Below are 576,716 nucleotides of genomic sequence, written 5' to 3'. Positions count from 1 at the left end.
ATAATGACATACCACCAGACAGGATCTTCACGCGGCAAGGGGGAATTTCCTGGTGTACTCTTCTTACCCCTACGGGGAGGAAGCGGTGACCTGTGACATCAGGCAGGATGTGGTGATCTTTCAGGTCTACAATGACTGCCTCTCCTACCTGAAACGATCTGTCCAGGTCAATACTCTAACCAGCGACCTCTCCACCCAGCTGGAGGAGGCCGCTGAGATAGCAAAACCTGAAGTCTTTCCAGGCTTCAAGCAAATGGTAGAAGAGCGGGTCAACCTTGCTGATGCCTCTGAGACTGAGGAGCAAAAGAAAAAGTTGAAACCAGTGTTCTTAGATTTTCAAGATCTCTTTGCTGTGGACTTGTAGGACTGGGGTCGCACCGAGATCCATACCACAACAATTCTCACGGACACTAGAATAACTCCTGTGTTTGTTTAGCAATATCGCATGCCTCTCACATCCATGGAGTCCCTGACGGAAATAATATAAAATCTAGAGTCCTGTGGGATAATTTGTCCAGTCCACAGCACCTTTAAAAATCCGGTGCTGGGGATTTTAAAACCAAATGGCCAATGGAGACTTTGCACAGACCTTAGGGAGCTGAATGAATGGGTCCACATGTCCGGATGACCTCTTCCCTACATTTACCAAGGGTGGCCCAGATCCAGGGATCCAAGGTATACACTGCTATTGACCTGACAAATGGATACTGGACCGTGCCCGTCAGTAGGGAGGACCAATACAATCTGGCCTTTACCTTTGGGGGGGCAGCAGTACACGTGGACCCGGACTCTCTTCGGATATATAAACTCTGGCCACAAATTCAGCATCTGCTTACATGAGCCATGCCAGACTTGGGTGTAAGGGGTAACCTGGCCAATGTGGAGGATGTCTTGATAAAAAGCTCAACAGTGGAGGAACATATAGCAGAATTCTGTTATTTTCTGACCCAGTTGAGAGTTTCCGGAGCAAAACTGTCCTACCAGAAGGCACAGCGGTGCAGGACCCGTGTCAACTTCTTGGGACATGAAATAGCTCCTGAGGGTCTCTGTCCCCAGGAGAAAAAAGTGGAAGCACTCCTAAAACTAAAAGACCCCTCAACTCTGCGTGAGCTAAGAAGCCTCCTTGAACTGACTAATTACAGTAGGAGGTACATTGAGGATTACGCAGAGGTCACAAGACCCCTGATTCATCTGTTGAAGCGGGGGGGTCAAGTGGGAGTGGGGTCCAGAACAAGCCGAGGCAGTAAAACAACTCAAAATAAGTCTCTCACAAGCACCTTGTCTAGCTTACCCTGTCAAAAACAAGGAGTTCTTCTTGGAGACATGGTTGTCCAATACATGCTTGACATCAGTATTATATCAAAAACATGACATGGTCAATAAAGTCATCTCCCACGCAAGCAACTTTATCCTCTGTGGAGGAAAAATTCAACAATTGTGAGAAGGCACTCCTGGCAAAGGTGTGGGCATTAAAAAATTACCGCCCGTTCATCCAGGGGGAACACATCATTGTGGTGACTCCAGAGAAGCCTCTGCAATAGCTCCAAAGCAACAGAATCTGGTCTGGAAATGTGAGTAATTCCAGAATTACTTCCCGGGTTCTGTCAATGTAAGGCTTTCCTGTGGAGGTCAGATATGGCCAAAACAAGAAGAGTCCCCTCACGCAAGGTCTGACTGACTTGCATGATTGTGCCAGAGAAAACTGTCTGACGGACAAAAGTCTTAAAATCCAGGACAACATGGTGGCATACCTGAATTCCCCACACAAAGTCCATGAAGAAGAAGTTGCCATCCAACATCAACTCCACAAACTGGTCATAATCACTGATTCAGATTATGTCCGGAACAGGTTTGTGGAGCACCTGGTTAATTGGAAAACCAGAGGCATGCTGTGTGCTAATAACAAACCACTCAAACATGGCAAGCTAATACAAAATATTAATGATCTGGTCACCTCTAATGGGATGACCATCTATTGGAAGAAGATTAAGGGTCTGTCCAGAATAGTAGGGCCAGACAAAACTGGAAATGACCTAGTTGATCAGCTGGCCAAAACCGGAGCCATCCAGGGGAATCTCCTTGAGATCAAGTCCCTGTTGGGGGAAATCCTGCTGTCACTAGGTCCCAAACAAATGCTCACAATTAACTCTCAACTGCCCAATGGAGTAAGGAGACCCCAAATGCTGATTTAATCATGGCACAAAAAGGGGATCAAATTATTGGGAAACTTTGTCAACACATTGAGGACTCTGAGAACTTTCCTCTGACTGATACATTGGGAAAGAGTACCTCAGGGTATTGATGAAGTGTCCCAAAATGTTCTGAATCCAAGAGGGTTTGTTGGTAAGGAGACCCATCTCTGGTTGTGACAGTGGGTGGTCCCTACCTCATTCCGAAGCCTGATGCTAAGTCACGCCCATTATGCAGCCACAGCCGGTCATCGGGGGTTTCACACTACTCTAGAAATCTTGCAGGAGCTTGCAAGCTGGCCACACATGGGGCAGGACCTCGACCAATATTTGAAGGGGTGTCTTGTGTGTGCACAATTCCAGCCAACTTCACTCACACACCGTGCTCCCCTCCAGAAGAGGGGGCTGACACTGCCTTCGTCAGATTTACAAGTAGATAGCATTGGGCCTGTGATTTGCTGCTCTAGGGGGACGAAGTACATGTTAACAGTAACATGCTTGTTTACCAATTGGGTGCAATGTCTCCCGGCCCATCAAGAAACCGCAGCTGCCCTGATGATCAACCACATCTTCTCGCATATTGGCCTACCCCAAAGGATTGAGTCAGACTGAGGAAGTCACTTCACCAGCGAAGTGATGACAAAGATGTGAGAGATACTTGGGGTAAAAAGGGACCTTCATATTGTTTAGCGGCGGTCCTCTAGTGGGGGAGTTGAGAGGTACAATTAAACAATTGTGAGCATTCTAAAAAAGTTTGTGGCAGATTCTAGGCCAAGTTGGGACATCCAATTACTGCTTGTCCTGATGGCCATCAAATCTACACCATCTTCTGTGACCAAGATGTCTCCATTTGAGCTAATGACTGGACGAAGGATGGTGCTACCTCAGCATCTGCTCTACAGTACACAAGAACAGACATTGATAAACACCTCCACAGCACATGAGTATGTTGAGAATCTAAGAAAACACCTTCAACATGTTTTTGCGTACGCTCAGCGGAACCTGGAAAAATCAGCAGAGGGGATGAAGACTCAATATGACTTAAAAACAACCTATATTTCTCCCGCGCTGGCGCAGTCCTTTTGAAATTGTAGATATAATTTCACCTGTCGCCTACAGAATCCGCATCCCCAAACGAGAGTTAGCAGAAGAGAAATGTGTCCATTTTAATCAGTTAAAGAGTTGTCACCACAGACACACTTTGCAGCGGATTGAGGAACCAAGAGGAAGTCAAATAGAGGAGACATCGGGAGAATGAGAACCAGAAAAAGAATAAACAGAAGGGAACAGATAGGTTCATATGTATATCTATCTAAGAGGGAGTACTTTTCTTCATTGTCAGTGCAAAAGGGTATCACCAAAAACCCGTGTTATGATATCAATAGTTATCTGTGTCTTGTAAGGAATTATTTGTTGTTATTGTCCAAGTGCTTGAATGATTGTAAGGTATGTGTGTCTCACTGCTGTCAACCTTCCGGGAAGACAGTCAGTGTGTAAATGTTGTAACCTATCTTTATTCATCCAATAGATTAGTACTGATTCCACTCCTGCATAGACTGTGGAGGACTTCCCTGGGGACCGGGAAAGGAAAGACTGAAGGAAAAACTGTGGGTGTCACTTCAAACTCCAAGGAAAGACCGAAGGAAACTCTCTAGGTGTCGCTCCACACTCCAACGAAAGACAAGGGGAGGATTGTGGTGTACCGCTCCCTGATGGAAGAAGGACTCCACCTGATGAACCCCACTTTGCCCTATTCTCCCTCAACAAGAAGTGTCGAGAGAGTCAGGGGGAATTTGTGGGGTACATTTACCCACCCAGCACAATTCCCCGCCATCACCAAGCTGCAATTCAGCAGTACCAGCAGAATGGCTGCTCTGGCTCATATAAGCACCATTGCCTCACATCAAAGCTTTGTTTTGCAGCTACAAAATGATGTCTGCACTGTCTTGCGAAACACCTATTGGGCAAGATGGAACAGGGAACACACCGAGAAAGGCTGCTGGTGTGTTTCCTTATGTGAAACAAACAAGAGAATTGAAAAACAGCACTGCTTTGCTGCTAGCTCAAAATTTCCCATTCAAAAAAAGAAATATTTGGCGTTTAAAATGATGGTGCCCTGATGCTCTTTTTCATCTGTTCAACCATGCACAGTTCTGTTCCAGTGGGACCCAGCTATGCTCAGCCCTATTCAGGTTGTGCTTCAACAAAAAGGGGCATTTTTCATTGAATAAAAGGCTGTGTCTGGCAAGATCTCTGAAATCAACAAGAACGTTACTCCCAGCCGTAAGAAAAAATGCCTTACTTTGCAACAAAATCTCACAGCTGAACTCTTCAACAAGATGCCCTATTTCTCTGTGCTTATGTAAGTGTCAGTGTGCATTTGCCTTGAACAGATTGCTGTTTATGAGAAATTGACTAGGACTGCAATTGATGTTTGCAATCCAGATGGAAGAGAAAACCGCATTGGAAGTGACAGCAAAAGGAGAATTCACCACCTGTAAAAAGGGTTGCTTTTTGCAAATAAGGAAATGTCTGTTTGAACGTAAATTGTTGAGTTAAGGCCCTGTCCTTGCCTAGAAATGTAATTGGGGTTTTGTATGGAAACATATTGAGGATGTTTTATTTCAACAAACTTGCTTCTGATTCAGAAAAAATAAATAAGTAAATAAATAAATGTATTTACTGTGCTGAAGCCACAGAACAGGTTTCCTGCCCATGCTTCAAAGGACAATTGCTTTCTGGGAACAGGATCTGCCTTCCACCAAAGGACCAGCCCTCTGGAAACTATGAATGGACCAGGAGTAAGTATCTCACAGGCTCGTCAGACTTTGTGGGTGGGCTCTGGCCTGGTACAATAGATTTCTGGGACACTTAGTTGTGAAATTTCAAGAAATGACCCCCCTTCAAATTAAACTGGAGAGCCAAGGCAGCACTGGGCTAAACTGACATTTGGTTGTGGCCTAGAAAGAAATGACCATATTTGGAAGACAAAGGCCAGCCCATCTGGCTCAAAAGACTATTTTAATTAATAAACTTTAAGACTGTTATTTGAACAACTGGACAACACAGTAATGTGAAGGTTTTACAGTTTAAATGCAAATTTTGTTGCATTACATTAAGACATGATCGCTTTCACTATCATGTTGGGGTTGTAAATGGCAGAAAATTGTTTATTCCGAGGAAAGTGTATAGGGTGCCACTTTGAAATTCATTACCAACATGCTTTGTGTTAATAGGCATACATGTATAAAGTTATAGAATTTAGGTAAAATATTTCCCACTGAAAATGGTGAACGATTAGTAGAAGGACAAATCAAAGTCGTACAAACTTGGGAGTGGGAATATTATGCTCTGTGTGAAATATGCAATTCACCTATAAGATTTACGAAAGCACCACAACTGTAAAAATGTGCAATTTATGTCAAAACGGATTTTTGAGAAAATTAACTGTGGGTGGGCCTGGGCATATTAACCCACACCATAAAACTGATGCCATGTCTCTAAAGTGCAACCGGCTAACAGGAAGAAGGTAACAATAAACCCTGACCAATCCAGTTGTTTAGAGGCATATCCAGCCAAAGCCTTACCCCATGGTAATTCCTGTGATGTCACCCGCCTTATAAAAAGGGGAAGCTCACAGAGACACAGACACGCTTCTGAATTTTCCAGCTCCTGTGTATCCAGACATTTCATATTTATCCTGCAATGATTCCAGATTCCACTGCCAGGCCAGAGCATAGCTGACCCTATCCAGGCAGGACCATTGATCCAGAAAAACCCTGTAACAAATTCCCACTAACTCAGGGAGAAAGGGGGAACAGTTGTGGTACCCTTTCTGAGAGTATCCTGTGACCAGACCGGCTTTTTGCCCCACTATCTGCATGCAGCTGTGCTGTGACCAGACAGGCCTGCTGTTTTCCGCTAAGAGAGCCCTGTTGTGGTGCCGTGACCAGATCCTTTGAGTCCAGAAACCTGGTTGGCTGTCCCAAATACTAAAACTCCAGCGCTGATAGTGAGTATCTCCGCATTCCATAGCAACACATGGTATACGCCAATTTGATCCCTTGCCTTGGTTCCGCCTTCTAGGTAATCCCATCCATACCCTGATAACTTGTTTAAGATAGTCTGAATCCTCTGTGTATTCTGTTCCTTGATTTCCTAGTGTTAGTGAAAATTCTTCCACTCGTTTCTGTCTTGTTTAAGTCCTTAGTCCTATTTTTTGATTAAACTAATTAATTCCCACATAAAGAGCCAAAGGGGTTACACTTGCAAAGTAACCTGCGTTGCGGGCAGCATCTCTCTTTTCTATTCATTAAAATATATTTTCGGTAAGACTTGTCCTTTCCTTTTTAAACCAATTTTCTCTGTCAACTGCTTTTATATCTTAAAACCAAATTTCCTTTCATATTGAAAATCTCATCCAGTTATTCAGCTAGAGTCACTCTTTCACTTTCATATGATCCCTGTGATGTGCATCTATCACCCTGCCTAAAAACTGCATTCCAATTGTGTATATTTCACCCATTTTTCAAACTGTTTTGACATTTAAACCTGTAAAAAGAAGAAAATGCAATTTTCCAACGTGTGATTTGGCTGCACTGTGTTCTTACTTCCAAGTTGATTTTTTTACTGTATGCCCTTTGTTTATACTTTGCCTTGTGATTGCTGGTGTTCTTACATCCTTGATACTGTTAAAACTCATATTTACCTAATTTATTCAACCACACAGTTAATACAATATTTAGTCATTCTGAGTGCTATTTATGCAATTGCAAAGGTTTTTTTAAATCCAATTTTGCCTCTCATTTCATGGGGGAAGGTCAGATTTTTATTCTGTCTGCTGCCTACTATTCCTGACTCCTTTCTATCAACTCACAATTTGATTAATTGGCGTTTGAGGGAGCATTGCAGGGGGAAATCTTAACTCAGGTGCTATGTACCTGAACCGTAAAATTGCTCCCATTCATCTGTGATTTGGATATGTTATAGTAGAAGGTCAAACAAGTGTATTTCTTCATTTTATATTGTAATTATCACCCCATTAGTGATTGCTGTCCAATATTAAAATGGTGTGATTTTCTTTGAATTTAAAATAAATAAATATTGTATTTCCACCCACCTGCCTGGTTCAGGTCCATTGTGACCCGGGGTATTTGTAAAAGGAGGTGTGAGACAGGTTGGGTGCCAGCTCAATCCAAATTCTAGGAAATAAAGACAAATTATTTAACTCTGCTCTACATCCTAGGCTAAGGGTAAAAGTCCAGGTTTGGTGTGTGAAACCCGATTGGAATCCTTAACAATATCAACCAATGTTTGTGAGACGAGACCGACTGTGCCACCTCTAAAAACCTCTACGATTCATCAGGATTTGAAAAATACTACAAGGCAAGAACTGAACATGGGCCCCTTGAAAGTTACCTTTGCAAACAACTCCATATACTTCATATACGTCTTTGAAGGAAAATCTCCTGCTGCAATCACCACTAGTTGTTTCCAACAATCACTAGGCAATAGTGGTAAAGGCCAGAGACCCAGAAACTTTAATATCATGGACTACAAGAGGTTTTCAACACATGTTTAACAATTCAGATTCAAATCTGGCAATTCACAATATTATATGCTTACTAGAGACTTGACTTCGTACATTGCCCTCACAGGATGGCTACTGAACATCTTTAAACCCAGCTCTAAAGGGCCAGAGGTGAAGTCCTTATTCTGGTTTCTTGACCATGATAGAAAATGGCCAAGGGCTGTTGGTATTGAAGTCAGAAAAACCAAATCCATTTGTCCAGTGGACACTTCTCCGATGTGATCCCGCCTGGACTTGTGCTTCAGTACACATCGTGGTGCTAGACTTATATTGGAACTCAACCATGATTGACACACAAAGTTTTCTCAGAAGTATGACTGATGTACTGGATGAATGTTGCACACTTTTAACTAATACCTGCTTAGTCATCTGCAGTGATATAAATATGAAATGTGCGGACACAGATGGTAAACCATTAAGACTATTAAAGTCCATGAGCAGTTCTTTGGAAGAGAGAGCAGATACACGGTAGCGAGAAATGAGTCAAATATACTGTTACATGTTAAATGGCCAGGTAAGTGGCGACATTCCTGGAAGACACACTTGGGGATGAGGCTTAACCTCTTCCACCCTGGAGTACATCTTTGTCTCTAGAAATGTCCTCCACTATATAGATACTTTCGTGATTACCCCCATGAAAAATAGTGATCATGCCATATTAACATTAACCTGAAATTCCTGGGCCAACAAATCTGAAAATGTCTCAGGGGGAACCCTAACGATAAATCAAGGTAGGAATACATTAAATATCACACAGGCAGACATAGAAACAATCACATCCCGATATTTGGAAATGATAAAAGTGGGCAACCTAGGTTTGACCTATTCCCCTCTTTTAGCGATTTTTGAAGAGGTGAAAACAGGATTTAGATATTTAAATTTTAATTCAATGCACCAATATAGTAAAGTCTTGGTCGAGCAGAGAAATCTTCTTAGATCAGACATTAGAAATTTAAGAAAAACTAGGAGTCCAACATTTTGTGCAGAAATAAAATAAAATAAAACAATGATATAAGAACTGGCTGATATAATTTAAAGTGATCAGATCCCAGGAGGAGGCATAGACGATGCTGTGAGCGATTTGTAAGACAAACTCAAAGGGCACATGGTCACTCATCAACCACACCACTGCTCAGCAACAGGCGCTTTTGAGTAATGTGGTTACAGAAAACCACTGGGTTGATCATTACAGTTTAGTGTTTGCCGCGATTAACAGAGGTGTTAATAGTGTAAGAAAAAATATTTTGAAGCATTGTCCTTTGAGATTGAAAAAGATAACATAATAGATTTAATATCAAAATTAAATTCTTCACATGCACCAGGGCCAGATGGTCTGACAAATTGCAGGTTAAAAGCAATCCCTGAGGCATGGTCTGTGTTCATCTTATCTTTGCTTAGACAGATCATGAGTTTAGGAGATCTGCCTCCCTCCTGGACCACAGCCATCATAGTTCCAATTGTTAAGAAGGGAGACAGATCAGATACCAGGAATTACAGACCAATTGCACTCTTAGGTGTGCTGGGCAAGCTTTTAGCATCAATCCTGCTTAAAATCGTTACATCTTGGGCAAAGAAGGAAGACCACACTGATCCGAGACAGAAGGGTTTCATAAAAGAAGTTGGTACTGAACTCAATCTTTACTTGTTAAATGTGCTAAAACTTTGGGCTATTAAGACCAAATCCAATGTATTTTTGGCATTCATTGATCTACAACAGCAATTCAACAGTGTAAACAGAAAGAAACTGTGGAACAAGCTACAACCCTTAAATTGCCCAAGAGACTTGCTCCAAGTCATTGAAGCCTTCCACACTAACATCTCAATATGAATCAGACTTAATAATCAGGGGCCACTATCTAGAGACATTAAGACTGAAAGAGGAATAAAGGAAGGGTGCCCTTAGCGTGTGCATTCTTAAACATGTACCTGTCAGATATGCATGTTAGTTTAAAACAGCTTTTCCACTAAAGATCAATGGGCGTCCCATTTCTTGGCTAATCTACGCTGATGATCTGGTCCTGGTTGACCAGACCCAAATTGAGTTGTAGCGAAAATTGTATCAACTACAAAAATATATGACCGCCAATGATGTAGCAATAAACACAAACAAATCAAAAATGTTGACTCTGGGTTCAATGAGCGGTAAACGTAGAACCACCTTTAGTTGAAGAGTGGGACGAGAACACCTAAAGCAAATGGACTGAATATTTTATTTGGGAATACACTATAACAAGAGCATTAGCGAACAGCCTTGGGTGCTAGAACTCAAATGAAAAGCTACAATGTTAGCCTTACAAGGATCCATATTACATACGAGATATGGCAAATTTACATTCATCCCCATGATAACATTTTACAACCAGAAAGGTGTTCACACCTTAACATATGGAGGCGAGGCTGGTTTGGTTGGAAAATCTGGAACACTTTAGAGGGGCAGTTCTGGAGGAAGATCTTAGGCTTATCAAAATATCTCTCAGTAGTGGCTATTGAATACAAACTGGGAATACAATCCTTGCACTCAATCTTTCTTTGATAGGCCTTTGCTGCTATGGAAAATTTCCATGGCATACTTGGCTTGTCCATACTCAATATTAAGTTCACCATGGAAAGAGGAACAATCACACCCCCGGACAAACTGGCATGACTGATGCATGTCACATGTGCATGCTTTGGACATGTCCACAGAGACCCTAATAACAGTGCAGTTAAGCAGAGGCTGAGGAGGCAGGATTGGATAGAAACCCAGTGCCACAGAATGCAATATAAATTGGTGCTAGATCTAACATTTGAATCTCGATCAATGTGAACACGATGCTTAGGTACTTGATGAAGTTTCCTAGCATGTATCATCGTAACAAATCGCTGCAATTTAGATTAAATGTATACCCCACGAAGGAATTACTGTTTGCTAGGAAACAGGGGGGTTGGGAAGAAAACAAATGTCATTTCTGAAACAAACAGAAAAAACAATCAAATCCCAAAACACTTGATAACTTCTTGTCTCGCCATCTCTGCAAAGAGAATTTCATACCTAAAAACACACGTTGGAAACGTGAGCACAATGACTGTGGATGAGTGGTGGAAACTATTTTTATTGGGAGAGAAACCGTCTTGTGTGTGCGCGGGTACAAACTTTCTAGACAACGTGTTAAATTTAAACTCCAAAAATTGAACGTGGTGAGAATAGTAGACCCTGGTAACCTTTTTCCTTTTTTTTAATGATGAAATGTCTTAGGATGTTTTTCTACTGCAGGACAAGGATGAATTCAAGTTGGAATATGTTTTAATATATGAAAAGTTTGAAAAGATCTAATCTCAAATAAAAATATAAAATACATTTTTAAAAAACAGGGCATCGTCCATCTTAATCTATCGTGACTACGGGTAGAGCCTGACCCTCTAGAAATCAATAAGCAGGCTGACCCAGGACCTTTGCCGTGGAAGTAATGCAGCTCAGGTTGAAAATCCCATGAAAGTGAATGGGTAACCAATAAAGAGAGAGCAGAATCTGGGAAATGTGCTTACATTTGCATGTGCCTGATTTAAGGCAGGCAACAGAATGCAAAACCTGGATTCTAAGGAGATAAATACTTTGCATATATTCTCAAAAAGATGGCATTTGTGCCATCCAGGTGAGATAGAGCAAGGTCTTGGACAGTTGTATAAAATCTTGACAGAGGTCAAACACCTCACTCTCCCTCTCTCTCTTTCTTTCTCTCTCTTTTTCTCTTCCAGATGCCTCCTCTCCTTCTCTCATCCTGGTATACCTTGCACCTCTCTGACCGCTCCTTCCCCTTTCTGTATCTCTCTTGGTTTTCCATCTGCTCCACTCTCTCTTCCTCTTGAAGTTCCTTCTTCTTCTCATGTGTTAAGAGGGAAGTTGTAATGACTCTGACATGTCACATAGCTCTTCTGGCCAAAGGTTTAAAAGGCTGGGCTGCCATCTTCTTCTCAACCAGCCCATTTCCTGTGGCTGCCCAACCACATGATAGCAGCACGGATCAGTATTGTTGCTGATCCTCTTATTGCAAGTGCGTTATCCACCTTCTGTATCCTCTGCAAGCTTCTTCCGTCTGTATCCAGAAAGCGGTGCTGTTTCATCCTCACACCTGTCTCGCATCTTTGCTTCTTAGGTCAGGTTCTTCTCTACCCTACATGCATGCTTTGATTCATGGTGAATTATAATAAAAGTGGAGCTAGCTAAATATGGCGTTGACCTCCTCCAGTGCCTGCATCGTGGTGCCGGAAGTAGCCAATGACCCACATGGACCCCAGAGTCCCAGGCCCTAACCTATCCTGGGTGACTTAACAGAGCACACTGTGTTACAGCACATCACAAGAAGCTCTCTATTTTGTCTCGCATACTGCTCCATCATGCTCTTGGGGATTATCTTTATTTCTACAGGGAAAATACTGTGATGAACCCTAGGCACAGAGGGACTCCCCCAGAGACAATAATCCAGGATTGGGGTCCTCCTGTTTTACCCCTTTACCTAATAAATCTGAAATTAAAGGGGTAGGTTTGATGTACTCTGTACATGCATACTATTTCTACCTTTTATTCTAGTTAACCTGGTATGGAACCATCTATTTGGCTTGTGCCACCATCTATCGACTCTCAGAACAAGAATGGCTCTTGGTTTGTTCGGGACATTGGGCCTTCATAATACTAGTTCCCTTGCACATACATCTCCACTTTCACCATCTGCTTCTCTTCATGTGCTATCCCCAGCAATTGGACCTTCTCTTCCAGAACTTCAGGGTTGATATTTAACTTTCCAGTGAGGAGCCAGGTAACTTATAACTACACAGGTTTCTCACACATGCTTTCATGGCACTGCCAGGCAATACTACCAGATCTTCTCCATATGTAGCATCAGGGTAGCCTCTCAGGATTGGGAATACTATTCAGGACTGTAGAGGGAAGATTGTTGGCCCTTGTCTTTCAAAGGCAGCCTGAGATTTTGCTCACACAATAGACGGGAAGGAGATTCACCCTTTTTCTTTGGGAATGATTGTCCTGAACCCAGTTGTAGGCACAAGGGCCAGATAACAACTGTTGCACAGTGGCGGTTTGAATGCCTTATCCATATTTGGGTATTAGACTCATCTGTTACCTCTATGCATGGATGGCGGTGTTAAACTCCTTGAACACAAAGTCATGGAACGGAAGTTGTTGGCTTCTAGTATATCCTCTGACAAACTTGCTTGTTGACCTGCTCCAAAGGCAATACAGACTCTCCAAATCCTACTTCAGTTTTCACTTCTCTTCTACCTTCCCAGTCCCTCCCATTTCAAAACCAAAATTAAAGTCATCCTGTCCTCTCTCTCCTCTTTCCCCTTCCCTCCTCCTGCACCCAGGTCTCCCTTGCCCCCCCCTTTCCCCCTTTCTCTCATCCTTCTTTTCCATTTCGCCTGACGAGGTCACCAAGCCAGTTTGCTCTATGAAAGTCTCCTCCAAACAAGTGCTTCCCTGCTCCTCTAGAATTATCAAGGACAACATTGCATCTCTTGCTCCCTCCTTAGCTGAGTTCTGTAACCACTCTTTTGCCACTATTGCCTTTCCATTGCCCCTCAAGCACACCCTTGTGCACCCCCTACTAAAAAGCCATCGATAGACCCCCTGTCCGGCTAACTACCGTCCTATCTCCACTACCCCCTTCTTGGGCAAACTCTTGGAGAAGCTAGTAATCTCCCATCTAATCCATCAAACCAAACCACCAGTCTGGACTTGCTCTCAAACCTCAACTCCAACTCTCCTGCGTTCTCATCCTCCTCATTCTGTCCTCTGCCTTTGACACGGTCAACCATTCCACCATCATAAATCGGCTCAGTGATACCCTCGGCATCTCAGACCGGGCACTTGCTTGGTTGAAATATTTCCTTTCAAATTAGCCCTCCCAAATTCAATTCAGCGCTTTTCGTTCTTCTATCTCACTTTCTACTTGCGGCATTCTCTTGGGGTTCAAACCTCTCACTGTGTCTTTTCAATATTTACTTTTCCCCTCTAGCCCAATTGATTTCCACATTCCCTCCTCATTTCCAGTATTATGCTGATGACTCTCAGGTCTTCTTTAAACTGCCCTCCTCTTTCAACTCTCCTTCCTCTCTAATTTCCAACTGTCTGAATGCTATTCAGGCATGGTGTTCTGCTAATAATCTCTACCTTAATGCCAGTAAGACTGGGATCCTTCTCATTGGGACTCCTGCCTCCTCCTTCCCTCCTTCTCTCTGACTGCCTTCCCTGTGTCCCCTCACCCTCATGTCAGGCGACAAATGTGGGTGTCATCTTCGACTCCTTTCCCTCTCCTTCTCTCCTCATATCGCTAACTTTGCCAAAAAGCACCAATTTCAGCTTCAACTGCTCAGAGACATTCTCCCTTTACTGACCTTCCCCCAGAAACCCAATGTCTCCAGAACTCTGGTTTTCCCATGGCTGGATAACTGTAACACCCTCCTCCTTAATCTTTTTCTTTTCTCCCTCCGTCCTCTCCAACTAATCCAGAATCGGACTTCAAGACTTAACCTTGGCCTCAAGTACATGGGACCACACCTCTTCAGCCCTAGAATCTCTCCATTGGCTCCCAGTGTTTGCAAGGATCAAATTAAAGACCCACTGCATCATCCACAAGGATGTCTGCAGCCTGGGACCTCGCAACATCCAACTCTCTCTTCCTAAATACCTCCCTGCTAGAGTCCTTAGGTCCTCTAGTTCCAACTCCAGATCAGACGTTTCTCCAAGCAGAGAGTTGGGGGTTGATTTCTCTCTTCAGCAGGTACCTCCTTCTGGAACAGACTCCCTGCCCCTCTCCAATTTGACCAGAACTCCTTAAGTTCTGGAAACTTCTCAAGACCTTCTGTCTCTCCTCCTCCTCCTTCCCTCTCCCGCTCCCTTGCTACTCTATACCTGCCAATGTGACTGGTTGACTGTGTCCCCTATAAGCCTTACTGGGGCCAGGACCTCCTTCAACCAGTCTTCCCTTTTCACCAGCAGTTGCCCTCGGGCACCGACCCTTGACTAGCCTACCGAGTCTGGTCCTCCCCCGTCCTCGCACCAATTAACATCCACTCCTAGTTCCCCTCGAACCTACCCTCCTGGACTCCCCTTAGCACTTGACCAGGCCTTCCTCCCCACTTGCACTTCTCCCTCTTACCCCTCCTTCCCTGCACTTCTCTCTCTTCGCCCTTTGCAAGCCCTGATCTTCCCCCTCACCCGCACTTCTTGTTACTGCACTTGCACAATCTGAATGTCACAAGTCCTAGTAGGACCGTTATTGCATTATTGTTATTTTTCGCCTCTCCCCCCCTATTGTCTTGTGGCACCTGGAAACACTTTTTGCTGTTTAGGCACCATACAAATGTTCAATAAATAAATAAATGCCCTCTAATGACAAACCTGAGAGACACTTTGCAGGTTTTTTTGGCTGTTACATAATATGATGGGGTGTCTCAGAAGGTCTCAAGTTGATACTCAATAAGGGTTGCCAAAGGTTGTTTGTGTTATTCCACAGCTATTTCAGTATATTCCGTTCAATTTCCACACCTGTCTGATGGCTAGTGTTGGGATTCTGTGTTCTTAGGCCGTCTGTCAGTTCACACAATGCCATTTTATGTCTCTCCTCTGGATTCATTCAAATGCCCCTTGAGTAAGAATGCCAACATGCTCTGCAATAAAATCTCTTTGGTGGGTTGGGATTGTGAACACAGAACCCCTTTATGTATGTATTTATATGTTTATTGTGCATTTGTAAGGCGCTTATACATCAAGAATATTGTGTGTCAAAGCACCCACAGGGCAACAGGGAGGGAACATGGGAATGAAAGGAACCTATAACAATGAAAGAGAGTGGCGGTCCTACTAGGCCTTGTGAGCATTCAGAGCGTGCAATTGCATAACTATTAGTTAATAAGTATGACAATGTTGTGACAGATACTATTGGTGTGTGGGGATGGAGAATGAGAAAAAGTGGAACATGCTTATGAATCAATACTTCCCCTTGTCAGATGCTTACGCCACACCTTTTTGCAATGAGTCGTAGCAGTTATTATTTTTCTTTCTTTTAAGTGGACATTCTGGATAGGTTGCCTGTGGACTATTGGTCCTGGGTAGTCCTTGTATGATATACAGTCAACTGAGCATGCAGCAGACAAAAGTGATGAGACAATGATTTTGAGACTGGTTGGGTGCACTAGGTGAAGACCACAGGTCCAACATGTTTGGGACTGGTCAATTCAGTCTGGTACATAGAATAGGAATCTGCTGGGTACAAGAAGAATGTCGTGGGCGGTGGACCAATGCCCCTCACCTCAGGAGGATGAGAGCGGAAGCCGAGGCATTAACGAGGAGAACCAGAAGGTCTATGTCACATGATGATGTAAAAATAAGAAGAGATGACATACTTGATCCAGAAAACATGGGGTTTCCTTTGTTACAGAGTGGCAGGAACAGTATGCTGCCTCCCTGCACCTTTAGTGCCTCAGAGATAAGAGGCCATGCATCACTGAGGCTATTAGGGAAGGGGGTATAGAAGGCTGGGTGGATTCTTTTAGGTTTAAGGGTTGGGATGCTAATCGTCTTTTTCAAGACACAACATTAAATAAAACATTTGCCTGGCGATTCCCGAAATCTAATAGGATTTGTTTTTTCATTTCATTGACAGGATTTAAGAGGGTCTTCATATTTTGACAACACTCACGTACATTATGTAGTCTTCTAGGTTTGCATGGTATTGAAGTGGGAGAATGGAAGACCAGGCTCCCGTCCTTCACCTCTCGCGCTTGGCCTAAAGGGTCACGACCCAGACACCCGCCACGAGAAGAGTTTGTCCATTTACTAGACGACCAGATACCCTGGTACAGGAACATACGGATGTGTCCATCTGCCTGCCCAGCAGCCCGCACTAGCCATGCCGACACCTGCGGCACGGACCAACTAGACTAAAACCTACACGTCGTTAGAGATGCCATGACGACCTAGCCAACGGTTAGCACACCTGTACAAATATACACACTGGACACTCCCGCACCAATCTACACGAAGAATATACCCAGTGCTATGACGTAGGCGACAGACATACTCACGGACGTGCATCTTTATTATTTTCTACATAGGCTTTCAAAATGCAGCAACGCAAGACGCGTCATGAACTCATCTAAAAAGCTTGCTCACGCTTCTCCTAACACCAGTTGCCACAATGAGAAATATAATGAAGACACAATACTGGTCATGAAACTATATGGTACTGTAACCTAAAGCACCTGTGCACCAGACGGACCCACTTATACACCAGGCCTAAGTAGGCCGCAAGCAAGAGCTTCCATGGACGTTAAAAGAACAAGAGTCAGATTGCTGATCCTGCAGAATGAGCTCGGCGAAGCAACCAGCCAAGGTCGCAATGTTGCAAACCCACATTCCAAGAGCAAATCATCAAGGGCACGATGTTGCAACCTCGCACGCGGCGCACCAACGTTAAAGTCACACCTGCAAATTAAACCAGACACACAGTGGAAAAACAATATTAATTGTGCAGAATTATGCCTCAAACACGGTCCCACCTCACGTGACCAAGCCGAACCTGACAGGATGCCAAGCCCAGGAGAAAGAAAGCGTCTGGATCTCTCGTTACAAGACATAAGCAGATACAATTAAAAAGGCTCAATGGACATCTGCGACAGTGGGAGCAGTCGGCCTTCCAGCTATGAATAAATCCTCACATTGTCTGCACGTACCCATAGTGAAACATTGTTGCAAATGACAGGTACACCGAGAGCTGGGAACAGCGATGGTCCCAGGCTGGGAAGCTCGTGGGCGCACCAATCAGAACATGGGGCTCCTATCACTGACGCCATTAGCTTTAACCAATCATCAGGGGTCTCCATGTAACAATTCTCATGTATCTAATCGTAGGGACAACCCAGATATATCACCTGACTAACCCTCGACCACTAACATTGTTCTCTATACGTGTGCTATACTAACCCTACCACTCGAGTAACCAATTAAGAGTGGCGATAGGTTTTTTGCTAACTTTCCAATGTGACGCAAGTAGCGCGTCATATCAAGGTAAAAAGGGCCTGCGAGCCCTACGATTGTGTGTGTGTCAGGACGGACGCGTACGCTCCTTGACCCATCCCTGCCGTTTTTGTCTAATAAACAGCAGAGTCACCTTGCTTCTTGCGTGTGTCTCATACTCTATCTCATCTGGGATATACGGGAGGAGTTGGGGCCTCCCTGCCCGGAGGTCTGCGGACGGCCCGGCCGACCCCGGCAGAATTTCCCCCCGACAAGTTGGAGGCACTGCTGAGATCTGTTTAAGATCGACTTTTTTATTTTTACTTTTTCCAGGCACTCCCGTTGCGAGGAGGCCCGGCGGCGCGGCCCCCTCTGCCGTTGCCCCCTTCTGAGGACTACAGGACCATCACGGAGCTGCGAGAAGACCGGACAGCGCAATCCGGATATTGGCCCTCGGGAGCCGGTTGAGAAGTATCCCGCCCGCGGTTGGCGAGTGTCCAGACGTGGTCCAGACGAGGGGAGGTGGCGAGCCGCTTGGAGGGGTGCACGCAGTCGAGCGGCCCTGCATCGAGAGAACTTGGTGAGCATGACACGCACAACAAGCAATGGGAAATTGTGAGGGAGGGGGGAGGAAGTAAATAAGGGAGGAGGGAGGTGTTGCACAGGTGCGCGGCGAAGGTTTAACAACTTAGTGTTGGCAATGGAATGAATGGTAGTGAAACGAGTGCGAGAGCAGTCGGCTACGTCACGCGAAAGAGGGGGGCGGAGCACGAAAACATCACGTGCGGCCGCTCGTAGACACTGATTGGCCTAGGTTGCGACTACGTGTAAGGGTGGGTGTGTGTGGTTTCCTACGATTTGGCATTTATTGATCAATGAGTAGATGAGGATCCCTATTGTTCGAGCAAGAAACTCGATAGGTAGATGACGTTTCCTTGTAGGCGGTAGCTAGCTAGTTGCCCAATACGGAAGATAATTGGCTGGTTAAGCCCTCCTGTTGAGGGGCGTATCACACGCGAGGCGACACAGCGTGCGCAGTCCGATTATATTACTGATTTGATTACCTTGTTCCAGGAGTGACAGGAAGACAGCTGTAGGGTTAACGGGGGTAGATTGCAAGTGTATTTTGAACTTAAAGAACATATGAAGAACTTACCAGTAGCTCGAAGAGATCGGTGACGTCACCAGTAGGGCTTTAATAGGATATCACGAGCACAAGGCACATTGGTTTTGAGAGTGGTGGGGAAGAGAAATATGGTAAGGGAGTGGACACGGAGATAAACGGTAAACGAGTTGATCGAGGAAAGGAGAAGGGGGGAGGGGCGTGGCTGCGCACGGAGAACGCCGGCCACGGCAAGTGTAAAAGGGGGAGGAGAACGTGGAAACAGGACGACTGTATAAGAGCGTCATAAGGGGTACGCAGCCGCAGGGGGCTGCGTGCGCTTCGGCCGCAGGGGGCCGTAAGGATGTTGTATAAAGAAAGAAAGACAGAAGGGAATATACAAATGTAAAACCCCATATATTTTTTTTATTTTATAATTTTATCAAAGGATTGTCGTAAGTCCCCAAACTTACGGGGCCAGGTAAACAATATAAGGTTGTATATTGTAAACTGCTAGTGAGATAAACTGCTACCAGATAGGGGAAGGGTAACAAGTGGAGCGCTACTATGTCATACGGGACAGGGTCGGGAGGGTGGGGGAACACCCTCACTACCTCACTACAACACATATGCACCACACTGCCACCCCATAGGGAGAAACTAATTAAGTACAGCATAGAATGGACCCAGGGGACGGATAACAAAATGCTAACACCATGGCCGCCTAATGGTAGCTTCGATCCATATGCCCAACATTCACTGCTAAACCATCTGCACAATACATACAAGGGAAAGAAGTTGGCAAACCATGTGGAGGTGTTTAACTTATGGAGGATGTTCCAGGGGTCCCGACCAGGACCAAATGGAATGTTCACTATGGGGGAAACACCGGAAGAAAAAGAGATTAAGGAGGAAGGAGAGGATGGGAAAAAGGGGAGTGAAAGCACAAAGAACACGGGGAACGGAGGAGAGGGAGGAGAAAAGAATAATAAATCAGATGACATAAAAAAGGAACCAAGCAACGAGATACCCATAACACAGGGAGTGAAAACAGAGGGAGGGGGGTTGTACCCTTTAAGAGAATTAGGTGAAATAGAAAGAGGACAGTTAAGGGCGGCTGAAGGATACTCGAACCCGGCATACAGCCCTCCACCATATGTGGCTCATAGGAAGATGCCAGTGGGGGAGGGGAGGATTGGAGAAGAACAGACTGTAGAGATAGGAAATGATGAGTGGGTAGCTGCACAGATATTATCAAAATTACGAGGTTCACTAACTGGAGAAGAGAGGGAGGTAGTAAAGAAAACAGACGAGGATAGTGCCAGAGAGAGTGAAATGAGGGGGGAAGAGCTATTACGGCAAAAGGAAGAGATTTTGGAGGAACGATTAGCAAAGCTAAGGGATGAGCAGAATGAATTGATCAAACAGCTCGAGAGGGAGGAAAGAGAGAGAGCGAGGAAAAGGAAAGAAGGTAAGAACGAATTGGAAAAATTAAGGGAACGGAATGAGGAGCAAAGGAGAGAAGATGAAAGGGTAAAAGCAGCAGCAGATAGGGTATCAAGAGTAGTGCTGCGAGAGAAGAAGAGGGAAGAAGAAGAAAAAGAAAAAGAAATGGCAATATGGAAGAGGAGGTTACTATCAGAGACAACTAAGAAATATGAAGAAGGGAAGGTAATAGAGAGTATAGTAGAAAGAGAAAGGGTGAAATGGGAAAGGAAGAAAGAGGATGAAAGAATATTGGAACAGATGAGCAATGAAGTGATAGAGGAATTGAAAAGGAAAAGGGAGGAAAATAGTAGGGAGATGGAGGAGAGAAGTGAAGGAGGAAGAGAAGATAGGAGTAGGGAGAGTGAAAGATGGGGGGATGTATATAGAAGCAGAGAAGTAGCGACAACATCAGCACTAGGGGGAGCAGTTGGTAACGGAGAAAAAGGAGAATTAGACCTAGTAGACTTACAAACAGTAACAATAAAAGGGAAAAAGACCGAGTGGGGCATGCCGTTTATGAATGATTTTTGTAGTGAGGAGGAAGAAGGAGTGGAGAGGGAAGGAAGAAAAAGTGAAAGGGAAAGCTTAGATAAGCTATACCTCACTCGAACCAACATAGACTCGCCATGGATCAGTAGGAGAAAGGAGGAGCTGGAGAGAAGTGAGGAGGGAGAGCAAGGACTAGCGGAAAGACAAACACATGAAACCACACCATCCCCATCCCCATCACGCCCTCCCCCATCGCACCCTACATGCTCAACCACCTCACGCTCGCTGCGCAAAATAAAACTCGCGCCCTTCATAGACGAACTGACACCCTATGCATGTCGGCTTAGAGACCTCCCTAGTCGCAGGCAGGACAGACGAATACACATGCCCACATTAAATACAGGAAATGATGAAAGGAGGGGAAAGGATGGAGAAGAAGGAGTTAAGAGCAGGGGTAATAAGGACGAAATTGAAGATGTAAAAGAAACGGAAGAGGAGGACGGGTGTGAGGACTCGATATTATGGAACATAAAGGGTGAAACGAGACACAACTTAATGCCACTTTTGGAGAGAGGAGGGGTTAGACCACAGTATGTCCCTTGGAAGCATACAGATAAAGAAAATATAAAATGTAGGCTTCCATCATTAAGTGGAGGTGCGGGTAAGTGGATATATGAAATGGAAAAACACACCGCAGGACAGAAACTAGCAGTAGGAGATGTAAAGGGCCTGTTAATATCAATATTAGGGGATAGAGCAGATGACATTTGGAAGAGAGCGGGATTTCATGGGGTAACAATAACAAACACATTGCATGATGGGGCACCATTCGCAAACTGCAGACATGCACTGTGGCAGGCACTGAGGGTACAGTACCCAGACACATCAGACATAGGAGCAATTATTTCCCGTAAGATGCGTGAGAATGAGGATCCTGTTGATTATATCCAGGAGATCCAAGAGAAGTGGCGCATGGAAACTAGAGAGCAATGGGATAAAACACCAGCAATATTCTATCATATACTAGTACAAGGGCTCCCAGAAGGAGTTCAGAAACAACTAAAGAAAGTAGTGGGAATGGAAGCAAAACCATGGCCAGAAATACAACTGACTATATTACATCACTGCAGGACATGGCAAGGAAAAATGAAACAAAAGGAAGAGGACAGGAAAACAGAAGAGGCTAAACTAGTACAGAAAAAACTTACTAAATACACAATGGAAGGGGCACTAATAACTACGCCCACAACAATGGCCCAAAGCCCCACACAAGTAGTGGCTGCACAAGATCCCGCCCAAATACCACCTTCACAGACTATAACACAACAAGCGCCGCCACTGCAATTACACACACCCAACATGGGAGGAGGGTACCCAATGCAAGGAGCTGGGTATTATAATTATAACAGGGGGAGAGGAGGATTTATGAGAGGGAGAGGATACGGATATAGCACCCAACAGCAGGTGGGAGGACTTAGAAATTCCTACCCCACAGGGCAACCAGTATACCAGGACAACACAGGGAGCTTCCCATGGCAGAGTAGGGAACCACCCGTGTGTTGGAGTTGTGGATTATTAGGACACATGTCACGCACGTGTAGGGTTAGGCCAGGAACACCAGCATGGAATGAACAGGGACAACCTAGGACCTCACAAGAACAGCAGGGCATACAACAACAGCAGACGTTGCAACAGGGAAGTGAACAACAACAACAAATAACACAACAACAGCCACAGACATATTCACTGCCACAACAACAGGTAGCGATAACACAACAACCCCAAACACAACAAACACAATTGGGTAGGATGACGGTCTTGGGACACAACCCTTACACAGGAAATGGCCAATCATTGTACCCTCAATAGGACAGCCCACAGACGGCCTTGGTGTGTCCCATCCTGTCAGTAACACCTAATAGTGCGGAGGAGCCACGCATAGAAGTAACGATAGGTGACAAAAAATTATCATTCCTTGTTGACACCGGGGCGACCCGGTCTTGCATAAGGGAAGGTAAATTTAAGATGTCAGGCGAAGCCATGAACACCCAAGGATTCTCTGGGGCTAGAGGGTTGGTTCCCTTTACTGATAACATTCCCTTATCTATTGGAGATTATGATCTGTCAGTTCCACTTTTATATTATAGTGCCTCACCAGTAAATATACTGGGGAGAGACATAATGAACAGGTTGAATATGACGATCTCCTTTACAGAGGACGGCATAATTTGCTCTACTCCAGGGATTAACATGCTCGCAGCACGACAGATTATGCAAGCATACTGCGGACAGACAGCGATTAGGGCGGAGCCAGTAGATGGCGAGCTATTTCAGTATGGAACAGATATGGCATTTGCATGGATGCCAGGGATAGAAGGGAAAATATGGAGGAGGCCAGCAGCCTATCTGTTCCGACCAGAAACACCTGTTAATGAACCAGAAGGAAAGGTGGTTCTAATGGACATTGAGAGCATTATTGCAACAGCTGATTATATTGCTGTGCACGCCCAAGATAAAGAAGGAAGAGCATGGAGGGCAGTGATAGCACTAGCAGAAGGATGTAGGCTAACCCAGGTGTCAGATGAGGAGCTGTTCTCAGAAGAAAAGGAGGAAGGTGAAATGGTGTTCATGATGAGTGTAGAAATATGGCTAAGAGTGGCTCACAAACAAGTAGCACAGAAAATTGCGATGGCACTTGAGGCACCCGCATGCACCCCAGTCCCTTTCTTTAAGGAGGATATGTCAAAGGTACCCAAATCATTGTGGACTATTAGCCCTTATGACGTGGGGTGCATAAAAAGCATAGGGGGAGTAAGGATAAAATTGAAAAAAGGTGCCATACTACCCAGAGTGAAACAGTACCCACTGTCAAAAGAGGCAGATGAGGGCATATATGAAACCATAACGGCCCTTATAAACAATGGCATATTGGTCCCCTCAGAATCACCATGCAACACGGCTGTGTACCCAGTGCGCAAGGCTAAAGGGGGGTCTTGGCGCTTCATACAGGATCTCAGGCCCTTGAACAACATAGTAGAAGCAGAATATCCCGTAACAGCAAACCCGGCCACAATATTGTGTGGCATTCCAGCGGAAGCATCACGATTTACAGTGATCGACCTTAAAAATGCTTTTTTCTCAATACCATTACACCCAGACTCACAAGATCTGACAAGTTTCCCTTACCGAAATACAAAGTGGAAACATCCCAGATTGCCACAGGGGTATTGCGAATCACCCTCAATTTTCAATAGAGTAATACAGATGGATTTGGGTAACATTGAAGTGGAAAGCACAGTGTTGCAGTATGTGGATGACATAATAATTTGCAGTACAAACGAAAGTAAATGCAGAGAGGACTCCTTAAAGATGTTGACAATATTGGCTGAAAAAGGGTACAAGGTAGACATGGAAAAGATACAATACTGTCAAGAACAGGTACTTTACATTGGCCAACTCATATCCCAACATGGAAGAAAGATTGCACCACAAAGAGCACAGGCCATTTCAAGCACTCCAATGCCAACAACTGTGAGGGAAGTGCAGCAATTCTTGGGGCTGTGCAACTACTGTAGAGCATGGGTATTTGATTACAGTTCATACATAGGACCCCTGCTTGAGGCTTTAAGGGAAGCTAATAAAGGGGAGAAAAAGTCGGGGTGGACTATGGAAATGAAAGAGGCCTTTGATGAATTGAAAGATGCGATATCAACTGCTCCAGTACTGGCATCCCCAGACTATGAGCGACGATTTTTTATATTTTCACATTGCGACTCAGCAGTAATGAAAGCAGTATTGGCCCAAAAAACAAGCATGGGCTATAAACCAGTAGCATTTTACAGCGGTCACTTGGACCCTGTGATGTTAGGTCACTTCCCTTGCGAACAAGGTCTCGCTGCAGCTGCTTTTGCAGTGGAAAAAGCATCAGCAATAACCATGGGGTGTCCAACTACACTGTTTGTGGAACATGCACTATTTGCAATATTGAATAAACCTAAGTCCACCCTAACCACGCAGAGGGCATCAGGTTATGAGATCATTTTGTCTAGAGCTGAACTAGCAATTGTTAGATGTAGCACGGTTAACCCTGCAAGGTCCCTAGCAGAAGTAATTGAGGAGGGAGATTATGCCCATGACTGTACACAAATAACTGAAATGTACTCATGTACTAGAAAAGTTGAAGAAAACGCACTAGAGGGAGGTGAGCTTTTGTTTATTGATGGGTCATCAACTATTGATCAAGGAGATGGGATACGGAGAACTGGGGCAGCAGTGGTAAAAATGATGGAGGCACCGGTGTGTGTGGCTATGAAATGTGTACAATTACCACAGCATTACTCCGCTCAAGCCGCGTAACTGGTTGCACTAATATTGGCATTGAAGGAAAGCTTTGACAAACGAGTAACCATATACTCCGACAGTGCATATGTTACATCCACTGTCCACTCAGGGCTGTCGAAATGGAGAAGAAGAGGGTTTAGGAGAGCTGATGGCACTCCAGTGCAACATGCCCTCTTATTGGCTGAACTAATTGAAGTAATAAATGACCCCCAAGAATTAGCCCTAGTAAAATGCACCGCACACACCAATGGTGAAGACCACGTCTCAAAAGGGAATGCAGCAGCAGACGCACATGCGAAATATGCTGCATACTTTGGTGAGATATGGAACCCCCCAGAATCACAGAGAGGGAGAGGGAGGAGAATGGCTAAGGAGATGTTGATAAGAGAAGGGTACACCCATCTCCCAGCCACGCAGATTATGGAGCTACAAGCGGCTGCACCAATGGCCGAAAAAGAAATATGGGTAAAAAGAGGATGTACAATGTCACCAACCGACGCACTATGGCGCCAGGGTGGCACTGGAAAGGTTGTAATACCATTGGCACTTATGAACACCGCCCTGAGCCAATTACATCACCCAGCCCACACAGGCAAGGAAGTAATTGCAGCACGAATTAGAGAAGATTGGTTCTGCCCCGAGTTAAATTCTCATGTGTCGAATTTTATCAGCAATTGTCTCACATGTCAACAGTTTACGGCCGGTCATACCCTAAAAGTAATAAGAGGTACTATACCCCGGCCAGAGGGACCTTTTCGGCATCTTCATATTGACTATGTTGATATGATCAACATATGTCAAGGTAATAGGTATATGATTGTAGTAGTATGCCCATTCTCTAGGTGGATTGAAGCAGGGCCCTGTTCACACCCAGATGCATTTAGAGCAGCCAAATTCCTAGTGAGGGAGGTCTTCCCCAGGTGGGGAGTGTGCGAGGTGTTAAGGTCAGACAATGGGCCACATTTCGCAAACGAAATGTTCCAGCATATCACATCCTTGCTGAACATAAAACACAAATTCGCATGTGCATACCACCCACAGGCCAACGGTATATGTGAACGCCTGAATGGCCTATTAAAGGAGGCAATTGCAAAGATACAACAAACAACAAAGAAAAGCTGGTTATATTGCCTTCCATTAGCCCTATTTGAACTGAGGAATAGGCCAGGGTCCGACCACCACCTCACCCCACACAAGGTGGTTACCGGACGTCAAATGCACCTTCCCCTAACGCCAACGTCAAGAGCATTCACTGACCACGAAAGCACAGCGAGTGTTCTAGGTGATGAAATGTACCAATATGTGTCTTCTTTGATTACTAGTGTTGTGTTTGTGTCTCAACAGCTCGAGCGCACACGGGGCGGGTCTAACAGCAATCAACAAGAAGGCTCGAATACAGAATTGGAAAAGGAAAACCTGTGTAAACTTGCTAAAGGTGACCACGTGCTACTTCGCAATTTCAACAGGAAATGGAATAATGAACGATTTACTGGCCCCCATCTGGTAGAGGAAGTATCAACAAGAGCAGTAAAGCTAAAGGACAAGCGTGCCTGGAACCACCTACATGATGTAAAGATCTACAAACTGCAGACCCGCCCCAGCGCCACCGACAGGTCTATTGGGAGAACAACAACAACATCACCAACGGCGGAAGAGAGTTCTACCACAGCCAACGACCCATTTGTTCCCATACCCTGTCACTCCCCAGCTTCCCCGGAGACAATAACTGACGAAGAAAGGGGTGATCCCCATACTGCCCACCCCATGGTCACACGCTCAAAGAGTAAAAATACTTCCGCCAGCTGAGCCCAAACCCCCTGCCCATTGACCCCCAAAAATAGTAATACCCGAACTGAAGGACATTGCCTGCACAAGTACACATGTAAACACGTGAATGTTCTCTTTTCTCTTCTCTCGCACATACAGGAACTTCGTATTATTGTATTGTTAAGAAAATAGATAACTAACAAATTCACTGCACAGGAGTAGATGGTACTCCCAGACGATAACTACCCGGAAGAATTGTCACACCAATTTGTATACGAAATAAAAAGGCCAACGTACCTGAAAAGGAGAAGGGTACGTGTCTACTACACAGCATTTCTCTTGGCCATAGAATATTCAATGCCCCACCTCCACCCATACTTGCCGGTCCTAAGAGATAGATCACTTAGAGTAGCGTGGGAACAGCTCTTCGCCTGGGCACTGAATGACTATTTGATAGGGAGAGCTTAAAGAAAAACAACAACTAACATTTAATAACCAGCATTTTGAGAATTTTCAGGCGGGCAACTTTAACGTCGCAAGAATACGCTGCCAGGACTGCAGCAAGGTAAGAGCAAAATGCCGGTGAAATTAGCATATGTAATAAAACTAATAGGGATTTTGATGATCACCGTGTTCTTGGCTGCCTCTGTATGGCAGTACAGCTATGCTATTGGTTTTATTGCTGCACCCAAACCTAATACAACCCCGTCCCCTGCTGCAACAGGTGTTACGTAAGGTGATAGTAGTAAAATTGCACCCAAGCAAAATAGAGTTAAACGCAGCACATACTCAGACAATAAAGGTATTGATAATTATATACAAGATTCAGCACACGTCTCAAACAACATATGGTACCAACACATGACCCGCATTGGTAAGCAGACAACAGAGGACAGCTGCTACGTTTTCTCATTAATACCATACGCCATGAGTGCTTTTCGAACATTTGTTGCCACAGAAATAGATGAAAAGACAGCACGGTGCATAATATACTTGGCACTGTTCCAAACGAAAGGAAGATTTCAAGGGACAGTGGTGCATATGACATGGAAAACACGAGACTCATACCCATATGAAAACAACTTCCTCAAGACCTAATTAAGTTACCACAAGAGCAGTTTACATGCTGAAGCATTCAGATACATAACAAGTGGTCCTACAAAAGGAGAAACAAAGAAAGTAACACTGCAGTATCTACCATGTGATTGGTACGCCACTGACGTTCCGGGTAAACAAGGATGTTGGGAGAGGCCACTGGTGACGATAACCGGGAAGGTGTACCTGGACAACAGATGGGAGATAGGAGTGATTGGCAGTAACATGGTAACAAAAGAAACTATCTCAACTATCGAGGCACACAACCACCGATGTTGGACGATGTGGATCAAGTACGTACCAATGCTCACGTGGGTGGAGACGGATGAAGACCCAATAACAATACTGCCGCTGACTGCGCCCAAGGTATGCTACCAGCATAAAGGAGAGGTGGACGTAGGATATAACACCAACTGTGCAAGCGTGATGGAGTTACCTGAGGGGGGAGCAGGAACAGCAGTAATAATGGACCATTATTGGGCCTGTGGAGAAAAGGCATACCATACACTGCCTCCCCTGTGGAATGGTGTGTGCACAATGGTGCACGTCAATGTACCATCACTAGTGGTACCCAAGAAGCATGTCAATGTGGCGAACTTTCCCAAAATGGATGAAGGGGACAAGAGAAAAAAGAGATCTGCACCACTTCAGGAGGAGCAAAGGAACAGGACCAACAGCAATGATACTGTCCTAAATAGAAGGAAAAGACAAGGAGAACCTCTGACAGGAAATTACCTGTGGGGAAGGTCGGAAACGGCACTCACTTCAATACCGCCAGAACACAGACTATTCAGCAGAGCAGCAATGTTCTTCTCCTCAATAATACATCCGGGACTGCAGGCTTACGCAAACGCAAAATGGCTCCAGATAACTAGATGGGAACTAATGATGACCATCAATTCTACAGTAAATGGATTCAACGCAATAAAAGAGGAGCTGCGAGCTATAAGGATGGTAGCACTCCAGAACAGATATGTATTGGACCTTCTCACAGCCATGGAAGGAGGAGTTTGTGCAAAGATAGGACAATCATGCTGCACGTTCATTCCTGCCAACGATGCTGACAATGGTACACTGACAGAAGCAGTTTCACAATTGGCCCAGATGCACTCCAAAATGATGGATGAAAGTAACGGTGTAAACAAGGATAAGAGCTGGTTTTCACTATTATGGTCATGGATGCCATCCTGGCTGTCAGATGGACTGAAAATTATAGTTGGTTGTACTATTTTGGCTGGAGCTACACTGATCATAATAAGGTTTTGGAAGGCCCGGAAGGCACGTACCACTGACGAGTTGCTTGAAATGGTGGGTATGCACCCCTTGATGCCAGCAGATGACGGCCAACACACAGGCGTAATAATACAGGAGAGGGAGAAGTTGCGCAACCAAATCATCACCAACCATCTAGACCCACCATCGGTGAAGATCGAGAACCCAAGAAACCCCAGGAGCTACATAGGGAAATGGGTATACTGTACTCCTGGAGGAACCTGTGAATATATGTATTGGTCATTTGAAGATTATGTGAACCACTATGGACATTTAGGTGGAATAAGTAAGATATGGCGAGTAAGAGGAGATAACGAAAAGGATATGTTTGTGGTCGACAAGTCGACCAGAGGGGGGACTGAAGTGGGAGAATGGAAGACCAGGCTCCCGTCCTTCACCTCTCGCGCTTGGCCTAAAGGGTCACGACCCAGACACCCGCCACGAGAAGAGTTTGTCCATTTACCAGACGACCAGATACCCTGGTACAGGAACATACGGATGTGTCCATCTGCCTGCCCAGCAGCCCGCACTAGCCATGCCGACACCTGCGGCACGGACCAACTAGACTAATACCTACACGTCGTTAGAGATGCCATGACGACCTAGCCAACGGTTAGTACACCTGTACAAATATACACACTGGACACTCCCGCACCAATCTACACGAAGAATATACCCAGTGCTATGACGTAGGCGACAGACATACTCACGGACGTGCATCTTTATTATTTTCTACATAGGCTTTCAAAATGCAGCAACGCAAGACGCGTCATAAACTCATCTAAAAAGCTTGCTCACGCTTCTCCTAACACCAGTTGCCACAATGAGAAATATAATGAAGACACGATACTGGTCATGAAACTATATGGTACTGTAACCTAAAGCACCTGTGCACCAGACGGACCCACTTATACACCAGGCCTAAGTAGGCCGCAAGCAAGAGCTTCCATGGACGTTAAAAGAACAAGAGTCAGATTGCTGATCCTGCAGAATGAGCTCGGCGAAGCAACCAGCCAAGGTCGCAATGTTGCAAACCCACATTCCAAGAGCAAATCATCAAGGGCACGATGTTGCAACCTCGCACGCCGCGCACCAACGTTAAAGTCACACCTGCAAATTAAACCAGACACACAGTGGAAAAACAATATTAATTGTGCAGAATTATGCCTCAAACACGGTCCCACCTCACGTGACCAAGCCGAACCTGACAGGATGCCAAGCCCAGGAGAAAGAAAGCGTCTGGATCTCTCGTTACAAGACATAAGCAGATACAATTAAAAAGGCTCAATGGACATCTGCGACAGTGGGAGCAGTCGGCCTTCCAGCTATGAATAAATCCTCACATTGTCTGCACGTACCCATAGTGAAACATTGTTGCAAATGACAGGTACACCGAGAGCTGGGAACAGCGATGGTCCCAGGCTGGGAAGCTCGCGGGCGCACCAATCAGAACATTGGGCTCCTATCACTGACGCCATTAGCTTTAACCAATCATCAGGGGTCTCCATGTAACAATTCTCATGTATCTAATCGTAGGGACAACCCAGATATATCACCTGACTAACCCTCGACCACTAACATTGTTCTCTATACGTGTGCTATACTAACCCTACCACTCGAGTAACCAATTAAGAGTGGCGATAGGTTTTTTGCTAACTTTCCAATGTGACGCAAGTAGCGCGTCATATCAAGGTAAAAAGGGCTTGCAAGCCCTACGATTGTGTGTGTGTCAGGACGGACGCGTACGCTCCTTGACCCATCCCTGCCGTTTTTGTCTAATAAACAGCAGAGCCACCTTGCTTCTTGCGTGTGTCTCATACTCTATCTCATCTGGGATATACGGGAGGAGTTGGGGCCTCCCTGCCCGGAGGTCTGCGGATGGCCCGGCCGACCCCAGCAGAATTTCCCCCCGACAGTATGGCAGACTTGCATCCTGAGAGTCTCCTCTCTGGGAAGGGGATGATATAAAATAATTCCATTCCAATCCAATTCTAGCTTGCACAGAATTAGCAGTACCAAGCGCAGTGCCAGCTAGAATTCTTGGTTGCCCACTCAAAAGGCTGTAGCAGACAACAAATTATAAAACATAGAAAAACAAAAACCGTATTGCCCCAGCCATTATGGGATACATAAGAACCAATAAAGAATGGAAAGCGAACCACTGTGCTTGTGGGTTGTGTGGTACTTTACTTTTCCTCTATATATGCTCTTTCGCCCTTCCCCCCTATCTATAATTTCCTCCAACCTTCTGGGTTCTTCCCCCAAAGTTCCTTAGTTTCTTTTCTTTCCGAGCTCTAGTATCTTTGTCCCTGCAACCAACTGCCAAGGCCTGCCTTCGGGCCAGGAGGACAGATCAGGGGCAAGGCACTAGCCTTCAAAGCAAGACAACGCAGAGTAACACAGGTTACTTCCCTGCGCCCATGCTTAGAAACCTCTGGGTCTTGAGTGCATTATAAGTAACCAATTATATTATTATTATTATCTCTCTCTGAATTGGTCTCTGAATTGGTCTCAACCAGGGATGCAAACTGGCAGCCATTCTTTTTAATCTTTATTTCGCCGATTTGGAGTCAGCATGGTCAGATGCTGTTATATACCCGATCAAGCTGGGCAGGTTAGATATAAACTGGCTGGCCTTCGCCGATGACCTTTTGTTCATGGACCAGACCCCATTTGGCCTTCAGGCCAAACTTTCATCATTTCAGTCCTTTGCCTATGAAAATAACCTTCAAGTGAACCCAGTGAAGTCATTCATCATCGTATTTGCAGATGACAAGAAAAAAACCTCTAAATTCACCTGGTCTCTTAATGAGACGATAATACCCAAAGCTGATTCAATAAGGTATCTGGGCTATCAGCTTTCTGCTACCTATTCTATGGCCATGTGGAAAGAGGTCCTCAATATAAAATTGAAACAACTGACCTCCCAAATGAAAATTGTATACCATCGTCATAGCAAATTTTCATTGTTGCCAACCAATCACTTCTACCTATTAAAGGTGGAACCCATACTCTTGTATACATTAGACATCTGCACATGCGAGATGGAAGAATTCCTTGATTGCGTACAGGACAGACTGTGGAAAAAGGTTCTAGGATTAGCATTGTCTATCCCAAAAATGCTGATTTGTCATGCAATAGGTATTTTCCATTGTTGGTTAAATGGCATTGGCGACTGCTGAGTAGTTATATCAAAATGCTTGTGCCACCTAAACAGTCTCTATATGAAGACCTTGCTGAATTGATAAAATATGGTCGGTCGCCCACCATTTTAAGATTTAAAAATGAAATGGACAAAATGTTAGACGATACTATGGGCCTCATTACGACCCTGGCGGTAAGGGGTTAGCGCCAGCGTTAGCTGCGCCGACCCCTTACCGCCAATTACGAGTTCCCTTTCCGCCATGGCGGTTTTTACACCTGCTTTTAGCGGGTGTAAAAAACCATGGCGGTAAGGGAACTTGGTGTTAATTACGCCACCGTAATTTACGGTGGCGTAATTAACGCCTTCCCCACTCCCATTATGCCCTATGGGGCAAAAATGGGAATGGGGAAGGGTAAATGGGGATTGGGGATTTACCGCCCCGCCAAGGTCGGAATGGGGCGGTAAATCCCCTTACCGCCATGGCGTTAACGTAGTTAGCACCATGGCGGTAAAGTCACGGCCCTGGCGGTAACTTACCGCCAGGGTCGTAATGAGGCCCTATGATTGCAAAAGATGATCTAATGTTAGGCATTCCTGCATGCAAAAAGAAATTCCAATCTTATTTTTGGTGTATTCTGGTCGACCGAATAGGTAAAAGTAAAATGTATTATGAATATGCTAAATTCACTAGAATATTTGGAGATTGTGCACGTTATGTAGAAAAGTTTCTGTGTAATATTGCAAGAAAGGTTTATCTACTTTTTAAATTGAACCAATTTATGACAAACGAAAAGCTACATCATTGGGGGCATAACGTTGTTGAGAAGTCAAGTGGTGATGTCGCTTCTGTAGTCAAGGTAATGAGTTGGAAACCCTGAAGCATCTAACCATATTTTTACCATGTTTTCATCAACAAAGAACAGTGTTATTTGGCTCATTTTTGTACACTGCTTCCACAACATGGAAAGAGTCATTGTGGGAACGATGTATGTGGGGTACTAGCCAACGGCTGGTGCTAAACCTAACAAATTTTCTTGTTTTGCTTGATATTGCACTGTCCGAAAAACTAAAAGGTGTCAAGAGAATATGTTATTTGACCCCCACCTTGATGGGTAATTGCGTTAGATACAACTCGATGAGGAGGCACTGTTCCACACTGTTGTTCTATATATCGCAGCTATTTGGAAGATTAACTTTTTTAGATATCAGTAATTTCATTTTTCTCATTATTTAAACTGTTCAAACCTAAATCTATATTCTAATTTTTATTTTGTTTCTTTCCCTTATTGCTTGTTTGAAATTTTCTGTAATGTTCTATGTCTAATACAAAGTTGGTGTTTAATTTTTACTACATACTCTATCATGTTGATCGAAATGTTATTTTATGCTTCACGTTCATAGGAACTGAGTTAGGAATGTGTTATGCTTTGCATTCTTTTATTGTGTTACGATGTTTTGTAAAGGTTTTAATAAACCATAAACAATTTTTAAAAAAATGTATAATTATTATCTCTCTTCATGTCTACTGGCTGAGGTGATGCTATGTTCATTATGATACCCTTATGATAAGTCCATGCCAAGCTCACAGGTGGCGTTAGGGATGACTTGGTGATCATACTCATGCTGCTCCCAGTTCTGCAGCACCTAGCAGGCAGTGGCACCCAGCCCACTGGGTCACCACTCTCCCAACCCTAGACAAAGGAAGGCAATTTGTTGCATAGCTGATACTCCATCCACCAACTAACTCTCCCACTTCACTTGTCTTCTTTCTGTTCCCACTTTCAATCTCTTCCCCTGTACCTATCCACTCTATCTCTCCATACATCAGCTGTTTCACCCACTTCTATCCCCTTCCTGTCACCCTAACCTCTTTCATTTACTCTGTTCCTCTTCTAATACCAATGTGTTACAGGAACATTCGTGGTGGCTCTCCAAGGCTATGTGCTCAGGGTAGAGCCTTTTCAGCAATTTTGGCTGCATTTAATGGTAGTCACAGATGCCACTTAGAAGGGCTTGGGGTCTGACCTGATGGATCTTACAGTGAGTGACCATTTCATCCTCCATGGATGCAAGGGAGAACATCAACCTCCTCCAACTCTGGTTCATCAGGCTGATCCTCCTTGTTTTCATGTCTACTGTATGTTCAACTCCAATGGTCACACAAGGTACCAGTGATGAATGTGCTCTCCCAGTGAGAAAGCAGGGTTACCCATGAGAGAATACACAGCGTTATGCTTTGCTGCTGAGGGTTGTGAGTGGCCCTATTATCTATTAGATGTGCTCATTAGTCTATCTATGCCAGCAGGTGGCAAAGGTCATCTGCCTGATACTATTAGAAGAGCCTGGGTCCTTTATTCTTTCCAACCACTCCAGTTCTGGGTTGTGTGTTTTCATTGGCACAGCAGGGCCTATGGACTTTCAGTGTAAAGGGCCTCTTGACTATTATTTCAGTCTTCAAAGGAACCATTGATCAGAGAGCTGCCTTTCATGTTCCCACCATTTAGCGGTTTAAGAGACATTAACTAACCATTAACCACCAGGTAATTTTATTGTTCCTGTAAGGGACTTAAATCTTGTGTTGATGTTTCTCATGCTGGCAATCCTTGAGTCTTTGCATTTTGGTCCTTTGAGGTTGCTCACCCTCACAGGCATTTCCTGGTTGCCATCACTTTGGCACAATGGGTGATTGAGCTGCAGGCCCTTTCTGCCAAGCCTACTTCCCTCGTCTTCTACAAGGAGCAAGTGATTTTTAGGGCGATGGCGCCATTCATTATCAAGGTGGTGTTGGATTTTCATATGTTTCAGAGGATCCAACTTCCAGTATTCTAACCTCCACTTCATCCACCTACAATGATGCCTATCAGCTGCTATGTTTCCTCTGCCTGGCAGATGGATGTCCCTGCTTTGGACATCTGTCAGGGGAACACATTGGCGTATCTGCACACATTTACCAAACATTAATGTCAGGATTGCTTGGCAGGTAAGGGTGCTGGTGTTTCCTGGGTTCTCATTCGCCTTCCAATCAGCTAGAAGAACAAACTGCTTAGCTTTGATAATGTTATTTCTGATGGATTATTCCTTCCTCTCACAGACCCATCATCGCTCTTGGTACAGTCGCTTCATGTTAATCCATTGTAACCTTTTGCAGGTCTGCGGTTTCTCAGCAGCTGAGTGCTTGGAAAGCTGTATGGAACTTAGGTCACGGTGGCCAGCATATTCCAAATGTGTGGTAATGGATCAAACAGCCCTCACAATTACATTCATTTATTTCAGTTTTGACAAAAATCATATTTCATACAAAAATGTAAATTAAGAGGATTTATAAAAATAATGAAAATCGTCATTGAAGTGTAATAAGCCTGAACACAACACAGTTAAAGCATGTCAGTAAGAGTGCCTAACCAACAAGAACTAAAAAGATTCAGGAAATCCAGAACATGTCCAAAACGACTATCCGCACAAGGCTTTGGGCTATGGAATAACTTTCCACAGGTGGTGATAGCCGGGCTAAAGAAGGCAGGATTGCAGGGCGTGGCTAAAGCCACCACCCCTGCAGCAGATCAGCACAGGAGTTAGGGATGTGAACCCATTTCTCCCTGTGCTTAGCGAGGTATTGCAGCACCTCAAGGATGCTCAACAAGTTGGAAGGGCATGTGTGGGGTTACTGTTGCCACTGATTTTCAGAGGAGAATTTCCAATCTTTTCTGTGCTGGAATGTCCTTGTGGCTGGGCCAGGAGTGTTGTCCACATGGATACTTCTCCCTTGTGCCAGAGGGCTAAAACAAGACTTTACACTCTCCTGGGTGAGCCCCTTCCCCTAGTGAAAGCTTTTTAAGCATTGGTTGTCCTCATTAGAGGGGCTTCTGTAGAGGGGCTTCCGTAGAGAGGCCGTCACAGTTTTGGCCAGTGTTGTTCAGTAGTCTACAGGTAGCATTTACAGAGAATTGTGCTATCATTCACGTGTGGAAGGGTATGCAGGATGTTTTACCCATGCAACCGAGCCCTACCACAAAAACTGTGCATTACTGGCATTGAAAACATCATGAAGGCCAGAACTCCCCAGAAAATGCACAGGGAAAACATGAAGAATAGGCTGCCACCCATTTTTGCCTATGTTGTGAGCACAGGAGGACACGGCATAAAACCACCATTGGGCTACACACACAGTAGCCTGTAACCATTGGGAATGGCAAGGCTGTTTGCCAAAAGCAACCCAGAGCGGTTGGGAATTCATTTTCTTGGTATCAAAAAGTTGCTAAAATCATGGGCACAAGACCACTCTATTGAAATGCATTAATTCAAGACAGATCTCAAAAATGGGTGCAGTACCAGCTTTGTTCACAAATCGGCGCTAGCAGCCTAAACTCTGACAGGAGAACTGCTACTTCAGAAGCTAATCAGCCTCCTGAGACAGCTGGAAACTTCAAAGGCCCGCTGCTTAATTAAAACTCTTAACCACCTGCTGTTCCCAGAGACAATCTGATAGCATTAACAGGCCAAGAGGCTGGGAAACCTTCTCACCTCAGAGACCCACATAACAGCCCAGGAAATCACAGGTTTCTGTTAATCAAATGCAGAGCGGCCCCCTGGTCTGTTGACCTCAGCCTGCCGCACACAAAACAATAGACTCTTTCCCTTGAATGGGGTATGTTGATTTTCAGTGTGGACTGTAAACAGAGCCCTGCCTGGGAGAGGAGAGACATGTAGTACTCCCGAGTTTCTGGGGGTGGACTCAGACACTTTTGTGGAATTATATTGCAGCAAATATATGTTTAAGTTAAATGCTTCTAAAATATTGTATTAAGCTCACAAAAATGTGCAATTTTGAGAACCTTAATCTGAGAAATGTACCCACAATTCAAGACTTGATTCAACTTTGTACCATGTTCTGAGGCAAAACCCCGTTATTTATTGATATTACAGACACTGGGTTTATGCTAGAGACCTAGTAAATTATTGGAATATGGGTAGAAAGGCGGTGTACATGTGTGCCATTTTTGGTAAACGTCCGATATTGGTAAATCAATTAAAAACGAAAGTAAATTGTCATTTTTGAATGCAAGCCCCCAGGAAGATCAGAGTTGGGCCAGAATGTACCTTAAGTAATCTGTAATATGTACATGTAATGTCAAACAACTGTGTATCTGGAAAATATGTGTAGTTATGAAAAATGATTTCTAAGGTAAAAGCAAAGGGGCGTTTCTTCAATAGATCGTAAATGGCTGACATCACTCTGAAACACTATCCTTTCTCAAATCAGGGACCAAAGAATCCTTTGGCCTATCAAATCTTGAGAGTGTTGGGTATGCAGAATTAGCCGACCCACCCACTTTCTAAACACATAAAAAGAGCCACTGGAAGCCAGATAGGACCTTTCTTTTTCACTTTCTGCGGAGCATTTTGACAGACAACTCCACATCCAGACAGAGACCAGAACTTTGAATTCAGACTTCACAATTTGTCAGCAGGTCTCAAAATCTTTTTCAAACTGATTCACCCCAGACTTCCAAGGGCACATCAGATTTGATTTTGGCCTAAAACCCTGCACCAGAAATCTCCAGAAACAGAGAGCTGTATCCAGAATCCACTTGATCCAGACCAGCAGAACCAGAGATCCGTGCAGTGCCAAGAACTTTTGCCAGAATTAGAGACCAGACGCTGTGAGCAGAACCGCCAGGAGTCCATTAAAACCGGTTGACCCGATCCGTGATGAAGTTGCATTCATGTCCAAAATCTAGTGTGAGTACCCAGCTAGCACTGTGCCAAAACCTATCTTTTAGTTTAAAATAATGTAATCCAAACAATTTTAACCTATTAGAACTGCCTCCTAGAATTGTGTCATTCTGTCATCTTTAAAGCTGAAAACTGTCATCTGTCATTCTGAGCTTTAAAATTTCAAATCCGAAAAACTACCTTTACTAAATCGGCCGTATCTCCGGAGCGAGTTTTAACTGTCATCTTAAAGCTAAGATTCTAAGCTTTCCAACAAGCCAAAAATCGACTTGCTACTCCTTATAGTGCCTCCGTAATCGCACCCGACGCACTCAGAAAATTTGCCGTGATTTGACATTTTGCTTCATTTTAGCCACGTGTAAAAATATTTGTCTTTTCTTGCATCCCTGAAATCTGTTTCCAGCCTAATAATCCCTCATTAATCATTGTAGCACAGACCTGAACTCATTCCAAGTATCTATCACCTACCCTGAACCTCCTATAGGGAATTAAAAGCAATTTTAGCACATTTCTAACTTCATTGTCATCACATTTAAAGCATTTTGGTCCTGTGTTTAAAACTTCTACCTGTTTTCCTCTAAGCTTGCTGGGGGGGGACTGAATTGTATTTGATTGCATTCCTGAGAACTGTGTGCTTTCCTTCCATCTCTTTACATTGCATAAAGGGGGGGTGAATTGCTACCAGGAGGAAAAGTGATTACATTGTTTTGGTTGAAATCATATCAAGTTTATTTTCTGTATTGCATTTCATTCATCATTGCATTGTCTTTGTACCATATAAAGCATTCTCAGCTACCTTTTCCTCTATACTACTCCTAAGTAATTACCCAGTGTGCTAGTATCACATCATCTATTGTTGATCACTCACTGTCATATGTCTAAGTGTGATATCAATTATTAATTTATTATAAAAGTGTGATATATATATATATTGTTTAATTCTCAAATAAACCTTTTAAATTTGCAAAACAAACTTACTTCTTGGCTCAGTGGGTTCAGGGGGATTCTAAGAGAGGGGTGTTATATAAGGGTTGTCATCCAGAGTAAACGAACAGCACATAAAAATACATCAATAAGGGCTTCTGTCAGCATCCCAGACTAGGCATTGACTTAGCTGTAGTGTTGAATTGAAGTCGGTTACAAAGTGGGGGCTCGTCCAGGATTCTGGATTAGATCTATCACTTGTGCAGATTAATACAGTGTGCCAGCTGACAGGATACATATCCGGTTAGATCACCACGCTGTGTTACGCTGTAAAGCACTCCTCAAAGGAACGCTCTAAGGAAACGGTCTGTTTTGCAAAATACAATACAAACGTCTGTAAGTCAGGAAGGAACTCAAATTCCAGAATGACGACACTGGTAGACATCAAAATAGCCAGAGAGCACTTCTTACATAAGCTATTTGTGAGAGGTGAATGGACTGAGCAGGGCCAGGATGCGTGGTTGCAGGCAATCACACAACAGGTCACTGCAACTGGGTTAGATATCTGGAGAGATCAGGGTCTCTTACATGTGGCCCTGAGTGAACTATACATGGCTCCTAAAGCTAAAGATGAACACGACAAGATGGTTAGGATAGCAGCATATTTGTATCTATATATGGGAACCATGCAGGACAAATGTGCTGAAGGCCAAGATCTGGCAAATAGGCAACAGATCGCGTTAGAGAAGGCCCAATCTGACCTGGTACCTGGTCTCTTCTGATCAGAGGATGCACAGAAGCCAGGAGTCAGAAAATGAGAACAGACAGTATTTCATTAAAATCAAAGAGGACATGTGTATCCTGCAACAGGAAAAGTCTGACCAAGATACCAGATTTCTGGCCTTGCAGAAGGAGTACCAAGAAGGTTTGCACTCCCTACTGCAGAGCCAGAAAAAGCTAGAGCAACAATTAGATTTCAATAGGGCATGTGCTGAGCAGGTAGTTACCCTGCAATGCCACCTAGATAGGGAAAAGGCAGAGAGCAATAAACTGATCCTGAAAGACCTGGATACCTAGGCAGAGTTTGATCAGGAGCGCCAGAAAGCTGGTGCCTTACAAAGGCGAAAGGACAACCTGGCGGCACAGATGCAGACTCTTAGTCAGGAAAGGGACACCTTAGGCCAGGAAGTCTGTCATTTAAAAAGAAAAACTGAAGATAATCACTTCGCCCTCCAGGGGCTGGGTGACCTCCAAAAAGAGCATCAGAACTTGTTAGAGCACACCAGGATGGTGGAAGCGGCTCTGGCAAGAAAGGAGCAGGCCAGTAGGGATGGGACTCAGGAGGTAACCCTCCTGCAGCAAAGACTGGCCCAGTACTCCAGGACCAATCAGGAGGCACAGAGAGAGAATGAGGCTCTCTGGCAGCACAATGATAGGCTCCAGCAACAGGTACCTATGCAGGAGAGACTGATAGAGTCTAGTAAAGCCTTAACTGAGGAACTGAAAGCGCAGGCTCTTGCATTGCAACAGGGAGCAGGGGCTGATAGAGATGAGGTTCGCTGGGAATGGGAAATGCCTGAGCATAACCTCAGGAGCTCTAGTACCAGAGGCCTTCATCTCTCCCAGTCCCTGGACTCTGCCACCCCATGTCCCCTGGCGCACATGAGCACAGGGCCACAGGGATGGCAGATTACTATCCAGCCAAAGGTATGGGGCTCATAGGCCAGTACCACCCAAGAATGGATGGGCGGGCATCCGGGTATGGGCACCTAAGTACAGTGCAATTTAGTGGGGAACCCCAGGAGAGTGGGCCCACTAAGGGCATCCTGAAAACCTCTGCCCAGTTAGGTCAGTGGGGGGGTACCCATCAAATCCTGGTAGCAAGGAGGGATCTGAAGACTCCTCTGAGCGTCACAGGACACAGGAGACCAGGTCACCACATTCTGCCAGCTATTCCCAGGCTTGCAGAATCCGGGAAAACCTGGAAGATCAGACGGGCACCTCTGGGAGCAGTGCTTCTGAATCAGAGGATGAATGGACCAGGGTTACCCGAACCAAAAAGGCCAATAAAATGAAAAGGGCCTTGCTTAAGGACCCCTTAAAATAGATTAAGGCAATCAGGAGTGTCATCACACCTTATCATAAGAATGCCAAGTATTCTGTTTGGGAACACTTGGAGCTCTATGAGCAAATGATGGAGACTTTCTATTTGAAGGACAGAAGTAGCTGCATCCAGTACGTCAAATGGACATTCTCCCCTGAATACTCCATTTTCTTTGCAGGGCTGGAGGACCAAAACCATTCAAGATGGTCCGCATATAGGGCGGCCATCTTGAAACATTTTTCTGTACATAGAAATCACCAAGAGGCTCGCAAGGCAGCCTACAATTTGCAATGTGGGGAGGATTAGGCCCCACAAGAATTTGTGCAAGAATTGAAGCGTGCCTTTGTGCAGACCACCAGAAGGGTGCGCACGGACAGCAGAGAATTCATCAACACATTTTTCCATGCTCTTCCCAAGTACATAATGACCCAGCTCGTGAGAGATTTTCACGAGAAAAGATCTTTAGACTGGGTCATTGAGCAAGCCACCCGGATCTATGAGGTTCAGAAGCCCATAGAAAATAAAAGTAATGCGCAGAAAAACCCCAAAACCAACAGCACCCCTGCTGCTGCCAAGCTGGTGGAGGTAAAGGTTGTCCCCATTTTAGATTTGGAGATGGGGGGGCCTAAAAACCTGCATGCACAGAATAACTCTAACACCAGAAGGCCCTCGGGCCAGTCACAGACAGGGAGTCAAGGAGGTAGTCCCACAAATGGGGTCCCTTGCTCCCCTGATTATGTAAGTCCCCGCTACAAGGGAAACCAACCCATCCTGGGTTATGTGTGGACTCCTCCAGCCCAAGGGGGGGGGATCCAGTCAAGCACCTAACCCAGAGAACTTCCCTCCAAACTTCCCCCAGGAGGGCAGAAATTCACCAAACACTGGGCCGACCTTTTCCCTAGGTATCCACAAGGTTTCCAGCCCCAAACTCATCCATCCTTCTTTCCCCAATTCCCTGAGCCCAGACAACGTAATCCGGGAGAGGGGAGGCTAAGGGTGGAGGGGTACCCAAATCTTCCCAAGCCGGGGTATTACCAGAGAAGGGATAGCTACCCTTCCCGGGATCAGCCCAGGGGAGAAAACCAGACCCCGCATCAGCCTGAGCGGGTTTGCCAGTTAGAGCGCCAGGTTCAGAACATGGCACAGGATTTGGGCCGCATGCTGAGGGCCCAACAGAACCCTCAGATGGGCATGCCGGCAGAGAATGCCACAAACTCTGGACCTAGTGCTCCAGGACAATGACGGTGGCAGCACCCCGATAACCCACCAGTTCCCAGGGAGGAGGCACAAGGGGAAGGAGAGTGTAAAGCCTTGGAGGAAGCTTCCTTCCCAACTTGTAAACAGCCCCTGGAAAACCAGGAACCGGAAACAAAATCTCCTACCCTTGAAAGTCTGCCACCCAAGGAACAGAGGGGAGGTAGGAGAAACAAAGTACCCAAACAGACCCATTTTGTGGAGGAGGTACAGGTCTTCCAATTTGAGGGAGAGGGATCCTCAGAGGATCCTGGGAAAAGTATTTTCTCCTTCAGAGATGGGGGAACTCCTCCCAAGGAAAAATGGGTCCCAAGGGATTCCAACCCAGACTGGGTAGATGTGGGGATTGAGCTGTCGCCGCCCATCATTCTATCCCAGAACCAACAATACCAAAATCCCATGGGTCAAACCCATCCTGATGACTGCCTCCAAAAAGGGAGGGGTGGCCCAGAACCCGAAACCATTTCCAGTTGCCAACTTTTTCTTTCAGATTCCCCAGGCTCTCCACAGAATTCTGCCCAAATTTCTTCTCTCTCAATGTCCAAAACCAGAAAGTTAGCCCACCAGTTGTCCAAAAATGTGCATTATCTGTGCCCCCTTGAGGAGAAGGAGGGAAGATACTATTCCCCGGTACAAGTACAGGGCCAGGGTACAATTTTGGCACTGGTGGACATTGGATCCCAAGCTACCCTTCTGTCCAAAAGGGCCTTTGATGAACTGAATTCAGGTAGGGGGGAGAAGTACCAAATTCCCCTCACCTCTCTTCCTGGACAACTTCAGAACTTTGACGGGAAGGAAATTCCCGTCGAGGGGACTGCAGAGTTGGACATTAAAATTGGGCGACACAAGGTGAAACACCCGGTCATAGTAGTGACTCCAGAGGGCACCCCTTGTTTACTAGGGAATGACCTACTGAGAAGGTTGTCACCCCTAATAGATTGCGTAAAAAAGGTCCTCTGGACCCAGACTAGCCGACCAATAAAATTAAAGCAGAGTGTCAACTATGTTAGCTTAAACGGCACCTGCCACATGGTTGAACAAAAATCGGTCCAAGTAGAATTTCACTTCTAGAACAACCAAATACCAGACGTGACAGTAATAGCAGTAGGACAACAGACTGGTGATGGGGGGTCCTCTCTATTTCTGAAAATCAACCTTCCTTCCAGTTTAAGGTGGTATTCCACCCTGGAAGGAAATATTCTGAAATTCTTTACCAATCCACAATCAGACACTCAAACTCCTATAGTCCAGAAAGATGTAAAATTAGCTCAGAGCCTGGCAGGTGTTCAGCAAATTGGAGAGCTGTTGTTCATCCCTGTTCAGTTAAATGATGGGAAGGACTCTGTTCTCGCCCGAGTGTGTGTGAACAACGGTAAGAGCTTCATCAGTGAAGCTATGTTCCGCCAACTCCCAAAAGATCCAGCCATTCCCACATTCAAACTGATAGACAAATGGGAAATGGATCTGGAAACACCCAATTCGAAACATCTCCTGCCAAGCAGGTGTATGCTCAAAATCTCCATTGGCAACAAGAGCATAGTCCATAATTGTTGGGTCGTGCGAGACGTCACTGTCGCCTTTTACTTAGGCAGTGACATTCTCAATCGCTTTGCCATTAGTTTGGACCTAATAAACTTCAAAGCTTGGTCCTGATTAGCGGATAATCCCATGGGCTTTGATGATCCAGAAAAAGCATTTATGTCAGCCCAATTGCTACCTTATGCAGTTGAAATTCAGATTAAGAGGAAGTCACCATCCCAGAAAGGACCCGACAATTCTCCCTGGAAGTGAAAGTTAAAAGAGGACAAAAATTGAAAAACCCTGATGCTTATATTCATCTAAATGCTTCTCTCCAACAGCAAGGGTTGTGGGTAAACCCAACATCATTAGTCAACATAGAACACGACACCATTCCAATAGAGGTGGATAACAGTGACTTAAAGAGTATTACTCTAGCCGCAGGCACCATTATTGGAATGGCGGTTGATGACCGACATTTCTCCATTGATTTGGGAAATGAACTGTTAGGACCAATCCCCAAGGACTGTTTTGACAGTGATAGTGAGGACAATACAACACCAGACAGGATTTTCACCTGGCATGGGGGGAACTTCCTGGTGTACACTTCTTGCCCTTATGGTAAGGAAGATGTGACTTGTGACTTCAGGAGGGATGAGGTGATTTTCCAGGTCCATGAGGGCTGCCTTTCCCACCTGAAGCCTCCAGTCCAAATCAGCACTCTGACCAGGGACTTCTCCACCCAGCTGGAGGAGGCCACTGAGATAGCCTAACCAGAAGTCTTTCCAGGCTTCAGGCAGATGGTGGAAGAGAGAGTCAACGTAGCTGATGCCTGTGTGACTCTGGAACAGAAGCAAAAGTTGAAACAAGTTTTCTTGGATTTCCAAGATCTCTTTGGGGTAGACTCATATGACTGTGGTCTTACCGACATCCACACAACAACAATTCCCACTGACCCTGGCATGACTCCAGTGTTTGTGAAGCAATATCGCTTGCCTCCCGCATCTATGGAGTCCCTTACTGAAATAATTAAGAACCTTGAGTCCCGGGGAAAAATCCGTCCAGTCCACAGCACCTTCAATAATCCGGTGCTGGGAATATTGAAGCCAAACGGCCAGTGGAGACTCTGCACCGACCTTAGGGAGCTCAACAAACGGGTCCATACTTCCGATTGGCCTCTGCCCTACATTGACCAAGGGCTGGTCCAGATCCAGGGGTCACAGGTATTCACTGCAATAGACCTGACCAATGGATACTGGACCATGCCTATCAGTAGGGAGGACCAATACAAACTGGCTTTTACCTTTGGGGGCCAGCAGTACACATGGACCCGGACTCCCTTCGGATACCTCAACTCCGGCAATGAATTCAACATTTTCCTACATAAGGCTATACCCAACCTGGGTGCGAGGGGTAACCTGGCTTATGTAGATGATGTCCTCATCAAAAGCTCATCTGTGGATGAACACATAGCGGAGATCCGTTATGTTCTGACACAGTTGAGGGCCGCCGGAGCAAAACTTTCTTTTCAGAAAGTACAGTGGTGTAGAACCCGTGTTAATTTCTTGGGGCATGAGATTACTCCTCAGGGTCTCTGTCCCCAAGAAAAGAAAGTGGAAGCACTCCAGAAACTGAAGGATCCCACAACTCTGCGGGAATGACTAATTACAGCAGAAAGGTCATTGAGGGCTACGCAGAGATCATCACACCCCTGATTCATCTTTTGATGGGGGAGTCAAGTGGAAATGGGGTCCAGAACAATCCGACACAGTAAGACAACTCAAAAGAAGCCTCTCACAAGCGCCTTGCCTAGCTTACCCTGTCAGAAACAAGGAGTTATTCCTGGAGACAGGGTTCTCGAATACGTGCTTGACGGCAGTATTATACCAAAAGCATGACAAGGTCAATAAAGTAATCTCCTATGCGAGCAAAACTTTATCCTCTGTGGAGGAAAAATTCAACGATTGTGAGAAGGCACTCCTGGCAATGGTGTGGGCATTGAAGAATTACCGCCTGTTTATCCAGGGGGAACACATCATAGTGGAGACTCCACACCAGCCTCTGCAATATCTCCAAAGTGACAGAATCTGGGCCGGAAATGTGAGTAATTCCCGAATTACTTCCTGGATTCTGTCAATGCAAGGCTTTCCTGTGGAGGTCCGATATGGCCAAAACAAGAAGAGTCCCCTCGCGCAAGGTCTGGCTGACTTGCATGATTGTGCCAGAGAAAACTGTCTCGAGGACGAAAGTCTAAAAATCAAGGACAACATGGAGGCATACCTTAATTCCCCCCACAAAGTCTTTGAAGAGGACAAGTGTGAGGGAATGCCCACTGTCTATGTGGATGGATCCTCTTACCATGTTGACAACAACGGGGAAAAATAACTGGTGGCCGGCATAGGGAATGCATGTGTGAATGAGTCCTCAGAACCCTCGACTGGGTACAAAATTGGTCCCCGAAGTAGTCAGGTAGCAGAGTTGATGGCTGTGCCTCAAGCCATCCTCACTGCTGTCCAACATCAACTCCATGAACTGGTCATAATCACAGATTCGGATTATGTAAGGAACGGGTTCGTGGAGCACCTGGTTATTTGGAAAACCAGAGGCATGTTATGTGCTAATAACAAACCCCTGAAACATGGGAAGTTAATCCAAAACATCGATGATCTGGTCACCTTGAATGGGATGACCATCTATTGGAAAAAGATCAAGGGTCATTCCAAAGTAGAGGGAGCAGAAAAAACTGGAAATGACTTAGCTGATCAGCTGGCCAAAACCGGGGCCATCCAAGGGGATCTAATAGAAATAGAGTCCGTGTTGGGGGAAATCCAGGTCACTGCTATCACTATGTCCCAGACAAATGCTCACAATGATCTTTCAACTGCACAATGGAGTAAGGAGACCCCTGATGCTGATTTAATTACGGCTCAAAAGGGGATCCAATAATTGGTAAGTTTTACCAACACATTGAGGACCCTGAGAACTGTCCCCTGACGGATACCGATTACATTGGAAAGGAGGACCTTAGAGTGTTGATGAAATGTCCAAAGATGTTCTGAATCCAAGACGGTTTGTTGGTAAGGAAATCCCAAGCTGGCCATGATTCGTGGGTGGTTCCTACCTCATTCCGAATCCTGATGTTAAGTCACGCCCATGATGCGGCCACCGCCGGTCATAGGGTGTTTCATACAACACTTGAGATCTTAAAAGAGGTTGCATACTGGCCAGACATGGGGCAGGACCTAAACCAATACTTGAAGGGATGACTGGTGTGTGCACAATTTCAGCCATCATCCCTCACACACTGTGCACCTCTCCAAAAGAGGGGGATGACACTGCCTTGGTCAGATTTGCAAATCAACTTTGTAGGCCCTGTAATTCGCTCGTCTAGAGGAAACAAGTACATGTTGACCGTCACATGCTTGTTTACCAAGTTGGTGGAATGTCTCCCGGCCCCAAACTGCAAGGTAGAAACAGCAGCTGCCCTGATGATTAACCACATCTTTTCCCGTTTTGGTCTACCTCAAGGATTGAGTCAGACAGAGGTAGCCACTTCACCAGTGAAGTAATGACAAAGATGTGGGAGATACTGGGGGTTAAAAGGAAGCTACACATTGCTTACAGGCCAGCTTCTTCTGGATCAGTAGAGAGATACAACCGAACCATTGTGAGCATCTTAAAAAGGTTTGTGGCAGATTCTGGGCCAAGTAGGGATATCCGATTACCTCTGGTCCAAATGGCCATTAGATCTACCCCTTCATCTGCAACTAAAATGTCACCATTTGAGTTGATGACCGGACGCAAGATGGTGCTTACAAGGAATTTGCTCTACAGGACCCAAGAGCAGACACTGATAAATGCCTCCACATCTCATGAGTATGTGGAGAATTTAAGGAAACACGTTCAGCATGCTTTTGCCTATGCTCAGCGGAATCTAGAAAGATTAGCTGATAGCATGAAAACCCACTACGACCTGAAGACCACCAGGAAGGAATATACTGTGGGAGACCGGGTCTATCTATACAATTTCCAAAGGAACCAGGCCAAACATCGAAAATGTTTGCCAACATGGAAGGGACCGTTTGAAATTATAGACAAAATCTCTCCTGTAGCCTACAAGATCCGCATCCCCAAAGGTAGTTCGGCGGAAGGGGAAGACAAGTGGGTCCATATTAATCAGCTAAAGTGTTGCCATACCAGGCACACTCTGCAGCAACTGGAGGAGTCCTTTTCAATACCAGAGGGGACCGCTCCAGATTAATTCAGTTGCAACCTTAAAATATCCCACATATAGTCTCTAAAATATTATGATTCTTGTATGCAACTGTCTTTGAATTATATCTTGTTTTTCAAAATAAGAATGCTATGTCTCTTGATTTATAAAATGTACATGCCGCCCCACTATATCAATAGTGGGGGAGAAATGTCTACGAATAGGTATTGCCGCTTTTGCTTTATCATCCTAGGAGAGATGAAACCATGGAGACTGACTAAGGAGAACGACCCAGGGACCGGGAGCAAAGATGCAAGGGGCCCGGGGTACTGCCCAATATTCCCATCAGGACCGGCGAGGAAAAGCAATCGATCCACCTGATGGAGGAAAAGATACAGAACTGTGCCATCTACCGGAAGAAGATGAGGCGAACATCCCAGATCTTGCGAGTTCCATCAGTGAAAGATCAGAATGGCCATCGCAAGAGGGGGGACTTGTGGGATGTTTTACCCATGCAACTGAGCCCTATCACAAAAACTGTGCATTATTGGCATTGAAAACATCATGATGGCCAGAACTCCTCCGAAAATGCACAGGGAAAACATGAAGAATAGGCTGCCACCCATTTTTGCCTATGTTGTGAGCACAGGAGGGCACTGCCTAAAACCACCATTGGGCTACACACACAGTAGCCTGAAACCATTGGGAATGGCACGGCTGATTGCCAAAAGCAACCCAGAGCTGTTGGGAATTCATTTTCTTGATGTCAAAAAGTTGCTAAAATCATGAGCACAAGACCACTCTATTGAAATGCATTAATTCAAGACCGATTCCAAAAATGAGTGCAGTACCAGCTTTGTCCACAAACCGGCACTAGCGGCCTAAACTCTGACAGGAGAACTGCTACTTCAGAAGCTAATCAGCCTCCTGAGACAGCTGGAAACTTCAAAGGCCCGCTGGTTAATTAAAACTCTTAACCACCTGCTGTTCCCAGAGACAATCTGATTGCATTAACAGGCCAAGAGGCTGGGAAACCTTCTCACCTCAGAGACCCACACAACAGCCCAGGAAATCACAGGTTTCTGTTAATCAAATGCAGAGTGGCCCCCTGGTCTGTTGACCTCAGCCTGCCGGACACAACACAATAGACTCTTTCCCTTAAATGGGGTATGTTGATTTTCAGTGTGGACTGTAAACAGAGCCCTGCCTGGGAGAGGAGAAACATGTGGTACTCCCATGTTTCTGGGGGGGGGACTCAGACACTTTTGTGGAATCATATTGCAGCAAATATATGTTTAAGTTAAATGCTTCTAAAATATTGTATTAAGCTCACAAAAATTTGCAATTTGGCGACCCTTAATCTAAGAAATGTACCCACAATTCAAGACTTGATTCAACTTTGCACCATGTTCTGAGGCAAAACCCTGCTATTTATTGATATTACAGACACTGGGTTTATGCTAGAGACCTAGTAAATTAATGGAATATGGGTAGAAAGGCGGTGTACATGTGTGCCATTTTTGGTAAACGTCCGATATTGGTAAATCAACTAAAAACGAAAAAAATAAATTGTCATTTTTTAATGCAAGCCCCCAGGAAGATCAGAGTTGGGCCAGAATGTACCTTAAGTAATCTGTAATATGTACATGTAATGTCAAACAACTGTGTATCTGGGAAATATGTGTAGTTATGAAAAATTATTTCTAAGGTAAATGCAAAGGGGCGTTTCTTCAATAGATCGTAAATGGCTGACATCACTCTGACACACTACCCTTTCTCAAATCAGGGACCAAAGAATCCTTTGGCCTATCAAAACTTGAGAGGGTTGGGCATGCAGAATTAGCCGACCCACCCACTTTCTAAACACATAAAAAGAGCCACTGGAAGCCAGATAGGACCTTTCTTTTTCACTTTCTGCGGAGCATTTTGACAGACAACTCCACATCCAGACAGAGACCAGAACTTTGAATTCAGACTTCACAATTTGTCAGCAGGCCTCAAAATCTTTTTCAAACTGATTCACCCCAGACTTCCAAGGGGCACATCAGAGTAAAACAGCCGGGCTGAGCTGTTTGATTCTGGCCTAAAACCCTGTGCCAGAAATCTCCAGAACCAGAGAGCTGTATCCAGAATCCACTTGATCCAGACCAGCAGAACCAGAGATCCATCCAGTGCCAAGAACTTTTGCCAGAATCAGAGACCAGACGCTGTGAGCAGAACCGCCAGGAGTCCAGTCCATCCGGATGACCCGATCCGTGACGAAGTCGCATTCCTGTCCAAAATCTAGTGTGAGTACCCAGCTAGCACTGTGCCAAAACCTATCTCTTAGTTTAAAATAATCTAATCCAAACTATTTTAACCTATTAGAAGTGCTTCCTAGAATCGTGTCATTCTGTCATCTTTAAAGCTGAAAACTGTCATCTGTCATTCTGAGCTTTAAAATTTCAAATCCGAAAAACTACCTTTACTAAATCGGCCGTATCTCCGCAGCGAGTTTTAACTGTCATCTTAAAGCTAAGATTCTAAGCTTTCCAACAAGCCAAAAACCGAAAATTTGCTGCGATTTGACATTTTGCTTCATTTTAGCCACGTGTAAAAATATTTGTCTTTTCTTGCATCCCTGAAATCCGTTTCCAGCCTAATAATCCCTCATTAATCATTGTAGCGTGGACCTGAACTCATTCCAAGTATCTATCACCTACCCTGAACCTCCTATAGGGAATTAAAAGCAATTTTAGCACATTTTCCACTTCATTGTCATCACATTCAAAGTATTTTGGTCCTGTGTTTAAAACTTCTACCTGTTTTCCTCTAAGTTTGCTAGGGGGGGGGGGCTGAATTATATTTGATTGCATTCCTGAGAACTGTGTTCTTTCCTTCCATATCTTTACATTGCATAAAGGGGGGGAGGGGGTGAATTGCTACCAGGGGGAAAAGTGATTACATTGTTTTGGTTGAAATCATATCAAGATTATTTTCTGTACTGCATTTCATTCATCATTGCATTGTCTTTGTACCATATAAAGCATTCTCAGCTACCTTATCCTCTATACTACTCCTAAGTAATTACCCAGTGTGCTAGTATCACATCATCCATTGTTGATCACTCACTGTCATATGTCTAAGTGTGATATCAATTCTTAATTTATTATAAAAGTGCGATATATATATATTGTTTAATTCTCAAATAAACCTTTTAAATTTGCAAAACAAACTTACTTCTTGGCTCAGTGGGGTCAGGGGTTTTCTAAGAGAGGGGTGTTATATAAGGGTTGTCATCCAGAGTAAACAAACTGGACATAAAAATACATCAATAAGGGCTTCCATCAGCATCCCAAACTAGGCATTGACTTAGCTGTGGTGTTGAATTGAAGTCGCTTACAGGTATCACCATTGGACTGAAATTGAGATGTAAATGGAAGACCCATAGCATTTGTGCATATTGCAGGTGACGCCCCCCACTAGTCACCGTAAGGACATGCACCATTCCTGTGTCTGGATCCAGCGGTGTGTGCATGTACGTCATTGCAGCAGGAGTGGAAACAGAACAGTTGGCAATGCAGTATGAGCTATAATTTGCACATTTTAACTCACAGGGATGACAATGTGCTGCAGCCTTTGGATGCATGAAGGGTCTCAGTGGCATTCATTGTAAGCATCCTTGCATCAGTGTTACACAACACATTAGTGAAAGGGACATAGGTGTGCAAAGCATTAGAGAAAAGAGGCACCCCACCCTAGTATTTGTTCTGTATAACATCAGAGTTGGCAGTGGTGGAGGGGGGTCTTAGGACTCTTTAGGAGAAAACAACATGGCAAATGGCATTCGTCAAAATGAATCTATATGCCACTTCTTCTTGTTTGGTTATTAGGTGGCACTGACAGTGCTGCCAATAAGCCAAAACGTATATCATGGTAAGCAAAGAAAAGATAGGAGAGATATGAGATGTGACGACGAACTCACAGCTTGTCTGTGTTGTTGAGGTATGTACCCACCCATTGACTGCCAGTGGCCATCCTAATGCCTATGGCCATTCCCACTTATGACTTACCTGGAATCTAGCTCTGTTTTTCTGAGCACCCTTCTGAAAGGTAATAGCTTAAAGGCAGCTGTAGTCCAGCTAAACCGGCTCCTGATTTAATATGACTCTAAACCATATGTGGCTTCAGCCAATTCATTTATCAGCATTATGTATGTCCTTGCATCTGTTCCTTAGATTGATAAAAGCAAACATTATCAAAGCCCACAGTTTTGGCACTTATCTATGCCTTAGATGGAAATTTGCCTGGGAGTGCGGTAGTGTGTTCAGGTATTATGACCAATTGCCATATGTTGGCATCTTATGGCAAAGTAGCACCATTATGTCAGTGCCTGGAAAATGCAGATTCCATGCGGACACATAGGCTAACATGGTTGCTTATTTTTCAATGTAAATCAACTACCCCGTGTACGACCCACAATACACCCACATCTAGCTAACTCCAATGCTTGGGCTAGACTGAACAGGTAGTTCCTGGCCACCTGGTCACAGTGACAACCTTACAGCGGAGCAACCCTCTGACCTCACTGTACAACTCTGAGCCATTAGTCCAAACAGGTGCAACATCCAGGAGTTTTGGGGGATAAAGATGATGTTGTGTGTACTTAGCAGTCGGGAAAGAGATACATGGGCTCTTTGTGATCCCCTAATTGAGTTCTTGACAAAACAGGGTAAGGCCAGCCTGACGTAGATATACTGGGGATGGAGATGTAAGGATCTCGGGTCAGAATGCTCATTTCAGACAGATGAAAGCGAATGCAAAAATGAATACTGGACTCCAGACAAACCAAATATAATAGCACAACGTTTAGTGTCACTCAAAGCAAGAATGTATAATACCCGAACATAGTAGGGAGATCTGCACCTATATGTACAGTGGGGATGCCAAACAGTGAGTGGGTTCTCTCCTGTACTCTACAGTGCAATGCCTATTTTACAACACAACATCAACACGCAAGGTTTTTCATGAATCAAGCTTAGCAAATGAGGTGTTCAACCTGTTTCTCCTGTCTTTTCTTCTGGACAGCTTGCATATGCATGCCTTGAAATGAACAGCTACATGGTCACATACTGTTTAAATACAGCCTGCACAGTTCCAAATCCTAAGCAAACTGTCAGAAATACCCACAAAGTGTTCAGAACCTCAAACATTCGGCTGTACAGAAATTCCAAGGCAAAAGGGGGGGTCCTCTAGATGTTGTTAGAGGTACTGCACTGAAACTAGATCACAGACATAAATCACACAGAGGGAGTTGCAGAAAATGTGAGTGCAGCTCCACCTATTAATTGTGGAGGTTACTGCACCAGGTTTTGGAAAAGCACATAAATCAAAGCAGAATTAAAGGGGGAAATGCAGTTTTAACCAACACACTGCCATTGCAATGAGAAATCACGTTTGCAATGATCCATTTCAACTCCAACACACTGGAGGAGTGGGTAAAGGCAGGGCCTGGAGGATATTCACAAGCACAGATTGCGGGCATCTGGAGGTAGCTCCCACAAGGAGCAGGGTGCTCACATTAAGTCAGGTCCCACAGCACCTGCCGTGGTCCCAGCAATGGCAGGATAAAGCAGCAAAGCAACAGACAGGCATGTTAAGGGTATGTCAGGGGTCAGAATTGCAACAGCAGGGGGACATGCCTCAGACAGGCCTGACAGCAAAATGCAAGCTGATGCAGAGTCTCTCCAGAAGGACCCCGTGGGTAAAGGCTGCACCCAAGCACAGGGGCCTGGGCTAAAATATACAAAGGGACAGATCAAGTGGATGTGGTGGTAGGGGAACACCAGGACATACCACTACCTACGAAGGGGTAAAAAGAGCATATCTATCAGCAATACATGAAGTGCTAACTGAAAAATACACATCAAAGCAACACTTCTAATATTAAAATGACTCGATAAAATGAATTATGACATTACACATTGTTTTCTGTATCCAAAAAATTAAATAAACAAATGCAGGTTCAATGGAGTGTCTAACTGATATTCTGCACTTCAGAACAGGTGGGCTGCTTCTTCCTGAGCTGGCAGGGGGCTACATCCTTTCCCCATTATAGGGATATGTAGAGCGGGAAAAAAATTGTTGTAATTGAAAAGTCTGGTAAACAGGACCTGGCTGACAGCAAAGCTGGAGTACTGCAACATTCCAACCCATTGAAATCAATGAAATCCATTGGACAGGAGGAAAGTCCATAGAAGGTATTGGATGTCCATGAGAATCAATTTAATTTGAAAGCACAAGTGTTCCTTTCCGCCCAGATCAGTTTTACAGAACATATACTCTCAGTCATTTCAGTTCCAGGGCCCACCTGCACCTAGAGGCAGGCCGTATCCATAAGGCACATGGTTAAAATAGGCGACTGACCAAAAATCCAACTCTGCAGGTCTGGGTGTCCGCAGACCATGCCTGGAGACCAGCTACCGTTCTCAGTACCTCCTCTACTGGAGGGTGTTGAACTGGCAATTGGCATCGAAGACATCCTTCATCTTAACTCCAGCCTTTCGGATACCCGGGAATTCAGCAGCGAATCCAATGTTGCAGCGAATTATAGTGCTGTGAAGCCATACCAATGGCAGCAGTGTGCTGCACAAAAACAACTGGGACATGTTAAAAACCTTAATAAAAAGATATGTTAGAAAACAAAAACTGGGATAAAATAGCTTTTAATTCACCCCTTTTAATGCACCCCTTACTTGTGATATGGAGGGAGGACTATATTTTTGAAGCCAAATTAACATTGATCTGCAAAGGGACAACTTTTAGTAAAAAGGGGGCTGCTTCAATAAAGCAGAGGCTCTCTGGCACTTAAGTTGGGCATAATACAAAGACTTGAATCTGGTTAGATGGACTTCTGAGTTGCCGCTGCTTTACGAAGGCCCCAACGCTCTGTTCTTTCATTACTTTCATTGCCTGCCATTCACGAGAGGACGCAGTGCAGAAAGGCAGCCTAAGTGGCCCAGCCATCAGCACCACACACCGGTCACGGTAAAGGGCAGACCTTATGAGAAGGAAACAAAAAAAACTGATTTTATTGCTGCTGGTCTGCAAAGGAGCGCTTCACTGGATATTTACCTATCCGGCTTATGCTTGTTGGAGGCGGCACAGAATGAATGTTTCTGAGGCCCTCGTGTACAGAGTGAACAGTTCATGAAGCATGAAACACATCATTCTGGCAATGCCAATAACTCTCCTGTGTGATAACAGAGTTCAGGAAGATATGGTCCACCAAAACCCTATGTATAGTGGCATTAGCTCTCCTATATGATAGCAGATTTCAGGGTTGTATGCTGCACCAGTACCCTATGTATTCTGGCATTTCTATATGATAGCAGATGTCAGGAGTGTATGCTGCACCAGAACCCTATACATTCAGGCAATAGCTCTCCTAAATGAACACAGAGTTCCGGGAGGTATGTTGCTCTAGGGGCCTATGAACTCTGGCAGTTGCTGTCCTATGTGATAACAGAGTTCAGGAATGTATTCGGCACCAGAGACCTAGGAATTCTGGCAATAGCTCTCCTATATGCTAACAGTGTCCTTGGAATGCATGCTGCACCAGAGCACTATGAACTCTGGCAATAGCTCTCCTATGTGCTAACAGTGTCCTCGGAATGCATGCTGCACCAGAGCACTATGAACTCTGGCAATAGCTCTCCTATGTGCTAACAGTGTCCTTGGAATGCGTGCTGCTACAGAGCACTATGAACTCTGGCAATAGCTCTCCAATGTGCTAACAGTGTCCTTAGAATGCCTGCTGCACCAGAGCACTATGAACTCTGACAATAGCTCTCCTATGTGCTAACAGTGTCCTTGGAAAGCGTGCTGCAACAGAGCACTATGAACTCTGGCAATAGCTCTCCAATGTGCTAACAGTGTCCTTAGAATGCGTGCTGCACCAGAGCACTATGAACTCTGGCAATAGCTCTCCTATGTGCTAACAGTGTCCTTGGAATGCATGCTGCACCAGAGCACTATGAACTCTGGCAATAGCTCTTCTATGTGATAACAGTGTCCTTGGAATGCATGCTGCACCAGAGCGCTATTTGTTCTAGCAACAGCTCTTCCAAAAGATAGCAGCGTTAAGGAATGTATTGTGCACCAGACCCCTGTGAATTCTGGCAATAGCTCTCCTCTGTGATAACAGAGTAGTTGGAATGTATGCTGCACCAGAGCCCTATGTGTTCAGGAAATAGCTCTCCTATATGATAGCTAAGTTTTGGAACGAATGCTTCACTAGAGCCCTGTGAACTCCCGCAATAGCTCTCCTATCTGATAACAGAGTTCTGGAACGGGTGCTTCCCCAGAGCCCTATGAACTCTGATAATAGCTCTCCTATGTGATTACATTGTAGTTGGAATGTATGCTGCACCAGAGCGCTATATTTTCTGGGAATAGCTCTTGTATGTGATTACATTGCACTTGGAATATATGTTGCATCAGAGCGCTATATTTTCTGTGAATAGCTCTGCTATGTGATAAAAGAGTTCAAGAATGTTCTGCACCAGAGCACTATATTTTCTGGGAATAGCTCTCCTGTGTTATAACAGAGTTTAGGAGTGTATGCAGCACCAGAGACTTGTGTGTTCCGTAAAGAACCCATCTAATGTGGACAGAGTTCAGGAGGGTATGCTGCACCACAGAATTGCTGTGTTTTGTGCCGGCAGATGTAGCAGGGCTTTATATCAACTTAACATGCTCTTTGTTAGCAGGACGTAGAGGACTCATGCCTCAACCTGGCAGCGACTTCCCTTCCAGCAACAATTCCTTTAATTTAGTGGGGTCTACAATCAGCAAAGATGGGCCTTTTCTAAACTTTCTCTCAACTCAGCAGAGCTTTCTTTCAACTTAGCAGAGGTTTCGTTCAACTCAGCAGAGCTTTCTTTCAATTTATCAGAGCTTTATTTCAATTTAGCAGAGATTTATTTCAATTTAGCAGAGCTTTCTTTCAATTTATCAAAGTTTTCTTTCAACTCAGCAGAGCTTTATTTCAACTTAGCAGAGATTTCTTTCAATTTAGCAGGGCTTTCTTTTAACTCAGAAAAGCTTTCTTTCAATTTATCAGAGCTTTCTTTAAACTTATCAGAGCTTTATTTCAACTTATCAGAGCTTTCTTTCAATTTTTCAAAGTTTTCTTTCAACTCAGCAGAGCTTTATTTCAACTTAGCAGAGATTTCTTTCAATTTAGCAGAGCTTTCTTTTAACTCAGCAAAGCTTTCTTTCAATTTATCAGAGCTTTGTTTCAACTTATCAGAGCTTTCTTTCAACTTATCAGAGCTTTCTTTCAACTCAGCAGAGCTTTATTTCAATTTAGCAGAGCTTTCTTTCAACTTTTCAGAGCTTTCTTTCAACTAAGCAAAGCTTTCTTTCAACTCAGAAGAGCTTTCTTTCACCTTAGCAGATCTTTCTTTCAATTTATCAGAGCTTTCTTTCAACTCAGCAGAGCTTTATTTCAATTTAGCAGAGCTTTCTTTCAATTTATCAGAGCTTTCTTTCAACTAAGCAAAGCTTTGTTTCAACTCAGAAGAGCTTTCTTTCAACTTATCAGAGCTTTCTTTCAACTCAGCAGAGCTTTATTTCAATTTAGCAGAGCTTTCTTTCAACTTATCAGAGCTTTCTTTCAACTCAGAAGAGCTTTCTTTCAACATATCAGAGCTTTCTTTCAATTTATCAGAGCCTTCTTTCAACTAAGCAAAGCTTTCTTCCAACTCAGAAGAGCTTTCTTTCAACTTATCAGAGATTTCTTTCAACTTATCAGAGCTTTCTTTCAACTCAGCAAAGCTTTATTTCAACTTAGCAGAGCTTTCTTTCAACTTATCAGAGCTTTCTTTCATTTTAGCATGGCTTTCTTTCAACTCAGCAGAGCTTTCTTTCAACTTATCAGAGCTTTCTTTCAATTTAGCAGAGCTTTCTTTCAACTCAGCAGAGCTTTCCTTTAACTTAGAAGAGCTTTTTTCATACCAGAGATTCGTCTGAACAGAGGAGGGCTATCTCAGCATAGGAGAGCTTTCATACAAATAAACAAGGCTTTCTCGCACTTACAGCAGAGCGTAATTAAGCCAAGCTTTCTTTCCACTTAGCAGGGATTTCTTTCAGCTTAGCTACCTGTAGAGTACCCAGCACCTACTAAGCGAGCCACTCCTAGGGACGGATTCACAAGAAGCAGCGTTAAGAAAAGGAGCGCAGAGAAAGTGCTCATTTCACTTGCGCTACTTTGAGAAATGCGCGTGTCACCTTATTCTCAAAGGTGACCTGCACATGTCAGGATGTGCTGGAAGTAGCACAAAGATGCAATGTTCAGCCCCCTTGGATATATTAGTGTCGGGAGCGGGAGACCTTTAGGGCCCATTTCTGTGAAATGCTGGAATAAAACCAAAGCATTTCCCTCCCTGTTTGGGGAATAGAAAGGCAAGTGCGACCGCCACGGTTTCAACCGCAGCTGGTTGAAACAGCAGCTTTCACACTTCATAAATATATAACGACAAGGTCAGAAATGACCCTGCCATGATTTGGCCTCCCTATGGGCCTGTGCATTTAAAAGCTCAACCCATTTCTGAATTCAGATGTGCTTTTAAATGTGCAGTAATGCCCCCCAATTTGCATAAATGCACAATGGGTGAAAAAGGGAAGTTAATGAGGACATCTAAGAAATGCTCATACAGATGACCTTTGTGAATCAGGCTCATTGCTTGGAGAAGCGACTGACCCTGAGGGAGTTGGTGGTGGATGAGTGAAGAGATCGAGAAGGAAGATGTTTAGGAAGAGAGAGTTGAAGGTATTGAGGCACCAGAAAGCCTTGTGGACAATGCAGAGGGTTTTGAATGTAATCCTCGCCGCCACCGGGAGCCAGTGCAGAGATTTCAGTCCTGGAGAGATACTATCCCTGGGCTTGAGGCCAAGGACAATCTTGTAGTCCTGTTCTGAATGAGTTGCAGAGGGCGGAGAGTAGAGGCAGGCAGATTTAGAAAGAGGCAGTTGCAGGACTCCAGCCTAGAGAGAACCAGAGCTCTGGAGAAAGTGAGCTTCTGGGGGAAGGAGACGAAAGGAAGAATACCTCTGAGGAGGTTCAGCTGGTAGTGTTACTTCTTAGAGATGTCAGAGATGTGAGGAGAGAAGGAAAGTGTGGAGTCGAAGATGATCCTGCAATTTTTAGCCTCACAGGTGGGTGCAGGAAGAGGGCCAAGAGAGACCGGCCAGAGAGTGACAGGAAATGAGGGAGCAGGTCTGCTGATTAGGAGAATCTCAGACTTACTGGCAGTAAGGCAGAGATCATTGGCAGCACACCACTCCTGGATAGCACACAGACAGTCAGAGATCAGAGAAGAAGAAGAGGTGGAGAACGGGAGCCTGAAAATTAGTTGGGTGTCATCCGCATAGCACTGAAAGTTGGGGCAGAGAGCAGCAATGCGGTGGGCAAGTGTGCCAGGTATTGGTTGAACAGCCAGGGATAGAGGTTAGACCCCTGGGGAACACCACAGGTATAGCTAGACATGGGAGGGAATAATATCCAGCCTCAAACCATCAAGATGCCAAGGGCACATCTGCCCTGCCACTACCATCATGGAGGCAGCGGGGGATCTCGCGCCCTTCATCACCACCATGCATCATTCGAAGCCAGCATGGTCCCTACTAATCTGAAAGATGCGTGGGTCTTACCTATATTAAAAAATAAAACTAGCCTTGATCCTAACATTTCAACCAACTGCAGACCCATAACTAAAGTACCTTTCCTTTTGAAAATCTTAGATAGGGCCACTTACCTATGAATTGAGAAACATCTTGAATCTAATAATCTCCTTGGTTTGAGACAATCAAGCTTCAGACCTGGACTTTAAGCCTTGTTAGATTTAAAAACCCAAATGGACGATCTGAAAGATAAAAGTAACATAGCCATCCTCCTACTACTAGACTATTGGCCACCTTTGATTTAGTCAGTCATAAAGTCCCCTGTAAACACATTTCGTCAGCAGCCCACTTTTCTGCCAAAGTTACCGCATGGATACAATCATTGCTGGACAACAGAACCATGAGCGTATTTGCACCGACTGCAACAGCCGAGCTGGCACCTGTCACATGCGGAGTACCACAGGGCTCTTGCGTCTATCCGACACTTTACAACATCTTTACCAAGCCTATCTTTGACAACCTTGACAATTTGGGTGTCACCTACATTAACTATGCAGATGACACCCAGATCCTCATCCCCATTACAGGTAACTATGTCACTGACTCCAAACTGCTTAACAAAATGTACCTAACTATTCAAGTATGGATGGCTATACACAGCCTCTGTCTGAATGACGACAAGACCAAGTTTCTCCTGATCAGATCCCAAACTAGACTGAACAAAATAGACTAGCCAGTTCAAATCCTTCAACATAGAAGGCATCAACATAAAAGTCTCCAAGGAAGTGAAAACACTTGGAATCTATTTAGACTCATCACTTACATTGACTAGACAAGTCAATGCTACAGCCTCTGCCACGGCCTACACATGCAAACTTATCAATGCTTGTAGACCGTTCCTATCTACTACAAGCTGCACCTCCTTAGCACCCGCGCTAAACTAGATTACTGCAATGCCTTGTACCTAGAAATCAACAAACGTAATATTAAAAAAACTGCAAATTCTACAAAATAATGCACTAAGAACTGCCCTCAATATCCTGAGAACCCACCATATCTCTGCAGCAGGATGTAACGCCCATTGGCGCCCAGTCAAAGACAGAAGTGCCTTCAAAATCCTACCACTCAATCATAAATTTCTCTCAAACTCATCTCCCGCATACCTTGCATTCAGATTCACAAGAAACCAATCCAACCAACCCACAAAGTCCTCAAATGCCCATTGCCTCAAAGTCCCTAGATTCAAGCTACAAAAAGCTGGGGGCAACAGCTGTCTTGTACTAACTGCTAAATTATGGAATTCCTTGCCTGTAGCACTAAGAGCAGAACCAGCATTCTGGTGCTTCAGAAAAAATGTGAAAACTTGGCTCTTCACTCAGGATATGCCATAAAACCTTGCTCCTTGGTAATCTGGTAACCTTCACTTGTCTGCGAAATACAATGCCTTCCCACCTATAACACCTGCTTTGCACTGTTCATGTACCTGCATGTCATTCAACTCTAATGTGCAACCTTGTGTAATGCGCCCAGAAACCCCAGGGTTAGGTGTGCTTTAGAAATTAACAAATAAATAAATAAAAAACAAACCAACACCCCTTTTACCAACCACTGAGGCAATTCAAACCATCCACAATCTCAAGAGCAAACAATAAGTCAGGGAACAAAGTGAAAACCTGGGAGAAATTGCTTGCAGTTAATTGTCTCATTCTATTTGTAAAGGAAGGCCCAATCTATTGCACTAGTAAAAATAATACTCAATAAAAGAGTACTCAAAGTGCACGGGGAAACTCAGCATAAAACTCGGCCGGGACAGAATACAATCAGCTCTCAATATTATAACAGATATGAGTGTTTTTTTAAAAAAAATAAAAGACACATCATCCATGTCGTCACAATACAGGATTGAATACAAAAACTATGAACATATTCAATTGGTTAACTTTACAAACTACATATAGAGTATATAGGTGTTAGTCCTATGATTGGGTTGGACATATCTGATAGATCCTCCTGGGCCCAACCTACTTCAGATATTATTTTCAATAACATCATCACATTGATTTCTAATTGGTTGGGATGATTCACCATACGTGGTATAACACAAGGGATTTATATTGGTTGATAATAGCAGATAACAGATAATGGCCGCTTGCTCACCAACCTTGGACCCCTTGACACATATCAAAATACAAAGCAGAGACATAAGATGGGGGAGAGAAGTCGATGTGCTGCTATAATTTCAATTAAAGCACCTCCTTGTCATTCCCAGGTGATGAGGCCTTCCCTTCTCTTTGTACATGACCTTGTGTATCATCTTGTGTCTGTCTGTGTACTAGGGAGTTCTGCACGTGTCCTATATGTACTTGTCTCATTATGAATAGCCAAATGAAATACAGGGATAAAGAAAAATACTGTCCAAGCAGAAATCGCAATGTAGATCTTGTGGAGAGGGAAAGGTTTGTGCAAAATTGGAACATATATGCACATATTGTCCCAACCTTCTAAAGGAAAGGGTTATCTTTTTTGGGGACAATTCGACCATAATGAAATGACATTGACCTTGACAGTGATACGATTTCTTAGCTTTATTTTGTTTAGATAGAGGCTGCGAACTGCCCTGAAGCAGAACTATCTTTTATGATTTGCTGATCAGTTTTGTGTTTTTGTTTATATTTTCCTTTTCATTATTCTCACTTCATTCCTATTTCTATTTTAATAGAGTATGTGTTGTTTGTGCAAGTTTTATAATAAAAAAAATAAACTCCATGGATTTTCTGTTACAGTACCTTCTCTTTACATTACAGAGCTTTTAAATTATCAGGGTTTATATTCTACATACCAGAGATTTCTCCCAACTTATCTGGACATTCTTGTTGCATATCAGATCGTTCTCTCAAATTACAAGACTGGTCTCTCTACATAGCAGGGTTTCCTTCAACTTCCGATGGCTTTTTTCTAAATTAAGATGAGTTTTCTTTTTAAATATAGCCAGATGTTATTTTAATTTAGCCGTTAACAGAGCTTTCTTTCTTAATGCCAAGCTGGATTTCAACTCAACTGGGCTTTATTTCCCCTTGACAGTGCTTGTTATAAATTGTGTAGAGCTTTATTTCAAAGAAACAGGTCTTTCTAACAATATAACAGAAATTTCTACCAGCTTATATGGGCTTTCTATCCACTTAGAAGTTGTGATGACTGAGAGATCAAGAGACAATTCTGAACCCAGGTTATAGGCTTCAAGGGCCTTCATTACCAGTTTGCTGGTATCCCACTGGTATTACTGGAGGGATACTGGCAAAACTGCCTACCGTCTCCGCCGCCTGATATCCCGATATTACTGGGATATTACGGGAGGTGGAGACGATGGTCGATTCCCATTACATCGAGTCCCGTAGGACTCCATCGATTGGGATTGCCTGAATCACCGGCACTGGTTTACAGGTGCCAGTGATTCAGGGAGTATTTTGCCGGGAAGGGTCCTGATCTATCAGCAGGTCTGGGCCGCGGGTAGATCCGTGGCCCCCACCGGCAAACTTGTATAGAAGTTAGCAGTCTGAGTGCAACCAGAAAAGGCAGAAGTAGCCACCCTGGCATGTGGCTCACAAGTTGCAACTAGCGAAACACCAGCTTCCATAGTCTTCGAGGAAAAGCTTGACTCTAACGAACTGAACGAAACACCATTGTCGCAGTCCGTCCTGGAAGAGTTTGCTAGGTTGGCTCATCTTCCATATGAGGTGGGGGAAAAGACCAGCTTTTGGATCTTACAACTGAACTCTCTACATTGAAAAGGAAAAAAACAAATAGGTAGGGGCAGGGTGACACCACTCCTCATTTAAGGGAACCTCAGATGCAAAAAACTAAAAACTTGAAGGGACATAAAAATAAGAAAGGTTTGAAAATGAAATTGTTACTGACCCTATACCTCACTATGATGAAGGAGTGGGAAGAAGGTGGTGCAATTTGTTTGTGGATCACTGGCCTTGCACCCAAATAAGTGAGAGAGGCATCTATTTCATGAAGAACATTAAGACAGCACCTCTTCTGTAGGTGCCATGGAAGTGGCCTCTTAAAACTAAGTCATTTATCCTTGAAACTGCCACTCATCATAGGGCCTGTTTGGGACATTATAATACACAGGTGGCCGCCATTACAACTGGTTCTGGTGAAAACACTAAAGACATGCACCTCACTGTCGTCTCGACGACAGATCTACAAGATCAGACCCTGGGCCCTTCATATTCCAGGAAGAGTGTGTTGATCCAGTGTGGAGATCCTGTACAAGACCTTTTAAGTGGGAGTATAAGGGCAAGTGATGGTAGTAGGGGATTACAACCTAGTCAAATGGTGTCAATGGGACTCACCACGAAGGAAGGCACTGGGGCTGCTCATGAAAGGTCTAATTGTTTTTTAATTGAACGTATCTTCTCTGGCGAAGATGATCTAATCATGAACAGGCAGGGAGGGGAAACTCATACGCCCGCAGGTGATCCGAATATTGACAGGGTCCCAAGGAATCGACGTCTGTCTGCAGATGCTACAGAGCACTCGAACTGTGGAAGAATCTTGCGGCCCCGTGAGAGCACACATTTCCGATTTGCAACGCGAGCCCTAGGTACACTTCAAGACCAGAATTATCTCCTCAAGTAAAATCCAGAGAAGGTGTAGTCTATTTAGAAGACGAGAGATCTAACCGATTCCTGTGCCCAAAGGGAAATAATCCATACCTTTGTTGACACGTCCACCATTGCAAACATTAATTGTTTACTGCGGTAACCCCTCGAAGGTCTGGCGTTGGGACTTCAAATTGCCATACTTCACATTGCATGAAGGATAAGAATATTAAACTAGTGTGGAACCGGTTAAAGTAAACGTTTTGAGGCTGTTTTCTGTTTTTATATATAGTTGTCTGTTGTTGGTTCCCCTGAAGAAGTCTACAGATATTTAAAAGTACTTGTCTTTTGAAGATAGACGAAACATGTTGGGTAATATACACTGAACAATAAACAGTGTGGAGAAATGTTATTAGTTTAAAAATTAACGTCCCCTTTAGGCAGATAAAAGGCGACCATTAAGTACGAATTCTTCCAGTAAGGCATCCCCATACGAGAATAGGTGTCTGATGCTGCCCAACCAACATTGTATTGCACTTTAGTAGCGAATTTGCAATTTACTATTGCACTGAGAAATGAATTGGTGTTTACACTGCACTATTGGTTTTAGTTTGATATAGGAAGGGTATGGTTTTATGAATATTTTTATGTATGTTTTTTAGTTGCCATTATTTTTAGGATGTGTTTTAGAATAGGCAAGATGCTAATATTGTAAATTATTGCCTCTGAAAATGGTATATGTGTTACATTTGTAGATATCTATTTTGTTGAATTTGTTTGTAGGTCCCCAGTGACTAAATAAATGACATGATTTAAAGAAATGTATTGACTCAAGACCTATTTGGTACATGGACCGGGTCGGGTAGTAGATGGATTGAAGAAGAAGAGGGAGGAAGACTGTTGGGTTCTTAGTTGTTGATTGTCCATTTGCTAGCTAAGGGCTGAATCTAGCGGTCTATAAATTAGCCCGGTCCGATCTCTTCTTTGTTTTCGGGGCTAATCATGAACAGAAACATTATTCTGTCTATACTGCATCAGTATTGAGAATTATTTCTTCAAGGGCTATAACAAGAGTGGAGCTCAATATTCCCTCAACTTTGGTTCAAAAGGATCTGCTGACTTATATTGATAGTTTGAGGCGGAAAGGTATAGACGTAAGCTTCTATAGTGATACCCAAATTGCCCCTATATTTATCCTGAGCTGACCTGCGAATCTGGGAGTCACAGTATGTTAAGACAGAAAAAGTATTTTGGCTTCATTATAAACCAACAAATGGCAACCGTTTGTTGTTATTGACAAACTGGAGCTGGCATTTCTTTCCTATATGGCTTTATGCGTGCTTTAATAAATGCATTTTTCTATTAGAATAAATGCAAAAAAATATTGATTGTGAATTATCTTTTTATACGACAAAAAACAAATACAGAAAATACTGAAAAAAAGGACCAAAAATATATATGAGAAGTGAGCCAGGATGTGATACTTGAGCATTTTGAACCTATCCTTGCTCACTATCAGGTTTGAAATCATGTATTGTTAGCAGGAGATTTCAACATCAACTGTCTTAGAAACTCAACCCAACTAAGAAATACATTTTGTGAGAGGGTAATGAAACGGGAGATCTTCATGAGGCAATGCAACCTGGTTTCTTTAAACGGCAATGTGGTGGGACACTTAGAGGGAAATACTATATGTCATTGTGGAGTCAAGGATTGACTTTATTCGGTATCCAGTGATTCCCTCGAACACAAAGTATCGAATGCAAAAGCCTCGAAAAAAATGCATCCAAAAAATGAATTTATTTGTAGGTAAAGTTTTTTTTATTAAAATGGGTTTTAAGGGGTAAAACAACAGGGGTTGGGGGAACCCCCCATTAAAAAATGAAGAAAAAAATCATTATTTCGATGCATTCTATTTCGAGGCTTTTGCATTCGATGCTTTGGATGTCGAGGCTATCACTATAAACCCTTTATTCTCGTTTCCCCGGGGCTATTCCAAAGATGCAAGCATGTTTGTGTCACGAAAGCTGAACCAAGCGACCACTCTGTGTTGTAGCAACATTTTACGTGCTTACAATCTGAGGAAGTAGTACGTACGGCCCACAGTGTGACAGTCAATAATCGTAAAAATAGGTTAACATGGAGTGACAGGAACATGACCAGGTTCATGAATTTATTCATTGTGGTATGGAACAGAATTGTGTCTGACGACCTAGATGCAATGGCTCTTTGTGATGTATTTGTTAATATATTGTATGATACTATTCAAAGTGTCCACAATTTGGGGTTCTGTGCTAATACAAAGAGGAGCAATTATATTCCAGATATACAAAAACATAAGAGAGAGATGTGAGGGAACATCAGACATCTAAATAATTCAAACCTGAATTGCCCTTGATATATAAGAACACATTAAAAGGGTTGTGATTGATGAGGCATCAGAAACGGGAAAAGAATATTTTGTTTAGCATTTTAAAGAAATCGGATAAGAATTTTTGAAAGATCATAAATGAGAAAGAGAGCCCCCATGGATAACTCCAGGAAAGTCCCATTTTAGAGGAAGTATGGGTTTCTTATTTCACCAATTTATATCAATCAGGAGCCCCCTCCTGTCCAACTATGTGTGGGTTGGGCTGATGGGATTTCAACTTTGATCATGGGGACATTGAATTGTTCATCTAGAACCTCAGTAACTCTAGCATTCCAGGAAGTGGACTTTGCAATTGTGTATATGGAGTGTTTAAATCTATTCTGTTTCATCAAAGGTTTATGGATTCTTGGCATACTGCCATCATTGTCACCATATTTAAAAAAGGTGACAACTATAGCCCCCTAAATTACAGGCCCATAGCCCTCTTAGATGTTGACTCTAAAATCTTTGGATCTCTGATCTTGGTTGAGTCATCTTCATGGGAGGCCCATTCGGGTGTCCTTAAACCCAACCAAATCCATTTTAGAAAGGGGTTTGGGACTACCACTGGGAGTTTAGTAACGGTGCCGGGGCATCCGACGAGCTGTGCTCGTGGGTGCTGCTCTTCCTGCCAGGTCAGACCTGGCGGGCTGTCAGGCACCCGCAAGCACAACTTTTACTATGGCGGCATGGTAGCAACGGTGCCGGTAGCTTACCTATGGGGCTCAATGGGAATGGGGATCTACCAGTACCGGCACCCGCGAAAGGGCAATTATCAGGTCCGCCTAACTCGGCATGACACAGTAATTGCCCATTCGCTGGTGCTAGACCTGGATGCAACTCCGGCGGCAGCCGTGCCGGTTTTACCGGCACAGCTACCGCCAGGGTTAGGGTTGTAATGAGGCCCACTGTTTCAATAGTATCCAAGGGGTTAAAATGTAAGTAAATTGTGATATATTCAGCAACAATGGTCAAAATTACTAACTGCATAGTAAAGTAACTCATCAAACTGTTCCACATTGGCCAAAATGGTGGCCCATTTTGACTGGCCCACACTAGCATTTTAAATTTTTGGTACAGGCATTGCCCTATAGGCCAGTCGGAGCCTGGCGGCTTATCCATAATGGTGAGGGGGCGCCCACCCAGTGGCCCCTCACCCATTATGGAGGAGCTAAGGAGTCAGCCCAGTGAAACAGTGGGCACTCCCTCAGCTGCTTTTTCCAGCTGATGGAGTGCTCCTGGGCTGTCTGAACTGTGAAAGGGAAACAACATTTCCCTTTGACAGTTCAATTTAGTTCCCCAGCCGCACATGCTCACCGAGCCATGCAAGTGCTGGGGTGTTTTGCTGCGCCAGCATTGCATAGCTCATTGGAAATGCTGGCTGGGATACTGCATGTCTGTATGTCCGAGGGGGAGCTCCTGCGCCTCCTCGCACATGCGGACAGAGCAGCCTGGAGCAGGGCTTTTCAGCACCCACATGCAAGCCAATGCAGAAGGTACATTTATGTTCATTTTCTTTTATTTAAACATGTGTATGGATGCGTGTATTCTTATGTTGTGAGTGTATGGTGATGGATGCTCGTGTGAATGATAGAGTGATTGCTGTATGAATGTGCAGCGCCTTGCATACACACATAATCATGTGGAATGTGTTAGGCTCAGTGGGGCCCAGGGGACAGGGATGGTATTTCTTACTGGACATCTATCATAGATGTCCAGTAAAAAATGTCATTCCTGCCCCATGGGCCCCCCAGCACCAATTGCAAACTGGTTGGCTATCTATTTACCCATTTTTTTGTTAAAACTATGGTCTACAATGCAACATTTTAACCCATTATTTAAAAAAAAAACTTCACAGGGGGAACCCCCCCCCCGAACTCCCTTTTATTGGTTTGGGCTCCCTCACTATGCTCGGTTGCTATGGCATTTTTTGGCATTTTGGGGGGAAATAGTTATGCCCCTCCACTTAAAAAAATCACCCTTTGCCACTGGCCCTCAGACTGTGTTGGGAACCGGATGGGGGGAACCCAGGGACTAAGGTGGGACACAATTGGCGGAAACCATGAGATAGTGGTGGGAGCAGGGTGGGGAGAGCCCAGGGTGTGTGATGGGGTGGGGAGAGACCAGCGAGTGGGTAGGAGTGGGATGAGGGAGCCCAGCGACTGTGATGGGAGCAGGTGACGGCGCGCAATACATACTGTCCATTTGGTATTTCTGGGGGGTCCCGGCCAGACCAAATTTTGCTCAGCGGGGCCCCGGGAAAAAAGTTTGAAGACCACTGTCTTAGATGGTGGTGTGTGGCAGCAGATGAGAGCCAGGCTGATTCAGAACATCTGGCAAACTAAGCACCCTGCAGGTGGCAGCGACTTAACGTGAGAAGGCTTATTGCAGAAGGAAAGACATTAGGGGCTTTCTGAAATGATGGTGGTTGTTTTACTGCCTTAGGCTCTCTGGAGGGAATTCCAGATCGTATGGCCCATGGGAGAGATCATTCCGTCGCCACACTGGCTTGCCTGGGGCTTGGAAGTCTGAAGCAGCCCAAGCCATGGCTTACCCATGGTTCCTATTGGGGGTGAAGAATTTGACAATGTCTTATGTGTTTGGAACATGTCCCACAGATAGAGTGGTCATATAAAGTGAGCCTTGGGATTCACCCTCGACTTCACTGTTGGCCATTGTAGGGATTTTAGAGCTGGTGTGACATGGTCATCTTCCCCATTCTTTTCCCACAATAGTGACCGTCCAGCCACTGAGTTCTTGTTAAGCCGTAGTTATTTTATGGATATTATTAGCACATAAAAGTCATAATTCACCTTGTCTCAGCCAATCAGAATGTTTAGAAGTCAGTGAATAACTGCTGTAACAAGACCTCTCAAACCTAACCTAACATACCAAAGTGAAAGCTAAAACCTGGAACCTTTCAATTTTGCAACGAAAACATGTTCACTTTAACATTGTGCGCCTAGAAACACCTGTGTACAGGCACGTTATAAATGCCACATCATATCATATTATAACATTGCACCTAGTTCCAGTTCAACCAAGTTTACAATTGAAATGCTTACCTTTTAAAGACAACCAAGTTAATAACGTTTTAAAAAATAAAACCACATTGAATTTACTAGCACTTTTTATGTACTTGAATTACTATTAAAAATAGAGGAAGAGTACAAACAGCCAGAGACGGGTCCTCCATTGAACACAAAGAAAGTGGGCCTGGCCCGGAAGTGTTCATATGGTATTTGAGGGATGAAGAATAAGGAGCTGCTGGGCTGGTGGACCCGGGGCAATTGTGCATGGCTCAGCGAGAGAGTCCAATTACAGAGCAACGAAAGACATGTACAGAGAAAATATCTACCATGAAAACGTGCCTTGGGGTTAAATGTATTTGCTGAAATTATAATGTCGGCATCTTTTTGCCTGTTGAGGATCCCATGTTTTTAATCGGCATCCAGTTTGTCTGCAGTCCTCACAACTGTGCAAATATTTAGTCTTTTATTAAATTCCTTTTAGTATTAGGTGACGCCTGTGCTGTCTATAAGCCAAAGCGATTTCATTAGAGTACAGATCGGGAGAAATGCCATATGAGGAAGGACACAATGCTGTTGTTTTGGCTATTTGAACTCTGATTGACTCCCATGGCCATGCTAATCCCTGTGGTTAATTCCACCCAATTCCTGTCCCTCCTTGCCCAAAACACTTAATCATGGGAAGTCTTTAAGCTTGATTTAATCTAAACTTACCATCAAACATTGTGCTCAACGTGCCTGCCAGTGTGCCAGTGTTTTTTTTTTTTTAAGCAGTCTTCTCAGACTTAATGACTTCACTTTAGCTTTAAACCTGCTACTGGTGTAATAGAAATGTCTTCACCAGGTCTGTCTTTAGCCACTCAATTTATAAGCACTGTCTGTGCCTTTCACTGATGTCCTGTTAAAAAGAAGCATTGGAAAAGCCAACAGTTTTGGCTTGCATATGAGTATTAGGCAATTGCCAGACACTGCTATTAAATGCCCAGGAACTGCCACTGTTTTTCCACTTGCTACCACCATCAATGGCCAGTTTATACCACTATGGCAGTGCCTGGCAAGTGCCTTTCCCAGGCCTACGCAATAGCCCAGACTGTTGGCATTGCCAATGCTTGCTGTTATAACAGGGGAGACCCGCTGAGCTCTTTTTTACCTATTCACTATTCCCGCTTGACCATTTTTGGTGGTGTATATATGTATGTGCCTTGGCATTTGATGGAAAGAAATATTGACCGTCTTGCAGCGATGTAAAGATTTGCCTCCCTTCTTTAATTACTGAATCCACACGTTTCAATAAAGAATGACTTAAAAACAAACTAAATTGCCTGTCACAGGGGCCGTGCCATGTCACTTTCTGGGATGTTGTTGGGGGATCGACAGTCATGTGATGTCAACTCTGCTACCCCAATGATTTTCATGAAATGATTCAACTGAGCATTGGTCCATCCTTGCGCAGCCTGCCTCGCAGGTTGGTTTAAACCAGGGGTCTGCAACCTGTGGCTCTCCAGATGCTCTGGACTACAACTCCCATATTCCCTCACCATTTCTTATCCTGCCTAAGGGTGATGGGGCATGTAGTCCAAAGCATCTGGAGAGCCAAACGATGCAGACCTCTGGTTTAGCTTCTTGCCAAACTGTTGCATTTGGCAATCTCCTACCGCGATTCCCTTTATAGCTTCTGCCTGTCGTATTTTAAATTGATTTTTAATTGTATTATTTTTGCTTTTTGTGCTGCTACCCTATTTTCTTCCTGCTCCTGACTTCACCCTTCTGTGAACATGTATTTCCCCAAGGCCTCGTTGCCATCAGCAGATCATCTTCCAGCCAGCAGTACTAACAGTTCCTTCCAGGCAGGCATTCTCTAATAAAGGTGTTCACCTCTCTCCAGTCTGTTGCTATTTCCTTTTATTACATTAAGAGATGTGTATTTTTCAAAACCCTGTGATCAATTACGAATTCTGTACTCTCTATCCTGTTTCAGAGACTACAAAGGCAATTATTCTCTGCAATTGACTTTTGAGAAAAAATCTCCCAAAAAAGCTCAACATGCTGATTGGTTTTGTAAGGATTATTGTGCAACTTTCCATTGCACATAACCCACAAAGCTACCCATACACCTTTGAACAAATATATTGCAAACATTGATTGCAGTCTTGCACGATGTTATTTGAAGGAAGAAATGTGCAGAATTCCAATAAGCAGAACATTTTTAAGAGCCTTTTGTTGGCAAGTGACATCTGTGGGCCTGAATAAGAGGTCCGTGTAAAACTAGAAATGTGTTGTTCCAAGCCGGAACAACACATCTCTTAACTGCACCATATCCTGACAAAAGAATGTGGTGCGAGAACATGAAATCTTCCGCTTCTGCGTCAGCCTGTTTTACGGCTTGACAACAGGCCTAGCAACCGTGAGGAATGCAGGGCAGCCACATGGAGGAGAATCTCCTCCCAGCAGCCCTGGTTTAGCACTTCAATAAAAGGAGTTACATTATGACACTGTTAAACTCCACTGCGCACTTTTCCCCTTTATAGAATTATCATTTCTTAAACTGCGGCAGCACTTTTCTAATTTAATGAAAGTTTCAGAAACCTTTCATGAATTTGAAAAGTGACAGTCTTTCAAGAAATGCTCGCAATGCCACTGGGGCACATGTTTCCCCCACAACTTGTGATTTTAGCAGCTTCACCCCTCCAATATGTCCACCCACCTCAGAATGATGGTGCTGGAAGCTTGAGGGGAGAACGGTGTATTTCCACACACTTTTTTATCACAAGCTCAGAATCAGGCCCTGGATGATAATGGTCGAAAGATACACTGCTGTGCTCTGGCAAAACGTAAACAAAAAACAAGGCCATTTTCAACTGAACGGTGACCACAGAGTCTGTACTCGTGCTGTTAAGGGGATATTTCAATATCCCTCTTGTGAGGGGGCGTGACACTATCTATCCTAAGGGAAAGTCAGGATTTTAACCAAAGCTCTCTTTCTGAGTAGTTGTACCAGAGCAGTCAGGCATCAATCAAGGGGGTAATGATCGTAAGTGCACAGCTACAATTAGACCCAATAGAACACACAAAAGAGGACACCACACAGATATACCAAACAATATACACTCAGTATTATAGGGTTACACATACACGACACAAAGTTCAAATAATTTCTTTAATTGCATACACTAGAGTAGACTATGCTAAAAAAAAACAGTAAATGTCCTAGATAGACATCATCCGCTCCTGAAGCTAAATGGAACGACCTGTTCCTCACTACATTACAATGCTGGGGGTAAGGAGAAATGGGTCCTTTGGCACAGACAACACACATTATATAGTCATGCTCAGAATCCACAATGCCAGTATATGAACAGTCCATTTATTCTTCAGAGTCTCTAGTGCACAGTGAAACAGGTAACACACAGGCCATATACTTAAGTGTGGCGCGAATAGGGAGTGATGAGGTGAAAAACATTGGGCAATTCCAAAGGGCACAGACTTATTATACCAGACCTAAATAGTCCCAGAATCACTAGAAACACAGTAACAATAGGTGAGGTGGGAGGATAACTCAGGGACAGCGTGATTGTCTTGAAAGCAAGACAATGCCGAGCAGCACAGGTTCAAAACATGGTCTCGCGCTTAGAGGATAAACGCTGGCATGAAGCCCGAGAACCCAAATTATTATTACATGCAGCACTCCAGTGCATCTTTATGGAAAGTAGTGCAGTGCAGGTATTTATTAAAGTACATTCTCTAATAATTCACAGGTAAGTACTAAAAACCCGGTCTTTGGTGAGAAACTTCAAGGAGCAAGGGTCAAGAGTCAAGTAAGCACCATTTTAGTTGCTTTGCAAGAGAACAAATGTTTCTAGAAAGATTCCCCATAGAAATAAATGGCCAAATGTTCATGGGCAAACTGCGGTAACGGTATAAAGCTAATGTTGGGGAGGTGGGGGGGGAGTCCCAAACCACTCGGCGGTTCAGGACGAGACGATTGTAGAATGAGATGCAGTAGGGGAGCTAGGAGAATGGAGGGGGGAGGGGACTATCCATAGAAGTTGACTGCAGTAGAAATATAATGGATTTTAGTGTTAGGATCACGTGTGTAATGGAACTCCATTTTAGAAGTTAGACGCCATCTTGAAATGTAGGCCTAGTGCCATGGCTATGCTAGTACATTAACAGTTATTCCGAGGGTTAGAAGGGTGTGTGTGCCTCATTTGCTCGCAGCCCTGACAGCTCTGCAGAAGGTTAATTTTCCTGAATGCACACAGTTCATTATTGTGCCTTATTAGTAGTGTATGCAACTCAGAATTAATGTGCCGAGCAAGGCCAAGAGAGAACCTGCATAGGTCTTTGAAGAGTTATCCCCCGAGAAAGGGGATGAGGGACTTAGACCATCACTGTCCAGATGTATAAGTCATAAAAGCCCGAGACCCCAAGCCAAAGACACAAACATTTAAGTACACTGACCAACCCAACACCCCTGTCTATACAACTGTAAAGTGGCTGATGGTTCATGAAGGTCAGAGCACAGGGGCCAGCTGCCCCCACCCTTGGTTCATGTGATTTGTGCTGGGAGGTGCCAGTGGAAAAGGTAACAAGTGTATGCAGCGGGCGGGAAAGTTGTAGAGGCGCCAATCTGTCTGGGAATGGAGCGGAGGTTCACATAGTTCTAACAAGTTATCGCAACCTCTAAAGTATCCATCTTGCTCATATACTTGGCAGCAGGTGCACTGTAGAGCTGTAGAATAAAACATTGTTTAATTGAATGGGCAATTACTGTCTCTATACTTGATGATGACAGACGGTGATCCCCACGTGGAAGAAGATGGACAGAAGATGCTGGAACCAACCGCCTGGTACCCTGTATGGAGCAGGCTATATATGTACAGGGTGACACCAACCAGCTACTGGGACTTGTAACCTATGAGATGTATGCCACTTGTGATGCTCTTTACCTTTATAACCTCCTGCTCATGCTGTTTTTGAAAGAGCACTCCGTGGCAGCAGAGTTATTTGTTGGCGCAAGTTTGTATTTTTTTACGATTACGTGTTCTCCGTGCAAGAGGTATGCTGGGCCTTGTGTTCCTTAGCGGGTTGAATTTTTCTGGTGTGAACGTCTAGGTTTTACTCTATATTAGGTAAGTACCAGTTCTACCAAACAGTTTCAGCCAAACAAGCAACCATCCCCAAGGGGTCCTAAGGAAAGCCCCTGGACATTCTATACTTCCAGGTCTGCTATACAGCCAGCCAGCAAAGCATTAATGAAAACCAGGATTCTGACAAATAGAAGTCAGTGACGATTTGCAGTAGATGGAGCCTGCAACACACCACTATGTCCAGACCCAGGGCACCCCTGAATAAGATCCTGAAACCTATATCAGGAATGCAGGACCTGGGGTCAAGTACTTATGGTGGAAGTCAGAAGTCAGGGGAGATTTCTTTCAGTGATGGCCTGAGAGCCTTTGTACAGGGCTGCGACAAGGATGCTGTACCAATGGACTTGAATACCAGACCATTAATGACTCAGAAGGACAAATCCATTCCTCTTGGAGGGTTACATTTCACTGAGGAGCAGAAACAGTAACACAGAAGGCACCCGGCAGAGAGAGGAACCTGACAAAGGTTAGATGGGAAGCTCAATGGGCAATACGGGCAGTAAGTCAGCAAAGAATGGTCAAATGAATTCCACAATGGATAGAGGTTAGTTAGGATAAACCAACACTTATCTGAGGGGAGTTGTGGTGGATCACCATATTTCCTGGTGAAGAAGGCTCTGTGCACCCTACATTGGTGAGAACCCTTCAGCAATTCAGGTAAGAATCGGATGAACCTGCTGAATGCAGATGTCCCCGCCTAGACAAGTACACCCACTTAGGGACTGACAATATGGCAGGGAGTAGACTTTTAAAAAATGTGCTACTACCTAATGGATACAATCCTGATACATTGGGCTACTCCTGCGGTATAAATATCTGGACCACTAGTGAAGGCAAAACTAAATTACAGATACCAATAGGCTGCTCGACAAAACACTTATACAGTAATAGAATCACCCAGGGACCAGAATATGGTGCTTAGAAAGCACCCTGGTCCTAGGATCCATGTGTGCTCCCATAGGAAAGCAACTGAAAAAATGATTGCAGTAAAAATTGGGACGCTAGCAGAAGCCAATCTCCTCACACAAGTAAACTTAAAAGATACAGGAAAAATGGCAGGAAAAAAATGATATTTTAGGGGTCCCATAAATGGGACAAAATATCCCCAAAAATTGAATATTGTCCTAACACGTGCAAAGACCAAAAAAGCACAAACTAAACATAAGAACATATTGTACAGCCCATCGTGCAACCAGAGTTCATTCTATGCAAGGGGATTTCGTTTGGCCAACCCTGAATGTCTCCTTCTTTATCTGGAAAAGATATCTTTGTTTAATCTTGCATGCCCACATTTGCCAAAGATGTTTTTACTGCATGCTTGTTGAAGCGGCTCACTACCACATCACTCAGGTGGATTAAATTCCAACCTTCTAGTAGATTTTTTTTTAAGTGAGCGGTACTGGGACTGGTTATCTCACAAATCGATGGTGGTAATGCCATTTAATGGGTTGGGAGGGTCTTAAAATATGTGCCAATGTTTTGATTCTCATCAATATATGTTATATTATGTTAGAAGCACACGGTCACCGAGAGTATCATGGCGCTGAGAGGGAGGAAAACCAGACTTGCAAATCCCATCTAGAAGAGGTGAGCTTCAAGGATCTTCTGAACGCAAGATGATTTGGCATCTTTTTAATGAGGGCGGAAAGTCGTTACACAGTTGAGCTGCGGCCACAGAAAAGGCCGGACCTCCAATGGGGGAACAATGAAAGGACGGAACGCAGAGCTGTTCTCTCGACATATAGTAGGAAAAAGAATATTTGATCATATTTCGTCCTCGCATTGGTTGCCTTTGAATCAAGGTCTCAATTGAAGTTGTTCCACATTGCCTATAAGAACGTCCTTTTACGGCAATATTTATATCTGGCAGGAAAGCTACAGGTGGCGCTAGGGAGATAAGGAGTACAGCTCTGGTTCATCTAGAACTTCTCTATTTAAAGAAATCTTCGGCTCACAGCCAAGCGTTCTCCTGCGCCAATCCTAGATGATCTCATTCTGTACCTGAATCTTTCCTGTTAGTCCTCATTCTCAGTTTTTCATACATAATTGCAAAGACATCTTTCCCATAAAAAGAAACGATTGATATATAAAAGTTGATATGTTGGTCATGCCCCATGAATAGTGAGCACTGAGCATGGCATTTGCCCTCGGCTATGCTGAGTGGGCACTCTGAGTGTGTTTGTTGTGCACAGGGCATGCATGACCTGTGCTCATTGTCTTGGGCCCAGAAAACACACACAGAGGGCCTTTGGCTATGACATCTGATTGCTGTAGGTTTGTGTAAGTGCCTGGAGCATGGGTACAGGTCATGCCAATTGCCACTCTAAGTGACCGTGTGCTGGGCCCATGCCATTGCTTTTTGCCATGCCCAAGCACTATATATAAGCAGTACAGGGTGATGGCCAAGTATGGTCGCTTCAGTCACCATAACTTGAAAATGTCGCAGTAGCAGAATTGTATTTCAGATTTCTCCATACCACATTCCAAAACATAGATTAAGACGCCCACACATATTTTGCATCTGTTTCCAAATCGCATTTCCAATGCAAATTTTCTTTTGTGGAGATGCCTGAAAGTGTTCAGCAATTATTGAGTTGGCCTCTAACACGATATGAAACTGTGTAACTCATAGGTGCTTCATCACAGTTTATCCTTAACATGACAATGGCTGATGCAGCAATTTCCTGAGCACAGAGTAGTTGGGGCAACCAACAAAAAAGTGGGGTCAATGATTGATTCTCCCCAATCTGCATTTACACAAATCTACCCAGTACCCTAATCTTCCGGTTTGCATATCGAGTCCCTGAAACCCAGCACAGACATTCCCATTGTTGTTATGATCACACGGAAGATAATCTTAAAGTCTGCTCCCATTCCTCCAGGCCTTATTACGAGGTTGGAGGTAACCATGCCGCATTTAGCAGCATGGTTACCTCCTTACCGCATACTGGGCCCGGGTTCCTCAAATGAGGACTTACCAGGCCATCCCAACCTTGGCGGACCGGTAATTCCTCGTCCGAGGAACCCAGACCCAGTCCATCCCCATTCCCATTCGAGCCCCCATAGGGCCCGTTGTTAGCTCCCTGGTCTCCTTGCGGGACCCGGTATGGACACCTGGTTTTACCAGGCGCCCATTGCGGGTCCCGCAAGGAGACCTCGTGATAGGGCGGAATGGGTTTATCGGCACCGGCACCATTACTGGTGCCGGTAAACCCATTCCGCCAACCTTGTAATGAGGGCCAATGTCCACATTTAGAAGGACCAGAATTCCCTTTCTGCACATTAAAGATTTGTAGTACCTAGATTTTCCATTGCAACCGTTGCATACCTCCATGAAATATCGTTTAGTGAATTCCTAAAGTTCTTGCTACAGACGGTTACAATGACCATACTTTTAATTCTGTTGGTATATATATATGAACAAGTGGCAAGCAGCCGCGAAACTCGTTAATGCCTGGGCAAATTGAATTGCCACACATTGGGAGGATTACAACTTTTTTCCCTGTGGAGAGTGCTGCTCAATGCTTAGTTGACCGCAGGAGTCTTCAAAAAACAATCATATATATATATATATATATATATATATATATATATATATATATATATATATATATATATATATATATATATATATATAAATTATGCCTTCACGTTACCGCAAGGCATAGTTAAGGTTAAGACGAAGTGGGTCATTACGAGTTTGGAGGTAGCCATGGTGCTATTAGAGCCATGGCTGCCTCCAAACTCGTGTCTGGGTCCGGGGTCCTTGAATGGGGTCAATCCAACCTTGGAGGACCTGGTAAGTCCCCATTCAAAATACCCATTCCCATTCCCATTCCCATTCGAGCCCCCATAGGGCTCAGTGGGAATGGGGAGGGAGCAAATAACGGGCCCGTTAATAATGGGCCCGTTATTATCTACCTGGCCCCTTAGCGGCTCCCGCTAAGGGCGGCTGGTAAGGGACCTCGTAATGCGGCAGTAAGGGGTTAACAGCACCGGCATCCTTACCATCGCCGTTAGCCCCTTACCGCCGCACTCGTAATGACCCCCGAAGTCTCTAAGGCATTTCAGAAAAAGATTTTTCAAACGCTTGCATGAAAAAATTTAAAAGAATTAAACAATAAAACTTTGAGGGAGTGGCTTGTGAATGTAACATTTCAGGACTGTAAATTTACAGCTTAGTATTTGACATTTTCTTTATACTTTGGTCTCATTTCAAACAGCTTTTAACGTAGAGGTTTCCCATACGTAAAAAAACAGTTTTTATGCCCAAATATCTCAAAATTGGATGCTTTGATTCTTACAATTGTTTGCAGACACCTAGATTTCATCTGAAAAATAATTTTGAAAATCGACTTGGTCAATTTTGAGGTATTAACATTTGAAATGTAGCTATATATAATACATTCTCAGAATGAATGTGCATATTTCATATGAATTGCAGAGATTTAGAGTTTGAACACTAGGCAATTAACATACTCTAAAGATTCACATCAAAGGCAAGTCTCAGTTGACCTTGTTGTCAGTTTTAAGGTGACCGATGTACAATCTTCATACAAACTGTTCAGAGAGCATATGAGTTACACAATTACCACTTTCTAAAAACTCACATCAAAAGCAACTCACAGCTGATTTTGATGTCATGCAGGGCCTCCTTCTGCATTCCCATTGCGCCCTATGGGGGCTCGAATGGGAATGGGGAATGGTTTTCAGAATGGGGACTTACAAGGTCCTCCAAGGTTGGAATGACCCGGTAAGTCCCCATTCTGACTACCCGGACCCGGACACGGGTTTGGAGGCAGCCATAGAGCTACTAGCACCATGGCTACCTCCAAATTCGTAATGAGGCCCATATACTTAATGCACACTTGGCCTCATTAGGAGTATGGAGGCAGCCATGACCTGCATACCGGGTTCTAGTACCGGGTTCTGCCTCCATACCGGGTTCCAGTACCGGGTTCTGTGAATGAGGTATTACCGGGTCATTCCGACCTTGGAGGACCCAGTAATAACTCATGCACAAACGCATTCCCCATTACCATTTGAGCCTCCATAGGGATCAATGGGAATGGGGATGGAGTTAATAATGGGCCTGTTAATAACGGGCCCGTTATTAGCTCCTTAGTCTCCACGCTGGACCCAGAAAGGATGTCTGGTTTTACCAGACGTCTGTTCCGGGTCCCGCTAGGGGACCTCGTAATCAGGCATCCCGTAATGAACGGTGCCGGTCCCGTACCGGCAACCTTCATTACGGGAGCGCCTGCCTCGTAATGAGGACCACTGTTTTGATCCACTCTCTAATGACTCACACTCCTATGACATGCACTCTTATGATACGTGCTGCTGTAACATACGTTCCTACAACACACACTTATATAATAGATGCAACTATGATGTGTACCTACTACACACGTACCTACCATCCATACCATGTGGCCATATGACACATGCTCTTACCACACATGTTCCAATCACATACACACTCTTAAGACACACACTCTTATCACACCCTCTTACGGCACACACTCCTACAACACACGGTCCTGCAACACATACTCCTATGACATGTGCAGCTACTACACACACGCGTGCCTACGACACTTGCTCCTACAACACATGGCATCTCGACAAACACTCGTACAACACATTCTTCTACCACACAGGCATTTATAATATGTGTTGCAATCATGTGCTCTGAGAGTACGGGTTTTACAGATGTTACATTATAAAATTAACATCTCCTGAAAACTCACCCCAAAGGCAATTTATATAAACTATACACAGAGTGCAAGAGTTTTACTGTTTGTACATTACGCAAAAAATCTCCAAAAAACCCACATAAAAAGGCATGTCACGGCTGACTTTGACAGTTTGAAAGTGATGGAATAAATGTACACTTTCCTTACGAACTGTACACAGAGTGTTTGTGTTTTACAGTTTGTACATTACACAATTGACATTTAAACACTCACATCTAAGACACGTACCATCATGATACCATCGTGTGAAGCCCCAGTATTTGGTGGACTGGAAAGGCTAGGTACCTTGCATCAGATCCTGGGAACCTGAGGTTAATGTCCATGCTCCCGTCTTGGTGTTTTATTTTCATCATCCCCATTCCTTGAACCCCGGTGTGCAGTCATAAACTTCTCGTGCTAGAGTCAACATGTCCCTCTCACGATCAGGACACTTTGCTGCCGTCCCCAACAAAGATGGTGGTGGCGTGTTGACCAAACCCAAGATGTCATCATGGCGCACTCTGCATTACCCAAAACAGCAATCTGCCGAGACTCGAGTGCTTTAAGGAATCTCACAGAAGCTATCTCAAGTCAAAATGCGTCAGTATTCCTGTGCTGATGCTCTAGCATCTATCCTGAATCCTTCACCTGCTCCTGATTCTCCCTTCTCCATGTTCCTCCTTCCTTCTTTCTCCTGGATCTGACACTTAACAAGGCGGGTTGATTCCTCTTTTCATCCGGATTCATCTACAAGAGTTTTATTCCCCGGATGGTTTCCGTCGGTGGTCGCTCATGGTTCATGACCCTCATGTTGTCAATCTTCAGGTTTGGTCATGTTTCAGGAGAGGGTTTCGTATTCCTCATTTGCCGTCACTTACAAGGTATGTGACACTATGATCTACACCACTCTCGCTCCTCATCATTCCATCTACTGATAAAGCCTTTACTAACGTTGACACTGCTCTTAACGCTCTCTTCTCCTCTCACCTCTCTCTTATTAAATTCACCCCTCAACCCCTCCACTCCATGGCCTTGGATTACATCTACCATCCTCACCCTGAAATCAATAATGAGATAACAAAAATCCTTGACACTATTCAATGATTTAGACACTCCTCGAATCTCCCACCTGACTGCTATTCAAAACTACTCCTCTGCTCTCAAAATGTGACCTCTATCTCCCTCTCATTTCGTCTCAATCCTCTCAACCTAGATGCCTAAAAATATCTCTTAACTCAATTCTCTCATCTCCTAACCCCTCCTCCCTGTCCTCTACTCACTGCTAACATTCGAGGTCTCTCTACCTTGCTTCAGAAATTTCCAACAATCAAAATACCCTCGCAAATTACCTTCTATCCCCCATCTGCTCACTTTTTCCACCACCTCTTCTCTCCTCTCCTGTGACAATGTCTTCCTTTTCTCCACTAACCCTTATAAGATTATTTCTCTTCTAATCAGGGCTAACCCTTCATGTGCCTCATCGATGCTCTATCCCCACACATGGTGAAACACATAGCTCCCGGTGTTGTTTCATCTCCTTCTTCCTTCTTCAATTCCTCTCTTGATAGTGCCACTTTTCCTTCATCTTACAAGTTGGCTATTGTCATCCCTATCCTTAAGAAACCAGGCCTAGATCCTGTAAGTGTTTTCAACCCAGCCTCCACCTAAGTCAATGCCTAGCATGTGATGCACAGTTGGAACCCTTAATTATATATATTTTTATATCTGAAAGTTCTTTTATATTTGAATGATGTACCCTTATATCACGCCCCTCTCTTTGAATCCCCCACCCGGTCTCACTGAACCAAGAAGTAGGTTGTTTTGCAAAGTTAAAAGATTTAGGGGCCGATTCATGGAACAAACGTGCGCCGAAAATCTTCGCGCAAGCAGGCGCAAGCAGGCGCAAGCAGGCGCAAGCGGAAAAAAACAGGCGCACGCGTGCGATTCATGGAAGTCCCTGCGCGTGTTTACCATGGGATGTGCGCCAAACCCGTGCATGGCGCACACGTCACTGCAACATCCCAAAAGACGTGCGCGATGCGCACAGTGAAAGCGCACAACCTCGGCGCATACACCAGAAAGTGGGCGGAACACGGGGCACAACGCGCGGAATGGGGAACAACTCGCGAAAACAAGGGCGTAACTGGGGATGTACTGCAGGGAAGCAGACGGAACGCCACACGCACCCGAACCACACGTATTCATGGAATCGAATAGGGCAAAGCCACGCACAGCGAAAGACACGCACAAGCCGATACACGTCCGCCACACGAAGGCAGGCGGTAGCGTCCCTGCGCATTACAAAAGTGGCAACATACAGCAATTGTGCGAGCGGGGCACGTGTATTTCGGGGTTGCGCAGGAAGTTACACACGCGATTGAGCGGGATACGTGTATTCTGGGGGTTCGCAGGAAGTCACACACGCGATCTGGTCTGGGGGAGCGTGCTACGTGTATTTCAGGGGTTCGCGTGAAGTTTCTCACGCGATCTGGCCTGGGGGAGCGGGCTACGTGTATTTCAGGGGTTCGCGTGAAGTTTCTCACGCGATCGGGCCTGGGGGAGCGGGCTACGTGTATTTCAGGGGTTCGCGTGAACTTTCTCACGCGATCGGGCCTGGAGGAGCGGGCTACGTGTATTTCAGGGTTTCGCGTGAAGTTTCTCACGCGATCGGGCCTGGGGGAGCGGGCTACGTGTATTTCAGGGGTTCGCGTGAAGTTTCTCACGCGATCGGGCCTGGGGGAGCGGGCTACGTGTATTTCAGGGTTTCGCGTGAAGTTTCTCACGCGATCTGGCCTGGGGGAGCGGGCTACGTGTATTTCAGGGGTTCGCGTGAACTTTCTCACGCGATCGGGCCTGGGGGAGCGGGCTACGTGTATTTCAGGGTTTCGCGTGAAGTTTCTCACGCGATCGGGCCTGGGGGAGCGGGCTACGTGTATTTCAGGGTTTCGCGTGAAGTTTCTCACGCGATCGGGCCTGGGGGAGCGGGCTACGTGTATTTCAGGGGTTCGCGTGAAGTTTCTCACGCGATCGGGCCTGGGGGAGCGGGCTACGTGTATTTCAGGGGTTCGCGTGAAGTTTTTCACGCGATCGGGCCTGGGGGAGCGGGCTACGTGTATTTCAGGGGTTCGCGTGAAGTTTCTCACGCGATCTGGCCTGGGGGAGCGGGCTACGTGTATTTCAGGGGTTCGCGTGAAGTTTCTCACGCGATCTGGCCTGGGGGAGCGGGGTACGTGTATTTCAGGGGTTCGCGTGAAGTTTCTCACGCGATCGGGCCTGGGGTAGCGGGGTACCACTCACCGTCTGCCTTGCGTGTAGAAGAACGCATAGCCAACACCCGCTGTGAAGTAATAGCGTGTGAACCCCAACGGATGGAAAACACACGCACCGCACGAAAAGCACGTACAGAACATAAATGCACGCGGGATCACCAAGCCCTGCCAGGGCAACGCCCGTGCGCAAAACGTCACAGACGCGCTTACGCTGTAAGGGCCTTTGGTCCAATGAAATCGCGTACGCGTGCTGACGCGCTTACGCGCTAAGGGCCTTTCCTCGATTTTCACGCTGACGTGCAGGATTTTCACGTGCCAAATCACTCCGTATCAAGCTGGCCACGCGAAAACACACGGAAGACCACGCTCCTGCCCAGAAGGCCGAATCACTGCCCCCCAGTGCCCCGAGCAGCCTCCCACGTGCCATCTGCTGCTGCCTGCCTGCCTGCTGCCACCGTGCCCTGCCATTTGGTGCCTGCACATCAGCCATCTGCAGGGGTCCAGTTGCTGTGTCCACCCCTGCTGGTACAGAAGACTCCCGACTCGAATAACATCGCTCCACAGCCCAGCCCCAGGACCCAGTTGCCCACCCACTCCTGCCCCTGGGGTTTCCATGTCGGGCACATCCACATCTGACTCCAGTGGCAACCCCCGGCCAGAGGGGCAGAGGGGCACCAGCTTCACTGCCACCGAAGTTGGTGTCCTGGTGGAGCAAGTCCTGGGGCAGTATGATGCCCTCTTCGGATCGTCCGCGCCAACAGGGAAGGATGGGAGAGGATCTGGGCCGACTGTGTGGTTGCCATCAACACGGAGGGGGTGGCAACCCGCACCATCCAGAAGGTCAAGAAGCGCTGGGAGGACTTAAGGTCCAGGACCCTCATGAAGGCCCGGCGCCTCGTGGAGGGGGGCCGGGGCCGCATGAGTACCATCCAGTTGAGGGTCCTAGAACGCGCACACCCAGCGCTCCACGCCCAGGTCCTTGAGAGGGAGACCCGTCTGGAGTTGAGCGGTAAGTGGCCAAGCATTGCTGTGTGAGACAGGGCATGTTGCAGTGTGCTGGTTGTCTGATACATGCCTGCATGTGTGACATAGGCCATGTACGCATGTATGTGTGCAGGGACATCATGGGAATACATGTGCGACCTGTAATGTTTGATCCGCACGGTTGTTGCATGTGTTTGAATGCGACATGGGGAGCCCTGTGCAGATTGCACACATGAGAGCATGGCAGTCTCTGTTCCTGGACATGGGTGGGGGCGAGGGATGGGTGCTGATGCCAGATACATATGTGGTATCCATGTGTGTGTGCCTGACCTGCGTGTCTGTGACTTGTGAGTGCCATGGATGCATGACACATGTCTGTGACAATGTACAGATTCACTAATGCAGCCTAGTCATCTTTGTATGCACTGTGATTGGGGTGTACGGGGCCAGATGGATGTGACTGAGGTGAAGTGTGTGCATGTGATAGGCATGACGCATGATGCATGTGAGTCCCATTACATTGTATGATTCGAGAGTCCATTGGACATGCATTGAAATGTCCATGGCACGCACCATGACTGTCACTGTGTGTGTTTTGCCTGGACTGACACATGTGTTGTGGTATGACATGATGGAAGTGTACTTTGACAGTGGCACTCATCTGCTATTGCTTCCTGTCTAGGGGACCATTGTACAGTACCCTGATGCTTGTGTTCTATGTCTCCCTCTACGCAGCGGCTAGTGAAGGAGAGGGCGGAGACGGCGCTGTGGCGCAAGGCGGCGGGGATGCCCCCACGGCTGCAGCGGAAGGGGTGGGTGAGCCCCCACAGGTTGGTGGTTTCCACAGAGGAGGAGGAGGCCGCCACTGAGGCGCACATGGGGCCTGGTGGGGGCATCCCTGCTGGTGCAAGTGGTGCAGTCCAGGGGCAGGGGCAGGAGGCAGCACAGGTCACCGTGGAGGGGCCTGTGCATGTCGCTGTCCCTGAACCTGTGGGTGCACCACCTTGTACCAGCAGGGATGCCCCGTCCCAGGCCCGTCCGCAGGTAGAGGGGATGTCCATGTCATCTGACTCCCCTCCACCTTCGGACGAGGGGACCCCTGGCCGTGTGGAGAAGGTCCTGATTGGGGTCGCGATGCGCACGGCTGTGATTCGTGATGCCGTGCGTGCTTCCCAGGAGGAGCACGCACGTCATCACAAAGAGCACTGTGCCGACGTGGCCCAATTGGGATCGGCCATGTTCGGGGGTTTCCTGCATGTGTCGGCCAATCTGGCGGCCCTCTCCTCCTCTGTGGAGACTATACGCCAGTCGTTCTCCTTTCCGTCTTCCGGCCCAGATGCCACCAGGGCCCCCTGTGGACCTGCCCTGACCAATGCAGCCAGCTCAGTGGGGATCCCATCCCTGCCACAGTCAGGAGTCAGAGGTCCAGCAGGGGTGGACAACACAGCAACTGGACCCCAGCAGATGGAGGATGTGACGGCATCATCGGGCAGGGCACGTGCACGACGGCGTCAGTGGTTTCCATCATCCTGGATGCCGTCGTGCTGGCAGAGGCAGTGGCGTCGGAGGCAGCAGCAGGCTCGACGTGGGAGGCATCATGGCTCGGGGCCATCAAGATCAGAGGGGCAGGCATCGGCCGGAGGGCAGGAGAACCCTGGGATGGTAGTGTCTTCCGTTTGGGAGCAGTTGGTCCAGCGGATAGGTGCGGAGCGGCAGCGGGCGGAAGAGGAGCGGCTCACCATGGTCAGGGCGGAGTTCTCCATGCGTCTCCATGCGTCAGGCGTTGAGGCGGGCTGAGTGCCTCGAGGAAGCTCGAGGAAGCTCGCAGGGAGTTTGAGGTGAACATGGGGTTATCCCTGCGAGACCTCGGGGCCAGGACAGAGTCCCGCCTCCAGGACATCGACATGGAGTTCGATGATGCCCTAGCCGCCAACATCACAGAGTGAGCCGCAGGACTTGCCCGCTGCCATTGTATATAGTTCTTTAGTTAGTTAGTGTTAGGTTTCCTTTATTTTTTGAGATTTGTTTGGACCGCTCGGACAATGGCCACTTTTCTGTATATAGTTTTTTTATTAGGTAGTAGTAGGTTTCATTTATAGTGTTGGGCTCATGGACCCTGGAATATTCTTGTGTATAGTTGGATTTTTTAAAATACATTTTTTTGATTCATATTTGTGTTCACCATGAGGCAATGGTTTTTCCTTATTTTGTTTCACCATGATTTTGCTTTGGACAACATCAGTTTTTGTATTTATTTTGTTATCCCCATTGTTGTATGTTTGATTAGTTTACTTCATTTTCTTCGAGAATACATGTTTTTATAACTTTCTTTTGTGGTATTTTCTCATTGGTTTCATGCATGTCATGATATGGGTTTTGACATTCACTTGCACCCATTGTGTATGTGTGTGTGACGGACATGTGTTCATTTACATACTTGCCATTGGGGTTGTATCATGTAATTGCATTTGCTATGTGGGTGGATGCAATCCTTGGCTGGGTGTTTGTGCTGGGTATGCTGCCCATTACTGCCATGATTGTGTATCGTCAGGACCTGGGGCCAGGGGGACATGGTTGGGGGCCTGCTGGCAGGTGCCCCACAGTGCTGGGGGTGGGGGTGCAAGGGGGCATGAGTGGGACATGAGTGGGGGCCTGCTGGCAGGTGCCCCACAGTGCTGGGGGGTGGGGGTGGTGGGGAACATGAGTTGGACATGAGTGGGGGCCCGCTGGCAGGTGCCCCACAGTGCTGGGGGGTGGGGGTGGTGGGGAACATGAGTTGGACATGGGTGGGGGCCCGCTGGCAGGTGCCCCACAGTGCTGGGGGGTGGGGGTGGTGGGAGACATGAGTTGGAAATGGGTGGGGGCCTGCTGGCAGGTGCCCCACAGTGCTGGGGGGTGGGGGTGGTGGGAGACATGAGTTGGACATGGGTGGGGGCCTGCTGGCAGGTGCCCCACAGTGCTGGGGGGTGGGGGTGGTGGGAGACATGAGTTGGAAATGGGTGGGGGCCTGCTGGCAGGTGCCCCACAGTGCTGGGGGGTGGGGGTGGTGGGAGACATGAGTTGGACATGGGTGGGGCCTGCTGGCAGGTGCCCCACAGTGCTGGGGGGTGGGGGTGGTGGGAGACATGAGTTGGACATGGGTGGGGGCCTGCTGGCAGGTGCCCCACAGTGCTGGGGGGTGGGGGTGGTGGGAGACATGAGTTGGAAATGGGTGGGGGCCTGCTGGCAGGTGCCCCACAGTGCTGGGGGGTGGGGGTGGTGGGAGACATGAGTTGGACATGGGTGGGGGCCTGCTGGCAGGTGCCCCACAGTGCTGGGGGGTGGGGGTCGTGGGTGACATGAGTTGGACATGGGTGGGGGCCTGCTGGCAGGTGCCCCACAGTGCTGGGGGGTGGGGGTGGTGGGAGACATGGGTGGGGGCCTGGTGGAGGCTGCCCTGGTGACTGGGGGGGTGGGGGTGGTGGGAGACATGGGTGGGGGCCTGGTGGAGGCTGTCCCTGGTGACTGGGGAGGTGGGGGTGGTGGGAGACATGGGTGGGGGCCTGGTGGAGGCTGCCCCTGCTGACTGGGGGGGTGGGGGTGGTGGGAGACATGGGTGGGGGCCTGGTGGTGGGTGCCCCTGCACTGCTGGGGGGTGGGGGTGGTGGGAGACATGGGTGGGGGCCTGGTGGAGGCTGCCCCTGGTGACTGGGGGGGTGGGGGTGCTCGGAGACATGGGTGGGGGCCTGGTGGAGGCTGCCCCTGGTGACTGGGGGGGTGGGGTGCTGGGAGACATGGGTGGGGGCCTGCTGGCAGGTGCCCCGCAATGCTGGGGGTGGGGGTGCAAGGGGACATGAGTTGGTGATCATTGGTGCAAGGAGACATGTGTTTTTGCTGGGGGGCATGCCCATGTTGGGTGGGCTGCCTGCGGGACATGACCAGGGATGCAGGGTAGTCCCCTGTGGTGTGGGCTGCCTGCAGGGGCCGTGGAGGGTGTACAGGGAACACCTGGGAGGACCCACACTGGCAAATCACATGTAGGACTCCCCGGCACCCCTGAAATACATGTACCCTGCTGAAATCGCGTGTAAAACTTCGTGCGCACCCCTGTAATACCCGCACGCAGCCCATTCGCGTGTAAAACTTCGCGCGCACCCCTTTAATACCCGCATGCAGCCCAATCGCGTGTGAAAATGTGTGTGCACCCCTGTAATACCCGCACGCAGCCCAATCGCGTGTAAAACTTCGCGCGCACCCCTAATACCCGCACGCAGCCCAATCGCGTGTACAACTTTGCGCGCACCCCTAATACCCGCACGCAGCCCAATCGCTTGTGAAACTTTGCGCGCCCCCCTAATACCCGCACGCAGCCCAATCGCGTGTGGAACTTCCCGCGCACCCCTGGAATACACGCGCCCAGGCCAATCGCGTGTGGAACTTCCCGCGCACCCCTGAAATACACGCGCCCAGGCCAATCGCGTGTGGAACTTCCCACGCACCCCTGAAATACACGCGCCCAGGCCAATCGCGTGTGGAACTTCCCGCGCACCCCTGAAATACACGTAGCCCGCTCCACCAGGCCCGATCGCGTGAGAAACTTCACGCGAACCCCTGAAATACACGTAGCCCGCTCCCCCAGGCCCGATCGCGTGAAAAAGTTCACGCGAACCCCTGAAATACACGTAGCACGCTCCCCCAGGCCCGATCGCGTGAGAAACTTCACGCGAACCCCTGAAATACACGTAGCCCGCTCCCCCAGGCCCGATCGCGTGAGAAACTTCACGCGAACCCCTGAAATACACGTAGCCCGCTCCCCCAGGCCCGATCGCGTGAGAAACTTCACGCGAACCCCTGAAATACACGTAGCCCGCTCCCCCAGGCCCGATCGCGTGAGAAACTTCACGCGAACCCCTGAAATACACGTAGCCCGCTCCCCCAGGCCCGATCGCGTGAGAAACTTCACATGAACCCCTGAAATACACGTAGCCCGCTTGCCGTGCTGGTACAGGGTTAGCGCAGCCCTTTGCGCTGGATTGGGGATTTTGATGGCTTTTCCCTGCGCGGAAGGCGTTCTTGGGGGCATAACTGGTGCTGCTGCAAGGTCGCTGCGCCACTGTGCGGCACGGCTGGTTTTGGTGGCTGGAATCCATGAATACGCTGTGCGCGGAAATGGGTTTTGGCGCACGCGGCTGGCGCAGGGATTCGCATGCGCACACTGTGCGCCAGCCGCGTGCGCCACTTGTGCGCTGAATCCTATGAATTACCCCCTTATTGTATGAATTTGAACAAGATATATATCACACTTTTATGAATTTGAACAATATCTAGATATCACACTATTAATATTTATACAATGATCACCAATGGGTGATATTACAATCAACAATCTCTTTAATCAATAGTAGTATGGATGAGAAGAATAATGTAGCATAGAATAAAACTTTGTGTGGGTTCAATGAAATGCAATGATAGGAAATTAATGCAGCACAGAAATAATACGTTTGTGTGTTCAATCAAATGCAATGCAATCACTCTTTCCCCCTGATACTACTCAATCTCCGCTAATATGCAATATAGAGATGGAAGGAGAGAAAACAGGTTTCAGGAATAAACACTCTACAAATGAAGTTTCAATCCCAATTCCCCCAGCAAGCTTAGAGAAACAGGAATGATTTTAAAACAGGTCAAATGCTTTTGAATGTGCTTTTGAATGAATGGGAAAAACACTGAAAAATGAATTTAATTCTCTAAATGGGATTCAAAACTAGTGGGAGCCGCTATGGATAGCTTCAGGTAAACACTAGTAATGAGGATTGAATGACTGGCAGATAGGAAACTGAATTCAGAGGTTGAATGCAAGAAATAGCTATTTTACATGTGATGAAATTGAGCCAAATGCAGATTTGCGGCAAACTTTTCAGTGCACGAGAAACACGATTACAGAAAAACTACAAGGAGTTGGAATGCGGTTTTCGGTTGGAATGCGGTTTTAGATTCATTTGAAAGCTGAGGATGTTAGACACTTAAATTTCATTTCTAGCATGTACGTTTCAGAAGTTATGAAGGTTTTAGTAGAGGTCGATTTTTCTCAAAAAGAGTCAAGATTTTCAAATGAAAGATGCGCTTTTGAATATTACAAACAATAATTTTCTTGGCACTAAGGAGGCTATGAAGATGCAAGATACCCAATGGTACAGCCACCAGAACAGGGCACCTCCGCTCTGACTTTTGCCCGCTGAGACACTTGTCTTTCTTCAGCAAATATATTAGTGCAAAGATATTATTATCACTACAATTCAAAAAAATAAATATATGGATGAGGGAAAGATTCAGAACAGACAAAAGAGATTTTACAATGTAGTCTGGATATGCTGGAATGGGTTGGATAGGATTACTTAAGGATAAGATACTGGCTATGGACAATTCTATGCTAAATACTCACAACTATGGTTTGGAATAGGCCCGTCAGGATCTGGTCAAAGGTTTTGGACTGGAATTTTGCTAGCCCACCAGAGAGGATTCAGGCACCCCGTTCTGCATTCAGCACGTACTCTGGTCTCTGCACGGCACTCTGGACTGGATCTGATGGGTTGGTTCTGGAGTTTACAGCTATCTGGTTTCCACTCTGCTCTACTGGTTTGGAACTCTGGGTTCTGGCAAGAATTCTTGGCAAGAAGCAGAAAACAGCACAGCCAGGCTGTTCAATTTTTGATGTGCTCCTTGGAAGTCTGGGGTTAAAATCAGGTTGCAAGATTTTAAAGGCCATGCTGAGAAAGGTTCAGCTTTGCAATTGGGCCTTCTGCTTTCAGAGTTCTGGAGTCTTTGATCTGGGTTCTCCTGCAGAGCGCTTCGCCAGTAAATCAGTAGATGGGTGAATGTGTATGTATCTAGGTCCTAAACAGTCCCTATTTATCTATTTCCCAAAGGGGTGGATAGGCTGATTATACTAAGCCCACTCTCTAGGTATCCGATTGGTCAGAGTATTTTCCCTCTCCTGATTTGAGAAGGAAATCAAGTGTCATAGTGATGCTGCAATTTACAATCCAGGGAAAAACTTCCCCTTTTTTTCTACACGGAAAACCCATTTTTCATAGAAAGCATATCTACAATATCACCAACTTGCTAATAATACATATTCACATCACATATTTAATAAAGCACGTATCCCTCCAAGTCCCATCTTCTTGAGAGTTTCGGTTCAAAACAGACAGTTTTTCACACTTTTGTTTGGTTACCCAGTGTCAGATCTGTACACATTTTTCCACATACATGCGCATGACATCTGGGCATAATCCTGTAAACTTTCATATTCCTAGCATGATCACAATTGCTACAATATCAACATTTTAGTAGTCCGGTCTCTGAATATTGCACAGGGTTCAGATTAGTTTCAAATTGTGAGCAGCATTTTTATATTAACAACCTATAAAACACAGATTTTTCCAAATTGTTCACAGTTTTCTATGAGTCTTTTTCCAAAAAGATATTTCCTTGAAGTTTCAGATACAGATATCAGTCTAGCTCCGCCTCCAAGGTTTGGGTGGGCCTGAGCAACCTGAGCCTCTCTTCCTTAGCAGTTAGTTTCTGTTGACACCCAAATTTGCATTTCCTTTCAGTCAAGGGAGCCTTTTGTCCCTACTCAGAGCAACAGGCCAAAATCTCCTCCCACTTCCATTAACAACTCAATGCCAGTTCCTGAGCAGAGAGCAGGAGGAAGATTCCTTTGTTTGGCGAGAAGCTGTGGAATGTCTTTGAAGTCCAGTGTAGCTGACATTAGTTCACTTTAAAACACTGTTTAAAACTGGGCTTTTCTAAAATTCAATTTACATTTTCTACAAATATGCACACATATCTCTTCATTCCAGTATTTTTTAAAACATAGAAATTGAATTGAAGCAACACATATTACTATTGATGGCAAGTTTCTTCTTTTCTACACTATTGTGCTTATGGGGATTCCTTAAATAACGTGATGGTGAACACCCTACAAGGATGTTGGATCTTCTCTGCTGTTTGAGAATCATTATTTTGCAAATTTAACAGCCAAGGAAAAACGTATTTTAGGCACTTTTGGGGTTTCCTTGGGATGTAGCACTGCCTTTTCAAGCAGTTCTATTTTACTCTGTGGGCAGCCCAATGATAGGCTTTGGCAGCGTGGTCTCCTGTTTTACCACTGACATAGGCAAAAATAGATTTGGCAGCCTATTTTTCTGGTTTCCCGGCGCACTTCTCGCAGATTTTTAGCGCACATAAGGCTTTTTGGCGGCCATACTGTTGTTTTTGATGAAAGCAACACACAGTGATGCTGCAGGGCATAGACTAGTGGGTCAGAACATCCCACAAGCCTAACTGTTCTGCCAACTGTCTTTCTGACTCTCTTCTATCTCACTATTACAAAATCCTAGATCATGTATTTTTCAACCGACTCACTGAATTCCTTGAGACACACAACCTCTGTGATCCTGTTCAATCTGGCTTCCGACTTCTGCATTCTAGTGAGTCAGCTCTGCTCAATGTTAGCAACTACATCGCTTTCATTTGTCATGCTAAGCATTAATCTATTCCTGTTCTTCTGGACATTTCTGCTGCATTCGATGCCGCCAACCATTCTGATCTTCTCGCAAACCATTTTCTGTTGGGGCATCTTGGATAAGACCCGCAATTGATTTGCTTAATATCTCACTTCAGACACTTCCAGATGGCCTGCAACAGCTGAAGACACATAGATCAGCTTCTCCTTTCACTCATTATCTGTGGAGCTAAAAACTTTTAACGGTATCTCTGCCATCAAATACTGGATGGCATCTCACTAGTTCATGCTCAACTCCACAAAGACTGGGTTTTTGTACTTCTCATCCAAACAGGCTTTCCCTTGCTCTCCTGCTCTTCTATTCTTCTAGCATTACTAGTATCCCTACTCTGCTTCTGCTTGCAACCTTGATGCCATCTTCAACTCATCTCACAACTTCTCGTTCTTTATTAACAATTTTGCCACTGCAGCCAGACATAACCTCCTCATTATAAGAAAAATAAGACACTTTCTTCCCTTCAACACTACTATGCACCTAATCTCCTCTTTAGTACTCTCAGTCTGACTGCTTTGCCAGTCTATTTTATGTCCTTCCAAACTATGCTTTTTTACCCCTCGACAAAGTCCTCACTTTACTGTCTGTACACTCTTCAACATTCCCCGCTAAATCTCCACCTCCCCAGTCCATTGTCAGTCCTTCCTCTCCTTCTCTGCACTACTCCCACTCTATCTCTGTTTAAATCCAACCGCCTACCTCTCCCCCTTTCTTGAGAAACACTTGCATAGCGTTCTATGCCACTACATCTCCCTGTTCTCTTCCCTCGTACCTCAGAACCCCACAGCACGTATCCTTCACCCCTTCATCCTGAAACTTAGCACTTCCTCACTATCCTGTTCCTGAATCATGCTCTACAGTCTTCATCCGTGGTTACAGTTGTTAAGTCACCAGCATCATCTAGTCTTATATCAACACCCTCTCACCCATTGTTCACTACACTGGTCCTCCTCTCTACAATAAATGTTAAAAGGTTTTGTAAGAATGTTTGCACCAACACTACATTGCTTTCCTTGTAATTTTCATTAAATAAATAAACACAAATATATAAATATATATATAATATCTGCTAATCGAACAATCTATTATTTGGGTTTTATTATGAGTAAAAACAATGCAAATAGCACATCTGTGTTGGGTGGGACCAAATAGATCTTGTGTAGCCTTAACATCCTGTAAACCTAAGCTTTGAAGTTTGGTTCGCCCAATCTGTATGTCTGTACAAGTGTCAGCTCTTTTATGAACCAGGAATGCAGATATCCGCTGCCCATCACTTTGATTTTAGATAATGGCACATGTATGTTTATAAAGAATAAAACCTCATTGTTGCCTTACAGAGGAATATATCTAAATGGAAGGTGTTTGCCTCCAAATCCCCAAATTCAAAGTCTTATTTTTAAGCTTATCTGAAATACCATCGTGGTAAGAGGTTGATGAATGCACCATCAGTCAGTAACTGTGATTTCAAAGGAGCAGATGTCTACATAGACCCTAACAACTGTTTGGAAGGACTTTCTTTTTGCTGCTTTCCTCCCATAGTCTTCCGTTGGACATCCTTTCTTTTTTCTCTGTCTTCTATCCTAACCTGACTTTGTGAAAGCCGTCAGCTTTACTTCTCTTGTTCTGTGCTACTTTTTATAGAGTGACTGGTCAGTTTAAAAGACTATCAGTGCTGAGAGACTATGTCTCCCTTTATGGATATTTTGTGTTTTGAGGCCATTACTGAGGACTCCTTCTGGGACTTCTGTCTTAACACTGACACCATCTCATCTCATCTCAGCTTGCATTGTTTAGAATAGGGGTCCAAGTTAGGAATCTTCTGCCGTCTAGACACTTCCTGGTGATTATGACTCCATATTTCCTTTTTGTAGCGGGAGTGCTACGTCAGAGTTTTGGTCAACTATCTGTATTCTTGAAATGGTCAACCTCTGTAATCCTCAACATCCCCTGTATCTCATGTCTTTGTACTCATTTATATTTTATATTACATTGCATTTACTCTATTAATGGGACATTTTTATCTTGACACTTCTATTATGTGATTTTGTATTGTGTTTTGTTTGTGTAAAGTTGAAATTTTGGACAAAGTCACAATAAGTGACTACGTCACAATATAATTATAAGAATATCATACAACTGCACACATCCACCTAAAGCGAAGTGCAGTTAGGATACTTGCCTATCTTTTTCTTTTGTACATTTTGTGTTACAAATACATGTGACCAAGATGGACTCATGGCGGTGAATGTTAACATTTTATATTTGCACACGGGGTAAGGGCGCTTAGAACAGCGGGCGAGAATACAGTGTACCACCTGCTGTTTCCAGCCACCCGAGTCCATTCACCTGGTAGTGCCATCTTTTTTATTTTTTATTTTTTTTAATGTGGGGAGGCAATATGGAGTATCTCACTGTCGTCTCCCCAACCACCAAAATAACCACCCTTCCCTCCCCACCTACTTAACTGTGGAATCAGAGCCTTGTGCTCCGGTCCTGGCGCTCCTCCAATCCAAAGCCACCACCTTGGAAATGGAAAAGAGACTAGGGGCCTAATTTGCAAAAATGTTTTTACATGGGAAACTCCCATTGAAAATATTTGTGTAAATTAGGCCCATGGCGGCAGCCATTTTTTTGCTCTTCTCTCAGGAGAGTGGGTTCACGCAAGTGCATGCCCATCTACCGAGGGGAAAAAAAGATTTTCACCCGGGCAACCCCGGGGGGGGGGAGCAATAGCAATCACGCCCCAGCTGGGTGGCATACAGGTCGGTAACCATCTGAGGCCCTTGCTCCATGTACGCCCCCTTGCACATTTTATTCTGAGTACTGCTTACCCTTTTGATTTCAACTGGAGATTAATTTCAAATAGCCCACTATAATTCCATACCGTAGATTGTGTAAATGTACTTTTTATTAAAATCAAAGTCAATTTGCATCTACCCTACACTTATTGTCTACAATAGTTATTCACATTTGTTCTACATATGGACGATTCGGCTAATTGAAATGAAAACATTAGTGAAACAACAGCACGCAGGTTCTGTTTAACCTTTCTGTAAACTAACTTTACATATTTAAATGCTTGATTCATTATTTTAAATAAAACAGACTGTTCAAATTACAAACATCCTGTTTCTTGACCCAGATTGTGGGGCGGAATTGTTGTGTTCAGGTAATGAGATCAGCAATATTCTTCTGTAAACTAATCAGCCAATAGTATTTCCCCTAGATGGATGCCATTGTAAGGGTACAGGAACTTTCTGGAATCATTAATGAGTTTGTAAAGTATTGCATTAAATACATATGTAATTGGAGGATTATCCAAAATGAAAGTTTAGAATATTTGTAAATATATTACTGTATCATTGTAATTTAATTTAATCACAGGCATGTTCTTTTTGAATGTACTTGACATGTGTATAAACGAACAGCATGTTGTGTTTTTTTCCATTTTTTTGACAATGACCTTGGTTATGTATTAAAACTTGAAAACGAATGGAACTTAAAGATGTTTGCACTTCATGAAAGGGGGTTTGCTCCTCTTTAACCAGTGAGGTTTTCAAATGTGAGAACATTTTATAAACCCTGAAAAGAATAAACAATGATTCAATTTAATTAAATAACAATTAGTCAAAAATATTCATACCAGGACCAATACAACAAATAATATTGTGTGCTGTTTTTATTGAATTAAGTCCATCCATGTACATTGAGAGGAAGGATGTATTAAAAAAATATTTATTGGAATATGACACAAGAGATTAGTTGAATAGTTTACTGAAAATCAAGCATACTTAATCACAGAAACATGACACTTCATTGGAGTTATTTTTTTAATATATATTATGTACATTATATTTTTCTTCAAAATATGCCATTTTACAAATTAAAACGTACTTAAAACTCTATTCATAAAATAGTATAGCGCCTTCACATTCCTATTTAATACACGATGCAGAGCTGGTATTTTTCGAGAAAGGGATAAACACATCCTTTTTTGCATAGCTGTAAAACATGTCAGTCATTTTTATGATGCACTGGAAATGTTTCATCATTCCGGCCAACAAGTAAACAGGGGGCAATACAAGTGTTTGCCAAAGACCAACACAACATTACAGACCCCCTGTTGCATGTCAATGCTTGACTGTCCCTTGGGCCCATAATAAGTATTGCAGGACCTGCTTACATGCCCCAATTCACACACAGAAATGGTGTTGTCACACAGTAAGACCACAAAAGGCAGTTGCTATTTTGACCACCTACTGCTGTACATATTATGGGCCCGATTCATGGAAATTTTGCACGGTGCAAAGTGACTTTTCACTGCTGAAAAGCTAGTTATGTTATTCACATTCATAAAGCCCACATACGCCAAAGCATCTTGGCGCTAAAATGGTCCAGTGAGGTGTTTGCACACTTGAACTAACATACATCCACATGTGTCCAAAGCATTCCCCACTGCTGAACTCCCTCCCAGCATCTGGAAAGTCCATACTCTCGTTGCCATCTCCTTATTCAGCCTGGCTCATGCTCAGTGGTAGAAGCGTACCAACAAAAAAAAGCAGTGGAACTGTGCCCTGGCGGGGGATAAAGTAGGCAGGAAGGGAACAATGCGCAAAGCATTTTTCAAGGATTGCAGCCATGCTGGTTGACAGCCAATTAAGTTGAAACAGATTTCAGTTGAACTGTAACTGCAATGTGATAATACAGTAGAGAAGTGTGCTTCAACTTCACAAAGAACAGCTGTTGAATGGTGAAAATGGTTGCAAAAAGTAATGGTCCATTTAACAGTAAAAAATGAAAGTAGTGGAACGCCGCTCCCGACCCGCTCACATTCTCCCACTGCTCATTCTCCCCTTTCCCAGCAGAATACAGTCTGGCTTCTTCTGGCAGGGTCACATTATGAGGTCAGCGCTTGGAAACTACTCCGGTGGTGATGCGGCACATTACAGAAGTATAATATGGTAGACATCCCAAGGCAGGCCTTATTTTGAGTGGCGAGTTTAATGTAGATTGTACAGACCCTATGATCGAAACTAAAGTGAGTACGTGCATCACAGATGAGGGTCCTGAGTTAGTGTACAGCTCTTCTAGAATATGATTTGGAGGTGCTAACCCACAATTCAGGAGAGCCTATGGTGACTTGGTCAAATGGTGTACACACAAGTTGTATAGATTTTGCATTTGTAAACACTGTCATTAGAAAGTGTTTTCCACAGCTGCAAGCTAGCCTGATAGACTTGCGTGATCATGCTGCATTAAGTGTAACATTTCAAACAGCAAAAGTATAATAACATAGCATAACAACCTCTAAGCTGTAAGTTGTCTTATGCAGTGGTTCCTGATACCCTTGGGTCTGGTGCGCAATGCAAGTAATAAAACAAACCAAAAAAAACAAACCTCAGAACTGGGGCCACGTCTGGTGGGCACCATTTGGTGGTTAGATGGCAGAACAGGTCATCTCCTGTCCATTATTGCTAGTAGCATGGCACATCACTTTGTTGCTTTTGTGGTTTGCTCACAAATAGCACAAACGTATCACATTTAGAGCGCCTTCAGGTGTGTTCGTGTTTCAGTAGCCTGGAGTTTATTTACCTGATGCTGCCTCTCGTTTTATGAGAGCAGGTTTAAAATAACATAATGGCCCCTGATTGGGAGATAGGTTCCTTGCGTTCACTTCCTGTGATGTCAATGGGGCGGGACTCCAGTCTTAACTTGTCAGTTACGGATTTAGGTGAAATGACGCAGCTGACATGAGTGCGTCTGGATCTAGGCTCGGGTAAATAAAAGCCATTGTGTTGATTCCGAATTCTGTATTGATTAGAAATCTTAAATTGCTGATTTCATGACATTTGCCTGAATCCTCAATATTTGTATCAGCTCTTTGTTACCAGAGGTTTGCCAGAAATGACTGCTCATGGCAACGTTGGCTATGTCTGGCACACTGAGTCAAACCGCAGTACATTTAAAAACATGCACTCATTTAATAACATACACCTTTTTGCAAACAAAACTGGTTGTCTGGATGAAGAACAAACATTTGAAATGTGTGTATTACAAATGTGTGCCTTCTCTCAAAGGTGTACTGATGTTTCCAAACACAAATGCTCTTGCTTTGTTTGTGCTCTAACAGCAGTTATGCATCTGTAATCTATTGAACACACTACAACATGATTAAATATCCACAACACAGGTGGGGCAATGGAGGGGCGCACGTGCACGCCCCTGCATTCATGCTGTGAATAGTTTTAATATTTGAAAAGGTCATCCATTTACGCCCCAATTCATGGAATTTCTTTGCACGGTTCAAAGTGACTTTGCACTCCTGAAAAGTGACTTTGCACTGCCAACACAAACCCTGATTCATGTGACTGTGCAAAGTGTATTTTTGCAGTGCAAAGTCAGTGCCTAGTCATTTTTACAGTATATAAAATGACTTTGTACTGACTTTGCACAGACTGCACTGCAAATATACACTATGCACGGTTCCATGAATCAGGGTGTGTGTCGGCAGTGCAAAGACACCTTTCAGCAGTGCAAAGTTACTATGAACCGTGCAAAACAACCCATGAATCGGGCCCTTAAATTTACAAAAAATGTGATTTGAGTTTGAGAAAGCTGTCTCATCATCCAATGTGGCAGTCTTAAGAACATGACCCCTGACTTCTGCTGGTCCATTTATTCATAAAGGTAAACGGATCGTATGTCGAAAAAGAGCGACACCGGCCCCCCAGAGAAACCAGTTTGGCAGGTGTGTCTCTGAAAGCCACGAATAACCGGGACAAAATCGCGTACGTGTCATGCACACTGGGAAACATGCGGTGTCATTCAGAGAATTGTCAGGAAAGATGTCCGCACCAGAATAAAAGGTGCACGCCTTTTATGTGGACGCACGGTTAAACAAATTAGAAAGAGAATATTAATGTCCAAAACAACAAAAACGCCCAAGGCATGACCAGAACTGGTGTAGAATTATATCCGTTCACCATGTTTGGAAACAGCTGCTTCAAAGCGCTGCAAAATAGTAAATATGTCAACAACTGCTTCGTGCGAGGCTTCTGCATAAAGGTGCGACTGTTGCTTGTATCCTCCGCATGAACGCAGAGACATCCTTCCTTCCGGAATGAAACCTCCGGATGCTGGGCGTCACCCAGGGCGGTGCCTCGCCTTTTTGTATCCACGGGGGCAGGCTGCAAGCGGCCGCTGCAGGATGCAGCAGCTGCCAGCCCCTTCCGAGCACGACAGTCGTGTGGGAAGGATAGCATTGGCCGGCAGCCAAGCCCCGAGAACAGAGGCCTGGCAGTGAGCAAGCTGGCACCAGGAGCTGTGATTTATCCTATACGCATCTGCGCCCACTCGCCTCCCCGCCTGCAGCGCAGAATGTGGTCACGGTTCCGTGCCAACAGCTCCAAACCGTAGCCTCGTCAAACTGAACATTTACAAAATGTATAGTTACTATTATTTATTTATTTTTTAAAGATAGCAGAGCAAATAAAACAATTAGGCTTTCTTTTCATGACTCAACGATCCTAAACCGTGTATGCACTTTGCGGCTGCCGTGCATTCCGGCACCTTTCTTTGAAAATATATTTTGTTCTATATAAAGAGTAAAGCCCACATTGTGGGCATAGCGCAATGGATGACCTCTGGCATTTTACAGTAGCATTAGAGCACATTCTTGGGGGCTTTACAGGGTGGTAATGCCCTCCCCACAAGCTCAGCGGGTTGGGCGCTCGCTGCTGCGATCTGAGCGTGATCTGCAGGTCGCAGGTTCGAATCCCGGCAAGGCCAATTCAGCATTTCATCCTTCCGAAGTCGATAAATGAGTACCAATTTCGGTTGGGTGATATTGTATGTAAATATGTGCTCTGTAAAGCAATTTGGTTTAAGGCGCTATATAAATAACACATCATTATCATGACAGGACTGTGCTGCTGTAAGCAAGGTCACATAATGATGGGCACGCCTTAACCACAATGACAACCTGTGGCTGAAGACCTATTATGCTGTTAGAACATTCCTCCGATTGGGGAAGATGTTCTGTTTAAAACTCGGAAATACAAATGAGAAACATTACAATGTTTGGAGGGAAGACTTATGCCAACAATTACTACCCCCTGCCACTGTATTGTCTTCAATGCAACGTCCACCATTCATTAAGCAGTAATGCAGCACTATAAGGGCCCTAAACAGTAGGAACGGCCCTCAGCCAAAGTTTTGTTAGGGCCTTTAAGGAGGGCCAAGGGACATTAACACCAATCACTGGCCCGACGAGGTGGGCATTATTTCTATTGCCAATTTGGGCAATGCTACGTGCATTCGAAATATTTGAATAAGGGCACCACTCATCAAGAGGGAAAAGTTAGAAACAAATGGCCACCATGTTAATGGAACGCAGGGCTCTGACTGTAGCCCTTCTTCCATTTCCATGGCCTTGTGTGGGGAGCTGAAGTGACGCAGGAGGCCGGAGAGATATGTGGGGTGTGGTAAAGGCTAATGTAATGCAACGGATTCGTCCCAGTCAAATGATCTTTTCACTAAAAGGTAGCTTCAGAAAGACCGCTCCATGACTGCACAGAGCAGTCTTTCCAAAGTGAACTGTCACGCCCCTGCCGCAAACGAGAGAGCGCAGGGGCTGACAGCCTCTGAGGGATCAGGAAGCAGAGGGTGAGGAGAACGCGTAATTGTGTATGTGAGCGTGCGCGTGTGTGTTGGTGTGTGTGTGTTGTATGTATGTCATTTGATTTAGGAGGTGGAGTGTGTGGGTGTGGAAGGTGGGCTGGGACTGAAAACCAGCTAGAGAGGGTGGGGCGGGGGCTGAAATACCACGGGTGAGGGTGGGTTGTGGGGGGAGAACAGCGGGGGTCGGGTGGTGTAACCCCTAAATATAAAAAAAGGGAAAACGTAATTTTAAAGGTCTCAAGAGAAAAAGACCTTTACAATGACACATTTCGGATCAAAAGAAAATCAGTCAAAGTAAATCAGTCTTTTATCTCTTGAGGCCTTTTAAAAAAAGTAATTTCACAAAGAACCAGCTGATTGGCTGCTTAATGTTCCCTGGTTGCCAATAATAGTACCCAACTATATATTATGACTGGAAAAGAAAGAGTGCATTGGTCCTCCTATGGTATTCATCAGTTGCTCAGTCAAATGAGCTACAATGTCCTGTCTTTAGTAATGTGGCCGGGTGCTCATTCAGCTATGCATTCTTCTGGGACTCCTAAAGGTAGAGGGGGGGTCAGCTGTGGGCAAAGAGCTGTTCCACCGCACTGGCAATTTACCCAGGTTAAGCCTATAGGTAAAGAGACACTGCTTGTCTGCCTGAGTTTTTCTGGGTTGCGTTAAGAGCAGCGCTCCAAAATTGCAGTTTTGGGTGGTGGGGTGAGGAGGGACCAAGAACTCATTGCTATTGCTGGCTTAAAAGGTGGATCTCTATGTCAGACTCTCCTTTTTGGGGAACCCACAAAGCCACAGATAAATTGCTGTTAAAAAAAAAAAAGAAAAACTGTCAAAACAGTGCAGACATTTAATTTTGTGCCACCATGTACAGAACATCAGGTGTGGATTATTTACCCAGGTATCATTCTGGGGTAAAATCTGCATATCCAAACATTAATTCGCAACTGCATCCAAAATACTGCCACTCTATGAGCGAGGTGACAACAAACGTATTAAATAGTTTGGTTTGTCGATGCTTTGTTTTAGATGCAATGACCAGATACCATGTAGGTATAACATATATATGTGTTCAAGATAGAATCCCACAATTTTCACTTTGAGAAAAAGCAGATGCAATGTCTGAACGTAACCACTAGGTGGCAAAAGTATGCAGAGCATGTGAATCTATAATAAGATATGTAGCAGCAAATTTACTGTTACGGGTAAGTAACATTTTGCCGAAAACAGAAGGGCTATTTGCAGATCTTAATTTTTGGACAGTTGAGAAGTTTTTGATCAATTATTATCATATGTTCATGAGAGTTCCCCTCAACTTAACTTGGAAAACTCACACAGAATTCAATTAAATACACTACTTTTGATGACCATGGTTTCACTCGGCTAACATGCACACAATTTTCCAAATATCGCCATTCTGTGTGATGCATTGCAACTGCCAATCTTTGCAAGGAGCGGTTCATTTGTGTTAAAGTTGTAAGCAAACCAAAATGTCGTTTTACAGATTTCTGTGCTGGCTGTGTCTATACCACTGTCCGAGGTGTTTCAATAGCAAACCCCCTTAACATTCAATTCAGGAATTCCTGAAGTAATATCCCGCCATGTGGCATCTCCGGGGGATACCATAGGAACAGTGTTATCACCTTAACTGAGTGATGCCTAATTTATGTACGTGATTCATGGAGACTACCCTGGCGTATTTCCTCTCATTTGTGTTTCCTTACAGACACTGTGAATAGTTGATTGATGACGCATTATAACGATTATCAATAATAGTGTATTATAACATGAGCCGTGCAAACGAAGATGAAGGGCAGAGCGTGTGCCGGGTGAAATGTATCAATGGCTCTTTCTCGCCTTTTCACGCGTCATCACAAATCACTTGCGTTTGGAACAGAAAGAAAATGTATACTGATTATTGAGAATTTTAAGAGTTTAGCCTTTTAGTTTATTCGGAACTGCTTACTACTCTAACATGTAGAATGCATCTCCCAGCAGATGGCGGTCTTCTATCCTGAATTGCACGGAAAGAGGGGGCAGTTCATCATTGGTGTGGCCCGAAGTGAGCAAAACAGTCATTCGACTCACCTATCCATGAAATAATTTAAATATTGGATGGTCTAATGGCATATTGCACACATATTGGCTATATCAGTTTAATTGAAATGTAAAAAGACTATGGTTCGATTCACAAAGCGCTTGAATTAAGCCCTGTTGCCATATATATTGCTGCCTTCTGACAATAATATGATTTGCAAGGATTCATTTACCTTGAACCACATATGATGGGTAGAAAAAAAAATGACATATACTGAAAAAAAGGTTGGACTAAATCTAATTGCTGCCCTTTTATAGTTCAATAACCAATCGTGAATATACCTGACATATGCCTCTGCATATATCTGAAATATGCCTTTGAATATACCTCACCTATGCCTCTGCTTATACCTCATATATGCCTCTGAATATACCTCACATATGCCTCTGAATATATCTCTCATATGCCTCTGCTCACATATGCCTCTGAATATACCCGATATATGCCTCTGCATATACCTCACATATGCCTCTAAATATACCTCACATATGCCTCTGAATATACGCGATATATGCCTCTGCATATACCTCACATATGCCTCTGAATATGCCTCAAATATGCCTTTGAATATACCTCACCTATGCCTCTGCTTATACCTCATATATGCCTCTGAATATACCTCACATATGCCTCTGAATATATCTCTCATATGCCTCTGCTCACATATGCCTCTGAATATACCCGATATATGCCTCTGCATATACCTCACATATGCCTCTAAATATACCTCACATATGCCTCTGAATATAGGTGATATATGCCTCTGCACATACCTCACATATGCCTCTGAATATACCTCAAATATGCCTCTGAATACACCTGACATATGGTTCAGAATTGCAAATGCACTGCAGTGTTCATTTCTACCACATGACTTTAATTATGACACTGCCTGCTTGGTATGACGTTCATTCATTGCCGGGTATTTCTTCGCAGAGTATTTTGCTGCTGATTTTTGGCCTAAAAATCACATTGAAAAATATGGGCGTGGGGCAAAGGGACATAAGGGGATGGGGGGCGGGGAATAGGTCGTAAATAACTGGGAAGGGGGGAACCCCGGCAAAATAAAAAATAAAAATGTTGGTGAGTTTTTTGTGGCAAAAACCTGCTGTATAAAACTCAGCGGCAAACAGAACCTGGCATTGGAATAACATAGAACCGCATGCTTAAAACAAAAAAAAAATCTGAAAAAGGTCCACTGTTCTGTGCAGCTAATGGGCACATACACCCAGAAACTCTGCTCAGTGCCCGGGACCCGGCAGTGTAATGGTTTCAATGGGAGAAACAGAAGGTATACCTATTCTCATTGGGGCCCGTCCACGTTTAAGCCCCGTAGATTCCACGCAAAAACTCAGACCAATGTCTTCATATGATGACGCGTCGGCTATGATGTCATATATGTTAATTCTGTACAATCACAGACATGTTTTGCCTTTCAGGGAATCGTGCTTTTGATGCTTTGAGAAGAATGAAGATCTGAAGGCAGGGTGCGGTGGGAGGCGGGGTGGGGGGTTCGAGGGGTGGATCTGCGCAGGGTTCAATGAAGGAGGGCAATGTTACTCTTGAGATGTGGCCAGCCCCACCCCTCCCCCCCCCCCTCGAATTGAGTAATACATTCACAATGCAACACCTCCCCTGAGAACCTTGATACTGTGTGGCAAGCACAGCTATATTGATCCGACAAATTTGGAGATGGGGGTTTTGCAATAACTATTTTACTATTGGAGTGGAGTGTGGTGTCTATTTTCATTACTTAAAAATGTATACAATTAAAATCAGTGATTTAAAAACACTGCCTTTAGGACTTCGGTCACAGGTGAACAATATGTGAGATGCTTGAAATGGGGAAGCACCGTCAGGCTCTGAATACCTGTACTGAGTAATGTCAGGTACTGGTAGGCCTATGCTTGTAATGTAAACAAGACAACTACACATCTCAGAATTCATAACGAAAAGTAAGGAAATGCTCAAGGTGTCATGCATGGAGCACTTCCATCTTTTCATTTCAAGCACTTTCTATGGGACTCTATCACCAGCAGGGGGCACTACATATCCATTACAAGCAGCAAACGTAACGCGGCCCCAGTATGCCGGGATGAGGAAGCACAACGTACAACAGGAAACATCCTTCAGTCCTCCCCCAAAATAACATCGCCAGCGCTCTTGCCACTGCAAACAAACAATGTTCTTAATTTTATCCTAGCCTCCACGTTTGCAGCAGGGTGTGTTAACTTCTGAAGCCAAAGGCCGTGTTTATGCCAGTTTAGCGGGAGGACACATTCAGAAATGAATGAAAGCATTTAGGAGGATCTTTCGTGGGTTTTGGTGCAGTATATTTTGAGAGAGGGGCAGTGGTTTTCATGCCTGTGTGAATTTGCTTTCTGTACTACACACCGTGAAGAAAATTGCTTCCAGAAGCTACCAAGTGTTGTACAGCAAAAGGGGGAAACAGTACAAGTCAAGAATTCAAAATGGCGGCTACAATGCAAAATTAACATTGACTCACACGTGTGCATAGTACAGCACTTGGTGTGCTCTTTCCACTCTCGTAGTAAGGCCAAATAAACAGTGGTTGGTATGGACAGAAGACCAGCCAAAAAATAAGTACACAATACATTTTTTGTCTTTATATGTGTTTGTAATAGAATAACAATTGAGTGTTCTTCCAGCACTGCAAATATATGGCATCTGTTGACACCTCATTTTTCTCTCTCTATGTTCTTGGGGTGCAGGGATGGGAGTATGTATGCTCCTGTGTTTGTTGGTGGCTTTAAAACTAAACACAATGAAATCATAACATTAAAAAAATAGAGCATGTGAGAAGAGAGGGCAGTTCGGATTGGGAGATGCGGAATCAATACAAAAACACAAACGTTTGCTTATCTTGTAGGCACAGATGTGCATTTTGGACGAGGACGGAACCAGTGACAGAATGGGCAGCCTACCGTATCCGCCATTACATGTTCAGATTTTACAGCAGCCTGAAGAACGCTAACAACGAACACGGCTAACGTTTCATCGTCTGAGAAAATAGCAAGCAGGATAATGGCAGGCAGGATGATGGATAATGGCAGGCAGGATGATGGATAATGGCAGGCAGGATGATGGCAAGCAGGATAATGGCAGGCAGGATGATGGCAAGCAGGATAATGGCAGGCAGGATGATGGATAATGGCAGGCAGGATGATGGATAATGGCAGGCAGGATGATGGCAAGCAGGATAATGGCAGGCAGGATAATGGCAGGCAGGATGATGGATAATGGCAGGCAGGATGATGGCAAGCAAGATAATGGCAGGCAGGATGATGGCAAGCAGGATAATGGCAGAATGACGGAAGGCATGGTAATGACAGACAGGATGATGGCAAGCAGGATAATGGCAGGCAGGATGATGGCAAGCAGGATAATGGCAGGCAGGATGATGGATAATGGCAGGCAGGATAATGGCAGGCAGGATGATGGCAAGCAGGATAATGGCAGAATGACGGAAGGCATGGTAATGACAGACAGGATCATTGCAAGCAGGATAATGGCAGGCAGGATGATGGCAGACAGGATAATGGATAATGGCAGGCAGGATGATGGCAAGCAGGATAATGGCAGGCAGGATGATGGCAAGCAGGATAATGGCAGGCAGGATGATGGATAATGGCAGGCAGGATGATGGCAAGCAGGATAATGGCAGGCAGGATGATGGCAAGCAGGATAATGGCAGAATGACGGAAGGCATGGTAATGACAGACAGGATGATAGCAAGCAGGATAATGGCAGGCAGGATGATGGCAAGCAGGATAATGGCAGGCAGGATGATGGATAATGGCAGGCAGGATGATGGCAAGCAGGATAATGGCAGAATGACGGAAGGCATGGTAATGACAGACAGGATGATGGCAAGCAGGATAATGGCAGGCAGGATGATGGATACTGGCAGGCAGGATGATGGCAAGCAGGATAATGGCAGGCAGGATGATGGCAAGCAGGATAATGGCAGAATGAAGGAAGGCATGGTAATGACAGACAGGATGATGGCAAGCAGGATAATGACATACATGATGATGGCAAGCAGGATAATGGCAGGCAGGATGAGGCGGACTGTTTTTATTATCCATAAAATTCTGGATTTCTTTAATAGCACTATGCGCTTGAGAGGAAAGTTGGAGACCTTGTGGAGTATGTAGGTTAAGTGCAGATACATTTCCCAAGATCACTTACAAACACAAAGAGGATGAAGGCCACATTTTGTGTGCAGAAAATAGAAGGCACGATGGTGAGAGGCCATTATGGCCCTGCAAAGCCGGGATCCTTCCCATTTCCTCTGTCCTCCACTGCCCAGGATTTTAAGAGACCTGTTCTTGTTGGTGATGGCTGTTCTTCTTGTCTGAGGAGGTTGATTGGTCTGTCCTCATTCGCTCCTGTTCTCTTTGATTTTCAAGAGCTCTTAGGCGCACACGCCTTTCGGTAAGTCATGGCCAGTCCAAAGCCATTCCTGCTTGTCAAATTCATCCTCTTCAAATTTGCTGACGAATCGCTGCTCTATAGTCTATAGATTTTCATTTCTATACGTTGATGATGACGCTCCTGGTGTAGGATAGTAAGTAGTCACATTGACTTCTAGTCGCTGGATGAAAATAATGGCACCTTCAAAGAAATTGCCCAAAATTGCCTTTGGTTGCTTAGCAGAATGTCTTCAAAATCCAATTGAATTTTGATCTTAAAAACCATAGAGTGTCACCACAAAATACCAGTTGCGGAAACGATGCTGCAAAGCTGGTTACGCATTGATGCTATTTTCATCAAAAACTACTCAAATAGGGGAAAGTAAAATGCCACACTATGGTGAAGAGATGGTATGTCCTGTATGTTTGGGGAGGGGCAGTGAGTACAATGGTCCAATGAGAATAGTGGTTTTCGTTCTGAAATAATCACACTTGGAAAGCGCTGAACATAAAAATTAAATACTGGCATTCACAGTTAAAATTAAGTTAGTTTATCTTCTGCTTTATTCCTTTTAGTAAGCATGATGTATGTTATAAACTTACAAAGCACAGCTTCTGATGAGGTACAGCTCTGAAGAGGGTTTCTTTAAATACGGTTGTTTTTTTAAATGAACACTTTCTTAAATATTACGCAGCCTAACTGGCTTGATGTGCTTGTCAGGAACAGCATGGGCTTGATTTACTAAAGTGTTTTTACAATGATGCAATCCCATTGAAAAAGGCTTTGTAAATCAGGTCAGTAATACTGTAAGAATATTTTCATATGACACATTTTGTATTTTACATAACATACATATTTGCTCATTGAACCAGGGGGAAGAACCAAAGGGTTCCTCCTGTGGCAGCTTTTCAGCCCCTGCAGTAGCTTATCCGAACAACAGAAAATCCCAAATTCATGCAGTCTGGTTGCTGAGCATCTTTGAAAGCCGTCCTGCCCTTTGCCAGGAGTCTTCTTGCACTCCGATCTGCACAGTCTGACATAATCTGGGACATTTACTTTCCTGTGCAGTGATTGGGTGTTTTAGTAAGTGGGCATCAAACAACATCGCAAGAGGGTGTTGATGACCCCACCCACCAACATGCTCCTGAAATAGAAGCCCAGTTTACTCAAATCTGTCTTCAAATGCTTGTGCTTTTAAAAATTGGTTCTACATACAACCAGCTACTCCTTCTGTCCTAAAGAGGTCAGGCATAGTGAAGGGTGCGCGTAGCATTATACCATCCTTAACTTCCATGTTACATCCTGATGGTGGGCTGTGGGGGGCGGGTAAATGAAACCGGAAATAGGCAAACTGAATTTTTATACTATGCTAAATTAGGGGCAGGTACAATCTAAGGCTTAATACAAAATATTGACAATTTGACAGCAATAAATAGGGATAGTTCTACGAGTGAAGCGGACCTGCCCACAAATAGTTATGTATTAACGGTAATACTTTCCAAAAAAGTGCAAAACAAAAACTCCCTAAGAAAGATCACAATTAACGAAGTTCAAATTCCCCTCTAAAAATTGTATAATGTTGATGAAAAAAACCTGCATATCATACTTTAGTAAGTATGCATGCACATACAAATATTTGGCTTTTATGAACGGTTGGTTTTGATCTTTATTTTATACAATCTAAAGCACAATAAATACATGTTTATTGTTTAAAAATCCCCCCTCTGATATGTGGTCGGGATGTTAACCATTATGGGGAGTCAAAGGGGTGCATAGAGGATCCCCCTTAAAGGGTAATGGGGGATGGGAAAACGTAAAAAGGCCCAATTTGTTAAAAGAGCACCAATATACTCTCATAGACCCCTGCCCATGATTTGTTTATTTTCGGTTTGAGACAAAGAAATACAGTAACATTTTGTGACTCTTTGAATACCCTACTTCTTTCTGTTTAAAGCCACAGCTGATGAGGTGTGTTTTCTGTAATATGCGTTCCTATAATTAATTTTTTTCCTATGGCTTATTTGAGGCATTCATTGGTGGAAAGAAATATCCTAAAGCGATAGTTAGTGGAACCAGTTAATTGACGACCTGAGATCCGATATAATAACAGCTGGTCGACCTCCGTACGCTGACAAACAATGATGGTGGATGGACAAGCATCTCCACATATTCCCAGACCAGTCAGGTGTTTGAAACAAGGTGTAGATGGATTTTAAGCAGCACTATGTCATATGACTAGCATTTTGGTTTAGTAGCTCATATTTCCTATTTGTGTGTTTTCCTGGATTTGTTTTGTTTGATTCTGTAAAAGATTATTGCATATATAAAAATAATTATTCCATAGATATATACAGGTATTTATAAAGTGCAAATGTCAATGACTATTGTAGATGTGATTCCTGAGGAAGCGTCAACATGGCGGATCCAATGACAAGGTTCAAACTGGGGGCGCAACAGTGTCCCCTTTTAAGCTCTCGTAATTGCTCGTTCCTCTTTGGAGAGAAGCCTAAAAGGAGCAGAGGCAAGTTCCTCAATGTGTTGCAGGAAACAACCCCCTTTCGGCGCCATATTTGAAGGCAACTTCCGGCACCTAAAAGTTCACCATACAGCCCTGGTTTTGGGTTTAGTCACTACATGGTGTCATCCACGGAGCAGTCTTCTGGAATTTTCTCTTCTGAACAACTCCGGTCAGAGAGACTGTCCAGGTGCTCCATCTCACTGAAGCGTTCCGCCACGCACTGAGCGGTCAGTCGGGCCTCAGGGTCGTGATCCCAGCACTCGGTAATAGTCTCACACACCAACTGGATACCCTGCAGAAAGAGAATGAAACATTGCATTCAGATTTAGATATTATAGGCTTGACTCTCCTTAATCTCCTACACCTCTCTTTAGAACTGTTCAGTGAACTTCACTTTCGTCAGTAGGCACCAAAAATGTAGTTAAGGAAAGTGGTCAGAAAAATATGTTTTTGATGTAGACTGTGCTGCAGGAAAGGAGAGCCTGTATTTTTAGTGGACTGCTACCTCTGTTGCATGCAGCAAGTTGCTTTGTGCTTCGCATTCAATTATCTTTGATCCCCCCCACCCCCTACTTCTCAAAGCATAGTGGCTGATTCATACATTTAAATAAAGAATTGCAGGCATAATGTATGCCATGCAAAAGTTACAACATTGTTACAACTATGTGTCAATGTACAAGTGAACTAGGCAGTCACAGAGAGCCATGCCCACCACATGCAAGCCTTATTCATTTGCACAAGTAATGCATAGGCAGTTGCATAGACAGTTATGCTTGAGACTCGGACCTTATAGGTCATGTGCAATGTGTATTATGAGAACATTGCGCATGTGCAGGATTACCAAAATGGAAAGTATAAGTGTTCACATTTTTTTTCTTGTCCTCCAGGTGAGTTTGGGAAATGCATTTTAAAAGGTTTCCTGATCAAGTTATGGTGCTGTGGGCACTTGTTTTTCACAAGTCCCGGCCCTGATATGAATGCTGCATAATGTAACTATGCCAAAAACACATTTCCTGTGACTTCGGTCGTACTGACACTGGCCGAGTGTGAGGGTAGGATTTTTTTTTTTTTTATAACAGCAACAACTGCCTCCACTCATCTGTCTCCAACCATCAGACGTTTTAAACTTATATTCCAAACAATACTCTCCACTGACAATAGTGTTGCCTCTGAGTCAAAAGTATTGGTTGGTTATGCACCTGTGGAAACGTTTATGCTTATGGAAATTATCCGGAAAGACAAGATTTTGCAAATATCAAATGCTGCCACCAGGGGGATATCAGGAGTGGGCGAGGGATACTTTGAGGGCCAGCTTGTACTCTAGCAGAGTGGGCTAAGACCTTTTGAGGAAGGTTCTACGGGATGTATTTTCTTTTAAGCCAATTGGCCTCAAATATATGTGGGGCCAGACCCCTCCCAACTCCCTTGTGACTCCCTCACCTTATTTATTACCCTTACCCACCGCGCACATATATTTGCGGGCAAATTCGGATGAAAACATTTGATGGGTTTGGCTTCAACCAAATCTCCTGCGATGAAACCGTCTATCCCGTTGAAGAAGAGGGGGAAATCCCCAAGGTTGCCCTCTGCCACTCATTTCCTGAGTTTAGGATTATTATGTCAGCAGAAAGATGCCCTACACGCATGATTGCTGTTTAAAGCAGGAGAGAGCTTCATTCTCCAGCCCTCCCACCCACCTCGTCCATGTCGTTTTACTTGGAAAGTACGTCACTTATTGCCGGGTCACTTTGACCTGCCCCAAGTGGACATCACAAATCTCCAGGGATTAAAATGAGGTGGACCAAAGGCATAGGCATTATTTAGGGGGCACGGGGGTGTTTGTCCCCCCAACTTTCATGGCACACCATTTTGTCCCCATTCATTTGGCTGGGGCACTGTGTCTTCAGATGTCATGTCCCCCCGACATTTTCAGCAACTTACTCCACTGACCAAAGGCACCTGTCAGTGACTGCAAGTAAAGAGCCTCACCAACGATTCCTGAATTGAGGGGATCCCCCACTTCAATGGTCCGTAATGAGCCGGCTGAAGAAGTGTCACGGCTCTTGGGGGCCCCCTTTGCTTAGAGTGTAGAACAGTATGAGACACGGACCCGGTGCATGTATTACAATGTAGACAAAGAAATGCAGCCAGGGGCTTAATAGCCACCAATTATGACGAGACGACCAGCTAGCAGGGAGCTGAAAAAGTAAACTTCCATGTTGATAAACCAGAGTAAAATGGTACCAAAGAGACCCCAGGCAGGCGACCCCCTGAAGGGCTCGAGCAAATGCAGCTTGTATGCGCGTGCTGCAAAACATCACGTTTGAGGTCCCGAATGATAGGCAAATATCGCTGTGTCATAGGAAAGCTGACTGCAGATATTGATGAAGTTGCTGGTCTCCCCCCCCCCCAGGAATGGGTCCCTTTCACCCGAAAAGGTTGAAAGGAACTGATGCGGTCACTGTCCCTACCTTGGCCCTGGCATTGCTGTGGTCATACCTGGCCTGCTGAGCACAACCCAAGATGCTATCCCGTGTCGCCAGCATTTACAGGGAGGTGCGTTGGAGGCAACATGTGAAGAATTACCCTGCACTAGGTTGCATAGAAATCACTATCGCCAAACGAGCGGCTGCGCACCCCAGCTCGAGCAGACACGTGGGACAAGCTCGTCAGTAGAGTTCTCAATCCCCCTTTAAGGGAAGGCATCTACTGTTGGTATTCAATAATCCCTCCACAGTATGCTTTTCAAACTGCAGCAGTGCCCAAAAAAACAAAAAACAAAGGTCTGACGAGGCAAGTTACTTGGGCGGAGGATGTGTCAGATCAGGACAGCAAATCTCGCGATCGCTGCGTCAACCACTGTGTGTGTCGACCACTGTTTGGATACTATCTTTTTTTTATCAAAGGGTGTCCTCAATCCTTGGTATCAAACCACTTCCTACATATTCCTAAGTGCGTGGTCTGTATGTGGATGAGTAGACCCAACAGGGGCATATTAAGGGAAATCCCGTGGTATTTGGCTTGAACCCCAAACGATTTATTTCACCAGATGACCTATTTGCAATATTTCAGTTGGAAATCCGGGTCCGTCGTGGGACCGGGAACTCAGTCTTGGCTGGGCTTGCGTCCAAGTCCCTTGCTGTTCTACATGCCATAATTCCTACTGCATGCATATTGCTTTCATGATCTTGTTAAGAAGGCTACAAGAGGATGTAGGCGGAAAGTGGTGGATAAATAACGCTCATTCCTGTTGAGCAGCCAGCCAATAATCTCACTTCCTATTCTAGCAACATACTGCCTGCACACAGTGTCCCACAGGGATTGGCATTTTTGGAGCTACTTTCTGATAAAGTCCACCAGCCCTATAATCCATTTAGAAGCTGTGGGTTCCCACTATCTAATTGTGCAATGACACCCAATCATCTTCAGATGAGAGATCCCAAAGAGCAGGCCCATTTCCCCGCTGCTTGATAGCCATCCATACTTGGATGCACACCAAACACATGAAAACATCCTAAAACAGACATTATGCTGGTTGGCAACCCATCCAACAGCTGGCCGAGTAATGTTTGGCCACCGATAGGGTGTTCCTCTATTATCTTCCACTGCAAAACATTTAGGAATTCAAATGGATCATAAACTATAAATAAAAGTCAAGATGGGGTGATGGTAAGGGAACGCTCTTTTCACGATAAATACCCTAAGAAGGATTTTCCCGGATACCTGCATTTCCCAAGTCCCCAGTTCTCTCCTCATCTGGATTCTATGAATAGCACCTATCTTGGTTCACCTACATATATTGCCATTCGTTTGCAAAGGGTGCAGACCGCCTCAGCTCTGTAGTTAGTGAGAATGAGGTACCGAAAGCGTATAACATCAATGCTCTGTGGGATCTCCATTGGTTCCATGTGAATGCCTGCCATGGTCTGGGCCCCTGGTTTCCATTACAGAAATTTGAGAAGTACACCCCTGCTCACTCGCAATGATCTGGAGAATTGGAGCTCCAGCTTTCTCTGTAATTGTCTCCAGGTTGTGGAATTCGTCCCCTAAGAGCTATGGGGGACAATAGACAATTTAGGGCTGCCTCAAAACACATACACCCATAATAAGCTCTGCTTCTCAAACTATGATGTAGTTGTTACTGCTTGTTCTTCAGCACCGGGAAGCCATGTCACCAGCACAAATGGGTCCACGTACACAGCAACTTACCTGGTGGCTGAGCCAACTGTTTTGAATCTCTGGCCGTCCGCGGTCTCTGAGCACGTTGTCTTTCATGCTCTCCACGCAAGGGTGCTCTCTCACTTTGGAACCAAATGGAGGCTCATAGTCTTTCACTTCTGTGCAGGGAATACAGAAACAAAAGGGAAATGATGTCAAGGGAACACTATGAAATAAAACCAATTCATGTAGTAAACAAATAAGTAAAATAATGTATTTACATAAAAAAAACAATTGGCCACTCATTCAAATTCATTTATCAATCCACCAGTCAATAGTCCATCATCAACATATTAACTAATATACCCAACAACCCAATTAACCCATCCATCCAATAATCTGTCACGCAAGGAATAAATCTACACATCCATCAATCAACATGATCAATCCAAACAATAATCCACCAATCCATGAAACACTTTAATACGTTCAACCTATAATGCATCCCTCAATCAACCAATCCACCCCTTGAACAATCCATTGATGAACACCTCAGCCTATCATATCAACCCATCTATCACCCAATCCATCCATTGAACAATCCATTGATGAACATATCAGTCTATCATATCAACCCATCTATCACCCAATCCATCCATTGAACAATCCATTGATGAACACATCAGTCTATCATATCAACCCATCTATCACCCAATCCATCCATTAAACAATCCATTGATGAACATATCAGTCTACCATATCAACTCATCTATCACCCAATCCATCCATTGAACAATCCATTGATGAACACATCAGTCTATCATATCAACCCATCCATCACCCAATCCATCCATTGAACAATCCATTGAAGAACATATCAGTCTATCATATCAACCCATCTATCACCCAATCCATCCATTGAACAATTCATTGATGAACACCTCAGCCTATCATATCAACCCATCTATCACCCAATCCATCCATTGAACAATCCATTGATGAACATATCAGTCTATCATATCAACCCATCTATCACCCAATCCATCCATTGAACAATTCATTGATGAACACCTCAGCCTATCATATCAACCCATCTATCACCCAATCCATCCATTGAACAATCCATTGAAGAACATATCAGTCTATCATATCAACCCATCTATCACCCAATCCATCCATTGAACAATCCATTGATGAACACATCAGTCTATCATATCAACCCATCTATCACCCAATCCATCCATTAAACAATCCATTGATGAACATATCATTCTATCATATCAACCCATCTATCACCCAATCCATCCATTGAACAATCCATTGATGAACACATCAGTCTATCATATCAACCCATCTATCACCCAATCCATCCATTAAACAATCCATTGATGAACATATCAGTCTATCATATCAACTCATCTATCACCCAATCCATCCATTGAACAATCCATTGATGAACACATCATTCTATCATATCAACCCAGTTATCAACCAATCCATTGATTCACAATCAGGTTGTGCAGCTATCCATTAAGCCTCCATTGAGGTTATTTTCATTCTGGCGCAACGTAAAAAGCAAATATAAACATGTGCACATGTTTTTTTAGGATTTGCTTGATGCGCATTGATTTGCATGGTGGGGTGGAGGCACAAATTGGAATTACTACTTCTGCTGCCTCCCCATCCACTCTGTCATACAAATCTTCATGCAACACTTCCAGCATCTGGTTTTAATGAGAGTGGTAATGTATTGAATGCATATGGTAAACGTCTGCCTTTAACTCCTGCCAAAAGCAGGAGGATGCCAGGAATGTACAGAATTTGCAATATAAAGTGCACATAGAAGAGGGAAGGGCGATTCTGCATGTTCTTATACCTTTGTTTTGTCTAAATGTCCACAGGAAATCCATAAAACATCATAGTCATTTAAGCCTATATGTAACTTCAAATGTATGACCATGTCTATGTATCGCCTGAAAGTCGCATCCCTCTCTACATGTGCCTTCTGACATACAGCGAACCATTGCTCCTTGCAGCCAGGTTATATCTTTTCCGTACTGCTTTATTCATGTGCCATCCTCTGAAAGAAGGAGCTATAGATCAGCCCCACTGAGAAGGGATGTGGTGTCTATTTGCAGACGGCACTAAGATAATACAGAAAAACAAGAGGGGGTCCTGGGAAGTCCATCTGACGGACATTAGTCCCGGTTACGAAAGGCTTAACCAGATTCTTTAGCTCACTATCTTTCACAGAGGAGAAATATCCATAATAGATCAGCCTTTGTCCTGCCCTGTGGCAGTACAGCACCAAAATGCTAGGCCATTCTCCTCTGAACAAGAGTATCAACAGCAACCCCAGACACGTGATAATATAGTTCATAAAATGGTTCCTTTCAAAGCAAGATGGCAGTGGTCCTAGTTATACTAATGGGACGGCGAGACTAGTTCAGTGTGAATTACCTATATTCCATGATCTATCAAGGACATTATATTTGGTCTGACTCGTGTTTCATATTTTTTGCTTTGCCATTTTACACCATCCTGAAAACCTCACATTGCTTTCCAATCCCGTGAAAGCAAGACAAACAAAATAACATCAACTTCACCCAGATTCCAACCCAGCATGCTACATTTTCTTGCTGCCACTCTTACAAAATTTAAATTGAATAAACGTGTAAGATTTTCCAAGAGATATGCTTGGAGGAAAGGAAAAGGTGTAATGCTATGTAAAAACAGATGGATTCAGTGTAGAAAGAATCTGGGGAGGGAGCTTTCAGGGAAATAGGACAGCTCTGGACAGTGGGCAAGGAAAGGGGGTGGTAGGTGTTTGGAGAAGGTGAGTCTCTATAATGGTTTTCTTGAAAAGATATATTTTCCTTAATTTTGGAAAGGGGCCCTTGCTGTTTAGCAGCCTCTCTGATAATTGAACACAGATACATCTGCAACACAAACATCCAGAGGACCAGCACAATGACAAACTTTACTTAACCAGTAATAGTCTGTCTTGTGCTTGTATCTGTTTAAAAACAGCCTATGGCCATAGTCATGGAGGAGGAATGTGTTTACCAATACAAGTAGAGTAGTGACAGTATGAAAGGAACCCTCCTTTTGAAGCCTACTTTAACTTTGTAAAACAACTAGTAATACTCTGGATCTACCTCTAGATGGTGAGATATGCACATGATATGAATCTTAACGGCTCCACAAGCCCCACAAACTTCCATGAGAAAGGCTTTGGACCTCCAAACTTTTTTTTATTTAGTCTTCTAATCCGCACAGTGATTGATCTCATGCCTCCCCCATTCTACACTATTATCGTTTTTCTTTCATCCACTTCCCCAGTTTTCCACGTTCATATAATAATAATAATTATCTATATAAATAAAAATGTAAATGTTTGTTAAAAATCTTAAATCTCCAAAAGTTCTTCACCAATTACTTTGAAATTTTGACACAACGTTGCATTCGAATAGGCACGTGTTTTTATATACCTACTATACATAGATGTCACACCTACGACAGGTAAAAACATGTTTTTGGGGAAAAACAGCACCATCTGTTGGACGTAAAAGCAACACACGCTATACTAAATATTTTACAATTCCATTTCATTGTTTCTGATTTAGAATATGGCTCAAATACATGCTGAGGAAGCAGCAGAAGGATGTTCAGCCAGAGGATGCACGGTTGCGACCACGCCGGTCGCGCACATCTCATCTAAGAATGTATTAATTGGCTGATGGGGGCAGCAACTGCCAAGAGCTATAATGCTCATGGCAGAGGGCTGAGGAACACTAACTGAGCTAAGTATCATTCCATGCTGTGTGTATCCTCCAGCAGGCAAGGTAGCACAATGCAAACTCTGACCCATGAAGAGGGATAAGCGGGGCACAAACCCAGACTACAAGCAAGGAGGGAATGGAACTGCACTCTCTGCCTCCACCACTGGAACCACTGAGAGGGGGAAAGACTATATACCTGACTCCTGGATTATGGGGGGGAGAGAAGGGGGCTTGTTTTGTGCTTTCTCTTTTCTTTCTGTTTAACCAGACAGAGCCACAGCAACGCGTGGCCGGGACAGCTAATAATAATAATAATAATAATAATAATAATAATAATAATAATAATAATAATAATAAGTGCTCTAGCTCTTGTTGCTGGATTCCTCCCACATTTCAGCTCTGTGATAACCGGTGTTATTACTATGCTATTATTTATTTTTTTTGTTGGTATTTGGTTATACAAAACCTTTTACAAAATTTAAAGAAAAAAATAAAATGTCCAGATACTAAACAGTAATATAATAATCAAAAAAATAAATATATCAGAATGTAACCAAGTATAACTAAATGAATCACAAAATCACTTCTCAAAAAGAAAAATACTCTTTAAGTATCCCATTAATTAGTACGGAATATATTGACCTCGGAAAGACGAAAGACAAAGTCAGCCTGGCTGCAGGAGTCAAAATTGCAAAGTTCTGGCTGCCCCCCTGTCAAAGACCCGTGCATTACTCGTGGTCTCTCCACCCCTGTAGGCCAAGATTCCTGAAGCTAATGATGATGTCGTGTGCTGCTATGCAAAATACTGTTCATATCCTATAAAGTCTGCGTTCTGACCTCAGGTCGAATACATGTCAGAGAGGTAAGTGAACTACCCAGAAGTCAGGTCTTGCCCGAAGGCATGGGACGGGGTGTACCACAGGCAACAGTACAAAATGGAACACAATAAAACACTGTCTCAGAGCTACAAAACAAAATAAATATTCATGCTTAAAGCACAATGCCAAGGCTTTAATAAGGACCTTAATATTATTTTGTTGGCAAGGCAAAAATACACTTTTGGAGTTAAGTAATGCACAACCCACTTTGTTGGTCTACAGCTATTACACAAGAGAAATCAAGCTGGCTAGATAGCTCAGCAAGTAATGCGCTTTCCCCAGAAATCTGTGTTCAGACTGCAGGGAACACATTTGAGTCCTCTGAGGGCTGACTTAGCCGTCGTCCTTCTGATATCAATAAACTGAGTGGCATTCAAGATGTCCTTATTATAACAGTGCTAAAAAAGTGTTTAGAAGTGGGGGGAATCCAGCGTGGATAAGTAGCTTAATGCAAGAAAAGAGAAACCTAAAATGTTGATGCATACCGTGATGCATATTGGCAAGTATCTGAAATGCCTACATACCCCAATCAAAGAAAATCAGGTGGCCAGTTTTAACAACATAGTAGCCACGCCCTATATAAAGAAACCTCCTGTGTTTGTGAATAAGGAAACCGACACAGAGGAGAGAAGAAGCCTAAGAGACAGGACCAGTGAGGCAGAGTCTGACGGAATCTGAGAAACACGGGCTTCACTCCAAAGTGGATGGACCGTTCCTCCTGTGGTCAGCGACTGAATGACATTGGTACTGTCCAAGGGTTTGCCAGTGTTGCTCTGTGCTGGTGTCCTTAGTACTTCCAAACATGTCTGCTATGTGGTGGCAAGTGCTCAGGGCAGTATACCAGGCACAAAACAACTGTCCGGCCCCCAAGTCTCTCAGAAGATCCAGTTAAAGCAAAACAGGGCTGTGATGCCCACCTAGCAGGTCCATAGCTCAGGCTTTAATAATGTTATGCATGATAATAGAATGACTTATCATTTATGGAGGATTTCATTAGATCAATAATATAATGCAGAATGTGAAATTCTATATGATTTAGTAAAATTGTGGATATATTGATCTTACATTTGTTGTGAATTGATAGATTATTTGTAGTACGTGTGAAAAGTTCAATTTGAACTGAAACACATTAAAGAACATATGCACAATCTAATTCAGGCTTCTGCTATGCACACAAGTGCTGGAACACATTAAAGAACATATGCACAATCTAATTCAGGCTTCTGCTATGCACACAAGTGCTGGAACACATTAAAGAACATATGCACAATCTAATGTAGGCTTCTGCTATGCACACAAGTGCTGGAACACATTAAAGAACATATGCACAATCTAATTCAGGCTTCTGCTATGCACACAAGTGCTGGAACACATTAAAGAACATATGCACAATCTAATTCAGGCTTCTGCTATGCACACAAGTGCTGGAACACATTAAAGAACATATGCACAATCTAATTCAGGCTTCTGCTATGCACACAAGTGCTGGAACACATTAAAGAACATATGCACAATCTAATTCAGGCTTCTGCTATGCACACAAGTGCTGGAACACATTAAAGAACATATGCACAATCTAATTCAGGCTCCTGCTATGCACACAAGTGCTGGAACACATTAAAGAACATATGCACAATCTAATTCAGGCTTCTGCTATGCACACAAGTGCTGGAACACATTAAAGAACATATGCACAATCTAATTCAGGCTCCTGCTATGCACACAAGTGCTGGAACACATTAAAGAACATATGCACAATCTAATTCAGGCTCCTGCTATGCACACAAGTGCTGGAACACATTAAAGAACATATGCACAATCTAATTCAGGCTTCTGCTATGCACACAAGTGCTGGAACACATTAAAGAACATATGCACAATCTAATGTAGGCTTCTGCTATGCACACAAGTGCTGGAACACATTAAAGAACATATGCACAATCTAATGTAGGCTTCTGCTATGCACACAAGTGCTGGAACACATTAAAGAACATATGCACAATCTAATTCAGGCTTCTGCTATGCACACAAGTGCTGGTTCCATGTGTTAAAAGCAAATCAATAAAAAACAAAATCATTTTGAAACATTCTCTTTTGCGGGGCGGCCGCAAACCTGTGTTTCCCCTTGCTAAAAACCCACCCCAACACCCTCCCCACAAGATGTAACCCTTTACCCCACATCCCCATTAATATTTCCTAAATAAATCGATATGTTGTGGTTCTTTTTAATTCGTTAAACGTGTCATTCGTTACTAAATGGTCGTTATATTCACTGCATACCACAAATGCTCACTGGGACACACCTGGTCTGTGAATGTGACTTGGGTGGCTAACGCTAACTAATCCTGCCATGGCAGCGTAAGGCACAGACCTCAGATTTAACAAACCTGTCCTGTTCTTCATTTACCGAAACAGCTATAGACCCATGCCATCTGGTGGCATGCCTCAACAGCTTCCAAGATGGCCCCCCTCTTTCACACAATCATAAAATCTGACCTGGGTAATATGACAACCTTTAAGTCTTTTGAAGATGGTATATTTCACACAATAGTTAGACTATCCGAGCGGCCTCGAAGTCTTGCACGTCACAGAAGGAAAATATTACATGCCTGTAACTTGCACCAACAACAGAAAACCCCCTTTTTATAAATAGCAGTGCGCATGGGGCATTGTGGGATTCAACTCACTGGGGAGTCTTTTTGCAGATCTTGTCATGGCTGAGGCATACAGTAATTTTAACGTTTGGAGGACAGTGCATGCAATTCCGCATTCCAACAGCCTGATGGCAGGATAAGACACAGCGTGTGCATCGATCACTGACTACACCTATGTTTCTTCGTGTGTTGTGTACGTGCACTGCAGGCTGCAGATCACTGCAGGTAGTGTACAGCTAGAGAGAAGGGCAAAGAGAAAATGAAACCAGAGTATGGTAACATAAGTATGCTATTTGCATCGATTGGTGTTAACGTCTGTCTGTCTGCCTTGCACCTAGATGGCTTGACACTGCTGCTGACATCATGCACTAAGTCACTGGGACTCCACATTGACAGCCATCTCGCCTTCAAAATGGACACAACAAAGAAAGTCAACCAGGGGAGTTGCTAGATCTGGAAAAGACCCGGGGCTAAGCTGATGTCGGAACTGTTGGGACTGGGGGCTAGCTAGTCTTTTGGCTGTAGCTCCTGAGATTCTATCCGGGGCTACAACCAAAAGATCAGGGGCTATAGCCCCCTTAGCCCCCCCCTAGCAACGCCCCTGAAGTCAACCATTCCTTCCAGACAATAACTTAATTTCCAAAGTAGAGGACGGTGGAAACTTCCTATTCAACGGCCTACCCACCTCAACCCTGGCACCATGGCGAAGTGCCCTCCAAGACACGGTCCACCTCATCAAAGGCTTGCACAACTTTGTGCATAATTAAGCACACATTAATTGAGCTACATGAGTTGCCTGGCATACTTCCACCTACCTCGCGAACGCACCACAAGATGGAAGGACCTAGAAGATAAGAGCTGAAAAAGCGCACTAAGAAAATACAGGCATTCTAAATCTACGCCCCAGGACTATGCAATGTCAAACTCGTCAACATTACAATCTCGTAAGACTCACAGCCACCCTCGTGTAATCCAAAATTATAATGGTCTTTAAGACCCTCCACTTTAAGAAGCAGCTTTTTCACACACGATAGAACCCCTGACCCCACCTGCTGGCCGATCCCACATAACCCCCTACATACTGTGCCTGTTGTTTAACGTCATGTAACACAGACCTGCTGTAATTTGTGCCCCTTAACCCATTGTTGTACAGTGTTTAGCTGCTTCTCAAAGCTTGGTCTGTAATCCATAAATGCACAATATATAGCGATAGTACTCCATGAATTAATAGAGGTTTGTAGAGCTTCTGTAATAGCTCTGGATACTGTGCAGGTTCTATGTAAATTTTTTCGATGTGTTTTTTCTTAATTTATTTGTTGAAAAACACTTGTAGAAATATGTATTTTTCTTTTTGGTGGGGGTTCCCCCATTCCTATCCCCTATTAATGTTACACTATTCCCTATCACCCCACCCCTTATATACCCTTGCCCAAACCCCATATCATATTCAATGAGATTTTTGACAAAAATAATTTCGGGATAAAACCCATCGAAAAAACGACTGTCGATGAATAAACGTTATACCATTGTGCGTATATTACATGCTTTTATTGGATTAAGGTCTATTTGAGAAGCTTGACTAGAGTATTGCTGATCTGTTGTGATCCAGAGGCAGCCTGTTCCGGAATTCTCTTTGTACATCTAGAATTCTTGACCCTGTCAAGGCTTTATTTCGTCTGGCAGTGGGAAGCCTCTTTGATCTTCATGATCTGAGCGTCCTTGTGGGATGTTCTTTTTCAGATGGCTATATGGGTCAGGAAAACGGTGTTCAATTGTACCCTTAGTTTGTGCCGTAGCCACTGGCAGGACCTCAGGACTGGGGACTTGTGATCATGATTCTCTACTGTGTCTGGCCACCCCGTTTCGATCTTGTTGTGACTGTTTGACGAGGTACTATGGAAAGACGTGGTACAGGGTGTCGCAGTGGCCTGCTTTGCTCCATAGTACGGCTTATATCCGATAGTATTTCTGGTCCTTTCCTTGATTTTTCTCAAGAGCTTTAGATGTAGCATGGCACTCTTGCGATTAGGGGGGGGGGAAAGACATGTTCTTTTAAACAGAATTCCTAAATTTGCCGCCTTCCGAGAAGAACGCTCAGGCGGGAAGAGCTGTTGAACAGGAAGCGAGGGATGAGAACACAGTTTGCTGGACCACATCCGGCTGTGGACTGTGACAAGAGATTCAATTATATGATTGCTGGCTGAAGCGTGGGCAATGACTTTGAAGACCAGCTGTTTGTCGTCAGCATAGAGTTGAAAGCAACTAGCATAGATATCGAGTTTGGAGGCACATCTACGAAGAGAATAATCAGAGCGAGAGGCGGGGGACCCTTGCGTATTCCGCACATGGATGGTGAAATGTTGATTTTATTCCTCAGACTTGAGAGAATCTACTTCAAGATCCCCACATCGCTCCATGCTTGTCGACATCCGCAGAATGCTGGACAAGACTTTCCCTATGTTTGTCGGTGATGACTACTCATTCAGGAATGCATCGATCCAGTGGGAGCCATGGCTGCTGATTTCCTTTCAGTAGTGAAGTCTGTAGATTAGAATGCTGTGGTCAAGTGTATAATAGGGTGCTTGAAGATCTTTGGCCTTCAGATTGCACTGGACTGCAGCAGGACCAGCAGTCCATTGCACTGGACTGCAGCAGAACAAAATATAGTTTTCTTTTTGCTGGGGGTTCCGCCATTCCTGCATCTGGACTGCAGCAGAAAACCAACTACTCCAACATGCATGCTGCATGAATGCCAAGATGGTTGCAGTCCCACTATCTATCTCCCGCCTTGCTTCCCTGATATTCTTTCCCGTCTCTGCAACTATCCACCAGACTATCCTTTCCCGCATGGGTTTGCTTCAGTTGCCAATGAAAGTACATATTTACTCGACAGTCGACTCCATGCTTAATTGTTTGCATCTGAAGCACCACTGCCTGCAGTAATTCATGCGTTGCATGGCCTTAATTAAAGGTGCCTGAAAACCGCGAGATGATCAAATACAATAAAAAAAGAAGTCAAGTGGAATCTTTATAATTGATCATCCCAAACTCTTTTCAGTGTGTGAAAGTAAATACAGTGTAAATGACATCAAACGGCTTTCGGGAGCTGGATTATTTAATGAAAGCTCAAAGGGCAAAGTAGAAGCTTAAGTGAGCCAACAAACAACAACAAATATGTTTTATTTCTCGATGGCTTCACAGGATGTAGAAACCTTCTCTCGCCCACACCACTGTTGGGCAAAGAAAAAATCGCAATCTATTTAACAGACCACATACGTACATGCGTAGTGCACGTCATATAGTAAGTACATTGTTTCTTAGCCCTACAGCAATCGGTTTATTAATACCAAAGTCAATGTTTTTCATTCTATGGATTTCAGAAGGATAAAATACTGAGTCACCCTTGCATGGAACCGAACCTTTTGGAGGAGTTTGTCTCAATGCCGCAGGTGCTATAGTTAACACCATAGTGGCTGACTGTCATTGGACAAAACTAACTGGGACCAAGAATGAAGGTCCACAACAAGGAATGGACTCACCTGTTTGGATAGCTTCCCCTGCTGGCTTTCAGCATGTGGTCACCTTTTACCATGATGTGTGGCTGGATTCCTTAACTAGGCATTTGATGTGAGACTCTGCATATTCTGCTTTTCATAACTGGTCAACTAAGGTTCTGGCAGATATGGCGCCATGGGTTGTCTCATCTGGGATCCAACTCTTTGAGGTGTCCACTGCGAGACCCCTGACCTTTCCGATTTACTGAGGTTTAGAGTGTGTGTTCCAATGATGCATGTGCACTGTGTGAAGTAGCGCTGCACCGTTAACTCGTGCCTCCATTGCTTTGAGCTAAAAAGAAAACTGTACAGCATTCAGCTTTCTGTCTCCAGCCAGGATGTCCTAGTACAAATCAAGTGCGAGTTCCTCGAGTAAACCTGGCTTCCTTTCTGGGCAGAGCAACAACGCTAAAGCCAGCACTGCTTGGATACCTGAAGGGTGTCTGGAACTCTCGAGGAGAGTCCACATATTCAGCATAAGTACCGGAAGTAGTCTGACAAAGTAGGAATGCAGTGGCCACCAGTGATTGGATGGTGGTCAAACCTTTGAAAGCATGCACGCTAATCAGAGGAGGTCGCACTCAGCCAATTTTCCCATCAAACATGGGAATCTGCACCCTTACTTTATTTAACAATGATGTGAGTCCCAAAAACATGAAAAGTGGAGTCCCCCCAAAAATAATCTGTGAGGAAGACCTGCTGATTATTCTTCCTGAGACCAGTCTGGTAGTGAAACCCTGCCAGCGACTGCAGACATTGGACTTCTCAAGAGGCAAGAGGGATCTGATGGAGCGGTCCTCCCTTCCCCTTTCCCGAATAGTGCAACTGGGTTGCAAGCCTCAAGGATCATGTGTTCCCGGAAGAAGCCTGGCTGCTCATTGTTGTATGGGTCAGGAACAAACAAGCAGGAGCACCACAAATGATGAGCACTGGAAACAGACAGAGCTCAAGTTCCTATGGTAACAGAACAAAAGAATAACCAAAAACTCTAAAATACTATTGGGTATCCAACAATATTTTATTTGGGAGTCCAATCCTCACCAAACACTTCCAATACTTTAATTGGACGTGCAATCCTTACCAAAGGATTTAAAGAGTCCACTTTTAATTGCAAATCCAGTCCTTATCTAAAGTCTCACCAATGGGAACCAACTGCATCTTCTCATGCTGATTATGAACAGCACAGTTTCACTGCACCCTATCATTTTGCCTCCAGACCAGCACCCTGTCTTGTGGATCTTCTGGCATCCGGCTTGCCTCTGGCATTTCATAGCCACCACCAGAAAATTCACCAAAGAGCAGGAGGCCTGTGATGTTACTGATGCTGAACTTTGCTAAATCAGGATGTGGCAACCTCGGGAGATTGCCTACTATGCGTACCGGCCTACACAACTGAGCCCTATTCTTAACATTGAGCTGATGCTTACAATTCATCAGGAACATGTCTAGCTCAGCCAATCAGATCCCAGTCCATCATCCCATTAATTCTTATGAGAGACTGATGCGAGGTTGAGTGGATTGGGACCTGAATTAGTATCCAAATTATCCGCAGGGTATGATACATTGAGGATGGTGGTAACTATCCTTCCTTCCTGTAAACCTTTCAGTGCAATAATATGTGAGCAAGAAATGCAGCAAGCATCCTTCGAAACCAAAACATGAATGGTCTTGTGTGTTCCTATGGCCCACTTCAGCGACTGGGCTGCCAAGGATACCGCCTCGATCGTACGTTTTCACGAAGCGGTAAAACGTTAAAGACCCGAGTGCATCACATCAGCAATGCCACAATTCGCACTTGCATCTGGGAGATATATTTAGTTGTGTGTCGTTGTTCATATATCTCCATATGCAGTGTATTTGTGCTGTTTTGCTTGGTGCAGCCCGAGTGAAGTCATGAATTGAAGCACCGCACAAGGCTTATCCTTAACAGAAGGCAGCCTATGAGTCCAAACAGTTACTCGCTGTGATGTGGTCATACAGTGAGCTTTGCAACGCCACATTCCCCTCCCCAATGCACTCAAGCCTAAGAAGTGTCCCTCTGGCTGGACCACTAATGTAAATGTTGCTGAGTCAGCACATCTCACGTCAACGCGAGACCTGTTACGCCCACCACTGGCCACAGGAGGCTGTTAGCACCAAGAATGTGGTAGTGTTTGCAACTGTATGTCCACGTTACAGAGATATGTGGATATTAGGTAGGACATTCAGTCACTCAGCTAAAATATATTTAAACGATGGCTGCAATGGGCCATGCAGTGATATTGTGTTGTATTGTACAGGCCTCCATCACTTATGGTGGATTTTCATGATCAATTTCTAGCAATGTCAATACCTCTGAATAAGCGATCATATAAATTCATACTCTGTGGCGATTGTCACTACTGCCTGTCTAATGTAGCAGACCCAATAGCAAAATCAATGTATGCAGATCTAGAGTACATCCAACACGACAGGGAGCACTTAGAGGATGCAGAAGTAGACGCGGGACACAGAAGTGCCATTTATACTGGTCATAAACCTTTCTTCAAAGGAAATAAAAAGGAAACCCTATCTGTCCCTATAACTTAGAGGGACTGCTCTGTCTCAAACAATTCTAAGGATAATGTCAGACTGTCACTTAAAAGAAAAATAGTCCACTGTACTATGCCCCAAATCTATTTCTGTCCCTCAGATTTCCAAGGAAAACTATAATACTAGCTTCACCCTGATTCCAGAAAGGTGGTCCCTTGCTTCTGGATGGGCTTTGGCAGTGTGTGACTATAGGGAAGATCCTCTACTTCTCCTGACCATCACTAGGCCTTTAAGGTTGTTCAGAAAGTCAAAAAGGGAGGTCTCCCTTACCCAGGTACTTTTAGGGAACTCTTTACCGTCCCATTAAGAAGGGGGGAGTATATTTCCCTTCCCCAATCCTTTTTTAAGCTCTCTTTTTGTATTCCCAATGAAGTCTTTGGTTTGGCCAGAGAATATCTTTCTCCTCCCCTGGTCGTCTCTTGTCTCTTATAAAAATGGTATCTCTCTCCCCTTGGTCTTCTTTGCCACTTGTGGGGGTTCAAGACCCCTTTCTCAGGCATATTGTATCTCTCACTCAGGCCCGGTTCACTATTTTGCCAGGCACAGTGTTGCAGACACAATTCTGGAATCATTTCAGCATTTGGGTTGTAGATCTCTCTCTCAAGGTTATAGTGTCTCTCAATTAGGCCTGGTTCACTAACCTGCCAGGCACAGTTTTGAACATAAAAATCTTCAATTATCTCAGCATTCGGGTCCCAGACCCCTCTCTTAGGTTTATAATGTCTGTCAAATAAGCCCGGTTCAGTAGCCTGCCAAGCACTATTTCAAAATAGAGTACTCTGGATTTCTTCCAAGTACTAGTACGAGGAAGATGACGACTCTTGTATTCAGTTTGATTATTTTCAATAATTGGTTTTATTTCTGGGATCTCGCTTTTAGTTTTATTTCACCCCTCAGGGTCTCACTAGAGATTTCACACTGCCCCCGCACTTCGTAGGGCATTTTCCGATTAATTTTCACAGTTAGATGCATAGTTTCCTCTGACCCCAGTGGCTTGTTCCTTACCCCTGCTCTAGGGGCTGCTTCTCTCTCCGGTTCCCAGCTTCACCAGGCTTCTCTCGTCATCTCTCGGTCTCTTCAGGCTTCTCTCCCTAGTCTCAGCTTCTCCATGTACTCTTGCCGGCTCTTGGTCTCCCCAGGTTTCTCTTGTCGGCTCTCTGTTTCTCCAGGCATCTCTCTCTGGTTGTTGGCTTCTCTGGACTTCTCCCGCCCCTTGAGGTTATGCTGTGGCTCCTCAGCCCTGTGTCCATCACAGGCACAGTGGTACTTTCTACGGCTCGCCAGCTCACCACGGGATACATGGTTCTTCCGCTGTGGTTGACGGATGTCAGCGGCGTGCTCCACTGGGACTCTTAGATTTGCTGCTCGGCAGCCCAATCTCCTTCGGTCCCTGTTCTTCGCACAGAAGTTCCATCCACCTCATGGTACCTCCAAGGAGGATCAGACAGCCAGACATGTCCTTCCGCACTTTTTTATCTTTGGCCAGCTCATGTGAGAGCTGGCATGCTTGCTTTGGTTCTGCAAGGGGCTATTCATTCCTCCTTTCTTCTTCCTCATGTCAGTATTTACAAAGCCATAATTGTCCTTACTCTTCCTCGTCACAGTATTGTTTTCCTCATACTCATAAACAGGTCTAAACTGCATCAAGTAACTAGGTGCAGAAGGTAGGAACACAGGGGATGGGAATGGTGTTGCTTTAACAGTGTGTGCCAATTTGGTTCTGAGGTAGAGGGGTAATTGTCATACCACGTTGTTCCTCGATAGTCCTCACCTCTCCCACAGAGAGGGCCTCCTCCCATGGGATCCTCCTGCTGAGTACCACTGTGGGATGTATCAACCCACTCATCCAAGCCCTGCAACATTACTGTGCATTGCTGGCAGCAGAAACATCAGAACGGCCACTGGAAAGCATACTGCTCGCTCAAAATCATCCACAAATGCGCAGTAAAAATCTGAAAGATAGGCCACCATCCACTTTTGCCTATCTTAGTGAGCACAGGAGATCACTGGCCAAAACCACCATTGAGCTATCCACCAAGCAGCCTGAAACCACTTGGAAATAGCAATGCTGATTGCAAAATAAACAGAGCTAGCTTCAAAAATCCGTTTTTATTTGGTGTCAAATTTGCAAAAATCATGGCTCACAAACCACCTAAAAAGATTCAACCTCCTTGTTGGGTGGTCAACATCATTCTCCCGCAAGAATCTACATGAATATAAGGTCCACAGAAGTTTATCTATATCTGAACAAGGTATACTTTTGAGATTGCTTGCAGGAAGAAATCTGTCAAAAATGGATGTAATACCTGTACTCACCACTACCAGGAGCCGGCGTTTTAAAACCATTTTCTTTGTAAAGTTGAACATGGAACCCCAAACTATGCCAAAGAAATACTTGCTATCAGAAGCTTAAGGGGTGGAGACAATTTAAAACTATATTCTGAAATGGCTTGCAGGAAGAAATTGTTTAATGTGTGTGTTAAAAAATGTGGGTTATATTGTAAGAAAAGACAATTTGTAGACATTGGTTGCAGAGTTAAAAAGTTTCCCACACTGGGATCAAACAGATTCCACACCTTCCCCTGGACAAAGGAAGCTTTCCCCAGCCCTTGGCCAAGAGATTGACAGACTGGTGTGAACAGGAACTAGCCAAGGCACCCTGGCATGTTGCTCTCAGTCAAGACAATGTATTCTTTGGGGTGAATAGGAATATGCTGATTTGGGTGTGACTGGTCAACAACTCCTGGCAGGAAAGAGAGACATGTGACCTCTGAGTCAGCCTGGATCCTGGAGGCAGAGACAAACCGTTGTGTGTATTGAATTGAAAGCAAATGTATGTTTTATAAAAATGCTTATAACAAAGATGGTTAAAATTAAAAATTCACTCACAGTTTGAGACTAAGCTGAACTTTGTGTGATGTTCTGAGACCAAACCCCGGAATTTATTAATATTGCAGCTGCAGTGTTATTGCTATGAACATAAGAAATTACAGTAATATGCTCAGAGAGGATACGCATGCATGTATCAAATTTGGAGCAGAATGAAAATTGGGAAACCCACCAAAAGCGCGAAATGTTGTCATTTCTGAACCCAAGCTCGTAGGAACATGGGACTTGAACAGAGACATGCCTTAATTAATCTGGGATGTGTATATGTATTATGAACAACTTGTGTATCTGGGAAATATGTTTTTTGGGAAAAATAGAGTTTCTATGAAAAAGCAAAGGGGAGGGATTTCAGTTAAGCCATAAAACACAGGATCACTCTGACACATATGACACACTGCCCCTATCTCAAGTCAGGGGTCAGGGAAACTCCTAACCTATCAAATCCTTAGAGGGTTGGGCATTGTAGAATCATCCTTCCCACCCACTTTGGAAACACATAAATAGAGACTGCTTAGGACAGATAAGGGAGACATCTTTTCCACTCTTCAACTGATTCCTGTGAAGCACCCTGCCAGACCAGATCCAGACTACATCCAGAGACCAGAACTTGGAATCCAGACTCCAGAACTTTGAAGCAGAAAGGCCCAATCCCAAAAGCTGAACTCTTTTCAGCAGGCCTCAGAATCATTTGCAACTTGATTCTAACCCCTAAACTTCCCAGGGGAATCTCAAAATCCAACAGCCGGGCTGAGCTGTTTTGCTTCTAGCTAAAACCCTGTGCTAGAACCAAGATCCAGACCCAGAAAGCAGTGCTGTTTCCAGAGCCCGTCAGATCCAGTTGAAGAGGCCGTCCAGACCGCCGTGCAGTGCTGAGAGCAGAACCCAGAGTGCCTGAGACCTGTCCGATGGCGAGAGTGAAGTCCAAACCCTTGACCAGATCTTTGATGAGGCGCATTCCAAACCAAAGCCTATGAGTGAGTATCTAGTCTAGAACTGTCCATAAACAATCTCCTAGTTTAAAGTAATCTTACTCCAACCAATTTAACCTGTCCAGAACTGCATTATAGAATCTTGTGTCCATCCTGTTGTTGGTAAATCTTTAAAGCACATCTGTCATTTCTGAAATCTTAACTCTATTTCTGAAAAATCTACCTTCACAAAAACCTCAGTAACTTGTGAACGGCACGTCCTAGAACCGAAATTTAACACTTTGAAGCTAAGATCCTAAGCTTTCCAACGAACCCAAAATTCATGCGGAAAAATTGCCGCGAATTGCAATTTAGCTCAATTTCAACACATGTGAGAATAGCTGTTTCTTGTTTGCAACTGCTGAATTCCGTTTTCAATTTGATAATCATTTATGAATCATTGCTAATGTTGACCTGAACCAATCCAAAGTAACTATCACTTATCCTGAATCTCCTTTAGTGAATTAAAATCATTTTAGCATATTTTCCCTTACATTGCAATCACATTCAAAAGTATTTTTGCCTGTTTAAAATCATACCTGTTCTCTCTAAGCTTGCTTGGAGAACTGTGATTGATTTGCATTATTGATTGTATTCCTGAAACCTGTGTGCCCTCATTTCCACCTCTTCATATTGCATAGTGGGGGGAGTGAGTAGTAACAGGGGGGAAAAGCGATTATATTGCCTTTTGATTTACACCATATCAAGTTCATTTCTGTGCTGCATTCATTCCCATCCTTGCATTTCCTTGAATCATATAAAGTATTCTCTGCTACCTTATCCTTTCTTTTCCTACTCCTAACTGATTAAAGAGATTGTTGATATTGTAATATTACCCATTGCTGCTCATTGTTCATATTCATAAGTGTGCTATTCAGATATTATTCTATTCATTAAAGTGTGATATATATTGTTAAATTCTTCAAATAAACCTTTTAATTTGCAAAACAAACCTACTCCTTGGCTCAGTGAGGTCAGGGGGATTCAAAGAGAGGGGCGTTATATAAGGGTTCATCATCCAGATTTAAAGAACATTGACTTAAAAAGATATAATTAAGGGCTTCCATTGGGCATCCCAGACTAGGCATTGACTTAGTTGGAGTGCTGGATTGAAATCACTTACACCACCCTCAGGGGGCTATCAGGCCTATGGGAAGGCTCCCCCTCCCGGGAAGAAGTGACGATATTGAGGGATTCATCACAACCCACACGTATAAATGGAAACACACATTGATAGGCTAGCAAGCTGTTGGAGGGCGTGCTTACTGTGTTGTGACCATTGTCTGATCACAGCCTAATTCATTGTGAGATTATTCCACCCACATGGCTTATGATAAAGAAGCCTGAGAAGATTACTATACTTTCCAGGAATGATCGGGCACTCACTGTGGAAGCATTAACTCTGCGTATAGCTCCTTTACAACATAACTGAGATAGTTATGTCACCACGCAGGACATGGCCCTGGCATACCAGACCACTCAACCACTCAATCTAGGGCTGTAAATCAAGTGGCCCCTATTAAACACATCATATCAGTCAAGAAGCCCAATAAACAACGGTGCTCATCTACGTTCCTCAATCTAAAATCAACTAAACGGAAGGCACATAATGCTTAGGCCAAATCTAAACCCACAGAAGACGGGGAGGCGTATGCTAGTGCAGCAAAGGAATGTGAGCATGCCATAATAATGCTCAAATGCCAGCACAATTTTTAAGATCCTAAGAGAATTAGAAAAATCGATGCCTGTGGAAACTAAGGTAATTTAAGAAAGTTCTTGTTGTGCATCAATCCCGGAAGTTATTGTTAAAAAGGTGCAATCCATTAGAGGTAACCTCAGGGGTAAATGTATGCTGGACCCAGCCTACTCCTGTCTCACTAGGATCCCCATCTGGAGCCAGTATCTAGAGTAGCTTCTGGTGTCGTCAAATCACAGGTGGTACAGAATAGAGCAGTGCGAGTGGTTGAAGGGTTAGGGAGAAGAGAGCATGTCTCTCAGGCCAGGCGTGCACTGCACTGGCTGCCAGGAGATGTGAGGATGTTTTTTTCGGATACTTACCAATATGCACAAATGCCTATTTGGTGATAGCCCTTGCTATCTATCACAGAGAATCTCCTGGCTGCCAGCACAGAGAACTTTAAGATCTAACTGTACCGATCTGATGACTGTGGCAAGAGTAAAGCTGCTTTCATGTGGACATTGTGCCTTCGATTATGCTTCTCCTAAGCTGTGGAATGCGTAACGAGTTATGTGCCTGCTGGGCCCTGGCTCCATTCAAACATGCTTTGAAAACCTACCTCTTCGTCATCTATGACCTTTAAATAAGGTGGGAATGAGGCTACGTTTATGACCATTTGATAAGATCACCAGCGGTGGGATTAAGGAAGTTTTGTAGCCGTCACCTCTCAATGTGCAGACTGCAAACGAGTCTTTAAGGGTGCCCACTCTCATGCATGCAAAGCCAATGAAAACACAAAACAAAACACACATCAATCTGCACTGTGTATTTGCAGAAACTGACACATGTTCAATGGTGTTATAGATGGCTTTACAGCTTGGACATCACGGGAGGATAGCTCAGCTGCGACACGAAGCAACACCGGTTTGATCCCCGGGTCCACGCTTAAAAACCTCTGGGTATTAAGCGCATTATAAATACGCAACTAAGAGACAAATTCCTGTAACAGCGCCTCGATGCCCCTGGACTGTGTGAGCGCTTTAAAAATGCATATAAAAAAAAGAAATTTGCAATATAGCTCCCTACGGTTGCAATCAAAGCTTTTGCAGTTGATCAAAAGTGTTGGATTCAGAGCAAATTACTTTACTTTATCCCCATGTGCATAAAATTGTGAAAAGCAACTATATAACATGATGTCCAATATTGCTTCAATAAATTGATTGCAATCTCGTTACTATAAGATCCTGGATTTAATAATGTAATATAAAGCAACGCAACTGGTCTTAATTACCACCTCTCTGCCACTATTGATAGCCTTGCTGTGCTTGGCTCTGTAAGAAAAAAGGGGGATGTGGTTCATTAGTGGGACAGGAGAAAGACAAGTGGGAAACATGTGGTGTTGATGGGTGCAGGTCGGAAGAACCCAGTTCCTGAGTGCCAATCCGCTTTCTATGGGCGGAAGAAACTTGGGAGTATGTTATCCATAGGGAAGTGCACAAGATAGGATTGGCGACAGCGCTTTAGTAATCTATACCTCAACAGGCCGGTTCCAGATGATAATGAGCTTTTCAAATGACAGCAAAATATAGAGGCTGTAGGACCATTTAATACATGCGGTTTGCAGAGGGATGGGCAATGAACCCATTATTCTCCTATGCATCTGGTTATTCACCTATACACCTTGAAACACTTGTGTGTAGGCGCGTTATAAATGGCATATCATATCATATCAGCAGGTACAGCAATGTCTGTCTGTAGTGGGTGGATGGTAGAGTAATAAACAGTGAGATTTCCAGTGGGACCATTACCTGGATTGCAGTCACAAAAAAGCAAAGCAGTGATATATAAAAAAGCAGTGATATATAAAACAGGTTATTGTTATTATCTAATACATGAAACACCCAGACGCCATCACTACTGCTTGTGGCTTCGCATGTGGATTCCGGAGGGGAAACGGGACGGTCCCTGAACAAGGAGGCGGCACGGCATGGAGCATGTCTGTCCGGGTTTTCATCGGGGTATAATTTTCAGACAAATTTAGAAATCCAGTAGTGCTTGGTTAGATGAGGCATCCAGCTTGCTTGGCTAGGACAGCTGCACGCCAGATGCCGGGCCCGACCAACATTCTCGCTTTTATCCGTTGGACGGGAATTGGCAGAGGGGCTCAAAGGTAGGAAAAAACAAGTGCATTTCTTTTTGACAGTCTTCTGGAAATGCAAAGCATCTGGAGAAAGGATTAGCCTTGAGAATCGATGATGTCATGCGCCATGCTTAATGGTTCCTATTAAATAGGCCCGCTCGCTTTACGCAAGGTATCGCCTTTCTTGCCGGCCGACTTAGCCATTCACTTTTACTTTACTGGTCTAATAACAACAATGTTCCTACAGACGATGTGGTGCAGTTGCTAAGTTGTCAAGTGCAGAGCCAAAAATGCAGAGCACTAATCACTGTTTCCTCAATGGACCAAGTTGTGTGATCTTGACCACACTGGTAAATGCCAATATATACAAGAGCACATCACACACTGAATTGCAATAATTGTAATAATACTTGATGTTCGCTATTACCCACCTAAATAACATTCATTTGCCCCACCTTGCACACGTATCTGTGGTTTCTAGTCACCCACTGTGCACCTGTTGGGAAGTAGGGGTAGAAGCAGTAAGGTTGAGAAAGTCCTCTGTGTTGTGCCTCTGTACTGTCTCCTTTCTCCTTTTCTAGTAAACCATGTATCTGAACTATTTGGGTGGATGAACTGCGCGCGTTTATGCCTTTTCATACCACCCTCCGCGAGTTGCAGATGGCCCTCAAAGCCAGTGCGGCAGCAAGCGCTAGGAGCAAGATTCAGGTCCCACTTCTAATCCCAACTGACTCGCTCCATTGTTGTCCTCTGGCTTGGCGAGGATCCGCGGTCTACCATTTGCACCAGTTCTGTGGTGTCTCTGTGGCTCAGTTTTTGGCTCTTACGTAGCTGCAGTACTGCAGTACTGCATGGGACCTCACCACTCCCTGTGCGGTCCGGAGCGGACCACATCTTCCGGATGCTCCAAGGGATTTTGATTAACTCCTGGTCAGGATGGCAAAAATTTCCTGGAATCACGCAGCTTCCCATTTCTGTCCTTGGCCAAAGCAGGAAATAATTGGTAGTTGTGGTTTACTTGGATGTAGGTTGCAATTACTATTCATCACGTGGATTTTGCTTGCTTATTCAGATATAAAAACCAGACAGAATTCCATGGGGACTCAAGCATCCCAATTAAATGAGTTTTGTTGGTAACACCATCAGAGTCCCCTCACGGCATTGCGAAACATGCATGCACGGCTTTGTCAGTACAGAGCCCACTAATATCAGACTGATCGTAAAACACAGGCTGAGTTCTTGTTGCCACCAGGGGAGTAGACTTTTAAATTTCCCGAGGGGGTGTACTGGGCAACATTTTGGGACATCCCATTGAAAGTGTAGGGGCTTTCAGTGCAGATGGCCTTTCCTGGGGGCTTCCCGAGATCCGGAGCACCCGCATGCTCGGCGCCACTGGTCGCCACTTCTTTTTTAGCAGTCATCATATGTAATACTCAAGGACAAATGAAGCTGAAAGGAGAATACAGGATGGTGTCCAGAGGCCACTATCTTGAGTTTATCCAGTTCTGACCCGGAAGGAACATATATCTATATTTGAACCGGTCTAGCCAGGTTTCAAATCTGTGACACATTACATAGATCTCTTGAGCTGAGCCTGGGAAAGCGGTCGCCGGGAGCCCTGAGGGAATTGCAGGCCCTGGAAGCCCTGCCCGACCCTAGCGGGCATCCGTGAGTAAATTGTGTGCTTTTAAAAAAGTGAAATTGCATCTGCGCTCAGAGCGCGTTGTTGTGCCTGCTCTCCCCTCCCCTCCCACTTCCTGGTTCTCCTCTCCCTCCCGCCTTCCTGCCCGCCCACTCCCCCCTCTGATTGGCTGCCTTGCCGCCTCCCTTCTTGGCTACTCGACGCCTACTCCCCCTGCTCGCTTCTTTGTTCAGCTGAGCCTGGGAGAGCGGTCGCCGGGAGCCCTGAGGGAATTGCAGGCCCTGGATGCCCTGCCCGACCTTAGCGGGCATCCCTGAGTACATTGTGTGCTTTTAAAAAAGTGAAATTGCATCTGCGCTCAGAGCGCGTTGTTGTGCCTGCTCTCCCCTCCCCTCCCACTTCCTGGTTCTCCTCTCCCTCCCGCCTCCCTGCCCGCCCACCCCCCCCTCTGATTGGCTGCCTTGCCGCCTCCCTTCTTGGCTACTCGACGCCCGCTCCCCCTGCTCGCTTCTTTGTTCAGCTGAGCCTGGGAGAGCGGTCGCCGGGAGCCCTGAGGGAATTGCAGGCCCTGGAAGCCCTGCCCGACCCTAGCGGGCATCCGTGAGTAAATTGTGTGCTTTTAAAAAAGTGAAATTGCATCTGCGCTCAGAGCGCGTTGTTGTGCCTGCTCTTCCCTACCCTCCCACTTCCTGGTTCTCCTCTCCCTCCCGCCTCCCTGCCCGCCCACCCCCCCCTCTGATTGGCTGCCTTGCCGCCTCCCTTCTTGGCTACTCGACGCCCGCTCTCCCTGCTCTCTTCTTTGTTCAGCTGAGCCTGGGAGAGCGGTCGCCGGGAGCCCTGAGGGAATTGCAGGCCCTGGAAGCCCTGCCCGACCCTAGCAGGCATCCGTGAGTAAATTGTGTGCTTTTAAAAAAGTGAAATTGCATCTGCGCTCAGAGTGCGTTGTTGTGCCTGCTCTCCCCTCCCCTCCCACTTCCTGGTTCTCCTCTCCCTCCCGCCTCCCTGCCTGCCCACACCCCCCCCTCCCCTTCCTCTCCTCTCTCTTCCTATAACCACCTCCTTCTGGGCAGCCCTTTGCCTGGCAGCCCCCTCCGGCTAAGGGCCCCAAGGCCATGGGCGACTCCTACAGTTGCGGCTCCCTGTGTGTCTGCAGGTGTCCGCAGGGGACGCAAGACGCAAGTTCAATTTGCCTTCACCACCTTCTCCCTGCCCACCCCACCTACGCCTGGCCACTGCATTCGCATGGTGTCTTCACCTCACTGTGTTCCACAGTTGTGGTAAACTAGGGTTTTCTCCCCTCGCAGGATTCTCAAACTTAGGTGGACTCTCCACTGTGTACCTAAAACGCATTACTGTTGCTGTTCTTAAATGTGGTAAACTAGGGTTTTTCTCCCCTCGCAGGACTCTCAAACTTAGGTGGACTCTCCACTGTGTACCTAAAACGCATTACTGTTGCTGTTCTTAAATGTGGTAAACTAGGGTTTTTCTCCCCTCGCAGGATTCTCAAACTTAGGTGGACTCTCCACTGTGTACCTAAAACGCATTACTGTTGCTGTTCTTAAATGTGGTAAACTAGGGTTTTTACTCCCCTCGCAGGATTCTCAAACTTAGGTGGACTCTCCACTGTGTACCTAAAACGCATTACTGTTGCTGTTCTTAAATGTGGTAAACTAGGGTTTTTCTCCCCTCGCAGGAATCTCAAACTTAGGTGGACTCTCCACTGTGTACCTAAAACGCATTACTGTTGCTGTTCTTAAATTGTGGTAAACTAGGGTTCTTCTCCCCTCGCAGGATTCTCAAACTTAGGTGGACTCTCCACTGTGTACCTAAAACGCATTACTGTTGCTGTTCTTAAATGTGGTAAACTTGTGCTTGCCGCTCTCTTCCTGTCTGCAGGCTCTCACATTGTCTGTCTCCCCCCCACTCCCTTCTACTCTATGGTGCTCTCTATCTCGCCTATCTTCTCTAACTGCTTCTCTATTGACTATCCTGCTCTCCTCACTAAATCTGATAGGAAAAAGTTTAAAAAGGACATCCTGGTCTCCAACCCAGGCCTCCCTATCGCTGGCACCTACACTAGTGCCTGCTCTAAGGAAACTCTCACTGACATCCTCTTTTTTGTGCCTTCGTCTGACCTATGGACCCTTCATATGGTCTCTGTGCTCTCTCCTTTTTCCTCTTCTCCCATTAATGGTGGCACCCGCTGGGATGTCCTCTTGGCCCCCTTACACTCTTCTAAGGCCATCATTAATGTCTACGCTAATGGGACCTTCTTGGTCCAACGTCCTCAGGCCAACCTTCACCTCTTTGATAGACGCTTCCCTCGCCTCATCAACTTCCTCTCCTCTCCTGCTGTCCCCCCTCCTCTGTCCTCGGCTACCTTTCCTTTACCCTCCCTCCCTGCCCCCTCTCTTGCTCCTTCTTCACCTCCTTCTTCTACACCTCCGCAGGGCATACCGCTGATCTGTACCCCTCCCCGGAAGTCCTTCAAGGATGGCAACCTTCTCCACATTGCCACTCTTAACTCTCGCTCTGCCATCAAGCATTCCTCTGATATCTGTCACCTTCTTGAGGAACTGGACCTTGACGTCCTAGGTCTCATTGAGACATGGTTCACAGCCAGCTCTGTCACCAGCTTTGACACACTCCTACCTGACGGTTACAAGATCCTCTCCTTTCCCAGGCCCAACCTTGCAGGGGGAGGTGTTGCCCTTATCTTCCCTGAGTGGATTCCTGCCACTGTCACTCCGACGCAGACCTACTCCTCTTTTGAATGTCTTGTCTGCCGACTCTCTCTCTCTCCTAGCCATTTCCTTACCGTGGCTACTATCTATCGGCCACCTGGTCAAATTCCCTCCTTCCTCTCCGAGTGGGCTGACCTCTCCTCCTCACTCCTGTCCACTACCACTCAACTCCTCCTTCTTGGTGACTTCAACATCCACCTAGATGCCTCCTGTCCCCCACTGGACTCTTTCGTGACCTCTGCGACTCTCTCTCACTCTCTATTCTCCCATCTGGGCCTACTCATTCTGCAGGGCACACTCTTGATGCTCTGTTCTCTTCTGACCTTCCCCTCTCAGTCCCTCTCTCCACTCCTTTCTCCTGGAGTGATCACTTTCTCCTATCCTCCCACCTCACCCTCCCTACCCCACAGGCCAAGCCACCCTCATCATTGCCACCCACCTTCTCGGTCATCCGACCCATGAAGCGCATGTCAGTTGAGGCTTTCGCTGCCACCTTCACGACCCCCCTCCCCCTTCGGCTGACTCCCACCCTGACACAGCCCTCTCCTTGCTCCACTCTGCTATTTCTGATACTCTTGATATCCTTGCCCCTGTCATGAGAATCCGCCTGAAGCCCAAAGCCAAATGTAACTCCTGGTATGATTCGGATCTCGTCACCCTAAAACGCAAGTGCAGGGTGGCAGAGACGAAATGGAGTGCTTCTTGTCCATCCTCTGACAAACTGGCCTGCCGCCTGCTCCAAAGGCAATACCGTCTCTCCATTCTCACCAAGAAGAGAGCCCTTATCCAAACCCGCATCTCTGCGGCATCTAACAATTCGGCCGAACTCTTTAAAAGCTGCAAGGAGCTTGCCACCCCTGCTGCAGTCTCTACCTCTCCTGTCCCCTCCCAGGCCCTCTGTACTGCACTGGCCTCTCACTTCATCTCTAAAACTCAGGACATCCTGTCCTCACTCTCCTCCTATCACCTCCCTCGCTTCCCTGCTCTTCCTCTGGCCCTTCTGCAGCCACCCCTCCCCCTCCTTCTCTGCCTTTCCCCTTTTCTCTGCTGATGAAGTTTTCAGACAAGTCCGATCTATGAAAGTCTCGTCTAAACAGCTTCACCCCTGTTCCTCCAAAACTATCAAGGACCACATCGACTCCCTGGCTCCTGCCCTGGCTTACTTTTGCAACCTCTCCTTCGCCTCTGGAGTCTTCCCATCCCCCCTCAAGCACACCCTTGTGCACCCTCTTCTTAAGAAACCCTCTGCCGACCCCTCCTGCCCGGCTAACTATCGCCCAATCTCCATCACTGCCTTCCTGGGCGAGCTCCTGGAGAGACTGGCCATCTCCCAATTTAACCTCCATGCTGAAGCTGTTGGTAGTCTTCATGACCACCAATCCGGCTTCAGAGCGGCCAGAAGCACGGAAACTGCTCTCCTGAACATCCGTGATGACCTGCTCTTGAACCTCGACTCCAACACTCTGTGTGTTCTCATTCTGCTCGATCTCTCTTCTGCCTTTGACACTGTCAACCATGCCATCCTGCTCAACCGTCTCTGCGATAACCTGGGTATCACTGGTCAGGCTATGGCGTGGCTGACCTCTTTCCTTTCTAATCGACCCTCCCAGTTCCAACTTGGGTCCTTCCTCTCTGACATCTTTTTCTCCACCTGTGGTGTTCCCCAGGGATCTAATCTCTCTCCCTGGCTTTTCAACCAGTATCTGGCACTTCTTGCCCACCGCATCGCCGCGTACTGCCCCAACTTTCAATGCTATGCGGACGATACGCAGCTCATTTTCAGGCTACCCTCGGCCTCCTCTTCTCCTGCCCTCATCTCTGACTGTCTGTCTGCTATCCAGGAATGGTGTGCTGCCAACGACCTCTGCCTTAATGCTAGTAAGACTGAGATTCTACTCATCGGCACACCCACTCCCTCCTTCCCTGCAGCTCTCTGGCCAGCCTCTCTTGGGCCTCTTCCTGCTCCTACCTGCAAGGCAAAAAACCTCGGGGTCATCTTTGACTCCACACTCTCCTTCTCTCCTCATATATCTGACGTCTCTAAGAAGTCACACTACCAGCTGCACCTCCTTAGAGGTATTCTTCCCTTTCTCTCCTTCCCCCAGTAGCTCACTGTCTCCCGAGCCCTGGTTCGCTCGAAGCTGGACTACTGTAACAGTCTCTATCTTAATCTGCCTGCCTCCACTCTCCGCCCTCTGCAACTCATCCAGAACAGTACTGCGAGACTTGTCCTTGGCCTCAAGCCCAGGGACCGTATCTCTCCAGGACTGAAATCTCTATACTGGCTCCCAGTGGCTGCGAGGATTACGTTCAAAACCCTCTGCATTGTCCACAAGGCCTTCTGGGGCCTGGGGCCTAAATACCTGCAACTCTCTCTTCCTAAATATCTTCCTTCCCGAGCCCTTCGCTCATCCGTCTCCAACTCCCTCAGGGTCAGCCGCTTCTCGAAGCAACGAGCTGGGGGTAGATCTCTCTCCGCGGCAGGAGCCTCCCTCTGGAACAGCCTTCCTGCCTCCCTGAAACTTGAGGAGAACCATCTCCGGTTCCGGAAGCACCTCAAAACCTTCCTCTTTGCTTCTGCTTTCTCTCTCCCTCTCCCCTGCTAAATACTTCACTAAATTCTGCACTGAATCTGAAACTTGGCCACTCTCACCAACCTCGGTCCTGGGCCCAGCCACTCTCCACTTGCACTGCCTCCCTGGCAACCCCTGGACTGCGGGACTGTCTCTGTATCCCTACAGCCCCCCCTTCCCAGCACTTGTCTGCACTTACCTTGCACTTGCCACCAGCTGGCCCTATTTATTTATTTATCTATTTATTTCTATTCTACTTACCTTGTACTGCACTTTTCCCTTCCCCCTACTTGCGCGGTCTGAATGACACCTGGCCTAGTAGGATCGTTGTCTGTCCTCCCCCTGTACCCCACTCCCTGCCTCGTCGCGCCATGAAACACTTGTGTATACACAAGTTACAAATGCCATATCATATCATATCATATCATATCATAGTTGGTGCTTAACCCTATGAGCAATTCGGTTTTTGACCTCTCCATACTCATATAGAACAGACTAAATGAACGTCAGATGCATTGCTGAATTGTGGAAGACACGATATCCAATGTTGTTATAGCAAATGTTCCGATAGACAGCAATATAACCGGGGGCTAAACAACATCAAGATCAACTGAGTAATCGTTAAGCTTATTGTCAGTCAAGACCCTTCGAAAATGGTTGCCCGTCCAGAGGAAGTTATTGTCAATAGCATGTATTTATCCTACAGGGTATACACCGCTATGTGACCACATATTCAAGGAGGTAATAACTAGAAATACAAGGATATCCGTATGTAAATATGTAAGTCTTTTCAAATGCTAGTAACAGGTTACTGCTTGTTAGTACAGGCCACTCCCTTTCATGACTATTACACTCCTAGTCCATAGCTATCTTTCCCTCATACTTCTGGCATACTCCTCTCAGAACAGAAGGGGACTGGGATACCCCTCTGTCTATTTAAAAATCTGAAGCCGAGTGCCTAGGCCCACATTGCCATTCCCAAACCCCAGCTAGCCTACAAGACTCTGGGCTCCAGTCCTATACCCTCAATGCCAACAAGCCTCAGTGCTCAGGACCTACACTCTCAACGCATACCAAAGGCAAAAGACCTGTTCTGATCAAGACATGGGATGGGGCCAGTGGGCGAGGAGCAATGGGGCAAATGAGAACAATAAACTCCATGAAGGGTAGCTTGCCCTTACTCTCCTATATGTCAGATGCACCTACTCTCATTTCCTAACTAATGCCTTTATGATATACATGTCAGTCAGAAGAATTCCTGAGCAGTTGGTAGGGGCAGAATGAGCATCGGGCAACCGATCTAGCAAACATGTTTGCAGGAAAATCGTAAGCTGAGTGCCCAATCGAGAGCTAAAAACGAGGAGTGCATTCACGTGCCTTCCTTGCAAGTGATAACTATCGGGAAAACTAGTTTAAGATGATGCCACTGCCATGGGCGCGTGCATACATACATGTCCACATTATCCTAGGGAGGATATTTGTCTCGGAAGGATAGCTCACAGGCAACGCGCTTGCGCGTCACGCTCGTTTTGGAAAGAAGACGATGCAGAGCGACAGGTTTGATCCCAGGGTCCGTGCTTAGAAACCTCTGGGTATTAAGCACGTTATGAATAGCCTATTACAATCCATTTGGGAGTCACTAGTTCATTCCTTGCTTTAACTTTGCATTCTGGGAATTGTAGTCTTGGGTTTATAATGGGGAATTGCAGGACTACAAGTCCCAGAGTACAAAGTTAAAACCGAGACTGGACTCGCGCCTCTAGAATTGAATGGTTGATGTTGTCATCTATGCAGACATGTACACCGCTAGGATGCAAAACAGCTTATAGCATCCGTGTAAGGAGGTTTCTGGAGGTCAAACATAGAGAAAGGATAGCACAGGTGACTCCAGAAATACGCACAAAATGTGTTTTGTTGGCATTATGAGAACGCCCAATAGCTCCCATTTCTCACAATCTAGTCCTTCTGTAGAATGCTTAACAAAACACCACTAAAACACACACCGAAAATAAAAACAATACACCATTTCTAAGCTGCTTGAAGAACAGAAGCATGAAATGTTGAGTCTGAAATAAATGCCTTTTCATCCTCATGATCAGAGGCATTCTTCTAGTGGAGAGGGCATCCTACATGTACATTCCACTACCTGTATTCCAGCAAAGTGTTGGTCCTGAAATGTGTTTTTTTGTTCCTAGAAATGAAATCAGCATGTGTGGAGTTAGGCTACAGGCTACTGGCTAGATGCCTGCCCCAGGCAGAGTAAGACCCTTGTGAAGTAAGGACTAAGGACAAAGAGAGGGAAGAGAACCATTTCATGTGTGGATCACTTTTCAAGAGGAAACGAGATAATTGAATGGGAAGGATCCACCGCCTTACCTCCAATCGCATTACATCGGGATGTGATCTCCCACAGGACCAGCGCCATGGAGTACACGTCCGTCTGCTTGAATGACTCCAGGTTCTCCAAGTTAATCCGGGACTCTAGGACCTCGGGGGCCATGTATCTGGCAGTGCCGACCTGGCGCGAGGGGAAGAAGAAGCAACACGTTCAATACCAAAAGATAGGTGGCATCCAAATCTCAGACACTGGCATTTATCCAAGACCTCATTCCCAAACAGGATTATTTATTACGTTAGATATATAGCACTCAGTGATGTTCAGATTCTAAAGCCACTTCCTCAGTGATAGAGGCAATTCATTGCCCTTGAGCAAATCGGAAGAGTTTCTAGCAGGACGGAGCCTCCAGACGTCTGGTAAGTATGGGGACGGGGTACTCTCCTAGACTTTGGGAGGCATTTGCCTGCCCGATATACTGTAATGTTCCCTATAGACCAGCTTGTTTTTGCACAAGGGACCTCTCGTCCAGACTAAGTTGCAGAATCCTAACAGTGATGGCAGAGGAAAGCAAGACCAAAACAGCTCTTCAAGCCATTGATGTTTCAAGAATGGAGGTAAAAAGCTCTTGCAGGTTATGGACAATGGGCATTTTTTATGGTTGGCAAAATGATTTTCTCAAAGCAGGAACTTCTCAGCAATATGGTGCAGAATACTTCCCAAATCAGTATAGGCGTGGATGCCATTTATGGGACTACAGGGTTTGCAATCAAGACCACTACAAGCACCATTCCCTTCACCCCCGAGACCTCCGCATTTCAGATGAGACTTTCCATGTACCGCTAAACACCAGGCCAGGAGACATCTGGTTGTATTGTCCACCCCCTGACTCCTGCAGGCCTCAGACGTACATTGAGGACAAGGCCTCTGGGAAGGAGTAATTGATGGCAGAGGTAACATAGAAGGGGTGGCACTAGGGGCTCATTTCTTAAGATTTTGCAAACTATGTATTGTTTCGAAACTATCTGTAGGAGTTAGGCTAGCCACTTCCTGTGGCCATGCTGAGGGAGCTATTTGCCTGAGGCGTGGCATCTGCTTTTGGCCCAGCCCCCCAGAAACCACAAGCCAGCCAGTGGCCTCTCTGGCCTCCCAAAGTGGACAATGGACATGGACTGGACAGAGGAATGTTAGCTACTTGAAGTCTCTCCTTGCCTTTTCCAGTGCCCACACACCCCAAACCCACGTAGTATCCACCTGGCCTGGCCAGTGGCACAGTTCCAATTTAGTGCCCACTAGCCATAGCCTGGGTGTGGGCTCACGAGAAGATCCAGACTCTTGCAGTCAATGGGGTAGCCAAATGGGCATATGTTTGTCAGCAGACTGTACTGAGCGAGATCAGATGTAACTAATCGTTGTTTGCCTATATGTGGCAAAAACGCTGTACGAATTTGCACCATATTTGTGAATGCCTTATTTCCCTGTTGTGAGGCCACACCATTTAAATATGGCTGTCATATTCCACTGTACTGATGTCATAGCAGGAGAATACATGACTTGGTGTCATCTTTATATGATGATGGATTCCCATGCAAGCCATACAGAGTGATACCATGTTCCCCTGCTGTGATATCTTTCAGTGGATGCCACTTTCAAATACCTCTGCCAGGACGTCCTAGAAGGAGGGTACAGTACTCAGGAAACAGTGTATGCACTCGTGGTATTCTAAGGTAGTGGTGATACCCAGCGATGCAAACTCCCCAAACGCATAGTGAATAGGGAGGTCTTGCTCTCTTACCCACTTGGCTGCGTAGAATCTGCCTGGTACAAGGGCTGGGAGGATAGTTCAGGGGCAAGCCATTTCTCTTGGAAACAAGACAACCCATAGCAACACCGGTTTGAATCTCAGCCTCATGCCTAGAAATCAATTTCATGCATTAAGCGCGTTATAAAAGAACAATTATATTTATAAGAATGATGTGCAGAAATGGAGGAGTCACGATGCATTTGATGGCACTTCTGTAGGATGAGGAATAATAATATAATATAATTGTTATACCGCCCGCTCTGCTTTTGTTTGAAAAAGGGTCCCTGAGAATGACAATTAGACGTGCCAGGAATGTAGGGATGGCAAATCACTCCCTTATTCCAGCAATCAGGAATACATAACATTGCTGTGAATATTCTCTTTGAATTATGACTGTGGTTGCAGGCTTTATTATAGGTAGAGCACAAGGGTCGGCTCTGCTTAAAAACGACTTGCTGCAGTTCTGCCATCCCATCACGAATCTTGGCCAATAGGTGATGGTCCTGCTTTATAGGTCCAAGAAGCCATCCATGGGCCATCACTCCCAACTCAACCTCACCTGCTGAATTAACCACCTCACTGATCCCTTCAGGATCAAGCGGCCTGTAGTGTTTGGTGAACAGTGCGGCCATCTTTACATTTGCGTTTCCCGCCTATTGCCATTGCTCCGGCTAGTGGTATCTGTGAAACAGGAGTAAACTGACACACCCGTCAGCTAAAATAAAGCATAAGATCCTCTCACTGATACGTTTCCTTAATATGTTTTCCTGGTAAGTACAGTTCATACATCTGAACAGCCTTTTTGAAATCGTTTCAACACGTGCCAGAGTGATGTCAGTAGATGGCAGTAGTGGGCATGACCGTAGAATCTAGAATATTTCATATCCATCCACTACTTCAAGGTGAAGGTTGATGCTTGATCCCTCCACCAGTAACCCAGCCACAGCCAGGGTCTGACTGACCTATAGGACAATAGGCCCAGGGCCGAACCAAATTCACAAAATGCGTGTGTGGGCCAGTTCTTTTGGTCAAAGTGGGCCACTTTTTTGGCCAATGTTGGCCAGTTTGACGAGTTACTTCACTGTGAAGCTAATAGTTTTGACCAGTGTTGCTGAATACATATTCTTTAAAATGCACAATTTGCATCACGTTTTATTAAATTACTCCCCCTTGGGTACTATTCAAACAGTGTCACAAAAGGAATGAATAGCCATTTCCAACTGTGGGACACTTTTTCATTGGTGCCCGAGACAATTTTATGGCCCATTCCGACCCTGGCCACAGCATCTTTCGAGCAGGCGGGCTCCTTTAATATTGGCTCTTGACATCTTCCCCACCATGTATGGGGAACTTGCATGCCTTTAGCAAGCGGGATTAGAAAGCAGGCAATGCCCCCTATCGTTCATGATGCTCACAGCATGTTTATACTAGAGTGACACATTTCAACTCTTTTAACCCACTTGTAAACAGTCACAGAAACGCGACCATCTGAAAATCGTGTAAAGTATGCAGCTTTTTTTGGAGGCCCACAATTTTTAAATGCAAAGGTGTCCCTATCTGCAAAGGCGAACGGTGTTTTCCCAAGGATCTGTGCGCCTGTGCAACTGATATGCCTGCCACTTCTCTTACACACATTAGTGTTAAGAGCGTGAGACTGCTTGGAGTGCATTTCACACCCACTGGGCCTCAAAGTGCCTGTCATTATGACATGTTTAAAACAGAATGCAGTAATTCTATTCCTGGCTGGGCAGTAGAAATGCAAGGGGCGCAGTAGCGGTTCACAACGCCGCCGCACCCTTGCTCAAAGAACATGCATGAATGTGTCAGAAATGACCCTCGCATGTGGTGCCCATCACCCTGGAGCCTGTCTAAACAGGTGCAGGCCTGCAGGGGATGGCTTCTGGTTCCTGAGAATTTTAAAGCGCCTCCCATTTGTGAAGGCAAGGGGAGCGTTGACATGTTAAGGAGTGCCCCTGATGTGTTGAATGTACACAAATGTTATATCAAAAACTGTTTAGACGCAAGTGAAGGGGGTGGAGTAACTTATCAGTTGCACCAACATTTTCTGCTTTGAAATATGTTGAAAAGTGCCATGTGGTCTCAATGTGTTCATGTTTACCCTTTTTCTAAACTCTGTGCTCGAAAGGGTCATTTGTTCTTTATTTTGTGCACCAAAAAAATGCGTGCCTGTACAACCCGTGCTGTCTTCCCCCGTCTGTGCCAGTCCCCTTTCATTCACTATTGCACTGAACACAGACATATCTGAAGTTTTACTCTAAGGATTTCCTTGGCCTGTGTGAGGGCAAGCTCAAAATTCCAGCTAAATTATATGTCCGAGGCAAAATATAAGTCTGTGTTCTCTGAGTGCTTCAAGAAGCAATCAGTGGTGTTGAAAGGTCTTTCTTCACTGTTCCATCTGCTTCAAGCTGCAGTATGTCTTCCTAACTTCATCCTCCCTTCCCTCCCCATGGGGATGTGACTGATACATTGTCATTCTATTCAGGCGTCAAGTCCTAAAAATTAAAGTGGGGGGGCTCATCAACAAACGCAATGGGATGTGACGTTGCCAGAAATTAGCATATCAAGGTGAAATATGCACATTTTTTTTATATTTGTTTTTTATAACCACCCAATTTTAACAGGACGAATGGCATTTGCCTTTTATAAAATCAACACACACGCTAAACCAAGAGAGGATATTTTCTTCTATTAGTGTTTTTGAAAACTTTAAAAGGTGTGCATGTTGTAAAATCCAAGAACCAATACAAATATTTTCCTTGGGACTTGCAGTGCCGAAATGGGACATTTTACCTTTAGTTGTTTGTTATTTTTTCTCAGGTTATATATATAGTGCAGTGGTGAAGTGTCCGGCCTACAAACCTGACAACTGCAGTTTGGTAACCGAGGGCGGCTTTAATTCATGCATTCGAAGAGGATATTCAATGTTTCTCATTTTAGCTAGGGGGACTGAGTCCACCCTCTAAATAAAGTGGGTGGACTCCGTCCCCCTGTGTGTACCCTCGACTTGAGCCCTGATTCTATTGGGTGACGTGAATTGTACAACACAACAAGGGGTGGCAAGAGGGAGCCTGGGGGGGTTGGGGAGGGCTGTAGCCCCGGGTCTTTTGGTTGTAACACCGGATAGAAGCTCAGGGGCTAAAACCAAAAGGCTAGCTAGCCTCGAATCCCGACAGTCCCGATATTCGTGTAGTCTCAGTTCTTTTCCAGACCTAGCAACAAGAACCACCACTAGGCCCTTTAAACGTGTATATAGTTGCCTAGTTTCTTTCGCAAATAGAACACGTAATACTAGTTTTAGACTTCTATATAAGCTCTTCAAATGTTTCCAAATAAGAGAATAGAAGCGAAGCCAGAACATTGAGCCCAGGTCATCAGGTTTATTTGTTGATATAATAGATCACTTCTCCTCCAGCGCTTAGAAAAGCACGCCCATGCAATCGTTTACACATAAGTGCCTTACAAATGAAGGAAAGTAAACCTATTGTTCCGTAGGAGAAGCACGCGTTCTGCGGAAAGCAAGCATCGTTCGGAGGAACACATTGAACGCGCTGCATGTACCCCTTCTTCCTGCCCACCCCAGCACTATTTCCTGAGGAAATGTCTGGGTATGGGAGCTGACCCTCTTCAATTTCCCATGCTTTGTCCAAGCCTCAAGAATCACGAGTCTCCATATCTGCTAAACATTAGGCAGGCCCCTGCTGTTCACTTGAGGAAACCCCCACCCTCCAATTGTTTCTCCTGCCGCGGCAGAGATTGCTTCTCCTGCAAAACCACGGGAACCTTGCAACTCTCTCCCCATTCCTTCAATGGCATGGGCCATGTTTCAGGCTGCATCTCTGCGGGAGTGGTCACACGTCTGACATGGCTTCCTATGCGGTGGGATGAACCCCGGCAGGAGAGGACATGTGTATCTGTTCAGAGCCGTGCCATGTGTAGCACAAAACTATAATGGACAGAGACATGCATTACTAGCAATAACCTGACTTTCTCCGAAAAAGCATGGATGGGAAGAATACTTCTTTAAATCACACCCCAAACTTCTAAAAGACGTGGGGCGGGATGGGAATTATCATTAGAAACAATGGGGCTCATTATAAGTCGGCCGGTGCCGTAAAAACTTGCCGGTATTAACGCACCTGGCCAAACACAAGTTTGGTAGGGAGTCACCCGATTAACCTCCAGCTTTGAGCTGGAGGTAAGTCATGTACCTTATTGGCAAAAATCGACAGGGTTACTTACTGGTGTCAGTAATACCAGCAAATTCAACTGTGGAGTCCAACGGGACTACATGGAATGGGGATTTACAACTGTTGCTGGCACTCATAAATAATACAACGGTAATACTGCCAGACAGAGTGGCGGTAACGGTAATACAGTTTGCCACCGGATTTACCGCCAATATACCAGCAAACTTGTAATGAGGCCCAAGGATCTGTGCATAATGGGGTCAGCACCCAGACGGGAGGTGTGGGACAATCGGGCATGCAAGACGGGAACTGTGGCTCAGGCATGCAAGTCGGGAACTGCAGATTAGGCATGCAAGAAGGGTACTGCAGATCAGGCATGCAAGAAGGGAACTTTGGATCAGGCATGCAAGTAGGGAACTGCAGATCAGTCGTGCCAGAAGGGAACTGTGGATCAGGCATGCAAGTAGGGAACTTTGGATCAGGCATCCAAGAAGGGAACTTTGGATCAGGCATCCAAGAAGGGTACTGCAGATCAGGCGTGCAAGAAGGGAACTTTGGATCAGGCATGCAAGTCGGGAACTGAAGATCAGGCGTGCAAGAAGGGTACTGCAGATCAGGCATGCAAGAAGGGTACTGCAGATCAGGCATGCAAGAAGGGAACTGTGGATCAGGCATGCAAGTAGGGAACTGCAGATCAGGCGTGCAAGAAGGGAACTTTGGATCAGGCTAGCACGTAGGGAACTGCAGATCAGGCCTGTAAGAAGGGAACTGCAGATCAGGCATGCAAGTCGGGAACTACAGATCAGGCGTGTAAGAAGGGAACTGTGGATCAGGCATGCAAGAAGGGTACTGCAGTTTAGGCGTGCAAGAAGGGAACTTTGGATCAGGCTAGCAAGTAGGGAACTGCAGATCAGGCGTGCCAGAAGGGAACTGTGGATCAGGCCTTTAAGAAGGGAACTGTGGTCGGCCAAGGGAGTGGATGAGCTGCAGGATAGACCAGTTGAGCCTCCCGGTACTGGGAGACCTGCGTTCCACTGCGTGGTTATGGATAAGGTGGAAGGAGAGGAGGTCGTTTCGCCCTGTACTCCAGAGTGCAGGGCAATGACGGAAAGGTGCTCTAGCTACTCTGAAGGTGCTAATCTGGTGCTGTCTGATGGCACACACTTTCCTTGATATTTGACATGTTGGGTGTATAGCACTCTTAGAATGAAGACGAATACTGAATATGGAGCAAAATTGTTATTTCATTTGACGCATCATGTTCCGAACTTTTGTTTATTTTTTAAAATCAAAACATTATTTCAAAAATGTGTTCTCATGTTTTTAATTTCTCTTCATTTTCATCAACATGGCAACCTGATTTAAAGGATGTTAGCCAGAAAGAATCAGAATAACCCAAACAAAACAGGACCCATATCACAAAGTGCGACAGTGACAGGCGATTTAGCCAATTTGATGGCGATTCTGCTACAATGCAGCACCTGTGCGCCTTAAAGAGATTGGGGATGCTATGAACATTATATTGTGAATGCAAATGTAGTGGTGGAGATCTGACCTGCCACCCAGAGCTGGTACTTGCATTCACTGCTGGTGATGTGTCACATTTGCAAAAGCTGCTCCACCATTCATCCTGAACAGGGGACCTGATGGCAATGCTTTGATCAGGCCAGTCCGCTCCTCTGGCCCCAGATGTGCTGCTCTCTGACACCGTAGACACAGTTCTCAACTCCACCATTCATCCTGAACAAGTGACCTGCTTGCAATGTTCTGATCAGGCCAGTCCGTTCCTCTGGCCCCAGATGTGCTGCTCTCTGACACCATAGACACAGTTCTCAACTCCACCATTCATCCTGAACAGGGGACCTGATTGCAATGTTCTGATCAGGCCAGTCCGCTCCTCTGGCCCCAGATGTGCTGCTCTCTGACACCATAGACACAGTTCTCAACTCCACCATTCATCCTGAACAAGTGACCTGCTTGCAATGTTTTGATCAGGCCAGTCCGCTACTTTGGCCCCAGATGTGCTGGTCTCTGACACCATAGACACAGTTCTCAACTCCACCATTCATCCTGAACAAGTGACCTGCTTGCAATGCTTTGATCAGGCCAGTCCGTTCCTCTGGCCCCAGATGTGCTGCTCTCTGACACCATAGACACAGTTCTCAACTCCACCATTCATCCTGAACAAGTGACCTGCTTGCAATGTTTTGATCAGGCCAGTCCGCTCCTTTGGCCCCAGATGTGCTGGTCTCTGACACCATAGACACAGTTCTCAACTCCACCATTCATCCTGAACAGGGGACCTGATTGCAATGTTCTGATCAGGCCAGTCCGTTCCTCTGGCCCAAGATGTGCTGCTCTCTGACACCATAGACACAGCTCTCAACTCCACCATTCATCCTGAACAGGTGACCTGATTGCAATGCTTTGATCAGGCCAGTCCGTTCCTCTGGCCCCAGATGTGCTGCTCTCTGACACCATAGACACAGCTCTCACCTCTCATTCTCTTAACCTCTGGGGCACCTTACTCTGTAGGGAAGGGGTCTGCAACCTTTGCTCTCCAGATGTTTTGGACTACATCTCCCTTCATGTTGAGCCAGCATAGCCACTGTTGTGGGATCATGAGAGTCATACCCAAAGACACTCGGAGAGCCACAGCTTGAAGACCCCTACTGTGAGTGAGTGATATTTGCGCATAGGGAGGTTCCTCATCGAGACCAATAGGGTTGACCCAGAGTCAATCACATGTCAAAAAGTTCCTCCTTCCCACTCCACCATATGATGCAAAGAACTATGGCTTTTCGTGGCCCCTCATTTTTCAACCCTGCACCCCAGAACACCAGTGAGGCATGGCACTTTCTCCACACAAAAGAATGCTCCACTCTCTCAGACCTTTCCCGGTGAGACGGCATGACCTGTAGCGTAACCGAGAGGTCACCCAAGATGTAAGAATTTTGGTCAAATCTTTCTCTGCTTTACATCTCAATGATTCTTCACAAGCTCTTACAAACAGAAGAGGCACCTGGAAGGCATTGCATCTTCAAACATCCAACCGCACCTGTGTTCACCACTCATCCTCGAAGTTTCACCAACAGATCATGACTCTCCAATATTATGCCATACAATCCTCAAACGTATTGCTCGATACATCCTCAGGCAGGCTGGCCCACAGAGGAACAGGAGACGTTACTCAAAATAAAGTTCCTATGAGAGGCCCCCTAGGTGGGGCCAAGTCACTCTGCCTACTGGTCCTATCTCCCATAACTAGTTTATATTTTAAAGTTTCCAAACAGGCCTTTCCCATAGTAGCAAATCAGCTCACACTGCACTCCTCCTGAACGGTCCTCTCCAGGGGCCACAATTGGGCCTCATTACAACTTTACTAGTGCGATAATAAAATATCAGCATTAACGCATACAGGCACGTTACTGCACGGTATAGGCTTGCCTATGTGGCAGCTGGAGGTAATTCTGCCACCCTAGCCGCACAAATAGTCAGTATTAACGGTGCTGGGGATTTACCACCCTTACCGGCACATGTAATATGGTGGCAATTCTGCCAGACCAAGTGGCAGTAACAGTAATTCTGTTTGCTGGTATCCTGGCGGTATGACTCTCAGACAGTCCATTGCAATATATTATCAGGATATATCACTGTTACCTCCCACTGCATCTAACCCTCAGTATGTGCCATGTGGGTATGGCACTCTCAGAAATTACCTTCTCTCCTGACTTCTGTTCCCCTGTGTGGCTACCTCATTCCCCTTGCGCAAAGGCCGCTCCGGGCTCTATCATTTCTGACATCCCAGATTTCTATTTAGGATCTGTCTGGTTACGGCAACAAATAATGGACAAACAAGACTCCATGCATCAAGGGTAAACTTGAGCACCTCTGAAGCCCATCACGCAGCCATTTCAGTACTTCATTGTAAGTGTCAGAACCTGTCCACCAGGGTATAAGCTAGTTCAGAGGAGCATTACGCATTGTTTAGGTTCATCTGGACTTTTGAAAAGCATATACACTCTGAGTATATAATAATATCCCCTTCAAGAAGCGCTTGCGAAAAAGTGAGGAGAGATAATAATGCCGGCCTTGTAGAATTATAGAACCCAGTTCGATGGAAACATACAAAAATGTTGCCCTCATTTGTGCGCCTCTGCAGTCACTGCGACTTTGGGGTTGCCCAAAATACTGACTCCCATTACTGAACCCAAGCAGAGCCGGGGTTGCGGGGGTGTCCCCCACTCTCCTTAGGCGCAGTAAAGTGAGTCAGGGATTGCGGGGGTGTCCCCCGCTTACCATTGTGGTAAGCGATGGGACAAGAAAGTAAAAAGAAAAAAACAAGCACCCTGCGGCGTCAGCTCCACGTAATCAAGAGGCACTGACTCACAGGGATAGCAGGGAGTCGGCGGTGCACCGTAAAGTTAAGTGGTGTGGGGGATCGGGTATGGGTATTCAGGCCTGGAGACGTTGGTTAAGTGATCTTTTTGATCACTGCGCCACGCCATAATTAGCGCCAGCATTTTCGTCGGCGCAGTTACGTAGGCGAAGTGATCACATAGATTCAGTTTCATTATATCGGACCAGTTCAAGCCAATCTAGTCTGAAGAAAAATAGAATCTTAAAGTTTCTGCTCTTTTAGGCCAGTGGGCTAAGAGTTGACCGACATCTGGTTTAAGAAAAGAAATTGAGTTAATTTCTTGCAAACTCCTTTGCTGATATTTCTGCATGCTAAAAGCAACCCATTTACTCAATTGACCCCTCTTACTTTCACCGGTCCTCTTCACACGGGCATAGACCATGCAAGAGATCGCATTTAGGTACATGAAGTAGACCTATCAGTATTAGGGGATAATTTCTCATCCGGAGACCACCATATGTCCCATGTGACTACCCCAAATTGCCCTTCTTCTCACGCCAAAGACGGAAGAACCCTTCTTGGAGGACACAACGTCAGACAAATGGGTGATGGAATATATATATATATATATATATATATATATATATATATATATATATATATATATTAAAGAAAACAGAGTAGAGGGGACGGACCGCACTCTCCGTGGACCCAGTGAAATCCTGCAATCCCAAAAGGGAAGAGAAAAAATATATAAAGCTCACACGGAATAATAGGAAGTCATTTTAATGAAGAAAAACTGCACATAAAGAGCAAACGGCTGGGGAAACAGCAAAACAAACAGGGGCAGGACGCCTAGGGCACGGCCCGCTTACAACGCGTTTCACAATATGGCTTTGTGCAAACAGGCAAAATAGCAGCATAAGTATGTACAATCTGGCTGTGTGCAAACAAGCAAAATAGCAGCATAAGTATGTGCAGGATGGCAAACATTGCATCACATTCCTAACAATGATATGTGCAAAAAGAGCAGCATTGCAGTTCCGGTGGTTGGGTGCCTGCCAGTAGATCATAAATAAACCATAGATCTTGTACAAAAATGGGAGCACAAAAGTATGTACAATATGATCAAAAATACAGTCGTGATAATAAAATACCAGGCAACAATAATTTATACAAGTCAATCAAAGAACATTTCATACTCTAGCCAATATTGACATAAAGTGCAAGTGAAAGCCAATCAAGAGCAGCATGAAAATGTGCAAATAGGCAAAGTCACGTAGGCAACCACAATTAGCAGCAGTATGGCAGGAAAATTGGCAGATTGTATCGTGAGTCCCATAGAAGTAAACTTTTATAAGCCTGACTGAATACCTGAACTGAAGAAAACAAATTTGGAATAACCTTATACAAGACGCACGAAAAAATGTATTGTAATAAAAAAACAACCGAAGAAACCAAGTAACCAAGGTGGAAAGGGTGACATAGAGCACCATGTTATAGAAAACCAAAGACTACAACAGAAAAATAAATAAAATGTGCCAAATGTCCTCCTAGGTCGTGGATCCAGCAACTTAAAAATAAAAATAAAGCCAATCCCAATTACAAACCATAATGGTAATGTAGCCACCATAGTGGTAAAGAGAAAGGGTGAAACTTGAACACAGGTCAGGGACTAATCAGTGAAATGAAAACAGCATTTTTATCCCAAAAAAGAAAAGATTATATATAATGAAAAAACACAATCCCGTCAACTAAATATAATAAAAGCGGATTAATAGAGGAAGGAAAACCAGTCCAAAAAACAGTTGGGGGTAAATACTCTCTTATGTACCTAAAAACGTATAAAGCTCCTCGTCGAGATTGTGACCATTGGGGAACTTGGTGTCGAAATCCAAAATGAATCTGGTCTCCAGCTGTCTTAGTTTTAACACGCGATCTCCACCTCTGGGATGGATCGGAATGTGTGCCACCGCAAAGAATTTAAGAAGAGAGAGGTCATTGTTATGTTCTTGCTTAAAGTGATTGGCCATAGGGTATGCGGGATCTGAATTTTTAATTGCCCTAAGGTGCTGCAATATTCTGAGCTTAAGCTTACATTTGGTACTCCCGACATACCATCTCATGCAGGGACATGAAAGAACATAAACCACAAAGGCAGTATCACAATTAATTGAATACTTGATTAACTGGTTACATTGGGTGACCGGATGTAAAAAGGATTTACATGCAGTGGTATGAGCACAGGCCTTACATTTAAAACATTTAGCAAAGCCTATGGGGGATTCCATCAATGATTTCCTGAGAGAAGGATTGGTGTTAATAGGTGACAAAAAACTGGAGACACGTTTATCCCTGAGTGAGGGTACACGTTTCTACGTGATGGTTGGACGTTTGGAAAGTAAAGGGCATAAGTCTTTGTCAACGATGAGAACCCGCCAATGTCGCTCTATGATTTTGCGGATATGATTGGAGGCATTGTCAAAAGTGACAATCAGTCGGGGTTCATCATTGACGGCAGTTCTAGCAGGCTTAATGCCGTACAATAGACGGTCCCTGCATAGTCCGCGTGCTTTGGTATAGGCCATTTCTATGATTCTGCACTCATAGCCTTTCTTGGCAAAGTCTGGAACCGCCAAGGCACAATGATGGTCAAAGGATGCTAGATCGGTACAATTCCTGCGATATCTGATTAATTCACCATATGGAATACTGCGTTTACATGACGTAGGATGACAACTTGTTGCATGTAAGGGCAGACCGGTATTTGAGGGTTTTTTGTATAGTGCTGTATGAAAGCCAGATCTTTCAACTATATCTAGATAGACAATTTCAGTCATGCTGTTACACTCTGTGAAACGCAGATTAGGCATGTTAGTATTGATATGTTTCACAAATGATTGCCACTCAACTTCGGTCCCCTTCCATATGACAAAAACATCGTCAATATATCGCCACCAGGCGACAATATGTGTAGCAAAGCTAAATGCAAGTACATTGCTAAGAAAAGTGGCCTCCCACCATCCCATGGTCAGGTTTGCATAGGATGGGGCAAAAGTACTGCCCATGGCGGTGCCCCTTACCTGACAGAAAAAGGAACCCTCGAACAAAAAAACATTGTTATTTAGACAGAAAGACAGCATTTCAAGGATCATGGAACTGTGACTGAAAATTCAATGAACGGGTATCAAGGAAATATTTGAAAGCACCCATACCAACTTGATGGTCAACGGAGGTATAAAGGGAGACAACATCAAGGGTTGCTAAAAGCAGACCATCCTCCCAGGGTATGTTAGAAATATGTTGCAAAAAGTCCTTAGTATCCCGCAAATAAGAGGGTAAAACTGACACAAGAGGAAATAAGGTTTTGTCAACAAACTGGGCCAAATGCTCAAGGAGTGAACCACACAGAGTAACAATAGGTCTCCCCGGTGGATGAATAAGAGATTTGTGAGTTTTGGGTAAAAAATAGATAGTAGGTATAGTGAAACAGGATGGAACCAAAAATTTAACAAAATCATCATCTATGAGGCCAATGTCAACCCATTTAGTACACACATTTTTGAGTTCAGACTGTATGTCACCAAAAGGATTTTTTGAAAGTTGGGCATAGCATAGTCGATCCTTGAGTTGAAGATTGGCCTCCGCCACATAATGTACTCGATCTTGAATTACAATATTTGACCCCTTATCGGCCGGTTTGATAATAATATTCGGCAGGCTTTGTAATTCGCCGATGGCCATGAGTTGGGCAGAGGTGAGATTGTGTTTGTTCTTCATGGTACTTCTCCGTAGTTTTCTGAAATCACTAATACACAAATAGCAAAATGCTTTGATACATCCACCAACAGGGAAATATGGATTAAATTTAGATTTACCCTTGAGTTTGGTATGTACATCCCAGTCAGGGTCAATGTCGAAATCAGCAAGACAGGCATTTGAGGGATCAAAGTCAGAATCTTCAAGTCAGGCCAGATCCATAAGAGATGGAATATCGGAGATCAAAAGGTTGTGCGGCCCATACAAGGGTGTTGGTGGTTTTGGCACGGTCGGATTTAGAGAAAAAAATTTCTTAAGTCTGATCTTACGGATAAATTTATCTAGATCAATGCATGACTGGACGTAATCAAATGCTTTGGTAGGGCAAAAGTGAAGTCCAAGCGAATGAACCGAGGTATATATTCAATGAAAAAACTTTGTTAAAAGGGACGTTATGGTTAAGTTGCGCTACTAAAAACCTATCAAATTCAGTAAAAAATCTTTCTGGGGTTTTTCGGTTTTACTTTGAACCATAACGTCCCTTTAACAACGTTTTTTTACTGAATTTGATAGGTTTTTAGTAGCGCAACTTAACCATAACGTCCCTTTTAACAAAGTTTTTTTACTGAATTTCATAGGTTTTTATTAGCACAACTAACGTCCCTTTAACAACGTTTTTTTACTGAATTTCATAGGTTTTTATTAGCGCAACTTAACCAAAACGTCCCGTTAACAATGTTTTTTTACTGAATTTCATACGTTTTTAGTAGCGCAAGTTAACCATAAACTCCCTTTAAGAAACTTTTTTCATTAGCACGCAGACAATATACAAAGATGGAGTGTAAAAAGCAATTTCTCAGGGATGGCTTTACACAGAATGTTGCAAAGTAAGAATTTATGCTCGTTCACAGTGAAGGTCAGCTGCTTCCATTTTTTGCTCGCGGGTCGGAGTGGCCCACGACTCGCACTATAAGGTTCTATTGTTGTTTGACCTTGACAGACAGCGATCGTGCCAAAAGACTTCTTTTGAAGGAGGAGTGCAAAAACAAGAGACAATAAGGATGAAATTTCTGAAACGAAACCACTTTCATATATTATATCACTATGAGAAAGATTGTTGGCACAGACGGATTCGTATTTAGGGACTGCATTACGCGCAGACAATGGAAAATGCCAATATAATGTAAGTAACCCTTTAAATTATTTTATACCGAAATATAATAACAATAGCGTGGCGTTAAAGCCCGGTTAAGTTGTACTTGTTCGTTCAATGTGGCATATTGTTTTGTACCGCGCACTATCACTGCCGAAGTGGTCCGCTGGCGTTCAGACGGCTCTGACAAAGGCAGAGGAGAGAGGGTGGGTTAGTGGGAATAAGTTAACATACTCCGTTGCACTATCCTCGCTAGCAAATAGTTTCACGCCCTAATAAATAAAATGAATATTTTTAATGAAGATCGGCTCGTGAGACTAATTTATGTTTTTAAAACAGATACATCCTTCCCTACTGTCAATGCCACGATTTTCAGACTCCGGCCGACGCATTTTTTAACTGGCAGGTGCAGCTCCGAGTAAACAACTTCATGAACCTCACCATTTTATGGGACAACCGCCAAGGACCAATATGCCCTTATGCGGTACGAGCGGCTAGAAGCAACATACCAACCGTTATGGTGGTCTAATGCCTCGTTGTTGGAACAGCCTTCCGATTATAAGTGCAACCACAGTCCTTCTTTTATCATAAACCAACACCCTGAGTAGCGCAAAGGAACAGCGCATGAGTCAAGATGAACTTTTGGGGATCGACAGCAACGACAAATGCAAATCGCTGAATAGTCTCTAAACTTTTGATGTCAAATAAATGTACTATACGAAATGTACAATGTGTGTTGTTTTCCAGGTTCTGTGTAAAGTCGCGTAGGACTGGAGACGACTCGGCGCATTTGGCTACGCACCCTGTAATGTCACGGAGAGAGACGGGGAATATGAATGCTTTGATAATGTCAGGCTTAGGGGCAGGAGATATGATTTAGTGTCGCAAAAACAGGTCAGCCAGGTCGATGGGGCAAGTGATAGGATTATCATATAATGCCGGCGCACAGCAGCCTGATTTATCATTTGTTTAGTGGAAAAAAAGTCGGGTAAGGCCCATAGGAAATTGTAATCTCAGCGGACATAAGGAGGGTTCTTAGAACACTTTCAACCTGACAACGAAAAATACGAACGGCGTTCTCGGAACACCCCATTATGTTTATTTGCAAACATTTCAGCACCGCAAGTGTTCTTAGAAAACATTCAACTTGCCAGAGTACAATATGGACAGCGTCCTCAGGACACCCCCATTTTGTTTATGTACCAACATTTAAGGACACCGCGAGTGTTCTTAGCTCTATTTTAGCTTGCTTACGAACAAAACGGACACATACTCCATCCTCGGAACACCCCACCATTTAGTTTATATAGAAAATTTCAGAACAGCCGTGTTGCCCGCAGACAAATCAAACACAACAAAAGTGTCTAGCACATAAAAAAAACAGAACATTGAACCTATCTCATACTCCCCCAACCTCCCCAAACACTCTTACACACCAACACACTCCACTAAATACAATTTTTAATCCAAGTTCCACCGCGCTGTACGCGGTCGTCCGCGATTGCAAGATGACGGGCGCCACAGAAAATCTGACGTGCTTCAAGCACCACGCCGTCCAATCAGCGAACACGTCGCATGTCCGCGGACATCATGCAAGCCGCTCGGCCAATCAGGGCACTGTCCGCGGAGCGAACCGGGAAGTCCGTCTGCGGAGCGAACGGAGATAACACTCATTTTTTTGCCTTACATTTTGGTCATTTAAAAAAAAAAACTACTGGACGGATTTACACCAAATTTGCAAAAGCACGCTTTCGGGACCAAGCCCCCGCTCCTGCCACAAATTTGGTGGAAATCCGTCCAGCGGTTTGGGCTGTAGGCGTTTTTTCCCATTATGTCTATGGGAAAAAACAAAAGCTTTGGGACCCCCCCTATAACTTTGTCCCCGATGGACCAAACCTCTCCAAACTTTGCAAAACAGTTCAGAGTGGCCCATATCCTTTTTCATTGCAAAGTTTGGTGAGGATTCGTCCAGAGGGAGCGAAGTTATAAGCCACCCAAAAAATGATCTTCCTATGGAAACACCAACTTAACCATGTGATTATATATATATATATATATATATATCGTGCTTCATGCCATATCCCTCTCGCTTCTAAGCGCCACCTTATAATACTTGTCATAATTACTCAATTTAATGGTACTTAGTAAAGATAACCTCTCCGCGTTTCATGCCACCTCAGTCTCGTCAGAGTGCTTCCATTCAAGCCTGCATGACATGTTTATGCAGGTGTGAAGCAAAAGGATTCCTATGGAATACGTCTTAATTTAGCACCTGTTTTATTACAAAATGTAATTTGCAGGCATCATATATTCCTTCGTAAGATGGTGAGGGAAACTACATGTATTTATTTATTTGTAATTCTTATATAGCGCTACTCGGCCATAGGCCTCAAAGCGCACAATAGTATATGTTATACTCTTCAGTGTTCCACTGCATCTTGTGAACTTTTTAACTTTAAGCAAGGAATCCATCAACAAACAAGTGCTAACCTTCCCCCCACCCCACATCGAATTATTATTATTATGTTTTTACCTAGATAGGGTCAAAATTCCCAACAGTTCACCATTGAGTGTTGATTTTATTTCACCTACTTTCCATAGCTCGCACATAAAAACACGAACGTATAAAGCAATAGCCTGCCCAGGACCAGGGATCGGAACACAAACAGTTAACTTATGGAATCACAGTTAAGGGATGAACATTGCTATGTGAGTCACCTCGACAACGTTCTGCCATCAGCGATGGCTCATTCTGCCTTCAGGGCTTTCAACCGCAAAGTTTATAAATACTGTCAGACCCATGTCAAACCATTGTCGGATGGAGACTCAGTGTTTTCTTATGTTTGCTTCCCAGTGGGTGATTCACGAGCTAAGTCAATGGCTAAAACTCTGAGCTTTGCACTTTTTTTTTTTAATACAGAGCATCGACTCACCTGTCCACTGTTTGCCAGGTCATCCACCGACAGCATCGGATCGAGGCGGAGGGACAACCCAAAATCACACAGGCAACACGTGAGGTCACTCTTCACCAGGATGTTGGAGCTCTTCAGGTCCCGGTGCACCACAGGAGTTTTGGGGCGCCCACAGGGCGTGTGGTCACTGTGCAAATGGGCGATGCCTTGGGCCAAGGATTCTCCCAGCTTCCAGAGGTCTCCCCAGCAGATGATATGCCGGGAGAGGTATTCCTGCAGGTTTCCCTTGGAATGGAAGGCGGTGATCAACCAGTACTGCTTTCCTCGCTCTGTCTTGCGCTCTTCCGCCGTCAGGAACTGGAGAACATTCTCGTGCTTCAGGTTGATGTCCGAGAAGATGTCTTTCTCATTTTTCCAGGAGGCATACTCCTCATATGGAAAGATCTTGACCGCGACTGTCTCAAACTGGTCTGATGTGTTTTGTTTTAGCTTGGCCTTGTACACTTCAGCAAATCTGCCCTTGCCAACCAGAGTGTCTGGCTCGATAGGGAGGAGCTCCGTATTGTGGTTGAGGTTGTTTGCGCACGTGGAGCTGATGTCCGATCGGTCATCGTCCATCATGATGGCACGGATATCACTGCAGTCCATGTTCGGGTGCCTCGACTTGCAGTCCTTCTCCCATTTCCTGTGGAGCTTCTTACGGCGGTTGATCCGGTAACAGTAGAAGGTGGTGATGACCAAGAAGGCGATTAAGATTGGTGGCAGAAGGCTGATGGGGATAAGCATGGCCTTGGGAATTCCCTTCCATTCTGCGGAGTCAACAAGAAAGAGAACATCAACATCACACATTGGAGGACTTTGATCAAGATCTCAACATTAGTGCTAAGACATGTGTAGCCGGTTGCATGAGTTTTTTTTTGTGCAGAAATTCTACTGTGGTATTATTTTACCACTTTCATCTACCAATGCGTTGGCCGCAAAATGCCTCCTCAACCTCTACACATCTAAAATTGACTCATCCAAACCGACCACCTGCATTTTACAGAAACATGTGGGGAAAAAGCACAGTGAAAATATCTGCGGTGAAATTTGTGCGGTAAAATAACTGGATGGCATGTAGCCAAGCTGTAACCCTCCAGAATGTTTTGGCCTACATCTCCCATTAACCCCAGCCAGCGCATTTAATGATGAGGGAGCATGGGAGTTGTAGGCCAAAAGATTTAGAGGGTGACTGGTTGCTAGCTACCACTGCCCTACGATTTTGAGCGGTATATGTTAGGGGATATGTTGCCTGTGTGGCCACTATACTACCCTCCGGCCCTCTTCAAATAATTGAGAGTTAATAAGGAGACTGGCAAACTGCCCGTTACAAAAAGGGTAAAGGGGCAGGATGAGGTAATAGACTCAAGTAAAAGCCTTGTTATAAAATGGCGGCAATGGTAAAAACATGTGACATTTTAAATACCTACTATTTTTTAAATAACACTTACACATGATTTAGAATCAAGTGAATCTTAACAGTGTGGGGTATATAGAAATTGCTATATGGATAAATGTCTCAATAATCGCAGGTAGTGTTTTCAGTGTACCAGATACGGTAAATGTTGCCGCAAATCCCATGAGCTTTTTTTGAAAATAGACAGTATTTGAAATGCCACACGTTTTTACCGTTACCGCCATGCTCGCGAGGACCTTCGCGGCGAAGGAGAGAAGACTGCGCATGTGCCTGGCAGTCAGTGCACGGGAAACCATTTGCAGGCGGTTGTCCTGGAGGCGGGGCGTGCGGCAGCTGGCTGTGATGTTCCGCTGCACGTTAAACACAGACAGGAAACCGCATGTCTGATATTGTAATGTGCGTTTGTCTTCCTGCCATGGCGACTCAAGGCAAGTCACCCAGTGGGCCTGTTTTCACTTATGAGGAACACAGATATACAAGAATAAAGCAGGGCTGGAAAAGCCTCTGGATTTCATAATGGATTTTGAGCGTTCATTTTTTTTTCTGCAAAGTCATTTGCTTTTCTTAGTAGTTAGGTCCACCCACACAGAAAATAGAAAGAAATCTGTTGGGGTGTGGGAGGCGCCCTAAACAACGTGCCTAATTTTACAAGGTAAAAAACCCTTACAAACGGCAGTCCAGGTATTTGTGGGGCTTGATGTAAGATTACCACCCCAGTGCAGTAAGTCAGATGGCTTGTCAGCCAATCCGGAAGCTCTGAATGGCGGATTTACCTCTTCGGAAACCGGAGGCCACCATCTTCCCCACCAGGATGAAGGCAAGTACACCCGGGCCCACACCTGCTTCTCTTCCCCCCACCCCCAGCTTTCACATTACTATCTCCTCCCCACCCAACTGTGCTCCTTTGTCCCTCGCATGGAACACACTGAGTGTTCCCGGCACATTACTGTTGCAGCACTGACTACAGTGGAAAGGGAGAAGGGACTATGTGCATTTCCCTTCTCCCATGTCCATGGTGGCCATCTTGGTTTGTAGTTTTTTTTCAAGTTGAGAAAAAAACACAGTGGGATGCTAACAGCAATAACCCCTCCGTCCAGGGGCATTACCAGGTCTGGTCACGACCCAGGGCTACCATCAAAGCCCTCGCTTCACTCTGGCCTGTACCTGACCCAGTAATGCCACAGCCCGTAAGGGTTTCATGCTTACATAGTTTGCGGATACCACCCCTACATTGCTCCAGACCTGTCCCTATACATGAATCACACCCCTTTAACTAATAGTATACATTACTATACTAAAGGGATTTACATGGTGAATTTCCATGAATTGAGACCTATTTATCAAGAATAAAACATCTTAAAAAAAGAATTGCTAATGATTTGGGGCTACTTCCCCAAAGAACCTGCATAAAGTAGTCACATTGCTTATTTTTTAACAGTTCTACTTAGCTTTTATTTCAACACTGAGCGGGCAAAACAGCAGTATAAAGCATAATAACTAAAGGTTGCTTTCCTCTGATAGCGCCTCCTGCTGATTGTTTCATGTTTGCTCATCATGTGGCCCGCCAGATGTTTTGGACTTGAACTCCCATCAGCCCTAGCCAGTACGGTTAGTGGTAAAGGGTCATAGATCGTAGTTGTAGTCCGAAACATCTGGAGAGCCACATCGTGAGTAACCAAACACGATTGACGTCATTGAATAAAGGGCTGGGCCATTGCTGATGCAGAGCTAGCTGAAAGGAGAATATGTTGCCTAGGGCCAAGGAATAAAGGGGGGGTGACATGAAAACCTCAGCTAGCCATGATATGCACCTATCCCAGATATGGACATAGCGGGGGTGCAGATATGTACGTAGCGCAGGTGCGCAGTAGAACTTTTTTTCCGCATATCGTGGCAAACGTCACTACTGTGGCCCTGCTGATGTATCCTACACTCAGGTTTTAAGATAGCAAAAGAAAAGCACAGCTAATGAGGAGTTTCTGTGCTCAGGAGCTGCTTCCGTGGTTTAAAGCCTCTTTTTAGGAAGTTCCTCCAGTTCAGCCATCAGGGCAGATTGGACTCTGAGAAGACATATCCCCAATTCGGCATTAGCTGCCCCAATGGGCCTTCAGCTATTCTTAAAGGAGTGTAAACCTGCGGCAAGCATTGAGAACCCTTCAGTCTGAAAGAATTCATCTCATTGGTGCACTGATCCACCAATCATCGACCACTTGGCTGATGCAGATGCTTTGGCTGGAGGCATGAGCTGTTGTGAAAGTCAATTGTTTGGAGAAAACTGGAGGGTAAACAACAATGACTCTGTACTTAAGATAAGAATCCTACAGGGATAGGGGAATATAAATGCCACAAGCATTGGCAATGCCAACAGTTTTGGCTTTTGTGTAGCCATGGGATTAGGTTGGTTCTACCTCGCCATAAGATGATAACAGCTAGCAAATGGTATTAGTACCTGCCATAGTATGACAACTTTTGGCTTTGCCAAAGCTCTTTGTTTACAGTTATTCGGTACACACAACAGATACAAGGACATACATATTGCTTATAAATCAAGTGGCTGAAGGCACACTGGTCAAGATATTTCTATTAAACGAGGAACTGATGTACAGCTGCAATTTCTGAAGACTGTTTAGAACACAATTAAAAACAATTCTTGCTGTATAAGCGCCTTACAAATGCCTGATAAATAAATAAATAAATACATTGAAAACATTGGCATCCCCCCCAAAAGAGCTAGGTCAAAGAGATCCTAAGAATGTGTGTTTTGGGTAAGGATTGGCAGAGACTAGCATGGCTACGGCTGGTACATGCATAGGTAGAAAGTCAAACAACACCCACAGACTGTATGTCCCCCTTCAGATCCCATCATTCTCCTTTCTTCACTTCCCATGACAATAGTTACGACTAACAGGCAGCGTTTACAGCTCCACCTAGTAGCCAAAACTAAAATGAGGCATTCATCTAATGGCTTGCCATCTTGAATACTATCTGCAAATGAATGCCACCCTTCCCCCCACAAAGTTTCCCAAGCAACTCCCCAGCTATGCAATTTCTGGTTGGATACATCAAGCGGTGCCACCCGCGCCAGTCTATCTGGCCCATCGTTGCCCTGCCTTTTTCTCTATTTTTGCTGTACCCACTGACTATGCTTGAGTAAATGATGTTCAGTGCAGGTATGTATCCAGCAGTGACAGTCGTGTCATTACAGCCTGAGACGGTGCATGTGTTTCTTTGACAGCATGTGTATTCCTCCAACATGCTATTTCTTTTGTTATTTTTTATTTATTTTATTGCATTTTTAAAGCGCTCACACAGCACGTGGGCATAGAGGCGCTGTTACAGGAATATATATATATTTTTAGTTGCATTTTTTTTGTTGTTGTTGTTTCAGTTGCTTATTTATAACGTGCTTAAATACGCAGAGATTTCTAAGCGCAGACGGGGGATCGAACCAGTGTTGCTTTTTGTCGTCTTGCTTCCAAGGCGAGCATTTTGCCGCTGAGCTATCCTCCTTGGTAGTTAATCAAAAGTATTGATGTGTTTGTTCTAATTAACGCACACAAACACAGAATGCTGATAGCAGGGCACGTTTCTCTGCAGCACAAATGTATTACAAAGATATTAGCAATGTTGACCCTTTGCACCCCAAGTGGCCTTCAAGGTCCTGGGACAGTGGGTGCCTTTGCCTGAAGTCGGTCAGTGCAGTTGTGACTATATTTTCTCCCCGTGTATTTCATGGCACGTGAATATGCCAGGGGGAGCTTTAGCTGGCATGGGAAGAAACACACATGCATTGGACCATACACCGAACTCGGAGGCCTTATAATGATTCTGGAGGAATTCTTAGAGCTAAACCCTTTGAAGGAGATTAGCCTTATCACTGGTGGTAACAGTGGCTTCTCTGCCTAATTATTCACCATTCTGAAGTCTCATTGGTTAGGGAATGTAGGTATTATTGTCAATGGTAACACCGCAGGCACATGTACAGACTTTGCTTGGAGTTAATAGTGCTGCACACATGCAGGACATGATTTTCTCACTTAGGGCCCGATTCATTGAACCTTTAGCGCACGTTGCAAAGTGACTTTGCACTAGTGAAAAGTCACGTTGCATTGCCAACAAACACCCTGATTCACAGACCGGCGCAACGTGTATTTTTACAGTGCAAATTGACTTTGCACTGCTGCAAAAGTGGTGCAAAGTCACACTGAAAAAATACACTTTGCACCACTCTGATTAGTTTGCACTGCACTAAAAGGACCACGAATTGGACATTTATTGTTTACAAACCACCAATCAGGCGACTCGGTCCTACCGCCTGTTTTGTGCAGAGACTACACATTCGGCCAAGGTACACAGTGCTGCAAAGTCACACCAATGACAGCTGTGCGCTATGTAAAACACCTTTGACATTGACGTACCTTCTACCTCGACTTCACTGAAGCTGGGGAACTCGTTGCATTCATCACCTGTGCACGCGCACAAGTAAAGCAGCCCGCCCGCCACCTTCCTCTCCTTCAAGATGCACCTGCCTTTGTCCGGTTGTTCAAGCGTGTAATTATACAGGGTCAGTTTGGGGTCATGGCACAGTGTCTCCAAGGTCACGTTTTCATCGTTCTTTCGCCTGAAAGGTAAACACGATGGAACCCTGGTTGTTAAATCGCGTTAAATGATTAAACCAGCTGCTTTGTACATCTATTGTCTGCTCGTTGACTGGGATCCTTTCAATGTGTTGTTTCTACAGCATCCATAATATTTATCAATAAACGGTGTGTGCCCTTTTTATTTTTTACAGAAGTCTATTAACTTGAAAAAATGTCCAGTCCTGATGTTCTTCATTCTAAAAGCAAATATATACCCCTGCCCAAAAAAATACCCACACATCCCCGTTGAAATGTTGCGATATGTAACAATGGAATAGATCTAAAGGAATGGTCTCATGTCACTTGAGATGAACTAGTTCCCCACTGGATGTATGGGATTTGCAAGGTGCACACAAAGCTGGGATGCAATGGAGGCCTGTCCACATGGGATGCACTCTATGGCATGGAAGGGGGCAGCTAACGCCTGGTCATATAGCCAACTCGAGGCTCACCTTTTTGTAGTGAGGCTGAAAGAACAGGCTGTTCTGTGGCGAAGGCAGTTAGATTATAGCATGGCACATCTACGAAATCTCAGTAAATGAATAGGTTGCTAGCAGGTTGTTGTTATAAGACTATAAATCCTTTATTCAGAGAAAAACATAACACAATTGAACTTTAGGTAAACTAAGGACATTAAAAGACTGTGGAATTCACTAGCAGTAGCCATTCTTAAAATAATGGTAAAAATATGCTTAGTCTCTAAAGAATATGGGATCTTACTGCTGCGACCTATTTAACCCATTGCAACTGAGAATTTCTGATCAATCATTTGTCTCAGAATAGCCCCCGAATAATACTCCAACAGCAAGCAGGGTGATTGTGTAGTGGAATTCATTGCCACCTGACAGAGAAGTCCACCTCTGGGCTGCCTATAAGTGTGACGTAAACCTGGGTAAACCTGGGTATTATCAGTGTAATGGTACTGTGTGCATCAGATATACTCTGAGGTCTGCAGCCCTAGCCCTGACCAGGAAACATTCCCCGAAGAACCATTGAGGAATAGTTAATATTGAAACCATGGCCACGGTTTCTTCCTGAATCTCAAGACTTTTAAGTCAATCATAGCATCTAAAAGTCTGTTGCAGGTTTCCGATGTGACCCGGAAGCTTGAAAAATTGAGTAGTATTCCAAGGAGTAAAACAAGGTTGCAAACTCTCATCATTGCATACTTGCCAACATGACTCATTCCAATCTGTAAGTGCTTATCCAGTCCTGTTTTTTTCTTTGCATTCTGGGATCTGTACCACTGTTCCCATTATTTCTTTAATGTATTTATGTATTGAGCATGTGTATGGCACCTATACAGCCAAGTTGTTTCTAGGCACCACAAGGCAGGCTGTGGGGCACAGAGGAGTAAAAATAATAATGTTCCTACATTCGGATTGTGCAAGTGCAATATGAAGTGCAAGGGAAGAAGGCAGGTGAGGGAGGAAGGATGGAAAAAAGAGAGGGGGGAGTGAAGAGGGGGATGTGGCCCCAGGAGCTGGGCAAGTGCTAAAGGGAGGCCAAGAGGGAAAATGCCAGGGGAAGAGGGGTGAGGGTTGTTAGGAAATATTTCATATTAGAATATAATTTTCCCTCCATGTGGCAACCCCCAAAGTTTTTGCAGCTGTTTTACACCCTGATCTAAACTCTGCCAGAGAAGCGCAGCCCTCCGCCGCACTCCTCTGGGCTTTCGCTCAATTCTTATGGGGAAACTGACATGCCCTTAAGACAGTCAGTACTGGGAGACTTTGTTTCCCTTAGTCCTTTCCTCATGTTGCAGCTTTTGTGCTACATGTAACAAGAGTGCACTGTAACTTACCTTACTGTGCAGGTGTGTCAAGGACAGGACTGGTGGCAGCTATCGTTTATCTTATGTTTTGAACCCTCTTTTGCCATGTTATCCGTGCTTACCGCGTTTGGCACGAATAGGTGGCCTGGCTCCAAAATGGCCATGCCACGTGGTTCTTTGTCCTGTCCTTTGGCATTCTTGCCCCTTCACCTTCCCCAGGTCGAGCCGACCCAGGTTAGTCCTTATTTGGTCATGCACTTTCCCGCGAAACACAAATGCCTTGTGTGTGTGCCTCCAGGATGTGGGCTGGATGTCTGTTCCCAATACACATCCAGGGTGCCAGAGAGTCTGCAGTGTCCTGAATGCCTGGGACCACCGTGGTCCGTGATTGGTCCACGTATGGAGTGAGTGTTTGTGAGCAGATCTCCCAATGGGTCCTCTCCGTTTTGGCACGGAGGGATCTTTGGATAAGAGGAGGCCGAAAACACCACTACCATGTCGATCTCCTGAGTTCACACCGAACAAGGGATAAGGAGCCAAGTATCCTGCAACAAGAAGCCGAGTTTAGGAACTGCTGGTGACCGGCTGGAAGGTTTGGCACCCTGGGCCTGCTGTTGTCCTGCGAGACCCCTCTGCCTCTGATCGTCCTAGAAGGTCTGCGAAGGCACTTTGACCCATTGGAATAGTGGGACCAACTATTCTCGGCACCTTCATCAAACCCTGCAAGTAAGCCTCTTCGGAAGTGTCCCTGGGCCAACCAGTGGACTGACAAGCTTACGCGGGACGTTTGCTCTTTCTCCGCCGCTGTTTCGGGGAAGCCCTCAAAACTTGGCCTACTGCTAGCTCTGTGTCGACGGCACCCTCACACCGAATTCCATACACTTGGCATTCCCAGGTCTGAAGTGAGACGAGTGCGCCCGGACCAGAGTAAACGCGGTTGCCATGTTGCCCGGCTGTGGTAACGACCTGTGCACGTTCGCTGCATTTGTGACCCCCTCGAACCTGCATCCTGCTACTGCGGAATCTACATGGTGTTGAGACTTCCTGCTTGTCGCATCCGAACCTGCCAGCAACGTGAACTGAACTGGCGTCGGGGACCGGTGAGTAGTCCATACCCCAACCGGTGGTCCCTCGCGCAGGAGCCCATTTCTTTTCTACCGCTGTTGCGAAATAGCGACTCTATCCCGCATTCTCACCCTGCCTCTGCCCACGGGTGGAGGCCTTGCTTGAGTAGTGGGAACTTGTTCTTCATTGCCTCATCCACCTTCCTGAACTGTCAAAGATCCTTGAAGAGACCCTATTTTGTCAATTGGCACAAGTGCGTGCATGTACTATTGAGCATAAGGCTCCTCTCTTCGTTGGGCTTGGACTACCTCATAGTTAGGTGTATTTCTGATGTCAAACTGGGTCTAATGATTACTTGCACTGCCTGTTTTCTACCCCATCTAGGTGGTCTACATATTGCGTGCTCCTAACTCTTAGACCCCTCTGTCTTGTATATATATTGTATTGATTGTGATGTGTTGGTTTACTTTAGTATTATTGTGATTCTTTACTATGGTCGATGTTACAAAGGCCTTGTAATAAATGTGTCTATATTTTTAATATAACACCTGCCTGGAGCAATTTGTAGGTGTCCTTGCCTTGTGCGTTCATTGAGGTCTTTCAGTCACTCTAACCCCTCTTGAGACTTAGTCTTGACCGCCGCCATCGCTACCGTGATTGGTCTGGCTTGTCCAGAGGTTACCCTGTTCCAAGAAACTAGGCTGGTCTTCTGAACCTCTGCCCCTCCAGGTCAGAGATCAGAAATCCATCTTATTAAGGGTCAATAGTGCGAAGAGCGGGCTGGGCCAGACTCAGTAGGCTAGGCAGGGAAGGGTGCCCAAGGGCAAGTGCTGGTTATAGAGGGGTTGGGGGGGAGACTGGTCAAGGAGTGCCTGGCACCTGTAGGAATCATAAGGCGCCAGGAACCAGTCTCAGCCACAGGGGGAATTAGCAAGGGATGGGGTGAGGGAAGAAGGGGGAGAAAAGGAAGGTCTTGAGGTGCTCCTGGATCGGTTGAATGATGAAGAAAGCAACTGGCAGTGCAGGTAGAGGCTTAGCCAGGGTGCCAAGAGCTCCAGATGACAGGGGAGGAGAGCATAGTCCGACCAGGAGAGAGGTGTAGTGAGAGGATAATAGAAAGGGATCTCTGCTGAGATTAGTGCATCCAGGGTGTGGCGCACTGGAGGGATGAATGGTGAGGCAAAGAGAGTCACAGATGCTGTGCAAGAGTAAGGTGACGCATCAAGAGAGTCACAATGAGTATTGAAGTCTCTGAGGAGGAGAAGCTTAGAAGTAGAGGTTAGGAGAGAAGGGGCGAGGTCGGCCCACTCTTAAAGGAGGAGGGAGACTGGTCCATTGGCCTGCAGATGGCGCCCAGAGTGAGCGAGAAGGTTGGAGAGATGCAAAGCTTGCAGACAAGGCATTCAAAGTCGGAGTAGCATTGGTTGCTTATGATGGAAGCAGGGACCCATTCAGGGAAGATAAGGACTACTCCAATGCCAAGACAATTACTTCAAGTCCCAGCCTTTGTGAATTATGCTAATGACAATTGTCTTGTAATTAATCCTGTCAAGACTAAAATATTGAAGTTGTCAAGGGGCTGAAGACATCTGTGGCGGGTTGGGTCTTGGTGGATGTTAAGATTAAGTGATCCGATAGTATTATTTATTTGGGCTTTTCCATTACTGCACAACCCACAAATTTGAACATGTGTTCTTTTGTAACTCAAAAGGCAAACTGCCACTCCAACCAATTAGTAAGGTTTGATAAGAGGTTCAGACGATTTTCTATTAGGCCAGCAATTTGGTTTCATAAAGGGAAAATTGTCCCAAAGCTAATCTACGGCATTGAATTATGGTCAGAAAGGTTGCTTAAATGCCTAGATTTAGTGGAGGCTGCAATTTAGCGACATGTTTAAACTCTGCCTAAATCTGTACCGTTATTGACTATACTATACGAGCTGGGCTTATTGTCAATAAGAGTTAGAGTGAGTTGGAGACAGTTATCATTGGTTCCTCAGAAGGTCCTCTGTACTCTGATATGACACATTCCATGGATACTGGTTCTTCTGTGAGAGGGAAACCAAGTTATCCGAAACATCCTAAGATCCTGTGTAAAAATATACTGTACAAACTAGAATTAGAAAAGGGGGATTTGCTGTTAACCCCAGAAAAGGTCAAAAATGCCCTCTGTGGCTATGAATGGGTAAATACCGTTGACTCATTCCATCCATGCTTATCCTTCTTTGCAACATCTCACACAAGAACATAAAAAAGGAGGCACTACTCCCTCTTACTTAAATCTGTTTCCAAATTGTTTATTTAGGCTGCTTATGCTAAAATTCTGTTTGATTCTGCTGTCCACCAGATAAATTCTTTTGAGGAGAGGGCAGATTGCTCAATCAGACGCAATGTGTAGATTCTGTTATGACGGCAATGTTAAAGAGATTGTGAAGCACTTGATTATACACTGTAGTGCTTTGAATGTGCAGAGATCGGCATATTTGGAGAAACTGTTTGTGAAAATTGATTGGCAGAATGCGGATAGGAAAAGGTACTTAAGCTCCCAGAATCCTAAGGATGGGTTATCTGTAGTTGTGTTTTTAAATTCCCTGCATTTGTATTCACTCTGAACATAATTCTGTTTTAAAGTGTTTTTTTAATGAATGATACTGTTAAATATCTGTTTACCTACTTGATTGTGAGATGAATTGTGATGTTATTTAACATTTTCTTTTTAAGCTAAATTGAAATTGAGTTATTTTAAGATTTGACATTATTCTTATTCTACTGTGTTATTTTACTTTGAATTCGTAAAGGCTTTTTGTAAACCAAATACAATAAAAACATGTCCCAAAATGCAAAGAAAATTGCAGAACTGGGTACGCACCTACCAATTGAAATGGGTCATGTTCCCAACTATGCCACTATTATTCCATTTCTATATAAATGACACTAATGGAACTTTGCAACACGCCACTGAAAATGTTATTCCATCTGGGTGACTGAAGAGTACCCACCTTGTGATCTGTCAATGACACAGTGCTAGGAGCTAGAGGAGCAATCTTATCACAGAACCTTATAACAACATGTGAGGTCCTCCATTCTTCCTTCTCACTGTCCATTAATCTTATAAATAAAAGCCAAGAAATTGGCCTATAAAAAGACCCATTCAAATCTATGCTTCTTAAGGTCTCAGGGGCTCCTATTCCTTTCCTTGGGCATCATGCACAGAAAGGAAAGAATTTACTGAAAATGCTGAGTGATATCCTGCCAACCTTTCAAATGCTTTGCATGGACCCTTCAACAGAGTTACTACCACTTATAAAAACAAACTGCTATTGACTTTGCTCTATGCCTTCGATGGTGGCAGGCTCAAACAAGCACAAGTTTTATGGCAACATCTTGTTTGTTGCTCCCTCATTAACAACCAGGGAGTTAAGAACTACATAAATGATTGGGGTTTTAGTGGTATCCCGATATGTCATTGTAACATAATACAGAGGAACCTGGTTTGGTGCCTGCTTAGAACAGTTGCAGAAGACCTTCTACTGTGCTTTAACTCCTTGTGCACCCCATGGCACTCTTTGAGTTGGCGGACTAGTTATTGAACCCTCAATTGCTCTGGATGAAAAGCGTATTCTAAAACCACCTACGCAATCCATGGCCACAACTGGAGGCTACATCCAGGCCTCGAGAAGCTACCGGGTAGGAGCTAGCATATCAGAAAGGGAATAGTAGACGGTGATCCTAATGTGGAGACCATATAAAAGCCAAGAGCAGGGACTCATCAATCAGAATTGATGCTTGCCTAGGCACCTTTGCTGAAAACAACTAGCAAATAGACAGCAATGACCCATATGAAGCTTTTTTGATGGCCAAATGGTAGAATTGACCAAACACGTGATTTGTATTGTCTGTGATACTGATCATTGAGGGACATGATGAACAAAGTACAATAGGCAGAGAGGGAAGGCAAGATTCACTTGACCTGGTCGAGCTCTCTGGTTGTGCAACCTCTGAACCCCAGTGTGTTTGCAGAGCTGCACCATGTTTTGCACATGCTTCATTGGTTCAGAAACATTACCCCGTAGCTTCTCTCAGTGTCACGAGGCCTTAGGATGGCGCTGTGATTGGTGCTGGTCAAGGGTTTTTGTTCTTGCTGGTGGTGCTTTTGGGCATCGTTGTGATGGAATAACCATAGAGGTATAACAGACGAGTGTACGTTGAACTCTTGTATTTGACCGAAGTAGGTTTATGAAAGTCTGCTTTTTTTTAATGCCTTTACAGTTTAATTGTTTTGGAAATCGTGTTGAAATGTATTTGCTTGAGATGTGTTATGAGAAGTATTCCTTTCTGCAATAAACATAACTGTTGTATTTCCTAGGATTCTTTGACTCAACACCGCCAGCAACAGCAGATTTAAGTAGGCGTGGAGCAAGTCCCAGGTTGCGACAGTTCTAGCACAGACAATGCAGTCAAGCGGCAGTCAGTCTGCTCACAGGAGACTCAGTTCCATCACGCAAACGTGAGTTATGTGAGTCCTGGGGGAAGGAGTGTCCCGCCCCAGGGTCTGAATATCCAGTGTCAGGAGGTCTGTCTGTGATGCATGCCATCTTGCTGCTGCCTCAGGCTAATCAATGCAAAGGCAGCTATCAACCCTTTTTTCAACAAGAGGTTTGCAAGCACATTAGACAGAAACTAAACAACACATATACAAGTGCATAAGATAATATTGTGGGTGCGGATCTTGGAACAGAGAATAAGCATACTCTCCCTTGTAAAATGGCATGTCTACTCTTCAATCTGGTGTAGACCTCTTTCAAGTGGTAGCTGATTGGATGGCTTCCTTTTCCCCATAGCCTTTCGTCTTGGGAGGATAGCTCAGGGGTAAGGTGCTCGCCTTGGAAGCAAGAAGACACAGAGCAGCACAGGCTCGATCCCCGGGTCCACACTTAGAAACTTCTGGCTATTAAGCGCGTTATAAATGACCTAATCATACCATATCCTAGTAAACTTGAAAGGTGTCTTACCAGATTGCAACGCAGATTTCGTCAACATCTACGCATGTCGCGGTGATGTCACAGCTACTGTTGCAGCGGCCTTCGTTCTTGCAGGCACTGGGTTTCACGTCACAAAACTTGCACAGTTTCCGAATTGGCATATCCCCCTCGATGACAGGATTTCCATAAGCATCTTTAACTGGACAGAAAAAGAAATGACTTAACAGTTGCCGAATTTCATTACAGCGTCTCCACTTTCTTTTGTTGTTTTGGCTTACTCAGAACGTATGGTACCGTTACATGTGTTCCTACGTGTGTGCTGATACTGCAGTCTTTTGTTATTTGTCCACAATTGGTTACACTTGAATTAGTAAAGTTGAATGCATAAAGTTTAGAATTGCATTGCGGAGATGGCGCTGTAGCATGGCCTAGAGATGCGTGCGGAGGAGCAAAGAAGGCTGTTCCGAAGTATGTGGCCGTACACAGAGAAGAACACGGCACCACTTCCGGACAAGCTGGATGCACGATGCCCTAGTAGACTGCGGTTGGCTTAGCTGAGGGAAAGACCAGCAGAGTATGTGATGACCACATTACTGGCATAATCTGGACCCACAATGGGCAAGCAGCGGGAGGTCAAGCTGAGGACCTTGAATTCGATTTTTGCATGAACTCAGAGTCAGCGAAGGGATGGGGTGAGATGCTTCTTGTCTTATGTCCATTGTCAAGCCTGGCAGCCCCATTACAAACATGTTAGAGTCTATCCATTTAGTGCTCCTATTATTTATTTATTTATTTGTATTTAGTTCATTCGAACTTTTACAAAATCAATAAATTCACTATTTCACAGTTTCAAAATTCCTTTTTCATAAACTTCAACTCCTTCATCCATATTTCCCAATCATATGATACAGCAAAGCTAATACAGAAGGAAAGTTATAGAGGGAAAAATTGATATAGACTATCCAACACAATGTTATATATAAAATAATGAATTTATCGCAGATATTCCACTGTCAACCGTGTCCATCAACATGTTGATAGGAGTACTCACGTTTCAACTTCTCAATACTATTTCATAGCAGGTTTCCACACAACTTTGTCATTTTCAAATATGCTTTCACCACACCATCATTGCCATTAAATGTTAAAATTGCCACTACAGGTATTCCTTAATACTTTTTCCACATGACACCAGACTTTGTGTAACACAATAAATAAATAAATAAATAAATAAATAAATAAATAAATAAATAAATAAGTGCTCCTATTATATTATCACGTGTTGTCACAAATTGCATCTTTGGCTACTGTTAGTTAACAAACAACACTTACAAATAATAATAATAATAATAATATTAAATCTAGGGCATCATTTATTTATTTATTTCATTTGTATAGCGCACACTAACCCTCCCCTCAGGCATCAGGGCGCTGGGGAACCAGACAGAAACAGGCACGCTAGTTCAACATCCACGTTTTGAGGGCTTTGCGGAAGGCCCGGAGAGAATCTTCCGCTCTAAGAGAATGCGGGAGGGAGTTCCATTGTTTCGCTGCAATGACTGGAAAACTGGAGCCGCCAGCTTTAGAGCGTTTGAATTGGGGTTGCACTGGCCTATGGGTCTAAGGTGTTCTGGTGGGCCTGGTCGTCTGGGATTTGGTGATTGTTTGCGGCAGATATGGGGGGGGGCTGATTTGGAGATACATTTGTGGGTGACTGAAAGCGTTTCGAAGGAGATTCTTTCTCTGACAGGAAGCCAAGGAACCGCCCTGAGAGCTGCTGAGATGTGCTCTGAGCTAGGACTGTTGAGAGGCGCGCATTGGGCGTTATTTTGGATAGTCTGGAGTTTCTTTAGATTGCAGGATGAGGTGCCGGCAAATAAGACTTTGCAGTAATCTAGCCTCGCTCCCACCACTGCACGGGCGATGGTTAGACAGTTGTCACTAGTTAGAAAGCGTCTGGCAGCATCTACAGATTGCTATTTCGTGATGATGGGTGCTTTTTGACTGAGAAATCAGATCAAAAGAGCAGATGGAGCCTTCTGATAAAAATAACAATGATATATTTCTCTATGGTACAGAGATCTTGTTTTTCAGTACACAATGTGTTAAAGATGGGTCGGTAGGTTCTGAGTGAAAAGACTGCCCAAGTAACACACCCAGAAAGTTAAAAACGACTACAACAAAAAAAGAACACTCTGAGTATAAAAATACCAATTAATAAGCTACTTAGTTGGGAAATCATTTGATAAGTAAACTCTTACCTAATAAAGGTACTATCCAGGGAATCTCATGCCCTTCGGCCTTCCCGTGTTCTGGATCTTCATATAGAAAAGGAGCACACAAAAGAAAAACACCATTATGTGATATATCAAATCAGAAACACAAGCCGAATAAGGAGTCATTGAAAGATCATTGTCAGCAGTGGAGAACCAGTGGCACACCCATGTTATTATGTTATGTCATGTTAAAGTATATTTATACCATGCACTATCACCACCAGAGTGATCCCCTGGGCCTCTGGAGGATCTGAAAAGGAAAGAGGGTGGGATGGGTTAGTAAGGCTGAGTGGGGAAAAGAGCAAGGGAGCTGTGTGCGAAATGCTCGAGCACACTGGTATCTCATGTGCCACAAGTGTCCCCATGCAGAGGAAAGTTAAAATGTGCTACTATATGACAGAAGAAGGGAGATTCTGGACAAAAAGAAATTGATTCACAAAAGGGTAAGCTTACTCCCAAAAAATGGGCACCCACTACAGATGTGTAATATACACATGAGTAAAACGCACCTCATTTATGAGAAAAAAGAAAAATGAAAGCTGCCCATATTCCTCAGAACCTTGCAGATCCTCCCTGTGTCAGATCACGAAGATCTGGGGGAAGTTTAACAAATTCGTTTTATTTGTACTTGAATATTTCTTCCATTGCAGTGAGGATCTTCTGCCTCAAAGAGGATCCCTTCTGCCTGATCAATGTGTCTCTTTTCCAGCGATTCATTATCTACACTTCCCAGGATAAGACATTCTGCTTTTAAACATGAAATACCTTGAGAAATGCTCTATAGATGGGTGTTTTCTCGCCTCCATTAGGTGTTACAGGTTGAACACTCTACCACGTCATGCTTCGTCAATGGAACTCATGTCTGTTATTAAAAGTAGTGACACGTGCATCTTGTGCTGATTAAGGTTCATCCATACAGATTAAAGACCAGAACACGGGACATATCAGGAAACAAACATGGATTTAACTTAACAATCACTGCAGGTGAGATGCGTACATGTGCCTTTATCATCAAACTATCTGGATCTAAGTATATAGAGACCTCGCGGGTTGCCTCTATGGTGTATGTGTTTGTTTTAAGCAATATTTCTTGGGCAGAGGAGGCATTAGCGGGCCAAGTAATGCCACGGGGCCATAGTAACAGGCCAGAGTGAAGCATGTAAAGCCCCGCTCCGAGCCTCCTCATTGGCTGGGCGGCTGCCACACCCCCCTCGTCGGGTACTAATTATAGAAGATTTCTCTTACACAGTGCTCGGACCACGTTGTTTATTTACCTTTCAAGCAGATTTTAAAGCCTTGGGAAACTGCTTTAGTGTATATAAAGGTGAGCGCACACTGTATGTATATAGTAATATATTATCTGCCCATTGTTTTGCTCCATTTCGAGTATATTAATATTTTTTTGTGATATTTTTATGAAGAATGTGCTACACCATTGGTAGCCAACCTCACAACTTCCAGATACTTTGGCCTATGGCTCCCATGAGCCCCAGCCAGCATTGTGAATGGCAAGGGATCACGGGATATGTGTTCCCACTCTGATTTAAAAGTGAATGCATGTAATATAACTTAAAGCAACAAGGTTTATCATGGTCTCTCACCTCTAGAATTGCGTGACCGCAGGCAAATGATACAATCTTAACTCTGTGGTCCTGAACATAAATGTTGAACATAGTTATTATTGGACACCGTGAAATTGAGCGTTTCCTGACTTCCTCTTTGGACCGTCTCTTAATGAATAGATCTGAAAGGGGGAAGAAACGCTGAACTCCCTGTTACAGAATGGTGTAGAGCTGCGAACCCCAGGGCACTGCTTTCTTTATGAAAGTCACACATTATCTATACTAAAAAAATAAGAAACACCTCCCGAGTTGGGTGGTATACGCGAAAGCCTGCTGGGCCTCCTTCAAGCAGTCTTCCAATATGGAAAGAGTACCCTGGACCGGGGTTTCGGCACACTTAATCTTAAAAATACGTGACCTGCTACTTTGACCAACTGAATTGAGTATAAGAATTGTGATCATATGATTTATTTGTATCTTAAAATATGTTCTGTGTGATGGTAACTGTAATTGTATAAAAATGCCTCAATTTATTGAATTTTCGTCGTGATACCAGTGGGTCTGGGCGAGTAACAAATGTAATAAATAAATAAATAAATAAATAAATAAATAAATAAATAAATAAATAAATAAATACAGAAGCACTTGCCCCTGGCAAAGACCAAGCTGTTTGCCTACTTGAAATACTTAAAAACAACCTTCGACTGTGTTCTGAGGAGCCTATTATCGGAGACTCTATGGGCCAAAACCTACCAGGCAACCTTTTAGATCCAATTGTGCTCCTTTATTCCTGTACTGAGGCTTGCGACCCTTGGAGTATGTGGCAGGGGGCGGCTATGCAGCCGTTTGAAGAGGCCAGGGGAGTCAGGCAAGGCTGCATCTTGGCTCCCCTGCAATTTTGTATTTACATTGATTCCACAATTAAGTAGCTACTCCACGAACATGGAGGGGGTACTATTAAACCAGCATTAGAAATATACCAGTTACAGGCAAAGGCATCAAGTGTGTATGGTTCAGATATGTGGGGTTATGCTAATACGAGCTCATTACTCAAAGTGGAAAATAAGTTCCCAAAGAGAATACTCTTGTCATCTCAGAGCTACGGGCATGGCATGAGATCTAAGCCCAATTGACGATGAGGCAAGTGTGAGACCTATGCATCTCTGGATAGGAATCTGGGGAAATCCAGGTTTGATTAAATATTGAAAAGCACTCACCTATGTGTTGTCAATGGGAGGAGGATTTAAAATTCCCTGGTTCGTTCTTACAATGGTCGGTAGCACTGGGCATGCACACCTACTGGGAAGAACCATCGCTAATTACAAGGGATCATAAATTAAGAGCTAAAGTGGCGTTCCACACCTATAGGAGGAGTAAGATAGCCTCTGAGTTTGCTGTTCTGGTTCACGGCTCCGAATACCTGGGGCGCGGTACCTTGATGAAATCACACCAGCTTATGCGCAAGCCTTCTATATTAATTTCTGCATCAGCTACTTATATCCGTGATCTTTCAGAAGCCGCTGGGGGAAACCTACAGGTACTACTTGTCCCTCATGTGGAGCCCAGGTAGAACATCTCCTCTACATTGTGATCTTTTGCGAGAGTTCTTAAGGTCTAAGAATGATGTATCTCAAACCAATGTTTGTCCTGCACAGCATCGCCAAGACCCACGAGTTATGAACTTTTGCACTTTTGCAAATCCACCTCAAATCTGGACGTGGTTTAATATGTTTCCAGGTATGTCCATCGGGCATGGCTGAAGAGGGAAATGACCATGGGGAATGTAGTGTAATGTATTGTTTTGGGTTGTTGTATTATCTTTGTATTTCATGACGACGATTTCCTAGTGTTTTATATAGTTATTATTATTTACTTATTAATTTATTTATTTGTTTATTTCTATAGCATTGTAGCCCCTGGGCATCGGGGAGCTACAAGAGTGTAAGCTCGGTATGGCTCTGATGGGGCTTTGATAGTTACAAGAGTGTAAGCTCTGTATGGAAAATTGTTCATTCAAGTATGTGGATGTCCTGGAATTTTCTAACGCAATGTTCTTTTTAACAAACTGGGCTGTACTATTTGTATTGTTGTCGATTTGTGATGTGTTTGTACCTTTATGTTGAAAAAACCTCATTCAACGTAGAAAAAGAAGCAGCAAAACCACTCCTTAGTTTGTATTATAGAAACTTTGCACAGGTGCAAATGCAGTTAGTATTTGGCAAAAAAATACTGCACTATTACAATGTTTGCACTAGTCCTAGCACAAAAATCCTTAAAAGATTACAGGCCTCATTACGAGATTGGCAGTCGGGTAAAAAAGTACAGGTAACAGAATCACTGCCACCTTTAGCACACAGCCAAATGTCAACCTTGGAGTTATATTTATATATTTATTTATTTATATTGGGCACCACTGACCCAGAGCCTTAAGGGCGCATTACATAGACAGAGCAAAGGGCCAGGCGAAGAAACAGAGATCAAAGACTAAGCGGGATAATTCCAGCCTCCTTATCTAAACAGGTCAGTCTTGAGTCTCTTTCTAAATACAGCTGTAGATTTGTCCTCCCTCATGTCTGGTGGGATAGTATTCCAGGCCACGGGGGCTGCTACAAAGAAAGCTCCTTTCTTCACCTGAGACAATCTATATGCTGGAATTTTCAATTGTTTGGTTACATATCATTATCATTATACCTGAGGTTACATATATTAGCTTTCATCTCTAACACTTGACTCAGATGCAGAGGTGAGGGACCTGTGCATAGGTCAGGGGTAAGGGGCGGATGGAGAAGAAACCAGGGTATGGTCTGCAATTAGGTGGTAAGAGAAGACAAACGAGAAGAGGAAATGACCAAGAGAGGGGGTGTAGAATTTGCTACAAACATGGAGTCCTTTGGTACTCCTACTGGACGAGTTCAGAATTGGAGGCGAGCTAGTTCCATGAAACAAAGAAGGAATATTAAGACAAGTAAGAGACGATCCATACATATGGCAAATTTTACACACATGTATCAAGGTATGAGAGGGCCTGGAGGCGACAAAGGTGATCAACAGCCTCAAAGACTGCAAGGGGTCAAGTAGGATGAGAATTGAGGTAATTTGCTTGTGATAATCATTAAAATGATAGGCGAAGATGTAGTCCTGGGCTGTTTCTATGAAGTGTCTGCTTTTGTAGCTGGATTGACGTGGTTGCAGAGTTCTTTGACCCCTAGGTAGGCGGGGATTAAGCTAAATATCACACTTCCAGAAGCTTCTGCTGCTGTGGCGGAAGGGGACCAGGCATGTTGTTGGGAAAGTTGTGTCTTTTTAGGTAGGTAGCACAGTGGTTTCTCTAAAGCAGGCAAGAAAGTTCTAGCTTAAGGACATTGTAGTAGAATCAGGTAGGAGGAGATGGTTTGTGGTGCAAAAACATCCATCAGAACTGAGGTTGGGTTGACTGCACAGGGGATAAGGGCTAGTTCAGTGGGAGGGCTGGAGAGAAGGAGGACTTATGAGAGAGAAGGAGAGCTGACTAATTATGGAGTCTCATCTTATACACCTCTAAAGAGATGCAAAGATGTTGCAAGAGGGCAAGAGGTCTAGTGTAGTCTGGGGGCCAGCACCGCTTCCAGAGCAGCAGAGAGATTGTGAGGGTGTGCATGGAGCAACCCGTTTAGTATAGCAGCTAGACTTGGCAGGGCCAAGGAAGCAGTGAGAGATGAAAGGAAGAGCGTCTAGAAGGCTAGAAGAGATGGGGAGGGATAGCATCATCAGTGCTGTAGACGGATTTGCTTGGACGTCGTAAATTGGTGAATCTAGGGGGGAGGCGAGGATTGAGGGCACGATCATATAAGCTTATTAGTAGCATTCAAAGGGAGAGGTGAGAGCTAGGGGACCTGACCACAGCAGGAGGGAGCCAGACAATCCGTTCTGAATTCATGTTTAGTGGGGGAGGGTGGGTATAGAGGGGCGGTTTTGCAGCAGAAATACTACAGTGCATGTGGCAGCTATCACACACAGAGGAGAGTGCCACTGAGGTGAGGGAGTAGGAGTGGCCAGTTAGATATAGGAAGTTACCAAAAACGTCTGTTGATTGGTTGTCAGTGGAGGCCAATGGGTGGACGGAGAGAACGGGGCCAGGTTTGAGGCAGTAGGGTAGGCAGATGAGAGTTCCGGAAGGTTAAGGCCTCCATAATGGCAATAGCGGTCTTAATGGGTAGAGTTCAGTAGGACATGTAGGGCAATAAAAAGGACTTGAGAGGTCAGGTGACTTACAGAATTGAAGAATGCCAGGTAGGATTGTGAAATAAAATTGCCCAGGGCACTAATAACAAACTGGCCCATAATCGCAAATGGAAATGCTTTACTTTCTCATGACAAACTGTTTGAGTGCTACCTGAGGCCGTGTTTTTGGTAAAATAAATTGTAAATAGTGCCTTTTAACACACATTTCATCAATAACATTGGGCAAACTTAGCAGCTATACAGTGCAGTAACTAACCAACTATGGCACACAAAATTGGCACACACTCGAATGTTGGGCAGAGCCCATCAGGCATTGCTCTCGTGCTATAGAGGACAGTCTGAGCCTGGAAGAATAGTTAGTGGTGTTGGATAGAGGAGCTGAATCGCAGTGTGTTCTAAGGAGGGGGGGTTTCAGGCGGGGCAGAATGTGAGATGGTGAGAGAGGGTGGATGGTCTCGGCCTATCCCTTCACCTCTGAGTAATTCAGCTGGTAAGATGGCTCAGTGGGTTAAATACTCATTACTGTGATCGATGATTCATCTGCAGGTTGTAGGTTCAAACCCCGGCAAGGCCAACTCAGCCTTTCATCCTTCTGAGGTTGATAAATGAGTACCAATTTCAATTGGGTAATGATAGTAATACATGTAAATATGTCCTTTGGAAAGTGCTTTAGATTAAAGCGCCATATAAAAAACTCTGAATTATTATATGGCAAAGTCTTTGTGGTAGGTCACCAACAGTGGGCTGGGTCATGTTTCAGTGATGCCAATGACAGAGAGTTTAAGCCGATGTGAGTTGACTTGGACTATAAGAATTGACTTTTTAATGAAGAGAGAGATTGAGCATTCCAGAGCCCAAGCAAGAGTGGCATAGGTTAAAAGGAAGAGGGGGATGAGAGGGGAGCACCCAGCAGTAGGTGAGAAGGCTGACTTGGGTGTGAAGAGATGTTAATTATGTCAATTATGCCGCTAGGAGCCTAGAGCCAGCAAGAGAAAGGCAGAGAGAGTGTGGTCAGTAGCAGGGTGAAGCTACCTAAGGGTTGATAGGCAGAGAACAATCTAAAAAAGTGATAAACAAAAAGCCAGCACCGACAAGTAAATAATTAAATAAATAAAACCAAAACAACGGTGGGCTGAAGCAGAGGCCTTTAATAACTAACAGCTCGCTGGGCTGTGAGTCTATTGGAGAGATCTGGGGTCAACCTTAACTTGTGAGTCTTAATCCTGCCCAGACAAATTCAGCCCTATACCCTTTTCTTGGTAGATTCGATGATTACCACAGAGTCAAGTTACAATAGCGTAGAGTAACATTTCAGGGAAGGTATTATCATCAGTGGGTGTAGGTGTGTGGGTATAGGGGTGTGTGGGTGTGCGATGTATGCACTGATGATATTGATGCCTGGATCTCTGTATTATTCTTTTTCAATGCTTTTTTGTGTGATATGTATGTGCATTTGATGTATTTTATCTAATTTCCAGTGCCTTTTTCTTTTTTTTTTCTACCATAAATTGTGAAGTATTTTTGTTGACTAAACACACATACATTTTTTTTAAAAAGTAACAGCCTATGGTAATCCAACTCATTTTATGACAAGCCCTATTATTTTTGTGCTATGAGAACCACATGTATTAATTGTATAATTTGAATATTGCACGCGAGACCCTATTATGATACGATATGATATGATATGGCATTCATAACGCACCTATAACACAAGTGTTTAAAGGCGTGATATTAGGGTACGGTGCTGGAAGCCAGAGGGCAGGGTAGCTTCTCGCGGGTAACCAGTTGATCCTTTTGACACAAACGTCATGGTTTGTTTCAAGTTAATTTCCAATGTGAGCGTTTTGCATTCAGCGACACCTTCGTAATTAATAGGCCAGAGTATTTTGTGACGTTGTACTTCATTTTTTCAGGTGTCTGTTACATAGGTCATCAGCTTCATGGGGCTTACATTGCCTGGGCAGTCAGTAGTCAACTGAGCAGTCAGCAGTAAAGTGAGCAGAAAGCTCGAGGTGCTCAGCTAAAGCCTGGATGCACTGTTGTACAGGTGTAGCTAGTTGGTATGCAGAACGCTGGAAGACATTGGCACATACCTTTTGTCAGAGCAGGTTGGACGTTGCATAGCTCCTCCCGGCAGAAGCACATATAGAGGTTCCCATCGGCCACTTTCCTTTCTTCCATTGCACACACATCAGAGGAGGGGTACTCTTCAGCGAGGACAGTGGAGACGTAGAGGCCCCGCTCTAGACCGTCACACAGTGCGTCAGAGGGTGGGCTTTCACCAGTGATTCGCCTAAAGAATTCAGGAAAAATAGAACGGAAACAGTGCTTTATTTCATGTCTGTGTTCATTCACTTTCTGTTTTCAGCAGTCAATTAATATTATTAAAGGCCTTGTTCAGTCTTCCTTTCTTTCTCACTGGTCATTTAGTTCCATTTGTTAGCTCGGGTTTCTATTGCTCCCAAACTACCATCAGGACCTATCAGAATACCTGACAGTGCAAGCAGAGCATGCCACTGAAAGTGAAACTACTTACTCATTCACTGAAAGCAAACATCTAAATGCTGAAAGCATTTAGGGCCCGATTCATGGAATTTTTTGCCCGGTGCAAAGGGGGTTTTCACTAGTGCAAAGTGTGACTTTGCACTGCCAACACACATGCCGATTCATGGAACAGTGCAACGTGTCTTTTTGCCGTGCAAAGTCGCTTTGCACTGCTCCACCCTGATTCATGGAGCAGTCAAAGTGTATGTGTGCCGTGCTTTGCACTGTTCCATGAATCAGCATGTGTGTTGGAAGTGCAAAGTCACTTTGCACAAGTGCAAAGCCACTTTGCACCGGGCAAACCATTCCATCAATCGGATATTTTGTTTAAAATGGAAGCATGGGTTATATTCTTTTATAATTCAGGCTGGCAAATAGGATATAGCAGTGCCCAATGCGCTGCTTGCAATACACACGCACACACACAACTCTGGGCATTGGGACTGGGCAATGTGCACACCCCCACACACAGACACACCCTAATCCTGGAGTCCACCCATTCCTTTTCTTAAATGCAAGGCTTCGAAACCCAGGACAGCCCTATTTTATCCTTACATCCAAACCCTGAGGCTGTCCGAAGGAGCTTATATGGTTCTTGGTGACAAACACTTTAATGTAAGTGTTGTGAAAATTGAAATGTGCGGCAGGCCTAGTGTGTATTATGTACTTAGAGATTCACTCAACCAACCCTATGCTCTTAGCAATGTTTGCCAAATGTAAGTTTCAGAGTTCATTTTTATGTTCCCCAAATGTTCATTATTGTTCTTTGCCCCATTACCATTTCTCATCGGAATATTCCAAAAGCAGTGAAATGAAAGGGCCCTAGACTGTTCATTATGGAAATGATAACCTCATATCAGAAAACAATCCATTTGGTTATTCTCGGTTTTGATAATGTGCTTTACTAACACACATGTAACATTCTTATTACAATACATACCACTGGAAATGAGCATAGAACAACTTCAAAAATAGAAAGTTTACAATGATAGTAAAATTACATAACTTCCTTTTTTTAAACAGCATTCTGTCTCTCAAAATATCCTTCCTTCTTAAAAAGGAATCCATTCAGATTGAAACCAATGAACTGTTTATTCTTCATGCACCAAGGCAATGCTTAATTATGCATGCCGGGCATTGACTGGTGGGTAGTGTGTCTGTACCTGCACATATGTTAGAGTATGCACAAGAATTAACTAAAAATAGCACATCCAATTGTAGAGCTTGCAGACTAGTCCTCTTATCTGTCACAGACCCTCCGACTCCAAGGGACTAGCTCCCTCCCACTCAGCTCACCCATATGGACCTTGTGCCCTCAGTGTGATGGCGGCATTCCAGCAGTGCCCACACCATGACGTGTGCCTGCAAAACCAGGGTGGTCCCCACCTCACGAGACACCTCTACCATTGCTGCTCTCATTTTACTTTAACCATAAAAAAGCACATCACCATCCTTCAAGATAGCTGTGCTGTTCCTCTGGTCATGCTGCTGTCAGCAATGGCTCTAGCAAATGCACACATGACAAAGCAACTCTCACCCACAGAGAGAGAGATAGAGAAAGAGTGAGACACAGAGTGACAGAAATATCGAGACAGAAAAGGGGTGCAGAGAGAGAGCGAGAAAACTAAATCAACAGGTAATATACTGGCTATAGGTAGTGTATGTGTTTAATATATAGCCCGAGTCTCTACACAATAATAGTGTTTGCACACCTGAACGTAGCACCTTGTTTATATTTTGAATCTAACAGTACATTAGCACTGACAGCTAAATTTGCTCTAGTGCTACGTGTGGAGTGTGATCCAGTGGTGAACGGTTGGGATTATTGTGCTAAATTGTAGCGTAGCTGTATAATGATAATAATGTATTTCTTGTATAGTGCTACACACCTATAGGTTTCAGAGCACTGAAATAACAAAAGACATTATTATCCCACAGAGCGGTACTCAATTTATGAACTTTGGAAGGATGAAAGGCTGAATTGACCCTGCAGGGATTCGAACCTGCGTCAGCAGGCTGCGCACAGATATCAGCAGTGGTTAAAGTATGTGGGAGTGGTTCGGAGCGGTGTTCCTCTACTCTCAAAAAAAGGTTTTACTGTTCCTGTACTCTTAATTTATAAAGAAGCTGTTCCAGAATGGTTTAGTTATAAAATAAAAGTGTAGGAAGAAGCTGACACTTCCATCCAGTTCATGCACTGCACTTAACAATCCCTTAAACAGCAGATGTATTTGTTTGAGGGTTTCCAGGGCTCAAGTCGAGGGTATACGCAGGGGGGCGGGGCGGAGTCCCCTCCACTTTATTCAGAGGGTGGACTCAGTCCCCTCAGCTAAAAGAGAAACATGGATGTCCTCTTTGAATTAATGAAGACCTCGGGGATCAAACCACAGTCGCCAGGTTTGTAGGCCGGTCACTTCACCACTGCACTATATAACCTGATCAAAAACAACAAACAACTAAAGGTGGAGTATCTCATTTCGGTACTGCAAGTCCCAGGGAAAACATTTGTATTGGTTCTTGCAGCTTAAAACATGCACACATTTTAAAGTTTTCAAAATCACTATTAGAAGAAAATATCCTGACTTGGTTTTGTGTGTGTGTTGATTTTATGAAAGACAAATGCCATTTGTCCTGTTCAATTTGGTTGGTTATTCAAAGTCAATTTAATGAAATGCACACATTTCACTTTGACATGCTAATTTCTGACGACGTCACATCCAATTGCGTTTGTTGATGAGTCCCCCCACTTTAATTTTTAGGACTTGACCCCACACGGTTTCGATGGCGCCTGGGAGTGGGCTTGAGGATGGGGTTTGTGGGGAGCAGAGGCAGGCCAGCAGGGAGCAAAGTCCCACTACTTCATTTCGTACACATCGACCACGGGATATCAGGGGTGAGCGCTTAGCCCCTAAAGATCCATCTTGCAATGATGATTTTGGTTACTGGTGCACCTTTGCTTCCTGTTATGAAGGAAACAAAAGTGTTGACTTGTTTTTCGCAGGTCTTCATTTCTACTGAGGAAGAACATGATTGCTCTTTTAACATGCAGTGACATGGAATTTTGAAATGTAGTTGAAAAAAGTGCATGAGGTCTCAAAATCACCTTATGCTTGTGCATAATGACAAAAGGTTTGGTCACTCAGAAGGACTGTAACTCACGTATGCTTCTGATAGAAGTAATTGCGACAAGGAATGCCACTTTAAAGGTGTCTCATTCATTGGCTCAAAAGGAGGTCTCATTAGTCTTTGAAGGACCGTATGAACATCTCAGCCAGAAGGGTGGGTGCCCGACTGGTGGATAAATAAGCTTCACACATTCCATAAGTTGCTTGACAATAGGCAACTTCCACCATGACACTATCAGGGTCATCACGAGTTTGGCGGTAGTCCTTGAATGCGGCAGTAATGCTATTACCGCTGCATTTAAGGGTCCACCAAATCAAATGTTTGGCTGCATTTACCCCTAGCTCTGAGCTGGTGATAAATGCGCCGGGAAAATTCCCATTTTCGGGAGCAATTTGTGCCGCCCTATTAGCGCACTCTAATTGTTCTGAAAATTACTGTTACTGCCAAACCCGTGATTTGGCGCTAATAGCGCCAAAGGGTTTGGTGGTAACGCTATTAGCCCGGGCAGTATCCCAGTGGTAATACCGCCGGGATACCCCCCAACTCGTGATGAGGCCCATATGTGTTGAGCGATGGTGTACACTGCACTGCTAACACTGCTAAATGTACTTTGAGTGAGTTGTAAATTACACCTGAGTCAAGGAGAAACAGCAGTTTAGTAACAACGTCTGCTGGTGTGATGCCAATTGGGTTGATAAATTTCTTTAAGTACCAAATGGCAAACCAGTTTCACTTGCTAAAGTGGCAGTATCTACGGTCACCTTCCTGTGCTGACCGCAAGATGCCCCTGCATTGCAGTGGCACGTCTAACTGGTCAAACTCTGTGACCCCATGAGCCAAGCTACCAAGTTCGTAATGTGCAGACTTGGATCTGTTATCTGCTGTTGCTCTTGTGTTAACAGGTTTTCTACTGGTTGGAGCTTGATGAGTGGCTACATTGGCATGCTTGCAAGGTGAGGGCACCAGTGGTGCATCGCCTGCATTGGCGCAATGTGAATCATTATCAAGTGTTCCTGCAATAGCATGGGTTCTGATTTGCTATCTAATGGTGTCAGTGAAAAGCATGTGGGCATACCCATTGCAGTTCATCTGTAGTGAGTTCACTAGTGACCCCTGCTGTGTGTACCTGGATGCTAAGGATGCACATTTTGCATTCTCTGCTGCCTAAAAAAGGCCTATTGATGTATAACCCAAGGCTGCTACAATCTGTGAAAGCATGTGCTGATTTCCCATTCTTGTTCCCTCACTGCAACCCTGCTTAAGATGTCTGCCAGACAATTGTGCACTACCACTATACGCTGTGCTTGGATAAATATGTTTCTGATGATGCATCAATGCCAAGTGTGCAGTGCGAGAAGATACAGTGCTTTTGAATGTGTGACACCCTGTTTGTTTATGTAGGATATGGCTGTGGTACTGTGTTGATCAGCAAGCTCTTGTTTTGAAGTAGTGCTTGGAATGAGCATAGGTCCATTTTGATTTCCAAAAGTTCCAGTAGGTTTGTGTGCTGTGCTGCCTGCTGTTTGGACCACTTGCCCTACACTTGGAGCTCTTGACAATGCGACCCCCCCAGATGACCAGTGAGGTGTCTGTGGTCATGGACTGAAGAAATCTCTTCCCTTTAACAAATGTCCACCACTGGACCATGTTTGCCAACTTTTGTGATGCCATGACTAGATCATCCCATCCGCCAGCTGCCTGAGATTACTGGCTTGTGAGCCATTGCTGTAGCAGGTACGTATTGAGGCGTGCATAAGGAATGATGAAAATGCATAACGCCATCAACCCCAATGGTTCTACGACCCTTTTGACTTTTATCAGCTGACTGACCTTGTAATAAGGGAGTTGGGATAGTAATGCTTAGACTCTTTCTGGAAATGAGTAAAGCTATCACCACGGTTGTGTCCAAAATGGATCTCAGAGGAGACAGATCTATCATCTCCTGAGCTTTTTTGGCGCATGTTTCTGCGCTCTTTCATGTTATTGGTCAGTCATGTAGATATAGGTACATTGGTATGTTCTGCCAGCACAGATGTGCTGCTACCACAGTGAACAAACGAGGTGCCGATGCAATACCAAAAGGAAACCTTTTGAACTGAATATGATGGCTGTCTTCCTTGAAACGCAAAAACCTGTGGTGTCCTGGGAACATTGCAATAGGATATAACTCATCTTTCACATCCAAAGTTGCCATGTAATCTCCCCTCTTTCAGAGCAGGTTTACTTCTTGTAAAGTTCTCATTCAGAAATTTTAGGGTTTTACTTTTTTTTCCACTGGGTGTAGGTTTTTTTTTTGTCATTTATAGGAACTAAGAAATAGAGCAAGTAAATTACCTGTGTTTACGGGTTCCATGGTACTAGTATAATGGCACCCTTTTAAAATAGCACCAGAGGTGTCTTTCTATAATCGAGGCAGGTGTTCCCGCTGCATCTTTCTTGATTTTCCTCTACCACCTTTCCAAAAAGCATTGAGTCCTCCACTTGCTTGTCTCATACATTCATCTGGGTTTCTGCTTTGGTGTCTGTGCCTCACAGCGCGCACATGATGCTTCATCACAATTGCATCAGCTACCTGAGCTCCTGGAGTTTCTGCTGCATCCAGGTCATTTCTAATGACTGCATTTTGTTAAGTGACTTCAATTCAGCACTCCAACTAAGTCAATGCCTAGTCTAGGATGCCCAAGGGAAGTCCTTATTTATATATTTTTATGACAAGTTCATAGATCTGGATGATAAACCCTTGTATAACGCCCCTCTCTTTGAATCCCCCTGACTTCACTGAGCCAAGAAGTAGGTTTGTTTTGCAAATTAAAAGATGTATTGAAAAATTAAACAATATATATATCACACGTTTATGAATATATTAATATTTGACATGACACTTATGAATATGACAGTGATCAACAATGGATAATATTACACTAGCACACTTTTTTTTAATCACTTAGGAGTTGGTATAGAAAGGATAAGGTAGCTGAGAATACTTTTATGGTTTCAAGGAAATGCAATGATGGAAAAGAATGCAGCACAGAAATAAACTGATATGGTTTCAACAAGAGATAATATGATCACTTTTTCTTTTGACAATCCACTCCCCCCCTATGCAATATAAAGAGATGGAAAAGAGAGCACTCAGTTTTCAGGAATACAATCAAAAGCAGTTCAGTTCCCCCCTAGCAAGCTTAGAGCAACCGGTATGCTTTTAAACAGCCACAAATATTTTTAATGTGATTTGCAATGAAGTGAAAATATGCTAAAATGATTTTAATTCCCTATAGGAGAATCAGGGTAAGTGACAGCTACTTTGAATTAGTTCAGGTCGACACTAGCAATGATTCATGAGGGATTATCAGGTTGAAAACGAATTTCAGCAATGGAAGCAAAAGACAGCTATTTTTGACAGGTGAAGAAGTTGAATCAAATTGCAATTCGCGCCACTTTTTTCGAGTGCGTCGATCGCAATTACGGAAAAACTATAAGAAAGTTGGTTCTGGGCTTGTTGGAAAGCTTAGATTCTTATCTTTAAGATGAAAGTTAAATCTTGTTCCTAGCGTGTGAGGTTCCACAGATATGGACGATTTAGTGGAGGTAGATTTTCAGAAAGAAAGTAAAGCTCAGAATGACAAATGACACTTTCACAGGTTTGAAATCACAGAATGGACACACGATTTCTATGCAGTTCTAAATAGGTGGAAATGGTTTCAATTAGATTAATTTAAACTAAGAGATTGGTTCTGCACAGCTCTGGCTGAATACTCACTCCTAATTTTGGAAGGAATGGGCCTCGTCACAGATCTGGTCAACAGGTTTAGCTGCGGTTCTCTCTGATCTGCTGGTCTGGATCTCTGGTTCTGGCAAAAGTTCTTGGCACTGCACAGCGGTCTGGGTCTGGTCTGCGGTTTGGATACAGCTCTGCTTCTGGGTCTGGTACTGGCACCGCGGTCTGGTCTGGGTCTCTGGTTCTGGCAAAAGTTCTAGCCAGAAGCGAACAGCACAGCCTGGCTGTTGACTAGTTTGGTTAGGTGGCTGGATTCTGAGGCCTGATGAGAAGGATTCAGCTTTTGGACTAGGCCTCTCTGCTGCAAGTTCTGAAGTCTGGATTCTAAGTTCTGGTTCTGGAGTCTTTTGGCAAAGCGCTTCGCAAGAAATCAGTTTGAAGTGGAAAGTGAATGTCCCTCCTTGGGTCTCAGTGGCTCTTTTTATGTCTTTTGAAAATGGGTGTGTGCGTGGGCATAACTAAGCCTGCCCCCCGCAACTTATCATTGCCTAAGTTCTCCTCTCTCCCTTGATTGGGGGAAAGAAATGGAGTGTCATTGTGCTGAGGTATGTTTATGGGTCAGAGAATCCTCCCCTTGTCGCTTTGCACACAAATCTATTTTTGATCCAAATGCATATTTATCTATGTACAATTTTTCTAATATTATATGTCCAGTTAACATATTTTCTGTAGCACCAAACCATCCGATCCCTGTCTTTGTAAGATGTTGTGTCCACTTCTGACAGAATTCTGCCCTTTTCATCCAGAACACAACCTCTAACCTTTTCCAGAATTTACAAAAATGTGCGCAAAGAATATGGGCATCAGATGATGAAGTGTCAGATTTTTAACATACATACATTTGGAGTAATACCCTATTTTCCGCTACTACCCCCCAGAACATACCACAGAGTCCTATCACCTCTTAAAATGTGCACAGAAAAATCACAGGAATTATGGATATAATTTTGACAATTATGTACGATGAATTATCCATATTTCTAAAATTATGCTCTGGCCCAGATGGGTGTGGTTTCCAACAGCACATGGGGGAATTTCTAGTTTGTCCACTTCCTCCAAGCTCAGCTGGCTCACAGAGGCAGTGCCCCTCCCATTTCCTTCCAAGAGGAAGCCATTTACGACCCCCTGATTTAACATTTGCCTGAGCCAGGGAAAGTTCATTATTCTGTTTCCTGCAGTCCCAGGTACTCCTCCCCTGATTCAATCAGAGAGGTGTGATCTCCTTTTGGTGGGGCAGCAGAAGGGAGGCCAGGCCTGTGAATACAGTTGCTGGGCAAGTTTCAACTCCTGTCGGGGGTAGTTGGCGGGCAGAATTCAGTCCCTTTAAGCCAGGCTTCAGCCAAAGGTCACTTTTGTTCCCATTTTTCTTCATTCAAATCAAACTTACAATTTTGACACATGCAGCTAGAACGCTGATCCTAAGTTCAAAACTATGACATTTAAACAGTTGCAACATATGTGACACTCAAAAGTAGGTCACTCATTTATTTTAAACATTTCGATTTCAGTGGCTTTAAATCCCATTTCACTTAGGCTGCTGACCTCCACAACTGAGCCAGTTTTGTTATGAACATTATTTTAGGCTCTTCATCTTTCCAAATTTTGTGTGCACACAAGATTTCATTCTACCACACATCTGCTGGTGTTCAGTAAGATTTTTGAAAATCTTGCAATGTTTGAAATAGGCATTTTGAGCTTGCATTCAGAGAAACAAAGGTGATTTCAAAGCGCTTTTTGAGCTAACAGGCTCTGCTGTTTTTCCTTTGGCACCACGTTTCACTCATGGTGCTTCTGGCCCATTACGCTCGCACTGATGGGTGGCGGGTCAGGCGACCATTTTGGTGTGCGCAAAAACTGTGCGGTTTTTCTGGATTCTGGCGCAAATGTGGGCTTTTTGGCCATCTTGGATTTTCTAAACCCACAGCACCAAATGTTGCAGCATAATAACTTGAACGTGGGTCGATACACCTGTAAATTTGCAGTCTGCTTTCCCACCTTAATAATGTTTGGAAAGCTGGTTGAAGTTCGTCAGGGACCTCCTTTCTCACGATCTCCATCTCATCCCACTGGGCTCTATGATAGCGCACAAGCAGCACCATTGTGCCTCAAGATCTTTAAAAAAAAACACTTTTGAGTCATATGCACATTGCCCTTGTTGGATTTGGATTTTCAGCAAACATCCTGGGATTATATTGAACAACGCAACAGCCCACTTTTGAAACTCTGACAATCCAAACTAGGGATATGAAAAACAATGGCCATCATTATGAGTTGGGCAGTGCGCGTTCAATGCGGGTTCAATGCGGCAGTATTACCATATACCGCTGCATTACTGCATCACCCAACTATTAGTTGGGTGGAAAGTTGGAGGATTCACCGCCATCCATGGGATGCCCATTTTCAGCAGTACTACCGCTGTGGTAATTCCATCAAAAATGCCCCTTTGAGTCCTATGACTCATACAAAATGGGGGCGTACACCACCACTTGTAGTCCGGCAGTAATACCGCCATCCCAAGTGGTGGTAACGGTAATACAGTTTAGTGGTACCACCAAACTCGTAATGAGGTTGATTCAATATATGTAGATTTGTACACCTGCAAGAATGTGTAGATTCTGCACAAGCTTGTGTCTAATGCATGCACATAAAAGACCTGACTAGGTGTGCAGCATAACCAAGAAGAACACGCTCAGAATGACACTCGATCAATACAGGTCCGCACATCGGACAACATGCACCAAATGTACAGAGCATGCACAGAAAGCAGCTGACCACAATGCACCCAGATTATACGTATGACCAATATGCATCAATCTGACCCATCGACAACAGGAACACAAAGAATCATGCATTCTACTTGAAATGGCAAAATAGAATGCACAACATTAGGTCAAGACGTACGGACGACCGACAATCACACACAACATGAACGTGAGAATTACAATTTAGAAAAATAATCATGGACAGCCGGCAAGGAAAGCACCCACTTTTGATATGTGTAAAACCAGAATACAATCAACAATAGCAGGCCGAGACAACAGAAGACCTATTCACACACACAACATTAATGGGAGGAAAACAGTTCAGTTAAATAGTAATCGACAAGTGCAAGCACAGCACACATGTAACATATGTGTAATTCTGGAATACAATTGATGAGAATGGGCCATACAACACTGACAGTCTATATACAAACACAACATGAACATGCATAAAACAACTTGGCAAAATAGACAACAAGAAAAAGCAGGGACTGCACGCACCTATTTTATATATTCATAGGTGCGTAGAGACAGATTAATTTAGGCACATTCACGCATGACACCTGCACTTGCAACGCCACACCATGCCCAAGATCAACACGCATAGAATAACTAGTGTGTAATATAGTGCTACACAATAGCCATAAACAGACACAAACAACACACAATGGCGGAACACATTTCAAAGGGAAAACAATCAGGACAATGGCCACAAACAACAGATAAGAAATCACGCATGTATCATGTCTTTAATGGTTAGCTCAGGGTCAACATGTTTGTATTTTGAAGCAAAACAATGCAGCACAACACAGGTTTGAATCCCGATCCTGTGCTTAGCAACCACTCGCTGGTCTTAAGTGTGTTATAAAAGATCAATTCTAATGACAGAATACAATAGACCTTGGGCTTAGATGAAATGAATGACCTCTATGCATGTGCGGAACACGCATGTGATATAATTAAGGCTTGCAGTTTTCCGTCTTTACTGATTTTTACACATAAATACAGATGGAAATAGATCTACTCTTTGTCTGTATTTATTTATGAAAATGGAAAACAGGTCTTCTCTATGATGTCACTCATACATCACAGGCCAATCACATTGCAGATTGGCAGCATGGAGAATATAAAGTTGTATACAAATAGCATTAAAGTTCTTTGAATTGCTAACAGAATATCAGGGTAATTCATAGAATTTTGCAGAAAAGTGTCGCAAGCGGCTGGCGCAGAGTGTCCGCGTGCGATTGTCTGCACCAGGCATGTGCGCCAAAACCGATTTCCGCGCACAGCGTATTCATGGATTTTAGGCTCCCAAACCAGCCGTGGCGCAGAGTATCGCAGCGACCCTGCAGCAGTGCCAGAAACGCCCCCAAGAACGCCCTCGCGCAAGGAAAAGTCATCAAAATCGCTAAATCATCGCAAAGGGCTGCGCTAACCCTGGACCAGTTTACAGGGCTGCCAAACAATAAAAGCAAAGCGGGTAACGTTCATATCAGGGGTACGTGGGAAGTTTTACATGCAATTAGCCAGGGTACGTGTATGACAGGGGTACGCGTGAAGTTTTACACGTAATTAGCCAGGGTACGTGTATTACAGGGGTACGCGGGAATTATCACACGCGATTTGGCTGGATACGTGTATGACAGGGGTACGCGTGAAGTTTTACACGCGATTAGCCAGGGTACGTGTATTACAGGGGTACGCGGGAATTGTCACATGTGATTTGGCTGGGTACGTGTGTTACAGGGGTGCGCGGGAATAATGACACGCGATTTGGCTGGGTACGTGTATTACAGGGGTGCGCGGGAATTATCACACGCGATTTGGCTGGGTACGTGTATTGCAGGGGTGCGCGGGAAGTTACACACGCGACTAGGCTGGGTGGGTCCTCACAGGTGATCCCTGTACACCCTCCACGGACCCTGCAGGCAGCCCACAAAACAGGGAACTACCCTGCACACCTGCTCATGTCGGCCACCCCCCACCCACCCACCAGCAGTATGGGGCACCCTCCACCAGGCCCCCACTCATGTCCCCTATCACCCCCACCCCCCAGCCACCATGGGCAGCTCCCACCAGGCTCCCACCCATGTCTACCACGACCCCCACCCCCAGCACTGTGGGGCAGCCTCCACCAGGCCCCCACTCATGTCTAAACCCACCAGCTCCACCCCCCAGCCACCATGGGCAGCCCCCACCAGGCCCCCACTCATGTCTCCCACCCACCGCCCCCAGCCACCATGGCAGCCCTCACCAGGCTCCCACCCATGTCTACCACTCCCCCCACCCCCCAGCCACCATGGGCAGCCCCACCAGGCCCCCACTCATGTCTCCCACCCACCCCCACCCCCCAGCCACCATGGGCAGCCCCCACCAGGCCCCCACTCATGTCTCCCACCCACCCCCACCCCCCAGCCACCATGGGCAGCCCCCACCAGGCTCCCACCCATGTCTACCACCACCCCCACCCCCCAGCCACCATGGGCATCCCCCACCAGGCTCCCACCCATGTCTACCACCACCCCCACCCCCCAGCCACCATGGGCAGCCCCCACCAGGCTCCCACCCATGTCTACCACCACCCCCACCCCCCAGCCACCATGGGCAGCCCCCACCAGGCCCCCACTCATGTCTCCCACCCACCCCCTCCCCAGCCACCATGGGCAGTCCCCACCAGGCTCCCACCCATGTCTACCACCACCCCCACCCCCCAGCAGTGTGGGGCACCCTCCACGAGGGCCCCACCCATGTCTCCCACCACCCCCACCCCCCAGCCACCATGGGCAGCCTCCACCAGGCCCCCACTCATGTCTCCCACCCACCCCCCCCAGCCACCATGGGCAGCCCCCACCAGGCTCCCACCCATTTCTACCACCCCACCCAACCCCAGCCACCATGGGCAGCCCCCACCAGGCCCCCACTCATGTCTCACACCCACCCCCACCCCCCAGCCACCATGGGCAGCCCCCACCAGGCTCCCACCCATTTCTACCACCCTCCCACCCCCAGCCACCATGGGCAGCCCCCACCAGGCTCCCACCCATGTCTACCACCACCCCCCACCCCCCAGCCACCATGGGCAGCCCCCATCAGGCCCCCACTTATGTCTCCCACCCACCCCCACCCCCCAGCCACCATGGGCAGCCCCCACCAGGCCCCCACTCATGTCTCCCACCCACCCCCACCCCCCAGCCACCATGGGCAGCCCCCACCAGGCTCCCACCCATGTCTACCACCACCCCCACCCCCCAGCCACCATGGGCAGCCCCCACCAGGCCCCCACTCATGTCTCCCACCCACCCCCACCCCCCAGCAGTGCAGGGGCAGCCTCCACCAGGCCCCCACTCATGTCTCCCACCCACCCCCACCCCCCAGCCACCATGGGCAGCCACTACCAGGCCCCCACTCATGTCTCCCACCCACCCCACCGCCCAGCCACCATGGGCAGCCCCCACCAGGACCCCACTCATGTCTCCCAGCCACCCCACCACCCAGCCACCATGGGCAACACCCACCTGGCTCCCACCCATGTCTACCACCACCCCCACCACCCAGCCACCATGGGCAGCCCCCACCAGGCCCCCACTCATGTCTCCCACCTACCCCCTCCCCACAGCAACCATGGGCAGCCCCCACCAGGCCCCCACTCATGTTTCCCACCCACCCCCACCCCCCAGCCACCATGGGCAGCCCCCACCAGGCCCCCACTCATGTCGACCACCCACCCCCACCCCCCAGCCACCATGGGCAGCCCCCACCAGGCTCCCACCCATGTCTACCACCCTCCCACCCCCCAGCCACCATGGGCAGCCCCCACCAGACCCCCACTCATGTCTCCCACCCACCCCCACCCCCCAGCTACCATGGGCAGCCCCCACCAGGCTCCCACCCATGTCTACCACCACCCCCACCCCCCAGCCACCATGGGCAGCCCCCACCAGGCTCCCACCCATGTCTACCACCACCCCCACCCCCCAGCCACCATGGGCAGCCCCCACCAGGCCCCCACTCATGTCTCCCATCCACCCGCACCCCCCAGCCACCATGGGCAGCCCCCACCAGGCCCCCACTCATGTCTTCCACCCACCCCCACCCCCCAGCCACCATGGGCAGCCCCCACCAGGCTCCCACCCATGTCTACCACCACCCCCACCCCCCAGCAGTGCAGGGGCAGCCTCCACCAGGGCCCAACTCATGTCTCCCACCAACCCCACCCCCCCAGCAGTGTGGGGCACAATCCACCAGGCCCCCACCCATGTCTCCCACCACCCCCACCCCCCAGCCACCATGGGCAGCCACCACCAGGCTCCCACCCATGTCTACCACCACCCGCACCCCCCAGCAGTGCAGGGGCAGCCTCCACCAGGCCCCCACTCATGTCTCCCACCACCCCCAACCCCCCAGCAGTGTGGGTCACCCTCCACCAGGCCCCCACCCATGTCTCCCACCCACGCCCACCCCCCAGCAGTGCAGGGGCAGCATCCACCAGGCCCCCACTCATGTCTCCCACCCACCCCCACCCCCCAGCCACCATGGACAGCCCCCACCAGGCCCCCACTCAGGTCTCCCTCCACCCCCACCCCCCAGCCACCATGGGCAGCCCCCACCAGGCTCCCACCCATGTCTACAACCACCCCCACCCCCCAGCCACCATGGGCAGCCCCCACCAGGCCCCCACTCATGTCTCCCACCCACCCACACCCCCCAGCCACCATGGGCAGCCCCCACCAGGCCCCCACGCATGTCTCCCACCCACCCCCACCCCCCAGCAGTGCAGGGGCAGCCTCCACCAGGCTCCCACCCATTTCTCCCTCCCACCACCCCCAGCCACCATGGGCAGCCCCCACCAGGCTCCCACCCATGTCTACCACCCCCCCACCCCCCAGCCACCATGGGCAGCCCCCACCAGGCCCCACTCATGTCTCCCACCACCCCCACCCCCCCAGCAGTGTGGGGCACCCTCCACCAGGCCCCCACCCATGTCTCCCACCACCCCCACCCCCCAGCCACCATGGGCATCCCCCACCAGGCCCCCACTCATGTCTCCCACCCACCCCCACCCCCCAGCAGTGCAGGGGCAGCCTCCACCAGGCTCCCACCCATGTCTCCCACCCACCCCCACCCCCCAGCCACCATGGGCAGCCCCCACCAGGCTCCCACCCATGTCTACCACCACCCCAACCCCCAGCCACCATGGGCAGCCCCCACCAGGCCCCCACTCATGTCTCCCACCCACCCCCACCCCCCAGCCACCATGGGCAGCCCCCACCAGGCTCCCACCCATGTCTACCACCACCCCCACCCCCCAGCAGTGCAGGGGCAGCCTCCACCAGGCCCCCACTCATGTCTCCCACCACCCCCACCCCCCAGCAGTGTGGGGCACCCTCCATCAGGCCCCCACCCATGTCTCCCACCACCCCCGCCCCCCAGCCACCATGGGCAGCCTCCACCAGGCTCCCACTCATGTCTCCCACCCACCCCCACCCCCCAGCAGTGCAGGGGCAGCCTCCACCAGGCCCCCACTCATGTCTCCCACCCACCCCCACCCCCCAGCCACCATGGGCAGCCCCCACCAGGCACCCACTCATGTCTCCCACCCACCCCCACCCCCCAGCCACCATGGGCAGCCCCCACCAGGCCCCCACTCATGTCTCCCACCATGCGAGAAGACGTGCAGACTCATCATGAAAAGACTGCAGGTCAGCTCGCATGGCCCGTTGACGCAACGCCACCCCACCCTGGACAGGCTCAACCTGGTGCAGGATAGCCACATCCGCAGGGAGAGCTGCGGCCTGGGACACGCACCGGACTCCTCACTCCCCGACGAGATCAGAACCTGGGAGGGGATCCGGGCCTTGCGTCTCCGGCTGGTGGTGCGACCCCTGCAGCTGTGCTCCACAGCACCTTCTCCGCCCTCTTCATCAGTTGACGCTGCAGACAGGGAGAAAGAAAACACAGGCATCAGGGCACTGTACAATGGACTCATACATACATGACAGTCATACATGAGTGGCGTTGGTAAACCTCAGACATGGCATCACAATCCCCAACACACATGTCATTTCAACTTGCACACATGAGCCATACCACAGCCATATTGCAACAGCCAGCACCATCCATTCACATTCAACAGCATGAGCAGCCAAAGGTCATCCACACATCACATGCAACATAGGGAATACACTACACATGCACACACACCACCAAACTTGCATACATGTGTACACCTCCGCCAACTGTCGCAGTGTTCCGATCGACATCCATGACACACCTGACAATCATTCCTCCACATCCTGTGCCATGCAAGCCCACACACACAAGCACCATCCATGTGTCACACATGAGACCCCTCACATGTGTCACCCTAACGGCCCTGTACACCCCCCGCTACCTGCCCACATAAAAATACATGTTCAACCTGCACACTCCTGGCACACCACACGCACAGCTTACAATCAGTATGCATGTACACTTACCGCTCGACTCCAGACGGGTCTGGCTCTCAAGGACCTGGACGTGGAGCGCTGGGGATATGCGTTCCAGGACCCTCATCTGATCTTCCGACAAGTGGCCCCGGCGCCCCTTAGCATCCGCTGCCTTCAGGAGGCGCCGGGCCTTGTTGAGGGTCCTGGACCTGAAGTCGTCCCAGCGCTTTCTGACACGTTCGTAGTCGCGGACTGGCACCTCCTCCACGTTGATGGCAGTCACGATGTCCATCCAGATCCGAGTCCGTCCTTCCTTGTCGGCGCGCAACCTTCCGAAGAGGGCATCATACTGCCCCAGGACATGCTCCACCAGGACACCAACTTCGGTGGCAGTGAAGCTGGTGCCCCTCTGCCTCCTTGGCCGGGGGTTGCCACTGGTGCCAGATGTTGCAGTGCCCGACATGGCAACCCCAGAGGCAGGAGTGGGTGGGCAACTGGGTCCTGGGGCTGGGCTGTGGGGCGATGGAAAAGCAGTCGGGAGTCTTCGGTTCCAGCAGGGGTGGTCACGTCAACAGCACCCCTGGCTGATGTGCAGGCAGCAAATGTCAGGGCACGGGGGCAGCAGGCAGTCAGGCAGCAGCAGATGGCAGGTGGGAGCCTGCTCAGGGCTCTGGGGGGGCAGTGATTCTGCCTTCTGGGCAGGAGCGTGTTCTTCTGTGTGTGAACGCGTGGCCAGCTTGATACGGAGTGATTTTGCACGTGATAAATCCAGCACGTCTGCGTGTAATATGAGGAAAGGCCCTTAGCGCGTAAGCGCGTCAGCACACGTCTGTACATTCATTGGCCCAAAGACCACCAGCGTATGCGCGTCTATGAAGTCACGTGCACGTTGAATATGGCAATACGTTTGAAATGTTGCGTGTTAAAAAAATGAAAGACACGTCCGAGTGTCAAAGCGTGTAATTGGTGGAAATGGCCTTAGTGCGTACACGCGGAAGTGACAAAGCGTGTAATTGGTGGAAATGGCCCTAGCGCGTACACGCGGAAGTGACGCTGGACGTGTGGGCCTGCATAAAAGGTACGTGTAGAACACCATTTCCTTGTACGTGCTTTTCGTGGAGAGCGAGTGGGTGAAATCTGTACTTCTTGTCGTTTCACACGCGATTTACTTCACAGCGTTTCAAGTTCGTACTCCCTGTTACCTCTGACAGCTTTTTCTCTTTTTTCTCTTTTTCTGGTTTTCCTGGGCCTGTTCCCTCAAACAGCGTTCCCTTCTACTGTTGTCCTGTCTCCTCAGACAGCGTACAATTCTTCTTTTGGCGGGGGTGTTGCCAACGCGCACACGTGCTTCTTTTTCACGCTCTTTTTCCTGGCAGACGGTGAGTCACGCATGTATCAAACATCTGTGCTTGCCCCGTGTGTAGCCTACCCCTTCAGAGGTCATTCTAGGCTGTGTGTGACACGCATACGTTCATTCTTGTGTTACTGGGTGCCACAGCGTAGTGCAGTTTTATTTTTCTGCACACGTGGTCTAGGAGGGGTTGCGTGCATGTCATCTCCCTTTTTTGGGCTTCCTGTGCGTTGCGTGACCCGTCATCTTTCCCCAGGGGACACAATCAGCCTTGCTAGAGCACTAGGGTACAATTACCATCTGGTACCCAACCCCTTTGACCCCCAATTGCCCAGGACAATAGTTTACAGCCACTCCCATACGCACATTAACATCAGTGCCATGGTTGGGAGGCGAGAAATCCGTAAGGGTGGCAAAGGTGGACGAGCCACAAGTGGTGGCCGTGGTGGATCCGGTAGGGGACGTGGTCGTTACTTGAAGGGTGACCCTGTCCCCCCATGTGTGGAGGACCAGTCAAGGGCACCCATAATCCCCCCCGCCCCCCCTGGTTGAGGCTGATGTGGCTGACACCATCCATGCTCAGCCCTTGTTGGACCAGCCCATTGTGGCACCAAACCTGGCTGACTCCATGGCTGACTTCCAGGTCAGCAGGCCTATGACACGTGCGCTGGTGCACGTTGATGTCATCAGGCCACATGGATCAGGGGCAGCAAGGTCATCTGCTGCCACAAGTAGGCAGGGTGGAGAGGCTGCAGGGGCAGCTGCGGCTCCATCCACCCCAGCTCTCACACACCCAGCCAGGACAGTGTCGGTCCTAGTCCATCCTGCTGACATTCCCCCTGACACCATTACACTTGAGCCAATGCCTGCACCAACTCCCATGCTGAGTGTGCAATCCCACACTCCTGATACAGAGTCCACCAGGGCTCCTGCCCCTAGTGTCCAGAGCGGCGTAGGACACTCAGGATCACCACCACCTTCCAAGCGGAAGAGGAAGAGTGCTCGTCCGGCACAGGCTGATGCCCCAGACACGGCTACACAGTCCGGCCCGTCGAGGAAGCCCAGCTTCACGGATTCCGAACTGAATGCACTTGTCGAGTATGTGTCCGCACATGATAACGAAATGGTCATTGTTGCAGGATCCAAGACCACACCTGCACAATGCCAGGCACACTGGCAGACCATTGCGAACATCGTAAGTGCCCTTGGAATTGTGAGGCGCACAGCCAATGATTGCTATAAGCGCTGGAATGACCTAAAGCGCAGGGCAAAGAATAAACTGGCCTCAAGTCATGCCGCAACTCTAGTGACTGGAGGTGGGTCTCCAGTAGAAGACATGGAACTCACTCCACATGAGTCAGTCGCTGGGACCTACGTCACAGAGGAACAGATCCAAGGCGTGGGAGATCCGCCTGATTATGAGGCATTGTCCGTTGAGTGCACATGCATGTGTGTGTCATCCATGTGCAATGTGTGTGTGTGAGGGCTTCTGTTTGTGTGCCAGGTGAGTGTGTGTGCGCCTGAGTCGTTTGGGTCACCCATATGCTTCATGCAATACATTCTGCGCAGCAGCATTTGGCCATAGCAGTATCCCTTCTGCCAACAGTAGACATCTAGCCCAACAGCACGCCAGTTGCCCTTGAAGTGTCACCTTGCCACAACATTGTTGCTTATTTTTCTCTGTTCATTCAGGCAGATTGTTTGCATTCCACCACTTTTACTAGGCATTTCTCAGTCCTCTAGTCACATGTCTGACATGGCTATGGTAAAGTGGAGTAACTTTGTTACCTGGATATCATTTGTTTAGACATGTCCCTGTGCAATCGGACGATTTTGGACTGGCAGCTCCAGGTGAAAAATCAGACCTGTTTGAATTAGAAAAGCTATTACATGAGGGAACTGGACTGCATGAATAAGTGCTGCCCTCCTCTCCATCTTCACTCAATAGCAATGGTACATGCCATCTGTGTGATGGCATGTGTATTTCACCTGGCAATCACAGGCCAATGTGTGATGCCACTGCTAGGCAGCATGCAGAAAATGTGTTCATCTTCCATCTTGGTGTCATCAGTGTGTGCCATTTGCCTACCCTTCATACGCAGTGAGGGTGCATGCATGGGAGGGTTTTAGTCATGTGGGACATGTGTCAATCAAGTACTGGTTCTGTTGCTTCTCAGCCCACATTGTGTGCCATGGTGCTAATGCCTGTTTCCAATTGTTTGCTTTTATGTCTTTGCAGGGGAAGACGCACCTGATACTGCTGGGGTTGTGGAGATGGTGCAGACCCAGGAGGGGTCTGAGGGCCGACCGACCACCAGTGAGGGACGTGGTGTGGTGGTGGGTGAGAACCCACAACTGCTGCAGGTCATGCTCTCAAGGGGTGTCTCTGGCTGCACCTCCCCCGAGCTGTACTCAGGTGTTGATTCGGATGATGAGACCTACGTGCCGTCGCAGGTGAGTGTTCCTGGGAGGGATTCTGTTCTGTCCGACCCACCTGTACCAGGGTCAGAACCCTCAATGGGGATGTCAGTGTTGGCAGCTACGCCTTTGGTGGTTACGGATGCAGGGTCACAATCCGCGACATCTGATCCTGTTCCTGGGCCAGCAGATCAGAGGGGGAATGCAGTCCTGCAGCCTCAGGCAGTGCCGGCACAGCAAGGCGCAGTTCGCCTTGCCCCAGACAGGTGTGGTGCCCGCCGACGTGGTGGCCGTACGCCACCTGGCAATACCGCATGGGAGCAATCCATTTACGGTATGGCAACCCAACAGGCAGCATCATCAGAGATGATGGCTCAGGCCCTGGATAGGGTGGCCACTTCCATTGTCCTCCCCGAAAGGCTGATGGAGTGACACACAGGGAGGACATGTTGGCGTCCAACAGGGACAGGCTGGCGGCACTGGCGACTCTGCAGGAAGCCATCTCCATAGAGTCCCAGGGCCACAGGGAAGGCCCGAGACTGGAACTCCTTCACCTCAGGACTCTTGTTGAGCTTGAGGCTTCAACAAACCGAAGGACAGAACAGCAGCTGGAGCATCTCACCCGTACGCTCTCAGCTGAGATGCAGGCAACTAGGGCGGAGGTCCGGGCATCCCGTGAGTTGTTGCATGGGGACCTCCGCACACTCATCCTCCAGAACGAGACCTACCACACCCGCATGCTTGCAGCCATGGAGGAACAGACTAGGGCCTTGTGTGGGCTGCCTCCCATAGTGCCACCACCTCCGGATGCAGCTGCACAGGGTGAGAATAGCGACAGCAGTGATACTCCCACAATAGGGTAGCCGTGTGGGCCATGAGCCCATGGAGGTGTTTTTTTTTCGCAAGATCCACACAGGTGGGTTTTGGTGTGCACCCTGTCCTCGGACCTCCTGGGTGGCCTCCCCAAACCCCCCGGGCCAATTAATGGCCATTTTTGATTTTTATTTTTTTTTATTTTTTTTTATTTTTTTGGGACAGTGTGTTGCCTTGTGTGGCTCCCGTGGGCATACGCTGCATTGTGGCTGGGCACATGCAGGCTTGTCATGTATTTGGTTCAGATGCTTGGGTTTTTGTCACACACACCCCTCCTGCTTCCCGTTTCCATGGGCTTGCAAAGGTTGTGCCCAAGTGACATTGACGTACATGGTGACATTGGACTTCCACTACATGTGTGGGTAGTCTAGTCAATACTGTGTATACATTCCTAGTGCATATTGCTGTTGTGTTGTACACTGCATGTTGCATTGATGTGTAACCCATCATCCATGTCTACCTCCTAATTTGCAGGTCCTTTCCTCATGTCTACACAATGCCCTCTACTTTGGAGATGGAGTCCATGTTGGCAGCAGTGCACCTACAACTCTACATGGCGGCAACACTGTACAGTTGGAAGTGGTGGGAGTGCAGGCATTTCCAGGTGGTGAGACTACTAATTCCTTACATTCGTAATGTCATGTTAATGGTAGTTTTGAGGGTCTGTAGCTGATAAGTGTTATTGCTAAATACCTGCTCAAGTGTGTTGTTGGTCCTGCATTACTGTGAGCATTTCAGGTGTCGCGAGTTTCAATTAGGGACACTGTACTTTGTGACACTTGTGTCATGTTGTGGGGATTACTTTGTTTACCCGCACATAGCATGACATGGCATGGTGTGTCGTGTGGCGGTGCTGGGGATGGGTTGGGTGACATGGCACTGTCCTCATGTTGCATTTTGCAAGTGGGTATTCATTTTAGATGCATGAATGTGTTTTTTCCCGAAACTGCATTGGTGGTGTCTGTGTAGGTAGGGATGCACACATTGCAACACTTCCAGGTGAACAATCTCAGGCTGATATGGTTTTGACGGTTGATTCTCCAGACATTCAGGATCAGTGTCAGGTTGAGTCATCATTGATTGTCAGATGGTATGTGCCAGGGCAGTGTGCACTCCACAGGGGTGTGATTTCAATGTGAAGTAATTAGCCACGAGCTGTGTACGGGCTGCCTCCCCCCGTGCCCTTTCCCCTCCCATGCGCAGCGGGCGTGCATGTGGTTGGGGATGTGGGGGCACCACCATGTCCACGGCCAGGCCCCGGCGTGTTGCAACGTTGTGCAGGACACATGCTGCCACTGTGATCCTGCACACTACTGGGGGAGCGTGTAACAGATGCCCACCAGAACGGTCAAGGGAGCGAAAGCGTGACTTAAGCACTCCGAATGTGCGCTCCACTATGCCCCGAGTTGCAATGTGGGCTATGTTATATCTTACCTCGGGTGGCGTGGTGGGGTTCCGAATTGGCGTCATCATGTGGGGGCTGAGAGGGTAGGCACTGTCCCCTGTGGAGGTGGTGATGGGTATCATTGGTGGGGTTGTGACCTTGCTCAGTATCTGACATGCATGCATGTGCAGTGGCATTCATACTCACCAAGCAGCCATGTATCGCCATGCCGCCCAGCTTCTAGGTCCCGGCTTAGGGTGGACATTCGGAAAATGAAGCTGTCGTGGGTGGACCCGGGATAGTTGGCATATACTGAGGTGATGATTCCCCTGGCATTACATACTACCTGCACATTGATGGAATGCCAGTGCTTGCGGTTCCTATAGATGTGCTCAGATGCCCTGGGGGGACGAAGAGCCACATGGGTGCAGTCGATGGCACCTAGCACTTTGGCGAATCGTGCCACACCATAAAAATCCAGGGCGGCAGCATGCCTTTCTGCAGGTGTTCTGGGCAGGTATATGTGCCTGCGGACTGATGGGCGTGCAGTGATGATTTTCAAGACCTGGTGTAGGCAGCGTGACTGCGTGGCCTGTGACACCCCACCCACTATGGCACTTGTCCGCTGAAATGATCCAGTGGCTAAGAAGTGCAGTACATTGAGGACCTTCTCCAGGGGGCTGAGTGCTTGGGAGCACAGGGTGGGTGATGTGAGGTCATCCTCCCACTCACTCACCAGGTCCAGTATTATGTGTGGTGGAAACCTGTACCTCCCATACACCTGGTCATCAGGCATCCCGAAAAGGCTGGTTCTGGGTGTGAAAATTCTGGCCCTGACTATCCTCCTCCTCCTCCTTCGGTAGCCCACGGCCACTGCTGCTAGGAATGGTATATTCATCCTGGCGTCTGAGTTTGTTAGTTTTTTTCGCGCAAATTTATGCGTCGCGGGTCGACGTATGCCTGCTTCCTACTGGCGTACGTGTTTCTTTGTGCGTGTTGTAGACGAGCGTGTGAAACTTCCCGCGCACCCCTGAAATCCAGTACCCAGGCCTATAGCGTGTGGAAATTCCCGCGCACCCCGGAATAAACGTGCGCTGATGTACTCACGTGTGTAAGTGCCCGCGCATCCCTGAAATACACGTACATAGGCCAATCGCATGTACGCGCACTTTTGTCCAATTACACGCGATAACACTCTGACGTGCAGTCTTTCCACGTGTGCTCCGTCATCACGTGCTATGAGGGAAACACCCGTGCGGGTCACGTCACAGATGCGCTTACGCGCTGAGAGCCTTTGGTCCAACAGAATCGCGTATGCGTGCTGACGCGCTTACGCGCTAAGGGCCTTTCCTCGAATTTCACGCTGACGTGCAGGATTTTCACGTGCCAAATCACTCCGTATAAAGCTGGCCACGCGAAAACACACGGAAGACCACGCTCCTGCCCAGAAGGCCGAATTACTGCCCCCCAGTGCTCCGAGCAGCCTCCCACGTGCCATCTGCTGCTGCCTGCCTGCCTGCCTGCCTGCTGCCACCGTGCCCTGCCATTTGGTGCCTGCACATCAGCCATCTGCAGGGGTCCAGTTGCTGTGTCCACCCCTGCTGGAACAGAAGACTCCCGACTGGGATAACATTGCTCCACAGCCCAGCCCCAGGACCCAGTTGCCCACCCACTCCTGCCTCTGGGGTTGCCATGTCGGGCACTTCGACATCTGGCACCAGTGGCAACCCCAGGCCAGAGGGGCAGAGGGGCACCAGCTTCACTGCCACCGAAGTTGGTGTCCTGGTGGAGCATGTCCTGGGGCAGTATGATGCCCTCTTTGGATCGTCCCGCGCCAGCAAGGAAGGACGGGAGAGGATCTGGGCCGACTGTGTGGTTGCCATCAACGCGGAGGGGGTGGCAACCCGCGACGTCCAGAAGATCAAGAAGCGCTGGGAGGACTTGAGGTCCAGGACCCTCGTGAAGGCCCGGCGCCTCATGGACGGGGGCCGGGGCCGCATGAGTTCCATCCAGATGAGGGGCCTGGAACGCGTACACCCAGCGCTCCACGCCCAGATCCTTGAGAGGGAGAACCGTCTGGAGTTGAGCGGTAAGTGGCCAAGCATTGCTGTGTGAGACAGGGCATGTTGCGGTGTGCTGGTTGTCTGATACTTTCCTGTATGTGTGACATAGGCAATGTACGCATGTATGTGTGCAGGGACATCATGGTGATGCATGTGCGACCAGTGATGTGTGAACCACATGGTCGTTGCATGTGTTTAAATGCGACATGGGGAGCCCTATGCAGATTTTACACATGAGAGCATGCCAGTCTCTGTTCCTGGACATGGGTGGGGGTGAGGGGTGGGTGCTGATGCCAGGTACATATATGGTAGCCATGTCTGTGTGCCTGACCTGCTTGTCTGTGACTTGTGAATGCCATGGATGCATGGCACATGTGTGTGACAATGCACAGATTCACTGATGCAGCCTAGTTATCCTTGTATCCGCTGTGTTTGGGGTGTATGAGGCCAGATGGATGTGACTGAGGTGAAGTGTGTGCATGTGATAGGCATGACCCATGATGCATGTGAGTTCCATATCATTGTATGTTTCAAGAGTCCATTGGACATGTATGGAAATGTCCATGGCATGCACCATGCCTGTTACTGTGTGTGTTTTGCCTGGACTGACCCATGTGTTGTGGAGGGACATGATGGAAGTGTACTTTGACAGTGGTACTCATCTGCTATTGCTTCCTGTCTAGGGGACCATTGTACAGTACCCTGATGCTTGTGTTCTATGTCTCCCTCTACGCAGCGGCTAGTGAAGAAGAGGGCGGAGACGGCGCTGTGGAGCAAGGCGGCGGGGATGCCCCCACGGCTGCAGCGGAAGGGGTGGGTGAGCCCCCACAGGGGCCTGCTACGGCGGAAGATGGTGAGGAGCCATCCAGGTTGGTGGTTTCCACAGAGGAGGAGGAGGCCGCCACTGAGGCACACATGGGGCCTGGTGGGGGCATCCCTGCTGGTGCAAGTGGTGCAGTCCAGGGGCAGGGGCAGGAGGCAGCACAGGTCACCGTGGAGGGGCCTGTGCATGTCGCTGTCCCTGACCCTGTGAGTGCAATACCATGCACCAGCAGGGATGCCCCGTCCCAGGCCCGTCCGCAGGTAGAGGGGATGTCCATGTCACCTGACTCCCCTCCACCTGTGGACGAGGGGACCCGTGGGCGTATGGAGAAGGTCCTGATTGGGGTCGCGATGCGCGCGGGTGCATTTCGTGATGACGTGCGTGCTTCCCGGGAGGAGCACGCACGTCATCACGAAGAGCACCGTGCCGACGTGGCCCAATTGGGATCTTCCATGTTCGGGGGTTTCCTGCATGTGTCGGCCAATCTGGCGGCCCTCTCCTCCTCTGTGGAGGCTATACGCCGGTCGTTCTCCTTGCCGTCTTCCGGCCCAGATGCCACCAGGGCCCCCTGTGGACCTGCCCTGACCAATGCAGCCAGCTTGGTGGGGATCCCATCCCTGCCACAGTCGGGAGTCGGAGGTTCAGCAGGGGTGGACACCACAGCAACTGTACCCCAGCAGATGGAGGATGTGCCGGCATCATCAGGCTGGGCATGTGCACGACGGCGTCGGTGGATTCCATCAGCCTGGATGCCGTCGTGCTGGCAGAGGCAGTTGCGTCGGAGGCAGCAGCAGAGTCAACGTGGGAAGCATCATGGCTCGTGGCCATCAACATCGGAGGGGCAGGCATCGGCCGGAGGGCAGGAGGACCCAGGACGGGAAGTGTCTTCCGTGTGGCTGCGGTTGGGCCAGCAGATAGGTGCAGAGCGGCGGCGGGCGGAAGAGGCGCGGCTCACGATGGTCAGGGCGGAGAACTCCATGCGGAGGGCCCTGAGGCGGGCCGAGTGCCTCGAGGCAATCCGCAGGGGGTTGGAGGAGCAGATGGCGTCGTCCCTGCGGACCCTCGGGGCCATGGAACAGGACCGCCTCCGAGACATCGAAGAGGAGTTTGATGATGCTCTGGCCCGGAACACCACGGAGTGAGCCGCTGGACTTGCCCGCCGCCTTTGTATATAGTTCTTTAGTTTTAGGTTTCCTTTGTTTCTTCTTATGATTTGGAGTCCACGGACACTGCTCCACTTTTTGTATATAGTTGCATTTTAGTTAGGGTTTTTTGTAGGTTTCCTTTGTTCAGTTGGGCTCATGGACCCTTGGATGTTTTGTACATAGTTCTTCATTGGATTGTTTTATTTTTTTGTTTTTATTTATTCACCATGGAGCAATGGTCTTTGCATTTATTTTTCTCTCTCGGATTGATTTTATTTTTAATGTGACTTTGGACAACATTTTTTTGAATTTGGTTTAAATTTATTTTGACGGACATGCAGCTTATCTTTTTTTCATTGCCATTGTAGTTTGTTTCATTTCATTTGCATTCAATTTTTTTTAATACAACTTTGTTTTCATACTTCACTGTGTGGTATCATCTCATTGGTTTCATGCATGTCATGTTGAGTGTTTTCCCATTCAATTGCAACCATTGTGTGTGACGGACATGGGTTCATTTGCTTTATGAACATTGGGGGTGTAACATGTAATTTCCATTTCCATGTGGGTGAATGGGTTACTTGGTAGCAGGGGGCCATGAGTGGGGGCCTGGTGGAGGGTGCCCCTGGATGCTGGGGGGTGGGGGTGCAGGGGGACATGAGTGGGGGCCTGGTGGAGGGTGCCCTGCAATGCTGGGGGGTGTGGGTGATGGGAGACATGAGTGGGGGCCTGGTGGAGGGTGCCCCTGGATGCTGGGGGGTGGGGGTGCAGGGGGACATGAGTGGGGGCCTGGTGGAGGGTGCCCCTGGATGCTGGGGGGTGGGGGTGGTGGGGGACATGGGTGGGGGCCTGGTGGAGGGTGCCCCACACTGCTGGGGGGGTGGTGGGAGACATGAGTGGGGGCCTGGTGGAGGGTGCCCCTGGATGCTGGGGGGTTGGGGTGCAGGGGGACATGAGTGGGGGCCTGGTGGAGGGTGCCCCTGGATGCTGGGGGGTGGGGGTGGTGGGGGACATGGGTGGGGGCCTGGTGGAGGGTGCCCCACACTGCTGGGGGGGTGGGGGTGGTGGGAGACATGAGTGGGGGCCTGGTGGAGGGTGCCCCTGGATGCTGGGGGGTGGGGGTGCAGGGGGACATGAGTGGGGGCCTGGTGGAGGGTGCCCCTGGATGCTGGGGGTGGGGGTGATGGGAGACATGAGTGGGAGCCTGGTGGAGGGTGCCCTGCACTGCTGGGGGGTGGGGTGGTGGGAGACATGAGTGGGGGCCTGGTGGAGGGTGCCCTGCACTGCTGGGGGGTGGGGGTGATGGGAGACATGAGTGGGGGCCTGGTGGAGGGTGCCCTGCAATGCTGGGGGGTGGGGGTGCAGAGGGACATGAGTGGGGTCCTGGTGGAGGGTGCCCCTGGATGCTGGGGGGTGTGGGTGGAGGGGGCCATGAGTGGGGGCCTGGTGGAGGGTGCCCCTGGATGCTGGGGGTGGGGGTGCAGGGGGACATGAGTGGGGCCCTGGTGGAGGGTGCCCGTGGATGCTGGGGGGTGGGGGTGCAGGGGGCCATGAGTGGGGGCCTGGTGGAGGGTGCCCCTGGATGCTGGGGTGTGGGGGTCCAGGGGGACATGAGTGGGGGCCTGGTGGAGGGTGCCCCTGGATGCTGGGGGTTGGGGGTGGTGGGGGACATGAGTGGGGGCCTGGTGGAGGCTGCCCCTGCACTGCTGGGGGGTGGGGGTGATAGGGGACATGAGTGGGGGCCTGGTGGAGGGTGCCCCACAGTGCTGGGGGGGTGGGGGTGCTGGGTGACATGAGCAGGTGTGCAGGGTAGTCCCCTGTGGTGTCGGCTGCCTGCAGGGGCCGTGGAGGGTGTACAGGGAATGCCTGGGAGCACACAGCCAAATCGTGTGTAGAATTTCCCGCGTACCCCTGAAATACACGTACCCAGCCAAATCGCGTGTGGAAATTCCCGCGCACGTACCCGGCCAAATCGCGTGTGGGACTTCCCGCGCACCCCTGAAAACCACGTACCCTGCCAAATCGCGTGTGAAAATTCCCGCGCACCCCTGAGATCCACGTACCCAGCCAAGCGCGTGTGGAATTTCCCATGCACGTACCCGGCCAAATCGTGTGTGGAACTTCCCGCGCACCCCTGAAATCCACGTACCCTGCCAAATCGCGTGAGAGACCTCCCGCGCACCCCTGAGATCCACATAACCAGCCAAATCGCGTGTGGAAATTCCCGCGCACGTACCCGGCCAAATTGCGTGTGTAACTTCCCGCGCACCCCTGAAATCCACATACCCTGCCAAATCGCGTGTGAAACTTCCCGCGCACCCCTGAGATCCACGTACCCAGCCAAGTCGCATGTGGAACTTCCCGCGCACCCCTGAAATCTACGTACCCTGCCAAATCACGTGTGAGACTTCCCGCGCACCCCTGAGATCCACGTACCCAACCAAATCGCGTGTGGAAATTCCCGCGCACGTACCCGGCCAAATCGCGTGTGGAACTTCCCGCGCACCCCTGAAATCTACGTACCCTGCCAAATCGCGCGTGGAACTTCCCGCGCACCCCGGAATACACGCACACGTTATTTTTCAGTCAGCGGGTGTCCGTGTTTGTGGGTACCCCTTTGCACGTCATTTGTCCTGGAGGGCCACAGTATAGGACATTCATCATAGCTGTATATAGGTGCTATTTGTTGGCGCACCTTTTGGCGCACATTTATTACAGGCGCAGAGACGCTACCGCCTGCTTTCTTGTGGCGGTCGTGTTTGTGCCTGTGCGCTGGTTTGACCGTGCGCTTTTTTTGCCCTATTCGATTCCATGAATACGTGTTGTAGGCAAGCGTGTGGGCGTTCCGCGCACTTGCACCCTGTACTTCCCCCGTGACGCCCACATTTTGGCAAGTTGTTCCCCATTCCGAGTGTTACGCCCCGTGTTCCGCCTACTTTTGTTGTGTGCGCCGCGCTATGTGCGATTTTCGCTGTGGCCTGTGCGATTTTCGCTGTGACCTGGCGCATGCCGTTAGATGGCCTGTGCGTCAACGTGCGCCGCACACTTTTTTAGCGCACATCCGATGGTTTTCTCACACACGGCCTTCCATGATCGATGTGCGCTGCTTTTCATGCGATTTTCGCACTTGCACTGCGATATTCGCTATTCCACTGCGAATCGCACGTTTTTGGCCACTTGCGCCGCGCTAATTATTCCATGAATCGGCCTGTAAATCTGAAGGCAGCAGCAGTCACAGGCGCAACCGTTTGTTGTTATGGAAAAAATTGAGCAAGCATCTTTCCTGTATGGCTGCATGGGTGCTTTAATAAATACCCTTTTTCTTAGAATACATGCAGATAAATACAGGTTGCAAATTATCTTTTTATATGACAAAAATAAATGTGGATAAATACAGAAAAAAGGCCACAAATAAATATGGATAAATGCAGATAGAAATGGCAGAAAAATAAATTCATAAAACTGGAAGCCTTTAATATAATCCACAAATCTGTTAGATTGTTCAGGAAGAGTTAAAGTTACTGCATATCAAAAGGGTGTGGATGCAACATTAAGGGTCAACCACAATGCCCCTCATGTTTTCCCTAAAACAAACTACATACGATGAGGAAATGTAAAAATGTGAGTGGCCATTGTGATGGCGTCCGATAATGACGTCGTTTAATTCGGGGCAAGATCAAAAATGAGTACCACGATGTTCTGGGAGGGGAGGCATCGACGGCTGTGCGTAAGATCGCCAGCACTTCCTGTGACCTGAATTGCCCCACCTCAGCAAGGCCTTTATCGTGACCGCCCTGAAGGCGGCTGACAGGCCCACTTGCAGACTCAAGCCCGTGTTTCACTCCAAAATGTGAGCACTGGCCACATTCCTGCCTTTTGAAAGAATCATAAACTCTGAGCGAGAGCACATTTTTGTGGGCAAAAGCTAGAAAGAAAAAAAAAAAAAAACTTGTGCAATCGGGTCATTTTCCTTTTGTGTTCAGTGCCAAGAAAAGGTCACGCAGGAAACTCGGTTTCCGCATCATTACTTCATCCAATGCATAAAGCTCGCTAAGGGCAACCCTGTGCGTGCGCCCTTCACCACACCCCCCTCCCCCCGCGTGCACATTTGCTGGCTTCCACAGCACTGCACTGCCTATGCAGTGAATTGCCTAGTGAATTGCAGACAGGATTTCCGAAAGACCAGCATATATACAACAAATCTGCAATGAAATTCACCACACACAGGTCTACACATATGTCCTGAAAAGCCAACTGTGTTGGGTTTGGGGCCATCTTTGCCCAAGAACATTTTGAAAAAGGGGTCCAAATATTGAATGTTATGTTTCACATTTGTATCTATACAGGAACTGAAAAGTCGGTAAACAAAACAAAAACATTGAAACAACACATATGTTAAGAGTAAGCAGGGCATAATAGAAGCTTTGTAGCAAATGATGTGTATCAAACACATGTGGGATTAGGAGAGATGGAAACAATGGGATGGGGTGACTGAGAGAGAGTACCTAAACAAAACAGACCCACCTGCAAATCGCCAGTTTTCCCGGTAGGCCAGTCCACCACTGGTGCCTGGCGTTCACAACCGCCCCTTATTAAGACTCGACAACAAAAGAATTCCTTCTGCCCAATATCCAGTGTGTTCCACCGTCCAGTGCGGGTGTGGGCTGGTAGTCGTAGGATAGGGGAGCAATCATCAAACCGCCTATTTACACATTGTAGTCAATGATATGCAGAGAAAATACTCTCCAACACGTCATGCTCATTCTTGCACAGTAGTTGTCCTGTACCTTTCCCGTTGCAAATGCAGGGTTAGCAGTACCAGAATGCAAAGTCAAGGCTAAGCAGCAGGACTAGCTGAGAGACCACACCTGATCTCAACCATCAAGGATGTCTTCAAACTCACCTCTGGCTTTTCCCTATGTGATAAAGGCACTTACTCTTAGTCATCGTTTCACGTAGTGTGGTATTATGCGTGATGTGACCACAAATTGCAATTCCTCAACAAGAAAGTAAACTGAGGTAATGGAAATTAACTGGTGGCATACATGAAAGATAAACATTTAGTAACTAATTGATTTGGTATAAACTTGTAAACGGTGTGATATTGAGCAAACAACTGTGTGCGAAAACATGTGCAACACACATAGCCTCTGCTGTCTCTGCTGCAGGGCTCAACAGATGACAGGCCCGGAGAAACATAGCCTAAGTGAAACAAAATGCAAGCAGCACCTGTCTGCCACTTGTATGAGACCCTGTCATAAAGGCTATGAGGCTGTGAGAGGTGATTGCCCCCTTCTACTTTCTTGTGGGGGTAGGGCAAAAACCCTGTGCCCCCCCGAACAGTCTGCACTACTGCTCAATGGCAGTCATGTTTTTCAACCTCTGACCAAAGGTGAATCCTGGCACATTGCTTTTTATTTAAGAGTACAGATAACACACAGATATCTTCAGAGTTGAATGTATCCACTGAGCCCTCTTACTAGGGGTCTGTTTGGTGGGCCACAGTGCCTTAAGCGGCAAGAGAAAACGAGCTGTGGCTCATCAAGGCAGCATGGCCTAAAGTTGGGGCGTCGCCTGCCGGTTGTTAGGCCATGCCCGCTCAACAAGCGAATATGCTGTCCACGGGTGTTGCTTGGTCTGAAAAAGATCAGGGGCTAAGCTAATGTTGGGACTGGCGGACTCGGGTCTAGCTAGCATTTTGGTTATAGCACCTGAGCTTCTATCTGCGGCTACATCCCAAAGAACCAGGGGTATAGCCCCCCAGCCCCCCCTAGCAATGCCTCTGATGCTGTCTAAAATGCCAGTAGTCCTGGTGGCAGAACCAGTTAACTGAGCAAAAAGTCTGGATAACAAAGGTTCTTGGGCGATGTGCTCTGTTTACCAGAACTCTATCATCCCAACATTCAGTTATTTGGCATGCAAATATTGTTATCTGGCATCTTTTTTTTATGAAAGAAAGGCAATTACTGGCTGTACGAAATACAGGGTAATGGAAAATGCAGTTATTAAGGTGCAGGATGACAAAGCTTTGACTACACATTGGTGCAAAACTGTACACCTGGGTGGTGCATTCTGTAGTGTAAAAGGCTGAAAACTATGCAACTGGAAAACATGAATGGATGCATGTATGGATGGATGACTGTATGCATGTATGGATACATAGATCTAAACTAGTTATGAAGCAAACTAGTTATGAAGCAGCAGAGTGCAAGACAAAGGTTTACAAGCATGCACAGGTTTGAAAATAGGTTCAAAGACGGCCAGTATGTGTGACCCATGGCAGATCACCCTACCGAGATAGGTGTTTACTTGATAGCTGCCAAGTGGCCTCCTGTTATGCGTGAGTCCTTCAGTTCGTCCCAATGTTGCACACTGCATACTGGCACTTGTAGTTCAATTTTTCCCAATAACCCTGATTCATGGAATAGTGCAAAGTGTAATTTTGTGCAGTTTGAACCGTGCAATAAATTCCATGAATCGAGCCCAAAGTGTGTATTCCATCATGTTTTCGTTTATCTCGGGTTCTATGGGACAGGGAATGGAATCAGTATTTAAAAATGTCTTTTAATGTGACAGTGGTTCACTGTAGAAATGTAAGGTATTGCATCATTTCAAAATGGGGATGCTGACCTTTGCAGAAGGTCCACACTTTCCTACCTTTTGACATGCGCATCTTTTGCTGTATACCTAAAGATATGCAAAGGTGAGAATGAATTCGTGTGACCACATCAGAAGGTGGCTCAACTAACTGAGCTATCTTACAAAATATAATGGACTCATCTGTTTTGTTGGATTTCCTCTTAAGAATTAAAACATGAAATATAATGTATGAAGGAGGAAAGTAGAATGTCATTAATATATGAGCTCTGGCCTCTGTGTCATCCACCAGAACTGCCTGTCACGCCATTTGCCATGATGTCACTTCCTGTTATGATACATGAATTAAAGGTTGTGTCTGAAGGCTCGCCTCCCCCTCGTTAAAGTCTAAACATTGAAACCACTGCCATTGAACTGTGTCAATTTAGATCTTCCGACAGTATCGCATTGTTTTGCCGATGGGTGTTTTTTCAATGTAATCTTTATCGAAAAAATGACTGTGAGAATACTCATTGAAATATATAGGGGGCTGGAAGTAAGGAGTTAAAAGGGGTGGGTGTGGGTTTTGGGGTAGGGATAATAATATAGGGAAGATGGGCTTTGGGGGGACACCCCATATATAAAAAAAATAAAAAGGTGAGTTTTTTCAAAGTAATTTCTTTAAATAAAATAACTTCGAAAAAATACCTGTCGGGACATTGAACCCTTCCAACTCTCCATTCAATTCGTCACTTCAGGACTCTTTCAGATGTAATCCCTAGGCTCTCTCAGCTTGCAAAGATTGGTGCAAAGAGAGGTTCCCTCCCAGGACAACACCGAGATCACCCAATTGCACGTTGTCATCCTCGCCACATGAATCTGAGACTGTATCGACGTGAATCACAGGGTATCCTACACCAAGCACATGACATATTAATCATGCAATGGTTGATCCACAGGAGCGATTCATAAATATTAAACATCAAATCTGCCTGCAGTCCCAAAGGAGCAGACAAAACATTTTAAAACAAGCATTGGCAAAGCCAATAGATAAAGCTTCGTAAATGGACGCTTTCAATTGCGGTCCCGAGCAGCGTTTAGAAAAGCAACAAACATATCAATAATATGATGGAGTACAAACGTGAGAAACACATCATGATGGGCCAAGCAGGTGGGAACAGAACATGCTCTTCAAAACGTCATTCTCGAACCTCTCCCCATTTTAGGACAGCTGGACTCCCTCCTACAAAATGTCTGGAGCTATAGCGGAGCTTTCGCCAGAATGCACTTCTACTGCAGCATGGAGCAAACGATTGGTACTATGGCCCTCCTCTAATATGAATGTTCATGAGCTCTGGCAGAGAGCTAAAGCTCTTCATAAAAAGGCCTAAAAAGATGTTCTTTAAACTGTAGGGAAGCGAACTGTTTTGCATGTAACTTGCTCTCCACACAGGGTTCTGAAACACTATAATAGATTGAATAGAAAATAAAGTGCCCTCATGGCACTTAGCTGAAGGGCCCCTCTTTACTTCTTTAAGTCATTTCGCACACACCCCATGCATTCTGCCACTATAGCAGTTTGAAACAGCATCTAGGCACTTTGAAAAACAATGGCTTTGGGTTGGGACTCATTACAAGTTTTAGTGAGCCTACATTTTTAGTTACCACCAATTTTACCGCGCCGCAGAATTGCGAGTTTGGCGTTGACATGGAGGATTGACCATCAGCTTGTGGCTATAGGTAAATCTTCCACTTTACCTTAAAAAATCATTGCATTTATTGTATCAGAATTACCACTCACAGTAAATCAAATGAAATCCCCAGGGCGTCCTAGGGCATTAACACCGTTTTACTGCCGCTCGTAACACCCCCCCACGAGTAAATTAACAGGACTAAGTGGCTGTAACAGTAAATGCATTTGGTGATCATTCCAGCAGAATTACTGCCAAACTTATGATGCAATCCAATATACTCCCAGGACCCCCCTTGTTAATTTGCATATTTAAGTTACTTCGGTTCTCACCCTAAATTACTAGGGGAATCCAAACGTGGACCCCTTGCTCACTATTCTTAGAGAGGCACAGCTCCACTCTACTGATGAAGTCCAAGCAGACCGAAACACGTGTCTGGGGTTGCTGTTGGTACTCTTGTTCAGAGAAGAATTGCTTATCATTTCGGTGCTGGACTGCCCGAGGGCAGGACAAAGACTGATATGTTTGGGATATTTCTTCTCTGTGAAAGATAGTGAGCTAAAGACTCTGGGTAAGTCTCTTGTAACCAGGACTAATGTCTGGCAGAGACACTCACAGGATTCCCATTGTTAATTTGGAGGTCCTATATAAGCCACGTAAAGTACATACACGTGCAAGAACGGCTATGTAGAAAGAAAATGAAGCAAACCAACACAAAACAATGATTCTTGAGGAGAGTTTCCAAGATGGCTTCCAACACCAACACCTACTTTGTCCCCGCCCCTTCTCCTCCAGAATGCCAACAGTTCCACTACTGGCTATGGGCTCATCAACAGTTCTTTGGTTCAATAGAAGGACTAGGGTCTTACCGCAGTGCAGTGCAGGTTTCTTCCCGTTTCTTACAGTTGGCGATGGTACTGCAGTTGCTGTAGCAGGCGTCCCGGAGGTTGCACCTTGTCGACAGATCACCACACCACTTGCACGGCTCCAGGGGTTCGGGCGCATCTTTGAATTGTTGCATTATGTGGAAATCCATTATACTTTCACCTGGGTTGGGAGAAGAAAAACGGATCAATTCAACAAGCCGGATTATTCTAGATGATTCTTGCCAGCAGGCCAAACAGATGAAATTAGCTGGATGCAAATATTTGCCATGGGGCAAGGTGCACCAACATGCAAACCAGTCTTGCAAGGTAAACAACGTTTTAAGGTAGTATTGTATCATTCTATTTTTAGAATAGGTCAAGCTGGGAGATTTTGAATATGCATTGAAACAGCATCATAATAAAAAAAAATATAGATCTAGTTTTACTTTTTTAGCATTTCCCTTTCAATTAAATGACCTGTTTGCTCCTGTGGGTCAATATTTTAGTGTCTTCCGCTAATATTGTATGTGTCTACCTCCCCTAGGTTTTGTTAATTCGTTGATTTTTCAACTTCATGCAGTTTCAAAATGAGGGTCCTGATGGGATAATTGTGTGGTTCACAAATTGAACATATTTAATAGGTATTCTCATCTCATCTTTCACATTTTGTATTTGATTGTATTCATATGTAGTGGTTTATTCTTGAATGAAATGGTGACTGCTTACTTCATTGACCATTTTATGGAATAACAACAGTTGTTCAACGCCAAACTCATACATAGATACAGAAACCTAGGGCAGAATTGGTACTTTATCTGGATACAGATCTCTGTGGGCCAGCCAGCATAGAGGCTCTGCCCATCTCCACAGCCCAGCCATTCACATATATTCAAGCACTGCATACACCCATTGAAAAGTGGGCTGTGTATGCACATTTTATGGAAACCCTTTCCTGAGGAATAAACTTAAAGTGATGATCAGCGGGCAATGCCCTCAGTAAGAGGGCAGCATTACGTGGACTTGTGCATGTGCAAACCTACAAGACCATACCCGTGGTTCAATCTTCTTACGCTCTTTAACAGAACCTTAAGAAGCAACCCAGTACAGAAGTGCTATTAAAACACCCCGCTCTCACAGAGCAAATGATCCTACTACCAATGCGGACGATTCATCTCTCTTCATGATCACAGCCTAAATCCTCTTTCCTCTCAGCTATCCTTAATGTTTCTGACCTAGCAGGATTTCTTTTATTTAGACCCAAGCCATCCCCGACCTATCCTACCCATCCTGAGCCAGGATTTTCCACATTTCCTAGCTTGGCACCAAGGGCAACTGGGTAGCAAATGGTTACAAGAAACACATAAGCAAGCCAAGTTCCATGGGCAAGCCATTGACACTTGAGTCACATATTCCTTATTCTAGGATCTACACACTACCTCAACAAGCTGGACCACAAATATTCAGCGTTCCTAACTGACGATAACAAGATCAAGGTAGCTAAGGAGGTTAAACCCCTCGGCCTTTATCTAGATTCCACCCTTACCTTCAACAAACAAGTGAATGCAATGGCCTCTGCCACCTCTTACACTTGCAAACTCATTAGGGCAGCCAAACCCTTTCTTTCCCCCACCAACTGTACCACCTTGGCCAGGGCGCTGATCCTGTCCAAGTTGGACTATTGCAACGCTCTAAATATAGGCTTTAATAAATATATCTCAAAAAAATCCAAATCCTCCAAAATAATGCCCGCAGAGCGGCCCTTAGTATCCCGAAGAAAGCCCATATCTCTCATTCCAGAAGATCGGTCAATTGGCTATCCACCAAGGACAAGATATTCCTCAAATCGGTGTCTCTGATTCATAAATGCGTCCACCAAGCAGCCCCTCAATACCTCATCTCCAGATTCACTAGACCCACCCTCTCTCGCCCCTCGAGAACGGCCAACTCCAACCTTCTTCTTGTGCCCAGGTTCAAACATACAATGTCAGGAGGCAACAGCTTTCCAGTAAAAGCAGCGCAATTCTGGAACTCCCTTCCTCCTACCTGCAGGGAGGACCTACCCTACCACCATTTCAGAGCAAGGACTACCCACTGGCTTAAAACTCTTGACTCATAACGACCTTTCTAATGCCCAAATGCGTCACATGGCTCCTTACCTCATTGCATGTAAATATGTATATAGCATTGCCTATAGTGTATATGGTCTACCCTTCCTACTCTGCGTGATACGTCCGGCACTGTAACCACAGCTGGACCTCACCCTACTGTATGTATGTAACTAAGTTTTGCAACCCTCTTGCTGCCTCTGCGCCTGGCTACCCCCGGGTTAGGTGCGCATTATAAATAAAATACAAATACAAATACAAATAAATAAAAATATACTGCCCAATGGAGGGAATCCAATGAGACACACACTCACCGGCCGGTCAATACGCGTGCAGTAGAACATGCATCTATATCTAGCACCTGACATTTTATCAGGTTCAGAGAGAGAGTGGGGTGGCAAAATGTCTGACAACTGCCGAATTGTAGAGTGGTAAGAAACAAACAGACTGGCTATGCTTACATTTCCACTTCGGATTTGTCATCTAGCCTGATTCTGCGTAAAGCTTCCTCTTTTAAAAAAAAAAAAATTACTAAGTGTGTTTTCATTACTCCACTTCCTCCCGGGTGGCTGTTCTGTTCCTGTAGTCTCAATGGAAGGTTGCAGAAATATCGGTTTCCTCCACGTCGCCCCCCTGTTGGGCGATGTCAAATGGTGGTCAGTACAAAGGAAACAACAAGCACACTTCTGGGGCCCACCTTTGCTAGCAGGGAAATGTGACGCACATTTCCTGATAGCAGAATTAGTATCCAGCAGCGACCTTTTTCACATCACTTCCTGCTTCCAATATGCGATCCTTGCTTAATACATAAAAAAACCCTTGTCACATCTCAGCGTGTTTAACAAAAAGAACAGGTTCTATATTCAACATTAATCATAACTAACATCATACTATAATTTAAGTTAGATGGTAAAATAGCTCCGCGGATTGAGCGCTCGCTGCTGCGATCTGCGTGTGACCTGCAGGTCGCAGGTTAGAATCCCGGCAAAGCCAACTCAGTCTTTCATCCTTCCGAGGTCAATAAATGAATACCAATTTCGGCTGGTTGATATTGTATGTAAGTATGTGCTCTGTAAAGCGCTTTGGATTAAGGCGCTATATAAATAACACATCATTAACATACCTATGGGGAAAGGGGATTGGCTAATAATGGTGACTACATATAAAATCTTGTACAGTGTGGTGATGGAATATCAACTTATAAATACTCTGCGCCCGACTAAAGCATGTGTTGCTTAACCATGAGTGCGGAGAAGTGCCCCTGTACAAAAATATCTATGAAAAAATCTCACAAATCGGCTGCGCCACTCACGCAAAAAGACTCTCAGCATCTGGTTTAGTAAATCATAAAGGCTCTTTAATCGAGACACGTGTTTCGGCACATACTGTGCCTTTTTCAATCAGGACTATTGGTGACAAGCATTTGTTCATTATAGTAATCTAATCTAAAAGGGTTAAACTTCTAATCGGGTAACACTTGTCTGATGGCTCCTCCTGAGACGACCTCTAAAATGATAAAAGTAAAACGACATCATATCTACACTAAACAACAGGCATAATACATAACGGGCAGCATAACATTAGGAGTTTTCATTGGTTGACTTCGTACTACCCAACCTTGGACAACTGGCAGGTCATCAAGACATGAGCTAGACAGGAGTAGGGGTAGAGAGGTCCACAGACTGCTTTCCTTTCAATTAAAGACGATACCATTCCTCATTTCTAGGCCATGGGCCAGGTAGATCCCTTTGTATTTGGACTTGTGTGCTGTCTCGTGTCTGTGGATATGAGTAAGATGTAAGGCAGGTGCTTTATCTGTATTTGTTGCTAATTAATAGGCAGTGTTCTTCAATTATGTGTCACGTCCAATGGAACCATGTTTGGAATGATTTCACCCTGCACTTATTAGGATTTTAGCTGATATTGGTTCAAGTGTTATGGTTTCTTTTACCACTGGGGACACTCTTGAGCTATTACTCATGGAGTCTTTGAACTTAGAATTGTCCTGCACCTGGCTGGTTGTTCTCTAAAACTTTCATTCATTTGGAAGTATCCTTCTTGCGTCCTGGGAATTGCTACCTCAGGCTTTCACTGCAAAGTTCTGACCCCCCCTTAATTTGCAGTAACCTTAGCTGTGGTTGTCAGCTTCTGTGTGAGTTCCACACAGATCTGTATTGTGTTATTTCTGCATGTTTAGTTCTCATGCAGCCTTAAGGCCTTTCTTTTACTTTGAAGCATGTTGTGGCTTCCATTCTGTAAAAGATGGCTGCCAGTTACTGTTGTGTTTCTATGTTAGTAAACTAATTCGTCCAGCCTTAGTACAGAATGAACCCTTAAAACTTCCCTGGGTCAGCATACTCACAAACTCTTAGTGCTCTGGGATATCAACTTGTCTCAGCTATAAACAGTCAACCTGCCCCAGAAAGAATGAATGTTATCCCGGCTTGGAGCAGCTGTGAAGCGGTCTGGCGGGCAGCTCTGATCCTTTACAGGAAATCAAGGCTGAACTCCTTCCCAGAGAACATATAAGTACAGGCTCACACTCAGCCAAGATCCTGACCACTCCAGAAACTTCCAGACATTTCATCTGACCATAGGACATTCTTCTAAAAAAACCTGCTGCTCCTGCATCAGCCGTAAAGCAGCAATATTACTGGGTTTCTTGGCCCAACTCTGTGATTCATTATGTTGCCCTAAAAGGCAGACAAATATTTATATTGGCTGTATCTTCCCAGAGAGTCAATCGCTTCATTTTTGGCAAGACAACCTGTGACCAAAGTAGCTTGGGGAACCAGGAGCTAGTATATAGAGGGATGCATACCTTCCTTCCACAGAAGGTGCTTACTTTTCTGTCCATTATATATGGCCCATTATGCTTTGAATGTCTCGTAAATGTGTCCTTCATTAATCTTTAAACACACTTACTAACCAGGCTCTCCTAGAGTACCGGCAAGAGCTGAATAGCTCCTAGCGATATCGAACCTTCATCAAATATTTAGAATTTTCTTTCAATTAAAAGTCACTTGTACAAGTCTCATTTTAGGACAACCTTAATTAGCTTCAGACCTTATTTTATTTTACTTATTTTATTTGTTCATTTGTATTGCGCCGGTATATCGCAAGCTTCGGGGCGCAAAGACATGGACCCAATTGGACAAACATGAAAGGGCATGGATAGCCTAGTAAAGCTTCACATCAGGTAATCACCATTTTTTATGCCAACCTCAAATACCTGGTTGCTCCTGTTGGCTTGCAATAATACAACACCACATAACCAGGAGGGCTGCTGCAATGCCCACTGGCACCCGGACACTGTGTACTGTTCCCTGCACCACCCGCGAACCAGGAGGGCGCTGCGCCCCCATCACCGCCATGGACTCAGGCTCTTCCACATTCCTCCGGTGCTCCCTTGGATGGACTGGACTTTTAGATTTTAAAGATTTCTTGTGTGTGTTATACAGCTTCTTAGTTAGGAGTCGTTTTTTATATGTAGAAATAGTTAGGGTTTTAAGATATTTGTGTGTGTTCAGAATTTTTATTTGAAAAAACCCTGAAAAACGCTGGTGGACTGCTGCGGCTTTGCCCCCTTCCATCCAGGGCAAAGCAAGATTGTGTAAGAGGAGGAGAAACACAACAAGAAACAGTATACGAGTGACAACGTAGTCAATGAGTGAGTCGTTGTCTCATTTACTAAGTAGCATAATGCTGTGTTCGTGTGTTCATATAATGTGTTCCTTTATTTAGTTTTCAGGGGATTGGGGCCCTTTCCTAGATGCCTGATTTTCCTGCTGCCCGACTTACCTATCTACCTACCTTCCCAATAGGTATAGTGGAGTGGATCACCCTGCCTGCCTAAACCAGTCTCCCGCTCAGCACGTACCAACAATGGGAAATACATCTATGCATTAATTAAAAAAAATGTCCCACAGGACCCAGTGAAGAAAGAATGTGGGACACTGCACGGCAGAATAAGATGACCTAAAACGAATTTTGAGGGGCAGCACATTCACCCCAACATAATTGCCATTGCACAGACATGGCGCAGAGACAATCTGTGGGCAGCTTTAAGGTGTTGCGTTGTGGCCAGACACACAAAGGTGGGGAGATACAAGAACCTGACAGGCACAATAAACAGCTTCAAGGATTAGACTGCAGTCAAGCAAGTAAGTCTGCGCTTACTAGAGAGCACAGGGCCTCCATGATGGTGTGCATTGAAGGTGTATGGGCACCACAAGAGGAGGCACTAGGGAATCAACAAAGATCAGAAATATGGAGAACATTCAATGGAAGAACCCAGCCCAGGTCATGCAATGCCCTTAAGAACCTGGAACCCAACATAGAGCCCAAACCTGAAGGCTACTGTATCCTGCCCAGGTCTACTTTACACCACTACGCTCATCAGGAAGCTGAAGACCATTCAATGATAGTGGAAGAGACCAGCACAGGTCATGTAATGCTCTTGAGAATCTAGAACTCAACAAAGAGCCCAGCCCAGAAGGCTATTGTATCCTGCCAGGTCTACTTTACACCATTGCATTGCTCATCGGGAAGATGGAAACCATTCAATGATAGTGGAAGAGAATAGCACAGGTCAAGCAATGACCTCGAGTGCCTGTCACCCAACAAAAAGCCCAGCCCTGAAGGTTTTTGTATCCTGTGCAGGTCTACTTTACACCACTGCATTGCTCATCTGGAAGATGGAGACCATTCAATGGTAGTGGAAGAGACCTGCACAGGCCATGTAACGCCCTCGAGAACCTGCGACCCAAAGAGCCCAGCCCTGAAGGCTATTCTTTCGTCACTGGATGTACCATACACTGTTACATTGCTCATCAGAAAGATGGAGAACAAGCAATACTAGTGGAAAGGAATAGCAGAGCTATGTACACAGCTATGTAATGCCCCTGAGCACATGGCACCGAACACCGACCCTAACCCTAAAGGTTATTACATCCTGCCCAGGTCTATTGTACACCGTTCTGTTGCAGACCGAATAGTGTTGTGCTGAAAATCCTGGCAAGCATCAAATATAGGGAGGGCTTCGGGTTAGTGGATATACTTTCGTTGTCATGGATCAGTGTCTATGCTCTTGACAGGAAGTCGATGTACACTAGGAAACGCAGGGTGTAATTTGATGAGTGTAACATTACTTGAGTGTGCACTCAGGAAAGCGAATGGGAAGGGAGAGGGAGGCAAAGTACTCAGTCAGACGAGTCGGCGGCTGCAACATCTGTAGCAGGTGTGCACAAGCGGAAGTGGTTTCCTCAGGGTGCCCACCGGGTAACTGAGAGCACACGGTCTTCCAGCACTTGATGCCTTTACAGTTAGTGACTCCCTAAAGAGTACCATCACATGGTAGTTGATGCTGATAAGATTATATAAAAGTGACATCACACTGCCGCTGACCCTGTTGAAAGACAGGAAGTGGACAAGAGTATCCATCAAGCGCAAAACCAAGGGTAAACATGTGGACTTATGGGCTGCTGGCCTCAGCTCCTCACATGCACACAGCACAACAGTTCTTACTCACCGACAGTCAATTATCACTAGCCAGCGGCAAGTGCACATTTCGAGGCCTGGAAAAATTCATAAATATCTTCACAACCTTGCAAAGGTAGATCAAAAGCAAGCAAATGAGACATAAGGGGAGTCTAGGGTTCACAGAACCCACAACCTGCTCACTGTAGCAGTCAGTTCTACGTTCAAATACCGAATTTGAAATAACGAGGCTGAAAAGGCCAAGTTTTTTTGGGTCGAAATTAGAAAATGCCTTTTCTTTTTTTGCACTTTAAAAAAAAAAAAGACCAGTGCAGCCTCCCCCGTATTCCCCCTTCCTTATGTAATCCCATACCCCACCCCGTCTATTTTTTGCTATAAAAAGTGCAAAACACACCGAAAAATGGGATCCAAAAAACGTTGGGCCTTGTTTTGTTGTTCTTTTTATGGGGGATTTCCTAGCAGTCCCTGACCCACAGGGAGCCTGCCCATCCTAGCTGCTTCCTGCATTACCAGGAGTGTGCACAGATGTGGCTCTGCTCCTCCCTCCTGGGAGGTGGCACATTTCAAAGCCCAGTGTCTCGGGTGAAATGAAGTTGGTAGCCAGATCACATGGGGTCAAAACCATGACCCGGGGCAAATCCTAAACGCCACCCATGTTGGGAGTCACAGGGGATTGCAACTTCCTGTAGACCCGTGCCAGTGATAGAAGTGTACCAAATAAGTAGTGGAACTGTGACCCCGGCAGAGGTCAGAGTAGGCAGAAAGGGACCAAGGAGCAAAACCTTTTTCAAGGGTTGCAGGCAGCCATGCTCGTTGACAGGCGACTGAGTTCAAAGTGTGAAAAAACTAGCGGAACTGTTTACAGTAAAAAATAAAAGCAGAAGAACGCCGCTTCCGACGGTTTCGGCTCACTTCTACCACTGACTAGCTCTTATCTAATGTGCCAAAGGACTTGAGTTTTAGAAGAATACTGTGAACAAACTGGAATGTTCACGACCTTTAACCTTATAGGCTGTGCTTGAAAAAGAACATTGTAATTCTGATCCCTGTTCATGCACTCGCAAGGCTCGACATTTCTGGGAGCGGTTCGCTGCGGCAATGCCAGTTCGAGTAAACCCTGGAACCTCTGTTTGGGCAATCAGTCAAAATGGAAGCCCTTCCCTTGGGAGTGGCATCACCATGAGTCCAAGGGAAAGTAACAATAAACATCCGCCGCTGATTCACGAACCCACGGGACTAGCTTCCGGCGCCGAAACAAGAATTCTGGTAGTACGACGATCGATTTGAGGACAAAAGGCGACTTTCCTCCTGCAAAGAAATGCAAGTATTGTGAACATCCAGTGCAGGCTTTATGGTAGGGCGACCACTGGGGCGCTGCACTATTAGCCCCCTGCCTCGCTAGCTCGGGGGAGTCTTAGAAGGCCCCCCTAAACCCCCAAACTGGCTGGGCGCTCCAGCAGGAGAGCGGGGTGCTTTTTATTAAAATACAGCACGGATGTTGAAAGGTAGCCCCATGCTGGTTTGACAGCCGCACTTTATTGAAGTGATTAACTCCCCGCTCCCAGTTAAGTACTTAATAAAAAAGAGCAATAGTTTTGAGGCAGCACGCTATTAAGCTTTGGCAGCGCCCCAATGATTCAACTCCCCTGAGTGGAGGGTGCTGGTGGAGGGGGTGTGGTGCTACATTTTGCTGACTCGGCCCGGGCGCTGCCAAAGCTAAGGCCCGCCCTGCGAACTTGACTCATATGAGCCTGATTCCATTCACCTCCGGGGGTTTACTTGGGTGCTTTGTAAAGTGCTACAGGTGTACGTCAAAGTGCCTTTCCCCTCTTGTGGCTAAGAATGCCTATCATTCCCGGTGGTATGCACAACCTAGTACTGGCTATGGTAAAACCAAACCAGTGAAAACTTAGCATTGCAGGAAAGTGCTGCATTTCATCTGTCAGGTCCACATTGTATGCAGGAATGAGGAACGCCTATGCCTGCTGCTGTACTCACCTACTCTGAAATATGCCTGGTGTCCTGACCTTGCTCTCCAAAAAAATACTCGGTGTTCTGCTCTTCCCCCCGGAAATTATACCCATTGTTTTGGTTTTTCTACTCCAAATTATAAACATCTACTGCCCACCCATTCCAAAGAATACCTGCTATCTTTCCCACCCCCTTCATATTACACCCAGTGGCCTGTCCTTTAACTTCAGAATATACACAGGCCCCTGCTAGAACCCTCCAAATGGTACCTGGTGTCCAACCCATCCCCTCCAAAACAAATACAGTCTGCTGCCCTAATAATCCAGATCATACCTCGTGTCCATCCCATCCACTCCAGAATATACACAGCGCCCTGATGGAACACTCCAAGGTATACCTAGTGTCCAACCCATCCCCCTTCAATACATATACATTGCCCTACCCTTACAATCCAAATCACACCGTGTGTCCATCTCATCCCCTCCAAAATATACACAGTTCCTGCCCTAACACTCCAAATCCCACCTGGCGTCCAGACCATCCTCTCCTAAAAATACCTGGTTTCCTGCCCTTATTTACTTATTTATTTTATTGTTAATTTATAACACACTTAATACCAGCGAGTGATATGATATGATGAGTTATTTATAACGTGCTTAATACCCTTTATTAGTACTGTTTGCTGTTGCTGCCTCGTCTCTCTATTCGTGACTTTTTTCATCTTGGACCTTTTTGGATTGTGCACGACGGAATTGCCCAACATCTCTGTCACGGCCTGGAGGACGTCTTTCAAGGGTGCACTAACGTGCCTGGCCTAAAGGTGACTGTTTAACCAATTAATGCTACACACAGAGGGCTCTCTGTGTACTTGACAACTCGAGCATTGCACAACTGTGCCTTTCACAACTGTGCCCCTTTTAAATTGTGTGTCATAAGCAGTGTTGCTTTTTCCTTCGTGCTCCTTTACTAAAAATCGCTTTTTCTGCTTTCTTCTGCAAAGGTCTTTCCTGTTGTGGAGGCCACGCCCCCCATATCGTGTCACGCCCTGCAACCTGCGTCCTCAAGTACCAGTTGCCTCGCGCACCTGCGCCGCGCACCAAGTACAGGACAAGTACTGTTTGCTGTTCGCGGTGCGTGGCGCGGGGCCTCTTGATTCTGGTTTCCTTGTTGACAAAGGTGAATTCGCTACTGTGTGGTGTAGGCTTTATAATGGTGGTTAGTCTGCGTAGCAGTAAGAGCCTCGCTGAAGGTAATTCTCACGCAGGGATGCATGTCTCTAATCCAGTGCTATTACATGACTCCGATATGGATTTAAATCCACTTGCTGTGATTGGTGAAGATGGGTTAAATGATATAAATAACATCCCGTATAGTCTGCAACCATTAGCAGTCGAACCTAATGATGATGAATGCAATCAATTACAATCTTGTATATCTATTGCTCCTTTTGCAGATGGTGAATCATTTAAAAAACCCTCCATTAGCAATACTGATGATATAGCGAATTCAGAGGAGCCAGTAGGGAATTTGGCAGCTACTAAGAAAGTTGTCAAAACTTATGCGGCATCTAATATTATTTCGGATGTTTCTTATCTGGGTCCCGCATTGATTGGCGAATGGGAGAAACGCTGCCGGATTGCAATGACACCGAATTCACCTGTTGTATTTTTGCCTTCGGAGGTTGAACGCATTTGTTTGCATAATATTCATGATGGGCCCTCTATCAATTCATCTGCGTGTATTGTTCCTTACCATCATGATCATGTAAAGCGACCCTCCTGCAGCTCGCCTATATTTTGTAAAACTTATACTGATCCAGGTCCCACTTCAGCCCCTAAACAAATGGTGAATGAGTCCTTTGATGAAGATTTGTGCTACGAGATAGGGGCACGAGCATCACCAGTCAAACCTCAACAATCTAATCCCAAGGATCTAATTAAAGATGAAGATCTAAGCAATTTTCCGGTGATTTCTTCTCTCTTAAATCTTTTGGATAAGGGTCATGACTTAACTCACATGCAAATAAACTCCCTAAAAGAAATAGTGTTAACTCTCACTAATAAGGTTTCAAAAATTGAGGGCATGATGATTTCGCAATCTGCTGTTCAATCAGAGAAACAGGCACTTATTGATGCATGCCTACTGAAAGCTTTGTCAATCAACAACCTAACGCGCGTGAATCAATTTACACAAACTGATGATTCTTCTGTAACTGTGGTATTTGAGCCACGCACGTATGCAAGTGCTGTAGTGGAAGGGCCAAAGGAGGTATGCTCCTCTGTGACTTATGCTGGCTCTACTGACTTAGTGGATGAAGTGAAACAGAACTCTCGGATATTAGATGAGTTAGTTCGTTTATTAACAATGCAAAATTTAGACTTAAAATTTGGTGGGGGACGTCTTGATGAGCATGCTGTTGCTACTGGTTCCGTGTCAATTACAAAAGAGAACACACCTAATAGTCCCTCTCCCCTGGTAAATGTCATAATTGAAGCCGAAGAAGAACAACGAAGAAACGAAACTATTCTCGCCGAAAATTTGGTGAAATTTAGTGAGAAGGGAGTTACAGTGAGTACTGAGTGTGAAGACTTTGACCCTGAAGGGTCACAGATACCTTTTATGTCACGCAAAATGAAGCGAGCACATATTAGGGCAATCAAAAGAGAAAATAAACTGAAAAAAAAGCTATCAACACTGGATGTAAAAAAAACGAGCCAGGTTGATAGCAAAAAAAAAAAAAAAATAAAAAAAACAAAAAGAGAGAGGTTATCACCGCTGACTTGGATGAGTTGCAGTCCTCAAACTCAATCGAAGGCTCAACAAATGTCTCGAAGATTGACTTGACTCAACTGAACGATGAATCAAAGTTAGTCCTAAATGTGGCTCCTGCAACTGCCTCCCATTCTAATGTAAAAAAAACGAGAACCTCTGTAAAGACATCTGTGGTAGAGATGGGATTGGCTAATTCAGGACAGATGGCACAAGGCAGGCTTTCGACCTTTTATCCTATAATTGAAAAAAAAACCACGGTTAAGGGTCAAATGAAGGATTTTGCCCCAGATAAGCTTACCGGGGCAGTCACTAAACAAAAAAAGGCTTGCGCTATGTTGACGGAAAAAAGCTCGGCAAGGAACACAGATAATCCCCGATCTGACGAGGAATCTGTAAATAACGACAACTGTCCAGAAAGCCAAATCAACTCAAATGATGTTGAGGGGGCATTTATAAATGCAGTAATGGATGTTACTGATACCAGAGATTCAGTTGAGAATAAGCCTCTGCCGCCAGGCAGTAATGATAAAGAAGAAAATAATTATGTATTTGAAAGAAATGTTAGATACTTTCTAGGTTGGTCTAGTGATCAGGCAATTAATGGAAAGCAAAGGTTGAACAGATCGTTCTTGTTTAACATCTTTAGAGAGTGTCCCAATTTAAGAACCCTCCGCATGGATGATATTGAGTGGCTAAGGCTAGCAAACCATAATAATCTCAGAATGATTTGTGCCCCACATTCGGCGATGATACTCCGGTTATTGTTGGACCATAGAGAAGACTTCAAATCCAGCGGGCTAACCCTATATTTATTTAGAACGATTGAAGAAGCTGAGATATTTCTGAATGAAATGTTAGAACCTGAGGTTGTGAGTGGTACCAATCGAGCAAACGCATCAGCTGGTTCCGAACAAACTGTTGAATTAATTACAAAAATTTCTGAGCTGATGGCAACCACTTCGAATATTTCTTGGCTAGCTCCCCTTATGTCCTCCATTCTTGATTTTTCTAACAAACAAAATAAACAATAGACAAATAATGTCATAGCTCAGAAGGTTCAGAATCTCAAAATAATATCTTGGAATTGTTGTGGGAAAAGTAACCTAGAGAAATGGTCACCCCATTTTGCTTCAATGGGTCCGCACTCTATTATATTCTTACAAGAAACTATGTGTGTCGACAAATTGAATATTGAGGGTTATTCCAACTTCTGTGTACCTGCTGTGAGAGGTGTAATTGGTCGACCGCTTGGAGGTATTGGTATCCTCATTAACAACAACATAAATCACATGTCAAAGGTTATGTATGCAAAACACGGAGTGTTGGCAGTTGAGTCTATCCTTACAGGCGCAATGTCAAATATTATGTTATTTGTATGTGTGTACCACAACCCAGCCAATGTAGCGTTTGAGGCTGCATTGGATAACATGGATGAGCTACTTGAGGAAGCCATGGTTAGAAACCCAAAATACACGATTGTAATTGGGGGCGACTTTAATGCATTCTGTCTATCAACGTCATCTAAGTTACTTCATAGGTGCAAGTCTTCCTCGAGAGTTTCGGCATCTATGGGGAAGCGTTGGGTCTCATATTTTAAAGATTGGAATATCCAATTGCTGGAATTTCTTACTGGCGACCACAAAGGTACATGGAAGAGGGGGATCCACTCCACTTACATAGACTATTTTTTTGTCTCATCCGTATGCATGCCTTTGGTAAACAATGTTTTAATTCACAACCAAACTATGAGTGACCATTATCCAATAAGCACAAGTATCAGATGTGACCTGGCATCTTTAAATAAAGAAGCAGCGTTGGGATTGGTGTCTCTCCATCGACCACAGAATTCTGTTGGCTGGTCTCCCAAAATGTGTAGAGAGCTTTCCTTTTTGGTTCACAGAGATGTGATTCGGGTTTATAACGGGGCTGTATTGTTTTTTGATGCATGTAGAAGAGAGGATTGGAACTCCTTCATAATTAAAAAACATATTGACTATCTAGTCAAAAAAGTCCAATCGCGTAACCCATCTTGTGAGAGCGGTTACAATTTGGAAATAGCAGCAATCAAGAGGGAAAAAAATCGATCTATTCGCGCTTTAAAGAAAAAAAATCTACAATCCTATTTGTTTCACTCCACAAAGATGAGTATCTTAAACGAATATAGGCATAACATTGCATCTATAAAGTTTAATGCAAAACTATCGGCCAATCAGCAAATGATGAAGTATCTTATCACTCATGATACCAGGAACATATGGGCAATACTTAACAATAAAAAGGGGGCGTTGTTGCATGACTTTGCCTCCCCAATTGCTGCAAGTACATGGATCGACTATTTCAAATGCAAATATAGTTTGCCTGTCCAATTTAAGATACATAACTCTGGTATACTTGAGCAACATTGTAAGGATCTTTTTTTATTCTCTATGAATGAAATTGTTGAGGCCATCAATCTGCTCAATTATTCCAAAGCTGCCGGGCCTGATGGTCTACCTGCCTGTATTCTAAAAGATGACCCATATTTTTGGGGTGCGATTCTCTATACTAAATTTGTATATATTCTATCTACCAACCTTATCCCAAAATCTTGGCTTAATGCCATCATAATTCCTCTATACAAGAAAGGGAATCCAAATTTACCCTCGAATTTCAGACCAATTGCATTAATGGATGCCTCTGAAAAGGTTTTTTCTATAATTCTACTCCAACGGCTCCAAAGTTTTATTAGGAATAAGAATATATTCTCAAAGTTTCAAACAGGGTTTCGTAAGTACATGGGGACTTCGTTAAACGCTCTAATTATTTCCCACATATTTGCTCAAACCAAAATATCAGATTCTGGCACAGTCTATATGGCTGCACTTGATATGAGCAGTGCTTTTGACTCAGTCATAAGAGAGGTTTTATGGTCAAAACTCTTAAAACTTGGTTTTCCAAAAAGATTGATTCAACTGATTGCAATGCTACACAACCACACGACGTATCAAATTAGGGTAACCAGAGATGGCGCCTTAACTGCTCCTATTATGACTATGACAGGTGTCAAACAAGGCTGCAATATGGCTGCCACCTTGTTCAATTTATACCTTTGTGATATGGATATGTTGTGGAATGAAGCTGGTATGTTTCCTGTGAAACTAGGGGATTTGAAAATTTCATGGTTATGTTTTGCAGACAATATCTTACTATTTGATCGCACTCCTAGTGGTCTACAGTTAAAATTGAATAGTTTTGCTAAATATGCAGCCTCTCACAATCTATCTCCCAATTCTTCAAAGTCACAAATTGTGATTTTCCGGAATTTCAGGAAAATTAAATTGTACAAGTGGCAACTTAATGGCATTGTTATCGAATGCGAAAACTCGATTCGTTATCTGGGGTATCCCCTAAATGTCCAGTACTCTCTCACATTTTGGCAGAAATACCTAAAAATGAAGGTTCGTCCACTTGTGTCGATGATGAAGGTCATGCTGAGAACAATCTGTGAATTTTCATTGCAACCATTGATTGATTTTTATCTATTGAAAGTGGAACCGATTCTCTTATATGGGTTAGATATATGTCTTCATGATGTCGGGGTCATATTGAATCAAATTCAGGGTAGTGTGTGGAAAAGTGTATTGGGGCTATCCACCTCAGTTCCCAATTCCATAATTAGGCACGAACTTGGTCTAGTATCTCTAGCAGCTAGATGGGTTTGGCGAAAACTATCACGCTATGCTGATATTATGGCACCTCAAAAGTACTCCCTATATATGGATGTACATGGGTTGGTTGTGCGGTCAGAATTAAAATCCATGTGTGCCTTTGTTAATCAAATGAATTCAATTCTCGTTGATTGTGACTGCACAATTTCTGACCTAGTAATGAAACTTCCAAAAGTCAAAAGAAATCTTTTTGATCGGGATTGGTCAACCACTTTAGATTGTAACAATTCATATCGTCTGTATGCGGAATATGCCAAAAGGCCACGCAGGAGAGATATGAGATCGTCGTATTTGGTGTTATGTCCTTCAAGTAAGATACGGAGAGCATATTTAAGGTTTAAACTAAACCAATATCATACACTTGAAAGAATCTACATGTGGAGCATATATAAACGTGCCTTTTCAACTCAACACTGTCGCTTTTGTGAATGTGACACTATTGAAACCATGAAACATCTTGTTATTGAATGCATTTTTTTTGAACAGGACAGGAAAAATCTATTGGGGAAATTTGCTCCGAAAGATTCTGACATCTCCAAAACATCATTATGGGACAGTTGTATGTATGGAGGGTCCTTGGTACTTATCATTTCGCTAACTCGTTTGTTGAGTAAAATTGAAAATGCGTTAGAAAATGTAAATGTCTATTATAACCCCACAAGCTAAATCTGTGCATTTTAATGCGTGTTTTATCAAAATCTTTGGTATGTCTTGTGCAGGCCAATCTTAATATGGGCATGAGAAGGTCGCGTGAAGTTACAAATCATAATGCTACACTGTAATCTTCTGAATTAACAAATGCCAAATTTTAAGTTGCAAAGAAACGGCTGATGATCTATTTGTCTGTTATCTGTAATTTTAATGAATAACTTATGAAATTTCGAAAGTTTTGTAAAAGTTTGCCTTTTGTAAAACTATAAACAAAACGTTAATAAAAATAAAAATAAAAAAAAAAAAAAAAAAAAAAAAAAAATACCCAAAGGCTTCTTAGCGCGGACTGGGGATCGAACCTGTGGTGCTTTATGTCGTCTTGCTTCCAGGGCGCACGTTGCCCCTGAGCTATCCTCCCCGAGACATAAGTGGTTTCTAAGCGCATGATCGGGATTCAAACCTGTGTTGTGCCGCATTGTCTTGTCTTGCTTCCGAGTCAAACACGATGGCCCTGAGCTATCCTACCTACCCAACACTCTGTCGCGTACGCCACCTTAAAAACATAACTGACTTGCTAACACTTCACCCCACCTCCCTTAGAACCATCTCAAATACATCTCTTGCTTCCCTCTTCCAGCGACTCTGAGATACCCCATCCAAGCATTAAACAGTCTAGCCTGCACTGCAGCGGTCTCCCCACAAGCCTACTCAGGACACCTCCCAAAATAAAACATGTGTCCTTATTCCTGCTACTTTTCCCAAACCTCCATCAGCTTGTCCCATAATTCAACTATACAAAATATGTGGCTTCCTGACATTAACTCACTGCCTCAAGGACTCAAGCCCCCAAATCTCTGCAAGCAATAACATTTAACTAGCATTGGCAATACCAACAGTTTTGACTTTTGTGTAGGCATGGGATAGGCATTTCCCAGACACTGCTGTAATAGTTTAAAATAGTGATTAATGGTTGCACCTGTAAAATGGCGCACGTATCTGGACACACAATCCCTGTGTCTGTCAAATGTGTATATAATGCCCACACAAGCAAGAACTTTTGGTGTTGCCAGTGCTTGTTTTTAAAGGACTTCGGTGAAAGACATGAATGCTTAAAAAATAAGTGGCTGAAGGCACACTTGGTTAAGACATTTGTATTCCACCAGTAGCACATTCATAGCTCTGATTAAGCCATTAACTCTCAGTTGATGGGCTAGAAATACCACTGGCTGGTACTTCGAGCACAGCGTGTAATCATACTGCTGGATAAAGCTAGTTCAAAGACATCCCAAGAGGATTTGTATTGGGTGGGGATGTGAAGTAAGTGGATGGGAATTGCCATAGGGATTATCGTTGCCCGGGGCATTCAAAACTAGCACCTTCAAGATTTGTGTCCCTTCTCATATCCCATCTCCCCACCTGTTGTACTATACTGCAATGGGTTTGGCTTATAGGTGGCGCTAGCCAAAACTAAAAATGCCCTGCCACGCTATGAAAATTACCTGCCTAAAGGAGTATTCCGGTGCCTGTCTAAAAAAGCATTGCCCTTGAGCTATCCATGGTGATATCCGAGGCATCCACATTTTCTCAGAAGAAGGAAGGTGCTTGATTGCCCAGCCAACTTAATTCCTAAAAAGCTCAGGGGAGGCTTATTCAGACTGGATGCCAGCGAGAGGCTTGCACCATTACCTCAGTTAGACCTAGGACTAGATATACAAGTGCCATGACTAGAGACCTAGCAAAAATTGGCTCAAACTCAACAATGAAGTTTAATTCAAACAGGCCCACATGGGGCCTGGCTGCAGAGGCTAACAAAGGAGACAGAAAACCCCCAACAACCTTTGCTATGCACTTTGCTTTTCTATGCTCCCGTCCCCCTTAGTATCAATTGACAGGGAAATGTCATGTCTGCGAATGCGTGGATTACAGTAGTCATCCCCGCAGTAATCAGGAACCACAGAGAGCTCAATTAACTAGAGAGACCCTTTGATCTACAATAGTCAGTAAGATGAGTGGGACTTAGCATTACATGTTTTCACCCCTTTACCTTTTCTGTTGCACAGCACTCTGGCTATGACTTCATGCATACAGGAGATTGTTGGTGGGGACCCAGGATTGGTTCATTATGATAGGCTTATCCTACACCAATCACAGTGGCCAATTTGGCTTTAAAAGAGGGCTGAGCGCTTCTTTTGGGCAGATCATCTGAAGACTTTGCAAGAAGTAGCAAGAAGAACTCAGGATTGGACCCTGGCTGAAGGTACAGTCTGCCTATCATCTTCCGCCAGTGATGGAAGGCCAGGAACTTCAAGAGGGAAGCAGGATCCCTCCCCTAAACATCTCCCAGGGAACAGAGAGAGATCCTTCAGCAGCTCCAGAACTGGTAACCAGCCAGTAACAATCTGCAGAAAGCTTCCTAGGTGGGAAGTGCCAGAAAGTCTCTGAAGCAAACCAAGCACAAGGCAGCTGCCTGTAACACTCTCCTCAGAGTTGGGCAGTCAGCCCTAAAAGATGGTACAAGCCCAGTGAACAAGCTAGGAGAGGTGCATCGACAATCATCTTCCAACGTCTGACTTAAAGGACATTTTCAAGCCGGTTCAGCCCCTCGAGCTGCAACCGGCTGCAACCAACTGCACCACTGACACGTGTTACGCCGCAGTCGCTTACGCCATTCGAGATGCCTCGACCAGTGCGTCAGACTCGCCGACCAGCACTGATGCAATGGTTTCTGACCCCAAGCCACAGTGTAGGCCAGCCTTGTCTGCCGAATTGCCTGCCGCCTGATACCCACAGCTGTCTCCCATCGGGAACTCTGTTGCAGAAGCTGCCAAGCGCCCTGAAACCGACTCGAACCTGTCGAGCAACAAGACCATCTACAGCACAAGGTACATTGTGGATCTGTCCCGCTGGTCCTCTCCGAAGGCCCATAGTGACATTGTACAACCCATTGCTCCATGTGTGTTGAAACCAAGTATTCTTGAATTATTGAGATTAATTACTTTACTGACTACCCTCCTGTCAGTATCAAGGGTGCATCCATTTTCCTTTTTTGAAACTGTCTGTCCTCTGCATTCCTTTAAAGGGTGGGTTGTATTTTGTAGTGTACTAGAACTGTCTGTTGTGATATAAACTTGACAGGACTGTCCATTTTATTATTGGGTAATAATTGTTTTTTCGCTGTGTTGCAACTAACCAACGATCCACGACCTTGCAGAGAAAAGCCTGCCGTTCGTCCACGTTACCAAAATTGGACAAGGTGGTTTATAATGTGCTTGTGTTTCCAATCTGTTCGGATCCCTTCTGGTGTATTAGAGGTTTGTGGCTGATTAATGCTTTAGAAACTGATATACATCCCTGGACCATTGGTGCCCCGGAAGATAATTTGTCACACAGACAGCACACTGTCAGTGCCTGGTCTGTGTGGGGCCCCAATGTGATAAACACATGCAGCAAGGGAGCCCAATAGCACACTGCCTGGTCTGTGCAGGACCCCAAATTGATATTCATATGCGACAAGGGAGGCTGACAGCATGCTGGGCGGTCTGTGTGGGTCCCCAACTTGATATGCACATGTGGCAAGGGTGCCTGATAGCCCACTGCCTGCCCTGTGTAGGACCCCCCAACGCAATATACACATGCGTCAGGGGTGCCCAATATCACACTGCCTGGTCTATGTAGGACCCCCAACGTGATAAAGACATTCGGCAAGGGTGCCCGATAGCACACTGTCTGCGCGACCCCAACGTGATATGCACATGGGTCCTCGTATCACTAAAAGAATTATCATGGAGTAGCATGACGTGTTAGAGATTGCCTTAAAACAGACCCTTTCACTCTCAACTGCTTCTCAAAATTATCCACAACACTTCCAGTATGCCTGAACAAATATATAGGCTTAATTGCTAAATCCCTCAGATTATAAACAAAGTGGCCTCCAAGTTTTTGTTTCCCTATGCTACGTTGTAATTGTTATGCTTATTTTGGCTTTTGTACAGCGTCCCGTTATCCTATCCGCGCTGGGAGCACTTAAAAAACAATGCAAATAAATGCATAATTTAATACATGTGCGCCCGGGGAAGAGTTTAATATTCCCACTGCATTCAAAGATAAAAACTGCACTTCAGTGCATTTTGGCTGATGGCCACTTCCCAGTTCTCACGCTCTTTCTCCCATTCGCTCGTGCTGGACCCCCTCCGTCCCCCCCCAATTCCCACTGTATACAGTTACTTTAAGTTGCCAGAGTGGTGGAGCTGGCCATGTGCCACGAGCCCCACAATTCATTACTTTCTCCAACAAAAGGTCCACCTTGTTTATTTCCATTTAGCACAGCATAATAAATGGAAAATGGACGCACACTGTGTTTGTCAAAATGTTCCATGACCAGGGGTGGACTGGCCTACAGGCAACTCTGGAGATGTCCCCCTGGTGGGCCTCTGCATCACGAGCCTCTTTTGTGTGATAACCTATTTAACTTCCAAATGTTCTTATGAGAAAAGGGTTGGGCTTGCTCGAAATGTGTAATATCACATGGAGCCACCTTGAGCATGATTTCAAGGGCATTTTTAGGTTCCTAGTCCACCCCTGCCCATGACACTTCAATAGGGCAGTTTGTTCCCTTGTTATTGGACCACCCACAATTTAAAGAAACATTGTACTCAAAATAGATGTATTAATCAAACGTGAATAGAAGCTCGGCTATCTTTTAAGTTCTGAAACGTTCTAGCACGCTTATGTTACATGCGATTATGAAGCACACATCTGCCATTTTCATAACCTTCTGTGCAAGACATGCCTCAAGAAATCACTCACAAAGTAGCCTGTGCTGGGGCTTTCATGGTATTGTTCTGTCAATTGGGGAGAACTGGGCGCAGGGAGGGTACCTACAGCCCTTCCCCACCTCCTACCTGTCAAATGTGGCATTTGAGAGTCTGTGAGATTCCTGATTGATGCCATCGAGAGATCTTGCTGGTGCGCAGGTGGTAGACTGAGCCATTACAGCTGTATTGGGTGCCAGTGGGCCCTCCACAATTTCTGATCTTTGCTCCATTCTTGCATACCACGCTTGGTGCTGGTATTCAACCTCTTTCCAAGCACTCCACATTTTGCCACTTGCATGGTGCAAGTCACAAAGAAGAAGGGATTCGCCCAGGATAACCCAAGCCAAGTGGTGAAAGGCCGAATAAGAACACCACAGGTTTCACTGGCCAGGGGTGTTGCTAGGTCTGGAAAAGATCTGGGGTTACGCTAATGTCGGGACTGTCGGGACTCGGGGCTAGCTAGTCTTTTTGTTGTAGCCCCTGAGCTTCTATCCGGCGCTACAACCAAAAGACCTGGTGCTATAGCCCCCTCAGCCCCCACCCCCGCCACCGTAGCAATGCCTCTGTCACTGGCATCAGTCACTTGACCACAGCCCCACGCCACCAGGAGACATTAAACTGACCCAGTCGAACAGCACCTGCTGCAGGCAAGCTCCAACGTGTGACTGTGTAAGCATGCTGGTCTTGGACAGCCCGCTAATATTTAGTCTACATGTTTGAAGGTATGTTACTGAGAACGTGTGTAGAGCATTTGCTGTTCCCCGACTCTTGGGATGCCGGCTGTCCACACCACACAGGACTACTTCACAAGCCATGGAGATTTTAACACAGAGGACGTTGACAGGCGTCAGGGCACAGGTCCTTGAGTCATGGCTATGTTTTTACTCCATCCCCAACCACTCCGGCAATCTATGACAGTGGAAAATGGCTGACGTCAGCCCGCTGTCAGCATCCTGCAACTGCGCGTGATTGCTCTTTAGAAATACTGCTGGCAGAAGGGCCCTTCTTCAGGGCAAGAAAGGGTGATTAGTTGAAGGCAAGTGGAGCCCACTTGAGAAAACATAAAAGGAAAAAAAAAAAAACAATCGTTTGAGAAAGAAACACTAGAACCAACTGTCAATGTGATTGTGTATAGTTGGGGCGCTAATTAAACAGTGGTAATGGTTGTGGGACACAGTCTGAAAGGGCATGTAGACACTCAGGGAGTCCTGGCTGTCTCATTGTGTCTCTGCTTCCTCTTTCCCCTGGATCTGTCCACTATGCAACATGTTCTGTTGCTTCCCAGGTAGATTTGCACTTTATACTCCCATATGTACACACGCAAGGTGATGGGTCACAATGTGCACCTCTTTATTCGGTTTTCACTAATCACTAGCTTTTTCATCCAGATCTTCATGAGAAGGTTTTCAAGTGTGTTTAACCTCTTAAGTGCCAAGGCCGAGATTGCTCGTCCTTTTTACATAGACTTACATAATAGCGTGACACTTTAAAGAGTGGGCATTCAGTGCTGTAGAGTAAGGGTGCCAGACTTCCAGCTCCCACTGGCTTCCTCTGGAAATCCCTTTGTGAGGTATTTGGAAATACATTGACTAAATGAGCTAAAATGCACTCCCCCGTGCTCCTTGGAAAAGGCCTGTGCCAGGGGTTCAGGTTGGTACAAATGAATGTGAATATCCACGCTGTATAAAAGGGTTTGTGAACGATTTACATTGTTGTCTACTGCCCAATTACTTATTTACACTGTTGCTGGTAAAGTACCCAGTCAACTTGGGAGAAAATTCATTTACGTGTTGGCAGATATGGACTCCCACTGGCTTGCTGATTTTTTGCACCCCATTGTATTTGTGTACACCCCTTCTGTCTGCCTTAGCAGAGGTATCACCCCACCCTCACACACTCCTGTTGCACTTCCAAACCTTTCCATCCCTGTATTTTATTGTAATTCTTTCTCCCAGATTTAGGATTTTGTTTCCAGAAGTCATTTTTCTTTTATGGGTTTTTTGCTCAGTTTTCATTCTATTTGCATGCATCTTTACTTATCCCTCTTCACCCCCCCCTCCCCCCATCATTTTCTGATTCGCTGGACATAGCGGCAGTTTAGGCAATATGTCACAAGCACCTTATGGCATATTGTGTTATGTCATAACATGGAAGATCACATCGCTTGGTACAAGGCCTATAAGGGCAGTGAAGCAGAGGGAACATAAAAAAGAACAATTATAAGGTGACATATAGCACTCCAGAGCCCCACACGAAATCACATAATACACATTGTTGGCACTCAGTTCAGAAAAAGGTCCACATTGCCCAATGTGGACCTAAAAAAACAGACTCTTCAACCGATCTGAACCTAAGATTACCCTGCTGCCCTCTATTAACAGGGCAAGGTAACTGCAGCTCATGTTGTCATGTTGGGAATGGTAGGGAAGGCTGTATTGTGCAGAATAACTCCCAGAAGAACCTGGCCTCAGTTCAAGAAGAATCTAAACTCCTATTCCACCATCATTTCCTCTGTAATGCTCCTAGCATTCCTCAAGAACTTCCAGACATTGCAATCCAGGGCTCCCAGGAGAGCCACAGATTGGAAACGACCCCATGCAAGAATGCCCATAATTCCTCTCAGCTGGTAAAATGGCTCAGCTGGTTAAACGCATGTTGCTGTGATCTGTGTTGGGTCTGCGGGTCGCAGGTTCAAATCCCGGCAAGGCCAGTGCAACCTTTCATGCTTCCAGGATTGATAAATGGGTACCAATTTTGAATGGGTAATAATAGCAATGTATGTAAATATGTCCTATGTAAAGCGCTTTAGATTAAAGCACTATGTAAAACAAGAAATTATAAAAACGAATAATGTCTGTACAACGTGGCCATTTGTGGCCTAGGGAATAAGTGGAAGGGTCTGCGCTCTACTGCTCCTTCGGACGTCACTTAAGACCTCAAAGCCTGAGTTAAGGTGCCAGACAACCTCTGCATATGGGGTTTATGAAGGAAAGTTGCCCGCCTAGAGTGTTGTCCTTAATATTGAAAGTCCCCCTGGACCCAGCTTGCCTGCACGCATTATTTCACAACCTTTCCTCTAATTCAAGTATCTCACACTGCGTTCCAGTGGCTCCTCGCTGTCATGGAAGCCTTCTTGGTGTATACCCCGCAATTCTAAATATTTATTACAAGGCAGGATTAAGTCCAGGAATCCTCTTCCTCGTCTAAATCCCTTTTTTACCCTCGCTCTAAAGCTTTTATACAAAATCAGCACAGTATTTATGAGCACTTTGTCCATGGCAGTGTATTTCTCTAAACCTCTAAAGAACATAGTCTCTCCAAGTGGTGGCCCAGTCAATCATGCTTTCGATTATGTTTAGGCACCACTCGAGCCCCTAATGTAGTCCTACAATAATACATCATGTGCAATTATTTATATTTATTTATTTATTTGTACTTGTGAGTGTCATTGTGAAATGCTCATATTTTTACATTGTATTGTGTATATATTGTATACAGTTGAATTGTTGAGATTACATTTTGTAAAAATTATTTTAGAGCTATATACAAATGAATGCATACATTATTTATATATTTCTCATTCACCCATTCCCAAATGTCAAGCTTCCTTCGATTTCTAATGTCCTTGTATCTATCCCATCTTCCTTCCCTTATTTCCATTTTCCTCCTGTTGATCTTGGGGCGAGGAACAATGCACCCTAAAGCTTGGAGGACAAAGGCGCTTTGAGAACACTTTGATATTCATTCAACACATAATAAATGCACAGATATTAATTGTTAGGGTTTTCAGATGGGGTTGGAGGCCTGCCAGAGACCATTCTTCCAGGCCTGGTCTTCTATTTGCCAACATAGTGCATTCTGGTTTCTGTGGTGTTACTTCACTTCAGTTGAACCAATTTTGACTAAAGTACCACATTGCAATGGTTAGCATGTGGGAAGTTCTGGGCTGGGAGCATGGAGTGGCCGCTGGGATGGAGTAATCTCAAAGTCCTGCTACACCTCGTGAGATAATGTATAACACGAAGCCCTGCTGCTGGTATGAGAGCACAATTTAACATGACCTGTATGGGGTTGGCAGATGGGTACTTCACCCATGTCACTGCAAGCAGAGAACTTGGAGAAGCCTCCAGGATCAGTACCCAGTACGCGTATATCCATGGAATGGCATAACTGAGGGCCACAACCTCAGGGAGTGCTGCACTGCAGTACATTTAAATAGACCAATGGCAAATGGTTTCCACTGAGCCATGTACAAAATATGGGGTTTTTACATTGTGATAACCAAGACCAGTGCAGAAAAACAATGACTAGTCATCATCAGAAACGAATAGACATCTTTAGAAACGCGTAACCAGCCCTAAAATGCAACTGCCATTGACAGTGTTTTCTCATGAGACAATGTAGAACAGCAACACATGGTATGCCACCCTGTGCTGACTGTGGCGTAACACAACATTCGAAAGAAAGAAATATGTGTATTAATGCATTATACAGCATACTTTCTGAGAAAAATTAGCTAAAATGCCAGAGTGTTTGCAATTGTTTTGTAGGGTAACACCAAGCCAAAAGTCCAATACATGCAAGTCACCAACAGTGCACAGGAATATTAATGCTTTAATTAATATCATGCGTCTTTATTAAAAATGCCATGTCACAATGAAAACATGTCCAACATGCGGCACAATTGAGACCAGTCTAAACACGTTTAGACATACCTACATTGGTTTAACCAAAATAACAGTCGAAGCAATAACACTTATCATGGTTACTTTAAGTGCCCAGAACAATATACAATGCTGCAGTAAGAAACGGCTAGACTGGCAGGACCCAAATGCCAGTCCAGCCATGTAATAACACTTAGTAGGACTGCTTCATCAGAGATGCCCAGTTAAAAAAAAAGTCAAGCCAAACTAAGAAATTACTAGACTGGCTGCACCAAAATGCTTCTCTAGCCACTAATCCCACATATCATGCCTGCTTAGCCTAGACATAGATGAACATTATGATTTATCGCACAATCCCCATCCCACCCTCCACATATCCCCTTTCCCTCACACACCCTACCCCTAATCCAAAAATCAACTTCTCGGCCCAGAATTGGCTCCCTGTTCCCTTTCCTTGTTCCAGTGCTTACGTATGAGGCTCCTTGCCTCATAGGTAAGTACTGGGAAGAGGAGGATTGGGACTAGGAGTATTGAAGATTATATGTAACTAAACCAGGCATTACCTCCATGTCCCTCTGCCTCATCACAGTACTTGTGTATGAGTCAAAGTACCTCATACACAGGTGCTGGGATGAGGAAGAATTGGGCTATGAGTAATGAAGATAACCAATAAGTAACCACAGGATTAAACACAATTAGTGGCACAACACCATTGAGCTGACTGGGCTTGGGCCCCCCTCTTGAAATTTTGGGCTATGTTGACTCAAACTGGCTGACCTACAGAGCCGTTGCCAAACAGAACAGGACACCGATGTTAAACTGCACCTGGGTTTTCGAGCAATTTCTAACATTAAGCATTTCACCGTTATTACCTGCATTCAAATGCATAATTCTTAAGGCAATTGAAATCTTGATTTCGGTTTAGTACTTGCATGCCAGGGAAGTTATTGGAGGGCAGGGAGGTGCCAGGGGATCGCTCAGTCTCACAGCAGTCCATAAATGGGTGCTTTCAAACTTAAAGGAGAGAGTTAGCTGGGTGTACAGTCAAAAAGTCGAAAACATTATGTCGAAAGACATAATGTCGAGAAAAATAAAGTAAAAAAAAAGTGCATTTTTTTATTTTTTATTATATGTTTATTTTGGGTTCCGGGAGTAAAAATAAAAAGGGTAAAACACACAAAATAAAGAGGCGGGGGGGGGGGGGGACTAGGGGCATCCCCCCATTTCAAAAATCAATTAAAAAAAAAAATCGATTTTTTTTTTTTACTTTTTTTCGACATTATGACTTTCGACATAATGTCATTCGATTGTATCATTATAAACCAGTTAGCTGCACTAGAATAGTCTTGTTAGAATGCATAAAGAAGTTAGATACCCCACACAAATAAGTTTCACCCTCCCCCCACCGCCCATGAAGTTAGTACCTCTCCCAACATTTGAAGGGTTAGCACCCTCCACTGCGACGCTGAAATGTAGGTTTTGTTGTGACCCTGAACACAAGCACACATCATACACCATACACACACACAGAAACACTGATCCATCCATACATTTAAGTGTGTACACGTTCACCAAACTGGTACACCCAGGCAGCCACCCATAAATTTAAGTATACACTCTTTTACCATACAGCCACACGCAGGCAGCCACCCAGACATGTAAGTGTGCACCATTTCACCATACACTCACACAGGCAGCCACCTATACATTTAAGTGTGCACCCTTTCATCATTCAGGCACACCCAGGCAGCTACCTATACATTTAAGTGTGCACCCTTTCAGCATACACTCGACATGCACACCAAGCCACCCATACATCTAACTGTGCACCCTTTCACCATACACTCACACAGGCCACCACCTATACAATTAAGTGTGCACCCTTTCACGATACACTCACACTGGCAGCCACCTGTGCATTTAAGTGTACACCCTTTCACCATACACTTACACCATACACTTGACACACACACACCCAGCCACCCATACATTTAATTTTGCACCCTTTTAGCATACACTCACACAGGCAGCCACCTATACATTTAAGTGTGCACCCTTTCACCATACACTCACACACGCTCACATCAGGGGTTGAGAGGAGCCGTATTACTTCAAAAAGAAGTGGTTAAGGACCGAACCATAATGGAAATAATTTCTTCATGAAGGCAGAGTGAAGTCAAAAAGAAACCTTTTATTTTTGAAGTCATAGAGCTCCCTCATCCCATGACATGGAGGCCTCCAGCCTAGACGCTTCCATGTCATGTGGTGGGAGGTGCCTTCGAACTCAGAAAGAAGCTATTTATTTTTGAAGTCATAGAGCTCCCTCACCCCATGACATGGAGGCCTCCAGCCTAGACTCTTCTATGTCAAGGGGTGGGAGGAGCCCTCAGACTTAAAAAATAAAGTTTCTTTTTGTAGTCACATAGTGACTAAAACATTTTTTTTCCTTTTAGTCCAGTGTGTGCCGGGTAGGTGGCTTTGTGGAATAATAACTTACTATTCCTGTAGCTCTTGTGGTCATGGTGTCACAACTTTGCATTGCTGTCAATATCAGGTGCTATTATTACTCAAAGTAATGGTAGCGTTTGATCAGCTTCGAAAGAGTTGATCCATCACAAGAATAAACCAGTGACTGGTTCCCTCCAATCAAAGTTGCGGCAGTCAGTACCTATTTATTTTATTTATTGGGTTTTTATAATGCTCCTATACAGAAAATGGTGTTTCAATGTGCAACAAGACAGATGCCGGGAGAGGGGGGACAGAGGAAGACAAACAATATGGTCCTAGTAGGCCTTGTGCATGTGAAGAGCGGGAAGTGCAGAGGAGAGGGGAGGATAGGGGGCGTGCCGGTCAGAGTAGAAAACGCTAGTGCTAAGGAGGGAAAGGAAGTGCAGGTCGGCACGGAGAGCACCCAAGTGATGAGGGAGAGAGGTGGAAGAGGCCCCTGGGAAGGGGAACAGAAATTAAACATAAGAAATGTGGCAAAAGATTGTGCTGTATTTCATCTTGTGTGGCTGGATATTGACCAAGCAGTTGTTAGTACTTCTTCTGCGCCTTCTTTCCCCTTTTGCAGCGATGAGAACACCCTTTTTGCCCTGAAAACGTTAATCGTGATTCTACAGTTTGGCTGGGCCTATTGAGCTTTGATGCACTTTAGTACCAACCAGGGAATATTAATTAGAAATGTAGCGTTATTAACTCTCTCGTAAATTAAAAAGCATTTTCTCCAAGCCTGAAAAAGACGTAAGTACTGCCAGAAGGCTCCGTTTTTTCGATCTCACTGTAGCTTTAAGAGTGTAATGCTATGGTTTCTTCGTGGGGGGTGGGCAAATGGCACATCCCCTTTTCAGGCCTTGCAAGGTCAAGAACAGCTTTCTCGGCTAGTGTTTTTAAATGGCGAGCTCTTTTCTGGGTCTAATCCCAGATTGTTGTACACAGATGCATCTGTTTAAGGGTGAGGTTATAAGAGCGACATAGAGTGGTGTTGTGAGTTCTTCGGTAAGGAAGTAGACAGGACACTGGTGGTTTATTTACGGGGTGCCTTCGTGAACTGACTACTTCCGGCGCTTAACGCCCATTCATCAACTGGGCGTGCTGACGTATCAGCACATTTTGCTAAAAGGGACATGACAAGGGGAGGGAAGGGGGAGAGGGGAGGGGGTTAGAAAGTGAAAATAGCAGTTGCCTGCAGAAGCCAACTAATGGAGAAAGGGGAGCGAGGAGCAGTCATTTAAGTGGGATGAGAAATTGATGGGGGCCCTAACCAGTCCCAAGAAAATATTCGGTGGGAGGGGCGGCACCTGAGAATTGTGTGGCAGAGCCTAACTGTGTCGCCTGATGCATGGAGACTTTTCAAAGAGGCGTTGCCTGTGCAGCTAAAACAACGCGCTAATTTAGGCGGTTGGCTTTTTGTTCTATCACAAAATGCGCCTGACGGTTATGGGAGAAAAACGTACAAAGATGTGTAAAGTATTAATCGGTAGTCAAAATTGTTATGAATAGAAATAGTCAAATACAAAATCAAACTCAAATTACAATAGATTGATGCAGGTTCCTATCACAGTAAAAAAGCTTAGAGTGCTAAAGAGCCTTTGTTTTCACATCCGCTTTGTAGCGCCTACTCTCTTTTCGTAGTGCCTCCAAAGCAGCATGCGAATGGAAAGAGGAAATCGGAACTTTCACAGGCTTCGGAGGCATTCAGATAAGCTAATTGAAGGGCATGTCTTAGGAAAAGGAGCACTGAAGCCATGGCAATGGCAGTGGGCGCTATAGGAATATCAAATAACATAACATAATCCAATACAACAATGCAGAGCCCTAAACATGCAACAAGAACAAGTGAATAGACAAAGGATAGACCGAGCAGATGCAGGTGTAGGTGGGACAAGCTGACACGCTTGCTGAGCGTGGATCAAAGACCGGCCCGCAATTGGGTCAGGGGGCCACATGAGTGCATAGTGACAGACGACACAGAAAGTCTCTTTTTGGAACTGGTAATCCAATCGCTCATTGTATAATCACACTCTTTCCACGCAGGTTCCTAGATGTCAGCTTGCACAGGTGCAAAAAGGGGCCTTTTTTTGTAGCAGCCCCGAAGGCCTGGAATTTGATACCCCCAGAGCTTAGGGCAATGAGATGAAATGATATGATATTTTATTTATAACACGCTTAATGCCCAGAGGTTTCTAAGCGTGAATCTGTGGTGGTCCGTGTCGTCCTGCTTCCAAGGCGAGCATGTTGCTCCTGAGCTATCTTCCCGAACGTTGCCCTTGAGCTATCCTCCACGGAAACGTTTAAACAGACACTGAAGACTTTGCTGTTCAGATAGAGAGCGTTATCTTTATCAGTCCAAGGACACTTGCCCGGGCTGCTACTTTGCCTTTTTCATGCAGTTTGTCTTTTTTTTGTTGGCATCCGTATGCCCCCGGCCCACTTGGTGCACAATAATAATAATAAATAATTTACATTTATATAGCGCTACGAACCCTCAGGCATCTGAGCACTCCTTATTATTACCCACAGTGTGTGGTGCTCATTTATTGACTTCGGATGGATGAAAGGCTGAGTTTGGCCCTGCAGGCAATCGAACCTGCGTCATCAGGCTCTGCACAGATGTCAAAGTGAGTGTTCTACCTGCTGTGCTATCTGACCAATGATTGCCCCATTCTAAACTTAACGTATTTTCTTTGGCTGAAACATCTTTTTTTTCCAAAACTGAAAGGGAAATTGTTTAGGAGGAAGTGTGTTAGAGCAGGGGACTGCCTCCATATTTTCAGGATACAGAGGAAGTGCTTGTGGAATGAAAAGCTTCTTGGACTTATGTGGGAGAGTAGGGTGTAGGGAGCACCGGGGAGGGGTACGGACGGGTATTCACAGGTAGGCCTGGTCTGTCTTATTTGCCAGGATAGTGCACTACAGCCAGTTTCAAATCTCACACTGGCACATGCAGGCTACCACATAATAATGATAATCTTTTTATGTGCTTTTAAATGCTGTAAGTACAAGGTGTTATTGACCAATTTTGTGATACTCATTTTGTTGACCTTTGTGTTTGTATTTGTATTGTGTGAGAACATTGGGCCTCATTATGATTTCCATTACCAACACTTGCTTCGGTGGGTTTACCATGGGGTTACAAGTGGTGGTAGCGAGGTGTAATTCCCCATTTTTGGAGTCCATAGAACTCTTGGGAGATTTGAGTCAGAATTACCATCAGTAGATTTACCGCAGAATATATCAGCGAACTGTTGGAGGAAAAGTGGTAGATTTACTTGTAGCTTGTTGCTGGAGTTAAATCCCCCACTTTATCTCCAAATGTGCAATTCGGTGGTGCGGGAAGCAACGTGGTAATACCTTTACCACCTTAAAAGTGGTGGTAATCTAATTACCACCACTTTTGTCCCTGCACCAGCTAGCTTGTAATGAGGCCCATTGTGTTTCAAACAGAACGGGGCTGTCCAGAGGTGTCTTGCAAATATTTTCAAGTAGTGGATTCTTGGCAGAAAACCTGATGGTGATGAGACTACGATTACCTGTTTGAGGGAGAAGCTCCATACATGTCGATACAAGCTGTAGAGCGCTATTGCTGAAGTTATAGTAGAGTAGTCACAAACATAGAGTGGTCCTTAAGATGAATGACAGGGAACAAACATAATCAAAGACTTTCAATTGGAGCTACCGTTGTAGGCACATATGTTAAAAATCTCGCAGACACCCAAAGCTCTGCTTTTCTCAATAATGCAAGCTTATTCCTACCAGTCACCCTTTAGCCACACCTTCGCCCTTTTCACTGACTGTGTTTTGTCAGCGGTTCCTTAGCAGTGTGCAAAGATCAGGATAAGAAACTGCTCTGTGAATAGCGCTGACATCTTTGACTAGAAAATACTAATACTATTGCCATTGATCTGGACAGTGATAGGGGTAAATCATAACAGGAAACTATTATATACATCTTTCATTCCCTAACTTTAGGTCCACTCTCTGATACAATTATTAAAGTTCTGCAACATTGCTTTTTCCACAAGTTTAGCTCTTAAACTTACAATGAATGTCCACAAGAAGCCAGCAGAAAATCTATTGCTTGGCTAGACTTGCACTAGCAGACATAAGATTGTAGATATTGGGACTCATTCAGAGTCTGGCAGAACCCTGCCGGTGCTACCGGCGGGTTGCCGCTGGATTCGTATTGATTTAATGGCACCTAGCTTCCCGGTGTTACAAGGACATTACAGGTCCTGGCGGACCGGGAGCTAGGTGCCCGTAAATTGTAAATCCCCGGGAATGGGGAGATGAAAGCACCAGCGTTGTTGTTAACGGTGCTAGTGCGTCCGTGACAGGTCTGCCTACTGTGGCCGCTGTGCCTGGCAGGCAGACCTGTGGGCACGGCGGCTCCTGCAGGCAGACATGTAATATGCCGGTCCAGAAACAACGGTGCCGGTAAACTTACCGGCACCGTTGTTTTCAGACCAGCATAGTTAGAATGAGATCCATTGTCTAAGAACAGCACCAACACCAAAGAATTGTTAGTTTGCCGGCAAAAAGAGAGTCACTCATTTTTGAAATATAGAAAATGTGATTAGAGATCAATTAAGCGAAAATAAAATAAAAAAACAAATAGGATGGAGCAGATTATTTCAGAGTGCCTGGGCCAAATGATGGCAAACTTCCATACACACATAAACATGCTGCCTGTAAAATGCCAAATAAAAACATCATTCATATGATCACTGAGAGAGCAGAGGGCCCCAGATAGCCTCCAGCCTGGGGGTAGAGGGTCAGGGGGTACTATACTGACCAGTCACACCACAGGGGGCTGCACATCCTTGTTATGCCAGTACAAGGCATTCTGACGATTATTGCTGTTGTTGGTTTTAAGATGTTTGTTTTCCGATTTCTAAGGGAATTTGGGCATGCTTCACTGAAAAGGATGACATGGATGAAGGAATGCCCAATTGCTGTAGGAATTAAGCCAAAACAGCCCACAACAATGGGAAGTGGATACCCATCTCATGAAAGCAGATCCAGAGACAGTCACTGAGGATGCAGTGGGTGAATTTAAAGGCAAGTACAAGAAAACAAGTCTATTTACTGTGCCCATGTCTGAATGTATTGCAATGTGTGTAACAGTGAAAAAGTGCACGTGTCTGTGTGCATGTAGGTATTTGGTGATGTGGGGTAAGGCTGCATCATATTTAGAGTGACAATGCTGTATTATTTTGCATGTGCAATATCGTCAAAGTGCTGTACTGGGGATTTTAGCCACAGCCTCATGAAAGCATTGCCATTGTAAGTCACTTTCATACAGTTCTGCCAATGATATATGTCATCAGTGCCACTGTTAATCACTTAATGAAGATGTTCCTATGATATAGTACAGTAATGAATGTGTGCCAATATGGTGGCTAAAATGACTTTTATGAAGCTGCAGCTACAATGTATGTCATTATGGTCACTGGCAATCATTTTAATGAAGCTGCGGGCACAATCTAGGCTGATATGGTCACTGTAATTCAGTCATACAAATGTGGCCACAATCTATGCCAGAATGGTCACTGTAAATCCTGTTTATAAAACTGTGTCTACAGACCATGCCAGTAATGGTCACACTAAATCTCGTTCGTGAATTGTGGCCACAATCTCTATCCATATGGTTACTGTAAATTGATCATGAAGCTGCAGATACATTTAATGTACAATACTTCTATATGCTGTTGGTGCTGTTGGTGACATGGCATATGTGGGTTCCTGTGTGTTTTATCCTAGAAAACCAGTTGCAAATGTTATGGCTTTTTAGCATTTTTCTTAAGAATGCTCTTTAATATGCACCATTTCAACACATTATGTTATACATTTGCTTGGGGGGACGTTGCAATAATCCCTCAATATGCTTGGTCACTTGCACCAATACGTGGGAGATGCAAATGCCCCTACATCATAAATATGTACATGCCATCACTGGCCTTGAACTATTTACAATGCTAGTGGCCTCTCAAAAGCCACCCACCTCCCAACAACAAAAGCCGCCTCCGACACTGGCCTGCACATAATAATGTTATTGGCAATGTATAGTGGTCGATGGTGCTTTAGTGTGCCAGGTGCCACCACCAGCCCCTTGTTTCTACGCATTGGTGAAAAATGAAAGCTGTCATTAGAAAATGTACTTACAACTTGCACCTAGTGCGCCACTGTGGCAGCATGATCATTATCGGTTGTGCACGTGGGTGGAAGCCCAATATTATTATTTTATTATTATTATTATTATTATGCTACTTATTGAGCGCTGACCTAGCTTTGAGAAGCAACATAGTGCTTTACAGAGGTATACAACAGAACAGATGCATAACGGAGAGCTTTACAGAGGTATACAACAATACAGATGCATAACGGTGAGCTTCTTTACAGATGTATACAACAATACAGATGCATAACGGTGAGCTTCTTTACAGATTTATACAACAAAACAGATGCATAACGGAGAGCTTTACAGAGGTATACAACAGTAGAGATGCATAACGGTGAGCTTCTTTACAGATGTATACAACAATACAGATGCATAACGGTGAGCTTCTTTACAGATTTATACAACAAAACAGATGCATAATGGAGAGCTTTACAGAGGTATACAACAGTACAGATGCATAACGGTGATCTTCTTTACAGATGTATACAACAATACAGATGTATAATGGAGAGCTTTACAGAGGTATACAACAGTACAGATGTATAACAGTGAGCTTCTTTACAAATGTATACAACAATACAGATGCATAACATAGAGCTTTACAGAGGTATACAACAGTACAGATGCATAACGGAGCGTATTTCAGAGATAACCACGGAACAGATATGTAGCAGAGGTAGGATACAGAGGGACACAGAGGAGGGGTACAATTGTACCCGGTGGCGGGGAGGAGAGGGGTGCACTTCTTTATTGGATCTTGGGGGACCCGCAGGGGCCCCTCAAAAGGGCTAGCAGAGGGAACCCCGCATTTTGTGTTACACCACTGGACTTAATACAGATGCTAAGAAAAGCAATCTGTTAACTAGAGGGAGGACTGACGCCAAAAGTGGACCCGACCCACCTGGACCCAACAACCAAGCTATGTTCTGTCATTGTCATGAAATGTGTGCAAAACTGTAACAAGCAAGGAGACGCTAACCCCGAGCTAGTAGGGACCTGAAGCATCCTTACTAGAGGTGCCACAGTTATGAGGAACGTTGCTTGTGCAGCACCCTATGACCACATGGATAACCCTTTACCAACTTCACATCACATACAGCAGCAGGAAACTGTCAGTAATGTGAGGACAGGAAATGGTGCCCTACTTGTGCCAGACTGGGACTAACCCTTTTACACCTGCAAGAGGTGGGGGGGAACCCCCAGGGAGGTGAAGGGCGAGGCCTGGCAGTCTAACAATTTGTGTGTGTTCTTGTTGTTTGCACTGTATTATGGAATTTGACACCGCCCACTGAGCCCTTTGTAAATGGAGTACAATAGAGGAAATGTTATACTTACTAGTTATTTATTTCTTTTTTAGATTTGTAAAGCGCACTACAGCCCAGGGGCATCGAGGTGCTGTTGCAGAAAGTGTCTTAGTTAGATGACTGTTTATTTGGCTAGACCTGTCCAGAAGGTAATCTGTGATACTTTGGTTTAAAATGTGTTTATAATAACAGTCTCGTTTGTTACGAGAATGGCACGTGTTATTCTGAACAGGATAGATACGCAACGCTCACCCCCTCGGGTAGCAGAGCACTGAATGACACAAAGCTACAATTAAGAAACGTAATAGCGCTCATTTTGTCGCTCTTGGAGGAATGAAAGTCTGAGTTGTGCTCCCTGGAATTTCAACCCATGAAACTAGTTACCAGGTAGCTCTCTTCAGCTGGTGCATTAACCCAACAAACTATCTCACCAGATGTGAGGAACCCCCTATCCCGTGCTTGCAATTGCCCGTGTTTCTCAGCCGGTTAACTCGTGCCATTTTAAACCTGTTACTTAAGCGCCATTGTTTTTGAAGCATATTAATTACATGTAAAGGGCCCACTTTAATCCCTTCTCTTGGCCCAACAGTAGTGAAAGAGGAAACGTCCCCGAGACAGAGCGCCTGCAGGGCACATGGAGGATGAAAGGGCTGCGTGCTCTGTTCCTTGCAACGCAGAGCCGTGTCCTGGCATGCCCCAGCCGAGGAGTGACGTGCATTCCTGCCATTGACCCGGGGCAGGAATGCAGCCCATAACTGGGGGCCCTGAGCTGACAAAGGGGCTCCTTTGATCATGTACAGACACGGCCCACGAACCTCGAAGCATAAACAGCTCTCTGCTGAAACCATCCATGCTCCGGTGGTGTGAATGTGGTGTCCGATTCCGTGCTTCGGTGGTATGAACGTGGTGCCCGGTTCTATAGTGCATGCCACGGTATGCCTGTGTGCATCCATGCGCACCAGCACTGCCCTGTCCAATGGGGTAATGGCGACAGGCCAGTAAGGGTCAGTTTTCTGGGCTACTGTGAGAACATCGGAGGGCTTTTTGCAGAACTACTGGTCCACCGAACAGCGCTGTCACGCATGCATGCGATCGCAAAATAATCCATTTGATTGTGGTATCGATTTCCCGCTTTCCCATCCCGCTCATCTTCCCCTCGCTCATCTTCTTTCCTCCAGCAGGGTAAGGTATGGACACCCCTGGAGCGGACAACGGTATGCCACTCCACGGGAAAGCCTCTGCATTCCCAAAGTACCACAGTGGTGTGTTGACGCAGTATAAAAGTGTGCATGCAGCGATGCCTCATAGCCAGTGGTTTCCATGTAGGCTGTTCATTATTACAGCATGGTACAGGATGACCACTTACAAGGTAGAGACAGCAGTAGGCCCCAGTCACCCATCACTGATATCTTCCTGTCCCCTCTCCCTCCAGCTGCTGCTCCTGAATCCTTTGCATTGATGATCAGTTATGGTCCTATGAGCTCTTCTGCTAGTTCCAGACAACTGTATGATACAAGATATAGCCATAATGACAAATGCACATGTATCAACTTCATGTATCTCTGACAGTGCACTTATAACACCTGCATGTATCTCTGTATATGTAACCAAACTACCTGTACCAAGTAACTTGCTGGGCCGCTTTCATGTAAATTAACAAGGGGGGTCCTGGGAGTCCCTCTGCCAGAAATTAGTCCTGGTTACGAGAGACTTACCCAGAGTCTTTAGCTCACTATCTTTCACAGAGAAGAAATATCCCAAACATATCAGTCTTGGTCCTGCCCTGGCGCAGTCCAGCACCGAAATGCTAGGCAATTCTGCTCTGAACAAGAGTACCAACAGAAACCCCAGACACGTGTTTCGGTCTGGTTGGACCTCATCAGTAGGGTGGATCTGTGCCTCTCTAAGAATAGTGAGCAAGGGGTCCACGTCTGGTTTCCCTAAGTAACTTAGGGTGAGACCCAAAGTTATTTAAATATGCAAATTAACAGGGGGGTCCTGGGAGTCCCTCTGCCAGACATTAGTCCTGGTTACGAGAGACTTACCCAGAGTCTTTAGCTCACTATCTTTCACAGAGAAGAAATATCCCAACCATATCAGTCTTTGTCCTGCGCTGGGGCAGTCCAGCACCGAAATGCTAGGCAATTCTCCTCTGCACAAGAGTATCAACAGCAACCCCAGACACATGTTTCCGTCTGGTTGGACCTCATCAGTAGGGTGGATCTGTGCCTCTCTAAGAATAGTGGGCAAGGGGTCCACGTCTGGATTCCCCTAGTCACTTAGGGTGAGACCCAAAGTTACTTAAATATGCAAATTAACAAGGGGGGTCCTGGGAGTCCCTCTGCCAGACATTAGTCCTGGTTACGACAGACTTACCCAGAGTCTTTAGCTCACTATCTTTCCCAGAGAAGAAATATCCCAAACATATAAGTCTTTGTCCTGCCCTGGGGCAGTCCAGCACCGAAATGCTAGGCAATTCTCCTCTGAACAAACGTACCAACAAAAACCCCAGACACGTGTTTCAGTCTGGTTGGACCTCATCAGTAGGATCGATCTGTGCCTCTCTAAGAATAGTGAGCAAGGGAGTTCACGTCTGGATTCCCCTAGTAATTTAGGGTGAGACCCAAAGTTACTTAAATATGCAAATTAACAAGGGGGGTCCTGGGAGTCCTTCTGCCAGACATTAGTCCTGGTTACGAGAGACTTACACAGAGTCTTTAGCTCACTATCTTTCACAGAGAAGAGTCTCTCGTAACCAGGGCCCTCATTACGAGTTTGGCGTTAACCATGCCGCTATTGGCGGCATGGCTGCCGCCGAAATCGCGTCGGGGTCCGGGTCCTCGGAATGAGGACTTACCGGGCCATTCCGAGTTCGGAAGGCCCGGTAATTCCTCCCTCCAAGGACCCGGACACGGTCCTTCCCCATTCCCATTTCAGCCCCAATAGGGCTGAAATGGGAATGGGAGAGGGAGCAAACAACGGGCCATTATGAGATGGCCCGTTTTTTGCTCCCTCTTCCCTTTGCGGGACTCGGTAAGCATGCCTGGTTTTCCCAGGCGTGCTTACCGTGTCCCGCGAGGGGAACTCGTAATGCAGCGGTACGGAGTGAACAGCGCCGGCACCTTTTACAGCGCTGTTCACTCCATACCGCCAGGGCCGTAATGAGGCCCCAGGACCAATGTCTGGCAGAGGGACTCCCAGGACCCCCCTTGTTAATTTGCATATTCAAGTAACTTTGGGTCTCATCCTAAGTTACTAGGGGAATCCAGACGTGGACCCCTTGCTCACTACTCTTAGAGAGGACAGCTCTTCCCTACTGATGAGGTCCAACCAGACCGAAACACGTGTCTGGGGTTTCTGTTGGTACTCTTGTTCAGAGGAGAATTGCCTAGCATTTCGGTGCTGGACAGCCCCAGGGCAGGACAAAGACTGATATGTTTAGGATATTTCTTCTCTGTGAAAGATAGTGAGTTAAAGACTCTGGGTAAGTCTCTCGTAACCAGGACTAATGTCTGGCAGAGGGACTCCCAGGACCTTCCTTGTTAATCCGCTTTCATGTAAGCCTGAATTAAGCCTTCTTACGCTCTGATTATAGTGCCTCGATTCCTGTGGGCTGTAGTGCGCTCTACAACGCCCCAAAAAATAAAAAAATAAAAATAAAGATCCCAATACGCCCATTAAAATAATGTAGTGTACTGTGCAACTGCTAGTTCTGACCAGTGTCTTTGACCTGCTGTGCATTCAAATGCACCACTTGCCATTATTTCCCCCAAGAATGCACCCCTGATTACCACACCGTTTGAGGTGAGAAGCCATACATTGGCTGTACACAGCAACATTCTTTGTTCTTGTCTGAACATGATGTGCAATTATAAAGCACCTCTGTGTGTTTAGTTGCTTCTAGGCGTTGAGGCAAACCCTCTCTCGTTGCACTTGTGAAGGAAAGAAAGCTGAACAGAGGCCCTGAGTTGTGATGTATCCCAGGGATCTGATGTGATGGGACCTCTGGGCCATAGAAGCAGCTGCCCTTCATTGATGACAGGAGACATGTGGGTAGGGTTGCTGTTGGTACCCTTGCTAAGAGGAGATTTGCCTGGCATTTCGGGCTGGGCTGCTCTTATTTGTAGGATCTCAACGAGTATTTGTTCTGACTACTGGCCCTCCATAAGTGCTGGTGGAATGTTTGTGCACGCTTTGAGGGAGTGTTCCAAGGGTGTCGGTTCAGAGGCTGACCGATAATGTATATTAGTACCCGGCGAGGGGGGTGGCGGCCTCCCAGCCATTAAGGAGGCTTGGGAACGGGGTCCTTACCACACAGGGAAAGACCCTGCTCCCAGCTCCGGTAGGCTGCCATCTTCCCTTGCCAAGAGCGAAGGTAAGTGTGCTGCCGGGTCCCCTGCCCCTCAGCCCACATTTCCACATATCCGCTCCCCTCCCTAACCCAACCCCACTAACCTGCGCTGCTCTGTCCCTCGCTGGCGCCGGGAACAATAATGTTCCCGGTGCATCTCTGCCGCAGGTTTAGCTGCCATGGAAAGGGAGAAGGGATATGTGAAGTCCCTTCTCCCCATTCCATGACAGCCATTTTCATTATTTCCTTTTTTATATATCTTTTTAATGGCCGCTATGGAAAGGGAAAAGGGAAAAGGGACTTGGTGTTGTCCCGTCTCCTCGGTTCATTGCTGCCATTTTTATTTTCTCGAGTTGAGGAACCGTTTAAACACTGTTTCTTAACTCGAGAAAAAATATGATTAATACCACAGTACAAAGTGACGGGGTACTCATAGCAATGGTACCTTCAGAGGGGGGGGCATTACCGTTTTGGTAATGCCTCTGGGGCTATGCTGGAGCCCTCACCCACAGACATTAGTACCAGCAATGTAATGCCACTTGGGTTATGTTAAAATCCTCGTGCAGGGGCAGTATGACGGTAATGTACCCCTCTCCTCGCGTTCTGTTGCTTTAATCTGTGCCTCCGAGAATCATCACAATTCTTTGCGATTACAGCAGTATTTATTCCCCTCTCACGGCCCACTGAGCTAAAACATGATTGCAGACTTCCTGCGTGGGTTACAGCTCATCCAGGAAGTTCTAGCTTTCCTTCAGTCTCAGTAGAGGGCTACTCACAGGGCTGCCTGAAGTAGATTTCTAAATTCTCTCCGCCATGAGGTACATTTGTTTAAGGTCTGGGAATGCAAAACAGTATGGGCCGCGCTTCCTTTGCAGGCCACTTTTGAATTCATTATCAGTCTCCAATGACAGCTTGCTGAGAGAGAAACGAAAACAGCTCTGCAGTCACGCGATGCCGCATTTCTACTGCTCTGAAAAGCCTCCTTTCTGCTAAGTAAGGGGAAGCCAAATTATAGGGCTGCACCGGAACGCCCTTTTTTCTACAAAAACAGTTGTGCGCAATTGCAGGTCTGCAGACCGCTTCCAACAGCGGCCGAGCAGTCTCCAAACAGAGTAGACTGCCAAGAACATGCTGCATTATGGTTTGCCCAAAGTATCGGCGTGGCCGGTGCCGGCTCCAGATATACCATCACCCTGTCTGCAATTTGTGGGCGGTTCTCCCCTCCCCCTGCCACGCCCCTAGATTTCAAACAAATACCAGAATGCAAAGGCATGCTGTGATTCTTGAAAAGGTGCTGACGGCGCGCCTCTGTCACTCACTGGGCTTCATTAGGAGTTTAGAGGTAGCCATGCCTTTCTTAGCGGGTCCCAAAAATAGGGAATTACCGAGCCATGGCAACTTTAGCGGGCCCAGTAATTCCCCTTCTCGGGACCCGGACCTGGTACATCGGGCTCAATGGGAATGGGGAGGATGCTAACAACGGACCCGTTAATGATGGGTCAGTTGTTAGCATCCTGGTTTGCTCGCGGGTGGCGGTATGCACGTCTGGTCTGGACCAGACGTGCATTCCGCCACCCGCGAGGAAACCTGTAATGTGGCGGCCCGGAATTAACGGTGCCGGTACCTTACTGGCACCGTTCATTCCACGGCCGCCAGCCTCCTAATGAGGCCCACTGTCATGTAAATTGTGTCAGTCAATGGGCCTCATTACGAGGCTGACGGCCGCTGAAGAACGGTGCCAGCAAGGTACCGGCACCATTCATTCCGGGCCGCCACATTACGAGTTTGCTCATGGGTGGCGGTATGCATGTCTGGACTAGACCAGACGTGCATACTTCCACCCACAAACAGACCAGGATACTAACAATGGACCCATCATTAACGGGTCCGTTGTTAGCATCCTCCCCATTCCCATTGAGCCCTATGGGTGCTCAAATGGGATGGGGATGTACCGGGTCCGGGTACCGAAAAAAGGGAATTACCTGGCCCGCACAAGTCGGAATGGCTCGGTAATTCCCTTTTTTCGGGACCCGGACATGAGTTTGGAGGCAGCCATGCTGCTAAGAACGGCATGGCTACCTCCAAACTCGTAATGAGGCCCAATGATTTTCTATTAGTGAGTGACTCCCTAATAGAATTCACTGACACTTTGCATGTGGGCGCTGCAGATATAGGGCGCTGCCAGCTCACACACTGTAAAGTGTCATCTAACATAGATGTTAGATGACACTTTACAGTGTGTGAGCTGGCGGCGCCTTTTTATCTGCAGCACCCCTGTTCCACTGCACCCCTTGATCGGTCCATGAGCCAGCTCTGGACGTTGCTGTCTTTAATGGCTGTACCAATGGCCACCAAGGAGACAGCCAATATGTCTTTAAAATATGTAATAAATGTAGGGTTGAGAAGCAAGTCTACAGAAATACCGGAAGAGAAGCTTGACTTCAGTGTCCATATTAGGCCACCGCCACCCATGTGTATGTACGCGCTGGGCTTTATGTAGTGTGAATCTCACTGTGAAGCAACAGAGCAGCAAACAACATGGGGGTGCAGTAACATGGATACATTTAGAGGAATAGACCACTGAGGGTGCACTTGAAATAACATGACCAGTGGGGGGATAAAGAGGATAACTATATGCAGTGGACACAGGGCGGGGGGGTTGGGGGAGGGTTCATGATCATCTGTTGGAGTTTCCAGAGCTGTGCCCCCATTGAAGCGGTATTCATGTGCGGTGCTCGCAATCTCATGGCCACTGGGATTACTTAAGGGGAAGGGTTGGTGGGGGTTGGGGGAGGTTGGTGTGGGGGGCAAGCCCTTGCTGCAGAGATCTGTGTGAGATCTGCAGTAAGAGTTGTATATTAAAAATGTTCTATGGGAGAAAGCACTACATAAATGATAGATAATGGTCTGACTTTCCTAATTGCGTGGTTGAGCATTGCAGTGCGCACCAGTCATTCCCCCCTGTGCCATCTTCTGCTGCCACCCATCATATAAAACGAGAGGCAGCGGAATATTTGCTGGCTGCCATTCCAGAGTACACTCCATTCCACAACTGGAATCCCAGCCCATTCAAAGATGTGGACCAGAGTATGACCCTAGACTAGACTTTAACTTTGTCTTAAAAGACTTTGGAAAAATGCTTCCAGTATAGTCCCTGCTGGGCTCCCCCACCTGCCTCCATCACAGCCTTTGGGCTCCCTCATCCCACTCCTAGCCCAATTGGGTAAACAGCCAATGAGATTGCAATTGGCGCTGGAGGGTTCAGGGGGCAAAACATATAAGGGGTTTTGAACCAGAGTGTACAGGATGACAAGAAATTCTCTTTTACTTTATTCTAAAAATAATTTATATTCAATACAATACAAAAATCTTTATATGTTTAAAACAGATCTCGTAATTTATTTAACCAATTTAAAATAATCATTGACATTAATCATCAACTCACAACCAAAGTACAACTCACGCACACATGTCTCTCTCAGTCACTCAAGTATTCCCATATTATCCACATTGGCTAAAACTCTCTTCGAATTTCCAGTGATATCATGCATTTTTATCTCTATTACAGTATTCTACAGTGAGAATTATTTTGGATAGATTTGTTTGCTGAATCACGCCACTGAATGGCACTTTCCTTCCTCAGTTACTGTCTATCCTCAATGGATTACAGGGGTTCTCCTCACATATATTAGTGGGGAAATGTTTTTTTCAAAGATCTACATTTTCATTATTCGGGATTATGGATTCCCAGTTATCACACATATTCTATTTGTGCATCCTATTGTTTTCATATGCTGAGGAAGCACAGCGTGTGAAACACGTGCACTCTATTGCCCAACAATACCCTTGAGAAATCTGATATTGCATGAACTCATTGCTTTTTAGCCACTGGCAGTGATTTTGGGACAGATATCATACATTGATTAACATTGTAAAATTATTCCTAGAGGGTATATGAGAATATCGGCGCTTAATGGTACGTTTCTCGCAGGAACTCTAAAAAAATATTGATAGATTTATTTTGAACTGCTCCTGCGTTTTGAAGAGAAGTCAGAAGAAAAATGTATAGATTTCCAAGAATAAATACTGATTAAACCTACATCATGTCCAATGGCAAACTATTGATGCGCTACCAAAAAATGATATGAATACACATTTACCTAATTTGTTAAGAAAACTAAAATATTCAGAAACCCGAGCTCTGAATGTTCGTGCGCAGCAGTAACTGTGCATGGTAACCTGTAAGTAGTCGCTCAGTCGTCCATTCACTGCGTTCCAAGAAGGGTCCCACATGCAACAGCGAGGCGAATAGATTGGGCTGGCCAACGGAGGCTGCAGCGAGAATGCCAAAAGAGGTGGCAGAGCATCAAATGGTGGCAGCAGAGCAAATGTAAGCTGGGCAACCACAGATAAGAACCAGTAGAGGTGACAGCAACTTAATGAGATTGGATCAAGTACCCAGAAATATTAGTATTATGAGGAGAACATGCTTCATTGAGAAGCAAGCCTGGTCAGAAAGAATTCCAGGAGCATATGATTGAATGACAAGACTTGTTAATAGACCATCAGAAGGATAGTCACACGTCTGTGATCATTTTCATAAAGAATACATCTGAAACTATCCCACTATAAATCAATAGGGGCCAAGTATCATTAAGCAAAGACTGGGAAGAAGAAAGATCAGAAGTGAATCATTTGACGAAATGATGCAAAGATTGCCTATTTGCTGCTGCTACAAAAGATACTGAAAAAAGACTAGAGCTATAGGCTCGGATTACTAAAAGCATTGTTTAACTACAGTCAAATGACAGAGTGTCAAAACGATTTTCCCAAAAGCATCGGAATCCAGATCAGGATGAAATCTCCGGTGGTAATATACAGTGTATGATAACTGATACTGCCTTTCAAGTACCTTGTGATAATCGCTCGTATTGGTCGGACACGTTGGTTGTTAACGGCCCGACAAATCTAGATAATGGACTGTGTGACGCAAGTAATTGTTTTTTGTTTTTTATTATTATTCTGGTTTAGTCAACACAATCGACTTTTCACATAAAACATTGTTACAAAAGAGAACTAAGCTAAATTGTATGCATGCTGCACACCAGCGCTGAGTCTCAAGAACGTTACAAAAACATGGTTCTCCAATCACAACAATAGAAGTTGGCATGAGGATAAAGCCAAAGTTGTGTATTATAATGACATTGGGCCTCATTACACGGATGGCGGTAAGGATTTACCGGTACCAGTAAAATACCGGTACCGGTAAATCCTTACCGCCTTACTACGAGGTCCGTTTGCGGGTTGGGGGATTTAACGCCTGCTTTTTGCAGGTGTTAAAAACCAACCTGCAAAGGGACCCAGGGAGCTAATTACGGTACCGCAATTTGCGGTACCGTAATAAGCGCCTTCCCCATTCCCATTGAGCCCTATGGGGCAAAAATGGGAATGGGGAAGGGCAATTGCGGAAGGGGGAATTACTGCCCCGCCAACCTTGGAATGGTGCGGTAATTCCCCTTTCCGCCAAGGTGGTGCCGGTATTTTACCGGCATGAAGCATGGCGCTAATAGCGCCATGGTTCTCCGCCATCCGTGTATTGAGGCCCAATGTCTAGCAAATCTCCAGCCGACACGTCTTTCGACCCTTTGGTCGTCCTGAAGGCAAAACTGTTCAATGAATACGACCCTTAGAAGTTCTTACGGTGCTCATCCCAAATTAAAGTCACATTAACTTATATCTCGTTATGTCCTAGTTAATTAGTAATCCAATGATAAAGGCCTAATATTGCCTCAGATTCAACAAATCATCATGTCCTGATGTTCAGATTGAATAATGCACGCATCAACGTGAAAGCCTATACTCCCAAAAATATCGCAGGAATCAATACCCAACAAACATCAAATCCACCCTGGGGCTTGATCCCCACGCAAACCTTCCTGTGTTATAAAAGAGATCCAGCATTAAAAACAGACAACATTTACAAACAATGAATCAATACTCCCAACACAATATAATGCACATATATAGAACACTTACATAATGCTTCTTTCCATACGGCAATCACTTCACAAATTAATAAAACAAATAAAACCCAAATTATTTAGCATTCTCAAGACTTCAACAGAAAGGAGTGGTTTGTGTCCCGCGGATAGTCTCTCCCAAAAGTCTTCAGTGTTTAACCACCCTTCTTTTCCGCATCGGTACCAAGTTTAGGCAGAATTTCAAAAAGTCTGCCCTCCAGCAAAATTGGGAAAAAGCTTTAAAAATGAAGCTAGACAACCATTAGGTTTATCGAAAGCAGAAAATGATTTGGCTAAAGTGTAACTGTGCATTTGATCCATTGTGTCGATCAAATCTTTTCTCAGAATTGCCAATTTTACCACAGTGTTTTTTATTATAAGGTCTTCCTCTGATTCGTGACATTTCTCCAAAATTTTGATTGAGCTTTCCTTCAGTTTATATAAGGTCAAACTAGACCCCCTTTCTAAGTGAAGAACAACATCCTTGTATAATTATAGTGTGTTTGAAGGACTAGTACGAGTCTGTACAGAGATGTGAGCTTCTAGTCTAGACTAGCCTGTGACGTGTTTAACCCTAACTCGAATCTGAGGCTTGCTATCGGTAGAGAGTGTGGTGAACTTAAAAAGAAATTCCACAACCTCCCACTATTTTGGTCCAGTTAATTGTCCTGGCAAGTGGCTCAACACCCATCCCGTACAGCACTGTTGAAAGGATCTTGACCTTATAGTATTATATAAGTGGGATGATGGAAAATCTACAGTATATGCCTAATATTTTTTTTTCTTTTTCATTTGGCAGCATAGTTGGTCCATTTTTTCCCTCTATATTTGACACTACAAAGGCAATACTGGGGGATGATGTTCTGACTGTTTATGGCCCACTTATAATCCGGCAGTCTCTTTAACGATTGACTGAAACAGATGATGTTCGATTTTGCAGGATTAATTTGCAGATCATTCAATACCGAGTATTCCCCCGGAGCATTCAGCAAACGATGGAGGCCTAACGAGGTATAGTCCAATTAGATATCATCCGCATAGGCGATCCAGTTTACTGTTTGCTTTCCTATTTTGGGGCTGCCAAGGCATGAGGGCTCAGGGCATCATTAAGGTCAGCCAGAGGTTGAAGAGCCAGGGGGCAAATGTGCACCCAATACCTCACCCCTCTTTCCATCGGGACTGGACTGGTTAAGTGCCCTAGACCATCAAACCTCACTTGAATCTGTGTTTTTCATGTAAGTAGATTATTATTGCCAGGAGGCTTGCAGGGAGTACATTAATAAGGACAGCGGGCTGTTAGAGCCTGCCAATGCAGCCTTTATCACCATTTACACCTTTCAGGGAAATTATAACTAGTGAGGAAAAGCCCTGTGTCCTATGTTCCTAATTGGCTGGCACTTTCACCCCAGGTGCCAACATTCCTCAAAACTCATTGTCAGCATGAGAGGCCGCTCAGTGCCTGTTTCCACTACCACACAACTGGTAAACACTATTGAGAGGTTTGAAGATCTGTATTCCCCGTGTGAACTGGTGCCTTGGCGGCTACATAGCCTGGTGACAGTTAGAGTATGTCTCAAACATGAGCTTGATGGGGGAGTAGAGATAGACAACAGACTCATCTAGCCAATTAAATCATGTTTTCCATGAATTAGCGATAGACCTTCCGGTTGTACAACGTGGTTTTGCTTGCACAACGAATTGTGTTGTGTAGATTGCACTTTGCAATGACAGGGCATGTTCACAACAAGACCTGTGAAGTATGAAGTAGAAATTACGTTAATTAGACATGTTTGATTTTTTGTTTAACCTTTGACGGTATGCATTTTCTTTTTTTACAAGGTTAATAGAGCCCTATCGTTTTATGTACTGCATCTATAAATAGTTAATTCTTAAAAAATAAAAGTTGTAATGAATAATTGCCCATATGAAACACTGCCAACAACTTATAATAACTAGTGATATACGTTCATCGATAATGGGAACTCTGGCACAATCTGTAGGCCTCTGCGCAAAGTGAACACTCCTTTTTCTTTGTCCTAGCCTCATATTCTCCTATATTGCAGGAATCGCAGAGTGGTCCGGCGTGTGAGGCAGACGCAGGATTGATCAACTTATTGAGGCGACCATAGATTAATGGGCTTCATTGCAAGTTTGGCGGTGCGGGTAAAATGTGGTGGTATTACCATATAGTGCTACATTACCGTACTGCCCAACTATGATTTTGGGGGATCTGGAGGTAAATCCGCCAAATTTTGCCAAATATTGGTAGAATTACCGCAGGCAGAATTACCACTTACCACTTCAGTAATTCCTACAAAATCCCCCATGGATTCCTATGGACTCCAATGAAATGGGGACTAACACAGCCTAGCACCACTTGGAATCCAGCGGTAATACTGCCGAACCAAGTGACGGTAACAGTAATACAGTTTGGTGGTATCTCAGCAGATTTACTGCCAAGAAACCACCAAACTCGTAATGAGGCCCTATATAGTCGGTGAAAATGTGTGCACCTCCCAGAGGTCCGTCTGCTACTTTTGTAGTGAGGTCTTTTAACTTTGTGCGACCTAACCAGCAAAGAGAAAGGGACCCTAGAAACATATATCACCGTTTCGAAAGAGGGGGAGAGGTATCAGAGCCTGCTATTTCACTACTTTCTGAGCATTCTGGGAAATTCTGGGAAATATTCCATAAAAAAGCCGTAATTGAAGGGCTCTTAAAACCATATTCTTTTGGGAATAAACAGATCACTTTTTCCAGGAATTGGGGCCGGAGCAGGAACGGTTATGCTATGGACACATACAAAGTTTTCCTGCAAAGTTCACATCCGGTATAAAAGTATGTGTCCTCTGCAGTTATGCATCCCCAGTGATACCGGTGTGAATGGGAGGTCCGCTTTAAGGCTGGGTACTGGGGTCCCACAGGGAAACCTACACTGGCGAAAGAAAGCCCTGCTTGTCCACTGTGCACAGTCCACCTGCTGGGCTGGAAAAACTGAAAGCTAAACAGGACTCTGTTTGTTTCTCTGCAAGTCCACCCCTGCATGCAGGGACATGCCAAAAGAGCCCAGCGTGGAAAACCGACTGCCATGCTTGTGCGTTACACACCCAACTCATTTCCCGCACATTTATATCCTTCATTTTGCACTTGGTAAGTGTTTGCAAAGGAGAGCACTGCAGCTCTTGAAACCACAGTCGCATGCTTAAAGGGACCATAACACCAAACATGACATCAATATGATGTATTTTGCCTTTCGAAATGCAGAATTCTGAGCTATGTGGTGTGGAGGCTGCTGTAATCATATCACCACACCGGTCACAGAACGAGGAGCTAGTACATAGCGTTCCGCCATAAACTGCAAACTTATCAATTTATCCATTATGTATTACTGTTTTAAGTTCTGAATGTGATATGTATGTGTTCTAATGTTTATTCCAGATTGTCCCAAGTGCCGAGATTTAAATACACATAGGTGTGTTTCTTCGGCATCAGTTGGCCTAGGGAGCAAAAAGTAGCTTCAGGTAGCTTTTGGTGTCAAGCTAACCAGGATCTTTTAGGGTACAGGCAGGTGCCCAGCTTCCCGCAGTTCAAACCCTGCCTCGGTGTGTGTGTGAGTGACTCTGCACCGGCCCCTCAATAAATGTGTGGGAGTGCATCGTTCATTGATTTACCGTTTCCTGTGCGGCACAAAATGCTATGTCGTGGTTGCTTCAGTGCGCTACAACGCCATGATAACTAACGTAGGGAACATTTTAATCTGCACAGGTTTGCATTTGGCTGCTCTTAACTAAGATTCTATATGATTGAGTATTTATTTTTATTTGTACTCCTGTAACGTGATTTATGTGTAATCTGTAGGAAATGGAAGATGATGAAGAAATCAATAGCACTACAAAAGAGGACCCCACATTAACAACTGCAATAACACTCACCCCGGGGAACAGGTGGAAGCACTTCCTGCTAAGTCTCACACTTCCAAGTTGATCTAATGAAGCCGAGGAAACTAGCAGCAGCATTCCAGAATAAGACACCACAAACAAGGCGTCATCATGAGGGACAGGATTGGGAGACTAAAGATCCTGCAACAGAGAGTCATAGAGCAGGACATGAAGACCACAGCACATGACTGCTACAAAACAAATTACACAAGGACAGCAGAGGCAGAGTAAGTCAATAATACCCACAGCGCTTATACAATTAATAACAGAGTGGCACAAGGTAGCGGGTGTCTGGGAGGTGTGGGTATACTGCCAATATACTACCACTTTGCATGAACAAGTAACAAAAAAGGCCCCAGTCACACTGCGCCAAATAGTGCAAGGTTGAAATGCAGTCTGGTGTTTATTTTAAGTGATAGGAGAGCCTGACACGTGTTTCGAGCTTTACTGGCTCTTCATCCGAGGCTTATGTTTGTAGTTCAATTATCCAATTCTTGAGAGGCAAAGTTTTGCCTGTAGGTGGTTCAACTCTGATGCTTCGCAAGTGCGGTAAGATCCAATGTGAATTGGAGTGGCAGCAAAAAATGGGCTCAAGCGCTTGAGCTAATTTTTTTGCTGCCACTCCAATTCACATTGGATCTTACTGCACTTGCGAAGCATCAGAGTTGAACCACCTACAGGCAAAACTTTGCCTCTCAAGAATTGGATAATTGAACTGGAAACATAAGCCGATTCTTTTTCATGCACTAGTAGGTTCCTCGCAACAAGGCATCAGAAGACTTTAACTGATATACGCCCCCCACGGTTTACGAATCCCGATTGCGCAATAGATTCCACTAACGTTCCATGACACATTATTTAGGTCTGTCAGAGTAGCGGGGTGTTGCTAGAACAAAGGCTGCGCTTGGTTTTATATGAGGGGCTTGATCATTGGGCTTAACAACTTTGGAACATCACAAAGAAAAGGATCAATGTTATGGACTGCATAGCCAAATAGAAAGGTGCGTGCGACAACAATTCAGAAATTGCCTCAATTGGAAATAATGGACTGCACAGCCAAACAGAAAGGAAACTTGCAACAACAATTCTGAAATTGCCTCAATTGGAAATAATGGACTGCACAGCCAAACAGAAAGGAAACTTGCAACAACAATTCTGAAATTGACTCAATTGGAAATAATGGACTGCACAGCCAAACAGATAGGAAACTTGCAACAACAGTTCAGAAATTGCCTCAATTGGAAATAATGGACTGCACAGCCAAACAGAAAGGAAACTTGCAACAACAATTCTGAAATTGCCTCAATTGGAAATGATGGACTGCATAGCCAAACAGAAAAGAATCGTAAAACGACAATTAAAACATTGGCTCAATTGGAAATTATGGACTGCATAACCAAACAGAAAGGGAGCGTGCAACAACAATTTGGTTATTGTCTTGGACATTCTGGACTGCATAGCCAAACAGAAAGGAAGCGTGCAGCAACAATTCATAAACTCTCTAAATTTTACATTATGGACTGCATAGCCAAACAGAAACGAAGCATGTAACAGAAATTCATAAACTGTCTCAATTGGACATTATAGACTGCATAGCCAAACAGAAAGGAAGGAACTGTGCAAAAATTCATAAACGGTATCAATCAGACATTAAAGACTGCAGAACCAAAAAGTAAGGAAGCGTGCAACAACATTTCAGAAACTGACTCAATTGGACATTATGGGCAGCGCAAACAGAATTCTTGTGTTATGAAGAGACGCCCATTGACTATTGCTAGCCGCCAACTCCATCTGTTTGAGGCTGTAAATTAAGTTTCAAAGAAATATGTGGACCCAAGGCTCAAAGGCAAGCTCTGCCGGTGCTCTTGTCACACCAGCGCCAGACCAGTGCCTCCAAACTAAATAACAGCAGATAAAAAACGATGGGGTATTTTTCGATGGAATTTCGAAAACTTGTTGAAAAAGAAACTTAATACTGATCATGTGCAGCTGAAATACAACATTCAGAACCTGGCAGGCAATCTGGTTCCAAGGCGTCCATGTAACTTGTGCCAGTGCAGCTCAACAGTGTGTGGATCCTGATGCGTTTCAAGAAGTGTGCGACCACTAAGCCACCTTTATCCGCCCTCGCTTCACTCGTAATCCTGCTTCTAAGCCCGTAGCTCTCAGCGTTGCCCACCTTTACAAGCTTTCCTGCTTCATTCACACACTCATTGGACTGTTTAGAGTGGGCCAGAGTGGGCCAGTGAAGCAGTGGGCTTGGAATGCTGTTATTGCATTTCAGCACAGACATTCAATTGACACTTTCTCGAAACAAAAACTGACTCGCGGACGCATTGTAGGGAGGAGTGAAAGAATTGCCAAATTCAGGTGCTAGATATTTGACCTAAGAGTCAGTTAACAGCACTAGACATTGTCCATACCCTCCACGTGCCCCTTTAGGCCCATCCCAATACCCAGCATTATTGAACTGCTGCGATGCAATTGTGGTACGTTACTGCAGTGCAGAAGACAAACTGAATGGACAAACCTAACCAAATCACGCAACCAGACACTTTCGTTTGCAGCTCTTCCAAATGAACTGCTGTGTGGATGTGTTGTTCCTATGCCTTTGAAGCCTAAGTGACAGTAACAGTCAGGGAGCCAATTATCACAGACTTAGAGCCCGATTCCTTGCTACTGAGGTTTACCAGGTGTGGGACATGGTAGAGGAACACGGCATAGCGTGTCATTGCTTATCTGCTGGGTTTCCTCGTAGCCAGACACGGCTGATGTCAGGGTGCTGATATCAGGGTCAGGGATATGTCATCTGGCTCCGGCTTTAACCACTGTCTGGGCCCGGGCAGCTGCGACCTCACGATAACACGGATAACCAAGGAGGGAGTGATAAAAGTGCAACAGCAAAGACTATGGTGAGAGGGAGAGGAACAAGCCAAAACTAGGTGTGAACTCGCCACTGGCTCAGACTGGCAGTAGTAGTCAAATGGAAACCGAGGACACATTGGGCTGCATGCCGCCGGCAAAGGTAGCACTGCACGACATAGGGCTCATATAGCGAATTCATCAATACAAAGGGCAATCTGAACATTGAGTTGGGTATAAACACGTTATTGATACGTGTTGAAACAATGCACTTTGTGGTCGGTACTATTTGAAAGGGGAATTCACAACGGTGTGCCGTCTCAGCAAAGAGGCCAAAGACTGAATAGGCAGGACACTTTAAGGGCAGACATGAGGCACCCAGTCAGGGTAGGGTGATGAAACTTACACTGTGGCAGACTGCTTTGGAATCTGCAGTTTCTTGCCTTAGCACCTTTCCACTCGATAGGCTGTGGCCCAGACCTGCAAGCGTTTCTGAGGAAGGCATCTGGAGGTCTTTTTCCAGGTGGATTGGATAGAATATGGAGCAGGACATATATGGTTATACCATGTCCGCCTCCATTTCATTCACGCCCTGCCTTCTTTTACCAGGTGGATTTCAACCCGATTCCATTTGTATGGCAAATTCCATAAGAATCCATTGAAATGTACATGTGTCCACTAACGTGCACACACGGTGCACACGTGAAGAGTAATGGTGGTTGTGACATGGTTTCCTTATTACTTTTACACTGTCATGTGGAAATTAAAAACTGCATGCAGGGGACGCAGGAGCACGTGAGTGCTAAAATGGCCGGTTCCCCTCATGCCCTTAACACTTTTGACAAGCTGCCCTCCTCTGTGCGTTCCTAAAGGCCCGTCTGCTTCTGGTGTTTCTGAAGACTCCACGCGTGGCACTGAGCATGCGCAGAGGGCGGCCCACACTCCGCCTGCAGACACAAAGGGATTACCCGATTCCGTCTTTAAAGCCCTGAACGCTTATTTAGTCTAGCAGCTAATAGGGCCAGGCATCTGGCCGATGTCTGCTTGGATATGGAATGGAAACTCTTCACCCGCCCAGGTAGCTCGCATGTCCTTGGGACATTTGTCTTCCCTTTCCTAGGCCGGGTTTCTTTGCATCCAACCTCATGCCAGAGGATTTTCACGTTTGACTGGGAGCATTTTTTGGGGAAAGCGATGTTGAATGGCTCCAGTGCTTAAATTGTAATAAAAAAACTTGTGCCTAAATATTATCCAGTACACCTGGGTCACCACGCCCACGCATCTTATGACTCTTTCTCTCTCTACTGACTTGAACTATGGTTCCCGAGGGCGTTCGACCCAGCAGCGCTTTGAAATCATACCAATGATACATAAAGCGCTATATAAATGCTAAGTAACATAACATAACATCGTGGCAGGGAGCTCCTGGACCACTGGTGCCGCCATCCATGGCAGTGTCTCAGTACTTAGGGTATAACCTGCAACTCCTACCGGCTATTGCGGGTGATGGGTGCAGTACCCATGGCAGAGGTGCAATTTATAGATACCAATCCACGTGAAATAACATGGTTCCATGGGTTAATATCCCAGCAAAAATATCACCATACCAAATATTGCCATATTCCTGCAGCAATATTAAGTTATGGAACTTGTTGTTAATGGAGCAGGGGACTCCCCACATTCCCCGGTCCCATTAACTGCATAAATGATCCTCACTAATAATATCACCTACGGCCTTACCGCACAATCATATATATGGTGATATTATTGGTGGGGATAATAATACCTGATACCAATAACATAACGTACGAATTTAAGGCAAACGTTTAGGTGATTCTTTAAACACCTCATCGTTGTTAACGGATTCAATAGGCGTCAAGCGTAAAATGTTGACCATCTATTCACAGAACACAAAGTACAGTCTTTCCTCATGTAGTAAATTAATGGACAAATCCAGGAAAACTCATCCCTGAACTGATGAACTTGCCTGTTAAACACTTCAACAAAATTGTGGTGTATAGTTTGGTGTTCATGGCAGACATTCATCTTAGACAGTGCCCTTTTACCTGGCTTTGCCCCTGTGTTGGTGCTGCTGGATGGTGACAACCCACAGAGCAGAAGCAGAGCTGCACCATTGTCATGCAAGGTGACTGGTGCACCCAGCATTGTCACCTTCCAACCCATTGTTATCCATGAAAACTAACACTGTGTTGCCAATCTGGGTCATTAGGTTCAGGAATAACAATGAATCAGACTAGAATGTAGCGACTGCACCCGGTGCACACCGCTGTGCCTGGCTGTGTGACAACTACTGAACCAGAGTTAAAATAATAAAGTTTCAGAAAAACCTCGCCATAAACAGATTGAGTCCGAGAAAATATGTGCTAGGGCTCAGAAATAAAACACCTCCCCCAAATTAAGCACTGACTGTTTAGCTTATTCTCATCACTTTTCAGAGCAGCACCACCACTATGAGCTCTGCGGATGTGTGCCCTCTGCAGAGATGTGTGTGGAATCTGTGTGCCACAGATTCCATTATGGGCAGGACCAACTCAGCTGTGATTCTTTCACTTTTCAAGAAAACAAATACCATTGAATTGGAAAATTAGCTATTATTATATGTCACCCATGTCACTTGGAAGGAGCTCACCTGCACCTTTCTTATATGCATTCTGGGACTTGCAGTTTTGTTTCCCTCGTTTGAAATTCTGGACCACAAGTTTCAGCATGCAATGAAAAAAAAATAATCCCTGGATCAAAATCTTGTGACCCACATGGAGCAGCCTGGTATGCATCTATAGCAAAACTAAAAGGCGATGGCTGGAAGGTTTTGAATCAATCATAACCACTGGCACGGCTCTGGATAACCCTCCAGAGCATCTTTGCACAGCCTGACAAGTGTAAGTGGCAAGGTAGAAACCAGATGGATTCGGGCTCTATGGCAAAAGTGGATGATGTGACGCGTGCGTGCCAGCTGGAAGGTGATGGGGCAGTATGGGTTAAATAAATATGGTTTGCAGTGTTGGACCTTTCACAGCAGTCCTCTATACTGCATGTATCATTTGGTCACACTGATACCCAAACACCAAAGCGATGGAAAGGAGTTCACGGCCTAAAACCCTGGCTTAGCGGTACCATATAGCTTCAAGCAGGTGTGGTACCATAATAAAGCAATTCTAGGTGGCTGACCGTTGCACTAAAGGGCGCCATTTTGGCCCTTGTTGTATCAAAACTGGCCTCCAGGTAAGGTTGATGGGGAGGCACCAAAACAGCACTTCAACAGCACTTCAACCGGGGTGTTATACCTCCTTGCCCCTGCCCGGGTTTCAATCTGCCTCTGGATCTCAAAGCTTTCACCACCACACAGGCAGCTCAGGGAGCCTCCAGGAGAGCCGAAGCAGCGTTATACGCCTTCTTACCTTTTCCCTCTTACACACATGGTACATTCCTGGGTTCCAAATGACTTTTAATCCTCCCCTACAAAATTGAAATGGGCGTGGTGGTGATTTTTTGCAAAGGTTAAGTCAGAAGAGATTTCTGGAAAGTTGGAATGTTGGTCACGCCCAGGTTATAAATGTGGGTGGGGTCTAGACAGCTCCAGAGGAAGCATCGGCCCAGACATGCCAACTAGTGCCCACTTCATGATTAGGAATGCACAGGAGGGCACAGGTGGGGCAACAAAGTTATCCTCAGTGTTTGCCCTTGGTGTACCTGTGGCGGCTTAATCTAGGGCTTAAAGGTCTGTCAGCCCCCTACTGGGAGCCAGTGGATTTGTTCAGTGCTGGGCGTATTGTGTCCCCTGGCTTTTTACTTGTGGCTATAGTGAATGTGTGCACCAACATGCCTGTAAACGTGAGGTGTGTTGGTACAGGTGATTTGGGGTACATATTGCAAACCGTAAGCCATACTCCGTTTCTGAATATGTGCACAGGAAGGATAGAAGAACATCAAAATGGCTGAAGCAACACCAGCATAAGACCTAGAAACATAACATAACATAACTGAAGACCAGAGGAGAAGTACTGGCGCCAGTGTGAGCTGCGGAGGGGAGGGAAAGACGCAGTGAATGCCCACTCACCCCGGCAGCAGAAGAAGAGACACTATCATATGGGACATTCATATTGGACCAGCAGTTTGAGCAAGCAAGATGAAGAAGGATACTGCCAGAATCTGGGTGTCAGGATTCAGAAGAAGTAGAGGACAGAGCAGACTGGATCCTCACCTCAGTCCTCATTTTACACTGAATGGTTTTATTTGGGTTCTTTCACTGCTGTACGCGGAGATGCATCGTCCTCTGCGTTTCTTATTCTCTTCCCCAGCTGTGAGACTAATTAAAGTCAACATACTGCTGCAGCACTCTTAAAGGTCAATCAAAACCATAAAACAAACGCCTAGCTTCAAGCATTTCACACATGTGGTCACCTTTCTCTGCCATGAAGCTGTTTCTCCCTTTCGGGCTGTGTGTGAATCTCTCCTCTTGGGTGGATGACAATAGCATGTAGTGTAACCCCTTATGGACTAAATGCAGATAAAAAAGCACTTCACAAAAGTAACTCGGCTGTGGTTTGTTAATTTCAGACATGGTTTATGTTTCTATCTCCCCTGCATCATCTGGTCTTATTTCCACATCCTCTCACCCGCAGATAAGGGCACTGGTCCCCTGCTCGCTAACTTAGTGTTAAAATGTTTTATATACATTTATAAGCTAAAATACATTGTTTTCCCTTTAGTTTTCATTAAATAAGTACATAAACAATACTAGGCAAAGTCAGCTGCAACACTGACCACATTTCAGAATAGTGTTTCGGGGAGAGAATTTACCTGGATGACCCATTCCACACTTTAAGAGGATAATTCATCCCAGAATGCATTTTTTTAAGTGACTCAATGACTTTTGCTTTCCACTGTCAGAGCTTGGCACAACTAGAGGATGCCAGGCCTGCCCAGTCTGTTTGTCCCATGCCTTTTCTTGGCACACAGACCCTAGGTGTATGCTTGTTCCCTTAGACATTACTTTTTCTCCCCTGTGACTTTCAGAGAATTAGTTCCTGTTTGTGTCTCTACCCTGCGAGCTGGCCCATTTGCCTGGGGTCTACCGCAATGTTCTAAGGTTACTTTTCTTACTCCTCAGACTTCACGTCACGTCTCATATTATCACTCCCAGATGTGCGGGAAGTTTTCACTGCACATTCTTTCCTTATGTATTGCTTTTATAACTCACAGGGTTCAGATATCTTTCACATCTGCCTGGTCCAACTTTCCTCCATTTTACAATGTGTTTTAAGCGGTATTTGCAAAGCCTAATGTTCACCATCCACACGACTACTTGGTGCTATACAAGTGTGTACATTGATAAGACTTACTCCTTTGAAATTAATGTTGGGCTTGCCATTGGGCTTTCCCAAATCCATTTTTAATCTTCTGACCTCCATACAGAATAGGACACTTACCCTCCAGGCTCTAGATCGTACCTGCCCATCAAGCTGACCTGGTGGTACTCAACCATAACGAAGTATACAGACAAACTAGTCTTGAAATAATGTTCATGTAGTGTATGTACCTTCCACTAAAAACCAATGGTATAGCACATAATGAAAGGTTCCCCTGAAACTTGTCGCCTGGGATGCCTGATATTCCCACCATGCAGAGACATACACAGTATTGGGCCAATCGGGGAGCCCCTGAATTGTGGCACTCAACTCTAAAACACATGTGATATTTGGATACATGCAGAGTGAACTTAATAGACCAAACACAGCCAAAACAATCATTAATAAGTATTTTACCATTCTACCATCCATTACAATTTAGGATTTTCTTATAATTCTATATAGCACTGTCTGGTTGTCAATACATTTTCATTGCCACACAACATGTTTCGGATTGATTTTACCTTCATCAGGTCAGAGTATTCAAATATGACAAAATATAAATTCATCCTTGTATTTTCCACATTAGCTAATGATAAATTGCAACAAATCCAGGAAAAACAACCGAAACTTGAACATTTGTCACTTAAGCACTCAACACTCTGTGAATGTTTTCTGTTTCCTAAAAGCCCTTTACTGATTATTCACAGATGGACACCAATTGTATGAATTTTGGTGAAACCTCCTCCGAGGGGATAGCTCAAGTTTGTCTTGAAAGCAAAACAGTGCAGAGCAACACAGGTTTGAATCCCGGAAAAGCGCTTAGAGACTGGTCTCCGGTATTAAGTGTATTATAAAAGATGAATTAATACAGTAGATCTCAACCTCTTTCTCTTGCTACACGGAGCATGTGCATTAAGTCGACAAAGGGCAAGTGAGAGGTCGTTTTAGATTTTTTTTTTTATTGAATGTAAGGCAATAAAGTACTGAGATTGTACTTTTGGAAATCAAAAACATGTATTTTGTTTTCAGGGTAATTAAAGGAAACAGTTTCAGAGGAACTCTCAGGCATTGTAGTAGAATATAAGGTCCTATCTGCAAGACATTACTAGAGGTAAATGGGAAACAAAGCAAAGTCTCAGGCATTGTAGTAGAATATAAGGTCCTATCTGTGAAACATCAAGAAATTACTAGAAGTAAAGGGGAAACAAAGCAAAGTCTCAGGCATTGTAGTAGAATATAAGGTCCTGTCTGTGACACATCAAGAAATTACTAGAGGTAAAGGAGAAATAAAGCAAAGTCTCAGGCATTGTAGTAGAATATAAGGTCCTATCTGTGAAACATCAAGAAATTACTAGAAGTAAAGGGGAAACAAAGCAAAGTCTCAGGCATTGTAGTAGAATATAAGGTCCTATCTGTGACACATCAAGAAATTACTAGAAGTAAAGGGGAAACAAAGCAAAGTCTCAGGCATTGTAGTAGAATGTAAGGTCCTATCTGTGACACATCAAGAAATTACTAGAGGTAAAGGGGAAACAAAGCAAAGTCTCAGGCATTGTAGTAGAATATAAGGTCCTATCTGTGAAACATCAAGAAATTACTAGAAGTAAAGGGGAAACAAAGCAAAGTCTCAGGCATTGTAGTAGAATAGAAGGTCCTATCTGTGACACATCAAGAAATTACTAGAGGTAAAGGGGAAACAAAGCAAAGTCTCAGGCATTGTAGTAGAATGTAAGGTCCTATCTGTGACACATCAAGAAATTACTAGAGGTAAAGGGGAAATAAAGCGAAGTCTGTGTTTTAGAGATTAATGATCAAGTTTTGATTGTCTTTGGTGTATTTGTTGCGATTTCATTCATCATGAGCATATGTTGTTTGAGAAACAAGGACAGATGAATACTTTGCCTCATTTTCGTGCTACTCCCGACGAAGGGTATTCCCGAAACGTATAGTGCGACGAAAATCTGCATTGCTATCGAAAATCAAATCTCCACAATTGTCACGTTTTTATAAAGTGTGGTTGTGTTCTTGTAGTGCTTTCACCAGAGAGTGAGTGCAAGTGTGGACACTAATTGAGGAGCCACGTTTTAAGAGGCCAGTAGAAGGCAAATTGCTCGGCAATGGAGCAAATCCACGAAGGGAGGTGGTTCCACAGCTGGGGCGTGAGGCCAGAGAAGGCACATTCTCCATAATGTCTCCTACAAAGGCAGGTAACTGAGGAGAGATGTTCCAATGTGGAGCAGATGTTTTGCCAAGGACAATAACACGGGAGATTTGAATTTCATGAAGGTGGGTGAATTGAAGGCGTAAATATACATATGCAACATAAAATACACTACAATTCAATACAAGCTTAATGATGCAATAATGTTTTCAGGTTATTGTAGTTCTGAACCAGCACATATCTACTTCTAAATGCAATGCAGAGAACTGCAGTCTGAGCCTATAGAGAGGAGGGATCTGACATATGTGCAGACGATAGTGACCTCTCAATGTTGACATCTGGAAGAAAACATCTCATTTACTGCAAGAGTGCCACCCTTCCAGCGGAAGCAGCAGAGATGCAAAGGAGTCTAAAAAAATATGTTCAACAAATCTATCCCATAGAATCGAGGGTTCTTAAGAAGTAAGAGTAAAACTTGAGGCCCAGTGGATCTGTTCTGTTTAGAGTTGGCATGAAGAGACGGGCTTTGACCGATCCTTTGCCTCTTCCATCACGTTCCACCGCTCTGGCATCAGCTAAGGCGGTTCTATGTCATTACATCGAAAACAACCCAACTAATACAATTTTGTCTAATCCTTTCTTTAATTCAATTTGGCTGCATATATATGTGGGGGGAGACCACTAAAGCCATCTCTCTACTTCCCTCTATCTTAATTATCACGATTAACCTCCCCAAACATATATTTTAGGACAAATTCGATTAATAAAATGTTTTTAATTCATAATGGACAAATTCTGTAAGCTCCATATCCCTCTATGGCTGGGTCTTCAGGATTCTATGTTCCCATATCGAGGAATCACTTCTTTGCTTCCCATAGCCTTTGATCAGGTATGGATGGATTCAAAGAATATATCTTCTTAGAGCATTTGATCATCACTAGGTGGGTGCCGTAGAAGTATATCCTCTCGCAGTGTGGGCTTATCTTGTAAGGGTGTTGTAGGAATATAATCTCCATTGGCATGGGATCATCTGGACAGGGTGCTGTAGGAGTATATCCTCTCACAGCGTAGGATCATCTGGACAGGGTGCTGTAGGAGTATATCCTCTCACAGCGTAGGATCATCTGGACAGGGTGCTGTAGGAGTATATCCTCTCACAGCGTAGGATCATCTGGACAGGGTGCTGTAGGAGTATATCCTCTCACAGCGTAGGATCATCTGGACTGGGTGCTGTAGGAGTATATCCTCTCACAGCGTAGGATCATCTGGGCAGGGTGCTGTAGGAGTATATCCTCTCATAGTGTAGGACCATCTGGACAGGGTGCTGTGGGAGTATATCCTCTCACAGCATAGGATCATCTGGACAGGGTGCTGTAGAAGTATACCCTCTCATAGTGTGGGAGCAGCTTGGGCTGGTTGCTGTAGGTGTACGTCCTCTCATAGAATAGGAAGAGCTTGGTCTGAGTGCTGTAGGAATATAATCTCCCATGGCATGGGATCATCTGGACAAGGTGCTGTAGGAGTATATTCCCTCCTAGTGTAGGATCATCTAGGCAGGAGTATGACCTCTAATGTCATGGGAAAAACTTGGGCTAGCTGCTGTAGGAGTATAATCTTCAATACCATGGGAGCAGCTTGGTCTGGGTGCTGTAGGACTATAATCTCCCATGGCATGGGATCATCTAGACTGGGTGCTGTAGGAGTATATCCTTTTATAGCGTAGGATTATCTGGACTGGGTGATGTAGGAGAATGTCCTCTCATAGCATAGGATCATCAGGACAGGGGGCTGTAGAAGTATATCCTCTCATAGCATAGGATCATAGGGACAGGGTGCTGTAGGTGTATAACATCTCATAGTGTGGACACAGCTTGGACTGGGTGCTGTAGGAGTATACTCTCCCATGGCATGGGAACATCTGGACTGGGTGCTGTAGGAGTATATTCCCTCATAGTGTAGGATCATCTGGGCAGGGTGCTATAGGAGTATAACCTCTCATAGCGTGGGAGAAGCTTGGACTGGGTGCTGTCGGAACATAATCTCCCATGGCATGGGATCATCTGGGCAGGGTGCTGTAGGAGTATAACCTCTCATAGCGTGGGGACAGTTTGGGTTTGGTGCTGTGGGAGTATATCCTCTCATAGTGTAGAATCATCTGGCCAAGGTGCTGTAGGAGTATAACCTCTCATAGCGTGGGAGCACCTTGGGCTGGGTGCTGTTGGAGTATAATCTTCCATGGCATGGAATCATCTGGGCAGGGTGCTGTAGGAGTATAACCTCTCATAGCGTGGGGGCAGCTTGGGTTTGGTACTGTGGGAGTATATTCTCTCATAGTGTAGAATCATCTGGCCAGGGTGCTGTAGGAGTATAACCTCTCATAGCGTGGGGGCAGCTTGGGTTTGGTACTGTGGGAGTATAATCTTCCATGGCATGGGATCATCTGGGCAGGGTGCTGTAGGAGTATAACCTCTCATAGTATGGGGGCAGCTTGGGTTTGGTGCTGTGGGAGTATATCCTCTCATAGTGTAGAATCATCTGGGCAGGGTGCTGTAGGAGTATAACCTCTCATAGTATGGGGGCAGCTTGGGTTTGGTGCTGTGGGAGTATATCCTCTCATAGTGTAGAATCATCTGGCCAGGTTGCTGTAGGAGTATAACCTCTCATAGCGTGGGGGCAGCTTGGGTCTGGTGCTGTGGGAGTATATCCTCTCAAAGGGTAGGATCATCTGGACAGGGTGCTGTAGGAGTATAACCTCTCATAGTATGGGGGCAGCTTGGGTTTGGTGCTGTGGGAGTAAATCCTCTCATAGTGTATAATCATCTGGGCTGGGTGCTGTAGGAGTATAACCTCTCATAGCGTGGGGGCAGCTTGGGTTTGGTGATGTGTGAGTATATCCTCTCAAAGGGTAGGATCATCTGGACAGGGTGCTGTAGGAGTATATCTTCCAGATAAAGATTACGATATGCCAAGGACACTTCGAATCTACACTATTGAGAACAATTAGCGCATGCTAGGGAATTTATTAAATTGTGCCCAACATTCTAGGTATTAGCTCAGGCTAAAGGCTCTACATCCTTGCAGGGCAGATTAGCTCATTCTAGTGGCACTGATATGTGTAAACCATAGCGATATTAGTCAAGGCTTGTCCATCCATTATTCTAGATTCCATAGCAGAATTAACTCAGGTGAAATGCTTAATGACTATGCACTTAATTCCAGAGGAGGATCAGCTCAGTCTGGTAGCTCCAAGATTCCATGATCCACCATAGAAGGGTCACCCCAGAAAGGCAATTCTATCAGTCTATGTTTCACCTGAGCATCTGAAGTTGTGGCCTTTACGAATACATGCAGTATTAGCTGAAGCTGCTATGAACCTACGTTCCACCAGAGCAAGATTAGCTCAAGCTGCTATGAACCCATGTGCCAACGCAGCAGGATTAGTTCAAGCTGTGACAATTCCATGCTCGGTCAGAGCAGGATCATATCAATGTACCGCTGGAGCACAATTAGCACAGGCTGCTAACATTCCATGTTCCCTCGGAGAAGGATTAGCACATATAATACCAGGTTCCATATGAACTAGGCTAGCCGAGGCTAGCTCCATGATCCTGTGCTTGACCAAAGCAGGATTTTCTCAGTCTGGGGCTCTATGATTCCATGTCCTTCCAAAGCGGCAGTATTAGCTTAGGCTGCTAAAAATCCATGTTCCGCCAGAGTAGGATTAGCTCAGGATGGCAACTTCATACTTCTGTGCTCCACGTTAGCAAGATCATCTCAGAGCAGGGGTGTGTGATTCCTGGTCATAGCAGTGTAGCCAAACTTGTTCCGTCTGGCAACTTCAGGATTCTGTGCTTCACCAGATCAGAATTAAGTTAGGTCAGGGTCTCTAGTATTCCATGTCCTAGCAGAGCAACAGGATTAGTTCAGGCTCCTAAAAGTCCATGTTCCCCGGCAACAGCATTAGCTAGGAATAACATATCCATGTCGTAGTTCTCCACCATAGCAGCTCCATGACGATGTTCCCATCAGAGTTCGCTCCCGCTGCTAGGACTCCATGTTCCACAAGAGAAGCAGGAGTTCCATCAACATTTCCTACCACAGCAATGTTAGCTAAAGCTGGCTAGGTTGTTCCTGAATGAATCCAGGCTTCGGCCTGAAGCACTCTCAGTCCAGGGAACCGGCACTATACTGCAGTACGATGTATTCCACAGCACACACTTAGTGAATAACTCCAGCAACTTCCTTCCTGTGCGCGTGACTTTCAGCAAGCCACGCCCCTCAGTTGGTAGACTCATAGAGCGCCTGGAGACTGCCCCTAGGTGGTAGCGGTGCACAGTATAAATCAACATAAGATAACATACAAAACTGCATTTTAGCTAGAGACCATGCTGATGAGCTTTTTTTTATTTTCTATATGAAGTGCTCCGCTCATTGTGAGCATAAATGGTAGTCATACGCCGGCTAATGTACTTCGATTTGACATAAAGCAGGGGTGAGGCTTTGGGGATGATACATACTCTTTATCATTTCCCATATTTATCAGTCTTCCCGAAAAGTGTATGGCTTCTCTTGAGTCAATCGTTTTGAATCTCACTTTGTGGTTGTAGTTTACAAAGGCCAGGTATGGGTTTCTAGGCGTAGTCTCGGGAGGATAGCTCAGGAGCCAAGCTGCTCCCTTGGAAGCAAGACATCATGGAACACCACATGTTCGATCCCCGGGTCCGTGCTTAGAAGCCTAAGCGTGTTCGAAATAATCTATAATATCATATCATAGTGTGAAATGAAATCTAAGCCAGCTGGCAGCAACCAGGAAGTAAGGAAAGGGTGGGCTAAAGTGATCATTTCTCATTTCTCCGATCCATGCATTAAGTTGTGGGATGGGCGCCATTGTGTGTTAAGAGTTAAATAATAAGCCCGCCACTTCTCTCAAATGACCATACCATGATTAAAGTGTAAAGTTGTTTCTCAATTTTAACCAGATACTAACATTAAAAAAGTTACATAACCAAGAGCGTTTACTCAGGGAAACCATATCAAAACAGAATCTTTGTAGAACCACGCCCCTTTTCATGAAAGCAGGCGTGTTCCAGCGTTCTGCAACATGCGTGGCGCTCCAGATGTTTTTAACCACAACACCTCTCTAACCAAGATCTCTCAACATTGAGAATTTTTCAGAACTAAATCATTTTCTCTGGCCATAGACATTAACAAATTTACAAAACCATACAATGTAATCATTCCCCAGAAACTCGCCCAGATAACAACATCAACTTGCCTACCCTCCGATTAAAAGTACACCTATTTAAAATCAACTTTATAATATCTAAAAAGATCTTCCACATCTTTTAAAAACGGTTTTTAAAAATGATCACACATCAGATATACAATTAATATCATTAAAATTCATATACACTCCCTAGTGAGGCTACTACTCTGTTTAATAAAAGGCCACCTGAGTCCTCGCATTCTAAAATCAGAAAGAGTAGGGCAAATCAACATAAGATGTAATAGATGTTCCTCAATGTCTACGCCACAGGAACACTCCTTATCAGCCCCGTCAAGTTCATTCGACCCATTTATGACAACACATTCAAATGAATTGTAAGTAGAATCCTCCTGGGCTCTGGAGCGCTCAAAGTTTCTAGAATATTTTTTGCAGGCTAAACTCTGACCTTACGCTACAACAAATGCCCCGGCTAATTTGCAGTTCGCTGCATGCTGATGGCGTGGATGATGGATGTTCTAACCGAACCACCCTAACTTTGAGAGCAGACTTGATTGTTGCACTATTAAGAGCCTGACCAGAATGGAGTATGTTGCCTTGAGTTCATGGGAGTTGTAGTCCAAAACATATGGAGAGGCAAATGTTGCATGCGCCCCAGCATCTAATGGTGGGTTCTTTACTCTTGCACATTTTCCAAATGACGAACAGATGAATCATTTTAAAATCACTTATTTTGGCCATAAATCCATTACTGGCACTTTTACTGCCCCCTCCAAACTATTGATTTGCCGGCGGGGGTTACTGGATTTAAGTCCAGCCAAGAGATGCAGGTAAATCAGTCCTCCACCGGTAAAGGTAATTCCGGTGCCTGTAATTACGGTAATTCCTCCCATGGAGTCCTATGGAAGTCCATGGAATGAGGAATTACTGGCATTCCCACCACCTGTAATATCCCACAAATACCAGGATATCAGACAGCGGGAATGTTAATTCCGTTTTCTGGTATCCCACCTGTATTACCGGCGGGATAGCAGCAAACCAGTAATGACCCATGGTCATTTTGTTTTTTTTTCCCACCACTTACTCCTGCCTGTCCGAATAAGGGAGTTTTTCGAATAAGGCAATAATTTAGTAATGTTACCTGCATGCATTTGTACCATCACAGCTGTCTCTTGTTAGGAAGAAATAGCTATGGTGCAAAAAACAGAAGCCCAGCCGCAAAGTCGTGGGTGCCTGTAACCCATCCACAAGTGTTTTCTCATGAGTCCCCCTGTAGGGCTGGATGAGACCCCACACAGCAGCATACCTCATCCCACTACTTAAGCCTTTGGCTCGCCAAATGTTTTGGACTACAACTCCCATCAGCCCTATTTACCATAATCAATGGAAAGGGGTCCTGCGAGACAGAGTTAAAACATCTTGGGAGATGTAGGAACACCCTGCCAACAGGCACACACTGTGAAAGCTCGCAGGACTGACACGAGAATAGTACATTTAATGTGATATCCATGCAAACATTTCCTATAGATTTTCTTACATAATTCTCATCAAACCCTCATAAGATATTATAAAAACCCTACTTTCATACAAGAATTCATTAAGAAAAAGGTTATGCAATGGGAATTCAATAAGACAATGCTTGTTTTTCTAAAGCTCTAGTTTCCATAATCACACTAGTTTCCCACAATACCTTATAAACTACTTGTAGGAATCATTCAAGGAAAATGTGTAGGCTGAAATAGGCAGGTACTTTCGCTGTGAATATTCTAGCCGAGCAAGACGTTTTGATCTAACGTCAGGTGTTGGTGCTCCTGGGGTATAACCGCAGACTTCCCAGAGAGCACTTGGGCGCACGGCTTGCCAGCCCACGCCCTGTGCACTGTTTCTGCAACAGATTTTGTGTAGAATGTACCCGAGGCATTGTTATTTCCTGTTCTGTGCGTGCTGTTATTTCCTGTGCCACATTTCCTGTAGTGTGTAAAGCAGTGTTTCTGATCTAATCTCCGTGCAGGGTTCACATCAAGTAGGAACCCATATCTAAATAAAACAATATAGTGACCTACAAAGCAGATACGTCTCTGGTAAAAGGCATACGTGTATGAGGACATATTGGCCCTCATTACGACCCTGGCGGATTTTTTCCGCCATCGACGGACTTTTCCGCCATGGCGTAAAGTCCGTTTACGCCATGGCGGATGGCGGACTTACCGCCCCATTCCGAGGTTGGCGGGGCGGTAAGTCCCCATTGACCCATTTACCCTTCCCCATTCCCATTTTTGCCCCATAGGGCATAATGGGAGTGGGGAAGGCGTTAATTACGCCACCGTAAATTACGGTGGCGTAATTAACTCCATGGTCCCTTAGCGCCATGGATTTTAACACTTGCTAAAAGCAGGTGTTAAAACCTCCATGGCGCTAAGGGACCTCGGAATCAGGCGGTAAGGGTCGGCGCTGTTTACGCCGCCGTAAACCCCTTACCGCCTGAGTCGTAATGAGGCCCAGTGTGTGTTATCCTTATCTTATTACTTCAGAGCAGTAGGCCAGCCATGTTAATGGAGGAGCATAATGGCATCTCCCTAGTGCTCTAGATGAAAAAGCAGACTAAACGACTTGGCCTAAACCATGTTTCCGGTCTCACCATTGGTAGGATCCAGACTACTCCCGACCACTGGAATTCCATGTATCTTGTTCTGGGTGTCCATTCAACAAACAAGTGCCTTCTGCCTTCTGAAATGACGAGAATGGACTTAAGCACCCGACATGAAAGATGTATAAAAGAAGAGCAAAGGACTACAACGGTGGCCCCCTGGGGCCATGAGCTCCACGGGGCAAGCGAATTCGCAGAAAGCCATTCCACCTCAACCCCGGTTCACAGGCTGGCTCATGCGCAAGGCATAATAACGATTAAACCTGACTGAGCTAAACCTTATCTAACTTCATGACTTCCGAATCAACACAACTGAAGGGAAAATCAGTGTACACTCGAGCAGTCCATCAACTGCACACAATTCACAACATCACGCCTTGCTTCACTAAGAATGGACACACAATGAAACAGCCCTTTAACCATTTGGCCTTCAGGGAACTGTTGAAAACCTACCTATTTCAATAAACTCTGTGGGCCTCATTACACGGAAGGCGGTAATGGTTAACGGCCACCGTTAATGGTAACGGTGACCGTTAACCATTACCGCTTTACTACGAGGTCCCTTAGCGGGTTGGTGCTTTAACACCTGCTTTTTGCAGGCGTTAAAAACCAACCCGCTAAGGGACCTCAGAGCTAATTACGGCACCGCAAAATTGCGGTGCCGTAATTAGCGCCTTCCCCATTCCCATAGAGCCCTATGGGGCAGAAATGGGAATGGGGAAGGGCAATGGCGGAAGGGGGATTTACCGCCCCTCCAACCTTGGAATGGGGCGGTAAATCCCCTTTCCGCCAAGGCGGTGCCGGTATTTTACCGGCATGAGCCATGGCGCTAATAGCGCCATGGCTCACCGCCTTCCGTGTAATGAGGCCCTGTGACTTCTCCTTCTTTCATCTCTCTTCTCATAGCGCCATGACACTTTGGTGACCATGCACTCAATAAGTTACATTAACATAACATAACAATGCTAAATTCCCCGTTCTAATTTGAACTATTTATCAATGAACAATCGCAACTTCATTGTAATTCTTATATAAGTGTATTTATTTATTTATTTGCATTTTTAAAGCGCTCACACAGCCCGCAGAGGCGCTGTTACAGGAATTATTTTGTGTAATTGTTTTTTTTATATCTAAATTGCGTATTTATAACGCGCTTAAATACCCAGAGGTTTCTAAGCACGGACCCGGGGATCGAACCTTTGTTGCTTCGGGTCATCTTGCTTCCAAGGCGAATACGTTGCTGCTGAGCTATCCTCCCGGGATAAGTGCATTATCTTTAACAAAATGAATGCTTCTTAAAAACAATAAATATATTTTTTCAGAATGTTTGCAAATTCTCTGAATTAGGTGAACGTTTTTTTTTAGCAGAAAAAATTTACCAAAGCCATTATGCAGACCTTAGTTATGGCAGACATCATTATTATTTATAACCTGCTTCCCCGTGGTGCAGAGAGAAAAGATTCTGAACATTAATACAGGAAACTGCAGAGTTTATTATTACTAGAAACGTGTGCCAGTAAATCTCAGAACCTAAAGTGTATTAGGATGAGGGGGTCACGGCACAAAAAGCATCCTTTTTTCTGTCCTACCCTGGAGGAGACAAATTATACAAAGTAAGTTCACCCATTAATTCCTTCAATTTTAGTGCTCAGTGATTTCACTTCCTATGTGGTGAATTGGAAGGCCGGGGGAAGGGGCCCACGTGTTGCCCTCACCACATCTATGGGCGGAGAACCCATTTGGGCTCTCCCGGTGGGGGTGTGACAAATCACCTTCCGGGGCACCAGTGGTCGGATTCTAAACCATCAATCAGCCCCACACCTCTAGTACACCAGAAGGGCTCCAAACAGATTGGAAAGACAAGTAAATTATAAACTTCCTTGTTTCTAAACCACCAATCAGCCCCACACCTCTAGTACACCAGAAGGGCTCCAAACAGATTGGAAAGACAAGTAAATTATAAACTTCCTTGTTTCTAAACCACCAATCAGCCCCACACCTCTAGTACACCAGAAGGGCTCCAAACAGATTGGCAATATAAGAACATTATAAACTTCCTTGAAAATTTTAGTAACGTGAATGGTACGGCAGGCTTATCTCTGCAAGGTTGTGGCTCATTAGTTAGTTGCAACACAGTGAAAATACAAATATTACCCAATGATAAAAGGGACTGCCAAGTCAAGGTTGTATAAAAATATCTACTTTATAATTCTCACATCAGACGGTTCCAGCAGACTACAAAAAACAACCCACCCTGTATAGGAATGCAGAGGACAGACAGTTTCAAAGAAGGAAAAGGGATGCACTGTGGATCCTGACAGGAGGGTTGTCGGTATAGTAATTAATCGCAATAGTTCAAAGATACTTCATTTCAACACAAAGGCAGCAATGGGTCATAAAATGTCACTACAGGCCTTCATCGAAGGACTTGGGTGACAGAACCACAATGTACCTTGTGCTGTAAGAGTTCTTAATGATTGACAGGGTTGAGTTGGTTTCAGGGTGCTTTGCAGCTTCTGTGACAGAGTTCAAGATGGGAGACAGCTGCAGGTATCAGGCAGCAGGCAGTTAGGCTAGCAAAACTGGATGGAGGGCTGCAGGCTCGCCTACATGGCAGCTCAGGGTCAGGAATCATAGTCTCATGGCTGGTCGGTTGTACTGAAGGACTGGTTGAGGCGTATCAGGTGGCTTTAGCGACTCTGCCATAACAACGGTCAGCGTTGCAGTCAGTTGCAGCTCGAGGGGTTTGACTGGCTCGAAAATGTCCTTTAAGGCGGACGTCAGTAGATGTTCATCGATGCACTTCTCTGAGTTTCTTCACTGGGCTTGTGTCGTCCTTTAAGACAAATGGCCCCAACCGGAGGGGAGTGTTGCAGGCAGCTGCCTTGTCCTTGGTTTGGTTCAGAGACTCTCTGGCACTTCCCACCTATGAAACTTGCTGCAGAGCTTAGCAGTGCACCCTGTGTGCTGGCTGGGTAACGGTTCTGGAGCTTCTGGGGGGTCCTCTGGATTCAGTATCTCCCTCTGCTCCCTGGAGATGTTTAGGGGAGAGAATCTCTCTTCCCTCTTGGAGGTCCTGGTCTTCCTTCACTGACGGAAGAGGCAAGGCAGACTACCTTCAGCCAGTGTCCAATGATGAGTTCTTCTTGTTACTCCTTGCAAATTCTTCAGATGATCTTCCAAAAGAGGGTCTCGGCCCACTTTTAAAGCCAAATGGACCACAGGCATTGGGTGTAGGCTAAGCCTACCTTAATGAACAAATCCTGGGTCCCCACCAGCAATATCTTGTATGTGTGAGGTCATAACTAGAGTGCTTTGCAACAGAAAAGGTAAAGGGTTGAAAACCTGTACTACTAAGTCCCACCCATCTTCCTGTCTGTTGTGGATCAAAGCGTCTCTCTGGTTAATTGAGTTCGCTGTGGTTCCTGATTAAAGCAGCAGATCACCCTTGAAGCCATGGCAACACCAGACTCTCAGGCTTCCCCAAAGCACATTCTAGTACCTTCTGAATGGTGTCCCCCTACGGGTATGACTACTGTAATACACGCAGTCCCAGACATGACATTTCACTGTCAATTGATACTGAGGGAGGAGCTGGCTTTAGGTTGGCACAGTGCATATGAAATGGTGTTGTGGATTCATGTCTCCTGTGTTAGCCTCTGCAGCCAGTCTCGGGCCTGTTTGAATTAAATTCTGATTAGTATGCCAATGCTGCCACCAGCTACAGGGCTCAATAAAAGCACAGGCGGATCCATGGAGCCTTTGTTAGTTAATTAGGCTGGCCACAGCAGGGAGAATGTTTGGTCCTCCCCCTTCTGGAGATGCATGATGTACTCCACCTGTCAGATGCCAACTAATTATGACAGGGAGGGACTGCACCTGTAGGTTGTTTCCACCCAGAGTACACGGATCTATGCGTATGTCATGCAGTGAGCATAGGAAATGAGGGCTTATTAACCCCACACATTTTCTGGAGGTTGATCCACCATCCTTCAATTTCATATCAAATTCCAAAAAAAGCTCAGGTGAACACTCACCTACCGTGTGGATTCTCAATTTCCTCAGAGGATCCCCACCAGAACGCCAAACAGATCTCCAGAATCCAAGATGTGCCTTCCAAAATTTCCCCAGAATAACACAACCTAAAACTTGGCCATATCCTTATCATTGTTCCCCATGCATTAACTAACACTTGTAACCCAAAGATTGATATACATCCCCAGGATGGAAGCAGCTCTCATATGTATAGGGGTATGCCTCCATAAACCCACATCGAAAGATGGTCCAATTAACTAGATTTGAGCACCTTCTGCTACCAGAGAACCCGGCTCAGCTCTGCTGATCATCCAGTAATAGGAAACCGCAGGGTGGTAACAACTGTTACCACCGGCCGGGATGCACAATATGTGTGCTGTCATCTGGTTTAGAATGTATTGGCTAGCATTTCTGTATCATTTCTTTGGGTAATTGTAATTGGTAATTTATAACATGCTTAATACCCAGAGGTTTCTATGCACGGACCTGGGGATATAACGTGTGTTTCTCCACATCATCTTGTTCCCAAGGCAAGCGTGTTTGTTTGTTTGTTTGTTTATTCATTTGTAATGTGCACCAAACCCGTAGGTAAGAGGACGCAGCAATAAGAGGATGCGAAGCTTACATAATTACAGAATATACATCAGGTATAGAACATACATGAATACAGGGTATACAGAATGTACAAATATAAATATATACAGAAATAAGATAGTCTAATGGTTACAAAGATAAACCATGACCAATGTACAGAATATCACTGGAACTCAAAAGTAGGCTAGGTTAGCAGGCATGTCCTCACGGGTAGGAGGCTAAGGGTCTGTGGCGATAATGTGTTTTATCACATTTTCTCTGAAGTGTAGGTAAGGTTGGTCAGCTCTCAGGTCTTGTGGCAGAGCATTCCAGCATTTAGCAGCCTGTACAGGGAAGCTAATACCACCAATAGTGGTGAGCTTGTATTTAGGTAAGGTCAGGCAGTTAGCATTACCAGCTCTGGTTGGTCTGTAGGAGGTTCTTCTCTGCGGTTTGTCTGTGAGGTAGCTAGGGGCAGCGTTATTAAGAGCTTTATGCGTCAATGATAACGTCTTTAGCTGAATTTTATTGGCCGTGGATAGCCATTTGTGGTGGCATCTAATGTGGTAGATATGGGTTCTTTTGTTTATGCCTAGGGCTGCTCTTAAGGCATTATTTTGTAATGTTTGGAGCTTTTGGATAGTCGTTTTGTTAGCACCACTGTATAGAGCATTGCAGTAATCAATTCTTGAGAGTGTTAAGGCTCTGGCCAAGTTCAAGCAACTGTCATCAGAGAGGAATGGCTTGCCAGCTCTTAGTAGCTTACACGTGTAGCCTGTAGATGGGGTCAGGGATTTGATCTGTTTATCAAAATACAATGTAGAGTCCAAGTAGAAGCCAAGGGTTTTTACCTCCTTGGAGACTTTGATGGTATTCCCGTCAATATTGAATGAAGAATATTCCTGACCTAGTTTTTTAATGTTGGCCTGTGAACCCAGAATTATCAACTCGGTCTTATCATCGTTCAAACATAGGCCATGAGTGGCCATCCATGCTTGAATGATAACCCTGTGTCCTTACTGTGATCCCCAGAAAGTGGGAGGAGGATCTCGGTATCATCTGCGTAATTGGTGTAGGTAATACCCAGATGGTCCAGATCATCGAACAAGGGTTTGGTGAAAATATTGTAGAGTTGGTGAGACGTAGGAGCCTTGAGAAAAACCGCACAGGATGAGGGTTGGGTTAGCTGCTGCAGAGGGAGAGAAGACTCTCATGATTCTCTCGCCCAAGAAGGATTCAATCCGTTTTATGGCTTCCGGGGAGACGTGGGCAGCAGAGTCAAGGTGTCAGCAGAGGACCTTGTGATTGACCAGATCGAATGCGGATGAAAGATCAAGTAGGAGCAGAAGTACTGATTTCCCTTTGTCTCTCAGCTCATCTATTTGGGACTTTCAGTCTATTGAGGCTGTTTCCGTTCCGTGTAGAGGGTGGAAGCCGGATTGTCTGTTACCTAGGAGTTTCTGCAATTCGAGGTGCTTTTGAATTTGGTTGTATGCGGCTTTATCTAGTATTTTATGTAAGAATGGGACCGTGGTAATAGGCCGTAATTGGTAGGGATGAGAATGTCTAGGGTCTGTTTCTTAAGGAGGGGGAGCACCCAGGACTGTTTCAAGTTGGCAGCGATAGAGCCTGTGGCAAAGTAGGCGTTAATCAATTTGGTGATGAATGGGGATAATTCTCTGGCAGCATCTTTCATTAGTTGTGCTGGGCAGATGTCGCCTTTGCAATTAGAGGGCTTTAGTGACAAGATGATTTTTTTTACATCCAGGGTGGACATTTTGGAAAAATTGAAAGTATTATTGTATGCCGGTGGTGGAGCACTAGGCATGGGGATATTTGGCGAGTGCTGTAGGTTCAAGACTTCTTTTTTTTGCTGAATTTTATTTTGGAGCATGTCAATTGTATTGGCAAGAGCATGTTGGATGTAAGGTGTGGCTATTGAGGACTCTAGTTCATTAAATATGGAAAAAAGAGTTATTTCATACTAGAGTTGGATTTGGCGATACGCTCATCATAAGAGTTACGTTTGGCCCGGCAGACTTCCTTCTTATAGTGTGAGGAGAGTGAGGTTAGTTTGGCTTTGTTCTCACTGGAAGGGCTCCAATTGGTTTCACTTTTTCTTTTTAGAGTGCGAAGGTCTTTGAGTTGTGGCGTAAACCATTTGTTTAAGTGGGCCATTGGTTTGCTAGGTCTAAGTTTGAGAGGGGCAATTCTGTCCAGAGTGGTGAGCATATTATTGTTGAATTTGTGAACTAGGATACTAGGATCAAGATTTGCTGGCAGTGCATTGAGGGTGGGAAGGGTGGCAGGGATAATGTTCTCTGCTGTGATACTTTTATTATTTATAGTTAGGCATGGAGGCGCTAATGGCAGAGCCAAAGAGGTGGGTCTTGTAGTAGCTAGGTGGAAGGACACCAATGAGTGGTTTGTCCAAGAGAGCGGCAGGATGGATGAGATGGTAACTGTGCAGTTGTAATGCGCTATCCAATTCAGTATTCTCCCTTTTATGTGAGTGGGTTCATTGACTTTTTGGGATAGGCCTAGTGCGTTAACTGTGTTGGCTATATCTATGGCATTTTTATCCATTTGGTCATTAAAGCCTAGGTTGAAGTCCCCTAATAAAAGAATTTGCGAGAGGGGTTTGAGGTTGTTAGTAAGTATGTAGTGCAGATCCTCCTCGAATGTGCCAAGTGGAACAGGTGGTCTATATATTAGATGAATGGTGAGTGTTTGTGAGTTGTTTATCTGGAATTTGGCAGAGAGAGCGCTTCACATGATTGTGACAGATGAATGGGTGCTAGTCTTAGGCAGAAGCATGTTTTAGAGATAATGGCAATGCCGCCTCCTCGGGCGCTATCACGGTCTTGTCTAACTATAGTCTAGCCATCGGGAATAGCTAGCATGAGTGAGGGACCTGCTGAGTTATGGAGCCATGTTTCCGTAAATGCAAGGAAATCCAGATTGCCTTCTGTGATTAGGTCGACAATGTCAGTGGCATGGGCGACAAGTGATCTTACAGTGAGAAGCGCTCCTTTGAGGGGGGGGGGCTCAGTTGCTACCTTGACTAGGGTAGGTTTGTCTGGATTGTTATCACATGAGTTATTCTTGTGATTAGTGGTCTGGGGGACATTCGCATTCGAAGTGGACAGTGGTGGAGACAAATTTGAATGACAAGGTGTCAGATTAAACTTAATGTTAATTTTAATGTTGTTAGTCGGGAGGGCTCTTCTCGGAGGTTCGTATAGTTTGGATAATCTGGCGCGGAGTCTGGCATTTCTGTTGGATGTGACATAGGGTAGAGAAGCATAGGATACTGTCACAGGGACCCTATTAAGCATAGGTTGGCTCATGGTGACAGAGTTTGTTGCTATGTTTGTTGAGGTGGGCAGGCTGGGGTCCACGATACGTGCTAGTGGGAGCTGCGCAATGTATGCTTGACATCTAGGGTCAGCGAACCTGGTAGCAGTATCAATAGCAGTCATTGTAGCAGTCATTGTACAAAATAGAAAAGCTAAGGTTAACATCTTTCCGGCTGCGATGTCAAGGAATGAGGCCTATCACATGGAGGCGCTTAGGCGGGGTGCAGTTTTATCTAGACATTTGCAGACATTCGGGAGAATCAACTTGAACTATGTGTTCACAGATAGACAGAATCAGCTTGGCATGGTATTCACCAAAGGAGGGCAGATTCAACTTTGGCTAGAAGTGCACAAATTGGGCAGATTCAACTTAACTAAATTCCACAAATATGAGTAAGTCCCACTATGGCTAGAGGTACACAAGTTATGCAGATTCAACTTAACTCAATTCCACAAATATGAGTAAGTCCCACTATGGCTAGAGGTACACAAGTTATGCAGATTCAACTTAACTCAATTTCACAAATATGAGTAAGTCCCACTATGGCTAGAGGTACACAAGTTATGCAGATTCAACTTAACTACATTTTCACAAAAATGAATGGATTCCACTATGGCTAGAGGAAAGCAAAATAGAATAGTGCTCACAGAAGTAGGCAGAGTGAACAATCTCAATAATGGCAGCAGAGTATATAGTCATGGATATATACCTGCTACAGTAGCTATTACACTCTATGCACGGTTGTCGCTATATCAGGAATACAAGAGACAGGAACTCCCATGGGACATGAAGCGCATGGACATTAATGCAAGGGTGAAGCAGTCATGTAACGAAGTGAGGGGCATTAAGATGAAAACCTTAGGTACCGCCCTTATAAACACATATGGGACTTCAATTGGTGCAATGGTCGTAGCATTAGTAGGTCCTCGGGCATTTCAGGCAGATTTGAACAGGGTTCCTGGCTTATGGCTTGGAAGGCTGTGGACAGGCTTGGACAGGAGGAAGCCTTGGTTCGCGGGCCATAATGAATGAGGGCCGGCGTACGCCTGCCGGTTCCTCATTGGTGTATACATAGCAAACTAAAGCCAATCCGCGGGCCTGCTGGCTGCTTCTACGATGGATTAGGCACTAGTTGTGTGCATCTGGTGGGAGGCAGCCATCTTGGAATGGAGTTCGCGGTGGTGCAGTTACAATACTGCAATAATGTGCCGGATTAGATTTTCAGGCACAGACAGCCCTGGGCGGCGATTCAATGATTTAGTCGCACTTCCTTCGGTCACGGTTAATACAATTCCGATTTAAGCAAAGTTTTCCTTTTTTTTTTTAAAAGAAAGAGATTGATTGCGTGGCTGTAGAGTATAGCAGTCTGTGACACATTTTCACCATGTAGATCAGGCTGCTTGCTCCATCCTTGTGGATGGCACTGCTCCAGCAGTACTCCAGGCACTGCTGCTCCTCCGGTGGGCTGCTGGAATGGAGGACAGGCTGGACAGGAGGAAGGCTTGGTTCGCGGGCCTTAGCTGTTGCCCCTGAGCTATCCTCCCAACCATGTGTGTTACTGTGGCCGTCTGCCCATTTTATTTTCTTGTCTCTTGGCCTAGTGACAGCTCAAGGCCAGAAAACACTTCCTCCAATTCTTGTAGTTACTGTTCAATAAATTTTGGTAACGTATATGTTACTGTATTTGTTGGTGGTGTGAAAAAGACAATTGTATGTTCTGTTACTTGATATTTGCATAGCGTCCACTGCCATAGTTATGTCCTCGAAGCACTGTGTGGTGAATAGGCCCTCCGGCAGACCATAGTCTGAATAAATATGAAAATAAAAGATTATTAGATTGCATGCAAATACTATTTCAAATGTAGACAACTGCTCAAATCCTTACAGACATGTCTCGTTAAAGACATTACACTAGCCATGCAATGCAGTTTGTCCCAGCACAGGCAGGTTTGCTATGTCAGTGATTCTGTGGCAGCTGTGCAGAATGTTTTGTTTTACTTAGCTGCTGTCTGGGGATCAAAGGGCTGAGGGGGATCAGGCTATCATAAATTAATCTAGCAACCCCAAGAACAACTGTCCACAGTTGTGGGATCTGCTAAATGTTATGTGCAGAAGACATGCACATTGATAACATGAAGCAGCATGCAAAGTGTAAGTCAAAGATGCATGTCAATTTTCTGGAAAGGTAATGCAGAAGAAGTGTTTTATATTGGATACAAATATAGTGCCTGATTCACAGAAGCCTTTTATAATGGTGCAATCCCATTCAAAAACGCTCTGTGACTTAGGCCCATAGTGTTTCACTTTTGAATTCAATGAAAAAGACATCCATAGTAATTGTAGTAATATATAGCCATTTATAGATGGAAAATATAACCTGAGTTACCCATGCAGTTCAGGGTCCTTAGACTGTGTGGAAGGCGGAGGTGGATGGGGGATACACAGGGTAGGTATGTAGAGAAGGGCCAGAATGTCTGTCTTTCTATATGCAAAGGCAGGCACCTTTCTATTGTGTTGTTACTATGCTTTGACTGCAGCCTTAGGGCTATGAGACGTGTTGTTGCTTAGATGCCACAGTAAGTCCACCTCAAAGGACTGGGGGACAGGGAGGGATCCTTATAAGCTGCACACAAGCAATGTAAAAATAAAGTGCACCCAGGGATCAGCATGGAACGTCAAGTGCAAAGCTTGATGGTGAGGGTTGATTAAAGCGAACTGAAAGAATCCCCACGAGGAGGTGTTTTGGGTGGGGACAATAGGGATTAGCATGGCCATGGGCATCCATGAGTGGGCAGCAATCCAAACAACACCTGCAGGCTCTGTGTGCCCCTCATATGCCATTTCTCCCTATCTGTACTCTAATGTGATCGTTTTGGTGTATACGACACCTAATAGTCCAAACTAAAACTGACTGGGACAGCGCAGTACCAAAGATGTTCTAGTCAGTGATATCATACAGCATGCGTTTTATCCCTGGTCCAGTAGTTAGAAACTGGAGGAGTCCGGCATTAAGCACAATATAATAAATAAATAAATAAATAAATAAATAAATAAATAAATAAAGGGGGCTCAGTTATCAGTTTGGCTACTTGATGCTCAAAAAATGCTAAGGACTCCCATAAAAAAAAGTCCCTTATTTGTAACACCATCACAAAATGTATGGTGGTAAAATGATTCTTTATTAAGATATTGTTCATGGTAATGGCTATTAAAAGCACAGAACCCAATCCCAGTAAACGTGTTCAACATCACTAAATTCAACATGGAAAAGCCAGTCTCATCACTAAATTTATCATGGTAAAGCCAGTCCCCACCTCTCAAGTGAACACAGAAAATGTTTTCTCACCACTTAGTTTATCATTAAAGCAAGACACCATCAGAATATTGACCATGATAAAGCCATTCAAGATCACTCAATCGACCATGGTAAAGTCAGTCACCATGCCCCAATTCATCCTGGTAGAGCCATTCACCATCACTAACCTGAAAGCAAGACACCATCAGAATATTGTCTACGATAAAGCCATTCAAGATCACTCAATCGACCATGGTAAAGTCAGTCACCATGCCCCAATTCATCCTGGTAGAGCCATTCACCATCACTAACCTGAAAGCAAGACACCATCAGAATATTGTCTATGGTAAAGCCATTCAAGATCACTCAATCAACCATGGTAAAGTCAGTCACCATGCCCCAATTCATCCTGGTAGAGCCATTCACCATCACTAACCTGAAAGCAAGACACCATCAGATATTGTCTACGGTAAAGCCATTCAAAACCATGGTAATGCCAGACATCATCACAGCATTGTGATGATCACTATTCATCACCATCTCGACATTGTTTCTACTACCAGAAGAGAATGTGTTATTCCTGATTAATTCCAAGGATGGATAATGCCGGGATAGTGAAAACTAAACCTTGAACGGTGCATGTCAGTGCTTTGCGGGCTTTCGGCACCGAAAGATTTGAACCTTCTAGAGAAGTGAAGGCCTTGCACTGTCATTTTCTCAGAAGAATATTTTTGGGATAATGTCCTCTTCCTGTTGATATGTTGATTTGCTACAGCACACCCACATCCTGAAACCAAAGCCACTCAGATGAGAAAACCTCCCTCATCGGTACATTTAAAAGCAGAAGTGCACATACAAAAAACAATATTTTACAACTTGTAGAAGGTTGTAAATTGTAAGCATGCTGTGAAAACAGGTAAAAGGTTTCTATTTTAGAAAACAATCGTGAAGCATAGATATTAGTCCAACCATATAATTCAGTCGCAAATTGTATGATATGATTGGTTATTTATAACACGCTTAATACCTAGAGATTTCTAAGCGCGGACCCGGGGTTCGCCCCTGTGTTGCTCCGTGTCGTCTTGTGTCCGAGGAGAGCACGCCAAGGCGAGCACATTGCCCCTGAGCGATCCTCCCCAGCGTATGCACACACACTTCATATCTTTCATGGACATCTTGAGAACTTGTATGCATTTATGGTAGACATGGGGTGACTTGCATCTGTTTCTGGGGGATGTAATAATAATCAAAAATAATGCTGTCATATTTTGCAGTTAGGCAAACGCCCTCGTGTTCAGGGAGCCTTGGGTTAAATTCCACCGCCTGGGCTTACTTCTACACTCCTACATCTAGGGGCACAAGTGCACTGTACATCATGAAAGGATACAACTAAAGGCAGTCACAGCAAGTGTGGCATTCAATATGAGATGAGTCGCCTTTAGGTGGGTGGGTTTAAGCTTAAGTGGTTTTTGCCAGAGAAAGCTCAGCACACGCTCTCTATGCATTCCCCTAAACTCCTTGTGCAGCGTGTGTGTGCCCCCGAAGCCCCTTTGTGCTGTTTGGTCACTGGCCAGAAGTTTCTCGTGATCCGTCCGTGTGTTCTACACAGGGTTCAGAATTGTTGGGAGCGGTGAGTTATTCAGCTCATGCTTGTAGTCTGGCAGAGCCTGGGTAACTAGATGCCCGCAGCTGCCAGGAGCTACTTTGGACTCTGCAGGCCAACTGGTGCCATACAAACGTACTTATGTGGCGTGAACTAAGGGTGTTTCAGGGGCATTAGGACACATTCTGAAGACATCCAAAGCATAATAGGCCATATGTCATAGACTAAAGTGGACCACAGAGGATACTACTGCGAACTGCCCAAGTACCTCATGCCATCTACGTGCCACAGACTTCCGGTTTACATGCACCCAAGCTTTTATCATTGCAATCACACGTTTCCAAGATGCTCACTGCCTGCCCCAAAGGTTGTACCCCTCGCTGCTATTGTTCCCAAGCCCTTCACACTCTGTTTGTGCTGCACGCTATCTGACTATTTTCACTAACTTCTCAAACCGCATTTGTGCCAAAACAACCTCATGCTGCCTGGTCATGTAAGCAGATTCCTTACACTGGGCCTCATTACAACTCTGGCGGTAGCCGTGCCATTAGAAATGAGTTGAATTTTTTCTGGCACCCGTGAATGGGCATGTACCTAACCATAGTTAGGTACATGCTGTGGGATGTATTTACCCATGCATCCGAGCCCTGCCTCAAAACTGTGCAGTACTGACATGGAAAACCTCATGATCGCCAGAGCTTCCCAGAAAATGCACAGGGAAATGCATGAAGAATAGGCTGCCACCCATTTTTGCCGATGTTATGGGCACAGAAGGACACTGCCTAAAACCACCATTGGACTACCCGCACAGTAGTCTGAAACCATTGGGAATGGCAATGCTGATTGCCAAATGCAACTAGAATTGTGGGGAATTCATTTTCTTAAATCCCAAAAATGGGTGCAGTACCAGTACTCACCACTATCCAAAAGCCGGCAGTTTAAAACCACCCTGTGTTTCTCTGAAGGCAAGCCAAAGTGCCTATTTCAAACATTGCAATATGTGCAAAATATTCACTGAACACCAGCAGACATTTGGTAGAATGGAGTTTTGTGTGCCTACAAAATCTGGGAAACGAAGAGCCCAGAACAATGCTTATAACAAAACTGGCTGAGCTATGGAGTTTGCACTGGATTTAAAGACACTAAAATCGAAAATGTTTAGATTAAATGAGTGACCTATGTTTGGTGTCACATGCCTTTGTAACTGTTGAAATGTCATAGTTTTGCACTTAGAATCAGCATTCTAGCTGCATATGTAAAAATGTTTAGTTTTATTTGAATGCAGGAACTGGGGAACAAAAAGTGACATTTTATCTGAAACCTGGCTTAAGGAACTGAATTCTGCCTGGCAACTACCCCCATCAGGAGTGAAACTTGAGTCACAGCTGTGTTCCCAGGCCTAGCTGCCCTTTTGCTGCTCACACTAAGGATATGCCATCTATCTGATAATTGAATTACCTGTGCTCTGCAGGAAAGTGAACAAAGCCCTGTCCTGGCTCAGGCAAAGGTTTTATTGGCAGGAATCGTAAATGGTCGTAAAAAGTGGCTTCCTCCTGAGGAAAGGGGAAGGGCACTGCCTGTGAGAGCAAGCTGGCTTGGCAGAACTGGAAAAACCAGAAATTCAACCTTGTGCTGAGGGTAAACCACACCCCTTTGGAGCCAGAACATAACTTTAAAAAGATGAATAACTCATAGAGCGGACATGTGAAAATTTTATAAATGATACCATAATTCTTGTGATTTTTCTGCCCACAGTTTAAGAGGTTTTTAGAACCGGTGGTATGTTCAGGGGGGTGTCAGCGGAAAAGTGGGGATAACTCTAAATGTATGCATGTTAAAAATCTGAAACTTCATCAGTTAATGTCCGTACTCCCTGCGCACATGTATGTAAAGTTGGGTCAATGTCAGAAATTGCAAAATCAGTTAAAAAGTGAAATATGTGCCATTTCTGAATGCAAGCTCCCAGGAAGAGCAGAGTTTGAACAGGGGATACCTCCTGTAATGCATGATGGGTGCATATGATTTTAAAACAATATGTACCTCTGCAAATATGTATTTGTTTCAAATCTAGATTTGTGTGTAAGTTGACAGGAGGAGTGGACTTTCTGCAGGCTGTAAAATGACATCACTCTGACTCACAGTTCATTCCCCAATCAAATGATAAATGGAAGTTTGACCAATTAGAAGCTGAGAGAGAGGTAGGGTCAGTGATGCTAGAACACACCCACATTCTAAACACATAAAAGCAGACAGACAGGACAGATAGGGACTTTTTCAATTCCATCTGCAGCGGGACGCTCTGCCGGAAAAATCCATGCTTCACCTCCATCAAACCTCCAGAGAGCCAAACTAGAGACTTCAATCTATCCAGAACTAGAGACCCAGACCAGAGAACCAGAGAGAGCTGACCCAGATCACTGTGAAGTGCAGAGACCAGAGGCGAATTTAAAACCCTGACCAGATCCGTGATGAGGCCCATTTCACTCAAGAATATAGTGTGAGTACCTAGAAAACTGTGCAGAACCAATCTCCTAGTTAAAATAATATAATTCAATCCATTTTTAACCTAAGTAGAACTGCAGCTTAGCAATTGTGTTATCCTGCCATCATTTTTAAAGCTGAAAAAGTGTGCGTTTAAAATTTCAAATCTGAAAAACGACCTTTATTCAATCGCTCATATCTCCGCAACCGTTTGTGCTAGAGACTTGCAGTAACTTTTATTTGGAAGCTGAGATCCTAGGCTTTCCTAGGACCCCAAAACGATAGAGATAGTCCTTGTGGTTCCTCTGTAATAGCGCTCGGCGCATCCGCGAATTTTGCCGCGATTTGCAAATTTCTTCACGTGTAAAAAGCTGCTGCTGCTTGCCTTCCATTGCCAGAAATTCGTTTAACCTGCTAACTATCCCTGCACCATTGCTAGTGTGAGCCTGGACTAATATTAACTAGATACCAATCACCCTGAACCTCTGAAAGGGAATTAAAAGTATTTTAGCATACTTTTCAATTCATTGCCAGCACATATCAAAGCAATTTGGGCCTGTGTTTTCAAACTTCTGTAGTCTAAGCTTGCTGGGGTGAACTGAATCACATTTGATTGCATTTCTGAGAACTGTGTGTTTTCCTTCCATTTCCTTGCATTGCATAAAAGGGGGGAGGGGATTGCCAGAGAAAAGTGATTACATTGTTTTGCTGAAATCATATCAAGTTGTTTTCTATACTGCATTTCATTCATTCAACCTTGCATTTCCTTGAACCTTATAAAGCATTCTCTGTAAAGAAGACCGGTGGGGGGGTCTGTACTTCTGCTCTCTATATGGTAGAGGGGAGGCACAGAGGACCCCAGCCAAGATTCTCTAATACGGTAGCGATGGACGAGCAATCAAGGCCTAGCTTCTCAGGAGGTGATGCAGGCTGGTTCTTAAGTACAGTGTATCCCCAAGCCCCCACAAAGGAATGTCCACACACTGTATTACTGAAAACACAGTCTTTATATAATTAATATTCAAGGGTTATGTACACTTATCACAATAACGCACTTTGTGCTCAGGAAAATCAGCAATGGTAAATATCTACAATTCTAAAGTGGTACCACTAATATTAGACCTCATTAAAGTGCATTCACAATACTGTAGAAATGGCACACAGATCAATAAGAAGGAAACCAGCAATAGAGAGAGGAGAGATAACAGAGGGTTGAAACAATAGGCAGAATACTGGCCCTTGCTACTGGACACAGTTCTGTGTGGAGATCCCCCCACCTGGGCAACCTGCAAAATAAAGAGATATAACCCCAGCCCAGTCCAGATATTGTTCAATAGTCTATTTTTCTCCTATAATGTTTTTACCCCCCCAATGTACCTGGTGGAGTCGAGTTCCTCGAAAAGGCGTCGACAAGCGTCGAGGGACTCGCTGTTCGGCGACGGGGAATCGACGGCCCTTCTTGAATGCCTTCCTTTTCAGGCGGGAGGCACGGGGCGTCGAACGTCCGTCGACGAACGAGGCCGAACGTTGTCGAAGAGGCGGCAGCTCCGTCCGAGCGGTGCTCGTCGGCGTCGGGGCGTCGGCGTCCTGCAAGGCGGAGGTGTGCGGGGCACCTCGATGACAATAGTTCTGGACCGCAAAGATTGTAGAGACGGGAGCCCAGCAAGGGCGTCGAGTCGTCCGAGTCTTTGGGGTCGTCGGGTGGCGGGAAACCCACCGGCAGGTTTCTCCTCGGCGCGTTGGTCGTCCTCGACTTTCTCCGGCAGGATAAGCGGTCGACGATGCGGTCGAGAGAGTCCTTCGATTGAATGTTCTTAGGCAATGGAGCGGACGGCTCCGATCGTCGGCGGCACGGCGTCAAGTGGTTCCCACGGCTGGGCAACACAACTTCGACGGGCCTCCAGCGGTTACACAGACCTGCGAACCCTGGTCGACGGCAATGGACTTCGACAGCGTCGATGTCCGGGTGCTTCACTTCGATCTCCTCGGCGGTCCCGTCTCGGGTCGGCAGCCTTTCGAGGGTCTGACTTCCAGGGCGCTTCGGCGAAGATTCAGCGGTGCTCGATGGTCCCTCGGAGCACGGGAAGAGGGCGCCTTACCAGGTCCTCTCTCGGGTCAGTCCTCGACGATTTCGACAACCTTCAGTTCCGTCGAAGCAAATGCCACAGCAAGTCTTCTTCTTCCAGCTGGACGTCGAGGATCAGCAAATCCAGTTACTCTTGAGTGGAGACTCAGCTTCTGAATGCTTCTGAACAATTTCCAGTGGTGAGAGGTCCCCAGATATACTATTCTGTCTCTCATCCACACTGCTGGCACACACACAGCAGCCAATCACACAGAAGGGCATTCATGCAGTCAGTCAGCCAATCAGGCACACAGTGCATTCAGGCCACACTCCTCCCTTTCAGACACTCACAACAAGGAATGTGGATTGGGACAAGTACCCAGCCATTCAACACTACACACTGCATTCAGGCCAGTTTCGGGCAGGGCTGTCTCAGTCTTTGTCTCTCATGCCAGAAACCAGACAACCACAACAAGGAGTGTATATTGGTCACACACTCCATTCACCCAGGTCCCACCCACAGGAGGTACCCACAACATACAGTCACTGGGAAGGCTCCAGTCAGTCTAGCTGGGCCTTCACAACAACACCATATATGGAACTTCCACCCAACAGCCAGTCAGGGGGAAGGGACAGAGTCAGGGCATCCCAGGACTTTGGGAAAACAAGACAACAGGCAATAGAAAGCAAGAGGCCACAGGGGCCATCTTGTTTCTATCAGGAATCAACTGATCCCAATGGCAGGGCCTGGGTATCCCAAAATGGAGGACACCCAGAGCACCTGTCCAATTCAGCATGGAGCTGCCACCAGCCCATACCCTGCTCTGTGGGCCACCCACAGGTGCCCAAAAACATACACTAGGGGCACAGGGTTGTACCCCCCCACCCATGGGTGCCATAAGGGTATCCCAGGGGTCTGTTCACCAAACCAAAAGAGAGAGCTGCACTGCCAGGAGTCCCAAATGGATTCCTGGGCAGAAAACATAACAGAACACACGATAAAAGGCAGAAGAGGACAAGGATTCAGAGGCCCTGTCCCTCTGATACATTTCCAGCATCACAGTCGCCCCCCCCAGACTGAGGTGGAGGGTGCCTAATCTCCCACGGGATAGACACCCTCATCCAGACGGTCAACATACCTTCTGGAAAGGCCATCTGCATTATCGTGACTCTTCCCTGGTCTGTGCTCTATGGTGAAGTCTAGCCCTTGTAGGCTAATCGACCACCTGAGCAATTTCGGATTCTCACCCTTCATCTGCATAAGCCACTTCAGGGGCTTATGATCTGTTTGGACCTTGAAGGTGGACCCCGTAAGGTAGGGCCTAAAACGCCTAAGGCTCCAAACTATACTAAAACATTCCTTTTCAACAGTAGCCCACCTAAGTTCTCTACCCTTGAGTTGTCTACTGATGAATATGATAGGATGTTCTCTCCCTTTGTCATCTAACTGGGACAAGACAGCTCCAATTCCGGTGTCGCAGGCATCCGTCTGGACGATAAAGGGTCGGCTGTAGTCAGGCGCACTCAACACAGGTGCCCTACACAGACTTTCTTTCAAGCCATCAAAGGCCCTCTGACAGTCTTCAGTCCAATTAACCTTCCTAGGCTGTTTGGGTGAAGTTAGAGCTGTCAGGGGTGCAGCTATGGTTCCATAGTCTGCCATGAAATTGCGATAGTACCCAGTGAGGCCCAAAAAGGCTCTCACCTGGGTTTGAGTAGTGGGAGTCTCCCAGTTCTGTACGTCCTGTACTTTACTGGAGAGAGGTTGGATTTGACCCCCTCCTACCTCATGACCAAGATAGGTAACTTTCCCCTGAGCTATCTGGCACTTGGTGGCCTTGATAGTGAGGTTAGCCCTTTTCAAGGCCTGCAACACCTTATCCAGATGTGTCAAATGCTCTTCCCAGGTGGAACTGTAGACGGCAATGTCGTCTAAGTAAGCCACACAAAAGGCTTCCAGCCCACTGAGCGCATGGTTGACCAATCTCTGGAAGGTGGCAGGGGCATTCTTCAACCCAAAGGGCATGACCCTAAACTGGTAGAGTCCCTCAGGTGTGGAGAATGCCGTCTTTTCCTTGGCATGGTCCGTCAGAGCTATTTGCCAATAGCCTGAGGTAAGGTCAAAGGTGCTCACAAATTTGGCAGCACCTATAGTGTCCACGAGCTCATCAGCCCTGGGCAATGGGTGCGCGTCAGTTTTGGTGACGGCATTGACTCCTCGGTAGTCCACACAGAACCTCCAATCCTTGGTACCCGCCGGGGAACTTGCCTTGGGGACAAGGACCACTGGACTGGACCAGGGACTGGTGGAGGGTTCAATAACACCCAGATCCAACATCTTGGCGACCTCAGCCTGGATGTGGTTTTTGACGGTATCTGACATACGATAGCTCCTGCTTTTGACAGGCACACTGTCACCAGTGTCAATTTCGTGCTTACACCACGGTGTAAGGCCCGGTGTCAGTGAAAACAGAGGGGCATACTGCTGGAGCAAAGCCCGGCAGGCCCTCTGCTGCTCTGTTGTCAAATCGGGAGAGAGTTGTACTCCCTCCACTGAGCCATCCTGAGGGTTGCTATGCAGCAAATCAGGAAGGGGCTCACTCTCATCCTCTTCTTGCCCTGAAGCTAGCAAGAGACATGAGACTTCTGCTCGCCTGTGGAAAGGCTTGAGCCTGTTGACATGGAATACCTGGGGGGCTACCCCAGAGGCTCCCATGTCCACCAGATAATTGACTTCGCCCATCTTGGAGATGATCCTGAAGGGTCCAGTCCACTTGTCTGCCAAAGCTCTCAGGTCATGCCAGTACTTATTCAATTCCTGGCTGGCCTTGAGATTTGCTGTTGCCTGACCCATCATTTGTGTCATCCTCCGCCTGAGGCCTAACACATAGTCCCCCACTTGCTTGGCGGGACCTGGAGGGGTGGCTTCCAAGCCTTCTCGGATCAAGGCGAGGGGCCCCCTCACGGGATGTCCAAAGAGTAACTCAAAGGGGCTGAAACCAACACCCTCTTGAGGTACCTCTCTGTAAGCAAACAGCAGGCATGGCAGGAGGAGATCCCATTTCCTCCTTAGGGGCTCTTCCAAAGCACCTAGCATGCCCTTGAGAGTTTTGTTAAATCTCTCAACCAGACCATTGGTCTGGGGGTGGTAAGAGGTGGAGAACTTGTAGGTTACCCCGCACTCTTTCCACATGGTTTTCATGTAACTAGACATGAAGTTGGATCCTCGGTCAGAGACAACCTCCTTGGGGAATCCAACACGGGTGAAAATGCCCAGGAGAGCCCTGGCAACCACCTTGGCAGTAACAGTCCGAAGGGGTATTGCCTCAGGGTACCTGGTGGCATGATCTACCAAGACCAGGATGAACCGATGTCCACCTGAAGTGGGAGGGTCAAGGGGACCGACGATGTCGATGCCCACCCTCTCAAATGGGGTGCCAACCACTGGTAATGGCTGCAGTGGGGCAATGACCCTGCCTCCAGTCTTGCCAGACAACTGACAAGTTGGGCAGGTCCTGCAGTGGGACTCCACCTCTACTCCCATCCGTGGCCAGTAGAAATGGGCAGAGAGCCTCTGCTTAGTCTTCTTGGTCCCAAGATGACCAGCCAAGGGCACCTCATGCGCCAACTGCAGTAGGAAGGGCCTGTAAACCTGGGGTACCACCAACCTCTTGCGGGCACCAGGTTCGGGCTTAGTGGGCTCACTAACAAGGAGCTCACCCTCCCAATAAATCTTGAATGTCCTAGGCACTTCACCTTGTGCCTGGGACAGGGCCTGTTTCCTCAGGCCCTCGAGAGAGTGGCACTCTCTCTGTCCCTTACAGAAGTCTGCCCGGGAGGGTCCCCCTTCAGCTAACAAGCATTGAAGGTCGGGATGATCCTCCGGGTTGAGAACCTCTCCCACAGGAGAGTCTTCTGTCTCTTCTCCCACAGGAGTTGAGTTTGGGTTTTCCGCTGGACCCAGCCCGTCCGGAGCATGGATCCCATTGGGTGCTGTCGGAACAGCAGGAAGAGAAGGTGTTCCCTCCACAGAGGTGGCCTTCTTGGTCTTCCTTCTTCTTGCCTTAGGCCTCGCCTTTGGCTCGGATACCTGACTCACAGCCAGACCCGGTGTCACCTGTGACCTAGTGACTGCAGCAGCAGTCATGGGAAGACCATCCGAGATCAACCCCAACTCTACTAGATCGTTTCCTAACAGAATGTTAGCAGGGACATTGTCCTGAACCAGGACAGGAAGCTTTGCTGTCTTGTCTCCAATCATGAGTGTGACTAGGGTTACAGGCGATAATTTGGGAGGCCCACCAGCTAACCTGGTGGTTCTCAGAGGAGCACCTACATAGTCCTCTGGCTTGAGCAGGGTCCTGTCCACCACTGTCATGCTTGCCCCAGTGTCTCTCAAACCAGTAGAAGGCTGGCCATTCAAGAGGACACTTCTCAAAAACCTACGGGTGTTCTGCGGGATAGTCGCCAGTACTTCTGCGTACTGGTCCCAGGCCCCAAGGGACACTAAGGAAATCTCTACTGGAGCACCAAATGTGATTCCTGTAGAGGAGGGGAGGACAGTGGCCTCCACCTCAGACACGGGGTAAGGGTAGGTCAGGCTGACAGCCTGTACTCCAAGTGCCTTACCTTTACACTTGGGGTCACCCCTTTTGTGATCCAGAGCCCCACAATCCCAACAAGTGCCAGGAGTGCGGGGTACGGTACTGGAACCACTGGGAGCCTGCTTTGCAGCAGGTGGACCACTACTCTTATTCCCACCCACAGAGGACTTATCCCCACTAGATTTTTGGGTCTTAGGAGAGGAAGGTTTTGGTTTACCCGACTGTGACTGCTTTTGGGACTCCTCAGCTTTCTGAGAGGCCCCCTTTTCTTTGTCCTTGTCCTTCCCACTGGAGTCCTTAGGGGACACCCGGTGGGAGACCCACTTGTCAGCCAACCTAGCCAGCTTAAAGGGGTCCAAAATGTTCTGGTCAGCCACATACTGACGCAGCTCTGGTGAACAGGCTTCAGAAAAATGCTCAAAAAACAAGAGGTGGGACAACTCAACAAAAGTTTTCACCTTGTATCCATCAATCCACCCCATCATGTTCATGTGCGCAGTACTCACCCAGTCAACCCAAGACACATTCTCTCTTTTCTTAAATTCCCTGAACCTTTTAAGGTATTGGGCAGGTGTCTTGCCAAACTTGGCAATCAAAGCAGACTTCATACACTCATACTGACCCCTTTCTTCCACACTCAGCTTCAGAATACAGTCATATCCAGTTTGAGGCACTCTGCTTAACAAACACTTAGCCCAATCTCTTTTATCTACATCATGAATTGCACAAGCCATTTCAAACGCTTCAATCCATTGGAGGATATCTGAACCCTCCACAAACACACCAACCAAATCTTTCATAAACTTGGTGGCTGGGGACCTGACACTCTCACTGGATCTAGCTGAAGTCTCCACTCTGGCTTTCTCTAGCTGGATTCTCTGACATTCAGTGTCCTGGCTTTTGAGTTCAAGGTCCTTATTTCTGAGTTCAAGATCCCTATTCTTGAGTTCCACTTGCTGTGCCAGCTCCTCTTTCTTAAGCTCAGCTTCTATTTCCAACTTGCGATATTCAAAGGCTAACTTCATCCTCAATAACTCAAGTTCCATGGAATTGCTGGGGTTTGGAACAGAGGCAGCAGGAATGGTGGCATTCCCAGAAACAGATTCAGCGACAACCCCAGGGGCAGAGTCCTCACTGGTTGCATCCCCCCCTTCCTCAAGAGTTTCACCATCAGTCTGGTAATCCACCAGGGCAGCTATCAGCTCAGCCCTAGACTTATCCACAAAGTCTAACTCCCTGGCTTCACAAGCACTCTGGAGAGCCTCTAAGCTCATCCGAGTCAATTTACCATTTGCAATGGCCTCCATTGCTTGTAATGCAGTTATTTGGTACACACCCAAACCTTAATCTAATAAAAGTGCGGATATTTTGTAAGTGGCACGGTTATACACTGAGTCTTAAAACCATAAGCATCCCACCGCTGCCACCAGCTTTGTAAAGAAGACCGGTGGGGGGGTCTGTACTTCTGCTCTCTATATGGTAGAGGGGAGGCACAGAGGACCCCAGCCAAGATTCTCTAATACGGTAGCGATGGACGAGCAATCAAGGCCTAGCTTCTCAGGAGGTGATGCAGGCTGGTTCTTAAGTACAGTGTATCCCCAAGCCCCCACAAAGGAATGTCCACACACTGTATTACTGAAAACACAGTCTTTATATAATTAATATTCAAGGGTTATGTACACTTATCACAATAACGCACTTTGTGCTCAGGAAAATCAGCAATGGTAAATATCTACAATTCTAAAGTGGTACCACTAATATTAGACCTCATTAAAGTGCATTCACAATACTGTAGAAATGGCACACAGATCAATAAGAAGGAAACCAGCAATAGAGAGAGGAGAGATAACAGAGGGTTGAAACAATAGGCAGAATACTGGCCCTTGCTACTGGACACAGTTCTGTGTGGAGATCCCCCCACCTGGGCAACCTGCAAAATAAAGAGATATAACCCCAGCCCAGTCCAGATATTGTTCAATAGTCTATTTTTCTCCTATAATGTTTTTACCCCCCCAATGTACCTGGTGGAGTCGAGTTCCTCGAAAAGGCGTCGACAAGCGTCGAGGGACTCGCTGTTCGGCGACGGGGAATCGACGGCCCTTCTTGAATGCCTTCCTTTTCAGGCGGGAGGCACGGGGCGTCGAACGTCCGTCGACGAACGAGGCCGAACGTTGTCGAAGAGGCGGCAGCTCCGTCCGAGCGGTGCTCGTCGGCGTCGGGGCGTCGGCGTCCTGCAAGGCGGAGGTGTGCGGGGCACCTCGATGACAATAGTTCTGGACCGCAAAGATTGTAGAGACGGGAGCCCAGCAAGGGCGTCGAGTCGTCCGAGTCTTTGGGGTCGTCGGGTGGCGGGAAACCCACCGGCAGGTTTCTCCTCGGCGCGTTGGTCGTCCTCGACTTTCTCCGGCAGGATAAGCGGTCGACGATGCGGTCGAGAGAGTCCTTCGATTGAATGTTCTTAGGCAATGGAGCGGACGGCTCCGATCGTCGGCGGCACGGCGTCAAGTGGTTCCCACGGCTGGGCAACACAACTTCGACGGGCCTCCAGCGGTTACACAGACCTGCGAACCCTGGTCGACGGCAATGGACTTCGACAGCGTCGATGTCCGGGTGCTTCACTTCGATCTCCTCGGCGGTCCCGTCTCGGGTCGGCAGCCTTTCGAGGGTCTGACTTCCAGGGCGCTTCGGCGAAGATTCAGCGGTGCTCGATGGTCCCTCGGAGCACGGGAAGAGGGCGCCTTACCAGGTCCTCTCTCGGGTCAGTCCTCGACGATTTCGACAACCTTCAGTTCCGTCGAAGCAAATGCCACAGCAAGTCTTCTTCTTCCAGCTGGACGTCGAGGATCAGCAAATCCAGTTACTCTTGAGTGGAGACTCAGCTTCTGAATGCTTCTGAACAATTTCCAGTGGTGAGAGGTCCCCAGATATACTATTCTGTCTCTCATCCACACTGCTGGCACACACACAGCAGCCAATCACACAGAAGGGCATTCATGCAGTCAGTCAGCCAATCAGGCACACAGTGCATTCAGGCCACACTCCTCCCTTTCAGACACTCACAACAAGGAATGTGGATTGGGACAAGTACCCAGCCATTCAACACTACACACTGCATTCAGGCCAGTTTCGGGCAGGGCTGTCTCAGTCTTTGTCTCTCATGCCAGAAACCAGACAACCACAACAAGGAGTGTATATTGGTCACACACTCCATTCACCCAGGTCCCACCCACAGGAGGTACCCACAACATACAGTCACTGGGAAGGCTCCAGTCAGTCTAGCTGGGCCTTCACAACAACACCATATATGGAACTTCCACCCAACAGCCAGTCAGGGGGAAGGGACAGAGTCAGGGCATCCCAGGACTTTGGGAAAACAAGACAACAGGCAATAGAAAGCAAGAGGCCACAGGGGCCATCTTGTTTCTATCAGGAATCAACTGATCCCAATGGCAGGGCCTGGGTATCCCAAAATGGAGGACACCCAGAGCACCTGTCCAATTCAGCATGGAGCTGCCACCAGCCCATACCCTGCTCTGTGGGCCACCCACAGGTGCCCAAAAACATACACTAGGGGCACAGGGTTGTACCCCCCCACCCATGGGTGCCATAAGGGTATCCCAGGGGTCTGTTCACCAAACCAAAAGAGAGAGCTGCACTGCCAGGAGTCCCAAATGGATTCCTGGGCAGAAAACATAACAGAACACACGATAAAAGGCAGAAGAGGACAAGGATTCAGAGGCCCTGTCCCTCTGATACATTTCCAGCATCACATTCTCTACCACATTATACTTCTGTACCTATTTACCAATGTGCTACCTTATCCATTTCATGTCAACTCCTTATTGATTATAGAGAAGCGTGTTAGTGCCAGATTCTCCGTTGTTAATATTTATCATATCAGATTAAGGGTGATATTCAATTATTAATTTACTATAAAGGGTGATATATATCTATTGTTTGAATTATCAAATAAACCTTTTAAACTTGCAAAACAGAACTACTTCTTGGCTCAGTGGGGTCAGGGGGATTCCAAGAGAGGGGTGTTATATAGGGGTAGTCATCCAGAACGCATGAACTGGACATAAAGATATATCAATAAGGGTTTTCATTCAGTATTCTAGACTAGGCGTTAACTTAGCTGTAGTGCTGAATTGAATCCCCTTACAAATTGGGGGCTCGAGCCGAGACGTTGGGTTAGATTTACCACTTGTGCAGCTTAATACAGTGTGCTAACTGACGGGATACATACATCCGATCGGATCACCACGCTGCATTACGCTGTGAAGCATTCCTCAAAAGGGACACTCCAAGAAAAGTTCTGTTCTGCAAAAATAAAACACTAACTTCTGTAAGTCAGGACAGAGACCAATCTCTAGAATGACGACCTTAGTAGACATGAAAATAGCCAGAGAGCACCTCTTGCATAAGCTATTTGTGAGAGGTGAATGGACTGAACAGGGCCAGGATGCGTGGTTGCAGGCCATTACACAACAGGTCACTGAAACAGGGTCAGATATATAGAGAGATCAGGGTCCCTTACATGTGGCCCTGAGTGAACTATATATGGCTCCTAAAGCCAAAGAGGAACACAATAAGATTGCCAGGATAGCAGCATACCTGTACCTATATATGGGAGACATGCAGGATAGATGTGCTGAAAGCCAAAATCTGGCAAATAGGCAACAGATGGCATTACAGAAGGCCCAATCTGATCTGGACTCTTCTGAGCAGAGGCTGCAGAGGAGCCAGGAGTCAGAAGATGATAGTAGGCAGCACATCATTAAAATAAAGAAGGATATGGATGTGCTGCAACAGGAAAAGGTAGAACAGAATACCAGATTTCTGGCCTTGCAGAAGGAATACCAAGAAGGTTTGGACTCCCTACTGCAAAACCAGAAAAAGCTGGAGCAACAACTGGACTTCAACAGGGTATGTGCTGAGCAGGTAGTCACCCTGCAAGGCCACCTAGATAGAGTGAAGGCGGAGAGCAATAAACTGATTCTGAAAGACCTGGATACCCAGGCAGAGTTTGATGAGGAGCGCCAAAAAGCTGGTGCCCTTCAACGGCAAAGGGACGACCTGGCGGCACAAATGCAGGCTCTTAGTCAGGAAAGAGACGCCATAGGCCAGGAAGTCTGCCACTTAAAAAAGGAAATTGAAGAAAATCACCTGGCCCTCCAGGGGCTGGGTGATCTCCAAAAAGAAAACCAGAACTTGGTAGCGCACACCAGAAGGGTGGAAGATGCTCTAGCAAGAAAGGAGCAGGCCAATAGGGACATTGCCCAGGAGGTAAACCTCCTGCAGCAAAGACTGGCCCAGTTCTCCAGGACCAACCAGGAAGCACAGAGGGAGAATGAGGCCCTCTGTCAACACAATGATAGGCTCCAGCAACAGGTAGCGATGCAGGAGAAACTGATAGAGTCGAGTAAGGCCTTAACAGAGGAACTGAAGGCACAAATGCAGGCTCTTGCATTGCAACAGGGAGCAGGGGCGGATAGAGATGAGGTTCGCTGGGAAATGGAAACTCCGGAGCATAACCTCAGGAGCCCTAGTACCAGAGGCCCTCATACCTCTCAGTCCCTGGACTCTGCCACCCCCATGTCCCCTGGTGCACATGAGCACAGGGCCACAGGGATGGCAGATTACTATCCAGCTAAAAGTATGGGGCTCATAGGCCAGTACCACTCAGGAATGGAGGGGTGGGCATCCGGGTATGGGCACCCAAGTACAGTACAGTTCAGTGGGGAACCCCGGGAGAATAGGCCCATTAAGGGCATCCTGAAAACCTCTGCCCAGTTAGGTCAGTGGGGGGGGGTACCCAGCAAATCCTGGCAGCAAGGAGGAATCTGAAGACTCCTCTGAACTGGGCAGGACACAGGAGACCAGGTCCCCACATTCTGCCAGCCATTCCCAGGCTCGCAGAATCCGGGAAAACCTGGAAGATCAGACGGGAACCTCTGGGAGCAGTGCCTCTGAGTCCGAGGATGAATGGACAAGGGTTACCCGAACCAAAAAGGCCAATAAGGCAAAAAGGGCCTTGCTTAAGGACCCCTTAAAGCAGATTAAGGCGATCAGGAGCGTCATCACGCCTTACCATAAGAACGCTAAGTATTCTGTTTGGGAGCACTTAGAGTTGTTTGAACAAATGATGGAGACTTTCCATTTGAAGGACAGCCAAAGCTGTATTCAATATGTAAAGTGGACCTTCTCCCCGGAATACTCCAGTTTCTTTGCGGGGCTGGAGGACCAAAATCATTTAAGATGGTCCACCTATAAGGCGGCCATCTTGAAACATTTTTCTGTTCACAGAAATCCTCAAGAGGCTCGCAAGGCAGCCTACAATTTGCAATGTGGGGAGGATCAGGCCCCACAAGAATTTGTGCAGGAGTTAAAGCGTGCTTTTGCACAGACCACAAGAAGGGTGCGCACAGACAGTCGAGAATTCGTTAATACATTTTTTCATGCCTTGCCCAAATACATCATGACCCAGCTCGTGAGGGATTTTCACGAGAAAAGATCCTTAGACTGGGTCATTGAACAGGCTACCCGGATCTATGAGGTGCAGAAACCGGTAGATAGCAAAAGTAATGCCCAGAAAAACCCCAAAGCCAACACCACCCCTGCTGCTGCCAAGGTGGCAGAGGTAAAGGTCACCCCCGTTTTAGATTTGGAGATGGGGGGGCCTAAAAACCTACCTGCACCTAATAATGCTAGGCCCAGAAGGTCCTCGGGCCAGTCACAGACAGGGAGCCAGGGAGGCAGCCCCACAAATGGGGTCCCTCGCTCTCCTGATTATGTAAGTCCCCGTTACAAGGGAAACAGACCCATCCTGGGTTATGTGTGGACTCCTCCAGCCCAAGGGGGGGATCCAGCCAAGCACCTAACCCAGGGAACTTCCCTCCCAACTTCCCACCGGAGGGCAGAAAGTTACCAAACCCTGGGCAGAACTTTTTCCCCAGATATCCACCCGACTTCCAGCCCCAAAACCATCCATCCTTCTTTCCCCAATTCCCTGAGCCCAGACCACTGAATCCGGGAGAGGGGAGGCCAAGGGTGGAGGGGTACCCAAATCTTCCCAACCCGGGGTATTACCAGAGGAGGGACAGCTACCCTTCCCGGGATCAGCCCAGGGGAGAAAACAGGGCCCCGTATCAGCCTGAGCGGGTTTCCCAGTTAGAGCGCCAGGTTCAAAACATGGCGCGGGACCTGGGTCACATACTGAGGGCTCAGCAGAACCCTCAGATGGGCGTGCCGGCGCAGAACGCACCCAACTCTGGACCTGGTGCTCCAGAACAATGACGGGGGCAGCACCCCGATAACACACCGGTTCCCAGGGAGGAGGCACAAAGGGAAGGGGGGTGTAAAGCCTTGGAGGAAGCTTCCTTCCTCACTTGTCAACAGCCCCTGGAAACCCAGGAACCGGAAACGAAATCTCTTGCCCCTGAAAGTCTGCCCCCTAAGGAGCAGAGGGGGGGTGGGAGAAACAAAAGACCCAAACAGACTCAGTTTGAGGAGGAGGTACAGGTCTTCCAATTTGAGGGAAAGGGATCCTCAGAGGATCCTGGGAAAAGGATCTTCTCCTTCAGAGAGGGGGGAACTCCTCCCAAAGAAAAATGGGTCCCTAGGGATGCAAATCCAGACTGGGGAGATGTGGAGACTGAGCTACCGCCGCCCACCATCTCATCCCAGAACCAACAGCAAGAAAATCCCCTGGTTCAAACCCATCCTGGTGACTGCCTCCAAAAGGGGGGAGGCGGCCCGGAACCGGAGCCAGGGGAACCCACAATGGCTCTGATCTCCAGTTGCCAACTTTTTCTTTCAGATTCCCAAGGCTCTCCACAGAATTCTGCCCAAATCTCTTCTCTCGCCATGTCCAAAACCAGAAAATTAGCCCACCAGTTGTCCAAAAATGTACATTATCTGTGCCCCCTTGAGGAGAAGGAGGGAAGATATTATGCCCCGGTACAAGTACAGGGGCAGGGTACAATCTCGGCACTGGTGGACACTGGATCTCAAGCTACCCTTCTGTCCAGAAGGGCCTTTGACGAACTGAATGCAGGAAGGGGAGAGAATTACCAAATTCCTCTCACCTCTCTTCCGGGACAACTACAGAACTTTGACGGGAAGGAAATTCCCGTTGAGGGGACTGCAGACTTGGACATTAAAATTGGGCGACATAAGTTGAAACACCCGGTCATAGTTGTGACCCCGGAGGGCACCCCTTGTTTACTAGGGGATGACCTCCTGAGAAGGTTGTCACCCCTAATAGATTGTGTAAACAAGGTCCTCTGGACCCAGACTAGCCGACCAATAAAATTAAAACAGAGTGTCAACCATGTTAGTTTAAACGGCACATGCCACATGGTTGAACAAAAATCTGACCAAGTAGAATTTCACTTCCAGAACAACCAGATTCCAGACGTGACAGTAATAGCAGTAGGACAACAGACTAGTGATGGGGGGTCCTCTCTATTTCTGAAAATCCACCTTCCTTCCAGTCTAAAGTGGTACTCCACGCTGGAAGGAAACACTCGGAAATTCTATACCAATCCACAATCTGAAACTCCCACTCCTATAGTCCAGAAAGATGTGAAATCAGCTCAGAGCCTGGCTGATATTCAGCAAATTGGAGAGCAGTTGTTCATCCCTGTTCAGTTAAATGATGGGAAGGACTCTGTTCTCGCTCGAGTGTGTGTGAACAACGGTAAGAGCTTCATCAGCGAAGCCATGTTTCGCCAACTCCCAAAAGATCCAGCCATTCCCCCCTTCAAACTGATAGACAAATGGGAAATGGACCTGGAAGCACCTAATTCCAAACATCTCCTGCCAAGCAGGTGTATGCTCAAAATCTCCATTGGCAACAAGAGCATAGTCCACAATTGTTGGGTCTTGCGAGACGTCCCTGCCGCCTTTTACTTAGGCAGTGACGTTCTCAATCGCTTTGCCATTAGTTTGTACCTAATAAACTTCAAAGCTTGGTCCCGATTAGCGGATAATCCCATGGGCTTTGATGATCCAGAAAAAGCATTTAGGTCAGCTCAATTGCTACCTTATGCAGTTGAAATTCAGATCAAAGAGGAAGTCACCATCCCAGAAAGGACCCGACAATTCTCCCTGGAAGTGAAAGTTAAAAGAGGACAATATTTGCAAAACCCTGATGCTTACATACATCTAAATGCTTCTCTCCAACTGCAAGGGTTAGGGGTAAACCCAACTCCATTAGTCAACATAGAACATGACACCATTCTAATAGAGGTGGATAACAGCGACTTAAAGAGTATTACTCTAGCCGCAGGCACCATTATTGGAATGGCGGTTGATGACCGACATTTCTCCATTGATCTTGTAAATGAACTGTTAGGGCCAATCCCCAAGGACTGCGTTGACAGTGACAGTGATGACAATACAACACCAGACAGGATTTTTACCCGGCATGGGGGGAACTTCCTGGTGTACACTTCCTGCCCCTATGGTAAGGAAGATGTGACGTGTGACTTCAGGAGGGATGAGGTGATTTTCCAGGTACATGAGGGCTGCCTTTCCCACCTGAAGCCTCCTGTCCAAATCAGCACTCTGACCAGGGACTTCTCCACCCAGCTGGAGGAGGCCGCGGAGATAGCCAAACCAGAAGTCTTTCCAGGCTTCAGGCAGATGGTGGAAGAGAGAGTCAACCTAGCTGACGCCTGTGTGACTCTGGAACAAAAGCAAAAGTTGAAACAAGTTTTTTTGGATTTCCAAGATCTCTTTGCGGTAGACTCATATGACTGTGGTCGCACTGACATCCACACAACAACAATCCCCACGGACCCTGGCATGACTCCAGTGTTTGTGAAGCAATATCGCTTGCCTCTCGCATCAATGGAGTCCCTTACTGAAATAATTAAGAACCTTGAGTCCCGGGGAATAATCCGTCCAGTCCACAGCACCTTCAATAATCCGGTGCTGGGAATATTGAAGCCAAACGGCCAGTGGAGACTCTGTGCCGACCTCAGGGAGCTCAACAAACGGGTCCATACTTCCCGATATCCTCTGCCCTACATTGACCAAGGGCTGGCCCAGATCCAGGGGTCACAGGTATTCACTGCAATAGACCTGACCAATGGATACTGGACTGTGCCTGTCAGTAGGGAGGACCAATACAAGCTGGCTTTTACCTTTGGGGGCCAGCAGTACACATGGACCCGGACTCCCTTCGGATACCTCAACTCCGGCAATGAATTCAACATTTTTCTACACAAGGCCATGCCCGACTTGGGTGCAAGGGGTAACCTGGCTTATGTAGATGATGTCCTCATCAAAAGCTCAACTGTTGAGGAACACATAGCGGAGATCCGTTATGTTCTGACACAGTTGAGGGCCGCCGGAGCAAAACTTTCCTTTCAGAAAGCACAGTGGTGTAGAACCCGTGTTAATTTCTTGGGGCATGAGATTACTCCTCAGGGCCTCTGTCCCCAGGAAAAGAAAGTGGAAGCACTTCAGAAACTGAAAGACCCCACAACTCTGTGGGAACTAAGGAGCCTCCTTGGACTGACTAATTACAGCAGAAAGTTCATTGAGGGCTACGCAGAGATCACCCGACCCCTGATTCATCTCCTAAAGGGGGGGGTCAAGTGGGAATGGGGTCCAGAACAATCCGAGGCAGTAAGACAACTCAAGAGAAGCCTCTCACAAGCGCCTTGCCTAGCTTACCCTGTCAGAAACAAGGAGTTCTTCCTGGAGACAGGGTTCTCTAATACGTGCTTGACGGCCGTATTATACCCAAAGCATGACAAGGTCAATAAAGTAATCTCCTATGCGAGCAAAACTTTATCCTCTGTGGAGGAAAAATTCAACGATTGTGAGAAGGCACTCCTGGCAACGGTGTGGGCATTGAAGAATTACCGCCCGTTTATCCAGGGGGAACACATCATAGTGGAGACTCCACACCAGCCTCTGCAATATCTCCAAAGTGACAGAATCCGGGCCGGAAATGTGAGTAATTCCCGAATTACTTCCTGGATTCTGTCAATGCAAGGCTTTCCTGTGGAGGTCCGATATGGCCAAAACAAGAAGAGTCCCCTCGCGCAAGGTCTGGCTGACTTGCATGATTGTGCCAGAGAAAACTGTCTCGAGGACGAAAGTCTAAAAATCAAGGACAACACGGAGGCATACCTTAATTCCCCACACAAAGTCTTTGAAGAGGACAAGTGTGAGGGAATGCCCACTGTCTATGTGGATGGATGCTCTTACCATGTTGACAACAACGGGGAGAAAGAACTGGTGGCTGGCGTAGGGAATGCATGGGTGAATGAGTCTCCAGAACCCTCCGCTGGATACAAAATTGGTCCCCGAAGTAGTCAGGTGGCAGAATTGATGGCTGTGCATCAGGCCATCCTCACTGCTGTCCAGCATCAACTCCACGAACTGGTCATAATCACAGATTCGGATTATGTACGGAACGGGTTCGTGGAGCACCTGGTTAATTGGAAAACCAGAGGCATGTTATGTGCTAACAACAAACCCTTGAAACATGGGAAGTTGATCCAAAACATTGATGATCTGGTCACATCGAATGGGATGACCATCTATTGGAAGAAGATCAAGGGTCATTCCAAAGTAGAGGGACCAGACAAAACTGGAAATGACTTAGCTGATCAGCTGGCCAAAACCGGGGCCATCCAAGGGGGTCTAATTGAGATTGAGTCCCTGTTGGGGGAAATCCAGGTCACTGCTATCACTAGGTCCCAGACAAATGCTCACAACGACCTTTCAATTGCACAATGGAGTAAGGAGACCCCTGATGCTGATTTGATTACCGCTCAGAAGGGGGATCCAATTATTGGTAAATTTTACCAGCACCTTGAGGACCCTGAGAACTTTCCCCTGACGGATACCGATTACATTGGGAAAGAGGACCTAAGAGTGTTGATGAAATGTCCAAAAATGTTCCGGATTCAAGACGGTTTGCTGGTAAGGAAATCCAAAGCTGGCCACGATCAGTGGGTGGTTCCTACCTCATTCCGAAGCCTGATGTTAAGTCACGCCCATGATGCGGCCACCGCCGGTCATAGGGGGTTTCACACAACATTGGAAATCTTAAGAGAGTTGCATACTGGCCACACATGGGGCAGGACCTCGACCAATACTTGAAGGGGTGTCTTGTGTGTGCACAATTTCAGCCATCATCCCTCACGCACCGTGCGCCTCTACAAAAGAGGGGAATGACACTGCCATGGTCAGATTTACAAATCGACTTTGTAGGCCCTGTGATTCGCTCGGCTAGGGGGAATAAGTACATGTTGACTGTGACATGCTTGTTTACCAAGTGGGTGGAATGTCTCCCAGCCCCAAACTGCAAGGCAGAAACTGCAGCTGCCTTGATGATTAACCACATCTTTTCCCGTTTTGGTCTACCTCAAAGGATTGAGTCAGACAGAGGTAGCCACTTCACCAGTGAAGTAATGACAAAGATGTGGGAGATACTGGGGGTCAAAAGGAAGTTGCATATTGCTTATCGGCCAGCTTCTTCTGGGGCAGTAGAGAGATATAACCGAACCATTGTGAGCATATTAAAGAAGTTTGTGGCAGATTCTGGGCCAAGTTGGGATATCCGATTACCTCTGGTCCTAATGGCCATCAGATCTACCCCTTCATCTGCAACCAAAATGTCACCATTTGAGTTGATGACTGGGCGCAAGATGGTGCTTCCTCAGCATTTGCTCTATAGGACCCAAGAGCAGACACTGATAAATGCCTCCACTACTCATGAGTATGTAGAGAATTTAAGGAAACACCTCCAACATGCTTTTGCTTATGCTCAGCGGAATCTAGAAAGATCAGCTGATAGCATGAAGACCCACTATGACCTGAAAACTTCCAGGAAGGAATATCAGGTGGGGGACCGGGTCTATCTATACAACTTCCAAAGGAACCAGGCCAAGCAGCGCAAATTTTTGCCTACATGGAAAGGACCCTTTGAGATCATCGACAAGATCTCACCTGTGGCCTACAAAATCCACATCCCCAAAGGCGGTTCGGCAGAGGGGGAAGACAAGTGGGTCCACATAAACCAGTTGAAATGTTGCCATCCCAGGCACACTCTGCAACAACTGGAGGAATCCTCTGGAATCCTAGCGGGTACTGTCTCAGACTAATTCAGTTCCAACCATAAAACATACCACATCTAGTCTCTAAAATATTGTGATTTGCATGAAACTGTCTCTTAGTTATACTGTTTTTATTTTTTCAAAATAAGAATGTAATGTTTCGTGATGATGAAATGCATATGCTGCCCCACTATCTCAACAGTGGTGGAAAAAGTCTATGAGTAGGTATTGCCGCTCTTCCTTTGTCGTCCTAGGAGAAAGAAAACCTGAAGACGGGCCAAGGAGGATGATCCAGAGACCGGGAACGAAGATCCAATGGGCCCAGTGGACCGCCCAATATTCCCATCAGGACCGGCGAGGAGAACTGATCGATCAGTACCGGATGGAGAAGAAGATGCTGAACTATGCCATCTACAGAAGAGGAAGAAGATGAGGAAACATCCCAGGTCTTGCGAGTCCCATTCGTGAAATAGAATGGCCATCGCAAGAGGGGGGCTTGTGGGATGTATTTACCCATGCATCCGAGCCCTGCCTCAAAACTGTGCAGTACTGACATGGAAAACCTCATGATGGCCAGAGCTTCCCAGAAAATGCACAGGGAAATGCATGAAGAATAGGCTGCCACCCATTTTTGCCGATGTTATGGGCACAGAAGGACACTGCCTAAAACCACCATTGGACTACCCGCACAGTAGTCTGAAACCATTGGGAATGGCAATGCTGATTGCCAAATGCAACTAGAATTGTGGGGAATTCATTTTCTTAAATCCCAAAAATGGGTGCAGTACCAGTACTCACCACTATCCAAAAGCCGGCAGTTTAAAACCACCCTGTGTTTCTCTGAAGGCAAGCCAAAGTGCCTATTTCAAACATTGCAATATGTGCAAAATATTCACTGAACACCAGCAGACATTTGGTAGAATGGAGTTTTGTGTGCCTACAAAATCTGGGAAATGAAGAGCCCAGAACAATGCTTATAACAAAACTGGCTGAGCTATGGAGTCAGCAGTTTAAGTTGCACTGGATTTAAAGACACTAAAATCGAAAATGTTTAGATTAAATGAGTGACCTATGTTTGGTGTCACATGCCTTTGTAACTGTTGAAATGTCATAGTTTTGCACTTAGAATCAGCATTCTAGCTGCATATGTAAAAATGTTTAGTTTTATTTGAATGCAGGAACTGGGGAACAAAAAGTGACATTTTATCTGAAACCTGGCTTAAGGAACTGAATTCTGCCTGGCAACTACCCCCATCAGGAGTGAAACTTGAGTCACAGCTGTGTTCCCAGGCCTAGCTGCCCTTTTGCTGCTCACACTAAGGATATGCCATCTATCTGATAATTGAATTACCTGTGCTCTGCAGGAAAGTGAACAAAGCCCTGTCCTGGCTCAGGCAAAGGTTTTATTGGCAGGAGTCGTAAATGGTCGTAAAAAGTGGCTTCCTCCTGAGGAAAGGGGAAGGGCACTGCCTGTGAGAGCAAGCTGGCTTGGCAGAACTGGAAAAACCAGAAATTCAACCTTGTGCTGAGGGTAAACCACACCCCTTTGGAGCCAGAACATAACTTTAAAAAGATGAATAACTCATAGAGCGGACATGTGAAAATTTTATAAATGATACCATAATTCTTGTGATTTTTCTGCCCACAGTTTAAGAGGTTTTTAGAACCGGTGGTATGTTCAGGGGGGTGTCAGCGGAAAAGTGGGGATAACTCTAAATGTATGCATGTTAAAAATCTGAAACTTCATCAGTTAATGTCCGTACTCCCTGCGCACATGTATGTAAAGTTGGGTCAATGTCAGAAATTGCAAAATCAGTTAAAAAGTGAAATATGTGCCATTTCTGAATGCAAGCTCCCAGGAAGAGCAGAGTTTGAACAGGGGATACCTCCTGTAATGCATGATGGGTGCATATGATTTTAAAACAATATGTACCTCTGCAAATATGTATTTGTTTCAAATCTAGATTTGTGTGTAAGTTGACAGGAGGAGTGGACTTTCTGCAGGCTGTAAAATGACATCACTCTGACTCACAGTTCATTCCCCAATCAAATGATAAATGGAAGTTTGACCAATTAGAAGCTGAGAGAGAGGTAGGGTCAGTGATGCTAGAACACACCCACATTCTAAACACATAAAAGCAGACAGACAGGACAGATAGGGACTTTTTCAATTCCATCTGCAGCGGGACGCTCTGCCGGAAAAATCCATGCTTCACCTCCATCAAACCTCCAGAGAGCCAAACTAGAGACTTCAATCTATCCAGAACTAGAGACCCAGACCAGAGAACCAGAGAGAGCTGACCCAGATCACTGTGAAGTGCAGAGACCAGAGGCGAATTTAAAACCCTGACCAGATCCGTGATGAGGCCCATTTCACTCAAGAATATAGTGTGAGTACCTAGAAAACTGTGCAGAACCAATCTCCTAGTTAAAATAATATAATTCAATCCATTTTTAACCTAAGTAGAACTGCAGCTTAGCAATTGTGTTATCCTGCCATCATTTTTAAAGCTGAAAAAGTGTGCGTTTAAAATTTCAAATCTGAAAAACGACCTTTATTCAATCGCTCATATCTCCGCAACCGTTTGTGCTAGAGACTTGCAGTAACTTTTATTTGGAAGCTGAGATCCTAGGCTTTCCTAGGACCCCAAAACGATAGAGATAGTCCTTGTGGTTCCTCTGTAATAGCGCTCGGCGCATCCGCGAATTTTGCCGCGATTTGCAAATTTCTTCACGTGTAAAAAGCTGCTGCTGCTTGCCTTCCATTGCCAGAAATTCGTTTAACCTGCTAACTATCCCTGCACCATTGCTAGTGTGAGCCTGGACTAATATTAACTAGATACCAATCACCCTGAACCTCTGAAAGGGAATTAAAAGTATTTTAGCATACTTTTCAATTCATTGCCAGCACATATCAAAGCAATTTGGGCCTGTGTTTTCAAACTTCTGTAGTCTAAGCTTGCTGGGGTGAACTGAATCACATTTGATTGCATTTCTGAGAACTGTGTGTTTTCCTTCCATTTCCTTGCATTGCATAAAAGGGGGGAGGGGATTGCCAGAGAAAAGTGATTACATTGTTTTGCTGAAATCATATCAAGTTGTTTTCTATACTGCATTTCATTCATTCAACCTTGCATTTCCTTGAACCTTATAAAGCATTCTCTACCACATTATACTTCTGTACCTATTTACCAATGTGCTACCTTATCCATTTCATGTCAACTCCTTATTGATTATAGAGAAGCGTGTTAGTGCCAGATTCTCCGTTGTTAATATTTATCATATCAGATTAAGGGTGATATTCAATTATTAATTTACTATAAAGGGTGATATATATCTATTGTTTGAATTATCAAATAAACCTTTTAAACTTGCAAAACAGAACTACTTCTTGGCTCAGTGGGGTCAGGGGGATTCCAAGAGAGGGGTGTTATATAGGGGTAGTCATCCAGAACGCATGAACTGGACATAAAGATATATCAATAAGGGTTTTCATTCAGTATTCTAGACTAGGCGTTAACTTAGCTGTAGTGCTGAATTGAATCCCCTTACAATGCCCATTTTTGGGTGCCAGAATCCAGGTCCTCCTCATCCCCATTCTGCCCCATAGGGCTGAAGACGTCGGATACACCGGCACATGCAGAGTTGTGCCGGTGTAACCGACGTGCTGTGCTCGCAGGTGCCGATCAGCCCGCCAGGAAAAACCTGGCGGGCTGTCAGACACCCGCGAGCACAGCCCGTAGTATGGCGGCCCGGGAACTACCGGTACTGTAGTTCTCAGACCGCCATGCTTGTAACGAGGCCCACTGTCTATTTCAGGGTGTCTAATAATAATACCCGTTTTATATAGCACTAGCAACGCTGTAATAACATGGTATTCCATTTATCGGCTTCAGAGTGATGAAAGACTAAGTTGGCCCAGCCTGGATTCGAACCTGCGTCAGCCTGTTACCCACAGATGTGACAAACAAGCGCTCAGCTCACTGTGCCATCTGACCGGAACAGACTCTCCTTCTTCCCATGGGCTCCCAGAATGCATACCATCCCTCTTCATTCTGTCTATCCATGTTCTTCAATGATCCCTGTGTGTCAACTACGTGAGTTGCATTGTCCACGTGAAACACACTTTCTTTCTGTGTGGCCAGGCTCCGTATAATGTCCCGTATCTCAAGAGCCTCACACTGTCTGTCTATGTTCTCCCAGTTCCTTAGAACGTCGATGTGCCTGAAAGCCTGCATACCATCCATGTACACAAACTCCTCATACCCTCTGCTTCCACTGCTTTCTAGCTGCAATATTGTGTTTAATGTTTTAAAACGGATCTCATTTGAAATGTTGTTGCTTCAATAATGGCACACTCCATGCAATTCTGGCAGACTAGATGTGCATTGACCATCTGGCAATATTTTCACCTCCGAGAGAAATATCTTCCTTAAATGTAGTCCTGCAATGTGTGTCCCAAACTAGGGTCTTATGGCCACACATCAGAAACCTTTGCTGCACATTCACATGCCTTCAGGCATCGACCAATTGAGTGGTTGGTGATACATGCTGCACGATACAAGTGAGTTTCAGCCACTGACTTGGATCGGCAAGTCCGCCTGGTTTTGTAGTGGGCAAGTGTACCCTGAACACCCATGTCAGTCCTTGGAGTTCGACATCCATGCTAACGACTCAAAGTGATTGCTTATCTGATGTTGCCGCACAGTGCGTTGATCAGGTTATCACCAGTGATTCCTCCCTGGTTGACGTTGACGTCTAATCCAGTTCAAGATTCTGAGTGCTCTACTAGAGAGAAACACAAACCTCTAGCCAACCAACCAAATGAAATAAGAATGCACTAATATCTCCCTCCTCCCCAATGCTGTGTCCCTGTGCTTCATTAAACAACTTCTTTGTGAACAGAATTGTGCATATGCAATTTCATATTGTAGAGAGGAATCTGGACCTTGGCTCTACAAGTAGCAAACTAGCCGGCTACCAGGAGATGTGGCCACAGACTCCACCCCTTAGCGTAGCTTGAGTTTTTGCCAGTATGCCCAGATGGTATTCTATATCTTCTAAAGAAATGATGTCCTACTAACCTATTAGTAGAGGTATCGCTGGCAATCACAGGCAAAATAATTTGCTTTATCAATTTTGAATCACATAACCGTTTTCCCAGTCCCTCTGAAGCTCTCCTGTGCTTCTCTCCTCTCTGGAACCTTCAATTCCACGCAGTGATCACACAGTGGCTGGCCGAACATGGCTCTTGAACACGCTAGACAGGTAGTGACAACACACCCCCAACAGTTTGTGAAAGATCAAGCTTTTCTCCGTCAACCTCTGTCCATTCTTACCTCCAATCATGTGGCTGATCCTTCCATGCGCGGCGATATTTTGTCTAACACTGATGGTGATCATTTGACTCTTTTAATGTTGAATTTATCTGCTTCGTTTGACCCGGTGGATTTTATGTATGTTATTGCCAAGATTAACTAGTGAAAGAATTGTTTCAGAACACGCTATTACATGGTTTTGTTCCTCCCGGTCCGGTAGAATGCAACAGGTCACTTGAGGGCCTTTGTGTTCTTTGAAATTTATGATCAAGTGCAGTGTTCTGCAGGGGTCCCCGTTGTCGAATTGATTGCTCAGATTGTTCAGCACCCCCATCCGCCCATTATTGGATATTTTTACTAAATTCGGACTAATGCCTCATTCCTATGCAGATGACAGGCAAGTCTACCAACCATCAAAGGCTCCAACCATGAAGTAACTAGTCTAAAGAGTTGCTTGAATTCAGTGGAGCTCTGGATGCTGAAGAACGGCCTCCCACTCCAGCCGAACAAGACCGGGGTTCTTTGACGGCCCAAAATCAAACTGGCCTCCACCACGTCAAGCTGCCGTTTGGCCTTCCTAAAAGTTACACACCTAACATTTAAAAACATAGGATCTTACTTGCTCAAATGAACAAAACCATCAATTCAGACTTTTATAAACAGTGATTACTGAATATGATTATTCCTTAAATTGGTAAGAATCATTATCCTACTGTAGTTGCGAATTTGATCATTTCAAAACTGGACTAGTGTAACTCATTAAATTCAGGGCAACCTGTTACAATACACCTGATCTTTAAGTGTGCAAGATTAGACTCCACAACAACTCCACGCCAATCTCTTCATAGTCTCCCAGCCAGTTTCATATAATAATGGAGCTGAGAAAAAGCTGTCAGGTTCTCGCAACATTTTACTGGCTACCAAAACCATTTCCCCAAATATTTAAGGAGGGGTCCAATTATATATTATTACCTCCAGTCCTATAATATTTGGGGAAAGTATTTGATAGCCTGAAGAGAGCATCAATAATGCATTTTTTTTAAAAGTCGCCACACTGATGACTATTTTCATGGCAACCTTATTACCTGATACCCTGCCAGCCAGACGTGGGGTGCTCTTCGAGGTCCTATCCCCTCTGCCTAAATGCTTACAAGGCGTGGCACCCAACTCATTGGCAAAGAAGATCCAGCTTTGCACTTCTGGTCAAACATTACGCTCAGTGAACAAGGGGTTAATTTTAGCCCCAAAGATAACTTCAAAACAGGAGGCGACCGAAGATTTGAATTGGAAGTGCCTCGTTTATGGTATTCACGATCAGTGGCACTACATCAAGGGCCTAATTCATGCAACGCTAGTGACTTTGAACTGGCAACAAAGGCCCGATTCATGGAATTTTTTGCAGGGTTCAGAGTGACTTTACACTGCTGAAAAGTGACTTGAACTGCCAACACAAACCCTAATTCATGGAACTGTGCAAAGTGTATTTTTGCGTTTCAAAGTCAGTGCACTGTCACTTTTCTGCAGTGCAAAGTTACTTTGAACTGTGCAATAAACTCCATGGATCAGCCCTAAATCTGCACTTTACAGTGTGCACACAACACACTGCCTTTGCTGGCACCCAGCATCCAGCATCCAGCAGTTTTGTTATCACCTTGCTGCCTTTTGCTCTGGTTTCGTCTGCATTAGCATCTTGCTGACAAAGAGCAATGTCTAGCTTTTCAGTGGCCATTTAGCATGACCGCTCCCTCCTACCAATTCATCATCTGTCACTATTAACATCCTCCTGAATTCCTTTGTATCCAGTATTATTGAAGCACCCGATGGGTGCTTAAGACTGTTTTGACGAACTATAGGGAAAGGGGCTCCCAAATAACATACTGAAATGGAGCCCCAAAAATCTTCTTCCGGCAGGGAATACACATATACAAGCAGTGCTGGAAAAATTGCCTGCGCGGATTCTGAATGCAGAGAAAAAAGAAAGTCCATGTCCATTCTGCCATAATAGTTTACAGCCGCAGTGATCAGCAGCATAACTCTCTTCTTAAAGCTTGTCTTTTCTTACTTTGTTTGACTTAAGCACATTAAAGTACAATTCATATAGATGGCTGCATACCGAAAATGCATAGGATAATTAGATATGACTAACAGGCGTGAGTAGTGTGATATAAACAATGGGATGGATGCATAACGCTTTGTGCTGTCTGACACAATGACTACAATCAGGTGCACGCAATATTGTTTGGGCTCAAATTAATTTGAATGCTGGTAGTTGCAGGCTTCCATTCACGATGGGACAATGAAGCTAGAATGATAGTTGTTTTGCTCATCTGTATTGTCAGGTTGGTTTATTATGTCATTTGGGCATGTGTCAAGCTATCTTTCCAGTTTGTGTTAATGTCAGTGTTTTTTACAAGCCTTTCACTTGCCTGTTATGATTCCACTTCTAGCCCTGCCCCATAACTCACTGGACGCTCGTGGGATCCCAATGTAAATTTCCAGCACTGCATATTAGCCATATGTACAGCATTTTATATAAGAATATGTATGCACATAGACCTAAATGCATTTGGCATGCACTAATGTACACATGTTTAGTTTGTGTCCTGACTGCGGAAAATACTTCTGTGGTTTTCATTGTGAGCCTACCCCAGACCTCAGCAGATTTGGCGAATCCTCCACCTTACAGTTTTTCTTCCATAGAGCAGGCAGGGCCCCTGGCAATCCCGATGTTTGTGTGTGTTTATGTGTGTGGGTGTGTATACAATATTCATGATCACCTGGAAATCACATTTTAAGGAAATGAAGTAACTGTAGCAAAGAGTGTGAGTTGGTGTAGGGGTTTGGGGGAGAGTGGTCAATGCAGAGGATTCCCAAAAGAGTCCACCACTGGGACCTGTCTTCACCGCACCAGTGGAGCCCCGTAAGGAAAGTGGCTGGTGATGAGGGCTGGAAGTGGAGCAGGCTCAGTGCATGGCACTGAGTTGGGAACTTGGAACGTAATGGCTAATTTCACTTGAGAGTGCTCGCAGGGTCGCCTAGCTATAAAACAGTGCTAGCATAATAATACATAATATTAAATAATAAATAAATAAATGAAATAACCTAGATATATACATTTATATATAGAAAACACCTTCACCACTGCTGCCTCAAATAACTGGCATCTCATGAACTCGGTACACTTGGTGAAGAGTTAATGTGACATGGTGCAGCACCTCGTTTTTTTAGAAATAAAAATCAATTAGTAGAGAGAAGAGGAAGCCTGATTCACACTCTCCTTTCCATCTACAGAGCAACTTGTTGGTTTATTCATGCCCAAGAGCCCCAGTCTAGAGTATCCAGCATGCAGAGGTCACATGGGGGTGGACATTTTCCAGACCACTTCCTCTTCATGATCCTTCCTAAGAGCAGTTCCTGCCTGTGGTTTAGTACCAAAGGGCTGGTCTTACATAAGGGTGTCATTAAAAGCTGTCTGTAGTTTTGTTTTTCCATACAGGGCACAAGTCGAAAGTACACACGGTAGGGCGATATCCACCTGCTTTTTTCAGCTGTGCGCACCTTTTTCTTTTTTTAATGTAGTAATAAAAAAGCACTGCTTCGTTCCTGATATTAATGGTTTTGCGCATGTTCGGCCGTTGTGAACAGTGGAAGAACTGGGATGAGAAGGTGGGATTTCAATCAAGGTGGTCAGGTTCCCAAGACCACAAAAAAGTGTGATCAAAACATTTTCAAAAGGTCTCATGTTGAGATTTGACGCTCCAGGGAATATTTCAAAATAGAGTCGTGGGATTAAAAGGTTCTCATCTTTTATACGTTGTCAGCAACATCTTCATAGGGAAATCTTCTCTGCAATATAATGTTTCAGTTGTTGATGAATAATTTTCTGAATGGCAAATACGTTTTCCTGTGCAATTTAGAGGAGTATGAAAGTCCAACTGAATGAAATGTGCATATTTCACTTTAAGATATGTACACTTCCTGTGATGTTACTTCCCAAAGTGCATGTTACTGAGTCCCGCCACTTTTTAGTTTTGGCTATTAGGTGGCGCTGAAAGCACTACCTTTAAGCTAAATACATTGTCCTAAAAATAAGAGCATTAACACAAGAGCTTCAAATAGGGGCTTTGAACGTGGGTCTGTAATGCTTTTCAATGCAGATGACATATACGGATGGATTTCTGTTGTTTGGCTATCGGTTCAGCCCATTTATTTAACACCCATCTCTAAGTCAAATCTATATGATTTTCCACCCATTCCGACCCATCAAAACCACACCCCTTTTGCACTCTTTACCTGCATTTATATTGTGTGCTGAATTTGGGGACCTTTTTGACTTCCAAAATGGCAGCTGCCATATGTTAGTGTTAATACACAGTTGTTTGACTTGATTGATGATTTTAAAAACAATTACTAAAGCTTTTAAGTTATGTGACAAATTTTAATGTATTTTCTATTAAAAATAACCAAGTTACTGTTATAGTTACATTTTTTGTTTAAATGTATTTCAAAATATGCATGAACTTGCTTGTGGCTGTCTAGTGTTTTCTGCTGTAAGTAGTACCTAATTGGATAAGCTATATGTTAGTGATGTCTGTAGGGTGTGATTGGTTCTGCAGTATGTTATTTTCTCGACAAGTCGGCAAGGTCGGCATTTTAATTGTCACAAATTTTGCTGCAATGTAGTTATTCGAATACCAAAATGAAAGTGTGACAAATCTGGGTTTGAAATGAGCGATGGTGCAAATGCAAAATTAAAAGCCTTTTTCTCATCCTCACGACAAACTTGCAAATGGTTGCCGAGAGCTATGAGTGCTAGTGGCACAAGAGGGGCGATGCTGCAGGCTGGGACTGGGAGCTGCTTCTGCACACAGCAAATGCTATGTCCGGGGCCAACACACTTTGTGAAGTGCAGCCTTGTACCAGAGGGCGGCGCTGCAGGGGAAACTTGGTCCTGGCCATCCGGAGGTGCTGTGCACTGCCTGGTAATGTAAAGAGCAGCAAGGTTGTGTGTGGGGAGCAGGTAGGGAGCGCAGCAGAATTAAAATGCCTGCTGTGTGCAGGCTTCCTCTGCGAGCCTGTGTCCCTGCCCTCTGGGCACACCTTCTGCAGGAGCTGTTTGGACAAAGAACCTCTGGCAATGGAAAAAGAAGTTGCGAGGGGTGAGCTCAGCACACTGCAGTACATGGGGCAGAGCCAAGCAACAACTGGACAAAGTGACAGTGGTGAAAAGGCCCTAGTGGAGCCACAGGCAGCTGGAAGCCTTGCTCATGTGGGCCTGCCCTGTGAGCGAAGCCTTGCTCCTGAGGGACTGGGTTGCATTAGGAACAAGGCCTCCACCGTGGTCTTGATAGTGCAGGAAAGCCAGTCCATGCTGGAATGAGCACCGCTTGAGATCTCGCCAGCCAGGACCCAGAAATAAGTCCTGCCTCAGCATCACCGTAGATCCTATGCCCACAGTGCAAAAAGTCTGTGAATGCACATATTGTTCACTCCTTTTGCACCAACATGGTGGTTCTCAGCCACCTGCTGACTAAGTGGTTACCCAAGTGGGTGAAGGCCCAGCCAATCAGACACAAAGAGAACGCTATGTATAAGCAGAAGGAACGTGCAGCCACCCTGCAGAAATGCAATGAGCCGTTACGCATTGGTACATAAGGGGGTTCACATTTTCTAAATATGGAGCCAATGGTTATTTTAAAATCTAATATACATAGCCTGAAGATGGACAGGATCCTCTGTGGATTATGTCTTTGCTGTTAGGATTTGTGTCTAACAGACGCTCACATTAAATACATCTGGCTTGGCCGTTCAGTATTACTAGTGTTAATATTGGACCATAGTAAGATCTGTAACTTAAAGAAGACTAAGGAATCTGCAAATGACATTGTGTAATATCCATAATATTCAAGTCTAAACATTCATGTTAGAATTTCTGAAAAGCTGTCAGAATGTCACATCTGGTGAGCCAAAAAGGATTTTGCTAACACCAACATACCAAAAGTTAGGAGGAAAATCTTGATTGAGATATCTGCATAAATCTGAGAATCAAATAGAAATTTGAGGTAAGATGTAAAATGGTACCCATGTTCCGCCCACTGAATGCCAGATGTTTATAAATATAGTTTTGCCGTAAATGAGAAAATACTGTAGCTTTGCACCAGTAGGCCTTACAGTCATCAAACAAGGCTTATGTGATTTCCTGAAAAATATAGTATAAATAAATGCTGGCATATGTGGCATAATATGATGAGAAAGGGCATTTGCAATAATGCGAGATTTTATGTGCTAAATCCAGATTCCACCCCCTGTGCTAGTTAGATGATGGATGGGGCATCCTCCCTTGGCTTCCCGGAAAACACCCATTTTCTCTGGACCTGTAGGCCCACAGATGGGAGGGAACCCTTGACCATTGCCCTATCAATTGTGCGAGAAAGATGACACATCTATGATGTCATTTGCCTTATAAATAGGTCACTCCACCTCAAATAAGGGCTTTCCCCACCAGATCTCGAGGTGTGCTGCTGACCAAATTTGGAACCATCCTTGCAGAGTTGGGCCTAACTCTTGGAGAGAAGCTTTTGGAGGACAGAGAGAGGCCTTGACTGACCCCTTGGTTGTTCCTGAAGTGAGTCCTTGTGCTCCATTAGTGTCCATCAATCCCTCTCTTGTAAGTATATACATCCCCAACAATAGATTAAATAAGCCCTATCTTCTTTAGCATTGCCATAGAGATTCCCCCATGGAAAATCCCCTATCTTATTTGTTTGTGTAATTCAGTCATTTTCCTATTGAAAACGTTTTACTTATTTGTGCATAGTAGTAACTCTCCCATTGACAAATCCTGTGTTTGCTTGTGCATTTAAGTCAGTTTTCCATTGAACAAAATCATCTCTTATTTGCCTGTTGATTGTAGTACTTTGTTCCACTTGAAAGTCCTTTGTGCGCCTGTATATTTAATACATTTTCCTCTGGGAGAATTCTTTGCGTGTCTGTGCAATTCAGTCACTTTCCCAGGAAAGAATCCTCTGTTGCTTGTGTAGATCCTTAATATGTTTTGCTCATTAAATCAATTAATTCCCACATTTATTTCACGGGATAGGGACAGTTGGAATTCGAAACCAACACTCCCTTCCCAGTATCTTGTGGGTCATTAGAAGTATAAAGTGCTTTCCCAAAGAATTAAATTCATTATGAGCTACAATTTGTCTGTGTGTTTAAATTGTGTGTTACCCAGCAAATTTCTATTTACATCTGTCATTTTCAACCCAAACTGATTTTATTATTGGGATTAATTCCTTGGTCCAATGTCTACTTATGTGCCTCTGTCATTGTAACTGAAAACCGTGTTTCCTATGTGAGTTCCCCATTGCTTAAAGCATGCCTGCCATTCACAGCCTAAGAAAACGAGTGTCATTTGTATTTTCGTTTTTCTAAACATTTTGCGTAACCTTTTAAAAAACGTTTTTCCTAGTCTATCCCTCTTCCCCTACTATATTCTGACAACAGATTTATCATTGCATTCCCTTTGATTTTTTTTTCATGTGTTGCATGCACTAAAATTGAGTTTCCTGTTGTTTGCTAGCTAGTCTGTTCTGAAGCCCTATTTGTCTCCTAAAAGCAAGCAGCATGAAGTGGCCTTGTGTGCTGTCCCCTAGCAGTTGTCCTAATAAAGTAAAGACCAATTTACCTGGTGCAGAAAACAAATTGTCCCATTTATTGCTGTTCCCATATTGTTTCTGAAAACCCCATTTTAAAACTGATTTTAACCTGGGGTTCCCAGTCCTTGCCACTGCCATCCCTTCAAACCTGACAAGCGTAGTATAGGTTTAGGGGTGCGGAGGAGGGTGAGGGTTTCTGGAACTCCAGAGTATTTTGTGTGTGCATGCACTTTCTGTGGGTTGCATTCATTTACATGCTGTTTTGAACTGTTGATTGTAGTGGTGTCATCAGTAAAGCAAATCCGTGTGCCATTTGACTAAGAATACCCTGAAGCTTGTGTTGCCATCCCCTGGTGCTCATTGTAACTGTTTATTAAATCTTCCATATAAATAATAAATAAATAAAATATTAATTTATAACACACCCGCCTGGTTCCTGGTCTACTGTGACTCGGGGTGTGTGTGGAGGTTGGGTGCAAGACAGGTTGGAGGCCTCCTTAAACAAAGAATCTGATTGTAAAAATAAAAAGCAGTTTTATTGTGCGCCACATTCATTCCAGAGGAAAGAGATCCCTGACTTGCTTGTGCTGCATAATAATATATTGTGACATGGTAATATATCTACCCCCACCCATGCACACCTACCCCCTCTAGCTCTCTATCCCCACCCAACCTATACCCTCTATTCCCTCACCCTACCTTCTCTCTCAACCCCCTCTCCTCCTTCCTCTGACACTCTCACTTTATTTCTTACCCTCTCACTCTTTCTCACTCATATTTTCTTTTGCTCATCATCGATCGCATCTTCTATCAATGGCTTCCTCCCTTGCTCTATTCCTCTTCTCATTCTCTGGCACACCGCCACACCCCTCATTGCACCCTCCTTTAAAACTTTGCACTCTCCTCCTTGCACCCTGGTGCCTGTGAACGCATAATGCAAAAAATGGTGGTAAACACCAAAACTGTTGCGTTGCCAATTCTTGTTCTCTTAGGACTTTTACCCTGCTAGAAATGCTTTAAATCAATACATATCGGCATTACAAAACATTGCTTAAACAGTATCTTAGTTTATTTTTTAACACGCTGGGCAGTCCGAGGGGTGAACTGATACTAAGTGAGAAAGATAAGGCTGGAGACCAAGCATGGCTTGTATTGTTATGAATAGACATGGGCCTGTCCTCAATGGCGCTGATGCCATACCCCTTGTCACATTGTATTTTCCAATAAAAGGAAGGAACACTTCCTCCCACGTGCTCAGACAATTGGGCCAATGTGTTGGCTGCAGAAATGTTGGGTAATACTTGTTAGCAGTGCTTCTGGTTACTGGGACATGAAATTGTGAACACATGAACAGCCTGTTTCAGTTCTCTTTGCTGCTTCTGAATATTGCTTAAAGTGCCTTGCTATGCTAATTGTCATGCCAGCTACAACATGGCACACTCAACTAGGATGGCCACCTTTACCAAATTGTTAGGCAGGACACTTCACAAACGAAGGCACCAGATTCTGTGCATCGTCAGAGTGCCCCTCTTTTACCACATATTTCCTTTTTGGGTAACATAAGTGGAAAATTGCATTTAACAAATGCACATCACAACAAAAACAAACAATGTGAAAGTCAACACTATGGGTTGTATGTAGGCACTGGATGGGAATTTTCAAGGCACTGCTTGGCAGTAAGGTTGTAACAGGTGCAACCAGGGCATGGCAGTGACTGGCGAATGTTGGCCTAATACCTGTACAAGAGTCAAACACTGGGCTTTAACAATGCTTGGTTTTAACAGGAATTCAGTGCAAGGAACAGTTGCAAGGTCAGTCTACTCACTCACCTTTTCACTCACCCCCAGAAGCTCAATCATTCCTTCATGCCGTGTAGTTCAACTACGCCCACTAATACACTAGATGGGGTTGGGTTGAAAGAGGTCATAATGTCGCTGGAAGGGCTGTTCCACAGCAGCAACTTTCCAGCATTGCTGTCTTGAGCAGGTGGCATATTTGAGGGGTGGAATATACCGAGGTTGGGTCTTTTTCTCTGACCCCTTTACCTGTCAGTGTCGGCCCCCCAAGTCCTGACTATGCCCTGTCCTGCACCTCTAAAAGGACATTCTTGCGAGAGTGAACCCTTCCTCCTCTCCTCGCCTGACACTGCCAGCCCCCATCCAGGAAGTGGAATGGACGCTTCCCTCGGGCCCAGAGGAAGTATAGCCCTGGGCAATTACACAGTTCTCTCTAGTTGTATTAAGGGACTCTAGAAATTGATGCAAGTTTGTAATTGCACTTCTTGCTTGTCCACATAACCACACAATTGACCCGGAGAAAGGAAGAACCCCAACTTAAACCCGCTGCATGGGTTCCCCCAAAGCACACTTTAATCCACTTACCGTGAGTCCCCTTTGGGCACCTTCACCCTGCTATTCACAAGGTCTAAACGCCATTTCAAGCCACTAAAACAGCCAACATTAACCCCTGATCCAGAAACGTTCCTCACACGTATTATCCACATTGGTGAAAGCTGTAATTAGCCTGCATGTCTGTTGTGCAATGCTGTAATGCAGGGTCCAGCTCCCTCTCTCTGTCCACCTGCCTCTCCCTATCCCTGCCCGTAGCCCTCTGAATGCCTGTGTCCTTCCAAGTGTACCGTTCTAAGTCTATCCACAGTCGTGTGCCCTAGCTATGCATCCCCGTGCTGCATAGCGCTCCACTGCTTCCCACCTGGGTGCGTGCTGTATGAAACCTGTGCAGGCACATGCTGCTTTATTTATTTATTTATTTATTTATTATTATTGTCTACGGTTAAATGAACTAGTCTCTACGGTTAAATAAACTAGTCAACCTTTAAAATATTTCGAATTACACATGGAAAAGAGGAAGACATATATAAAAGAAAAATCATACATTATAACACAAACAATGTAGTTTAGTTTAGTTTAGTTTATTATTTGATAATGTGCTCCAAACCCTGGGGTAGCCGGGCGCAACGCAAACAAGAATATTTAAGCTTGGTTACATACATTAGTTACAGTACATGATTATTACAGTATTTACAGTACATATATTCGAGATATAGGTGTAACACATCACAATGAAAGAAGAGAGATGGTCTGAGGAACACATTTCTGGAGGATCATAATAGTTACAAACAGAAGTCCGGATCAAGTGCCGGGGAACAGTTTAATGGGCGTCATTGGTCAGAGCCAGCTTTTCACGTTACATCTGAATCTAGAGTAGGGCTGATCAGCTCTTAGTGCCATGGGAAGAGCATTCCAGGCACGAGCAGCTCTGACAGGGAAGCTAGCCCCACCCGCTTTAGTTAGTCTAAATCTGGGAGTTTCTAGTAAGAGATGGTTAGAAGCTCTAGTGTGGTGATTGGAGACTTTTCTGGTCAATCTAGCAGTGATATATGCGGGCGCGGTATTGTTCAGTCCTTTGTAGGTGAGAAATACCGTCTTGAGGAGAATTCTGTCACTAATTTTTAACCAGTGGTGGTCTTTCCTGATATCAGATATATGCTCTCTATGGGGTATGTCCAAGGCTGCTCTAAGAGCATTGTTCTGTAGTATTTCCAATGTGTTTATGATAGTTTTGTTAGCACCTGCATATAGTGTGTTGCAATAGTCCAATTTAGACATTATTAAAGCATTGGCTAGTGTGATGCAGTTAGTTTTAGAGAGGTAGGGTCTACAGGCCCTGATCAATTTGCAGGTGTATGAGCCAGGGAATTGACTTGTTTTTTGAGGGATAATGTGGAATCAAGGTAGAAGCCCAGTGTTTTTACCTCTGTTACCACCTTGATTACGTTTCCGTCTATATTAAAGGCAGAGTAACTGGGGCTTTTTTGATTTGATTTTGATGGGGCTTACGTTTTTTGAGATTGGAGTTGGAACTCAGGATCAGTATCTCAGTTTTGTCATCATTCAGGCAGAGGCCGTGAGAGGCCATCCATGCCTGAATGAGGAAGTAAATCTTGTTTACTAGAGCTATGTCTTCGACAAAGTTACCAGAAAGTGGTATGAGGATCTGCGTGTCATCCGCATAATTAGTATAGGTGACCGACCCCCATTCTGTCAAGTTAGTCAAAGAGGGGCTTAGTGAAGTTATTATACATTGTTGGGGAGACACATGAACCCTGTGGGATGCCACAGGTGATTTGTATTGGGTCCACTGAGGCTAAGGGTGAGAACACTCTCATCATACGGTTGGCTAGGAAGGATTGTACCCAGGCTATAGCTTCACTTGAGAAATGGGCAGCAGACGCTAGATGTTTGCATAACACTGCATGGTCCACCAGGTCAAAGGCCGCCGATAAGTCAAGGAGGAGGAGCATAGCTGTTTTACCTTTATCCTTCAACTGGTCGATTTGTGTCTTGAGGTCGATTAGGGCAGTTTCAGTACCGTGTAGTGGTCTGAATCCAGATTGGCGTGCTCCTAGTAGTTGGCTCGTCTCCAGATAGTTTTGGATCGGGAGGTAGGCTACTCGGTCAATCATTTTGAGGAGGAAAGGGACCGTGGTGATGAGCCTATAATTAGTTGGGATCGCCGGGTCAGGGTCTGTTTTTTGAGGAGAGGTAGTACCCAGGATTCTTTAAGGTTTGTAGGCACAGTACTTGAATTGAAGGAGGCATTAATTAGCTTGGAAATGAAGGGAGCTAAATCTCTAGCTGCGTCCTTGATAACTTGTGCCTGGCAACTGTCGCCCTGGCAATTCGAAGGTTTCAGAGATGATATAACCTTTACAGTTTCCAGTATGGAAATATTGGTGAACCTGAATGTTTTGCTGCTACTTGGTGTAGCTATACAAGGTATATCAGTCAAAGGGGTAGTCTGTGTTCCTGTGGAACTCAAGGAGACTTTCTTCTTGGCAATTTTGGACTGTAGAGTTATTATTTTATTTGCTAAGGCATTTTGGATGCTGGTGCACCATTGTTTGTCCTTGGGGACATTATCAGCAGGAGCAATCGGGTTTTCCATTTCCCGGAGGATGGAGAAGAGTTCTTTGGACTTAGAGTTGGCTTTACTGATTCTATCATTAAATGTGTTTTTTTTGGCTTGGATTATTTCTTTCTTGTATTTGTTTGCCAGGTTAACAAGTAGAGTTTTATTCTCAGCTGAGGGTGAGTGCCTCCAGATAGCTTGAAGCTTTCGTTTTTGGAACCGTAGTTCTTTGAGATGGGGGTGAACCATGAATTAAGGTGTGAATCGTGTTTGCTTTTACGTAATTTGACTGGGGTAATAATATCCAGCGCATTGGACATAGTATTGTTAAATGTTTCGACTAGCGTATTTGGGTCAGAGTTATTTGCGCTAGCGCTGAGAGTTAGTAGGAGGAGAGGGAGTAGTTTATCAGCAGTCATTTCTTTTTTACTTCTGGTTAGCAGGGGGGGTGCTATTTCACAAGTATCTAGTTTTGGAGTCTCTATAGTAGATGAGAAACAAATAAGGTGGTGGTCGGACCACGTTTGTGGGCTAATATTAGAGATGGTAGTTGTGCAGTTCAGGTTAGCTACCCAGTCTAGGGTGCGTCCTTTTATGTGTATGGGAGCTAAGACTTTTTGGGTAAGGCCATGTTTGACTAAAATAGATTGGATAGATTGGGCCTGTTTGTCTGCAACATCATTGAATCCCAGGTTAAAGTCACCTAGTAATAGGAGCTGGGTGGAATCTTTGATGTTGTTGGTAAGGAGGCTTGAGAGGTCTTCCTCAAAGTTACCTAGAGGGTCTGGTGGTCTGTATACAAGGAGAATAGTTAGTGTACTATTATTGGATATGGGTAGTTTAGCTGAAAGTAGTTCACAGGATTTGATTGCTGGTGGTGGGGTAAGTCTTAATGCTAACTTAGTTTTGGCAATGATAGCCAGGCCGCCTCCTCTAGAGTTGGGCCTATCGACTCCGAGTATATTGTAGTTGTCTGGTATGGCAATCATAAGTGCCGGACCTGCAGTATCGTGGAGCCAAGTCTCTGAGACAGCCATAAAGTCTAGGTTGTCCATAGCAAGGATGTCGGCAATTTCCGTGTTATGTGCTATGAGGGACCTCGCGTTGATGAGGGCACCTGAAAGGGTAGGATTTGTATTTCTTTCTTGGGTAGGTCTTAGTTTGTGGTGCTTGGATCTCTTTTGGTTGTAAAGAGAATATGTCTGTGTTTTAGGCAGTCTTTCAGCAGCTGTGGCAGATGGGTTAGGGTCAGAGGCAGTTAGGGTTGGTATGAAGACCAATGGGCTAGTTCTTTTGTTTTTAAGATCGAAAAGTCGTGGCAGCCTAGCTCTGAGACGGGTGTTTCTCTCCTGCAGCTTGCACGGTATGGAGCTAGTATAGGCCATTATAGTGGTGGTTATTAGAGTAGCCCAGAGTAGGCAACAAAATGTATATATAAGGTGAGTCTTAGTGGTGCGCATGATAGGTTATTATGTGGTCACGCCTGCCTTATATAAGAAGGTGCTGCATAGGTGTTAGTTATAGGTGCTGGGCATAGGTAACATTAGTACTAACATGTCAAAAACTCTGTGGTAGCCAGATACTGAGTTAGGCTGCAAGGGATGGCTGGCATGCAGTTTACACTGGCAGTTAGTACAGACTTACAATGTACTGGCTTACAAACACAGGCTAACGGTAGGTACAACAGGTCTGGTAGGATATATAGGTACCGAGGCTAGAATGGTCTATGATGACATAGTTGCTCTCCGAGGAGTCTGGCCGACGGCTAGGCTGTTCGGAGGGGCATGACCATATGGGTGTCAACAGGTACAATATTAGCCAATAGGCAGTAGCCAGGCAGCTCAGAGGTCTATAATGCCATAGATGGAGGTAGTCAAAATGGCTAACTACATAGTAGGTCTCTGTGAACGTGAAAATTAGTATATGCAACACAAATGCAGTTGTTACAATACTGTTGTAATTCCAGTGCCTGTCCACATAGTGTAGCCCAAGTCGACAAGGATAGTAATCAACAAAAGTCCCTTCTCCAGAATAATGGCAAAAAGGAGATACGATTATATATTTCTGGTAGTTTGTCCCCAAAGAATTATGGTGTTATACAGTAGAATAGGTATTAGCATACAGTGTTTAACGCTGAATATGCTAAATGCAAGTTGTGTTGGTATACATAGTTACTAGATAGACCTTTAACTGAATGTCAGGCATGGATGCAGGCGGGGTTGTTTGCAGTGACAATCATAATGGTGACAGTACAGGTGACTACTAGCGAGGATACAAGTTATGCAGGCTAGTAATGGGGAGAGTGTTCACTCGATGTAGCAAGCTGTCGGAGCCGCTAAAGAAAATGGTCATTAAGGCAGTATCTAGGAATGCGCGGTACACCTTAGGATGTAAATGAACAGTAAATTACTGGTAAAATCAGATAAATCGTAAATCACTCTGAAGCGAATGTCTCACTCAATAGGTTGCTTTGTATGTACAATTGAGAAAAAGCAAAAAGAATTTCAGAACTAAATAGCACATAAAAACACATCACACATCCCTATAGATATACAAATCATTTTTCAAAATGAACACATTTTCAAATGCATCCTTCCTAAAGCACTCCAAAGAAACTCATAATCCTGAAAGTGTAGAAAATCATTAAATATCTATATTTTAAAACGTTCCTATCATCATAAGAGCAATTCTTCCACGCTAACTCCCTTAAAACTAATATAATAATAACCCCACAAATACGATGCATGCCCCTGCTACAGATTTCAATGGTACCCCACACAAATGCTGGTAAGATAGCTCAGCGAGTTGAGTGCTCGCTGTTGCGATCTGAGCATGATCTGCAGGTCGCAGGTTCGAATCCCGTCAATGCCAACTTAGCCTTTCAGCCTCTCACCCTTCCGAGGTCGATAAATGGGTACCAATTTCGGTTGGGTGATATTGTATGCAAATAGGTGCTCTGTAAAGCGCTTTGGATTAAGGCGCTATATAAATAACACATCATTATCATTTTAAATAAACAATCTTAAAAGGCTATTCAGAATGGCTCAATTCATCGCTTATTCAGGTTTTGTATAAACTTTAAGACAATTGATAAAGCCCCACACTGATAAGCCTTTGTTTTATGTAGACTTACAAACTTTTCCCAAATTAGATCATTGTAATGACATGCTGTTTTAGTGTTTTCGATGCTACACCAGTGTTTTCAAAACAAACTAACTCCCATGGAGCACTGCGCTTCCATACGACACTTAGAACTAGAACTAGAAAGCCATACCCACAGGCTGGGACTGGCCTACAGGGCAATAAGCCCAGGGCCGAACCAAAAACACAAAATACTGGTGTGGGCTAGTTTTTTGGGTCCAAATGGTCCACTTTTCTGGCCAATGTGGGCCAATTTGATGAGTTCATTCACTCTGCGGCTAGTAGTTTTGACCAGTGTTGCTGAATAAATGTTCTTTAAAATGCACAATTTGCACCACACAGTATCAAAAAGCTCCTGCTTGGTTACTATTCAAACAGTGTCACAAAAGGAGTCAATTGCCGTTTGCAACTGGGCACCACATTTTCATTGTTGCCCGTGACAATTTTATGGCCCAGTCCGACCGTGCATACCCGTGGTGGTGGAGAGCTTTACAAATGTCCCGTTAACATAGCATAACCTTTCTGTTATGGCTGGCGCAAGAACCAATCGGATGCATTTTTCCTCAGTGCATGATGTACGAAAGGCAGACTCAAACGTCCGAACCACGGCAAAAGCATTGTTTCTCGGGAGGATAGCTCAGGGGCCACCTTAAAAGCAAGACGAGGCGGAGCAACACACGTTCGATCCCCGGGTCCGCGCTTCCTGCTTCGAAACATCTGGGTATAAAACGTGTAATAAATAACCAATTATATACTTTATTCTGTACATTTTATTGGTCCAAGCCACCTTAGGCTCAGTGAGTGATTGGGGCCCTGGAACACCACAAGCCAGGGAGAATCACAACACAATGGTGCAACAAAAAAAAAGAGTGGAAACGGGACACAGGGATGAAACGTTTCGACTGCACTCCCAAATTCTGACCATAACTGCTGGGGGCCACATAAAGCCTACACTGCACCCCTAACAAGTCAGAAGACAACAGAGTTAAATAACGCATCTTCCTCTCGACCAACAGGAGCCTGGCGTGGTCTGGGGAGTTTGCTAGAAAGGCAGGCGTGTTACCGGACAGCAATGGCTGCACGTTAGAGTGTGGCTACCCGGGTGCTCCCAACAGGCGTGTCCAGAGAGTGGCCTGGGGTGGGCACCTGCTACCCTGGAATCTGATTGGCCACCCCAGGTGCCACCCCATTATCCTAAACTATGATCATTGTGTGTGTGTGCCATCATGCCTATTGCCACCACTGCATAAGTCAGTGTCCCACTTGGGCCACAACAGTCAAACGAGTCTGGAAACGCCACTGCTGCTTGGCTGCATTGGATTGCCATTGGGGAAATGCGAGCAATGGTTTCTGACAGGTTACCAAGACCCGGTGCTGTGATAGTGCACTTGGGTGCGGGGGATTCAGTGCCGGCAAAAAAAAAGGTCTACCCAGATTCACAGGAGTCCACTTACACTCTTCATTTATTTGAGTGCACCTGGACCTCGCCGATGTGGAAGCCGGGATTCGAACCGTGATCGTGTGACTCGGTGGGCAGACACTCACCCACAAGGACGCACCTATTAAAATGGTACTCTGCAGGAAATCAGGCAAATTTAAATACAGCTTCTACATCATAGAAAACTGATTCTAAAGAAGCTACCCTAGTTGTTGCACGTTTAACTAGAGAAAAGTGGAATGACCATCTTTCAAAACACATATAAAGGATGGTAAAGGGTCAGTCATAATATAAATTCCTTAGTTTATTAACAAATCGAAGTCTAAAAGCGTAGAGACCTACGACATGAAATCATATATATCAAAAACTTAAAAAGTGGACAACGTGAAGCCTATTGATCCTTAAACAGTTTCATTATTTCTGTTCAAATCGCCCTGTTTTGAAAAAGGGTGATGTTAATAACCTATTATGAGTGACGTTTACAATAAATATACGACAAAAAAAGCCCTCACAACACAGTGTAGCCGTGTTGTTCTGATTGCAACCCTCTTGGATTAATCCATTCTTAGGTTATATAGTTCAAGGCTGTCTTCAGGACACATAGAGCCTCATCACGACTTTGGTGGTAACCCTTAAATCCGGCGGTCGCGCTATTACCGCCGGATTTAAGGGTCCGCCAAATCAGGACTTCGGCAGATTTCGCCCCAGCTCTTGGCTGGGGGGAAATCCGCCAAAAATGTGCGCTATTACCGCCAGCGGGAAATCCGCCGGCGGTAAGAGCACGATTTTTCCCCATTGAGCCCAATGGGGAATGGGGCATTCCCGAATGGGCTTAATGGGGAATTACATTACCGCCGAACTTGTGATCCGGCGCTATTAGCGCCGGGGAGTTCGGCAGTAGGGCTAATACCACCAGCGGTAATACCGCCGGCGTTACTGCCAAAGTCGTGATCAGGCCCATAATCTCTTAGTTGGATGAACGTTATTCACTTTAAGGATTCTTGGGTTTTATACACTGGACAAGCACATCAAAAAACAAATACAACAATGTTTAAATACTGACCCATGTATCATGTTCATCATTTTTTCACTTTTTGCCCAATACATTCTTCTAGTACCATATAGTTTTCGTACACAACACACAACCTATTCGTTTTTTAAGTTCACTTATTTTTTATTTAATGTATTTCAAATACAGTTCTTTTTCATTTAATTTCATACATGCAGTTATTCAGTGCATACATGTACCATGTCGACAGTCATGACATTTATCAATCATTTTAGCCATCAATTAAATGCATCTGTACACCATCTTGTGCCAACAACCTTGGTTCTTTCCTCCATGCCGCAAGGAAAACCATTCGCCGGTATTATGAGGTTACTTGTCATACAAGTGCTGGTCAAACCTTTCATCGCAGCACAACTATTTCCATCTCACATTCTCAATTGTTACACTGTATGCTTGGCATGCAACATTATAGGAAATGTCCCTCCGTGGGTTTATTTTCCAGGTGTTCTTAATTAATCTTCTGAGAGGCAAATGTTTCTGTGACGCGCAGGGGTTGGAGAGTGAGAACATTCCCCCCTCAACACCTGCAGCCCCACTCCAGTCAAGCGGGGATCCCACAGCAAAAACAATCCGTTCCCAGCATTGGGAGAAACGGCATGGTGGGTGAGGGTAGGTGGCCAGTTTGTTAACGCAAGCCATGAAAACAGCTGTGGTGGGCAAATGTCTTCCCGCAGCTGACGGTTCGATGGTCAACGATAATAGCAAGGTAAAAGAAGGGTGCACAGGGTTGTGGGAAGATCATGAACACCCCACAAGGCGACAACACAGAAAAGCTGAGGTTCATTCAACACAGCATAACATTTGAGGAGCACCTACACAGAGACGGAGTGTGCCCTTCTGCCATGGGGAACAAACAACAAACCGCAAGCACTTCACTACACCACAACAACGAAACAAACCACACATAGCCTCGCCGAACAGCACATGGCGGCTACCAACCGAAAAACACACCCACGCTCAGCGAATGGTGTAAACCGAAGTGAAGCTGCCAAGTTTCACCCGCTCGGTCCTACTAACTGCTTTACAGATCTGCTAGAGCGCCATGAAACCACAAAGGTGGAAACAGTACGCGGTATCAGAACCTACCACCATAACATGGGCACGGTGGTGGTAATTTGCATCATTATAGGGTTCATAAAAACAATGATTTGTGGTGAGGTCAGAGGGGGGTAACCCAGTAGGCCTTCTTTGCCCAGTGGTATTGGTTGCCCACAGTGGTTGTCCCAGTCCATTATTAATGCTGCACCAGTTTGCCCCCACTGGCAGTGGGAGGTTGTACTCACTAGTAATGTCTGCCGGCAGAAAGAATGGGTATGGTTCTGAGGAAAGTCCATGGGAGAGGGGAACACTGGCGGCTGGGCCAGATTCTAATACCACGGTAAACGCATATGGCCTGGCTCAGACATTTAATGTGTGGGTGAGTTGCTAATGGGTTTTGTGCCAATGTATGGGAGGTGGCATAGAGCCCAGTTGGTCCTTAACCTCGCTGGTTTATGTAGGAAGAAGACAATGGGCAGATTTGCAAAAAGTTTTACAATGCCGCAATCCCATTGAGAAATGCTTTGTACATCAGCTCCAATAAGTTGTATGAATTTCACTGCCATAAACATGTTTATATTTAATGCATAAACATTTGTTAATGTAATAAATCTGTAACCACAACACATGGTTTTTCAAATAAGCAACTTATGTCCAGAGTCATTAGACGCCGGGCCTGGATCGTTCGCCCCTTTGAGGACTACTATCTCCGGTCTAGACATACACGTGCCCGCTATACAAATGCCTTTCACCATTTATTGTATGCCGGGAGGATAGCTCAGGGGCAACACGCTTGCCTTGGAAGCAAGATGATGCAGAGCAACACAGGGCCGATCCCCGGGTCCGTGCTTAGAAACCCCTGGGTATTAAGCGCGTTATAAATAAACAATTACAATTACAGGCTCGGACTGGCCTATCAGGCAATAAGCCAGTGCCCAAACAAAAAAATGCAAAATGCTGGTGTGGGCCGTTTTTATTTGGTTAAAGTGGGTCATTTTTTTGGCAGATGCGGGCCTGTTTGATACGTTAATTCACTATGCAGCTAATAGTTTTGGCCATTGTTACTGAATGAAAATTCTTCAAAATGTACAATTTGCATCACATTTGATCAAAAACCCCACCCTTGGGTACTATACAAACAGCTTGTCACAAAAGGAAGGAATTGCCATTGGCAACTGCGGGCCTCGTTTTCATTGGTGCCCAAGACAATTTGATGCCCCAGTCCGACCCCAATTACATGGTATTATAAGTATCAGTGTACGTATCACACTAGCCAGAGAGCAAACAGCAACACACATAAACAGGAGTAAAACAACCACTGATAACTACACACAGTTGCCCTTTTAAGCCATGACTTTGACCGACACTTTAATATGACCCTCACACGTGAGAGCAAAGCTGGGTCTCAACTTCTCCATTTGTTTAATGGAGTCTCACCCTGGAAACTATTTTTTCTGTTAACACGTTAAGAGCAATGGGTGTGTTTGTCCTGAACTCCCATTAGGAATAATTGTAGGCTCCAACCACTTCCGCGTGTAACTACCTTTTGGTGCAAAACGTTCATAGCTCACTTTTGCACTTAACACATATTCTATACACTGGAAGTCGTGCTACACGTCGACGAGCGCCCGGGATCACACGAAAGTAAATTAAGCCAACCACTCTATGCCATCATGCAGACATACACCCCTCACCCCATTAAAAGGCTGAATTATTGCTAAACATGATGATGCTGTGCAGGTCATCAAACCAGCGACTTACAGGCTGTAAATGGATTTAAGCAGCGTGTGCATTGACACACTGAACTGCTTTACACAATTTCCCATTGTGCAGATATGTGCTGATCAGACTATGGGCCTTATTCACAGAACATATAGCAAAGCAAAGTGACTTTGCACTGCCAAAAATACACGTTGCACCGGGCCTAATTCACAGAGCGGGGCAAAGGGCCTTTGCACTGCAAAAGTATTCTTTGCACCACGCTAAATGGCCCTACTTCATAAAAATGTGCTACAACTGTGCTACTTAGTTCTTTTTTGTGTGAATTAGGCCCATTAAGTGTGCTGTAAAGAGTACGTTTGCGGTGCAAAGTGACTGTGCTTTTCATGCTTTTCAAAAATTCACTTTTCACCTCTCTGTGAATTAGGCCCGGTAGAAAGTGTTTTTTGGCAGTGCAAAGTCCCTTTACTCCGCTCTAAACGTTCCATGAATTAGGCCTATGGTCCCAATTTACATAATTTTTTGCACGGTTCAAAGTGACTTTGCACTAGTGAAAAGTGACTTTGCACTGCCGACAAAAACCGTGATTCATGGAACTGTGCAAAGTTTATTTTTGCAGTGCAAAGTCAGGGCAAAGTCATGCTTGTACTGCAAAACTGGCTCGGCACTGCAAAAATACACTTTTGCACAGTTCCATGTATCAGTGTGTGTGTCAGCAGCGTAAAGTCACTTTTCAGCCATGCAAAGTCACTTTGAAATGTGCAAAAAATAACATGAATGGGGCCCGTGTTTTTAAGCGTTGCATTTAAGGGTTGGGGGCGAGGAGAGTCGCTGTCTGTCTTTCTGAACGCGCTGCTGCTGAGAACTCAGACGTGAGTGGGCAATGAAAGCGGCTCAGGGTGCCTTTGCCCCAGGGTGGTATGCAAATAGCATTCTCCCGGGGGAAACGAGTGGGTGTCCAGAGCGCCCACCTGACTGGCGCGTGAATCATGTTAGTCTACAGGTGCAAAAAGGAAAAGTTATGTTAGCATGCAATACAATGTGTAACGTATTGCATGTGCAAGTTAAGTTTGTTTGCCACTATTTTGCAGGTGTTTTGCCTAGCGCCAATATTATGACTTTGCACTGCCGACACAAACGCTGATTCATTTTGTAGTGCAAAAATGAGTATGCGCCGACTTTGTCCAGACATTGCACTCCAGAAAATAGACTTTACACGTTTCCATGAATCAGGGTGTGTGTCGGCACTGCAGAGCCACTTTTCACCAGTGCAAATTCACTTTGAACTGGGCAAATATTCCATGAATCGGGCACTATATGTCTTTCGGCCGGTTCACTGCGCTTTGAGACACGAGTGAACGCACTGGTTGGGCCACATCCTGTGATGTTTGGTCCTTTTAGTGATGTTATATTGTGCTGTGCTTTTGACTTGCCAATGTAGCCGGAAGCCCGAGCACGCTTCCTTAAATGTGCAGTTGAAAAATAGGTCGCGTGGTTTGCACGCTATTTATTTGCATTTTTTAAAGCGCTCACACAGCCCGGGGGCATCAAGGCGCTGAACCCGGGGATTGAACCTGTGTTGCTTCGTGTTGTCTTGTTTCCAAGGCGAGCACGTTGCCGCTGAGCCATCCTCCCGGGACATCCCACCACGTTCACGGTCTAACGTTCATTGTTTGGATGCAGAACAAGTGAGACAGCGAAGAAACTGCTGACCTTCTCGCGCAGTCATGTTCCTAGAAGGCGCCCCTCCGTGAGGCCAAGAATGGCCGGGAGCAGGGTCCCCAATGCAGAGTCATAATGATGAGGCACACATCCCACGACAACAAGTGGCCTAGCTCTGAACGATCTCTTAAGAAGAGATGTGTACTGTTATGACACCCAGTTTGTCAACCCGATTAGAATGGACGGCTATTTCAGTCTGCCGGGGTTCAATTTTGAGTCCTGCAAGGAGAGAGCTGCAGCAGGAGCTCAGCCAACTGAGCTATGTTGTTCCGATTGACTATCAATAGACAATGAAGAGAGTCGGGGGCCACCCGCTCCGGCTGAGGAAGTGCTGCGCTTTCGGGCTGACACACTCATTCCCGCTTCGCCGAACGAACACTTTTATTGCCTCGGCACCCTCTTTGGAGGGATTCGGGAACCCCTTTCATTGAGAGGATGACGTCCCTACCCCCTTTCGCCCCCCACCCTATAATTCCCTGAACTCCCCTGACGCTGCGCTGAGTCCTTTATTGACCCGGGCCAGCACGGAGTGTGCCGCACGTGCCAGACGCCACCAGCGACTTTCCAAGATGTACTGCCATTTGGAGAAATAAAACATGAACATTTTTGGGGGGTGTTTATTCAGCATTTCCAAGCACCGATTTCAAACGAACACCGGAACCAGGCGCTATAGGACGTGCCAACAACTTAAATAAACACGATTGAACAATAATACAGTAAATATATTCACGCCTAGTGCACCGCGATGGATATTTAGACAATCTCCCTCTTTTACCCCATAATGTCTCTTAATGAGAGCCGTTCATATAGGCCACGCTACACAGACTCTTGACGTTTTGGCCATAGCGGCTATCGCTACTCATTTTATAAAGCTAGGGGGGCGTCCAAACGGCTCTCTCATCCTTGTGGGGGAGATGTACCTGTAACCTGCATTCTAAAAGCTGAGGTCTACACAGCAAGTACATTAACTATCTGAGCTACTTAACTGTGTGTGGAACCCATAGGCAGTAGTTTGGGCATAGAACTTTGCTGTGGGACGTTAACCCTCGTCGTGTGTAGATGGAACCTATGGTGTGCAGTTTAGTGGCTGGTCCATGCAGTAGTCACATTCACCCACTGAGCTATCCAATCAGAACTGAAACCGTTGGCTCGCAGTATGCGTGCAGGTCTGTGAAGGCGCTCCAGCCAGCGGGCACTGCACAGTCTTTCAGAGTGTCACCCACGAGCCACAACCATACAAGCGCGTGTCCTAAGCTCGCGTGTCGTGTGGGAGAATTATAGCAAAGCATGTTTCTGCAACATAACAGCACACCTACAAAAACACCATGTCAACTAGTAACCGGGAACGATATGTCCGGACGCTGCACGTTAGCCACCCACAGGAGAATGCTCGGCGTTTTACTGCCCCATTGCCCCACCCCCCACCCCATCCCCGGACCCCCTGCGTCATGTGCCCCACGCTGTTCCTTGTAGTTCGTAATCCGCACACAGAGGACCCCCGGAGCAGAGGGGTGGGTATACAGCAACAGCATGACACATGACTGACTCTGTCCCGGCCCCGGTAAAAAAAAAAAAACAAGGGCACTGGCGCCACCACGCCAGAAACCCAACTACTTCCTTACAGCCACCCTGCCAGTGTGGGGGAAGGGGCGCCGTTTCGAGCCAATCCCGGAGACTTACCGGTGTCCCGGAACATGGGCGGGACGGTGCTGGAAGTCAGGGTCCAGAAGACAACTTGCAGCAGCCAGCACAGGCGCCGGGGCGGCGCGGCACTCATGGTCCCTCCGCCGGGCACTCATAAGCCGAGGCCGGGGCCCGCCAGGGCGCGAGGAAGGGGTCGCCTCATGCGGGGAGCGGCTCCTCCCGTCCCGGCCGGCCCTCTTTCTTTCTTCCCGAGGCGGCGAGTCCTGGATTCCAGCACTGGCTGCTGCCTCCGAGTCCTGCGTGTGTCTGAGTGACTCACGGCTGAGCAGGGGAAACAGGAAATCTTCAACTTCGCAAACAGCTGGCCCACAACTTTTAGGTCGAACACACTTTTTTTCTCCCTTTCTTACACAGAAAACCTCACCCCTTCCTGTCATCTCTCCAGGGCCGGCCTTTTTTTCAGAGCCAGTCCCACTTTCTGGACGTCGATGCCTGCACACACGATTCCACTGCCTGCGCTGTGCATTTTTGAGATGCCTGGAGCTGCGACGTGAGCTCTTAAGCTTTTAGGCACTTCAAGGCACGAGGTGTTCGCTTAGAGCACTATGATACCAATTAATCGTGCACAGAGCGCTCACTTTAGTGACCTGTTGTCTCATTACATAATCTTTGCACCGTGCAAGTAGCATTGTGAACGGCAATAGCACAGGGCAAACTAATTCTAGTTAACTACACATTTGTTTAATGTTTTATTTCTCACTAGGACTTTTTTTTGCTCCAGTGCTCATAGCATTCAAAATTCCACGTGCACTGGTGTAAAGTTTCTGTAATCAGTAACTGGCGCAGCATGTCCTCTTTTAAGTACATATCTCTTCAATTCGCTTTTGCAATACATCCTGCTTTTGCGTTAGGGCTAATACAATGTACATTTGAATTGTACTGGCGTAACATTTCTGTAGTGAGTAACTGGCGCAGATTGTCCTAGTTTAAGTACATATATTGTATTGCATTTTCCCATTAGGGCATGTTTAGCCCTAGTGATAGTGCTCTGCAAAATGGCACTTGCACTGGTGCAAAGTTTCTCTAATGAGATCGCCTGCATTGCTTAACTTGTGAGGTTGTTTGCAAGGGCTCACACTGTCAAAGACTCACTTTAATTATGAAGTGCTGATAGTGCTTCCATCAACCCCAATGAACAGGTGTGAGCTGTAGTGTAACCGCAACTATGTCAACACTGTGGGAAGCAGCTATGGGTGGTGGCAGCAGTGGAAGGGAATTCACAGGTGTGCTAGAAAATATTTGTGTCCTTGCACTTATTTATTTTTTAATTACCACTGATCACAAGGGACTATTGCACTGGTGCAAATATTCTGTGATTGGACTCTAGGTGAGGTCATGTCAGAGGGACACTCTGGGGCTTTCAAATAACAGTTTAGGCCCTGATTCAGATCGCGTGTTCCAATCGGGTTTTGACATTACATATTTCTGCTGTGAATTAGGCCTTAAAGCGTTTTGGGAGTTGTACTCACGATTAACACAAATTGAACTATTGTGACATAAGTACCAGAAACCTGGCCTGTACATGACATGATGAAATCTGTACACCTTTCACACACCACAAACTGAATGGTCTCTTTACACTGCATTACTACCAAACGTTTAATTAAAACATCTTTATTGCACAAAAGTACCAGGTGCATGTCTTCTTTCTTGTAGGATTTTCCTAACTCTCTTGGGAAAGAGAAGCTGCTTTTGTGCCCTTCCTCAAGGCTAAACATACTGATTTATTTATTTATTTATTTATTCATTCATTTATTTATTTAGTTTCAAAGAAACTTTACAAAGAAAACACTAAAAACACAATAGCAGTAAAAACACAGTATATCAAATCCATTATGCCATTAAAACAGATACAATATACAATGTATAATACAATCAAACCATCATGCATTTGCCAGGGTATTAAAAACCACTAAGTACATTACCAGCAACTTCATTCAGACGATACATTAAAGTATTTTACACTATCTAAACGTTTTTTAATAGTTAACCACACGTGATAAATTTCAATATGAACTTTTTGGCTATCCGTGTTGAGACAATAGGGCCAGAAATGATCACTCCTAATGTAATCCAAATTATAAACAAATGGTCCCAACCACTTCATATATTCTGGCCCCAATGTCCCACATTCGGTAAGAACATGTTTGGCTTCTCTGGGCATTACTTATTATGACACAACCGACAATATCTATCTTTTTTTGGGAGGCCCAACTGTGGACCCATTACTGTTAGTATCTGTAAATGATGTATCCTCAGCCTTAGCCTAAATGCCTGCATACCCCTATTAGGGCATTGTCTAAGGTAGACTTGAAGCTGCAGATACTTATGCATAACATTTGTCATACAGGCATAACTCTGTAAGGACCCCACATGCCTATAATTTGCCAACCAATCCCACTGTCTTACCTTTTTGGAGAAAACCCTCTTCTGTATAGCGTATGGTGATCCCTAGTAAAGCCTGGAAACCATCCTATATCATTAAATAGGGCATTCACTAACGGACCAAAACTTTCTTTACCATAGAGCGGGGCAGCCAGGATGCTGAGCAATTGACATCTGAGATTGGTGTGTGTTTAGATGTATAGCAACCCATGTCTTCTCAGCAATTCTCCTTTAAGAGAAGTGTGATGCTGGAAATGCATCAGAGGGACAGGGCCTCTGATTCCTTGTCCTTTACTGCTTTTTATCGTGTGTTCTGTCGTGTTTTCTGCCCAGGAGTCCATGTGGGACTCCTGGCAGTGCAGCTCTCTCTTTTGGTTTGGTGAACAGACCCATGGGATACCCTTATGGCACCCATGGGTAGGGGTACAACCCTGTGCCCCTAGTGTATGTTTTTTGGGCACCTGTGGGTGGCCCACAGAGCAGGGTATGGGCTGGTGGCAGCTCCATGCTGAATTTGACAGGTGCTCTGGGTGTCCTCCATTTTGGGATACCCAGGCCCTGCCATTGGGATCAGTTGATTCCTGATAGAAAACAAGATGGCCCCTGTGGCCTCTTGCTTTCTATTGCCTGTTATCTTGTTTTTCCCAAAGTCCTGGGAAGCCCTGACTCTGTCCCTTCCCCCTGACTGGCTGTTGGGTGGAAGGTCCATATATGGTGTTGTTGTGAAGGCCCAGCTAGACTGACTGGAGCCTTCCCATTGACTGTATGTTGTGGGTACCTCCTGAGGGTGGGACCTGGGTGAATGGAGTGGGTGACCAATATACACTCCTTGTTGTGGTTGTCTGGTTTCTGGCATGTGAGACAAAGACTGAGACAGCCCTGCCCGAAACTGGCCTGAATGCAGTGTGTAGTGTTGAATGGCTGGGTACTTGACCCAATCCACATTCCTTGTTGTGAGTGTCTGAAAGGGAGGAGTGTGGCCTGAATGCACTGTGTGCCTGATTGGCTGACTGACTGCATGAATGCCCTTCTGTGTGATTGGCTGCTGTGTGTGTGCCAGCAGTGTGGTTGAGAGACAGAATAGTATATCTGGGGACCTCTCACCACTGGAAATTGTTCAGAAGCGTTCAGAAGCTGAGTCTCCACTCAAGAGTAACTGGAACTGCTGACCCTCGATGCCCAGTTGGAAGAAGAAGACTTGCTGCTGCATTTGCTTCGACCGATCCGAAGGCTGCCGTGTTCGTCGAGGACTGACCCGAGAGAGGACCTGGCTAGGCGCCCTCTTCCCGTGCTCCGAGGGACCATCGAGCACCGCTGAACTTTCGCCGAAGCTCCCTGGACGCCAGACCATCGAAAGGCTGCCGACCGGAGAAGGGGACTGCCGAGGAGAACGAAGTAAAGCACCCGGACCTCGACGCTGTCGAAGTCCATTGCCGTCGACCAGGGTTCGCAGGTCTGTGTAACCGCTGGAGGCCCGTCGAAGTTGTGTTGCCCAGCCGTGGGAACCACTTGACGCCGTGCCGCCGACGACCGGAGCCGTCCGCTCCTTGCCTAAGAACATTTGACTCGAAGGACTCCCTCGTCCGCATCGTCGACCGCTTTTGTCCTGCCGGAGAAAGTCGAGGACGACCAACGCGCCGAGGAGAATCCGCCGGTGGGTTTCTCTCCACCTCACGACTCCAAAGACTCGAGCGACTCGACGCCCTTGCTGGGCCACCGTCATTCACAATCTTTGCGGTCCAGAACTAGTGTCGCCGAGGTGCCCCGCACGCCTCTTCCTCGCAGGACGCCGACGTCTCGACGCCGACGAGCACCGCTCGGATCGAAGCCTGCCGCCTCATCGACGCCGTTCTACCCTGTTTGTTGTCGGACGTTCGACGCCCCGTGTCTCCCGCTTGAAAGGGAAGGCATTCAAGAAGGGCCGTCGATTCCCCGACACCGAACACCGAGTTCCTCGACGCTTCTCGACGCCTCTCAACGATCCGTGACTCCTGCTTTAAAGGGGGTCATTCAAGAAGGATCTGTCGACGCCTCCTCGAAGAACTCGACTCCACCAGGTAAATTGGGGGGGTAAAAACATTGTAGGAGAGAATAAGACTATTGAACAATATATGGACTGGGCTTGTGTTATATCTCTTTATTTTACAGGTTGCCCAGGTGGGGGGATCTCCACACAGAACTGTGTCCAGTAGCAAGGGCCAGTCTTCTGCCTATTGTTTCAACCATCTGTTATCTCTCCTCTCTCTATTGCTGGTTTCCTTCTTATTGATCTGCGTGCCATTTTTACAGTATTGTGAATGCACTTTAATGAGGTCTAATATTAGTGGTACCACTTTAGAATTGTAGATATTTACCATTATTGATTTTCCTGAGCACAAAGTGCGTTGTTGTGATAAGTGTACATAACCCTTGAATATTAATTCGGCGGAGTCTGCTGCAGAGTCTTTTGGTCTGTGTCTGGGAGAGACTCTACGGCGTTTTGCTCCAGTATCCAGTCAGGGTGGACATACCCTCTGTCCTCTTTCTAGCTCTATTCTACGAGGACTCAAATTACCCAGCAAGCCGCGGAGCGGCCGCGGAGTCTGCTGCAGAGTCTTTTGGTCTGTGTCTGGGAGAGACTCTACGGCGTTTTGCTCCAGTATCCAGTCAGGGTGGACATACCCTCTGTCCTCTTTCTAGCTCTATTCTACGAGGACTCAAATTACCCAGCAAGCCGCGGAGCGGCCGCGGAGTCTGCTGCAGAGTCTTTTGGTCTGTGTCTGGGAGAGACTCTACGGCGTTTTGCTCCAGTATCCAGTCAGGGTGGACATACCCTCTGTCCTCTTTCTAGCTCTATTCTACGAGGACTCAAATTACCCAGCAAGCCGCGGAGCGGCCGCGGAGTCTGCTGCAGAGTCTTTTGGTCTTTGGGCTCTGCGGGCTCCGCGGCGCCTACCTTCCACCTCTGAAGGATCCTCTGGACTGTTCCCTAAGCCGAGGTAACCTGTACTTAACCCACACCTTCACCCTACTCACTTGTCTGTTCGCACAAGCAAGAAACCCCCCCCTGCTCTCACTTTCGTCAGCTCCCTAACCCTTCCCTTGGCGGTTTCGCCATTCTTCTTGAAATCCTTTGCTGTCGCCACTCAGTCCGTCTTCCGCGTCCTTCCACCTTTCACCTACGTCCCCGTCCTCGCTCTCCTGTTCCCCCCCCCCGCACCCGCTGGGCTCTCCGCCCTCCCCCCTCTCCCCCCTCGGACCGCCCGCCCGACTGCCATCTACACCTTTTGTTGACCCACGTTCCTATGTCGCACCGCTGCACGAACCAAGCCTCTGCTGCACTTATCGTAGTCTCCTAAGCCTTCTGAGACTCCGCTTACACAGCCACATAGCGATTCTACTGAAGTTAGAATCAGGTTGCCCCGCCGTTGTCCAAACTTCTTCTCCTCTGGTTGACGACGAAAACTTCTTCTCAGCTTCCCCGTTCACCCAATAGCTCAGTGAATCTGAGAATTAGCAGTCCCATACATCCCCCACTGCTACCGACGCCAATGAGTTCAGGTTTTCCAGGATACCTGATGCAAGCGAAACTTCAAGAGCACCCTTAAGTACTCTATAGTCTCTTCTGGTAGAACTCACAGCGTAAGGCTCGAAAGACCTTTACCTCTTTTAACCCTCTTCTGCCAACCGATCCTCATCCATACTCTTACTAACGGAGCTACTCTTCCGGAATTCTCAACCTTTTACCCCACAAGAGACTGATAGTGCCAGCCCCCTAGATCTCGTGGTGAACAACACTACTAACCAACGGAGACGCCATCTCGGGATCCTCAACCTCTCACCCCGCAAGAGACCGTATGGGCTAGACCCTTGGATCTTGTGGTGAATAACACTACCAACTAACAAAGGCGCCATCCCGAGACTCATAGTCTATCGCTCCACAAGAGACCGAAAGGGCCTGACCCTTGGATCTTGTGGCGAACAACACTAGCCGGAAGTAATCACAACTAACAAGAGCTTGCAAGAACACTCCCAATACGATTGCAATCGCCAGCTTCAATTACCTCCACTGGAGACCGAAAGGGCCTGTCCCTTGGATCCAGTGGATACTAGCTTTACGTCAACCACCTCATCCACAAGAGACCAGAAGAGCTTTGACTCCCGAATCCTGTGGCTGGCTCCAACATCAACGGAGCTCATCTTCCCCTGGAATCAGCAAGTACCGCTGAGTGACTGATAGACTACTATCCCACGATAGTCAAAAAGAAGACCGAAAGGACTAGTCCCCTGGACCCTCTACCCAGTAGCATCATCAACGGAGACAAAACCTCTCTGAAAGAACTCCTAACCCGGGAGACCAGAAAAGCAAACTCCTTGCATTCCAACCGTGCAAGCCTGATCTAACTGCCCTCCTTCAAACCTTTCACTTACAGGAGACCGAAAGGAGTGTTCCTTGGATCCTGCATTGTCCCTTCAACCTTAAATTAACATTCCACAGGTATCCCGCGAAGACAACTATATCATTCACCCAGAACCAGGCAGTACACTTCTTACGTCCTGCTAGCAACTCTGCTACCCCCAACACAGAATTTCATTCCTCTCGCGGGTCACTTACTTAAAGAAGAAATGACATCAACTAGACCTAAGCAACAACCAGCTGTGCGGCCAAAAACAAGACTAAGAACCAAATTAAGCACAGCAGCCTTGTCTGTCCTCGACGTATCACAGCTGACGCTAGAACAATCACTTTTGAGAGTCCAGCCAGCAAAACTCACACGGAACCATCAGATACAGAATACCACTCATGATACTGAACATCACCCTATTGAAGACGACCTGTTTGAAGCAGAAACTGCTACAACAACCCAAACAAACGCTTACCCAACCCCTCAAGCACAAACCAACCCAAAAGCACATCTTCATCACAGCGCGCTGACACCAGAATATTCTACTCACGACTCTGACAACAACTATGATGAAGTGTCAAGCGCGGCCCAAGCAGAAACCGTCCCAATCAAACCACTAAAGGAAACCTACTTAACTGAACCTAAAATCTCTGACGAACCAGCCCTGTCAGAGCCCATCTATAATACATCACACTACCCAGGATCGTCAAATATGCCTGAAACTTCAGTAAATGAAAACATAGCGCCTGAAAAAAATACACCTGACAGTGCAGAAAATGCCAGAAAAGCGCTAAGAACGAACATCAGTCCGCCCATAGAAAACACAAACCAAACCGATGAAGAACATTTCGATGAAAAAGAACTAAAAAAAAACCACGTTGAGCAGCTAAACGAAACATATGATCCTTTGAACATGAGCTTAAGACAAGGCCAATCTGAGGAACTAAATAAACCACCTCAAGCGTCAACTGGCGACCGACACCATGAACTGCCTATGGCTCCCCAACGGCAGACGCACAACAAAGAACCACACACACTTACCACGAACGCTGCCTCTAATCATCAGTCCACCATAGAATATACGCAAGCTTCCGATGATGAAAAGAAAAGCCAAGTGGCTCCAAGTTCCACAACAAAAGGACAACAAGCAAACAAAGCCACTCAATATGCGCTTCAAGGAAAGGAATACACAAGAGAGCCCAATCCAAGAACAGACGAGGCACAGGCTATTACCACAGTCCATTCAGATCTAACCCCCATTGGAATTGGACCACATGAACCTCTCAACGGAAGTGGACCTCACGAACCTATTAACTTGCAACTAGATGAACAATGGATTTCTACAACATCACGTAAATCACAAACAAATGCAACTCAACAAGCGAAAAAGGAGAAAGCAAGACTAGCTAAGCTTGCATGGCTGCAAACTCACAATTCAAGCAAATATCCACAAGTGTCTGAAAACACCAACAAACAAACTATAACCAAGGCAAAAAGATTATCAATGGATATAACAGAAATCGAATCCATCATGCAAAATCTCGACAAACGAAAGGAAATATTCGGCACAACAATAGGAACCCAAAACTCGCAGCTGACCTCAACGCCTTGTCTATTACAAGAACTTGGAAACAGAATAATTAAAAAAGAACACGAGAAGCTCCAACCAGGAAACCAGAAATTTCCAAACCAATTTAACTATGATACAGATGAATCATTCTACACGCCTGACACTTTCAACAAAAATGAGCAGCCAAAACAGGCAGCATATGTTTCAGAAACCAAACCTCCAATCCCACCACCTGAGCATAACGAACAGGATGAAAACATCATCCCCAGGATTCCAACCAGGATGCTCGACCTGCAAAACACGTTGATTGCAGTGCTCTCGCAAACAATGATACCTTTCATTAAGATCCAAGAATCAATGAAGGATAACATAAAGGACCAAGCAACTTTGTTAGCCATGATTCATTCAAAGCAGATTTACATCGAGAATTTCATTAACACAATAGAAGTCCGACTGAACTCAGAAGCGGAGCAATCAATTCGCTGGCAACAACGACTAGCAGAAATGGCTAGAAGCGATCGACAGGAAAAAACAAACTTAAATTCCGAACTACTAACCCTTCTTAAAGCACAGCGAGAACAACAACAAAACCAACTGGTGGACATAAGAAACAACCAAACACTAGTTCAACAATCAAATGAAAACCTCAGACAAAGTGCGGCACAACTACAAAAACCTGGTGTAAACACTAACCAACAGAGTACCGCGTCTGTTGCAACTCTACATCCAGAGACACAAGGCGACGGTCATCAAAAAGAGAATAAGACCGAACAATATAAGATCTTCTCGAAACAAAAAGAAATTAATGCTGTAAAATCAACACAGCCAAAAGCTATCAAAAAACGACAAACAGGCTCTAGAGCGTTTCTCAGAGCAATCAGACCCACTGAACTAATCCCACAATCAAGAACAGTGGACCTGTTGGAAAATACCCAGGCAAGAACCGCTGAGAAGAAATCAGCAGGTACGATCAATGCTACTGCTAAGCAGTTGCAGAACGGAACACCACCCTTATGCTCTCAATTCACATCAGACTCCGCTTCGCAAGAGGATGACCTACTAAACTGCACAACTCACGAAGATCATGTACCAAACGATACGCCTCCAGATATACAACATGCAACATCCTCAAGTTACATAATAATTGATGAATATAATAGTAACCGAGATCAGCAGACAAGACTATCATATGAAGATATCTCAGAAAGTTCACTACAGGAAAATTCAATCACATCGTCTGTTAGCGATGGCTCCTTATCAGTGGAATACTATGATCAAGTCATGGATAATTCTTGCACCTCACACACAGCAACCACATCTGACTGCAATTTGCTTACGTTTATAAACCCACTACAACAAAGTCAAATCTATGAAATCCATATTGAAAACCGAATAAACAGAAAAGAACCCCTTATACTGAACAGAACAAACACTCTCCGCCTGTTAGGAGCAATACCTCAACTACAACATATAACAACAACTGAGATTGACTTAATCAGCTTCAAAGATCATAAGTACCTAGACAAAATTGTCGCTGAAATCTCGAATCAGGATGACCAGGAACTGATTGCATCAAAAGGCGCCCAATTTCTCAACCTTGGATTCAAGTGCTGGGCCACCACAACAACAAAGAAACACTCGGCAAGAAACCATAGGCCCGCTCGCACAAATAATCATCACGTTAATAACGAAAAAACGATCAGAGATAAAAGAGCAGAACAATGGGAAAATCAGGATCGACCCTTCCAAAGGATATACGATCTAGAGTCTTCAACTACAGAAACCATCTCTTCAAGAAGCTCAGTTTACTCATATTCATAACAATTAACCAACACAAATTTTACATGGTCACTTTGTTCATGGAACTCAAGAGGGAATCTTCATTTATACACCCAGCCATCAGCTGACCTTGAGAACTTTCAAATTATATGCCTACAAGAGACCTGGATCACTGATACACCAGCATGCGACGGTTTCCTTGCATTTCTAAATCCTGCCATCAAAAAAAAACAGGGAAGGCCAGCATCAGGTCTCCTTACCCTAATCAAAATAAATCCATATTGGCGGGTACTGACCACCGAAAACATAAACCCTTGGATCCAAATGACCATAATAACAACAAAGACCCATCAAGACCAAAAAGAAAACGATGAAACAACAATCGCCATACTGAATCTTTACTGGAACCCTGCAGCCATCACAACTAACGAATTCATTGACGCTGTATTCATCACAGTCGACAAACTAGCTGACACTCATCGAAACTTGGAACTAATACTCTGTGGTGACCTAAACATCAACCTCATCACACAAACCGGTACTCCACGATCACCTGAACACCTATCTGCTAAAGCGTCAAGATGGATGAAAGAAATCCATATTCGAGATCTCAGCCTGCTAAATCATGCAAAAAACAACTCTACGCCCTTTATGCCAACATGGAGTAGAGCCTCCTCTGTAGCAATTATCGACTATATTTTTCTCTCTCAAACTCTGCAAGATTCGGTCGACATTGCTCAAACCATAGTTTGCGACGACAGTGATCACAACAAGCTAACAGTTCAGTCATATTGTACCAGACAAGAAGAAGCATCTCTGGCTCATCCTTTACTTGAACTGGATGGTACATCATCAAGACTCCGCATTCCACAAACAGCACTACCATCGCTTCCAAAGAAACTATCAACCTCGCAAAAAGCAGACCTGGAAAAATTGAATTATGAATGGATTCTGCTCCCGTTCCAGCAAACAGTCGGAAATCGCCCACATAAAACTCATCTACACAGCTACAATGAGGAAATAGCAGCAAAAAAATGGAGCTAGCGAAACGGATAAGACAGCTCAAGAAAAATAGACAACCTGAAAACATCAGTCAGATTGCTAAACTAAAACAAACCTACAACAACTGGAAAAAATCTCAAAAGGCAATATTACTACAAACAGACGCAGAAACAATATTGAAAGCATATCGGACAAATAATACCAAAGAACTCTGGAATCTCTTGAATGAAAATCATCAAAAACAACAAAAGCTAACAGCCAACGTAACAAAGGAGACATGGGTCAGTCATTTTTCAAACATCTATGCAGCTCTTCCTGGTTCAGCTAAACAAGAGGAAACTAAAGATAACACAAAATGGTCAGTACCTATCTCATATGAAGATCTTCTATTCATGATCAACCGACTTAACACCTCAAGAGCTCCGGGTCCTGACGGACTTTCGAATGCCATGCTCAAACAAGACCCCTCGGCATGGGCAAGCTTCCTGCACAAGATAATTGACATTATAAACTTACACAATCAAATTCCTACTACCTGGAAAACGGCAACAATAGTCCCTATACACAAGCAAGGCTCACGCGACAATCCACAAAACTTTCGCCCCATCGCCTTACTGGACCCTTTAGGGAAACTCTTTGCATCAGTCCTATTAAAACAACTTACTGCCTGGGCTACCTTGACCGGCAGATTCTCAACACGACAAACTGGATTCACTCCTAATCTTGGAACGAACATCAATCTCCTTCTACTCCATCTCATTAAACACGAAGCGATTAACTGCAAGACCAAGATATACGCCGCGTTCATCGATTTAAAGATGGCCTTCGACGCGATATCTCGACAAAAACTATGGGCGAAGCTTAAGGCATGGAACTGCCCTCCGAATATTCTTGAGCCCATCAAATTACTCTACTCAGACACTTCAATCAAAGTCAGGCTCACAAAACAAGGAATAACCACTGAAGCAATTCCAACATTTAACGGACTAAAGCAAGGATGTCCCCTAGCAGCGACTCTATATAACCTCTATACATCAGATATTGAACACCATCTGGAAAACAATAAAGTAAACCCCCCAAAAATCAATTCAACCCCTGTCTCCATAATGGCATACGCAGACGATATCATCTTAATGGACAAAACTCCATCTGGCCTGCAACTTTCACTCACAGCCCTGAGCAACTATATGACCCAAAATGATCTCACAATCAATATCACTAAAACAAAATCTATGCAACTGACGAAACCACAATTTAAAGCAAAACATCAACCTACCTTCACTATCAATGGAAACAAGCTGGAAAATGTGACAACATTCAAGTACCTTGGTATCATGATCAACCAATCAAATACAGAAGCAGAATGGTTGGACAAAATTGAACAGAAGGCGCAAGCATTGGCACGCCAAGGCTGCATCCTACACAGAAAATTTGGAAAGTTTTCATTTAAACCGATAATTGCGTACTACAGGCAAAAATACATCCCAATAATAACCTATGGCTCTGAAACAATGTTGAACGCACAAGAAGTAAACTGGATGAAATTTGAGTCCATATTCTGGCGCAAGATCTTATCCTTACCGAAATCGTACCCTATGCCACGAATAAGGTACGAACTCGCAACTCAATCTATCGGCTCCATGGTACGATGGAAACGTCTGGACATCTATCGCAAACTCCTGTCCGATGATAAGACACCGGCAATCCAAATTCTCAAAACTAAACCAGCGAACTTAAATATCACAGTTCTATCAAAATGGAAAAAATCTATTACCAAGGAAATGGAACAAGAAGAAATATCTCAAGAACTTTTAACGAAGCGTCCCCAATACGCCAAAGCCAAACTCTTGCAAAATGACTGGATCAAAACCATTGAACAGAAAAATTCCTATAAACGAACGCTACACTGTAACAAGGACAACAGAAAACTAAATGAACCACAACCATACCTGCGATTATTTCCTGACCCAGTGATCAGAGCAACATTTCTGAGAATTAGATTGAATATCCTGCCGACAAACTGTTACTTAGCCACAACAAACCGGATCCCTAAAACAAAGAACTACTGCCGTTTCTGCGAAATTGAAACCATACCAGAGACCATATTCCACCTAGTCATGGAGTGTCCGGTGCTGGCAGCTCAACGCACGCAATTTGGTTCCCATTTCGATCTGGCCTCACAACAAATGAACACAGAGGAAAGATGGAATACTATCCTCAGCGGAAATATCAACAAATACACATTCACAGTTGTTCTTTTCCTGACTAACATTCTTGACCTCAAGCGAAGAAAATTGTAAAGCCCTTTTTTACATCCCCTCCACTCTCGTACAAGATACACAATGATGTAAAAGTTTACCACTAAACTAAAACATCAAAAAAAAAAAAAAAAAAAAAATATTAATTATATAAAGACTGTGTTTTCAGTAATACAGTGTGTGGACATTCCTTTGTGGGGGCTTGGGGAGACACTGTACTTAAGAACCAGCCTGCATCACCTCCTGAGAAGCTAGGCCTTGATTGCTCGTCCATCGCTACCGTAATAGAGAATCTTGGCTGGGGTCCTCTGTGCCTCTCCTCTACCATATAGAGAGCGGAAGTACAGACCCCCCCACCGGTCTTTACAAGAAGTAACACCAAATTCATGTCGTATGTACTGTATTGTTGCAGATGGCTTAAGTCTCAACATTTGCTTCCAAAAACAGCCCTCTAAAACGTCTAACCACGATAAATCATCCATGGCCTGGGCTTCCAATCGATATAGGATTGATGGAATAAAACTTTGTTTGTACAGAGATATGATTCCCTCCAATGAATACCCAGCAGTGTTCCTTGCAAATTTCCAAATAGAACAAATCATCCTGCGGGCTAGAGCCTTATTTCTCACCATGATGCTCTTATAAGATATTGTGCCATCGATATCTAACCCCAAATATGTATATGCCTCCACATATTCAATTATTCCCAGGTCACACTTTGTCGAACGGAAAATCATATTGTGCTCCTATACAGTATGAATATATGTATATTTGCCTAAACCAAGCCGCTTTGCGAAGAAATCTGCATTACAAGGACTTGACCTTAGATCAGTGTAAGCCACCATTTTAGGTTCACCCGCCATTTTAGATTCTGTCTCTAAAGTCACCCTGTGTTCTAAAATGGTGGACAGTGTAACATGGCCGTCTTGACCTCTGTGTAGAAACTAATATGTAACTTGACTGCAGTCCACATGTCGGGGTCATGAACTGAGACCTTGTCCTTCGTTGACCTGTGTATAGAGGGTTACCTACGCCAACAAAGTAAATCCGCGAGCACATAATAATAATTAGGCTTTTATATAGCGCTACAAACCCTCAGGTATCCGAGCGCTGCTTATTATTACCCACGGTGTGTGGTGCTCATTTATCGACCTCGGAAGGATGAAAGGCTGAGTTTGGCCCTGCCGGGATTCGAACCTGCGTTAACAGACTCTGCACGGGTGTCAAAGCGAGCGCTCTACTCGCTGTGCCACTTGACCGGTTTATGTTAAACATAATATATTAAAATACTGAAATGTGAACACTTGTGTAACTGCATTGTAGAAAGATGTATGAGAAGGCTCAATGAGAAATCCGAAGACACACTGTTGTCATTGTAACTTGTTAGTGAATGTATTAATGGTAAACCCTAAGGGGTCGATTCATGGAGCAAACGTGCGCCGAAAATCCTAGCGCAAGCAGACGCAAGGTGGCGCAAGCGTGAGAAACCCAGCGCACGCGCACGCGTGCGATTCAAGGAAGACGCTGCGCGTGTTTCCCGCTGTCCGTGCACCAAATCCTGCCATGGCGCACGCGGGCACAAACGGCGTGCGCTACGCGCACAGCAAAAGTGCACATAGCGCGGCGCACACAACCAAAGTGGGCGGAACACTGGGCGTAACACGCGGAATGGGGAATAACGCGTGAAAAAGAAGGCATAACTGGGGAAGTACTGCAGGGAACTACACGGAACGCCCACACGCACGCGAACAACCCGTATTCATGGATTCGAATACGGGAAACCCGCGCACCGCAAAAGACGCACACAGGCGTCAATGCGTCCACCACACGAAGGCAGGCGGAAGCATCCCCGCGCACAGTATAAAAGTGCGCGCAAACAACAAACCCGTATATACAGCTACGATGAATGCCCCATTTGTCGCAGCACTGATCGTGGGACACCGCAGGAGGAGGAGAATAGCCAGGGCACGCATTTTCGCACCACGGACAAGCCTTTTTGGGATGCCTGACGACCAGGTCCATGGCAGCTATATGTTTCCACCCCATATCATCCTAGACCTGGTCAGGGAGTGGGAAGATGACCTTACATCCCCCACCCTTTGCTCCCAAGCATTGAGCCCCTTGGAGAAGGTGGGGGGGGTCTCACAGGCCACGCAGTCACGCTGCCTACACCAGTTAGTGGCAATCATGACAGCGCGCCCCTCAGTCCGCAGGCACATTTACATGCCCAGAACACCCGCAGAAAGGCAGGCCATTGTCCTGGATATTTTCAGGGTGGCACACTTCCCCAAAGTGCTCGGTGCCATAGATTGCACCCATGTGGCCCTACGCCCACCTAGGGCCACTGAGCACATCTACCGAAACCGCAAGCACTGGCATTCCATCAATGTTCAGGTGGTATGCGATGCAAAGGGAATCATCACCTCTGTCTATGCAAACTACCCTGGCTCCACCCATGACAGTTTCATATACAGAATGTCCGCCCTGAGCCGGGCCCTGGAAGCTGGGCAGCATGGCGACACATGGCTCTTAGGTGAGTACAAATGCCCTTGCACATGCATGCATGTCACACACACACACACACAAATACACAAACCCCAATAATCACAACCATTTACACCTCCCCAGGGGACAGTGCCTACCCTCAGAGCAACCACATGATGACGCCAATCCGGAACCCCACCACACCACCCCAGGTAATATACAACGCCGCCCATATTGCAACCAGGGCCATAGCGGAGCGCACATTCGGAGTGCTCAAGTCACGTTTCCGCTCCCTTGACCGCTCCGGCGGGCAGTTACTCTATGCACCCCCAGTAGTGTGCAGGATCATTGTGGCAGCATGTGTCCTGCACAATGTTGCAACACGGCAGGGCGTACCGGTGGACATGGTGGTGCCCCCACATCCCCAACCACAGGCACAGGCGCTGCCCATGGGAGGGGACAGGGCACGTGGCGAGGAAGCCCGGACCCAGCTTGTGGCCACATTTTTCACCTAAACTCCCACCCCTGGGGAGTGCACAAAGGCCTGGCACATACCAGGTGACAATCGATGATGACAAAGAGACAGTCAACTGTCACAACCCTACCACCCTGAGATAGTTGCCATGGAAATGCCACATTGTCTGCATCCCTAGCTACTTAAACACAAGCTATCCTGTGTGACCAAAAGGCACACATATGACATGACATGATATGGCATTTGTAACGTGCCTATACACAAGTATTTCAAGGTGCGATGAGGCAGGGAGGGGGGGAACAAGGGAAGACAGACAACGATACTACTAGGCCAGGTGTCATTTAGATTGTGCAAGTGCAGGGGTAGGGGGAAGGGAAAAGTGCAAGGGGAAGGGGAGAGGGTGAGTGCAGTACAGGGTAAGTAGACTAAAAAACAAATAAATAGGCCAGCTGGTGGCAACTGCAAAGGTAAGTGCAGACAAGTGCTGGGAAGGGGGGCTGTAGGGAAAGAGAGACAGTCCTGCAGTGCAGGGGTTGCCAGGGAGGCAGTGCAAGTGGAGAGTGGCTGGGCCAGGGACCAAGGTCGGTGAGAGTGGCCCAGTTGCAGATCCAGTGCAGTTCCAGTGAAGAATTTTGCAAGGGAGAGGCAGAGAGAAAGCAGAAGCAAAGAGGAAGGTCTTGAGGTACTTCCGGAACCGGAGATGGTTCTCCTCAAGTTTCAGTGAGGCAGGAAGGCTGTTCCATATGGACGCCCCTGCCGCGGAGAGAGATCTACCCCCAGCTAGTTGCTTTGAGAAGCGGATGACCCTGACATGCAAGGTGTGAATCACACACACCTGCAAAACAGCCCATGACCATCACTGTTATGTCATTCAAACCCTCCCAAACCACAACATGACATGGCAAGCAATACCCATACACCAACACAGTACCAATAAGGTACACATTGCCATGTCAAAAATGTACAGTGGCATCAGACAATGATGCCTGACATGGAATCAGATGAAATGACTAACAAACAACCTCCCACCCAAAATAAGTCATTTCCAAATGCATTACAAAAGTTGTAGACGTAACATAACAATGAATGCCTGTCTACATGCACATTGTGCATTGCAAAATCAACACTGCAGCTTCTGTGTGCTGCGTCCAACTCCTGCAACACACTGCTCAGCGCACAGCACAGTGAACAGCCATTGTGTGTGCTGCACACCCTGAGCATCACATCTAAGCAACATACCACATCAAAAAGCAAATTAGGCATGTACAGGATCCATAATTGGTCACAGAACATGTGCTGCAGGGACACAGTGGGCACCAGAAGGCAAACAGAGTGTACACGTGGATATGCAAGGGTGGTTGTACATGTAGTGCATCATAGTGCAAGTGTGTGGGTCAGTAAGGACATGCACTCAACATATGCATGTGCAATCATGTGACCATCAGTGTCCTCTACACATCACATGTGAACATTCACCATGTGTACACCCCAGCATATCAAACCACAACTATCCCCACACACCTGAAAGGTAAACACAACACATGAACAAGCATTGATCAGCAGAACACAACATGTACATAAGATACCACCATTACAATGTCAGAGTTCCCATCACACTGCAGGGCAAGGCAACTATCAACAACAAACCCCTCCCCTCACAAATGACCATGACCCACTGAACAACTGCACCTGGGTCATGGAGCCTTCAACCCTCAATTTCACCTGGCCACAGGATCACCCTTCCCCTTCGTCACCATCTCCCACCTAGTCAGAGTCCACCATCATTTGCAAAATCACAAAATCCAAGCCAGAAAAACGAACCAGAACACCCTCCAGTAGATGACTTGACGTAGCAGTACTTCACAAAGGCCAAGTACTACCACAATGATGTAACAACCAAGGTAGCACAGTAAAACAATGTCACAACAGGATGTGAACCATGTGTGGTACATAACCTAGAATGATGCACCATGAACGGATGTGTACTGTCACAGGTCCCGTGTACAGGCGCGTGAGTGTCACGAAACAACCACCCCCACCGTGTCCCGGGTGCCTGCAAGGTCAAACTCACACAGGCCCCTGAGACCCTGGTGGGGAAGGAGGTTCAGGGATATGCAGTCGGGACAGGTGTTGGCACACTGGATAACTGGAATGAGTGGCAGGAGAGGGGAGGAGGAATGACACATGAAAGTAGGGAATGCACGAAAATGTACTACCTGCATGAACACATACACAATCCGAACAAACTTGGACATCATTGTCATGGCCTTCTGTAGTCCAGGCTTAGGAGTGGCACGAACCAACCACCCCCTCTAGGGTTTTGGCGCCTGCAAGTTTGGGGCTTACACAGGCATCCGCAACCCCAGCGGGGAAAGAGGGTTAGGGAACGTTGCTTGGATAGGTACAGGAAGCAGGAACACCGGGTAGAGGGTACAGGGTTTAAAATTGGATAGGACTCCGGGTGATTAGGGGAAAACAAACATACCAAATTGAATTACACATTCATCCATGCAATAGTGCACCCCCCAGCAAGCCTATGCAGAGCAGTTTGAAAGAAAAACAATAAAACACTTAGCTCTGGTTTTGAGTGCTGTCCTCCTGCCTGCGCACTCTCAGGTCCGGTTACAGGAGCACTGCAATGCTGCAAAGAGAGCCACAATTAATAATCTATATGTGCCCATTACACAAAAACACACCACCAAACATGCCCCATAGCAACAAACTACTCTACAAACAGACAATCTGGTGTAGATGCTTCGTACCCGTATATAACATTACCCCTGTGATGGGTCATACACAGTCAATGCAGTAAGTCAGCCGCCGGTGGGTGTGTGGCAAATGGAACACCAATGTGTCACAATTCACACAACATGCAATGTTCCCTGGGTAAGCAGACAGACCCATATAGCAAGACATGACTTCAGAACAAGTCGTGTTCCACCATGACCGAAACAAAGTTGGCAGTGCATGTATCAAAATGTACATGGAAATGAAATGCACTGCACCCGAGTATGTCCCTTGGTGTATGTCCCTGTGAGCTGCCCCTTTCCATGTCTCAGAAGGCTACATGGTTGATACAAGTGCCTCAATGGACCTTGGTGTACCGGAGGGTATGTGCCACTGCCCCTGCAGGTGTCCCAGACAACCTTACAATCAACAGCCATCAGTCCACCAACACATCTGAGCTGCATTGTGTGCTTCAACACCAATATTCGTCCAAGCTCACCCTCAGTGCTGTGACTAAGCATGCATGTGCAACTCGCCTGGTGCAAGCTTTGCTGTGTTGTTGCCCCCCTGTGCTGCTCACCTTGCCTGGAGTTCCTTGGAACACGTCAGCAGTTCTAGGATGTAGGTCTTCAATCCCTGTACCTCTGCTTGTGCACACATGTGCATGTGGGCACCAACAACCGTTTCCAGAATTCAGACGTCCAATGGTTCCGCCTGCAGAAAGGGCATGAAACACATGATTAATGCTTTAAAGTCATCTGTGTGTCTCTTCAGGCATCTCATTACTGGACCATGTCAGAGACTTACATCAGAAATCACACCATCAGTCCGTCTTTCACATCCAAAGTGTGGAACACACTATCTACGGCATGAATTGCAACAAGCACGTGTACAGTAAAGATAATAAGCATACTACACAATGCATAGCAATGAATGTACACATTAATCATGAAACACCCCATCTAGCAAAAGCTGAACAGTGGACTATAACACCGCAATCATCCCCACTAGGGGTGGCAACACAAGTCACACAGCACCAGACATGCCACATATATGACAGTCCAAAGCCCTTGTGTTATAGGTTGTCACACCAAACCACCCTTGCGAGCCCATGGATAAGGGAGGCAGGAGTGGCATATGTGAGTCAAGGACCCCAAGCAGCAAACACATACACATGACAAGCCTGAAGGGCCCAGCTGGAACAGACAGTGGATGCCTTCAAAAGCCACAAAGCACCGCACCGTCACATGAAAGCACAATAGACAAGCAATTTTAAACTATATTAACTAATTACACTAACTATGAAAAACCTACATTACCTAATTAAACTAACTATCAAACAGAAACTTAACTAACTAAACTAAAAGAAAAATCAAAAATGGCCACATACGACCCGGGGGGGAGGGGAGGCACCCAGGAGGGGGAAGGTACAGGGTTCTGCTCAACACCCACATGCGATGATGTTGAGCCAAAAAAAAAACCTCCATGGGCTCAACGCCTGCACAGCCCGACCTATGTGGGAGATAGATGGTCGTCCAAGTCTGGCTCATCCTGGAAAGGAGGACGTGGCACAGTAGCCTGGCCACGCCTAGCCGCAGCTTGCCCCTCGTCGGCAGCAAGTCTGCCGGACGGGTGAGCCTGGTTCTGTGTGGCGATGTGACGTAGGTGTGCATGCAGAACCTCACGTGATACATGTGCTTCCTCTTGCAAGGTAGCACGTGTAACACAGAGTTCCTCCTGCAAGGCCTGGCTGGACAACCGCTGCACCTCCCGGCAAGCCTGTAGCTCAGCCGAGATGGTACGCTCAAGCTGTGCAAACCTCTCCTCTGCCCGCTGCCTCTGGGACATCATGAGGACACCCAGAGTGGATTTGAGGGAAGCATACTCCTCCCTCAGGGCATCCATGTGCGCCTCTGTGTGAGCAGCAATTGCTTGACGCAGAGACGACTTTTCAGCCTGGCGTGCCCTGTCTGAGGCCGCCATGCCCAGCCTGAGCGAGCGGGCCGTGAACCGTGCTGCCTGCTGCTGGAGAAGCACCTGCCTAGCAGGGGGGAGCACAGATCAGGCCACACACTCCATGCTCTCAGCGATGTTCTCCATTGCTGCCCCCTGCGTTCTGAATTGGCAGTCATGTCTTGCTCCCACTCAGTATACTGCGGTTGCGCGCGGCGACCGCGTTGCCGGGCTTGACCCATGCGGGACCCAAGGACCGGGGGTCCTCGCTGTGTTGGCACCGGCCGCGGCTGCACGACTACATACCCCCGTCGACGTGATGTCCCAGGCACATCAGTGACTGGTGTGGAGGGTGACCCTGCGTCCCGATCCACCACGGGCGGAGGAACCAAAACTGTCTGATCCCTCAGTGCAGGTGTCGCAGACAGAGGAGTGTCCACATCAGAATCACTCACCCCTGACACATGGAATTGATGCTCATCCAACTCAACATGGACGTCAGAGTCGTCATCAAGGCTGGACTCATAGGCAGCCAGAGACAAGATGGACTGTAGCACTTGGGGGTTTTCGTGGCCTACCACCCCACGACCCCCACTTGTTCCGGGTTGATGTAGTGGTAACAACCCTGTGTCTGGCATGACAACACCATCCTCCGCCTCCATTGCGTCATCACCTGAAAAATAGAGAGAAAAAAGGTCACTACACATGTCAGAAGCACACAACACACACACACACCGACAACAAACGCATCAGGCAGACATGTGACACACAACATATAACCTGGCATGCATGCTGGGTCAACTTTGAATTGCTTCTGTGATCAGACCTGTTGAAAGGTGGCAGTTTCCATGGAAGTGGGTCTATGCAGTGCAGAAAATGTGTACGCCACTCACTACCTACATGTACAAGGACTCCATGGTGTGTTCCAGGAAATGTGAAGGCAGTGCAAGGTCAAATTCAGGCATCACGTGCATTGTGCATTCAATGTGTACCGTATCTAGAAGCCAAGCACCCCTCCACCCCAGTACAAAAGCAGGGATGCGTAGTATGGTATCAAAAGGCTGACCATACACCTGAGTATTGACAGGCAGTGTTGACTGGCATCAACAGCTTAATGTGATTCAAGTGACAACACTGCAAATGATGATGGGGCAGTAAGCAGGACACATGATGAAAACTCTGGAGGCCGCCCACTTGTGAAGAAGACACAGCAACAGTTGGACAGAGTCATTGGCCATTGAACAGGCTGAGGCCTGTGAGCCACACAGATTGTCAGACCCTAAACATGTGTGCAACGCAGTACTGAGCCACAGTTGACATGGGAAGGCTGATGAGATGCCATGCAATGTATGTCACCCAGGACTTGTATTACAGTGATCATCCAGTCAAGGACACATAGGGGCATGCGTGCAATGCACATGGAGCATGAATGGGTACTCATGTCCCTGCGGGACATCTGACCTATGCACAGTACAAGTGAGATACCCTGCATCAAGTACTAAGGCTGTACCACACGGCATATGTCTGGCAGATTGTACGCTGGAAGTTAGCATCTACAAAGGACGCATGAACAGGAAAGTACACATTGGCAAGATTGAAGCAGACCAGTGCAAAGGTGGAACTGGGGTGCAGAGTGGCGGAGGAGGGGCAAGGGAGCATGCCTACATGGAGTCCCCGCATGCAGGCAGAGGAGACATGCACGTCAGTCATGCAATGACATTGTGCCTGGGCTGAGAGGAAGGTCACCTCACGCCACATGCAGAAGGGCCAGTGAGCTGGAACATGGACCGGAGGGGCATACTTGTAACCAGCATGTCAGTAGGGTGCAATAGTGGTGATGCGACAGTCCCCATCTGCTCCACATGTCCACCATCCAGCAGAGCAGACATGCATCACAGAAGCATTGCATTACTTACACATCGGAACCATGTACACGTCACATGTAGTTGCAATCATGCACAACACATCCCACAAGTGAAACACACACGTCCTCAACAAACACGCATCAACACTCACTGGACTGGGCATCAAAGTCCAGCATCTCTCCCACTCCTTCGACCAATTCAGGTGGTATGAACTCCGCAACGAGTGCCTCATGCGGAGTGAGCTCTTCCTCCTCTGGTGCAGGCCCACCGCCAGTCACCAGAGTCAACTTGTAATTAGAGGCATGCTTAGCCTTAGTGCTGTGTTTGATGTCATTCCAACGCTTTTTGCACTCTTGCGCCGTGCGCACCTCATGGCCGAATGAACTGACATGTTCCGCAACATGCTTCCAGTGGGTGTCAAGTTGGGCAGCCGTAGTCTGACTATTGGCACCCACTAGCATGTCACGGCTTTGGCCCCGCACGTAGCCCAAGAGGAAGTCCAGTTCCTGCTTGCAGAAAGGCTTCTTCCTCGACGTGCAGGAGGTCGTGGCTGTGTGTGGGGTCCCAGCCTGTGCTGCAGGTGCAACCTTCCTCCTCTTGGACTGTGGCGCAGACCCTGGCTGGCTAATGCCGCCCTGACCAGTATGGCCAGTGGGATCGGTGGATTGAGCCAAGCGAGTGGCAGGTGGAGGGACGACCAAAGGCCTGACTTGTGTCAGTGGCATCTGGGTGCCCTCTAATGGACCCTGCGCAGCAACATCATCTGTGGCAGGGTCATTGACCGCAACGGTCCTGGTTGGCAGACTCACAACTGGGGTGTTGTTGGGTGCATCTGCCCCTGCACTTGCCAACACCCGGCTGTTCGGGGCAGCAGATGACATAACTGCCCCAGGGACACGTGTCTTGGTCTGAGCAGCCCGGCCTGCCCCTATGGTTTCCCTCCTGGCCTGTTGGAAATCTACCAAGGGCTCCTCAAGTGCCAACGCAGCCTGCGCTGGAAGACCCTGAGCCTGGGTGGCGGTGTCCACAGCTGCACCTGCAGCTACCACTACCCTTGGGCCCGTGGCAGTCGATGGAACGGACTGCCAGGTCACACGGGCGCCAGTGCCAGATGCAGAAGCTTCATCCCCCGGAACCACAGGGGGTGGTGGCATGATTGCACCGACACATGGCACAACATTGTGCTCAAGGAAAACTTGGATTCCCCAAAATCAACTATACTGGGACAGAATTGAAGCTCAATTCTGGAAGAAAGTACTTAATCTCCCTAACTCCACTCCTAATGCCCTGTTACGGTTCGAATTGGGGAATCTTTCGCTACACATACAAGTAGTATGGAAAAGGTGCAGTCTCCTTCGAAAATGTCTTTTGGGTCTGTCGGCAAAGAATGTGCTGGCGACATTGGCGGATTATTTACTTCGCTCTGAACATCTGTTTCCGAAAAAGTGGAGAACCGCAGTTTATGATGATCTGAATGTGGCAAACATCTCAATAGATTTATTGCTAAATAATCCGAACAGGGCCAAACTAAAGTTGTATCAATATGATTGGCAATACACACAACAAAAATGCCTGGAACTAAAAGACTTCGACAGAATTCTATTTGGTCATAAAAAATTTCGACAGGCAGCCGATTATCTTTTGAAATGTCCTTCATTTAAACTTCGAACTCAAATTTTAAGATTTCGTATGAATCTCTGGCCAACGAATCAGATTTTATTAAGGAGAGGTATAATAAAAGCAGAAGTCGCGTACTGTCGATTCTGCAAAATTGTCGGAATGGAAGAGACTCTTAAACATTTATTGATTGTCTGTGTTTCATTAAAGAAACAAAGAGAAAACATTTTACAAAAATTAACACACTTGCATTACATAGCTCGCTCTGATAATGGATTGTGGCGCGAATAATTTGCAACAACTAAAATCTCAATAAGAATAGCCACGATGCAGTTTTTAGAATTGGCAATGCAATCAGTTGACCGTTCTTGTATGATGACTCACTATAATAATGAGAACTAACAGCTATTTATTGTGGATTGCTTTTTTTTTTATTTTTTTTTATGGCTTTTCGAGATTTTGCAAACTAATCAATTGAATCTTATTGCAGGTGATATTGACTTACATCTATGCAAGTATGTCTCTTCCTGTGGAGAATTCCGTAAATCTGTTTCATTTTTTATTGTTTTTGATTAATCAAATTAATGTATAATGAGAAAGAAATTATATAGTTGTATATCCTATTGATCTGTTTATGTAAATGTTTGTTTTGAAAGGTTAATTTAATTTTAACCAACCAAAATAAAAAAAAAAAAAATTGTGCTCAAGTGGCGCACCCCTGCCTCTTCCCCCTCTGTGGTCTCCCTGGGCACCCTGGAGTCCCCCTACTCCCTGGTCACCACGGCCACGTCCCCGACCACGCCCGCCACGAGGAGTACGCCCAGCTGAGGCGCCCCTCACCTTTGGTGTCCTCCCAACCATGGCACAGATGTAGTAGTGCCGGCACAGATGGAGTAGTGCCAATGGGAGGTGTACACTACAATTGACCTGGGCAATTGGGGTGAAGGGGGTGGGAAGCAAGATGTTAACAGCCCCCCTGCACCTGCAAGGCTGTATGTGACCCCGGTGATGTAGTGACGGGTCACGCAACGCTCAGGCACCCCAAAACTGCAGTAAAACCGTGCACGCAACCCTGCAGCCTACGTGCGTGGATTCAACCTCCCGCAGTACGTGGTGGCACCCAGTAACACGAATAACGAGTACGCGTGGGACACGCAGTCTACTATGACAGCGAAAATGGGTGCGATACACAGGGGCACCCGCAGTGGGAAAAATAGCGTGTGCGACTCACCGTCTGACTAGCGCGATGCAGAAAAACACGCGTAGCCAATACCCCCGGCCAAAAGAAGAGATACGTCCTTGATAGCTGTGAAGTTGTGATGGTGCGCGAAACAACAGGAAGCAGCAACACACGTCGGTCTCCACGAAAGGCACGTACAGCGAACTGCTGGCCCCGCTCACCTTTAACCCGTGCTGAGGGAAACGCCCGTGCGTGTCATGTCACTTACGCGCATGGGCCCTTTCCTCGGATTACACGCGGACGTGCAGTTTTTCACGCACGCTGAAACGCCCATGCACGCCTGCGTGCGTCACGTCACAGAGGCGCTTGTGCTTGAAGGGCCTTCTGTCCAATGAAATTGCATATGCGTGCAGACGCGCTTACGCGCTAAGGGCTTTTCCTCGAATTACACGCTGACGTGCAGAATTTCCACGTGCCAAATCACTCCGTATCAAGCTGGCCACGCGTAAGCACGCGGAAGACCATGCTCCTGCCCAGAAGGCCGAATTACTGCCCCCCAGAGCCCCGAGCACGCTCCCACCTGCCATCTGCTGCTGCCTGACTGCCTGCTGCCCACGTGCCCTGCCATTTGCTGGCTGCACATCAGCCAGGGTTGCTGTTGCTGTGACCACCCCTGCTGGAACCGAAGACTCCCGACTGGGATTCCATCGCTTCACAGCCCAGCCCCAGGACCCAGTTGCCCACCCCCTCCTGCCTCTGGGGTTGTCATGTCGGGCACTGCAACATCTGGCACCACTGACAACCCCCGGCCAGAGAGGCAGAGGGGCACCAGCTTCACTGCCACTGAAGTTGGTGTCCTGATGGAGCAAGTCCTGGGGCAGTATGATGCACTCTTCGGAAGTTCCCGTGCCGATAAGGAAGGACGGACTCGTATCTGGACGGACATCGTGACTGCCATCAACGCGGAGGGGGTGGCAGTCCGCGACTTCCAACATGTCAAGAAGCGCTGGGATGACTTCAGGTCCAGGAGCCTCAACAAGGCCCGGTGCCTCTTGAAGGCAGCGGATGCTAAGGGGCGCTGGGGCCACTTGTTGGAAGATCAGATGAGGGTCCTGGAACGCATATCCCCAGCGCTCCACGTCCAGGTCCTTGAGAGGCAGACCCGTCTGGAGTCGACCGGTAAGTGTACATGCATCATGATTGTAAGCTGTGCGTGTGGTGATGTGCCAGTAGTGTGCAGGTTGCACATCTGTTTGTATGGGGCCGAGTATGGGTGGGGGTGTACAGGGCCGTGAGGCTAACACATGCGAGGGCTGTCATGTGTGAGACATGGATGGTGCTTGTGTGTGTAGGCTTGCATGCCAAATGCAGTTGTGTGGGCACACATGTTTGGATGAATGTGTTTGTAATTAGGCATGTTCGTGATGTCACGCATGTATGTTGTTTTCAGCTGCATGTATCAGCACTGTGTACATGTGCATGTGTGTGTATTTGACAAGGGTGCAACAGTGATGCAACATGGATGCATGTGACAGCGGGATGTGGAAGCCTGATTGGCAGATGTGACATGGATGCCCATCTGAACACTGCGACAGTTGGCAGAGGTGTACACATGCATGCAAGTGTGGTGGTGTGCATGCATGTGTAGTGCACTTCCTGTGTTGCATGTGATGTCTGGCTCACCTTTGCCTGCTCATGCTGTTGTATGTGTATGGATGGTGCTGGCAGTTGCGATATGGCTTGGTATGGCTCATGTGTGGAAGTTGAAATGACATGTCTGTTGGCGATTGTGATGCCATGTCTGAGGTTTGCCAATGCCACTCATGTACAACTGTCATGTGTGTATGTGTCCATTGTACAGTGCCCTGATGCCTGTGTTTTATTTCTCCCTGTCTACAGCGTCAACTGATGAAGAGGGCGGAGAAGGTGCTGTGGAGCACAGCGGCGGGGATCGCACCGCCAGCCAGAGACGCAAGGCCCGGCTCCCCTCCCAGGTTGTGATCTTGTTGGGGAGTGAGGAGTCCGGTGCCGCGTCCCAGGCCGCAGCTGCCAGGGGGAGGTCCAAGAGGCAGAGGTTGGAGTTGGATTCCTCGGCAGCAGATGGGGCAGCTGGGACCCCACAGGGCCCAACGGGGGAAGATGGCACGGAGTCATCCAGGTTGGTGGGGGGTTTGGTGGAGGAGGAGGCCGTGCAAGCAACAGAGACGGGGTCTGGAGGTGGGGATTCCACTGGTGCTAGTGGTGCAGTGCAGGACCAGGGACAGGAGGCAGCACAGGCCGCCGTGGAGGTGCCTGTGTGCAATCCTGTCCCTGATCCTGTCACTGCATCATCTTGCACCAGCAGGGATGCCTACGTCCAGACCCGTTTTCAGGCAGGGGATGAGCTCACGACAACTGGCCTTCCTCTGCCTGCGGACGTGGCTATCCGGGCCTGGGTTGAGCCTGTCCTGACTGGTGTGGCGTTGCGTCAACGGGCCATGCGAGGTGACCTGCAGTCTTTTCATGAGGAGACTGCAGGTCATCTCGAATGGCTCGTTGACCGCGTCGGCCTACTGGGACAGGTCACCCAGGCCGGATTCCTCCGTTTGATGGGGCTTGCTACGACCCCCTCCTCAACTGAACACCCTATGCGCCAGTCGTCCTCCGTGCCATCTTCCCACCCATTAGTCACCTGGGTGCCCTGTGGAGCTGCCTCTGATGGTGCGGCCAGGCTGGTAGAGGAGGCATCCGTGCCATAGTCGGGAGTCGGACGTCCAGCAGGGGTGGCCACATCAATGACTGCACCCCAGCCAGCGGAGGATGTGCAGGCAGCAGGAGGCAGTGCACGGGCAGAGATACAGCAGCAGCAGCAACGTGGTGGGAGCCATGATGGCTCGGGGCCTTCGACATTGGAGGGGCAGGCATCGGCCGGAGGGCAGGAGGACCCAGGACCCACGCCATAGATGCGGAGCGGCAGCGGGTGGAAGAGGCATGGCTCACGATGGTCAGGGCGGAGAACTCCATGCGGAGGGCCCTGAGGCGGGCCGAGTGCCTCGAGGCAATCCGCAGGGGGTTGGAGGTGGACATGTCGACGGCCCTGCGGACCCTCGGGGCCATGGAGGAGGACCGCCTCCGGGACATTGAGCAGGAGTTCGATGATGCCCTGGCCCGGGACATCCAAAAGTGAGCCGTCGGACTAGCCCGCTGCCCTTGTAAATAGTTCTGTAGTTAGTGTTAGGTTTCCCTAGGTTTTGCATTTTTTTTTGGACCTTTTGGACAATGGGCCACATTTTTGTATATAGTTTTTTTTTTATTAGGTAGTGTTATTAGATAGGTTTCATTTCTTCTGTTGGCATCATGGACCCTGGATTGTTTATCTGTATATAGTTGACTGTTGGATTTTCATTTTTTTTTATGATTTACCCATGGATCAATGGTTTTTTATTTTAATTTTCCATTGGATTTACTTTTGTGGACTGTGATTTTGGACAACTTTCCTTTAGATTATGATTTGTGGTTTTGCATTATTTCACGGACATGCTGGTTTTTATTTTTATAAATTCCCATTTTTGTTTGTTTATTTTTGATTCAATTTAAGTTGCTTTTAATACATATTTTTGTTCAAACTTCAATGTGTAGTATCATCTCATTGGTTTCATGCATATCATGATATGGGTTTTGAGATTCTCTGACACCCGTTGGGTGTATGTGAGGGACATGTGTTCATTTCCAAACTTGCAATTGAGGTTCTATCATGTTATTGCCATTTCTAAGTGGGTGGATGCAATACTCGGGTGGGTGTTTGGCATTTGGAGGCTGACCAGGGATCTAGATTGTGATGACATGTTGGCTGGGGGACATGTGTGGGGGCCTGGTGGAGGGTGCCCTGCACTGCTGGGGGGTGGGGGTGCAGAGGGACATGAGTTGGACATGAGTGGGGGTCTGCTGGAAGGTGCCCCACAGTGCTGGAGGGTGGGGGTGCTGGGAGACATGAGTGGGGGCCTGGTGGAGGGTGCCCTGCACTGCTGGGAGGTGGGGGTGCTGGGGGACATGAGTTGGACATGAGTGGGGGCCTACTGGCAGGTGCCCCACAGTGCTGGGGGGTGGGGGTGCAGGGGGACATGAGTTGGGGGCCTGGTGGAGGGTGCCCTGCACTGCTGGGGGGTTGGGGTGCTGGGGGACATGTGTGGGGGCCTGGTGGAGGGTGCCCTGCACTGCTGGGGGGTGGGGGTGCTGGGGGACATGAGTTGGACATGAGTGGGGGCCTGCTGGCAGGTGCCCCACAGTGCTGGGGGGTGGGGGTGCAGGGGGACATGAGTTGGACATGAGTGGGGGCCTGCTGGCAGGTGCCCCACAGTGCTGGGGCGTGGGGGTGCTGGGAGACATGAGTGGGGGCCTGGTGGAGGCTGCCTCACAGTGCTGGGGGGTGGGAGTGCAGGGGGACATGAGTTGGACATGAGTGGGGGCCTGCTGGCAGGTGCCCCACAGTGCTGGGGGGTGGGGGTGCAGGGGGACATGAGTTGGGGGCCTGGTGGAGGGTGCCCTGCACTGCTGGGGGGTGAGGGTGCTGGGGGACATGTGTGGGGGCCTGGTCGAGGGTGCCCTGCACTGCTGGGGGGTGGGGGTGCTGGGGGACATGTGTTGGACATGAGTGGGGGCCTGCTGGCAGGTGCCCCACAGTGCTGGGGGGTGGGGGTGTAGGGGGACATGAGTTGGACATGAGTGGGGGCCTGCTGGCAGGTGCCCCACAGTGCTGGGGGGTGGGGGTGCTGGGAGACATGAGTGGGGGCCTGGTGTAGGGTGCCCCACAGTGCTGGGGGGTGGGGGTGCAGGGGGACATGAGTTGGACATGAGTGGGGGCTTGGTGGAGGGTGCCCCTGGATGCTGGGGGGTGGTGGTGCAGGGGGACATGAGTGGGGGCCTGGTGGAAGGTGCCCCACAGTGCTGGGGGGTGGGAGAGCAGGGGGACATGAGTGGGGGCTTGGTGGAGGGTGCCACTGGATGCTGGGGTGGGGGTGCAGGGGGACATGAGTGGGGGCCTGGTGGAGGGTGCCCTGCACTGCTGGGGGGTGGGGGTGCTGGGAGACATGAGTGGGGGCCTGGTGGAGGGTGCCCTTGGATGCTGGGGGGTGGGGGTGCAGGGGGACATGTGTTGGGGGCCTGTGGAAGGTGCCCTGCACTGCTGGGGGGTGGGGGTGCTGGGGGACATGAGTGGGGGTGCAGGGTAGTCCCCCGTGGTGTGGGCTGCCTGCAGGGGCCGTGGAGGTTGTAGAGCGAACACCTGGTTGGACCCACATGGCCAATTCACGTGTAGTACTCCACGGAACCCCTGAAATACACGTACCCTGCTGATATCGCGTGTGAAACTTCCCGTGCACCCCGAAATACACGTACACAGGACATTCGCGTGTGGAACTTCCCGCGCACCCCTGATATACACGTAGCCTGATGGTATTGCATGTGGAACTTCCCGCTCACCCCTGAAATACAAGTACCCTGCTGAATTCACGTGTGTAACTTCCCACGCACCCCGAAATACACGTACCCAGGACATTTGTGTGTGGAACTTCCCGCGCACCCCTGAAATACACGGTCCCTGCTGAAATCGTGTGTGAAACTTCCCGCGCACCCCGAAATACACGTACACAGGACATTCGCGTGTGGAACTTCCTGCGCACCCCTGATATACACGTACCGTGATGGAATCGTGTGTGGAACTTTCCGCGCACCCCTGAAATACACGTACCCTGCTGAATTCACGTGTGTAACTTCCCACGCACCCCGAAATACACGTAACCAGGAAATTCACGTGTGGAACTTCCAGCGCACCCCTGATATATACATACCCTGATGGAATCGCGTGTGTAACTTTCCGCGCACCCCTGAAACACACGGACCCTGCTGAATTCACGTGTGTAACTTCCTGCACGCCCCGAAATACACGTACCCAGGACATTTGCGTGTGGAACTTCCAGCGCACCGCTGATATACACGTACCCTGATCGAATCGCCTCTGGAACTTTCCGCGCACCCCTGAAATACACGTACCCTGCTGAATTCACGTGTGTAACTTCCCGCGCACCCCGAAATACACGTACCCAGGACATTCGCGTGTGGAACTTCCAGCACACCCCTGGAATACACGTACCCAGCTGAAATCGCGTGTGAAACTTCCCGCACACCCCTGATATACACGTACCCTGATGGAATCGCGTGTGGAACTTCCCGCGCACCCCTGAATTACACGTACCCTGATGGAATCGCATGTGAGACTTCACGCGCACCCCTGAAATACACGTACCCTGCTGAATTCGTGTGTGAAACTTCCCGCGCACCCCAGTAATACACGTACCACGCTCGCACAGGGCCAATCGCCTGTGAAACTTCCCGTGCACCCCAGTAATACACGTACCCAGCTGAAATCACATGAGGAACTTCCTGCACACCCCAGTGATACACGTACCCCGCTTGCCGTGCTGGTACAGGGTTAGCGCAGCCCTTTGCGCTGGATTGGGGATTTTGATGGCTTTTCCCTGCGCAAGGGGCGTTCTTGGGCGCGTAACTGGCGCTGCTGCAGGCTCGCTGCGCCACTGTGCACCACGGCTGGTTTTGGTGGCTGGAATCCATGAAGACGCTGTGCGCAGAAATGTATTTTAGCGCACGCGGCTGGCGCAGGGATTCGCACGCACACCCTGTGCGCCAGCCGCGTGCACCACTTGTGCGCTGAATTCTATGAATTACCCCCTAAATGTATGGAAGAATGAACTCGGCATGAACCCTAGATCCGTGATGTATTAACTTGTCGGTGGGCTGGACGACATGTTTCAAACTGTATAAAAGGCGCGACTATTCTAATGTACAGCCCCACTCACTGAGCACATCGAACAGGGCTGGAGTTCGCTGTGTTGTACTGAGGGCCCGATAGCTATCTGTTGCTTTGTCCTTTGAAACTGTTCAGTATAGAATAAAGATCTCTGTATCTTTCTTGGTAACTCGTGTTTGGTGTATTTCCTTTTGGGGTACTCAGCCTCGATATCTTCTTTTTGATTTCACAACTTAAGTATAGGTCTTTTCACCTTCTTTGCAGAGACTGCCAGAATTTTGGTCTTATCCATATTTATGGTCAAATTATTTAAATCTGCATAGTTACAGAGTGCCGTAAACATTGATTTAATACCCATGAAGGTGTAATTTAAGAGGACAATAAACATGGCAGGGGACTAACACCACCCTCGGACAGCATCCCACCTCTGTGTGGAGCCAATCCGGAACATCAGCCATGTACAAATTAAACAAGGTCAGCGCCAAGGTACATCCCTGTTTAACTCCTTTCCAATTCTCTACCATATCAGTAATCACCCCGTCATCAGTGAGTCTGACCGCTGCCTTAGTGGATAAATGCAGACCCTGTAATACACTAACAAGCCATGCCGGACACCCTGCTTTAATACGTTTTTCCCAGCGTCAAACACGGCTTTAAAGTTGACAGAAAATTATATATAATGTCTGAGTACCTGATTCAAGGGTGCCATGTATGAGGTGATCCAGTGCCCTAAGGTTATAGCTCGTACCTGAGCCAGCCCGAAAACCTGTTTGGGAGAAATACAAAATCTTGGATTCCTCAACCCACTGATTCAAAACCTCCAATATAAAGGACTCAAAGATCTTCCCCGTCACGTCTAATAGTGACAATAATCTATAATTTGTATAAACAGGTAAGAGGACCGTGTTATGCCATGTATCAGGTATATGCTGATTTTTGCATACTTTTCAAATAGAGCCCGTAAAACTAGGGCCCACTGGTCTGGGTTCTTCTTAAGAACAATATTAGTCAACCCGTTGGGACCAGGGGCTCTAGTGTTATTCAACTTGAGAATTACTTCTTTCACAGACTCTATAGTGAAAGAAATTGGCCAACCCCCTCCACTATAGCGGGCGTAATATTTTGAATCAGGTCCACACCTCGGTCTTTTAAGTAGGTTTCCCAAATTTGCCCTTGTATTGGGTTCACTGTATTCTTTCTGACATCCCCCTTGGCTTTCGTCAATACTGACCATATTCAATGGGTACACTGTCCCCTTAATGTTTGAATCGTGTGCTGCCATTCAGCATTCTGGATGGAAAATTTGCATTGTCTAAGCCACCCCTGGTAGGATCTACGGAGGACTTTACAAAGGTTAGCCGTCTCTCCACATTTGCCTCCTTTTGCCTTTAACATTCGGATTTGTCGGTGCATGGCTCTTTTTTTGTCCCGAATATTTTTATCATAGCAATTGGTATATTTGTTGCAGACCTCCAGACCCAATGTTGTACCCTTACCCACTTTACTAGTGAGATATTGGATGCTTTTTTCAATCTCAGACTCATTCATACATTCAATATTGCTTATGATACCACTTACGGGGTTACTGAAAATGCCATCAAATTTCCTTAAAGTGTTTTCAGTCCATCTTATTGTACTGCCTGCGTGATTTACTTTCACGTTTGTGACTCCACACCTTTCCATCTCTTGGATGGAAATGTCGATGTCAAGTATTACTGGGTCATGATCACTATGTTGCATACCATATACTGTGAGAGATTTTACCCTTTGTAGGCAGGCATTATTACCGAAGAGGTAGTCAAGTGTTGCCACACTGTTATTACATCTCCAAGTGTATGCCCCTGGTATGTCCCCTGTAGTTCTACCATTCAACATCCATATACCGTATAGACCCAAAAAAGCAACCCATTTCCTACCTTTGCCATTCCCTAAGTTTTGGTACATGTTACATTTAGACTGGACATTTCCATACATGGGTCTAGGTGTGTTGTCAATACACCGGCATTCAAATCCCCACCCACAACTATAAGGTGTTTCTCATCCTCCTCCATATTGTTGAGTACATCCTCTAAGCTATTATGGATCTCATCCACCCCCTCTGGGCCTGGCGGGGCAGAGACATTAATTATCAGCAGTTCCCAGTCTGGAGTTCCCTCCTGGTGTACAACCACTGCCATTCAATCACTACCTGCTGCAGCCAATGGTATTTGGCTGGAACTAAAACTATTTCTTACTGCTACAATTAGTCCCCCAAAGGGTCTACCACGTACACCCTTGTTGGCCTGTATCTGGTATATGTGGAACCCATCGATCACCAAAGGGCAATCTAACCGTGTTTCCTGTAACATAAAATTATCTGAAGTTGCTAGCCAAGGAAGGGAGCCAGAATTATTCAATTAATGTCTATACCCTCATGTATTCCAGATCACTAGCCTCAATGGTCAGATGATGTTTCTCTTATCCACACACATACTTGTAGGCGTCAGTGTTTGCCATGATAATGCTGCATAGTTTAGATCATGCCGGGTATTACTCAGGTTAATTCCTGTAAACACACTGATTTAATTATTCAGTTGAATGTGGCTGGTGACAACATATGACAACGTTTTTAATTAGTGGCATAGGGTCACCAGGCAGATGCATATATTTTGTTATGTTGTTGGTGTTTATAGCGCGTTCTGTTGCCATGTGATTGTTATGCAACCGCTCTGGTAGATATGAGAGGGGGGCATGGGGTTGGGTTAGTGGGGGGGATTGGAAAATGCAAGATAGCTTTATTTTAGTTTTTAACCCGTAAACCTCCCTTATGGCACCAGCAGACGTTTGTGACATAATTACCAAATAACAAACTACACGTCTTTCTGTCTCCTCGCTCTTTTAAAGTGTAATCTGAGCTGTGCGGTGGAGGATAGGGAATGTCCAAGTCTATTTCTGTGAGGTGGAGGGCAGGGAATGGCCATTCTATGTGCCACCTACCCCCATGCCATGTGGGGCACCTTCTTCCACTCCTGGCTTTTTTTTGGTGAAAATACTGTTTTTCTTGCTAGTAATATTTCATCAGAATGTGTGTACTGCAAGTTGGCTGCTTCAAATCCCAGCACTGTTAGCTAAACAGCCAGCACTGAATAAAGTTCAGAGTGAGTGAAAAAGTGAGTGAGCAATTGCCTGAATAGGACAATTTATACAGCCCATACAGCAAAATAAATGGTCCCATAACGCAAAGGGCAGTGCCAGGGAAAGGTTTTATCTTGTCTCAGGCTAAGTGTCATTTTGTGCTGCAGTCCTTGCAATGGGTTCTGATTTGCTGGCCCCTGGGTGTGCGTATGGCAACTCTGGTGTCCCTCAGGTGATACCATGCTGACACACCCTACGTGTAGTCCCAGAATTCCCTGTCCACTCTATGAATAATACGCCTAGTGAACCTGTAGGACTCAGTGGTAGCAGCTAGCAAATAGAGTCATGCCCCTCTCAACAGATGTATCTACAGGTCATAAAACAACTGAATATTTCATAGAGGTGGAACCAGGAAGAGGCTAGGGAGGATGCCCTCCCCTTTTGAAGCCTTACTTAGTCATAGAGGATCCCTCACCAATGCCTGCTGGGTTGGTGTGTAACAACTAATTGGCAAATATGCAATGTGTCCCATTAAACAAGGTGCATTTCAGTTGTTTTGGTATTTACATATCATGTAACTTAAGGTCAAACATAACAGGAACTCTGTTGATTGCAAAACAAAATTACCTAATCCAAAACGATATTCAATTGTATACCTCAATGTTGCATGAAAAACATCATGAAGACTACATTTTAATATTCAGTGAGAAGTTGATGGAATCAGCATTATAAGTTACTTAGTTAGAGTCAAATTGGTTGATACGGAACATATTTATTGAATGGTTATTACCAGTAAGAATTACCCAAAAATAACAGGTTTCAATTTTAAGATGTAACTTCTAAATGGGCAGATTACTTGAAGTTTGGTTACACCTAAGGTGTGTCTTTAATCAGTGCCCATCTCTTAAGACAAGGAATGTGGACGTCAGCTACCTGTAAAATACACCTTGCCATTAATCAGTGACTAAGCTATTAATAGAGATGAATACACGGTTTAGGTCTACTGCATCGAAAACCTTTGACCTTTTCCAATTTGTCTGAACCTTTTGGGTCTTTTTTTGTTCTCAGTGCCCCATTGCTCAAACCTTAACCTATTCCCTTAACCCACCCATATATATATATATATATATTCAGTGAAAAAAACTTTGTTAAAGGGACGTTATGGTTAAGTTGCGCTACTAAAAACCTATGAAATTCAGTGAAAAAACTTTGTTAAAGGGACGTTATGGTTCCAAGTAAAACCGAAAAACCCTTGAAATTCGCCAGGTATGGTAAGCTAAGCAACCATAACTCGCGCCACCACCGTGCACTGCTAAGACTGCTAAGACTAACACCCAGGACATCAAAGATGACATCACAAATGTCATTGATGACATCACTGATGACATCACATGTGTATGTACTTCTCATGAAATATGTGTAGAAGGGATTCTTATTATGTTGCGAAAAAAGTGTCAAGAATCATTGCAAGAAATATACCCTAATAAGTGCACCACACCTGTTCGTACTGTTCGCTAGAAAGTTGAAACTGTTCTAAGAACACACGTGGTGTCCTGAAATGTTCGTAAAGAAACAAAAATTAAAGTGTTCTAAAGAACACTATATCTGTCCGTAATGTTGGCTATCAACTTAAAACTGTCCTAAGAACACAATTGGTGTCCTGAAATGTTCGTAAATAAACAAAAATGATGTGTCCTGAAGAACACTATACCTGTGCGTAGTGTTCGCTACCCAATAGAAACTGTTCTAAGAACCCTATTGGTGTCCTGAAATGTTCGTACGTAAACGAAAATGGAGATGTCCTGAAGAACACTATACCTGTGTGTAGTGTTCGCTACCCAATTGAAACTGTTCTAAGAACACAATTGGTGTCCTGAAATGTTCGTACATAAACTAAATTACACGTGTCCTGAAGAACACTATATCTGTCCTTACTGTTCGCTACTAAGTTTAAACTGTTCTAAGAACACACGCGGTGTCCTGAAATGTTCGTTTCATGTGTGACGCACTTTTAATTACTTCAGAACCTGAACAGTGTCCGTAGGACATCAATGCGCATGCGCTAACCAATCTCCGTGCACTTGGTGTCCTGCGGACAGGCGCTTCCTTCGCAGACTAGTTCGCAAACAGATCATATGACCGCGCCCACGCTCACCGTGTGTCCTGAAATGCGGACACTGTTTGTGTCCCCGAACAATTTAAAGTACATTTTCAGTTAATCCATAATATTTTTCAATAAAATCTCACCATGCCACAAGACCCACAAAGCAATCTTGAGTTTCTATATACCTTTTGAAACTTTCCGATCCTTTTTTTGTGTTCGATCTGTCCGCGCACAGTGCGCATGTCCGCGGACCGCACACAAGCACCCCTATAAAAGACCACGCCCAAGAGCTTATTCCCATTGTGTTTCTGGCTATTCTTCAGAACACAGTGATTTTTGCTGTCACCTGCAGACTACACCATCATCGACATGGCATCCTTGGCTGCTGAACTGCCACTTGCCACAGGGGAACAGGACTGAGGATGCGGAGGAGGAAGAAGAGGATGATGAGAATGAGGTAGAGGAAATCCCTACTACCCGCACTAGGCGTGAGTCTTGGGTGTGGCGGTTATTTACCATTCATGGGAATGGTCCTAAGGCTCGTGCGAACCATGTTACCTGCAATGAGTGCAAAATGATACTCAGTCGCAAGAAGCACGGTAACTACAGCTTTGGGACCACTACTATGAAGCGACACCTGAGGTCATTTCACTCTGGGGCTATTCGCAGGGTTGTACCTTGCGAAGAACGTAGCAGGTTGATTTCCTCTACTTCATCCTCTGTTTCTGATCCTGTCACCACAAGGACCACGTCTGTGGGACAGCGTCTTTCTCAACCTGCCTCACAGGCCATACAGAATGCTGAAGACCCTTACCTTTCGAGGGTCACAGTTGTATGTATGTACTGTGACACAGTACTCTGCAGGGGGGAGCGACTTCGGAGTGCTTTTGAGACTATCGTCTCAGAGCACGAGAAGACCTGCTCACTACCCAAATAAAACCCACTCTACATCTTCCTCTCTCAGCTCGCCCTTTCTTATCCCTGTGGTTGGTGTCCCCCCCTTTACCCTCCTTTACCGTCCTCTCCTAGTGTGTTGTGTCTGAAAAACCAAAAAAAATACAAAATTACAAAAATAAAAAAAATAAGGCTCTTTTCAGAGCCGCCTTTCCCAGTTAAAAAATAGAAGTGAAAATAAATGAAGCAGGGCTCTTTGTATTTTTTAGAAGTCCGCAAACAGTTCGCGAACATTAAAAAAACTGGGTTGCTACTCCATCACAAACATTGTAATTTTCTCTGGAAAGAAGTGGTGGCTCTGAAAAGAGCCTTTGGGTGGTGTTTGTAAGTCAAAAATTGTAAATGCTTAACATCTACTTCAAAATCATTGTTGTAATTCCAAAAAAGGTCGCAATGCATTTTGTACATTTCTCAGAAAAATCTGATTGCCAGCATAAGTAAGATGGACTCCATCTCTGCGAAAAATGTATGTACTACAAAACATAATATTTTCATTGTGAAAAGAAGACATGCCAAAATCTCTTAGAAAGCCACAAACAGCCTTAATAACATTGCGCCTTGCTTTTTCCATTTGTGGACCAAATGAAGAAGAACGAAGCCACATTTGTCTCATTGCGCAATCCGTGAAAATATCACTTGAGAATTAGGAAACATGTCCATAACCTTCCTCAGTCCTTCTTTCATAGCAAATTGCAAAAAAATTCCAGTCACATGTCCTAAACTGTTCCCTCCACAATGAATTACAATTATGTCTGGATGTTGCTCTGTCTCAAAAGTAGCACAGAGAGGTAGCAAGTCCAACCACTTCATTCCACGTACTCCATGCCAGTGTACTTCCACATGTGGGAATCCAAGATCTACAGCTACTCCACAGCTTTCTGCATGCACCTTCAACCAATGTATCCACGAATCTCCTAAAATCCAAACAATCTGTTTTCTGAAACACACAGCCATAGCTATCTTTTGTTCTCTCAGCAAAAAGAGTATCTGAGAAAATCTCTCCTGGCACAACACACCCACCAAACTTTCCTGACCAATCCCTTTCAGTGCTTATTCTCATTTGCATGACTTCTGAACCCAAAAAACCCTAGATGTAACTCCCGATGTCCGCAAACTACCGCCATGTCCGCGGACACATCAAAAATCTGAGCGTGGTGAATGTAAATGTAAATAGTGTGCCCCATTTCCCCTTTGAAGTTGGCTCTGAAAAGAGCCGTTTTTTTGTTTTTTTTACAGATGCTTGACAGACACCTGTTATTTTGTATTTTTTTTCTTGTTTTTTTCTTACTTTACTCCTAAAATCTTCACATAACCTTCTCCAAAGCAACCCTTACATTCCAAAATAGAAAGGCATTTCCCGTAAAAGATAAAGAAATGCCATCTTCTTTAAAATTAACAGCATTACTGGCATCAATATTCTCATTGTTACAGAAGAACATACCAGCTCTAAGCATGAAGGCACACATGCCTCGGTTGATGACACACCTAGCAATATTTTGCTGAGGACAAAAAACTGAACTATTGTCCCATATTGCCCTAGGTAGTAATCCAGAAAAAATTACTTTTGCATTTGGAAGGATCTTCATTACTGCTTGAACCAAGCGTTCCAAATCAGCCAACAAAGTAGGGGCACTGACGTTGCCCAAATGGAAAGCACCATAGTGCAAAACTACCACATGCGGACTGTTCATCGTGGCCATATCCTCACAAACTTGTACAATTCCCTGTACATTGCAATCAGGCACACTGCTCCACACCACCTCCACTCCTTTCACATCAAAGTTCTTTGCAACATGCCTGCATTCAGCGTACTGCTGTAAACCATGCACAAACATATCGCCAAGCACCAACATCCTGACTTTCTCCACTTCTGCCATCTTCACCACACACAGTCTCTTTCAACACAAATCCACAACCTCGACATCTGATTGGCTGATCCGTACAGTCTTCTTTCCATGTTGGATTTCCTGGAAAAACCCGGATGTAGCACGCCCTGTCCACGAACAGCCGCGTTGTCCGCGGACGGCGTCCACTTTACTCTCTGTGCCATTCCCTCATTGAATACAGCTAAGCAATCACACAATACGAATAATGTCCTCAGAACAACCCCATTTTGTGATTTTTTGAACATTTCAGGACAATTATTATTTAATTATTCAACATATTAACATTACACATATTATACTTTCATCTTGTACTCTGCACACAATGCTATGTTTCTCCATTAGTAGCTCAGTATACTAGATAGAATCCCATAATACAAGGCTATTTATATCAATGCATCGTTCAAAGCACTAATAACGGTATGATATTTATTGCAATATCCTTGACACTTTTTTCGCAACATTATAATAAAAATCCCCAGTACACAAATTCCATGAAAAGTACATACACACGTGATGTCATCAGTGATTTCATCAATGACATTTGTGATGTCATCTTTGATGTCTTGGGTGTTAGTCTTAGCAGTGCACGGTGGTGGCGCCAGTTATTTTTCAAAGCTTACCATAACTTGCGATTTTCAGGGGTCTTTCGGCTGTACTTAGAACCATAACGTCCTTTAAACAAACATTTTTTAATATCACGCAAACAATATACAAACATGGCGTGCAAAAACCAACTTCTACAGATGGCTTTACACAGAATGTTGCAAAGTAAGAATTTATGCTCGTTCACAGTGAAGGTCAGCTGCTTCCACAACTTCTACAGATGGCTTTACACAGAATGTTGCAAAGTAAAAATTTATGCTCGTTCACAGTGAAGGTCAGCTGCTTCCATTTTTTTCTCAGGCCCCGGAGAGGCTCACAAAGCGGACTATAAGGTTGTATTGTGTTTTGACCTTGACAGACAGAGATTGTGATGAAAGACTTCTCTTGAAGGAGTGTTGCTAAAACGTAAGAGAAGATAAGGATGACATTTCTGAAACGAAACCACTTTTATATATTATATCACTATGCGAAAGATCGTTGGCACACGCGGAGTCGTATTTTGGGACTGCATCACTCGTAGACAATGGAAATTGCAATTGTACTGTAAGTAACCCTTTAGATTACTTTATACCAAATATAATTACAATAGCGTAGCATTAAAGACCGCTCAAGTTGAACTTGTTCGTTGAAAGTGGCATAATGTTTTCTATCGCAAACTATCACCGCCGAATTGATCCCCTGTCGTTTAGAGGGCTCTGAAAAAGGCAGACGACACAGGGTGCGTTAATAGAAATAATTTAACCGGCCTATAGGCGGTCAAGCGCTGTACTCGCTGTGCCACTTCACTGTAGCCTGTCAAGTGGCACAGCGAGTACAGCGCTCGCTTTGACATCCGTGCACAGCTTGCTAAAGCAAGTTTGAATCCCGGCAAGGCCAAACTCAGCCTTTCATCCTTCCGTGGTCGATAAATGAGCACCACACACCGTGGTCAATAATAAGCACCGCTTAGATACCTCACGGTTCTTAGCGCTATATGAATGGGAAAATATTATTATTTTATTATTAACATACTCTGTTGCACTATAATCGATAGCAAATATTTTCACGCCCTAATAAATAAAATGCTGATTTTTAATGAAGATTGTCTGGTGAGACTAATTTATGTTTTTTAAAACAGGTATGTGGCTCCATTTTGCCTATGTCACGATTTACAGACTCCAGCGGATGGGGTCTTCAACTGCCAGGTACAGGTCCAAATATGCAACTTCATGACCCTCACCATTTTATGGGACAATCGCCAAGGACCAATATGCCCTTACGCAGTACTAGCGGCTACAAACAACATACCAACCAATAGGGTGGTCTAATGGCTCGTTGTTGGAGCAACCTTCCGATTATCAGAGCGACCATTTACTGCTTTTATCATAAACCAACAGCCTTTCTACCGCAAAGGAACAACGCGTGGCTCCAAATAAACTTTTGCTGATCGACAACAGAGACAATAGCAAATCGCTGAATATTCACTAAACATTTCATGTGAAATAAATGTACTTTACCAAATGTATAATCCTGCTGTTTACTTTTAAACCACAGTTTCATATTCCGAATTGTGGCGCACTGAGTTGTAAGCTGATCTGACACTCTCTGTACCGCAAAGGAACATCGCGTGTCTCAACATGAACTTTTGCGGATCGACAACAAAGACAAATGCAAATTGCTGAATATTCTCTAAACATTTGATGTCAAATAAATGTACTTTACAACATTTACAATCTTGCTGTTTGCTTTTAAATCACAGTTTCATATTCCGAATTGTGGCGCGCTGTGTTGTGACATAATGTGTGTTGGCTTCCGGGTTCTGTGTAAAGTCGCGTAGTACTGGAGACGACTGGGCGCGTTTGATTACACACCCTGTAACGTCACGGAGAGAGGCGGGGAATATGAATGCTTTGATAATATCAGGATTAGGGGCGGGAGATATGATTTAGTGTCGCAAAAGCATGTCAGCCAGGTCAATAGCACCAGTCATAGGATTATCACATAATGTCGGCGCACACCAGCCGGATTTATCGTTTCTTTAGTGGACAAAAAGTCGTTGACGCCCCTAGGAAATTGTACTATTAGCGGACAAAAGGAGTGCTCTTAAAACACTTTCACCCTGACAACGAACAATACAAACAACGTTCTCAGAACACCCATTTTGTGTAATTGCAACCATTTCGGGACACTGCGAGTGTTCTTAGAACACATTCAACTAGACAGATTACAATACGGACAGCGTACTGAGGACACGCCCAGTTTGTGTATTTACGAACAATTAAGTACACTGCGAGTGTTCATAGCTAATTTTTACCTTCCTTGCGAACAAAAATGACACATACTCCGTCCTCTAAACACCCCACCATTTAGTTTATTTACAAAATGTCAGAACAGCCGTGTTCTCCGCGGACAAATCGAACGCAACAAAAACGTCTAGCACATAAAAAAACAAAACATTGAACCTATCTCATACTCCCCCACCCTCCCCAAACACTCTTACACACCAACACACGGCACTAAATACAATTTTTTATCCACGTTTCACTGCGCTGTACGCGGTCGACTGCGAATACAAGATGGCGGGCGCCACAGAAAATCTGACGCGCTCCACGCCCCTCGCCGTCCAATCAGCGAACACGTTGCATGTCCACGGACATGACGCAAGGCCATGGGCCAATCGGGGTGCTGTCAGCGGGGCGAACAGGGAAGTCCGTCCGCGAAGCGAACACAGATATCACTAATTTTTTTGCCTTACATTTTGGTCATTTTTAAAAAAACTACTGGACAGATGTACACCAAATTTACAAAAGCACGCTTTTGGGGCCAGGCCGCCGCTCCTGCCGCAAATTTGGTGTAAATCCGTCCAGCGGTTCGGGCTGTAGCCGTGCGCAAAGTATTTTCCCATTCAGTCTATGGGAAAAAAAAGTTTTGGGACCCCCCTTATAACTTTTCCCCCCCTGGGCGAATCCTCACCAAACTTTGCAAAAAAATTCAGAGTGACCCAACTAAAGTTTGGTTTTGCAAAGTTTGGTGAGGATCCGTCCAGGGAGAGCGAAGTTATAAGCCGCCCAAAAAGTGCTCTTCCTATGGAAACAGCAACTTAACCATAACTACATGGCCACTACCGTGGCCATGTAATATATATATATATATATATATATATATATATATATATATATAGAAACAAAAGCAGAGGAGAAAGTGAACCGCACTCTCCGCGGTCAGCTAGGAGACAAAAAATCCATAGAAATACCCAAAATTAGCACAGCTCGCAAAAGAAATTTAAGGTCTTGAAATACTTTAATATGACCAAAGAAATGGACAAAAAATAAATACATAAAAAACGACATCGAAGCTGCAACAAAAACATAGGCAGGACGCCAGTATGCACGACCCACACACAACGCTTTTCACACTCAACTGAGTGCTTGTTCACGTGAAGAGAAGAAGGACTAAAGCACTTTTATAGTTTAACCAAAAATAGTCCTTTTACTATTTCCCTGGAACAGCATAGGTGCCTGCACAGACGGGGAAGGCGGGGGCCATATTGGAATGTAATGGCAAAAAATGAACAAAAAGAATGGCCAAGTGGCGCTACAATAAAGCGAGCGCAAATTACATAAAAATGAAAGGATAGTGGATAGACCATAAAATAGACACTAGAGCGCGCCTTCCATGTAGGGCAGGACCAAGGTTCCAGTGTACCACCAAATATAATAGTTCAAAATTATAATCAAAGATGCACAAACACAGTCAGGAAAGTATCAAATACACAGTACTATTGAATAAAACCATTATATAAAATAGAATGAAAGTAAACATAGCGTCTAGCAACCACATCAAAGGAACAGTGAAATCAATCTGGAGCATCAAGACATAGATGTACATAACAAATGCCGATGAGATGAGCATGATATTAAAAGCAATTCTAGCATCCAATTAATGTGCAGAAATGCAAAACAAAATTGACAATGGCAGTATGTGTCAACAAAGCAGATAGCAGCATTCGGACAAATGGAATAAAGTGCAAATGCATATAATAATAGCAGCATAGGTATGGAGCGCAAGTGCGCTGCAACGAGGTAGCAATATGCAAATCTAAGACACTGCAAGAGACAGCAAAATGGCCCTATTTAAAATGGTAGTAAAGTGCAAGTGCAAGCAGCATACTAGTGTGCAAATATACGGGGCCATTAATGCAAAATCAAGAATTATAACAAATGCAAAGTGTCGGCGCCATTAAAAGAAATTATCGCAACCTCGAAAGATGTAATAAACAAGAGCCGGAATGATAGCAAAGAACACATTTAAAATCACACAGTATATGGCTGACCAAGAAAGGAGAAAATAAATGATGCCCGGAGTCACAGATCCTAGTAGAGTGGTGGAAAGGCGGAATAATCTGATGTTAGCAAAAATATACTTAATACAGAAGTACAAATAAAAAAAGATCAACGACTGTGAAGCTGCATCAAGGAGAAGGTGGAACCACAAGGATGGGAAAAATAAAAGGACAACTAATAATGATAGTAAGAACAAGACAAAATGGTGCTTAAGTCCAATCAAATTGTGCTGCAGCAGATAGACAATTAAACATGCACAAGTCTAATACAAGCAAAATAAATGCAAGGACACCAAAAAAAAAGATACAGTGTAAAATAACACAAGCAGGCCAAGGATGAAGAATATTAAAGCAAATGGAGATTAAGAACCCCGGAATCAAAGAAAATCGAGATAGATGTACAGGAGGGAGAGCATAGCACTGAAAAAATGAAAGAGTCAACGGCCTTAAGTCCCGAGGAACCTATAAAGCTCCTCATCAAGATTGTGTCCATTGGGGAACTTAGTGTCAAGCAAGGTCCAAAATAAACCGTGTCTCCAATTGTCTGAGCTTCATATATATATATATATATATATATATATATATATATATATATATATATATATATATATATATATATATTTCAAGTAAGAACGGCATCAAAAGAAAACCTTTCAGGCGAGCAGCACTCCACATACAAAAGTGTTCCAATTGTTAAATAGTAATCACGGGTAACCAACAGCAAACACTGCAATGCCGGTTGTACGTTTTAAAACAACCTTTATTTTTCTTTTGCAGCAATAAAAAAATCCATTTAGTTCTCCCAGTGAGAGTTTTCTTGCCAGACGGCAGCCTGACGCGTTTCGCCACTACCCAGTGGCTGTTCACAGTCACTCATCACCACAGGAAGTTCGTTTTTATAAAAAACACACACCTCAGTGAAAAACATAGAAAAGGTGACTTAGAAACTCAACATAGTGGCTGTTAGCCATTTTGGCTTGGGCTACTAGTTCGTAAAGTAACTCCCAATGTGACCTGTTTAGTACATATTACACAGGCCAAACCCGGCTTTTAAATTGAAGCAATGCAAACACAAATTCTGGCATTTAGATATTAAAGTTTTAGTTTTTAGGCTAAGCAATTGCATATTACACAATCCATGATTGATAAGGCCATGCCTACTCGTACGTGCTACAATATCATTGACCTAGTGTTTTTGGTAATTTTTAGTTTTGACATGTTACTCCAATTTCGAGACCATGAATAGTTTCACCAGGTCATTAGTAATGAATAAGTTAATCATCATTTATGTATTTTAAAGAACAGTATTTGTCAAGTGCACCGGCAGGGAATAGTCTCAATTAGTAAACAGTGTTGTAAGCATGTAAAGTGCATAGTGCATATCCAATGTATTCAAAGATATTACCATATACATTGGTGTTTTTTATGTGCAAAAAGATGCATTCCTATGATAATAATAGTGTCACATTAAAGAGAACAATAACGTGCATAGTGCAAACTACTAACATTATATAAAATGCTTTGATACAATAAAAGTATGTTTGCATAATACAACACAGAGAGCAGATTTTCTAACAGTTTCACATATATATAAATACTACCTCAAGTAATACATTAGCAAAAATGCATTCCTATATTTGCTATTCCGGGCATAATAACATCAAAATTAGTATAAGGGAGTAACATGTTCTAAAGTGCCAAATGCATATATAAAACAAAAAATAACAAAGTCCTTATACTAAGCTTAAATTCTAATCACACTATTTAAAAACATCAGATACCTTAAAAATGTATAAGCGATACCATTACTCCAATATCATGCCAGAATTGTGTTGTCAACAATTAAAATGCCTCCTTATGTACACAGATTCGCCAAATCAATTCAATATTTGAGTCAGATTATAAGTCACCATACAAAGTGAAAGATAAAAATTGATAAGTAAAAAAGGAAAGAAGGAAGTCAGACATATTCGGTTACAATATAAGGTCATTAAAATAGATGGGCTACATGGGGTACTGAATCATATAAAATATAGTCCTCATGTCCCCAAAAAGGTGTAGAGCTCCTCATCAATTTTATGTCCCACCGGTGTCTTACTCTTGAAGTCTAAGATATATTTAGTCTCTTCTTGTCGGAGTATTCTCTCATTATCACCTCCCCTGGGACCTGGAATGACCCTTAACGCCTGGGTTGTAATGAGGCCCTTTGTGTCTATCCATTTCTCGGACCTTTAGGTATGCCCTTTCAATGATCTTTTTTGGGTACTGTTGTTGCTGGAAGTTTTGAGCCATAACTTTGCTGGCTAGATCAAAATCCACAATTTTGCTGCAGTTGCGTCTAATGCGGATAAATTCTCCATATGGAATGCTCCATAGAAGAGTCTTGGGATGGGCACTATTTCAGTGTAATGGAATGTTGGCACCTGTGATTTTTCTGTGAAGGCAGGACTCAAATTTCTGCTCCTCTATCTTGACTTCTACATCCAAGAATATGATAGACTGGCGGCAGTGGTGTTCTGTGAACCTAAGATTTACATTGTTGGTCTTATATAGTTTGACAAATTCACGCCACAGCTCAGCGGAGCCGTCCAAGATTACGAATAAATCGTCAATATAATGGAGCCACAACACAATTTTCTCATTATATTTTTCATTAACTTCTGCCCATACTGTCGTTTTCTCCCAGTATCCCATCATTAAGTTTGCATATAATGGTGCAAAAGTCATACCCATCGCAGTTCCTTGGGTTTGGTGGAAAATTTCATTATTAAATATGAAAACATTGTTCTTCAAGCATATGTTGATCATCTCTAAGATCATCTGAGAATATTGTAAATGATTCAACGATCTTGTGTTGAGGAAATTTCGACAGGCGGAGATCCCATCATCATGTTTAATAGACGTGTAGAGGGATACAACGTCCATGGTTGCCATCAAATAGGTGGGTTCCCAAGGAAGTTCGGCAATTTTCAGTAGGAAATCCGTTGTGTCCCTAACATATGATGGTAATGTAGTTACGAAAGTGCAAACAACCTCATCTATAAACTGAGACATGTTCTCCAAAAGTGACCGACACAATGTCACAATGGGTCTGCCAGGTGGCTAGGAGGGTTCTTATGGACCTTTGGGAGGACGTAAATAGTGGGAATTATTGAGTTCTTGGAAAATAAGAATTTCACCATTTCCTCCTCAAGAATGTCTGCCTTTTACCATTTAGTTAGGAAAGTCCATACATCATTTTCTAATTGTTTAATGGGATTGGTCTTTAATCGTTCATAACAATTTACATCATTCAATTGTTTATAAGCTTCAGCAATATAGTAACTTTTGTTGATGATGACTATATTACAACCCTTATCGGCTGGTTTTATTATGTATTTGTCCAGCTTTGCAATTTCTGTTAACACTTTCTTTTGTTTTTTCGACAGGTTGCTTTGATGTTGTCTGTGGGTTTTTCTTCTCTCTTCTTTCAAGTCATCTATGACAACATTGGCGAACGCTTCGATGTGACTGTTCTGGGCACTTAGCGGATTAAATTTTGATCTGCATCTTAGCTTGCTAGTTGACGGCCAATCTGTGCAAATCCCCAATCCTTCCCAGTTAGTACCAGACTAATTTCTTTCTGTATGATTTTCCTGTTCTAAATCGTCAAGAGTTATCAGGGTATCCATTTCTGCAATGGTGATTTCAGTCTTTCCCTCTAAAGTGTCTTTTGGCTTCTTTTTATACGTAGGAGTGGCAAAAAACTTCTTGAGGCGCAATTTGCGAATAAATCTGTCCAAATCTATCCTGGTTTCTACATAATTAAAACTGGCAAGTGGACAGAAATTAAGTCCCAGTTTCAAAATTGGTTTCTCTTCAGTAGTAAGAACATGATCGGATAGATTAATAATCTGTTGTTTGTTGGTGGCGTCTCTAACATCATCATTAGTTATTTCCCTGAGCGCAGCGATCTTGATGGCAGAGAGCTGTCTGAATTTATTGCACCTCTGCCCCCTCCTCGTTTTTTTCTTCCACCTCGTCCTCTTATATTTGTGGCACCTCCTCTGGCTTTTTAGTTTTTTGTCCGCCCATCCTGACACAACAGTCTCATTTCCTCTAAATATATATATTTAAAGATAATGCTCCACACTTCAGAAACTGCGCCACACTTTTTGTTAAGCGGTTGATATTTATTGTGTTGCCCTTTAACGATAACACGTGTTTCGACACACCAGTGTCTTTTTCAAATCAGGGCTATTTGTAAAGCTATATCATAATAAGCATATATTGTAAATGAAAAAACGGACAGATATAGAAACAGATCATGAAATAAACATGGTGTAGTGTAATCACGGAGATACAGGGAAGGGGGAAAGGGGAGGAGGTTGAAGGTAAGTGCAAGAAGAAAACAACGGAGAAAAAATATAGAAACAATACGTTATTGAATGCTTCAATAAAAGTATCCTTTTAGATGGATAGGTTGTAAGCAGTTTTGCCCATTGAGGCCTTACCTATATTCCAATTCGAGAATTTCCAATTAAATGTAACAAACAGTCATGGGATAAATCCCACTATCGAAAGTGAGGTCAAAAAATCACGCGTTAACCAGCAGCTACAAAACATGTAGTTAACTTTTGGTATCATTTGTGATGTATAAATGAATTGATAAATGAACAGGAATGTCATTACACATTCAATTAAAAATGAGAAGGCACATACAAGCTTATAAAAAACATTTAAAGGGTAGTCCTACATTAGAAGTAATAGTAGCAATTAAGAGAATACAAAATTGCTATACAAATTGGCTAAAATGGTATAAGTATTCTAACTCGCTGCATGACAGTCAGGCTACGATTACATTAGTGACAGCTAAAGATGTTAGAGGAAAATGGTCGGCCCTCAATGGGGGATCAGGTTCCCAGCAATTGAAACAGACGTCTTCCATAGCTGAAAATCTATGGGTGAACCATTTCTAAAAAGTCTATTATGTAAAAGATGCAGGACAGAACTGGCCGGGTGAGGGAGAATGGTGACCAAAATTTGACCTAGATGATCATCAGCTTATAAGGACATTAAAAAATACAACAGCAAAAAGCCCGGATGTCCACCCAAATGCGGTCTATAAATCAAACCCAGAACTATGGTCACAAGTTGTGTCATCTCTTTTCCAACAAATAATTGAATCACGGTTGGTCCCTGAAAGCTAGCCGAATGCAATGGTGGTAGTATTTACAAAAAGGTTGACCGCACTTTACCAACTAACTATCGCTCTATTAGTTTGATCGATACTTCATGTAAGATCTTGGCCAGATTAGTCCTGAAGGATTTAGAGGATTGAGTTTTAAAATCCAACATGTTATCAATATTTCAGACTGGGTTCAGGAAACATATGGGGACTTCATTAAGTCGTTTGCTCTTCAAAATTTGTCAACAAAAAGTGCTGCTTAGGGGCGGAACAACTTTGTATTCTGCAACTTTGGATGTGACATCTGCTTTTATAAGGTGAACAGGTGAATATTGTGGCAGAAACTTAGGTAATGGGCTATTCTGATGGGTCTTTTAATTATGTTGATCGTATTACATTCTGGCATTAAAATTCAAGTTAGGTCAGATATTATGGGCTCTTTATCTAGGCCAATTAAGACATATGTGGGCTTGAGGCAGGGATGCATTCTAGCTTCCTGTCTCCTTAACCTTTATTTGGCTGACATGTCTGAAGCCCTGGAGAATCCAGGTACTTATCCACCAAAATATGGGAAAAAACAAATTGCGAGGTTGGTGTATGCCGACAACGTAATAATTTTAGATAACTCTCCAGCAGGTCTGCAAAATAGCATCAGCCATTTTGCTGCTTTTGCTATTACAAACAACATAGAAATAAACTAAAATACATTAAAAGTGATGATATTCACTAGGAAGCAAATCAAAGTCGCAGTAATTTTTGGTCTATTAATAATGGAAGGATAGAATAAGTTGAGAGCTTTGTTGAACTTAGTTTTCACTTTTCTAATAAACACAGATCTACGATTAATAATGATAGCATTGGTCAAAAATGTTGTGCTTTCACATTACAAAAATAATCATAGACAAATATTGTAAGTTTTCATTCATGCCATTAATTAATTACATACAAATGAAGGTGATTCCAAATATTACATTTGGTTTAAAACTTCTTGAAGATATTGATCTTAAATGGTTGGATGTACTGAACAGACAGCTGTGGGATAACTTTGTCCCAAGACAAAAGGAAATACATTGAGCCACGTTGGGACTAAAAAGTGCTGAACCCGGGAACCACGCTGCTGGCTGAGAGAAGCCTAAAAGTGCAGGATCTAGAAAGACACATTGTTAGCTGACAGACAAAAAAGCAGAATTTCATTTGCATTTGCCACATAACAATATACTGTTTGTAAATAAAAATAAATTCACTTGCAAAATGAGCCCTGCATGCGAAATTCAAATTCATGAAAATACATTTCATTACATGTGAATGATGCGGGCATTCAACAGTTTGGAAGGAAAGGAACTGTGTAATCGTGAAACTCCCTGGCATAAACCATTCAAATGTAGATCATAAAGTGAAGTGGACATTGATGTTATGATGAGAGATATTAAAAGGCGTCACATGAAAAGTAAATGCAATAGATTGAAAAAACTGCATTAAATTTCAGATCTAACATTAAAGAAATGTAACCTTCACAAATATCAGAGTCTGTTGCTAGAGACATGACTATACGTTTCTATTTCCTGAGAAGGGCACAGTCTCTATTCAGAATGGTTAAGTGACCAGGAAGGAATTTTATTGGGGCCTGTTCTCTGAGATAATCAACAGAATTGAGAAAAGCAAAGGCTAATGACTTTACCCCAGATGCATGTCAACATTGAAGCATCAGAGCCTGGAGAATAAGCTTCAAGCAAAATGAAACCCCAGGCAAGAAATGGAACTGAAGGGAGATGTCTGATGGTCAGAATCATATGTATGTAATTATGTGGCCATTGGTTTATAATAGGAATCTCGTTATGCCCACTTTGGAACCATGTTACTTACAGAAATGAGACATGTTTCATATTAAATCTTACCCCAAGGCCATTGTCTCACCACAAATGCCACGAGAATTCAGGATTATGGGAGGAAGTAGATTCATGAATGGTGTAACTGTATAACATTTGGTGATACTGACTTCTATTATTTAGGTGGAAACTGCAAACTAATGCTGTTCGCACCTGCAACCTCCTGCCTAGATGGGAGTCATCTTTCTAGGTCCACCATGAGTAGCTGCATCATCGAATATATATATATCTTCTTATGTGTATTTGTAAAAAAACGTTTTTGCCACTTAGGACATTTTTGAGTGCCAACCGACATGCAAAAAATGTAAATGCAAGTAGGCGTGTTCATTCGTCTCAGGATTTAAGTTTCATAACTCCAAAGGCCTATTTGGAGAGAGGGTCGGGCCTTAGAAGGAGAAGAGAATAAATGTCCAATGAAAAGTCAGAACCAATACACTGGCACCTTTCAATTTTAATATTTCAGAGGTGTGACTTAGAAGGTGAAAAGGCATTGCATAATGGGAAAAGAACAGTTGTCTAAACATAATCTGGGTGGAGCTATTGGAAGATGGATTGAGATTTAACATTGCCTTTGGGACTGCCTGATACTACCTGGGTGTGAGAGTGAGATAGTGACCCTGATAGAAGAGAGATTTTGTATTGCTTCAGGATGAAGAAGGAAGAAGGGTTCTATCAGTCCCAAATATTATCACAAGTCTATTGATCTTTCAAAACTGCTAGCATTTTAAAGTGTACAGGACAATTAAACATACAAAGTGCTGCATGTGTGAAATTGCTTTTGAAAACAGAAAAATGCTGTGTTTGATTTAAATCTAAAGCTTATCAAGGAATGCTAATGTGCATGATCTTGTAATGTTCCAAGGTATGAATTAATTTGAACATTCAGGGTTTTTTGTGGGACAGGAGGGTTGAACTGTTTATTTTCTGTGTGTTCCATTTACATAAGACCCAAAAGTGAAATCACCCCAAAGGTGAGCTTTTGTATTGAAACTTTGTTTTGATGCCACAGATAAGGTGGTGCGTGTAATCAGTAGGTCCAAATATTAATTGAACCTATTATTTGATAAATATATATTCTTTCTGTACCCCAGCCTGATTCTTGGCTTGTTGGTGCTACAGGGGGAGGAATCTGAATGACTCTATATGAGTCATATACATGGCAAGCCTGACTCAAAATAAATGAAATCTTGTGGAAGGCTTTAACTGGAGGGTGAATGAACTCTCCATGTTAAAGGTAGTCTCTCAATATATCGTTACCAGTGGGGGCTCGCCCGGGATCTAACTTGCTGTTTTTGATTAATGACGAGTGTGTAAAAGGAGTAGTCCCCTCTCCCTTTCAAACTGAATGTATTGGAGATAGATCCCCTCCCCCTCAAACCGAATGCTGATAATATATCGGGTTGATCAATGACACTAAATGCTGCGAAAATCAGAAATGTTGTGCCTTTCAGAAAAGCGCTTTGAAGAAGCAATCTATTGTGTGGGGTCAGAATGTCTTGTACAGTAGAGAATATGTCAAGTAGTACATGCTTATCATAAGTTACAAAACATCTAGATCTAGACCCGAAACTGAGCAGGTACCAAGTTCTGAGTACAAATAGGTTGGTCAGGCATTTCGTAATTGGGTCAGCCATTTGGGACGAAGTCAGGCAAACTCTCATGCATACTCTAAGATGGATGCTAGATACAAGATGGTCGATTTGTGTAAAATCATGATGATGTCAATGGATAATTCTTTTTATAGAAGTTCATGGGGAGTCCACTGTGTAGAATGAGCTAATGAAGTAAAACCTGTTTAGATTAGTTTTGAGTGACAGGTAGGCCAACTATTCACAGGCAGGGAAAGTGTGTGTACATTGTTCATTCCATTACCTCACCTTTCTGGATTGTATATAAGGGGCTGAGAGTTCTGGGACGTTGGGAGTTGAAGACTGTTCTTCAGTATGCTGTATGCTGTGTCCTGGTGTGCTGAAAAGAATAAACTGATGTCTCTTGGAAGCCAGCCTAAGTGTCCTGATGTGCTTCTCAGTGTCTTTCCTGATCTCGGGGTGCCAAGGCCCGGTGAGAGGGTGATGGGATCTTCTCTTCACATGGCGAGCCAAGCAACAGTGCTGGGCTGATTGTCTCCAGGACTGTGAAGTGAATCTGGAAATACAGGTACAAGTACATGCTATTAGGTCTGAGAGAGGGGGAAAGAGAGAGAGAGATGGGGGCAAACTGCAGTTACCCGCACATCACTAAAGAGAAGGGACTCACATACCTGATAGCATGGGAGGGCACCTTGGCACCTAGGGATTAGGAGGGGCTTTTTTGGGGGGGAAATCTTCCAAGAAAAATTATTTCAAAGTTATTTTTGGAAATCTTCCAAGAAAAATTATTTGAGTCATATTTTAAGAGGTCTTCCAGAAAACTATTTCATTATTTTGGGGGACCCCTAATGAAAAGTTATTTATTTATTTTTAAGGATTATTTTTAGTAGGTATTTAGAAACATGTTTTTATTATTTATTTTTTGGTAAATCAATGTTTTAAGAGTGTAAATATAGTAGTTTAGAAAAAGTAACAGGAAGAAATTGACTTGAGGAGAGGCCAAGCAATTGAGTTATTATGTAATTGACTTGAGGAGAGGCCAAGCAATTAAGAGGTATTGTGAGCAGAGACCATGATAAAGAGTACGCCCAGTTGCCTGCATTGTAAAGAACGTAACAGAAGAAATCATACCTAGAGCCCTATAGACCGGTGACGTAGACTACAAATTTGGTTAAAGACGAATTTAAAGAGGACTGTTTACACACAGTATTCTTAGGGGAAGGATCCGTTTCACAGAGATGACTGAGATATATGTGGCCGGTCAGTCTGTCATGTTTGTCAAACTGTATTATATGTTATGTGTGTCCACTGTACATGTGTTTATATTGTGGAATTAAGAAAAATGTATTTATTGACTTAAGAAAAATTGGCACCAATCCAAAAAATAAAATGTTCAATAATTGGAAAAAAAAGATGAGAATATGAGCTATGGATAAGAATGCACACGTGTGTTGTTTAAATTATGGAAATTTAAATATTAAGCAAGTAAATGCAAGCAAAATTCAGAAAGCTCAGTCACTTTGAATCTATGTAATAGCCAAAGTCTGGCAGACAGAGAGTTGCGTTTTATATTCATGAACAGAATACATTCCTGCCTAGTCAAAAAATGTTAAACAATACAATTTTGCACTTCGCTTGTCAGAAACAAAGAGCATAGAAAATATGCTTTGTGAGGGAAAAAATGATTTGTGTTTTCCAAATGCACAGAGACTTTAAGGGGCCGATTCATGGAACAAACGTGCGCCGAAAATCAACGCGCAAGCAGGCGCAAGCAGGCGCAAGCAGGCGCAAGCGGAAAAAAAGAGGCGCATGCGCACGCGTGCGATTCATGGAAGTCCCTGCGCGTGTCTTCCTCGGGATGTGCGCCAAACCCGTGCATGGCGCACACGTCACTGCAACATCGCGAAAGGCGTGCGCGACGCGCACAGTGAAAGCGCACAACCGCAGCGCACACACCAGAAAGTGGGCGGGACATGGGGCATAACGCGCGGAATGGGGAACAACACGCGAAAATAAGGGCGTAACTGGGGATGTACTGCAGGGAAGCAGAGGGAACGCCCACACGCACTCGAACCACACGTATTCATGGAATCGAATAGGGCAAAGCCACGCACAGCCAAAGACACGCACAAGCTGAAACACGGCCGCCACACGAAGGCAGGCGGTAGAGTCCCAGCGCATCAAAAAAGTGGCGCGCGGGAAGTTAAATACGCGATTGAGCGGGGTACGTGGATTTCAGGGGTGCGCGAGAAATTCTACACGCGATTGGCCTGGGTACGTGTATTACAGGGGTGCGCGAGAAAATCTACACGCGATTGGCCTGGGTACGTGGATTTCAGGGGTGCGCGAGAAAATCTACACGCGATTGGCCTGGGTACGTGGATTTCAGGGGTGCGCGAGAAATGCTACACGCGATTGGCCTGGGTACGTGTATTACAGGGGTGCGCGAGAAAATCTACACACGATTGGCCTGGGTACGTGGATTGCAGGGGTGCGCGAGAAATGCTACACGCGATTGGCCTGGGTACGTGTATTACAGGGGTGCGCGAGAAAATCTACACGCGATTGGCCTGGGTACGTGTATTACAGGGGTGCGCGAGAAATGCTACACGCGATTGGCCTGGGTACGTGGATTTCAGGGGTGCGCTAGAAAATCTACACGCGATTGGCCTGGGTACGTGTATTACAGGGGTGCGCGAGAAAATCTACACACGATTGGCCTGGGTACGTGGATTTCAGGGGTGCGCGAGAAATGCTACACGCGATTGGCCTGGGTACGTGGATTTCAGGGGTGCGCGAGAAAATCTACACGCGATTCGCCTGGGTACGTGTATTACAGGGGTGCGCGAGAAATCCTACATGCGATTGGGCCTGTGCGAGTGGGGCAGTGTTTTACGTGGGTGTGCGGGAAGTTGAAGAGGTGAATTGCAAGTGTGGGTCCTCCCAGGTCTCCCCTCTACCCCCTCCACGACCTCTGCAGGCAGCCCACACCACAGGGGACTACCCTGCACCCCTGGTCATGTCCCGCAGGCAGCCCATCCACCATGGGCATGCCCCCCAGCCAAGCCACATGTCCCCTTGCACCCCCACCCCCCAGCACCGTGGGGCATCTGCCAGCATGCCCCCAACCATGTCCCACTCATGTCCCCTTGCACCCCCACCCCCCAGTCACCAGGGGCAGCCTCCACCAGGCCCCCACCCATGTCTCACACCACCCCCACCCCTCCAGTCACCAGGGGCAGCCTCCACCAGGCCCCCACCCATGTCTCCCACCACCCCCACCCCCCAGTCACCAGGGGCAGCCTCCACAAGGCCCCCACCCATGTCTCACACCACCCCCACCACCCAGTCACCAGGGGCAGCCTCCACAAGGCCCCCACCCATGTCTCACACCACCCCCACCCCTCCAGTCACCAGGGGCAGCCTCCACCAGCCCCCCACCCATGTCTCCCACCACCCCCACCCCTCCAGTCACCAGGGGCAGCCTCCACAAGGCCCCCACCCATGTCTCCCACCACCCCCACCACCCAGTCACCAGGGGCAGCCTCCACAAGGCCCCCACCCATGTCTCCCACCACCCCCACCCCTCCAGTCACCAGGGGCAGCCTCCACAAGGCCCCCACCCATGTCTCCCACCACCCCCACCCCTCCAGTCACCAGGGGCAGCCTCCACCAGGCCCCCACCCATGTCTCCCACCACCCCCACCCCTCCAGTCACCAGGGGCAGCCTCCACAAGGCCCCCACCCATGTCTCCCACCACCACCACCCCTCCAGTCACCAGGGGCAGCCTCCACCAGGCCCCCACCCATGTCTCCCACCACCCCCACCCCTCCAGTCACCAGGGGAAGCCTCCACCAGGCCCCCACCCATGTCTCCCACCACCCCCACCCCTCCAGTCACCAGGGGCAGCCTCCACCAGGCCCCCAACCATGTCTCACACCACCCCCACCCCTCCAGTCACCAGGGGCAGCCTCCACCAGGCCCCCAACCATGTCTCCCACCACCCCCACCCCCCAGCAGGCCCCCACTCATGTCCCCCTGCACCCCCACCCCCCAGCACTGTGGGGCACCTGCCAGCAGGCCCCCAACCATGTCCCACTCATGTCCCCTTGCACCCCCACCCCCCAGTCACCAGGGGCACCTGCCAGCAGGCCCCCAACCATGTCCCACTCATGTCCCCTTGCACCCCCACCCCCCAGTCACCAGGGGCAGCCTCCACCAGGCCCCCACCCATGTCTCCCACCACCCCCACCCCTCCAGTCACCAGGGGCAGCCTCCACAAGGCCCCCACCCATGTCTCCCACCACCACCACCCCTCCAGTCACCAGGGGCAGCCTCCACCAGGCCCCCACCCATGTCTCCCACCACCCCCACCCCTCCAGTCACCAGGGGCAGCCTCCACCAGGCCCCCACCCATGTCTCCCACCACCCCCACCCCTCCAGTCACCAGGGGCAGCCTCCACCAGGCCCCCAACCATGTCTCACACCACCCTCACCCCTCCAGTCACCAGGGGCAGCCTCCACCAGGCCCCCAACCATGTCTCCCACCACCCCCACCCCCCAGCAGGCCCCCACACATGTCCCCCTGCACCCCCACCCCCCAGCACTGTGGGGCACCTGCCAGCAGGCCCCCAACCATGTCCCACTCATGTCCCCTTGCACCCCCACCCCCCAGTCACCAGGGGCACCTGCCAGCAGGCCCCCAACCATGTCCCACTCATGTCCCCTTGCACCCCCACCCCCCAGTCACCAGGGGCAGCCTCCACCAGGCCCCCACCCATGTCTCACACCACCCCCACCCCTCCAGTCACCAGGGGCAGCCTCCACCAGGCCCCCACCCATGTCTCCCACCACCCCCACCCCCCAGTCACCAGGGGCAGCCTCCACAAGGCCCCCACCCATGTCGCACACCACCCCCACCACCCAGTCAACAGGGGCAGCCTCCACAAGGCCCCCACCCATGTCTCACACCACCCCCACCCCTCCAGTCACCAGGGGCAGCCTCCACCAGGCCCCCACCCATGTCTCCCACCACCCCCACCCCTCCAGTCACCAGGGGCAGCCTCCACAAGGCCCCCACCCATGTCTCCCACCACCCCCACCACCCAGTCACCAGGGGCAGCCTCCACAAGGCCCCCACCCATGTCTCCCACCACCCACACCCCTCCAGTCACCAGGGGCAGCCTCCACAAGGCCCCCACCCATGTCTCCCACCACCCCCACCCCTCCAGTCACCAGGGGCAGCCTCCACCAGGCCCCCACCCATGTCTCCCACCACCCCCACCCCTCCAGTCACCAGGGGCAGCCTCCACAAGGCCCCCACCCATGTCTCCCACCACCCCCACCCCTCCAGTCACCAGGGGCAGCCTCCACAAGGCCCCCACCCATGTCTCCCACCACCCCCACCCCTCCAGTCACCAGGGGCAGCCTCCACCAGGCCCCCACCCATGTCTCCCACCACCCCTCCGGTCACCAGGGGCAGCCTCCACAAGGCCCCCACCCATGTCTCCCACCACCCCCACCCCTCCAGTCACCAGGGGCAGCCTCCACCAGGCCCCCACCCATGTCTCCCACCACCCCCACCCCTCCAGTCACCAGGGGCAGCCTCCACCAGGCCCCCACCCATGTCTCCCACCACCCCCACCCCTCCAGTCACCAGGGGCAGCCTCCACCAGGCCCCCAACCATGTCTCACACCACCCCCACCCCTCCAGTCACCAGGGGCAGCCTCCACCAGGCCCCCAACCATGTCTCCCACCACCCCCACCCCCCAGCAGGCCCCCACTCATGTCCCCCTGCACCCCCACCCCCCAGCACTGTGGGGCACCTGCCAGCAGGCCCCCAACCATGTCCCACTCATGTCCCCTTGCACCCCCACCCCCCAGCAGGCCCCCACTCATGTCCCCCTGCACCCACACCCCCCAGCACTGTGGGGCACCTGCCAGCAGGCCCCCACTCATGTCCCCCTGCACCCCCACCCCCCAGCACTGTGGGGCACCTGCCAGCAGGCCCCCAACCATGTCCCCTTGCACCCCCACCCCCCAGCAGGCCCCCACTCATGTCCCCCTGCCCCCAGGTCCTGACGAAACGCAATCATGGCAGTAATGGGCAGCATACCCAGCACAAACACCCAGCCAAGGATTGCATCCACCCACATAGTAGATGCAATTACATGATACAACCCCAATGGCAAGTATGTAAATGAACACATGTCCCTCACACACACATACTCAATGGGTGCAAGTGAATGTCAAAACCCATATCATGACATGCATGAAACCAATGAGAAAATACCACAAATGTAAGTAATAAATAGATGTATTAAAGATGAAAATGAAGTAAAGAAATAAAACACACAACAATGGGGATGACAAAACAAATGGTCCATGTCCGAGAACTAATAGAAAAAATCAAAAAACAAAGGAATCCAAAAACTAATGTAGTCCAAAGCAAAATAATGGGGGGAAAAATAAGGAGAAACCATTGCCTCATGGTGAACACAAATATAAATCCAACAAATGTTTTTCAAACATCAAACTATGTACAAGAACATCCCAGGGTCCATCTAATAATAAAAATATATACAGAAAAGTGGCCATTGACCGAGCGGTCCAAAAAAAAGTTAAAAAATAAAGGAAACCTAACACTAACTAACTAAAGAACTATATACAATGGCAGCGGGCAAGTGTTGCGGCTCACTCTGTGATGTTGCCGGCCAGGGCATCCTCGAACTCCATGTCGATGTCCCGGAGGCGGGACTCTGTCCTGGCCCCGAGGTCTCGCAGGGACAACCCCGTGTCCACCTCAAACTCCCTGCGAGCTTCCTCGAGGCACTCAGCCCGCCTCAACGCCCGACGCATGGAGAACTCCGCCCTGACCATGGTGAGCCGCTCCTCTTCCGCCCGCTGCCGCTCCGCACCTATCCGCTGGACCAACTGCTCCCACACGGAAGACACTGCCATCTCAGGGTTCTCCTGCCCTCCGGCCGATGCCTGCCCCTCTGATCTTGATGGCCCCGAGCCATGATGCCTCCCACGTCGAGCCTGCTGCTGCCTCCGACGCCACTGCCTCTGCCAGCACGACGGCATCCAGGCTGATGGAATCCACCGATGCCGTCGTGCACGTGCCCTGCCAGATGATGCCGGCACATCCTCCATCTGCAGGGGGACAGTTGCTGGTGTGTCCACCCCTGCTGGACCTTCGACTCCCAACTGTGGCAGGGATGGGGTCCCCACCGAGCTGGCTGCGTTGGTCGGGGCAGGTCCACAGGGGGCCCTGGTGGCATCTGGGCCGGAAGACGGCATGGAGCACGACTGGCGCATAGCCACCACAGAGGAGGAGAGGGTCGCCAGAAGGCCACACACAAGTAGGAAACCCCCGACCATGGCGGCTCCCAAATGGTTCACGTACGCACGGTGCTCTTCGTGATGATGTGCATGCTCCTCCCGGGAAGCATGCACCTCATCACGAATGCCAGCCGTGCGCAACGCGACACCAATCAGGACCCTCTCCACACGGCCAGGGGTCCCCTCGTCCGCAGGTAGAGGAGTGTCAGATGACATGGACATCTCCCCTACCTGCGGACGGGCCTGGGATGGGGCATCCCTGCTGGTGCATGGTGGTGCAGTCACAGTGTCAGGGACAGTGACATGCACAGGCACCTCCACGGCGACCTGTGCTGCCTCCTGCCCCTGGCCCTGGACTGCACCACTTGCACCAGCGGGGATGCCCCCACCAGGCCCCATGTGTGGCTCAGTAGCGGCCTCCTCCCCCTCTGTGGAAACCACCAACCTGGATGTCTCCACGCCGTCTTCCGCCGGTGCAAGCCCCTGTGGGGGCTCACCCACCCCTTCCGCTGCAGCCGTGGTGGCATCCCCGCTGCTCTGCTCCACAGCGCCTTCTCCGCCCTCTTCTTCACTTGCCACTGTGTAGAGGGAGACATAGAACACAAGCTTCAGGGTACTGTACAATGGTCCCCTAGACAGGAAGCAACAGCAGATGAGTGGCACTCTCATACATCACTTCCGTCATGTCCCTCCACAACACATGGGTCAGTGCAGGCAAAACACATACAGTAACAGGCATGGCGCATGCCATGGACATTGGCATACATGACCAGGGGACTCATGATTCATACAATGTTGGTTTTAAACTCACATGCATCATGGGTCTTGCCATCACATGCACACACCTCACCGTAGTTCCATCCATCTGGCCTCGTACACCACAGACGCAGTGGATACAAGGATGACTAGGCTGCATCAGTGAATCTGAACATTGTCACAGACATGTGTCATGCATCCATGGCAGTTACAAGTCACAGACACGCAGGTCAGACACACACACATGGACACCATACGTGTACATGGGACCAGCACCCATCCCTCACCCCCACCCATGTCCAGGAACAGAGACTGCCATGCTTCCATGTGTCCATTCCGCACAGAGCCCCCCATGTTGCAATAGAACACATGCACCAACCATGTGGTTCACACATCACTGTACTCACATGCCTGACCATGATGTCCCTGCACACACACATACGTACATGGCCTATGTCACACATACAGGCAGGTATCAGACAACCAGCATACTGCAACATGCCCTGTCTCACACAGTAATGCTTGGCCACTTACCGGCCAACTCCAGATCGGTCTGCCTCCGAAGGATCTGGGCGTGGAGCGCTGGGTCTACGCATTCCAGGACCCTCATCTGGATGTCACTCAGGCGTGCCCGGCCCCCCTCCGCGAGGCGCCGGGCCTTATTGAGGGTCCTGGACCTCAAGTCCTCCCAGCGCTTCTTGATGTGCTTGATGTCGCGGGTTGCCACCCCCTCCGCGTTGATGGCAACCACTACATCGTCCCAGATCCTCTCCCGTCCTTCCTTGTTGGCGCGTGGTCTTCCGAAGAGGGCATCATAATGCCCCAGGACATGCTCCACCAGGACACCAACTTCCTTCTCACTGAAGCTGGTGGCCCTCTGCCTCTCTGGCTGGGGGTCGCCACTGGTCTCAGATGGTGCTTGCCCCGACATGGCGACCCCCGAGGCAGGCGTGGGTGGGCAACTGGGTCCTGGGGCTGGGCTGTGGAGCGATGGTATCCCAGTCGGGAGTCTACTGTTCCAGCAGGGGTCGACACAGCAACTGGACCCCTGCAGATGGCTGATGTGCAGGCACCAAATGGCAGGGCACGGTGGCAGCAGGCAGGCAGGCAGCAGCAGATGGCACGTGGGAGGCTGCTCGGGGCACTGGGGGGCAGTGATTCGGCCTTCAGGGCAGGAGCGTGGTCTTCCGTGTGTATTCGCGTGGCCAGCTTGATACGGAGTGATTTGGCACGTGAAAAATCTGCACGTCAGCGTGTAATTCGAGGAAAGGCCCTTAGCGCGTAAGCGCGTCTGCACGCATACGCATTTTCATTGGACCAAAGGCCCTCAGTGCGTGAGCGCGTCTGTGACGTGTCGTGCGAGGGTGTATCCCTCATTGCACATGATGACAGAACACACGTGGATTTCAACCAATCGCGTGTGAAAGTTCACGGCACCCCTGTAATACACGTACCCAGGCCAATCGCGTGTAGATTTTCTCGCGCACCCCTGAAATCCACGTACCCAGCCCAATCGCGTGTAGATTTTCTCGCGCACCCCTGTAATACACGTACCCAGGCCTATCGCGTGTGGGGACACCCGCACACCCCTGAAATACACGCTCCCCGCTCTGCGTTTGCTGCTGCCCTTTGCGCTGGATTGGGGATTTTGATGGCTTTTCCCTACGCAAGGGGCGTTCTTGGGGGCGTAACTGACGCTGCTGCAGGGTCGCTGCGCCACTCTGAGCCACGGCTGGTTGTGGATGTTGGAATACATGAATACGCTGTGCGCCTGAATGTGTTTCGGCGCACGCGGCTGGCGGAGACTACAGCACGCGCACACTGTGCGCCAGCCGCGTGCGCCACTTGTGCGCCGAATTCTATGAATTGGCCCCTGTATCTCTGCAGCAGGAAGGCCCAAGGAGACAGAGAGTTAATCTTTTATATTTATGTAGTTAACACCTTTAGGATCTTAAAATACTTTGAACAATACAAAACCACACTTGTTTTGCTAAGAAACGAAGACCAGATAAAACTGACAAAGATTTGAGAAATGGTCTTTTGATTTAGGCTGCGTAGCTATGGAGCAGGGAGCTGTAAAAGTGCTAGTACATTTCTTTCTTGCTTGGAGAATAGAGTTGAGATAAATACAGGGCTCTTGTGCGGAAAAAAGAGATTTATTTTGGAAGTACGAAGCTTGGCAGTTGGCCAGGATAAGACCGTGCAGTGCTGAAGGACAATCTTTGTTTAAAAAGATAACAACTGACTCAGCTAGGCAAGTTAATTTATCTTCACAGTAAATAGTTTTCCTGAAGTAAAATGCAATTCAGGCAGTATGCGTGGAAGATATGACAATTGAATAAAGATGAAAAAAAAGCAGATGGGAGAAAGGCCCTAGTCTGTGTACAAAGCAAGTTAACTCCTAAGTGATCGATATGTTGAAAAAGCTGAAGTCTTAAATTGAAGGGTTTTGTTTTGTTTTGTATTTTTGGAACACTTTTCAGAAGTGTGTGTGCTGTGTCTCAGAATGAGAGAAGTGTTTTGGTTATATTAGCTAGCTGGCAATTAATGTATTTTAATAGGTGCACTTAGAGAAATGCCCCTAAGTTATTGATCTTATGTGTGGCAAATAACTGCAAATAAGAAGAGAATGGGAAGAGAATGAGGTATTTATTCTTTTGAATAAAATGGGTTTTTATTGTGCCATGACTGGGAGTTGAGAATAGAGAAGTATTACAATGCAATGATAGCATGAAGTTCAAATATATGCAAATCTATAAATTAGCACCAAATAAATTTGGAATACAGTAGAGAGGTGTCAAGCGAGGGAGTGATGTTTCGAGTGCTGTAAATTATGTCTGTAGAGTTTGAGGACATTTTCAGACAAAATGGGCAAACATTTGTCTAAGAGCACACAAGTGTAACTGAAATTGAAAATTTAATTTTGTGTGAAAAATGCGGCAAAAATCAGATCAATGTGCTAAGTAGATGATATTTGTACAAGGAACAGTAAATAGTTATGGAAAATGACAGAAATAAATGAGAAGAAATATTGTTTTGACTACATTTTTGAGATATATGACAGAAATAGGAAAAGTGTGGTCTTTTAGCTTAAGGAAGCAGTGAACTTTGATGAAAGTGTTCACAAGTCGTGCCGACATGGGCGGGTATACATGTAGGTGCACTGACATGAGAATGAATGCAAACACACACACACACACCCTCATACACCATTACCTGCATGCACACAAACATACACATGTACACATGTAAGCACACACACACATGTGCACATGCAACTTTATGTGAATGTTGGCAATCAGTACACTACAGACAATGCATCCTTGCACGCATGCACAACACACACACACAGGAGGCATAAATGAAATGCGAGAACAAGAACATTAATACTATTTTACTGCGGTCAATCGCGAAACACTGTTTGAAGAAGATATGAAAGCATTTTGGGAATAAGTATGAGTATTTGTGAGATCGCCAGAGAGGAATGCAGCAGTACCACACATTCTGGGCAGCCTTGAAGAAAGTCTGAGAAAGTCAAGGCTGGCTAAGTGATGAAGAAAGTTGGGAATGCGGCAATCAGTAGGCGCGCCATTAGCAAATAATTAAGCACCAGATGGGTTAAGGAAGGGATGGGTGTAAGTTCAAAAACAAAGGGAACAGGTTGTAAAGGAAGAAATAGTTTGCAGAAAAAAAACAACATAGATTTCAGAAATATGCAGAATGATGAATGTGCAAATAGGGCTAATCAGAAAAACTCCTCCTGTGTATTAAACGGATGAGATGACATTCTACACAGTGTACATACATATGGCAACTAAGAAAATGCAGGATGGACAAATTTAAACTATGAGAGGCTTGCTCTGCCTCAAGCATGGAGCCTTGTCTATGTGCTGGTTGATTTAAAATAGAGACTAGAATGGCGAGAGTGACATTAGTTGGGGACAAAAATATGTCAGATCAAGAAGGGTAAACCTTTCAAGAGAAGCAGGGTGCCAGTACATATGATCCCAAGGAGAGGGGTGTTCTTAGATAGACAAAGAAGAGGGATGGTCGTACCTAGACCTACAAAAACAGAGGGCGTCTGAGTCTCTAGCGCGGTTAGTTTAACCTAGAGGGCAGTACCATAGTGAGATGGGGGGACTCACCACTTTATGGAGGCAGGATAAGATCGCTGTCCGGAAGAAGGCAGTGTTGAACCATTGTCCCTGCTATGAACAGACAGATGATGGGGGATGGGATAAATGTGAGTTTGAGATTTTGCAGTTACCCTTGCAAGAGAAGGTGGAGCTAGACCGCTGTATGTACCTTGACCACAGATGGATAAGGATAATTTAAGGTGTAAATTCCAGAGTTTAATTTCTGGCGCTGGGGAATGGATACATGAATTAGAAAAAATGACAGGAAGAGACATATTAACTACAGGAGACATTAAAGGTCTTCTAAACGCTACTCTTGGGGACAGGGATGATGACGTTTGGTCGAGAACAGGACACTCGAGTGTCACTATGCAGAACACGGCTTATGATGGAGCACCATTTAATAACTGAAGAGCGGCGGTTGGAAAACGCTTAGAGTGCTGTATCCGGACACGTCAGATATGGGAGTTATAATGACGAAAAAGATGCAGGAAGGGGACAATCCCCTTGTTTACATTCAGAATGTCCAAGAGCAGTGGCCTTTGAAGACACGTGAGGCTTGGGAGAAATCAATACCTATATTTTATCATATATTGTGCCAAGGGCTGCCAGAGCCCATGCAGAAGCACTCAAGAAATTAGTGGGCATGGAAGCAAAGCCATGGTCAGAGATTCAGCTGACCATTATTGCAGATTATTGAAGTAGAAGAATCAACAGAAAAATGATGCTAGGAAAGGTGAAGAAATGAAATTAGAGCAGAAAACATTGTCAAAATACACCATTGAAGGGGCTATGATGACCATCTTGCACGCATTTGTAGACACCAAGGATTCATGCAGAAATTGACAATTCTCAAGAGGGGGGACAGCACACCCCCTATAATGTAGCTCACAAGTCAAGGAAGGGTTTGTAAGACATTATATCAGACATGAGCACTGGGAGTGCAGCAGGTATAACAGCTTAGGAAAGGTGCAAAATGGATTTACTGCAAAAGGGCAAGTGCAGTGAGCCCACGTGCAGACTCAGCAGTATGCAAACATGGACTAAATAGTGATACACAGGAGTAAATGTGTTATTATAAAAGGAAGAAATGCTTTCACAAAAACAAGGGTATGCATGCATTCACAGTGGGATAGTCTCATAGGGTGACTTGACGTGCTCAGAATTGTTAGTAGCACTAAGCATCAAGAAGTGCCGAGAATTTATATGGCAAAAGGAAAACAATTTTTGTTCTAGTGATAGTGTACTGAAGGGCGGTGTTTCCACTAACGGGCCCATAGGTCAGTGCTCACCCTCTAGTACCTGTAAGACAAGATAGCTGCACCATGTGAGGAATGGGGGTTCAGGATTCACTTACTCCAACACGACTCAATAATGAGGACTGAGTAGTTTGGCAAAGGGAATTCTGTTTAATGACAAGTACATCAAACGGGGAAACAATTGGAAATCAGCATCATTGCGATCCTCTGTCTCGCTCTAACTTCCACGAACTTCAGTCGAACAGCAACATTTACACACAAAACCCGTCATCACTGACGTCTAACTCTACAAATTAAATTCGTCATGCAATATAATTGGTTAGGAAAGGTAACTTAAGTATAGGTTCTATAACTGTATATGGTAACAGAGCATGCAGATTGGATAACTCTTATCGGGTGGGCGTCTATGACCATCCATCTACATCACGCGTGATAGATGTCACTACAACTATGACGTCCTATTAGTTCTACTCTCTATAGGAGCCTAGAAAACTTGGTCCATTGTGATTGGGCAGGTTACACTCCTAGACGTAAATCTCCATTTTTAATTAGCAGCCTGCAGACTGGACACCCAGGTGCCCAGTGTCCCAAGATTCACCCTGCCTCCCTTCCATCAATCAGTGCTTTTGAGCTATGTGTCAATTAGTTGGCTGGATATGGCCTCAAAACTGTAGCCTCTTAGCAGGAGAAGTTATGGCACCCTTGGATCTGGGTGACATCAGATGTTGGTAACTCTTCGCGCCTGACTGGTCCCATGTCTGTCCATTGTGAATCTGCTTCAGTTTACAGCTTTTCGTGTATTTGATTCTTCTTCAGCCTCGCCACCTGTCTGGGCCCCCCCTTATCTTGACCTTCACGAGGCAGGCTCGTATGCGCTGAAGTTTCGATTCTCCAGCGTTGACGCTCTCCCCCTTTCCTTGAGTTGACCTTGAATTCCCAGGCATGAGCTGCTCTTTGCTGCTCTTTGCTGCTCTTTGCTGCTCTTTGCTGCTCTTATTTCTGGCTTTAGCTGGAATATGAAACCTGGCCTAATAGGCCTCTGGCCACCTGGGCATACTTCTGTTTAATAAAATGGAGTTGCACTTGTATAATGTGCCTTATTGAGGTAGATATATGGCTGGCGCTTGCCGCTCCATTCTTCTACTAAGCATTGCAAGCAGTATTGTTTTCTTAGCTTCTTGCATTCCAAGCCTATTTACATGCGTTAACTAGTTGGCTACTTCTATCTTGCCTCATAGCAATGTTTCCTTATGTTTCAACATTGTCTCTTTTCCTGTGTCCGTTACATCTATTTTTCATAGCTGCTCTCACTGACGTGCTATCCTTGTTAGCCGTTTTCGTTCATTCTCGAGTCTGTCCAGGCCCTTGTGTCATTTCCACTGGCCGTCCATAAGGCTCTTTGGGTCTCTTCGTGGACCGTCTGTCGGTACTCTTCATTTCGTCTCAGCTGCTGGTATGTTTGCCTAAGAGGGTACCATGCAGCCCATGGCTGTCTGGTTATGGTCGCTTCAACAGGTACGGCTCTTCTGATGTACACTGGGCAGAGTCCCAGCGCGGCTCTCTGTTGGTTCATGTGCTCCTCATAAGTCACATACCTTGGCGAGTACGCTCCTGGTACTCGAAATGGGGGGCAGGGGTGCAGGCCATGCCCGGGACCTCCTCTACACTCATCCCTCTGGTCGGTTCAACGACCACTTCTGCTTCTTCTTTTGTATTTATTTCCTTAGATTCTTCAGTGTCCTGTTCATCGTCTTCAGGGTTTGTACATGATGGTGTGAATGTGTGCGACTTTGGAGTCCATATTTTCATCACGCCCTTCAAACTTTCTGCGGTTTTTACATGTTCATCTTTATTCAATGTCATTACCTGGCATTGTCCATTTGGGCTGCAATAGATCCATTTACCTTCATACTTTCTTCATTTCCTGGGATATGTAAAATTTGTTCCTTCTGGCGCAAATTCACTGGCCTCCACAAAGTCTCTTATTTCTTCATCAGTCAGATCTCCGGGCTTCCATCCTGGTTCGACATCGAGCATGATTTTCATCCCGATGGCTTTTTTCACAGTTTTCCGGCACTGTGTGATGATTACTTTAATAACACAGAATCCTAGCAGTATCATTGCTAGTAAGGCTCCCGGAAACTTGAATATATCCGCCATACATTATGGGACCCATGAGAACAGGGCTTCATAAATTTGTCTGCAGTTTTGATTCTCTCCCATCTTTCTCGTGCCGTTGCTTCTGAAGCATAGTTTTGGGCTTTCCAGAGGTACTATTTGCAGGGGTCCTCCTCTGTCCTCGACCCATGTTAGCAGCTTTACCAACTGTGGCCATAGAGGTTTGCATAACCTCTGTGGATTCTCTATTGCTTCTTGGCAGGCTCCAAGGACCATCCAAGCTCGGCAAATTACTACTCCTTCTTCCCATCCATCTGGGGAAACTACTGTTCCCCAGATCTGCATTTGGTCTCTGTTCTTCCAAATTTGAGCCTCTTCTGCAGTTTCTCCTTGAAAGTTCAGTCTCGGGTTTATTTCCCATCTTGTTCCCGATCGTTTGACGTCAGGGTTCTCGGATATGATCAGGTGATTCCTGGTGTGCGCCCTGTTTCTTGTTTTAATGTCCTGGACATAGCCATCTTCACCTGGGTAATCCTTTTCATTGGCCCATATCAACAAGGCGTCTCTTCCCATAAATTGTCCTCTGGTGTTGAACATTGCTACATGTGACATACAGTGTGCTGTGGGGACATCAATTTCTACAGCCACGAAGATCTTGGATTTTCCATGCTGTATGGTAGAAGAGCACAGACGAAGCATTATCCTTCTGATTGCCTTCGTCCTACTTCCTTCATGTGTGGGTACCATATATTGTTTCCGAGATGGGCTGTGCTGTCCAGGAAATCGTTGAGTTCATTGTTATCTTCATGTGGGCTTCTCTTGATTCTCAGCGTTCTTCTGTAGTTTGCTATGACTATGGGCCTCATTACGACCCGGGCGGTAAGGGATTACCGGTACCGGTAAGGGCACTGGTGCCGGTAATCCCTTACCGCCCAATTCCGAGGTCCCTTTGCGGGTCCTCCCTCAACGGCTGGTTTTACCAGCCGTTAAGGATGGAACCTGCAAAGGGAACCTTGGAGGTAATTACAGTACCGCAATTTGCAGTACCGTAATTACCAACTTCCCCAATTCCATTGAGCCCTATGGGGGCAAAAATGGGAATGGGGAAGGGCCAATAGTGAATGGGGAATTACCGCCCGCCAACCTTGGAATGGGGCGGTAATTGATGATGAACTGTGGAAAGATGATGAACTGTGTCTCTATCTCCTCGATCTGTCCCACGGCGGAAAGTTGATGAACTGTGTCTCTATTTCCTCGATCTGTCCCACGGCGGAAAGTCTCACTGGAATCTCCTTAAGTATTCTCACTGGAAGGTAGATAGCTCCACCTGGAGCATAATGCCATGGAGGAGTGTGCCCATGTGTGGGGTATTGGCTGGATCTGTAAGGAAGGTGACGACGTCAACATCTACAGGCCTTCCCACCATTACTGGATAGTCTGTGACTAGTCTGAACAAAACGTTATGTGCCAGTCGGGGGTCCTCGGGTGATAGGGACATTTATCCTGTTTTGCTGGGTCCTGATCACAAGCTTTTCTTTTGACTCAAACAGTCTCTGAACTTTCCTGTTGCGTGGATTGTCACTAGGTAATTTAGTTTAGTCCACAGCTGGTTCAATTGTGCTAGGTTTCTTGGGTCTCTGATGAAAGTGCGGGTGTCCGTGGTTCTTACGACAAGTGTCGGACACTTCTCGATTATTTGAAAGAACAGAGTGAAGGTGACTTCATCAATGTCTACCGGCGGTGGAAGCATTTGTGTCCTTTTCACTGTGCTCGGGTAGCTCAGCGAAGGCTTCCGCGATGACAGTCAATATTTGGCAGATTACTTTTTTGTTAGCAGGATCTCGAATAAAGTCTGTGACACTGGTTACTCTCCCTACAAGCGACAGATATGTTATCACCACCAACTGGAAATAAGTGAGCACATTCCATGTGAGGTTTCTGCTGGGAGATACCATAAGTTCTGCAAATGAGGTCTTGACACTGGTTGCTTCAGGATACTGTGTTAGCTCTCAGAAATGTCTTATTTGCGGTCTATCAGAGTCTTGATTCTTTATACTGCTTGAGTGTGACGTGATTCAAAAGTTTGTTTTATCAACGTTGTTGTGGCTTTGGATGTGTAGTTCTCTTCTTCACCCTGTAATTGTGGTGCACAGAGTGTCCGTATTATTGTTCTTTATCACCTTTCTCTGGTCTGAGGAAATGTCCTGTTTAAAAGCCACAATTTAAAACATAATTCTTTTGCCTTTATTTTGCTACTCATGCGTCCTTCTTCCTCTCCATGGATTTTGTCCGCACGTGCTGAGGTTCTTCCCCGTTGTCTGTGGTTTCTTCGTGGTTAGATGCAGCTGGAGGGCTCTCTCCAATATATGGTTTAATGTCATTTAGGAAGAGCCATGCCCTTCTACCCTGGAGTTTGACGGCGGAAGGAGTGCAGTCTTCCACGATGAAAAGGCCATTAAATCTTGGTTCGTCCCACCTTTTCCTTGTAAAGTTCCTTATAAGCACTGCATCACCAGGGAAGACGAGAGGCGCACATAGATTTTGCACGGTGTCTGTTTCAGCAATTCCTGTTGTGTTTTGTTCTGCGCTGCACCTTCTTCGCCGTCGCTGCAGTTGGCCTGTAATGACAGAGGCGCTGGATGTCATACAGTGCAAGTATTCCTGCATCTCTGTTCCCAAAACCTCTCTTGTTGGCTGGGTATCACATCTAGCTCTATCTCGGGGGGTAACAGGGGTCCTCATCCTTCTGCCCATGACTATCTCGTGCGGCGTGAGATGGTGGTCGGAGCTGGGTTGGTTCCGAAGTGCATACAATGCCAGTGGTAGACAGTGCAGCCATCCCTTTTTTAATGTGAGCTTCAACTTGGCTATCCTCTCTTTTAGCAAGCTGTTGAGCCTCTCACATATGCCATTCCCCTCCGGATGATACGCCGACGAGAACTTGAGCTTTATACCAAGCAACAAGCTGATCTGCTCGAATACTTCATTGACAAAGTGAGCCCCGTTATCTGACCTCATTACCTCGCACACCCCCCATCTAGGGAACAGTTCCCTCACCAGAAATTTGGCAGCACCGGTAGAGTCTGGGTGTGTACAGGGACCTGCTTTTATCCATCTAGAGAATGGACACACCACCACAATTAAATACCTGTACCCATTGCACACTTGAATCATGTCGACATAATCGATATGCAAGTGCTGGAATGGCCCATTGGGCCGGGGGATAACTCCTCTCACTACTTTCAATGTGTGCCCAGCGGTAAATTGCTGGCAGATAATGCAGTTCACCAGTAAAAATGCAACATGCTCCTCTAAATTCGGTGTAAACCAGTCTTCTGCGAGCGTTGCAGCGAGATTTTCTTTTGACATATGTATGGGGTAGTGTAATTGCTCCAATGCTACCTTCAGTAGGGCGACAGGCATTACTGGTGTACCAGTGCTGTCTTGCCTCCACAATCCGTCAGAGGGGATTAAAGAGCACCCACAACGCTTCCATAAATTCTTCTCTTCCTGAGGTTCCTCCCCTTGGAGCTCCATTAGCTGAGTCTGCCCCATGTTGCTATAAGCCTCGGGTGTGGCTCGTGCTACCATCATCCTCTCATGGGTACGTGCCAACTCCACGTCCATGATTGTTTCACTCTTGGATGCCATACGCTTGGCTTCCATGTCGCTTCATGGTTTCCACGTGACAAAAAATCCATCCCTTTGGTGTGGGCGGCGCATTTCACGTCCGCTATGCCCACTAGGAGCTGTAGTGCTTTTATCAACCAGTCTAATAAGGCTGCATGTTGCACTGGCGTGCTGTCTGCTCGGAGGTAGCCCCTCCTTTTCCAGCGTGCTAGACCTGCGTGTACGGTGAATGTCACATAGGCAGAGTCACTATACACTGTTACTTCCTGGTCTGCATGATTCTCAATGGCGAGTATCAGCGCCAACAGCTCTGCAGCTTGTGCTGAATAGTGCGATGGTATTCACGCACTGACGAGTACCTGAAACTCTCTGTTCGCTAGGTGTTTCACCATGGCCACGCCTGTGTATCTTTGTCCATCCTCTTGGTTGATTCTTGATGAACCGTCAATGAACACGATCTCACCACCCGCCAGGGCATTTTCTTTTACCCTTGGGATTTCATCATAGAATTCCTCATAATTCGCACAGTCATGTATAGGTTCTCCCTCCCTGACGGGCTCAGCTATGAACATAGCTGGATTTACAGTTTTACATCGAACTATTTTGATCGATGGGTTAGAGATAATCACCTCATAGGTGGATGCTCTCTGAGATGTCAGCGTGCCCTTTGGTTTTTCTAGTATGGCGAATAATGAGTGCTCGACGTACAAAGTCATGGAGCACCCCATCACAATGGATGATGCCTTCTCGATGGCGAATGTGGCAGCAGCTAAATTTTGTTTGCATGAGAAGTGGCCTCTCATAACCGGGTCCAGACTCCCGCTGTAATATGCTGGGGGCTTATACCCCAGCGAGGTTCGCTGAGCGAGTACTGCCGTCATAAAATTGCCATCAGTGTGTGAAAACAGGTAGAATTCCTCTGCATAATTTGGAATCCCTAGAATTGGGGCCTTACAAATCGCCCCCTTGAGTTCTGCAAACCCCTTCTCCATTGCCTCAGTCCATTCAATTTTTTTTCTTTTGTTGCCTGTGCCTTCTTTAGGGCCTGAAGCAAGGGCTTGTTATACGAGCTGTAATCGAAGACCCATGCTCTGACATAATTGCACAGGCCTAATAAGCTTTGCATTTGTTTTATCATGAGCGGCTTAGCCGTGTTCATGATAGCTTCAGCCCTTTCTGGGGTTACCTTTTTCCCTTTGTGTGAGATTAGCTGGCCTATGTACAGCACCTCTTGTTGACAGTATTGTACCTTTTCCTTATCAACTTTATATCCTTTCTCAGCCAAGATAGTCAGTAGCTGGACAGAGTCGCGCCTGCATTGTTCCTCAGTGATGCTGCAGATCAGAATGTCATCCACATGCTGCAAAACGACACTGTCTGCCACAATATTGCTTAGGTCCATTTGCAGGACTCTGTTGAAAATGGACGGAGACTCACAATACCCCTGTGGCAATCTTGTGCTTTTCAGACACATTTATCTGAAAGTAAATGATGTCAGGTCTTGCGAATCATGGTGCAACGGGATTGAGAAAAAAGCATTTTTCAAATCGATCACCGTGAAATATTTTGCCTCAGTGGGTATTGTTGTATATAGGTTCTGCATATAAATGTTTACTTTGTTTCTGTGGTAACATATGCAGCTTATGAGTGCCTTCAATGACATTGCTGGTGTTCCGCAATGGATCTCTTATATGTCATAGTATTTAGAATGTTATTACATCACACTGTTATTTCTTGACTTGTGTCAGTTTAACCCTGAATGCTGCCTGGGTTGGGGGTCTCATAGTATGCTTCTTGAAACTACGTGAAACTGGACAATAAAGCTGTCTGACACTTACTTGGTTGCATCTTCATTTCACAATGGCGACGAGGATGGGATAATGGAAATGGAATCCCTTTGATGACGATGCAAATCTGAAAGCTGAGACCCCCAACCGCCGAGGTACGCGGTGCCCTGTGTTTGGGGCATTGTTGGAGCATTTGCCAACAACTGGGAGGTGAGGAGTGCTCCCCGACATCCAGGAGTTGAGGAGTGGAGGCGCGACATCCAGGAGGTGAGGAGTGGAGGAGGTACTGCCTGGTCCTGCGGCCCCATTACCGCTTGCAACACAGCCCTAGTCCGACCGCTGTGGTCTGCTGTGTGCCCGGTGCGAGGAGCTGTCACCCGGAGCAACTTTGCAAGAATCAGCTCAGGGGGCCGAGCACGATCGCACAGTGCTGCTTTGGCTTGGAGCTGCCAGGCGTCGCTGCGCCGACGGCATCACCTGCGAGCTGAACGCTCCAAGCGCCAGTGGGAGCGGCTGCAAAGCGCCGCCAAGGAGGAGCTGCCTGGAGGCAGTGGCGATCCTTGCCGGCTCCGAGTGCCAGTGGGAGCGGCTGCAAAGCGCCGCCAAGGAGGAGCTGCCTGGGGGCAGTGGCGATCCCTGCTGGCAGCGAAGGGACTGAGTAGCAAGTTCGGTCCCCTTCGGGTCAAGCGCCCGATGTGAAACGCAACGGGCTCTTCCCTCCCACGTTACGGCCCATGTGATTGGTTGGTTCACCGCTGGAGTGAACGCGGCTGTGGCGCTGTAGTGTAAACATTAGCGTTTCTTCTTCCGTGTTACGGGCCATCACGTGACCTCTGCATTGAAATGAACGTGGCTGTGGCGCTTAAAAGTGCATAGTAGCGTTCTTTTTGGGATTTGCTCGTCGTATGCTGTCAAGTCTTCCCTAGGGCCCTTGTGGGAAGGCAATCCAGCAGGTGATATTTGGATAACTCCAGGTGAGGAACTGGACCCTCACATCCACTTTGTGCAGAGTAACACTGGACACATTTAACATTCATAACTGCATGCTGGTGTCTGCATTGTACTGTATTTGTCAAAAGTGGCCATAAACTGCCTCTGGTGGAAGGTTCAGACATCTCATTTTGTTGGGGTTGCTAAGTACTGGTGCAATCCTAAATTGTGTACACAACTGATAACTGGTTCTGAGCTGCTTTTATATTTCTGGCTAAGGTTATTGTCATTGCTCAATCCCACGCTCAAGATCAAGGAAAATGGCCCTGTCAGGAGTTCCGGGTCCTCAGGTGTTCATGCCCTCTCCAGGCCCACCGAGGATAAAATGGGCACCCTGGAAAAAGGGTTTTCTCCATTATTCTAAGGCCACATGCGGTAATGGCATGTCTGTTGAGAGTAAAGTTGCCATGTTAATGCACTTTTTGGGTTATGAAGGGCAGAGGATATAAGATACGTTACCTGATGTTAGTGAATTGGACATTGAGGAGGGAGCTAATGATTTTGATCTTGCTTTAATGAAACTTGATAAACATTTTGAAGCTAAAACTAGCACTGTGTTGGAAAGATACCACTTTGGCATGAGATGCCAACATGAAGGATAATCTGTCGAAGACTATATAACTGCGTTGAGACATTTATCTTTACATTGCAAATTTGGTAATGGGTTGGAAGAGCAAATAAGGGATCAGTTTATGATTCATTGTTCCAATGATAAGATACGCGAGGAGGTTTGGTTAAAGGACGACCTTAGTTTGGAGGAGGTTATTAGCATTGAGCACACATTGCAGTGTGTAGCAAAATTGTCTGTAAAGGAAAGTAAGTCAGTTGGAGGAGCCGAGGTGTTAAGGGTGGGTGATAAGAAGGGAGCATATCCCAAAGAAAAGAGGAAACAGAAAAACAGACCCATTAGGCGAAATGAAAATACCCAAATCAAGGGCGGGGGATCTGAACAAGGTAATAAACGCATTCAGAAGGATAATGCCCAATTCAATGCAAAGAGGGAAGACAGGTTATGTTTCCATTGTGGGAGTGCACGGCATTTATCTACATCTCCCATATGTGCTGGGAGGTGAGTTAATTGTAGTATATGTAAAAAATTGGGTCACTTTGAGAATTGCTATAAAAACTATCGGATAGGTGCAAGTGGTAAAGGAACGCTTCTCATAGAAGAATATGATGATCCCTCATCTGAAGAAGGCGATGCTTCAGAAAATGAAATAGTCACGGTACATATGATGAAATGTGCAGGATCTGATGAGTGTGAACATCCTGCAGCGTGGGTAGAAGTGAATGGCCATCTTGTCAAAATGCTTGCTGGTTCATGTTCCAAAATAACATTGATGTCCAAAATGGTTTTTGAAAATGTGGTTGGAGGTGATATTAAATGTTTACTCCCATCAGACAAAATACCAGGGGGGTATAATGGAGACAAGATAGAAATCTTGGGATGTTGCGATGCTGAATTTAAATTTAAGGGGAGAATCACATGTGGAAGAATTTATGTCACCAAGAGGGGAGAAACATTGTTGGGTTGGAGAGAACAGAGAGGGTTAAAAATTAAGTTGGATCTGAACAGTGAAGAACAGGTACTGAATGTGATTAATTCTCCTGAACTCAGTGGGAACGCAACCAAATGTGAGTTTGTGACAAGATATCCCGAAGTATTTTGTGATAAAGTAGGATGTCTTAAGGGAATGGTCCACAAGATTGTGAAAAAGGAAGGCAGTAATCCTGTTGCATCAAAACTTAGACCATTGCCGCTGTCAATGCGAAAGGCTGTGCGTGATGAATTGGTGAAATTGGAAAAGCAAGGAATTATTGAGCCAGCCAAAGCAGTGGAGTGGATATCTCCTGTGGTTGTGGTAAAAAAGGGAAATGGTGATTTAAGAGTATGCATTGATCTAAGAGAGCTCAATCGGTGTGTCGTGGCGGATCGCCATCCCCTTCCCAATATGGGTGAGCTACTAAGTAGAATTGGGAGTGCTAAATATTTCGCAAAACTTGATTTGTCCAGTGCTTATCACCAGATAGGTTTAGATGTTGAATCTCGCAAATTGACTGCTTTTATCACCTATGAAGGTATATATCAATTTAAACGCATGCCATTTGGATTGGTATCCGCTTCCTCTGTTTTCCAGAAGGTGATGGTCAAATTGTTGAAGGAAGTGAATAGAGTATGGTGCTTTCAGGATGATGTCCTGATTTGTGGGAAGGATGAAGAAGAATTAAGGAGTAGACTTGATATGGTTCTGAGAATATTTAAGCCGAGAAGAATAACTTTAAAGAGTGAAAAGTGTGTTTTCGTGACTCAGTCAGTAGAATACTTGGGTCATGAGATATCTGAACAAGGTTTTAGGCCAAAAAGGAACTTAGTGGAATCTATTTTGAAAACGCATTCGCCAAAGAATAAGGCAGAATTGAGATCCTTCTTGGGTACTATTGAATTCTATCATCGATTTGTCGAAAATTATGCAGACCAGATAGTCAGTTTGAAGGCTCTGTTGAGGAAAGGTGTTGAGTTAATTTGGAGTAATGAATGTGAGAAAGAATTCCAGGAAATGAAAAAGAAAATTGATATGGCAAAACCTTTATCTATGTTTGATACAAGAAAGAAAACAATTTTGTCTGTGGATGCTAGTGACACGGGTAGGTGTGGTGATGCTGCAACCGGAGGTCGATGGCACAGAGATGGTAGTGATGCATGCATGTTGAGGGGTGCGGAATTGAACTATTCAGTGCTAGAGAAAGAAGCTTTGGCATGCCATTGGGGCATAGAAAAGATGAAACATTTTGTTTGGAGCCAAGAATTTATTCTAAGAACTGATCATAGGCCGCTTAAATCCATTTTTGAAAGTAAAGGCCTAGATAAGGTTTCGAGGAGAGTGGCAGGCTGGGTAACTAGATTACAATGCCACAAATTTGTAATTGAAGTGGTTGCTGGCAAAGAAAATATTTAGGCTGATCATGCCTCAAGGGTGAAACTTGAAGAAGATGTGAGTAACAGTGATAAAGGTGTGTATGGTGAAAACGACATAGTCTTTGCAACTGTTGAAGGCATCATACAGAAAGAAGAGTGGATTCAGGTTTTAAAATCTGGGGAGGAAATGTCAATGTGGGAGGTGAGAAATGAATTGTCTTTAAGAGGAGGGTTGTTGTATCGGTGGGACAGATTGGTTGTTCCGGGGTGTTTGAGAGGGAAACTAATAAGTCGAGCCCACCAAGGACATATTGGTATTTGTAAAACAAAAGAAGTCATTAAGGCTGATTATTGGTGGCCAGGAATTGATCAGGAGATTGAGAAAGCTGTGGGTGCATGTGCTGATTGTATGAGGTCTGGGAAAAATTTGATTGCCATGTCCCAACCAATGGGGAGGACTAGTACCCCAGCGGGAGTGTGGCAAGACTTATCAATGGACATTTTGGGCCCGTTGGATATGGGTTCAGGCAGAGGGAGGTTCATTCTTGTATTGGTAGATAACTTTTCAAGATGGACCGAATTCAGAATTTTGAGGGAAGTCACGTGTCAAAGCATAATAGGATTCTCGGAGGATGTTTTTGAGAGGGAGGGATTACCCAGTAGCATCCTCACTGACAACGGTCCACAATTTGTTGGAAAAATGTTTTTGGAGTACCTTGAAAAATGTGGAATCAGACACAGAAAGACACCCTTATATTATCCCCAAGCGAATGGTATGGTTGAGAGGGTGAATAGGAGCATTATGGAGGCTATACGTGAAGCGAACGTGACTGACGGCGACAAGAGGGTAGCTGTGAGATATAGATTGTATGCCTTATGGATGGCCCCACGTCGAGAGACTGGTATTAGTGCTTTTGAATTAATGAGAGGTCGGAAGGCTAATACATGTGTGGCACCTGCTTGGTTGGGCAGGGCAAGAGCGACAGATGTGGTGGTTAATGCTGTAAAGAGGAAGATGGATGCTCGCAAGAATAAGTGGGTGGAGAGTGTTAATGAGAAATATCCAAAAAGGAGAACAACGGTTGAGATCGGAGATTGGGTGAGAATAAGGAGGGTGGTAGTCTCCAAGAAGGGAGAGTCACTTTATTCTGAACCCGTCAGGGTTGAGCGAATATTCAATAATGCTGTGTGTGTAGAGGGTGGTCAAGTCTGGAGTTTATCTAGAATTGCGAAAATAAGAAGATAGACTTGTACTCTCTTATGTATATGCAGCTGATAGTAAAGAAGTTTTATTTTTAGGGGAGGGGGGTGTGTTGTATATAGGTTCTGCATGTAAATGTTTACTTTGTTGCTGTGGTAACATATGCAGCTTATGAGTGCCTGCAATGACATTGCTGTTGTTCAGCAATGGGTCTCTTATATGTCATAGTATTTAGAATGTTATTACATCACACTGTTATTTCTTGACTTGTGTCAGTTTAACCCTAGATGCTGCCTGGGTTGGGGGTCTCATAGTATGCTTCTTGAAACTACATGAAACTGGACAATAAAGCTGTCTGACACTTACTTGGTTGCATCTTCATTTCACAGGTATGTTGCATAGAATCGTAGACGGGTTAGGGAATAGAGGGAACTTGGCTTCAACAATCTTGGTTAATGCTCTTAAATCTTGGATTAAACGCCAAGACCCTCCCTTTGATTTCTTGACAGGGTAAATCACTGTGTTGCAAGGTGATTGTGACGTCACTAGGATGCCCTGCTCCATCATGGCGGAAATTGTCTTCGCAATCCCTTCGTCTGCTTCTCTGGACATGGGATATTGTCGCGCTCTTGGTAACATTGCTCCTGGTTTCAATTTAATTTTCACTTCACCTGCCACCTTCAGGAGGCCTACGTCATAGGGCCCTGTAGTCCATACTGTGGCAGGTACTTGGGCCATGTCATCATCAAAGTATTCTAGACAAATCAGTGCCAACATCATTCTCGGTGGCACCTCCCGTTTGATCATTTTGACCTATAGTATGAGACTCACTTCCACCTTTGTCTCTTCTAGGTCATGGTGTTCTTCGAACAGATCATCATCGGTGACGTCAGTCACTCGATACCCTTCTTCGATGGCGATAATCGCGCACCATTGTCTACCTTCGTCATCGTATCCTTCGACCAATACCACTTTCCCTCGCACTGCGGCAGATTGTATCATTAAGGGAAACATTTGTCCCTCTTCTTCATGCATAGGTATTCTTGGTCTGAATAGGAACTCATCAGGGGTTCTCATAGTTTTATCTGCGAGGTCTGGCAATCCCGTCATAAGCACACGCACGCTATATGTGAAGACTTCTGGTTCCAAGGGTATAGCTCTCATGGCTATGCGTCCTGAGTATGCTCTAATCATTTTGCATACGTTTGAATAATGCATTCCTGGAGTGGAGCACACTATACTATTCTCGGTAAACAAGATTGTCATATTCAACTTTGTCATCAAGTCCCGACCCAGGATGTTTACTGGGGTCTGACGTGAATACAATAAGGGTACATTCATATCGCACTCTCCTATAGAGACTGGGAGCGCATCTGTAAAGGGAACTATGCTGTGAGCTCCTGTGAAAATCTGAGTATCTATGGCTTCGCCGGACAAGGAAAACTTGCCTTCTCGTATGCATGAGCGCATCGCACCTGTGTCAACTAAGAAGGAATATTCTTTGCCCCCTATGACGACATTCACCCTAGGTGCCCTATTAGGGTCTGGTGTCACTGATAGGATAGAGCACATCAGAGTCCCCCGTGAACTGTCCTATTTCATATATAAGTTTGGCCCACTGTATACTTGTGGATTTCCCCCGTTTCCAGGGTTGACCCCCCTCCGGAGTTAGTGCCCTGAGGCATTTGCGGTGGTGCCTGTTGGGATTGTCCCTGTGGCAAGTTCCCCAAGTTCGAGGGTTGAACCCCTTGCTGCGCACCTTGCTGCATGTGTGATTCTGTGCACCGCCTTGGTGTAGAACGGTGGGCTGATTCACCATGCTTGTTCCTATTCCTTGGCCATTTTGCCACGTGCCTTGGTTTCTGCACACACACGCCACATGTCCTGTCATTCCACACAGCCAACACACAGGCGGTGGTCGAGCCATCTGTCCATTTGGCGTAGCTGGACTGCCCATCTGCACATTTTGAAATCCACCTTGGTTAGTCTGAAAACCTCCCTGGTTACCTCAAAACCCTCCCTGATTACTGTGCCACCCTCTTCCTCCGAAACCCCTACCCCTCGGGTAAAATCCCACGCTACCCTGGTTATTCTGGGATGGGTTAGCTGTTGATTGTGTGCTTGGTTCAGCTGGGCTTGTCAACATGTATCCCTCGAGAGCATACTTTGAGAGTTTCTTTTGAACAGATTTGCCTCTTCACCCTTACGAGTTGCCTCCTTTTTTTGTTTTTTTCTTGTAACAATCTTCAGTAGTGTGCAATTGTCAACTGTATTTTGGCCCAAGGTTTAGCTTCTACTCCTACTAATTTCTTGAGCTGTTTTTGCACTGGTTCAGGCAACCCTTGACACAGTATGTGGTAGAATACAGGGATTGATTTCGTCCAAGATGCGTTTCGAGCAGCCACGCGTCTTGAAAATTCTGGATATAAATCAACGGATCCTCCGACTCTTTCATTATAGCTCCCATATCAGAAGTATCTGGGTTAGCATTCGTAGTGCTTTCCACACTGCTGCTCTACAATTATTAAATGGAGCTCTGTCATGGGAAGTGTTAATTATGGTTACCCTAGGGTACCCTGCCTGTTTTCATACATCGTCTGCTCTTTCACCAAGTATGGCGATCAGGAGGCCCTTAATGTCCCCTATAGATAAGGTGACACCCCCTGTCATTTTCTCTAACTCATGTATCCACTTCCCAGCTCCCGATGTCAGCATTGGAAGCTTATTTTTCAGGTTCTCTTGATTCATGTGTGGCCATGGAATATATTGTGGTCTTGCTCCCTCCTTTTCTAGCAGCGGGAATTGGAATGCACAGTCTTCCTTCTCTCTTCCCATAGCTCTCCTCTCTACCGCTGGTGAAGCATTCCCGCAGCAATGCTACCTAGCAATGCCCTTAATCTGTCTGCATAAGCAAGTGCTGATGCCCCCCTCTGACCGCAGGGTGTTCCTTCATGTCGGCCGGACTGTGCTGCAGACGTCGGTGTCCTAGTTGCAGATTCGCTGGAGTCTGACCATCGTACCCTTGGTCCCTAGGGAGTCTTTGCACCGTTTCCCTTCTTCATGTGCCTCATCCTCCGTTTCCCCACCGGAGTCAGATACTGAATGCTCCCAGTTTACACAACTCCTTGCATCTTCTTAGTTCTGCCCAATCTCCAGCCTGTCTAGGGACAGTCCCCTGCTCCCACTACTTTGGGTAACATCCTCAGTGTCATAAAGCTGAGTGCTCTCCAAGCGCTCGTCTTCCCTTCCCCCTTGGGAAATGTGTTCCAACCCCATCTCATCATATATTTTATCGATCGTTTCCCTGATGCTTCTGGTGTCGAAGTCATCCTCGATATTTGTTCCACTTGCACCTGGTACTGAGTCATTTGCAGGAAAGAATTCTTCTATGTCTTCCCATTCTACAACAGGATTGGGTTTTTTAACTTCCCGCTCCAAATATTCAAGATCCCGTGCCCTCTGTCTGCACTTACGTTCTATTTCCTCATCTACTTCTTTGCGTTTCCTCTCTTCGTCTCTAGCCTTATCTACTTCCCTCATCCTTTCGTTTCTACATTCCTTTGCCCTTCTAATTTCCTCATCTTCTCTTCTCTTCACTCTCCTCTCACGTACTATTTGCTCTTCTTCCGACCTTTGCTTATGCTGTTTGTACTGGTCATAGGCTGCCTTCTGTTTGCGATCGAGCTCTTTCTCTTGCTCTTCGCCATATAGTTGTTCTCGCTTCAACCTATCCTTCCTTCTTATCCTTTCATCCCTCATTTCCATCTCTTTTTCTCTCTCCCTCCTTTGCGTCTCATCAGACCTCTCTCTAGGTCTCACCTCATCACTTCCTTTTCCATCAAGTTTCAACAATATCTATCCTCCCATCCATTTGTCTTTTGCGAATGTTATCCTCATTAGTTCTACCTTTGTTTCCTTTCCATTTCTTTCCCGCTCTCTCCTTATCAAGAGGTGCACTAATCTGTGCCTGGTCCTTCCTTTCATCTTCGTGTTTCTCCTTGTCCCTCGGGACTGCGGGACGAGATTGTTTTCCTTATCCTTCCCTTTATTGTTGTCACTACTGTACTTAGGCGACTCATATGCAGGATTGCTATACCCCGTGGCTGCCTTAAGTTCTCTTAGCGGGTAGAGTCCCTCTGATTTACTTCCCTCGATAACTGGCTCAGGCGGGGCTGGTGGCGTGGTAGGCGTCACACCCCCCTCCATGCATACGTTTAATATCCAGTCTGCGGGAGGTTCTTCCTCCTTCGTATGTTCGAACATTTTCCAAAGCTCTAGAACAGCAAAGCTTTTTCTAGGTTTTTTGCCTGTGTATGTGGCATTTAGGTAAGTCGTCATATGTTGTAAGACGGCTTTAGATAGGGACCCATTTTGTGGCCAAGGTATAAACATCTTGTGGGCGGTACCCTTAACCCACTCTTTTTAGGTGCATGCTTGGGTAACTGTTTACACAGATGCGCAAGCGGGGTGACCACCTCCATTCTCAATTTCGTCACCACGAGTATTTATGCAGGTTTTATCCTACCAATAGTATGAGCGAGCACCAAATACGCAAGATCCAATCCACCCTTTTCCCTCCAAAATGTATGAGTTATATAGGTCCCTCATTGTCCACCTGTAATAGAAAGCTGCATGACTTTCCTTTGGAAAATAGGTATGTCTCTATCATCAACACACTTTCACCCAAACCTTAAAAAATTGACTCTTATGTGTCTGTCACACGCTCCTGTCTCCTAAACAAACTTCATTGTCTTATTTTCAGAACATTCTTGCCTCCTTGAAAAAACTACAACATTAATTTTGTTTTTCTATATACCAAAGCTTCTAATTCTCTCCCTTTTTCGTACATATTTACTTTACTGTATGCTGTATGCCTGCTGGAAACTGGTTTGTTTACAATAAACATATTCAGATGCATCTATTTTTTAGGTAATAAATACATTTTGCCTGTCTCATTTTTTGCCCTTATGTCTTGTGGGCTTGTTCTTTCATTTACAAAATGATATGTCCCTTCAAGGAATATACTTATTTTCTCTTTTCATCGACATTCTCAGATGTAGGGATGCAAATGATAACAAATGACAAATAGACACATAGTCCCAATGTCTATTGCAGAGGAGGTCCCTGGCATGGCCTGCACCCCTGCCCCCCATTTCGAGGTACTAGGAGCGTACTCGCCAAGGCATGTGACCTATGAGGAGCAAATGAACCAACAGAGAGCCGCGCTGGGACTCTGCCCAGTGTACATCAGAAGAGCTGTACCTGTTGAAGCGCCCATAAACAGACAGCCATGGGCTTTACGGTACCCTCTTAGGCAACCATACCAGCAGCTGAGACGAAATGAAGAGTACCTACAGACGGTCCACGAAGAGACTCAAAGAGCCTTAATAGACGGCCAGCGGAAATGACACAAGGGCCTGGACAGACTTGCGAATGAACGAAAACGGCTAACAAGGATAGCATGTCAGTGCGAGCAGCTATGAAAAACAGATTTAATGGACACAGGAAAAGAGACAATGTTGAAACGTAAGGAAACGTTGCTATGAGGCAAGATAGAAGTAGCCAACTAGTTATTCAGCAAAGCATAGAAGAAACTTAAGTATCAACCATAGCACTATAAAGGATCAATGATAAATATGATTGTTATGTGCACCAACGAGTCAGAAAAAAACCTATGAGTTAAATGAGCTGAAAGAAAAGAAAATGATCATACATAAAAATAAAATTGTTAGTAGAAAGGAGAAAAAAGTTTAGGTCAGGAAGTACCCGAATTACTTTTGTCTCTATTTCGATTTTCTACAGAGAACAGGGATCCCTGCCAACGAGGCCCTCTTCTGCTACGGATGCACCTAGAAGATGGAGAAGAAGACGCCATGGGCCTGATTCATGGAAGTGTTTTATAATGGCACAATCCTATAGGAAAGCGTTCCATGAATCAGGCCCCATATCTTTCAAATGTTGTTTAAAATGTGTCTATTTGTCATTTGTTATCATTTGCATCCCTACATCTGAGAATGTCGATGAAAAGAGAAAATAAGTATATTCCTTGAAGGGACATATCATTTTGTAAATGAAAGAACAAGCACACAAGACATAAGGGCAAAAAATGAGACAGGCAAAATGTATTTATTACCTAAAAAATAGATGCATCTGAATATGTTTATTGTAAACAAACCAGTTTCCAGCAGGCATACAGCATACAGTAAAGTAAATATGTACGAAAAAGGGAGAGAATTAGAAGCTTTGGTATATAGAAAAACAAAATTAATGTTGTAGTTTTTTCAAGGAGGCAAGAATGTTCTGAAAATAAGACAATGAAGTTTGTTTAGGAGACAGGAGCGTGTGACAGACACATAAGAGTCCATTTTTTAAGGTTTGGGTGAAAGTGTGTTGATGATAGAGACATACCTATTTTCCAAAGGAAAGTCATGCAGCTTTCTATTACAGGTGGACAATGAGGGACCTATATAACTCAGAGAAATGGTGGCACACAAACTTATGAGCATTATGAGCAGAGAGAAGGGTCAAGGGACCCAACCAAAATGCTTAATCACAGACACTACCCGCAAACTACTCCATCCTTGTGTCCCCTTACATAATTATTCTTTGTGATAAGTTTAAACTTCCGGTGACAAAAGAGACATTGGACTCCTGGCCTAAGTATCAAAAAGGCCAGGGAGACATGCTGCAAAGCAGCCCAAGAAGAGACAAATTCAACTCGACAAAGACAGTCCCTGGATGTCACACCAAGATGAGTCGGATGGAAGAGATGTTCGTTCATGATGGATGAAGAAGACAAGAAAAATGTTGATGGGGATCAAGGACATTTTGTGTAATGCGGGTGGCGGAAATAATGTGGCGTATGAGCCACAATGTAAACAATATGTACAGAAAATGGGCTTGGGTAACCTCAAAGCGTGACCTTCTTTCAAATTCTCATAGTGGCTGTAAAATTATCTGAGGCATATAGCTAGTTTAAAGGTAATTGGGTAATGGAGATAGACTCAGATGCGAGTGAACCAAGATATTCATTAGGAACACATACATGTTTAGACTAGGAGAGTATAATGTGTTAGTACTGACATTGTTGAAATGTTTTAGGAAACCTCTCAGATTGAAATAAATTGTTTTACAGAAAAGGGTGATTAGGTCAGAGATGTGTAGGTACACTGAAAATTGAGGAGGGTGGACATGGGTGTAATGGTATGTATTGAGTAAGTGACTAAATACAATCCAGAGGGGGGAGTGTAAAGGGAGTAGTCCCCCCTCCCTTTCAAACTGAATGTATTGGAGATAGACCCCCTCCCCCTAAAACCGAATGCTGATAACTTATCGGGTAGATCAATGACACTAAATGCTGCGAAAATCAGAAATGTAGTGCCTTTCAGAAAAGCGCTTTGAAGAAACAATCTATTGTGTGGGGTCAGAAAGAATATCTTGTACAGTAGAGAATATGTCAAGTAGTACATGTTTATCATAAGTTACTAAAAATCTAGATTTGAAACTGAGCACGTACCAAGTTCTGAGTACAAATAGGTTGGTCAGGCATTTCATAAATTGGGTCGGCCATTTTTTGAGTGGGACAAAGTCAGGCAAACTCTCATGCAAACTCTAAGATGGATGCTAGAAACAAGATGGTCGATTTGTGTAAAATCATGATTATGTCAGTGGATAATTGTTTTATAGAAGTTCATGGAATGTCCGCTGGTGTAGAATGAGCTAAGTAAAACCTGTTTAGACTAGTTTTGAGTGACAGGTAGGCCAACTAATCACAGGCAGGGAAAGGGGTTGTATATTGTTCATTGCATTACCTTACCTTTCTAGATAGTATATAAGGGGCTCAGAGCACATGGAAGTTGGGAGTTGAAAACTGTTCTTCAGTATGCTGTATGCTGTGTCCTGGTGTGCTGTAAAGAATAAACTGACATCTCTTGGAAACCAGCCTAAGTGTCCTGATGTGCTTCAGAGTGCCTTTCCTGATATCGGGGTGCCAAGGCCCAGTGAGAGGGTGATGGGACCTTCTCTTCAAGTGCATTGTTGACTGGCAATTCATTCTAGTGTTTAAGGTGGGTGGCAGGTTGTTCATGCAATTGTTAAAGTACCACTGTGGCTTGACTCCTCTGAATCAGGGAGGTATATAGAGGATTACAATTATGCAGAGTAATATAAACGTAATCTGATTTCAGTTGATATTTGATTTGGTAATGATTGTGGAAATCTAGCAGGAAAAGGTTGAGATTTTTAGGCCTGTGCATAGAGATTGTAGAAGGGTGCAAAATGCAATTTTTAAAATGAATGCTATTGGAATAACTAAGGCCAGAGAACAACTCCTTGCTAAGTTATTTATTTGTGGTGAGTGGCCCAAGATGGTGACTTGGGGATGGCAAACAAGAATGATGGAAGAAATTACATCAGTAAGCGCTGACATTTGGCTTGAAGGCGGAAGGGTACAAAAATCAATAGAGGCAGTTTACATGACCCAAACTATTCGTGAAGAACAGATTTAAATGGCTCAGCTCATGGTTCATTTATATTTCCATTTGCAATTAGTTGAACATCAATTGCAAAATAAAGAGGCCATTATGCTGAATCAGTCTGGAGACCTGGAATAGGCCCAGAAATTACTTAAGCAATTAGAAGATAAGTTACAGCAAAGTCAGATTTTAGAGTTTAAATATGACGATCTCATTGAGCAACTCAGAAATTGCTCAAAACTAAACTACAGGCCAATGCAGAGCAAGAAATAGAGTTTGCTGCACTGCAAAATACAGTGCAGAAACTGGAAGCCGCCTTCCATGCCATTTGAATGACCAGACTGGTCACAATAGGGTGTTGTGGATAAGATTGTGACATTTAAACAGACAACACATTAACTAAAGAGTAAAAATAGTCAGTTAGTCATAAAAGGGGCTACCTTTGATCAAATGCACCAAAATGTAAGTACTCTGAAACAACAGAAAATGCAACTGATTAAGGAAAAGTACCTCCTTGATCAGGATAACATTGTCCTTTTACAGAAGGTGAATACGTTGAGAATGGATGCATAAAAGGGTCAGTCAGATTCTCAGGAACTGACTAGAATTAGATTAGAGCTTGTGGAGCGTTTGAAGCAAGCAAAAGCTGACATATCACATGCAGCCAGTGGCGTAACACAAAATGTGGGGTCCCCCTGCAAGCCATGCTGAGGGGGCCCCCCAACTCGGCAACAAATCACGGGTCGCTCCACTCTCTGGGCCGGCCTAGATTGTCACGCTTGCGGAATACGCATGAACGTGCTGCTGAAGGGGTATGCAGCACACTGCACTAGGAGAAAGATATAAATATGTGTTTTAATGCAATATACAGCACACTTTCTGAGATAAATTGGCTATAAAGCCAGAGTGTTTGCAATTGTTTTGTAGGGTAACACAATCCAATACATGCAAGTCACCAACAGTGCACAGGAACATTAATGCTTTGCCATTAAAAATGCCATGCCACAATGAAAACATGTCCAACTGGCTGCACAATGTAGACCAGTGTAAACACGTAATAACATTATAGTAAAGCATGACAGGCCACATTTAGACATACCTAGAGTGGTTGCACCAAAATGCCACTCCAAGTAATAACACTCATCTAGAAGAGAGCACACATTAAAGCGTGTGTCTCCGCGGCCTCTAACAACACGGCCAAACTCTTTAAAATCTGCAAAGAACTGGCCAATCCTGTTGTGGTCTATAACTCTCCTGTTCCCTCCCAAGCCCTCTGTAAAGCTCTGGCCGCTCACTTCTCTGCTAAATCTCAGGACATCCTGTCCTCTATCTCCTCTTCCTCTCTCGGCCTCCTATGGCCATCTCTACCTCTCCTCCTCCTTTTTCCTCTTTCTCTCTGACAACACCTGACAAGGTTTCTAGACAAGTCCGATCTATGAAATGTAATCCAAACAGGTGCTCCGCTGCTCCTCCAGAACTGTCAAAGACCATATTGTCACCCTCGCTCCAGCCTTGGCCGATTTCTGTAATCACTCTTTCGCCACTGCAACGTTCCCCTCTCCCTTTAAGCACTCCCTTGTGCACCCACTCCTCAAGAAGCCGTATGCTGATCCTACCTGCCCGGCAAACTATCGCTCAATCTCCATCACCCCTTTCCTGAGCAAACTCTTGGAAAAGCTTGCCATCTCCCAGCTTACTCTCCACACTGAATCTACTGGTTGTCTCCATGACCATCAGTCTGGCTTCAGATCTACCAGAAGCATGGAATCTGCTCTCCTTAACACCTGTTAAGATCTGCTCTCTAACCTTGATTCCAGCATTCCTTCTGTTCTCATCCTTCATCTTTCCTCTGCTTTCGACAGGGTCAACGTCACCATCCTGATCAATTGACTCTGTGAGAACCTGGGCATCACGGATCAGACCCTAGAGTGACTGACCTCCTTCCACTTGGACCACCCCTCCACTCCCAGGTCCATTTTGGTCCCATTCTCTCTGCCACCTCTCTCTACCTGTGGCATTCCCCAGGGCTCTATCCTCTCACCCTGGTTTTTCAACCTCTACTTGGCCAATTTGGCCTCCCTGATCTCTCCCTTCTGCTCTAACTTTCAGTGATATGCGGATGACTCAGCTTTCCTTCAGGCTCCCCTCAGCCTCCTCTCCTCTCTTGCTCATTTATGACTGTCTATCCACGATTCAGGATTGGTGAGCCTCCAACGATCTCTGCCTTAATGTCAGTAAGACGGAGATCCTTCTCATTGGGACCCTTGCCTCTGCGTTTCCTCTCTCACTATAGCAGAAAGCATTGGGGCCTCTTCCTTTGCCTTCCTGCGAGGCAAAAAACCTTGGTATCATCTTCAACGCCACACTCTCTTTCTCTCCTCACATCTCGGACATCGTCAAGAAGTCCCACTACCAGCTGCTCCTCCTCAAAGGGACTCTTCCCTTTCTCACTTTCCACCAGGAGCTCACTGTCTCCAGAGCCCTGGTTCTCTCTAGGCTGGACTACTGCAACAGCCACTATCTGAATCTGCCTTCCTCTAGTTTCCGTCATCTGCAACTAATCCAGAAAAGGACTGCAAGACTTACCTTGGCCTCAAGCCCTGAGATCGTATTTCTCCAGCCCTGAAATCTCTCCACTGGCTCCCGGTAGCGGCAAGGATCAAGTTCAAGAACCTTTGCATTGTCCACAAGGCTTTCTGGGGCCGTGACCCACACTAAATCCAATCCTCTCTTCCAAAATACCTTCTTTCTCTAGCCCTTCACTCAGCTACCTCCAACTCTCTAAGGCTTAGATGTTTCTCCAGGCAGAGAGTGGGGGTAGACCTCTCTCCTCTGCTGGTGCCTCCCTCTGGACTGGCCTCCCTGCCCCTCTCAAACTTGAGCCGGACAACCTGAAGTTTCGGAAGCAGATCAAATCTTTCCTCTTCTCTGCTGCTTTCTCTATCTCTCTCCCTCCCCTGCTGACCTACCTGTCTGCTTTACCGACTGGCTGCTTGGCTACCCTCAGAGTCTCTCTGAGTCCAGGCTCTTCCTTGATTGGTCACCCTTGCACTGCCTCCGGGCCTACCATGCACTTAGGGGCTGTAACTGTAACACTGCAGTCCCTTGTTCTCCTTGCACAACCAATAGCCACTCTGCCCTGGCTGCATTTACTCAGACAATTGCTGCCCTGTTTTCCCCTCCCCTCTCACTTGCACTTCCACCCCTCCCTTCCCCCTTGCACTTCTCGTTCTCCCAATGACACAAGGCCTAGTGAGATCGTTTGTCTTGTCCTCTCTCTATCTTCCCTCCCTTTGTGTACACTTGTGTACAGGCGCGTTATAAATGACTTGTATCATATCATATAATTTTATCACGGATGCCTAGAAAAATATACAATGCCACAGTAAGAAATGGCTAGACTGGCAGCACCCAAATGCCAATCTAGCCAGCTAATTAAAGTTAGCAGGACTGCTTTATCAGAAATGTCCAGTTAAAAGAAAGTCATACCAAACTGAGGAATGACTAGACTGGCTGCACCAAAATGCCTCTCTAGCCACTAATACCACATATCATGCCTGCTTAGCCTGGACATGGACATCCTTTATGATTTATCACACAATCTCGCCCGCCCACACATACCCTCTCCTTCCCACCTACTACCCCAACCTCCACAATCTGCTCCTTGGCCCAGAATTACCTCCACGTCCCTCTTCCTTGTCCCAGAGCTTACGTATGAGGCTCCTTGTCTCATAGGTAAGTACTGGGATGAGGAACAGTGGGACTAGGAGTGATGAAGATTACAGGTAGCTAAATCAGGCATTACCTCCATATACCTATACCTCTTCCCAGTACTTGTGTATGAGGCAGAGTGCCTCACACACAAGTACTGCCTCATACATAAGTACTGGGACGAGGAAGAATAGGGCTAGGAGTAAGCAAGGCATTAAACACAAGTAGTGGCGCAACACCATTGAGTTGACTGGGCTTCAGCACTAACCCCCCTGAAATGTTGGGCTATATTGACTCAACCTGGCTAACCTTTAGAGCATTTGCCGGACCGAACAGGACACAGATATTAAACGGCACCTGGTTTTTGCTGTTAACAAGAACCCAGCAATTACCAACGTAAAGCATTTCACTGTTAGTACCTGGATTCAAATGCCACATTGCTTAGGCAATTGAAATCGTGATGTGGGTTTAGTACTTGCATGCCATGGGAGTCATTGGAAGGGTAGAGAGGGAACAGGAGACTTAAAGGAGAGAGTTAACTGCTTGTAACATTGAATCTGCACTAGCATAGTCTCATTTAAATGCGTAAATAAGTTGGATGCCCCACACAAATAAGTATCCCCATCCCCACTGCCTGTGAAGTTAGCGCCTCTCCCAACATTTGAAGGGTTAGCCCCCCCGAAATGAAGGTTTTGTTGTGCGCCTGTACACAAGCACATACACCATTCACATACACACCCAGTCATCCATACATTTAAGTGTGCACCCTTTCACCATACAGGCACACTCAGGCAGTCACCCGTACATTTAAGTGTGCACCCTTTCACCATACACTCACAGAGGCAGCCACCTATACATTTAAGTGTGCACCCTTTCATCATGCAGGCACACCCAGAAAGCCACCCATACATTTCAGTGTGCACCCTTTCACCATACACACAGGCAGCCACCTATACATTTGAGTGTGCATCCTTTCACCATAGACTCACACACGCACACGTCATGGAGTTGAGGGGAGCCCTATTACTTCAAAAAGAAACTGGGGCTCATTACGGGTCCAGCGGTAACCGTGCCGGTGCTACCGGCGGGTTGCCGCCTGACCCGTAAAAAAATTACTATCACCTGCCTTCCCGGTGCCACCGTTCAATTTCAAGTCCGGCGGCCGGGAAATCAGGCGCAGGTAATTTCGTTAATCCTCGGACTCCACGGAAATGGGGACACGGAAGCACCTGCGCCATTGTTAACAGTGCCGGTGCTTCCGTGACGGATCTGCCTACCGTGGCTGCTGTGCCTGGCAGGGTCAGACCTGTCAGGCACGGCAGCACCGGCAGGCAGACCTGTAATATGCCTGTCTGGAAACAATAGCACCATTGTTTCTGGACCGGCATGGTCAGAATGAGCCCCATTGTTTCTTTTTTAAGTCACTGAGCCTCATCACGAGTCTGGCGGTAACCCTTAAATGCGGCGGTAGTGCTATTACCGCCGCATTTAAGGGTCTGCCAGATCATGGCCTTGGCGGATTTCCCCCAGGCTCAGACACGATTTTCGGCGCTATTACCGCCGGCGGGAAATCCGCCGGCGGTAATAGTGCACATTTTCTCCATTGGGCCTAATGGGGAATGAGGAATTCCCGAATGGGCCCAATGGGGAATGGGCACTAACCGTTCCTCCAAACCCGTGATCCAGTGCTAATAGCGCCGGGGGGGTTTGGCGGTTGGGCTAATAGCGCCGGTGGTAATACCACCGGCGTTACCACCCAACTCGTGATGAGGCCCACTATAACTTCATAAAGAAATGATTTCAGTTAAGGACCGAACCATAACCAAAATAATTTCTTTATGAAGGCTGAGTGACTTCAAACCAAACTATTTCTTTTTGAAGTCATAGGGCTCCCCCCACCCCATGACATGGAGGCCTGTAGTCTAGGGTCTTCCATGTCATGGGGTAGGGAGGCTCTATGACTTCAAAAAGAAAGTACAGTCACTCTGCCTCCATAAAGAAATTATTTCTGTTTCAGAAATGTTCTTTATGAATGCAGAGTGAATTTCAAAAAACTTTTTTTTTTTTTTAAATATGTTCTTTTTTTTTTTATTGGGGCCCCCTCCCAGGACATGTGCTGGCGGGGCCCCATCGCACCGCGGGGGATGCGGTGGCCCCTGTTACGCCAGTGAATGCAGCACAATGTAGAGATGCTCATGGGAAAGAACTTGTTATCTTGAAAGAAAATCGCCTTGACTATGCGTGCTTAACTCAAGACTCTCAGAGAGATTGTCAAGTATTTCAAGATGAAGTACAGAAAATAAATGATCGATTGATGGCTTAGGGCAGTGTGCTCGAAACCAGCCAGTCCTTGGTTTCAGAGTTAAAAATTCAGCTCTCTGATATCAACAGGAAATCAGGACATAGACAAGCAAGTGTGAGAGTTTAACCAATTAAACAGAGAAATATAAACAGGTTTTGAGACACCCTGATCAATCAGCTTATGCAACAACTGGGCACTGTAACCAATGAGAAATTCCCCTCCCATCAGGTCCTTCATGCCAGTTATCCACAACCTCCCATGTACAAACTTGAACTGACCTCATGCATACCACATATAGAGAACAGGGAAACATGGGGCAGCTGGATGTACCTAGGCCTAGCCAAACTGATCCAGAAGGCAAGTCCTTATCTGATATTGATGAATGTTCACCACTACCAAAAGATTGGATTGTGGCCGGACCAGTGTATACTGGGAGATCAAAAATAATCGTGTGAGTACTTCAGACCCTGAAACTCATATGAGAAATCAAAGAGTTAGACTTGTAGAATATGACATAGCAAAGAGACAACCTAGCCTGCTTCGCGAAAAGTCAAAAACAAAAGCTTCAGTCTAAGAAGGGCATTCTAAAAACCTCCACGCATGCAAGTGAATAGTGTGATTTCCCCAGACTACCTGTAAGGGGTATAGTACCCATTCGCAACAATCTGTAGAAGAGACTGTGTTCTATTGTGTGCTTCATGGTGTCAACAGTGAAAGTGACCCTGAGAGTTCATGGGGGCACATGCGAGAGGAGTCCAGACCCCATGAATCTGGGAGGTATTTGCAATCTCATAGAGATAGGGAGCACCTAGAGGACAAGGAATGGAGTTCGAGTAGAAGCTCTGAGCCAGAAGGTGAATGGACTCAAGTGCAAAGGTGCAGAAAGACAGCAAAAAAGAGGAAGGGTGTTGTTAAAGTCCCAATCAGACAAATCAAAGCCATAAAGAGCTTACTGACCCCAGACTGCAGATTAATAACCAGATTCTAGACCACATGTACCCATTGGTAATCTTGTAACCCTGGTATTCATATTGACTGGATTAGCACTTTTCTTTGTAGCCAACCACCTCAATCCTAATGTGGGAATAGCCTACTACAACCTAAACAAAAACGGAATTGGTTTGTAGACAAGCAAAAGCTGGAAAGAGTAAACACCTTTAAATACCTGGGAGTGATTTTAAGTACCAACCCAAAGGCGAAACTGATGCAGGACATGATTTGGACCGAAATGAAAGCTCTAACCACACAAGCAAAGATCATTGACAAAAAATACGGGAAATTCTCTCTTAAAGCAGCAATAACTTTTTACAAAGCAAAGGTGGTCCCCGCAATACTCTATGGAACGGAGGCCATGCCTGTCCTCCCTGTCCGGGAAGCCTGTGGATAAAACTGGAGAGCTTTTTTCTGGAAGCAAGTGCTTGGACTGTCACAGAGCACTCCTATGCCACTCATCAGACGGGAATTATGTCTCTCTTCATTGAAAGTGATCAAAGAGAGAAACATGCTGATACTGTATCGGAAGATCATACAGGAATACAAGCCAAAGGCTCTGGAGTTGATCTGGAGAGAAATGGAGAAGGACAACATTAAACAACTGACTGAGTGGAAAAATCAAAACATTAAACTACTGAACGAGATTGATGCCACAACAGACCAGTTAGTAAGAAACCCCGACAGTGTATCTAGAAAACTTTTAGAACTGGACTGGATTACCACCGGTGAAACTGCCAACAGCTACGGATTAACGAAACACTTCCCCACAACGGCGAAGAGATTAAATGAGATTAGAAGCTATCTGGAAAAATTTCTGGATAAAGTCCTTAGCAGGACATTTTTAAGATTCTGCCTAAACCAGCTTAAAACAAATGAAGTTTTGGTCATGAGAAAACAAACTATAATGAACAAATGCAGATTCTGTAAAAAGGGAGACGGAGCCGAAACAAGCAGACATCTCCTGCTAGGTTGTGAAGGAACCTGCCAAGCCAGAAAGACATCTTTGGGAAAAATAATGTCAGCCTTCACAACTTTAACAGAAGTAGACTGGTGGAGAATTCTGTCAAGTGGCGATGACACTCAATGGGCCTCATTACGACCCAGGCGGTAAGTATTGAACATTACCGGCATGGCGTAATGAACGTTTAAGCCGTGGTCCGATGGCGTAAAGAGCGGCACATTCCGACCCATCGCGCACGAGCATTACGCCATGCCGGTAATGTAAATTACGCCATGGCGTGAATGACCCTAAAACGGCCCCTACCGGCATAGTACGCCGCGCAAGGTGCACTACCGCCACCCATCATAGTGGCGACCGTAGTGAGCGGTCACCGTAATTAGCGGTCACCGCAGTTAGCGGTGACCGTAAATAAGCGGAACCGGAAGTAGTGTCATCGCAGCGGAATGGGAAAGAGCATGGCGGCCATCTTTAAAAACACAATCCATTGCCATCCTCCCCAACCATTCCACATCCGACCCTGAGACCTGTCCAAACCCATAACCCACCCAATTACCAACCTGAAAATGCCAAAGGTTGTTAAAAAAGCATGCGATCGGCAGCGCCATGACCGCTTCTCCCGGGAGGAACTAACCATGTTTGCTGAGACCCTCCAGGACAATGCTACGGTGGTCTTCTCCACGCAAATGACCAGGCCGGCAATAGCCAAAAAGAAGGCCATATGATCCCTGGTGGCACAGCGTGTCAGTGTGGTGGGGACCGTACCCCGCAACGCACAGCAGTGCAGAAAGCGGTGGGACGACCTGAGGCTCCGCGTCAGGAGCATCCTCTCGGCGAATAGGAATCTGGGCACGGCAACCGGGGGTGGATCTGATTCCCCCATCAAATTGCAAGCATGGGAGGAAATCTGTGCATCCACCATTGGAATGGAGAGCATACAAGGAGTCGGAGGGATGGAGAGAGGAGTCCCGACATCAGGAGATGCAGGTAGGTGGCTCCAATCAAGCCTTGCAAAAATCACCAAAGTCCAATCATGTGAAGTACTATGTTGCCCCATAGTGCAAATGCAACACATCAGCAGGAGACTGCCCACAGACACATCCGAACTCGACCCTGTACACAGGCAGCATGCACACCCTAACAGCCGGCACCCACATACCACCATGCTACTTCCACACAAAAGGCAGACAACCTGTATGCCCCTGCCTCAAATGTGCTGCATGTACCTACTGATAAGATGTCATTCGTCACAATGCACGCCCAATGTCCGCAGACCCATCAATAACACTATCCCTCCTTTGCTCCACCACAGGCTCTGATTCAGACCTCCAGGATGAGGACACCACTGCCTCCACAGCCACCAGGAAGGCCAGGACAACTGTGCCTAGGCCGCAAGCCTCCACCTCTGCCGTCCCAAGGAAAACACCCCAGCAGCCACAAACCCTGCCAGGGGAAGAGGACAGGGCACTGACAGCCACCACAACTGTCACCACAGACTCAGCAGCAGCAGCACACATGACACACATCGTGCCCACCGAAGGGACAGGCTCTGCTGCAAGCAGCACCGTTGGCGAAATTGCTGCCATAGCAGCATCCTCCGACAGTGAGGCAGGCAGCATCGAGGAGATCGATGATGGAAGCCCCACTGCCCACCCACATTCCCCCTAGAAATGTGGCTTAGAAATGTGCAGACAGAGTCACGGCTGCCATTGAGTCCTCCACGAAGGACATTTGCACAGAACTCGCCGCTGTGCGGCACGTCCTCTTAGAACTGGTGCAGACCATTCGGGACAGCCGTCCAAATGTGCAGCCAGGACCCTCCTCGTCAACCAGCTCGGCACAGAGCAGCCCCATCCGCAGATCAGGGAGGAACCTGCGCAGCACGGGCAGAGATGCCCCGGGGGCCAGGGGAGGGGACTGTCATTAGTGCCCAGACAGTGGAGAAGAACTACATCACACACTGCTGCACAGACTGAACCACACCTTCGTAGGGATTCCAGGGGGGAGGGGGGAGGGGGGAGTGGGTGTGTTGGGGTGTTCAGGGGGCAGGGGGGAGGGGGGAGTGGGTGTGTTGGGGTGTTCAGGGGGAGGGGGGAGGGGGGAGGGAGGAGTGGGTGTGTTGGGGTGTTCAGGGGGGAGGAGGGAGGGGGAGTGGGTGTGTTAGGGGTTCAGGGGGGAGGGGGGAGGGAGGAGTTGGTGTGTCATACCTTTTCACTATTATAATACACTTTATTGTTTAGCACAAATCCAATGTGTGGATATTGCTCATTGCGTATGTGTGCTTTATTGTTGTACAGTCCACAGTGTGCATGTCCCAGACACACACAGTGCCCCAAGTGCCGTCTCCATGTTACACACACCCGCCGTGTGTGCTAGAAGCATTGGTCAATGAGATTCTGACGCAATTCACGTCCCTCCTGTGCATCGCTGCCGCCTTGAGGTGCTGCCATATCCCCACCCGCCTCATCCTCATCGTCAGGAGGTTGCAGTTCTGCATCAGGGGGCAGGGGCACATTTCGTCTGACGCACATATTGTGTAGCATGACACATGCCATGACGATCTTCGCAACCTTCTCATGGTGGTACTGGAGTGCCCCGCCAGACCTGCTGATGCAGCGGAAACGTGCCTTCAGTAGGCCGAAAGCCTGCTCAATCACCACACGGGTACGTGCATGGGCACAGTTGAAGTCCTCCTCATGCTGGTTCTGTGGGTTCCGGACTGGTGTAAGAAGCCACCTCTTCCGCCTGCATCACCTGTATGTGGGCAACAATGTATGTGTCAGGGATGAGATTGATTTCTGAACATGACGTGCCACCATGCCTTGCATTCAACTGTAACTTTGCACCACTTTTAGTTGCGCTAATGGATTCACACTATGCAACCGGTATATGTTCATGGCTCTCATGTACTGTTTTGCATGCCAAAACACAATGTATGCAGGGGGGACAAGTGCCTTGTGTGTGCCCATCCACTGTGTACGTTCAGGCCGTTTCTTTAGGTGTCCTGGCACGTGTCCTGTGAGGTTAACGCTCACATGATCGCAACATTGTTGTCTGCCTCATTATGACCCCAGTGAACAATACTGATGTCAATAGGGACAGTTTGTGGGCCTTGCTGTCTGTGTTGTGGTGCATTGATGTTCCAGTCCATCATGTGCCTCCTTTGGGCACAGTTATGGGGGACAGGCCTTTCAGTAGATGGTGTTTGTTTGGTGACGTGCATGTAGGTGCATTTCGTTGGAGTCAATGTGGTCACATTTTGTACAATGCACTTGCAGATGGTTGTGTCATGGTTGGGACACACCTTCATTCACATGTTAGGGCTGCTTAGGTCAGGCATCACGTATACAGGTGTCAGATGACGTAAGTGCTGCCTCAGGGTATGATCTGGCTACTGCTAGTCCCAGCCAGGTGAAGTATGCATCAATGCCCCCCCCCCCTTTCTGCCAGATGAAGTATGCATTGGTACGTCGATCACCTACCCACTTCACATTTCCATGCTCATGACATGAGACTCACCGAGTAGCCAGGATCTTGGCCCTGCATGTCGCTCCATGTAGCGTGGTATTGTGGAGTTACGCAGGACCATTGACTCATGGGTTGATCCGGGGAATCGGGCACAACAATGTGTGAAGATCCTGTTGGAGTCACAGACCATTTGCACGTTGATTGAGTGAAATTGTTTACGGTTGCGGTACAGTACCTCCATGGCACGTGGGACCGACAATTCCACATGGGTGCAGTCAATGGCACCAATGCAACCAGGCATGCCAGCTAGTGCATGGAAACCCACTTTGGTGTTAGCAATCTCCTGGGCAGACCGTGGCAATGAGATGTGGTCATCTGTGTGCTTGAAGAGGGCATCCAGCACTTGGATCAGTGTACGTGAGAATAATGGTTGTGATATGCCATGCAAGTGCCCTACTGTGTGCTGGTAGGTGCCTGTGGCCAGGAAGTGGAGCACGGACACTACCTTCAGTAGGGGGGATGGCGGTGGGTGTTTCAATCATGCTGACGATGTCGTTGTGTATCATGTCCACAATGGTGGAGATGGTGTCCCGGTCCAGTCGGTACAGGGTGTGGATCTGCTGAGGTTGAATGGACTGGCTCTGATGCGTGGGATTGGGGGCTGCCTGCGTGGTGCCACTGGCTGTGCTGGTGGGGCTTGCTGGCCCTGCCTTGCCCTCCTTCTCCTCCTGCGTCTCCTCTGTGCAGCCTCTTGTTGTTGTTGTTGTTGTTGTATTTGAAGTTGTAGCACTTGCATTGCTATCAGGTCCTCCAGCCCCAACATTGCTAGTCCTATTGGTATCATTGTGGAGTGTGACTGGGTGTGGGAAGGGGTTGGGTGTGCTCTTTTTGTACTTCCTGAGTCTATATTGCCTCCACCTGTGCTGATTCTGTGCACCTGTGGCAGCTGGATTCACTTTACATGGCCCTTTACGGTTGGTTCACAATGGCGTAATTAGCACCATGGTGGTAAGGTACTTAACGGGCTGGGTGATGGCGTTAGGTGCATGTCCGCTTGGGTCGGCATTCGCGTACCTTTGCGCCATGCCGGTAATTATGGTGTGGGATGACACATGCGCGCGTCCTTGGTGCAGTCAGCGGCAGCATTAACTACGATGCTGCTAATGGCATCGTAGTTAACGGTCACGGGTCATGATCGGACCTAGCGGAAAACGATGGCGGTAATCATTTACCGCCATCGTTTTTCACTTAGCGCCTGGGTCGTAATGAGGCCCAATGTGTGATTGAGGTAACCTTGTTTTTTAAAATCATCGACTTGGAGCAAAAGTCGGAGGAATGAAGAAAGCCCTAGAAGGTCAAGACTAAAGAAAGATCTAGAGAGTTCGGACTTATATGTCTTTAGGTCTTCCGAATTCAGAAAATAAGGTGTCTAAAGAGAACAACCAGAAAAAACATTATTCAAGAAACCTGGAAAGGACTTAAAAGAGACCTTGAAATCTTAGAGAGAATATGATCAGTTGGTTTTGACCTATGTAAGCGAGGGGCTTTTACTTCTTACTTTTTAATTTGGAGGGAGGGATGTTTTACATTTCTTGTTTTTAGGAATCGACATGGATTTATGGATTTGAAGGGCTTTTCCTTTTTGTAAAAATTCAAACAAAAAAAATAAAAAAAATAAAAAATACAAAAATACAAAAATAGCCTACTACTGACCTGCTACTCCACCACGGTGCAAGCCTTTTCCACCTTACTACCCACCGAGTATTATTAGCATATCCTTCCCTGGTGTTATTTGTGACACTAGCCTACCTTACTGCCACCTCACTAGGCAACGTGGTCTGGCCCTCTGGCTGCACTTGCCTTACCTAGACCATACTAGCCGCCCTGACCGATATTTCATGCACCCCTTCCAACCCCTGAACCACTGCTATCCAGTAGTATAATGAATACTAGTAAGGCCCAGGCATCTAACATTCGACTATTACTTCTTAGCACCCTCACTATAATGGCTAGCATTAACTTCCTTCCCTGCCCCCTACAGGAGAGAAACCTCAGACTGCGATCAAGACTTTGCTGTCTTTATGAACCAAAGGCCAATAATCAAAACCACTACCTTAATAATAACACCACCAACCCAGATCACAAACTGTCCACAACAGCACGTGAAATTTTGCAAAATAAACAAACTTGCACCGTCCCCCCAGCTCTGCACACACACAGGAGATTCAATCACCCTAAACACAAATGCACTCATACCCAAGGGCAGATTGACTCGACAACCATCTCTGGCGCCCTTATTAATGCTAGGTCCCTCATAGCACATACCACGGAAAATGCTGACATACTATCCACTGATGATGTGGACCTCATGGCAATCACTGTATCCTGGCTCCATGAGGCAGCAGGCCCCGCCCTCATGCTAGCTGTCACAGACAACTACCCAAAAATGTAGAGCTTACAGACCCAATGCCAGAGCCAGAGGCAGCCTAGCTATTATAGCTAAAACTAACCTGGCTTTAAGGATAACCACACCCCCAAAAATCAAATCCTGCAAAATATTATCTGGCAAAATACTCATAACCAACAACTGCACGCTTACTATCTTCTTGATATATAGACCCCCAGGACCAATAGGTACCTTTGAAGAAGACCTATCAAGTCTCCTAACCAATAACACCAAGGACTCCACACAACTGCTACTCATAGGGGACTTCAATCTGGGCTTCAATGACCCTGAGGACAAACATGCCCGCTCAGTTGAAGCCATCCTGACAGAACATGGCCTCACCCAAAAAGTTTGTGTTTCCACACCCATCAAAGGAAGATCACTTCACTGGATTTCTAGCCTAAACTGTACCATCACCATCACCAATATAACACCACAACCTTGGACCGACCATTAACTCAGCAACTTCTCCTCCACAATCGAACCTCAAAAGCTGGCCAACAAAGCTATGATACCTCCCACATCCTCACTAGAAGTAAAAAAGACATTACAGCAGAAAAATTACTTCCACCCCTCCTCCCTACGCTCTCCTCCATCAAGGATAACTCCAACCCCAACGCTCTAGTTGAGATCTTCAACAACACTATGACCACAGCCAGTGACATTATTGTATCCATTAAACTGCGCAAAAGCAAGCAAAAGACCCACCTCATCACCTGGTTCACCCTCCATCTTAAAGAACTACGACTCCAGAAAAGAAAACTCCAAGCCATATGGAAACACTCCCCTACAGCAGAAAACAAAGTCATTCTAACCAATTTTGCAAATAAGTACAAAAAAGAAATAATCCTCACCAAAAGGAACACATTCAACGACAGAATATCCAAGGCCAACTCCAACACAGAGGAGCTATTCACCATCCTCCACAAAATGTAATCTACTAATCCTCCCGCAGATAATGTCCCTAAAGATAAACAATGGTGCACCAGCATCCAAAATGTTTTAGCTAATAAAATAGCCACACTACAGACCAAAATAGCCAACAAAAAAGCCGCCCTACTCTCCACTGAAATTCAGTCTACCTTACCAACTGCATTACCTAGTACACACATACCTTTCAGATTTACCAATATTTCTACACCAGATACTGAAAAAGTAATCCTATCTCTCAAGCCATCCAATTGTCAGGGTGACAGTTGCTCAGCCCAAATCATTAAGGACGCAGCTAGAGATTTAGCTCCATTAATTTCAAAATTAATGAATGCTTCCTTCAAGACCAGCACTGTCCCTAGCAACCTCAAAGAATCCTGGGGCCTACCCTTACTAAAGAAACAGACATTAGACCCCTCCATCCCAACTAACTATAGACCGATCACTAAAGTCCCCTATCTCCTCAAAATAATTGACAGAGTAGCTTACCTCCAAATTCAGAATTCTCTTGAAACTAATTAGGCTCCCGCCAATCTGGTTTTAGAACACAACATGGTACTGAAACAGTTTTAATTGATCTTAAGACTCAAATTGATGAGCTGAAGGATAAAGGTAAAACAGCTATGCTACTCCTCCTCGAACTATCAGCGGCTTTTGACCTGGTGGATCATGCAGTGTTATGCAAACATCTGGCGTCAGCAGCCCACTTCTCGAGTGATTCCATAGCCTGGGTAAATCCTTCCTAGCCAACTGTCTGATGAGAGTCTTCTCCCCCGCAGCATCCGCAGACCAAATTCATATCACCTGTGGTGTTCCACAGGGTTCATGTGTATCACAGACCATATATTACATCTTTACCAAGCCACTCTTCGACATATTGGACAGACTGGGTGTAACCTACACTAACTATGCAGACGACACCCAGATCCTGATACCCCTTTCGGGCAACTTTGACGTGGACATGGCCTTGGTAAACAAGATATACCACCTCATTCAGGCGTGGATGGCCTCACATGGCCTCTGCCTGAATGACGATAAAACTGAGATACTGATTCAGGACTCGGACAACAACCTAAAAAAACTCAGCCCTAGCTATGCCTCATTCAATATTGATAGCACTGTAATCAAAGAAGTAACTGAGGTAAAAACACTACGATTTTACCTTGATTTTACCCTATCTCTAAAAAAACAAGTTAGCGCCTTGGCTTCCTCAACTGCCTACACGTGCAAACTTATTAGGGCCTGTAGACCCTTCCTCTCCAAAGTCAGCTGCATCACACTCGCCAATGCACTAATAATGTCCAAACTGGACTACTGCAATGCACTATACGTAGGGGCTAACACACACATCATAGATAAAATGCAAACAATACAAACTAATGCCCTCCAAGAACATTCCTAGCAAAGAGCACATCTCTAACATCAGAAGAGACCATCACATGCTAAAAATCTACGACAGTATCCATCTTAAAACTGTCTCCCTCACTTTTAAATGTCTGAACAACGCAGCACCCCCCTATCTCTCAGACAGAATGACCAGACGAGGGTCTACCCGCCCCACTAGATCATCCAATTTCCACTGTCTAGAAGTCCATAGATTTAAACTTGCCAAATCTGGGGGATCCAGTTTCCCAGTCAGAGCGGCTCTATCCTGGAACGCAGTCCCCTCAGCATTCAGAATGGAACAGTCTTACCTCAGATTCAGACATAATATATTAAACTGGCTTTGCACTAATGACAATTAAGATCTGCCTGTTCTTTTGAAGTCTCCATATGAGCACATGATTTCCGGACCACCCTCTTTTCTCCTCAGCCAGCCATGAAAACAGCTGTCTGTACCGATATCCCTTGTATGTTATTTGTGCCCTTGTCCCTCCCATGTGTCGTTTCTGTACCTTAACCATGTTGTAACTAAGCTTGATGCATTCTTGTAAACTGCTGCGCCCAGCTACCTAAGGGTTTGGTGCGCATTACCAAATAAACAAACAAGCAAACAACAAACAAAACAAAGAAACATACCATAAAAATGCTAGGTATTCGGTGTGGGAGCACTTAGAACTTTATGAGCAAATTATGTCATTATTTGAGATAAAAAATTATGTCCATTGCATAGAGTTTGGAAAATTGACATTTTCCCCTGAGTACTCCAGTTTCTTTACAGGAGCGGAGGAACGGGATCATTATGAATGGTCCACCTATAAGGCAGCCATTTTGAAAAACTTCTCCACTCATAGGAACCCACAGGAGGCCTTTAAGGCTGCATATAACTTGCAATGTGGGAAAGATCAGGCACCTAGGGTGTTTGTAGAAGAATTAAAATGTGCATTTGTGCAGACTTCCAGGCGGGTGAACATGAATAGTAGAGTTTGTGACCACATATTTCCATGTACTTCCTAAATATATAATTACCCTATTAGTATGTGATTTCCATAAGTGCAGGACACTGGATTGGGTAATAGAGCAAGCCACCAGGATATATGAGGTCCAGAAACCCACTGACAATAAAAATAACCCCCAAAACCAAAAACAAATCTACCAAACCTGCTGCTGCGAAAGTGGCAGAGGTGAAAACTACCCCTCCTATGGACCGGGAGATGCAAGGCGTCTAAAATACTCCTGCAACAAGCAAAATAAAAGGCAGAGGGGACACCCACCCTGGCCCACTCACATGGTATTCAGGCAGGATTCCAGAACAATGACCCCTCAGACCCTGCCACCTAAGTAAGCCCTCAATATAAGGGTACTAAACCAATCCTTGGGTACGGGTACACTCCGCCAGCAAAAGGGGGGGACCAAATCAGGTAAGTACTACCCTGGGAAACATCCATCCATACCTCCCACCGGAGAGAAGTACCACTCCACCTCCAAACCTGAATTTTTCAAAATCCGAACTTCTAGAACAATCCTCTTTCTCCCTGGTTCCAGGACAATAGATCCCTGAACCAGGGAGACTCAGGACTGAAAATAATGGGGGAATTTCCTACTACCCGAGCTACTCCACTAGAAGGGACAGCTACCCATTTAGGGAACCTCAAAGGTATGAACAGACATTTGCCTAAAACAGAAAAAGTTTCACTACTGGAGCGACAGGTCCAACAATTGACTGAAGACCTGGGGTGCATGCTGAGGACTCAGTCAAACCCCCAACCTAACCCTACTTCCGGGAATCCCCCAACTACTGGGTCTGATGCCCGGGGCGATGATGACTGAAGGAAAGTTCCGACAAGCAACAGATTCCTGAGGATGGGGTCAGGGTGGAAGGGAGATGCCAAGCCCTTGAGGAAGGTTACTTTCTCACCAGAACAGAACACCCGGAAACCTCTCAGCTTGAAACTAACTATTCAACCCCTAGGAAGTTGGAACCCAAAGAGCTATGGGTGCTAGTGGAAGTCAAAGAAGAATCCACTTTGTGGAGGAACGGAACAAGCTAATCCCCTTTGAAAGAGAAGAATATCTGTAGGATTCATGTAAGGAAATCTTCTCTTTCAGGAATGGGGGGATATCTCCCAAAGGAAAAGGGGACCCGAAAGCCCTGAATTTTACAGGGTAAGAATGGACACTGAGCCAGATAAAGAAACTCTTAGATCCCAAAAATACGAGCCAGATAATATAGGAACTGTAGCAGTGTCCTCCCCGCAAACAGGTTCTGAGAACTGTCTTCAGGTAAAGCGGGACAGCGAGGAATCTGGGGAGAAAGAAGACCCCCCCAACTACATAAAATGGTAGATGTACATTTCTTCCTACAGATTCCCGAACCCTGACATGGCAAATCGCCCCAGATCACACAGTGTTGGAGTTCAATACCAAGAAAATGACAGCTGAGCTGGCAAATAACTGACACTTTCTTCGTACTCTTAAAAATGAGGGCAGATGTTCTGCCCAGGTACAGGGTCAATGTGAATTATCAGCTGTGGTGGATACTGGATCCCAAGCCTCCATCCTGTCCAAAAAGGCATTTGAACAACTAAACTCAGGAAGATGGGAAAGTCACCAGATTCCCCTCATAACTCTTCTTGGATAACTCCAAAATATTGATGGGAATGATATTTCCATTGAAGGAACTGCAAATTTGGAAATAAAAATTGGGCAACATCATTTAAAACATCCGGTCATAGTCATGGCTCTAGAGGGCATACCTTGTTTACTGGGGAAAGATCTCCTTTGGAGGTTATCACCTCTGATCGACTCCGTGAACAAGGTCCTCTGGACCTAGAGTAACCATCCGATTAAATTAAAAATGAGTACAAAGTATGTGACTTTGAATGGTACCTGCTATTTGATCAAACAAACTTCTGAGAAAGTTGAATTTCACTTCCAGAATAATCAGGTCCCAGAAATCACTGTCATCGCTGTAAGAGAACAAACTGTTGATGGTAGCCCTTCTCAATTCTAGAAAATAAACCTTCCTCCCAGTTTTAAGTGACATTCCACACTGGAAGGGACCACCCTGAAATTTTATACCAGTCCAAAGTCAGAAGAAACACTGAGTCCCTTCAAAAAGGGCAATGAAGAACCAGCTCAAAGTCGGACTGTCATTCAGAAAAAGGGTGAACAGTTGTTTTTCCCCATTTAGATAAATGAGGGGAGGAGCCTGTGCTTGACAGAGTATGCCTGAATAAAGGAAACAAGCATAATCAGCAAAGGATTATTCAGGAAACTCCCAAAAGGTCCGATCATTCCCACATTTAAATTGATTGATAATGGGAAGTAGGACTGGAAGCCCCAAATTCTAAACATGTCCTGCCTGGCAGGTGTATACTAAATATTTCCATTGGCAACATACACATAGAACACAATTGCTGGGTCATGAGAGATTTCCATTCCGACTTCTATGTAGGCAGTGGCATTCTCAATCGATTTGCAATCAATTTGTATCCAATTAATAATAAAGTATGGTCACGACTGGGGGGTAACCCCATGGACTTTGACAACACCAAAAAAGCATTCAGATCAGCTCAATTGTTGTGCTATGTGGTTGAAGTTCGAGTACGAGAAGAGGTTATCAAACCAGGGCAGGTGTGACAATTCACTATTACACTCAAAATGAAGCAAGGACAGAACCTCAAACATTAGGATGCCTATATTAATTAAATTCTTATCTCCAACAACAGGGGTTTTATTTACAACTGACACCTTTAGTGGATCTAGAACACGGCACCATTTGAATATTGGTGGATAACAGCGTCCCTCAAAGTATCACTTTGGGCACAGACACCTCTATGGGAATGACGGTTGATGCCTGACATTCTGTTGATTTAGGTAATGAAATATCAGACCAATTCCAAACATCTGGTTCGACACCACTGTCGGTATTCCTCCAGAAAAGATTTTTACCGGTTATGGTGGGAATTGTTTGGTGTACTATTCATGCCCATATAGGGTGGAAGAGGTGACCTGTGACATCAAGAAGGATGTGGTTGAATTTAGAGTCAATGACAACAACTTCGAATCCATGGAACCTGCTGTCCGGTTTAACACCATAAAAAGAAATCTCTCCACCGAACTGTAGGATACAGCTAAAATTGCTACGACCAATGTCTTTCTTGGTTTCAAGCAAATGGTTTTCAGAATAAGTTTATCTTGCTGATGCCTGCAAGACTGAGAAGGAAAGACAGAAACTGAAACAGGTATTCCTGGACTTCCAGGATCGTTTCAGCAGACTCATATAACTGAGAACATACATTTATTCATTCAACCACCATACCCACCTACCCAGTGATGGCACCAGTATTTGTAAAACAATACAGATTAACTGTCTCACCGATGGTGTCACTCAGAGAGATTATTAAGAATTTTAATCCAGTGGGATAATTCATCCAATCCACAGTTTTAACAACCCGGTACTGGGGATATTAAAACCCTACTCCCCATGAAGACTATGTGCAGACCTGAGGGAGTTGAACAAATGGGTGCCCATATCAAGATGCCCTCTTCCCAACATTGATCAGGGGCTGGCATAGATCCAAGGGTCAAAGTGTATTCAGCCATTGACATGGCCACGGCTACTGGACCGTACCCGTGAGTAGCGAAGACACATACAAAATTGCCTTTACCTTCACGGGGAAGCCATATATGTGGATCCAAATCCTGTTTGGATACATAAACTCTGTCAATGGGTTCAACAGCTTTCTGCAAAAGCCATGCCCAATTTGGGTGAAAGGGGAAACCTGGTGTGCTGTAGCACCTTGGAATGTATCTCATGCTCAGAATGGAATTACCATAATAAATTACCTTGGGCACAAATAACAGAAAGACTCAAAGAATATGGCAAAGTACTACTTAATTGTCAGCTCAAATAAAGTAGGGAAATCTGGCAATCATAACAAGTCACATCTCACACACTTCCAGTTACTTTTCTCAAACACAAAGACATTATACTTCAATGTATGTCAGCTATGACATCATCCTATGTGGCAAAGAATCAAACCTATTGAGGGCCGGGATTGGTTAGGGGAACATATATAGTTATTGTTTGTGGAAGTGTTAATAGCATAATTGGCTGCTCCATATCTAGTAGGCACTCCACACACCACCTCTAAAATACATATAATACTGATTATAGCAAAAATAATAACTGCGTATTGGCTTCTGCAACATTGTATAGCATTCTGCCCCATGACCACTCATGACTGGTTGGCATAGTCTCCCAACCTTGGACATTCAGCTCGCTAGCAGCACGTGGACAAAACAAAACCCAGGTGCAGAGAATGCCATAAGAACACTGCCCTCTTTGGTCAATTAGCCTACCATCTCTCATCAGTTAGGCCACAAGTGTAAGCTTCTCCTTTAAAGTTGACCTTGCTGACTGTTTACTTCTCTAGAACTTTTAAGGGAGTCGGGATACACCACTATCTTTGTCTGAGGCTTAATGAATAGACCTTGTTTTTAAGTTCAAAATCACCTTTTAGTAGACAATGAATTTGTCAATTTCATCCTCCCATTTACTGCTATTTGAATTAATTGCGCTAGGTGTATTACTTGGTCATTCCATCTTACATATGCTTGTCGCATCTTTGATTTTCCAATACGTGGCACTTGCAGATGTTTTTGCCTCTGCTCATTCTAAAAGAAATGTGCTCCTTCATTTATTGCTTATCCTGGTCGACTCCCTTTGTACTTTCCAATTATGCCTTGCTTTTTTATCCATAGTCTTAGTAAAACAGATATTCTTTGTTCCTCGCATGAAGCTGTTTCTGCAGCGTCTCCCAACTCTGCAGCCTTGGTTTGTCTGTGAGGTAGTTTTAACATGATGCAGCATCCATCTTTTCATCATGACCACTCTATTTATGTTATAGTTTCTACTGCAGAAAGATTCTATATGTCTCATCTACCTTGCGTTCCTGCTTATGTACATTTGTTACGCTTCATCTTAATATCTTTCCAACATAGACGATTTCTCCATCTCCTTACGCTCGATTACTTTGTTACTTCAATTACACCTTAATTCTTTAAGTATCTGCCTATTGTTTCTGTGCATCCTCATATATTCCATTTATGACGTCACTTTGCAGCTATCAGTGTGCACTTACAGTTCTTCTATGTCCAATGATGTATATTGACATCCTTCCATCACTTCAGTTCAAGGGTACATTCAATATGTTAGTCTGAGTGCATAACGTCTCTCGTACACTCTATGAGGTACTGGGACAAAACCTGGTCTCACACATAAAGCTCTTCTACTGGTGTTCGTCCAGTATGACCAATGTGAGGGCGGGCACTAGGGATGACATCACCTGCTCCTCCACAAAATCCCCCCTCTGGTTGAGTCGTCAACCACCTTCTCAATCTTCTTCACATTTTCTTCGCACAGTGGTTTCTATGGGATCCATATCTTTTACACCCCCCTCGAATGAACTGCATTATTTATATGCTCATCCACAGTCTAATTCATGTGACAACACTCTGCAGATGGTTGATATAATATCCAACATCATACATACTTCTTATGATCCTTTGAATAGTAGAACTTTGTTCCTGGGGGTGCTAGTGGACTTCTTTTTATTTGTTCATAAGAAGTGCTCTGATTTTGTATGTTATGTTCACCAGTTTCAGCATTTGTGTCATTCATTATTTTCATCCCAACAGCTTTCTTTGCTGTCATCTGAAATTGTCCAATGGTGATTCTCACAACACAAAATCCCAGCATCACCAACACCAGTATTGCTCCTAGCAGCTTAAAGTCATTTGCCAGGTCGGAATCCATGAAAACAGGGACAAGAACCAATCATCTCCTGCTGCCTCATCTTATTCTTCTATCATGTTTGTATGTAGGTTCAATAACATTGTTATTGCCTCTGTCAGGGTTCAGTTTTCTCCATCATGGTCAGGTATGTACAGCAAGAAGGCCCGATATTGCTGCAAATGCCACCTCCCATAGCTGTGATCACGTCCAAGACATTCCTGTTCAGGAGGATCATCAATCAAATGGCCCTCAATTCATCTCAAATCGCATTAAATCCTTTGATCGTTGTGTTAATCATTTGCAGCATTTCCCATCCAGTGATCTGTAACCATTTGGCATTCACTGCAGTCTGAAGTCCTGGCATAAATATGGATGTAAGTATCATTGAGTATTTCCAAATAGTTTATGCTCATCTGGAATATCATTATATCACTTTATTTGCTGAAAAATTGTTCTCTCTCTTCATCTGGGAGAGGTTAAGCGACCTCTTCTTTTTCTGCTGCACATCCATTTTCAGACATTGTTCGATATGGAGATCAGTCTGTGGAATCACTAATGCAGGAAAAATGTATACCCACTAAGGAGCATATTCCTCCCCACTTCTAAGGCAGCTTCATATAAGCTCTAGATCCACAGGCCCAATAGCGGTCCATTAGCACAGCATTTCCTCCATTGATACCTGGTACCTCAAATGTCTGTTTACATCCTTTATTTTCTCTGACTCGAACCAGGCGTTCATTCCTCAAGCATGCTGTCACATTCTTTAATGGTATTATGAACATTGGTCCTGCATCATTGTTTACTCATGTTAGTTGCTTCGAATAGTTGACCCATGACTTTAAGCATCCGTCATTTACAAGTTGCACTATGTCAGCTAATTCTTCCATCAATAAATGTGCTCTGCATGATAACATTCCTTCTTCCCATCCTATGCTAGTGGCAACTTGTCTATATACCAACAGCGGAGGTCTCTCCCAGCATCCTAGTGCACCTGACCTTTCCAGTATGTCTCAGCATCCCATCCTCTTCATTTCAACAACCTTTATATGTTCTGCAATGAGGGATGAATAAACAAGCTTCTTGCTCGTCCACCCTATCTCTTTTTTCATCTTTTGTGTTTTCACATAAGCATCTTCATATGGGAATGATCGCCTCGATTGCTTTCATAGGGTTGCCCATCTTCCTTCGAATTGTCCTCTGGTTGATGACAGAGGCATTTTGCATCATGTGCAGATATTTCTCTTGCAATAAATGTTGTAGCTGCGTTCATGGCATAAGGGATGAGAGAACACATATAACAGCTTTCCTCTGATATTCTTTTCCCCACCTTTCTCATGTGCTGATACCACATGTTATTCTTTAAATGGGCAGAATTATGAAGATATGAGTTTATATCCTCATTATCCTCTGCAGCATCTCTTTTTGCTTGAACCATTTGGTCAGAAATATTAGGGAAATGATTATTTGTACCTTGGCTAGGGATTATTATGGAAGTGTCTTTACCTAAAATTTCATCAGCATTATTAATGATTATTCTCCTAAATGCTACAATAATAAGGAAGATAAGACGAATCATGGTACAGAATGATAACACAATGATCAACCCATATGACTTATTGAAATTCTTCTCAAAGGCATAGTACATCTTATACTATGATAGATTCTGATTTTCTACTCTTTTTCTATTCTGTGCTTAAATCACTTTTATAAAATGTTCCCCTTTTCACAACAAATATTGCAGAATAATTGCAATTACAATTCTAAGAATGATAGGACTGTTTGCATGATCCCTCAAAAATGTGACAGCATCCACGCCTTGTCTTACTAGAGCTGGGTAGGACTGGAGAATATAGGTAAAATGAATAGTCAGGAATATGTGCAACGTTATAACTTTGGGTTTCATGAATTGATATTCATATACGTATTAGTGATTAGTTTCTGGCATATTTACTCTATAATTGCTGTAATGTTTCAAGAAGCAGTACAATATGTTACACAATCTTTGTCTCTTCTTTTTAATGTGTAATCTTGCTTTTAGTTCAGCTAAAAAATTCTTTGGATCACGGGAAGCCTGTTCATTTCCTATTAAACTCTAGGAAATGTCACTTGTTTCCAGAATATTTCAAATCCGTTGAGTCTTTGTCCTTGCCCTTGGTAACCGATCTGTGCAGAACTTCTTCTCTTGCTTACCTGTCATCAGCTGCTGGAGGGATAAGGGTTGCTCCTTTGTAGAGCTTCACGTCATTCAGATACAGCCAGGCTCTTCTACCCTTTAATTTTACAGTTGTGGGTGTGACCGCCTCTACTAGGTATGGTCCTTAGAAGCAGAATTATTCCAAGTGCGCACAAAACCTCCTGCCAGCACCTGGTCCCCTGGGTACAAACTAGGCTTTTTTAATAATTCACTTGGATCGTTGGTTTGGCTATCTTCTTCAACCTTTTTCAACCCTTCCCTCCGATGTTTGATCTGTTGAGATATAAAAGAAACACTAACGGCCATATTTGTTAAATAATCATGCATCTCATCACCTAAAGCCTTCGCTACACTATGGGCATCAGTTTCTATTCCAGTGGGAGGAGCAAAGGTTATTCTCATGTGACGTCCAATCACCAACTCATTGGGAATCAGGTGGTGAACTAAACCAGGCTGGTTTTTCAGTGCTAACAAAGCAAGGAGCAGACAATGCAGCCACACCTTCTTCAGAGTCATCTTCAATTTTGCAATCCTTTCTTTGAGGAGTAAGTTTAATCTCTCACAGATACCATAGGTTTGTGGATGATAAGCAGAGGAAAATGTGTGTTTTATACCTAATAGAAGAGTAACCTGTTTGAATAGTTCATTTACAAAATGCGGACCATTGTCGGACCGTAGGACTTTGCACACGCCCCATCTTGGAAATACCTCACGCACAAGAAACTTGGAAGCGTATGTTGCATCGGGGTGCATAAATGGACCTGCCTCAATCCATCTGGAAAAGGGATAAATTACAACTAACACACACCTATATATAATTACATACCTGCAACATGTCCTCATAATCTATATGTAGACGTTGAAAAGGACCATTAGGACTTGGTATTGCTCCTCTGACTGTTCTTAAAGTGTCTCTTGATGTGAACCTCTGGCATACAATACAGTTCACATTAAACTGTGCCACATGTTCTAATGCATTTGGTGCAAACCAGTCTTCTGTAATCATGGCAGCAAGACTCTCTCTTGTTGTGGGCACTGGGTAGTAAAGCTGCTACGGTGCCACCTTTAATAATGCTAGAGTCATAACTGGCCTTCCAGTGCTGCCCTATATCCATAAGGCCTCAGTGGGGGATAAAGGACACCCCCATTTTTTTTACATAAATCCTGTTCTTGCTGTGGTGCTCAACCTTGCAGCTCAATTAATTGTTCAATGGATAACATATTAAACCATTCCTCTATCATCATGAAGCTTCCTGACAATTCTTTAACACTTTCTATATCAAAATCAGAAATGGTTGGGAAATATGCTGCGCTTTTGGCTTCTAAATATGTGCCTTTATTACCATGAGAAATCAAATATGGCCTTTTGGTATGGGCTGCGCAATTCATGACTGTGAAAGCCAATGGAAGCTTTAGTACTTTGATAAGCTTGTGCAATAGCGGTGCATGTTGCATTGGTGACCTGTCTGTGCGGAGGAAGCCTCCCATTTTTCAACGTGACAATCCTACATGTATGGTCGACGTCACGCAGTCTGAGTCAGAGAAAACTGTCACTTCCTCATCCTCAAATCTCTGAAGTGTGGCAATAAGCGTCACCAATTCTGCAGCCTGTGCTGAACAATGCACACGCAGTCTCGCATTTGTCACTACCTCAAATTTGCCCTCACGGTTTAATTTCCCTACTGCCATCTCAGTAAGCCTTTCATCAGTCATTTGGTCAATTACCGAGAGAACCATCAATAAAGAGAAACCCTCCCGCCCCGCGAGGGCAATTTCTCTTACATTTGGAATGTCATTTTACAATCATGCATTTCCCTACGGACTCCGCTAAAAATGTTGCTGGTTTAAGTGTTCTGCATTTACAAATTTTATCATCTCGTACCCAGATGCTCTCTGTGTAGTCAATGTACCTTTTGGGATTATCTAAAATAGCAAACAAGGCATGCTCAACAAATAACGTCATTGAGCATCCCATCGAAATACTTACAACCTTTTCAATCGTAAATGCAGCAGCAGCTAATGCTTATTCCGGAGGGTAATGTCCTTGCATTAATGGGTCAAAAATCCTACTGTAATATGCTAATGGTTTATGCTCATGTCCTAAAGTTGTTTTCTGTGTAAGGATTGCTGTCTTCTGTAAGTGACTTCAATCCAGCACTCCAACTAAGTCAATGCCTAGTATGGGATGCCCAATAGAAGCCCTTATTTATATATTTTTATGTCAAAGTTCTTTAAATCTGGATGAGGAACCCTTATATAAAGCCCTCTCTTTGAATCCCCCTGACCTCACTGAGCCAAGAAGTAGGTTTGTTTTGCAAATTAAATGGTTTATTTGAAGAATTGAAAAATATATATCACACTTTTATAAATAGAATAATATCTGAATTGCACACTTATGAATATGTACAGTGAGAATATTACAATATCAACAATCTCTTTAATCAGTTAGGAGTAGGAATAGAAAGGAAAAGGTAGCAGAGAATACTTTATATGGTTCAAGGAAATGCAATGATGGGAAAGAATGCAACACAGAAATAAACTTGATATGATTTCAATCAAAAGATAATATTATCACTTTTTCCCCTGTGACTACTCACTCCCCCCTATGCAATATGAAGAGATGGAAATGAGGGCACGCAGGTTTCAGGAATACAATCAATAATGCAGTTCAATCCCCGTTCCCCCAGCAAGCTTAGAGAGAACAGGTACGATTTTAGGTTCATGTCAACACTAGCAATGATTCATGAATGATTATCAGATTGGAAATGAAATTCAGCAGTTGAAAACAAGAAACAGCTATTTTTACATGTGGTGAAATTTTGCCGCGTGCGGGAAACGCGATTACAGCAAAACTGGAAAGCTTGGGATCTTAGCTTCAAAATGACAGTTAAATTTCGGTTCTAGGATGTGCAGTTTCAAAGTTACAGAGGTTTTTGTGAAGGTAGATTTTCAGAAATAAAGTCAAGATTTCAAAAATGACAGATGCGCTTTAAAGATTTACCAACAAGGGTAGGCTTATACTAAGGAGCTATGAAGCAGCAAGACACTCAACGGGCAGCCACCAGAACAGCGGTGCCTCCGCCCTGTCGATCAAAACACTTGTTCCTCTTCAGGAAATATCAGCGCAAAGATGATTATTGCTACAATTATCAAGAATTGTGTGGAGGGGAAAAGAATTAAGGATAGATAACAGAGATTCTGTAAGGCAGTTCTGGACAGATTGAAATGGAGGAATAGTATTACTTTAAACTAAGAGAATTGGTTATATACAGTTCTAGACGGATACCCATTCCTATGGCTTTGGAATGGAATGGGCCCGTCAAAGATCTGGTCAAGGGTTTAGCTGGGATTCTCTCTCGCCACCGGACAGGTCTCAGACACTCTGGTCTCAGCACTGCACTGCAGTCTGCGCGGCCTCTTGGACTGGATTTGACGGGTTCTTGATACAGTTCTTCTTTCTGGGTCTGGATCTTGGTTCTAGCACAGGGTTCTTGGCAAGAATAGCAAAACAGCACAGCCCGGCTGTTGAATTTTGAGATGCCCCTTGGAAGTTTAGGGGTTAGAATCAGGTTGCTAGATTATGCAGGCCTGCTGAAAAATGTTCAGCTTGTGGGTTAGGCCTCTTCTGCTTCAAGGTTCTAGAGGTTGGTTCTAGAGGTTCTATGTCTGGAGTCTGGAGTCTTCCTGCAGGGTGCTTCACCAAGAAATCGGTTGAGAAGTGGAAAGTGTCTTTCTTGCCTGTCCTAAGCAGTCTCTATTTGTGTATTTCCAAAGTGGGTGGGGAGGCTGATTCTATAATGCCCAACCCTCTAAGGATCTGATAGGTTAGAGGATTCCCTGTCCCTTGATTGGAGAAAGGATCAGCGTGTCATCCTGTGTCATCTTTATGGCTTGGGGAAAAACACCTCCTTGGTCTCTGTACAGCATATCTTATTTTTCATAAAACACATATTTACAATATACACAACTAGTTAATACTACATTAATCACATGACAGATTAACTAAGGTACATTTCTGTTCAACTCTCATCCTAAGAGCTTGGGTTCAGAAATGAACACTTTTTGCGCTTTTGGTGGGTTTCTCAACATTATTTCTACACCAATTTTTAGACATGCATTCACACCCCATCTGAGCACAATTCTGTAATTTATCAGGATCCTGGCATAAACATAGTCGCTACAATATGTAAAATTCTGGGGTTTAGTCTCAGAACATCACACAGAGGCCAGCTTAGTCTTAAACTGTGAGTGAATTTTTCATTTTAACAATCTCAAAGTTTCACATTGTTGTCAGTTTGTTACAATTTGTTATAAACACTTTTCTAAAACATATATTTGACCCAATGTTAAATCCACATTTCAGTCTGGTCCGCCCCCAGAGCTGTGCTGACTCAGAGGTCACATGTCTCTCCTTCCTGCTAGCAGTTTTTTTTCAGTCACACCCGAATTAGTATTTTCTATCCAGCCCAAGGATTCCTTTGTCTGCACTGAGAGCAACAGGTCAGGGTGCCACTCCCAGTTCCTTTTAACACCAGCCTGTCAATCTCTTAGCCAAGGGCAGGGGGAAGTCCATTTGTCCTGGGAGAAGGTGTGGAATTACTTTGAACACAGCGTGGGAAACTTTTTACTCTAAACCCAATGTCTAAAAATGGTCTTTTCTTATAATATAACCCAGATTTTTAACCCATACATCAAACAATGTCTTGCTTCAAGCCTTTTCAGAATATAGTTTTAAATTGTATCCACCTCTTAGCAAGTCTTTCTTTGGATAGTTTGGGTTCCATGTTCGGCTTCTGGTAGAGGTGAGTAACGGTATTACACCTATTTTTGACAGATTTGTTCCAGCAAGCAATCCTCAAAAGTCGACTTTGTTCAGATAACACATACTTCTGTGGACCTTGTATTTATGTAGATTCTTGCAGTAGAATGATGTTGACTACCCCACAAGGAGGTTCCATCTTTTTGGGTAGTTTGTGAGCCATGATTTTTGCACATTTTTGACAATCAAGAAAATGGATTTCCACACAGCTGTGTGTTTCTTTTTGGCAATCAGCATTGCTTTTTCAAGTGATTTCAGGCTACTTTGTGGGTAGCCCAATGGTGGGTTTGGCAGTGATCTCCTGTGCTCACTGACATAGGCATAAGTAGATGGTGGCCTATTTTTCAGATTTTCACTGCACACTTTCTGGTGATTTCTGGCAAGCAGCATGCTTTCCGGCAGCCATTATGATGTTTCTGCTGCCAGCAATGCACATTGATGTTGCAGGGCTTGGAATAGTGGGTTAAGACATCCCACACATCACTACTCCATTTGAATGTGAGAACAAGTAAAACTCTTCATTATAATCGGGTATTCCTAAAAGAGGGGCTGTGCAAATTGCTCTTTTTAATTCTTCAAATCCCTTAGTCATTTCCTCAGTCCAAATAATTTTTTTATTATCCACCGGTGCCTCAGTAACTTCTTTTAAAAGTGGTTGAATATATGTACTGTAATCAAAAACCCAGGCCCTACAATAATAACAGAGCCATAGAAATTGTTACATCTCTTTTACTGTCTATTGTTTGGGAGTATTTTGAATCACCTCTTCTCTCTCAAGTGTCACTTTTCTCCCTTATTGAGAGATCCACTGTCCTCTTCTTGGAAGTATTGTAACTTCTCTTTGTCCACCTTATATCCTTTTTATGCTAGTATAGTCATGAGTTGAACTGAATCTTTTCTATATCTTTCTTCTGCCTCAATGCAAACTAGTACATCATCTATATATTGAATTATTGCACTCTTGCACTGTACATTACCTAGGTCCATCTGAAGGACCCTATTAAAGATTGAAGGAAACTCACAGTACCCCTGGGGCAAACACATGTGTTTCAGGAGCTGTGTTCTATGTGAAAATCCTATGAGTATTCATGAAGGGGAATTGAAAAAAGCATGGGTTTTAAATTTATTAATGTGAAATATTTGGCTGTGGATGGAATACTGCACAATATTCTAGTTGGATGTGGAACTAAAGGAAACTCTGCTTCAACAATATTATTAAGAGGGCAAAGATCCTGAATAAATCTCCATGTCCCCCCTTTTGATTTCTTTACAAGATACACAGCCGTGTTGCATGGAGAATCCAATGGAACTAATATCCGCTTCTCTGGACATGGGGTACTGCTTTGCTCAAAGTAGAATAGCTCCAAGCTTGAGCTTGATTGTAACTGCCCCTACTCCTTTTAGTAGCCCTACGTCATAAGGACTACTAGTCCACAAGATACTTGGCACCTTCTCTAAATCTTCTTGGTAGTATGACAGTTCTATTCTTACTAATGCCATTCCCTGGGGGATGTCTCTGTTCTCTATTTTAATCCAATAAGTAAGACTTATGAAAACACAAATTAATTGTCTGAAAAATCATCCCTAAACAGTTCCTCGTCTGTCAAATCAACCTGTATACATCACCAAGAGCTATTAATGCTCTCCAGCCTCTTCCATCCTTGTTTGTCCCATGAACATCCACCTTTCCTTCTCTGACTACTGCTGTTTCTAATTCTAGAGGAATTATCTGTCCATCTTAATTTTCCATAGGTATTTCTGGTCTGAAAAAAATTTCATTAGGCATTCTCAATATTTTGCCTGCTAGTCTGGGAAGACATGTTATCAAAATGGTTACTCCATACAAAAATAATTCTGGGTCTGCAGGGACCCCTCGTAATGCTTTATGCTTTGCAAATGCTGATACAAGCGCTCTCATATTAAAAAAAAATGTGTTCCTGGAGTGGATCAAATGATCCATTTGTCAGTAAAAGCTAGGAATCGTACAAAAATGTCGATCTGAGAATTGAGACGGCCGAAAATGCTGACCTTTTTTTAATAACCCCCCTTACACCACATATATATGTGGGGGGTATGGGATATTATAGTAGTATGAGGGGTTGCGGGGTGTATCCCCCCCGCATATCTATGTGGTGCAAAGGGGGTTTATTTTTTTAAAAAAGTGGTCATTTTCAACCGTCGCAATTATGTGTGGTCTCAGTGATCACATAGACCCTAAAAGATATCATAATGTTTAATTTTGTCATCAAATCCTGTCCTATATGTTAACTGGTTTCTGTCAAGAGACCAATAATAGCATAGATACATCATGTTCTTTTATAGAAATTGGTAATTCATCAGTAAAAGGAACTAAAATTTTCGCCCCAGAGAAACCCTGCACATTCATGGCAATGCCAAATTCTGGGTATTGGCCCTCTCGAACAGAGGAACGAGTCACTCCAGTGTCTACAAGGAAAGAAAATATCTTGCCTCATATTGTCACCTTGACCTTTGGTTTGTCTTGGGGGTCCGGAGTCACTGATAGTTCTGAACACATCAGGTCACTCTGTGGGCTGGCCTTTTGTGGGTATAAATTCATTGCAGTATCCGTGAAAGGATTTCCTCCTACCACTGTCACACTCCCTATCCAGGGTGTGGATTTTTTGTAGGCCCTGCATTCATGTTCCATCGTGGTGCTGCTACTTGCTGTGTCGGTACTTGCTGTGCTTTTATAGGCCCTTGCTGTGGATACCCTTGTGGAATTTGTACTTGTGCTGGGCCTTGCTGAGATTGCTATATTTGAAATCATGTGTTGATTTTTTGTGTGATCTTGGGCAGCAGAATATTCCTTTGGTACTACATTATACTCTGGATAATAACTTATTCCCCCTCTTGAACCTTGTCAGTTCTGCTGCATGCTCCCTTTACTCCTACATGTTCGGGCTATATGTCCCATTCTCCCACAATTCCAACATTGCTTGGCTGTCCTCAATTAAAGCCTCCTCCTCCTTGAAAGTCTTGAAATCCCCCTCGTCCTTTTCTTGGTGCATTTCCTCTGCCTTGTGCCCAAAAATGATGTTTATTTTAATGTTTATTTATTTTAAAGTTTGCTTCTTAGGTGCTTATATGATAAGAAAATAATGTTTCAAAGCGCCCACAGGGCAAGGAGGGAGCCAGCATGGGAAAAACACATTAAAAACGCAATATTTAAGAGCAGAGGTGGGAAAAAGGTAGAAGGGACAAACCTACTATGCCTTGTGAGTTTTCAGAACATGCAAGTGCAGCAAAGAAGAGGGAAGAGGGGGTAAGTGCTTGGGAGTCTGAGCTCATGGGTGAGCCACAGATGAAGTTCTAGGAATGTTGAGTGATACAAGGAGTGGGGCTGCGGGAGGTGTAAATGAGAAGCTCCAGGGAGGAGGCTGTGTAGATGTAAGTGCTGTGGATCGACAGGAGCTGGGCAGGATTGGTGTGGGAGGTCATGGCCCTGAGGATGCATAAGGGCCCAGGACACTGATTGCAGCAAAAGTGGGATTAGCAGAGGAGAGAGTTAAGGAGGAGGAAAAGAGGAGGAGGAGGAAAAGAGGAGGAAAAGAGGAAAGTCTTAAGGATCTTGCATAATTTGCATAATTTGAGACGCAAAGGAGGGGGAGGCAATTCCATGGGAGGGAGCCCTCTGAGGAAAATGAACGACCACCTACTCTCTGTTTAGCAAAACCCTTTACACAAAGAGAGTTGGTGGCAGAGGAATGTAGTGGTCTAGAGGGAGAGTATTTAGGGAGATAAAGTTGAAGATAGTGTGGAAGATGCAGAGGCATGATCATATCCATATCCATACATATCCACCTTGATCTACAGGATACCCTACATTGCCTGATTGTACTGGCTGCACCTCTTGTGTTACCACACGTTCACCGCTTGCCAACGCATCTCCTTCTATGGCTAATTTTGACAATTATTTCTGAACTAATTTAACTTCCTCTTGCTTTCTATCCTTGCTTGTTTTCTTGTTGTTCTCTTACAACAATCGACAATGATGTACAATAGTAAACCGTATTTCAGGCCAGGGCTTTGCTTCCATTCCCATTGTTTTTTTCATTTGCTATTGCACTGGTTCTGGCAGGCCCTGACACAAAATGTGGTAAAATAATGCCACTATTTTATCCCACGGTTTTCTCCTGGAGCCTGCAGAGCTCTTGAAACTCTTGAATAAAGGCAACAGGGTCTTCATCCTCCCACATTTTCCTTGTCATAATCGCACATATGTCTTATGTGTCACGGTATTGTACTCTAAGCGCTCTCCATACATCTGTTCTACAGTTATTGAATGGCACTCCGTTATGTGTTGAGTTTTGTGCAGTTACACTCGGATACCCTGCTCGTCTCTAAATGTGGTCAGCTCTCTCCCCTAGAATGACTGCCAGTAGCTGTTATAACCTATGAATATTGTATAGAAGAGTGAACCTTAAACAAGAAAGTGACTAACCTGGATCAGAATGAACCAACAAATGTGCTGAAAGAATCCCCCCAGGAGACCTGCGTTCTCTTCGCTGATGAATATTGCAAGAAAACCCAGGCCTTTCAGAGAAACCCTCTGGAGAACAAAACCTTTGATGGTCATGGTCTTCGGTTCAGTTTTGCTGGAGGTTGGAGTTAGAGAGAAGACTGGAGTTCTGAAAGATGGCTGTTACCTGGAGTGGAAAAATGGAAACTTAGCGTGTGTGGTTTGAAAAGTGAAGATCATAAATAAGAAATAGAAAGCATGTACCCCTGTCTCCCTGTAGGTTGGTATGTAGTGGAATCCACCAGTGAATATGACAGAAGCACGTTCTATATGGAAGGAAACAGAATGTAAGGAAAAGAATCTTTGAAGTACAAAGCCATAGGGAAAAGAACTTCCTATCTATGTCTTGCTGTAAGTTAATCCCTTCTGGGGCATTGGAGTCGGATAATAATGATCCCAATTCCTGAATTAAAGAAGAGAAGAGAGTGAATAAAGTTCCAAATGAGTTTACAGTTAAATGCGTGCTACTGTACGTAAGACACCAGACCACTGCCAAACAGAATACTCATAACAGAGATAGTCTTTAAGTTTCTTTCGATAACTGAATCATGAAAGAGGAGGTTGTGGTTAAGATCAGAAAAAAGAGATTCCAAGCATGAGGTATATGTAATAGAATGTGATTTTCGTCTATTGTGATCAATCAGAACGGTTGCATTGCCGGGTAACAAAATAGCGTTCCTGGTAGAATGCTCTGAAAGCAAGGTTTCGGAAGGGGAATTTGGTAAGTCCGTGCAGGCTTTCTATGTTAGAAACACAAAAGTTAGACACAGACAGAAAGACACAGATATAGGTTAGATTAGGGTTAGCCTAGTAAGCATACTTACAAATCGTCTACTATAGGGAGAAGTGACGCAATGACAGCAGGGCTCCGCAGACTGATAACAGTTTGCAGTAAGTGCAGTGGGCGGGTTTCTTCAGGGAAGGTAGCCAGGATCTAGCATGCTGACAGCGCTTCCAAGCACCATCTTGGAAGGGGTGCAGGAACAAACTCCAATGCGTCCTCAGTGCTTCCAGGACCACCAAAGGGACCAAGGCAAAACTGGAGTCCTAACAGTATGCCCCCTCCAAAGGGGAGGCCCCCCTGGTTTGCTCAGGTGAAGGAGATGAAAACGACGTACCATACAGGCAGCATGGACATCCGAAGCCGCCTCCCAAGAATGATCAGCCAGAGAATACCACTTCCAGTCGCCAAGTAGTGGAGAGAGCCGTGAAAATAGCGAGAGTCACAAATCCCTGAAAACTCAAATACAGGACCCGTATCCATGACCACTGGTGGGGGCCTGACCCCCGCAGTCCTCCCAAAATGAACCAGAACATATGGATTCAACTGGGAGATGTGAAATATCGAAGTAATTCTCCCCCAAGAGGGGCGAAGATAAAGTCGGACTGCCGCTGAGCCAACAAGCCTGAGGATCTCGAAAGGACCTTAATATTTCGGGGCCAGATTGGAACGCACCAAGTGACAAGGCAGAATGCGAGATGCCAACTAGGCTTTGTTCCCAGGACCCAGAACTGGGGCCGGGGTGCAATGACAGTCCGCAAAATGTTTAGCTCGATCCTGGGCCATCAATAAGGAATCCTGTGCCTGATGGTGCCCATCCCGGATCCGATGAATCAGATTATCAACCACAGGAAACCAAGAAGAGGCTGGGGAACTGAAGGAAAGCTTGCCGGGTGCAATCCATAGGAACATAAGCGTGGAATAGACTTCAAGGCTGTATGATAAGCATTATTATAAGCAAATTTGGCCAAGGGGAGTAGGCTCGATCAATTGTCATGGGCAGATGAAATGAACCAACGTAGATACCCTTCCAGGGTCTGATTGAGTCTCTCTGTCTGACCAGTCATTTGCGGGTGGAATCCTGAGCTCAAGGCTTGTTTGATCTCCAATATAGAACATACCTGCTGCCATTAGCGAGAAGTAAATTAGAGCCCTTGTCAGACACTATTGTGTCGAGTAAAACATGGCATACAAAAATGTTTTCCACAAAAACCTGTGCCATCCGAGCAACTGTAGGAACACCAGGAAGTGGAATAAAAGGTGCCATCTTGGTAAAATAGTCAATTACAACCATGATTGCCGTAAAGTCATCAGAAGGAGGAAGATCAACCAAAAAATCTGTAGAAATGACCTGCCAAGGACGGCCAGGAACAGGCATTCGTACCAGACTTCCCAAAGGAGGTCTGCGCAGAATCTTAGATTGCAGACAGATGATGCATGAAGATACGTAATCTCAAACATCCTTTCGTACTGAGGGTCAACAAAAATGTCGCTGGATTAAGTTGATGGCATTACACAGTCCTCTGTGTCTTGCTGTATGAGTATCATGACACATATGTAAAATCTCTTTCCTAAGCATATCAGTTAGTATGTAAACCTGATCCTCATGAAAGTACAGGTCCTTGACTTTGACAAGAGAGTTCTGAGTCGTCATTGCTTGGATTTCGGTGTCCCGAGACCTTGTGTCTTTGACAATCTGCTGTAGGAAATTAGAAATAGAATTGACAAAGAGAGCCTTTGGAAATAAGGACAAAACTGAGAAGGACCTGATGGATCCTTCCATGAGAGGGCATTCATTCGTAGATTTATTTGTCCTGGGATAAACGTGAAAATAGTATCATTTGGGGAATGAAAATGCACCCAACAAGCTGGACGACTATTTCGGGTCTCTGCATATTGCAGTGCTCTTAGATTGTGATGGTCGGTACAAACCTCCACAGGAAATCTCACACCCAAAAGTAAATGCCTCCATTCCTCAAAGGCCTTTTTAATGGCCAACAGTTCATTTCTAAGCATTCCCTAGTTCAGCTCTGAGGAGGTCAATGTTTTTGAAAGATTATCCACAGGACATTCTTCGCCCTGATCAGATTCCTGAAGCCAAACTGCCCCTAGGGCATAATGGGATGCATCAGTTTCTACAATAAATCATTTGCCTTGATCCAGAGTTCTCAAAATAGCAAATTTGTTAAACTGAAGCTTTAGGGCTTCAAATGCTTCTTGAGATTCTTTTGTCCATACAAAGGGTGTGCCCTTTTTTTAATAAACCTGTGATTAGGCGAACTAGATTGGAAAATCCTGGTATAAATGTCCAATAAAAATGGGCAAATCTCAAAAAATGTTGGATTTCTTTTATGGTAGTTGTACTGGGCCAGTCCAATACAGCAGAAACTCTAGTTGGGTCCATGGCCACTCCTTGGGGAGACAACACATATCCTAGGTAATGTACCTGATTCTGATGAAACTCGCACTTTTCAAGTTCACAGTACAAGTGTTCCTGGGGCAGACGTCTCAGAACCTCCTGGACATGTCGTACATGTTCTGCTTCTGAAGCAAAGAATATAGGGATATCATATAGATAGACGATCATGAAATGCAGAAGGATATCTGAAAAGATGCGGTACATATAGCGCTGGAAAACGGCCGGGGCATTGGACAGGCCAAAGGGCATTACCCTGTATTCATAATGGCCAAAAGGAGTGCAAAAGGCCATCTTCCACTCATTGCCCGATTTGACCCGATCGGATGGTACGCCCCTCGCAAGTCCAATCTAGTATAGATTGAAGCTCCTTTGACCACCTCAAGAATGTCGGGGATCAGTGGCATTGGATATCGATCAAGAATCGTGATCCTATTTAGACAGCGAAGCTCTATGCAAGGACACAGTTTGTCCGGGTTCTTTTTTTAAATAAAAAACAGAGAGGCCCCGGGAGGGGAGGTTGATTCAGTGATGAGCCCATAGTGTAGGTTGGTATGTAAGTATTCCTTTAGGACTCCCTTTTCTTTAAAAGAAAAAATATACATGCGGCCAAACGGCAAAGGTTGATGAGGTATTAATGTAATTGAGAAGTCGTAACTGCAATGAGGTGGAAGTTCTGAGTACTGTGGCTTGGCAAATATACTCTGGTAAGACAAATAAGGTTGAGGAAGCAGAGTCACCCGGAGCAACCGTTGTAGAAATAGATGGAATGACAAAGCCAATCAAACCTTGCGACAAGCAGTTTTGCAGGCAATGCTCGGAACCCAGAAAGAATGTACCGTCTGTCCAATTTCTATAAGGATTATGGAGCCGGAGCCATGGAAGTCCCAGAATAACAGGGTAATGAGCTGTCCTTATGATATCAAATGTTATGTTTTCAGAATGTGAAGTAATCATCATACAAACTGGAAGAGTTTGTTCGCTAACTGGACCTGACATCAAAGGGCTGCCGTCTATGTGTTCCACTGGGACAGAAAACATCTTCGAAATGCGAGGGAGTCCGTGTTGATGTGCCCAACGGTCATCCACAAATTTTCCTGCAGCCCCGAAGTCTAGCAAGGCCAGGATCTTCTCCTCATTTGATGTGTTGTTTAAGAGGGAAATCTGTAGAACCACCATAGGCGAATCTGAGCCTCCAGACACTGGAGCAGGAGTCTCTGAAGGTGGGGAACCTTTGCTTTCTTCCAGGTTCGTGGTTCCCCCTACGATCAGGCTCCTGTGTTTCCGACCTTCCACGCGGGAGCAACACGAGAGACATTTACTAAATGATCCTTCGATCGACAATACATACATAAACCTCAAGTACGTCTACAGAGACATTCTTCCTGACTCAGAGGGCCATGAGGGACCCCGAATTGCATAGGTTCATCACCCTGGACTGACTTCAGGATGGGAGGTGAAGATTCAGGATAGAAGCAATGGCCTCTGTTCTTTTTTCTCTGGTGATGCCGTTCTTGTAAGCGATAATCTATCTGCATGACAAGAGCTATCATCTCAGCTAGATTAGGAGGCTGTGGTACTCGAGATACTTCATATTTTAATTCTTCAGAAAGACCCCTCCTAAATAAAGTGATGAGGGCATCATCAGGCCAGGCAGCATCGGCAGCCTTCTGCTTAAAACGTGTAATATATGTGAGCAGATCCTGTGTTTCCTGACGGAAGACTAAGAGTTGTTCTTGAGAATAAACCATGATTTCTTGTCTTCCAAACATAGTTTTGAAGCTGTGTGTGAAGGATGGAAATGAATCTAGAATAGCATTATTAGTGCTGACTAACAACATTGCCCAGGCTAAGGCGGTGCTTGATAAATGTGAGATCGTATGTCCCACCTTGTCATGATCCGTTGGAAAAAACGAACCTTTAAATGCAAACTGTACGGTACATGAGTCTAGAAACTCCTCCAGTCTGTAAGAGTTGCTGTCGAACTTCCCCCCCCAGGCAATGGGCCAGGAGGTCATTCGGAACTCTGAGGGGCCCTCACCATTTCTTTTCAAAGGACTGCATTGTCCTGTTTCAGACCTTGTACTTCCAGGGTAAGATTCTGCACAGCTGCAACCAATTTTTGCATCTGATTCTGATCCATGGCTAGGCACTAAATGGCTTTTTTCGGGTGTGACTTTCTGTTATAACCTATGAATATTTTATAGAAGACTGAACCTTAAACAAGAAAGAGAATAACCTGGATCAGAATGAACCAACGAATGTGCTGAAAGAATCCCCCCAGGAGGCCTGCGTTCTCTCCGCTGATGAACAGTGCAAGGAAACCCAGGCCCCTCAGGGAAACCCTCTGGGGAAAAAAACCCTGGACGGTCGTGGTCTTCCATTCAGGTTTGCTGGATGTTGGATTCACCGAGAAGACTGAAGTTCTGAAAGATGGCTGCTACCTGGAGTGTAAAAAGGGAAATTTAGCGTGTGTGCTTTGAAAGGTGAAATCCATAAATAAGAAAATAGTAGCAATTACCCCTGTCTCCCTGTAGGTTGGTATGGAGTGGAATCTGCCTGTGAATATGACAGAAGCATTTTCTATATGGAAGGAAACAGAACATAATGAAAAGAATCTTTCAAGTACGAAGTAACGGGGAAAATAAGTTCCTACCTTCATCTTGCTGTATGTGTGTCTGCGTAAATGAATCCCTTCTGGGGCATGGGAGTCAGATAATAATGATCCTGATTCCTGAACTACAGAAGAGAAGAGAGTGAATGAAGTTCCAAATGAGTTTACAGTTAAATGTGTGCTACTGTACGTAAGACCCCATGCCATTGCCAAACGGAATACTCGTAACAGAGATAGGGCCTCATTACGACCCTGGCGGAAATCGCGGTGCAAAATGCACCATGGAGCACGGCGGAAAGCTGCCGATAGCGCCATGGGGGTTGGCGGATTTACCGCCCCATTCCGACCTTGGCGGGGCGGTAAATCCCCATTCCCCATTTTACCCTTCCCCATTCCCATTTTTGCCCCATAGGGTATAATGGGAGTGGGGAAGGCGTTAATTACACCACCGTAAAATACGGTGGCGTAATTAACAACAAGGTCCCGTAGCGCCATGGATTTCTCCGCCCGGAAAAACCAGGCGGAAAACGCTCCATGGCGCTACAGGAACTCGTAGTAGGGCAGACGGGTCCGCCGCGAATAACGCTGGCGTAAACCCACTCCGCCAGGGTCGTAATGAGGCCCATAGTCTTTAAGTTTCTTTCGATAACTGAATCATGAAAGAGGAGGTTGTGGTTAAGATCTGAAAACGAGATTCCAAGCCTGAGATATACGTAAAAGAATGTGATTTTCGTCTATTGTGATTGATCAGATCCGTACTGTTGCAAGGTAATGAAATAGCGTTCCCGGAAGAAGGCTCTGAAAGTGAGGTTTCACAAGGGGGATTTCGTAAATCAGTGCAGGTGTCCAATATTAGAAACACAAATGTTAAACACAGACAGAAAGACACAGGTATAGTACAGATTAGGATTAGCCTAGGAAGCATTCTTACGAAGCATCTACTATGGGGAGAAGTGACGGGATGACAGTAGGGCTCCACAGACTGATAACAGTTTCCAGTAAGTGCAGTGGGCGGGTCTCTTCGGGGAAGGTAGCCAGAAGCTAGCATGCTTGCGGCGCTTCCAGGCACCATCTTCGAAGGGGCGCAGAAAGAAGCTCCAATGCGTCCCCAGCACTTCCAGTGCCGCCAAAGGGACCAAGGCAAACCTTGATTCCTAAGAGTAGCCCTTTTATGTCGCTTATTGCTAACGTCCTTCCTGCTGTCATCCTTTCTAACTCATAAATCAATTTTCCTGCACCTCTAATAAAAATTGGTAATTTACACTTGGAATTGTCCTTGTCCATTTGTAGCCATGGAATATATTGCAGTCGTCCTCCCTCTTTCTCTAATAATGGGAATTGCATAGATTCTCGCCGATAATCGTATCCACCTACACTCCTTGTTTTCCAGGTGGGGCTTGTTTCGCCCATTTGTCTTCATCCTGGCAGCGACCTTACTCTGCTCACATATGGTGGGGATATATCCCCTTCATTGCGCAATCATGCTAGTGGTCATTCAGAATATGGTGTTGGCTGTGGTGTTTTCTCTTTAGGGTCACCTAAGTCTGACCATTTTACCCCCTTTTCTATACTTGGATCCATTGAAAAAACACATGGACACTCTCTCTGTGCATTCTCATTTTGTTCCCTTTCTTTGTCTGACATCATTATGCCCCTGCTTGTATGACTATCATCCGTGTCCTCATCATTATTATCTAACCCACTTACAGACAGTGCTCTATGTTTGTCTGCCATTATGTCACCCAATCTGCTTCCTGTTCCTTCTTGTAGAGCCCTTCAATGTTCCCTTTATCTTTGGAACTATCCTTACCTCTCATTTGCCTTTATAGATCCCCAATCCTGTTCCCTGTGCTTTCTTCCTCTTTCTCTTCTGCCATTGTGAGAATTCCCATTATTTTCTGCATCTCCCTTGGGGGCTGTTGTGACCGCCTCTCTTCCTTCCATCGTTCTCGTGTTTCAACCGGCACCATTGAAAGACCAAAGAAATATCGAAACTTAGTATAACAAATGAAATACGCCAATCACGGGTTGAAAAGATACAAGTATCTTTTATTACTGTACAGTTTCAAAACAAAACGGATAGCTATCTGGCTCCCAAAACCTCGCATTGTGTACCAGCAGACACAGTGATAGGTGAGAGTGCTGGACATCTAAACACATACATATTTATACAATTTTCAAAACACTGTCCAGCCTCTTTCTGAGCTAATAAGTTACTGGCTAGAGTTCGTGCCGAGTTCATATGACAAATGTTACAATATTATACAACAGATTAAACAAGTTTGCATGTCCATGAAGTTACAATGATGCTGTTGTTTTTCTGATCCACGGTAAGCCTTATTCCAAGAAACGCTATAATGCAGTTCAGCCAGAACACACCATCTGAGTTTTATTCCATTATCTCTTTGTTTATATGAGGATGAAGCTTGTGAGCGCAGACAACACTTAGATGGCAGTTCATTCGAGTAACAAGGTTTCTTTACATTGGTCAAACAGTCTGCTCTCGGTCAGCCTAAACATTAACGAAACTCAAAGGTCGTTCGGCTCGACTGCAAGTCAAAAACACAGTCCACCATCTTAGAACATGAAACAAGAGTTGAAATCAAAATGGCGGATGATTCTTAAAATGGCGGCGACATTGATTGAAAGTCGAAACATTACGAAAACGGTTAGGTCAATATTCATAACAAGGCGGTATTATGTGATTATGTTTTAACAAACCCTCCTTTTGGCCTAAGCCAAGAGAATTACTCAAACATTCGCTTTACTCAAAACCCCACGTGCCAATGTCTGTACATCCTGAATATCAATCGCCATGAGTTCCTTGACAGTGATATATTTCATTACAAAAGCGCTAACAGTTTTCTCGGGTGCATGTACTTTTGGTCCTAATGTACCTATAGTTTGTGCACAACATCCTCCTAACATCGAACATATGGCAGGAAGACATTGTACACAACAACAACAGAATAATAGAACACCAAGAATTACTAACAGGACTGAAAATAGCTTCCAGCCCCTCTAATGTTGAAAGTCCCAGAACCAAGCACTAACATCTAAGTTTCCCTCAGGGACATGTGCTTCCGTACTCAGGTATGCAGATCTTGTATTGCCCTGAATATAGTAGGGAAGGAGTCAGATATGAAAAAACAGCAAGCAGATGCCACCAATTTACATACCCCACCACGCTTGGCTAGGATGACATCTAAGACCATCCTTTTCTGAGGGGCCACTAATCTGATTGATTTCTGTTCCAGTGTCATGTTGTATAGTATATCAGTGGTTCTGTTGATGGTTTTCTCCAATAATCTCGCTAATTTCCTGATATGCTCGGAGTTCATTATCTGTCCCAAAAATGGCACAAAGGATTTTGCTCCATTATCCATACCCTGTGAAGGAGTATCACCATTCTCGTCCCGCTTTGGATGAGCTCTAGAGACCTCAAAGGAGCTACCATACTGAAAGCGCTTCCAATCACCATCTTGGAAGGGGTGCAGGAAGAAACTCCAATGTGTCCCCAGTGCTTCCAGGACCACCAAAGGGACCAAGGCAAAACTGGAGTCCTAACAGTATGCCCCCTCCAAAGGGGAGGCCCCCCTGGTTTGCTCGGGTGAAGGAGATGAAAACGACGTACCATACGGGCAGCATGGACATCCGAAGCCGCCTCGCAAGAATGATCAGCCAGAGAATACCACTTCCAGTCGCCAAGTACTGGAGAGAGCCGTGAAAATAGCTAGAGTTAAAAATTCCTGAAAACTCAAACACAGGACCCGTATCCGTGACCACTGGCGGTGGCCTGAACCCTGCATTCCTCCCAAAATGAACCAGAACATCAGAATTCAACTGGGAGATGTGAAATATTGAAGTAATCCTCCCTCAAGAGGGGGGAAGTCGAAGTCAGACTGCCACTGAGCCAAAAAGACTACGGATCTTGAAAGGACTGTAATATTTCGGGGTCAGTTTGGAAGGCACCCAGTGACAAGGCAGAAAGCGAGATGCCAACTAGACTTTATTCCAAGGAGCCAGAACTGGGGCTGGGGTGCAATGACATTCCGCAACATGTTTAGCTCGATCCTGGGCCATCAATAAGGAATCCCGTGCCTGACATTGTCCATCCCGGATCAGATGAATCAGATTATCAACCACAGGAAACTGAGAAGAGGCTGGGGGAACTGAAGGAAAGCTTGCCGGGTGAAATCCATAGGAACACAAGAGTGGAATGGACTTCAAGGCTGTATGATAAGCATTATTATAAGCAAATATGGCCAAGGGGAGTAGGCTGGACCAATTGTCATGGGCAGACAAAATGAAACAACGTAGATACCCTTCCAGGGTCTGATTGAGTCTCTCTGATTGACCAGTCATTTGCTGGTGGAATACTGAGCTCAAGGCACGTTTGATCTCCAAGGTAGAACATACCTGCTGCCAATAGCGAGAAGTAAATTGGGATCCCTTCTCAGACACTATTGTGTCGGGTAATACATGGCATGCAAAAATTTGTTCCACAAAAACCTGCGCCATCCGAGCAGCTGTAGGAACACCACGAAGTGGAACAAAATGTGCCAACTTGGTAAAATAGTCAATTACAACCATGATTGCTGTAAAGTCATCAGAAGGAGGAAGATCAACCACAAAATCTGTAGAAATGACCTGCCAAGGACGGTCAGGAACAGGCATTCGTACCAGACTTCCCAAAGGAGGTCTGCACGGAATCTTAGATTGCAGACAGATGATGCATGAAGATAGGTAATCTCAAACTTCCTTTCGTACTGAGGGCCACCAAAAATGTCGCTGGATTAAGTTGATGGTGTTACACAGTCCTCTGTGTCCTGCTGTATGAGTATCATGACACATATGTAAAATCTCTTTCCTAAGCATATCAGTGGGTATGTAAACCTGATCCTCATGAAAGTACAGGTCCTTGTCTTTGACAAGAGACTTCTGAGTCGTCATTGCTTGGATTTCGGTGTCCTGAGACCTTGTGTCTTTGACAATCTGCTGTAGGAAATTGGAAATAGAATTGACAAAGAGAGCCTTTGGAAATAAGGACAAAACTGAGAAGGTCCTGATGGATCCTTCGATGAGAGGGCATCCGCTCGTAGATTTATTCGTCCTGGGATAAACGTGAAAATAATATTTTTTGGGGAAAGAAAATGCGCCTAACAAGCTTAACAACTATTTCTGGTCTCTGCATATTGCAGTGCTCTTAGATTGTGATGGTCGGTACAAACCTCCACAGGAAATGTCACACCCAAAAGTAAATGCCTCCATTCCTCAAGGGCCTTTTTAATGGCCAACATTTCATTTCTAAGCACTCACTAGTTCAGTTTTGAGAAGGTCAATGTTTTTGAAAGATTAGCCACAGGACATTCTTCGCCCTGATCATATTCCTGAAGCAAAACTGCCCCAGGGCATAATGGGATGCATCAGTTTCTCCAATAAATCATTTGCCTTGATCCAGAGTTCTCAAAATGGCAAATTTGTTAAACTGAAGTTTTAGGGCTTCAAAGGCTTCTTGAGATTCTTTTGTCCATACAAAGGGTATGCCCTTTTTTAATAAACCTGTGATTGGGCGAGCTAGATTGGTAAAATCCTGGTATAAATCTCCAATAAAAATGGGCAAATCCCAAAAAACGTTGGATTTCTTTTATGGTAGTTGTACTGGGCCAGTCCAATACAGCAGAAACTCTAGTCGGGTCCATGGCCACTCCTTGGGGAGACAACACATATCCTAGGTAAAGTACCTGATTCTGATGAATCTCGCAATTTTCAAGTTCACAGTACAAGTGTTCCTGGGGCAGACGTCTCAGAACCTCCTGGTCATGTCAAACATGTTCTGCTTCTGAAGCAGAGAATATAGGGATATCATATAGATAGACGATCACGAAATGCAGAAGGATATCTGAAAAGATGTGGTCCATATAGCGCTGGAAAACGGCTGGGGCATTGGAAAGGCCAAAGGGCATTACCCTGTATTCATAATGGCCAAAAGGAGTGCTAAAGGCCGTCTTCCACTCATTGCCCGATTTGACCCGATCAGATGGTACACCCCTCACAAGTCCAATTTAGTATAGATTGAAGCTCCTTTGACCACCTCAAGAATGTCGGGGATCAGTGGCATTGGATATCGATCAGGAATCATGATCCTATTTAGACAGCGAACATCTATGCATGGAGGCAGTTCGTCCGTGTTCTTTTTTGAAAATAGGGGAGGTTGATTCAGTGATGAGCCCATACTGTAGGTTGGTATGTAAGTATTCCTTTAGGACTTCCTTTTCTTTAGAAGAAGAATATGATCCTTCAATCCACAATACATACATAGACCTCAAACAGCGGCCAAACAGCAAAGGTTGATCAGGTATTAATGTAATCTAGCAGTCATACCTGCGATTAGGTGGAAGTTCTGAGTACTGAGGCTTGGCAAATATACTCTGGTAAGACAAATAAGGTTGAGAAAGTCCTCCATAATGATTGAGGATAGCAGAGTCACCCGGAGCAACCATTGTAGAATAGATGGAGTGACAAAGCCAATCAAACCTTGCGACAAGCAGTTTTGCAGAGAATGCTCGGAACCCAGAAAGAACATACCGTCTGTCCAATTTCTATATGGATTATGGAGCCGGAGCCATGGAAGTCCCAGAATAACAGGGTAATGAGCTGTCCTTATGATATCAAATGTTATGTTTTCGGAATGTGAAGCAATCATCATACAAACTGGAAGAGTTTGTTCGCTAATTGGACCTGACGTCAGAGGGCTACAGTCCACGCTTTCCACTGGGACAGAAAACTTCTTCGAAATGCAAGGGAGTCCGTGTTGATGTGCCCAATGGTCATCCACAAATTGTCCTGCAGCCCCGCTGTCTACCCAGGCCAGGATCTTCTCCTCCTTTGATGTGTTGTTTAAGAGGGAAATCTGTAGAACCACCATAGGGGAATCTGAGCCTTCTGATACTGGAGCAGGAGTCTCTGAAGGTGGGGAACCTTTGCTTTCTTCCAGGATCGTGGTTCCCCAGATGATCAGACTCCTGCGTTTCCGACCTTCCACGTGGGAGCAACAGGACAGACATTTACTAAATGATCCTTCAATCCACAATACATACATAGACCTCAAGTAATTCTACAGAGACGTTCTTCCTGACTCAGAGGGACACGAGGGACCCCCAATTGCATAGGTTCATCACCCTGGACGGACTTCAGGCTGGGAGGTGAAGATTCAGGATAGAATCGATGGCCTCTGTTCTTTTTTCTCATGTGATGCCGTTCTTGTAAGCGATGATCTATCTGCATGACAAGAGCTTTCATCTCAGCTAGATTAGGAGGCTGTGGTACTCGAGATACTTCATATTTTAATTCTTCAGAAAGACCCCTCCTAAATAAAGTGATGAGGGCATCATCAGGCCAGGCAGATGGTCTTCATGACCATCAGTCTGGCTTCAGAGCTGCCAGAAGCAAGGAAACTGCTCTCCTGAACATCTGTGAAGACCTGCTCTCCAACCTTGACTCTAACACACCTTGCTTTCTTATCCTGCTTGATCTCTCTTCTGCCTTTGACACTGTCAACCATGCCATCCTGCTCAACCGTCTCCGTGATAACCTGGGTATCACTGGTCAGGCTCTGGTTTGGCTGACTTCTTTCCTCTCCAACTGACCCTCCCAGGTCTAACTTGGGTCCTTCCTCTCCAACATCTTTTTCTCTACCTGTGGAGTCCCCCAGGGATCTAACCTCTCTCCCTGGCTGTTCAACCAATACCTAGCACTCCTTGCCCACCGCATTGCCGCTCTCTGTCCCAACTTTCAGTGCTGTGCGTATGATACCCAGCTCATTTTCAGGCTACCCTCGGCCTCCTCCTCCTCCTCTGCTTCCCTCATCTCTGACTGTTTGTCTGCCATCCAGGAATGGTGTGCAGCCAACTACCTCTGCCGTAATGCCAGTAAGACTGAGATTCTACTCATCGGCACACCCACTCCCCCCTTCCCTGCAGCTCTATGGCCGGCCTCTCTTGGCCCTCCTCACACTCCCACCTGCAAGGCTAAAAACCTCAGGGTCACCTTCGACTCTGCACTCTCCTTCTCCCCTCACATCTCTGACGTCTCTAAGAAGTCACACTACCAGCTGCACCTCCTTAGAGGTATTCTTCCTTTCCGTTCCTTCCCCCAGAAGCTCACTGTCTCCAGAGCCCTGGTCCTCTCCAAGGTGGACTACTGTAACAGCCTCTATCGAAATCTTCCTGCCTCGACTCTCCGCCCTCTGCATCTTATCCAGAAAAGGACTGCAAGACTTGTCCTTGGCCTCAAGTCCAGGGATCGTATCTCTCCAGGACTGAAATCACTGCACTGGCTCCCAGTGGCTGTGAGGATTAAATTCAAAACCCTCTGCATTGTACACAAGTCCTTCTGGGGCATGGGGCAGCAATATCTGCAACTCTCTCTTCCTAAATATCTTCCTTCTCAAGCTCTTCTCTCATCTGCCTCCAACTCCCTCAGGGTCAGTCGCTTCTCCAAGCAACGAGTTGGTGGCAGATCTCTCTCTTCGGCAGGGGCCTCTCTCTGGAACAGGCTTCCTGCCGCCCTGAAACTCGAGGAGAACCATCTCCGGTTTCCGGAAACACCTCAAAACCTTCCTCTTTGCTTCTGCTTTCTCTCCTCCCCTCCCTTGCTGAATTCCTGACTGAAATTGCACTGGTTACCTGGCCACCTTTTCTGATTTCTGGCCCAGGCCTCGTCAACTGTCTGCCTGCACTGCCTCCCTGGCAACCCCTGCACTTGGCAACATTTTTTTCTGTATCCCTTCAGTCACCCTACAGCACTTATGTCTGCACTCCCTTGCACTTGCCACCAACTGGCTGTTTTATGTGTTTTATTATCTTATTTATTCCACTTCCCATGTACTGCACTTTCCCCTCTCCCTTCCCCCCACGCACTCTTCCTTTCCCCCCTTCCCATGCACTTGGACGATCTGAATGACACCTGGCCTAGTAGGATCGTTGTCTGTCCTCACTTTGTCCCCCCCCCTTGCCTCGTCGCACCTTGAAACACTTGTGTATAGGCGTGGCATAAATGCCATATCATATCATATTAGTATTGGCAGCCATCTGCTTAAAACGTGTAATATATGTGAGCAGATCCTGTGTTCCTGATGGAAGTCTAAGAGTTGTTCTTGAGAAGAAACCGTGATTTCTTGTCTTCCAAACATAGTTTTTAAGCTGTGTGTGAAGGCTGGAAATGAATCTAGGATAGCATTATTAGTGGTGACTAATAACGTTGCCCAGGCTAAGGCGGCGCCTGATATATGTGAGATCATATGTCCCACCTTGTCACGATCCATTGGAAAAAACGAACCTTTAAACGCAAACTGTACGGTACATGAGTCTAGAAACTCCTCCAGTCTGTAAGAGTTGCTGTCAAACGTCCCCCCAGCCAATGGGCCTTGAGGTCATTCGGAACTCCGAGGGGCCCTCACCATTTGTTGGCAAAGGACTGCATTGTCCTGTTTCAGACCTTGTACTTCCAGGGTAAGATTCAGCACAGCTGCAACCAATTTTTGCATCTGATTCTGATGCATGGCTAGGCACTAAATGGCTTTTTTCGGGTGTCACTTTCTGTTAAAACCTATAAATATTTTATAGAAGATTGAACCTTAAACAAGAAAGAGAATAACCTGGATCAGAATGAACCAATGAATGTGCTGAAAAAATCCCCCCAGGAGGCCTGCGTTCTCTCTGCTGATGAACAGTCCAAGGAAACCCAGGTCCCTCAGGGAAACACTCTGGGGAAAAAAACCCTGGACGGTCGTGGTCTTCCGTTCAGTTTTGATGTAGGTTGGATTCAGCGAGAAGACTGAAGTTCTGAAAGATGGCTGCTACCTGGAGTGTAAAAAGGGAAACTTAGCGTGTGTGGTTTGAAAGGTGAAGTCCATAAATAAGAAAATAGAAAGCAAGTACCCCTGTCTCCCTGTAGTATGGTATGGAGTGGAATCCGCCTGTGAATATGACAGAAGTATGTTCTATATGGAAGGAAACAGAACATAAAGAAATGATTCTTTAAAGTACGAAGCAGCGGGGAAAATAAGTTCCTACCTTCGTCTTGCTGTATGTGTTCCTACGTAAATGAATCCCTTCTGGGGCATGGGAGTCAGATAATATTGATCCTGATTCCTGAACTACAGATGAGAAGAGAGTGAATGAAGTTCCAAATGAGTTTACAGTTAAATGCATGCTACTGTACGTAAGACGCCATACCATTGCCAAACACAATACTCGTAACGGAGATAGTCTTTAAATTTCTTTCGATAACTGAATCATGAAAGAGGAGGTTGTGGTTAAAATCTGAAAACAAGATTCCAAGCATGAGATATATGTAAAAGAATGTGATTTTCATCTATTGTGATTGATCAGATCCGTACTGTTGCCAGGTAATGAAATAGCGTTCCCGGAAGAATGCTATGAAAGTGAGGTTTTGCAAGGGGGATTTCGTAAATCCGTTCAGGTGTCCAATATTAGAAACACAAAAGTTAAATACAGACAGAAAGACACAGGTATAGCACAGATTAGGATTAGTCTAGTAAGCGTACTTACGAAGCATCTACTATGGGGAGAAGTGACGCGATGACAGCAGGGCTCAACAAACTGATAACAGTTTTCAGTAAGTGCAGTGGGTGGGTCTTTTCGGGGAAGGTAGCCAGAAGCTAGCATGCTGGCGGCGCTTCCAGGCACCATCTTGGAAGGGGTGCAGAAAGAAACTCCAATGCATCCCCAGCGCTTCCAGTGCCGCCAAAGGGACCAAGGCCTAACCTTGAGTCCTAACAGTAGCCCTTTTATGTTGCCTATTGCTAACGTCCTTCCTGCTGTCATCCTTTCTAACTCATACATCAATTTTCCTGCACCTCTAATAAAAATTGGTAATTTACACTTGAAATTGTCCTTGTCCATTTGTAGCCATGGAATATATTGCAGTCGTCCTCCCTCTTTCTCTAATAATGCGAATTGCGTAGACCATCGCCCATAATCATATCCACCTATACTCCTTGTTTTCCAGGTGGGGCTTCTTTTGCCCATTTGTCTTCATCATGGCAGCGACCTTACTCTGCTCACATATGGTGGGGATATATCCCCTGCATTGCGCAATCGTGCTAGTGGTCATTCAGAATATGGTGTTAGCTCCGGTGTTTTCTCTTTAGGGTCCTCTAAGTCCGACCATTTTACCCCTTTTTCTATACTTGGATCTATTGAAAAAACACATGCACCCTCTCTCTGAGCATTCTCATTTTGTTCCCTTTCTTTGTCTGACATCATTATGCCCCCGCTTGTATGACTATCATCCCTAGCCTCATCATTATGATCTAACCCACTTACAGACAGTGCTCTATGTTTTTCTGCCATTACGTCACCCAATCTGCTTCCTGTTCCTTCCTGTAGAGCCCTTCAAGGTTCCCTTTATCTTTGGAACTATCCTTATCTCTCATTTGCCTTTATAGATCTCCAATCCTGTTCCCTTTGCTTTCTTCCTCTTTCTCTTCTGCCGGTGGTCTTCTGCTATTGTGAGTATTCCCGTTATTTCCTGCATCTCCCTTGGGGCTGTTGTGACCATCTTTCTTCCTTCCATCGTTCTCGTGTTTCAACTGGCACCATTGAAAGACCAAAGAAATATCGAGACTTAGTACCACAAATGAAATACACCAATCATGGGCTGAAAAGATACAAGTATCTTTTATTACTGTACAGTTTCAAAGCAAAACGGATAGCTATCTGGCTCCCAACACCTCGCAGTGTGTACCAGCAGACACAGTGAGGGGTGAGAGTGCTGGACATCTAAACACAGACACATTTATACAATTTTCAAAACACTGCCCAGCCTCTCTCTGAGCTAATAAGTTACTGGCTAGAGATCGTGCCCAGTTCATATGACAAATGTTACAATATTATACAACAGATTAAACAAGTTTGCATGCCCATGAAGTTACAATGATGCTGTTGTTTTTCTGATCCACGGTAAGCCTTATTCCAAGAATCGCTATAATGCAGTTCAGCCAGAACACACAATCAAGTTTTTTTCCATTGTCTCTTTGTTTATATGAGGATGAAGCTTTTGAGCGCAGACACACTAAGATGAGAGTTCATTCGAGTTACAAGGTTTCTTTACATTGGTCAAACAGTCTGCTCTCGGTCAGCCTAAACATTAACAAAACTCAAAGATTGTTCGGCTCGACTGCAAGTCGAAAACACAGTCCACTATCTTAGAACATGAAACAAGAGTTGAAATCAAAATGGCGGATGATTCTTAAAATGGCGGCGACATTGATCGAAAGTCAAAACATTATGAACAAGGTTAGGTCAATATTCATAACAAGGCGGTATTATGTGATTATGTTTTAACAAACCCTCCTTATGGCCTAAGCCAAGAGAATTACTCAAACATTCACTTTACGCAAAATCCCACGTGCCAATGTCTTTACATCCTGAATCACATTCTTCAAAAATATCAATCGCCATGAGTTCCTTGACAGTGATATCTTTTATTACAAAAGCGCAAACAGTTTTCTCGGGTGCATGTACTTTTGGTCCTAATGTACTTATAGTTTGTGCTCAACATCCTCCTAACATCGAACATATGGCAGGAAGACATTGTACACAACAACAACAGAATAATAGAACACCAGGAATTACTAACAGGACTAAAAAGAGCTTCCAGCCCCACAAATGAAGAAAGTCCCAGAACCAAGCACTAAGATCCCAGTTTCCCTCAGGGACATGTACTCCGTACTCAAGGTATGCAGCTTTTGTATTGCCCTGAAAATAGTAGGGGAGGAGTCAGGTACGAAAACACAGCAAGCAGATGCCACCAATTTTGCATACCCCACCACGCTCAGCTAGGATGACGTCTAAGACTATCCTTTTCTGAAGCGCCACTAATCTGATTGCTTTTTGTTCCAGCGTCATGTTGTATAGTATATCGGTGGTTCTGTTGATGGTTTTCTCCAATAATCTTACTAATTTTCCTAATATCCTCAGAGTTCATTATCTGTCCCAAAAATGGCACAAAGGATTTTCCTACATCACCCATACCCTGTGAAGGAGTATCACCATTCTCGTCCCGCTTTGGACGAGCTCTGGAGACCACAGAGGAGCTAGCCACATATACCACTGGTAACAAGATACCCAAGTAACAAGTACCATGCCAGTCTCTAGGTAACTAAGGATTAGCTTCATTGCCACAGACAAAATAAACTCAATCACCTACATACTGTCATCACTAGTTAGATTTGAAATGTTGGTACAACTCACAAAAGTACCCATTGGCTGAGAACCATCCCTTTGTATGCAGAAGGAAACAGAGTTGGGGCTATGATTGATAGTGTAGGAAAGAGGCATGGCATCCCGGTTGCCTAGGGGAGCCATCTTGAAAGAAATTAGCGATTGGAAAGGTCTAGAAAGTCTATCGGAAGGCCTAATAGCAACATTGAGCTTGCTCCTATTCGCAAAAAGTGAACATCCAAAAGGTGTCAGGATTCGTTTCCCAAATTCGTTCTGATTAGTCCCATCGAAGTTCCCAGAAATACTGTCATTCCAACAACCAAAGAATAGTGCCCTTAGTGAGGCGTAGCATGCAGTAGTCAAAGGAAGAGGATGAATATACCAGCCCAACCCTTTTTCCCCGTGCTGTGGCAAATGCAAACATATACAGCAATTCGTTCTGTTTAGAATCGCATGGGTCGCATTCATGATTAATAGGAGAGTGTTATTGTGGTAACTCTGTCTGTATTGGGAATCCCTAGGAGGTAGGGTGTGCAGATGCACGAAAGGTGAAGACATAGTGAGAACAATTTCAGTCGGTAACAAATTCTCAAGTGGATGCACCCCCTCTAAATACCGCATCCTAAGCGAAAATACAACTGTCAGACCAATTAACATTATAACAAGAAAACAATGAGTCTTCAAGGACCATGATCTTTGAAGATCGGATTCTTTGTCAGCCACACAACGGATATTCTGCTCCGTTCAAGTAGAGTTAGAAAAGGACATTGTTTCTCAGAGTCCGTTTTAGAAAGCCTCTCCGTCAGGCTCTTTTAGTTCATCCATCGGTGGTCTCCTGACCACGTGGCCTATCTTGCTTTAAGGTAACTTTGTCGGTCCCTGCCTCTTATTTTCGTTTCAGTGAGAGAGTGTCAAGGGACTAGCTCAACAAAGGTTTTTTGTGGGCACAGCCGATGCTATGCGGTAAGTCTAGTGCTGCGGACACAGATCGTACCTCAAGACTCCAGGTACGGTGTGATCACCTGATGGAAGTGGTGAAACAAAAGCAAGATTGCAAGATTGCTCAAGGGTGCAGAAAGATCCGAGGAAGAATTCAAAGGCAAAGCAGCAGTCTCCCCAGGCCCCACGGGCTCAGGAAGAATCTCCGGGACACCTTTGGTGTCGATCAGAACGGACCTGTCATGCGGGACAGAACAAACAGTCTCCTTCTCTTCTCATTTGTCATGTTGCAGAGGGAAAGGTATCCTCTTGACGAGTGTTGCGTGTATCCAATGTTTCTTTCCGTCTACTCATGCAGCGGTCTGTGTGGGCAACAGGACTTGGAATGATCCTCTCCAACGTGGTGCGAGACAGGATGCTCTTTCAAAGACTTTCGTGAGCACCCAGTTGCCGGGTCGAAGTCGGTGACCTGGCCCCTCATATTATACTGGGAGGGCTTCTCGCACCTGTTGATAAATCAAATACAAGTTTTGAGTTAACTGGTCACAGTATTCAGAAAGGAGCAAATGCTCCATGTCTTTCATTCGCTTGGGCAATCTCCAAATTCCAAATATTGGCTGGCCTCCCCATCCCTATCTCAAAGGGGACAGACCAGTTTTTGTTTGTGGGGTCATCCGCATAGACAGTAGTACTATCGGTAAGGCATCTGGCCATTTCAAATTACTACTAGCGCAAACCTTAGCCAGCTTATTCTTTAAGATACCATTACCGTGTTCTACAAGTCCGGCACTCTGAGCGTGTCTGGCCGAAGGAACCGTTTATCGATCTGGAATCCCGTGCATATCTGCAGGATAACAGCAGCGATAAAATTTGGACCATTGTCCGACCAAACGACCCTCGGCAACCCAAACCTAGGAAAATATTCCTTAAGCATGGTTTTCGCCATTGTTATTGCTGTGGCATCTTTTACAGGGAATGCTCCAACCCACTTGCTAAAGGCACAAATGACTACCAGAACATACTTGAAATTCTGACAGCGCTCGATTTCAATGAAGTCAAAATGTATTACTTCAAAGGGCACAGAGGGGGGACCAAAACTACCCCTCGGTGTTAATGTACCCTTGCCCACATTATGCTGTAAGCATACCATGCAATTTCAAAAATCTACATGACAGAAACTCCTCAAGATCCTCACTTGATGAAGTGAATGTGAAGGATGCCGTGGAAACTCACGGGTCCAATATTCCATCTCGTTCCTCCTCTAGACAATCCTGCCCGAGGGATCTCACACTAAAAACAACTTTTGCCAGAAACGATGGAACACGAGGATGCTCAAACCAAAAAAATAGTCTTCGTGTTGAGAAACATAAAAAAAACCTGGAAGATATGTCCTGATAACAAATTTTGGACACATAGGATGGCCTAACATTAAACAGAAACAACGTATCACGCCTATTGCATTACGTGCCTGGTCTTCGCTCAATAGAATCAAATGACATCCAAACTGTTGAGTTTGTCAATGATCAACAGAATGACAAAGTCAGGCTACATATAGACTCTAGACTAATATGTGACCTTCTGTTGAATGCGATACACTTCCTGTTGTCTTTAGAGTTTGACATTCATGAAGAAGGCGTGGCATCATTGCCAGCCGTAATATCCGAAGAGACATTAAAAGAGGGTGAAGAAGTAGATAAAAATCAAGCAAAAAATGTTCAGAGGACTATGGCTTCCCATGTATCGAGGGTGATGGAACATATAGTCACTCAGATTGATGGACATCAGCCTGAAACAGAAAAAAGGGCCAAAAGTCAAACATGCTTCACACCCGGTGAACAAATCAAAATCACGATAAATGGAAATGTCAATACTCTGAGAAATGAAAACAGTGCAGCACAAACAGCAGCGGATCCAATTAAGAACACAAACTGGAATTGGCTGGCTGGTGTTTTGGGTGGCAATTCAAGCTAATGCCAACAAGGGCCATCTGGCCCCACCATAAACATCTTATCTTGGAACACTAGAGGATTTGTACACCTGTTCACTGAAACAAAAACTTGGAGTGAGGATTTAACCGTCATCTGTTTTCAGGAAACATGGATGGCCATCTGCACAATTTCCGATGATTATGAGCTGGCAATAAATCCAGCTATAACAAGATCCAAGGGACATCTGTCTACTGGCCTTCTGAATATGATCAGGAAAAACTCTGGTTGGAAACTGGTAAAATCATCAAACCACTGACCGTTCATACAGTACACAGTGGTTGCCACTAGAAATGAGACGAACAACATCATTAATCAAATCCACATCATCAATCTTTACTGGCATCATACAGTTGCTGGAAGATTCAAATTTATAAAAATAGTGTGTGACTTGATTGATGAAATAAATAGTGTCCACCAAAAACTGAAGATTATCTGTTGTGGTGATCTCAATCTCGATTGTTTGAATGAGACTAAAAATGTCTCCGGACCTCAAAATCCACCACAAAATTGGCCACAAAATGGTGTACCAATCTTGAGGAAAGAAACGTAACCATCGTGAATGGAAACTTCACAGGTGACATTCCTCCAGAGAAAACCTGGAGAAGTATGGAGCAGTCGTCAACCATAGATTACTTCTTCATAGCAGATAATCTACAACAATGAGCCATGTCACTGCAAATTACAGCTGATTCAAACAGTGATCACAGCCAACTTAAATTATCACTCCAGATATCAAATATCATGAAGCCTCAGCAATGGAACAATCAAGTCACAGTAGAACCTAACAGATCTCGGCTAAGAATAAAGCCTCAGGAAGTTAAGATCCTAACAGAATTATAAGATAAATATGCAACTGATGTGACACATAAGAAAGTAGAATATACCTGCCTCCTGGACCAGTTCATGATCATAGACAAAGGAACCAAAAGACCATCTTTCCAACCTAAACACCATTTTGATGAACAAGTCCTCGAAAGAAAACAACAACTTCGAAAAGAACTAAGGCACCATAAAAATCTCAAAGTAGAACAACAAAAGCAGGCAAATAAAATCAGCAAACAAAAATTGGCAAATTTCCCACAAAGCAATCATGTACCAACATGACAGCGAATCTATGCTTGCCAGCCTTAATAATAAACTCTTCTGAGTTCTGGAAGCTGATAAACAACATCGATTGTCACCAAGACACAATCCAAGCAAACATGGTGAGTGAAAGTGAGTGGATCAAACAGTACCACACAGTGTATGAGAAAAAAAAGTACCACCATTGACCCACCACTACCTCGGCTTGCAAAATGGGACCTTCATTTTGAGAGAGAGGACATTCTACCGAGCATCCAACGAAGCTCCTCTTCAAGGGCACCTGGACCGGACGGTCTAACAAACTTTATACTCAAACAAAACCCTGAAGAGTGGGCCGATTTTCTAGTAAAATTGTTCTCTTTAATTGCCAACGAAGGGACAATTCCTACAAGCTGGAAAACAGCGATTGTTATTCCAATTTTCAAAAAAGGTTACAGAGCTGAACCTTAAAACTATAGGCCAATTGCCTTATTAGATGTTCTGGGAAAAATATTTGCCACCCAACTACAGAAACAACTTCTCAAGTGGATTCAAGACTCAAATCATTTGGATTGCCGACAATCAGGCTTTGTTAAAGGTGTAGGCTGTGGCCTAAATCTTCTTCTGCTGAACATACTTAAAATGGATGCAATAAAAAGGAACAAAAAGATCTATCTTGCTTTTGTGGACCTGTCACAAGCTTTTGACAGTATTGATAGGGAATTGCTTTGGAAGAAAATGTCCGACTGGAAATGCCCAATTAGCCTATTACTAGCAATAAAAGCTTTGCAAACTAATACAGAGATAAAAATAAGGATGGATAGAAGGGGCACCTTATCCAATCCAATAAATCCAAGGTTGCCCTCTTGCCTCTATTATTTTCAACCTTTTTATCTCAGACTTGGGTGACGCATATGAAAAGGCAAACACATTCCCGCCAAAAGTGAACGGAAATTAAGTCAACTGGATACTGTACACAGATGATCTAGTCCTTTTGGACCTTACTCCAATAGGTCTGCAACGCAAACTCTGCATCCTAGATCATTGCATCCAACAAAATGGTCTGAATATGAACATGCAAAAATCAGAAATACTAATCCTCCAAAACCTGCAAAAGAACAAAGAACTTGTCGGAAAAAAAAGTTCACATGGAAACTGGGCGAAGGAAAGATTGAGCTAACAAAACAATCGATGTATCTAGGCATGCTGCTGAGCTCAAGTATCAATGATGCTCCATGGGTTGAAAAAGTAAAGGGCAAATGCAAGCAACTGACAGCACAAGCGTGCATTGTGAACATGAAATATGGTAAACACTCATTAAAACCCGTCTTAACTTTCTATAAGATGAAAGTCATCCCAGCATTAATACATGGTGCTGATTGTGCTTTTGGATGCCCTGATGAAGTGTGGGCCTCGCTGGAACACTCGTTTTGGTCCAAAGTGTTACGATTACCTTTAGGCGTGCCTACCACCTGTATAAGACATGAGCTCATTCTTCGATCTATTAATGGAAGGAACACGCTAAACGAATATCACAAAGCAACTGCAGAGAAGCCACAAGCACAATATAACATTGTAAAAGATCCATCTAAGGGGCATTGTGATACTGTCCTTTCATTGTGGGCACAACGCTTTGAAAAAATATTAAGCGACATAGGAGCGGATAGAAGCCTGCTCCAAGAAAACCCAAACGAGGTTAAATCAATGGTTTGGACCCAAGACTGGATAGACACTGGTTACTCGTGTAAAAAACACAGAATCATGAAGCTGATACCTAATGAAGAGAGAAAACTGAACAAGATACAGCCGTACCTACAAACGTTTTCAGAGAAAAATAGCAGAGCGATCTTCATGAAATATCGCCTAAATCAATTTCCCACCCAGGAAAACTTGTATATACGGGAAGCAGTAGGTACAAGATCTCTTTCATGTCGACTCTGTGGAGAAGATTCTGAAACTTTGAAACATCTAACATTAATATGTCCTAACCTGAGACAAGAACGCATAAAGCATTTGAGAAGGTTTATATTGGCAAAACCATCTTTGTCCATAGATGAGTGTTGAGACAATCCTTTCAAGACTCGGACCGCAGATTAACAATTGAGCTAACGTTCTTCTTGTAATCAATAGAGAAAAAACTGTTAAAGGCAGAAGCTAACTTAGAATCCTAATAGTTAAAGTGACCAAATATAGTTTAGGCCCTGGCTATATGATGTAGCTTCTGCCTAGACTAGTCCCTCGCTTCTGCCTGATTCTAAAATCATGCCTTGTACCTTCCCTTTGCTCACTTCCGGCGGAAGTCTTTCTATATCTTAAACCTGCATGCTAGGCTTTGGCTTTTTGTTTACTTCTTTCTTCTTTTTTAAAGGTTTGTAACAAACCAATTAAAAAATAAATAAAAATACCATGCAATTTTGGACCAAACGCTCAGCAGTCTTTGAGATGTTTACATTTACCCAGACAAATTCTAGCAGTTTACACATTTTTCTAGCACATATATGAGTAGGACCATGAGCCATCGTAACCATAACGGTGACATAAGCATTGGGTAGCATCCATCTTTTCTTGACATTGTCTATCCAACTTTCTAAACCCTCAGCCCAGTGCATAAGCTCTTCTGGAGTGGCATCAGCTTGAATGTTTTTTATCTGATCCATTTCCTTCATCTATTATACAAGTGTTCGTAGCTTCTTTTGTTATACATTTCTGAATACAAATCAGTGGCAGTCTGTTTGACTATCTGTCAGCAAAAGCGTTTCCTCTCGCCACATCATCTGTTACTTTCTGGTGTGCGGTGCACTTCATAATTGCTAGTTGAGTAGGAAGCGCAAGTGCTGAGAAAAGCCAAACTATCAAGGTACCATGTTGAATCTTAGTTCCGTGTGAGGTCAAGAATCCTCTTTCTGCCCATAGTCTACCGAAGTTGTGAACCACCCCAAAGGCATACTAGCTATCTGTAAATATATTTACTGTAAGCACTTTGGAAAGTTCACAAGCTCGAGTCAGTGCGATAATCTCTGCTGCCTGCATGGAGTTTAGCGAAATTCTTTTGGTTTCCACAATTGTGCTTAATGTAGTGATGGCATAAGCAGCAGTGGATATACCATCCGGAAGTTTGAAGCAGGAGCCATCCCAAAACAGCTCTTGTGGATCTTTCAATGTTGTGTCATTTAAATCAATTCTGCCTTTGGTTTCTTGCTCTGTGGTATAGAGGCAGTCATGTGACATCTTGTCACTGCAAGCAATGTCTTGAGGAAGAGGCAATAGTTCGGCCGGATTTAAAACGCAGCATCTCTTAATTTGGATATGCGGTGCTAATAGAATTAGCTCGTATTTTGTTAATCGTGCTGAGGTAAGATGCTGTGTTTGCGTTTCTGTTCAATAGAACGTCTACAGAGTGGGGTACCACCACGGTTAAAGAGTGACCTAATACCACACCCTCACTTTGCTTTACGGATGCAGCAGCGACAGTTCTCAAGCATCTCGGCAAAGCGCAAGCAACAGGATCAAGCGTGGAGGAAAAATAACCGCACAGTCTATTCTTCCCCCCATGTTCCTTGGTTAACACAGCCAAAGCACATCCATCACATTCATGCACATACAGAGTAAATGCCTTGTCATAATTTGGTGTGCCCAAAACCGGTGCTGAAGACAGCACAGCCTTGAGCAGATCAAAAGTTTCTGGTGGTCCAAGTTCCACGGTAATAGCAAAGAAATGCCCTTCTTTGTCAATGCCAACATTGGTTTTATCATTAATGAAAAATTCGGGATCCACTGTCTACAGTATGAAGCCATGCCTATCAAGGCTCTGACCTCTTTCTGTGTATTTGGGACAGACATGCTAGAGATGCTTTTTATCTGTTCAGGTGTCAGTCTTCTTTCCTCCATTGACAGGAGATAAATAGGAGACCTCCTGTCAACAAAATTGAAACTTTTTCAATGAAGCCTTATGCTCTGCTAGATGAATAAGCAGCAACACTTTGCACTCCTTGCAAGCAACTTCTGAGTTTGCAGCTAAAAGAAGATAGTCAAAATACTGCAACAACGTACTAGTGAAAGGCAACTCAAGTGTATTGAGCTGCTCCTTCAAAGCCCTACTGTAAATCTTCGGACTCTTAGTGTACCCTTGTGGCACACGAGTGAATGTAAACGAGCGCCCTCCTAAGGTGAACGCGAACAAATATCTACTATCAACGTGTACAGGAATACTAAAGAAGGCATTCTTAAGATCCACAAAACTGAAATGTGTAGCAGAGGTGGAATCATTGTTAATATTGTGGTCACATCAGGCACAATTGGGAATTGTGGAGCAACAATCTTATTGATAGCACGTAAATCAATAATAAAACGGAAAGGAATCGCATTATCCCCTTTCTTGTACACCGGTAAAATCTGGCTATTGCACAAACTTCCTGCAATTTCCTCAATCACTCCACCATGTACAAAATCAGAAACTATACTTTTTAAAGCTTGCTCACCATCAACTAAATCTTATATTGTGGAATACATGCCAACTTAACACCTAGTTTCAAAACAATTTTTACAGGTTCAATTTGCAAAATGCCAACATCATTGTCGTGAACTGCCCATAAACACGCCAGAACTTTCTCCAATTCAGTCGGTAAAGGCCTAGTCAGAAATGTTGAAGCAGAAGACATTTCTTCTTCCCTTCTCCTCATGTCCTTGTCTTCTTCTTCCTCTCGTCTTCTATGCAATCTACGTTCTTTCATTCTCTGGGCTTCTATTTCACTGCATTTTGTGTTTTCTATTCTTTCTATCTCATTCATTTGTTCCACATACGTTCTTCATTCTTCCCTTTGTTTTCTTTCTTTCTCCAGCTCCTCTTTGTATGCTCTTTCCTGTTCTTTTTCGTTCTCTTCCCTGCCTCTATTCCTCCATCTCTCCACACCATTGAAGCCCTTCCTGTCTAACTTGAGTAATATCTGTTTTCCCATCCACTTGTTTTGCTTCCTTACCTCTATCCGTCTCCTCTTTTTGTCTCTTGGCTCCCTCCTCTATTTCTATCCGTCTAGTTCTTCGCTCATCACGCTCCTTTTGTTCATCGCATGCTAATATATTTTTTATTTGCTCCTTAATCTTACTTTCTTCCTTGCTGTGTTCACTACTCTAAGTGGGAGGTTCAAGGTGCGTACGTTGGTTTAATATTCCCCGCTGGTACCTTTAATTTGTTTAAAGGATAAATTCCCTTTTTATCTTCCACTGTGCTGTCATTTTGGGAGGAGTAAGAAGAGCTGAGGGCATTAAGTCCTCCCCTTTATGCTGATTAAGCATCCACTCCTTTTCGGGTGGGTCTTCTTTCTCATTTTGATACATTTTCCATAACTCTAAAAGGGCTAATCTTCTTTGCAACTTCTTCCCCGTGTATGTAGCATACAAATACGTTGTTATGTGTTCCGATACTGTTTTTGACAACAAGCCTTCTTGAGGTCACGGTATAGGTGTTTTATTAGTCGTTCTCTTCACCCACTCCACGTGATACTGCCTAATTTTAGGTGTATATCCTGGTAATGTCTTGCATAGATGTAAAAGGGGCGTGTCCACCATGATGGCAAGTCAATCTTGGCTGCCAATACTTACCGGATTTCTTAAAAATACTCACAACACAAAATTGATTTGTGCGAGCACTATTATTTGCTGCCTTTAACCAGTAAAAATCTAAATGTACCTAATTTGCAAATCTCTATGACATCTTTTCTCTTTATTTCTTTGTTTTTAGTTCTACCAATTCTTGCATAACTATTGTGCTATTTGTACCGCTGCACAACCTACTTTTTCCCAACTTTTATCCTTCTCTGATTGATGTCAATCGCTTGATTTTAAGACCTGATATTTGACTGATTTTTTTGTTCGCGATCTGAATGACACCTAGTCTAGTAGGATCGTTGTGTGTCCTCCCTTGTTCCCCCTCCCATGCCTCGTCGCGCCTTGAAACAGATGTGTATAGGCGCATTATAAATGCCATATCATATCATATCATTATCATTATCATTTTATAGACTATAAAAGTTTTACACTGACATACTTATAACCCCAAATAAACATGCACCTTTTCTCTTTCTGTCATCACCTTACTTTACTATCCCTTAGTAAATGTATCTCATCTCACTATTTACTCCATTTTGGAGTGTAATAAGCATTATTCTTAATTGGTGCTTTCCTCAGGAATCCGTATCATATACTCAGTTTCGAGTTTAATGCATATTCTTTGGTCCATGTGGAACCTGAAATCGAGGTATCTATCTCTTTAAACACAAATCCTGTTATCATATATCTAGACTTATACTATAGCTCTTTCCCTTTATTTGCCACTTTCAATGCTCTACTTACATCTGTGGCTGAGTTTGAGGCCCTTGGCATCAAGTCTTCCCCAATCAACTGGTTCACCTTCCATCCGTGGGGCACCTTCGGGGACTGGACAGGTATTTCGTCATTGGGGCACCTTTCGACCACTTCTTTCCACATGTCTGTTTGTGTGCCACTCTCCGCAGGAAGCTCCATGATCTTTTGGATAATGGCATAAGACGTCAATGATCCGAGAGACTAGATCTGGGCCCAGGTTGACCTGATCTTTAACCATCCTCTGCTACCAAAATGTGCAGTAGCACCTTGGAGAGTATCTCATGCGCAGAATGGAATTACCATAACAAATGACCTCAGACCCAAATAACCAGACAGACTCCAAGAATATGGCAAAGCATTACTTTTTTGTCAACTCAAATGAAGTAGGGAAATCTGGCAAGCATAACAAGTCGCAGCTCGCGCACTCTCAGTTACTTTACTCTTACACAAAGACTTTATGCTTCTATGCACGTCAGCTATGATGTCATCTTACTTGGCAAACAATAAAACCTATCAAGGTGATTGGTTAGGGGAACATATATACTTATAGTATGTGTAAGTGTTAATAGCATCATTGGCTGCCCCTTATCTAGTAGGCACGCCACAAACTACCTCTACAATACATGTAATGCTAACAGCCGATTGGCTTCTGCAACACTGTGCAGCATGCTGCAGCATGACCAGTCATGATTGGTTTGCATTGTCTCCCAACCATGGACATTCGTCTCGCTAGAAGCATGTGAACAAAACGAAAACCATGTGCAGAGAACGACATCAGAACACTTACCACTTAAGTCAATTAGCCTACAATTTCTCATCAGTTAGGCCAAAAGCCAAAGCAACTCCTTTACAGTTGACCTTGCTGACTGTTTTCTTCTCTGGAACCTTTAAGGAGTTACAGTACACCACTGTCTTTGTGTGAGGCTTAATGAATAGACCTTATTTTTAAGTTCTAAATCGTGTGTCAGTAGACCAGAGATGTGTCCATTACATCCTTCTATTTACTGCAATTTGATTTAATTGTGCTGGGTGCTATTACTCTTCTTTGCCTCTGGAGACTTGGTTGTTCCATCTTACATATGCTTTTTGCATCCTTGATTGTCCAATACTTGGCACTGGCAGATGTTTTCGCCTTAGTAAAACAGATATTCTTGTTCCTCGCATCTAGCTGTTTCTGCAGTGTCTCCCAACTCTGCAACCTTGGTTTGTCTCTGAGGTAGTTTCAACATCATCCGACGTCCATCTTTTCATCATGGCCACGGTTAGGGAAGATTTCTTTTTACTGCACCTTTCCTTCCATTTTTATGGGCCCCAAACATTTTGCTTTTATTTTTGATCCTGACCTCTACATTTTACAGTGCAGCGAAGCCTTAAGCTTCACTACACTGTCTTGTGATCATCTGTTATGGGGAAAATCACATGTCCACCAGACTGTCAGTACTGGGAAATATGGCGTTCCTTAGTCTTGTTATATTGTTACTACTTTTTGTAACTTGTTATTACTAGTGGTAACTTATATCATTGTACAATGCATCTTACAATGCAGTGCAATGGGGTACACATTTGTATTTGCCCTAGACTAACACTCAGAGACTTTTTGGTTACTCTAGGTGTGCTAAATGGACAAGATGGTGGCTTCAGTGAGTTGTTACCATTTGTTGGTGCTTTCGTTTAAGCCTTACCATGTTTACTGCATTTAGATACTAACTGTGGCTAGTGACCAAACATGGCCATGCCACAAAGATTTTTGCTTGTCCTTAGGCCATCTTGTTTTTTAGCCTTCTTGATGGCCTTAGAGGCCAGGAAAATTCTTACATTGACTTCCAGTGCCTAGGGAAAGCAGAGGCATTTGGTGGGCTACTGGATGGCTATGTTTGTTTGCTGGCAGGATGTGGGCTGGGACTGTCTTGACCAAATCCACAAACTGGGTACAGCCTGTCTGAGTGTTATGCATGAGTGTTCCCACAAGTGGTCCTGATTGGACCACTGCTGGGGTGTGTGTGGGGCTAGTTCTGCTATTGGCTTGTGGGAGTTTTTGCTCTTATCTGGCTTTAGGGATAAGAAGAGGACCCCTGCACCCACTCTGGAGAGATCCTGGAGAAACGTGAAGGAGCCAAGACTCCTATCCATGTGTGAGACCCATGAGGTGATTGTTGACTGTCTGAAGGAGGCCTGGCTATCAACTTCAGCTGCTGTCATGAAAGAGCCCTGTCTTGCTATTGATCTTCAGCAGTCCTCCAAGGGAGCTGTGACTCGTTGAGTGGAGGGAACATCTATTCCTGACATCTGCTCGGTACCCTGAGAACAAAAGCATTTGGAAGGGCCCCGGACCTGCCCTGTGGCTGACCAGCTCTGAGTTTGGCCTACATTGCTGCCGATGACACTGTTCCGCGTTCAGTCCTGGAACTGGGGGGGGGTCCTCAGCTTGTCCTACAGGACTTACCTCAGCGTTATATCAGATTCCTAGCATAAAGGTGAGCCAAGATAGGAGGGAGAGGCCGACTGCGATAAGTAAGTCACTTTGCGTCGCAGTGCTGCTGTTACCACCATCCGAAAGAGCTTACCTGTGTCGAGTCCAGTCCTGGGAGGGGTCCTGCATCATGTTTTGCTGCTTTCTGCTACCGAGAGTCCATGCACCAACCAAAGACACCGAACAGAGATCTGCTCGAACCTGCAACCCCTGCAAATCAAGGACTGAGGCTGGTGGGGGAAAAGCTACCTCAGACCTTCTTCCATTGACCTGCCAAGTCCTGTGAAGAATTGGAGTATGGGGGGTGAGTTACAGTGGTTCTTACCTGTGCCTGAACTCCCTTTAAAAGTGTTGCAAACTTTTCCAACAGTTTTACAGCACATTGGCTTTGTCATTGCTTGCTGGCACAAGCCTTCCGAAAGTTGGGGACACTTTTGTTAGTTAGAATAACTTGTCCTCTATCCCTTGAAATCAGTTCACTGGACACCAGGGACCCTAACTTCATTTATTTCAGAGTTACAAACTTTGTTAGAACCTTTCTTGAACATTTGAGCATAAGGCCGAGACAACTTAGGGAAGGAATTTTGAAGCTCGGGCTAATTCTCTGTGGAGCTGTAGTGCATGAACTAATCTATACTTTCCTTTATAGGGGTTTCATCTGTTTTATGCCCTACTCTAGTGACTGTATATATCTATTCTAGAATTAGTGTTGTGTGATACCTCTACCTGTTAGCAGTCATTTTTCATAGTGCTGTTTGGCCTTCAATAAATAACTGTATTTTTATACTTACTGTCTAAGTGTAATTTGTGACTCCCTTTGTGTGTACTCATTGTGGGACCCTTACAAGCTCACCACCTCTTGAGACTTATTCTAGATCTCTCATCACTGCTACCATGAACTGGTTTGGCTACATCTCTCAGAGTTGTACTTGATACAATATAGGTTGGCCTTCTATACATCTGTCCCCCAGGCCAGAGTATAGAATATCAGTCTTAACAGCCACTCTATTTACGTTATAGTTTCTACTGAAGCAAGCTTCTATATGTCTCATATACTTTGCGTTTCTGTTTATGCACATTCGTTGAGCTTCATCTAACTCATCTTTGAATCATAGACGATTTCCCCATCTCTTTACACTCGATTACTTTGTTACTTCAATTACACCTTCATTCTTTAAGTGTCTGCATATTGTTTCTATACGTCCTTGAATCTTCCCTTTATGATGTCACCTTGCAGGTATCAGTGTGAACATACAGCTCTTCTATGTCCAATGATACTTCCATCCTTCCATCACTTCCATCACTTCAGCTTGAGGGTATATTCAATATGGTTATCTGAGTTCATAACTTCTCTTGTACACTCAGTGCAGTACTGGGACAATACCTGGTGTCACACATAAAGCACTTCTACTGGTGTTCGCCCAGTATGATGGAGGTGAGGGGGCTGGCACTACGGATGACATCACTTGCTCCTCTACACTGGCCTATGTAGATGATGTTTTGATCAAGAGCTCAACTGTGGAGGAACATGTAGCAGAAATCCACCATGATCTGACCCAGTTGCAGAAAGCCAGACCAAAGTTGTCCTTTCAGAGGCACAGTGGTGTAAGACCTGAGTAAACATTTTAGGGCATAGAATCAACCCTGAGGGTCTCAAACCCCCAGGCAAAGACGGTGGGTGCCCTTGGTCCATTTATTAAAGGCAAAGTGAAGTGGGAGTGGAATCCAAAACTATCTGAGGCAGAGTTAAATAACTGAAAAGAAGCCTCTCCTAAGCTTATTTTTTGGCTTACCCCATCAAGAATAAGGAATTCTTCTTGGAGACAGGCTTTTCAGATACCTGCCTAGGCATGGTATTGTACCAAAAGCATGACAGGGTTAACAAAGTCATCTTATATGTGAGCAAACATTTAACAACTATGAAAAGGCACACCTGGCAAAGGTATGCACATTGAAAACCACTCTCCGTTTATCCCAGGAGAGTACATCCTCATTGAGATTTCTCACCAACTGTGGGGAATTCGACCATCCACATGGTGGGTGTGGGCTCGCCTGGGCTTTTTGAACTGTTTAATTAAAAGGAATGATGGTAAACCAACCTCAGGAACATGTTTGGGGCTTATCCACACATGTTTTCTTATGCTCATGCCATGACAAATGCATAGAACTGTGTCTTCTTGGTTAAGACACAGCGCACAGGCACAGTTTTCCCTGTCATGTTTAGTTGCAATGTGACAGCATAGGAGTACACAATGTTATCTCCAGGAAGGGAGAGGGCCAACCTTCCACCTGCCATGGCCAGCCTGATTAACTAACAAAGGCTCCATGGATCCACCCAGCTCTTTTGTTAGGCCCTGAGGCTGGTGGCAGAAATTAACATACCAATAGAGGGTACTTCAAAAAGGCCCACATGGATATCAAAGGACACACAAAAACTAACAACCTTGCATATGTAACTGTGTCAACCTTCAGTCAGCTCCTGCCCTCAGTATCAATGACAAGTGAACTATCATTTACAGTAGGCCACCCCGCTAGCGGAAACCCATTCATAAGGTACGATAATGTGGTTTGCAGGAGCCAGAGTGTCTGGTCTCACTGAAGCTTCAAGGGAAACCTGCTGCTCTAACAGGCTCCACAAAGTGAGACCCATTAACCAGAGAGACTCTTTGAAAACAACACACAAGATGATGGTTGGGACTTTGTGTCACAAGGCAGTGAGCCCAGATCGCTTTCTGTTGAAAGAAGGATTCTGACATTTTTTTGTTCTGGGACACACATTGTTCCTGTTTTCACACCTTTACTGGTGAAAAGCACTCTGGTTATGACATCACACACACAGGAGATTGTTGATAGGGATCCCAGGATTGATTCATTAAGATAGGCTTAGCCCACACCAATCACTGAGGTCCACTTGGCTTTAAAAGAGGGCCAAGGCCCTCTTTTTGCAGATAATCTGAAGACTTCTCAATAAGTAAGAAAGAAGAACTCAACCTTGGACCCTGGCTGAAGGTACAGCCTACCTTACATCTTCTGCCAGTGAAGGAAGACCATGATCTCCAAAGAGGGAACCAAGATCCCTCCCCTAAACATCTCCCAGGGAACAGAGAGAGATACAGAACACCGATGACCATCCAGCTGCACCAGAACCAGTACCCAGCCAGCGCACAGTATGCCCTGCAAGGCTCTGCATCAGGCTTCCTGGATAGGAAGACCCAGAAGGTCTCTGAACCTACAACAAAGGACAATGCAGCTGTACACAACACACTCCTCAGCTTTGGGCCATCTGCCTTAAAGGACGACAAAAGCCCATTAAGAGGTTGGAAGAAGTGCCACAACGAGCCCATTCTGAAGTTTGCCTTAAAGGACATTTTTGAGCCAGTCGAGTTCCTCAATCCGCAACCAACGGCAACACTGACCGTTGTCAAACCGCTGTTGCTTAAAGACATCCGAAATGTCTCGACCAGTGCTTCAGAACCGCTGATCAGCACTGTGACAATGATTCCTGACCAGAGCCACCGTGTAGGCCAGCCTGCAGCTGTTCGTCCAGCTTTGCTCGCCAAACCATCATGTCGCCTGATACCCGCAGCAACTCCCATCTCAAACTCTGTCACAGAAGCCTGCAAAGCACCCTGAGCCGACTCTATCCTGTCGAGCACCAAGAACATCTACAGCACAAGGTACATTGTGGTTCTGTCCCTCTGGCCCTTCCTCCCAGAAGGCCCCTAGAGACTTTTGAAGACCCATTGCTCCCTTTGTGCTAAAGCCAAGAAACCTTAAAAAACTGTTTTGGTTATTAACCATACCAACGCCCCTCCTGTCATTATCCAGAGTGCATCCCAACTGTCTGTCCTCTGTATTCCTTTACAGGGTGGGTTGTATTTCATTGTGTTGTTAGACTGTCTGTTGTGATTAATAAAGTCGATATTTTTTATACAAACATGACTGGACACTCCTTTTATCATTGGGTATAAATTGTATTTTCGCTGAGTTGCAACTAACCAATGATCCACTACCTTTCAGAGATAAGCCTGCTGTTGCATCCATGTTACAAAAATTGGACAAGATAGTTTATAATTTGCTTGGTATTCAAATCTTTTTGGATCCCTTCACTGTATTACAGGTGTGGGGCTGATTGATGGTTTCGAAACTGATATTCATCCCGGCCCGGGACAACTGGTACCCCAGAAGTTGATTCATCACACCAACTCTTGCAATAATTACAAAGTGACAGAATCCGTGTAGGGAATGTAAGTAATTCCAGAATTAGTTCCTGGATTTTATCCATGCAAGGCTTTCCTGTGGAGGTCAGACATTGCCATAATGAGAAGAGTCCTTTAGGACAAGGGTTGTCTGATTGCATGATTGTGCTCAAGAAAACAGTTTTGAGGACAAAAGTCTAAGTCTAAGGATCAAAGACAATGGAAGCGCACCTAAATTCCCTGCACAAGGTCTATGCCAGGGAATACCCACAGTTTATGTGGATAGATGCTCTTACCATGTTGGTAATAACAGGTATAACAAGTAGCAGCTGACATTGGGAATGCTTGGGCGAATGATACCCCATAGCCCTCTGCTGGTTACAAAATTGAACTCCAAACTAGTCAGGTGGCAGTGTTGATGGCCGTACGCCAAGCCATTCTCACTGCAGAACATCACATACTCAAAGAACAGGTTATAATTACAGACTGTGACTATGTCAGCAGTGGGGTTGTGGAACATCCAATTAACTGGACAAATTGAGGCATGCTTTGGGCTATGGGGTATCACACATGGGGAACTGATCCAACCAATTGATGATCTGGTGACCTCTAAATAAATGACCATTTATTGGAATAGGAGGTCATTCTAAAACAGAGGGGCCAGATAAGACTAAGAATGACCTGGCTGACCAGCTGGCTAAAACAGGAGATCTGGAGGGGGATTTCATGGAAACTGAATCCCTTTTGGGTGAAATCCAAGTCACTGCTGTCACCAGGTCACAAACCCATGATGGCAGTGAACTCTTGACTGCCAAGTGGAGTAAAGATACCCCGGATGCAGATTTGATCACTGCACAGAAAGACGGACGCGATTATTGGAAAATTCTGTCGATACATTAAGGACTGTGAGTTTTCCTCTACCAGAATCAGATTATAGGGGTAAAGAGGATCTCTCGGTGTTGATGATATTTTCAAAATGTTCAGAATACAAGATGGTTTGTTGCTGGTGGGTGGATGGTACCTACCTCATTCCGGAGCCTGATTTTCCTGAGGAATGAAGGTAAGACCGAAAACCCAGGATGGAAACTAAAATATATATATGAGGGAGTAGTTTCATTAATATTCATTGAAAATGAAAAAAAAAATATAGAAGGTCTTTCAATTGCAAAGTAAAATGTGATAAATGTCTCGATTTCTATTCAATCTTGTCTAGAATCTAGAATAAATTGCATAACTGGGGCATTGATCCCAAGTTGCGTTACTTTATTAGAATGTTACACACGAGAGCACAAAAGTGCGAGGAAGACCGGACACAAACGGAAACACCTTAAACTAAGTAGCAACTCATCAAGGCTTAAAGCAAGGCTGTGTATTGTTGCCTAAGCTATTCAATCTGTATCGCACTGATTTACCTGGGGATGGGAGGATAGTTCAGGGGCAACTTATTTGTTTTGGAAGCAATACAACTCAGAGCAACACAGGTTTGAATCCCAGTCCTGTGCTGAGAGACTGATTTCCGGTATTGAGGGTATTAAACATTATTCATTAATTAATCATCTAATACGGCTCACTCAAGGCATTACCCAACGAAATTGGGAGGCTGTTTTATACAGTGGCTGGCATATACAGACGACTGGATCCCAATGGATACCACTGGCATTGGGTAAAATGATCTATTCACCTGTTTGCATGATTTTGCATTTGCCAATAGGCTGGAAGTTAATATTCAGAGAAAAAGAAGTCATCACATAGATGAGTCTTGAATGACTCCAGGATGGGTCTGGTTTCTGAGATTAAATACTATGGTAGTTTTTAAATTACAAAATCAACTGGAATTCATACAGCAAATGAATCAGGTGCAATGTTTACCAGCTACTCCTGGCAATCAACTTATTTTACAAATTGCAAAGAGGATACTCAATAGTACCATTAATTAAATGAATGAAAGCAAAATGGGTTCCAACAGTATTTCACAGAGCTGAGGTTTGATCTTATGCAGACTTGGAATTGATAATTAAAGTGGAAGGGTAATATACAGAAAGCTTTTTTGGTCTGGCTCGTACAACTCCTTCGGCTTTGATTACTGCGAATAACAATGTGGACGACATAAGCAGAAATTACCGCCGGTCAAGGGGCACAGTGAGTAGAGCGCTCGCTTTGACATCCATGCAGAGCTTTGCAGCGGCAGATACCTGAGGGTTCGTAGCGCTATATAAATGCAAAATTATTATTATTATTATTACGACCATAACCTTTCCTATAGAGGCATTGTCAGCCAATGAGGATACATTAAAGAGACAGATAGGGGTCTGTGATTGGACTGGGCACCCAACTTATGACACTCCAAGCATTGATACCTAACTTTGGTTAAATATTGATCCGAAAGCAGACAAGGAGTAGCAAAGGAATTGCAAAAGATAGTCAGCTTAAAAAGTAGAATGGAAGATTCGGAGTGGATCAATATCAAACACACTTCAGGGACACAACTAGTTAGAGAGACTATGTAAAAACGATAAAGGAGGAACGAGAAATTGCACCACATCTTTGACTTTTCCACATCATATTAAAAAGTGAGGGAGTATACACTTTTTCGTTTCTACTAGGCGCCAATTGTGGAGGTGTTCGAACCACGACTAAACAAAGGACTAAACATAGAAGATGATATAGCTAATATTAAAAGTGAGGAAATAAAGTTACATTGTTTGTCAGAAATTGACACTTTATAGAGAAGACTTGTTGGAAGGTATCTAAAATTTGAGGGTATTGTTATCTTAGAGATATCCTGGAAGGAATGAATGAGGGTTAATGAGACAACTGTGATACTGGCTGCCTGGAAATATTGAGAAAATGTATTTGTTTTTAAAGATTTTTACTAATTAATTAATGGAATAAATGTGCGCCGAAAAGGGGAGCGCAAGCGTGAAAATCGCAGCGCACGCGTGCTAATGCCGGGCACGCAGCCGTTCGTCGATTCATGGAATGAGCTGCGCGTGTAAACCCTGGGAAGTGCGCCAAATCCGTGGGTGGCGCACGCGGGTGCACATGTCACTAAACGCTGTGCGCAAAGCACACAGGGAAAGCGCACAACGTGTAGCACACACAAGAAAAGTGGGCGGAACCCGGGGTGTAACACGTGGAATGGGGAACAACGCGTGAAAATGTGGGCGTTACGGGGGAAGTACGGGAGGTAAATGCTAGCAACGCCCACACATGCGCTAACAACACGTATTCATGGAATCGAACAGGGGAAACCCATGCGCCAAAAAAGACACGCACAGGCCTAAACACGTCCGGCACACGATGGCAGGCGGTAGCGTCCCTGCGCATAACAAAAGTGTGCGCAAACAACAAACACGTATATACAGCTACGATGAATGTCCCATCCTGTGGCCCCCTAGGAGAAATGACGTGTCACGCAACACACAGGCATCCCATTAAAGCAAGAACAAGAGATAATCGACCCCTGTAGTCAACGTGTGTGTAAAAAAACACACGCAGTACGCTGTGGCAGCCAGGAACCCCAAAAATACGTATGTGATCAACACGCAGGCAGAACGCGACAAACAGGGATAACCGCAATGGGAAAAATAGCGTGTGCGACTCACCGTCTGCCTAGCGTGTAGAAGAAGAACATGTAGCCAACACCCACCCGCTGTGAAGTAATCGCCTGGAAATCACACGCGCCGCTTTCCACGGAAAGCACGTACAGAGCAATGGAAACCCACGTGGGACCCTCAACCCGTTGCAGGGAAACACCTACGCGTGTTATGTCACATATGCGCTTAAGCGCTAAGGGCCTTTCCTCGAATTACACGCTGACGTGCAGTTTTTTCACGTGCCAAATCACTCCGTATCAAGATGGCCACACGACAACACACGGAAGACCACGCTCCTGCCCAGAAAGCCGAATTACTGCCCCCGAGAGCCCCGAGTAGCCTCCCATGAGCCAACTGCTGCTGCCTGTCTGCCTGCTGCCACCGTGCCCTGCCATTTGGTGCCATTTGGTGCCTGCACATCTGCCATCTGCAGGGGTCCAGTTGCAGTGACCATCCCTGCTGGAACATAAGACTCCCGACTGGTGTTCCATCACTCCACAGCCCAGCCCCAGGACCCAGTTGTCCACCCACACCTGCCTCGTGGGTCGCCATGTCGGGGCAAACACCATCAGAGACTACTGGCGACCCTCAGCCAGAGAGGCAGAGGGCTACCAGCTTCAGTGACAAGGAAGTGGGTATCCTGGTGGAGCAGGTTCTGGGGTATTGTGATGCCCTCTTCACACCGTCGCGCGCCGACAAGGAAGGACGGGAGAGGATCTGGGAGGACATAGTGGGTGCTATCAACGAGGAAGGGGTGGCACCCCACGACATCAAACTCCTCCGTAAGCGCTGGGAGGACTACAAATCCAGGACCCTCATGAAGGCCTGGTGTCTCTTGGAGGCAGCGGATGCAGTGGGGCAGTGGGCCCATCTTACCATCCAGCAGATGAGGGTCCTGGAGTGCATTCGCCCACTGCTTCACCACCAGATCCTCAGGATGCAGGCCCATCTGGAGTCGAGCGGTAAGTGCCCATGCATTCACGTTTGAAACAGTGCATGTTGAAGCGTGGTGGTAGCTAGCTACTCGGCGGCATGTGTGACATGGTTCATGTATGGATGTGTGTGTGCAGGGAAATGATGGTGCTGCATGTGAGTCTAGTCAGGCACGACCCACATGGATGGTGTATGTGTTACAATGCATCATGCTGAGCAGCATGCGGAATGCACACCTGTATGCATGCCTGTGTCTGTACCTTGACATGTTTGTGGTGTGATAGATGTGTGCTGCTGTCATGGACATGCATGATGTACATGTCCGTGTGTCAGAGTAGTGTGTGCGCCATGGATGCATGACACATGTCCGTGACGATGTGTTGAATCACTGATACAGCCTACTCATCCTTGTATCCACTGTGTCTGTGGGCATACGGCACCAGATGGATGACCCTCCGGTGATGCGTGTGCATGTGATCAGCATGTCCCATGAAGCATGTGAGTTTCAGCCCGCCATTGGATGTATCTACGGTGCAGTGGACATGGATGCAAGTTTTTGTTACATGTGCCATGCCGGTTCCTGCATGTGTGTTGCCTGCACTGACCCATTTGTTGTTGGGAGACATGATGGAAGTGACGTTTGACAGTGCAACTCATGTGCCATTGCTTTCTGTCTAGGGGACTACTGTACAGTACCCTGATGCTTGTGTTCAATGTCTCCCTTTACACAGCGGCGAGTGAAGAAGAGGGCGGAAGCGGGTTATTGTGGAGGAAAGCGGCAAGGATGCCTCCACCGGCCGACGACGCAAGGCCCAGTCATCCTCCAAGGAAATTCCATCATCCAGGAGGGGAGGGAACTGGTGCTGCGTCTGCCACACCGGAAGGGGCGGATGAGCCCCCACTGGGGTTTGTTACGGTGGAAGACGGTGTGGAGCCATCCAGGTTGGTGGTGTGTGTAGAGGAGGAGGAGGCCACTACAGAGCTGCAAATGGGGCATGGTGGGGTGGTACCACTGGTGCAAGTGGTGCAGTCCAGGGGCAGGGGCAGGAGGCAGCACAGGTCGCCACGCAGGTGCCTGTGCATCGCTCTGACACTGACACTATGACTGCACCACCATGCACCAGCAGAGATGCCCCGTCCCAGGCCCGTCCGCAGGTAGGGGGGAGGTCCACGTCATCTGGCACTCCTCTACCTGCGGACGAGGGGACCTGTGACCGGATGGAGTCCATCCTGATTGGTGTCACATTACGCACACGTGGGATTCGTGATGACGTGCGTGGTTCCTGGGGGGGCCACGCACGTCATCACAAAGAGCTGTGTGCCAACGTGACCCAGTTGGGAGGGGCATGGTCGGGGGTTTCCTCCATGTGTCGGCCAGTCTTGTGGCCCTGTCCTCCTCTGTGCACACTATACGCCAGTCGTTCTCTGTGCCGTCTTCCGCCCCCCAGGCCACCAGGGCCCCCTGTGGATCTGCCCCAACCAACGCAGCTAGTCAGGTGGAGATCCCATCCCTGCCGCTGTCGAGAGTCGGAAGTCCAGCAGGGGTGGCCACCCCATCAACTGGACCCCAGTGGATGGAGGATGTGCCGGCATCATCAGGCAGGGCACGTGCACAACAGTGCCGGGGGATTCCATCATCCCGGATGCCGTCGAGGTGGCAGAGGCAGTTGCGTCAGAGGCAGCAGCAAGCTCAGAGTGGGAGGCATCATGACTCGGGCCATCAAAACCCCTGGGGCAAGCATCGGCCGAGGGGCAGGAGGACCCCGGACTGGGAGTGTCTTCCGTGTGGCAGCAGTTGGGCCGGCAAATAGATGCAGAGAGGCGGCAGGCAGAGAGGGCACGGCTCAGGATGGTCAGGGCGGAGAACTCCATGCACCGGGCTTTGAGGCGGGCGGAGGGCCTTGAGGAAACTCGCAGGGATTTGAGGCATTCCATGGCTGCATCCCTGCGAGACCTACAGTCCAGGGAACAGGCCTGCCTCCGGAACATCGACATGGAATTCGATGATGCCCTGGGCCGGAACCTCAAACAGTGAGCCGTGGGACTAGCCCGCCGCTTTTGTAAATAGTTATGTAGTTGTAGGATTCCTTTATTATTTTTTGCCTTTGCGGCGCATGGACTACCACCTTTTTGTTAATAGTTATTCATTAGGTAGGTTTTTTCTTAGGTTTCCTTTGGATTGTTGGGCACATAGACCCTTGATTTTTACATTGTATACCTGATTTCACATATTTTTTTTACCATGGAGGAATGGTTTTGTATTTTTTTTACTTTGGATTTGGTGCTATGGACGGACACTTTGGAGGCATTTTTCTTTGCATTTTATTCTATTCACCATTAATAATTTTTCCTTGATTTCGGACATCCTTTTATTTATCATTTTATTCTTGTGTAAATTTGTTTCATTCATTCTTTTTTATATATAATACATTTTAATTTTTTACTTCATTTATGTAGTCTTCTCTCATTGGTTTCGTGCATGTCACAATGTGGGTTTTCTCAATCATGTGTCACCATTGTGTGGGTCTGACGGACTTGTACTCATGCGCATACTGGTTATTTGGCATCTATCATGACATGGGGATTTCAATTTGGAATGGATAGAATGCCTGGTTGGGTGTTTGGATTGGGGTGGCGTGGGGTGGGATTTGGGTGGCCATAGGGGCCATGGATCTGGATTGTGATGACGTGTTCGGTGGGGGACATAAATTGGGGCCTGCTGGCAGATGCTCGTCACTGTGGGTGGGTGGGGGACCTAAGTCAGGGCGTGCTATCAGGTGCCCTTCACTGGGAGTGGGTGGGGGACATAAGTTGCGGCCTGCTGGAAGGTGCCCGTCACTGGGGGTTAGTGGGGGCCATAAGTCGGGGCCTGCTGGCAGGTGCCCGTCACTGGGGGCGGGTGGGGGACATAAGTCAGGGCCTGCTGGCAGGTGCCCGTCATGGGGGGACATAAATCGGGGCTCCCAAGTGCATGGTGCCATGTGGCCTGCCTGTGGGGCATGCCCAGGGTGGATGGGGGGCCTGCGGGCTATGGACTGGGGTGAAGTGCTGCCTGCGGCGCATGGCCAAGGTGGAAGGGCTGCCTGCGGGGCATGCCCAGGCGTGAAGGGGGGCATGCCCCGCAATATTGATTTGTTGGTATTATGGAAGGAATGTTATGAAGGAAATGATGGGATTTTAATTTATCATTTGACACATTGGTCAAATATTTGAATTATTATTTTCATATTTATTCTATTTCATGTTTATAGCAGTTGTATAGCTCATTGTTTTTAATTAACTGCGGTACAAGAAGCATTTACATGCTAAAATATACTACATAAATAAATGAAAGTCCAAACTCGTAGATTTAGTAGAAAGATTTACTGGAAAACAGACTGATTGGAAAAAGGGGATAGAAAGAACTGACAACAACAGGAAGGGAAATAGAAAAGTGTACTTTCCTTTGTACTCATTTTCCTTTGTACTCATTTTGGATTTTTGGCTGTTTGGGAGGTTTATATGGAGTTGAACCCCAGGCCATCCTAAGTGAAAAGGGAGCTAGGCAGGCCCCACAGAGAAGCAGATCAACCAGCCTGTAAAGGGAAGCTGACCCATCTTATGGGAGAGACTTGATCCAGTCCTTTAGAGGGCACACTGGTGTCTATGAGAAAGCCCCAAAATAATCCTATGTAAGTAGAATGCTAAAGGGAAATATAAGACTGAGAATGTATACTCTAAATGGGAAAATATTAAATCCACACACCCCTAAGTACTGAGGGGGGAGTATATCAATTGACTGAACATCCTGGGGAAATAGTAAATAGTTCAGTGCTGTAAGCGTTTCTGTAAATGTGGGCTTTGATAAAGTACACATAAATGGTGTGTATACTGTGAAATCCCTGACTCTCTCTTTGTGCAATGTCCAAGTACAGAGTGGGAGCCAAATAATACCTCACTTTGACATGCCTTGGAAAATAATGTAACTGAAGTTATTCCCTGGTTATATCACTCAGCAGAGTCCTGTTACTGGCTCTGAACCACTCACGAAAAATTGTAAAGGGTGTTTAATTTAAGTTTTCCCACTTTAAATTGCCCTTTGCAAAATGACAAATGTACACTTTCTAAAAAGTAATGCAATAGAAAACCATGTAAGGGCATCTAGCAGATATACACATTAAATAGACATTTTACTTTTTGCAAGCGATTTACACTCCGAAATGTTAAGTAGCCTGTTTTTAAATTGACATATCCATCCAATAAAATGAGGTATTCATTTTTAAGAAATGAAAAGTAGAGAGATGTACGTAGACAGGGATGTTCTGATTTAATTTTGTTTTCTATAAAATGAAAGGTTTGTCCTGAACTCGCATTCACTTTTCAAAGTATGATGAGTGTGCACTCATTGTAAATCAAATATACAAACAGTGACATGGGCGCTTTTACAAACTTATTCATCATTCATCATGGTAGTAACGATTAATACCAGGATTTCATTGAGAATGATAAAGATGCTTAATGTGTTTATATTTGATATTGGTTTGATTATTTCTTTTAATAAATATACCTTCTGTTTAACCCTGCAAGTTTCTTGTCGTTTGCCCCGGCTTAATAATATGTTAAATAAATGAAAATTGTGTATGTCTGATTTTGGGTGGGTGAAAATTTCCCCCATACTAGATGTTGCCTGATTAAAAAATCCTTTAGGTCTCTTCAGTCAATGTACCCCTTCACATCGCTGTAATTTGTTCTCCTGTACCCATCTTCCCCCATGCCCTACATCAGCCCCTAGTAATAACACTGATAAGTTGTCTTTTTATAGTGTAATGAAGCATTTGCTTCAATCACCCAATGCTTTGGCACTCATTTTTTCAACCTTGTAATTATGAATGAGGAATGTCGGTCCTGCTGGAATTCAAACTTACACACATGCAAGTTGTACGCTGAGACCTCTGGTCACTGCAAACAGATCTCAGGACATCTAGATGGATCGCATGAATGGCCCCATGGCATAGAACCTCTTGATTCTCAGTAATAGCGGGTTTCTTTTCTGACCCACAATAGTACTCTGGGTACAGACTAGCCAGAGTTCAACAAAGCTGGTTGAGCTGACAAACTATTGCCCACTTTTCATTCTTGCAATCATTTTTTACTCTAATTTCTCATACATTATCAGAAAAACACTCTCAAGTTTCTCCATGTATAGTTTTGGATATCCGGTTTAAGATGTGCCTCATGTAACCATATATTCTTGTACAGTATGTTTAGCTTCAATTTGAGTAGTACATTCAGGATGTCAGGTGCCAGAATGATGGGAGTCTTACAGCATTTCTTCATAAACACAACATTTTTATGTTGGCGCATTCCGAGGAAGTGGACCTGAAGTGGGCTGTCTGCTGTGGGAAAGACTCCTGCTCCTGCTACGTGCAACATTGGACTTTACTTGGGCCACGCCCATTTAATGCAAATTCCATAAGAAGAGCCGTCCGCGCGCTCCTGCGCGCGCGCTCCGAGGAGGTGGGCCTGAAGTGGGCTGTCTGCTGTGGGAAAGACTCCTGCTCCTGCTACGTGCAACATTGGACTTTACTTGGGCCACGCCCCCTTTAATGCAAATTCCATAAGAAGAGCTGTCTGCGCGCTCCTGCGCGCGCGCTCCGAGGAAGTGGGCCTGAAGTGGGCTGTCTGCTGTGGGAAAGACTCCTGCTCCTGCTATGTGCAACATTGGACTTTACTTGGGTACTTAACTGCGGCAGGAATCCCCAAAATGGACTTTATATTCTATGTAATATAATTATATAATACTACTACTAAATATAGGTGTCTAATATACACTTAGTTGTATTTTTTTACTAGGCCACACCCCCTTTAATGCAAATTCCCTAAGAAGAGCAGTCCGCGCGCTCCTGTGCGCGTGCTCTGAGGAAGTGGGCCTGAAGTGGGCTGTCTGCTGTGGGAAAGACTCCTGCTCCTGCTATATGCAACATTGGACTTTACTTGGGTACTTAACTGCGGCAGGAATCCCCAAAATGGACTTTATATTCTATGTAATATAATTATATAATACTACTACAAAATATAGGTGTCTAATATACACTTATTTGTATTTTTTTACTAGGCCACGCCCCCTTTAATGCAAATTCCATAAGAAGAGCTGTCCGCGCGTTCCTGCGCACGTGCTCCGAGGAAGTGGGCCTGAAGTGGGCTGTCTGCTGTCCGCTGCTCGCAGCACAGCAGCACACACGTAACGCCTTGCTTCTCCTTACGGGGGCTTAGTATGCACAGAATGCAACTCGCCTCGGAGATCGGTATTTCTTTCTCTTTTCATTAATTCAAAGAGATGATGACCCGCGTAGTACACGTTGCATGAAATTTGTCGCGCAGGATTTACTAGTACAAGCGTGTGTTCGTGTGATTTCAACTAAGCATTAAGCATTCATAAATCGTTTGGGCTGAATGCTATGCTGGCGTTGCCTTCCCGAATGAAAAGAGCGTTTTAGGAAGGTATGTTAAAACGCATTTAAAGCACATTTATATAAATCGCTAGCACACGTGTTTTTTCCATCGTTTCAAACGCATGGGTAAAGTGGTGAACGTGTGAGCTTTTCACATTGTCGATTTCAATTTGTGGAACTTTGGTGGGGTTCAATTTACTGAACTGTTGTGGGTTCAATTTGCTGAACTTTGGTGGGGTTCAATTTGCTGAATTTATGTGGGGTTTAATTTGTGGGACTGTTGTGGGGCTCAATTAGCTGAACTTTGAGGGGTTGAATTTGCTGAACTTTCGTGGGGTTCAATTTGTGGAACTGTTGTGGGGATCAATTTTGCTGAACTTTTGTGGGTTTCAATTTGTTGAACTATTGTGGGGTTCAATTTGCTGAACTTTGGTGGGGTTCAATTTGTTGAACTTTTGTGGGGTTCAATTTGCTGAACTTTGGTGGGGTTCAATTTGCTGAACTTTTGAGGGGTTTAATTTGTGGAACTGTTGTGGGGCTCAATTAGCTGAACTTTGAAGGGTTGAATTTGCTGAACCTTTGTGGGGTTCACTTTGTGGAACTGTTGTGGGGATCAATTTTGCAGAACTTTTGTGGGTTTCAATTTGTTGAACTGTTGTGGGGTTCAATTTGTTGAACTTTGGTGGGGTTCAATTTGTTGAACTTTTGTGGGGATCAATTTGTTGTTTGTAACAATTGAATAATGGGGAAAGCCAAACTCCCGCTCCCCAAAGATGCAAGGGCAGACTTCTTTATTGCGGTAAGCACTCGAAGGGAGAGTTTGGCACGTGCAGCTGCTCTACCTTTGCCGGAGCCCAACGAGGAGGATGCAGATTTTCTCCAATGTGCTCAACCCGCCTCCTCGTTGGGAAAAGAGCAGGAGGATAATATTGACCCCTCTCAAGAGGCTGAATTTCTAAAAATTGCCCAAGAAAGTTCTCTCCTCGAGAAACAGAGTGAGGACATTAGTGATCCCTCGCAACTGCTGTTTGGTGATGACGATATAGCGAATATTGATCTGCCTATAGGGATGGGAAGAAATTTGAATAAGGAGCATAAGAATCTTCACAAACCTGATGATAATGAGATGCATGACAATCCAAGTTATGATAAACTGTTAGACTTTTCCAATGGCACTACTTTTGCCAAGGAGAATTCCACAAAAACTAGTATTGACTCCGAATTTACTGTAATGATGACAATCTTTAATCGACTTATCTTATCGGAACTGTGTAAGCTAACAGAGTGTCTGACTAATTTAACCTCTGATTTCAGAGCTCTACCTGACATATTAACAGATGCATTGCTTAATTCTCAGAAGAGATTAAAGGAAATAGAAGGGGAAGACAGGTTGGTGGATCTTACTAAGGCTTTGACTAACTTAACCTTGGATTGCAGAGCGTTACCTGACATATTATCAGGTGCATTGCTGAAGTCTCAGAACAGATTAAAGGAAAAGGAAGGGGAGGACAGGTTGGTGGATCTTACCAAGGCACCACTTAGTGAAGAGATTATTTTGGTAGACGCATCACAAGAACATGCACTTGATTCATTGGGGGTGGGGGGTCTTATTTCACTGGAGGACACTGACCCAAATTGTCAAGATGAAAGTACCGGGGCAAATGGGTCAGGGGGTCAAATGACAGAATTTAAACTGTCTAAAAGACAGGTAATGAAAATGGCAAAACAAAATTAAAAAAAAATACGAACAAAAAGGGTGGAATGGCCACAACTTCGAGAAAATTTCTGAGAAATGTAATTCAGGGGTCTGTGAATGATGAATCTCCACCCAGAGTAAATTTACAACCGCAGAATAAAATCTCATTAATGGAGAACGGTGGGATCTCCAATAAGGGGAAGGATCAAGCTATTCAAGGTGATTATATACAGGGAAATCTACAACTCTGTGAAGTAAAGAAAAATAAAAAAAAGGACGAGGTATATGAAATCTTTAATGCAGCGCCCCCGCAGGAAATGATGTCTACCATAGGGATGCCTGTAAAAGCTAATGAGATAAACCATGTAATACGAAGTGAGGGACCCATGACTAAAAGCATGCCGAAGGGGAGAAATGAAATACCTATTAATAAGGGACTTGTAAGGAACATGATACCCATAGCGAATATTAGGGGTGAGAGTAGCAGGGATTGGAAAATTCCCCAGAGTAATGAAAGTGAAATCAACCCGGATTTGACCAGGGGCATTATAAATCCCGGTACCCTAGATCAGAGATCGGATTGGGGGTCATACAACCCATGTCAACAGAACTCTGAGAATAATAGTAGGGTCCCAAGGGGAAACCTGGAGCAGCAGGACAATCAGATACAGGGAGGGAATACACATGAGAATGCAAAGGACGAGGCGCTGTACCTAAACATCCTTAGAGTGTTAAGGGACAAACAGCAGCAGGAAGCTCCTAAAAGTGGGTTTGAACTGCGTCAGAACCTTAGGAGGGCAGATTCATATGAAGAATATTGCAAGGGAAGGAAGGAGGATGACTTGGAGAGGGGAAATGAGATGGAGGAGAAGGAACAGCTTCATTCATATCGGCCACTTGATCTGAAGGACCCGGTGAGACCAGACCTACCAGGCCTGGTGCTGACTACACTATTCTTAGATCAGAACAATACTTCTCTTAATCGACCGTACATTTTGTCCTTACTGGGTCAGATTCCAAATTTAAGCCTGATTGAATCAACAGACATTTACCTGGTGGATTATAGACATAGGCAGAGGCTGGATTATGTCTGTTTAGTTATACCTTCTCCTTTGGTCAGAAACCTAAAGATGAAAGAAGCTGAAGAATTTCATCGAAGGGGTTTCGATATATTTGAGTATGCTCAGACTCACTCTCATCTGACTGAGCTAACACGTAACACAGGTAGATTACAGAAGGAGGATCCTTCAAATAAAGAGGATGGAGTGAGGGGTGAGGAGAGGGAAAAAGATCTGAGTCAGAACTGGAGATGGCTCGCATTGACGCTGAGAGAGTCAATTGACAGCCTCAAGAAACTAGGGAAGCCACTTTAGTTAAGGTAAATGGTAAGTGGAAAGTGTTAACATGGAACTCGAGAGGCTCGGTTAATCTCCTAAATAATGTGAATTTAATGAGGGACTTGGCACAATATGACCTGCTCTTCATCCAAGAAACATGGGCAAGGGTTCCTTTATGTTGGGACGGTTATACGGTATACTCTCATTGTGCACAATGGGGAGGAAGAGGTTGTCCTAAAGGTGGTCTCCTCATAGCGGCAAAAAAACATTTGAACCCGAAAGTTAGGGGAGAATGGGCTTTTGCACATAATTTCCTGGCAGTGGGCCTCTCATTGTTGTGTAATAATAGGGACACACCTTTTTTGTTGGTTAATACATATTGGAATCCGGCTGAACTTTCGGACAGGCAATTATGGGCTGAACTAATTTAGGGTCCCTTCTGCAGAACTGGTTGCTAATTAATATAGTTGGCCAGATAGTGATTGCGGGTGATCTCAATGCAGTCATTCATGGGGACTATTTCATGGGGGAGGTTTTGATTAGCAGGCTGGGGGATGCTTCTATAAGTCCTGATAATTCAATCTGCAGGGGGAGGTTGTGGTCCCACTTTGCGGAGATGTGGGGCTTGGAAATTCTGGTAAACCATCTTCCAACTTGGAAAGCTAGAGGCTGCTACTCAATAATTGACTACATTATCTGTTCAGGGGACTTGTTCTATAGTCTGGTAAACTTGAGTGCATTGAGACTTCCCTTAGTGATCATTGCATTTTGTCACTGGAAATAGGTACTACTGTACTTACTGAACCCAAAGCTGTATATAATTACAATCTAAATGTCAATCAAACAGGGAATAGAATTTCATGGACGGGGAAAAACAGTAGACAATTTACTGTTTCCATGGTAGCAGATTTTGAGAAATTTTCAGAACTAGAAAAAAAGACCTATGCGGCTAACAACTTTACAGATTACATTGGCAGTGCCGTGTCAAAATTGGGCAACACCAATTTAAGGGACAACCGATGGAAGAATGACAAATCCCATAACTTTCACATAGAAATCAGGGAAAAAAAGAGGTATATGAGAAAAGAGATCAGACTAATTAAGAAATCGGGACTTACTCTAGAAAATACAGCTGAAAGAATAAAGAAAGTTAAACAAAGCTACAAAAATTGTTCAATACAACATAGAATAAATAAAGGTCAGAGTGAGGGGGGGGAAAATGTTAAGTGCATTAAGAGGCTCAAATTCAAGAAATTTTTGGCATTTAATCAACAATTGGGACAAACCACAGAAAGAGCACTTAGTGAACCCAATCAACGAAGCAACGTGGCAGGGTCATTTTTCAAACACGTTTGCTCTTAATAAGGAGGGGGCTGGGGTTCCTAGGAAGCATGAAACAAATTGGCTCCTGAATTTTACCGTTTGGGACATAAAAAACCTTATTGTAAAATCAAAAAATTCGGCAGCACCGGGTCCTAATAACTTGTCTAACAAAATTCTCAAGACCGTTCCCGAATTATGGGCAAAAATATTGTTTACCTTGTTTTCGAATATACTACTGACCAAGTCCTTCCCCCGGTCCTGGAGGGTATCCACCGGTATTATACCGGTATTCAAAAAAGGTTCCCGATTATGTCCCAAGAGCTACCGGCCTATAGCCATTGCTGATCCGGAATCCAAGCTATTTTCTTCGATTGTTTTAAGAGACATCCAGAAATGGATTGATGATAACAAAATCTTGGATATGAGACATTTCGGTTTTAGGAAAAATATAGGGGCGGAATGTGGAGGGCTTATTCTATATTGTCTGAGAGCTGAAGCAATGAAAAACGTGGATACCTCGGTCTTTATAGCGTCTATGGACCTGAGTTCCGCTTTTGACTTGGTGGATAGGAATATACTATGGTCAAGATTAAGAATACTAAACATGCCGCCAATTTTGCTAGACATAGTGAGGGCAATATATTCTCAGACTGATGTGAAAGTAAGACTGGACTCTGCAGGTACCCTTTCGGAGCAATTTACTATCCACAATGGATTGCGCCAAGGATGTAGATTGGCTCCCACAATCTTCAACCTCTATGTTAGCGGTGCAAACCAGGTGTTATTAAATAGGGGATTAGTACCACCAAGAATTGGGAATACTTGTATGTCCTGGTTGGCATATGAGGGCGATTTCCTCCTAATTGACACCACTAAGGTGGGACTCCAACGCATGCTTAGAGCTTTTGAGGGATTTATTACCTCAATTGCTCTTAAGGTTAACCCGGACAAAACAGTAATTGTGCGTTTGGGGAGAAAGAACAAGAAATCAAACACGCTATCTTGGGTATCTGGGAATATAAATCTCAAAGCAAAAGCAGAGTTTAAATATCTGGGCTTCTCAATAGCAGGGGCACAGTCAAGACCCTTACTTAGGACACAATTGAAACTCATGGCTGATATTGCTATCTCTCAAATGCGGGCATTAGACGCAAAATTTGGGACATTTTCTATGTCCCCTCTGAGAGAATTTTATACGAAAAAAGTAATTCCCCGCCTAATATATGGGGCCGAATTTCATTCCTCAACGTGTGAAGGTGAGTGGGCCTTGATAGAAAGCTATATTTGGAAATCGGTAATGTATTACTTACCTAAATGTATCCCGTATAACTTAATCAAGTACGAAATGGGTCTAAATTCGCTTCAGGCGCTAGTGACATGGAAACGAATGACACTATGGAGAAAATGCAATTCTTCAGAGACTAACACTTTATATTATCATGCAGGTCGGGATATTTGCAATCCTTTCATAGTGGAACTAAACCAAGAAATAAATAAAAACTTGATGCTAATGGGTATTTCCACGATTTCTCTTAGGCACAACCCAGGAAGGGTGAAGGAAAGTGTGCTGGGTTTCGATTGGATCCATAGCAAAAAGGCGATATTGAGCGCCAAACTCTACCAACAAGTGTGTGCTGTAAATAAGAGGTTACCAATGATGGAAAGTTACCTAAAAAGTATCCAAATAAAAGAATCCGTATTGATTTTATGCGTTTTAGATTCAACGTATTGCCCACTAACCAAATACTCTCAATTAGATCCATTGCTCAACTTATATGGCCGTGGTGTAGGTTCTGTGGTATTGAAGGTATGGTAGAGGACCTGAAACACATATTGCTGGTATGCCCGGCACTGAGGGAAAAAAGACTCCTATACTTTGCGCAATATGTTCACAACACTGCGGAAGTAAATAGAGAATTTATTTGGTATAATAAAATGCTACACAACAGTAACGGCAATTTGAATATCAGAGTAGCAACATTTCTGAGAAACGTGTGTGCCCTGTTTTAAATCCTTTATTCTTTCTCTACTTTCCGTTTATTTTAATCTGGCATTGGTTTTCTTACTATGTAAGAGTAATGAAGATGAACTATTGGATCGTTATTAGGTGAAAGTAATATTGTGAAATTTAATGATATGAATTGGGAAATAGTGTTAATATGCTAGATATAGGAAATTAACTGTGTTTTCTTTTTATTTGAAAATGTGAATATGTTTTTTTGCTTCGCTATTCTGTTCTTATTTTGTATTCTCTGTAACGAAAATGAATATTTTTGTGAATGTTTTTCTAAACCAAAACAAAATAAAGAAATAATAATAATAATTTTGCTATCAACAAAATATCAGGGGTTGGAGTGTACAAAAAAAAATGGAACTATGTTTCAATCTGTCAGTGGTGTTTCTGGAGCCTCATAACTCCAATTTCTTTGGTTGAATGTGCAGTCACAATTGCTGGTTTATTTCTTGATCTTTGTTATTTTGCCACAGTAGACTTGGTTTCACAGGGTCAGCACTGTGATGGGCCGCTGGTAGTGGTCAACAGGCAATAATGGCTTTAAGTTTCTTCTTTCCAATCACCCACCATCCCCACCTCTAAAGGGCTATTCCAGGACTATAGCCATCCCTCATGTTCATGAGAATATGTCTGCAATCTCAATGAACTTCCCTGAGTGTACCTTCCCATTTCCAAATGATAGGCCTGTTTGTGTGCTCCTCGTGAAGGGTACTTCCTTTACCTCCAGGGGCAGACAATGGAAGAGTGAGAAGTGTAGGATCAGCTGGATTGTTATTGGAGAACAACAGTGGATGCTGGATGCAGTTGTCCTGACAACACTAGCATATGGATGGCCCACATGCACATGCATAATGTGTCAGGCTCTAGGGTGAAAGGTGTAAATGAATCTGTGAAGGAACCCACCACATTTGGATGAAGAACACAGGTTTGTATCAGAGTCTGTGTTCCCAAGGAAATGCAGTAAGCAGGGAAACCCCCTCCGACCTCCCCCCAGTGTGTGTGTAGCAAATACCACAGTCTCTGTCATTGTGGCATCCTGGGTCACTACCCTTTCCTTTCCGTTCAGGTGCTGGTTTGGTTTCTCCCAAAAGTAGCCAAATATCCAAAAGGAGCAGTCACAAAAAATGGCTGACACAGACACCAGTACAAAAAAAACACAAGCTTTGGCTTTCTGTGGTGTGGAAAGTGTGGATGGCAGCTTTCCTTCCCCAAGGTGAGGGGAAGAAGGGAGCAAACAGGCACAGCTCTTGGAGAGAATAAGCATCCATTCTCCACCAATCAGATGCTGATCTGGATATAGGCCAGTCACACAGGCCTGTGGAGTGGAGCCAGATGTGTGTTCTGAAAAGGGCATTTCTGACTTATGATATTCTCTACCAAGGTGATGCTAACAAATCAGAAGGACTGGGGTGGAACAAAAGCTTCCAATAAACCAAGAGCATGTTAGAGAGTGTCAGGCCAATAACATCAGACCAACTGACATGACTGACCATCCATTTAAAGTACCTGTCCACATTCCCTGTCTGATACTCTCTCCTCCTAAGTCTTTTATCACTGTGCATTAGTAAAGATACCAGACTGAGACCAAACCCTAAATTACTGGCAGTATGTCAGCTATGCCCACACTGACATTGAAATAAAGGGATATATTTGGAAGGCTTCCCTGCACGCCCCCAAGGCAGTGGAAGCATAACGTTTTGTTAGTAGTAAGTATGTGTGGTAGTATGTGTGGCTATTGCCAATTGGAGGAGGGTGTGTGGCCCCAACGGTAATCCACTTTCCTCTCTGACCTGCCCATTGATTTGGACAATGATCAATTAGGGTTTCCAGTGTTGCCTATGGATGGAGGGCATGGTTCTTAGGTGCTCCTTTCATGGGGCTGGATCCCCCAAGGGATCACCGGTCTCCTCCCTGATCGGGCAAAGGTGAGAGTATTATTATTATTTTTTTTATTTGTTAATGTTTTTAGTTTATATTCAATCAATAACAATCTTTTGCATACAGAAAAAAAAACAAAATTAAAATAACATTTCCTAAAACAAACAATTAAAAATCACTTTCCCTACTATGTATGAATGAAAAGGAAAAGTTTGTCAGTGTCAAAATGAACAAAGACAAGAACCACTATTTAAACTATACTGGTAAGATGGCGCAAATCTACTAATGACATCTGAGTTTGCCATATGGAACCCCCTTTTGTTGATAAAAAATGACAGTACATATCTACTCTGTCGCCTTTTGCCATATGTGACGGGCAGCAGCATTATATACTATAGATTCTGCCTCTCTCAGGAACAACCAGAATTGGTCCCTGCTTATGTTCTCCATATTCCTGATATGCCCGCCATAGCCTTTGGTCTAGATGTTGTGTTGTTTCCACCTCTGTATCACAATGTCTACACATTATGTCAACTTGGTGTTCAGTCCTGATCCACTTGTTCATATATTCTTTGTCCCCAGTATATTCAATCTTAATTGCAATGTAAAACATCTCAAAGATGGATTAGACCATTTTGTTAAGTCGGTTCTAGCTTTTCTCCCTTCAAATCCTTGATGAGAGTACTCTCTGTATCTACTCAACTTACACAAGTTGTCAATGTCTGTTATCTTATGAGAGTGTTATAGTTTGCACACCTCAATATTGCCCAGCCATGCAGTGCCAGCACACAACCTTCTTGCTGTGTCCCCTGGATGGTACAGGGATGCAGCATGCCGCTCTTGCACTGCACAAAACCTCCACCAGGTGGAAACATTCTTCATGGCCGAGTGTACCCTCTTCTTTCCTTCATATTCTGTCAAGGAACTAGGTATATGTGTGTGGACCACACTGGCTCTGCTTTCAATCCCATTCAGCCTCAGAACAAGGAGTTCTGAAAGAGGAGTGGGCAGCGAGCAACTGAGTGGAGACAGCTGCAGTGGCTGGGAAAGGCCAAATGCAATCAATGAAAGTTTAAGTACGGCAAAGCAACTATTGATAATGTGTACGATTTCATAGCTGATTACTTGGTTACATCATTCCTTTCCAAGGCCTCCCCAGCAAAGAATACATATTCTCTTGATATCCGTACTCTTGTCCATCAATCCAAATATGGCTCTGGGACTACCTTCCTTTGTAACGCTGAACAGGGAGGCAGTGCCTCCACTAGAACAGAATGAGGACAATGGTTCAGTAGTCCCTTGTATCACACAGAACTCCACTGCCTAAATTCAAAGAGGCTTCTGGGGACCAAGTGCCTGTTGATCGGATTAAGGACAACATGTTCAGTGTTTGTTCCTTAGGTCAATAGATATCTTGCATCTGACGGGTGTGGAACTGATCACAGTAACTGTACCAAGGAGCAATGAGAGGAGAGAAAAACTGTGGACAGGGAAGTCGATTCAGAAAGTTGTTTGTGAGATTTTGCAATATGTGAGTTCCTGCCGGTGGCCCATGTATGTTGGGAAATGACGACCCCATCTTGAACTGCCTGATATGTAACTGGCTTGTCCACAGACCTATCTCCCTTTTGGCCTAGAAGAGTCACCATTCCTTTTGGGAATTTTAACAATTTTTACCAGTGTCAACAAAAGAGCATAGCTATTTGAATATGTCCCATTCAAATACACTCCTCAAACCGATCTCTGTCATTCCTTTCCTGGGCAAAATCTTGGCAAAGCCGGCCATCTCCCAGCTTAATTTACATACTGAGTTTGTTGGTTGCCTCCATGACCACCAACCTGGCTTCAGAGTTACCAGAAGCATGGAAATCGCTCACCTGAACACCTGTAAAGACTTGCTCTCCAATCTTGACTCTAATCTCCCTTCTGTCCTCATTCTCCTTGATCTATCCTCTGCTCTTGACATGGTCAACCATGACATCCTGCTCAATCATCTCCAGGACAACCTTGGTATTAGTGATCAGGCCCGTCCTGGTTAACCTCCTTTCTCACCGACCGACCCTCTCAGGTACAACTGGGGTCTTTCCTCTCTTCTAGTTCTCACTCTAGTTGTGGTGTTCCCCAGGGGTCTAACCTCTCTCCCTGGCTCTTCAACCACTACCTGGCACCTCTTGCCCACTACATCGCTATTTTCTGCTCCAATTTTCAATGTCATGCAGAAGACACAGCTCTCTTTCAGGCTCCCCCCAGCCACCTCTGCTTCTACTCTCATACCAGACTTCCTGGCCGCAATTCAGGAATGGTGTGCCACCAATAATCTCTGCCTTAATGCCAGTAAGACTGAGATCCTCCTCATTGGAACACCCGCTCCCTCCTTTCCTCTCTCTCTCTGGCCGCCCACTGTGGGCCCTCTTCCTGTTCCTTCCTGTGAGGCTAAGAGCCTTGGTGTCATCCTCGACTTCACTCTCTCCTTCTCTCCTCACATATCTGACTAAGAAGTCAAACTATCAGCTGCACCTCCTCAGAGGTATTCTTCCTTTTCTCACTTTCGCCCATAAGCTTACTGGCTGGTCCTCTCTAAGCTGGACTACTGCAACAACCTCTTTCTAAATCTTCCTGCCTTTACTCATCGACCTTTACAATCTATCCAGAACAGGACTGAGAGACTTGTCCTTGGCCTCAAGCCCAGGGATCGTATCTCTCCAGCTCTGAAATCTCTTCACTGGCTCTCCATGGCTACAAGGATCAACTTCACAACCCTCTGCATTGTCCACAAGGTTTTCTGGGGCCAGGAACCACTCGACCTCCAACTTTCACTTCCAAAACATCTTCATTCTCGAGCTCTCCGCTCATCCACCACCAACTCTCTGAAGGTCGGACGCTTCTCCAAGCAGAGAGTTAGGGGCAGATCTATCTCCTCGGTGGGGCCTCCCTCTGGAACAGCCTACCTGCCTCTCTCAAACTTGAGCAGAACCACCTCCCATTCCGGAAGCAACTCAAGACCTTCCTTTCCGCTTCTGCTTTCTCTCTTCCTTTCCCCTGCTGATGCACCTGACTGCTCAGCGCACTTGTCACCTGATCACCCTCTGAACTCGGGCCAGGCTCCTGCATGTCCAGTTGCCCTCGAACTACCTACGGGCTCCACAGGTTTAAGGGTCTGTATCTGCAACCCTACAGTGCCTTCTCTCTGCACTAATGCTCCACCCGCTGCCTGCACTTGTGAGTTACTGCACTTCACCCTTCCCCTCCGCCCTGGCACATCACCCCTTCCCTCTTCCCTGCACTTGCATGATCTGAATGACACAAGGCCTAGTAAGATCATTATTTTGTCCTCCCTTGTTTCCCCTCCTTCTCTTGTCACACCTAGAAACACTTGTGTACAGGCGCATTATAAATGCCACATCATATCATATCATATCTCGCTATACTCCCTCTGGTAGACTGGATTTCCCAACATGAGGTTCCACTCAGAGGCCTGTTAAACAGGGGATGTCACCCTACCTGACATTTAAATGACTATCTCAGTAGTGCTGGTCCTTGTAGCAGTTATGAATTTTCAAGTTTCTTCATAAGTGTTTCCCATAGGAACCAATCATACTTAAACCTCACTAATTCCCACAACAACATCTCTCCAATACACACAAACGTGCCCTGAGTCGGAATCGTACAAAAATGTTTCCCTCATTTGTGTGCCCCCGCAGTTATTGCGACTTTGGGGGCACACAAAATGAGGGTGACATTTATTGCACCCAAGCACAGTGGGGGTTGCGGGGTGTCCCCCGTGCTGCTTGGGCGCCGTAACGGGAGTCGGGGGTTGCGTGGGTGTCCCCTGCTTATCATTTAGGTAAGCGGGGGACACGAAAGAAAAACAAAAAGAAAAGCACCCTGCGGCGTCAGCTCTAACCCACGTTAGTGGGAGGAGCTGAGGCCGCAGGGATAGCAGGTGCAGGCAGCACACACAGAACTGTGCTGCCGTAAAAGGTAAGTGGGGGTGGGGATGTGAAGGGAAAAGCAGGCTGGGAAAGCAGGAACAGTGATCTATATGATCACTGTCCCGCGCCGTAACTGGCATCAGCATTATGGGTGGTGCAGTGATCACATCGATCCCCCTCAGTCTTATATTTAAACAGTAATGCTTTCATATCATAATTAATTGCATTCCCTTTTCCAATCTGCCTTCCATGTTTGCCTCTCTGCGTTACTACATTGCATTAAATTGGTAAGATTAAGTATTTGACTGAAGCTGAAAAGCAAGACAGTATTTGTCCGGAGCTAAATATATTCTCTGCATACTAAATTCTGCTGAATACTTACTTGAAGCCAAACGCACTATGCACATCACTGGTCCCTATCCGACAGGAGTATATGCCACAGTGGATTTAGGATCTGGATGTAGTGCTGCAGCGGCCTCTAGTCTTTCGCTTTCTCCAGCAGGAGCAGCCTTGTGGCCCATGGCCTTGATTGCTCCTTCCTTAACCTTAGAACTAGTGACCACCACAAGTATCTAGTGATTAGGAAGGTCATTTCCTACAATGTCTACAGTGATGAAGTATTTTACTTCTACACAGAGATGATCAGTCTCCCCTCCAGCAAACTGTTCTATTGCCAGTAGGCATTGACTGAGACAATCAAAACCCCTGACTAACCTGTCTGCAGCTGGAAATATCTGCATTATATTTATTTGAAGAACAGAGATGTCAGTTTCGATCGGAAATGACTAACATTAACACATTTACAGATGGCTGAGGCATTCCCCTGAAGGGTGTCTGTACAATAGCTGAAAGATGGGAGCAAGTGTGGAGCCAGGTTATGAGGGTGTAAAGAAAAGTTGGACATATACCAGGGACTAAACTGAAACAAACATTGAGAAACATGTGTCTTGCAAATGTAACATTAACCTAAGGAGGCAAGTACTACAAACTAAAGAGGAGTATTATATGAATATATACACAATTGCATTGTTTGGTATCACTGGAGAGAGTGGTGCTATCAGGTAGGGAGGATGGGGGAAGATGGCAGGGGGAGCTCCATCGTTAGCAGCTTAGTGAAGTTTAAGTCAACCTTATAAGAGGTGGGCTGGCTCTGGTTATGATTGATAGAAGGTTCCAGTTGAGTGCAGTGAGTAGGGAGAAAGAACGGAGGTGACAGGAGGCCCAGGGAGGGTATGGAGCAGTGACACTGAGTGCAAAGGAGGATTGGGGGGAAATAGATAGTGTGTAAACAGAGATGCAATCAGTCAGATACTGAGGAGAAAGAACATTTATAGCTTTGTAGACTAGGTGAAGGAGCTTTAAAAGAGAGTGGCTGCGCATGGAGAGCCAAACAGCATGTTGTTGGTAGTTAGAAGTGGTGGAGGATCTAGATAGTTTGTAGAGAGTGTGGTTTGCAAAGTTGAAGACTTTGTCTAGTGGGAGATATTTGTAGAGAGGAAGGATAAGGAGTAGGCTTGAGCAGTAGTCAATTTATATGAGCAGGAGGGTGGAGATTAGAGATTAGAAAGCAGCAGAGGCAGTGGTAGTGATTAATTCTTGCAGTAGGAGGTTGCTATCAAAGAGGACCTGAAGATTCCGAGCCTTGGGTGAGGGAGCATGCGCCTCAGGCAGGTAGGCGATAGGAAAGGGGAGGGGAGGGATAGCATTAGAAGCCAGGTGATAGATGACTTCACATTTTAAAGATTTCAAGATGAGGCATTGGAGAGCTACCCAGTGACAAATTAATTGGAGACAGTTGGTAATCCATTCCGAGATGACAACCGGGAAGGAGGTAAAGGAGAAAATGATTTGAGTGTCATCAGCAAAGAGTTGATAGTGAAAACCAAAGGATAAGATAAATCATCCTAGGGCAGAGGTATAGAGGGTGAACAGCAGACATCCAGGGACTGATACTTGGGGGATGCTGACAGGGAGATTGATGGGTCCGGCTCACAGGTTTGCAAGTTCCAAGAGATATTACATGATTAACCTTCCAGGTCAGAGGTGATCCAAGTAAAAGCAGATTTGTGAAATCCAAGGTCCTTCAGAATCAGTAGGAAAGAGGAGTGGTCGATGGTGTCAAAAGCATCAGAAAGGTCCAAAACGATGAGTATTGCAGAGAATTTGGAGCAGTGGGAGAAAAATGGAGACAGGAAGTCTTGTGAATTGTTTACTCCGGAAGCAAAATTGAAGTGGATCCCCAAGGCAATTATCTGCAAGTTACTCAGTGATCTGGTTGAAGACAACTCACTCAATGGGGAAGAAGGGGAACTGATTGACAGTTTGCCAATAAGTTTGGTTCATTCGTGGGTTTTTGCAATGGGTTACAACAGTTGCAGATTTGCAGGAGGCAGGCAGGTGCTGTCACAGTTAAAGAGATTTCAGAGATAAGAGCAGTATGTTTGGGACTACGAGCCCAATTCTTAGATTCATTCAAGAATGTGAAAGTGTTGTTGCATGGAGGAACATCACATTTACTAAAAAGCACCATATTTGGTTAATGCAAGAATGTGGCGGCCTAGCATCAGAGCCTCTGCTAGGCATGTGTTTGATTTACTGTGTGACAACAGCCCTAGCAACTGGCAGTAATGCAGGCAGGCACTGCAAGTGCAATCTCTTTGCAAATCTCTGGTTTTGCATGCAAGTAGGAAACGAGTTCAAACTATGTCACCTGGGTGGTGTCAACATCTATTGCACATGTTTATTCTTTTATAATCAAGGTTTTTCACAGAGGGAAGTACTACTTTTCTGATTTACTGAAGGCTCATGGACACTTTTGTGAATCAGAAAACTGGCAGACTTTTCAGAAATCCTTGCAGTGACACTAGTGCACACGCTGCCCTCACAACAATAGAATTTAGCAGCTTTTGCTGCTTGGAAGCATGACAGCTCCCCTCCAATCCTTCCATGCACCTCTGAATGGTAGTGTTGGAAACTGGGGGGAGAATTTCGACTTTCCACACTATGCTCAGAATCAGGCCCTGAGTCTTTGACCATTTGGGAGCAAATGGGTCGATAGAAATGCATAGTGGGTTGGTGGTGCGAAGGATGCATTCTAATTCCTTAGGGGAGCTAGGGGAGAAGAAGCCAAGTGTAATAGAAAGTTGAAGGTAGGGGTTAGAGGTGGTGGACAGAAGGAGGCTGAGAATGGAGAGAGAAAAGAACTGTGTGTGTGTGACCAATTTTAGAGATTTTAGAGAAAATGTAATGAATTAACTCATTAGCAAAAAGGGATGAGGTTTTGAATTTAGGCTTGTGATCTGTGACTGTGAGCAAAACCCAGTGGGTAGATGAATGTTAGTGAGGGTGATTGCGAGGGGAGGAGATTTGTTTTGTGAAGTTGGGGCATTTGGCAGAGTCCATTGCAGAGATGATGGCAGCAAGGGAACCTTTGTAGTATAAGAGTGGAGTAAGGCATCTGTGAGTTACAGCAGTATTGTGGGTCATGACACATGCTTGTTTTGAGAGTCAATCAAATAGGTAATCAAAGCTGAGGACGGGAATTGGAAGGTGTGAGGTAGTCAAGGGGAGTCATACGTGTATAGTGAACATCAGAAAAGCATGGTCAATGGAAGAGGCATGAATGGGGGAGCGACACGGGATAACGGTCCTCACAACATCAAGATAAAGGACAAGTGAGTCCTGTCTGAGTTTTCTCTTAGTCATTGAAGAAGGGAGTGACAGAGTATTAGGTTGAGGGACTGAGATGTTAAAGTGAACAATGGAGTGAGAGAGGTCAATTGAGAGGTCAATGTAGGAGAGAAAATTACAGAGAAATACAAGGTCGGGAAAATTCCCAACAGAGTGGGTAAGCTGGTTGAGGAGAGAGTAAAGGGAGTGGTCAGAGAAGAGGGAATTAATTTAAAGGCAGGTGGCTGCAGACGGCTTTAGAAGGTTTAAACCCCCAGCATGACAATGGGGATGTTAATAGGGAGTGAATCAAGGCAATGGTTCCGGTCAGGGAAGAAGGAGTTGAAAGGGCCAGTGTGTTGTTCGAGAGCCAGGACATTGGGAGGAGTTGGAGGGAGGAGTTCAATAGTAGCCTATTCAAAAGAAGAAAAAAAAAAGAGGTGATGTCATACGGGATATAGCAAGAAGTGTTGAGGGCCGTTTTTGGCCGTTTTGTTAAGGAACACACCCCACACTGCCACCCATCCGAACAGGTCAGGGAGAGTGGGAGACAGTAGCAGAATCAGTCTGGAAAGCTGCTAGTGTAGCAAAGTCATGATGGGAGATATCCTGGTTTCTTTGCTAGCAAGAAGTTAAAGTTGAGGGTGACAAGGGTCAAAGTAGTAAGTGGTATATGAAGACATTTGCAGAGGAATTGTGCATTCTAGAGTCCAAGTGAAAGAGTCACAGGAGGTTGAAAATGAAACGGATGATGTATATTAGCCCAGGGGGATAAATGTGGTTGGTGATCCTGAGAGAACAGGAGCATCAGGTTTGAGGGGTGTAGGTGCAGGGGGAAGGAGGGTAATGGGGAAGGTTGAAAGTGAGGCAGACATTAGACCGAGTTGAGGCTGAAGGCTACAAGAGAAGGGAAGGAGAAAAGTGATTACAAAGAAGAATGAAGCGATGCCAAGGTGCACGATGGAGGGTACACGAGAAATGAAAGTGAAGACAGTGAAGAAAGTGTGCAGCAAAAGAGAGAGCAATGGCAGGTGGTGTGTTGAAAGAGAAGAGCGGATGGTTGGCTGAGAAGAAGCAGCAGTTCTGAGTGGGGCTATCAGTAACCAAAAGACGGTTAACAGGCCCAAAAACAGTAATGTCTCTCTGTCCTGTGAGGTAACAGAATATCTGCGATGAATGGTTAGTCAATGGGTAGAAGTATCCCTATTCGTTGAAGCAGGAGTTGGGTAAAGAGTGAGCTTGGCAACATCCTGGCTTGAGTTCAGGTTCTGCCTCTAGCTCCTTTCCAGCCCTCATTGACCCAAACAGGAGTTAATCTTCGCTGTTGTTGGTCCTTAGCTGAAGAGAACAGGCTGGGCACCAAGGAGAGACTCAATAAGGGAGGCAGTGAGTTACATGAGCATCTGGGAGTCATTCATGTTTTCTTGATTGCTTGCAGACTTCCAGCCAGGATGCAGACAGAGTCCTAGATGTTTCAGACCTTAGGAGTTTTGTTTTGTACGCAGGATCTTCAGATTGTGCACAGGTTCCTCTAGATCTGTCCCTCTTGCACCCACTGTGCCTGACAGCTATGTCACTCAGGGTGGGAGCTTCGATCCCAATAATGAAGTGGTGCTCCATAAAGACCTGAGTATTTGCAGGAATTGGAGCCTCCTCGGGGACCTAGTACATTTCCCTTTCAGAATCACAGAGCAACTTTTGGGCACTTCTTGGGAATTCATCTGCTAGTAAGCCCACTGATTATGACCTCCTGCATTAGGCCGGAACTGATAACAGCCTGCTTGGGTTGGCCCTTACCTGCAGCATGGACCTTCCTATGTGTCATTTCACCACACAAAAAACAACCGTTGGGTGTTGAGGGTGCTTGCATCCCTGCGTTAAACGGACAATCTTTTCTGTGGGAGATGACAACCTTCTGGCTGGGATTTCCAACCATGCTTTAAGGAGCCTTTTTTTGGCAGATGGGGGAGAACCGTTGTCCTTTCCCCCATTTGGTTTACTCTTATCGGATGTTTTTTCTTCTGGTTTGCACGTGTTCGCATGTGACTTTTTCTGGACTTGAGTGCTCACATACCTGCAAGATCCATCGGGTCTGTGATATTCTTTGCTATTAAATGCTGTTGTAACTCTGCCTCACAATTCTTAAAGTGAAGCATGCATGCAATCAAATTAAACATTCCTTCAAATATGTCAGCTTCATTACTGGTGATCCACCAACACAGATACTTAAAGGACTGGTGTTTAAATGCTTCTCCTTTTTGTGAGCTCACCAGCACTCCTGTGGCATTGCTCTAGTGTCGTTCACTTCCTGAGGATGGTGTCTTGATTTTGGCATAAATGGGCCTTTCCTCAGGAGCCAGCTGAATGATTACATTCATCAGTTCCAGATCGTCCAATTAGAGCTGCACGCCATACTCCGTCTGCCACCTCCAGTAGCGGGAAGGCTAACTTTAGTGCTCTGAAACAGTCAAACCTGTCCTTCCTTACGTGTATGGGTGGTGTCTAGGATTTCCTTCAGTGCCACCACTGTAAATATCCCCCTCATAACTAGATGTGTTTTTGCTGGCCTCCCTCTGTGCCAACTTTCCCAACATCATGAGGTGAAACATCTGGTTCTGCCTCTCCTCCCTTTAGCTCTCCTCAGCTAGGGCCATCCGCCTTTCCTCTTGAAGAAGCTTTCTCAGAGCAATGTCTTCCACAATGAGACAAGCCTGGGTCCTCACAAAGACCTGGAACCTAGCTGAAGCTGGGGATTTGGCTGAAACTTGTGGCTTCTGGGAAACCACACTGCCTGCCCTTTGGGAAGAATGATAGGAACAACTATTGTTATGATTGTTGCTGTACACTGCCCCGCAACCTCTCCTCCTCAATGAAATGGGTATCTCATTGGGTGGCTCCAAATCACCAGTAGCTCCCTGGGTCTCCACCCCATTCTTTAAATCCTTACGCATTTTGGGTTCACTAACCATATTGTTATGGATAGTCCCCTTCCCTGACATAACTCTCAAAGGGCACTGGACCTCAGATTCTGTATGTTGCTCATATTGCTTTCCATTGTGTAAAGATCAAAATATATCTGGCAATGTTTCTAGCATTGAATCTTTTAATTTGGTAGACTAAAATGTAGGCAAAGTCTGTATTCAATCCCACTGCTGTGCATCATTGTGACGAAATGACTACTGCTCTGCAGAAGTACAATGATGAGTAGTTGATAAACCTACTCAGCCCCACACTACTATTGAACGAGCAATGATCCCAGTCATAAAGGTGAAACTGGCACAAGCCAACAAGTATACCACCTGTACCTGTTTTTGATAGTGAGGATAGGCTGTACTCTTCAGCACGGGTGTGAGCTGATACAGTTGTTGCAAAAACAACAATAGTGCGTTAGTATCAAAATAAAAGAATGTTCAATAAAGGTTCTAGAAAAATAGAACATTTAATAAAATACTATCAATGCACACAACAAATTCAAAACACTGAACATAGAGAATGCAGACTTTCAGACTAAAGGGCAATCTTTGTTCCAAAAGATGTCAATGTTCAAGGATATGTCTTTAGAAGGCAAGAAGGCGGGCATAAATGTCACTAGGTCTTTAAAGTGTGCCATCGGGACAGGGTCCCTTCAAATACCTTTTTTTTCTTTCCCTTGGCTGCTTGACACATTAAACCAAGCTTCTGTGTGCTTCCCACAGTCGAGACGGCATCACGATGGTCAAGTTGCATTGATCCGGTGGCAAGTAGACGTCGAGTTGGATTTGAGGCAGTGATGAAAAATCGTGCTGAATATTATTCGAGCAGAACCAATAGTTCTATTAATCAGTTGAGTCAGGTCAAAACAACACATCTGCTGGTTTAAGTCAGCATACAAGACAGTTGAGTAAATGGCTTCTAGGGGGTTAACTCTGCTTTTGACTGAACCCACTGCTTCTGTTGGATCAAGCTGTAGATCGGGATGGAACAAGTTGGGTGCTTCCACAGTGGCAAGCGCCAGCAGTTGAGTCATGGCAGCAATGCGATTCACTGGACAGCTCACAGGTAAGTAGTTCAAATTCCTTAGCATGCCATTAGCAGGTCCAATAGTGGCTCAAAGTGAGTCGAAGAGCATCAAAGCAGCTTGAAGATGTTTTTAGAGAGTACACAGGGTTCCAGTCACTTCTGAGTTGCTGTGAGGTCCACCAGAGGCAAGTTCCTTCTCCTCCAGAGAACAGGACCCTGGATCCACTGCAAAGGCAGCAGAGAGAACTTGGTCCACAGCAGTGTCATCCCCCCCCCCCTCCAATGTACCCCGGGAGAGGGTTGGGGGCAGAGCTTGTCTGTCTTTACCTCTGTGGCAGAGGACTTTGGAATAATCTGTATTAACAACAGATGTCCAGTGAATTGCTCTTCTTTCTTCTGAGAGTCCAGATGTGCATCACCTAAGAGAGGGGTTTCTTTCCCTTATAAAGGCAAAATGGCACAGAAAATTGGTCCAGAGCCATCCCGTATTCAGCTGTCTAATCCTGGCTGCTGCGATACGTGTCCTTTACCTTCTGACACCCATATAGAGTGCTTTGTCTGCAGGCAGTGGGGAGGGGAATGAAGTTGTAGAGAGCACTCACAGAAACCTGTGGAACGCCTCCTCTGGACTACTCTCCTTAGGGCTACTCTGACTCCACCCCTTTCCCATATCAGCTGACTTTAAAAGGACTCCATTGTTCAGCGTGTGGCTTTGTTATGCAGGACTGCCTACGAAGTGCACGTCCTCAGGGGATATCCCTGTTAGGGCTGCTCTGCCCTGGGATGAAGGTCATGCCTTCTCCAGGGGATCACAGAATCAGCTTCCAAAGCATTGCGCCTTGAAACACATTGTGTATAGGTGCTTTATAAATACCCAATAAATAAATCAAATAAATCAAATCGTCCCACATGGTTGTTGTGGAGAATTACAGGCCAGAAAGCTAACCTGTATCCCCCTATCATAGCTGCAGCATTGCTCACCAAGTATACACTAATATATATCTAAGTGAAGTGGCTGCAGAATTGTGTGACACCCCAGGAGCCACCATGCCATAACCTGGCATGGCTTGTACTGTCACTTGTTAGGTTAATGTGCTACCAGACTAATCAGGCAATCATTGCAGTTTGAATCATAGGTGCAGAAGATTAAAAAGCCACCTCTGTTTGTTGGAACTTTGTGTCCCAACAGATGACAGGAATGCACATGTGAACTTGGAACCTGCCTTGTTGTCACTGCATGGCTGGTGCCATGGTTGTCAGGAGACTGTTTCTGCAAAGGTACATGGGTGCACTATAATTATAATTATAACTTTGGCCCAGAACATTATGAAAGGGGAGCCTGATTAGAAGACCTCCCTTTCAGAAACAGAATTACCTGCATCGCTTTATTTCTTAAACATCAAAAAATGGCTTTCTATCCCACCATCACCACATGGCAACCAGGACACTTTCGAATTAGTCTGGAGGATATTGAGGTCACCCAGGGGGTGACAAATGAGTGCCTGGCAAGATATAGTAGGCTGCCGCCATCCCCAACAGTGCCTTATCACATTCCCACTGCCCAACTGTGGTCTAGTAGGTCCTTACGAGTTGGGTTGGAGGCCTGCGGGGTAAAGTCCAAGGGAAGAAGTAGAGATTAGAGGAAATATGTGGGGTGCTTTAGGGCAGTGTGTGAAGGGAAGCGTTATACCCCAAATGTGAGCCACAGATACTTGTGTGGGTAATTTTTGGAATATTCGCCCAGCAGTGCCTAACAATAATGATGGTTAGAAATGATGGTGCTGTTGCGTTACAATTATCAGAGACATGTTGAGAAGTGATATAGTATTCCCATTAAATAATTAATGTCACATTGGGCATACCAGTATGTACGTTCGTTACAGTACCAGTCCATTTAAAGGGTACGTGTCCGTAATCCTTTTTAATAGTTACTTTGTTTCATTTAGTTTTAATATATTTGGTCTGCGAGTTTTTCTCTGAACTCTTAAGCGCTGACATGTCAGATTTCAACAACTCCTCCCGTCCTGTTTTTTTCTTCTTTTTTTCTTTGCATTCTGGTCTCAAATTTATAATGACAAATGCAGACCTACAAATACTACAATGCAAGCAATCCAACTAGGACTGTACGAGCTGCTCGTGCCTAACACGTGGTTCAAGTGCCGGTGTGCAAAGTACAGCATCCATCTTAGGTCGTGCTCATTTCCTCTCCACACAGCTTTCTTACTCCTCAGTCATCGAGCTCGCTCATCTTATTACTAACGCCTTACCCCTCCCCCCGGCATTAGGCATACAAAAATGCAGACTGATGGGCGAGGAGCAGGAATGGGAAGCCAGAAAGGGTCGAGAAGAGGAGAAAGGATATAAAATGGGTGCTGTGTTAACGCATCTACACAAATGTAAGTAAGCACGTACAATTATGTATACAAATTCCCAAATCCTTAACTGAACTTGTGATTTATTCTCCCTCCATTCGAATTTGTTCTAACCGGTAGTAATGGCCGAGGCACACGTCTGTGCATCTAAATTACAAGGTTTGTCTGAACCTTGCTCTCCTGTTTATTTAATAACTTCCAAAAATACGCTGCATGCCATTAATCATGGGCTAGTTCTTAGGGTGGAGCAGGTGGGGTAGATTGGCTGCTAACCAGGCAAGAAGGCCAACTGCGACCATAAAGATGTTAAGTTTCCCAATCCCCTGGCCTCTTGCTTGATTCCACACCCCGCTTCTCCCACGTGACGTCTGATGTGGTTGAAGTGAGAAGAGTTCTAAAAAATTGCAGTCCAGATGCTCTTTTCATTTGGGCTAAAGTTCTTTCGATGCCCCTGTGCTGAAGGCTGTCTCTGCTTGTTCTACCATTTTTGGCAAATAAGGAAATTGAGGAGCAGCTCATGCCACGATTTCCTCAGGTATCAGGAAGTCACAATTACAAATAATGTTGTAGGACAGCCAATGGAGCCCATTTCATCCCCACAGGCAGGGCTTTGTCAGAGAGCTGAATTAACCCGTTAAGTGCCAAGGGCATTTATGCTCGTCCATTTTTGCATAGACTTGCACAATAGGGAGGCAGTTAAGGTCTCCCCTGAAACATCAGTACTCAAAGCAGAGATCGTACATTCATGGTGAAGTGCGCAGAGGTCGGGGAGTGGTGCGGCTTATTATTTCTTTGCATCAGACACCTGTCCCTGCCTGAGTGGCTTTCATCTTTGTCTCCTTCCCCTAGTAGAGTTCTTGGACTAACTCCAAAGTCTGTGGTGTGCTCGTATGCCGTGGAGATTAAATGACAACTTGTGGGGTTCACACGCATTTGCTGCAAATGGGGCATGTGCCATGCTTTCTGCCATCATGCATTCAGAGAATCCCTTCCTTCTGCGATGCTGAGTGTGAATGGCTTCGCCTATAGACTTTATTAATGAGTGCATGGTATAGAGGAGGGGTCTGCAACCTGCCGCTCTCCAGATGTTTTGGACTATGACTTTCATGATCCCTCACCATTGACTGTGCTAGCTATGGCAGTGGGAGTTGTAGTGCAAAACATCTAGACGACTAAAGGTTGCAGACCCCCAGTATAGAGGTTAACCTATTGATATTGATATTTTATTTCTATCGCGCTTGTACACAAGTGTTTCAGAGCGCGACAAGGCAAGGGAGGTGAACAGGGGAGAACAAAACAGCAATCTTACTAGGCCCAGTGACATTGAGAATGCGCAAGTGCATGGGAGAGGGGAAGGGGAAAAGTGCATGGAAGGGGGAGAAGTGGAAAGGGCGAAGCAGAGGAGAAAGAGATAAATAATAATGTAGGCGGTAGAGTAGCAGTCTTGGCAGTCCCTGCTGCTTGTATCCTGACATTTTCAGCTGACAGTCTGTTCACTGTCTCTACTGCAAGTGCTGGGGGAGGAGCACTTATAAAAACCCCACTCAGCCACGGAGCGGCCACGGAGTAGGCGGCAGAGTAGCAGTACTGGCGGTCCTGGACGACATGGATGCCATAGACGCTGCCCCGCCGAGCCCGGCAGCCGAACACCGCACACTTCGAAGCTCAAAACTCAAAGGCGATGAAAGAAATGAAAGAAAAACAATTACAGCTGTGAAGGGGACTTCAGTGCCAGGAGACAGCAAAGTGCAGCAAAGTGCACACACCCTCACGGAGACTTTCCATGGAAGAAACTTTGAGCATGTCACAAAACTTCACAACAAAAAAGGCGAGAGAGCCTTCAAAGCATCTAAAATCTGCCAATAAGTGTGGTCTAAGTACTGTTATTTCACCCCCTACGGACAAATGGGATGAGCAAAGCTCGCAAGTGGAATTTGAAATTTCACCAGGAAAACAGAGTACGTGGAAACCAACGCCTTACCTCTTCTTTCTTCACGTTAGCCCCGCGGGATCCCGCTGATGGGAGTCCTTCCCACAGCCGAAGGCTCTGCTCTGCCTGTCGAAGGACAGTGGGTGTTGAGCGTCGGGGGAGGTCCTGTGTTGAGCTCGGAGGCGGCGGAAGTTGGGGGGCAGGGAGTGACGTCAGCCCTCGGCAAGAGATGCCGGACTCCCAGTGCTCCGCAGGGCCACGGGGGGCAGCGACGGTCGGTGGACCCGGAAACCGCAGGAGAGGGGCCACGACTGCCCAGCCCAGCACAGAGATCCCGCCCCGGTGCATTGGGGATGACGTGCTTTCTTCTGGGGCCACAGTTGGCGACCTCACGGATGAGAGGGAGGTGACTGAAGAAGGTGTGCCCCTCCTACGTGTGACTCATGATGTGATTGTCCAAGTCCACGCCCCTCCACGGGACTGGGTGACGAGAGCTCCATGTTCTCAGGATCCTGAACTTTGTTAAACCATACTTCTGGCCAGACAAACACCTGGAGGGACTCTGAACAACAAAGTAGTTGTTCCGACGCTTCACTTTCCCCAAACATGAATATAAATAAAACATCAGTGGAGGAGGGCCCCAGTAAGAAAATGCAGAAAAGAGCACAACACTCAAATAAAACCTGATTCGTGGGCAAATCCGAGAAATGGTGGGAGAGGAAAAAAAAGCGACAAACTCAGGGGCAGTCCACAAAAAATTCTAACACCTTGTCCCCTCGCACAAAAAAGAAAACCTCCCAGCAACATAAAGGATCCATCATGGAGACCAGGAAAACAAGCTCCCTACATACTCTAAAAGATTTTTTTGGTCAACAGCACAAACGCAAGTTCGACAGAATTAATGAAATCACTGATAGCGAAATGCTAGAGGTGGTGTATACTACTGAAACAACGGAACCACACCAAGGTACAGACCTGAAGACCACTGATACACAATTGGTATTTGACACGATACAACCCGAATACACAGGGCCGACAAGCTCCCAACCAGCGCCATCAGAGGAGCGGCAAAGTCCGCAAACGTTATCCATCAAAAATGTGTCATCAAACGAAAATGGGCAGTTGGAGAAGACGTCAAAAAAAACAACCTATTCCAAAGAACTCAGAAACAGAGCAAGGGAAATTACCCATCAGTGTAGAACCTCCAATAGAAACAGCCCGTATGAGAGAACTCTCAAGTGAGAATCTAGATCCAAACATCTCAGATACTACATACTCGCTAGGTGTGAGATGTGGCCCACTAGCGGAAACAAAAAATGGAAGAACTGAAGAGCTTCTTTATCTGGACATTTCATAAGTGGATCCCCAAAGTAAATCCAACTACAAGGCACCAACTCCCTCAAAAGGGCAATCATCTCCCTATATACGACCAACAAGAAAGGATTTGCATTTGCAAACGCCAGCCATGCCCCTTCGACCCCAAAGTCCGAGCGATTTTTCATCTAGCACCACCACAGATTCTCCAAAAAAGAAATTGGACATTTTTACAATCATGTCGGCGGTCATTATAGCACTCGCACTGTTTACGAAACTATACGAGTCTATAAATGACACGTTAAAGGACCATAACACGTTAAAAGCAATGATGCATACCAAACTTCTATACCTCGAGGGGTATATCACTGCGTTGGAATTAAAGGCAGCAGCACAAACTGAATCGGCAATACTGGCAACAAGCCTCCACCAGAAAGTTGATCCCCCTGATAGCCAGATGACTATGAACACAACACCCAAATCAGTAACCTGTCAAACATCAAAGGCCTCTGTAGCAAATCTTCAAGTCTTGGCATTTGAGAACCCAGTGCAAATTGAGTCGGCCACCGACTGTAGTGCAAATACCCAGTCAAAAGCCTCCATGATGAGCACTGCCTCTGCAAGTTGCATGACTACCAAAAGAAAGACAGAAGTACAGAAAAACCGGCTATTATTGAACAACTGTGTCAGTGAAGAGAAACTGACTCTATCTACAGTGGTCCAGGGAAAAATTACCACTCTATCTGAGACAGACAACGAGCAACAGAGACTATGTAATTTTTGATCAGCCAAAGAAAAAAAACTAAAGACAACTTGCAAGAAAAAAGCAATTGGTCCTTTGTCTGCCTCCGGCAGAGAAGCTAATCCAGAACAAGCCGGCTTCTTCAATCATTGCAAGCCCATCCATTGCAGACATAGAAATATGGAAAATCAATCCACAAAGTAAGACGAAGGCTCCAACTTGCCGTACCTTTGTAGATCTAACAACAGCAGAAAATTCCCCCGGATCTCCTAAAACAACAGAGGATTTTCTGGAGGAAGAAGGCCTAATGAATCTAAGTCAACATCTTGATGGAGACAGCCACTATCCCCTGCATTATTCCACTCTCAGTGACGCCAAACTTGCCAAACACAAGCTTGGCGGAAGATGAAAATGATGACAAACTCTTCCTCACGTTGGAGGACAGATGCAAGAAGACTACAAACAGCAAAGAGTGGGGACAATTGTACACCCGTCCAAATTGCAGGCAAATCCTTCTAAAGATCCTCCACAGCATTATCAATCTAGGGTGACCTTACTAACGTCTTACAAGTCTTCAATTAGAACCGCCACGAGGGAAATCAGAAGCACAATCTTTCCACTGAAGCATAATGACTATTCACATTCAGAAGAGTCACCAGCAAAAAGAAGTAGGCAGACCCAAGCAAACGAAACTCGAAGTAGAGGCAAAGATGCAGTTCAATGCCTTGTGGGTAAAACCACACCAACATTCAAATTAGACCAACTGAGGGATAGCCGTGAATATGTCATTCTAAACAGAAGAACAGTCTTAAAACTCTTCAATAGCATATCCACGCTCACTTCAATAAGAACAGAAGATCTAATCCGGGTTGAACCAACCCATGAAGGCAAACAAGCGACAACCCATCTTCACATTACATCCAGAAGAGTGATACAAAAGTTCCGAGACGCATCAGAAAAAATACTCAAACTGGGTTACGATTTAACGGAACTCGCGAGCTCAACGCGGAAACTTGACCATCCAAAAGTACCATCCTCCCAACTGAATCAAACAGAAAGGGCGAAGAGAGTCAGAAGTCAAAGTCCACAAGCAAGGTCACCGACCACAGCTCAACACAGTGAGAAACATGAAGATGTCTTCCCGTTACCAGCCCTGGCTAAACCTGGAAGATGGCCCAAGGGCTCTTAACCAAAATTAAAAGAACACTGGTCCAGGTCCCTGCTACAACATCAAGCATCGAACAAGAACAAACTAACCTGATCTCGCTAAAACAACTGTGGGCTTGGATCTCAAAAGCATTGTCAACAAATCGAAAATAGCAATCCTTGACATCACAGACTTCTGATCGACCTACACCATTAAAGCTAGAAGCTGTAACTATGAGACTGGGCTCATGGAACACCCGAGGTGTTTCCCATCTGATGGTGCCTGGCGACGTAAACCTGGCTACCTTTGACATCTTGTGTCTCCAGGAAACATGGCTTATGGAGAAACCTACTTTAGATGGCTACGTACTTGCTCATGCTCCAGCCGGCAAAGGAACTAGAGGACGCCGATTCTCTGGCCTTATAACAGCAATTCGGCTGGGCAAAGGAATCATCATGAAAGAAATCCTCACATCGTCTCTTTTCTTACTAACAGTGCTAGTCACATGGAACCAGCAAAACATGGACACCGGGAAGATCACAGCAGTATCAGCAACCATCATCAATACTTATTGGAACCCGGATTCCATCTCAAACCCCAGCTTTCTCAACCTGCTGGAAAATGAGATAGATCGATCCTTTATTAATTACCAGGCATCCCACCTATTCATATGCGGAGACCTCAACGCAGTCTGCACAAAGAAACATCTCTCTCCTAGCACAACCTTGGCAGAGGACAGAGGCTATGCATGGCTCACTCTGATGGACTCGAGAGAACTGGTTAATTTGGACAGTCTATATGTAAACACAAACTGGCTGCCAAACTGGAAAGGTGAAAAATCAACAGCTACAATTGACTATATTTTCATTTCCCATACACTAATCTCGACATTAACCTCTTTGGACGTGGTCCAAATTGCAGCCAGTGACCACAATCTTCTGGCCACAACATGGACTGGCTATCAGACAGCACATCAAACCATAGATTCTGTCCTAGATGTAAACAACAAGTGAAACTGTCTTATGTTGAGCGCCAACAACATATCCAACCTTGTAACCAACTACTCCTTGTTGGGGCGCTCTAGCCAGACCAACAACAAGCAAGCTTATTGTCTTCTTCTCACCATATACAAAAACCCGACGGCAACCAATCGGTTAAGACAGGAAACCTGTCTTCATAAATACGGTAACACCTTGGTAGCCAAAAGAAGACTAGTGAGAACAACAAAAAGAGCGGTAGCTCGAGCCAACAATCCAACAACCAGAAAAGCTCTTTTGATAGTCCACAAAAACTACAAATCTTGGCTAAAAAACTACCGCCTCATCCTCTACCAAAACGACTCGGAGGAGATGTTAAAGCAGTTGTGCGGGAAAAAGGCCCGTAAATTTTGGGCACTGACCGCCATTTAAACAATGCACTAACCATCTCTATGGTGGAAGAAGTATGGATAGCCCACTACAAGAACCTATTTCGAGGTGTGACCCAGGAACCAGACCACCTGACTCGAGAAAACGACTGTGGATCTTGCAGTGAAGAGACACCTTGGATAAAGCTCCATGACAGGAAGGACATTTTGGAGGCAATTGACAAACTTAAAAACTCCAGAGCCCCTGGACCAGATGGCCTTTCAAACACGGAACTGAAAAAACATCCGGAGGAATGGTCACCCTTCATCAGCCTGGTATTCGAACGATGTGCTGAAACAAAGCAGCTCCGGATTCCTGGACGTCCTCGGTGGTCGTCCCGATATACAAAAAAGGAAACAGGGACAACCCTTCAAACTTTCGACCAATTGCATTATTGGATGTGATCGGCAAAGTGTACGGCTCCATTTTACTACGTCGATTCCAAAATTGGTCACGAGATGCAGAATGTAATGACCCTTTTCAGTCGGGCTTTATGAAGAACATGGGCACCACAATAAACATCTTGACTCTCAGCATTCTAAAGGTAAAAGTGATGACTCGAGGAACTCGACTTTACCTGGCATTTATAGACCTAAGTCAGGCTTTTGACCAAGTCGACAGGCCGACTCTGTGGAAAAAACTGCGACCATGGAGATGCCCAGAAGAGATTCTGCAACTGATTATATCGCTACATAAGAATACCAGAATGCAGGTACGACTTAACAACCAAGGCCTGCTATCCTCAGCAATACCCACAAATTGTGGAGTAAAACGGATGCCTGCTGGTCCCAGCTCTCTTTTTGTCATACATGGGAGACTTTAAAGACTTGGAGCACGCTGTGCGATCCTTTCCTCCACAGCTAGGCAAAAGCAAAATTTCGAGACTGCTTTATGCAGATGACGTTATATTGCTTGACCAAACAGCCATTCATCTGCAGAGACAACTGACCAATTTTGCGAAATATATCACCAACAACCATCTGGAAATTAACAAAAGCAAGACCAAAATACTAACATTGGGAAATTGCGGAGGAAGCTCGGAAAAATTCAAATTGCAAGTGAACGGCGCTCCAATTAAAAGAGTGGTCGAATTTAAATATCTTGGAGTCCCAGTGGACAATTCAAAACAGGAAAAGGAGATGCAAACAGCGCTACAAACAAAAATCAGAAGCCTAACCGCCCAGGCACGAGCTGTAGACAAGAAATTTGGCCGTTTTTCTTTTGCCCCGGTCTTAAATTGCTACAAAGCAAAGGTTGTCCCCTCTATTTCTTACGGAGTAGAAGCCATGCCATTCTTACCAAACCAGATCTGGGCAGAACTAGAAAGTTACTTCTGGAGAAAGGTCCTCAATTTTCCAAAATCAACTCCTATCACGCTCATAAGACGAGAACTAAGTCAGCTGTCACTGAAGGGAGTAACAGAATGAAACGCCTTAATGCTATACAGAAAAATTCTCTTAGAAGATTGTCCTAAACTTCTAAACGCTATACACGAAGAACAAATAGGCGCTCAAAGTCTCCACTTAAACCGATGGACAAAAGTTCAGGAGGAAAAACTGGAAGAGATCCAAAGTACGCAAAAAGAGCTATTAGAGAATCCCACAAAAAGAGTAAGTGAGCGAGACTGGATCTTAACGCTGGACTCAGCAGCAACTTACAAACTGACTGCCCACCTACCTCCTCAGGCTTGGAAGCTCCATGAGCCACAACCCTTCCTGGCAAAATATCCTAACAGGAAGCTCAGAAATCTATTCTTGAGAGCTCGACTGAATCTCCTACTCACCAATGAAATTCTAGAGATCAGAAGCCAGTCTGAATCCTATATATGCAGATTTTGTAAAAATCAGTCGTCGATTGAAACGACTCGACACCTTCTACTATCATGTCCAGCGGTCGACCACATCAGGAAACCCTATTTGAAAAAATGTTTGCCCTGGCACATATACATGATGAAGATCTATGGTGGTCTCACCTGATAGGGGCGGAGAAAACAGCTTGGGTGACGGCCATGGCAACATTTTTTGGACCTTATTTTAAACTACAGCAAATGATACACTGACGGCATAGTTTATCGATTTTCCTTGTAAAAACTTTTTCAGGTTAAAAATCAAGTAACAAAACAAAAAAAAAACATTTATAATAATTATAAAGGCACCAAACAGTGGTAGTGCAGCCAGTAATTTGCAAGTGCTAGGTTTAAGGCAGCAGTCAGGTAGGTCTGATACTTACAGGAACAAAAAGGGGGGGCTGTATGGGTACAGATACAGACCCCAGTGCAAGGGGTGGCCCGGAGGCAGTGCGGGAGGGTGACAGGGTGAGCAGGTACCTTGGCCCAGAGGACAGCGGGTGGCCAGGTGCACGGTGCCAAGAGAGAACAGATCAACAGGGGAGACCTACCGCTGCTTTGAGCTGATTCTTTGAAGATAATACTTAATTTGTGGGAATGATTATGAAACAACGATCTGTAATTATGCAAAATTTAGGATTCAAAATTGAGGGGAGGGGTGCTGGGACCTATGTTGCTCCTGCTTGTACCCTAGAAAAGCCTGGTTAGCTTGACATCAACAGATACCAGGAGCTGCTTTTGGCTACCCAGGCCATCTGATGCTGAGCAAACACCTATGTGAATTTAACTCTGTGCGTTTGTCACAATCTATAAATAAACCCTAGGAGAACTCAAGATATTAAAAGCATAAGTGGTCATAAATAATGGACAAAATTATATTTTTGCATCATATGTGGAAGCTATATTTGCGGAATGTTATGTACTATCTCCTTGTCCCTTTGTGGTAGCTCCTGGTCACTGGTAATGCTGAATACCCAGGAGCTGCTTCTAGCTCCTGCTTATCCAGTCTTAATTTTGATCCCTGAAAAATGATCTATAATAGTCTGTTAGCTTGCACATATATGTTGACATCTGGTAGCATGGTTGTGTGTACCTGGAGGCCCATTAAATGGTTGAGTACATCCAATGTTATCTGGGCTTGGAGAGGTCCCCAATCCCCCAAGACATAAGCAACACCAATGCATGCCCTGCTCTACAGAGACACAGGGGGGATGTTTCCTAGGGATTCCCACCTGGGTGGACTCCAGATGGGCCAAACACATGTTGGGCAGCAATACACTTTCTATGGGGTTCGTCCTGGCTATGGGTGAGATCATGTGATCTCATTCTCCTGTCCAGTGAGCATAGTTTTGAAAATAAAATGGCTTTGCTGGTTTCTGCATATCCCTTGCCCTCAGGCATAACCACTAGGAGAACTTTACAAGGACGATGGGGCCCACAGGTGAGGAGAGCCTGTTTGATGTTGGAAGAGGGTCCTTTGAATATTTAGTTGCTGTCTGTCCAATTGTGAAATCTCATGTAGAGACTGTTAGAGGTTTTACCAGTTTTATTTGTTTATTTATTTTGCAATTTGTATAGCGCTCCCAACCCGGAGGCATCTAGGTGCTGTTCTTACAGAAAAATACATGTATAAGTACAAAAGATATATAATTACAATGAGACACCATTGTCCGTGTCGGTAAGTCATGAAGTAATGTAGGAGTCAGACAATACCCAGGTACACTGATTACATTCTTGCATATGTAAAGTCAGTCAGACCGAGTTACACAGGTGTTGTTTTCAGTCAGTCGAGAGATAATACAGGACAATAATCATGTTCAATGGTAACATTATTGCATAGGTAAAGTCAGACAAAGAGAGGGAGAAGAGAAAAAAGGAGTAAGGAGTTAGGCTGTGGTGGAGTCATATTATACTGGTGTGTTACTTGTGTTACTAATTGGCAGGTTGAAGCAGGCGACTTAGTTACGTATTTCATGTGTAAAGAGCCAAGTTTTCAGCTGTCTCTGGAATGTCCAGAATGAGTCTACTGACCTGAGTTTGGCAGGTAAGGTATTCCAGTATTTGGCCGCTAAGGAAGAAAGCTACTGCCTCCCGCTTTTTGGAGTTTCAACCTAGGTGTGGATCGCAGGTTCAAGTGAGCAGTAGGTATAGGTTTGTTAGATTGGGATCTGGAGACATTGTCAGCAGGGTAGGTAGGGGCGTAATTATGTAAGCATTTGTGGGTCACTGTAAGGGTTTTAAAGAGGATGCACTCTTGAACAGGAAGCCAATGTTCGTTCCTTCTTGTCATGGAAATGTGTGAGTTTCGAGATATATTTAGTGCTGCCATAAGGGCGTTGTTTTGGATCACCTGTAACTTTTTGATGTTTTGGGTCTTAGTTCCGGCATAGAGGGCATTACAGTAGTCCAGTCTGGACAGGATAAGAGCTCAGGCTAAAGTGATGCAGCTGTCGGGTGAAAGGAAATGTCTACAGGTGTTGATCAACTTGGATGTATATGCAGCAGCGGAATCAGGTTGCAGTGTATTAGTGAATTGACTCTGGTTTGCTGTTTGCTGAGCTACGAGCTAAGTGCCTGCTGTGGAATTCAGTCCTCTTTCGCTGTTTGCTACCTTCAGCTTTGAAAAACTGCTGGACTCCACAGAGCGGCCGCAGAGTCAGGTCGCAGAGTCTTAGTGAATTGACTCTGGTTTGCTGTTTGCTGAGTTACGAGCTACCTGCCTGCTGTGAAATTCAGTCCTCTTTCGCTGTTTGCTACCTTCAGCTTTGAAAAACTGCTGGACTCCGCGCAGCGGCCTCAGAGTCAGGTCGCAGAGTCTTAGTGTCTTAGGGCTCGAAGGGCTCGAGGGCAGTGGGACTGAAGACCGATGACTTTCCAACTACTGGACTGCTCCTGAAGTCACTTCTAGCGTTGGTGGCTCGGGCAGCGACTGAGTGACTTAGGCGGGTGCACCTGGCTGCGGCTGTCCTGTGACAGAGTGATCAAGGGTACAAAGCACTGTGAATGGCATGAACTAGCGGTGAGTGTGGGACTGTGGGACTTGATCGTATTATATTTCTTGTCCCAGGAGTAAAGGCTCAGAGGATCGCCATATTCCCCAGATTCACCAGAGAAAAAGTTTTCCTGCTAAAGTGATATTGTTAGACTGTTGGACTAAATAATTTTGTTTTCAGGGAGACTGTATTAGAAGTGACTCTCTGCCCTTTACATTTAGTGACCAGGTGGACTGGTGTCTTGGAGTGCTTGATTGAATCTGCGTGTGTGTTCATTCTCTGAAAAAAAGGGATGAACGAGACTAATCCTCGTTATACGTCGCAGGGAACGTGCTTGAAAAAAGTGCTACCAGGAGTCTGTGGGACCTAATTCTGTTGATCCTGTTGACCCTGCCTAAGAAGTCACTCTCTGCACCTCAACCTTATGGCAACGTGGACGTGTGCTCTGGAGTGCTTGACTGAGCAGCGTGTATGTGTATTTTCCGCCAAAAGGGCTGCACGAGTGGTATTTTCAATATTGTCTGGAAGAACGTTGCAGGGAACGTGCTCGAAAAAGTGCTACTGGGAGACTGTGGGACTAAAATCCTTTGATCTCGGTGGCACAGAATAATGTGGTCATCTCTCTGCGTTCTGTGCTCCTGCATTTCGGACCACTGGACTGCTTTTTGTCTGTTTGCAACTCACAATAACTGTTACAGGAGTGGAACCTTCTTTGGGAAAACAGCGCAGGAAATTAACGATGCCATCCCACAAGAAGAGCCCTCAACCTAATTATAATCTACGGAAGCACAAATCCAAGGAAAGTGCGAAAAGTGCTGTGAGCGTTGTGGGCAAAAGCAGACTGAAAAAGCAATTGCCACCAAGTAAAGGTGCAATTACCGCTTTCATTCCAACTAATGCTCCTCCGGAGAAGAATTTGACCGTGCTAGAGGAAGCGGAACACAATGGCAGCAATCCCCAAGACTTGACAAATTATGGGGATATAGACAATAATTCTCTTTTAGAATTATGTCTGTCAATGCAAAGATCGATGACCCCAGCTCCAGTTAAAGTTGCGGGTATCAATGCCCAAGGACCTAGTACTGAAGAAGGTCTTCCACCCTCAGCACCGGTGGATAGGCTTTCCGCATCACTGAACCTAGCCATTCATTTGGAAGAGTTAGTAACAGCGACACACAGTGTCTCTTTTTCATGTCCTACTGCTTTGACGGAACAACAATCCTCAATGGCCTCATTGCAGTTTGCGTTGAAAATGATGTGTTCGCCTACTGGAGAACACGCTAAATTTTGCACCTTGAGAACAATAAATGAAAATCCTAAGGATGAGGCTGAGCGTAATCTGTCGTAAGCAATACGGGAACTTGCAGAGCCAACTGTGAACTCTGAGCCGGATATGAATACCACAAATAAATCTGCGGTCTCCTTCTCCCGAAAGCAAAGGCGATTTGCAAAAAGGGCAGCTATAAAGAAATTCCCATGGATGGTTGCCTCCCCTCTGCCGGACACTGCCCAACCGATTAAACATACCAGAAAAGCCACACAAAAAAGCAGCACGTGCAAAATAATACTGCTTAACTGGTCCAGGGCATTTGACGATCTGGCTTAATCCTGACAAAGGCAATGATACATCGGCAGGTGAAGAGCAAATGCCAGAACCTATATCACACCAATCAAGCGAGGAACCGGTTGAGATCTCTTCCATCCCTAACAACAGGACTAGAATGGAGCCAAGGAAAATACCAACACCACTCCTAAATGAGAGAACTAAGCCAGAAGTCCAGGTTGGTAATCGAATATGTATAATCAAGAACTTATACCAAAATAGCGAGCGCAATTGGCTTACTAGATCGGAATTCTTGGTCAGACTATATTCGATATTTCAGCTGCGTGTTCTTAGATCAGAAGAATTTGAATTCATTGAGCCCCTTAGTGGATTGAATTCGATCATATCGGCAATTCATTGACCGTTTTTAGTGACAGCTCAATTGCTACGCAGTTATAGGGAGAGCCTATTGGAGGCTGATGTTGAAGTCGATGCAGATCCTGAAAAAGAAGATCCCAGATGGCCCAAGAAAATCTTGAAGGAGTCAAAGAATATGATTAGTGTTCCTCAACTGCCGACAGGGTAGAAGTCCAAGATGGCAGATATTTTAATATGCTGAAGTGGCTCTCTGAATCTCTACCAATGATAGTGCAAAAGCAGTGCAGAGATTGCACGATTAATGACTGTTGGATCATCTCCTGGAATTGCAGAGGCTTTAGCCATTCTCTGCTTTCAGCTCATCAGCCACACTTGTATATGTCACCAAGAAACTTGGTTACCTCGCCCATTATATTGAATGGTTATGTGATATATCAGTCACTTGCAAAAAAGGGACCACGGGGTAGATGGTATGGGGGGATAATTATATGTGTTTCTCAAGCTATAAATTCATGTCATAAATACACCAATTTGGATGATTGTATTGTGGCTGTGGAAATGGAAAGTAACAACGAGGGCACTGTGGAAAAAATCTGTTGCTTAGCCTGTATAATCCACCGGGGCTCCGCAGAGAGAAAACATTCAGGAAGCCTTGCACAATCTTTTAATTCAATGGACATTAATTCCTGGGAATAAAGCAGTTATAGTAACAGGTGATTTTAATTGCCACATGAAAGGAGAGGAGGGGACCACTATTAATTGCTTTTCAAGACCTAGAAGTGAAATGAGTCACTCGATTGAGGACCCCAAGGTTTATTCTGGCAAAGCTTTTTTGGGTTTGGGGAACTTGAGATGGTAAATGGGAGGACCCTTAGCGACCATCCAGGCCAATATACTTGGCAACTCGGTAATTCAAGGAGTCCTGAAATAGCTGTACGGGTTAAGGACATGGAGGTTAGGGCTAATGTGTGGAGTGATCACGCCTCACTTACACTGATATACTCCTCCGATGTATCCTATTATAAAGATAAACCTATGGGTGACCTGAGGGTAAATCATTCTGTGTCTCACATTTGCTGGTCAGAAAGAAACATTTATAAAGTGGCACAGGCCTCTGTAGTTAAGGCTACCGCCCCCAACAGCATATTCAAGGCAAGGTCAAATAGTGAAATTGAGAATTGGATTGCCTCCTTCGCAAGTACCCATGCCACCTCAGTTATAGGGATGACTGCTAATGAGCCAATTAAAAGTAAACCGTATGAAAGAGAAATAAGAGATGCGAAAAGGTTGCTTACATCAGAGATCCATAAGGCTAAAAAGATTGTACTGCGCTCGGTTCTTGTCACTCTACTATTAGGGGGCTTAAGAATAAGTTTAGATCTTGGATCAAGCAAAAGAGATATATGAAGAAGTTATCACAGTGGCAGGAAATGGTCCAAGTAATATGTTCCAAGAATTCCCAAAATATCTGGGCATTGCTGGGGGAAACTAGGGGCAATAGAGGTACCCCTTTGGATAAACCAATTGGTGCACACCAATGGAAAACTTTCTTGGAAAGTTGTAACATTTCTATTAGTGAGGAGGGCATGGTTGCAGTAAACATTGCCATACCGGACCCTACTTTTATGGTGACTGTTGACCTGCTGTTAGAAATCCTCTAGAGCGCCGGGCCTAAATGGCCCAGCCAATGTTGTATTTAAGAGTAAGCCAGACTTTTGGGCAGAGCTATTAAATATCTTATTTGAAAAAGTGCTTGCTGAGGGACAAATACCTCGATCCTGGCAGAGGGCAGTATTAATTCCAATTTTCAAGAAGGGAAACAAGATGGAGACTGGAAACTACAGGCTCTTGACCATGCTGGACTGTTCAGGTAAACTTTTTGTAACATTACTCCTGCACGAGTTACAGCAATGGGTCAATAAGACAGGGTTGCTCAATCGATTCCAAAGTGGGTTTAGACAAGGTTATTCTACCCTTGTACTCCTCGACACTTTACGTACAAATGCCAGGACACATGGGAATACTCCATTGTATGCCCTGTACGTGGACTTTAATGCAGCCTTCGATCTGGTAAGTAGAGAAAGGCTATGGCTAAAGTTGGAGTCTTTGGGTTGTCCCGAGGGATTGCTGCATTACCTTAAGTTATTACATCAAAATACCACAGTGTCTCTTAGACTTGATGCTCAGGAGCACATGACCAATCAGATAATACAGAAACCAGGAGTTAAACAGGGGTGTGTCACGGCCCGTTACTGTATATTCTCTTTGTGTATGATCCACAAGTGGCCATTTCATCAGTACCTAATTGCCCCCCCACAATTGGTACTATACAATGTCCAGTTTTAGCTTACACGGATGATTTGGTCATCTTAGACCACACGTTTAGTGGTCTCAGTAGATCAGCCGAAGCACTATGGACATATGCCGAAATTAATGGTCTGGTAATCCACCGTGAAAAAACCCAAGTGATGGTCTTTACTGGTAAGAAGATAACCTGTATAAGATTAAGCATCCGCGATATGGAGATTTATTTTACACTTCAATATAAACATCTGGACATTGAGTCTGAGGCCATTGGAGACTATGTAACCTGTAAAAACTCTCGTATAATTATAGCTGCACAAACTGCAGCATTGGTTCACCATTTCACGATTAGTCACGGTGGATATACCATTTGGGCTACGTGTCAACTATTTATACAGGTACTTGCCCCCATGGTAACTCATGGCCTTGAAGCACTCCAATCGATTGACTTTAAATGGCTACAGGTAGTGGAAGGGAAATTTGGGAAGAAAATCTTAGGCCTCCCTCCATTTATTCCTATGGCCATCATTAGACTGGAATTGGGGTTGTTACCGTTAAAATCTTTAATCCAAGTTAAATTTCTTAATATTATTATGAATGCTTTTAGGATGAAATTGTGTTGTTGCTATTCCATTTATGACTTTGTAATTATATATTTTACATTTCAGATTACCATTATGAATAGAGTGGTATATTGTTCTTTTTTGTTTATATTTTATTGCATTGAACTATGATGATGAATATGATTTATATTTTAAATTTTGTGTAAAGTTTATTTATAAATTGTATCACAATAACATAAATAATAATAATAGTATATGCAGCAGCAGACGCTGTAGCATCAACTTGTTTAGTTATGGTAAAGGTGAGTTTAGGTAAAAACCTAGATTTTTAACTACCATAGCCACTTCAATGGTGTTGCCGTCTATGTTGAAAGCTGAAAAGGTCGTCATCAAGTTTATTAAGGCAGAGTTGCGACCCTATGTGGAGAAGTTCTGTCTTTTCATCATTCAAACATAGGCCATTATGGGCCATCCAAGTTTGAATAGTGTGCTAAATCGAGTTGAGTGAGGCTGAGTCAGTATCATATGAGCCATTAATGGGGATAAGGATGTGGGTGTCATCAGAATTGTTGGTGTAGGTGACACCCAAATATTCCAGTGCTGTTTCTGTTCCATGTCTAGGGCGGAAGCCTGATTGACATAGGCCAATGAGGTTGTTTACTCCCAGATAATTATTAATTTGGAGATACGCAACTCTATCTAATATTTTGAGTAGTTAGGGTATGTTGTAATCCGCCTGTAGTTGGTCAGTATGTTAGGGTTGAGCGATGATTTTTAGTATTGGGAGTACACACAAACAAACTAGCCATCCCACATTGCCTTCAGGAAAGCACTAAAAACGATGCTGTTTAACTAAACTTTTTATAGACGTTCCTACCGATGCAAACACAATGTTCCTCTCTTGCCTCCAGGGGATGTAGACTGTATCTTAACAATATACTAAAGTTGTAACCATATATGTTTGTCTTTCCTCCTATTGTAATCTCAATCTCTTGCTAGAGGAATTTTTCTGTATGCAAGCACAATGTAACCAGGAGCAACTAACGTCAATGTAACTAAGACAAGTTCCTTCTACTAAGACAATTTCATGCAACAGCGCCACAATGCCCTTGGGCGGGCTGTAAGTGCACTTTACAAATCCAAATAAATAAATAAATATACATCTGCCAACACTCCTCGTGGCTACTCTTGCCCCTAAAATGACACCTGATAGGTAGTTTCAATGGTTTCCTTTAGCAAAACCTTATTTGCTCATACCCTAAAATATCCACTTGGATTTTGAAACAACTCCTTCTAAACGTTCCTGAACATAGGAATCTGGGCTTTCATATGGATTGCTTCTAGTCCATATACTTTACTTGACGCTCTTTGTCATTAACCTAATACCCAACCAACCCTCTCTTACTTTTCCCCGTTATCACTTTCCCCACGCAAGTCTTGTTTTTTTGCTACTTTTCTCAATCTACTCACCAATCGCTTTTCAGCCAGTGACCCTCAGGATCTTCGCCTCCTCAACCGGCCACCGTAGCTTTCGGTCCACTCAGCTGCTTGTAGAAACCTGGGAGGGGAATTCCGTGAAAGAGGGACCGGTCCCACCTGTCTCTAGTGTCTTGCAAGATTTTATTACTGGCCGCTATCCACAGGGAGATTTGCAGTCCTCCAGCTAAAGGGCGGAGGCCGCCTGATAATCCGAGACCCTTCAAAGCTTACTGGGTCGATGGGGACTTTAACCATCCTACCTCTGCTACCAGGTGAACCCATAGACCTGGGTCCTTTAAGACGAGGTAGCAATACTTAGAGATGGATGGGGATGCAGAAGTTACTCAAACATCAATAATCAAAATGACACAGGAAGTTGGAAAAATTCTGTTCTGTTTTATTAACAATTATCTAAAACAGGGAGTTGCAATGATCAACAACAGAAGTTCGCTCGATTTCTCTCAAATTATTTCATGAAAAAACATCATTCTTATACTAAAAATTAATCATCATTGACATCATATTATGTTGCAAACTTGAGAAAACGTATCTAGGAAAGTGATAGGCTTCTAGGTATATGTTCCATACTGATGGCGGTAGTGATTGGGTCTCTAAAGACATGTGGATACCTAAGCCCATCCCAAGTGCAAGTCATCTTCATTGTCACAAAATACACAACAATTCATTGGTTACACAAACTATAGGGCTATCTGATACGTGCCCCTCTTCAATTGGATGGCCAGCGTGTACCTTTCTGGAATATTCCACACACTAGCAGCACGCAGGCTGGCACCCCAGGTGCAGGAAGGGTTGGCCTGGTCAGGCCTACCCATCCAATTAGCCCAACATCTATCATCACTCCTACAGTCTGCCATTCAATTAAGGCTTTGAACTTGGCTTTGCAGAAGCTCTCTCTGCCTGGGAATTAAACGGAGTGTGGCATCATATTGCCTTCTGCTTTCAGTGTAGCTTGACCCAAAGCTATTTTGATCTCAACCATGTGACTGAAGACCACGTTTTCAGGTTCTTTGCTGCATATAATACTATTAAATGATTAACTTTAGATGCCTTCAGTGTTTTATCATTCTATTTCAAACACATGTTTGTTCTTTCTTATGTTCAATGGGGCTTCTTGAAAGACGGGCAGGCTCTCCGTGGCCTTGACTCTTGGTGCTGGGCCAGCCACACCTTTCTCAAATTCTCCTTTGCCATCAATTATTTTCCAACAGCGTCACACTGAAATCCTTTCCAATCATCGGGTTTCAAAGTGAATCGTGGAACATCCAGGTTCTGTACATTCCTATGTATATACATTTTTCGCATCACCGCAATCTATTCACCCTGATAGCAAGCCTTATGAATACTTCTGTTTGTGTTACTGCATTTATACAAGTGTAAAATGACTTTGCATTTTCTTTGGTGCTTCTTTGCACAAGCATCTTCATTTCAATCCCGAAATGTTGCTTAACTTCGACACTTTATCTGCAGCTTCTATAGAATATCTATGTTTTCTCGTCTTGTGTGTCTTTCCAGGGTGCATCAGTTCTGCTTCGCATGATGTCACCAGTCTCTTTTCTTGTTCATTTTCACACTTCTTCCAGAACCCCTTCCAGAAGAACGTTATTTCTTTGTGCATGCATGTGGGGTTTTCACAATGGATACCTTGTTTCAAGAATTCTTTGCGGTATAGGCTTCCTCACTGGTCCTTCACATGTCCCAATTTCTCATTCCCAACATATAGGCAACATGGGGCAGAGCATTTGCTGGGGGTATTTGGCTCCTCCTCTGCACCTCCTATACCAACTCCAGATGTATTTGCAGCTGAAGGGCTCCTTAAAGTCCAATGACTCATTTCGAATGAGTGCTTGACATGCATGTCACCACAAAGGGCGTATCTCTGAGCTATATATCACCCTCCTTGCAAGAGCACATATAGACACCCCACACACTCAGAAGCAATGGTCTGGGGACCTCCAATTACAAGAAGATCCAGAGGTCTGGCAGAAGATATACATGGCGGTCTGGGCCTCTTCTATTGCAGTCCAATATAAAATGCACAACTGTAGACTGCTGTCCCCATGGCATCTAATCAATCATAGGCTTTCTAAAAAGTCCCCCAATGTGAGCCCCTTTTGCTGGAAAAATTGCAATACGACAAGTACATATTGGCACATGTGGTGGGCATGCCACTTAGTACAATGCTACTGGAAGGAGGTGTTTGCATGGAAAAAAGGCATACAGGGAATTGACAGGAAATTGTCCTGACTACTTGTATTGTTCATTCTCGAAGACCACATAGAGGATTATACCCTATTATCTCAAGACACATACCCTTAGGGGCTAGAGTTTGTCTTACTCTTTACTGGAAGAGAATTCACTTAACAACCAAGGGGAAATGGATGAAGAAAGATTATGAACTATGCAATATGAAAAACTTGACTGCTGTATGGCTTGAATTTCATTCACACATTGATACAGAATGGCTTCCATTCTTGGAATATTACAGAGCCCTTGGCTGGACCAATTGAAGAGTAGTTAAGAGAACCCAGAAAGAACAAGTAGCCATTATTATGACACTGAATAGTCTTTTCCTGATGCTAGCTAATGCATTAATGTCAGACATGAGCCACAAAGCTGCACTTTCCTAAATGAGATACGAGTCCGCAGTCCACTAAACTGTTCTTATTTCTTGGTTCCAATTGTTTTGATTAAGGGGAGGTTAGGGGGAAGGGAGGATAAGGAATGAAGTTGAATAACTAAATGGAACTGTATTACTGTTTGAAATCTGGGTTAAGGACATACATTTCATGCTGAACTGTGGGTTCAGCAAACTGAAGTATGTGGTGCACCCTTGTGTTCTCGAACCAATGTAACATTCTCATTAAAATGTTTATAAAGATATATTTCAAAAAAAGAAAAAGAGGGGTCCCGGCGGATGCAATGGAGGCCATTATAAGGGGGGGATTTATAAGTCAGTCGGCGGCCTATTTCATATCGAGAAAGCAAGCTAAGAAACCCCTCGAGGATCAATTATGGGAATGTGAGCTCACCCACGCCCGAAGTTCCTCAGGGCTTTTAGGGAGTTGCGACTATCTAAGTCCAATCTGGGAGATTTGATGGTGGCAGATACTGCCATGGCCCTACTATGTACGAAACAATACTACTATATGCATTGTTACTAGGTTAACAAGCTGTTGGCGTATAAACTTAAAAAACAGAGAATCAAAGCCATATTACAGGCATTTGGGATGTTCATGGGATCTTAATGTTTACTGAGAAGAAGAAGCTAGAGAGGTTCTCCACTTTCTACAAACTCTTGATGTCCTCTGAGAGCACTGCTCTTTCAGAGAAGAGCACTTACCTTTATTCCACTTTGTTTTTCAGTCTCTCCCAGACGCTCTGTAAGCAGATAGAGCTTCCAAATGAAAAGGAAGAAATGGAATTTGCAATCAATTTGCGTCTTAATCAGAAGGCCCTGGACCAAAATGGGTTCACACTAATGTTTTACAAGACGTTTAAGTCACAGTTGATTGCCCCCTCACTGATTTATTTAACTCCATTCTGGAGTCAGATCCGGTGTCATATTCGATGGGATAATTGCTGCTTTACTTAATTCTCAAACCGGGTAAGGATGCTATGTAATGTGATTCCATCCACCCGATTTTACTCCTTAATACGGATGCCAAGATTAACTCAAATATATATGGCTACTAGATTGATGGGTGCTCTTCCATCCTGGATACACTTGGATCAGACGAGATTCATCGTCAATTGAGCACATGACATCAGGCAAGCCATAAATGCGTAGACGGTTGGTCGTAGGTGCTGTATCCTGATGACGCTGTTGGCACTTGACACCAATAAGGCCTTTGATAGAGTGGATTGGAGATGTATAACTTTGACACTCCTAAGGTTTTGGTTTCACAGTTGCTTTATTGCTTGGATCCAGGTCAGTTATAGGTCCCCAAAAATGAGAATATGTATTAACAGCCATTATTCATGGTTACCTATCTCCAGAGGATCTCGGCAGGGATGTCCCTTGTTCCCTTTAATTTTGGCTCTGATAATAGAGACTTGGCCGACTGAATCAGATCCGACCCAGGCATAAGGGGAATTACCATCAAGCAGGATTTGTAAATGGATGACATCTTCCTTTTTATGTCTCACACTCACTCTGTGCTATCAGCAGAGCCAGGGAAGTTAGTGCGAGGTACTTTGTATTTGGTAAATATGGGTACATCTAAGGGTCTCAATATATATCGGAGTCCCCGGATGTAATGACTGGTGTTAAAACTGAGTTCCCATTCCATGGGAACAATAGAAAATTACAAAAATTGGAACACTTGGGGGTTAAGCTGATGCTGCCTTTTGCGAGCTTGTATCAGGCCAATATTCCCATGTGGTTTAAGTCTCTGGGAGATAACCTGTTAAGATGGGAGACATAGGAGATCTGCTGGATGGGCCGTATAATGTGTATTAAATGTAATAGTATGACCAGACTCCCAGTGGCACTGGTGGAGTACATTAGGTGGAGGTCGAGCAATCGATCAGAAAGCTGGCTTTACAAGAGCTACCTTTTGAACACAGTGCCCTTAAAACTAGTAGTGGTGCTCTCATGCTCCGCACACTAGCATTGCTTGGAATAAGCATGTTAGGCAGTGGGGGATGCTGAGGGCCGTGGGACTCTTGTCTCTGGTCTTTGGTAGTTATTCCTCTGGTGTACGTGGCGGAAACCTTGGAGAATGATGCAGAGGGCAGCTTCTCCATTTGAATCAGTCAGTCAAAAGTACATTATTTTGATATGATACCATAAAAGCAAATACACATCAAATAGCATCCATAAAAAGCCCGCTAGATAGACTGCAATATAATAATTCACAAATATACAAATACATTTAGTTTGACAAAAAATAGTTAAAAGTCTTTTAAAAAGATGAATCAAGGAGATTTCAGTTTGATTGTTTGCCCTTTCCAGGCCATAACTATATAATTAGATACAGCAAATACCACGTCCAGAAGGAAAGAACTCCTGAACAAGGTCTCAGCACTTACCAGTCTATGTACTCCATCATTCTTAAGGCACAATCTCAAATTGCCTGCAGTACTCTGGGCAGATGAAATAAATGTTGAGAGATTCGGTGGTGCCTTTGCAAAAAGGACAGCAGAGGTCTTCTGTTTTATACCAGAGTGTCATGAGGGGTGCAAATGGGAGGATATTAAATCGTAATTTCATGAAAAGGCTATGGGCAAATAGAGATTTAATGTCCTTCAGATAACTCTTGCGGTCCCATGTTGTTTTGTTCGCCTGGTAACTTCAGCCAGCTTTCAGGGATAAACAGTCTGTAGCCTTCTTTGAACAGAACTATTCCCTGAAGACCTCTTTGATTGTACTGATGATGCTATTCCCCTGGATAAGCAGCGGATCAGACAAAAGGTGCCCCCAATTCAAAAAAGAACAATGTAGACCTGATACAGGATAGTCAAGGGAGGTTATTAGCACCTTGACAATTCATCAGGTATATGAGGGCTTCACGATAGCTCCCAAGCTCTTGGTTAGACCAGATCTTTGCCTAATATAGCAATGGTTTAAGGTCTATTAGATCTCCAATGCTGGTCAAATCCAAGTTCAAGATGCACAAATAGGTTAGGCACACTTTCGGGGTGCATAAGCAACTTCTTGATAAAAATATTTTCTCTAATAGTTATACAGGTAAGTATGCTATGACCCCACAATTCTGCGGCGTAAACTGCTGCCACAACAGCCTGAGTCAATTATTCCTCAAGGATGTCCCACTTACTTTTGCAGACTAAAATGCTTCGTTTAATATTTCCGATTGAGAGCGATTCTGAGAATGCCATTTTCGGCACTGAACAAACTCCTTAATAGATCAGTTCCGGCTGTGAAGCTCTCCTACATGTCACAATTGGACAGGGATTTGGAACGTGCAGTCACTGAGGAAACATGGCAGAGGATATGGACGAGAGCTGCCACTGTATCTCATTGTTCGTCTGATAAACAGAATGCCTACAAGATTATGTGTCGTGGGTACATGTACCCCGACCTGTCTTCATTAGATCAGCCAGTGAATCTCCCTTCTCTGTTGGCGGGAATTTGGGTCCATGTAGGATGTCCTACACCTTTGGTGGGCTTGTGGGAAAGTCCAGACATTCTGGAAGGATGTTCTGGCTTTAAGGCTTTAATAAAATAAATAACTGGATCACAACTTCCAATGGACCCTTTGGTAAATTTGAGGGGGGCAGCATTGCTTCCATAAATCCCCTGAAAGGTTATGTAGCAATGTTAATTAGCCATCTGTTTTTAGAAGCCCATATCGGATGATGGAAGGCCTGCAACTCAACATTTGGTGGTATAACATTTGGTAGATAGCGTCAGCAGAGAACATGCGTTCCACCACCAGGTTACTTTTGACCAGTTACATAAGGGTGTGGCTACCACTCCATGAGTTCTGTGAAAGGTTTCCTCTCAAATCCATCAAGCCTCAGATGCTGTAATATTTCTCGGTGGTGTGATCTGATTTTTCTTCCTCCTCTGGCATGGCCGCTGTTGGTTACTGGTCTGTAACACAGCTGGTTTGGTGAGTTGTGGCAGCTATGCTAAGACATCTGTGTTTGTATTGAACTGCCTGCCAGCCCACGATTCACTGTTAGCTTTGCTGAAATATGAACATAATATGTTGTGGCAATCTACTTGTATTTTACATGACTCAGCCTGCTGTTCGTATCATTGTTTATTTGTTGTTCTTTTTGTTATTCCTAATTGTTTGCTGAAAATAATAAACAAAGTCTTTAAAAAAAATACTGTATTCTGCATCCATCCAAAGAGTTGTTCCTCCCTTGACAGAGGCGTAACAGAATTACCCCACCTGTGCCTTATGAAGGGATCCTCGAGAGATATGGGATGACTGCATCAATACATGGCGGCGTGGTACAAAGCAAATAAAATATACTAAAATTTAATAGCATTGCTGCACAACAATTAAAACAATTAAACTAAAATACCAGATTGCAATGATTTGAAATAGGATGCCTCGCGGAAACAGATATCTGGACGCAAAATCAATGAACATTTCAAGTACTATGATGCATACCCTAAAAGCATGAATGGGAACTGAAAGCATTATTTGAAATGAATGGAAATTGATCAACATATTGTTGTATGGAGAGGAGATGCACTAATAAGCAGAAAAAATACAGATGTAGCTACTTAAATATAACATGGAACAGCTGTACCATAAAATATTATAAACATCAAGTGGTTTACAAAACATGCCATGTTGTCAACGAATGAATGTGTATTTATGATGACAAAATAGTAAAAGCCACAGATGGTCAGAATATGCAGAAAAACAAACACAAATGTGAATTTATCAAGCATCAGTTGTGGTTGACTTTTACTGCAGGCTGTTGTGACGGGGTGGCCTGCCACAACGAACCACACTGACTCCTAAAGTAAAGTTTCAAGGGTGTTTATGAAGACAGATGCTGGCCAGAATGGCTGGTTCTTTTTGGGACCTAATGGACTGTGGATGTCTTGGCTAGTTCTGGCCATTTCCTCTCTTGACTTCCCCGGACTTGATTCCCACCTCCCTAGTCTAGACGTCCCTATCAGTGTGGTTAGTAGATCTGTCATCAGTGACACCTATTGTCTTTCTTCTTCTCTACATTTTAGGAGTTTGCCCTAAGATGATGGCTACCCGACTCCCTAGGGAACTTCTAGTTTCCCTCTCCTATCATTGGTTAGTCCCTTGGAGTATGGAATGGTGCCTTATTTCACCCTGCGTCATACACACTTCTTTCACAACTTCTCACACCCGACCCTGTGCCATACTGACCCCAACAGCTGTTTTCCTCTCCCTATGTCACTGTCCCTCCAATCTCTCAATCTGCCTGTCCACCTCCACCCTTCAACCTTACTTCCTTTCCCACTCCTATTCCTTACTACCGCTTGTACCTCCAGCTATCCTGCTATCTCCATTATTCCCTTCCCTCCTTCCTCTCACTCCACTCTCCCCGCCTCTTACTGGTTCTCTAGTTAAACTTCCATCTACACCAATATCTACACCTACTCTCCCACTCACTGTCGCTCTTCCCACTCTACCTCTAGTACTGTTCCTATTCTGCTACTGCCACTACCTCTCAATACCACTGTCTTTCTCTAACCGGAACTCCAGTGATATTGCGCCATGATTACCTACATCACTTGCCCCTGGTCAGACCCCCAGGGACAACCAGGGATAAGGTGCCCTGTACACCCATCTGCTACCACTACTACCTATATCATACACTCTCTGCTCCCACCGCCTTCTTTACTTCCAGTTACTACCACCACCTCTACCACTACTTCAGTCTGCCACTGCTCCTACTCTACCTCAGATACTCACACTCTCCCTCTCTCTTACAAACACTCCACAGACCTCCTCCTTAACAATAGCCTCTGCACTCCAGTCAGTCTCGCCTTCTCTGGGCTCCTGGATGTCCTCCTCTGCCGCCAGTCCTCAACCCACTGCAGCCCACACCAAACAACTCCCAAGCTCCCTCTTATATATCCTTCCTCCTCTCTGGACTGTCCACTTACCCTACCAATGGCTCATCTTGTTTTCAAGGGTGGGACAGGGGAGGGCGAATTGGGAGGTTACATAATAGTTTTAAGGCCTGCTAACTTTTCTATGTGACTTTGCTGGATTAGGGAGTTTCTCTTGGTGAGCTGGCTCTTCCTCTTTTCTGGTCTCTGTTTTTGTCTCACGGGGATGTTATGCAGCGCAACACTAGGTCCTGCCATGGTACCTTCCTGGCAGGTAAGGAGATGGTGGGAGAAGGCCTCTCTCCACATTCTCTGGCAACCAGGTTTGTTGGGGTCGGGTTCCCTCCCACCCCTGACAGGGATCGAGCAACTACCCTGTCACACTGTACAAAAACATAGGTAGACACGTAGTGAGATAAACATCATGAACTTCACCTCACTCTCTGTATTTCAAACCAAATGTCTGATGATTAGACTTCA

The 576,716-nt window shown here is 45.4% G+C and overlaps 1 protein-coding gene across 1 annotated transcript; it reads right to left on the bottom strand.

The window, feature by feature from the left end:
* Positions 1-109,402: 109,402 nt before the first annotated feature.
* Positions 109,403-357,909, bottom strand: TGFBR2 (transforming growth factor beta receptor 2). The gene is made up of 10 exons (XM_069648799.1): positions 357,504-357,909; positions 223,949-224,126; positions 188,214-188,413; positions 180,320-180,376; positions 178,089-178,257; positions 170,017-170,219; positions 164,164-164,951; positions 145,988-146,129; positions 115,590-115,717; positions 109,403-111,672 (listed from the first exon to the last, which is right to left on the bottom strand). The coding sequence occupies exons 1-10, from the start codon at positions 357,598-357,600 to the stop codon at positions 111,493-111,495; spliced, it is 2,142 nt and encodes a 713-aa protein (XP_069504900.1). The 5' UTR covers positions 357,601-357,909; the 3' UTR covers positions 109,403-111,492.
* Positions 357,910-576,716: the final 218,807 nt, after the last annotated feature.

This window comes from Ambystoma mexicanum, chromosome 2q (assembly GCF_040938575.1).
Source record: "Ambystoma mexicanum isolate Mex_15411 chromosome 2q, UKY_AmexF1_1, whole genome shotgun sequence".
Taxonomy (NCBI): Eukaryota; Metazoa; Chordata; class Amphibia; order Caudata; family Ambystomatidae; genus Ambystoma; species Ambystoma mexicanum.
This window is presented reverse-complemented; position numbering and strand designations above follow the sequence as displayed.

Coding starts and splice junctions, on each gene's coding strand:
- TGFBR2 (XM_069648799.1), bottom strand. CDS start 357,600: ATGAGTGCCGCGCCGCCCCGGCGCCTGTGCTGGCTGCTGCAAGTTGTC. Junction 178,258..180,319: donor CTGGATAGTACCTTTATTAG/GTAAGAGTTTAC, acceptor TTTTCTGTCCAG/TTAAAGATGCTTATGGAAAT. Junction 146,130..164,163: donor ACCTGGCAAACAGTGGACAG/GTGAGTCGATGC, acceptor CCCTCGCGCCAG/GTCGGCACTGCCAGATACAT.